General features: G+C 39.8%; 5 protein-coding genes and 1 pseudogene across 13 annotated transcripts; 4 read left to right on the forward strand and 2 right to left on the reverse strand.

Moving 5' to 3' along the window:
* Nucleotides 1–36,172: 36,172 nt before the first annotated feature.
* On the forward strand, nt 36,173–36,351 carry LOC118566878 (annotated as a pseudogene).
* Nucleotides 36,352–69,014: 32,663 nt separating this feature from the next.
* On the forward strand, nt 69,015–75,431 carry LOC105930220 (F-box only protein 40). The gene is made up of 3 exons (XM_012868319.3): nt 69,015–69,419; nt 70,697–72,572; nt 74,443–75,431. Exons 2-3 carry the CDS (start codon nt 70,713–70,715, stop codon nt 74,650–74,652), a joined length of 2,070 nt encoding a protein of 689 aa, XP_012723773.2. The 5' UTR covers nt 69,015–69,419; nt 70,697–70,712; the 3' UTR covers nt 74,653–75,431.
* Nucleotides 75,432–77,272: 1,841 nt separating this feature from the next.
* Nucleotides 77,273–81,176, reverse strand: ttc36 (tetratricopeptide repeat domain 36). The gene is made up of 3 exons (XM_012868261.3): nt 80,998–81,176; nt 80,599–80,787; nt 77,273–77,968 (listed from the first exon to the last, which is right to left on the reverse strand). The coding sequence occupies exons 1-3, from the start codon at nt 81,101–81,103 to the stop codon at nt 77,700–77,702; spliced, it is 564 nt and encodes a 187-aa protein (XP_012723715.2). The 5' UTR covers nt 81,104–81,176; the 3' UTR covers nt 77,273–77,699.
* A 6,248-nt stretch (nt 81,177–87,424) lies between these two features.
* LOC105922316 (GTPase IMAP family member 8) lies at nt 87,425–90,865 on the reverse strand. Its single transcript, XM_036150339.1, has 2 exons — nt 89,393–90,865; nt 87,425–88,425 (listed from the first exon to the last, which is right to left on the reverse strand). The coding sequence occupies exons 1-2, from the start codon at nt 90,057–90,059 to the stop codon at nt 87,794–87,796; spliced, it is 1,299 nt and encodes a 432-aa protein (XP_036006232.1). The 5' UTR covers nt 90,060–90,865; the 3' UTR covers nt 87,425–87,793.
* A 3,057-nt stretch (nt 90,866–93,922) lies between these two features.
* LOC118566697 (amyloid-beta A4 precursor protein-binding family B member 3-like) lies at nt 93,923–95,220 on the forward strand. Of its 3 annotated transcripts, none has more exons than XM_036149840.1 (4): nt 93,923–94,018; nt 94,207–94,288; nt 94,363–94,446; nt 94,653–95,220. In XM_036149840.1, the coding sequence occupies exons 2-4, from the start codon at nt 94,207–94,209 to the stop codon at nt 95,039–95,041; spliced, it is 555 nt and encodes a 184-aa protein (XP_036005733.1). In that variant the 5' UTR covers nt 93,923–94,018; the 3' UTR covers nt 95,042–95,220. The 3 variants fall into 3 exon arrangements, with proteins under 3 accessions (XP_036005733.1, XP_036005731.1, XP_036005734.1); XM_036149841.1 differs by lacking the exon at nt 93,923–94,018 and having other exon boundaries at nt 94,055–94,288; nt 94,653–94,768; nt 94,850–95,220; XM_036149838.1 differs by lacking the exon at nt 93,923–94,018 and having other exon boundaries at nt 94,053–94,288.
* A 118,839-nt stretch (nt 95,221–214,059) lies between these two features.
* On the forward strand, nt 214,060–477,830 carry nectin1b (nectin cell adhesion molecule 1b). 7 transcript variants are annotated; one of them, XM_021319369.2, is made up of 11 exons: nt 214,060–214,810; nt 289,699–290,070; nt 293,790–294,089; nt 295,936–296,053; nt 306,862–307,013; nt 403,165–403,312; nt 404,847–404,915; nt 426,488–426,581; nt 441,042–441,143; nt 453,327–453,439; nt 477,512–477,639. In XM_021319369.2, exons 1-11 carry the CDS (start codon nt 214,759–214,761, stop codon nt 477,540–477,542), a joined length of 1,551 nt encoding a protein of 516 aa, XP_021175044.2. In that variant the 5' UTR covers nt 214,060–214,758; the 3' UTR covers nt 477,543–477,639. The 7 variants fall into 7 exon arrangements, with proteins under 7 accessions (XP_021175044.2, XP_036005495.1, XP_021175045.2 ...); XM_036149602.1 differs by lacking the exon at nt 477,512–477,639 and adding an exon at nt 473,125–477,454; XM_021319368.2 differs by having other exon boundaries at nt 214,266–214,810; nt 453,327–453,514; nt 477,512–477,595.
* Nucleotides 477,831–576,716: the final 98,886 nt, after the last annotated feature.

Here is a 576,716-nt window from a genome sequence, read left to right on the forward strand (position 1 = left end):
CACACTCAGAAAACACTAGCTGGACAAGCAAAAGTTTATTTAAATCCTAATCAAAGCAAAACAGACTCATAATTGACGTTGATATCGGTCATGGTTTGGTGTCGACAGATATGTAGAGCAGGATGGCAGAATCCAGTTGCCTTTTTGTTATTTCAAACTTTATTTTACAAGATCTAGATGTAATGAACATGAATTTTGATCTCACACAAAAATAGATTTATTAGAGAAGCAGGTGTAGCCGGTGTGAGAAACTTCTAGAACGGGCTAAGGAACCTATGCAAGGAAGAGAGACAGATTGGTGGCTGTGAGTCCAACAGTGGGAATTGTTGAACAATGTATTAAAGCCACTAACCCCTCTTGAATCAGGGGTGTAGCACTGAATCTAAGAAGGGGTTCCAGGAGGATCTTGGCTTGTTCTTCGCATGCAGAAGCTGGGTCAAAAACTCAACTAGCTACCGTGAAGCAGGTTCGGGCACAGTCTAAGGTCATGCACGGGGATTGTGAAACAGGCTGAGATATCAGAAGGGGAATCCCACAGGTAGAGTACAGAGTCCGATCCTGGGTCTTGATCTTCACTGGGTAACTAATATGCAGAAGTACTGGAGGGCTTGGCAGAGACACAGAGTCAGGCAACAGGAACAAGCAGGCAGTAACTGGCTGAAAACCAGCCTTTTAACGGCAGCCTGGTGTGTTCAATTAGGCAGCCCAACATCCAACTGCTTCCTGAAAGAAAGAAAAGAAAGAAAGAAAAGGGCAGAGACACCTAGTGGACTGGGGGGTCATCACATCCCCACCCATAAAAATTTAGTTCTTACTAGAACTCCAAATACTCTGGTTAGGCTTCCCTGCTATCTGACATGTATGGCAGGTTCTGATATATTCAGACAGATCTCTTTTAACCAGGGCTAGAAAAAGTAACGCAAAATGTAGTTATACGTTTTTCCGGCTTCCAGCATGATCATTACCAAGAATAATATCCACCCCCTCCAGAGGAAGAGCATTGCACACCCCCAGGACAACTTCTCCCTGAGCCAACCCACAGTTCAAAGACAGTTTATGGAGTGGAGCTAGTAGCACTATTAGCCCCATTCCCCGCATCAAAATATGGTCTCCCATGTTGGATTCCTCAGAAAAGGATAATACAGACCTGACAATAAATGAATGAGATGCTCCAGTATCCCTCAAAATTTTTACCAGCACAGAAATATCTCCCCACTAGGGACACACTCCCCACTAGGGACACGTGACCATCTGAGACAAAAGCGGAGAAATCCACCCGATCCAAACCATACCTCTCTACTTCCACCTGCTCAGAAGAAGAGGCAAGACCAACATGTTTCTTTACAGAGACAGCAAAAGCAACAGGCTTAACACGGACTGCTCGTTTAGGACATTCACGTTTCCAATGACCCTTGGCTTTGCATTAGTGGCATAGGTCAGTGGGATCATAATGTACATGACCACTTGCAACCCCTTCCGACCAACTCAGAACCACCATCTTCCCGCCCCGTCACATGACCTGCCACATAATATCGACCATCACCCATGTAACCAAAATCACTACGAGCATGACACTCACGACCACCCCTGTGGGTAAGCACATACTCTCATCGGCCAGCACAGCAGCCTCAGCAGCTGTCTTCACCTTATGCTCACTGATATACACAGCAATGTATCCAAGAACAGAGTTCTTAAACTACTCCAAGACAACCAGATTACAGAAGTCAACAAAAGCACCAACTTTCAGGGAAGCACACCACCTCAACAAGGGATTGCTTCCCAGCCTTCTCCCACGTCCGAAACTTATGTCTGTAAGCCTCCGGTACTAACTCATATGAAGGTAAAACAACCTGCTTCACAGTGGCATAAACCTTACTTTGATCGACTGTAAGAGCAGAGTACGCCTCTTGAACCTTACCCATCAAAACATACTGTGATAACGGCATGCAATCTGAATCAGACCAACCCCTGCTTTCAGCAACACGCTCGAACAGGGAGAAAAATGTGTCAGGGTCCCATTCCAAAAACTAAGGAACCAAACGGAGGTTGTTGGCAACATCAAAGGAGCTGGAAGTGGTCCTACTGGAAATATTTAAAGAGGCATAGCCTGCACCAGCCAAACTCAACCTTTACTCTTCCAGCTCCAATTTCTTCACCTCCAGCCTTTTCTGTTCTATCCCAGCTTGCAACAAAAGCAACTCCCGCTTTTGTTCAAAAGTCAAACCACCATCAAAGACATCAGCCTCAAACAACGAACTGGCAGCCTGCAACTGAATTGGCTTAATCGCGCCGGAATCCGTCAAATTAGCCTTGATTGCTTTAATACTCTCCTTAGATCGCTTATCACCAACCTCTGATATGAAATGATCGGCGATTTATAACAGCTGTTCATGTGTGCAGCGCTCCAACCCCTTCTCTGACGGATTCCCCCAAAAATCCTCAAAAGCAGCCATGCCAGACACCACTACCCATACACACCCCCCCCCCCCCCCCCTAAAAAAACCCAAAAACAAACAAACCCCAAAACAAAACACCAAAACCCAAAGCTCAACCACACCAGTAGCACCCCAATCCAACGGAACCCACAACGACACAGCAGCCCTGTCCCCTCTAACTACCAAAGAAAAAATGTCAATCTAACTAAACTCCCCCCTAGTCTTCGGAAGTTACTTGTGGTTGGTTTTTATGCACTGACGCTACTACCCAAACACACACTCCAAATCAGACACAGAATGGTCGCCACACACACTAAACCAGTATGCTCGCCAATGCTTCCCAACAAAAAACAAACCAAAATGCCACACTCGACAAGCCACAACAAATGGGTCCAAACTGACGAGCCCCCACCAAGCAGGCAGTAACTGGCTGAAAACCAGCCTTTTAACGGCAGCCTGGTGTGTTCAATTAGGCAGCCCAACATCCAACTTGGGCTGCCTAATTGAAGATCCACCAATAGGTGGATCTTCCGGAAAGAAAGAAAAAAAAGAAAGAAAATGGCAGGTACACCTAGTGGACTGGGAGGTCATCACAGAAGATCCAGTGAGACCTTAAGGTAGACAGTAAAACAAGAGTCTGCTTGCTCGAAAACAAATGCTATTATCAGAATCTGGCCTCCCCATGTTGGCCTTGAAATGCAGGCAATCGTAATTTCTTCTGGATGTTGTGTAAACAAGACACTTTTTGACATCTGTGACCTGGAACAGAGTGCTACTGAACTGCTTTATAACATTCCATCACTATAAATGACTACAGCTATGAGGGCTATCTGCCACAGCTCACAGACCTACACTAACTCACACACACACACACACTAAATTACACTAAATTACACTAAAACCCACAGGCACCCACACTGCCTTTGGAGTGCCCCCCCCCCCCCCTTTACTCTGCTTGCCTCCTGTTTTACCTGTAGCATGAGAACGGGTAGAAACAACAAGCTTTGAATTTTAGTGATAAAGCTTATTCCAGTGAAACTAAAAATGTCTCATCAAGGATTCACTTGGCTTAACATAATGTTTTTCTTTTGGTAATCTACAAACAGAAATATTTAAGCTTTAAAATGTTAGTGATGAAGCTTGTTTCAGTGAAACAAAATAAGTTTTAGAAAAGTTGGACAAAATTACTTTAGATCAGAAACCCCCAAGGATTTACCTAGCTTATTTCTTATTATGAATAGAAACAATTAAGTACAGTGGTTGCATGCTTCCTTTGTTTGTTAATGTAGTAAAGTATAGTCAAATATTTATTTAGCTTATTCCTTTGTTTTTGTAATGTTTTGTTACTGAAAAGTGTTATATAAATAAACTTGACTTGTCCTTGTCAGATTCTCCAGTTGGCCTCAGAATTCTGGACATCGACCTCCTGACCAAGCCCTTTGCCTTGCCCTCTGATTACCTTTGCCTGTAAGAGTCTTATGGTTCTGACCCTCGCTCGATTTGTGAATTCCTCTCTGCCAAGCCCTATACTTGCGTGAGTGGAGTTCATCATCTGTGCTGCCAGCTACTTTCACACAAGTACTAAGTTGGAGCTCTCAGACCCACGGATCAGTTTTACAGCAACCTCCCGGATTCTGAGAAGGTTAGAGGCTTTTATTCAGAGCTTTCCCACCTCCACTGAGTTTATTCCAGCCACTAACCTCTCTTCTCCCTCCCCAGTGGTTCCTGTGTGTACTCCAGGCAGCTTCCTGACTGAGCTTGTTTTGGTTATATTTAATAAATCATTGTTATGCACTCTTGAATCATCAGGTCCCGAGTCTGAGCATTATGCAGATTTTTGTTTTGATTTTTTTTCATAAACTTATTTGGACCTGTTTAGTTTCCTGAAACGTACTTTCCTTAGTTTATTAACCTTAAGTGTTGGTTTATTTTCACTTTTGTGGTTTTGTTTGTGAACACTGCTTTTAATTAATTCTATATTTTTTTTGTATTTTGTTCAGCTAGATTTCCTAACCTTTCCTTCCTGTCTGCCCCTGTTTAATATCCTCCCTCCCCCTCAGCTTTCTGCCTTCATAGTTCTCAGCTGTTGTCCATATTCACCCCATTACTCACACCTGCTCTCTATGCCTTATCTCTTCCTCACTCTCACTGTCTGTCCATTACTATGTGGTTTGGCTCATTCATAAAAATAAAAATAAAAAAATTTAACTACAACAAACAAATAAGCTGGCTTCATGCTAAGTATGTTCCATGTCTGCTCCATCATCCATGCGTTTGTGTCTGTTCATACATCCAGACAGCCTCCCCCCTTCTTTGACCAGAATAACTTCTATTTGTAATGGAGAGAAAAACTCACGGATGACGGAGTCTGTGTGAATGGGGGGGGGTTAGGTCTGCAGAGAGGATGAGGCAGAAAACAATATGAAAAAAAGACATGTAAAGCAAAAGTTTTTAACTGCAGCAATAGGTGGATCTTCAAATTACTGACTCAGTGGGCAAGATACAATTTCAGATTTTAATATTTAAAATGGCACAAATTTTGCCTTCCACTTTATATCTATGCATTACTTAACATAAAATCCTGATTAAAAAAAACATAGAAGTTTGATTATGCAATGTGACAAAATGCCCCACCTCACACACATGCAACACAAAATGAAAGGGTATGCAGTATAAGAGATAAGGCAGGAACTGATAAAAAAGTTTTTCTTCTAAAGTAATTACAGAATGAAAAAGTTAGGTTTTAACATTTAAACAAAACATTTCAAAGTCCACCATTAGAGATTAGGTCTGAATAATTAATTGCTGCATTAATCTAAAGGGGGAAAAAATCATGGATTTGTACTCTGCAGATCCAGGCTCTACAGAAGCAAATCACTACTTTGAAAAATTGAAAAATAGTGATATAATTCCAAATGAGGGACTTTCTGAGGAACATGCCGTCATTGCTCATGGATATTAATAGGTTTTCTACAGTGTCGAATCAAAATTTTGTGAATCACATCCTGCCAAGTTTAAATAGATGAAAATAAATGTGCATATTTTTTTTTTTTCTACTCTGAAAGTAATGCATTTCAGTGGTAGGCGGAGACTGGTCTGAAGTACGGGCCATTTTTTTGTCGCTTGCAAGTCATCCGCAAGTTAATTTAAATTATTGTCACAGTTTGATGATTCAAAACTCACAGTTGATTCCTTTTTCTCTTTTTCCTCACATTAATACCCAACTCAGAATCGTGTCTTTGTGGCTTACTTGTTATTTATTTTACACCTTTCCTTTTCTCTGACTAACAAGCTACCTTTACTCCTCCCCCCTTGCCATGGAAACCTTCTCTATGGGGCTCAAAGGGAATTATTCAAAGTCTCCTCAGGACTCTGACAAGGTCATGGGCATTTTGTCTCCCTACTCTCCTGGCTTCTGTTCTGAACCATAATTGATTAGGTTAAGCAGCAAGAGAGGGAAGGTCACGCCTGCAGCGGGTGATCTGGAGCACTCAACAGCACGCGTGCCCACCGACACATGCCTTCCATCACCAAGAGACAACCACGGTGTGGACTGCGTGAGCCACACTTTGAAATGCATCGGTTCACAATTAGGGTTCAGCGAGATCTTCAGGTTGTACGTAACGTGAGTAAGCTATATTCAATGAAGGTTCATTAACCAATCAGTTGTACAACTGATTAAAAATAAATCTGATGGATGAATTATTTCCTTCTCTTTAGCAGTCTGGCCTACAAATTTAAAGACGTTTTTTTTTTTTTTTTTTTGCATATTTATGATAATTATGATTGTTTAGAATCAACTAATGGCACTTTGACTAAAATAAAAAGGTGAGAAAAACAATATTCAAGCATCATTTTAATTTTTACTTCCGAGTGATTTAATAAAATTAAATTGGCACACAACAAACAAAGACGGTAGCACTAATTTTACTCTGCAGAAACAGCCAGAAGGGGAAGGGTTTTATGACGAATGGGAATTGGTCGTTCAAAAGACTATTCACATTGATTAAAGTCTAAAATGTATCAAAGTTTATTGTGCTCTCAGAAGTCAAGGAAAGGGGCTTTGCATTCTGATTCTGAGTTTTCATACTCATGTTAACCTGAGAGGGAAAAGAAAAAAGACTGAGGGTCTCAAAACCGCTTTTGATCTGTCAGCTTTCAACACCGGAGCCCTCAGGGATAGACCTGGAAAAAAAGTACCAGAGCCCCCTTTTCTGTAGATCAGTTCCAGTGCTAAATTGGTGCTTGTGTTAGCTACTGCTGGTTCTAACACAGATCAACTGGTTCTTTCTCTGCACCATCTCTAAGCTGGGCCAGAAGATACAACTGCTTTTGTTAGGAGTTAGGGGGACCAACAACCAGAATCAAAATGTTGTGTGCCTGTTTGGTTTTCTTTTATCTTCTTAATTAAATCTCTAAAACAATACTAAAACAATAAAAACACCACACTATAACATGCATAAAACAATGTATCAGCGTAGGATTAACACAGACTCCCTGACTTTCTCATTTCTCTGCGCTTTATTTTATCACCTGTCACAGGGTTCAAGTGGGTCAATCTGCTGATTGGAGCTGCGCTCAAAGCTGACATTTTCTGCTGAATCTGTAAACATTGTTTCCGACTCAGTTCTGAGACCCAATCAGCCAGATGGCGTTGATACATTTTTATCTAAATATTCTGTTTAAGTCTCCTCTTTCGGTGCCGCTGGTGCAAACCGAAGATTGTTTGATTGTGATTGCTAAGCGTTCGCAAACACTGCTGGTTGTTTAAAAAAGCGTTAAGAAATGAATGTAGTGATATTAGGACATCTGGTAGCAACGAAAAACAATATGATTTGTAATGTCAAACTGTCTTTATCCATTATGGTCCTCCACAAAACTCCAAAAAACATAGAGGATCCCCCATATATTGGATGAGAGGTTTGTAAGGTAATAATTATGTGGGTCTGATTCGGCTCTTAGCTTTTAAAGAAGCATAGCAGTTCCCTATAGAACCCATTTACAACAGATGTCAACACAAGTCTTTACTAAAGACTGAAACCACGTTTTAGGAAAAGTCCCGCTGGAAACTCGCAGCTCTTGGATTTGGACCAAGTCTATTGAATGTCTTGGTGTTTGCAACCCTCTTAGGCCTCAGGGCATCCTCCTGAAGTTTTGCCTAAATCTGATTTTGTTTCATTCAGCAATTACAAATCCATTTAAATAAGGTTGTTGTAAAAAAAAAAAAAAGCCAATACTTGGGAGAATCCTTCAGAAGTGTAAGTATTGCAGCCACTGCTATTGTTTCAGAGGAAATGAGGATGGAACATAGAAATAAAGGAGGATTTGTTTTCCCTCGGCAGGTTTTTTTTCCTGCATTATACAATAGATAAACATTTTAGATTGAGTATGAATAGGGCTAAAAACTTTTATAAAACCTATATCTATCTGTAAGCTTTAGCTGTGCAACGATTCATGCAGTTGAGGTAAACTAAACCAAAGTTGTAGATGTTTTAGTAAAAACATGCACCAAGAAATCTACAAAAGTGGGGATTTCTTATCTTTTCACATACAACACATTAATAACCTTGTGTTAAAATGCTTATTTTAAAGTATCTTCTTAATGTATAATATATATGCACAAAGTGAAAAAACAAAATAACATTTATTATAGAATCAACATCTTGCAAAATAACCTTTAAAGTCAGACATCAAGGGACATTTTCATAAGAATGAACCAAGACAAACACACTGTGAGGTGGATTGGAAAGAATGCTGGGCTCAATTTGTGCTGCTTGGGTGGCTCTGAATAGGCTTGACTTCATTAGTCAGCCTAGAATTGTTCTAGAATAGCATAAAACTCACCAATTTGAAACAGGCCGACTGGATAAGGGTACAGTAAAATCTGTGGGAAGATCTGAATGTTGTTCCTCCCCACCCCCTTCTTCCTTATCTCTTTGCATGGAAGTCAGTCAGCCAACACCGCAAATCCAAAAGCAGCAGCTGCTGGCCCAGGTTGATACCATTCAGAATGGAATATCAAAAACTGGCAATGCTCACAGTGTGAGCAAGCACAAAATAGGAGAATCCAGTATACGCATACAAACTACATTTTTTTCTCTCTCTCTCTCTCTGTTGAAAAGACGTTGACATTTCTGGTCTCAGATGGCGTTCCTGGAGAGATTTTGAAGATAGAGTGGAGAACCAAAGAAATAGTAAGATATTGTTCAACATAAGGGGGTGGCTTAAATGGAAAACTGAGCATGGGGTTGCCTTTCATCCCCGTCTCAGAAAAGCTTATTCAAACAAAGAAATAGGAAAGAAAAAAAACAGGAAGAGGGATGATCAGACCTCTGGAGGCTGTATTTTCACTCTGCAGAAAGAAATAGCCGTCTTTACTGTAAGAATTGTTGTCTGGCATAAACAATTTCACTTTATTTATAGTTCTCGTACATGTTGTTATATTCTGCTTGAGATGCACCTTTCAGCTGCACACTGCTGGATTCTGGTTTATGTAAACTTGTTTGCATTCGTTTGAGTTGTGCAGTAACGCCATGACGGTAATCCCTGTGGTTTGTGGTTGCTGTGCCCCATTTTCTATCAATTTAAAATTTACACCGAGCTTTTACAGACATAGACAGATTAGTTGACCCAGCTGGTAAAAATGTTTAACGATGCTTAGAATTTGTTCTTCTCTTAGATGGGCAGCATAATTATCTCACAGTGAGAATTTATAAAACGTCCTAGTTTCAATTTAAGTTCATTAATTCATTGAAGAGGAAAAAAAACTCTATTAGGAAATGTCATGATGCATCAATAATAATAGTCTCTTCTCCAAGAGATTAGGAAATATTTGCCTTGAACAAAATCAGAAGTGTCACAAGTATTGCTACCCTTGCTCACCTATTTGAAAATGTACTTTGAAAAAGTATTTGGGGATTTTGGAAGCTCAACAGAGACGAAATAGTCAAAGATCCCTGCCTATGGATGCTTTAACCTTGTGAAATATAGAAAAATACACTGAGTGCTGTCCTGTTGATAAAAGAGGGTTATACAAAGTGTTGACAGCAGGGGTATAACCATTGGTACCTACATGGATTTTTTTTTATTTTTTAAAGAAAGTAAAATAAGGCTAAAGTTTTTTTTTTAGATACTGAAAAAAAATTACTAAAATTATATATATATGTATACACCATATTTTTTCGGATCATAAAGCACCCTGGATTATACGCAATAAATTACGCAATAAATATTCTTCCCAAGTGTCTAATATCACCTCGCATTACAAAAAGGGAACCAAAAGTAAGTAAACATTTCTTGAAATTAGTGTATTTTTCATTGATTTGAGCAGGTAACTAAGACTATTTGCAAATATGATTTTTGCACTTAAAATAAGAACAATTCATCTCCATCATCTTATTTCAAGAGCAGTATATCTAATTGTCTCATCTTTGGGCTAAAAATACTAAAAATACATTTGCAAATAGTCTTATTTAGCTGCTCAAATCAAGGTAAAATACACTAATTTCAAGAAAATTCTACTTACTTTTAGTTCCCTTTTATGCAGTGCACCCCTCTGCATACACAGCTCTCTCCTGAGAGACAGAGTATTCTGTCTGTCAGGAGGACAGAGTTGTTGTACTACACTGCCCTGTTTCTAACATAAGTCCAAAATAAACTTGACTTTTATATTGAGTTAACTTACTAGGTTTATTGTTGCTAGCGCGTACTCCGGGCGCGAGCTGCCATACATTAATGCACTTATTTACATTATGCACTAGTTTAGACTCTGCAACAGACTGGCGACCTGTCCAGGGTGTACCCCGCCTCTCGCCCAGTGAACGCTGGCTATATATATATATACATATATAGTTATGAAATTATGCTAAGGCAATAAATGAAATCCAGTTAGTGACTGCAGTAGTTACCAGATGATGTAGAATCTTGCCAATCCTTGCAAAGTAAGATAATGCCGATGTCTTGTTTTTATCTGGTGCTCTGAAGTTTCGTGACCTCGTGGTTTGATTGTGTCCTTTCTCTCTCTTTCAGGCAGATTTGAAAGTGTGGACAAACAAGTCAGCTGAAGGGCTTTTTGCTCAGTTTAAGGATTCCATGAGCAACCTTTTAAGGGGTGTGGTATTTAAGCCCCTCTGCGTCCCCACTTGATTAGTTGTGGCAGCTGGATGCATAGCCGTAATTGTCCTAATTGTTTTAAATGGCTGAAGGGTATTTCTGGTGAGGCCAGCTTAGGGTTTTCCACCATTTTTTGTTTTGATTTTTTTCACTGCAAAGGCTTGTAGTTTATGCACATCTCAGTCGTCATATATTTTAGCCTTTGGGTTGAATGTAGCTTTGTATAACAATGGGGTAAAAAATGTAATATATCTATTCAAAAGATTACACGTTGTCTCAACAGAACTTAGTGAATCAATACAAGATGAAACAAAATTTGTGCAATATTCCATGGAACCACAGGCATTATACGCTTTTGTACCATTTAAATTATTAATTGCTCATTCATTTGAATTCAGTTGCTGTTTTTAATTTGGTCTGGCTGACCAAGGATCAGCATGACTCAGAGTCAAGATATATGAAATGCCGAACTAACAGCTGCATGTGAATGAGCAGCGGGGCTCCGCCATCCAAATGCAGGGAGCAGCTTGGAGAGAGGCAGGCCGGAGCGATGATGAGTCCATCCCTTGCGAATAAATTGGGGTTGACTTTGTGAGGGCCTTGAAGGAAGGGAAAAGGAATAGAATGAGAATGTGCTGTTGCTACGCTGCAGGATTATATTCATGGAAGATGAGGGACGATGGTAAGTAGGGGAGGCTGTGAATCTTCGTGAAACCTGAGTGCAGGGAAAATGCAGATGACCCCAACCACTGGACTGGCTTCATTACAGAGGAAAAAAATCTAATTTCAAAGGTTTAGAATTGTCTTCTTGCAGTGTTGATATGCTTTGTGTAGTAATTTCAATAAATCTCATGAACCGTAAAATAATCAAGATAAATGTGGTGGATACATTTTTCTTCACCTTTCTATAAAATGATTTCCATAAAAAAATTAAGTAAGTGAAACTGTTCTGTACCTTTCTGAGATTAAGTTTCATTTAGCATGAACATTAAAATGGTTAAACTTTAATTTAGTATTATGTAAAAACAAAATCTCTAGGAAATAGTAACTAGAATGATCAAGAAATAATTTAGCATTGATTCATTCAATATCCCATTTTCTAATGATTTAATTAAGGATAAAGAAACACAAAAAATAAAGCTAAAGACTAAGTCTTAGAGTAGTGTAGTCATCTTAGACTCTAAGATGACTACACTACTTTTACTTTGAGAAGTTACATATTTGAGGTTTTATGAATAGGACATTCTGAATATTCAAAATCTTTAATCTAAATAAAAATCAAGACTTATTGGCCTTCTAGGAATTAATAGACTAAGCGTGTAACATTATGTTAAGTTAATCTTAAGTTACATTACATAATTTAATTAGAGGCTGAAAATTTTATTTAGGAAGAGGACAAATACCAACTGAAGAATTCAATCCGATCACAATATTCCGACTGGCTTGTTTAGATGACGCATTTTTATTCTGATCAGCCCTTCATCCCGTTTGCACTAAAAGTTAAAAACTTCGACCAATACGTTCAAATAAGTAAAATAAGCTCATAACCCCTTGAATTTTTCATTGACAGATAAGCTATTTCAAGCATGGTGATTTGCATAGTGAAAACACTGATAGTTTAAAGATTCTGAGACACCACTGGTCTAGGATGAGTTGTTTTTATGACTAGACCTATACTCTGTCAATCTTATTTAGATCAATGTGTTGGTACACCATCATCATCATCATCATCATCATTAATATTACTGTTAAAAGAAGAATGAGTTTGAACAATTTATCTGTTAGCTAAAATAAGCTCTATCTTTTGTTTAATTTCTTTTTTTTTTTTTTTTGAAAATAAGTCTCTGAAGGCTGGGGTTTCTTTTTTTCCCCTTTAAAAGGGCAAAGCCTGATCTGAATATTCATAAAGAGCCCTATCTGTGGACCTCTACCTTTGAATGTGTTATTGAAACCAAATGCTTCTTTTTAAGAAATGCAATAGTAAGATTGCTATAAAAGTGCGTGGTTTTGTTAGGGGGGTTGTTAAATTTGAGAGAACAGTAAATCCTCTTAGAGACACAGCTTTCTAAGCGTAGCCATGAAGTTGAGCAATTAAATTCTTTAGACCTCCCACTGCGAGAAACGGTGCTAATTAGCATCAGACTGCTTTAGCATGATGAGATGAACCGGTATCACACAGGTGCAATTGTCACTTTGTTTTGTTGAATAATGAACAAGCTGACATTAACTTGTTTCAAGGGCTTGTTAAAATTTGAGCGGAAAAGCCAAACCTGCTCTTTGAAAGGTCTCATGAGCAAGCGAGAGCACGGATAAAAATAAATAAAATAAAACACAGCTGTAGTCTGCTTTGGGCGAGTTTGTTCTCAGGCGAGCAACAATTAGCAACAAGGAGCATAAAAAGGGAGAATGTCAAAATGTTTGGTTTATTGTTTTATTAAGTAGACAATATTATAAGCCTCATAATCAGTTAACAATTTAACATGTGGTACGCAGTGGATTTTGTCTGTAATAAAATCAATCTGATCTTTTAGAATGTTTTTTAAATAGAATACTTACTGAAATGGCTGACAGTGCTTACATATTACTAAAATACCATGTGTATTATGATAAGTTATATCTCAAACAGACTCCAATGTCATGATTTAAGTTTTTGTTTGGACTTTTCTGGACTGATTAGATTCCACTTCCCTCAGTCAGCACCCAATCAGCTCAGTCCACTCTCAGTCACCAGTTTCCATCCAATCAGCTCAGTCACCTGCCTGCTGCCAATCTGCACCTAACCAGCTCCACTTGCTGCCCTAATTACTGCCACCTCTGCTCGCCTGCATTTCTGAGGCTCGTTCTTCGTACGTTGCTTAAAACATCCAAGATCAAATGACACATCCGAGATAATATCATTGGGCTGATCATGATCCGGCTAATTGGGTTCTTTGAACACACCTGTTGTTTATGATTCGTATGGCTGGATTGAGTTATCTGAAATAACTGCGCATTCATGCGTTTGTTTAAAAGGGGAAATGTATCGATAGTAGAAACATTGATCAGCAATGCTGCTATTGGCTGTTCAGCATGGCCAAAGAATGCGCACAGTTTTTCTCCCAAGCAGAACAAGAGCTTTTAATGGAAGGTTATGCCAAATTTGAGTCATTAATTAAAACGACAGGGAACACCTCAAAGTTTGTTAAAGCCAGGAGAGAGGGCCGGCAAAAAGAGGCAGACAAATTAAATGTGTAAGTAAGTACTGTCCATGGTAGATGTTTCTGTCACTTTCTACAGTATGTATTTTTGCATCTAATATTTTTATTCATATTTACTTTGTTCTTTTATGTCAGAGCCTCCACGGGACCCACTAGAATATGGGGACAAGTAAAAGTGAAATACAAGAATATTCTACAAAATGGTAGCCTTTAATTATTATACTGTATTTTAAAAAGCCACGTTTTCCTTTTTTTAAAAGCCACTTTTTAATGCACTCAAAAAAAACCTCTTTGGATGAACATAAAAAAGTCACTCCTCTGTGTTGAACACTTAATGTGTAGTTCCAACAAATTAATTATGTAAATAACAGCCTCACGAGAAAAAACATATCTCTCTTCAGTTACACTGTCGGATCCTGTCTGCCTCGCAGTACGCGATTAATTCGAAAAGCTCTGTGAATTATTCTTGCACCTTCCGCAAAACGTTTGCTGTCATAAAAATGAACAAGACATGGCCACGACAGACTTCCCATCAGCACATGACAGCAAGTCCAGGATGAGTTTTGAAGAACCAAACAATCCAAGATCATGCCAAATCGTCAACAATCAAATCCAGCTAACTGAGTTAGCGACGTACGAAGAACGGGCCCCTGGTCAAGTCTGTCCCTGTCTACATTTTCTATCACTGCCTTGCATCTCCTGTTTAGTTCTGGTTCTGCTCACTACACCGCCTCAATCTTCTGGTCTCCTGCCCACTCCAGCCTGCCTGCCATTATTCATATTTTTCAATAAACCCTTTAAACATAATCTGTGACTGGTTTGAATATCAGGTTCTATTACATCCAAGGCTTTTTTTTTTCATTTTGTTACTCAAGTGAGTGTTTTTATAACAACCTGAATTGTGTATTTTAAACATTGACAATGGAATCCATCCATCCATCTATTTTATGACCCACTTAATCCCTCATGGTGGTTGCTGGTGCACATCTCCAGCGTTCACTGGGCGAGAGGCGGGGTACACCCTGGGGTCCAATCTTCGTACGTTGCTTAAAACATCCGAGATCAAATGACACATCCAAGATGATTTCATCCGGCTAATCATGATCCGGCTAATTGGGTTCTTCGAACACACCTGTTGTTTATGATTAGTATCACTGGATTGAGTTATCTGAGACAACTGCGCGTTCATGCGTTTGTTTAAAAGGGGAAATGTATCGATAGTAGAAACAATGATCAGCAGCGCTGCTATTGGCAGTTCAGCATGGCCAAAGAACGTCCACAGTTTTTCTCCCAAGCAGAACAAAAGCTTTTAATGGAAGGTTATGCTGAATTTGAGTCATTAATTAAAACGACAGGTAACACCTCAAAGTCTGTTAAAGCCAGGAGAGAGGGCTGGTAAAAACAGCAGCAGACAAATTAAATTGTAAATACTGTCCATGGTAGATGTTTCTATCACTTTCTACAGTATATATTCTTTGTATTTTAATAATTTCATAAGTACTTTATTCTTTTATGTCAGAGCCTCCATGGGAGCCACTAGAACATTCTAGAATATTCTTGAAGAACAAGAATATTCTACAAAATGATAGCCTTTAATTATTATACTGTATTTTAAAAAGCAACTTCTTCCTCTTTTTTAAAAGCCACTGTTAAATTATGTGTTTGTCTGTTTTTAACAGCCACCAATAAGAAGGCTGAAAAAAATCAGGTTCTTTTTACTTTTACATGTTTAACCCTTTTTCTTTTTTCTTTTTTTTTCACAAAATGACTCAAGGTGCCATCTGTTCCCTATATTAACGGCATCTTCAACAAAAGAAAAAGTATTTTGAACTGAAAAAAAAATACAAATTAAGAGGAGAAATTGAACTCCACAACGTGAAAAAGAGAAAAATTGCACTAGAGATCAAGTTGCTTCAAAAGGACCTTCAGAGTAAATTCTAATACACCATTTTACACATAGTAGTATTACTGACTTTACATAATTATCTCTTACTGCAGGCAAAAGATGACTTGCTGACTTTCTTTATAAATAATTGTTTAAATAAAACGACAGGAACGAAGCATTATTTGTTTCGTCTTTTATTGAACATAAAAAAAAAAATGGTGTTCCACAATTCTGTCCCTTCCTCTGCCACTAGGTGGTCCTAGTGCGCTGGCTGGACACAGACTTCCCTATCTCCTCCGTTACGATCTAATCCTGTTTACGTGAAATAAGCCTGCTCGCGGGAGCAGGCTCAACTTTGCACACATGTTGCTATGACAACAAGTCCGGGATGATTTTCGAAGAACCAAACGATCCAAGATCATGCCAAATCGTCAACAATGAAATCCAGCTAACTGAGTTAGCAACGTACGAAGAACAGACCCCTGGACAGGTCGCCAGTCTGTCAAAGAGAGCAACACAGAGACAAACAACCATTCATGCTCACACCTAAGGGGAATTTAGAGAGGCCAATTAACCTAACAGTCATGTTTTTGGACTGTGGGAGGAAGCCAGAGTACCCGGAGAAAACCCACACATGCAAACTCCATGCAGAAAGACCCAGGGTTGGATTTGAACCCAGAACCTTCTTGCTGCAAGGCAACAGTGCTACCCACTGTGTCACTGTGCAGCTGACAGTGGAATCCACTTTTGCAAAATCCTAAGCGAGTAAACTAACTACTAGATGTCATAAAGGTCACCTTTTAGCTGCAAGGCAACAGCGCTACCCACTGCACGACTTGCAGCCCACTGACTTAAGTGATAATAAATGATAATTCCATTTGGGGGACCCACATGCAGGACCAGCAGGGTTTGAGAAAGACCAAATGGGAATATATACTGAGGAGAGATGATGAATGGAATAAAAGAGAGAGAGGTGGAGACTAATTAACCATATTGAGAGCAGATAAGTAAGAACATTAGAGAACAGAGCCAGATGGATTCTAATGGAAACCATGGCAGGACAGAACTTAACACAGAGACCAGAATGTAGAAGACACAGCAAAATAATTGAAATACAAAACCAGCAGGAGACTGAGAAACTCAAATAGGGGAGAAAGAAGTCGGGAACAAAGGAGAAACCAGAACAGAAAGGGGCAGACTAAATAGAATAAGACAGGAAAGTAAAAATAAGAAATGCAAGAAACTTAATTAACAATAAACACAACAGACTCCAACATATCACAATAAAACCAAGGGAATGTCTTTTTTTTCTGGAAAAAAAAGCAAACACTCAGTATAATCTAGTGGATGCCTCTCTTGTTTCACTATCAACATTATTACTACTTTTGCATTATTGCTCCTTGAATGTTTTCCAAAACATGGCCTCTCCTTGGGTCTTCAGAGCCCCACCCCCTCCGTGAGTATTTAGAGCCTTGACCTCCACTTGACTTATCAGAGCTTTGGCCTATCCTCAGATTTTTAAGACCCTAGCCAATCTTCAATTCTTTTCCATGCTCGAGCGACTCCTCAAAGCCCCATCTTCTTCTCAAACTCCAGAACCATGACCTCTCTTTGAGTCTTAAGAGTCCTGGCTTGGGCTTCTCATCCTTGTCTTTCTTCCGTTATCAGCTCAGTGCCTCGCCTGCTTGCTCTCCTTACAGCTGTCCCAAAGTCAGTAATTAGTATTGCCTTTTCTTCGACCTAGTTATGGACGAGATATGGACGTTGCTCATGGGCTATGAGGAAGGTAACAGGAGATGCTTGCACTGCACTGGTCTTCCTATGTGTATCTAGTTGTTTTGCAAGTGTTGCTTTCTTCATTAAATTAATCCTCATCATGATTCTGCATTCCTCCCGTCTGTGTTGGCGTCCTTCCTTTCAGTTTCCACAATTAACTGATAAGATTAAGAGAAACTGATTATAGTTTGAGGTCAAATATGGTTTGTATAAAGTAAGGTGGAAATTATGGTGCCTATAATGTAATATGGCAAGGATTCTCTTAAATGAGTGGGTTGACCTGAAATAAGTGAGAGCAAAATTGGTCAAGTAGCGTGTACCTTTCCTTGTCCGAAGTCTGCTGTGTCACAAACCAGAAGCTTCTTTAGTTTCTAGACAACCTCACATTTCCTGGTGGCATTGTTTTCCAGCGTACTTCCACACGCTGACCCTGTAGTTGCTTTCTTTTGTGTGTTCAGAAAGACAAACTTTGCTTTCATATCACAGCCCCAAGGTTGACCTTCATTTGCATAAAGAGACAAAAATGAGGACACATTTAACATATTTGCTCATGTTTCACAGAAAAACTTTGCATGTACAACACAAACAAGTAATTGCAACGGTCCTCACATAAATGTTCTTTCCCATTTACAGTTGCACAACGCACCGCACATTTAGAAATAACTGTGGATTGTGTTTGAAATTGTGATGACAAATAATGCAAGGTGACGTGAAACTCAAATAGGTGTTTTCAACAAAATATGGAGGAGCCACAATTTAAGAGGAAATTACAGCTCCTCATTTTCTAACGGACAAGCCTTAACTGATGTAAACTATGACATAAATCAGGCTGTGAAAACAAATTTGGACTCAAAAATCAGTTTGAGGGGATCATGACAGGAGGCCCATATCCACAATTATCAGGTTTTGTCGCGTTTCTGAGCCTGTGAATTGTGAGTAATCCTGTCATGGTGTGCATATGTGGGTGTAGGAGTGTGACTACATGGCAGGAGGAAAAAATGGTTTGAGCGGGATGCCAGGGGTCTGAGTGGAGAACACAGCTTCGTACCCAGACATGGGAATGAGTGGCTGGATTCATGGTGAGGAAGACAAGCTCCCTGCAGGGCAGTGATGGCGGTGTGCAGACGGACAGCATGATAAATGAGGGAGGAAAGCTACAGGAGGCCATAAATCAATATCTCCTCTTCTCTTCTCTCTTTTAAGGTTGATACTCCCTTACTCATCTTCTTGTCCTGTCTTATTTCAGAGATGATGGAGGAACACCCTGAATTAACACACTCAAGTCTCAACTGCCATGTTTTCTTTTTAGAGTTTAAAGAGTACACAAGCTTAAGATGAAGAGCAACTGTAAGGCAAAAACAAATCAAAACAAAAAAAAGTATTAGAGGAAGAGGAACAACATTTGTGAACCATGTATTTGACTTGGCATGACAGCGCTCATTTCGTTGTTTGTGGTCATAGCTGGCACAGTGAACTCTGACCACTGACTGTCATCTTCCCAGATAAGATATAATTTCCTGGATATCCTTGGAGTTGAAACCAATTTGTGAAGGACAGCTCTCTCAGTTTTCCTGTTATGGATGTCCATGGCTGTGGTTTCTTTCTAACTTTAGTTTTCTAGCAATTATTTCGGTGACAAATGTGGCTTTTTCCTGATATTGGGTTGTCACATAGCCTCTACCTGCTGATTACTCAAAAGACAAATGAACCTACATTTGAGAGTGAAGTTTTATGCAAAATAATTATTCCAAAAATTCCTAATATCATAATGAAATACTATTCAAAGGCATTACTCGTATAAGTTAATAATCAGTTTCTGATCGAGGCTAAGACTTCCTCTTTTGTCCTATTTTAAATCCTTCAATGATGCAATATGATTGTTTGAAAATTGACATATTATATGTGTTGTACTTTTTTATATTACATGTATCTCTATGTGATAAATTACCTGCAGCTAACCAGAGCAACAAAAGATCTGGTAAAATTATCTGCAGATTACAGTTTATAATACATGATGGCATGCATGGCAGAAAGTCCATATGATATAAAAGAAAGACATGGCTTCTATGAGATCAGCTATGAGTTTGTGGCATGTTGCCATAAATGCTGTTCTTTATGGGTGAACCGCTCTATAAACTAAGAAATAGTTAATGTGATGCATTCCCTGAAGTTAAAGACATTAAGTTCACAAGGTAGCCAAGCTGCAACATTGTCTAAGCAAATACAATACCAACACAACTATGTGCCATGTCACACATCCATTAAATACCAGTGAAGAGACCACTGCTTGTTAAAAAATCCAATTTTGCTTAACAATGCCACAGTACCTTGCAAAAGTATTCAGACCAATGAGTTGTAACAAATTTTGACATGTTACAATCACACACATACGAGTGTTATGTCATGACAGGTGTGGTGAGGTGAGCATGGAGAACCAGCAAAAGGGCCCAAAGTAACTTTGGAGTGGTTGCAGAGATCCACAGCTCAGATTGAAGAATCTATTGGCAGTCACTGTTAGTTGGACACTCCACAAATCTATATATTGGCAAGACAGTCATTGCTGAAAGAAAGTTGGGGGAAATTCTGTAGAAGAAGGCGCTGCAGCCTAATGACTACAATTGCTATGCGTGGAATGAAACTGACAATGTAGTTCTCTCTGAACAAACGATCCCCATGGTGAAACAAATAACATGTAAGGCCCAATGAAAGACTTGAGACTGGGCCAGAGATTAGCCCTCCCGCAAACATGCTGAAACATCCATACAGAGCTGCAATGTATTGGTTTAGATGTTTAAAAATGCATGCATCCGAATGGCTTAGTTCAGATCTAAATCCAATAGAGAATCTGTAGCAAGACTGCCAGTGTGTATTTGTGCAAACCTGATAGAGAATTGCCCCAAGAGACTTGGGGCTGGACAAAACTTCATGACATGCAAACTTAACTGTTTTGGGGGGGAAAAAAATAAAGTATGCGTTCCACTTTTATTTTTTTTTTTATTTTTTTGTTGGTCTAACATTGCATGAAAATCGGAAAAAGTTAATGGTAACAATGTCATTGAGCATGGATGTTTTCTTCCTGTCACTGTAGTTTTATTTCCAAATGACATTACAGCATCTTTTCAGAGTCTAAAATCAGATGTGGTTATTTTGGCTCCAGCAAAGTCTTTCCTATTATGAGCCTCATTTTTTTGTAACCTTGTCTGACCTTGTCTTATCCATGGTTGAGTTCCATTATTTGTTACATGAGATTTCACTGATCGAGAATAATTCATTAGAGAATCATTTTACAAAATTTTTTTTTACCCCTTCAAAAAGGTTAAAAAAAGTGAAATGGTACCAACCGTTTGTGTGAATTACCACAACAAACCAATTTATCTGTACTAGCTTGCATTAATTGCAGAATATTAAAAATAACAACATAATACATGTTTAAAAACTGGGGCAACTTTATGGAGCTTTCAGGAAAATTATATTCTGGTTTTGTTGCTACAGGAACGGTAGATAGGAACCTCTCATTTGTGAATTTGTCCCTTTTTGCACACCGTGGGTTGACATGTGTGAGCTTCCCCATCTTTGGACTGAACTATGTGGTTTAAAGACATTTTAGACTGCACTGTACCATGTGGTAATGACATAAAATAGATAAATTAATGTTGTCAATGTTATTTTTATGACTGTAAAGAGTAAAAACTCTCTAAACTGTGATCCCCTAACAACATTTTAGTAGCTGTAGCAGTTCATTAGTTAAGGAGATGTGGAGTTAGGTCTTGCTATATGAGGCTTTTGTTTGACAGTTGTGTAAATTCAGTGAAAGAGTTGATAACGCAACACATAACGTCCTGCTTGCTATCTGGAGCTGAACTCGCACTTCATTCATGAAAGGTTATGGAATGATATAGAACATTTAGCTTGGTGCCAGACTTCTGTGAAAACTCTTAATTCACGACTCCGATGTGGTAATTAGGCAGAATATAAAACGCCTTTTACTGTCAAGTGGTGCATGAAATAGTTAGTGGGTTGAGATGAAACACATGACAGGAGTGAGATGAATAACACAGTCTGGAGTGTATTAAGTGGAAAATTCAAACGCATTCAGAAATATAACAATTTCTAGCGTTTTAAATATAAACCTGGATTTTTATTCACCATTCATTGCAACACTGCACCACGTTGTTATGCTACTGTTAATCAATAATTGAAGCATATGCCGTTTATGCTTGCAAAATTACATATTTCATAGATTTTTGTGGTTTTTCATTGTAAGATCCCAGTTCTCTAGCGGTGTGCAGCATGAGAGCGGCGACGGGGGAGGAAGAGGGGTGTCTCTGCTGGGTGGCCCCCATGGAGCATCATTGTTTTCATGCAGACATCCTGTGTTCGGCTAAGCTGATTTGAAAAGGCATTCGTGCAAACCAGTAACACCCAGAACACATTGGCTGGCAGAGAATGTGCCAGCAGGACATCATCTGGCGGCACCCTGGGAAATGGGTGGTGATACAGAGCTGCTGTGAAATTCTGATTAGAGACAAATACCGTGAACCTTCAGCCACTGTTTTGGATGACAGGAAGGATCATTCACCTGCAAAATAATCGCACACAAAAAATCTGCCTAGATGAACAGAGCATATTACTTTAACAAATCACAGTTAAAGCCTTTAGAATTAGAAAAAAAAAATGTTTTCCATACAAGTGAGCTGGGCACACACACACACACACACACACACACACACATATATCCCTCTGATACACCCAAATGAAATCCAGGACAACCAGTTGTCTTCAAGATCTTTCACATTTTACACATCACAATCAGAAAGCTGCTGGTGAGTTTCTGCCACTAACCTCCCACACACTGGATTCGAATAAGAGGTCGATGCTCAGTGAGACGAACAAAAGCGGTGAAAATAAACTTACTTGCTGTTACAACCCCCAAGCAGCAAAAGGGAATGTCTGGTATAGGGTACAGCATAAAATAAACCAATAAACAAAAAAAGGTAGTTAATGTTAGTAGAAAATAAGTAAACCAGCCAATCAGTAACAGGACAAATAGGGTAAACACAGGGAAGTTTTGACCTTTAGGATCGCCATGGCCCAAACAACAAACCCCCTCTACCTTTGAAAATAGAATACAGCTCTGTCTAAAAGTGAACCAAAAGGTAGAATGACAGAGCTCGCGGTCTAGCCCGCATCACAGGAGGAAAAGCACTGGAAAAGAAATGGCAAAGAACCCCGTGCAGCTTCCACTGTGAACCAAACACACCTGCCTCCTCGGATTTGCACCTTCACTCAGGCACAAACGACACCAAGCAGCAGAAGCCTACAACGTTTCCAGACAAGATTAGTGCGGATCAAGGCCCAGTGAAGAAAGGGATGCGACAGTCTGAGACGGTGCTCTTAACGCGGCGGCCGACGAGCTGCAAGGCATCTCAGCTGAGTCGACGGGACAGACCTGAAACAAAGGAGGACCAGGAGCTCTCTGAAGAGGAGAGCCCCCCAGAGGTCAGAGACCGTAACGCTTGCACGGAAACAAGCCTAACGGTGAGACAAATGTGTCGTGGCTTTTCTAGCACAAACATGTTTATCTGTTACACATTACGAAAGATGTTTCTGGCCTGACGAGCTGTAAGAGCGCATCATTGTGAAACAGCGTATCTAACTATGGCAGCTTAAGTACACTTGGACAAATTAGTTGGACATGGCGGTTCTTAGAGCTGCCATTTTCACGCCCAATTATTCTACAGTCAACAGTTTAACCTGAATTGCCTGCTGGTGGGGATGTATGGCAGCATCGCCTCTGTCAGTCTGCCCCAGGGCAGCTGTGGCTGCTAACATAGCTCACCACCGTCAGGGTGTGAATGACTGATCGTAGTCTAAAGCGCTTTGGGGTCGTCAGACTAGTTAAAGTGCTATACAAGTACAAGCCATTTACCAAAGCATTAAAGAAATATGTTGCATTGCATTTGCCATTGGCACATCAATGGCAAATGACCAACTTCTGACTAATTTTGAGAGATGCTGAAAGCTTTGCATTGCAAGAGGTTTAACTTCCCGTGTTTGAGACAAAGTTTGAGTCTGATGACCCTCGAGCCAAGATGGATACTATCACCGTGAATGACAGGGCCAAAATAATCAGTTTCAGAAATTTAAATTGCATCAGTCTGTTTATGGCCATGTTTGTATTTTCCATCTGATCAGTTTGATCAGTTTATATGCAAATTCATCACTAGTATTTATAGGTATTACTCTGCTTTTATGACCATTGTTCCACAATTTGCCATAATTTGATCAAAAGCATGCAAACACAGATGAAAGAAACAAGTAAAATTCAAATCTTACCTTACATGTTTTAACTAAATCAGGACTTTTTTTTATTTATTGACAGGAAGCTAGATTTTGCCATTATTAAAAAAAATAGACAAACAAATAGAAATATACAGATAATTTTGTATCACTTTAAAGTGGATTCCAGAACAATGTTTTCTAAGTAGCGAAAACAAACCCCAGCTGTTCTAATTTTTTTTTCTAAATACTAAAATGAAAAGAGCCATATGTAGATCAATTTGTGAACCGTTTGCCCATTCTTGATAGCTTCGTTTTAAGTTAAGTTACTTGGAAATATACTGTAGAACTGCTGCCAGTCATCATTTTATTTATACCAGCCATACCTGTGAGAACAGAAATATTTACTGTGTTCTCTTGTTTGTTCTTGCTTGCCTGCTTTTTCCTCTGCAGCCTCCTGCACGAACCTAACCGGGACTGAGTCAAGCACCTCAACCAGAATATTAAATAAATCAAAAATCAACACAAGAGGAGTGAAAGTGGCTGCGAACCTCCAATCAGATGTCCCAATCATTCTCAATCCTGGTGCAGTTGCGGCTCTCTTGAGAGCCCAGCTTTTTCTCAGGCAAAATGAAATAAATAAAGAAATAAAAAAAGCATGCAGTTTTTGCTCAATCCTTACTTTTTGTTTTTCTTAAAAATGTATTTGGTTGTTGTAAAACTATTTACTGCAGTGTACCAGTACAGCAGCAGGTATGTAATCTTTACTCCTTCTCAAATTGATTATCTTGTTTACAGCTTCTCAGCTCCAATGCACACATTAGAGGACAATGCTTTCCCTCTGAAAAGAAGGAAATCAGCCTGAGCTGGCTGACTCCTTGATTTAAAAGCTCCGTACCTGAAAGCAAACATCCAGAGCAGGAGAGAAAAAATGAAATGGGCAGTAAAAGCTTTAAGTTAATTTCATTAGATATTTCATTATGTTTAGTTGCTTTTTGGAAATTAATTTGAAGGTTCTTTAACATGGTTGCTTATCATTTTGTGATCATTTCTGTTGAAATATTGTGGAGAAATAGTCCGTAAATAGCGCCAGGGAAATTTGGGATGCTGCATTTGACCATAATAGTTTAAGTAAAATGAGAGTTATCCAAGAAACGGCATTATCTAAGAATAATGCAGTTTCTTCTGCTGAACATTTATAGTAACACTTCAATGTCGTCCTAATTGGAAAACTTTTTTATTTAATGTATTTCATGAATTTAACGTGGGAACGTATAGCACCACTGTGTCATGATGTTCAAGCCCAAACACAGATTATAATTTTTTTTAATAGATCATGGACTTCCAATAAACAGACTTCCAGGTTCATGTTTTTTCATAATCATATCTTGAATTTATTTATTAGATGAAATTTCTCGTCAATGTACGAATTCATATCACGTTAATTAGGACGATGGGGAGCAGATTGTTCTGCAATTGGCTCCCTCTCTGACAACCTCTATTTTCTATTTGCTAATAGACTAGATATAGCTATACTGATTTGACTAGAACTTGATCATTAATTTTATTTAAAGCACCATCCACAGTTACACCTGTTATATATGTCTGAAAAGTGTAAGAATAAATGTATGATTTTTTTTTTTTTTTTTTTTGCTGTAGCTTCGTATTCCACCGTAACATTTTTAGCAATTCTCTAATTTCTTTCTTCCTCCATGATGAATCCTCCTCACTAGATGTGGTGGCGAGTTAAATATAGGTTGTCCTTTAGCATTGTTTGTCACCGCTCCAGTGGAGTTAAACCTTTAAATTATTTATCTGACTCTAGACGCAGGCAAGTTAGAAGCAATTTTCTTGCAGCTGTTAACTTATGAAAATCAACACATATCTGGCGAACATGAATGACATGTTCTCCTACCCTGGTTTTATACATTTTTAAACAGCTGCTAATAAATTTGGACTGTGATGCGATCAAATTGTCTCGAGATGAATTTAAGCTAGCCTTGGACTTTTTTTGTACGAATTCTGCCATTTATTTATTTATTTTTTACTTAAATGGTCCCGCAAAGTTAATATGTTCACAGTATTTATAGTGCAGAGTATAACTTATTTGATATTTTCTTAATAGTGTAACCAGAATATGTTCGAATGTCAGATCTCCTGGCAAAGAAATGCATATGTTTGATAAAAAGTATTACTATTTGTCCAAGCCCTTTAGGGTGTTTTTTTTTTTTTAAAGTGCCAATGAGGCCAGCTTTATGAACCAAGCAGACATTCGGCTTGGTGCTTCCTCCATTATTTACTCGTGTGTATCAGGACTTCCCATGAGTATCGAGCAAACAGAGCGGCCTGCAGAGAGCTGTCTCTCATCACATCCCCCTTCGTACTCCGAGCAACACCATCCATGTGCAAATATTTGACTTGAGATAAGTTTCACATTACCAGGAAATCAAAATTTCTCGGCACAAATGGGAAGGACACCTTCTTCCATTCAGAGCTGAAACACAGACTGAAAAATTCATTGGTCGGTCTTTTCTTTACTTTCTGAACAGTGAATACAAAGACTACATGGTCTTAAAAATGAATGAAGACATCACTGAAATTGATCGTTTTGTGCAGGTAATGAAGAAACATTGTTTTTGGATCTCAAACGCCACAACCCATGGGGCGCCACAAGCACTACAAGCAAGTTTTTATCACATATTTTGCATTTCCAGTGGTTTGAGAATGGGAGCAGAGCTGTGTTGTGCCCTTTGTTAACACTGGGTAGAAAGCACTGGCTCAAATTTAACCCCTATTTTGTGTCTAGACTTTATCATTTAAGCCCTTCCTTCTGCCACTTTGTTCTGTTAAAACATTTAGAACATGTGCACTGAAACCATTGAGCAACACTTTATTTCACTTTGTAGTTAACTGTTTTCATGAATAATAGAGGTAGACATCACATTCAAAGTTCTTGTATTATTACATTTAATTGTACAATGCTTTCTGAAGACTTTGATGTAGATTAAATTTCCATTTATTTCGGTTTTGAGCTCAGTTTAGACCGGCTGACTCCCATGGAATGATATATTATACAACCAAAAATAACTTTGAGTGACCTTTTGCCATTAAGCATTATGCTCACAAAACCACAAATTCATTTAATAGGCTACCACTGGAAAAACAAATCCTTTCACATTCTTTATTTATTAAAGCAAACAGGAAACGTCCCCCATGGTAAGTAGAAATTGATGCATGGTTGGTAAAAAATGTTCTGTGGCAGACATTAGCACAATTGGAAAGTGCTTGGTCTTGACAGTGGGTGGATTATGATCCTAAAATGTATATAATCCTTTATAGCTCAAAGTCTTTGAAGATCATACCTCAGTTAGATTTCATCATTTATTTAAAGTGTTAAAAAATAGAAACGCATAGAAACCCCACAGTATAGTCTGGTCCATCTTGGACTTCGTTATCCTACACTGATTACAGATTTGTTGTAAGAGGAAAAAGTCTCATAAAATGCCTCAGTTTTTTTTGTTATTTATGATTTTTAGATGCTGATATTAAACTAACAAATTATCTTGTAAATATAAAATGGTCATTTACTAATTAGAATGCTAAAACAATATTTCATATCCCATCAGGCACCCAAAATGTTGCCTTGTCATTCTATAGGTGCAGCAGACATAGCAGAGCTGGCCAAGAGCTCGATTTCTATTGTTATTTATGTGCCTTGGTAAAGATGCATTTTCATATCTTAGAAAAGGTGACTCGCAGCACTTACCATATTTCATATCCTCGGCGTGATAATTCAAAGAGCTGAGCTAAAGTTGAAGATTTGACTTGGCCCAAGAAAATCTGTAAATCTAATAACCCTGGGGATTTGCAGATTACTTTTATGCATGACAGATTGCACTGAGGACACATCTTCAAGTTCTCGCTGTGCTTAACTTTTTAAAGAGAGAAGTGCCTCATAGAACCACAGAACGCATCCCACTAATGCCGCCTCCCAATTGTCAATCAATTTTATGCACAACAGAACCCAACATTGCTCTAATTGTGTTTGTATGAGATCTACTTTGTATTACATTGGCAAACAGCGCTGAACCACCCACTTCCACTTCACTGAACAAGAAAATAGGGCCTCTGTTATGTTGGCAGGGGAGGATAAAGCTGCCACTCCTTGGGAACTTTCACACCTCTTTTGGACAGCAAATTTAACCACAAGTTCAAACACCAAAGGGACACTTTACGAATAATAATGAGTTTGACAGTGTCAAAACAGAGTGGGTTCATATGTGTACGGAAAGTCATTTTCTTGTTCTGCCTACGGACCGATGGATGGTGTAAACCGAAGCTAAAGGTGATATTTTAAGACATGCAAATCATCTGGGACTTCAATTTACAAATTAAATCTGGAATTAAAAGTAGTTCTTTATTCTGAAAAAAACCTTCTGTCAGAATTTGTAAAAAATATTGACGTTAACCCATTATTTCCTTCAGGTCCTATTTGAACAATATTCCCCAAATGGGAGCAGCTTTAAGTTCTGTTTGTGCTGAAAACCCTTTGACAGAAGATTTGGTTCATTCTCTTCTCATAACTTTTGTTTGTCTACGTCTCAGATGTTTTATACAAAGAAACTAGTTGCAGTTACTCTACTTTTTTAACTTGGAGGAAGAAATACAGAGATTTCTAAAAATAATAATAATAAAATGAAAAAAATTATTTGTCTGACTCTGAAATTAGTTTCCAGTTTGCCCCGGTCAGCCATTAAAAAATGGTTACTTATATGTTTATATGTTCGGAATATCTAATTTTAACAAGGAGAGAAGCTTTCAGAACTCAGGGTGTTCCTGAGAGCATTTAGAGATTCATGTTACACTAATATTAACTACATTGCTGGTATAAAAAAAACATTAATTACTAAAGAGCTCTAACTCTTGTGTGTCTTGTTGTGCTATTCAATTATTCTTTTGTCCAGCAAGGTCAGCCTCATATTTTTTGCAGGTAATTTTTCTGTTCAACTAAATTGTCTAAATTTAGTTTAAAATCATGTTGTATTTTCAACCTCAAGAATATAAGCATTCGAACCCTCCAAAAGCAGCTTTACACACAGAATCTAATAAACGGAGACCGTTAAGAGTGTTCAGCCACATGTTTCTTTCCTAATTAGCGCAGTTTAATTATGGATACAACTTTCTAGATATTTTCTTATCTCATACATATTTTTAATTCCATCTGTGCTTTTTGTCTTTAAATTAATCAGTTTACTGGAAGTGGCCTTCCACAGTATTTTTATATTCTGTGAAACATCATACTGATATGATTCATGTCACCATGTGCTTCCTAGACGCGCTGCAGAAATAAAGAAAACGACGTGCGACATCTGCAAAAGGTGGGAAATATTGCTCCAATTCACGGCTTTTAGATCTATTTATCAATTTTTTAATTGGCCATAAACAATACTTTGAATATGTGGTGATTTATTTTGGTATTTAAATGTTCCTTTTTAGATCATTTTTAAATTCTTTAATTTACAAGTAGACAACGTTTTGTTGTCTAGGCAAAGATGGAGAAAAATAAGTAATTACTGTGAACTTATCATAGCTAAAATTAAATTGTCAAGTAATAAAGATTAAGAGAGGAAGTGAATTAAGCATTTAAGAAACATAGCAAACATTCAGCAGGTCTTTTTGTTTCCAAGCAGTGGAATCACAATAAAATGTTAAACCCTTGGAGCTCACAGATGTAATGGAAAATTATTAGTTATTACTATTTAAACTTGCAACTGCAGCTGCTAGAAAATGTAGTTTTAATGACTTTATTAATATGTTGGACATTTTCAACTCAGGATCTATGCAGCTGCCTGAAGTTGAACTTTTGCACAACCTGTACTTAATCTGTGCACACATCCTCGCGTTACTGATCCCTCAGTTAGAAAACAATCAATCATGTTCGACTCCCTCCGTCTCAATACTGCAATTAAGTAAACAAATGTGTGTGTATAAACCAATAAAGGCCAAGATAAACAGCATCAAATTCAATAACGGAACCTATCGCATCCATCACACATAGACAATTGTGCTGTTTCCCCCTGACTGTTTTTTGTCTGGCAATAGTCAAATTGAGAGTTACCTGCACTTAAAGTAATGATACAGAACATATGCATAAAAAGAAGCTGTTTTAAGGCGGTTATCAGCCCAGTACAAATTCAGTCATAATGTTAGTTTTGTAAAGAATCTAAAAAACGGTTAAAGTCTATGAATTTTAGCGACCTAAGAGGGAGTGGTCACAAGTGCAAGGACTCATGGGACTGTTTTCGTGATGTTGATTTTTTTAAGCAGCAGGGTTTACAGGTTATGCAGTGACTGCCATCTGTTGCGAGAATACTTAGTTTTCCAGTCTGTATTTGGCTATTTGTCGATGGGTGTGGCCAGCGCTGAAACAACGTGAGCGCTGTCAAAATGAATGGCCTCTGTTCAAAGTTATTGCCTTTGGTTGTTTTTCAGTGTTAATAAAGTCACAATCAGGTGGTTGTGGGGTTTATGGAACACTGGATCGGTGCTGAAAACTAGAACCCCTGTCTCCTGCATTCTTGAAATGTATTTGCAGTATTTCCTATCTTTGGCCAATCAGATTTTGTAAAATATATGTTATTAGATGGATTTCTGTCAGTGAAATCATTGACAATGCAATATTTTTTTGTCTCAATGCAAGCCCCAGTAATTTAATAAGAATTTAAGCCAAAAATGAGTCCGAGTGTGGAACCACAGGAGGCTGCAGTTGGTCTGAGACATTTTACTGACAGCTACAGATGTTTTGTCCCACTGGACTTCCAGCTCATCCAAAAATCTGTTTTGAAAAATATATCTAACAAATATAACAAATGTAAAATCAAGTTCTGCTTCTGTTGATCATGCTTTATTACAGAACTGTGGATTAAAGGGATACACTAATGCTAGTATGTTTGCTCTCAGTTTGATATTACTGCTATTCAAATATTCACTGATATTATCACATATTTTTATGTGCTTTCAAATGATCACGAAAAGACAAGTTCATATGATCACAGGTTGTTGGGTGGGCCATATTACACTGAAAGGCCTGTAGCTACAGCAGCCAGGACAGTCTCTCTTACACCACAAATTGCGCAGATTATTTGGGCATATTCAGATTTTTGTCTGCTAAGACAGTCAATAACAGTTTTGTAAGACCTGCACAGTAGAATAAGGCAGTTGATGTTAAAGGTAGAGTTGGTGATTGTTACGGAAATATAAGTAAGAAAATAAGTCCATTTTGAATAACTGCATGCGCAAGACCGTCTTACCTGCTCTTCCACTCCTCAGGGGGATTGCTTGGGAAAAAAATCCCATATCTACTCTGGTCCTACTTCTTCCTACTGAGGCCTTCCTTTTCTTATAAATTTGTAAACGGCTTGATTCTTGCGACTCTCAGCCATTTTCTAAGTCTACGGTGAGAGGAGCATAGCTACAATGAACGGCTAATACCAAAGCTAACCGGATACATAAACGCTAGAAGTGCGCCTGTGCAGCCAGCAAGCGGAATGGAACATGCGCACACACTGGCGCAAGGTGGGCGCGTCAGAATGATTGGCATGTGGGACAACCAATAGATAAGGTGACACCCCCGGAACTGGAGGGGGGCATGGGCAGGACGAGACATGAAGTCATCTGATTGGTTCTTTCCATTTGGACAGAATAACAGGATTGGTCAGAATTTTTACAGGCCTGCAGTTTTCGCTGAGATCAGATGTTTTAACCTCCATTTTCCTGTTCTTGTAGACAGAAAATTTCAGAATTACAGATATTTGGTATCAGATATTTTTCTATATGATATCCATGCCAAAGAAAACTTTGAAGGTGTATTTAATTACACATAGTTCTAACAAGAATTTAATGTTAAATGTTCTCAGGAAGAAAAAAAATACAGATGTGCCGTGCTGTAAAAAAAGGTTTCTAATCTAGATATTGTGTTTGTTTATGTTTTTGTAACATTCACAACTTTTACTGTGATTCTGTGTCTCTGCTGCTGACTGTTTACATCACTCCCTGCTCCCTGTGCTGCTCTCACAATTATCCCCTGATTACCTGCACCTGAGACGCCTCTGATTACTGCCGCTGCCACACCTGTGTGGAGCACTATTGACACCTGACTTTCCCAGTAGATCTTCCAGCGGACAAATACAAATATGTATTAGATTTTTAAAGAAAACTAAATTGTTTTATAGAATTTGATTATAGAAGGTGTGTTTATGAATGTATATATGATATAGATGGATAGAGTACAAAGATATATAAAGAGAGAGAGAGAGAGACAGACAGACAGACAGACAGACAGACAGACAGACAGACAGACAGACAGACAGACAGACAGACAGACAGACAGACAGACAGACAGACAGACAGACAGACAGACAGACCGACCGACCGACCACTACGGACCACACTCCATATGAGTAAGTGGCGATAATGCTACTAAAAGTTTGTTGCCGACTGCCAATAAATCCAAGAAGAAGAAGACGGACCAGTGGTCCTTGACTGCCTGCGTGTGACTCTGACTGTCTTTGTGGATTCCTGCCTGTGCAAGTACCTGACTCAGCATCTCTGCCTCTCTGTGTTTGTAGAACCTGGGCCGGATTCTGGACAAAGACCTTAAAAATGCCCCTCTTTTACTTCTGCCAGCCTCCAAATCATCGTGTATGACCCTGGACTGTCCTCGGACCATTTTCCTAGCATTAAGCCATGTGTGGAATACAGATTCAGCTTATAAGAAGCCATCTAACAATCTACTGTCGACACTGGTTGGGTTCACTGCCACCTTCCGGATTCAAGAAAGGTTAGTGGCTCACTTTCAGTGCACGTCATTCCCCACTGATTCTTTTCCAGCCACTAGCATGTCACTCTCCTTCAGTATTCCCTGTGCCAGCAGCTCACCAGTTTAAATGTTTAAACATGCTCTGTGTGTATGGGTGAATTATCTGGCCCTAAACGCAAACCATTTTTTTTTTTTCGTTTTTCACACTTAAATGCTTCAGCTAATCAAATATTATCAGCAGACAAAGATAATATACTACAAAATATCCAAACCACCTTTGCCTATTGTGGAAAAAAATAACTGCCCCACTCTTTAAATCCCAATGCAACAAAAGTATGTCAAAAGGCAACAGGTCATACCTGGATCTAAAGAAATTTCGGGGGAGATGAGAAGTAAACTTGCATATTTCAGCCTGTGGGCGATGAAAAAACATGGAAGTGTGGTGTAACCTACAAGGAGCGGTTTTCCCACTACGCTTTAAGAGTGCATCTACAATGCATCAAGGAGGTCACAATGAACCCTTAATATCTAAAGAACTGTATCATTTACCTCAGTTAATATCAGTGTCATTGATTCAACAAGTGTGTAGGCAAAGATTTCCCACATGGGAATATTCCAAGGCTGAAACCACTGCTGAGCAAGAAGAGCGTGAAGGCGTGTCTCACATTTTCCAAAATTGTGATGATGAATGGAAGTGGATATTTTATTTTTTTTTTATTTATTTTTTTTTTTAAGATGTCATTCAGGTGTAAAACTAACGCAGCATTCCATAGAAAAAAAGAAAACCCTAACAGCAGTCAAGCATGGTGGTGGTAACGCAATGGCCTGGGGCTGCATTGCTTAGTCAGGACCTAAACGGTGTGCTGTAAATAATGTCGGCATGGATTCTGCTCTCCACCAGAAAATCCTGAAAAAGCATGGATTCTCCATGTGTGCTTGACATGAGAGCAAGTAAACATGGTTTAAGCAGCAGAACAATATTCCAAACCACTTTAACAAGTCTATACCCGAATTAACGGATTAAAGGCTTTGTAGTTGCCGAGTCAAAGTCTGGACTTAAAATGCTTACTGTGACATAATTAAAATGGCCTGTTCATAGTAAAAATCCATCAAATGTGGCTGAATTTAAAAAAAATTCTGCAAAGAATGTTGCGTCCAAATCCCTTGGATTTAAACGACTCATTGCCAGATACTGCAAATGTTTGACAGCAGTTGTTGCTGGGATGGGTGGCACAGCCATTTATTAGATTAAGAGGGAGACTTACTTTTTACACACTGACCAGGATGCTTTTTCCCTCCACACAATGCATGGTTCAATGGATGATTGTGAAATGCATGATCTAAAAAATGTGAAGTGTTGATGGGGGAGAACCAACAACATCTTGAAGGGTGCCAATACGATTCTATAGTATGATGTCATTAATTATAAATTATTGTGATTTTTCCGTCCGTCCGTTTTCTTCTGCTTATCGGGGGTAGCAGCTTCAATAGGGAGGCCCAGTCGTCCCTATTGAGAGTTACCGGCACTTAAAGTACAAGTGTATCAGGTACAACTGTATCTTTCTTTCTTCATACACGCACAGAAACATAGTATATTTTGGTCTGAACCAAACTTACTTGCATGGTCAGAAGCAGGTCATAGATATATTCTTTTAAAAGAATATCCAGAGAAAGTTGAACTTTTTTTTACATCTCATATTCTAAAGATGCATCACCCATAGGTAAATATTTTACTAATTTTCTAATGAGCCTATTAACCCAAAACGCATGCAAAGGTTTCCTTAGCCTAAATGGTCTCTCAGTCTGAGTCAGTAAGCTACCCTGAGCCAGACTGCTGACTGGATAGTTGTCCAGAAGGCAGTCATTGTTTAATGATTTTCTTTCTTGATCCTGTATAATATTTAAATTTTTTTGAAACACTGAATTTTGAGTTATCGCTGCCCATAACCATCAAAATTACAAAACATAAACGCTTCCTCCTATGTTTGTGTGTATGATATGAGTTTTAATATCTGAAAGAGTGACAAAAAAAGTACCTGTTTCATGATATTCTAATCTTTGAGATATACCTGTAAAATGATCACACTGCAAACAAGAAAAAAAAGTTCTAGACCGATGCTTCAGCTTGCAAGGCTAAGGCCAGACATGGGATGTCAGCCTACGCAGCAAACAGTAGTGAGCGGCGAGCAAAAAATTGAGAACAAAAAGAAAGGTCAGAGCAGGAATGGCTGGAAAGCTTGATGAAGCTTTATAATAAACCATTCTGCCAACAGAGATGGGAAGGGATAATTGTATGTGGTGGACTGGTTAGCAAGCTGAATATGGGCATTCCTAAATACATCAAAAATACTATACATCGTACAGTGATGATGTGCCACTTGTAAATCCAATTTTATTTTTTAAATGCTTGATTTGACTATTGAATGGTCAAAGTCGATTCAGTGTTATCAGAGATAAATCTTAAAACTTTTCAGTTTCAATGCAAACGTCCGTGTGGAAAAGAGCAAGTAGGTGTCGGCTAAAACAACTATTCCCACTTTGACTGAGAAGACACCTGCAGTACCTGACGCTGTCTCACCAGATATCCTCTCTGCTTTCTTCATCTATGAAACTAATCCTGCAAAAGCATCCTTAAAGTCACCCAGTCTATTTCCCCCATCTCTTCAGTGTGGACTCAGTCTGATTACAATGCAATGGTTTTGAGCCAAGTTGCCATTCCTCCAATATTTCATTAGAAAGAATTACTCAATTAGACATTCCTTTCTGCTCTGCTCTCACTGAAGCATTTCTGTATTTCCTTGCACATTACGAAGCAGCAATACTGTAGCTCACAGGTCCACTAATTGCATTTTCAATAACAATTTCTAAAACCACTACTACTTTGGCTACTCTATGCCTTTTCTGTTTCTGTTCTCATAAGTTTTTCAGTTTCACCTTTTGCTTCTTCTCTGCCTGTCTGGCTGTGTTTGGACCCCTCACAACAAATAACATGTCAGCTAACTGCTGAGAGGTCCGTGTTTTTTTTTTTTAGAGGATCTGCAGAGATCCACAAGTCATAATTGGTCATAACTGTCATAATTTGAGGTCTGACAAAAAAACTGAACAAACCATCCCAAAAGTCAAACATGGTGCTGGGAGCATCTTCCTGTTGGGATGCTTTTCTTTACTAGAAACCTGAAAGCTGGTCAGAGTTGATTGAAAAATAGATGGCACTAAATCCAGGTCAATTATGGACAAAAACCTGTTAGAGACTACAAAAAAACATGAGACTTTTGTAGCTTCACCTTAAAGCACGACAGCAACCCTAATCATGGAGCAGCAGAGCATGAATGAAAACATTCCCTTGTTATTGAACACGATTGTTGCAGTCCGAGTGAAACATTTAAATGATGTCCCTTTGCACAGGTGCCACACCAGAGGGGCGTGACGCAAAGCAATGCTACATGAAGCCACAGAGCGAATTCTAGCAAAACACACAAAAAAAAACCCACAAAAAAAGCGGACGATTTTGGTGATTAAGGCGAAGCCAGAGCGACACCAAACCTGTGATGGATGCCAAGCAACAGTTGGAGTTGAAAAAGCAATGCATCCTAGAGAGAAGGGCTTCACCTGGGTCAGTGATGACAGCTGTAAAGCCTTTCATATAGATTTTTTTTTTTTTACAATGTCAATCTTTTCTTCAAAAGAAAAAAAAATCTGTTCTTATCAGTTTAATATCTGATAAATTCCCAACCCAACCTTATATTAAATAGATTTTTGCAACTGGGAGATGGAATAGGGGCTTGCTGTGTCCGGTCGTCCTGGTATTGCAGGACGAGCGGACTCCATGCTTGTGCAGTGACAAACACAATGTAGTTGTGGGTTCTTCAGGATCATCACTTGTGTTGCAAAGGTGTCTGTTTTGTGGTGCTGAGGCTACAAAATGTGGCTAAACCGTGTGATAGGAGATTTTCATGATATCCCTATGCAAAGGTGTCGCAAAGCAACGCTACACGGGGCCACAGAGGCAATTGTAGTGACACAAAATATGTGACTTTACAGATTAAAGCGAAGCCAGAGCGACACGACACCTATGAGGGATGCAAAGCAACAGTTGTTGGAATTAAAAAAGATGAAGTTTTGTGTCTTGTCGCGCTGCGACAACCAATCAGGAAATGGATGTAGCTGTGACGTGAGGTGAAGGTGCAGATGTCACTCCCCGCTCCCAGTGCTGCTCTAGCAATTATCCCCTCATTCCCTTCACCTGTGACTGCTCTAATTAGTGGCGCTGCCACACCTGTGTGTTGCCCGATATATACCTGTCTCCTCCAGTGTTCAGGCGCCAGATTCTCGAAAACAATAATGCGAGTAGACCTTCCTTCATTCCTTGACCGCATGCCTGTGTGTGACTTTGACTGTTTGTTTGGATTCCCGCCTGTTTAGCTAACCCCTGTCAGACTCTCTCATTTGGTCTTCAAGATTCGGGACGACGACCTGTGCAAGTACCTGATTCAGCCTCTCTGCCTAGCCCTCTCTGTCCAAAACCCAGCCCTTAGTCTAACCCTTAGTCCACGATAAACGCTGAGAGGCAGAAGTAAAGAAGGTTTTGAATGTCCCTTCTGTTACCTCCGCCTGCTTCTGATCCGCTGTATATGACCCTGGACTCTCCTCGAACCTGTTCCTCAGTATCAAGTTGTGTTTTGGACTCTGCTGCTTGCTAACAAAGAACAGCTCAAGTTCCTCCCAGAGTCACTTATTGGTTAGTGGTTCTCACTCAGTGTACATCATCTTCCACTGACTGTCATTCAGCCACTAACCTGTCCCTCTCCCTTTCAGTGATGCCAATACCAGCAGCTCACCAGACGGGCTACATCTATTCCTCAATAAAATCTTTTGAAACTGCTCTTTGTGTTCGGTTGAATTATCGGGTCCAAAACACAAACCATTACAGAATGGGTTTTGATCGAAGCAAATTGAATGGAGTACTTCAAACGAACATCATTTCCCTTTTTTACGTTCTAATGATTAGCTTCAGTCGGTTATTTTCTCGTGTATGTATTCATGTACATTAATTTATTTTCATGTTTTGTTTTTTTTTATGAGCGGTTTATATAATTTAAGGGACAAACATACTCTAAGGGGTTGTCAGAACTTTAGGAGAAGTGAGAGACAATCTATTGTATTCTGGCTGGAAAACAACATTTTTACAGCCTATGTTTCTCTAAAGACGTCTATGAATAAATGTATACTAAAGCAGGAAGGTCCATGTAGTTCGCTCTGTAATTGAAGAGCACAAATTCCTTTCAAATCTTTACTCCAAGTAGATCCATTAGTCCGCGGCAGACGGTACACGTCCAACGTCTCAATCCGAAATATTTCTCCTAAAGAAGTGTGAAACAAATGCTCAGAGCTCACCACCAAATCCAAGTTTCCCGTCATTCCTCCTGACAACATCCCAGCTGTTTTTAACTTTCATGCAACAAATGAAGCTTGAAATTGCTTTGTCATTTTTTTTCCTTCCCAATGGAACAAGTGTTTGAAAATCAGCAACCATGAAAGTAGATACAGACATATTATCCAGTAATGACTGACAGGCATCATGACATAGTGTTGTTTCTCCGTTCCACCAGCGAACAGACAGGGATAAATTTTTTTTTTTTTTTATGACAAGATACAAATTTATTTCCAAGAACGGTGCAGTTTATCCTTTTTAATGTCAAATTTCCTCATTTCAGAAACCTCTATTGGGCTTTTATGTTTGTTTCTCCGGTTTAGTTTTGAAAGGGAGCATACGGAAGACATGACCCGTTTCAAATAACTTACCTGGGAGATGTTTGTGCAGAGAAAAGCTGCAGAGAAGCAGCTACGTCACAGCATGCTTTAAAGGAACGTTAGCTCATGGCCTGCTATAAAAAAAAATGTCCAACTTTAATCACAGTTTTAGAATACACATTTTGCTGGACAACACATGGACTTCCTAACTAAACTTACACATGATTGCACACTTAGCACATATACAGATATTTGCTTTAGTGTTATCTGCCACATCAGGTGACTTTTGTTTTTTTTTATAGCAGGATTCTTGGTAGCAGTGCAAGAACATATGGTGCGCACAGCATGCATAATGACCCCAATGAAAGCCATCAATAATGATAATGTTCTTCCAGAATTTTATTTAACAGCAACTTGGATGAGAAATGGGACACTTAGTAGAAGGGTAACCTTTCTGCAAACTTCATTTTAAAAATGTCCAATGACTTTTTTTTTTTCTTTTTGTAGCATAAACCAAGCTTTGAACTTTGACATTTTCATCTCCTAAGAGTCTCTGCTTTCCTGTCTTTTGAAATGGCCTATTCTGCACTGGACTATTTTAGGATACAAAATACAACTTTGTCATGTTTGATCACTTAATTTCATCTATTTAAGATAATATTTTTCAAAAACAATTCATTATAAAAAATTCTGGGCATACCTCAAATGAATACCATTTATCTTTGTTGTGTTCTAATGATTAGCTTGAATCAGTTGTATTTTCATATGTTTGCATATAATTCTGTGTATTTGTATTAATGTTGCATGTTCAACTGGCTCATGAAACGGGGCTTGAAGGCTGTGAAAAAAACAGCCGGTCTCACAGATGAGGTCAACAAGCAATCAGGAGAGGGAGTGAGCAGCACAACCAAGGCAGAACTGATATGACAGTTTTTGGACTCTTCATTAGACCATCAAAAATAATGTTCTTCTTGAAACCTGAGAATTAAACAGATACTTAAAAGGTTTTAGGTATTTATTAAACTAAATTCCTTTAGAAAATTGCTCCTAGACTCAGGCCTCCTGTGCTGTGTATTTAGTATAGAAGGAACCAGACAAAACAACAAATAGAGGTAAGTAGACACTGATTATTATTATACGTACAATTTCACCCTATAATTTTTAATAACCGTTTTACTATATTTATTTTTTTCAATAAACAAATGTTAATGACAAGAATTATTTTATTCTTTCTTCAGGAGTCCAATTAATGCTAAAAAGGGGTGATTTATGCTCCAGGCAAAAGTAATTTTGTTCATAAATCATGATATTTGTTTTTTGATCAAAATAACTAGACTGGTTGTGTTATTGAAATTAATTATGGAAATTAAGGTCAGATGCCAGTATATTTTTATTTTTATCCTTTTTTTGTGGGGTTGGGGTTCCCAAGGTGAAGGCAAATTCAATCATTCAATTACCATACAGAGAGACAGTAAGATTATTGGGCATTTTTTTTTTTTTATTTAAATTAAAAAAAAGTGTTCAGGTAAGTCTTGGATCTGAAAAATGGCATATTTAAATAACATAGTGCAGAGTTTTAAACTTTACAGTATGTTTGTATATTGAGTTTTTATATTAGTTTTCCAGCACGTCACTCGCTGCTCCTCTATTTTCTGTCCATTTGTCATTGAATCCAAAGCCATCACTTATATCTACAGAATAATTTGTATCTCATTTATTCTCCTGATTATTATCTGACAACGTTTTGCTAATTAATTTTACCAGTGTGACATTCTTACATCAATGATTTTATTTCCTGTCCTTGGAAAAGATTAAGGTGAATGATAAAGCATCAGACAGCACATGAATATTGATAAACTTTTAAAAAAAGAACAGAACATAACAAAAAAAATAGCTTTGTATGGTGATTTCTTTTTTTTTTTATGCATTGAAGTTTACTTTCCTGAAGTGTCTGGGTTCTCCTGAGATTGGTGATTATACAGTTAGAGAAACTAACTTTCCTGGATTTCAGATATCTGTTTGTAAGGGGAGTAAACTTTACAGTGACATCAAGGATTTGAAGGTAGACTTGTACAGCACTGGTTTTTGCTTTAGGAAAATTATGCTTTAAAATGTTTCTTTTTTTTTTTCTTGTTCTAATATAATGCCCACTAGCATCTTTACAGATTTCAACAAATCGTAACCAGTCCAGCCGTTCATAGGGCATGCACCATTACCATTATCTTTAGGCTTGTTTCCCCAATGTTATGTTGAAACTTAATTCTCTGGAACTTCAAAAAAAAAAAAAAAAAAAAAAACAATAATAATAAAATCCCCCTAAATTTGAGAAAGGGTTGTTTTATAAATTAAACCTGTACCACATCTCTAAAAATAACATTTTACACAATCACACATAGCTACAACATGTATAGTTTGTTTCAAAGCTAAAATCTGCTATTAATATACCCTCCTTGGGGGTTGCTTTATTTCAGCTTCAGAACATAAAGCATTCTAACACAAACCATTTAAAACCTTGAAATATGATGTTGACTGGAAGATTTAGTCTCTTTGTCTCCACAGACAGCCCAAGAAAAAAAGTCTACTAAAAGTTACCCAGAAATATGACCTGAAGACATGTTTAAATTAGGTTGTCAATGAAGAAAATAACCATATACTATTTGCTGTTTCTCTCAATCACTTAAGGCATGACACAAACATTAAGTCTGTCAGGGTTTTGCTTGGAAATTAAAGATAACTCTTGTCAGTTTGGTGTATTGCATTAAGAGAGGAACAATTCATAAAATTCTTTTGTGTGATTTCTTTTTTTATATATATTTTCATAAAATATTTACAATTTTCAAAATTTGTAGACCAACATTTTTTTTTATAAACATTTACGAAAATCTATTTTCTTTTGCATTATCTGGCATATAAATATTTTACACCAAGTAAGCTTTGCTCAAAGGAGCATAGCATAACTCCTGGATTTTTGCACAAGTCTGCCCCCTCTGACGACAAGTTGACATGACACCATTTTGGTGCACTTGCATGGGAGAAGAGGAAAAGCATCTGCCGCTGCGGCTGCACACGTCTTTTGTTTAGAGGCATAATGTGTTTGAGGTAAGAAAGCTATAAATATTGAAGTTAGCCCATCTTCTATCGCAAATGCATAATTTGTGGCAGAGACTCAACAAGGTAGCCAGGTGAACAAGAGCGCACAGCACATCACACTCACGCCCGGAGGATACGGCCCAATTCACTCTCTTCTAAACGGACTAATCCAGCCTATAGGAGTAACTGTGGTAAATAGAGGATAACTCATTTTACATGTTGGGCAATTGTAAGAGCATGTATGTGAAAGAAAATAAATCGTATTTAATGTCAAAACTTGCACTACACAGCTTTAAATTGTCAACATTTTTCCCCCCTTTTTTATTTATTTTGTACATTTTGTGGCCAAAGGGTTGAAATAAAGTTGCTGAAACATTTTAAATCCCAACTTGTCAGTTCTGCAGTTTCTTCAACTTACCTAATAGAAGATACCTTTTTGAATTTTTGCTTTTAATTTACTAGTGAAAATTGTCACCTCAGGGGGGGGGAAAAAGTAAGTGGGATACTTATTTTCAGGAAAAAGAGCCCGGCGGTAATAAAAGCTGTCATCTTCTGCGCCACAGAAATTTCCCTCCTGTCATATTCTGACCACAGTGTCTCAGTGGTACCTCATCCTAGGCTGGAGCTGAGTGTGTGTGAGTGTGTCTTTGTGAAATTATGCCTCATATTTTCCATATATTAGCTGGGAAAGATCTTTTTTTTAAGTCTTACCATTGTCAGTTAAATACCACAAGCGTGTCAGTAGATTAAGCCGTCACTGTAGCTGGTGAACACACCAGGCCTGCATGAAAAGATATGAGCTCCTGCTGGCTCCGGGGAATCCTCCTGAGGACAGGTACTGCAGCTGCTGTAATTTTTATCATGCACCTGAAGCTGAACAGAGTTTGATTGAGAGTGCTTATTTTGTTGTCATCTTATTCTCTAGAGCAGCGGTCTTCAACATGGGGGTCACGACCCCTAAGGGGAAATCACGGAGGTACTGCAGGGGGTCAAGAGATTTGGAGACCCCAAGACTCCGCCCTTTAACCTCCAGGCTTGTAATCCCACTATGTTCTTTGTGGTTCTACGGAAAACTAGATAACCGATGACAAATAAAAAATACAATATTCTTCTTATTCACATGTTTAGGTTATTTGTATGATTAAATGTATATTTAGTGATTTTCTTTACACTATACATTGTTAGCTAATGCCATCGCCTTTAGAGATCACATTTATCTCTTTTTTTACAAGTGTGAAAGTCTAACTTTATCATAGATGTTTGTATGAATTTAATAAAGTAAATTGAATATAAATAAAGATGTACACTTTAATTGCTTACGTTCAGTCCCTATTTAAAGGAAGGAGCAACTAGCATGAGGAATATCATGTTCTGGTTCAAACCCTGACTGATGATGACTGATTCATGCTGTATTCTTCCTGCATTTAATGACAGTGGTGCCAAAAGGTCAACCCTATGACGCTTCAGCAACTTCCCCATCATGTTTGCCTTAAAACGTGCCGCTCCATCTAGATGTTTTTACTCCACTTTTCATTCATGACGGTGCTCTCAGCAGATTTGTAATGAAGCATGAGAGGCTGCTCCACATATCGATTGTATCAGGATGCTTCAGTATCACAAAGAACTCAGTTTTCACCTTTTCCTCTTCAGGCAAATGGCTTTCCAGAAGCTGCCTTACACACACACACATTTTCAGCTCTGCCCACAAATTTTCTATAGGATTTAAATCCATACTTGACAAAAAAAAAATCTATGTTGACCTAAACCCACTTTTTAACATATTTGAGGTCATGTTAAGGGTTAGTGTTCCATTGCTTGCATACTAATGTCTAGAGATGTTACTTCTTAATTTCTACATGATGTTTTTTTTACCCTCCTGAGTCTCTTATTTACCTTTTTTTCCCCTAAGTTCTTGGCATGCTTCCTGCGTATTTGAAAATACAAAAATAGCATTGCCAAGCCTCATAGGATGTAATAATGCTCTGGTTTGCCAACTTTCCATAGAGCATAGAATAATAAGAGAAGATGTTAGAAAAAAGAAGTGATTTCTTACCTGGATAATAATGCAGTTTATGTCCTTCTTCCCCAGGAGATAGTAATGAATTAATTGAGTAAAGAGTAAATTGGTTGTGCATTGTGTAATACTTTTTGAATGAGAATTTTACACCTATCAGGCGTCCCATCATGACCGTGAACCGGTAAGATGAGTTACATGGGTTACTTCATCAGGACACCTGATTACTTCTTCCTCCACCAGCTTGACGGAATGTGTTCGACAGCACATGACAGCAAAGCAACATTTTCAAAGTTGACGTTAGTAGCAGGAAAAGTACACAAAGTATCAAGAGTTGAGCAAGTTTGACAAGGCAAAACTTGGGACGTTAAATGACTGGATCAAAGCATTTCCAAAACTGCGGCTATTGTACAGCGTTGAGGACGTGCAGTGATCAATATCTGTCAGAAGCAGTCCAAGGAAGAATCGGTGGTGAAGATCGACAGGTTGGTGGGAAACACAGGCTGTTTCTTGCATGTGGAGAGTGAAGGCTAGCCCTTGTGGTCTGCTCAAGCACACGCGCTATCGTTGCTGACATTGCTGGAGAATGCTGGTTGTGATAGAAATGTGTCAGAATAGACAGCACATCACGGCTGGGTATGGGGCTGCACACCAGTCAGGATGTAGGCTGACCTCTGTCTTCTATAAAAGAACCAACAGTGTCACTACCTGGGCTATTGAATAATGTTTTTTGTTTTTTTTTTGCGTCAAATAGATGGGCGTGTCAGTGTATGTCACTTATTCCAGCAGGTTGTATTTCTCACCTGGGCTCGCTGGACTTTCTGCTCACTTCAGGGTAAGGCAAGGTCAGGCAAATTTATTTGTATGGCACATTTCAGTACAAAGACACTGCAAAGTTATTTACATGATTAACGCATAGGAAAATACAAAGTAGAAAGATTCTCAGTAGAAAGATTGCAGAAAAATGAAACATGGGAAAATGAAAACTAAAAGCAAATAATACTGATTCTAAAAATCATTGGACTTAACTTAAACTAATGATGTTTCAGTAAAACAGTTTAACTAGCACAGTCAAAGGCAATCCTAAACAAATTTGTTTAATCTTGATTTAAAGGATCTCAGGCATTCAGCACTTTTACAGTAAAGTTTGGTCCAGATAAGTGCAGCATAGGAACTAAATGCTGCTTCTCTGTGTTTGGTTCTGGTTATGGTTCTGCAGAGCAGGCTGGAGCCAGAAGACCTTAGTAGTCTGGAGGGTTGATATACTGAAAACAAGTCTGTAATATATTTAGGTGCTAAGCCATTCAGTGATTTATAAACTAACAGAAGCATTTTAAAGTATATCCTCTGAGCTATAGGGAGCCAGTGGAAGGACTTTAGATCTGGGGTGATGTGCTCTACTTTCTTAGTCTTAGTGAGGATGCGTCTGATGGACTTTTTGGCAGACCTGTGAAGACACTGTTGCAGTAATTGATTCTACTAAATAAACGCAAAAGGTGAGTAGACACGGAAGTCTGTGTTGGTGATTTTTAAAGTTTATCACAGTTACACCTTTCCCTACGGTATATAATGACTAAACACTAGCTATGAAGGGTAATCACTTTGCCAGATTAATCATTTATAATATGTTTACCCACTTGGCTTTTTTATCTGTGCAAATTCTCAGTTATCCAGGTCATGGCAGCAGCGAAGAAGCTTAGACCGGAGGCAACCAGACTTACCCTAATTTTTCTGAAAACATTTCAACACCTATCCATGAGTCTATGTCAATTCAGGCAACTTGCACTTGAACAACCTGTAGGTGGTGTGCTGTTCGTCTTTTGCCAACCAGTCCGGCGCGCATGCGCGAAAAACCCGGATCAAAACAATAACAATGAACTGGTCTATTTTATTTAAGTACATGGAGGCTCATCCTCCTTGGTGCGTTCCAAGTCAGATGCAAATCAATGACCCACCCATCACTGCCCTTCATAATTAGTGTCAAAACATTTATAGGCAATATACTCTGCACATGTCAAACACTTCTGCTGCATTTGCAACTGCTACTCTACTATCACAGAAATCAAGCAAAAAATATACTGGATCTCATTCAAGACTATAAAAATGCTCTATTGGTGGTGATGAAGATTCACTCTCATCAAGATCCTGGATGCTTGACACTGAAGGCATGACTTACTTTCTGATTAATTTGGCTAATGATATCAGACTAATTTAAGGCACTTATCATTGTGCACTTTATCACTGAAATGTCATTTCCAGGTAGTTGGTTCCTCCAAGAATATGAAAAAAAGAATATGAAAATATGGGGGGGGGGGGATAAACATACAATGAGATAGCGATGTCTCGACAAAAGTAACATACCCAACCCTGACACAAATGAACACTGTTAAGTTCTTACCCTTAAGTCTACTATGCATTCACAATGAACGGGTCGAAAGTCATGGCTGAACTTAATGTTCCGCAAAACTCCCATTACTTTTCCACCAACATACATGGCGAGATAGGAAACGGCATGATAGAAGCTTTAAGACCCTAAAAATGTTCTTGTGATTTTATTTTGTTTTTTTCTCTGTCCTTTCACCGGCTTCCTTATTCAGGGGTTGCTACAGCAAGCCATTAGGACTTGCTCAAGGACCTGGCTGAGTTTTTTTGTTTGTTTTTTTACCGGATGCACTTCATGACGCAACCTGGATTCGATCCCAGGTCGCCGTGTCACAGCCGTGGGCTTAACCTCTACATTAAATTGTTTTTATTTGCGCTTTCAAGTTAGTCAACCTCAGTCATCTCTATTGAACTTTAACTGTGAACGCTGTCAGTCTTTTAATAAAAAAAAGGAAAAAAACAAGGACAGCGAGGAGTACGAAATGCTCATTAGAGCTAACTAGAGGTTAAAAGTGGCAGCTGTGTTGAGCACGCGCCGCTCTGAGCAGAAAGCTGCGCCAACATTTTGCTGTTAAGAAACTGAGAAGTGGTGAGAGGAAGATGTTATCTTCAAAGGAAACCAGGGGATGTGAGTGCCTCTTTAAGTGTGATTTCATGCCTAAAGCTACAGACCCAGTAGGTGTTTGGGCACTGATGACTGCACCGCTGGGGTCTCCTGTCTGCGGCCCTTTCCAGCAAAGGAGCATGGAGAGCCAGTGGCAAAGAGCTGATTGTGACCCACAGTGACAGCGGTGGTCCGACGTACATTACACGGAAAGCACAAACCTGGATGTCACAAATCCTTTAGTGACCAAGGATGAGCAACCTTCTGAAGTCCCCTTTTTTCTTTTCATGTCACTCTTCCTGAACTGTTAATAAACTTCACCTGTGAGACTTTAAAGTGCCTAAGAGTGAATTTGTACTTGGAGCTGCAGAGAAAGAATAGAAATCTTCTGTGCTTTGTGTTTGAGGTCTGGGGCTTAGGTGCCATGGTGGGGTTTTTTTCTTTCTTTTAGTTTTTTTTTTTTGGGAAATCCCACAAACTGTCAGCGCAAGTTGAACTGTAAACAAAGCAGCTATAGGAAGCAAAGCTGGTTGGCTAGCTACACAGCATCCCAAATAAAAAGAGGCTGTAGCTACAGCTCTGACAAATAAAGACTAGTCTCAGGGACATCTGTGATTGCTGGCAATGTGAAATCAGCATATGAATTAAACAGAACCTAAGAGGGGTGTGTACTGCTTCCCTTTGGTCTGATTCTAACTCCTCTAGTCCAATCAGGAATTGTTAATGTGATATGTTATAATATGGCTTACAGGCTGAAAAACTTGAACGTTATCTATAGACGCATGATCTAAACTCTGTTTATGGAGTTTATATACTATAAATATATTCAGTGAAAAGCTCACATGCAATCACGGGCCTGAATGTCATATTAATTTTGAGATCTTAATGATTTATTTGAAGAGCTTATTGAGGTTTACTAAAAAAAATACATTTCAACACCTGTGTGCACAAATCTGAATTTCTACGGGATTTTATCTGTTCCACACATGGTTAAAATTATGCATACAAAAATATACAAATGCAACACACAATATATCTGGTAAATGTTCCTTAGGGAGTTGCACAGATTGTATGTAAATAATATTTAATCACTGGTATAATTAAAAAAATTGCAGCATTTATTCTAACTTGTTTAATTCCGAGCACATACCCGGCTTTGAGGCATGATTACATTTTTTTTTCCCAAAATGGTCGATGCTTATGTTGTTTCTGAAGCTTTTTGTCACACCGCGGGATCAATTTCAAACCCAGTTTGTATATTTTTGATATTTTGAATGGAAATAAATATCCCGGTATCCCTGTGATTTTAGTTCAAATTAAAACTTTAGAATGCATTTAAAATGCACCTGTACAGCAGCTGAACAAATCTACCACAACTCCAAATAATGTGCCACTTTGTCTGTAAATAGCATATCCATTCCCTTGATGAAAGAGTGATTTACTGAAGTCATCAAATAAAACCTCTGACTACTCCAACACAATCATTTTATATCATATTCCATTGTTATCATCATTATTATTACACAACAACCCAGCTCCACAAAGCTAAAAAAACTACAAAAACACCCTGTAATCGTATTTATTTATATTCTAAATGTGTGAATAGCACTTCTTTTTTGCACACATTCGGACTGGATGGGAACCAATCAAGATTGCTATAAAGTTATCTACTGCAGCGAATCCCAAGTAAAGCTCCTTGCTTGCACTGTTACCAACGAGATCACCTGAGGACAGGATGAAAGACAGAATTAGGAGAGAACACATGTTCAGGGACTACAAAGACATCTTGCAACAAAACTGGCCCACAAGGCAGAAATCAATCTCAGCACATCTTAAAAGATGTCTCGGTTCCCAAAAAGCACCTGGAGGACTGAAGGACATAGACAGAAGAGCCTTGTCAGAAGAACGGTGAGCGAAGATACACCGGTGGATCTGTTTTCTGCTAACTTAAACAAATAAAAAGCAGACAGGAGTGGTATCGCATAGGAAAACAGACAAACTATGTCTTTTTATCCTAATCTTATTTTTCCTTATTCCATTGTGATTCTAAATTCTTTTAATTTTGCTCTTTTTTCATGGGCTACGCAATTTCACTTGCAGTTTAAACTGTTCTATACTTATGTGTTAATTTTGCACCTGAAAGAAAGTTGTTAAAAACATATAATTTGAGCACTTCTCTCCCTCTTCGCTCTAACCTTAGATGTGATAAACCCACAAATGTAAAGGTGGCAAGGATGTGCAAATTAAGAGTGAAAAGATAGCTGCAAAGTCACAGGAACACGCTCCACACTCTTCATTAAATAAAAACAATGTTTTTTTTTTCTAAAAGGCTGTGATTGTCGAGTAACATTCTCCAAGGATTCGCTTACGATTAATTTCCACATCCAAAATCAATAATTATGTAAAAAAGGGTAAAAGAAGAAACAAAAAGCAGAGGGCAACGCAGTTAAAAGTTATAGGGGAAGCAGCTGGAATATGAGTTCATCAGATGAATGTTTTTTCTGGTGACTTGTCAGGTGAGGAGGAAAAAGTCAATAGAGAAAGGTAGTGTGACGGCAATAGCTTTGGATTTGCTGCGTGGTCCTGTCCACCTGTGGCAAATAGGCCACTTGTTAAAAAAAATTTAAAAAAAAAGAAATAAAAAAAAATTATGGTCACCGATCTGTTTGACACACAAAGGCCGGCATTGAAACTCCTAGTTCACTGGGAACAAGATATTTATATTAGAGAGCCATGCAGTGGGTCTGTAAAACACAAGCAGCAATGAATGGAAGCAGCTGAGAGCTTTTACTTTTGAAGGAGTCACTGCGCTACAGAAATGTCATTGTGAAAACATTATTTCAAGGACACAGTCTGTCAAGCGCCTCAAACAACAATCAGTCAGTCTACATTTTTCTTCACATAATAAGCTATTTCTCCTTAAGAAGTAATTTCAAGCTGATGCTGACATGCAATTGAAGAGGGAAAAAAAACAACAACTGGCTGCTGTAGCTAATTATTGAAAGTAAACATGCAAGAGAAACCTATGAAAGAGCAGGTATTGATTTAATACAAGAAAAACGATTCATGGACATCAGCAGTACCGATGTAGGACACAAAAAGAGTCATGGCGACACAAAGAGATTTCATAATTTAGAAACTTTATACTCAGAAACAACTTCCACAGTCACCTTGGTGGTCTCGGTGCCGATTCACTGCTTGAGTTATCGGTCATCATTATGTTGTTTCCTCATCCGTCGCCCCTGGGTTACTCCCTCCCCTTAAGCCTAGATTTTAATTGTTTCACAATCCTATTTCAAAAAGGTGATTTCCAACGTGAAGACTGTTTCTGGCAGGCAGCAGATCTGCACATCTTCACCATGATAGTTTTCCCCACATTACCTGTGTAGCAGTATCTTTGGGGAAAGTAAGAAAATTCACTTCATCCTTTTTTATGTTACCAATAAGTGGCTAAATCTCTACTTTACATATTCCTATTAGAAAGGTCTTTTTTTCCTCAATGAAATGTGTTTTATGTCCAAAATAACAGGTATTTGTAGTCGTTGGTTCCAGACAACACAGTATGGAGTAGAATCAACCACATTTTTGCTGTTTGGTAACATCCTAAAGCCTGAGGTACATGATCTGTGATGATGAAATGTATTTTAAAGTCCCTGCAGTAATAAGTTTTTCCCTTCTTTTGACTACCCTGAACATGCAGATTTTCCACTTCCTTTGGGGACATTGCTCCATGCAGCACAGAGCAGTTTTATAGCAAGAACAACATGATGGCTACATCTAATTTCCATAATAAATGAGTTAACACTATAAAGCGGCAACTATCTTGGAAAGCATCCAGACTAAAATGTTCTTTAACTAATCTGAGAAAGGGAACTTAAATGTGCCAAGACAGCGCTGGATCAGACTCTTATGATCCAATGGAAACTGATTTACAAGCTTACAGGGGTCTCACGGCGTGCGCATGTGTTATTCCATATTTTGCATTTTTCTTAGTCTCTCCGTGTACGTTTTTGCTCGCATTTGGTTCTGCGTCCTGTATCGCATCAAGCCAGTCTGGGCTGTTAGCCAGCAACATCTGCAGGGGTCTTGCGAGAGTGCTGCATGGAGAAAAAAGCTGAAGATACCTGATCAGTGTGATGGATGCCTGTGAGAGTTGTGTGGCTCCGACACGCACACCTGCCGCCTGTGCCCCACTTATTGAATCCATGAATCAATTTAATGAGCAGAGGACAGGGTCAGGACTTCAATAAATACCCCCACCAAGCTTTCAAATTTAATGTCTGCACAATGAATGATACTGTATGTTCAACAAACACCCACAGCAAAACACTCCCACTGTAAATTGGTTGTGGAGTTTGAAGCAATCACCTGGCGCTATACGTAATGTCGACGGGATAAAGTTTCAGAGCCAGTGCATAAACATTTTCAACATGCCGTTTGACTGCAAATGAGTTTAAACTGAAGTTTGATTCGGTTTGGTGCTGGGTATGTGCGCGCATGTGTGTGTGTGTGTGTGTGTGTGTTAGTGGCAGAGCGAAAGACAGAGACCCCAGAAAGAGAATCAGACGTCTTCCATTGATAATCAATACTGCAGCAGTGACCTGAGCATTTGCTCTGTGATTCATCCCATTTAGAGCTACAGGATTGGCTGTCTGACAGAGACAACTCCATGATTTCCCTCTGGACAGAGCACTGGAAACTCCACACAATTTAGAACATGGCATCTTCAGCATGCACACAGCTCTGATCCCTAAAGCTATCATCCTCTCCCCTGTGTTGGATGCTCTAAACCCCGACTAAAAGTCTCTTCCGTGCTTTAGGAGTCGTCCTTATGCGCACGTGACCGATGTGCCTTTTTAGTCACTTACATTTACGGGAAATAACATGCCCTCCCGGTTGCAGTAAGATTCCAGGGTAAAACAATCTGTCAACCTCCTGGTCGTCACATCCCGTGGTTATGGAGTTACTAACCCCCCCCTCCCTCTGCTGATTTAGACACAAGCACGCATCCAGTCGTATGGTCACGCCGAGGGTCGAGGACGCGGTGCGTAGGACGAGCGGTCGCCATTTGGATGTCTGAGGCACCAGTATCCCAGCAGTGAATACATTTTTCTTCATCCGCTGGGGACGTGAAGGCTAATGGAGCATGAGAGTGGCATTTTCCTTGGAGTTGTGTGGCTGAGTCACGCCCCCGTTTGGAGAGGAGCTGCAGGCAACAGTTGTATGAGACTGAGACCAACAGGGCATGCTGTGAGAGTCTGGGCCAATTCAGGGGTAAACATCGATGGCAGTAATTGGAGAACAGCACAGCAGGGAATTTCATACATTTCTGCTCTATGTGGCTCAACCGACAGTATCCTGACTTTTCCAGGTGAAAAGAAGCGACTGCTTGTGTGCCAGAGGTCTATTCTGTTTTCTCACAGTATTTCCTGCACTCCCCCCCCTGGCACGCTTTTCATATACAGTGTGTTTTATCATCGCAATTTTATTGATTGAACGAGTACAAAGCTCACTGGCTCAGAGCCGGCCTTAATGCAGTCGCTGCACATGTGAAGAGCTTGTTTGGCTGCTAACCGAACAAGCTGTTGCTGTCTATCATTTTCTCTAATTCAGTGGGGCGACAGTGGAGCTATTAGACCAGTATTTGTAATTAAATTAAATCAGTATCATTAGTCATTCACTGTAGGTGTTTAAAGAACTCATTTGCAGTCTATGCATTGGTCCCTGTAGTCTTCTTTTTACATTACTTCTGTTTCCTTTTGGGTTTTAAATGTATACTCTATTGTAATCTGTTCTATTGTATTATATTCCGTTCCATGAAATTAGAAATATTTCATCTTCATAACCTCTGCAGGAGAATTATAGAGGTACAAGAGTATCCTAGTTCACTGCAAATATAAATCATCATATTATTACTTAAACTTTTCCTTCATTAAAATTGAAAACAGATGCATTTATTATTCAACACATTACAAACACACTTTTAATATAAAACAGTTGCATATTAGGAATTGATTATATCCATCAGCCTTATCCTTCACCTATCTCTGCTCTTTTTTTTATTAATTTATCTCACTTATTTCTTTAATATTTTTATTATTTATTTATTTTACTTATGTCTGTGCTTATTGACATAACTGGTTTGAAATTAACTTGCTATGCAGTTTAACTAATCTACTGTTGGGATCTATGTCACAACTCACAGTGGCATTTAAATTATTTAAATTCAATGTTGTATTGCTATAGCGCTAATTCACAACAAATGTCATCTTAAGGCACGTTACAAAGTCAAATTCAATCAAATCAGACAGATTGGTCAAAAAGTTTCCTATCTAAGGAAACCCAGCAGATTACATCAAGTCTTGACATGCAGCATTCACTCCTGTTGAAAGAGTGTAGAGCCACAGTTTGAAGCAATCCCTCACACTGAGCATGCATGAAGTGACAGTGGAGAGGAAAACTCCCTTTTAAGAGGGAGGACAACTTGCAGCAGAACCAGGCTCAGTGTAGCCCCAGGGGCATGGGCAGGCATTGGGGAGCCGTGCTCGGCCTGGACTGGAACCTGGGTTTTGCTAATGTATTTATTTTTTCCCTTGGAGTGGCCAACTTTCTATTATTCCCATCTCAATTTGTCAATCATAAAACTCAACCAATCACTTCAACGACGGAGGCAACATGCTAGCCAATTACAGCTTGAGAGGGACGGGTAACTGAGTCATGCATTGGTAGCCTGCAGAGACGGGGGCCGGCTGTGCTGCTCACTGCTCATCGTTGCTGGTGCGGTGTGGATATTCGGACTTATTCCCAAACAAATACAAGAAGTGACAGTGGAGTAAAGGAGAGCGAGCAGGAAGCAGCGCTCGCTCTCCTTTCAAGGCGCACTCCAGCGCAGCAACCATAAAATAAATACTCCAGATAGTTTTAAATCATAATAACTTCACAAATATTATTTTTGATTTCAGATTTGAAATTTTTTTATTTAATTGTTGGAACATTTAAATACTTCGAAATTAATTTAATAATATGTTTATGAATTTGCCTCTTTTTTATTTCATTAGTGTTATTATGACTTTTGGCCTTTGTGTTTATGAGAGGAGACCTTGACTAAATCCACTATGAGGTTGACGGTGTTGATTTCATGAGCTTTATCTATTACTTAAGGCAACTTCCAAAGCATGCAGCTATTTTTGACATTGCAGATTTATTGGTTGTCGACAAAACTATAGGATTTATTTTAGTGCAGTTTCTATGCAGGTTAGTTGCTTATACACAGTGGCAGTCACAGCAAGGGAGAAGATAGAAAATGTTAGTGTAGATAGCATCAACACATGTAGGGTATATGTGAGCATGCCTCCACAGAACATACAGAAGCTGTTGGGGAAAGGAAACAGGCAACGGCTGGAGTCACAACCTGTGGTTCCGCTGAGGTCCCTTATCTGTCTGCTGCTTATCGCTCAGCCCCACACCAGCAGAAACACACAGAGAACATTTCAGCTGAGCCTGAAAGTAACCTGAAATTATCTTTACCAGTGTATGTCGCATGACACATTGCTGCTATTTTTTTTTTTTCGCACATACACCAGGTAAAGCAGCAGATCTCAGACAGCAAGAGGTAATTTGTAAGATAATATGGAAACAGTTTCTTAATTTACCAGTGTGCTTCAGCAGTTGTCAGGGACTTTTTCATTTGTCATTATTCTTCAAAATCTGTTTTGTAATGTATGCAAATGTTGGGGTGGATTTACTAAAGATGACTGATTGTTCTGACATGAGTTTACTTGGCACTTTGGTTCAAATCGGCCAATCAAAATGTGATTGCAGCTGCACAGACTCAAACTAGAGGATTGGTTCTTTAACTGCCTGTGTTATTCAACACAATCAAGGGTTGAGGATTACTCAAAGAAACTTTGCTGTTACGAAGGCTGCAGCTTTGCTTAGCAAGGTTTTACTTTGACAAGAGTAGGTTTAACAAGGAAAGGATGTGGTTTCAAAACCGTTAAGCTTTTCCTTCATACTATTTGTGTGGCGGAGGATATTTAAATACGGTTATTGGAAATGTGCTGGAGTGACTGGAGCAAAATGTAATGCAGTACGCCCCCTATAATACCTGTTAATACACACTGCTCTCACTCAGCACCCTGAACTTGTTCACAAGGTAAATATAGATCAATTTCTTTTTTTTTTCTTTTTTTTTTTGACTTTTAAACAGATGTTTTTTAAAATTGAGTAAACTGGTCTTTGTATTGTTTAAGATGTTCTTTAGGCTTTGGCTACTTTTTAACTCATTTTAGACTGGCATGTGACTAGTTTTAGATCATTCTTTCACTTGTTTGGTTTCTAAGACTTGTACTTTAATTTGAAAATGCTTCTGGCACAAAGAGCATCAACAATTCTTGGAATTAACAACACATATCAGACAACTTTGCAAACAGAAGTTTGAAATTGCCAGGGATGCGCAGAGGTTGGATTATTTACTGTAGCGTCCTGGGGATTATGCAGCCTGTTTATGTTATGCTCCTTAGTATTGTTTATCCTTAGATCCTTGTTTCTGTCACTAGTTTAGTTTTCTGTTCAGTATTTATGTTAATAGTATATTCTTGTATCTGTTACATTCAGTTTCTGTTTTAGTTAGCCTTAGTTCTTTGACTCCTGTCTCTATTTTCTGCCTGCTCTTTCATCGTTTCATTACGTTTTTCCCTCATGTTTTGGCCAGTATCATGTTCCCTGTTAGATTCAGTTCTCCCTCTGCCCCTGCCAGCTCACTGCCATCCTTTTCCACCTGCTTAATGGCCGTTTCCTTATCTCACCTGTGTAATCTACTCCACCTGCTGCCCCTTTCTGTCTCCTTCCCTTTATATTCAGTTAGCTCAGCCATAATCAGTTGCTAGCTCTCTGCTATGCCACCCCAGTTCTGGTCATCATCTCGTCTTGTTCTTGGTTCCTGTTTTCCCTATCAGCCTGTAAGCCTTGTTTTATTATTTAATAAACCACCTTCCTAAATATGCAACTTCGGAGCCTTTGTCTGCACTTTAGTCCACAAAAAAAAATATATAAAAAATGACAGAAATTGAATCTTTGGGCACGATTTCATCAGCAGTACATAATGTCTTCTGATTTTTAGCTAAATCTATAAAATTAAAAGCTAAAAGTTTAACAGACCAAAAAAAAAAAAAAATTGTCACACATTGGATAATCGACTGATTGGAGGACCCATCTGTTGGTCCTGTAGGATTTTCACTAATTCTTTTCCCCCCATTACTCCAGACATTAAATTAATGCTGTTCCAACACTGCCATGTATGCTGGCATATTAAAAAGAACAGTCCACAATAACAAATACTCTCGTTCTGAAGCGTGCATGTGTATTGGCATCATAAAAAGTGGAATTAAGTGTTCTGGTGCATTGAACTGTATCCGTGTTTGAATCAAACAGCACACAGTATGTTGTAGTGTGTAAACAGTGAGCAGTCAGTTAGAAGCCAGCACTTTTGACATTTACTTTTAGATCAACTGTACTTGTAAAGAAATATTTTAATTATAGATTTGAAATTCATTTCTAAAAATCTGAGCCAATAAATGACCCTTGTGAGTTTTATTATTCAAGTTGTCTGCAAGGAGACTTTTTACCTCTTTTATGAGTTTTATATAATCTATAATTTATTATGGCTGTATATTGGGCATGAAATGACATGGTGCTGAAAAACTTCCCTGACACTATATTCCGCGCCTCTTTCTTTGCAGTCATTGGCTCCTGACATTAGCAGAACGAGTGGAGTGAAATGTCTCATTTACAACTTTGGAGATTTTGTCGGGCTTCTGCGTATTCTGCATTAATGATGTAAAATGACACAAAGTACGCTGTCCTTGGGGAAACCTGCACAGGCTTCATTACGAGATGCTTTTAATGAGTCTTTATAATTAAAAGCAGAATATCATGTGCAAAAAAAAAAAAAAAAAAAAGCTGGAAGCTAGACTGAAAGGGCTATAAACAATTTTATGCTCACCAGTCCGGGCTCCCAAACTGTCTTCTTGTTACTCAGCCAGGTGTAACAAGAGTAAGGAGAGATGAACGGAGGGGAGATTTTAAAGAAAACATTTTCGACACCATCTTCATTAAATGTACAGGGAAATGGTGGTGTGTGTGGGAGGGTGGGGGGTATTACCAGTAGAATGAGTCAGTGAAAACCTGTTTATACAAGCCAAAGCCATATGTCACAACATGCCGTATAAAGGGGCTATCTGGTATATTACCAACCTAAACCAATATGCAATGGCTCTCAAAAGTTCACACACTGTTTTTTTTTTTTTTGATTTCATGTTTTTGTGAGGTAAAAAAGGACACCAACATAAAAACATTCTAAACCTTGTTACACATGTAATGTAATATTTGTCTTATACAATTAAATTGACGACAACAACAACAAATGACTCTGACTGTTGCGGATTTACGTTGTGATTTACGTTGTTTTCATTCAGTAGAATAGTTTGTTGCTGATAATAAATAAGAATAAGAAAGGATTATGTATGAAATAACATATTTTTATTTTTGTGGTTTGTTTCATTTTATTTTATTTTTATTTCTTTTTTACTTTTTAATCAAACATTACAGGGTTGTATCATGGTACAGCTAAAAATTCTTAATTGGCATTTCTACAATCAAATCCTTGTCATAATTCATATCCAGCATTTTGCATGCTTCTACTGGCATTTTGACGATATATGTTTGGTGACTCGCTCCAAATCTTTGGAGGTTAGAAGAAGACATCCTTTCTCGCCATAACTCCAATCTTCAGATCCTTCTGCAGATTCTCCAAAACATTTAAGATCGCTTCCATGCAGACAAAAAATGTTTAACTTTAAACCAAAATCTGCCAGTAGTTTAAATAATTGTAGCATTGTGACCTTTTACAGTACAACAATAACAGCAGCAACAACAACAATAACTACTACTACTACTACTACTATTACTACTTCAGCATCTCATCCACCCAAATTCTACACAAAAAGTGGGGAGCAAGAACAATGAAAATCTAACAAAATTTGCATGTTTGACATGTAAAATAAATTATTCTTCTAAACATTTAATCCAAGCTGTCCTTTGTAATTAGGATAATACACTAATTGATTATTGGAATGTCCGGTTTGGTTCTATATATTTTGCAGCTCTTCATAATAACAATAACAACATTGTTTTTCATAGTAGAAAAATACTCTTAAGGACAATAAACTCATCCATATATTGATTTTAGTTCCCCTGACACTAATAGAGTAGTTTCTGCTGGATAGCCTTACAGTTGACAGTTGTCTCAGGATTCAGAACTACCTGAGGTCCAACAGAGATTGCAAAATCTAAGGAATCTCTAACAAAACAGTCAGGCAACACGACTACATTAGAAAGCTGAAATACAGAATGCTACAGTTTTCTGCCTCAGGCTGTTAAAAAATATGCAGAATTACTGTTTAGATTATACGCTCCCTATTATTGCACTTTTCCAGTTTCTTATATATATATATATATATATATATATATATATATATATATATATATATATATATATATATATATATATATATATAGCTTTTCATACTATTGACTTGCAATGAATTGCAATTAAAGTTTAAATGAGTTTGATTTGACATAAAATCACAATTTGATCATGATTTTTGATCCTTAATGTTCGTTTTCCATGGTTTCTGGCTTGTGAGTTATGATATTTATGTTTATAGTATGTCAGAAATCAAGAGATGTGTAAAACGTGTGAAAGAAATAAAGTCTTAAAAATTGTAGTTATAAAATTTCTGCCGACATTTAGGTAGACGTTGCGATTTCTGCTCCAGTTCAGACCAGTTATGAACCAGGACAGCACAACAGGTTACCTATTAGCGAGCTATGCAATCAGTGTGGGAAACATCTGAGCAGGTAATGGAGGCATCTGATGGTCTCACTTTTCTACACATAAGGTTTTACTTATGAAGGTTTAACTGCACTGCAGTAGCTGCTAAAAGATTCTTTCTAGGACCAATTTTAGGTTTTCTGGCTTGTACATATTATAAAGTATATCCTTAAACTACAATAGACACATTTTTCTATCGGTTTTAGCTAAAACAGATATTATGAGCCCAAAAGTCTGTCTATATGCATGACCACACAATGATGATACAACTTGCTCTAAGAAAGCAGAGTTAACAAAGTTCTCAACAATAGATAAGAGGTTGAAAAAGAATGAGTTTGTCTATGATTAATATGAAATTAAACATGCAAACCATGCTTCCCAGATAGCTTTTTTTTATTTGAGGAAATTCCTCATTCATTATTTGAAGTCACCCTTGGGTCTTTTAATTTTTATTGCACATTCCTATAAATTTCTAAAGCTTATTTATGGCCTTGTTTGGGTTGGAGCAGTAATAAACACATACTGGAAGACTCTCCTTTTTCCTTTTTTGGAAATGCAGGAGAAGTACATCTTTCTCCATGCTCACCCAGTGGTTTGAGCTTATTAATAATGTTTTGTCAGGTATAATAAACTAGGCAGAGGCTTCAAAACGGGGGCAGTCTTTAAAGGGAATGGGAATAAAAGAGAAAATCTAAAAATAAAGGGAAAGAATATAGTGAGATATATAGGAGGTTCAGCGGACCGTATCGTACAAAGATTATAGCCCTCATGTTTTAGTGGAAACAAGCAAACGTTCAACTTGAAAGCGGTGATGCTAATATGTCCTGCTGTGTGCTGACAGCTATTAAAAGCCTTAAATATTAATCAAAGTTTCTCTCTGACATCTTAAGATTTCCAATTATATTTCAGAACATTAGGTTTGAGTTAAATGGCATGGAGCTTGTAGGAGTCATTAACCTCACAGCCCAGCATTGTTAAAATCCATGTTACAGAAAATGAACACACTGTAATTATCTTCTTTTTTGAGCCACTATAGGTTGCATAACATCTCAGCAGAGAATTCATTTCTCTTTTATTTCTATAAAAGACTAATTTCTTTTGTTAAACACTTGGCTACTTCACTGCCTCCTTATCCAACTTGATTTAGTTAAATATTTCTTCATATAGAGGTTTAAGAAATTATTTCGATTGTGTATTTTAATATCGCAAATGGATAATTGAAAGACAGCTAAAGGGTGAACATAAATGTACTCAATTTATTTATTTTCTGCCTCACTCATTCCAAACCTAATCTTCTTTTTATTTCCAGTGAAAACCAAAAATGTACATTCTATCTGATATGGACAAAGTGTTTTGTTTCCTAATTATTTTCTTTTTTTCCTCACTCAATTATCTTTTTTAAAAGGGGACAGGCATTTCAAGAGTAGATCAAAAAGGATGGGGCCAAATAAAATCCCAAAAAAATTCTCTTCCACCTTGGTTATGGACCCATCGGCTTAAATAGACATCCTCAATCAAATCTAAACATGCTGATGCTCCCTTTGCCTCCCCTTTTCACCTTTTTGTATCTAGAAGTCAGGTGAAGTGGTAGCTGGAGAGACTGAAGCGGAGCAAGAGTGCAACTCCAGATGGCGTTAGCCCCAGAGTCCTGAAGGCCAGTGCAGAGCAGCTGTTAACAAACAACAGTGTCTTCAGTCAGACGCTTCTTTAGATCTGCTGTAAGACAGACTTCCTGCCCAAAGCCATCAACGTCTACAGCTGTTTGAGGAAACCTGCATAATATGGGTTACAAAGTTTCATCCTTTTCGGTATGACTATTGAACTGAAACGAGTCAAGTGACTTTTTGTCTAAAGAAACACTCAGAAGAATGCTTCTATGAGGATATGACATGAACTGTATTTGAAAAAAGAAAATAGATTAGTGAAATAAATGCCCTACATTTAATTTCCTGTTTACTAATGGGCATTTGTTGATACCACATCAGAGTTCAATACCTCATTAATCAAATCAGTGTCATATTTCAGTTTAAAAACTAAGCTAGCTTTTAAATGTGAAACAGCACATTACATTTTATATGTATTTCTACTATAATCACTAATACCTTCAGGATTCTGCAGTCTTTTTTGTTACATCTGTAGTTTTTTGGTAAATTACCATGTTGCTCACATTGATCATCTTTGCACGTGAAGCGGTTTGCTGATGCACAAACCTAACACTATCATGTTTTCTGTCTGTTTTGATATGACTAAATTATAAGTCTTGAACCTAACCTATTTGTTTGGTTCCTGTTGAAAAACTGGAATGATTTGTGGACAAAACCTATAGAAACCTTGTCGTCTATTTTTATAAACTAAGCATTTTGCTTTGAACATTGTAAAATCTCATAAGTATTAATTCCACTGCTCTACTTTGCTGCTTTCTCACCGAAACCGAGAGCTTTCAGTGGATAACTGCGTTCAAAGCGTAGGGCAGGACATTCTGAGAGCTGTGACTATCCATACGGACATTATTTCCTGTGAATGCCATTGTAAAGTGGGTAAAACCCATAATTGTTATTTTATGGGTTTTACCCACATTTAGTTATGTACATGGTCTAAAATACATGTCAACAGATGTCTGCACAAAGTCGCGATGGTCAAAAGTCTTATGGATACATATGTTGCTGTGGTTGCAGGTGAAAAAAAAAATCAAAGAAAGTATTCCAATAATAAGTATATCGGGACTCCAGTACTGCTCATTCCAAAACTCCATGTTTTTGTGCCTAGCCCAATCATCCATCCATCTACTGGCTATACCCGCTTATCTATGCAGGGTCGCCTATCTCTAGTGGTCATTAGGTGAGAGGCAGGGTACACCCTGGACAGGATGTCAGTGCATCACAGGGCTCAACCTGGACATGCCTAATTCTATATGCTGTTTGCTCCAACTGCTCAGAAGGTGGCAGCATGTATGAGATGCACACTTTGCTTGTATTCAAGTATGTTTTTTTTTTTTTAAATGTTACAACTTGCACTCAACCAAACTACAATAAAAACCCTGAAGTAGTTTAAATTAAAATAGTGGGTTGTCAAACAGCACATCTTTAAACACATTCATCTTAAACCTGTACTTGATATGATGCATTTGTTGAAAAAAAAAAAATCAAAAATAACAAGTGAAAAAGTTTTTTAATCAAAACTACAGTAAAACATATTACACATGAAATGTATTGCACATAATCTACATATTTGACATATTACTTTATAAGCTATACTTTATTAGTTCTGTAATAAGATTCTCACGGTATGACAATCCTGAAGACAAATATGGCAGTTTTCTGTGATGAATTTAGGAGGACCCAAGAAATACCCGAAAACAAGTGAGTACAAAAATAATATCAATCTTTATTTTGACGCTGCGGCTCGGTCCCTGGTTCGGCTCGCACTCTGCGACTGGCCGCTCCTGAAGGCAGAGTCTCAGGTTAGTGACCAGCAGATATTAACAGGCTTGTTAGAGAGAAGTGAGGTCACTAACCTGGACGTGCTGAGGGCAGAACTCTGACTCCTTGTTACGAAGGCGTCCGAGAGGGGGTTATCCAGGGCTCTTTGTCCAGGTCCGGTCCAGGTCTTTGTCAGGGGGAAATCCGTTTAGTTCAGGCAGCGGTCTCCAAGGGGGAATCCAATAGAGCGTCCAGGTCCAGGTCCAGGTCAAATCCAGAAGGCACAGACAGAACAGGGGGGAGCAGGCGAACTCGTTTACTCACAGACAGGCTGGGGTCGGAATCACGGTGAGGCAGTCCAAAACTCTGAGGCTGACAGGCAGGACCCAGGCAGGCAGACAAATCCAAAGGGGCAGGCAGGTATCCAAAAAACAGAGGCAGAACAGGTCGAGAGGCAGACAGGCAGACAGGAATTTCAAAAATGCTGGAAGCACTCACCGTATGGCTAGAGACGTTCTGGCACTGGAGGCTACGATGAGCAGAGCTTTTAAGCAGCCAGGGTGGAGACAGACACAGGTGTGCTGATTGCAATCAGCAGCTCCAGTGCCAGAAACGTTACAGAGCCCCCCCCTCAAGGGCGGATTCCAGACGCCCCAGGTTGGTCTGGATGGGCTCTGTGGAAATCCCTAATGAGGGATTTGTCCAAGACGTGGCGAGCCGGAACCCACTGCCGTTCCTCAGGACCATAACCCTCCCAGTCGATGAGGTACTGGGTGCCTCGACCCCATTTACGGGACTTAAGGATCCTCTTCACGGTGTAAACCGGAGAGCCATCCACCAGGCGGGGGGGAGGTGGGGGCGTGGTGGTGGGAGACAGACTGGAGGTGTTGACAGGCTTGATACGGGAAACGTGGAAGGTGGGGTGAACCTTCATGGTAGAAGGCAGACGGAGACGGACCGCCACAGGATTGATGATTTTGATGATGGGAAATGGTCCAATAAAGCGTGGCGCCAGCTTCTTGCTGTCCACCCTCAGAGGAAGGTCCCTGGTGGACAACCAAACCCTGTCTCCCACTCGATAGGTTGGAGCAGGAACCCGCCGACGATTGGCTGCACGGGACTGACTCTGAGATGCGGCGAGTATGGCCTTCCTGGCCCTTCTCCAGGCTCGCCGACATCTCAGAGCAGAAAGACGGGCGGACGGGACTCTGGACTCAACCTCTTCAGTGGTAAAAACTGGCGGTTGGAAACCGTAAACCACATAGAAGGGAGAGAGGCCAGTAGAGGAGGAGGGTGTAGCGTTTATCGCATGTTCCACCCAAGGTAAGTTCTGCGCCCATTTAGAGGGGTCCGCCTGGCAGAAAAGGCGGATCTTCGTCTCGACCTCCTGGTTCATCCGTTCAGTTTGTCCATCTGACTGGGGGTGGAAACCGGAGGAGAGATTTACAGAAATCCCCAGCATCGCACAGAACTCTTTCCAATAACGAGCCACAAACTGGGGACCCCGATCTGACACAATGTCAGAGGGCAGACCGTGCAGCCTGAAAACCTCCCTGGCAAGGATGAACCCCATCTCCTTGGCAGAGGGAAGCTTGTTTAAGGGGACCAGATGGACCATCTTAGAAAAACGGTCAACGACCGTGAGGATGACTGAGTGACCGTCTGAGGAGGGGAGACCCGTGATAAAGTCCATAGAGAGGCTGGACCACGGTCGAGGAGGGACTGGGAGAGGATGAAGCAAGCCAGAAGGGGGACGACGAGACACCTTAGCCTGGCTGCAGGAGGAACAGGCTGCGACAAACTCCCCGACATCTCTGACCAGAGATGGCCACCAGAACTGAGACCTGATGAGGCGAACGGTCTTGCTCACGCCTGGATGGCCGTACAACCGGGAGCTGTGACAGAACTCTAGCACCTTTGGTCTGAGTTCAGGAGAGACAAAGAGCCTGTCCTTGGGGCAGGCTTCGGGCATCTGGACAGAGGCGAGGGATTTCCTTACCTCCCTCTCGAGTTCCAGGCGGGAGACAGCACACCTCACAGAATCCGGCAAGATGAACCCCCGTTCCTCCTCCGGATCCCCCTCGTTAGCCTCGAAGACCCTTGACAAGGCATCCGGCTTGGTGTTTTTAGACCCCGGTCTGTAAGAGAGGGTGAAACTGAACCGACTGAAAAATAGTGCCCACCTGGCCTGCCTGGGGTTGAGTCTTTTTGCTGTCTTGAGGTACTCCAGGTTGCGATGATCAGTCCAGACTAGGAATGGTATCTTGGAGCCCTCGAGCCAATGCCGCCACTCTTCAAGGGCCAGTTTGACTGCCAGGAGTTCTCGGTTGCCCACATCGTAGTTCTGCTCAGAACTGGATAACCTCCTGGAAAAAAAAGCACAGGGGTGCACACGACCATCCTCCCCCTGCTGGCTGAGGATGGCTCCGACTCCAGAGCTAGAAGCATCTACTTCAACTATGAACTGCTTCTCAGGGTCAGGAGAAACGAGGACCGGGGCTGAAGTGAACAGCTCTTTAAGGCGCCTGAAAGCCTTGTCTGCCTGTTCATTCCACAAATACTTAGTTTTACAAGAGGTGAGGGCGTGGAGAGGAGAGGCTACCTGGCTGTAGTTTTTAATAAACCTCCTATAAAAGTTAGCAAATCCCAGAAATCTCTGGAGTTGCTTACGGTCCACCGGAGTAGGCCACTCCGTTACGGCCCGAACCTTGGCTGGGTCCATGGCAATCTGCCCAGGCGACAGAATAAACCCAAGGAAGGAGGTAGAAGTAGTATGAAACTCGCATTTTTCTGCCTTAACATAAAGTTGATTTTGAAGGAGGCGGAGGAGGACAGAGCGGACGTGTTGCTTATGAGAAGCCAGGTCCTTGGAATAAACGAGAATATCATCAAGATAAACGAAGACGAACCGGCCGATCATGTCCCCAAGAACCTCATTAACCTGGTTCTGAAAGACTGCTGGGGCATTAGTTAGGCCAAAAGGCATCACCAGGTATTCGTAATGGCCGGTGGGGGTGTTAAAAGCGGTCTTCCACTCGTCTCCCTCCCTAATCCGGACTAAGTGGTAGGCGTTGCGGAGGTCCAACTTGGTAAAAACTTTAGCCCCTTGGACCTGGTCAAAAGCAGAGTTCATCAAGGGAATAGGATATCGGTTCTTAACCGATATGTCATTTAAGCCCCTATAATCAATGCAGGGGCGGAGGGAGCCGTCCTTCTTTTCAACAAAGAAAAATCCCGCCCCAGCTGGAGAGGACGACGGGCGGATGATGCCTGCTCTTAGGGACCCATTAATGTAGTCCTGCATGGCCTGGGATTCTGGAGGGGATAATGAGTAAAGGCGGCCTCTGGGTGGGGCGGCGCCTGGCAACAGGTCGATCGCACAATCATATGGGCGATGAGGAGGTAAACTCGTGGCCTTGGCCTTATTAAAGACCTCCTTTAAATCATGGTATACGGAAGGAACTCTGGACAGGTCCGGGTAAAACTCGTCTGCTTTACCTTCGGGAGAGCGGGGAGGGTGAGCAGAGGACAGACAGGACTCGGAGCACGAAGAGGCCCAACCCGTAATCTCGTTACGCCTCCAATCAATCTGGGGGTTGTGTTTGCGGAGCCAGGTAGCGCCCAGGATCACTGGAACCTGCGGGGAGTCAATAACCATAAAGGTGAGTCTCTCTTTATGATTACCTCCCAAAGTCATCTCCACCGGCTCAGAGAGGAGGCGTGATTGGTTGAGCTCGTGCCCATCCAGGGCGAGAACACTGCGGGCTGAAGAGGCGTTCTGTAGTGGGATGTTAAGCTTCCTGGCCAGGCCCTCGTCCAGAAACTCAGTGTCGGCTCCTGAATCAATAAAAACCGAGAGCCTGTGGGACTGTGAGGAGAAAGACAAGGTAGCAGGAATTAAACGGTTAGGTGGGACAGCAAGCTTGGTGTAGCTCAGTAGGGATGCCCCACCCCCTACTGAGCTTGGTCTTTTAACGGGCAGTTCCGGACTTGGTGGCCCACCCCTCCACAGTACAGGCAAAGTCTCTGCTGTTGCCTGCGCTGGTACTCATCCTTGGTTAGGCCCACCTTACCCAATTGCATGGGCTCTGGCTCTGAAAGCTTGGGCGAAACCGGTGACGTAACAGGGGCAGGAGCCGAAACTCGAGGGGGAACAGAAGACGTCGAACGACGTTCCCTTCGCCGTTCCATGAGGCGGAGATCCACTCTGTTAGCCAGCTCCTCGAGCTGCTTCAGGGATTTAGGGTACTCTCGAGTGGCAAGCTCATCCTTAATTTTATCGTTGAGCCCAAAAATAAAAACGTCCATAAGGGCATACTCGTTCCAGAGGCTGTCGGCAGACAACAAATGAAAATCAATAACATAATCTGCCACAGACCTAACTCCCTGTCTCAGGGTCAGAAGCCCCCTAGAGGATTCCCGGCAGGGCAGCAGGGGACTGAAAACTCTAACAAGCTCTGTGGAGAAGTCATGATATGAGTGGCAGATGCGCGAGTCATTTTGCCACTCGGAAGTTCCCCACAACCTGGCTTTGCCGGCTAGCAGTGAAATCACGTACGCTACTTTGGACCGGTCTGAAGGGTATGAGGAAGGTTGCAATTCAAAGTGTATCTCACACTGTGTGAGAAAAGCCCTGCAATGTTCTGGATCACCGGAGAACATTGCCGGCGGGGAGAGACGGGGCTCCGACGAGGATGACGTCACCGGAAGTGACGGAGGGCCAGAGGAAGCGGCTTGCGGAAGTGAAGGCTGCGTGCTCCCCTGAGTACGAAGATGGCCTAAAATCTCCGAGACGCCGGCTTCTAATTCAGAAATGGATTTCTCTACCCCCGCACGCCACTGGGTTTCGGGTACAGGGTCCATGTTTGGCCAGAACGTACTGTGATGAATTTAGGAGGACCCAAGAAATACCCGAAAACAAGTGAGTACAAAAATAATATCAATCTTTATTTTGACGCTGCGGCTCGGTCCCTGGTTCGGCTCGCACTCTGCGACTGGCCGCTCCTGAAGGCAGAGTCTCAGGTTAGTGACCAGCAGATATTAACAGGCTTGTTAGAGAGAAGTGAGGTCACTAACCTGGACGTGCTGAGGGCAGAACTCTGACTCCTTGTTACGAAGGCGTCCGAGAGGGGGTTATCCAGGGCTCTTTGTCCAGGTCCGGTCCAGGTCTTTGTCAGGGGGAAATCCGTTTAGTTCAGGCAGCGGTCTCCAAGGGAGAATCCAATAGAGCGTCCAGGTCCAGGTCCAGGTCAAATCCAGAAGGCACAGACAGAACAGGGGGGAGCAGGCGAACTCGTTTACTCACAGACAGGCTGGGGTCGGAATCACGGTGAGGCAGTCCAAAACTCTGAGGCTGACAGGCAGGACCCAGGCAGGCAGACAAATCCAAAGGGGCAGGCAGGTATCCAAAAAACAGAGGCAGAACAGGTCGAGAGGCAGACAGGCAGACAGGAATTTCAAAAATGCTGGAAGCGCTCACCGTATGGCTAGAGACGTTCTGGCACTGGAGGCTACGATGAGCAGAGCTTTTAAGCAGCCAGGGTGGAGACAGACACAGGTGTGCTGATTGCAATCAGCAGCTCCAGTGCCAGAAACGTTACATTTTCAGGTTTTTTGGTATCTACATAGCAATATTTTGATATAGATCAAATTATCTAATTTACTTTTATATGCCGTTTTAATCATGCCACACGTTGTTAGTCAAACAGAAAAGCAATAGTTTTTCCCTTCTGCTTCAAAAAATAATTTACCACTTTGAATATGAAAGTTATAACAATGCTTTTTTATAAAATGCAATAATTATTATTTGGTTCTGATACATAAACCTGAGGAAAAGTCAAGAATAAACCCAATATACTCAGGGACACTCAAGTGCTTGTTTTGAGACCATTATGCTTTTTTTGCTGTTCTGTTCTGCATTGCTTGAGCCCGAGAAAACTCTGGTCACTCTGGCATCTCATTAAAATGACTGCTGGAACAGAAAGACAGATCAATTTTGTTGTTTTGAATGTTTTTCACTTTTTAAAACCTTTGCTTACCTTGAGAGACCAATAACCACCCCATGCCCAGTGATGAGAGATGATCACCCTGCCTCATCCCTGCAGCCTCTTGTAGCTTTAAAAACAGACACACATTTTAAGTGATCCAGGATTATGCCTCAACATTCAGGGGTGAAACTGGAAACATTAGAGACAACAGCTATCATTGTCTCAAAATGCTGGACTTTACACCACGTGATGCACACCATTTGAACCCTAATACCTCTGTATTGTTTTGCACAATTTGGTTTACGCATGCTTAAATAAATGATCAAGCTGTTGTGTTATTTCTTGAGCTTTAACTGTTCTGGTAGGAACATTTTCGGAACCCTGGTGTGAGGCAGAAAATTCATCGGTTTTCAGACTGCATGCTAAATAACCCGCAACTGGCTGCAGACAAATATTACTCAAGTTAAAGTTGGTTATAATAATAATAAAAAAAAAAAAACTTCATGTACATAAGCAAGTATAAAGTAAACTCACTCAAATTTGTTTTTGTTTATTTTTTCTCCCCCTGTTTAGAAGCATTAGGTAATTTTGCTTGATTAATCTGAGCCCAACAACAGAATGTTCTAGTCTCAGCTACTGTTAGGCAGCTATGAAACAGTAATCCTGAATTCCTGCTCTTCACTATGGTGTCTGTCCCTCCTCTCTGTCTGCCTGCTGTAATGTATGCTGATTGCAGGGTCTATAGAGAACAAATCAGCTGGCTCCGATAAGCAGTTCATTGTGATCTACGGCAGGACAAAAAGGAAGAAGAAGAAGGAAAAAAAAAGGAAGCATTCAGCACATTTTTCCATGGGTACAAAATAGCTGCTAGGGATTATTTCAGACTGATGCCAAGTAAGTAAAGGGGAGGATAGTTCAGCTGAATTTATGTAAATTAGTGTTATTACTTACTTAGGCAAGTTAAACACCCTGCTGTTTTGAACAACATTGCCTCTACAGATTAATTCAGATGTTTGAATGACAAGCCAGCCTGAGTAAAGCAGATACATATCTTTATTTATTAATATTTTTTTAATCTGTGACGAAACCTACCAGCTGTGGGCACAATTTAAATACTGCAGTGGTAATTAGAGATTTACAGTAACATGATGACAATCAGTAAACATACAGTTGTCGTCTGCTTCAGAAACTCAAGAAACAAATAAATTGATGTTGAATTGCTGCTTTTAAAAATATAAAATAAATTAAAGCGTATTGAAGAAAACGCAACCAATTGCCGTAAAGTTTTGTGTTTTATTCCATTAAAATAGGAGAAAGAACTGCTGGGCAAGTGTTGGCTGAATTTCTGAAAGTGTGTGACTGACATCTAGTGGAGAACATGGGGTATGACAAGCCTTATTGAAACGCGTACCACACTACAAAAACAAAAGGATTGCTGGTGATTTTCACTGTGACTCTTCAGTACTGTTACTTGGATCCAGTGTTGAAACAAATGCAGTGAGTTAACATGGAAGAGATTCAATATCCATCTTGAGTGTTTTATGAACCTGCAGCAGCTAAACTGCTAATTACTTGGATTATCGTCTGTCATCGTCACCCTCTCACTGTGAAGAAGAGGTGGAGGCTGTAACTTGACCTTGGTCCTTAATGGCTGTGCGACAATAGTGCCTCATCCCACTGGCCTGTCTGCCCCTTTGCTGTGTCTATTTATAATGTCCAGACTCAGTGCAGAGGTTATTCAGAGGTGCCAGTGAACACAAGGCGACAGAAGAACAAGGTGAGGATGTTTAATTTTATTGTACGAGCAGCCGACTAAAACTTTTTCTTAGCTTCACTGTATGTATGCATGCATTTTAACATTTCCGCATCCTAATATGTACCTTTACCGTATCCTGGCAAAGCTTCTTTTTTTCTGCAGGATAAGAAATCTAACACATCTCTCTGCAATCTCCCAATTTGATCCATTTGAATTATTCTGAAATTGTTAGATTTCAAATGATGAGCAGAGTTAACCCCCCTGAGAAAAATAAGAAAAAAAGTCTGGGGTTTAAAATATGCTGCAAAGAAAGGCTTACTGGCTACTTTATTGGGTACAATCAATTGGATTTGACTTTGTTTTGCCCTAAGTATTTTCTAATTTTTTTGTGGCATAAATTCAGCAACGTATCTGAAATGTTACTCAGATATTTTGGTAAATACTGTCGTGACAGCATTAAGCAGTTGGATCAAGTTTGCAAGCTGGTCATCCATGATGCAAATTGCCAGTTCCACCTCATTCCAAAGAAAGCTCTGCTGGAATAAGATCTAATCAGAGTGGAATCCTTTTTCTGAACAGTTATGTTAAAAATAAACTAGTATGCGAGGACTTAACCTCTGTGACATGTTGCATGATCCCGCTGGAGAAGGTTGTGGTGTTTAAACAATGCTCAGCTGGTGCTGGGTGTGTGTGTGTGTTTGTGCCTTAGAAAACATCCCTTGCACCACTGCAATACCACCCCCGGCCTGAAGATCGCAGCTGGCATCCAAACTCTTCAGTCATAAGACCGGGGAACATTCATCTAATCTCTTGTCCAAATTTGGCGAGCTTGTGTAAATGTTTGCAGCGGTTCACGCTGACAAAAGTGGCTCTGGGTGTGGCCTTCTGATGGCGTCGCCTATTCTTGTCGATTCAGACTCAGATTTGTTTCAGAGACATGATACAAGCAGGGTGTTTGTGTCCACACAACTGTTGCTCAGTGGGTAGTTTCAAAGAGATGCCAGGGCCTAAAATCCCAGAAATTCCAGAAATACTCTGACCAGCCCATCTGGCACCAACAACCATTCCGTGTTTGCCCTTTCTCTCCCATCCTCATCCTTAAATACAACCTCGGCAAGTTATCTTCCCCGTGTCTAGAGGCTTAACTGCATTGATTTGCTGCCACCTCCTTCTCTCATTTGCTACTTTTGTCAACAAACAAGTGAACAGGTGTCCGATATAAAATGGCTGATGAGGGTATCAAGCAGTAGCAGAACTGGTATTACCTTCTGTTATTGTGTTTTTACTTCTCTCCTCAGGCACAAAGGAACGAGAATGGCAAAAGGCATTCACAAGCATTGTGACAAGTGCTACAGCGTCCACTGTCAAGCCCCGATAAACCTTTCCATCTCGTGTATGGTCATTAAGTGTCACAAAAAGTGTGGCGCCACCTTCCATATGTGTAAACAAGACGAGCACCAGCTCCTCTGTCCGTACGAGGTGGCCCCTTGCCTGAACGCTGACTTCGGCTGCCCACTCACAATGCTACGTCACAAGCTAGCCAAACACTTGGCGGTCTGCCCAGCCAGCGTTGTCTTCTGCTCTCAGGAGTGGAACCGCTGGCCTTTCCCTGAAACAGACGTGACCTTTTACAAAAACATTTCTGAAAGTCTTCAACCTAGCGCCGAGGCAGACCCCGACGTCGCGCTGGCTCTCAGGGATCAAGCCCTGCTTTTTCAGTCCATCAAAATGAAAAGTATTTTCCCTGAGATGATGGAGGAAGAGCCCGCCTCTCAGGATGTTTCCAGTGGGGTTGACAGTTCTGCGGAGGACGCGTGCTGCTCCTCAGATTGTGGCAAATTTGTAGAGAGTGGCAGAGAAGAGACGGAGGGAATAGAAGCGAGTCAAGAGGAGAGAGACGCTTTGGCAAAAAACGGGGCGCTGGCATGTACCCAAAACTACAATACATGGGAGAAAATATTTGTCAAGGAGAAGGAAGGGTGCAACCAAGCTGTTAAAAATGTAAATAAGGTCAGGAAGGGAGACGGAAAAGAGGAGCAAAAATATTTAAACAGCAAGGTGGAAGATAGAAACTCACGTCGGGTTGAGGTGAATGATTTCAGAAACTTGAATGGTGCAAGCGGACTTGCTCCTTGGCAAGACGGTGTCCTCGAACGGCTGGGCAAAGAGGTCAATATTGCAGAATATAACATGTACCTGGTGCACAACGGGGCGATGCTGATTAACTTTGGTCAACTTGCTGCATGCACGCCAAGAGAGAAGGACTTTGTTTACGGCAATCTGGAGCCCATCAAGGTCCAGACTGTCCGCTCGTTTAATGTTCCCACCAGCTATCAAGCAAAGCGCAGTCTTCTGAAGGACCCGTCACACAAGGCCAAAACTGCACACCAGAGTGTGGATACTAAAGATTTGGGCCAATCAGTTGCAGATCTTCCCAAATCTGAAGAGGTCAGCGCAACGCTTCTGTGCTCCCTGGAAAAGGAGCTGAAGGGACATTTAATTTCAGAGAGTGCCTCGACAGACGGCCTTTATGTAGATGTAGGAACACAAACATACAACTTTCCCTCTGCTCCTTTCAAAGCAGATGCAACCCTGGCAAGTGTCATTGCAGAAAGACCTCGTGGCCTTTATGTTAATGTCGAAACTGAATCTGTCACCAGAAGACACAACAAAATAAGTTCAGCTTTCAGCTTCATGTGTGGCCACTCCTTCCGGCGTGATGAATACCAGGCTCATTTCAGGAATGCCCACTGTGATATACAGGCCTCTCTAAGTGGCTGGTTTCAGCAGCGCTGCCCCTTAGCATACCTCGGCTGTGCTTTCTCCCAGATAAGGTTTCATCCTGCGGGTCAACAAGCCGCCATCAAATTCTGCCAGGATGTCAGCGCCTTGGTACTCCAGCCGTACGTCCCTGCATCCCTCAGAGACGGTGGGAAAAGCCGGAGTCCTGGAAGTGCTGCTCGAGATCTCAATGGCCTGAGCAGCTTGCCTCTTGAAATCCTTCAGCATATTGCCGGTTACCTTGACAGTTTCACACTATCTCAGCTATCCCAGGTTTCCCGTCTTATGAGAGGAGTTTGTGGCACGCTGTTGCAGGAAAGAGGAATGGTCTCTTTGGAGTGGAGGAAAAAGACGTACTCACACGGTGGAAGTTCGTGGAAAAGTCGGAAAAAAGTAAGTATTTTCACTGCTGAAGATGATGCTGAAGTTATCTGCCTTTAATCTAGAGTTTATAGATTTGCTCAGTTTTAATCTTAACCTTGCAGAAGATAAACACAAAGCCAGACTTCAATGCTGGTGTGAGATAGTAGCTGTAACCGTTCTGTTATGTGTCACTGGAACATTTCAGTCATTCATAAACCACAGCAGCAGCTACAGTAAATACTTTCCAAAACTCCTAGTCATCCTCTCCAACAGTATTTCAACCTCCAACGGCAGTGTGGGCAGCTTTTAATGGCTTCCCTATTAAACTGGCTATGGACTTTTTCACCTTATGCGGTCTTTAGTGAAGATGACTGACCTTTAGAGCCAGGCAGCGAAAGGAAATGTGAGTGAAGCATTTTCTTTCCTGTCCATCAGTGGTCCATTAAACTGATGGGGCCGTAGCTTGTAAAAGTATCCATACTTCTTTTACCTCTTTCCGGCTTTGCCTCGTAACCGCCAGAACATTAGATTTTATGTGATAGACAGAGACAAGGCAGTGCATTAAATGTGAAGAAGAGAGAGAAAGTGACATGGTTTTCAAAAGTTGCCGAACAATGCAAAAGGTGCATTTATGAGGTCCCCACCTCTCAACCGTTTACCGCTGGAAATAGGCACCATAGTCTCGATTTGATCAAACTGAGCTTGTGCTGTTTTTCAAAACAAAGATTGGCAGCAACAGATGCTACTACATGGTATTGAGGGGTGAGAACACAAATCCACACCACAATATTTATACCTTTGTTTGGGAAAAGAATTTTAATGATACATGTCATTTTCCTTTCACTTCATAATATTTCACAACTTTATGTCAGCCTATCACATAAGATACACATACCATACAATACAGTGAAGATTGGGTTTGTAACTTGTTCTAGAGGTGTTCGTTTTCTTGCAGAGCTCTGTAATAATCCATGTAATAAAACAATTAACATTCTTTTTATTTCTTTGGGAGCGCCCAATAAAGAACTTGTGGAAGAATGTGAATGAGAGAGGTGACATTAGAGAGCTGGTATCCCACCAGGTTTGCTTGGTTTATATTTGACACTGAATCTAGCCTCGTGGCTTGGATCATGATGCCACAAAGATGCCTGTTGTTCCAGGAAACTACACCCACAGAAGTTCCACTTAAATCTCATCCAGATTTATGGGCGCTGTGTAGAAGCTGTTGAATAATTTAGAAGCGCTGCGCAGTAGTAATTGAAAGTCAGCGTTTTGTGTTAGCACCGTCTCCTTCTGAAATGCATCCAAATCTGGAGGACTGCTTGAGGCAGAGCAGACGACTGCATGGTATTAATCGTGCTCGGTTCCAGTGGCAGCAGCGGGGTTATTGAAGCGGTTTGGTAGACTATGTTTTGGAACTGAAGCATGTACTGAAAAACTTAGAATAACAATTTTTTTTTAATATTCTGATATAAAAAAGTTTTCTAAAAGTATCTTACCTGAAGCTTAGAAGGGGAAAGAGATTAGCCAATGCATGCATCTATTTTTATACGGACCATGTCGCTCAGGCAGTGGTCACGAGACAGAGAGGATGCCGATGATATCACTGATCTGGAATGGCCTAAAAACAAATGCAGCACTCCCAGTAACACGCGGGATAGGTGATCATTCATGGAAACACTTCAGGTTGAAATGAATGTGTGGGCAACAGCTGGGTATTTGTTCTGCGATGAATGGCATAATTTGTATAAATTTGTAACAGATGGCACCGAAATAGCTTTGTGCTATGACATGGAACAAAAGTATTTAGTGATCTGGTTTCCATCTGTGCTATAAATACATCCATCATTGTTGCACTTTGCTCTGTTGTCGAAGTCTTCTTGGCCTCTTTGTTTTACAGATCTGGAGGTTCAGCTCTCTGTTTTCTCCAGTGGACCGCTGGAGCTTCAGTGACGTTCCTTCCATGTCGGAGCACCTGAAGACCTGCTCCTTCTACCAGAGAGAGGAGCACAGGGAGCCGGTGGCTCTGGCCTGCTTGCAAGAGGTCAGGGAAAAATACGAAGAACGAAGCACGGAGGAAAATCCTTCCATGTTGGAGCACAGTGGGTGAACAACAGCAGGAGCAATGCCACGTTGGGAATCACTGGAGAAATTGGCCTGTGCATGCGCTCTGTAAAGCTGCTGTGCAAAAACTGAAGAATACTCATTTGGCATTTTCTTAGGTTTCTACAAACACTTCATTTTAAGAGCAAAAGGGATGAAGTAATTTAATTATTATGAGCTTTAAGCAAAAATTACTCTATATCTTGTCAAATAAAGGCTATAGCAGGCGCTGTTGTTGCTGGCTGCTTCAGTGCGGCAAGACTGACATCCAGTGGAAGAAAGCTGAAGTGCCTCATGTGAGCGGAGGATGATGTCACTTTATTTGGATATCTGATTCCAAGCTCTGTTTCCCTACATATGAGTTTAGATCAGTAACGTAGCAATAAAACAGCAGTCACTGTTTTATTTTAAAACAGTAACTATTAATTATTTTAAATGATTGCTGTGTTTGTAGTAAACCACAACAGTATCAAGTTTCACTGGAATTTAAAATGTACGCTGTTTAAAAAATAAACTTTGACATTGAAATCCTTTTTTATACACTGATAAAACAAACTGTTTTTTTTGTTGTTTTGTTTTTTTTAGAATTGGTGTAACAATTGCACATATTCTGTTTGGGTAAAATCACCATTTCTAAGTAGTTACTAAAAGACTAAAATAAATTTCTTAATGTGCTTACCCATCTGCATCAGTAACACTAACTAAATATAAATACATTTTGCTCATTTGCTTTGTCTTCCGATGTTAAGAAGAAACAAGGCTTTGTGAGGCAGTTCAAACATAAAAAATGTTACAAAAACATGATTCCATTTTTGAAAATCTACTTTACCAAGTTGGCTTTTAAATATTTTTCCTAAAAACCTCGACGAATATGGCAACAAGTGCCTCATGCTCATTTTGCTAGCTGGGTTGAATTTAGCATTAGCAGTGTTGCTAAACTGATCAAGGCCAGTTTAGCACCTTAACAGAAGTATGTAAAAACCTTTTAAATTCACACTAGAAAGGTGGCATGAAAACCGTTTGTCATTCATTGAAGAGGCCATGACAACAAATACATTTTTTCTGAGGTTTCGGGAGTATAATATGATCTTTTGTGCACTGGTGAGACTGTGTGAATCTCTAAAGTGAATAACAAAGGACCAGCTCGGGGGAGGTCAGCTTTGTTGCTTAGCTCAAAAATTGTCAGCTCAGAAAACAGTTTATCTTTCTATGTAGTTTGTCTTTCTACATAATTCATATTCTCCAATCAGAGCACACCATCAAGCAAACAGCCTTCCCCCTCCACCTCCTTGTTCCAGATGAAGCTCCACTTGAGAAGAGGATGGTAGAGGAGCGAGCAGACATCAGCCCCAGATCCGCCTCCCTGAATCAGCTCAAACAGGAGGCAGTCACCGCAGGAGCACGAAAAACCAGTAATCAACCTAAATCTAACTTCACCGCGGTAACTAAGGGGGAGCTCACTCACTCCCGAAGGATGGGAGACTCACAGAGCAGTGGCTGAAGACGGTTTCCTGTGGGGGAATTTGAGTTGGGGGTGTTCTAACAAGTGGATTAAAGAAAAAACTTTAATCTGTATTTTTTTTTTTAGTGGAGAGCCTTTGGTCAGCTTGGCCTCACCTGTCTGACTAGCTGCAACACAAACACTTTTCAACCAGCCATAAAAGCAAAATAATGGATTTCTGTGTTACGTGGTGAGGAGAGGTGTGTATGGAGGGGGAAGGGGTATGTGTGTTTGTGTGTGTGTGTGTGTGGGGGGGGGGGGGGGTAGAGCTGCATATCATTTCCCTATCCAACCCTTTTACTGAGGAGAGACATTATTATTATTATATTTTATTTTTGGACAATTTACATATGCACCAATATCCACTACATGATGTCACGGCACCTTTAGGAACAACCGTTTTAGGGATGGGGAGCTCAGCTGGATTTTCAAGCTTGACTTTGGGGTTAGCGCTGCGTGTCACTAAGCCAGTCAAGCCAATAAAGTAATACACTTCTACAAGTCTGCGCTAACAAGGTGGCATGTTAACCTTTAGCTTGCCAACCATGGCCACGATGTGCCATTTAATTGACAAAAGCTTTCACAAGGTTAAAAAGCTTAGTTTGCGGTTAAACTTCAATATTAGTTTACACTGAACTAGTTAAAGCTGAGAAAAAAATAACCTCTAGTTCCAACACCAAAACGTTCCCAACTGCAAGTCTCATGACAGTATAGCATTACAGTATTTTCTACAAAATTAATATTAGTGTTGCACCGATACCGATACCAGTATCGGCCGGGGCCCCGATACCGCACTAAAATGGTGGTATCGGTATCGGCGAGTACCAACAAATAGGTCACCGATACCATTCTGATGTTTGTATGTCACTTGAATGCAGCCTTCTCTCCCCCGACACTCACTAGTTCTACTGGATTCACTTTGTATTAGTCTTTTTCATGCTTTACAAAGGTAGCAGCTTGACAAAGCCATGATGGCAATTATTTTACATCCAAGTAGTATGCAGTTCTTCATATATACACACACATCAATATCAAACAGATGGTATCGGTATGGAATCGGTATCGGCCGATACTGCACAGCCAGGTATCGGGTATCGGTATCGGGGCCAAAAAATGGCATTGGCGCAACACTAACTAATATATTCATTAATAACATAACAGATATAAACATATATTAAAAACAGCAACAATAATTATAATAATTATTGTTTTTATTATTATAAGAAGAAGAGGAATGGGGAAAATGGATAACTTAACCAACACCTTTAGTTAAATTCTTATTAAAATGTCTGTGTATTATTTGTTACCAAAATAATTTAGCAAATGTTAGTACAATTAAACAAATATTAATTTGTCAAAAAGTTTCAATCATTACCTTCTTGAATGAAGTTTAAATCATGTTAATGGATAGACTGTAATACCCCCAAAATTCCTTTTTACATAGTGGGAGCGCTATTGATTAACTCAAAATGGCATTGAGAAGGCAACATTTTCTTTTTTTACCTATGATATCAGAACACAAATACCCACAACCAAAAGTATATCTTAATTAACTACTGCATTTCTGCCAACTCAGGGTTGCGAAGATTGTTGATCACCTCTGATAGCATTTTGTTGCAAAGGGCTGCATACGGATTCAGAAGAACTGCCTGTTGTCGAGCGAATTCACTTCCAAGGGCAGCCGCTTTTTCAAAATCCTCCCTGGCCTCATCATTCTGGGACGCTAATCTCCGCAGGAGGCCTCTCTGTACTAGAGCCTGGCAAGCGCTTCGCCCTGTGCCGCCACTGAGGGAGATGGCTTGGTCGAGATTCTGCAGGGCTCCTGGGATGACAAAGTGGCATCATGATGCACGTAGACGTTATAGAGGCTGATTTTCATTCTGGTACATTTTACAAAAGAATCAGCTACATGTTAGACTTCTGTCTACTGCTTATTTCATTTAGTGGACTTGCTTAAATGTACCTAGCCACGTTATACGTTTAAAAAGACCAAAAACCATTTATCATGATAAAATAAGGTCATATACACTAAGCGTACATCCTGATAATTTTTTGATGGTACTTTCTGAGGCTAAACAGAACCCCAGCACTGGGCGCAATATAAAAAGACATGCCACCATCTACTGGCAGTTCCACAGCACTATCAGAAAGCCATATGGTGACTACAAAATAAGTACTAAATAATGCCAGACCGAGTCTGACCCCTCTGCAATGCCTCATGGTAAAGCGCCACCTCGGCGTGATAGAACACTAGTCGAAATGTCATTGTTATTGACATTACCAACAGTATGAAATTTTCATTTAAGATACAGCTAATGTCATTCTGACTAATAAAAAATAAATCACACACACACACACACACACACACACACACACACATATATATATATATATATATATATATATATATATATATATATATATATATATTTATATATATATATATATATATAATGACAAAGGATGCATGACTTGCAAATTAGTTAACTTAATTACAGATATCTGTGATTGGAATTTTGAGTCAGTCAACATCTAATTGCAGATATTCTGAATAAGAGTTTGGATTAGGCAAAATTAAGTTGCAGTTGTCAGTAATTAATATCCAGTGTACCAATTAAATGTTAATTGTATTGCCCCACATGCAGACAGCTGCTGCCTCGTCCTGGAACACACTTCCACTGCCTCGGCAGCACCAGCTTCGCCCATTGCTGAGTCAGCGCGTTGAGCGTTGACCCCGCTGGGCTCAACAAAACCTCCCTCAACCTCCGGTGGTGAGGGGGGTGAAAATCGTCCACCTGGAAAGACTGAACCCTGGAGTAACTACCAGCGTAACTCTCACTCCATACGGCCACCCCTCCAACTATGAATACATATACATAGTTTTATGTGATAGACCAACACTCATTAGCACATGACTGAATAATAAACTGCTTTATGAATAAGAAATCTGAAAAGTGTGGCATGCATCTATGTTCTAGAGTTCCTACTTTGATGGATGAGCATTACTTGGTACATAGTTCTGCAGGTGTGCCATAGTATTTCCATGTTCAGGATACTGTACTGAATACTACTTTTTGAGATGTTCAACCTTTTGGATACTGTTTTCTAACCATACCCTGCTTTGAGTGTCTCCCCAACCCCATTGCTGATTTATATGCCGTGTTGCTTGATCTTCATGATGTTCTTTCTTCACTAGCCTTCTCTAAAAAACCTCAAAGCCATTCATGGAACTGTTGTATTGGTACTGATATTAAATCATAAGGACTCTAATCACCATTTTCTAAGGCAATTACTTGCGCTGATTTTACTTAAAGGTGTCGGGGTCTTAGAACATCTGTATGCAGAACTTTTCAGATTGTTGTTTCTAAAAAAAAAACATTTGATGCTGTGGCATAAAAACATGGAAAAATTCAAGGGATACAAATACTTCTGCAAGGCACAAGTAATTTAATTTAGACCTGAAGCTGACCACATCGTATCATTGCATTTCATGAAGAAATATTTGCACACTAACTAAACAGCCTGAACATTTATTTGTATCAAATCAAAAAGTAGTGTAACATTAGCTTTATTTATTTATTTGCAAGAGGAATATACATAATCTGTAAAATAATTTTTTCAGACAAAACTCAAATATATTAATTGGCGCATATTAAGATTTAAAGGTGCATGGCCACGTTATTTGACTTTTTAAAATGTATACGTCAGCAGCTCACTCTGGTTGCATACAAAGTTTTTATGAAAGATTGGCACGTCTTGCTGCCGTATCAGTTATTATTTTTGGTGTTTTATACTTTGTTTTTGCTCAATTTGTTAGGAAATAAAGCCTGGATGATATCCATGTTCTGATATGAGGCTCTTAAATTTGCTGTTAGATTGTTTTATTTAATTAATAACGGTTTATCACACAAAGCTGCCTTTACGACGAGGCATTTCAGAGAGTCAGGCTTGATCCGGCATTATTTAATTTTGTTTATTAATTAAGCAAACTGGCATTATGATAGTTCTACGATACTGTCGCTAGATGGCGCCATGTCTGTTTATATCTGCTAATTGCACCTGGCGCTGGGGCTATTTTTATCCTCAGAAATGACCAACAAAACATTATCAGGATGGAGGCTTCGTGTATATAACCTTATTTTATCATGATCAAACGTTTTTTGGTCTTTTTTAAAGCATATAATATCGCTATACACCTTTAAGATATTTCTGATATGAACTGAAAATCCCAGCAATTCACTTCCTGCAAGTGTGCCAACATTATATTTTTACATATAGAGAACCTAAAAGTAAGAAGCCATCGCAAAGTTTATAAGGTAACAATGGAAAGAACATGGAGCAGACGGCCAGAGCTTCTGCACCGTGTCATGCTGGCCTCAGACTCAGCAGTCTGACATGCTGGCACAATGCCGTGCCTTTGGGAAGGGTTATTACTGAATTTGTTGAATTTACCTGCTGTGTCCCCCAGCAGCCGCAGGGCCTGGGCCCGGTTGTTATAGGCAGAGGCTCGCTGAGGCAGGATGTGGACTGCCTGGCTGAACAGCTGAAGAGCGGCTTGCAACTCCCCAGCCTCTGCCGCTGAGACACCCCGCATCTCCAGCTCTTTCACTCGCTTCAGCAACTCCGTGTCAAAACCACTGTCTGGCAGGAGGAGATAAACAGGTTGGAAAAAGAATTCGCACTCAGCTGACAGGTACCGTGGCAAAGAAAAACACAGAAATGTCACCCAGAACTAAGTTTTGATTACAATGTCACGGGTTTTTTCACCCTAGGAATGGAATGTGTTCAAATAAATTCAATATGCTGTGACATGATATGTAGAGACACATCAAGTCAGACCCTCACACTCACCATCATCGATTAATTCCTCCTCTTGGTACAGGCCAGGAACGTCTCCAAAGGGGGTGGTGGGGTTGAATATGGCCTGCAGAACAGCTTTGTCATGTGCTGAAGCCATCTTCCTGCTGTCTATGGAGTAGGCAGAGAATTATGGAAAAAGAGGAATGTAATGACACCTAAATCACAGCAGGACCGGGAAATTTTCCTCCCCTAAATTGTGCCATCGCCAACAGCCAATCAGAGAAGGGGGCGGAAGCAGAGGTGGACTTTGAGATATTCCAGCACATCTGAATTTGGTTAACTCTAGAAAAAAAATTCAAGCTAGAAAGTGCTGCGTACAGTGGATCTCATGTGAAAGGAGAAAAAAACAGACTGGTTTTATATCTCAGCGTATATATCTTTTAACAGCAGAAAATAATATAGGTAAGTACAACTTAGTTAACGATTACAACAAAATGAACAAACAACACAAGCTTCATGAGTAGATGATTAGATGGTTCGGATGAAGGTGAAGAGTGGTTTACTGGGGTGTCGAGAGCTAAACTGCAACCAAGGGACTGTTAAATGTGAGGGAGAAGAACAACAATGGAACATATGCTCACAAAGGTTTGCAGTTTTCATGCATTACTTGATGCCAATGAACCCTTATTTTATTTGTGAAAAGAAAATGATGGTTTCAAAACCTTTAAACTACACGTGAAAGATCTGGAAGGCAACTGGGTTTCTGAACAGGCCACATGAGTAAATATCCACTGCATGTAATCTAGAAACAAAATGAAACTATTGTGAGACTTGTATTGTTTTGTTTATTATGGTATTCACTCCTAAACTCCCCATTTAGATGTGATCAGCATAGCATGTAATAAAAATTGTTTTCCCAGATTACCAGTTATTTGGAGGATAGATGAGAACCTTAAGTGCTTAGAGAAATTTCTAGTTGTAGATTTGTGCTAAAAGCAAAAAAAAAAGGGAATTTTCTGCATTGTTCTCTGAACTAGCACACATCTTTATTGCTTGATTTTCTGGTGCAAATAGCAATAACAAAAGCCATTTGCACCAGTATTACACATGAAATATTAAAACAAACAACACGCCTATTTTCATTTTCTGCTGCTGGTCCACACAATACCAGAAGAACATTACACATTTCCTGGAGAGCAACATTTACTGTCATAGATACATTTCGTTATCAAGAGTAATATGCTAAAGGTTTCTTTTACATGCACTTTGTTGTACTAAAGACACAGGGAGATAATTATGACTAAAGTCAATGGAGTCTATTAATCTGTTGGGTATTGAATGAAAAAGAGATAGTTTTCAGCATCGGGCTTGTAGGACACACACACACACACACACACACACACACACACACACACACACACACACACACACACACACACACACACACACACACACACAAAATGATGACCTGCATTACTGAGGGAAATAACCCAGCCCTGTGTGAAAAGTAATCACACCCTAAACCTAAAAAGGGCTCCTGCAGCCCTTGGCAGCAAAGCTGAGATCAAGTGTTTGCGAGTGTTGCTAATGGACCTTAAAGTTACACAGAATGTGATGCTGTTGATGCTGGTGAAGATTCTCAGTCATCAGGTCATGGTCATTCCAAAAAAAGGTAACAAACAAAGCAACTGGACTTGTTTTCCGTAGTTGAAGACGTTTCGCTTCCTCTCCAGGAAGCTTTCTCAATTCAAAAAGTCTGGAGTAATGTGGAGTAACAAGCTTTATATTACTGCCAAACAAAGACCTGCAATGGCTTAGATAACATGTAAATTCAACAGAAACAGGTCCACCCCTTAGTAATGGGCAGTCGTTAAAGCCATTAAGCCAGCAGATTGGACAGAAACTGGTTTCTGTTCAATCTGCATGTTATCTAAGCCTTACAGGCCTTTGTTAGGCAGCAGTATAACGCCTGGTACTCATCATTACTCCAGACTTTTTGAATTGAGAAAGCTTCCTGGAGAGGAAGCGAAACGTCTTCAACTACGGAAAACAAGTCCAGTTGCTTTGTTTTTTACTTTTTTTGGAATGCTGTTGATAGTAGTGTGAGTTATATATATTATTAAAACCTTCTGTGTTCCCAGATTAGAGCTCAGTACTTCCTGTTTCTAGTGATGTCTTAGTTGCATCATGTCACAACCTTTAAACAATTTTGAGAATGATTAACACCAATGACTTTCATCTCTTTAGATCCAGAGACTTCGTGCTGTCACACAGATAGACCCTTTTCACATGACGTCACTCAACTTCCGTTTTGAAGCGGAGCAGGGTATCTTTACTTCCGGCTACATGCTTTTACATAGAAAATTCGGGAGGTGAAGAGGTGTTTCACTGATAATCAGCGCGATTTCATAAGGTAAGACTGAGACCACAATGTGTCGCATTGACTATCTTTATTTTCCTTAGTATTTGTAGCGATCATTGCTGTTACATAGATGCTTTGATCGGGACAGTAACATGAAGATCAAAGCTAACATGCAGCAGCTTGTTAGCTTACCTTACCAAACTTTTACCTATCAGTAATCAGCGTGATTTCATTAGGTAAGACTGAGAGCACAATATTAAACGTGTCTTATTGACTATCTTTATTTTCCTTAGTATTGGTAGCGATCATTGCTGTTATAAAGATGCTTTGATTGGGACAGTAACATGAAGATCAAAGCTAACATGGAGCAGCTTGTTAGCTTACTTTACCTGTCATTAATCTGATGTAGATGTTATAAAATGATTACTGTAGCTTTGCTATTATAGAAATAAATCTTGTTCACTGAGTGAAAAAAAGAGACATTTATCTGCTACATTGTTCCCTTTACTTGATTATGGTGACGTGTTATATATATATAATTGCAGTCACTGAATCAAAAAGATCTTATTCCATTTGAATCTTTTTTTTCATTCCTAAAAAAAAATACCGTGGGTCTATTGGACAGTACTTCTGTTTCTGAATTTTCTTCATAATATTATTTGCACTTATATTAATGCACTTTTTTTTAGTTTTTGTGCAAAATACTGTATATTTTAAGTAGAAGCCTGAAATTGTTTTTATTATACTGTATTAGTAATGACATGTGCTGCTGACCTCTTAGTCAGATCAACCTTTAAAAAAGAGATCTTAATCTCAATGGGAGTTTATCTGGTTAAATAAAGGTTTTAAAAAGTATTATAGTTAATCTATTTTTTTCTCCCCTTGTGTCCATCTCTCAGCAGCATCATATCCACCAAGCATGGCACAATCACAGAGAAACCTCTACTGCAGTGTCCCACAGTGTTCGAACAACAAAAAAAAACTTTCCATATCTCAGTGTTCATGACTTCCCGGCTGATGCTGAGACTGGAGCCCGTTGGGTGACGGCAATAAGAAGAGACGAGGGGCCAAATTTTAAAATCCTTCGTGGCAGCACTTACGCCTGCAGTCAGCACTTTTCTTCCGAGGACACCTATGTTTCTGCAAGTGGTCTTTAACAAATTAAACTCCATCTTTCTTTCTTAAAGATAATTGAGTTATAAGTTAATTTAGCTATTCCCAAGATAATTTCAGTGGCTCACCACGTAAAATTTTATTAGAGCTGTCAAAATCAATTTGTTAATGAAAGGAAATTAATCTGAGAAATTAATTAATTTCTGCACATACAAATGGTTTTTAAAAATACTCACCTGTACACTGTGATCGCACACTGTCTCTTTCTCCTGCATTGTTTACATTTCAATTGTTTACTGTTAAATAACTGCTGTAATTTACTGTAATTCTTAAGCTGTATGCAAACGGAATTTCGTTCTGTACGCACTCTGTGCATACATAATGACAAATAAAGTTGTCTAAATCTAATTTGTCCATGGATGAACCCAGAACCACACACAAGGGACTTAAAATGAAAGTCTTTATTGAAGGTTTGATGGGATGGAGGGTGATGTAACCAGCGAGGTAGAACTGCACGGGAACAGGGTGATGGTGTTGGCAGGAGCTGACGGCCCGGAGAGAGACTTCTTGGAACCAGGAACAGGCATCAGGGTCCACACCTCGGCAGAGAATTGACAGTTCAGGGGAGAACCCACCAGAGCTCGGCAGCAGGTTCTTCTGTAAGGCAGAGGGGAACCGAAGCAAGGCAGCAGGATAAACAGGACAGGTAAAAGGTAAAATTGACAGAGCTGCTATGAAGTATCTATGTAATAAATAACTAAAATATATGAAGTGTGATGTCTGAAGTTTTTTTAAATCCATGTTTTTTTGGTCAGTTCCTGAAAAATAACAGTATAGGACACAAGGGGTTTGCCCCGACAGCAGCATAATCCATAAATACTATAGTGAACTGATTATTAGTGTGCATGCAACATTATTGACAGCGTCTTTCTCAGTCTATGATGTCCTAAACTATCACAGTTTTAACAGGAATGGGCAGAATTATTTTATTAATTGAGGCTCCAGATCTACTGACGAGACTGAGAAACACACTGAACCCACAGAGGAATTTTGAGGGATACTGCAAAAGTCTGCAACCTCAGTAAAATACTACACACAAAAAACAAACGGGAGGGAATGAGGCTCCTCATTTTTATTCATAGAGCTGTGACCAAGTGGCCAACAGCATTGACACTGTTCCAAAACAAAGTAAGAAAAGGCTCAACATTATACATCAACTATATCCCTGGTGTGACTCATTGACTAAAAGCTGTGAAACAGAATAGCTGATATAGCAATAAAGCTAGCGTAGCAATATAATGGAGAAATAGAAAACTAATAAATGACAAAAGTCCTGTTGGTAGCATAGCTACCATTATCCTAGCATCTATGCTAACAACAGAGCTAAGAAGACAAAGCTCTTACCTTCATAATCGAAAAGGTACTGTTCCACAAAGAACTTGTCATCTTTGTCGAGTTTGGAGGCTGGTGTGGCCGGAAGCTTTTGTACCAGTCTGTGCACGTCTCCCAAACGAAATTTGGGTAGATTGGTGAGGGACTGTGTGAATTCCCTATGTAAAAACACTGCTCGCGGAGAAAGCGGAAGTAAAGATACCCTGCTTCACCGCAGAACGGAAGTTGCATGACGTCACTGTGAAAAGGGTCTATTCTGTCTATTTCTTTATATCTGGGCGTGGCCGGTGAGAACACGCCTGTTTAAAGTTAATCACAGTCCACTGTCCCCTCCCCTCAGGTCCAGTACCAGAAGTGTCTGGTGGCTCAGACCCCACCTCCTAGGACCAAATCATGGCGTACGGCTCCATCAAAGGTTAAACGGGCCAACTCGATGGACGGCGCCGCCTTTCCGCCGCTCACATCCCATCACCACAGAAACAGCAGCAGCTCCACCTTGGTGACCAGCACCAAGGGCAGCAGCAGCAACGTGAGGAAAGGGATGCTGGCGTTCTTCGAGACGTTCCGCAACAAACAAGCTGCCACCTCGTAGCGATGGGGGCAGGACCGCCGGACGCCGCTGGTCCCACCGGACTGCAGAGACATCGCCGGGCCAGCGTCCGACTTGGCTGCAGCCCTGAGGGTCTGAGCAACACCTGAGGGTCTGAGCAACACCTGAGACGAGGCCCACCTGAGGAGCAGCCGGTGGGTTCAGTCTCTGGATGAATGTCTGCAGGTTTCTGACCAATCAGAGCTCTCGATTCCTGCACCTTCTTCCCTCTAGAACAAAGCAAACTGTAGAAAACACACCGAGCCGCCTCAGGACCTTCAGACTTTAAATGTGAATGAAACGTTTCTCCCTGAGGGTCGTGATGAAGACAAGGAGGATTTCTGTGTCAGACTTAGATTTCCCTCAGAAGTGGTTAAAAACAGAGATGTCGGCTCAGAGAGCAGCTCCTCCCTCCTTTGGTTCAGCTTCTCCTGGAGGGAGCCTACCAAGCTGCAGTGGCAGCTCCTCACCACCAGGGGGAGCAGACGAGTCGCGCATCATTACCTGATTCCTCTGCAGGCTGTGCTGATCTAAAGGATTCAGAAGGTTTTAAGCTCGTTTTGTCTGTAAATAAAAACAAACAATTTAATGATGTCATGTATAAATAAACTAAATAAAATAAAGAAAATCCTTCATTCTGCTGCTGATCTGACACTTTAATCTGTTTTCTTCCTGTTCACCTGAACTCTTTAGTTTTGTTTATGTCCCTCCTGTTTTATTAGTTTACATTATTTTCTAAACTGATTTTCTATAAGGTGTGAATACCTAACTTTGCATTTTATTGTGAAACAAAAATAAATAAAACTTTACCAGCATCTGGCAGCACATGTAAACACGGAGGGTTAGGAATATGGTTTTAATATTATATTTATATTTATAAAACTACAAAACTGGATATTTTACCCAGGTTGCAAATGACTGGATGAACCTGCTGAGTTTCCTTAGAGTGAAAACTTTGAGCCAACCTGTCAGGAGGATCTGATTTAATTAACCTAGAGAGCCTATAAACTGACGAATTCCCACAGCTTGTATTTCCTGCAGTGTAAATTCACTCAATCAAAAACTCACAGGGTACCAACATATTTGAGACATTTCCATCTAGCTGCCTGCTGACGATCTTCTGAATACCAAGGACAACCTGTCACATTAGACACCCTGAACAGGCTGGACTGATTTAGATGTTTTATCAGAAGTTTGGGTTGACAGATCAGAGAATGTGGACCACAGCAGACATCAGGATGAGATCTTCATCAATAACTTACACTTTATCACAGGAACCTTTATTGGAACATTTTAGGACCTCCTGCTGCTGTCTGCACAGATGTTGTCAGACCTTCTCCCTCATCATTCTCACCCTCTGATGGAGGAGCAGCCTTAGGTTAACGCCTCTGTTACTTCTTCCAAAAACCTTTTAATGAAGAGAAGAAAGAGTATCCTGCCTGATCTTCTCTCTGATAAATCAGGCTGCCACCCTGTGAGATCTTCTGGATTTTGTCCAGCAGCTCCTGGACCTGCTCCCTGTCCTCCATCTTCTTCTTGTTGAACACGTGGTAGTGCCCGCTGCAGCTCTTCAGCAGCTTCTGCAGGTTGGTATCCTCTCTGATGAACTGCTGCATGTCTGTGTCTTCCAGTCGGTCTCCGTAGGTGAACAGCAGCATGGTGTGTTTGGAGACAGCAGGACCCAGCATCATCTGCAGCCTCTCCATGGCTTTTTGTTCCTGTCTGCTCAGTATTCCCAGCTGAATGGTGAGCAGGAAGATGTGAGGACCAGGAGAGCTCAGCTTGACTGCTGTTTTCAGTTGTGACTTCACCTGTTCTACAGACAGCTGAGTGCTGAAGAGTCCAGGGGTGTCCACCACAGAAACTCTGAGACCTTCAACATCACCTTCTACCTTCTGAGGCCTCAGAGTCACGGGGACGGAGCTGAACCGACAGTCCAGAACCTTCTTTCCCAGGATGGTGTTTCCTGCTGAGCTCTTCCCCACTCTCTCCTGACCCACCAGCACCACTCTGAGGTCTGAGCCTGAAAACAACAGAGTTCATCAGAACATCCCAGTCCATCTGGGCCAGTCCTCACACATCAACAGTCAGAACACATGCAGCTTCAATCAAGAATGGAGTCTGGTCTTCAGGGAGATCTTTTATTAACACATGGAGAACAGAAGCTGCAGGAGGAGGTTGTTCCTGAAATGATCATTGACCCAAACACAACGCTGATTTAATTCCTGCTTTCCTGATCTGGGCTTTAACACCAGTCCTCCTCCTGAAGCCTAAGAACAAAGCTTTTGTTACCAAAGGTCCAGCTTCTGATTCATGCTATCTTCAATTCACTTCAGTTTATTTAAAGTGTATTAATGCTTCTGACACATGTTCTCCAAGGAACCAGACATCCAGTTTATACACAGAGATATTAAATCAAAATCAGAGTCAGACATGAGAACATTAGTGAAATATTTATTTCAGTAACTCCATCACTCAGTGAAACCTGTTAGAAAGATTAATTACACACAAACGGATGAAACAAGCCTTTATTTCTGCTAGATATGAAGAATTTATGCTGACAGCCATGAAAACACAACGTTTCAGATCAAAATATTACATCAGACTAACAAAACAATACATTAAACAGGTTTAATGAAAAGTATGTTTAATGCCTCCTTATAGGTGTTATTTTAATCTAACAAACAAGCAGAACCAGACCCAGTAAGCCTGGTCAAAAATGATGAATGCAGTAAATGGCCTGATGCTGACGTGTTTATGATCACGTCAGCATCTGAACTTTTACTGTATAACACAGGCGTCCTTCTTCACAGCCCCAACTATAGCTCCCACTGCAATGCCCATACCCGCCCCAACCAAAGCTTCAACAGGACCAGCAACAGTTCCAACAGCAGCTCCAGCAACAGCTCCAACGGAAGCTCCAATTATCAAGGAACGAATAAATACGTTATCTTCCTCCGCCTTTCTCCTTACATCGTCAGGATTTGTACCTGGATTTTCTTTCATAATCCGTTCAGTCTCTTCTTTGATGGCTCTCTCAGCTTCTTGGAACATATCGTTGGTGTAGTAGCTTTCTCCGTTTTTCTGAACCATCGTGTTGATCTTCTCCAGCAGCTCTCGGACCTGAGATGGGTCCTTATTTCTGTTGTTAAAGACGTGATATCCTCCAGCACACTGCTTAACAAAAGAGCAGAGAGGTGGACTATTGTTAATGAAGTCCTCTATGGGGACCTCCTCCTCCAGATCATCTCCATGAGTAAACAGCACCATGGTGTAATGTGCTGCCTTCTCTCCAAAGACCTTCTGAATTAGTTTGACTGTTTCTTGTTCTTCTTCTGTGAATCTGCGTAGCTGGATGACAACCAGGAACACGTGAGGAGCAGGAGCAGCCAGTGAGATGCATCTAACTATCTCTCTCAGCACCTCCTCGTTCCTGGTGCCAAACAGGCCTGGAGTATCCACCACCTCTAGAATCTGACCATCAAGCTCTCCCAGTTCTTTCTTACAAATGGATGTCAAGGAGGAAGGAGACAGTTTAGATTTAAACGCCTCCATCCCTAAGATGGTGTTTCCTGCTGCACTCTTCCCAACTCCAGTTTTCCCAACAAGCACCATCCTGAGGTCTGGTTCTCGTGGTTCTGTTGGAGAACAACACATTAATGATGATGATAAAGACTGGAAGTTGACTGAGTTGAATTTGTTAAAAAGTGGTGAAGTTGTCTGGGATTCTGCTGAGCTGCTTCAGATCTTATTTGCCAGTATAACAGCATTTCATAGAAGATGATGCTATACGCTGAAGACACACTCCTTTATAGTTCTGTATTTGCACAGCACCACTGTCCTGGACCGTCACTGAGTCAATGTGTCCATTATGGTAATGTGTGGATGGGTCACCATTTAGTCCAGAGTCATGGACTAAAGTCTAAGGTCATTCTTTCTGGATGCAAACAGGTCATGGTTAGAGATCAAAACTCCTCTGAACTCAGTGAGGGTAAAACCTGTAGAGTATGTCAGACAACTGATTATGACATAAAGGATTTTCTAAAATCAGCTTGCTACAGTTTTAAAGTTAGAGAGTCTATAAATCTGCTTCATTTGCAGTAGTCCCACTCATTGAATGGTTTCTTTCCTGTTTTTTGTAAAATAAAAATCAATCATATTACTACATAATCTCTGTTTGTCCAAGGACAGAAGTTAACATCTTGCTGGTTGATTATTAAGGATTGATTCATTTCTGGCCTAAAATATACCAGTCAAGAAGGAACTTTTTGGATCCCTCTAATCATCAGACCTCATCAGCCCATGTTTTAAGGACCATAACTCCTCAACCCTCCATCAAACTTACAGAAAATCTGAGTTTCCCCAGAAACTGTCCATCGTTCAGATCAGGACTGAAGATATTGTTGTTTTCTGTGGCTTTTCATCAACAGATAGTAAAGAATTACAATAGTCCAGCCTTGAAGTAACAAATGCATGGACTAGTTTTTCAGCATCACTCCTGGACAGAATGTTTCTAATTTTGGCGATATTCCTGAGGTGAAAAAAGGAAACTCTGGAAACCTGTTTAATATCGGATTTAAATGACATGGTCGACAATTGAAACGTGGATTTATTATCTATCTCTCTCTCTCTCTCTCTCTCTCTCTCTCTCTCTCTCTCTCTCTCTCTCTATATATATATATATATATATATATATATATATATATATATATATATATATATACCTTATGCAATATATACAATATGCACCTTTTCCTCCTTTTGGCACCTTATTTTGATTATTGAACTGATGTGTGACAAGTGAATTTCTCCACTGTGATATCAATAAAGCTTATCTTATCTTATCTTATCTTATCTATATTTTCATGTTTTTTATTTACATTTCTAAAGTTTTTGACATATTAAGTTATCTTGGGCCTTGCAGCAGGAAGGTCCTGGGTTCAAGTTCTGCCCTTGCCCTGGGTCTTTCTGCATGGAGTCTGCATGTTCTCCCTGTGCATGCAAGGGTTCTCTCCAGGTACTCCGGCTTCCACCCGCAGTCCAAAAAACATGACTGATAGGTTAATTGGCCTCTGTAAATTCTCCTTAGTGTGAGTGTGAATGGTTGTTTGTCCTGTTTGTCTCTGTTGCCCTGCGACAGACTGGAGACCCGTCCAGGGTGTAGCCCGCCTCTCACCCAGTGAACGTTGGAGATAGGCACCAGCACCCCTCAGGACCTCATGAGGGATAGGAGTGTTGGAAAATGGATGGCTGGACTGAAGTTATAATGGAAGCAAAAAGTTGAAGATTTTTTTTGAAGTGCCTCTGGAGCTAAAGTGCTAACGATGAGGGTGATGGTAAGGGGAGCTTCTTGACACTTGGGGCTCCTCACCAAAGAGAAACCGTCTAAATGCCAAGAATAGAAGCTGCTCAGCAGATAGAAGAAAGTTAGGGTTGCTGCACTAAAGATTGCTCCGTTAATCATGCAGAAGGGTATAAATAACTCTAGACATGATATTTTAATCAGAATGTTAACAATACCACATGATAAAACTCAAGCACCTGGTTTCATTTCCTATATTAGAATCTAATTCAGGGAAGAATGAAAATATTTTAAAATCTGAATGTGATGATGTATGCAGAGTTGGGGCTGAATTGTAATCATAGGCCATTTATGACCAGTCACTGTTCTGGTTTACCCAGACCTGACCCAGAGGAACATCTGGTCCACATGTTTGTCTTTCAGGATCTACTAACTGCTCTGCTCACTGTAAAAAGGGAACCAAAAGTAAGTAAAAATTTCTTCAAACTAGTGTATTTTTCCTTGATTTAAGCAGGTAAATAAGACTATTAATAATAAGATTTTTTGCACTAAAAATAGGAACAATTAGTCTCCATTATCTTATTATCTCTAATTTCAGGTGCAAGGTATCTGATTATCTTATGTAGAGGTATATATACTCATTCCATTGGCAAATAGAGTTATTTAACTGCTCAAATTAAGATATATACATTCATTTCAAGAAAATGTTACTTACTTTCAGTTCATTTTTGCAGTGCTCTGCATGTAAGAGATAATGTGCACCTCCGCCCCTCACACTCCTGTCTGCCTGTTTATGTCCCGGCTGAAGCTAAAGAGATAAACTGGCCTTTCTACCAAAACCCCTTCAGACAGAAGCTGGTGGTTGCATCGAGTCAGAGACAGGAAGACTGTGGTCACTGCAGAACAACAAGCACATCTCCATGGCTTTAGCTCCTAAAGAACTAAACTCTGCAGCTGTTGGGTTTTTGCTGGAGACTGACAACATTTCACAGTTATTAATAAGACAGAAATGAACTTTCCTGTCTTGAGAAAAACTTTTCTGACATTGTTCAGTTTAACCAATAGTCAATCAGACAGATTTTATAGATTAGGTCTAGTTTATCCAGCAGTGTTTCAGAGCTGATAGAAAACAACTTTTAGTGAATAAAGCTGGAGGTTTTACTCACGAAGCATGTGGCTGGCCATGTCTACGTTTCACAGCTAGTTGATCTCTGCTGACGGTACCGATGCAGGAGCTCAGATGCTGAGCCCCTCCTGCCAGCTCTGGGTATTATCTGCTCCTGACTCCTCCCTCTGATGCCTCTGGCTGGAGCACAGTCATGGTTCTACGTCAGTAATTAATAACCTAAGCTGGGTTCTAAGCATCAGCACTAGACAGCAAACCTGACAAGAATCTGATTCAGTGGAGCCAGATTCCTAATGGAAAGTCAGAAAAACCGGAACCAGTCTAGTTGCTGGAGGGTTGAAGGAGAAAGCCTCTCTAGAAATGATGGACAGAACCATGATGGACAGAACCAGGATGGACAGAACCAGGATAGACAGAACCAGGATGGAGGAACCATAATGGACAAACCAGGATGGAGGAACCACGATGGAGGAACCATGATGGACAGAACCATGATGGACAGAACCAGGATGGACAGAACCAGGATGGAGGAACCATGATGGACAGAACCATGATGGACAGAACCAGGATGGAGGAACCATGATGGACAGAACCATGATGGACAGAACCATGATGGTCTGAACCATGATGGACAGAACCATGATGAACAGAACCATGATGGACAGAACCATGATGGTCTGAACCATGATGAACAGAACCATGATGAACAGAACCATGATGGACAGAACCATGATGATGGACCATGATGAACAGAACCATGATGGACAGAACCATGATGAACAGAACCATGATGAACAGAACCAAAGTGGACAGAACCATGATGATGGAACCATGATGGACAGAACCAGGATGGAGGAACCACGATGGAGGAACCATGATGGACAAAACCATGGTGGACAGAACCATGATGGACCATGATGAACAGAACCATGGTGGACAGAACCACAGTGGACAGAACCATGGTGGACAGAACCACAGTGGACAGAACCATGATGAACAGAACCATGGTGGACAGAACCACAGTGAACAGAACCATGATGGACAGAACCATGATGGAGAAAACTAGACGCAGCATCAGCTCCTCATACCAACTGTGAAGCACGGTGGTGGAGGGATGATGATGAGGGCTAGTTTTGAGCTGCTAACAGCGATTGGACCTCTGCATATCAACGTCCTCTAGAGTCCAATGTGAGTCCATATCAGTCCAGAACTGCTGAAGTTAACACTGTGGCTGCAGAAGGAGGTTCTGTTGGACCGTGGGGTGGACTCAGTTTTTGTCATGACTTTACTGAACACCATAAAACGATGATTTTCCTTCTGGCTGCAGAGCTGAGATCTTCCCTTTGGGGTCTGACTGAATCCTGTCTTCCATGCAGATGATGTCTGGCAAAGCCCTCATGAGGCCCTCGCGCTCTCTCACCCTGGAGAGCCTCTCACCTGAAGACCTGCCCAGACAAGGTGACTCACCTGCTGACGGCGGATCAGCTGATCACACCTGGTGTCGGTTCTGTATTAATGACCTGTTGTTTCAGTGGAGTTTCTAGAGGCGGTACGGCAGCAGGTCCAGAAGTTTGAGGTCCAGTACATCGGAAACCTGCCGGTGTCCAGAGCCATGGGTAGGACAGAGACACACCTGGTACACCTGAAGTTCCCTCTGTAGACGACCAGAGACCTTCTACAGGAACTCTGTGTCTTTAGCTCCTCATTAAACAGAATAAAGATGCGGGTGTTCCTCAGCACCAGAACATTTTCAGTCCTCCACTGCTCAGCAGACCCAGTTCTGATGGAGGGGAGGTTCTGTAACCGCCTGCTCTCTTTGCAGGTATGGAGGTGCTGAACAGAGCCATCGAAAGCATCATGGACTCCACCGACCAGGACGACTGGGAGCGAACCGTCATCCACATCAGCGACAAAGTTCTGTCTCTGTGGAAGGGGGAGGTACCGTCCTGGTCCCGGTGGGCCTCAGGTGATACGTCCCCTCACCTGTGTTTAATCCTTACCTGTTACCTGTTCTGGCAGGATGGAGACGAGCCCCTCTGGGAGTGTCAGGTGCGATTCCTCACCTTCCTGGGCGTCGGCCACGACAGCCACACCTTTGCTGTGATTGTGGACGCCGGCACGCAGCAGTTCGAGTGCCACGTGTTCTGGTGCGAGCCGGACGCAGGGATCCTCTCTGAGGCGGTGCAGGCTGCGTGCATGGTGAGCGGATAAGACCGGACATCTGGACACGGCTGCACTGCTTCTGTTTCCTCTGACTGATAGCGGTTGCTTTAGGTTTGAAAGGTCAGGTCACTGGGTTGGGCTCAGTCGCAGTATTTTATGAACGCCTCCTTCCTGCTGCCCAACGCACCATGGCATCATGGGTAATCGGGCTTTTTGCTCAGCCAAGACTTTTAAAAAAGGACTGAAAACATTTCAGCAGAACTAGTTTTAATCACACACAATAATATTACACACACACACACACACACACACAAATATATATATATATATATTAGGGCTGGGCAACGATTAAAATATTTAATCGCGATTAATCGCCCTGATTAATCGCGATTAATCGCGATTAATCGCATTGTATTTACAAACTCCAAGAATGAATTCAAAAGTAGTGTAAAGAGCACTTTTATTTTAATGTTCTGCTGCCATATGAACAAAAGTGTTGTAACATTTGTAGCACTTATTTTATACTGGATATTTTCAACCCATCTATTGAATTTAGTGCACTAGTTGATCTTTTCTTCATAAGAGAACAGCAAGCACTGCAGCCAAAATATGGTCTTTTTTGACCTGCTGTATATTAGCCAGTCCCTAAGCTTGATGTATCATGAAACTGTTGACCTTTTGGGTTTTGTGTTTTTTATTTTATTATTACAATTAAATAATAATAATAATAATAATAATAACAATAATGTTATGTTCAGTGTTTTTTCGCTAATCCACCTCTTATATATTTCAATCCTTATGTCATTTTGTCTGTGTTGTGTGCACCTGCCTGTTGCTTTAATCCTATAAATTTCCCCGTCGTGGGATAAAAAAAGGATTAGCTAATGTTATCTTATCTTAAATAACACTTTTTAATATATGTACTGGGTTCTTTCAAGGTCTTAATTACATGTTATGTGTGGGCTCCAGTAACATCCATCCATCCATCCATCCATCCATCCATCCATCCACCCACTGATCTACCTGGATGTTCCCTGGAGGACTGAAACGCCTCAGTCAGAGACATCAGTCTGTGGGTCTGTCGGGGCAGTGAGAGAAGTTTCGTCTCCTCTCTCCGTTTCTGGGGCTCGACGTTTTCATGTTTTTTCACGTGCTTAGATAAATTTGTTGTGTTTCCACTGAAATGAACCTGCTTTTTACAAAACATACAGCTTGACTTCATTTACGGTATTAAAATAAAGCCAAACGGTGCTACTTCCTCTGTTCATGTTTTTTTTTTTGCTGCTGCGGTCTCTCTCAGCTGTTTGTGTATTAAGTTTGTGTGAGAGCTGAGTGGGCGGGCCAGGCTGAGCCTGCGTGCTGATTGGCTGGCGCCGCTGAGCCATGTACGAGAGGGGAGGGGGAGCGAGAGAGTGCTGCCGTGACCGCGCGCTGCAGTCAGCGCGCCTGCTGACTGACACTGACTGAAAGCATGCGAGCAACATGCGTTAATGCGCGATAAAATAAATATCGCCGTTAATAGTCTAATGAATTAACGCGAAATTAACGCGTTAACTTGCCCACCCCTAATATATATATATATATATATATATATATATATATATATATATATATATATATATATATATATATATATATATATATATATATATACATATATATATATACCTACATAGCTGTCAGTATGTAGGTATCATTATATGTCCAGACATCAGAAGACTCACAATGACACATATACCACTGAATCCTTCAAATAGGCAGGAACCAAGCAACAGTCGCATATAAAGGTAGATTTGAAAACATCAGTGGACTGCATACACAAAAAGCTACATACACAAACTGCTTTTAGAGTGTATTCATCAGTTAAAGTGCTTCTCTCATTGTTTAGGTGGCTGTGAGTGAAAATGGTACTCTAGCAGGTATTGGTGATGTAACGTCAGAGAAACAGAAGCCATCAAGTAGATGCGGAGCTGCACAGAGGGACTCAGATTATGTCCAATGTAACAAATAAATGTCCAGGGCCAACCTGAAGCCCACCACAACCTGCCTGACTGACCCAGTTACCTGCTCTTCCATCAACACCTACAACCTAAATCTAAACTGACCAAATAAACTAAACCGGAGTACATGATGGGTATAGCATGGATCTAAAAGAGCCTCACTCCACATTTGGGATGTTAACTGGAGTTACAAACAAATTTCCAAAGAGCCTTACAAAGGCACTGAAAGCACTTGAACATTTTATATTCCATCATTACAATGTAAACCTGAATATAAATACATAGTTTTATGTGATAGACCAACACTCATTAGCACATAACTGAATAACAAACTCCTTTATGAATAGGAAATCTGAAAAGTGTGGCATGCATCTATGTTCTAGAGTCCCTACTTTACAGAAACATACCCCCCCCCCTTTTTTTTTTTTTTGACTTGTGGAGCACGTCTCTACCAGATTTGTTCTACATTTATAGATTGAAGGTGAACCTCCTCCAGGTTGTTGGCAGCGTGTAAGAAGTTTTTGTACCAGGGCTGTCCAGTACTCAGCTTCATCTATCCTCCCATCAACTCTGACCAGCTCCTCTGTGCCTGCATCACAGATTGATGTAATCGCCACCACATTTCAGGGTGTCTATGGTGTGATCAGGACATTGTGCTGATTTAGTTATCTGGCATAAATATTGTTTAGACTACAGCAGCTTCTTTCATGAGTTTGCCTTTGTTTTGTTTTACATGTCAACCTGCAAATGGGACATGTTATGACTTCCTTTCAACAGTTTCCCAACTTATATAAAGAAAGGTTTTGGAAATTCAAAGCTGATAGTAGTCTTGTCAACAGAATCTCCCACCTGAGCTGTTGATCTCTGCAGCTCCTCCAGGTTCAACTTTTCTATAGCTTAATCTCTCATCTGTGTGGTGTGTTCTTTGGTCTTCATGATGTTGTTTGCTTATAAAGGTACTTTAACTTATGCCGAGATTAAATTACACACAGATGGAGTTTAGTTGCCAGGTAAGGTACTCCTGCTGGCCATTGGCTAAACTGGATGTAATTTAGGAGTATTTAGAGCTGAATACAAAAAGTTAACACACTTATAACAACCATTATAACAACCATAGATGCTTTCCTACCACTTCAGTTACTTCCAACACACTCCTTTTTAATGGGCAGTCACATAAAATCTCTATAAAACACATTGTAGGTCCGTGAGTTTTTGTAAAAAAAAAAAAAAATTAATTAAAGTACAAAGATTATTAAAAACACGTTTTTTGCAAAGCACCACATTTAAGGTACTTACAATAGCAGCAATGGTATGTGCAAATTAGAATATTGCAAGAACATATCAACATGTAATAACTATATCAGTATTGCCTCAGGTTCAGGTTAAAGGGATCATGGTGCTTTGCTTCAAGCTTTGTATTCCATGGAGGTTCAGACGCTTATTTTAGGACCAATTCTGAAAAAAAAAGAAAAAAAAAAAGATTTCCGATAGCAATATTATTTCCATGAATAGCATGAAATCAGAGTGAAAATACAGTTCAATGGCATGGAGAAGTTTCCATTTCCACCACTTGAGAGAGCTCTTGCAGCTTCTGCTTGTGCTCGTCCTCCCTTTCCCCTTCACCATTTTACCGCAGATGGTTTGATCTTGCAGGACTCCTATTTTCCACAGGGTAATGCAAGTTAAAGAGTGAGGTGAGGCTATCCTGTTCATGGTCACTCGGTGGGCAGCAGATTGCCTCCAGAAGCGTACTGTGTCCCCCATGGCCTCCCCTATAGTCCAAAAGAAGCAAAGTAATTGTGTGAGGATTATCACTCTCCTATTACAGCAAATGTCACCACATCGCCACCACTCAACCTGATTATGTCAATAAAGAAACTTGTTGGCAGTGTTTACAGGCTCCGGAAGCAGGACCTGGGGGACTTGAGCTGCTGCAGCTTAAGGCCAAAAGGGTTGATAAGAAATAATAAAAAAAAAAAGGAAGGAAGAAAAGAACAAGAAACTGACCCTCAGTGGCAGGGCTGCTGTAAAACCCGCAAACGCAAGGCAGTAAACACACTCTTTGTTTTTCCTTTAAGCAATTACAGGGACAAGATTAAATCTGACTGCAACAGCAGTGGATAAATATTGAAGTAGTATTTGGTTAAGTGCAAACAGTGCACGACAACAACATTATTACTCATTAGGGTTTCAGGCAGCAGAATGTGTGTTTCACACCACAGATTTTCCCCGTTCAGCTTTTTCTAAAACATGCAAAGATATTTCTGTTACTTCTTTGGTACAAATGACCCGCAAAACCACCAATGAATAAAACATGAAACTAAACAATTGTAAACAAAAGGAATGCGCCATTACTGCACATTTTCATAGTTTTCTTTTTCTTGTGGTCTGGGGTTTCTTCTTGCTTTATGTGTTATAAACAAACAGATAATTCTGCGAGGCTTTTAGGTGTTTTCCACCACTGTCCATAAAGCTGACATCAAAGCTCATGCTCCCACTAATCCGTGTGCGATACTGAGGTAAACGGGTCTGTGTGTTGATACCTGGCCTGCTCCTACATGATGACAAAAGGCGGATGCATGCTCTGCGGGGGCACTTTGAGCTCGATTAAAAAAGTAATCCAGTCTACTGAGAGTTGGGGAAGTGAGTGCAGAGAGGCCCTGAGGTTAGGCAAATAACAACGTGTACTTTAGTGCCACTTTTTCTTTTTAGCAACATCTTCGGTGTTGTGGGAAAAGAACCAATCTTGTCTTTCAAACTCTACTAGTTGATGTAGTTAACTTGAACAAAATAACACCCTTCGCTGATTTTCCTCTTCTAACTGCACAGCATTAAACAAATATCAGTGTAGAGGCAATGCGTTTCCAGATGGAGACCTAATTTAAAATAGACATCTGGTCATATGTGCTTCCAAATGTAGCAGTTGCTCTTTGAAAGCAAAGTTTTGTTATTTTTTATAGCTTATAGAGATATCTTTATTGCTTTACATGATAAACCCATCGTATAATATATGCATCCTTCATTTACCTAACATCTGATCCAAGGTGATAAAGCCGTTAGTCAGCAGTGATGTTTTGTGGTTGCAGAACTGGCAGGCATCTGTATATAAAACCTATAGCCCTACCTCTTATGCTTCTCAACTCAATTAAACTGTTCAGTTCAATTTAGTTGAGCTCATCTTTAGTCTATGGGTTTGTGCCCATCTCTTATGCTGATTGGGTGAGAGGAGTGTCTATTCAGTTTAATCAGCTTCAATTGAATCCACTTTAATTCAACGGTGTTCAGTTTAATAATACTAATAATACTACTACTACTAATAATAATAATTGAACTTTATTGATCTCACATTGGAGAAATTCACTTCTGCATCTTAACCCATCCCCTTGTGGAGCAGTGGGCTGCCACCGTACGGCGCCTGGGGAGAGTTCAGGCTGTGCGGATTGAACCGGGTAGTTGCAACCTTCTCAGAGCGCAAGCCAGACGTCCCTCTCCCCAGCCACATGGGCCAGCTCCTCCGGGAGAATCCTTATGCGTTCCCAGGCCAGCCCACGCCCCAGTCTGTCCTTCCACCTACCCATGAACATGCATGACGTGTAGGAAGTGCCACTTTCAAATCTCCAGGCTCTCTAGCATTGCCAACTATAGCTTTAAACTTAAACCATTGACCTCAACCCAATTCACTTTGATTCGGGTCTATGCAAGTAGATAGGTGAACATGTTTGGTGGAAATGGTTGAAAGGGGAGGAGTGGAACGCTCTGTTACCTGGAGGGGGTGAAGAGAGTGCACCAAAACGAGTTGTTCTCACATGCACCTCAGATCAGGGGTAAAAGATGGGATGTGGGGCAACAATAACCAACAATTCAGACCAAAGCATTGATGTTTCACTTTATATAGACCACTACTGAATGATGTAAATGTAAAAAGAAGGCATCGAAAAGCATATGTCCCGTGACAAATCAAATAAAGGTTAAAAAATGGACTTCAGTTCCTGCAGTTGAAAACGTTTTTGCTCTATTTTTGAAAAGCTAACAACGACACTAACAATGCTCTATTTTTAGGGGAAGCAGTTTGGATGTGAATTTACATATGGAGAACAGCGCTTCCCTGAAGCTAATAGCTTGGATCTTCTCACGCAGTAGCATTGACTAGCTAAAGTTCTTTGGGTGAAGGGTGGCAAATTTCAACGCAAAAACTGAATTCCAGTTGCTTTGCTTTTTTTTATTGCCATGTCCTGAATGACTGAGAAATGTTAGCAGCATTCATCAATAAAGTCAAACTTTCAATTCAAATCAAATACAATTCAGCTCCCCTTCAGTTTCAGGCCAATTATATTATGCAAATTCATTTTACTATTGCTTTAATTTGCCCTCTATTCAAACAAAATAATTAAGCGCAGGAAAATGCACTTTGAATGAAGAAGGTAAAATGATGACATGGTAATAATTAGACACGTAGCATATCTTAGATGTTAATGTCATAACACCACTCTAACTAAATTTGTTGAAAACACATTGACTGTAAACCAACTAGTATACTACTAAAGCAATCATGATTCCAGTGTGTTACTCACTCAAATCCAGTAAATGAAGAACTACTCGGTACCAAGTGTGTCTCACATGCAGAAATAAAATCATGCACTATCATCAAGAATGTAGAACAAGACATAGAAAATATAAAACCATTATGTTCCAGCAGCTGCATTGCCTCTGAGAATTTGACAACAAAATTAGAGTACGTTTGTTCACGTATCTCTGCTTGCAGTTGCCAACCGTGATTAAAACCACGATTATATCATCCGAGACAAGGAGGGAAACAAAACCAAATTGCAGTCTAAGGACTGGGGGATACCCTGCCATGTACATGCAATACTTTCCTAAAGTAATGTGGTGAAGCATAGCTGGAACTGTCATAACGAACCAAGGATGATTTATGGTTTTAACTTGGGCAAAAAAAAAAAGAAACGAGGGATTCAAGTGAAGCAGGTTGCTTTGTTAGAAGTGTTGTGCACCTTTCAGCACCAGAAAAAGAAAACAACACATGGAAACTTCGGAGCACAACAAAAGCAAGTGAGGTGAGCCAAACTTATATATTTCCCCAGGCTAATGTATGTTTCAGGCCTGCTGGGAGTGTTTGCTGGATGTTGAGTTAAATGTGATTGTGTTTAGGTGTGTGTGTCGTTCGAGGGAGGTCTTATAACAATGCAGCTTGACTGCTTCGAACAATCAATACAGTGTTACCTTACAAATTAAAGGTGCAGTCTATGTGTGCATGGAGTCTAACAAAGAGGAACGCACCATTTAATTACAAAGACAAGAGCAGGAGCTGTTGTCGACTAAACAAATGCAATAATGTTTTAAACATTGAGCAAGAAAACATTTCCTTTAACAGTATGAGCTATGTCATATATAATTAGCTATGTCAAACATTATAGATGTTAAAAATCTGTTGCATTTATGGATTTTTATGGATGTATTTTACACATACCTTGTATTGCAGTAACTGTATGCTGCACAATTTACACTACAGTGCACTGCAGTGTAACATTGATTGATCTGAATTGAAAAGCATGGCATCTTTCAGGTTTTTCCTTCCATGGTAAAAACCAAAGCAGTTAGAGCGGCATAAAAACTCCCTCAAAATGCATCCACTGGGGACCAGAGATATGCCTCCTTTTACATGAAAGCCTGCAGTTCTTCTCAAATCAGTGACTAAAAACAATAACCAGAGAACTTACCTTTGCCTAGCTCCTCGAAACAAAGCACATTGAGCTGAATAGCTTCTCCATATAGGCAATACTTAACTTGCAAGTTAATAACTCCCAAAAAATGAAAGTGGCCAATACTGTTCCTAGCAGAAGTATTTACACCCCTTGAATTCTTTCACATTCTCATTTCCATTAATAAATATCTTATCAATCCCAAAGGGAAATTAAGTGTTGTTGTCACTCATATTATGCGGTTTTCTCCAAAGAGTTGATTTACTGTATATGCCGATTAATGTGGACAGAAAATATCTTCTGCAGCAGTTTGTCTTACAGCGGATCTGAAGTAGCCTCTGATTGAAGTAGCCTCTGATTCTGCCGTTGTGTGACAATCTGAAGAGACGGCTTAGTTTTGTCCGTAATGTAATTCAATGAATAAAGAATTCTATGCATAGTCATCTACAGAAAAGCTAGAGGAGTCCTCAGAACAGATCCAGCCTTCTTTATGAGCTTTTTCAAGTCATTGGCTCTGCTGCTGCTACCTCATGAGATGATGACAGGAGAGATTGTACTTTCCGCAACAGACCTGTAGAAATATTCAGCGTATTGCTGCAAGGATTGAAGAACCTAAGGTTCTTCAAGAAGTACAGTTGAATTTCTTGTCCAGTCGGTTATCCAGGTAAACACCAAGGTATTTATACCCCTCCACCACCTCCACTTCTTCTCCCAGAATGAAAATAGTAGTTTGATCAAGTTGTGTTTCTCCTGAAATGTCAGGGGAAGAGGTCTATATTCATTATGAAGTGCTGGATGAATTTTCTTTGATACCAGAACAAAGTAGGAGGTTTTCCACAACACTACAACCTAGTGGAAGTCTTAAGTGACATTGGCATAACATAAATCCAACATTTAGTGTGTTTTTTTTTGGTACGACAGCAAATAAACTGTTAAAATGTTTGAAGTGTAGCAGAGAGTGGAGTGTGATTAAAATCACCACATATAGCTACAAATGCATTGCAGTGTGTCTGTAGCTTAGCAGCAACTGAGCTGATGGCATCACATGCAGTGTTGGCAACAGCAGATGGTGGAATGTAAGCAGTTACCAAAACAACACTGGTGAACTATCTGCGTAAATTATATGGATGAAAACTTACTGCTAACAGTCCAATGTGGGCTGCAGAGTGCACTTCCCTTCACAGTAATACATCCTGGATAACACCAACTGTTGTTCAAAAGCATGGATAATCCACCTTTTTTGCTTTTGTCACTCCTCTTTAAAACTCTGTCTGCATGTTTGGTCAGAAATTCAGGCCACTGCAAAAACAAATCTAAAAACAAGTAAAATGTTCTTAAAGTTAGTCTATTCGTTCTTGATTTGAGCCAGTTAATAAAATTATCTGCCAATGGAATGAGTATCTTTGCCCCTAAAATAAGATAATTAGACATCCTGCACTTGAAATAAGATGATGGAGATGAATTGTTCCTATTTTAAGTGGAAAAATTTTATTCCATTGGCAAATCATCTTATTTACAGCTCAAATCAAGGACAAATACACTAATTTAAAGAAAATGTGACTTATTTTTTGTTCTGTTTTTGCAGTGAGGGAGATGCTGGAATCAGTTGTATGATCCTTCACCTATATTTCAGTAAAACACATTGACTAATACTGCATTTATACTGTCTGGGTTCTTGTTAAGGCATGGAGTTCATCCAGTTTGGTTTCCAATAATCTCACATTAACGATTGTAATTCATGGACTAGATGGTTTAAACTTCATCCTTATCTCTCTCCTTTTCCTTCTCCTACTCTGCATCCATAGTGTTTCCATTTCAAATTGTTTGGGATTTGGGGCTGTAGTTGAAGTACTAATTGAGTTTTTGAGATGTTAATCAGTTGCAGCTGGTAATGAAAAAAAAACTTGTTGATGTAGTTATGCATCATAACGGATGCCCAAAGTAAAAATGCATCAGCAAAAATTGCTTAAAGTGGATGCAACCGGACTTTCGGTCAGTTCTTTTCTGAAGACAGACAAGAACTGAACGAAAGTTCTGATTTAAGCCCGTTTGCTGTTGCAATGACCTGGATAACTGAGAATTTGCACAGGCATCAGCAAAAATCCTTCTAGCTGCAAAGCATCCAACACCAGAGAAAACAGTCATCCAAAAAAGCTATTTTAGTCCTCAAACGGGGGAATTTAAGGTTTAAACACCTTGTACATCATTAAAGTAACAGAGCTACTCCAACATGTTGGCACATTGAGAGGCACAGTTCTAGAGCATTTTGGATTGTAGGACACCAGCAACTTTTATGCATTGTGTTGGCGTTTTAAATCATAGACGAACACATAGCAGATTTTCTCCCAGGTTTGTCCTGTTTTTAGTTGTCTTCATCTGTCCATCAACTCTATTCATGGTTCACATACTTGCTTACGAATTATTATTTTCAAAAGGTACTTTTAGTTTGATAAATGAGCCTCATTGGAACCCATATTATAATGTATTGAATATATATATATAATATGCAATTGATTTAACACATAATTATTCTGATATAAAAATATGTATATATATATATATATATATATATATATATATATATATACATATGTATATATATATATATATATATATATATATATATATATATATATATATATATATATATATATATATATATATATATATATATATATATATATATATATGGAGAGAGAGAGAGAGAGAGAGAGAGACTATTTTTGTTTGCTGTTACTAACAACTGACAAATACTTAAATGTATCTTTTATCTTCTGTTTTTACTTGGGGGCCTTGCAACAAAATTTTGCTCAAAAATATATTGTGATTGTCCTTGTCTAAGTCTTAGTCTATATTTGTTCATCATTTGACAGTTATGGGCCAATATACTGTAGTATATCAAATACAATTATTGTAAAATCAATTAAAGAATGTAATTGTAACATAACAAATGATGGAAAATTCAAGGGGCATATATACGTTTTCAAGATACAGTTTACACAGAGCATTACACAGTTTTTAAAAATGTATTATCAAAGCATATTAAACAGGAATCATACTATCATAATATAAGCTCTAAGACATGTAAAATAACCATACACCTTCTGCATTCACTTTCAGCATCTTTACTTGATGAATATTTGCTATGCGTACCTCAATAGTTGTTTTTAAAAAGGCAACAACATCCTATTTATATACATCCTATTTTTGTTGAATTCATAAATTCCTTCATAATGCAAGGATTTTTATTTTTGCTATATTGATGCTACAGGATCAGTAAAGTCTCTTTTAAAGACGAGTTACAATTGCTGGAGCAGAACTTGAAGCAGACTAAAATAAACTCTGGTAATTTAAACACCTATAAGGCATCTGAATATTCAAGCTGTGGGTTCTTGCTTGCATTCAATAACAGGGCAGCCTCCTGTAATTGTGTCTCTTCTGCATGACAAATCAGCAGCCAAGAATAATCACAAAAATAATGAAATACAGTTTGACAACAATGTTTATCTTCGGCGTATTACATCATCCCAGTTCCATCAGGGAAAGAAAAGAAGTATGAAAAGGTGTAATGCTTCAATTTCTCCGGTGGAAAGCCTCCAGTCCGCATTGCATTTCTGATGCATTTTTAGAGACAACTGTTGTCATGGCAGGATGCGCTTGAACACGCCTAGGCTGTCTTTGTGAGGAGCCATCTGCATGTCTTTAAAGTCCTCTATTAGAAAGTCAGATATGCACATGAATATATCCCTGGAGATCGTTTAACCGAATTGCATAGAAAATAAGATTTTTATGGTGGAGTACACATTACAGTGCAGCCGCAAAATAGAATGGATAGCCTTGGTCCGAAGCTTATTTAACACTTGATGTCGTGCGGCTACATCATTTGTGCAGGCGGGATTACTCATTTGGAAAATGAAAAGTCCCTGGGAGTGATGTGTGAGATCTAATCGACAGCAGTATCATATGACTTGTAGATTACTTCCTGTCTGTCAGTTTACGGAGTGCAAAAAATGGCGGGTTAATGGGTCGGGCTGGATTGTCTGAATAGCCAAGTGTGACTGTTAAACAGTCTGAATTTCTTTTGCATAAGGAAACTTCAAATTACAAAGAGATAGTGCAGGCTATTTATCTAATGCAAGGAGTACGGATGAGGAAGACATAGCAAGTCATGAAATACACAATGTTCTCTGCTTTTCACAACCAGGGATTCATGATCAGGGCACACCACCCCCCAACAGGCACAATTGTTGGTGCAGTTATGCTTGTCAACCAAAGGGTGGAGCCCAAAGACAGAGATTCCTGGGCTCACAGTTGGTCACTTCAAGGCATTTAGTCGGTGCAGCTCATGCGTGGCAACTGAATAAAACATGATGCTACTCTTTGGCCATCAGCAATACAACAACATCAAGACTCCAGTTCATTGTTGTCTGGAAGATACCGCGTTTGATTCTTCTTTTTTTCAAAGCTTTAAAGTTACATGAAGGGTTTTGTCGGATTTATTCTTGCAATTATAAGCTCTAGCATGAGTTACAATGAAAGGCTGATGAGGTGTTATTAAGTGCAACAAAGAAAAGCTTTTGTAAGATATAAGCCGAACTTTTTGGTGATTAATAATGTGTATACCTGGAGGCAGAGCTGTTTTCTTCCTTCTCTGCTCTCTACAGCCACCCACTTACAGCTTCTGTGTAAATACAGCTGTTTGTTACGAGGTGCAGCTGCAGCTAAAGGTTAGAGGCACTGACCTTAGTCAATCTCTAATTAATTCACAGAGCTGTAAAACATCCCACATCATTAACCGTCATATGAGAAGGAGGATCCTAAATGGTAAAGTCTGTTGTTTAAGCTTGGCTGCAATGTCATCCCCCCCCACCACCCCTCCCCAACAATTAGGTTCGTTCATCAAACCACTTGATTTTTCCAAACATTGTTGAAGTAGCTTGGTTTGCCTGTGGATATCCGATCTGCAAATTTCTCACAATTGTGATTCTGAACAAACCTGACGAACCATTTTGTTATCAAGACATGGGGAAGGATCACATCAGTGATGTTTTAGCTCCGCTCTAATTAAATGCATGTGTTACATTTTTTTTTTTGCCATGCAGCACTGACTTTCACATGAGCCAGTGCATTGGACATCTGGAAAAAAGAATGACAAATGTGTATTTTACTTTCAATTGATTCTCTAACTTCATACGATCCTCCTTTCTATTGCAAGTTAGCTGTTTAAAGGTCAGAGAACCTCCCTGAGAACAAACTGGTTCATCGTTTCAGATCCATACCCAACAGCAGCAGACCTGCTGCTGTTGGGTATGGATCTGAAGAAAGAGAAAACACAAGTTGGCACAAGTTGGAGAGCAAGGAAAGCTATGCCATCCATAAACAAAATGTGAAACTGGAAATGAGTGAAGCATCAGCTTTTTTCTGTACTTCATGATTTGATCTTAAAAAAATGAAATTTTCCATTTCAGTCATTGTGTGCTCATCTAAAGCACAATGTTCCTTGATGTTTTAAAATGTGCTTTAGTGTCCATGTGTCAAAGAATCATGTTACATAGCTATGTAGAAAGAAATCACCAAAAATAATGCGTAAATATGAAGTGGATTGCTGAAAACAGTTTACCATACTCTGTTGATACCAGATCTATACATTCTTTGTGTTGGTCTCTTACAAAAAATCCAAATAAATAAATTTACAAGTTTGGGACTGTACACTGAGAACATGTGAAAAAGATCAAGTGAGGAGGATACTTTTACCAGGCACTGTAGGTGTCTTTATGTGTGCAGATAGTTTGACAGCCACAACTCATCAGAACTGAGCAGGAGACAATTAGAAATTAGCTAAGCTTGCTTTCCTGTTCTGCAAAAAACATATGAGTGAACCATAAGGGAAACCTTTTGCAAGATCATAGATGTTCCTTTCCTGTAGACTTCAATGTTGAGGCTTCCATCTTTTTCCATGCTCATTTTGCAGTCCAGAAAAAGTAGCTTGAAACCTACTCACACAATCCAATGTCTTCTCTTTGAATCTCACCACCAAACTTTCTGTCATCAGAACCTTACGCCATCGAGCCTAACATGTCCCCACTAGGACACAAGGGAAGAATAAGGAACAGAAACACGTCAAAGATGCTCTCCAAACCTGTGGGTACCCTAACTGGGCTTATGTCAAATTAGCATGGAAATCCAAAAGAGACGTTGCAGAACAGAACGGGGAGAAGAACAAGAGTAGAAACATTGTCATCCCATATGTTGATAGAGTCTCTGAAAAACTCAGGAGTATTTTCTCTAAACACAAGATCCCAGTGCATTTCAAATCCAACAGACAGAGACTGGTCCATCCTAAGGACAAAACCTAAGATGAGTGGAGTGGTGTAGGCGGTTCAGTGCAGTGAGGAATGTTCTGATCTTTATATTGGAGAAACCAAACAACCTTTCCACAGACGCATGGCTCAATACAGGATTCAGCCATTCACCTGCACCTCAAGGACAAAGGACACTCTTTTGAGGACTAAAATGTTCACACTTTGGACAGAGAAGACAGATGATTTTGAGAGAGGGTGAAGGAAGTCATTTATGTAAAGCGATAAAAACAAACTTGAAGCAGAAGAGGAGGACTCAGGTTTCAACTTTCAAAAACTTATAAAACAGCTATAGGTTTGATTCCTGCCAAGTTTCACCCCAACTAACACCTCCATGCATGTGACCACAACATTCCTCCTGTGAGCCAGGCTAACCATGAGCCTAACGACTCTCCATTGTTGGAGCGATCAGTTCCAGGTGAATTTACATGCAAATCTAAGCTCTAACAAGGCCTGCAGGTCTATAAAACTTGGAACTCCACACCACTCCAGACATTTTGAACTGAGAAGTTTCCTGGATGGAAAGCAAAACATCTTCAGTTTCAGCACAGAAGTCCAGTTGCTTTATTTTTTAACCTTTTTTTTTGGATTTATCATGACCTGTATCACTGAGAATCTTCACCAACATATTTCATTGAAGGAAACGGTTTGTTCTTTATTCAAGGAAAATGTTGAATTACTGTGTTACAGTTGATTCTCTGTGCCCAAGGTTGTTGTTTTTTCTGACCAGCAATGATGGCGGCCTGTGGTCATTGTGAGGCTCCATTAACTTTTGAAATATGTCACTGGGGCTCACTTCTATGCTGCCGCAAGCTTGTTTTATTCATTAGCTTGATTTATCAATTCCACTCCTGGCAAACAGTACAGTGTGGTTGCTGCTGGGGTTATTTTGGAATACATAAACAACAATGCTCAGTGTTCTTGCCATTGGAGAGAGCAGTCCATGTTATGTCACAGCTAGCTCACGCCATCTAGATTGATTTGAACCATTCTGGATGCAACCTGTTGTGTTTTCTGGGTATGGCTATGCCTTCAAGCAAGTAAATGGTCACGGCTCACACGTAGGTTGGTGACCTTCCAATCATAAGATTCCAGCTTATTCCAATTTACCAAAAAAACTATTTTTGGCCAAGTACTGAGCTGCACCACCAACATACTCTCCTCATACTCATTACTGGTGAGCAACAGATGTCAGAAATTCAGTAGATTCTGACATCTACTGAATTCACACATTTACTGTATATTTCGGACCATAAGGGGCACCGGATTGTAAGGCGCACTAACTATTCTTCCCAAGTGTGTAATATCACTCCGCCCCTTCACATACACAGCTCTCTCCTGTAAGGGAGAGCTATCCATCTCTGTAGGGAGGACAGAGTAGTTGGACTACACTGTCCTGTTTCTAACATAAGGCCAAAATAAACGTAACTTTTATATTGAATGAACTTACTAGATTTATTGTTGCTAGAGTGGGCACAGGCTGCCTGAAGGCTGAAAGTTCCCTATACTTGGGCATACTGTGCGCATACTGTGAGCTTGGTGGACTCCGCACTGACTCTCCGTGGACGTTTTACCCTTCATAGTGGAGCGTACTGTTGCCTACATTTCTTGTGGAAAATTCCTACAATTCCCAGGACAAAGCGGAGTCACGGATGGTAAAATGTGTGATTAGCTTCCTTAGCACCCAGAGCCGTTTCTTTTCCAGCAGGCTCCCACCTGTCAGTGAGAACAGAGAGGGACTGTGATGCCGTTCGTCCTTGAGACCGCCTGCTTGTAGCAGCTCAGTGTATCAAGCTTGGTGTCACATATAAAACAGTTTGATTTAAAGACTTCTTGCCGCCCGAGAAGTTCATAGTGTGACACCGCATACGCGGTCGTAAAAATCAAGCCCGGCACATAGTGCCTTGTGTATGGCTCAAGTACACGCGGACCTCCGTGAAGTGAAGTACGCCCGAGTATGTTGGGACCTTTACATGAATGCACTTTTAGTTTTGACATTATAGTCAGGCAGTCTTGTAGACAGCTCAGGGGTCCGATCAGGTAGTGACACAGTGTACCGTAATGTTCTGAATATCTTTGGTTATTTTGGTTAGCTTCGTTGCTAACCAAAGTTGTACTTACACATTTTAACAGATTTTTGAGCACATTGTACCACATGAAATTGGTGAGTAAACACAATGGTAATCACATATAAGGCGCACCATCAATTTTTGAGAAATTTTAAGTATTTTTAAGTGCGCCTTCATAGCTACAGAAAACTACAGTAGGTGTGTGTGCGTCAGAGAGATAGTTAAATAGTTAGTCTTTTCATGTGCTTGAATAAGGTAGTTGCTACAGGCTTTGAAACTGTATTCTTACCACATAATGTTTTCTATATTTGTTTGTGACAACCAACAATTGCAATACATTTTACTAGGAGTTTATTTGAACACACAAAATTATGCAGAATTAAAACGTGGAATGTTGAAAACCATCCATATAAAATTCCAAGAAATACAATGATGTTTGTGGTGGTATTATTACATGTATAAAAAGATCAAGGAGGGTGAATAATCTTGCCAAGCACTAGAAATGTCTTTATGCATGCAGATTGTTTGAAGTCTGAAGAAGTGCAACATCTACAACCTTGCAAGAGGCTCCCCTTATGGCTCATTCAAGCATCTTTTGCAGCACAGTTGGTGAGCTGAGCTAATTTCTAATTGTCTGCTGCTCAGCTCTGATGAGTGGCTGCTCTCAGTATGTCATCTGATGCGACAGGAGGTACTACCCAAAAACTAGTTTAGTCATCTTTAATCAGCCTGATACAGAACAACTAGCTCATATCATGTAGTTAAAATTATAGAGATGTCTCATCAGCTGACCGTTGTGAGAAATTAAGAGTTACTTTGGCGCTGTGTTAAATCAGCGTTGGCGCTGTAGCAATTATTTCTGTGTGACAAAAATCCAAAAGTCACACTTTGAATAAAGTATGAGGTTGTCAGCTTTTTCTCCGCAAACAGGGGCTGATGGCAAAACAGGTAAGCATGTGAATTAATGGATGTCACTTTAATAAATGTATCGGGCCATAAAATCAATTATAATTGATCCCCCATTTATGAAAGTTGGCAGGAACATTTATTAAACGTCTGAGGGTTTGCGTTTTGATTAAATGGGCCGAGTAACGGGGCCTGGTTGTTTTTTCTGTGTCAAAGTGACACTCGGTTGTAAAGTGCTTTAATAGTTTGTCAGGTAACATTTATTTGCAAGTTGTGTCTTGTCAGTTTGTGGACAGGAGTTGTCTCCATGCAGGGCTGAAAGCAGGGCTGGCAATCTCCCCGAAACCCAAACTTAAGTCTGGGGCTATTGAAACGTTAAGATAGAAATAATTTTTTTTTTTTTAAATACATGTCAGATGCCGTGACGGCACACAATTCACTCATGTGGGCTTTGAATTACAAGTAGGTGGAAAGTATGTTGTCATTTTGACATCACAGCCTGCAGGTATTTTTTTTTTGTCTGTGTTTTCACAGCTTTGGTGTTGCGGTTTGTTTGTCCCATATTCCTGCCATTTTAGATACACAAGTCAACAGGCTCGGACAGCCAGTCACTGGAAACACATTAACTCAGCAAACAAGGCAAGAAGGGGTGAGAGCCTGGCAGCTATTCGTGAACAGAAAACTCTGCTAAAAGCAGCATTTACGTGAGATAATGTTAGAAACTTCACGGATCATAATGTATTTCATGCACGCAGCGCTTAAAAATAGTCAAGATAAACAATAGTTTAGCTTTTAGTGACGTTGGATTTGCATACGTGTCAGACTGCATCACCCCCTGCATCACACTTGCGCTGCTTTCTGTGTCAGTAATCAGATTTTTTTTCCACCATAGACATCAATCGTGTCTCTGCTAGAAGCCACTGTTAGAGCCTTGCGTCAGCATCTTGACACAATCGGAGCTAAGAGGTCTAATTTACATTTGGCTTTGTGCCACGGAGCTAATAAAAGATTTAAATTTGTTTGGATGGTGAACACAAATCAATAGCTCTTCTTTTTAGACACTTTAGTAGACTCATCAGGGGGAAGGTTTGGCACACTAGTTGGTTTAAAAGGATGATGGGGTCCCTGAAACCCATGGTGATTTAAGCTCCATTGGAAAATTGCCTTAACTTTACTTTCCCCCTAATTTCCATGTTACACATTTGCGCTGCACAGAGGCGATTAGAGGGGTAATTTAATTGTCACTTTAATTGTCAATGAATGAAATGTCAGATACAAAATCACGCAAATTACAGTAATGAATTCAAGTGTCATCTTTCATTCCTTCAATTAGCTTGTATCTATTGCAGTTTCTGTTTAATTTGATTACATTTTAATTGTTGCCGTCGGTTAATGTACAGATAAGGAAAGCTGTAAAATGTTTGCAAGAGCTAAAGAGAAGTCTGTTATAGTAAAGCCTGTGTCGCAACGTCATGAAGTATTTTATCAGGATTTCTGTGTGATAGACCAAAACAAAGTAGTGCATAATTGGAACATACTTTTGAAAGTAAAATTAAAATCCAAAAAGTTTGTTAAGCACCTTTATTCAGCCCCATTTAATCTGATCCTTCTACATACGATCCAGTGCATTCAAATGCCTTTAGAAGGCTCCTAATTACTAGTCTTCTTGTAATTTCCTCCTACTTTAAAGGCAATTGGAGAGAACATCAGTTAACAAAGAGCATCAAGAAGATTGAGGCATATGGTAGGAACTTAAAGCTGAGTTTGGTTGTAAAATAATATCCTAAGTTTTAATCACCACCTGGAGCAGTGTTCGATCTGTCATTCCAAAAATTGAAAGAGGATAACGCAAAGGCTCTAAAGACAAGAGCATCCACTTAAACTCAAAGGCATGTAAAGTGCATTGATCAGAGTAGCAAAGAAGAGGTCTCTGTTAACTTTGGAGGAACTGGAGAGATCTACAGCTCAGGTGGAAATATCTGGTAACAGGGCAACGGTTGTGTACTCTGGTTTTTACGTAGGAGAGACAACAAGAAGGAGTTTGTCATAAGACAAGCCATAAGAAGATCAATGTGCAGTTTACCAAAAATAATGTCGACGACAGGAAATGTGAATTAATTAGCCTTTGTCAGATCTGACTAAAGTTCTCTATGGTGAAACATGGTTATGGTAGCATTACACTGTGGGGATGTTTTTTTCTGTCGCAGGGGAGTGGCACAGGGTTAGAGTTTACAAGAAGATCGATGGAGGCAAAAGTCATAAGGTGCGCAGCAAACATGTGGAAAAAGGTGACCTAGATAGACGACACTTTAACTTTTAGCCAACATGGAAAACCCTATGACTGGGAACAAACTCTGCACATTCCCCTGAACACACCATCCCACTATGACACAGAGTGGGGACAGCATCAGGCTGTGGGAATGCTTTTTAAAGCAGGGCGTGGGTTTCTAACATAAGTACTGACTACTAAAGGGAGCCGAGTGCATATCACTTGTTTTATTTGTAAGTTAATGTAAAATCCTTTGACAATACAATTAGGAACTAATTTGAGTTCACCTGTCATAGAACCCCACCCCCCTCCCCCCCGCCACCCCCAATAAAAACACAGATTGAAGTGTCTGACTGTGTAAAGTGACAAACTAAAAATATTTAAGGCACTTTAATTGAAGGATCCTCTTCAATAATTTTGTTTACCAGTGAAACAATACTGTCAAGACTTATCTTGATTATGTTCATGATCTCATGATTTGCACTTTCACATTTTTTTCTGTTTGATGGTGCTTGATATGATGCGGTTTAAATCTCCTTTAATTAAATTTTGTTCTAGATGATAAATATTTTCCTCGTTCTGCGTCAGATTGCTCTTAATATTTTTTGCACTCACGTTAAAACTGCTGAACTTTTTTTCTTCCTTTTCTTTTAATAATTATCTTTTTAAAAGCCTTGCTTGACACTGTAGTTTATAAATAGTATTCATCAGTGCAACTCATTTCGGATTTCTTTCATTTACTTTTGCATGTCCTTGTTATTTTCTTTAATAAACCAGAGCAAAAATATTTAACCTGAACGTTAAGACTCAAGATCTGCTCAACCCTTTCAGCTGAAATGCAAAAAGATATAAGTTCAGAGCTAAGGGAAATTCTTTGATCTCCTTTGGACTCAACTTCTGAAGCCTTTCCATGCCAGCCATGGAAGCCTTACTCATGAAAAATTGCATCATATATCACATCTTATCACAGCTCGCCCTCCAAATTACTGGTAGTTCAAAGGTTATTTTAGAGTTCAATGTAAGAAAAAAAGCATCCGAGGGGCCTGAAAGCTTTCTGCTAAGGCAAAGGAGGCAAGGGCACACCTACATTTCCAAATCCATGCACATAAACAAGCAGAAATGTTAATTTCAGCTGCCTGCCTCAGTTTTACGTCATGCACTTCTCATTTTGAACGCAGCTTTCCTTTTTCCGGGTTTTGTATTAGCCAAACAAACCTGAACCAGCTCACCTTAAAAGAAAACGTGGCAAACCCCGACTTATTTTGCTAGTCTTTGTCACAATATCACAATTTCCTCCATATCAGCCCAACTATAACTTACTAGTGGTAGAGAAGCAAGAATAACATCATATCTCATTTTGTTTTTTGACATAAAAGTATTGCTCTCATTAACTATGACAGTCACAGCTGTGTGTTGTCTGATTAAGCCATTGTTTCTCAGACAGAGAATTTAGTTGAGTTTAGAAGAGAAAAGGAAGCAGATAAAGGGGGGTGGGAATGTTTTATGTACCACCGTTATGATTGAGAGTTTTAAAACAGCATTGCAACAGAACATGGAGATTTTCAGTATTTTGTGTTGTGCAACAAAACAAAAGTTTTTATCCAACTGAATTGGTTTATTGCTTGAGCATTGAGATAATATTGTGCATTCTACTTCTACTTAAAAATTCTAAGCTGGAAAAAGTTGACCAAAAAGTTACTCTGAAGAGGTTTCTTGAATTTAAAACGTGATACTTTACTGAGTAGTAGAGAAAAAATAAATAATTTTCTGACTGTTTGTACTATAAGTTATTTTACACACACAAAGTGCAAGGCAATCCCCTTCAGTGTGCATGTCTCTATGGTGTTTGAAAGTAGAAGATGCAGAGTTATACATTGTTGCTTGTCTTGCTAAAACTAGTCAGCTCAATAGTTAGCCTAGTCACTGATCACATGGATTAGCAAATACCAATCTTTTAGTTTTTTGCTCCTTTGGTGCTTAATAGCCCTAGATCAATTTACCTTCCGAATAATTGTGCCGAGCATCTTCAAAGTACCGCAAAAGGCAGAGCAAGTAATACCAGTGGTATTTGAGTCACCACAAGCCCTTCTCGTAACAACAAAACATTATATTAAATACAATAGTATAATATAGTTGTGGACAGGTATTAAAACCAATGTAAAATTCCCCCATTAAAACCCACCAGTAAACCATGTAAAAATAACCCACCAATTAAACAGAAAAATCCTAAAACCAAACACCATTACAAGAAATAATTACCCAAACAATCTAAAACCAAAAAACTACTCCCCCATGGGCCTTCTTCACTCTTGGTCCGGCCAGGAAGTTTCAAACAGGTGGCTGGTCCCCCGGGGAATTCTTTTGGCCAGACACCTGGACACGAGAAGAGGGTAAGTAAAAACAACAAATCACACCGTGCTAAAACCTTTTAAAACTTAACACATGCGCTACACACTTAAAATATATTACTAAAATCACATAATTGTTGTTTCCATGGGCCGGAGCCCTGGGCATGTGCCGCTACCAGACATGCATGGGAAACCCAAAACATGCAATAAATGTCTTTTGAAACAATTGTGTGCACTTCTTTAATTTTTGTTGCGCAAATTAGCCAATAACTGAAAATTGCAGTGTGCTACAAAAAGTGCCAGGCGCATGTTCCGAGTGCTTTAGGTAAGGTGCATGTGTGTACTTTTCCAGTCACGAACCAGGTCTTCGTTACAAAGGTATAGATAGTACAATTATGTGACCTGTAGACATAAAAAGAATGTGTTGCTTTTTCTCAGTCGTTAAGAGGTGGTCTTTTAGGTGTACTTTGAGATTAATATCCTGCTGCATAACCCAAGCGTGCGCAGGTCACAAACCAAAGTTCAGAGAGAGTTCTTTTTTTTTTAACCATTTTATGGTAGAGAGCAGATTTTATTGTTTCACCAATTAAAGCGCTTGAGGAAACAAAGCTTCCCCAAACCATCATTCTACAACCGCCATGTTTGACTCCTTTTTCTGAATTGGCGCATTAGTTTTACACAAGATGTAAACAGCACGTCTAATTGTGAGGGAATTGCTTCTCCACAGTTTTGGCGCAAACACACTTAATCCATAAAGCCTTCTACTTTGCGAAGTGCATCAGTCCCTCCTGCGGCAAAATCTCCTCACAAAATACCCGAACATCATTAAGCTGCAACCCCAATCTGTTCACATGCTTGGAATCTTCCTCCAAATGGGACACTGATAGGCTGGACAGTGGAGCCGTTGTTAGCACTGCTGCAATGCAAAAAGGTTAATTTGCTCAATCTAAATTGCCCTTAGGACTGAGTGTGCGCCTGCATGGTTGTTTGTCCTGAGTGTCTCTGTTGCCCTGTGATGGACTGGTGACCCGTCTGTGGTCTTCCCTGCTGCTTTCCCAGTGACAGCTAGCTATGGCCACCAGGCTCTTTAGAAACCTGCAGGTATAAGCAGTTACAGACAATGAATGGCTGTAACAATGCTCACCGTGTCACTGCATTTCAGTTTTAGTTCAGTTAGACAGCAGAATGTGTGCAAAATCTAAAACCTCTGTCGCTGAGCCGGTTCACAAACTGTAATCAAGCTTTTCGTGTTACTTCTATGTTTTTATGACCTTCCAGCTCATCCCAGCACAGAGGATGTCTCACTGTGGATAATGACACTCTCTTAAAACTGCCAACCTCTTCACAAGGTCTTCTACTTTGGGTCGGGGGTGTGATGCACGCATTTTTTCACTGATGCCCCCTTATCTCTGGGACACAAAACCCGTTTCCATTCTGAACAGTAGGACGTTCCTATACATATGCTTGCATGCAACTTTTTTTCCACAGAGGGACGCAACACCTTCAGAGATCTGGAAACTGGACGCAATGATAAACTGGAGGACCACAGCTTTCTTTCCGACATCATGGCAGATTATTCCTTGTCAAACAACAAAGCAGAGTGTTGTCTTTAAATGCATGTACCTCCAATTAGGTGTACCTCCAATTGACTTGAATGTTGTGAATAAAACTATCACACATTTTAAAAGCCACGATGTCATCTAGGCTCAATAATGTTGCAGGCATAGTACCGTGTTTTCCAGACTATAAGTCGCTCCGGAGTACAAGTCGCACCAGCCATAAAATGCATAATAAAGAAGGAAAAAACATATATAATTCGCACTGGAGTATAAGTCGCATTTTTGGGGGAAATTTATTTGATAATATACAACATCAAGAACAGACATGTCATCTTGAAAGGCAATTTTAAATAAAAATAGAACGGAGGCAACAACAGGCTTAATAATTGTACGGTTAGCTTAAGCTACATGACAACTGAGAACGTGCCTGGTATATTAACATAACATATTAAAAGCTATTCAGATAACTATAGCATAAATAACATGCGAAGAAGTTAACCAAAGCGCCCGTGTCACTCCAGATAACTAAAATCCAGTGAAATCTTCATCCTCTGTGTCACTTTCAAATAACTTCGTTAACTCCGGAGGTAGGAGTTGTGGCACTTCCGCTTCTACGTCGCTTATGTCTGATTCAACACAGGCCTAGAGCGCCCTCTTGCGGTTTGGTGTGAAAATAACAGGGGTAATGATATACCGGTAAAAATGTGTAATAATTTCACACATAAATCGCTCCAGAGTATAAGTCGCACCCCTGGCCAAACTATGAAAAAAACTGCGACTTATAGTCCGGAAAATACGGTAATCTATCCATCTGTAATGAAGAGGTCTTCATTACTGTGACTGTTTTTATAAAAGTAACTTTTATAAAAACAGTTTAAGAGTACTTTGGCACTTTGAGCTTGCACTTTAACTAACACTTTATTTAGCACAGCACTTTGAGCAAGAATATGCACAGAAATAACCATTTGCACACAAGAAGTTTTAACTATTTATTGAATATTTATTGGATATTTTAATAATTAGCATGTAGCCTTTTGTTTCAGGCTCTGCATAGCTGCTCCTCATTAGAAAGTGTGGATATCTGTGAAAATAGAAGGATTGTTATATAGACCTATGATCTACTTTTCAGAAACTTAGGTCCAGCGCCAAAATTAACTAAGAGGAATACAAACATGCACAGGTAGAACATCCAAACTCCATGCAGAAAGACCCAGGGTTGGACTTGAACCCAGGACCTTCTTGCTGCATGGCAACAAGCGCTACCCACTGCGCCTCTATGCAGCCCCATGGTAATCTAATTGTTTTTAAACTTTAGAACTTGAAATAATGTAATGGAAGCATTTCCTATTAGTTAATTTTGACGCTGAACAAAATGATTCAGTTCATCTTAACCTCCCCACAGCAGGATTTTTATTTTTTTTTGGTGAGACTTCACATCAGGCAGTAACAAAAAATGATAAGGTGTCTTTTTATTGAGTCTATATAAATGTCTTTCAAAATAAGCAAAAAAAACAAGCAAAAAAAACAACTAGTAACAGGAAACTAATGTTCTCCAGCACTGGGAGGGCATCTCTGCAGCATGAGCATATTCTAAGTTTATATCAGATCAATTCTAGAACATTTGTGTAGCATTTGTGTAAATTTTAAGCTGATGTATGATACACTTGGCACTCTCAGAGCTTTTCTTATGACATGCTAATATGCTGCGTGAATTGCAGTGCAGCTGTGATTCTCATACAGCAGAAATTTTCATCAAATCTAAAAGCTCTGTGGCGGTCATATTTCTGCACATATGCTTCATGATCAGATTGGCAGAAAGATTATGCTTAAACACTTTTTACTTAAAGCTACATATCTTAAGAGGGTATAGAAATTCAACGGTGATACACAACAATGGGATGGTGCTATAAAGATGGAGGTTTGCCTAGAAAATTTAAACATGCATTGCAAAAACGGTTTGACGCATATCTTGTCACTTCATTCTCACATAGCTAGAAATCTGCAGAAAATTAATGTTTCATGGGGTTTATAAGGAGGTTTTCGTATCTAATATGAACACATGCTGGGCGGGAAGCTATTCGCTGCTTCACATGTGTAAATACATCTGTAAAAGTCAGTTCGCTGGAAGTGTGCTGGAAGAAGATAATGTAGGATGAAAAATGGCCGGGCTGGATGGCTTCGTTCTGTCTCTATATTTCAGTCAAATAACCATCTGAGTCTGTCAATAGCAATAACATGAACTTTTAAATGAGATCTTGTTACTGTGATTCAGTCAAGTATATCTACTCAACTCGGGACCGATTCTAAATGGTTTGTCACTATTAAGAAAGCGGAGTTAGAAAGATGAGAAAATGAATCCCATATTAAAAGATACCAAATTCAATTTTCTGACAGTGGTTTGATTGCTTCTTTCATTCTTTGCTGGAGGTTTTTCAAAAATACACTCATTTTAGAGCAGATTCTTAGGTAAACTTTGAGCATTGTGTATTCACTGGAGGCTCTCGGTTTCCTTAAACTGGCAACATGCTGATTTGGTTTGAACATTGTTGCCTTTGGTTCTGAAAGAAACACAATAGCTTTTCTATTTTTTTAAATCCCTTAATTCACAAATGCCCAGTAACCAAGCACCTTACACTGTACCCTTCACTGAAATTTTGATTTTGCAAAACTATTCATACCCGTTGACTGAAAAATCTGAACAACTGTGGTTTCATTTGCATTCGCAAATTTGCACAGATCTATTGACAGAACTTAGCAGTCACATAAGGTAGTACCAACTTGCTGGATGCAGTGCAAAAGTAAAGGACCTAACTTGAGACCATATGTTGTTAATCGTGGTATTATTGCCAGGAAAAATCTGTACATTTTCATAAGATATAATATTCCGCTCTGCACTTCTTATATTATGTTTTCTGTTTTTCAAGATAAAAGACAAGGGTGCCATGGAGACAAGATTGGCTGGAAAATGCAGACAAATGTATAGTTCTAAATAGAGCTGAGGCTGATTAAAAGGCTGAATCTCCAAAAGGGAAAACAACAGTTATATTTATTCACAGCAGTTTATTTCTTCTGGAACACATTTGGGTCCCAGTTGTCATAATTGTGAGTTTTTTTTTCATTTTTTTTTCTGGGAGGGTTAACGTTTTTCTAAAGCCATATAGATCAACGAAAACATTTGGAAGACGGTATTCTGGTCAGAGGAGCCAAAAATGGAAGTTTGTCTTCCAAATGAAAATATATGGTGAAAAATAACCTTACACATCAGCCTGGATGTACCATAGTAAGACAGGGTGGTGGCAGCATTGTGCGATGGGAATGCTTTTCTTCAAAGGGTACACACAAGCTGGACATGGTAAATAGGAATTTTAACAATTTCATTTGTAAAAAATATTTTTTTAAAAAGTGGAATATTGCCTAGTGGTTATGGATATGTTCTACGTTTAACTTTTTCCCCACCAGATTAATGAAATAAGACATGCAGGAAGTCAGAGTTGCATTTTTTTTACAAGATTTGCCCATCTGAAAAATGGTCACGCTGGGGTATCTGAGAATATAGCAGGAGATACAATGAGGGCGAGTGATGTTTTACTCTCTTTTTAATATAAAATTTCTGAAGGTCAACACAGACCCTCAAATAATTTTTAGACATTTGAGCAGGCCATTTCAGATTTTAATTTTTTAACTGCTGCCTTATATCATACATGATTAGGTTTATAACTAGGACGAGACTAAAAGAGGTAAATTAAATTTGGTTTAAAATGTGCATTCTTTCAGGGCAACAGAAAAAATAAACCAGCTTGTTTAAGAAACTCGCTTGAACTATGTGAGGCTCTGCACGCCACACAAACTAAATGTTGCATTTTATTAGGAGGCACACGTGACACTCACATCTGTGGCCTCCTGTTGGGTTATATAACTCCGACATCCCTGCAGCCAGTGAGACAGAAAATGTCGTCTTCAGTTCACTGAGGCATACCAGCCCCTGACAACCATTACTGTGGCCCCGTGCTTCCTCTACATTGTGAGCATGAATACATTTCAATGACTCCCACATGCTCAATCTTTCATGACAGGGATGTTTGAGAATTTTTTAAGCCAGCCTTCGTACCTACGGTGCAGAGCGAAGTGTGCAGCCAGCAGGGGTATCAGGATAGAGAGGGAGAGCAGTTTCACTTTTAGTTGCCGCATCCTGTTAGATTGGAGTTTGTCATCAGGAACTGAAAAAGAAAACAAGCTGAGCCGAAAACTGTGTTAAAGAAGAAAGTGAAGAGTTACGGAGAAAATTGAACTTTTGTAGAGGATGGAATCATCTGAACACTGTGAAAACCTTTCAGTATATCTGTACAATGAACCTTTTCTTTTTTTTTTCTGTCATTTCTAATGTGGAAGAACCTAATAAAATGAGACGGAGATGGTGTCTATGATGGAAAATGAACACTACAGATCGCACCTCATGCTATAGAGATGCTTCTCTTCATTAAGGACAGAGAATCTGGTTTTGAAATAAAGATTCTGGAGGAAAGCTGGGAAAAAGCTTCATGGTTTCAGCAAAGTTCACCTTCCAGCAGGATGATGTCCCCTAAACAAACAGCCTCAGCTCCAATTCAAAAATGTATAATCTATATACATTACACAAATAACACTTGCACACTCTGATATTACCATTACCGTTCGATTCAATATGCAATTCAATAAGAGTGAGCCTTTGGGATTTTGCAGAGAAAATGGGCAAATAGTTCAGTTTCTTTGCTTGCAAAGCTTTTAAGAAACCTGCATTTAGATTTTCATCTGCAGGAAAAAAAAAAAAAAATTGTGCACACTTTCTCTTTTACTTCACAGTTTGGAACTACATTGTGTTGGTTTTTGAGATGAGATCTCAATAAAATACACTGAAGTGGGTGGTTGCATAGTGAGAAAATGTAAAAAAAAAAAAAAAAAAAAAGCATTGGTATGAATATACAGTATCTGTGTAAGGAACGTTATCTTCATGTTCCCAATGAATGAGAATGGCGAGGATTCTCACACAATTTGTGCTAACACCGCATAAGCAAGAAAGAGCGCAGACTAATGATGCTTGCCAATGGGGGCTTGGGTTGATATTATAACAGATTGCACTCCAGTCGGGGTCTAGCCAGTGGGAAGAAGGAGCAGCTTCTTTATTCATGTAGAAAATTGCCAGCACAAAGAGGAGAGGTAAACGTCATGCATGGGAGAGAGTTGTTTACACTCTAAGGGAAATTTTACACTTCAAAGGACTTGTCTCAGTTTTGACAGTGAAAGATAAAGGTTATTTGAAACGTTTTTTTTCCCCCTCCTTTGTACTTTCCAACCCAAGAAGTCCATATTAGTACAGTCATATTTCACTCGTGTGATTATTTTGTTTTTGTCTTTTCGCAAAGCCTATCGGAGAACTTGAGTAATTAATTTGGGAAAATTGTACAACAGTAAGTCCTCATCTGTGATGCTCAGCTCCTTGCATTCGCCACATCCTCCAGACCCTGCACGCCACGTGGCACATCAAACAGAAAATGTGCTTCTCTTTAAGAAAGACTGACAACTATGCAAGAAAGATTAAGGCCTTGGGTTCAGTGTCGCTAGCAGGAAAGATGGTCCAGCGGATGAAACAACAAAGCGCAGGACCAAACTTTACTGTTTCAAAGATACAATGCAAAGCATTAAAAAAAAAAAGTGAACCCATCGTGGGACTTTCCTTCTGATGCAAGGCACTGTCACCTGCAACTGTGACTCAACTCCAGTCCATTTATTTCAGAGGCAAGACTGGAAATCAATCGAGATGTTGCATGAATCAAAAGATTTTAGTGGAGTTTTTTTGTCACCTGTCACAAAGATGTATTCTCCTCTGAAAGACAATTACTATAAGCTACAGTGGAGAAGTCTTTTTGCTCAGACAGAGTGTGCTCCTCTGGTAGTTCTGACCGAAAATAGTCTGAAAGTATGTGCTCGGCATGCAAACCGCCTTCCCTCAGATACCGACTGCAGCAGCAAGCTGTTACCTGGATGATTCCTCAAAATAAGTTGTCATTTGCCTCCTTTTGATGTGCGGTGTTTTGTCGTCTTTCTGTTAGAGCTCTCTCTCGTGCGATCTATTGGAAATTTTCCATCTGCGCTAATAAGATAAAAAAAAAAAAAGTGGTTTTAGGCGCAGCTAGCATAAACATCCTCTTACCTGAGATAAAAGCAGCGTCTCCATGATGAAAGTGCATGCCTCAGTGTTTTTTCCTAATTTTCCCCTCTTTTCATTCTCACCTATGTCAGCTCTTATTTTCAGAGCCACGTCGGAGAGGCAAAAATTTGAATGTCTGGCCGTGATCAAGAAAGCGTAGTGAAAAATACAAAGTTGCTGGATCTGCGTAAAGTGCCCAGAATTCTTTCATCTAAAAGTTAAATAATGGTAGCATTGCATGACCCAATGTGTTCTGCTAATCAAATTTTGCAATGGATTGCTTCAGGTTCCTCGTTCTTTCATGTTTCTAGCGCGTCTTATCTGGACCAGCTCCCCATTTCTCTGATTAAAAACTTCACGAGAAAGCAGGTGCAAAAGCAGTCTTGGTCCCCACAGGGATCCGCCTCATTGTACCTCTGACCACTCACAGAGATTGCCATAATTGTCTGATGAGAATGTACACGGCCAAGCTATTTTCTTATGATCTTTTTGCCTCAAATTATCTTGTGTTTTTGACTTGTGACACAGGCAAATAGATGAAAAGAGTAATGAGAATGTTACACTTCAATGTTTCGTACAAGACTGCATCCCCCCCCCCCCCCCCCCTTGGTGTCTTCTTTTGTCTTTGAGCTATATTGATCTGGGCAAATATGAAAAAAACAAACAAATCAGGTACGTGAGAGATAGGGTGGGGGTGTGAAAGAAGAACATTCTGTCTACTTAGAACAATGATCTGTTTCAGACATTCTGCTGTCTTTGTGAGTTAGTTTTCAGTAAATCTTGGCACTTGTGAAGTTGGATCCTTTCCTGTTGTTTCGTATGGCTTATACGATAATCTTTTAAAACTGCTTCAGTTCTGTTCAGGCTTATAGCTTATGGTGGTTTTATTAAATTCCAGATCTGAACTAAAGAAATGCATGAAAGAAAAACTGAGCACAAGACAACAAGGAGTTCAGCCAAAAGGTACCGAAGAGCAATACGAAACAAGACCGTCAATGCATAACGAAATGGCTGGACCCAAAAAAAAAAAAAGTAGTAATAGCAAAGTTTGTCATTCAAATTTCCGTTTAGTGAGGATTTATAATGGTGTTTTCTCCATTGAGCATGAAGAAGTCAGTGAAATGTCTGGCAGCAGGAATTTGAAAGATAACCAGGATTAATGGTTATGCAGCTGAGACGCCATGAAACAAAACATGACTGAAAATTCTGCAAATAAATGCAGGAGAGATTGAACAGCAAAGGTGGTAAGTACCAGTGACCACACATACATTGGACATTAGTATTAGCTAAGTAGTTTTCCGTATACAGGAAGACAGTAACAAGATTGAAGAAGGTGCAATAACCGACGCTACGTCATCATCCATAAATAGGAGTACCTTCCTGTTTAAGAGAGTAACTCTGAAATACCCTTTTGTTAGGGAGGAAGTGTAGAATTACTTTTTTTTTTTTTAAATAGTGTCCTGTCTGGCAGTGTGGCATTAAGAATTGTTGTCTTAATGCCAAACATTATTTTACCTTCACAAGTGGAGCCGTACCGCTTTCGCCATACTGCTCCGCTTGATTTATACATGTAAATAGCTTTATTATAAATTACGCAGGGAATATTTCATGTTATATTGACACTACAATAACAAAGTAGAAGAGAGAAAGGTAGAAAAAAAATAAAGGAGAAAAGGTGAAAGAAACAGGAGATAAAAGGGAGAGAATGAATGACACCAGTCTGCTTCTTCACCTGCAAAGAGTGTCGTAATTCACATTTTCTATTTAGGTTCTGTCTTAGTTTTGGTCTATGGAATAGTTTGGGTTTTGGTGTGGTTTGATTTTGTACTTTTTGTTTTATGTTATTAGTCAGGTTTCTGCAAGCTTTTATTTCAGTTCTGTTTACCTGCCAGCCCACTTATCTGTTTTTACCCAATCAGTTTGTGTCACTCCCCTGTCAGTAGCCACCAGCCAGTCAGAGCTATTCATCTATCAGTCACTTCCCTTCCTTTGATTAGTTCCACCTGTTTTCTGTAATTAGTCTCTACTCCGTTCACCTGCTTCACTCCTCCTTTCTCTGCCAGACCATTAACGAGCCTGGTGAGTTTTGTCCAGCATTCACTCTTGTCTGAACCTGTTTTTCCTGCCCTATCTGACTGCCTGCCTGTTTTGTCAGACCTGGTTCTGCCCTAGGACTATCTGAGCTTGCCTGATCCCTGTCTGTCTATTCAGCCTGCCTGTTACTGACCTTAGATCTGTTCTGACTGTTTTTTGATTCTGCCCTGGACATTCTCGCTCATCTGACTACCTGGTTTGACCTCGGACTGTTACTCGACCGAGAGCTCTGTTTTTGTCCTGCCCGCTCCTTTTTTTTTTGATATATTAAACCTTCTTTAAACATACCTCCTGCTTGTCTGGCTGAATACTGGGTCCATCTGTCCCCACTCATGACAAAGAGAGATGTAAAAAGAACAGCACAACCTGTCGATAAAATATTACAGGTACAATCAAGTAGCGCCTTGATACGGTCATTGAAGAATATACAGTATTCATTAATACGACATGTATAAAGTGACAGCTGAAGATAATAATAATACTAGGGGTTTTCTTTGTAGAAGGGAGTCTGTAAATACCTGGATCCAAGCACCTATAGATGTTTGTGAGAGTCACTTATTCAATTCAAAAAGCAACAACTTTTAAGGTTATTTTTGTTTCCTGGCTCTTACATTTGGTAAAATATAAATATGACAATAACATTCAAAAATATATTATTTATCTTATTTTGAACAGCTGACCCTGTTAGCATTTTACAGAAACACAGAGGAAGTTAGTTGCCATTGCTAAGTATTTACAATTCTCATAAATCAGTCAAATCTTAGAAAACCCCGGTGACAACATAATTGGGTCACTGACTTGTTTGACTGCACAGTGTCAGAACCTCTGCAAGCACCTTGGATGAAACTAGCAGAAGTGAAAGTGCTACAAAAGACAGCAAACACACCAACATGTGCATCCCAAGGAAGCATAAAGAGCACTTGCCTGTAGTCAGACAATTATACATAGTAACCTCGTTTGAGGTAGAGCAGGAGCAGAGCCGCCTGCACTCCGTGAAGTAAAGAGGAAGGAAGGGGAGAAGAAGAAACACCGTGCAGTCGGAGTTTATTTTCTAAGCGATGAGGATTGCGTGGTTGTTTTGCTGAAAGCCAGCAACTCTTGCAGAACTTGTATTCTGAAAAGGCCACATAACTTGCTAGTTAGAAAGACATGTTTAAATTACAATTTAGCTCACCTGCTGCATATGTATTTATTGAGTCAACTCTGGAAAGAACATACTGAACAGATTTAAAGGAGCACATCTGACTGAGCAGTGCCTTACACACCTCTATATGTGTGTGGGGCCAGTTAAACCATCACTTTTTTCAGATGTTCACAGAAGGTCAGATGGTAATGGATTTTTTTTTTTGGAGGCTGCAACAGTCAGTAGTGATTCCCTGTTGGAAAATTGCAACCTGCAGATTAAAACAGTTCACATTATGAGACTATACCACAGTGTGGAGGATCTTAAGGTGTACAGTTTAATTTCATACATGGATAGCTGTGTGCCTGGATTAGTCAGTGAACTTTTAGAAACTGACCCCCTCCCCAGCTTTCTGCATTTTGCCATGGATGCATGGGAGAAAGGCTAATGACTTTTAGGTTGCATATATTAGGGACATTTTTGGGGGTAGAAACTGCTAAAAAGATTAACATACTGTATGAACCTATTGCTAAATGTCTTAATTTTTATGAGATACAGTTTGACTTTGTTAAAGCTAGTGACCTTTGTGTTGCCTTTGTGGGGTTGCAGGTTGCTGATTTGCTGTTCCACATTTAATATTGGCCTTTGACTTCTCCTCCCCTCTGTAAAGAGAGTCATCTCAGCACACTATTATTTTATTGTAATTATTTGCTGCCCTTTCTTTCTATAATGGTCTAGAGATTTGTTCATTACCAAATTTCCAGATAAGTGACCAACATTAAGCCATTTTTTTCCCATTTTACCATCGTAAATTAGGAATTAGGAATTTTGAACAGTTTTTGGAAGGTATCTTGGAAAAAAAGACAAGAATGCGGACTGATTAAGTCAATGCATAAATCTGTAAAATTATTTATAAATGTTACATATGACTGTCTATGTATTACCTAAACAAATATAAGCATTTGTGTTTTAGCACGTATGCCATTTTTATCACAATATAGTGTGGTATGCATATCTAACCTAAATTTCAGCTTTTTACAGGAAGAAAAAAAATATATATTTTCTTGGCAAATTATTTTATTTTTGTTTTGATATATTGACTTTTTTTGTTTTAAATAGTTTTAGTGTGTGTATGTGTGTGTGTGCGCTAAATGTACAGTCCCCAGGAGCATTAGATGCATGCCGGGAACTGCAGCTTATGGGAATCCAAATAAAAGAAAGAAAATACTGGAGATGGATGCTTCAGAGAGGGATTTCTGGGTTTCCCTCCTGGAACTGGTGCTGCCAGGATGGATGTTAATCAGTAAACATGCTTTTTTTTTTGCTGTGATATAAGTATAATTGAAAAAGCAGGATGATGGATCCAACTAATCGAAAATAGACACTTAAACATGCTGCTGGCAGCCAAATCTGTTAAGTGGAATGCTAAACGGTAACTAATGAAGGGATGGTCAGATCTTAAAAAATGAAGACCCTCTTTAAAGAAGACAGCCATCCCACTGATGTATTATTTTAACTGAGTTCTCACTAAGTGCTTGCTCAGATGGAGTTGGATTTCTTTTTATCGAGTGTCTTGGGATTTTTTTTTTTCCCCCTTTTATGTGAACTGACACCGTGTTGGTGAACCCGAATCCTTTGAGAGTTTGCTGATCCAGCAGACAGGCACAAGCCACGATTTCTGTAAACCAAAAACTGAATAAAATTATTTAACAATGCAAAATAGTCAATCAAAAAAAATGAGATCATAATTTATTTTATTACTCAATATATGTGCACAGCCTTTAATGAAAAGAGCAAAAAACACATATTTCAAGTAGAAAAGCTTTAGTCTTTTGTCATGTTGCTTGCTGCTGCAAATAATTTAATTTGAATCAGTGTCACTTGGAGGAAGATAACCTGCTTTAAATAGACTGAGAGATTAAGTTGAGCATTAGAATATATTCACTGTAGGAGAGTAATAAAGTGTATTTGCTGTTCACGAGACCCGCTGTCGTTTCTACCTGGAAGCAGAAAAATAGAAGGACCTGAGGCTTCGCTCATTAATGCTTCTCTGTTGTTATCGTGGGAGATGGGGAATACATTTATTTCACTTTTGGGATTCTTTCACATCAGCATACAGTAAATAGCTTTTTAGGATGGAGGTGTTCACTTTAATATCCCAGGCCATTTGTAACTGTGAAAGCAGGAACTCCTCATCAGCGTTTTAAAATCATGGGCTTCTAGGAGGGTGAGTGGAGGAGTTTTTTTTTTTTTTTTTCACCACACTCAGGATGCAACCCTCTGAAGGTTTTCACAGACTAGAAGATACTTTGATTCCTTGATCATTTCCAGTGCTTGTTTACTCAGCAGCTGCTGACCCTGGAGCTTTTTAAAGGTAACTACAGAGAAAACAATTTCTCTTTGAGCTTTCTGCATCCATCCTGTGAATTCCCCACAAAGAAGATGGCGGATTCTGCCGCCCAGCGGATGTTTTGATGGAGTACAGCCCTGGTCAGGAGTGGACATACACTGATCTTCAGCAAAAAATGTCATAATAAGTTTGGAAACTTTATTCACTTATTTGAACCATTGTTTCCCCTGGGTGGGATGAGAATACGGTGCCACAAAACAATATTTTCACCTTCACAGGTTTTTACCATTTTTGCTTTCGTCACACTCAAGTGTGTCAGATCAAACTTTTTTTTTAATATCAGAGAAAGATGAACAAATATGAAGTGCAGTTTTCAAATGATGGTTTAATTTATTAAGGGAAGAAAACTATGCAACCATAACCTGGCCTGCCAGATTGATAATGTCCAGCACTCTATTTTCTGCATGTTATGAATCCGGGACTACTACCGTCAAATCCATTCAGGGAAAGGAAGGACATTCAGCAGAACTTTCTGAACTGATTGGATGAAGTGACAGCTAGTGCCCGCCTACCAAAGATTGGTTTTAGCCAATCACGGTATCAAATGAAAATGTTGTAAGCTGTTGCCGCCATATGAAACCACAACAATTTAAGCAAGTCAAGGTGCAATTATTTGGATATTGACACTCGTGAGAATCCTGGATTCTGACCCACCAGGCGTGATGGCGGCAGCAGCAACTACGCGTGGCTCCTCCTGCGCCGCCATGTTTATGTTGGTCCGGCTGTGGGTTCGGCAACTCTTGCATTCATCACAGCTCTATGCCCCGCCTTAAAGCATAATACTGCAACGTGATTGGACCAACACGTTTTTGGTTCGGTCCCGAACGGCTGAGTGGGACAAGACGTATTTTCGTGTGTTTGTGAACGCACACATACCGCGAGACTTCAGCTTGCAGTCAATGGTAATGAAGGCACCCTGGTGCTGTGGAAAAACTGCCACGTAAACCCAATAACATGCTTGTGTCAGCTTTGGCTGCACCAGCGGCCATTAAGAATATCAGCATGATGTTCCCACTACTGTGTGTACGCCAGTAGGTAAGAAGAATCAGGCTGGAAGGTTTCACACAGTATCATGAAATTTTAAGGTGTTACAAGTAAAGTTACTGATGTTCACTAAACTAAATTTATATAAATGCACTCATTTTGTTGTTCTGGTGTAACCCCCTGCTGCGGTGCTGCGTTTGGATTTTGCAGAATTAGTTTGATCTTCACTATATCAGTATGAACCTGTTACATCAAACCAAACAAGTTGTTCTGATGTTCCGCATTCAGCTGAGTCTACTGGATTTAGTTTAAACGCAATTAACATCCAGTTTAGTGAAGAAGTGATTGGCTTCATGCTGCGTCGCCTTCGTTGTCGCGGGTTTCGCACGTCAGCACAAACGGTTTCCAATCTCAGCTTGTATGAACGTTTGAAGTCCACATATTTACATTTCAGGTAAATTAAGCCATTAAAAATCAGAAAAAGGAAAGCTTTCCATTCGGAGCTTTGTTAACGGAATAACAACCACCTTTGATGTAGGACATCCAGATATGCGCATAAAAAAAAACTCAGCTGTAGTCTTTTGTTGAGCACAGCAGGCTGTGGCTCTCTTTATACAGATTTTCAAGGATGAATGTTATATTGCTTTACTTCCTTTGCACAGGGCTGATCCACAGGAAGCCACTCACGGGCTGAATAGCATTGACCCATGGTGCCAGAACCTGCAATCATGAAACATCTTTTGAATCCTTCTGTGGTGAGAAAGAGAAGCGGTGTCACAACAATCCGTTCGATGTTCAACTCAAAGTATGAATGTGACTCAGTCTGACGGAGCAGTTATTATAAAACTTTCAAAGTGCTACTTATTGCCACGTTCACTGGCCAGAGGGACAAATTGTTTTTCTTTTCTGCTCTTTCATTATTATAGTAGTTTTTTCACAGTATCATTGTCATTACCAAAATCGCGCTCTGCGTGAGGTTCGAAGGGCATCCATCTATTCTCAACCTCTCCCTGCTATTTTTCTGACCATCTGCTTTTGAAATGATAACGTTGGCACCTTTTTTTTTAGCCTTGCAGCATATTTTTCCACAGTTCTTAAAGCTGTATAGCTTGTCAAACAGGGGCATGATGACTTCCATTCTGAGATTTTTCAAGAAGAAAAAAATTCAGAAAATATGTGTGTTCAGGTTTTAAAAGTTATTCCATCTTAAACAGTGGTGTGAAAGAACAACAGTCCTGTTTGCATACATATCCTGAGTAGCATTTGAAATGATCCCTTTCCAATGAGGAAAGAAGAAAATAATTATCTTTCAGGTCAAACTGAGCTCTTCTGTTAACATTTAGCAGGCATATTTGATTTCCCATCATTTGGGATGTCTTGGCAAATATGTGCAAAAACCTTAAGCAGTTCCTTCAAAATTACTTCATTCATTTATTTTTATTTTTTTTACATTTTGTCTCATTACAATCAAAAACAAAGTAACATAAAGTAGTGAATAATTGCGAAGTAGAAGGATGAGGACAAGTGAATTTCAATATTTTTTTTTCCAATGCAAATCTATAGGTTCCTGCTTTGGCATTCAGCTTCCCTGATGCAATTATTTGTACCACCTTTCACTTAAATTGAAGCTGCAAGTGTTAATTTGGTCTGTCTTTACCAGTTTTGCACATCTACAAATTAAACCCATTCTTTATAAAATATCTCAATTTCTGTGAGTCTGTGAACAGCAAACTATTTACCCCTAACACGTTTTCTCCCGGGATTTCCCTGTATTTAACTCGATTCATCCATCTTTCCATTAACTCAGAAAAGCTTCCCTTTCCCTCCTGAAAAAAAACAACATCCATAGAATGATGCTCCCACCAGCATGCTTTCCACATAGGAATGGTGTGGTCACGGTTTGCAGCATTATATTTCTCAAAATCTAAATATTGCACAGCTCAAAAGGTTTTTCTGTTTTTGACCAGAGCCCCTTAAGAACACATATTAGCTGTACCCTCACTTGTCTTGTGCCGTGGTTTTACTGAAAGGAGGAGGATTATTGCTGGGGGGGGGGGGTCGTCTACTGGAACCCTACACAGTTGAGTCAACTGATACATAAGGAACAGCTCAAGGAAAGCAGGACGTGGAGGCACTGACAAAGGGAGGAAACACTAATAGATAAGCACAAAAAAGAGGAATAATAGGAATTCAAAACTGTCATATCCACTGAGCTGTGTGCAGATCTAGGCTGTGCGGCTCTATGCCTCTCCTCTCTTCAGGGTGTGATTTGGCAGGTGTGACCCTTCAGGTGTTCTGCATTTACTCCTTATCAGTGGATCTTTATAAGGAGCTGGAGCCAGATTGTTAACATTTCCTGCGTGGTGAAACAGACCTCTGTCCTGTGTAAGCTGTTCTTTGTTGCATTCCCAGTTACCCTATGCTTACCTGCGCTGTTACCTCCTTCCTTAAATATCCAGTTGCCATTCTGCCACTCCTGAGTCCTACTCCGTCGTCTGCAGAGGAACCCCTTTGTGTAGCCTCAGCAGTAGCATTCCTCCTCATCTCCAAGCACCTGTCTTTATGGTATCTGGACCTCCTCTGTTCCACCGGTTCTGCTGCATCTGCTTGTTCACCTTGTTCACGCCTTCTGCAACCTCATCCGTGTACAACAGCAGAACCAGCAGGATTCAGTCCATAACCGTTTCTGCTTAAACTCAGTGAAAGACCTACTGCCTCCTGGGAAGCCACCTCCAGATCTTTTTCCGCCGTGCCGTGCCATTCCATCGGAGCTCTGATGTCAGTAAGTCTGGCCAGTTCCTTCGTGTAAAAAAAAAACTCTTTAACCATTACCATGTCTCCATATTTGTTGCCTGTTTCAGAGCTCCTAGCAACATGACAGAAAACGCCAAGAAGGGAGACTGAAGTAAAACTCAATTCTAAATCCAACTCTGTTTAAGAAATTGGTTTATAAGCACTCTTCTTTAAATCCATGGGTTTTCAAATGTCGGAGGCAGAACAGCTGCATTTAGGCTGGGATTAAATTACACACAGATGGACCCTATTTACCAGTTAGGTGACCTCTGTAGGCAATTTAATGCATTGGAGTTTCTTTATTTCTAGATTACCATTAACCAATCAAAAATAATTAAATGAGTGGATCTCTGGACGGGTTGTTCTTTGTTGAGATCCAGCAGGAGATGATCCCATCAAATGAAAATCCCAAAAAGTCAATGAAGTTTCTGACTGCAACATGACAAACCAAAAAATTAAGGACCATTAATTATTTTGCAAAGCATGGTTTTGTTTGCCGGTACATAATGAAAGCCAATTAAGGTCTCACCTGAGCTGCACAGCTGCATATCTTTGTCAAAGAGAAAATTATATAAAATATTCCAGTAACCATAGAGCTCACTCACTTAAACATAAACTGGAAGAATCACAATGCTCTAACACGTTAATTAAAGAGCTGTTGTTTTTCAGAAGCATATTTGTTTGTCCTTTTTGTTTCATTCGGTATTCTTGTTTTTATTTCTTTATTCTGACAAACTTCAAATTGCACAGTGTGCCTTCCGTGAGCACATGGAGAGCAGACGTGAGGTTTAAATGCCTGTGGCACATTAAATTTAGCATAATCAAATCTACAGTACATTACCATGACATGATTTATGCTGCGCTGCATTGGAGACTCCTAGGAGTTGAGCTTTTTAATGCTTTTATATTAGAAATGTGAAAATCAGCATGTTCATGGCACCAAAATGGGGTGCTACTGCAGAAGTAAGTGTAAAGCTCAGAGAAAGTGAAGGTATTTTCATCATTACGTGCATATTATGTCTGCAAAGGTCACAGCTTGTTAAGAGCCACGACAGCCTCAGAAATCTTGAGAATTTATACCTAAAGCACTCAGAAAAACAAATCTGAAGTATTTTCAGTCAGTACAGAGGACACAGCTTCAAGCACAGATTCTATCCAGGCAGTAATCTTCCTGAGAGCAGCTTAAAACCACATACCATCTCAGTATGCTGCAGGGTTTCAGCAAAGTTGCTCCAAACCTCCTGTAATAATGTATCATTGGGTAGCAGTAAGAACACATTGCTAATAGACTACAGCAGTTGTTGGGGTGCAAGTGGCTGGTGAAAGCATAGGCAGCAGCTCGGAGTAAGGCCCACAGAAAGGAACCAGACCCTCATCCAATTAGCTGTACTGTACACACACACACACACACACACACACACACACACACACACACACACACACACACACACACACACCCTTGTTTAAAATACAAAGTGACTTACATTCATTTTCAAGCCTTTCTATGGCCTAACCTAAACCTAATTGACAACTTAGTGCTAAACCTGACCCCTGGCCCAGCCAAAAACCGAGAACCAAAAAAAAGGGCCTAACTTTATTCCTAAAATGTGCAAAAAAAAATTTCTTGCTCAGCTGCAAGTACAAGAACACACACAAATACAGAAAAAAGCAAATAAAGGTCATATATCAAAACAAAAATTAAATGATCGGCTATGAAAGAATGTTTTTGTTTTTCCCATAAAAGGATGAAATTAAGGTTAGATATGCATACCATACTAAAGGTATGTAAAGGTCCTCACTTAACATCAAAGTCCTTCACTTTGCTCTTGAAAATGGGTGAAACATGTTCCCGCTCAGCTGTACGTATAAGAACCCACTTACACTCATGCAGTCCAGGGACAACACTGTCTGCACAGCTTCCTGTCAAAGCCTGGAAATCTCTCACAAAGCTATTTGTATTTTATGTAGGAAGCATGTTAGACAAAATACAGCATTTCTTTAACTAATGCTTATCATCCATTCCCTAACTTTTTTCCACCCACACTGTGGGAGGTATAACAACTCAAATACTTTGGGGTTTACCGCCCTCTAGGCAGCCATGCTGCCTGGTAGATGGAGGCATCTGCACTGTGGCTGTAATCTGTGGTAAGCAAGGGTATAACTTTAGGCCTACCACTGGGGGGTTAGTTTCAGCTAATATATTTATTTAATCATTTATTTTTCTAATTGGATTCAGGCTAGTTTAGCATTTCTGTATGAGAAATACACTGTACTGCTTTTTTCTGTAATTTACGTAACTTTCCCATTTTCTTTGTATTTTTTATTTTTTTTGGGCTTTTTCTCAGCTCTAGTGGCTCGCTTTTTATGAAAGTAGGCTGACAGGAAGGGGGGTGGAAGACGGGGAGAGACATGTGGCAAAGGACCGCGGGTCGGATTCGAACCCGTGTCGACCGCGTCGAGGACTAAGGCCTCCGTATATGGGTTGCGCCACGAGCGCGCCCTTTCTTTGTATATTTCCTCTGTACCTTTTCTGTTCCACATCAGCTCACCAATTAATAAAAGACTCCCTTTTGTCATCCTTTTTTCTACTACAGTACCAAATATTTAACATTTGTAGACTGTATTTTATCACATACCAAAATTACTCCATTTCCCAGGGGTATGTATTTACATGGTTCACTATGGTTTAATTGGGAAACATTATAACATGTGACTCAACAAATCCGACCATAAGGAACTAGACCAAGAGTGGACTAAAACTAAAAATGTTTACAGGGACAATTTATATTTTTTCGATCTGTTACCTGGTCATCTGTGCCTCCTGTGCTGTTTCTCCCTGTCTTCTTTTTCCCTCTTTTCGGTCACCTGACCCTTGGTCACCTACTTCCTCTTCTTTCCTCTCTTCTACTGCTGCACTTCCTTTCTCGCCTCCGTTTCTCCCTCTCCATCTCTGTCAACACCTTTGTTTATCTGTTCTGCTATATATCATACTCTTCAACCTGATATTAAAACAGCTCAGTAGATGTTCAAATGTCTTACAAAAAAAGTTGGGAAGCATCGTGTGGGAAACATTGTAAGTTTACTTCCAGACCGTTGTGCCAGTGCCATGTGATTTGTCTATAGAAAAAGAACAAGATGGTTTTGACAGCAATAACTGCAGATAATGCAGCATTGGAAAGTAGCAAGAGAAGGGAAGGTTGTCAGTGTGTCCCACTCACAGCCTAAGCCTGTAGCAGTGCAACTACAGAGATACATCAGTGTAACCCAAGCCAATCTAACTACAACCAGTATCAAATATGAGATTATAAGCCTCGTCTTAAAAGCAGACAGGATATATTTCTCACTAAACAAAACTGCGAGTTGGTTCCACAGGAGAGGAGCCTGATATCTAAAAAGATCTGCCTCTCATTCTACTTTTAGAAACTCTAGGAACCACCAGTAGACCTGCAGTCTGAGCCTGAAGTGCTCTTTTGAGAATATATGCCATCATCACACTTGACCAGTTTTGGTCCGTGATGCAGACACCCCGTCTACTTTTAAGACTAGGCTTGAAACTTTCCTTTCTGACAAAGATTCTAGTTAGAGTGGCTCATGTTAACCTGAGCTACCTCTATAGTTATGCTGCTATAGGCTTAGGCTGCTGGAGGACATCAGGGTCTATTTCTCTCACTCTGCTGAGTTCTACGGTTCTCCAATTTGCATTGCTTGTCGTCATTTCAGCTTTTAACTTTTTGTTCTCTCTCTTTTTTTTTCTTCATAGAAGGTACACCTGGTCTGGCGTTCTGTTAGCTGTGACATCATCCAGGGAAGACAGATCCACTGCTATTACCATCCAATATAGAACAGATTACTGGATCAATGTTTGCTTCTCTGCTCTGTCTTCTCTAACCCCCAGTCGGTCGAGAACATTCACACTGAGCCTGGTTCTGGTTCTGCTGGAGGTTTTTCATTCCCGTTAAAGGAGATTTTTTCTTTCCACTGTCGCCTAATGCTTGCTGAGTATGAGGGATTGCTGCAAAGCCATGGACAGTGCAGACAACTCTCCCTGTTACTCTATGCTTCTTTAGGAGGAGGGAATGCTGCTTGTCAAGACTTTGATGCAATCAACTGGGTTCCCTTAGATTGGAAATATTCTTACCAATCTGTATAATCTGATTGAATTTGACTTTGGAAAGTGCCTTGAGATGACATGTTTCATGAATTGGCGCTATATAAATAAAATTTTATTAAACTGAATTGAAAATACGTGTCATAATAATGTCTTTCTTTTCTATGTCATTCAGTAATCCTTGTGTACAACACTTTGGTCCTGTGGAGTATTTTAATGTGCTTTATCAATAAACCTGGACTGGATTGGGCATATTTGCAGCGTGTTTAACTAAAACTAATTACTCAGTTTATTAAACCTTCTTGTTAATCTAATGCAATAGTTCAAAAATGGATTTTATGGTCCTTTCCTTGTAGTTTAGGTTTCTTTCATGCCTCTGTTTTCATAATTTTCCTTTTCCTTATGTGTTCTAGTTGTTGCCGTTTTAGTTTGATCCTTTGTGTATTAGTTTATTAGTTCATTACTGTGTTTTTTGTACTTCTAGATTTATTCCTGTTGGATCTCTGCTAGCATTTGTTCCCCCTTAGTTTATATTCTCTGTTAAGCTCTTCTATGCTAATTAATCTTCCTCCCTGAGCTCCAATGCCTTCCTTCTGGCTCTGCTGTTCTTTGTTATCACCTGATTGCTCTCACCTGCAGTATATGTCTATACTTTCACACCAGGTTACATCTTTATTTGAGTCCAATTAAATTTGATCATGACTGTGGGTAGGAATTTTTTATCTTTTTTTTATCACTAGCAGAAGTTTGTACATGTGGATTTGAAGTCGTGCAAAGTAACTCAGGTGAAATGAGGCAACACAGTGCAACAAATAAATCTGCACACGGCAGCAGATATTCTTTCATGGAAACCTAGATCACAAAATACAGGAGAGACTCAGTTGTGATTCAGAGCTGTCTCCATGTGAATTTTTGGTTTCATGGCATGAACTCCACGTGCTGAGAAAAATACAAAGTGAAATCGAGAGATGCTGCTTTGAGTGAGTACTGCAGGCCTTTTAACGTCGGCTTTTTCTGCAACGTTTGTCTTTCTGATTGAATTATTGTGCTATGACGTAAGCGTAGGTCGGTAAGCCTGGCAAATACCCACAGAATTTCATAAGATGTCAATTCGGTTCTAAAAAGCATTTTACACTTTCAACCTGAAAACCTGCTCTTTTCATGCAAAGGTAGTACAAAGGGACTACATGGAAAAAAGTCAGCTATTAAAAGTGTTAAAAAGAAAACAAAACATCTGTCTGCTAGACCTATAACATTGAATTTACATCAAGTAAAGATCATTGGGGCTGGTCAGAGGAAAGGTTGGCAACCTTTCTGCAGACCCCACATATCGTGGACACAAGCTGTTTAGACTTCTACCATTAGATTAATACAAAAAGTCCTATTTTTAATAACCAGCCGCCATACAGACAGATTCATTCCCCACGCTGTCAATGTCATGAAAATAAGGAACAACTCAATGCCTGAGTAGTCAGCTGTGAAAAAAATAACCCGATTTTCAACCTGATTTTCATTTCTCTTTCTTTATAAATAAAAAATGTCTCTGAATGCACATTCGTGTAAATACTGTTTCTTTTATCCTCATTTTATTCATCTAAAGTTTTTGTTTTATTCTTTGCCTTATGTCTGTAGGCTGTGAGCTGTGAGCTTGAAACCAATGTCAAATTCCTGGTTTATGCACACACTCTCAAAAAAAGCTGATTCTGATTCTCTTATTTAATTTCAGAGTTGCTAAATGTGATAATTGTATATGTTGATACATCAATAAAAAAGATTTCCACTCATGAGTGACTTCTTTGGGCTAGTAAATGTCATAAAATATCTGGAATTTGAGGAAACCTCCCCAGTAGGTAATTGCGAAACTCTGAGTAGCCTCACGCAGGCGATATTTTGTGTTGGTTCTGCCTCATCACCCACATTTCGCCCATTGTTGCCGAGGCAGACATGACACACAACCAGATTAGGGCGTTCTCTGATGAATCCAAGCGTCTGCGATATCACCTCACAAGTACCGCTTTCCACTGAATCACAGATACGGCGAGGCAGCCTCTGACAGGCAACACTGTGGCTGGCGGGGTGCACCCGAGTGAGACAAAATACAGCCTGATTATAAATCACTGGCAATAGCTCCTGGGCCAAAAGCAGCGGTCGAAGTCACACTGTTGAGCTGCATCATGGTGTGAGGCACTGAGTTGGCAGCAAGCTGGGGAGGTGTTTGAGGTGATGAATTACTGAATGCAAGCACACAACACCGCTCTGTGTCTGGAGCCCCTTGCAGAAGTTTTCATGCCCGTCAACCTTTTTCGCATTTTGTCACGTTACAGCCATAGATTCTCATGTGTTTTATGTGACTGACCAACATTACGCGAGTGCATTTGTATTCAGCTCCATTTAATGTGGAAGAAAATGTAGACATTTTCAGTTTATGGAAGAGCAAACAGAAAAACCAAAAAAGAAAACCGCTGTTGAATGAAAGCCAAAATGAGTCCAATCCTCGGTTAGCCCCATGTAGGGGACACAGCCAACATGTGGAAGAAGGTGTCATGGTGTGTGAGCTCGCCTGAGCTCAGTTATCTCATAACTCATCTATGCCTGGATGTGCCAAAATTTTCCTCAGTTGAATAAAAACAAAACAGAAGTAATAATATTTGGACCAATAGAGGAGAGATCAAAAGTTAGCACACAGCTTCAGTCGCTTCAGCTAAAAACCACTAATCAGGCCCGAAATCTGGGTGTAGTGATGGACTCAGACCTGAACCTTCAAAAGCATCTAAAGACAATTACAAGGTCGGCTTTCTATCACCTGAAGAACATTTCTAGGATTAAAGGACTGATGTCTCAGCAGGATCTGGAAAGACTAATCCATGCGTTTATATTTAGTAGAATTGATTACTGCAACGGTGTTTTCACAGGTCTGCCTAAAAAGTGGATCAGACAGCTGCAGCTGATCCAGAACGCTGCTGCCCGCGTCCTCACTAAGACTAAGAAAGTAGAGCACATAACCCCAGTTCTAAAGTCCTTACACTGTCTCCCTGTATAGAGAGAATAGACTTTAAAATACTTCTGTTAGTCTATAAATCCCTAAATGGCTTAGCACCTAAATACATCACAGACTTGTATCAGTGTATCAACCATCCAGACCACTAAGGTCTTCTGGCTCCAGCCTACTCTGCATACATAGAACCAGAACTAAACACGGAGAAGCATCATTTAGTTCCTATGCTCCGCTTATCTGGAACAATCTTCCAGAAAACTGTAAAAGTGCTGAAAGCCTGAGTTCCTTTAAATCGAGATTAAAACCACATTTGTTTGAAATTGCCTTTGAATGTTCTAGTTAAACTGTTTTACTGTTTTTAATGGGGTTTTTTTTTTTGTTTCTACATTCTATCCCTACTTGCTTTTATTCCTATATTTTAACCATGTAAAGCACTTTGAATTGTCTCTGTACCGAATTGTGCTATATAAATAAATTTGCCTTGCCTTGACTTGCCTCATCTGTACCAGTAGTATTTGTTGGGGTCTTCTACAGTGGCAGATCATCTATTTGCCTTACTGCAGCGTTTCAGTAATTTCTTCATTACTGAGTAAAGTGCATGACCCTGTCTCAATTTCAATGAGTATGATGCTTGCCTAACCCTAGTCGGACCAAGTTTCCCAAAACCTTTTTGATCCTGAACCACTACTTATTTCTGTCTGGTGTTCTCATCTGGTCCATTAAACATCTGCACTTTCTTAAAGAGTTTTTTTTTTTTTTTTTTGTTAAATGACTGACCTGTTTGCGGTCACCCCAGATTATTTTATCTGGTAATGTGGTGTTTCTCTTGTAGCCTTCTGTATTAATAAAAAGACTCTTCAAACTGCAACTATATTTAAGATATTTAATCTAAAAGGCAGAGGAATGTTTACAGCTTCAGTACTGGATTCTCATAACAACACAACGCACAATGCCTGAGAACCCTGTTTGTTCTCTCACACAAACATTAAATAGGAAACATTGTGTCCATCCATTCAGGGCTGTCTAACAGTATATCACTGTTCTGTTCATCACATTGGTGGAGAAGATCATGCTGTAATGCAGACGTCTCCTTGCTTTCTTTGTTCTTTTAAATATTATGTGGTGTTTTTATTAATCCATAAATATACATGCAAATTTTTTAAATCACCCCTGTCAGCTGCACATGTATTTAAGTTATTTGATTATGATATTTTGTACTGTATTTTGTGTAGTGACTGTACAGTATTTTTTTTCTTATGTTTTAAAGTCTCCTATTTTTACTTTTTGTTTTCTTATTTTTCACCCATGTGTGATTCTACATGGTTCCATTTGCATCTCACTTTGCTACTGGTACGCTTTAATTTCTCCTCTTGGGGACAAGGAAAGGATATTTCTGTTCTATTCTATTAAATAAATGATAAAATAAAATGCGTGGCTGTGAAATGAGAAAATGTAATAAAAAAAAAGTTCAAAAAGATCATTTGGAAGAAAATCCATACATTCCTTTTATGTTCAGACATTGTTTTACCACCTCAGATTTGATCACATCTTGTATTTTTATTTGTGCACATCTCAAGCTCTTCCATTTTAAACAAATTGTAAGATTAATTTTTGCAGTTTTGAATACCCATTCTTACCTCAGTCCATTTGTGCTATTCAACATTCACTTAAACATAAAAACCAAGAAGCAAAGCACAGGCCTCCATATAGTCTTGAGCTGCCAAGTCATTCGCCACACTCACTGGTCACCATAGCGCAGAGGAATCACCATCAAAACGCGCTTGTGACTGGGTAAGTTCATAAAACAGATGATTCTACGCAGTTATTACCATCATGGCTGGTTCAAGCTAAATGTATCCCTCCAAAGAGCTATGAAAGGAAAAGTGTTGTTGCTTAACAGTAAAGCAATAGCTTACATGCCTGAGGTGAGTTAAGCCATCAGCTGTATGTCGAATCAGCCTCTCAGAGTGCTTCATCAAATCCCTCCCTGCACCACTCCATCATGAGCTTGCAAGCCTTCTGCTGCTGGCTGGACAGCTTAGCCGTAGGCCGCTGGCATAGAGGGGTTTTCAAAGAGAAGATCTGCCCATTACAGTCCAATCAAAGACCAAAACTTTCCTCAAGTTTTCCCAAAACTATATCCAGAACGAAAACAAACTCCCAGATTTGTCTTTTGCTCGCTGCTGCAGTGCAGAAGAGAGTTTGCCTAACTAGAAATGAAGGTGCCATCTACTATCAGCACATGAGAGACAGAGCTTGTGTTCCTGACTCTGTGTGGCTCTTTGAAGAAATAAGAGGGAATGTAAAAAAAAAAAAAAAAAAAAAAAAGTGCATTTGCAGAACTTGTCACAAGGGATTAAAGAGTATTGGGACATGATGCACAAATGTGACAAACTTGTGATAACAGCGACGGAATGGAATTGGATTTGTACCCAGTTTAAAGAAATTTCATTTTATATCACATCATTACCCTCTCTGCTGTCAGTGGGATATTTTCAGTTTATGCACTATAATATTAGGAACAAGCATTTTTGCTACTTTCCAGTCTGGATTTTTTTCCCCCTGATTTCTTCCTCCCTGCATCCAAATGATGTAGGTCTTTACCACACTCACTGTTTGCTATGTTGCACGGACAATGCTGGATCTTTACTTGAATTTAGTAAATCAGCCACATTAGAAGTATTTGAGATGCATGAAATGCTTTCCTAACATTCTCGTACCTTTTCCGGCAACAATTACAAGTGAAAACCAGGACACAACCCTGCTTATTTACACTGCAAACAAGATTTCATTGAAAGTCAGTCTGGGCTGATCCACATTAATTTTAATGATCCCAAATAACACCTGTCCCACATACTCCTCACCTTTAATAGGATGATATATTGTACACTGGCTTGTTATTTACAAACCATATGGCTGTCTGTCAGGAGTTAATTAATTTCATTTATATCTTTTGAAAGATGGGCCAACTCTTATTCAAAGTGCAGCACAGAGGGAGCTTTTACATCACCCTGCTGCTTTTATGTCACCATGGTTTGCCGCACTTCCTGCTTTTTGACTGCCTGCAAAAACACATTTACATATTTAGGATATACGCACACATTCACTATTCCAGGTCATGGTTTAATATGTATGTTTATCCAAGACAGTTGCTCGCATTATTTATGCCAAAATAGATAGTTTGTGATTGATGAAGGTTTTTTTTGTTGGGTAGGTGACCCAAAAGAAGTTGGGGATCCAGCATACTTCTAAGTTGGTGGACTATGCATAAGGGATGTTACAAATACGGGGACAAGTAAAATATATTGCCAAAAGTAGTGGACCACTTACTTTTACATGCTTGAATTCTAATGGCATTCCTAAGTTTGCCCTTGGTAAACTGAGGGGAAACAAAGGGAAGAGTACTCATCTTACAGTCGGTGTTGGGTACATCCCTTATCACATTGGAAAATACATAGATTTTGATAGAGCCGCATAGAGTAACTTCACGTAGCGAACCTAAAGCAGTAGCACCCGAGCAGCCTGGTAACCAGGCTGGCTGGGTGACGGTTCGTAGGAAGCATAGCTCTAGATTACAGACCCCAGATCACCACCAACCCATCTGCGTTTCTAATAAATTTTCCCCTCTGAGCGACAATCTCGCCGAGGAGCCGACCTTAATTATTGGCAGCTCCATAATAAGAAATGTGGCACTAAAGAAACCAGGGACCATAGTTAAATGCCTACCAGGGGCCAGAACAGGCGACATAGAATCCTACCTAAAACTACTGGCTAAGGATAAGCGTAAATATCGCAAAATTGTTATTCACGCTGGCGGTAATGACACCCGGTCACGCCGATCAGAGGTCACCAAAGTTGGTGTTGCTTCGGTTTGTGAGTTTGCTAAAACTATGTCGGACTCTGTAATTTTCTCTGGTCCCCTGCCTGATCTGACCAGTGATGACATGTTTAGCCGCATGTCATCATTCAACCGCTGGTTGTCTAGGTGGTGTCCAGAAAACGACGTAGGCTACATTGATAACTGGAGAACTTTCTGGGGAAAACCTGGTCTGATCCGGAGAGACGGCATCCATCCTACTTTGGATGGTGCAGCTCTTCTTTCTAGGAATCTGGCCGGATTTATTAGTTCTCCTAAATGCTGACAACCCAGGATCCAGACCAGGAAGCAGAGCCGTAGTTTAACACACCTCTCTGCAGCTTCTGTACTGTTACCCACCCATTACCCTATTGAGACGGTGTATTTCCCACGGCCAAAACTTAACAGATCAAAAACTGATCTAAAAGGAACAAATCATAAAAACCTAATAAAAATCAATATGGTTCACCTTGAACCTAAAAATAAAATAATAAAATGTGGTCTATTAAATATAAGGTCTCTCCCTCCAAAGACTTTGTTAGTTAATGAATTGATTTCTGATAATCAGATTGATTTGTTTTGTCTCACAGAAACCTGGCTACAAGAGGACTACGTTAGTATAAATGAGTCAACTCCCTCCAATTATTCAAATTTCCACATTCCCAGATCTGTGGGAAGAGGAGGAGGAGTGGCAACTATCTTTCAGTCTGATTTATTAATTAGTCCCAGGCCAACTAATAATTACAGTTCTTTTGAACATTTAACCCTCAGTTTCCCTCATCCAAACTGCAAAGCAATAAAACCTCTTCTTCGTCCACCAGGCCCTTACACTCAGTTTTTGGATGAGTTGTCAGATTTCTTATCTGATTTGGTGTTAAATACTGATAAGGCTATTATAGTGGGTGATTTTAACATCCATGTTGACACTGAATGTGATAACCTTAGTGTAGCCTTTAAAACTATCCTAGATTCAATTGGTTTTGCTCAAAATGTGCATGAACCGACACACTCTCGGCTCCATACTTTAGACCTTGTGCTGACATATGGCATTGATTGTGAAGAATTAACAGTATTTCCTCACAACCCTGTCCTGTCTGATCATTTTTTAATAACATTTGAGTTTAATCTAACTGAATTCTCCACCCCCAAAAGAGGGTTCCATTATAGTAGATTTTTATCGGATAATGCTGTATCAAAACTTAAAGAGTCTGTCCCCTTCTTAATATCCTCAGTATTGCAGAAATGCCCTGTAGATGGCAGCATTGCTGTTTCTTCCCATTCACAAATCGATACCTTTGCTAACAATGTGACTTCCTCATTGCGTTCTGCATTAGACAATGTAGCTCCCTTGAAAAAGAAGGTGATTATTCACAGAAAGCTGGCTCCTTGGTTTAATTCAGCGCTGCGTTCATTGAAGCACAATGTTAGGAAATTGGAGAGAAAATGGCGCTCTACACACCAAGAGGAATCCTACTTAATCTGGAGGGACAGACTATTGTTGTATAACAAGACCCTCCGCAGAGTTAGAGCAGCATATTTTTCATCATTAATTGAAGAGAATAAAAATAATCCTAGATTTCTCTTTAGTACAGTTGCCAAACTTACCCAGAGCCACAGCTCTGTTGATCCATCCATTCCCTTAGCTCTCAGTAGTAATGATTTTATGGGATTCTTCATAAATAAAATTGATGCCATTAAAAATAAAATAATTGGCATCCTCCCAAACATGATTACCTCGTCCTCAGTAAGTGAGGCAGCATTGGAGGAATCTTTAGAATCTGCGCAGTGTTTGAACTGTTTAGAAGCAGTAGAGCTTTCTGAGCTATCTAAAATTTTAGCTTCATCTAAACCTTCTACCTGTATGTTAGACCCAATCCCAACCAAGTTGTTTAAGGACATATTCCCTTTGATCAGTGGCACTATTTTAGACATGATTAATCTATCCTTAGTAAATGGATATGTACCACAGGTTTTGAAAGTAGCTGTTATTAAACCTTTACTTAAGAAACCTTCTCTTGATCAAGATGAGTTAGTAAATTACAGACCTATATCTAATCTTCTTTTCTTATCTAAAATTCTTGAGAAAGTAGTTGCTAATCAACTTTGTGAACATTTACAAAGTAATGACCTACTTGAGGAGTTTCAGTCAGGCTTCAGAGCTCATCATAGCACTGAAACAGCTCTGGTGAAGGTCACTAATGATATTCTCATGGCCTCAGATAATGGACTTGTGTCTATACTTGTCCTGTTAGATCTCAGTGCTGCGTTTGATACAGTTGATCACAATATTCTCCTACAAAGACTTGAACATACTGTAGGGATTAAGGGGAAAGCATTAGGCTGGTTTAAATCTTATCTCTCAGACAGATTCCAATTTGTTCATGTTAATAATAAATCTTCCTCAAACTCTAGGGTCACCTGTGGAGTACCACAGGGTTCAGTCCTTGGACCAATTCTCTTTACTATATATATGCTTCTGATAGGCAAAATTATCAGACAGCATGGGATTAATTTCCACTGTTATGCTGATGATACTCAGCTATATTTATCCATAAATCCTGATGAATCCAATCAATTACTTCGACTGCAGTCATGTCTTGATGACATCAAAAGCTGGATGACTTTAAATTTCCTGCATCTAAATTCTGACAAGACCGAAGTTTTAATCTTTGGGCCAGAGTCCTCAAAAAATAAACTTCTTAACCAATCACTTAATCTGGGTGGCATTAACCTGGCCTCTGGTAATAAAGTAAAAAATCTTGGTGTTATTTTTGACCAAGACATGTCATTTAAATCCCATATTAAACAGGTTTCCAGAGTTTCCTTTTTTCACCTCCGGAATATCGCCAGAATTAGAAACATTCTGTCCAGGAGTGATGCTGAAAAACTGGTCCATGCATTTGTTACTTCAAGGCTGGACTATTGTAATTCTTTACTATCAGGAATTCCACAAAATGCAGTTCAAAGCCTTCAGCTGATCCAAAATGCTGCAGCAAGAGTTCTGATGAAAATCAACAAGAGGGATCATATTTCTCCAATTTTAGCTTCCCTTCATTGGCTTCCTGTTAAATCAAGAATAGAATTTAAAATTCTTCTTCTAACATATAAAGCCCTTCATAATCAAACTCCATCATATATCAGAGCTCTGATTACCCCGTATGTTCCTAACAGAGCACTTCGCTCTCAGACCGCAGGTCTGCTGGTGGTTCCTAGAGTCTCTAAAAGTAGAATGGGAGGCAGATCCTTTAGCTATCAGGCTCCTCTCCTGTGGAACCAACTCCCAGTTTTGGTCCGTGAGGCAGACACCCTGTCTACTTTTAAGACTAGGCTTAAAACTTTTCTTTTTGACAAAAATTATAACTAGTGACTCATGTTACTCTCAGCTACCTTTATAGTTTTACTGCTATAGGCTTAGGTTACTGGAGTATATCAGGATCTAATTTTCTCACTACATTGAGTTCTACTGTTCTTCAATTATGCATTATGTGTTGTCATTTCTGCTTTAACTTTCTGTTCTCTCTCTTTTCTCTTCATAGTAGGTACACCTGGTCTGGCATTCTGTTAACTGTGACATCACCTAGAGAAGACGGCTCACCCGCTACTACCATCTAATGTAGAACAGATTACTAGATCAATGTGTGCTTCTGTGCTTTTTTGTTTCTCTTGTTGTGTCTCTGTTCTGTCTTCTGTAACCCCAGTCGGTCGAGGCAGATGACCGTTCATACTGAGCCCGGTTCTGCCGGAGGTTTTTTTCCCGTTAATGGGTGGTTTTTCTTCCCACTGTCGCTTCATGCTTGCTCAGTATGAGGGATTGCAGCAAAGCCATGTACAATGCAGATGACTCTTCCTGTGGCTCTACGGTTCCCCAGGAGTGAATGCTGCTTGTCGGGACTTTGATGCAATCAACTGGTTTCCTTATATAGGACATTTTTGACCAATCTGTATAATCTGACCCAATCTGTATAATATGATTGAACTTGACTTTGTAAAGTGCCTTGAGATGACATGTTTCATGATTTGGCGCTATATAAATAAAATTGAATTGAATTGAATAGATTTTGCTCTTTTCGAGTCATAGCGACCAATCAGAGCGCTTAGACATATCAACACACTCACTGACAAAGACTGACACCTTCATACAATAATATCAGATCAGTAGGGGACTTGGGCTTCACTGTCTTGTTCATTGAGACATTGACATGTTGTTGACCCATCTGTTGAAGCTACAACACCTTCAAATATCCTGGGAAGGCTTTCTATGAGGTCTGAGCATGTGTGTACGGGACTATTAAACTACTCTTCCAGGAGAACATTTTGAAAGTCAGGCAGTGATGCTGGATGAGAAGGGCGGGCTCACTGTCTCCACTCTAAGTCATACCAAAAGGGCTCAGTCAGGGCTCTGTACAGACCAGTCAAATTTCTCAACGTAAAACCTGCTTGATTGTGTCCTTATGGACGTTGCTTGTCTCCCCTCCTGAAAGACAGCCCCACACCATAATCCCTTCAGCATCTAAACCTTGATATAATGCAGTTAGGCAAGTGCCGCTCTGCTAGTAGCTGCCAAACTCAGACTCATCCACAAGATTGGCAGAGAGTGAGGCATGATTATTCACCCATGAAAACACATCTCCACCGCTCGACGGTCTGATGGCAGTGTGCTTTGCAGACGGGGATGTTAGGCTTGGATCCAGGTGCTCGGCCATTGAAACCCATTCCATAAAACTCTCTCTGTGCTGTTCTAGAGCTGATCTGAAAGCCACGTGAATTTTGGTGGTCTGTAGTGATTGACTTAGCAGAACTTTCACACTGCTTGCCAATCTTTGTGGTTTTACATGGTCTTTCACTTCATGGCAGAGCTGGTTTTATTCCAAATCACTTCCACTGTGTGACGATTCCATTAAAAGTTAAGTAAATGAAACAACTGGACTTATTGCACTGGTGGCGTTCTATCACATAACTGGAATGGACTGGGCTCCTGAGAGCGACCCCGTTTATCCAAAAATGTTTGTAGAAGCAGTAGAGGTATTGACATTTTTATACCCTTGCCATAGAAGTGGAACACCTGGCTTTAATTATTTGGGATGGTTTAGTGAATACTTTGGCAACCTGGCATACTTTGCAAGATATTAAACTGCTGTCACACTGCAATTATAAGTCTAAATGTAAAATCCTAAAGCATTTATGAAGTCCCTGTACCGCATTTAATCACTGCAATTTTGGGGGTAGGAATTTCTTTAATGATTGGCGGAGCCTTTTCATCTCCAGCTCCTAAAATCTGCTATCATCTCCTTTTTACTGTAAGGTCTGCCAGAACCCTTAACAAAGTTAAATCTCCTTTAAAACCCTAATGCTTTTACATTGGTGTTTAACCCGAGAGAGCACAATCTTTTGGCTTATATTGCTTTTTATTGTTTTTATTGTGTTATTGCTTACTGCTCTTATTATTATAGTTCTATATTGTACTTTTATTCCCCTGTGCAGTACATCGGGTGAAATAAATGAAGTTTTGATTGATTGATTGATTGATTGATTGATTGATTGATTGATTGATTGATTGATTGATGTTAAACAAGGTTTCATGGCAAATGTTCTCTCAAGCACCCGTGAGATCCACTCAAATCCTAACAAAAAACGATTGAGCCCTCTTGACTGAGAGTGAAATTAATTATGATTCATCATAGTTTGTAAAGAAAACTGGAATTCGGTAAAGTCCCTATCACCAAATCAAAGCATTACAAAAACTAGAGATCAGAAATCGGCCAAATATCTCAGAGGCCTTCCGACTGCTCCCTTATTCATGGCTGGCCACAGCAAGTCATTACAACTTATAATTTATATACTGCAAGTGCCCGTCAGTAAATTCTCTGCAGCAGCTCCATTAAATCAGAAGCTCTCAGTGGAAATATCCCCTCCTGAGTGAACTTGTATATAACTTTTTTTTTGTTAATGCAGCCTCATCTTACTTTTAAAATACCTCTTGTTTGTCCTCTGTGGAAGTTCCTGATGTCTTGCAGCACATATTACCAAACTGCCCATCCCATGCGCCGACTTCTTTTGAGATCAAAATTCTAATTATGTAAATGAACAAGATTTTATTTAAAGATTTAATGCTGATAGTCAACTTCCCATTTTAGGTAATTCTATTCTGCTTTGGCTGGAAGGTCAGTCTTTCATTAAATGTCCAGCCTTGAGGTATTGCCAACGGAGTATAATCACTATTCTGCATTAATATGCTGATCAAATTCCGGGATCCAGGCAGAGACTTGGCTTTTCATTCCTACTTTTCCATCAGATATTCACCACCAAATCTGCACAGACATCATTAGGGCTGTCTTGGGTGCACTGTACCTGCTACAGGGTTACTTCCTGACATCAGGCAGTGGATTGTGCATCCTCGACGTCCAGTTGAGCATGACGGGAAGGTTGATGCTGCTACGCCTGGCTGCAGACATCATCTACAATCTGTTTGGTTTCTGGTGCTACACAGATAAATGCATTCTGCAGAGGGAAATTATCTCCTTCTGAAGAACACACAATCCTCCTGCTGATTTGGCCGTGCCAAAACATGAAAACTCCTCATTATCTTCTGTTTCAAACAGTGCATTAGCTGAAGCAAATAACTTTGTGAAGTTCCAGTTGAGTCAACAAACCTATAATTTAAAATGTTGTTACAAAAAAAAAAAACAAATATTGCAAGTTATTTACTCTTTGGGAATCTGAATTGTTTTCATATCTTTGAAAAACCTGTCAGCATGCAATAGTGCCTTTAAAAGCTTTGGATAGTGCAAGGGATTTAGAAGTCCTGTGATGCTGATTCAGTCAGACGATGATGGTTTGTCGCATCAGTTATAACCAATAATCACAGTAAATAATGCTCTCTGCCTTTATACTTCGCCAAAGACACAGCTGCCAACCATGCAAAAAGCATTTTACATAAAGTCTGTAGTCGACAAAAGAATCTGCTAGTTTACAGTATCTATCACAAAGTAGTGCTAATGCCATAATTATTTTGTAGTTCTGTTTTTTTTTTTTTATTTGAGGTTTTGTCAGTTTTGGCATTCCATATGAGTTTCTGTTTTGTGCTTGTTCATCCCTTTGCCTCCTGGGATCATTCTGTTCATTTATTGCCCTGTGTAACATTTCAAACCGTTCTCCCTCAGTTGCCCCAGTTTCTGTCGCTACTCAGCTGGAGTACATTCATTTAGTTGGTCTCATCTGACACAATTTTCACTAATCAGTGCTCCAGTATATATATATATATATATATATATATATATATATATATATATATATATATATATATATAGTACCTCTCTGTTTTGTCAGCTCCTTTAAAAATGCTCTCTGTTACTTCCTTGTGTGGTCTGCAAGGCCTGCAAGTTTTTGGTCTTGTTATTGTTTTATTGTTTTTTATTGTCATACTTCACTCGTCAATTTGAGACTGCCGAACTCCTGCTTGCTTTTTGGTCCATTTATTCAATCCCTCAGGCTAATAGTTAAATGACAAGAAAATAATGCATGGTTATTTAATACATGTCTTCTGTACGCCTGAATGAAATCCAATGCAAACCATTGCTTAACCAGTAAATAGTTACCTAACTAGTAAATAGAGCCTACTTGTGTGTAATGTAATCTTAGTGTAAATACAGCAATTCTATGAACGTCTCAGAGGTCTTTTTTTTTTTTTTTTAGAAAACAGTCAGCGAACAAAGAGGAACTTTTTCCAGAACCTTTTTTGGATTTACCTTGTCCTGGATGAATGAGAATCTTTACTAGCATAACAAACAGGATCATGTAGTAGATCAGTTAACCCAACAGACAGATCAGGAAGAAAGTGGTGGAGAAGTTTAAAGCAGTAGTAGGTTATGAAACCATGTTCGAAGCGTTGATCATCTCCGTCCCCTTGTCGTGTAGATTTTGAGCAAACTCTTAAAATGACGCAAAAAAAAGTGATTTCAAATTTTGTTATTTCCATCAACCTTTTTTAATGCTATATTTCAAAATGCATGTTAAAAAACAATGGAAACCCAGCTTAATCCTTCATCTTCTGATGGTAAGAGTATGGAATAACAGCAAACCTGCTGAGACAGACATGGCCATGCAACTAAATGAGGAGAGCATTAATCAGAGAAATAGCCAATGGATCTGCGGTCACTTTGGAGGAGCTGCAGGAATCCACAGCTCAGTTACAACCATGTGTTGACAGGACAACTATTAGTTGTGCACAACACAAATCTGGCCTTTATGGAGGAGATTGTTGAATTGTTGAAAGAATACCATAAGCCTTATAGGGGGAAGAAGACACGTGGAAGATGGTGCTGGGGTCAGGTGAGACCTAAACTGTATTTTTGGCTGACATGGAAAACATCATTTGTAGTGGAAAATTCATGATCATCAATCATGACTTAGGGATGCCATTCTTCATGGGAACATGGAAGCTGGTCAGAGTTGATGTGAAAATGGATGGAGCCAAATCCAGTACAACCCTGGAAGATAATATGATAGAAGCTTAGAAGACTTGAAACCAGGATGGAGGTTCACCTCCAGTAGGACAATTACCTGAAATATACAACAAAAAAAATGAAAAATTCAGATAAAAGTATCTGTTAGAACGGCCCAGTGAAAGTAAATAAGAATGTGCTACATTTTTATTCTCTAGATACACAAAGCTGAGAGACACATAGTAGAAAACTCTTGACATATGATGGTAACAGAATGAATAGCTTTAGAAATTAAATTATGCCTGAAAAGATGTTGAAAACTAAAACAGAAAGAATAAAATTGACAGGCGGGCTTAAGAGAAAAAAAAAAAAAAGAATTGCAAAATGTATAAAGCAGCATAGCCAGGAGTTATTTTCATCATTCAAATCCTGAGCAGAATCATCGGGTGTAAGTCAGTGTTGAAGATGGTTACAAGTTTGAGTTAGGCCTGCAGTGGTCAGGTATTTGTACTTCACAAACTCGCTACACACACATAAATCTCCAAGCAGTGATAACTGTCACCCTGAAGGTCAAGATTTTCAATAGCCTGTCTTCAGAATCTGAGATAGCTGAGGTATAAGGAGACAGAGACGGAATAAGAAAAAAACTGATTATTGTGAAATCTGGCATTTTCTGGATGAATGCACTTTGGCACTCTGCTACTGATTGTGAGTGACACTGTATGACCAGTCCCAGGCTGTCTGAGCATCTGCGCTGTCAGAGACACTGAGGGGCGAAAAGGGCTCCGGGTGTGTTATCATGCAGCTTTTACTCTCTAGCTGAATAACTTACAGCTGGAAGATTACATTCGACAACAATATGAAAGAGTAAAGAAGGCTTGGCGTTTCTATCCTTTGCGGTTCTCATTTAGGTGATCTTGTGTTCTCCTGTCTGTTGGATCAGAAGCCCCCTCGGCTTCCAGTGTCAGAGCTTTTTAGCAGCTTTTAGTACTTCTAATCAAACATTCATTATACGTCATTCACTGTGTGATATAAATTGATTTGATTGATTTTTTTTTCTTTTAAAAGGAATGTTAGCTTGCATGCTTGGTCTGGTAAAGATCTCTGTCCTTGTTTTAACACTGAAGGTTTTCAGTGTCACATAATTGAGCCTGCCAGCAGTTGGTTGGTGGCCAGGGAGCATGTCACACAGTCATGAAAATGAAAGAATTTCTCATTTTATCATATGGCAAAAGAGTTGTTTTTTTTTTTCGTGTCTTTGTAATGGTGTGATGAGCTCTAGTGGGGTGATGTGGGAAGGCGGCTTACAGGTGCGCTGAATGATGCTTGATGAGGACGGAGCAGGACAGGTGAATGACCGAATGCAGATTAATGGATGAATGAATGAAGACAGCAGACAGGCCAGAATCATAACACAAACTCTGCTTGATTAACTCTCTGAAAGAAAATGGTTAACTTTTCTAAGCATTTTTGTGAGATACGACATAACTCGCCTTTACAACTTGTGCAAAGTCTTGTAAATAGTCTTGGGGGGTGGGGGGGTGGGGTTGCAACCTGACTAAAAAGGCATCTCTCTTGCACAATCGTCATGAGAGAAGTTCTTGTTTTTCTCCTTCTGTTTGGTCAAGTAGTTCCGATTGTAATCTTTGAACATGCAATTTATGTACCAAAACCAAGCAGATGGCTTTACTCTTGACTCGTGAGAAAAACTATTTAGTTGTCCATGTCCTGTTTAAAACGTTGCATTCGGTATGATTTATTATCATATTTTTTTGGTTTTGCCGTGAGCTGACATTTCGAAATTTAGCTGACTCCCATCACTTGTAGCTGTGTATGCAGGTGCATACGTGCCTCTGTCTGTAAGATATTTATGCATATAAAATAAAATGTAAAAAAAAATACAGGTTAAAGCTTTTGGAACCAAGCTGCCCTTCTTTAAAATGCCTCCAGTAAGTAGGGTGATCAGATGTTCGGCTTTGTTCCGCTTTGTGCCGTCAGACATGAATAGTTTGCAAGTTCACTTATTGGCGATTTGGATATAAAAATATATTTTAAAAAAGAGAGAGCGAGAGGGGGAAAAAATCCTCCAACCACTTCCCCGACATTACTCTCGCTTTTCTGACAAAGTGGCAACCCTGGTCAAATGCAGGTCAGTTTTCCCCCACCATGTTTGCTAAATAATTTATTTATTTTTCTAACAAAATGTAGCAACAACAGTATTGGGAAACGGTTGAAGCCGGTGAATTGAGATTTTGAGGAAGCTTGTCAGATGTATTTTCCAATTTCATCTGAAAGGAACTTCACCAAAATAAACATAAAGCATTTCACTGGCAGTCGGCTACGATTTGGAAACAAGCCCTCCCGCATCACCAAGGGAAAAACTAACTCTTACATAATGCGGATTAAGCACCCAAGACAAGCTGTTGCTTATTATCACGCTAGGTCCAACTTATGTCTGCAACATACTCTGTGATAAGCGAGCATTTCTTCTTGCTCTCCTGTGTTCTCTAATTCCTGTGGGCTAACATGTTGTCTTCATGTCCTCCGGTTCTCTTGAGTGGACAGGAGACAAGGGGGGTCAAAGTGAGGAGAGTCCAGGTGTTCGAGCAATGGGCACCAAGGGTCCGGCCGTCCCCAGCACCAGTGCACCACAACCACATGGTATGTCTGGAGGAGCATGGGTGCTGACATATGCTGTTCTGTAAAATCAGAGAGAAACATTGAATTGAAATACATTAGAATAGTATTGAGCCACCTCTGTGACGTTATGTCTGACGTATCGAAAGAACTTGTTAAAAAGGGAACCTTGTTGGATCTTAAACGTCACGGGGCTTCCTCACAGAGCCGTGCTCCATGGTAAAATTCCTGTTGTCGGGGAGGGGTTGTGGGTCAGGGTCGTCACTCTGAAGAGGATGGAGGTCAGGAGGGAGATGGATGCCATGCCTCATTGCCAGGCTGTGCAGCACACCTTGACAATCTTAGACACCATCCTCGAATGATGTAAGAGTTTCCCCCCCCGACGTATCCAAACACTGCCACTGGCATTTTAGATGGCTGATGATGCTGAATGTGCGTGGGTGTGAGTGCCTCCTCTGCTTTCTGGGGGTTTGGAATAGGGATTAGGACCCAGGTGGGTAGAGGAATGACATGGTGACAAAACTTTGTATATCTTGCACTTGTTAAGTTGACCCAAATTTTATCTGTATAACAGTGGTCTAGAGCTAATTTTGAGACCCTCTGTCTAACAGCTGAAACTTCCCTGAACATGGGTCATTAACGATGCAATTATCCCAACCACAGCAGCAAATATACAACAGAAACACTGGAAAAGAAAAAAAAAGGTTGAGTTGCCATGTCCTCAACTCAGTCCTCAACCTGGGTGAAATGCTGCAGTAGAGCTGCACAAAATGAGGGCCTGGTCATCAGGCTCGGCTCCTGGAGCTTGGCCAGGCTCAGCCTAGCAAGACAGCAGGGCCATGTGCAGCTGGGGGACGTGTGAGCCAGGTGGCAGCCAAAGGTTGGGAGCTGGTTACCTGCAGGGATGTGACAGGGAGGAACAGCTGTTCCCAGTCTAAATTTGTGTGGCGTTTTGTTGGGGGTATTTCTGTGCTTGTAATGGAATTTCCATAAAGATCTCCATGTTCCATGTGTATCAGTGTGTTCAGTGTCACGCCACTTTGGGTTAAAAGTCAACCACCAACTTTTGTATCGTCAGGCCTGCAGTTTTGTGTCTTGAACACTTGGGTGAAAAGAAGGACGCAGGTGTTAAGTGACCACCAGCTGCTAGAGTGTTGGATCCAGTGGTGGGAAGCTCCCAGACAAACATTAGAAACCCAAACGAGTGGCGAGGGTGGACAGATAATACCTGGTATAGGATCCTATTGAAAAGCTCTTCAAATGACCCTTCTGGGAGAATGTCCTCTATTCAGATTGAACCTGGGGCCATAAAATCCGAACGGGCTTTTATTTCAGATGCAGGTTCCGGGAGCCATGGCTTGAAGGTAAATAGTATCTGTTGAGGTGCCAATCAGAGCATCCATTTGTGGAACAGTAACAGTGACAGTGATTGAAATCTTCAAGCAAAAGAAATAGGTTTTTAGGGCTTGGAGGGTTCTGGGGTCGCCTGAAGTAGCAAATAGGTATTGGATAAGATGGGCTACAATGTCTGTGGTTGCAGAGGCATAAACCTTATTTTTTTTGTACTTGCAAATACTTTTTTTTTCTTTGCAGGTTTCTTCAAGGTGAGAAAGATAGCAACACTTGTGGGAAAGGTGCAAGATATTGCAAGATTTTACACTAGGTCTTCTCAGCCGTAAGGCAATATGCAACCTATTGTTTTAGAGGAAAATAAAAAAAACTTTAATAATAAAATTAACAGAAATATCTATAAATACATCTCTACTAGACAGACAGAGTGCTTTTCTTTTGAGTCTTTGGTTTGGGTAACGCATTGCTGTGTGTCTACTCTCTTTTTTGAGAAGCTGATAAAAATTCGACCTACAGTATCTTTTGGCAGGGATCTGGGCATGTTTGAACGGTTCTTTCAAACAGTTAGGGGAATTATAATGTGATTGCACACCCTGCAAAAAGGAGTGTGTGGAAAAGGATATTATTTGTCTAAAAGTTCTATAACCTTTAGTGCCAAGAAGAGAAAGTAATTGAGCTTTGTCTGGAAATAATATCACCCCTTTTTTGAGAATTATCAATAACCTCTGCTGTTTCACTGTGGTTAGTGATAACATATTTGAAACCTTAATCTGATTGGAGAGCTCGAGAGCTGAAATTGTCGGTTGCGGCATGAAACAAAGCTTTTTTATGTGGCTGAGGGAAGCAGTGGAACTGCTTTTGTTCTCCCTGCAAAGCTCCTGTTGGCTTGACCTAAGTCGGGGCGACATGTTCACCTCCTATCCTCAGTACCTATTCCTGGATGACTGTAACTTACTCTGACATTGCTGGGGGCAGCACTTCCTCTGCATTACTCACGATGGAAAATCTATCTAATGTGTTTTGGCTGTTATTTATCTCAGGCAAGGAAACGGAAAATGTGAGGAATAAAAAAAGAAATGATAAGTGTTTTGGAACAAAACAGCTGATATGGTAACATTAAATAGAAACTTAATTACATTTTTGATTGCTTCTTACTGGCAGCAGTTGCATGCATCCACTTTATCACCATATTGAAAATAAGATTCCATCTCCAAGGGCAAAAATGCAGTGAAAGAAACCCGAAAAATACTTTTTTTTTTTTTTACCATATAAATAAGAGCTGTTTCTACATGCAGCAGTATTTGCTCTTTGTGCAGAATTGAGCTCGAATGTTCAAGGTTCTATATCCAGCTGTAGGTCTTGTTTACATGGAATATTTTTTTTTTTATTCTGCCTGTATCGTCAACACATATGAATATAATATTTTATTCACCACCAGAGATGATGTTATGTCTTCATTTTAAACAAAGGACACTGTAAAGATTGTGGGTATGGAAAAACTAAAATATTATATAGCAGATCAAAGGACATTTTTGAACATGTTTCAGGTTGTTTCCACAATTTTGTCGACTTCTGTCAGGGACAGAAACCATTTTATAAATGCATAAGAACTGAGGCACATTCTGTCCCGAACTATGTTTGCCATTTCTGAAAAATCTATTTAATTTAAAAGGCAAAAAAACACTCCAGTAAAGTGCAGGACATCTCATCTTGTTTCCTGCCACATTTAGAGAGGACAAAATAATCTTCAAATCCTTCACTTGCTATGTTATTAACTCCAAAATACCACCATTTAAGTATTGGTGTTCTCAATTTATGTAAAATTAGCTTTGTTTTCACTGCATTCTGCTCACATTTGCATCGAGGCATCTAAATTGTAGCAACTACCAGCCAGGTATTGTCGCTTTTGGTGCCTAGAACCAAGAATATTTTATAGTCCTTATGTGTCCTCACACAACATAAGGTAACTCTCATGTAAATACCATTTATTCAATCTGAAGCATGGATTTCACTCTTCAATGAGGTAACAACTGCATTCACAAAGAAAAGGGGGTTTCTTATATTTTACACCCCCACCCAGTGGCGTCACTGGCAGGATAAGTTAGGTGGGAAACCTATTAGCAGAAACCATTTTTTTGTGATGCATACAACTTGACTTTGATCACGTTTAAATGAAACAGATAAATTAGCATAAACCAACACAGTAAAAATTATATAAGCTAAATGTAATTTGATTTTTATTCCTAAAATTATAAATAAAGGCGCACTAATAATGTTAATTTATTGAACAGAAAAGATTCACATAAATTATTCAATGAGCCAGCAAGGACAACAACACTAGATGGTCGCCAACTTTCCGGCAGATTGAAAACGTAACGTGTGCAATTCCAGTATTTTGATTGGACGAACCGAGCTTGGGGCCAGAAGATTTGTGCCCCACGGCTGGTAACTGAGAGTGTGTAGGGCATGCTCACTGTCATTTCAGATGTTCATTATTTAAACAAACGTTGGCGAACCGGCCCCAATATCAAGGCGCCTCAAGAGGAATTTAGCCTACTGAGCTTGTCGGTTTCCTGTCAGCCTTAGATATAGAGATACAAATGTTTATAGAAATATTTTATTGGTAAGGGAATCTGCCTTTTTTACAATGTTGCTCTATAGAGAACGATCCTGTCCTATTGATTATTGTGAACATAGACCTCCACAGCGACATCTGGTGGGGCCAGGCCCCACTGGCCCCAAATGCTGAGACGCCACAGCCCCCACCACCATAATCCGTATTCGACTTTTTTTTCATAAGACATGTTAGAAGAAAATGATTATCCCACGATGCTTTCCTATATATTTTGCACTGCGGCGTTCAATTAATAATTATTTGACCAGATGAGCGTACTCAAACATTTACATTTTATTCCAAATGTCTTTTGATCTGTAATAATGAGATAAATAGTCCTAAACCACCAGGACGCTGTAAATTGCAGCCAACCTCTTTCCTGCTTGCATGAACTTTTTAAAAAAAAACAAAAGTGCATTGAAGAAACACATATTTTAAATACATCACAGGGCTTGATGTTGCACAACCCCCCCCCCAACACACACACACCCCACACACCCAGTTTTCTCACATTTAGACACATGCAGCAGGCACTTTTTAAAATACCACCTTACATGGGAAGACAGGAGACAGAGTGTTAGAGTTAATTTAAGAATCAAATACAAATACAAAATTTTATACTGATAGTTTAATAAAACCAGCATTTGTTACATTCTTACTTCTTAAAAGCTACTTTGAAAGCAAAGTGATGTACAATAGCATTGAATTAATGTTATTTGGCAGATTGTCAAAACTTAACATCGCTTTAACCCTTCCACCACAACCCAACAATGAGTCTATGGTAATTCATTAATCTTTTTTTTTTCTTGGTTTGACATTTTGAAGTTAATCTGAAATGCAATAAACATTATATATAGGATCAGTCGTGACTGCAAGCTGAAGACTTTATATGGCCGATCAGATTGCACCTACCTCAGTCATTATGCAGTTTAGTGAATAATCCCGAAACAAAGTGAGCCTCAGCTTCATAAATCTTTTTAGGCCCTGGGCAATGAGTGGTCAGGCCAAACTGGGTTTGGAAAATGGAAGCAGAATTAACTTGAAACTCATTTTAATCAACCTTTTCTCAGCTCACATAATGGGGAACATTTTTTTCTATCTAGTCGATCGGGATAATCACCTTTGGTTTCTCATGGTGCAATCAGTTTGACTCTGTATCAAAGTCTAAATGACAGAGAACAGCACAAAGACATTTTCAGGGGTCTGAAGGTCTGATGTAAAAGGATGGTCTTGGGTGCAAAACCATTTGGCTGAAATATGTTTGAAGATTAAAAGCTGATTTTTTTCCCCCCCGTACCATTTACAGAGAAACAGGTTGAGATTTAAATAATCAAAAGAGTTCTTGTACAAAGTAGGGGGGCGAGTTTGCTTTGGAGTTTATTTTTTTTTCTCTCTGAAGCAAAAGAAAGTTTGAGAGATGGTAATGATGTGCATCAAAGGCAGTCACTTATACTCAGGGGCTGAAAAGTGGCAGCTTTGCCAGAAAGACTGCCAACAGCATCCAGAAAGATTTTAATATTTAATGGTCTTAATGTCATTGTGAGTAAAAGTAGATCAAATTGATGGTCAAGTCAGAGCGCGCACAAAGTTTGCAGCTACAGGAAATCTGCTTTGATTTATAGAACTGCAGTTGCATTTTGACAAAACTGTGAAAATTGTCAGCGCAATTTAAAGGACAAATTTCCAAATCAAGCATGATCGTCCTGTGATTTAAAACAAACCTCATCTAATCCTGTTAATTGTGTTGCTGTGTTTACGCCAGTGCTGCGTTTCAAAGCTCAAACCTGTAGCGACTGGCAAGACGCAGTCCGACGCTGCGAGGCTGAGAGCTCTGTTCTATTTATAATGCATGCAGGACTTGCCTGTCTAAATGATTAAACCGTACTGGGATGAGTCCTCCCTACTGGGATTACAGTATGGATGTGAACGTGAGAATGATATTGGCTCGGGGCTTTTATTGGTGAAAAGAAATTGCACGGAAACTCAAATTGTAAAGAACCGGCAATTGTACTAATTATTCACGACTGTAAAACATATTCACTGATTATCTGACATTAAAGGTCAAGGCAACTCATCTGGGATTATTTTATGCATGATGTCTGAAACACCTCATGTTCTTTTCTGAGCCTTTCTTTCGCTCATGCAGATCATGAGGTTGGTGTGAATGCACATTTCAACTCTGGACCTACCACACACTCATGCTTGGTCAAGAGCCCTTTCCGTCACTCCTCAGTGCCCTGGGCGCCTCTTTTGACACAGACGGCTACTCTACAACTTAATACCCCCAGTTATTTTATTGCTGCAGTGACAAACGCACAGGCTTTACTGTTCACCTGACAAAACTAAAAAGAAGACCAAAATAGAGTTTATCATGAGGGAGAAGAGAATTGTAGTCTGATTTTCCAGCAGCGGGCTCATGAGTAACACTTTGTTTGGGACTGGTGTTTTTTTTTTTTGTTTGTTTGTTTTTTTCTATCTTTTCACAAATCCCAAAAATTTCTCTCCTCACACAAGAAGTTTCTCAGACCCACAAAGGAAATATTGTTGAAGCAGTCCAGGGCCTGCCCCGGGGTGCCCTCAGAGACAGGCCTAGAAAACTTCTACAGGGAGGCTTCCATCAGGCATCTTTATATATATATATACCCAGCACATCAAGAATTTAGCTTTTTTTTTTACCAACTCTCTCTGCATTACTACAGACAAGGCCTCAGTCCATCTATCCATCTCTTACTCAATCATCCCATCAAGAAAACACAGAGAAACCTGAGCTCCTTGAGCCAGAGGCCAACCCCCTGCCCGGGGGGAGCAATCCACCTTTTAACAATTTGTTTGGGTGTTTAATCACATCATTTTATTTGGGAAGCTCCCTGACATTTCCACATTTCCTTGCTGAGGAGACACACGGCTATTACATTTTCAGCTTGTAAGACTACACCTGTGCAAAATGATGCTTTGCTTGCTTCTTTTGTGAGAGACTGTGAGTTTTATTCATCTAGAGGGTGGATGTGATGGGCAGAAGTGTTAGTACACATAGGGTTCATTCATCAAACACACACAGCGGACAAATTGTCCCTTATACGGTAATTTTGGAATGCATCAATTTGAATGCGAGCATAGGATGCACTCTAATGCCACAACAACAGGGTCAGATCATTCATACCAGTTTACAGTAGAAACCAAAAATGTACATACATTGTATAAAATAGAAATAGAAAATGTTGCCCCTTGGTGTTTGATATGAATCAAATTAATTTCCCCTCCTTTTGTTCCGTTAGGATCACCCGTCCCCCCGAAGCGGGGCAGCAGATCGTCATACTGTGTCCTGGACAGCATGAAGTACCACCAGGAGTGGCCATCATCCAGTTCCTGGAGCAGGTGGTAGTAATTGCCAAATTGGGTGCATCTCTCGAGGATCTGGTGGACCTAGGGATGCCGGCACAAATGCCATTTTCCGACTTTACACATTACATACGGCACAGTGACTCACAAAAGTAAAACTGAATTGACTTGAAATTTCTCAGTACATTCAACATTTAGTCAGGAATCAATACAATTAAAAACATTTGAGTTTCAGTGATAAAGAACCAACTCTTCAGAAGTACTGAACTAAACACCTGGAGTCAACATGAATCTTACTTTTAAATAACATTTCACTGGCACACCAAGACAGGTTAGGTGTGGAGCAAAAATAGGCATGTAATATAATCAACTGCCTTTGTATTAGAATCTAAAATAATATCAGAAAAGTCACTTTTAAATGAAAAAAGCTGATCATTATCAGTTCAGCAAGTTTCTCAACATGCAGCCTCAATCCATCTAGTTCTTCATCCCACTGTATTACAGGCCTGGTGGGCCGCCAGGCTTTAGTTGCTAACCATTCTTTGTTTTTTATTTTAAATACGTTTTTTATACACCACAAAAAGCAATACGTATACGGTTAAAAGCGCAATAGTCACACATTGGGGTAATTACGTGAACATATAGGGAGTCATGTGTTTAATAAATGAAATCCTTATTTGAAAACTCCAAACAAGTACCCGTCTCTACCTGTCTAAGCTAACAACTTATTTGAATAATGCGACATGTCAGGGGGAACGGGTCAAAAGGTGCTGGACTTCGTTGGAGACAATGAGCCCGCTTGTTTAGCTGCTGACCAAGGGGACTGCACCGCCTCCGAGCCAACTTCATTAACGTTAGCCGAGCCACAGCTAGATAAGGCAGAGCCAGCTAGCATGGATGCTAGTATGTCATCAGAGCACGCTTCTGCAAACCGTGACACTAAAAATTAAATTTACAGATTTAATCCAAAATAATTAGTTGATCGTAAAATTGAAAGGATGGTTGTACAAGGGATAGTACAGAAAGCATGTTTTGTACTAAATTCAAATATCAACAACATTACATGCGCTAATTTTATGGCAGGTTAAAAGTAAACGTTGCCATTAAATTTAAAGTTAGATATGCCTTTTTCCAGTTTTTGCTTTTTTGTGGTGTTTTTGTGTATGTTTTGTCAAATGTCACGGTGTCGCAACTACCGCCAGTAGGCAATGCAAGGATCTTTAATCTGAGTCTGCATTTAAGCAACTTTTACAACTTATAGGCAAGAAGTGATGGACACACACACTGGCTCTCTCCACCATGTCACCAGCATTATATGGCAGCATGCAAAGATAACAACACATTTGCATCAAAATAAATGGACCGTCTGTTGCTTAGATGGACTGAAAGGCTCCAGAAGAGTTATTTTAAAAAACCCAGACAGATTGCATGTAGCACTCCAACATGCAGTCTGTACCAGAAATAGAAGAGGTCAAGACACAGAACAGTAAAGCAAACCTCTGATATCCCTGTTTTTACTCGTTGGACTTTAAGTGATCAATTTGTTGGCTACTTGTTTGCAATTTGAATATTAATTTATTTTACTTTTAAGTCATTGCATATATTGTTTTAATATTCGCTGGCTGATTACTTAATTAGGATTAAGTAATCAGCCAGCAAACAATTGTCTATTTTAATTGTAATTTTTGTGTGTTAAGAAAAGTATTTCAAAAGTTTGCCTTTTTGTTAAGACTCTATGGCTGGAGTTTAAGTACTTTCAGTTTCTTACAACAAAACATGATTAGTCATATTTTCAAATTTTTTTGTCAACTTTTAACATTTTTAACAAAAAACAATGGGCCACCCCAACGGGACCTGCGATCGGGCTTAGTCAGTTTTCTGGAGGAAACCCTGTGATAGAGAGACATGTTTGCTTTGTCCCCTTCTCCATGCATTTTCAGAACTTTAGAGGGAAATTCCCTGCTTTTAACTGGATGCAGGCAAGGCGATTAGGTAATGGCAAAGAACACAATGGCCTGTGCCTTCTATGCAGATAAACAAATATCATGTGGATCTCTGACGTTTATCTGCACAGTTAACGATCAGTGACTGTGAGGATTGCGCTGACGGCTCTCTGGCTGCAGGTGGGTACTATTCCTTTTAGACAAAATCTTATCCATTCAATTTATTATTTATTTCTATTGCCCCAGACTGTTTGGAAACTGCAATATATTTAGACAGCTGCATTAGATTTATTTTTTATTAGTCTGGGCTGAACTGAATTATACATGGCAAAGATTGGCTTAGAGTAATTTTAGTCTTTTAGAGGGAGGTGAATGTCTGTTATTGAACTGATGTTTTCTGGGCCCCATAATTACTTATAATACAAGCATGAGCAAGAAAGTAGAAGTGGGTCAGTAATTCGACGGTGCTCTTCTCTGTAGAAGTGTTTATGTATTATGGCTTCAGTGAGAGCAATGGAAAGGTAATGGTATGTATTGTTTGTGATGATGAATATGCTGGTGGACCTTTGGGCAAGCACGGCAGCAGAGAAAGTGATGATTCAAGCAAACAAACAGCAGTATTCAGCAGCACGCTGTGACTTTTAGGCTAACCTGACATTCTGCTCTGCATTGTTAGTTCATGGCAGTGTTTCACTGTTACATCCTGTTGCTCTTTCCTGAAATAAGTAACAAGATCCTGCTCATTCACAGTTGAAACGTGAAGAGGCTCTTTTTAAAAACAAATTTCTGTCTGGATGAGGGGGATTATTTGAGAAATTATTTGCTCATAATCAAAGATAACCTGACTAAATGCAATTAGGAGTTTTCAAATAAGGATTTCATTTATTAAAGGAACTGCAATTTTGTCTGGTTAAGCAAAATGCTTTTTATATTTTTTCAATTAAAAAAAACAAAATTAATGATGCTTTTTACGCAATGTATTATGAGTTAAATGACATGATTTGAAAATAACAATTGACTAATTGATTGCACTGCAAAAACAGAACTAGAAATAAGTAAAATGTTCTTAAAATTATTGTATTTGTCCTTGATTTTGAGCAGGTAAATAAGATGATTTGCCAATGGAATAAGATTTTTGCACTTAAATGAGAACAATTAATCTCAATGATGTCTAATTATCTTATTTTAGGGGTCGAAATACTCATTCCATTGGCAGATAATCTTATTTACCTGCTGAAATCAAGGATAAATACACTAACTTTAAGAACATTTTACTTATTTTTAGATCCGTTTTTGCAGTGTGTGCGATCGAGTGAGTCCAGGCTTTTTGTAGCAGTGAATTGGGGACAACCCAAGACGACTGTCTCTGCCAATGGCACAACGAGGGGCGGGGTGGGAGTCTTTGCTAAGCAGCAGCTCTTCCAGTGCATGCAACAACAGGGTATGAAAACAGAGCAGCATTGCATGGCCATTCACATAAGAAAATATAAACATACCGGAGACGTGGACATTTATGTCGCATAAAATGAAGAAATTTCTCTAGATGAAGCCTTGTTTACTCGGGAGGATTGGGCACGAGCTTGGGGTGCACGTGTTTAGTGACATCCAGGGGTCCGTTCTTCGTACGTCGCTAACTCAATTAGCAGGATTTCATTGTTGACGATTTGGCATGATCTTGGATCGTTTGGTTCTTCGAAAGACTTCCTGCACTTGTTGTCATAGCAACAAGTGCGCCAGCTTGAGCCTGCTCCAGAGCAGGCTTATTTCATGTAAACAAGATTAGATCACGGCTTTATAAGCGGAGGAGATGGGAAGTCTGCCGTAGCCATGTCCATTTTTACGACTGCAACCTGTTGCGGAAGGTGCAAGAATAATTTGCAGAGTTTTTCGAATTAATCGCGTATTGCGCAATAGACAGGATCCTTTAGAGCAGCGCGACAGTACAGAGAGATTTTCTTGGTGGCTGTTATAAACAGACAAACACATCATTTAACAGTGGAAAAAGTGATGTTGGAGCCATAAATCTAAAATTTTAAGTTATTTGTATGGTGGTTTGCTTTTTATTTTTATCATATTCAGTAAGAAGATTTGTTCAGGCCATTTTATTGTGAAGTTTAGTTTACTTTGAAAGGCTTGCTTCCTGTCGAGCCGTATATTGTATTAGAAAAAAATATGGTTGGATTATCTAGACACGGAGCAATACAGTTTTACCGTGTAAACTGTGGATGACTTGGAAAAGGAAGATTTTCATTTTTTATGGATAAAGATTGTTTTTGTTTTTTTTGTTAAAATTCCCAGTTTGCACGTGTCCTTTACTTCCCGTATCTAAGGAATGACACTGAAATTTGGATCTCTTGACATAACAAGTGCCTTTTTAAAATACAGTATAATAATTAAAGGCTACCATTTTGTAGAATATTCTTGTATTTCACTTTTACTTGTCCCCATGTTCTAGTGGGTCCCGTGGAGGCTCTGACATAAAAGAACAAAGTAAATATGAGATTATTAAAATGCAAAAATTAATACTGTAGAAAGTGATAGAAACATCTACCATGGACAGTATTTACGCATTAATTTGTCTGCTGCTTTTTGCCAGCCCTCTCTCCTGGCTTTAACAGATTTTTAGGTGTTTTAATTAATGACTCAAATTCGGCATAACCTTCCATTAAAAGCTTTTGTTCTGCTGGGAAAAAAACTGCGGGCGTTCTTTGGCCATGCTGAACAGCCAATAGCAGCGTTGCTGATCAATGTTTCTACTATCGATACATTTCCCCTTTTAAACAAACGCATGAACGCGCAGTTGTCTCAGATAACTCAATCCAGCCATACTAATCGTAAACAACAGGTGTGTTCGAAGAACCCAATTAGCCGGATCATGATTAGCCGGATGAAATCATCTTGGATGTCTCATTTGATCTTGGATGTTTTAAGCAACGTACGAAGAACGGACCCCAGGTTCCTCATGGGGAAAAAAACAGGTGGGGGCAGGGCTTACAGCTCAAACTAAACTGTTCTCCTCACTGATAGTTTGAATTTGTGCTGAATCATGTGCAGTTACTTTAACCGGGACTATAGTAATACCTTTTGGTTAGTCAATGTCCTGCAGCATAACCCAAGTGTGCTTGAATTTAAGGTCATATTTCTATAATCAACAGCAAGTTGTCTAATCATTATTTAAAAAAAATATGTCACAGTAAAAGGGTTATAATCTGAAATATGACAAGAAAAAAGCTGAAACTAATTTGTAAAGGAGTAAATACTTTTCACAGCACCATAACGGTAAAACTGGTGGCAAAAAGAACCCACCAGTGCTGGTTGACGTCAACACAATGCTGTGTCAAGGTTGGAGAAGTAACCAACCGTAATGCAGAGTCAGTCGGTTTTAACAGAAGCTTCGACACCTCTTTATATTTAATGCCACAACAGCACCCTCAGTTTACTCTTTAATTCCTCTCCCCAAGAGAGAACAGAGCAGGCGGCTGAATGTGTAAACAACTGTATCTGTTTTCTCCGTCTCAGCTGCTTTGATGTGACCCAAAGGTGATGCCAGTGGGATTGACAACACGCACCTACAGGGCTTTTGGATTTGGAATAAATCACCGAGACAGGCCCGACCCTCCTGGTGCTCCGCTTCTGGACACTAATATATCTCCCATATAGCTCCCTGCCCCAGTCACTCTGCTCAGATGAGAAAATACGACAAGGTGCCTTGGGGAAATGAATTGCATGCATGCAATTTACTAATACATGGGAGAAATAACAGCTCATAAATGTCGGTGGCTAAGGCAAAGATGGCGTAGATTTGACAGCAATTAATTTATTCCCAACAACTCACTGCTTGTAATGTGGGATGAAAATGCGAGGCACTCTGAGCTCTATCAAAAACCAAAATGTCAAAACACCTTCATATGAGACGCACACACCGCAGGGAGAGGTGTGTGATCATACTTTCAGATTAAAAGGAGACCATCGGCTGTAAATTGCAATAATGGGATCATTTTTAGGCGAGGCAAATCAAAATAAATACTTCTACGGCTTCAAAGTATCAAAGCTAAAGGCCAGCTGTAGGATAACAACTAAACTGATAGCATCTGCCCTAAAAAGAAGGAAACCTTCAGTCTATTGTTGAGATTGATTAGTTTTTGCGAAGAACACTCGCAGCAGGGGAGCGCGTATTGACTTACACCTGGATTATTGCAAAATCGCTTGGCAGATTATTAAAAGGCTGCATCACATCTTATTTCACGGGTAAATAAAGGATCAAGAAGACATTAGAGACTACTTCTCATATTTAATCAACTGACAGCTGAACAATATTTGTGCACATGACAAATAATAAAATGCTTAATTTCCAGAGCATGTTAAGTATTTATGTCGGGAATCACGTGACCTCTCAAAATATCTCTCTTTTTCATATTTTATGCCTCCTGCGTAATTTAAAGGAGAGAATTAGAGCATAAAATTACTCCGCTCTCTGTGGAGGAGGGGGAGGGATGGTCACACAAACACTCACACACGACATGTTGTGCTTTCCTTTCTCTCAGCAGAAGATGATGTCAATAAAAAGGTATTTTGTTTTTTGCAAGGCTCTGGAAGATATAAAAGTTGGTATTTTTACAGTAGAGCTGTTAGATTATATGTTATATTTTCCCATAGTCAATATTCAAACCCTAAAAACTTGACCTATATTTTAACTTTTTGGATTAGCCCGACCAGAGTCCCAACTTCAATCAATCTGATTGATTTAGTCTGTGGAAGGAGCTAATTAGAGAGATGGCAAGAAGCCCTTCCAACCTCTAAATCCTCGAGCTCGCCATCAAAGATAAATTGTCAAATTACCAGTGGAAAAATGCAAAAAGCTGGTCAGTAATTATAATAAGGGTTTGATTGCTTTAATGCAGCGCAATATTTTTCCACTAATTATAATGAAGAGTATAGATATTTTTCCATATGCATTTTCTTTAAAATACAAATCAAAGCAAATTTTATTTAATTTTTTTTTCAAAATCGATGCTCCTTTTACATTTTTAGATGTGTTTTGACAGCAAAAATACCAAAAATGTAATATTTCATTGAATGAAAATAATTTTACATCTGTCAGAGGTATGCGTATTTTTCGGGTTTAACTGCACGTGTTTAGTTGCTTAAAAAGTATCATACTGTTTAATCCACGTGTCAGATCAGGACATCTGTAGTGCTTATTAGTTTTGAACTTGAGTTCTTTTTGGTGGCAATAAATTGCTATCTAGTGGTCCCAAGCACTAAGATGGTCGATTCTTCTTATTGCTGTCTTTCACGTCTTCTCTTGCTATGACTTCATAACATTACCATCCCAAATCTATCTATCTATCTATCTATCTATCTATCTATCTATCTATCTATCTATCTATCTATCTATCTATCTATCTATCTATCTATCTATCTATCTATCTATCTATCTATCTATCTAAACTTCATTAAACACTACACATGATCATCCTTATTGATGAAATGATGCCAAAAATGTTAACAATGATTGGCCTCAATTAAATGATGCCAAAAATGTTAAAAATGAAGAACAAGCTCAAGATCTGAAAGGATGGTACAAAATATTAATTGTCTGTTTCTGTAAATCAAAGGTTTTAAACTTCAAAAACCTTGAGGATTTCAGGTATGCATGCCATTATAAAAAAACACACCAAGAATCCCTGAATTTCAGCTCATACTCCACTGTGGGCACAGTCTTTGTCTGCCGCATCAGTACTTGCAACAAATCCAAATTATAATCACAACTGAGAGGAGATACATTTTCACGCGTGTACACTCTGTGATCTGGACGGTACAAGGACAGCCTTGCTGCATGACAAATGATGCAGTAGCTGCCTGATACGCTCAAGCACCGAAACCTTAATATTCCTCTTTTGTGCTTCTTTTATGTCAAAAAGGCGGCATGACTGCAGCTGGCACACTGTGCACCGCGAGAGCACATGAGTAGGAAACAGTTATAATGGATGGAGGAGGGAAAAGGCACCTCTACTTCAAGCAAACGGGGATTCTGTTTCATTTCTTCACTTAATAAAAATAAAGGTTTGGCATCGCAGCGAGTAGCAGGGAAGCTCCCATATAGATGAAGCATGCTGAGTCGTACATATCCCTTATACCCCCACATACACATGCTCATTTACAAGCTAAATGCTGATGCATTGCAGCTTTTTATGATGAAAAAGAAGAGCAAATGCATTGACCTCAACAAGAGAAGTTGCTTCTCAGCCTCCCAGAGGTTGTATAGACCAATCTCACGGCACCATAAGAGCACGGAAAACATGCATGAGTAACTTGTAATATCACGGGGAGTGTTTACAAAGCCAGCCCTGACATCTCTTATGTAACGCTAATGGGAGTGAAGCGTCTGAATCTGACGTTTTCAGCTGCATCACAATTCCACCTCTGCTGTTTTATCAACATTCATTCCACTTCTCTGCTCTGTCTGTTCTTGTCCTGTAATGGGGAAAAAAGTAACCTGTGTGCAGTGAAATGCATCGCTTTGTTAAGACCAGCATCCAGCCTTCACTCCTCACTCAGTCGTTTTGAATGTAGGGAATGCATTAAGCACACATCATTGATTTTAGCCTGCATTTGCATTGTTTCAGTCTTTGGCTGTTTATAACTTCAAAAGCCATTAAAGCAGACACTTTAAGCTCTTCTTTATGGTTTACATACTGAAACAAGCCCATCAAAAGTGCCGTTTTTTCTCAGACCTGTGTGATAAAGACCTTCTGGTTCAGTTCCAGAGGTGGACAATTTTCAACCAACTGATTATGATTGTAAACTCTTTCAAAAAGTAATTTGGCAGTTTTCTGATTGTGTCATATCATCTGTGCTGATTCTGTTTGAGTGTTTATTGGATGAACTGCCTGACAGAATCTTAGTGTGGGAATGTCGGGATGTTTCTGGAAGTCAGACGTAGAACAGCCCACCGATGCTCTTCAAAAGCTGTTAGCCTGAAGGGATAGTTAAAGATTTTTGAAGTGAAGCTCCGTTAAACAGGTTTAAGCAGTTACTATCTTACCTGCAGTCATTTCCCGTCTAAGCGCCTCCATTTAGCTTAAATTCAGATTAGATTCTTGGAAACCGAAACTAATGGCTACTGGTAGGGGTTGAACCGAAGAACAGAGAGGGACACGGGAGCTGCACGGTGGGTAAAATTCAATTCAATTAAATTTTATTTATATAGCGCCAATTCACAACACATGTCATCTCAAGGCACTTTACAAAGTCAAATTCAATCAAATCAGATCCTCCAGATTGGTCAAAAAGTTTCCTCTCTAAGGAACCCAGCAGGTTGCATCAAGTCTCGACAAGCAGCATTCGCTCCTCCTGAAAGAGCGTAGAGCCACAGTGGACAGTCGTCTGCATTGTCAGTGGCTTTGCAGCAATGCCTCATACTGAGCATGCATGAAGCGACAGTGGAGAGGAAAACTCCCCTTTACCAGGAAGGAAAACCTGCAGCAGAACCAGAACCAGGCTCAGTGTGAACGGCTATCTGCTACAACTGAATGTGGATTAGAGAAGGGGTTAAGAAGAGGTTCTGTTCAGTTCATTAAAAGTATTTTAATGAACTGAAGTTACATGAAAACAGGAAGGCGAGCCATATGGTATTTCCAAAGAACTGGAAAATGTACAAAGGGTTGTATAACGGAGGAACCAACAAAAGGGAGGTGAATACCAGGCAGTTTATATACAGGGTAAGTGAAGAGAGAAAGCATGGAGAGCAGGTGTAGCTAATCAGATGAAGATGGGTGACAGCTGACAACAATAAAGGCAGAGAACGGAGGGACAGTCAGAAGAATAGACAGGGCTGAAAATGGAGGAAACACAGGAAGAGATCTTACAGAACAGTATACAGAAATTTTATTGAATGAACTAAGAACAGAATTCACTAACTAATCTGAAGAAGTGAAAACATTTATGTTAAGGAATAAACTAAGGAAAGTACAATCCAGGAAACATAATCAGTCCAAATACATTTACAAAGGCTGAGGCTGGCTGAGACTAAAACCGGCTTCTGTGATCTAATGTAACTCCAGCCCAGAAATTCCAGTAGTTTATTCACACACTTATTTTGAACTTTTTGAACCCATTTAAATTTTATATATAAGTCGCACCTGAATATAAGTCGCAGGATCGGCCAAGCTATGAAAAAAACATACGGTTCTTTTTTTTAGGGGCTAGTGGCCTTTTTCTGACAGTAAGCTTGCCAAGAAATAGTATTATGAGAGGAGGAAGACATGCGACAAAGGTCCACAGGCTGGGACTCAAACACAGGACAGCCGCATCGAGTACAAAGCCTCCGAACATAAATTGCGTGCTCTACCCTTGTGCCCACCACCCCACCCTGCTTTTTTAATGTCCTGCAAGAGATGTTTTTTAACAGCAATGAGTGGTCCTGAGTTTTCTACTGGTGCTTCTGTTTGCTGAAGGTGAGAAGGAACAAATCCATGGTTTCTTATTATGTTTGTCTCTTTGTTGGGTCTGTGATGAACTGACAACCTGTGTGAAGTGTGCCCTAATTATTGTGTATTGATTTCTGGAGAATGACACCAGCCCCCCATAACCCATGCAAGAATTACATAGATAGAAAATGAATGGATGAATGGATAAATGGCTTTTGTAAATTGCTAACTTTTTTCCAATAGTATGAATTGGGTCAGTGTGATTGTATTGATTTGTGATGACGATATATTTCTGGATATGAAATGGACCAAAGAAAAGTGGCTGGGGATGGCTTTTGCTTCAAACTGGGGCAGTATAAATTACAAATTAAATTGGATGGATCTAAAATTCCTAATTTTGTGTTCTGACTCTGATCAACTGCTAATTAGTATCAGACATGGAGGTTTAGGTAATTGTTTCTGAGATTGTTGTTTTTTTTGCTATAGTTGAATGTTCTGTTGAATCCTTATAAGACGTGATGCATTTGCATTTTATTTTCAGCAGCCATTGCGTCCAGTGACCATGAGATTTCCTCCCAACAGATTTCCATTCTAGCAAAATGAAAGTCCGAGCCAAACAATGGATTTGGGCCCTTGGGCAGCAATCCTGCAAGCTCCTGTTGTTTTTTTTTTTTTTCTTTGAGGGAGGGCTGGCAAAACCTGCAGGCAGACTTTTGGCTGGAATGGCTCACAGATTCCCTAAAAAATAAAGCAAATTAAATAAACAGGCTACCTATTCAGGTACTTTTCTCCAATCACGGACACAAACCTACAATTTTATTTTATTTGGATGTGACAGATTGACACAAAACAGTGCCAAATTGTGAATCACAATCCAATTTATACTTTTTTTTTTATTTTTTTTATTTCCTATTATTTGTATTCAGGCTTCCCGCCATTTTGCTAGATTCACCCCCGCAAGTCTTTTGGGGAATCTCTCTACCAGCTTTGTGCATCTGAAGACTGGAATTTTTGTCCATTCTTTGCAGTCGAGTATAATCTGTCAAATTCAATCAATATTATCTGAGGACAGCAACTTTTTCCTCTGATTCTGAATTGAATTTGTGTCTGCAGTTGGACTTGGCATATCCAACAAAAGAACATGCTTTAATCTAAACTATTCATAGCTCTGGCTTTATGTTTAGGGCGCATGTCCTACTGCAAGGTGAACATCCACAATGTCCCAAGTTTCTTGCTGCATCTTTCGGGTTTTTATTACAGGCTCTGCATTTAGCCCTATCTATCTCCTATCATATGCAATCCCAGTAAAATAAATTAAAATCTGTGGTTGCAACATGACAAAAGTTAAAAAAGGTGGAATGAACTACATTTAGTACCTGTCCTCTCTTATGGATTCAAGGAAATAAACACTAGTGACAGTTTTTCTCTTCTCATGAATGAAGTTGAAAATTAACAGAGAAGTCTATAACTGTGATGAATTTGCGGAAAATACTTTTTTCTTGGATAAAACAAGATTTCAGTGAAAATGCGGAAATCACCCTGAACTGCTGCAGCGATTAGTCTAAGTGCTAATCAATGTCAGCTATAATTACAGAATGTTGCAATTTCTGTTGGTGGCTTGATAAACTGTTTTCCCTTGTCTGCCCACACACATCACATTTTATTTTGTGTGTTGCCGTGGAAGGATGTAAAAAAACAAAAAAAACAAAAAACTGGGCTGTTCCTTACCAGAGGCAGAGGACCGTCTCCAGGGAGAGTTTGCAACACACATGATTATCATCCATCTGTTCAATTAGCTGTCAGCTTTCTCCGAGACCAATGAAAAGGCTTCAAGAAAGAAGCCCACTGATGGGAGTCAGGAGATGAGCAGTGCCTTTATATACGTTTTCTGCCGTGGACTTTGAGTGGACACAAAATGAAAAAAGTAGAAAAAAAAGAGGGATTGGACTAATTTCCGATTAGAGCCTCACAAAATATGCATAATATCGATATCTCGCGTCTGACAAGTGATAAGGATAATGAGCTTTTCTCCTTCCGCTTCTAGCTTCAAGGAAATCCCATTCTCTATCCTACAGATGTAAGTCTCATTATCTGACCTCAGTTACTTCACTTCAATTCCCACAGTCCTTGCCCACTAAGCGCATCAGGCTGATTAAAGAACATTTCTAGAAGACTAAGCTCATTTTATGCACGGGTCCAGCGTTATCACACCTCACTTACAGCCCCCTTGTTCTGGTGGCCAAGCAGATAGTGTCGCCCAGGCATCCCAAAGCTGGCTTCAGCTCAAACAGCAGCCTGTAAAGCTTTTTTTTCTTATTCCTCAGGTTCTTTCTCCAAGATAAACATGCATCCTAGGCAGCAAAGTATTGATGTACATGACTTTAGTGAAGCAACACGGAGCAAACTCCCATCTTGTACAGCATCTCGTTTGCTAATATCTGGATTTATACACAGTGTCTCGCACAAAAGTATTCAGAACCCTGAACCTTTTCATGTTTTCTAGTGTAGCAGCGTAATGTATTTTATATGAAATGCCCACAAAAACTGCATAATTGTGAAGTGAAGGAAATGTAGACATTGTTCAGAATAGTTTAGCCATGAAACAGTGTGGCATTCATTTGTGTTGAAAGGTCCTGTTTCAGTGCCATCAGTAGAAAGTACAGCTTTAGGTTTTTTTTATTAGGCTGAGGTCATGACTCTGTGCAGGCCAGTCAAGTTCATCCACAGCAGACTCTGTCCACCAGTGCACAAAGCAAGCTCCATAAAGACATGGATGGCAGTCATGTTGGAAGAGGAAAGGGCCAGCTCCAAACTGGATAGAATTGTCCAAAATGTCTTGGTATGCTGAAGCATTCAGCGTTTCTTTCACTGGAACTAATCGGCCAACCACAGCTCCTGAAAAACAACCCCACACCATAATCCTCCCTCCATCTAACTTTACTCTTGGCACAATGCAGTCAGACAACCGCCAAACCCAGACTCGTCTATCAGATTTCCCGATGGAGAAGCTCTATTCATCACTCCACTGCTCTGGAGTCCTGGGCGGCGTGCTTTACACCACTGCATCCAACGCTTTGCATCGCACTTTTGATGTATGGCTTGGATGCAGCTGGTCGACCATAGAAACCCATTCCATGGAGCTCTCTGCACTCTGTTCTTGAGCTAATCTGGAGATCATATGAAGTATGGAGGTGTGTAGTGATTCACTCTGCAGAAAGTTGGCAACATCTTCCCACTATGTGCTTCAGCACCCGCTGACCACGCTACGTCAGTTTACATCAGCTTTGTTCTAACTAATTCGATTGTAGCTCTGGCTGTAATATTAGGGTTGTTGTCCTGCTGGAAGGACGACTTTGTTACAAACTTCTCTAGTGATGCCTTTTTGTTCACCAATTTTCACCCTACTGTCATTGTCACCCAGAGGTCAGATAAATCCAAAAGGACACAAAATGCAGGTTCATTTCTCTCACTGTGACGAAGCAACGTCGTTGTCTGTAGAGAACGACAGATTCTGGTTTCAGAATTCAGTTGGAAAGGGATGGGCTGGAACAGGAAACTTGAAGATGGCCAAGTCCGAACAGAGTCTGATACTCCTGAATGGTTCCACAAAGATAGAAGCCAAAAGCTGCAAGAAGGTTCACAAGGAGACTACAGGGTTAGTATGCTATTCCTAACTAGCAAGATTAACTGCTAGAGGCAGACATACCATTCAGACTGACTCAGCCTAAGTAGCCAAGTAGTAATAGGGTTAGGTTTAAAGTAATTAGGCTCCACCTGTCCCCTAGGAGCTGCAGGAAGGTGAAAATCACAGGGTCAGTGATGCAGAACAACAGTCTGGCATCCCTACACCTACATATCTATTAGGCCTTCAAAGAACAGCTGAACAAGAACAAAATCACCCCCAATTCTATCTCCAAACTACACGGTGCCTGAAGACAACTGGTTATATCAGATTTTATCTGGTGCTATCAGAGCAAATGGGGCTACATCCAAACTTATGCCCTTCTTTTCAATTATTTACTTGTCAAGAATTTTGAAGATTTTCATTCAGAACATCAAGCTTGGAGGTTGACTTACCAAGGTGGATACATGTGGCCTGCCAGGTAGTTTCAAATCTTGGCTCTACTAGCTGTTCATCCTCCCGGGAGTCCTCTGGTCTCTGCTGGTCTATGAAATCCCACTGACAACATTCTAACTGGACAGCAAGATCAATGGTTTCCTACACAAAGCCTCACCAGTGCAGCATTGTATGGGACAATTAACATCTTGCAGCTGCTATTCAGCGCCTCACTGAAGAGTGGAAGGAGGCATGCACAAGAGAAACCCTACGATGTGGGGACTCCAGGGACTTCGAGCTAGCAGTAGATCACATTGAAGTGAGGAGAGGAAGGAAATGGAGGTCTGAAATAGTAGTGGAGGTGGCAGGTAAAGTTCCCTCAGCACAAAGCAGAAACTTCACTCTGCCCAGACATGATCATGACTTCTAAGGCCATCAAACACCTGATTATGTTGGAGCTTACGGTGCCCTGGAAGGAAGATGGAGGAGGCCAATGAGAGGAAGTACGGCTGTTACCAGGCATCGCTTGGGATGGGCTGGGGCAAAGGCTGGAAAACCTTCTATAAATGTATAGAAGTGGGCTGCAGTAGATTCCCAGGTCACTCTCTCTGGAGAGTTCTCAGCTGACTGAGCATTGCAGGGATGCCCAAGGGGAAGGCCATAACATCTGCAAGGGAAGTCATGGAGAAAGCCACAAGGAGGCTTTCACTGAAGAAGACTGATCCGTGGGTTGCTGCTGGGCCCGGCTGGGTCTCCTGGGGGCAATGGTGTGTCATGCTGAGAGACCCAAAAGACCAGTGTTACATCACTGACGATGCATCTCAGGGCATCAATGAGATCTTTTTAATTCAATTTTTCTTTGCATGTCCAATTATGTACTACTTTGTCTTGGTTTAATAGAAGTTTAATACATTGAAGATTGTGGGTGTAACATGGAGAATGTGTACGTTTAGAGGTTTTAAATGCGTTTGCGATACCAAAATTTAAATATCATGAAATAATTTTCCAGATACTCGTTAGGAATAATAATAATTTCGCTCTTTTGACTTGATTTTCTGTTTATATCTTTTTAATTTATTGGGAGGTTTTCCCGTAACATTCTGAAAAAAAAAAAACAGATGTGTTACTTCATTGTTTAGTAAAGTTTTGTGATTTGCATAGTAAGAAAGTAGGGCAAAATAGCCAAAGTGAGGTCAACATTTTACTATGTTAAAAACATGACTCGTGCTTTTTACAGTGTAAAGTCTGTCTGGCTAAAACAAAAAAGTCATGAAGCAAATTTTGCTTTCAGATCATGCTTTTTTCCCTCTTCCAAGAAAAGAAAAGTGATGTTTGAGATCATGTTTGATCGAGTCAGTGTGCTGTCTTCTTCCGGGTTCCTCGGGGACAGTAGAAACAGTGTCAGGTCAAATTACCATCAGCAGGAGCCTAACAGCATCATGCATCCTGCAGCGTTGTGGGTCTGAATGCATGCAGGGACACAGTTTGCTTACATGAGTATTTATACAGCATGTATACATATACCTTTATATAATTTATATAAATGAATATATATATATATATATATATATATATATATATATATATATATATATATATATATATATACATATATATCTGTGTGTGTGTGTGTGTGTGTGTGTGCACATACAGGTTCCCTACTTTAAAGTTCACAGAGGCTGGAATGCTGTACTGACAGAAAGGCATCAGAGAGACTGACAAGATGAACTGAAAAGAGCAGAATCAGAGCAGACAGGTTCAGATGGAACACCATTCTACACTAACACCCTGATGTCTTTCCTATAATCTGTGGAGGTTGGGCTGTTGAGCGTTTCACATCAGGTTTCAGTTCCTAAGATGACCCTGTTTAAGCAAAAACCCCCAGATGGTCTAGCTTCATCATCTATAATGGTTTTCTGGTCTAGTTTTCTTGGGATTACAGCATCACAGTTTGCCTAGGAACATATATATATATATATATATATATATATATATATATATATATATATATATATTTTTATATATATCCAATGCCGATGGCATCAGCATTAGCGGTAGCATTAGCGGTAGCATTAGCAGCGACGTTGGCGTCAGCGGCATCGGCAGCATCAGCATCTGTGTTGTTCTCCTGGTTTTCATTGTTGTTGTTAGTTATTGTTACTGTTGTTGTTGTTGTTAAGGACAGTAGGGCACCCATGACTGTTGTTATGGACCAAGGAGGCACAGCTGAGTTTCAGCTCCTCCAGCTTCATCCACAGCTCGTTCCGCTCCTGCTCCTTCATCTACTCCAGCAGTTCAGCCACACCATTAAAATCTTCCGTTTCATAAATGAACTTCAAAAAGTTGTTGTTGATTTGCTTCATTCCTGCTTCAAGCCCAGGAACGTTAGATAGAGGATAGTCTTCAGGAGGTCCCGCCCCCTCAGGTCCTCGCTGTCAAACAGCTCCAGCAGCTGCACACACAGAAATGCATCATCAGTAGTCGTAATTTCTCTTGCAGGAAATCAGCCGTGTTGTTTGAGAAGCATCCTCACTCAACTGGTGTGCCAAGAATAGATTGTGACACATGGAATAGTCACAGATGTCCTCTTTATGACTCAACAACTACACTAACTTTGCTACACTGGTAAATATTCAGCTCATATATCACCTCCACTTGTTAGTGTGAGACCACTTTCTATCTTGTTTCACAGGCCACAAGTACCCTAACACACGTCTTAGATTACCAATGGGGAAACAGCTATGAGGTAACTTTTCCGAGATAGGTCTGAATAAGCAACACTAATTTTTCCAGCTACTCACACTTTACTTAGCATGCACACAACACATGTGTCCGAGCACCCAATGGTGTAAAAGACAGACATTTTATACGTAGACGCCCAATCGAACGCTGAACGGCGTCACAACGTTGACGGCATATTTGTGGAGTCAGGAATTAAGGGGGCAAAATGGCTCGCACATGTGCTGCCTGGACTTGTACAAACCATTTAGGCGTCCCAGCCAAATCAATGGGAATTACCTTTCACAGGTAAGAGTTAAAATACTCTTGATTGTGTTTGAGCCAAAGTCTGCATTATTCTGACCACGATAAATTGTTGTCAGCCTAATGGAATTGATGTATTCCTCTAATGGTATCTACTTGTTGCCTGCCTATAGTATTATATGTTTAATCAATATATATACAGTTTCTCATGTAAAACCTTGTTTAATAATAGTCAGAAAGGAACTGATTAAGTTGTTATGAATCTAAGAACAATCCAACGTTATTACCGTTATCCCATTTTCAGGAGATAAATTAATGAATCTGTGAATTATCTTAGTCAAAACCGCCTTTAAACAATCTAAAAATGTTAATGAGTATATTGATGCTATGTTTTAGGCTAACTGTTGTTCTTGTGTGTAAGTTTCCAAAAGATGGGATTTCGCTTAAAGGAGGAACAGTGAGCACTTCAAGCCTTAGGACTTTGACAGAATAGGTCAGACAGTGAGGATCAGAGGTGGAGCTATTCCTTCATTTGGGGCCAGTGCTTGTGATGCTCGAATTTAGCAACAGTTGGCCGAGGCCGGGTTTTATCGGGCTTTTTACCTCCAAGGCGGTGAATGTGGTGGAAGGTGATGTCTTTTACCTCGTCTCCTGGAAGTTTCAGCTGCTGCTCAAGTAACTCACAGATTGTTTCCTCGGCATCCTCCTCTTGCTGATCCGGGATATTGGCAGACAATGCTAACTCTTATACTTCAGGCTTGAATATTCAGAATGGACACCTTCATCTTACTATTCTCAACTCTTACAACTGAATCATCTTATTGATAAGCTTCCTGACTTCTTCCCTCAGCTGTGACGGAAGCTAGCTGTTCCTGGCTGTATTCCAGCGACTCACTCAGAGCTTGAAATTCCTTGGGTAGGACTTCTGCCAAAGCGAGATGGGCATCCAGACTAGTTAGCTTCCTATCTATGGATTCCAGAAAGTTGCTGTGGCTCCATTCTGGAGAAATAGTGGAAGCGTTGGTTGAGCTCGAACTGGAGCGTTTTTGATGGCGTGATCGTGTTTGGGCAACTTTTCAGCTTCCCCTTTATGATGCTGTTAAAACACTCTTCCAGGTAGCTCTCAAGGCTGGCCAAGGTCCCCCTGTTCAGTGTGTTTTATTGCGAAATATGAGTACAAAGTACAAAGTTTAACTTTAAATTATTGGCTTGTTCTTACCTGGGTGGACCGGATTGATTTGTTTATACCGCCATTTTTACTTATGCACAGCGGTTGCAAGATCTCAGCCGCTCATCGCCTCTCGAACTCCTATGCATTGACAGTTAGGGTTAGGGTCAGAATGCATCACCTGTGTTTTTTGTTTTCAAACAAAGCCTGAGAAGTTTCAACCCTGAAGCAATAAGATTGCTCCCAGTACATCTCAATTTCGCAAGATAATAACATATATCCTATTTTCAAATGACAACATTGTCCGTGCTTCTCCAGGGGTCTAAGTTTGGTCTTTGGTGCAGAAATGTTCCAATTTCCCTTCATAATGTCAGCGCCATCTGTTGCACAGCATGGCGCTTTGCAAATAATTGCATCAATTATCTTTGCAATGTTGCAAGAACACTTCTATTGATTACACAAAGGAAAAGAACAAAAGTTTCACTCGCCAGTGAAAGTCTGACGTGTGAGGCTTTACTTAAAGACAAAGCGCTCTGAAGCTACTTTATTGGCCACAATTGCTCATTTTAAAGTGCATTGCTTGGCTGCTTAACAAGGGACCAGTCATGGAAATAACAGTTAGATGGCAGGGATCCAGATGCACCACTACGAACAAGGACAGAGGAAAGGGTGGTTAAATAAGAATAAATTCCTTGAGATTTTGAAGAAATAGACCGGACAGAATATAACAGTTGTGACTATGTGGATCATGCAAAGATGAACTTTGATAAGTGCAAGAGAAATGTTGTTCATGACAATAGATTGTTATGCTAGCCAGGTCGACACAAAGCAGTGCATCATTTTAATGTGAAAGCAAAGTAATTAATTGTTTTCTGAAGTTTTGCCAGTAATAATCTGAAAAGAATGGTATACATTTGTATTTAGTCCCCCTTAGTCATTTTTTTTTATTTAACCTTTATTTATACATGTAATCCTATTGAGATCCAATATCTCATTTTCAAGAGAGACCCCAGTACTTTGTAATTCCTACATTTGATTTTGAGTATATGTCACTGTCAGCTTCACAACTCATTTTCTTTGTGGTTGTAGTTTTGAAGTCATGCCAAAAATTGTCAGTTGTAAAAAGGCTCTGTAGCTTGACTAGGCCATTGCTTTGTATAGGTATTCAAAACTATTCTGTTATAATTATGCCTGTATATAAATGGTTGTTGTCCTCAATACATTGTGTTTTGAATGTTGGCCAAATTGTTTAAATTTGACCTAATCTGACCAGAGGACTTCACTCCTTACTTTTGCTGTTTTCCCTACATGGCTTGTGACAAACTTTAAAGATTACTGATTGTGACTTTTTTTCCCCTTTAAAGTCCAGATTTGTGGAATGCCCAACAAATAGTTGTCACATCAACGAATGAATCTCTGCAGCTCCTCTAAAGTTTCCAGTGGAATAAGCTACTTTTTGGTCGACCTCTCAGTTTGGATGAAGTCATGTCTACATAAGTGAGAAGTCATGCCTTACTGTTTCCATTTTCTGAGTATGGATTAAACAGAGCTCTGAGATTTGTTTTTTCCAGCAGGAGATATTGCTTTGTGACCTCTGTTATCCCTGGCCTATCTGTTCTGCTCCTTCATCTCCATGACTCTGTTTGTTCACCAGTGTTCTCTAACAAACCTCTGAGGCCTTGGCAGAACAGCCGTATTTATACTGAGATTAACTCTCAACATAAATATTCTATTTAAGTGGCTTCTGTAGTCAGCATAGCACTGAAATTGTATTTAGAGGTATTAGAGTTAACAAGGCAATATGAAAACAATTTCATATTTTCTTTGAAAATAAAACAACAATGTATCCTTTACCTTCATTTTCCTCTATATATGCACTACTTTGCGTTACTCAAATACATAAAATCCCTGTAAAGTGCATCATAGTTTGTGGCTGTAACGTCACAAAATGTGGAAAAAGTTCAAGTAAAACGAAGGTAAGTGAAGAAAGCTGGTCATCAATTAGGCTAATCGGCGCACATGTTGCTTTACTGCTGTGAAACCGAGAGCTGGTCATCCAAACTCTGTTCCTCAGAGATAATCGTAAGAAGGCTGCAAAATTCGTAGAGATAACTGAGTTTCGTCACCTGGCCACCAGCTTCCATCTTGTCCCCAAAGTGTCCCTTGAAAAATGCTTCTTCGGCTATTATAAATCGAGGATGTTATGTGTCAACTGCAGCCCTTTAATGCCGTCCTTCAGCCGATTCTGGTCTGATCAGCAGAATCCGCATGCAGAGGAAAACAGGCAGCAATCAATTTCTCCATCTGTCATCCTTATCAGCTCCCGCACATCCCTACTCACATCCCTCCTTTTTTATGTATTACAGTTATCTTTGCATTGTCAAATGTATCTTCCTCAGCTGAAAAAAAGAACGTGTGTGTGTGTTTGTTTTTTTTTTTTTTTTTCCCCCAACAACTTTATAAGACAGGTTGTTACCAGGAGGTGGGAGCTGATAACCCCCCCTGGCATGCTCAGAGGGTATTATTCAAACTCATGCAGGCAAAGAGCCAGCGGAGATAGGCTGCTGAACAGTCAGGGTTTCAAACGGGAATATGAGATCAACATGACAGGATCATGTTTGTGTGATTGCAGGTGCAGATTTATTAATCTGCGGCTGTTGACTGAGGTTTACTTTCTGTTAGTCGACTTATATTCCAGCAACGCGCTTCAATCAGATTGCACCTTATCAGAAAGAACAGACTGTGCGGAGCTATCTTCAGATGCTGCAGCAGGCGAGGCTCTCCATCCACGTGTCGCTCGATAGGCACATTAGCCACATGATTATTGCAGGCCCCGCTGACACTGCCTCGGCTTTGAGGTTGCCCCACGTTGCAGGCTTGTTAAATATCTAATTGAAAAGCAGATGTTACTCTCACACAAGCATTAAAGGGGATTGATCTCAAGGTGATTCTGTGCCCCCACTGTGATAGTATAAAAATAAACAACTTGAACTTTAGTAGTTTTCTATCTCGGATCTGTCAAAGACAGCCCAATCAAACGCGTTCTTTTTTTTTTTTCCTCTCTTGATCTTTTACAAAGAAAAAGATGTTCCTCCTATATGTTTTGCATCTCTCTTTCTTTGCAGTTTTGCCACAGGTTAGATATAATAATCCTTTAAGTTCCGTGACATAGTTTTCTCATCCTCGCCCACGATATTTATAATAGATCTCAGTGTTGCCTGCAGCTGGAATTCATTCACACAGACAGAGTAATTTTGTCTTGTGTGTGCCTCCATAATGGCCCCTGTGATGAGCCCTGTGTCACTGCCCACCCACTTGCTGATAGCCCACTGTCCACTCACCAACTCTCTCATTTTCTCAGCTCAGGCCTTTGAAACCCAAGACTGAAATTAAAGATCTGCAGATATAATACCTCCCTTGCAGCACTTTGGTATTCTTTCTCTGACTTCCTCTGCAGTTGAATTCTTCAGACCTGGCTCTACAAAGTTAACTGTGCTGTGCCTCCATTGTGTTCGGTATGCATTTGAATAATTGCATATTAGCATGTGTGCAGTGTCATTTTTAAATCCCATGTTGGAGTGTTAAATAGTATATGTGGCATGACAAAAAAGTTTCCTTTGGTGCATTACCATTGTGAGATGGAAGGATGAAAAACTGCTTTTTTTTTGTGTAATTACTTTTAAAAATATGAAAAGTGTGGAATCCTATTATCTCTGAACAGCTTCAGTGTTCCTTCAGAAGACAGGAATCCACACATCATGATACTGCCACCGCCAAAAGAAAGTGTAACGGGCATTCAGCCTCCCTGAGTGGATGCTGCAATCACATCTGTAAGACTTTAGAGGTATGTCTCTGTTCACTTCTTACATGTACAGTTTACAGATTCTTTGTGAAATTAGCTTAAATGAATGAAGAGTATCAACAGACATCAGTTTTCAAGACACATATTTTTAATTGGATTTAGATTTGAACTTTGATTAGACCATTTGACAAGGACCTTCTTTGACTCTGTGGTGGCATCAGCGATCATCTATGGTGCGGCTGTTGGAGCTGCAGCTTTTCTGTAGCTGTAGAGGTAGCGGCTGGATGAGTTCATTAGGAGGGTTAGGTCTCTGTCCTGTGATGCCCCCTGGACCCAGTGCAGGTGGTGGGATACAGAAGGACTGTGAGAACAATAAAATAACTGATGGACAGTGTCTCCCACTCCATGCATGGACCTTTAGCAGAGCTCTTTTTCTGTGACAGACTTCTGCACCCTGGATGTCCAAAGGACCGCCTCCACAGGTGCTTCCTCCCAGCTGCTGTTAGACTTTATAATCTCTGTTGTTCACAACAGACTTAAGTGTTTACAACATGCTAATGTTTCCACAGGTTTTTGATCTGATTAAGAATCTCTCATACACTAACATCTATTTACATAATTTTTAGCTTCTCGGGGTGTGTTTGGTTGTAGAGTCGTGCATATTGCACAGTTTTCAACATTGTTCTGTATTTGTCTGCTTTTTTTCTTCTTTTAATTTGAACATTTCATATTTACCGGAAAATGCTTTATTATCTATTAATAATTGCACAAAATATTCCCCTTCTGGTAAGTCTTTCTCATCTGCTGTGCAGCTTAACTTTAAATTGAGCCTTTTTCCACATTAATGAATTTGATGTGTAAGTCTGGTTTCTTCTGTCAATTTATTTTTGCCACTGGCATGCCCACATTTCCTCATTGTGGGAAATCTCTGTTCTATTTCTATTTATCTACTGCCTGGTATTCTATTTCTATTCTACTCTATTATAATCTAGTCTATTCTAACATGTATTTATATGAAGTATTCCATTTTAGCTCTGGGTTTATGCCACAGGTCCCTGTCCTGTTAGAAGGTGAATCTCCACCCAAGTCTTTTGCAGCCTTTAGCACATTGTCTTGCTTGTAAATAGTTTAATACATCTTGCTATAAACTCTGACTGTATTGTTTGTGCCTGCTGAAGAAAGCCCCCTCCGTAGCATGATGCTGCCATGACAATGGCCAAAGTCATGTGCGGTATTATTGTTCTATCTGTGATTTGCATAATAGAATTCTGTTTTGTTTTCATCCAACCAGATAACCTTCTTACACATGTCTTTACGTTGCATTTTACATGCCCTGAACCACTTCACAACGATGCACAGATTTCTGTTGGTCTACGTTAAGAAAAAAAAAACAATAACAGTTTCTAGCTTGTTTCAACACCTCTGCAGGACACTGTAGATGAGAAAACGTGTCTTCTCTGCTGGTTTGTTTTAGTAGTTTAATAATTTGCTTCAGTGGGCAAAAAGCAACTTTTGTTGCTTCCAAATTTGCTCTGCATGATGAGTTCCAAAAAAACACCTAACAACAGATTTGAATCCTGCTCAAACGACACAATAAAATAGCTCTCCTGCCTTCAAGTGCATTCACCAAAAGCTTAATATAGGAGCTATTGATTGAATCTGGGGGCCCATCTGATGGCTTTTATAATTGTTAGAATTGAGGGCACTGGAGATTGTTATATTGAAATTCACAAGAATACAAGAAATGAAATTACTTTCTGTCTCACGCCATGCTATTAAAAGCATTAAAGTGTATTTATGGAGGGCAGCTACTGCTGTTCTTTCCTGTTATGTGTTTGAATCAGCAGACGCGCTCATCTAAAATGTCAAACAGTGTCTTTGATTCATGTTCAGCGTTAATCAGGAGGATGTGAACCTTTCCGTGCTTTAACTATTGTTCCATATTTGATTACAGAAGAGAGTCAAATGAACACGAGGATAAACTTCCTCAGTGTATGTGAGTGTGTGTTATACAGAAAAAGTTTTTTGGATCACATATGAACTGTTGTATGAGTTTGAGGAGTGTGGTTTAAAGCATCCATAGAAGACAATAAAGAAGTAAACAAACTGCAGTTATTCAGTTTAAGCAGAAAATGATGAAACTATTGTGAATCTCTTTAAATATCTGTGAATAGTGTAGATAGGAGTTCTTACTGTATTTTATTCTTCCACATGTTTTCAATAGGCTCACAAATGTCAGGATAGAAACAATTATATGTTCCTAAATCACATAAAGTATAACAAAGACTTTTTTATATTGTGTATAAATGAAACACTACGGCTTTAGAACTGTTTTGGTTATGAAAGCAAGTTTTTAATTAGAAAATAAAGTTAAAAAAAAAGATTGCTGAAGTACCTCATGCTCAAAATGAAGCAACAGACACATTCAGAAAATTGTATCTAATTCTAAAGGTCATAGCTGGGAGTAGCATCAAAGCAGGGTGATGGAAGAAAAAGTATGAATACCATACATATAATAATCAAGGCCAATGTTGCTGCGGAGAAGCTCATCAACTCTCCAGCACACCCGAGTTGCTGAAAGCCTATTGGTGATGCGTTCTCAGTTTTAGAAGGCTAATATGGAAATATTGTGTTCGGTGTTACTTTTTTGTGTCAAACATGGAGCAGCTGTAACCTTGTTAAAGTTGTCGCAGATGCTTTTCAGGGCTAAATTAAGGTTTTGGTGTGGCGCTGGGGAGCAAACACAGAGCAGTTTTTATAGTCCTTTGTAGTGGTTCTTTTATCAATGCTGCACTGGATGGATGGATGGATGGATGGATGGATGGATGGATGGATGGATGGACATAGATTTTACTTTACGATTAATTAAGCTGGTATACATTCAAACAGTTGAGGGCACTGAAAGGCTATACATTAAGTTTTAAACTATCAGGCCAAGATGATGATGTCTTGGCAAAAAGTAAATTAATATGTCTTTATGTTACTCCTTTTTATGCTACAACAAAGCATTTTGAGCTAGAAATTATACTGTATTTTCTTCGTTATCCAGAGGAGGAGCCAAGATGTGCATGGTCACTCTGGATGAGCTGCAGAGAGTTACAGCTCACGTGGATCAACAATCAGTGGCATCTCTGGGATGATAAGTTAGGTGGGGTACAAAAACTCAACATCAATTACAAGCAACTGATTTTTCTGTGATGCATGCAATCTTATTTTGGTCGATTTTATACAAAACAGAAAAATTTGCATAAACCAACACACTACAAAATTGCCATTTTATATAAGCTAAATATAATTGTATTTTTATACATAAAATTACAAATAAAGGCTCACTCATAATGTTCATTTATTGAACAGAAAAGATTCACATGAATCCTTCAATGAGCTAGGAACCAACACTAGATGGTTACACACTATCCGGCAGAATGTAAACGTATCGTGTGCAATTCCAGTATTTTGATTGGACGATCTGAGCATAGGGCTGTAGTATTTGTGCCCCAAGGCTGTCTAGAGCGTGTTGGGTATGCGCACAGTGATTTCAGATGTCCATTTATTTAAACAAACGTTGGTGGGCCGGCCCCAATATCAATAGCCTCGTGAGACCATCCTGATCTCGCGAGCTATCAAGGTTTCACTCGCAGATCAGTCTGGATACTCTCCGTTAAAGAAAATTTGGAGCCGTTCACCAAACGAACGTCCAATCAGCATTGGCTTTGAGGCGGGTTGAGGTGTGACGCAACGGGAAGATCGACAGTTCAGTCTAAACAACATGGCGGCTTCAGCCGATGAAACTAGCGTTAGCGTGGCTATCGAGCAAGTTTTATCGGAATTACAGAGTATTTCTTTGCTGAGCTAACGAGCCTTTACCTGCAGCAGCAAGAGTAGCTTGGCTTGTGGTTGTTTTCGTCGTCGCTCTGTTACGAGCGACGACGAATCTGATTGGTTCATTTGGCCCGTCTATCACCAACATAGGCCAATCAGCTAACCAGTATTTTCGCCCCTTCCCAAAATTACTTCAACGGAAGGTTTCCAGATGGATATGCGGAGCAAATCTATCTGGCGGAGTCAGGTAACAATATCAAGGCACCTCAAGAGGATTTAGCTTTTGAGACTTAGATATATGACACAAATGTTTATCACAGAATTTTATTGGTTTGGGAATCGGTCTTTTTTACAAGATTGGTCTATAAAGAATGATCCTGTCCCACTCATTACTGTGAACACAGAGCTCCACAGCTCATCTGGTGGGACCAGGCCCCACTGGCCCCAAATGCCGAGGCACAGGCAACAATTATTTGTGCACTCCACCAAACTGGCCTTTATAAAAAAATAAAAAAGTTGTGAAAGGAATGCCACTATTATTGAACGCAATAGACATCCTGTTTCAAGTTTGTGACAATCCATGAAAGCTGATGGGAAAACCAGTGGCGCTAAAAGCAAGGCAATCCTGGAATAAAACCTGCTAGATGCTGCAAGAGACATCAGCAGGACATCCGCATTAAATACAGTCTGGCTAGCCCATTCAAAAACATATATATGCTCTAATCTAAACCATTCCATTGTAGCTCAAAGTCCAGGCCTATTAGCCAATTTAGAAAATGTGAATTCTTAAAACCCCAAAGGAAATGCATGGCATAGACCAGGGGTCACCAACATGGTGCCCGCAGGCACCAGGTAGCCCCCGAGGACCACATGTGGTGCCCTCAAGCCTCCAGTGAGCTGCATCTGAAATTGTATTTTAATCTGTTGCTCTATTTCTGTTATCACACTTGCATCTATATAGATTTAAAAATGACAATATCTAAAAAAAAAAAAAAAAACAAACAACAAAAAAACAACAACATTGCAAATAGGTTTATTGGTGAGTCCTGACTCTTCTCGTTCAAAGGCCAGTACAGGTAGCCCTTCGTGTGACCGTATCGATGAAGTAGCTCCCAGTTTCAAAAAGGTTGGTGACCCCCGGTGTTCTAAAAGACATTCACTCAGAGTGGTTCAACAAAAAGACACAGCACACTTTTCAGATATTTGCTTGACAACTTTTTTTTTTCTGGGGGGGGGGGGGGGGGGGGGATTTTCCTTCTATGTCCCAATTATGTTCAGCCTTCTTCTAAATGTGCAGGTTAAAGGAGAAAGGAATGCTTCTGAAGGACAGTGCGCTCACAACACGCGCTTCCTTTCATCACATTTGGACAAGGTAAACACATTTTTAGCTCCGCTAACATATGAGGCAAGATTTAAAAAACTGTGTGAAAGCAGATTGATAATGGCAGAAAGGCTGTATTATTTCAGTCCACACTTCAATCAAAAAAAATAACGACAAATGTAACACTTTTAACCACGTCTACCAACACGATTATTTTTAAAAAAGAATCCCAATTTCCCAATTTATCCTATCATCTTCAGTTTTGTAACTGGATGTTTTGAACGGCTTCAACTCAATCATATAAACAAACCTTCGCTGGCTTAAAATATATATTTTTAATACTCTGCATTTATTTTGAAGTGGGCATATTTTTTATTTTGTATGAAGCTTTTAGTATCACTCCTTTGTGATAAATTTATGCAATGAGCTTCTGGTAAATAAATCATGAAATATAAATGGAAGTTAATAGGCACCAACAGAAAGCATGTGTCTCTCAGCTAACTCTTCTAATGAAGCATTCCTTTGAAATACAGAAGCGGAATCGGACGCCGCAGGCAGTAGTCGGGAATAGCCTGGGCAGGATGCAGTCTGCATTTCAAATGGTCCAATCTAGGTTTTTGTACATATACTTTGCATTAATTTCCATAGAACATTTCCTATAACTCCATTTCCCTTTCTTGTCATTGCCCATTTTTCCACTTCTTTATTGGTTTACCACTTCTGTTTACAAGTATCAGCATGTGATCAAACTTGCAAGTCCAAATAGCAGAAATGGCAACCTGCCATAAACCGTAAACACATTCTTCTCTTATTTGTTATTTACAGACCGCGCGTTGTGTGTGTGCAGCGTTCTGGAATCATTCCCCCAACAGAAGGCTGGGTTTAATGATCCTCGCTGAGGTGACAGGGGAAATGATAGACAATGTGATTACATCAACAAGTAATTTGGTTTACTTGATGCTGAATCATCAAGCGTCCTGAGCGGAGGATTGAGACGCGGGAACAAGGCTGCAGACGATCGTGTCACCTTTAGGTGTTCTCTGCACAGTCTGAAAGCTGCTGATGTACTCAGTGCTACAACTTTTTGACCTTTGCTCTGCATATATTTTATAAGTGTGGCTTGTAACAGCTTATTTTAAATAAGGGTTAATGGTTTGTCGGGGGGAGGGGGTGTGCAATGTTAGTATTTAGCCACACATAGCTTTTTGCACGTAGACCAATAACTTCAACTTTGGTCTCCTCAGACCACAGCACCTTTTTCTACATCTGCGCTGTGCCTCTATGAGTTATAACACTGCACACGGGTCTTTAAATGGTTTTCTTTCAAAAATGGGTTTCTGTTTGCCAAGCTTTCATAAAGGCCCAGTTTGCTGGGTTTCACGACAAACCTATTCTCCTACCTGAGCAGAGGATCTCTCCAGCTCCTCCAGATTCATCATCACTTATCAACAAAGACCATGGGCTCGTTTCTCTTATTCACCGTCTCCTTCTCCAGCTTGTCAATTATCGAGTTAATTAAAAGCTAAGTCACTTTTGCTTTGAGGACTCCGTCTTTTTTTCTCCTGACAATCTGAGGGTGAAAGGCTGGTTTTATTTGCAAAGTCCATGAGAGTCTCAAATGGTCTTAACTGGTCAAATAGCTATCAGTGGAAATAATCACAAAATATGTTGGGCTGTCATGTAGTTGGATCCACTTGACATCAGCACGCTGACATATGCAGAAATAATATTAGGTAACTTCTGCAAATTTGGTAGCAGCAGCACATCTTTGTGCAAGTATGAGGAGTTTAGAAGTTGTGACACTAATGCCACTGAATATTTTTCAATCACAAAGTCTGGCTGCCAGGTAGATACGCAGCAGTTGGACAGGGGTATTTCTTTTATGAAAGTTTGGGCTTTCCAAAGTGTTTTATAAAAACCCGTCTGGATGCAATTTGCGCATTATTCCTTTATCCTGCAGGACTGGAACTATTTTTTTTCCTTCCAAGAGCAAATTCAGCTCAGTTGAGTTTATTTTTATTGCACCAATTCACAACAAAAGACAGCTCAAGCCACTTCAAAATACAAACAGGTCCAATTCATACCCAGACACATGTAATAAAATGTTTCAGATCATCAAACTAATATTAATATCGGAAATCCTCTGAATATGTAGAACCTGTCTGACAACATGAAGTAGGATAAAAGATCCCCCCCCCAAAAAAAAACACGTCTAAAGAATTTCAAGAACAACTGAGAAACAAAGTCACCGACATCCATCAGGCTGAGAAGGAGTTTACAAAACAATTTCTAAGGCTTTATGGTGCGAACAAACCACAGCGAGAGCCATTATCCACAAACTGAGTAAACAAGAAATAGTGGTGAACGACCCCAGGAGTGGGCAAACTGTCAAAATTACTCCAAGAGCACTCTGATGGCTCATCCGAGAGGTCACAAAAGAGCCCAGAGCAACATCTAAAGCACTACAGGCTTGACTTGGTTAAGTTAAGGTCGCTGTTCATGATTCAACAATAAGAAAGAGGCTGGACAAAAATAGCATCCATGGGGAGTGTTCAAAGTCAAAAAGCCAATGCTGACCAAGAATAATACAAAGGCCCACCTCAGGTTAGTCCAAAAACATCTTGGTGATCCTCAAAACGTTTAAGGAAATGTTCTTTTAAATAAGGCAAAAGTGGAGATTTTTGGAAAATATGGATCCTGTGATATTTGGCAGAAAACTAACAGCCTTTCAGGAAAATAACATCACTAAAACAGTCAAACATTTTGTGGGTTTGATCGGCTCTGCTTTGCTTTCCTTATGTCAATGGAACCATGAATTCTGCTTTCTAGGAAATAATGACCATCAGTTTGTGATTCTAAGCTCTAGCTCACTTGGTTTATGCAGGAGGACAATGACCCAAAGCGCCCTATTTAAAGTGCACTTCTGAATGGTTAAAAAAAAATAGCAGGCTTAAGAGAGACCCAGCCAAAGATCGGACCTAAATCCAATTAAGATGTGATGACATGACCTCATGCTTGAAAACTCTCCAATGTTGCAGAATTAGAATATGCAAAGAATGAGCCCAAAAAAAACAACCAGGTTGGTTTGAAAAGCTTCTTTTCCCTAAATACATCAAATCATGTTTTTAAAACTGCATCCTCTAGTTACTCTTAAGTTACATTTTTTTTCGGACCATCTGAATCATGTGAGTGTGAAAAAAGCAAACACAATAATTTTGTACGTGGACAGACACTTTTTCACACCATGGCTTTGAATGTTGATCCATAACTGGGTCATATTCATTGTCTACTCAGCAGTCCTCAGCTCCTCAGAAAGGATTTTTCTTAAAATGTCAAAGTTTATACTGGAAGAAATATCATCACAGGGGTATTTCTTTTATGAAAGTTTGGGCTTTCCAAAGTGTTTTATAAAAACCCGTCTGGATGCAATTTGCGCATTATTCCTTTATCCTGCAGGACTGGAACTATTTTTTTTCCTTCCAAGAGCAAATTCAGCTCAGTTGAGTTTATTTTTATTGCACCAATTCACAACAAAAGACAGCTCAAGCCACTTCAAAATACAAACAGGTCCAATTCATACCCAGACACATGTAATAAAATGTTTCAGATCATCAAACTAATATTAATATCGGAAATCCTCTGAATATGTAGAACCTGTCTGACAACATGAAGTAGGATAAAAGATCCCCCCCCCAAAAAAAAACACGTCTAAAGAATTTCAAGAACAACTGAGAAACAAAGTCACCGACATCCATCAGGCTGAGAAGGAGTTTACAAAACAATTTCTAAGGCTTTATGGTGCGAACAAACCACAGCGAGAGCCATTATCCACAAACTGAGTAAACAAGAAATAGTGGTGAACGACCCCAGGAGTGGGCAAACTGTCAAAATTACTCCAAGAGCACTCTGATGGCTCATCCGAGAGGTCACAAAAGAGCCCAGAGCAACATCTAAAGCACTACAGGCTTGACTTGGTTAAGTTAAGGTCGCTGTTCATGATTCAACAATAAGAAAGAGGCTGGACAAAAATAGCATCCATGGGGAGTGTTCAAAGTCAAAAAGCCAATGCTGACCAAGAATAATACAAAGGCCCACCTCAGGTTAGTCCAAAAACATCTTGGTGATCCTCAAAACGTTTAAGGAAATGTTCTTTTAAATAAGGCAAAAGTGGAGATTTTTGGAAAATATGGATCCTGTGATATTTGGCAGAAAACTAACAGCCTTTCAGGAAAATAACATCACTAAAACAGTCAAACATTTTGTGGGTTTGATCGGCTCTGCTTTGCTTTCCTTATGTCAATGGAACCATGAATTCTGCTTTCTAGGAAATAATGACCATCAGTTTGTGATTCTAAGCTCTAGCTCACTTGGTTTATGCAGGAGGACAATGACCCAAAGCGCCCTATTTAAAGTGCACTTCTGAATGGTTAAAAAAAAATAGCAGGCTTAAGAGAGACCCAGCCAAAGATCGGACCTAAATCCAATTAAGATGTGATGACATGACCTCATGCTTGAAAACTCTCCAATGTTGCAGAATTAGAATATGCAAAGAATGAGCCCAAAAAAAACAACCAGGTTGGTTTGAAAAGCTTCTTTTCCCTAAATACATCAAATCATGTTTTTAAAACTGCATCCTCTAGTTACTCTTAAGTTACATTTTTTTTCGGACCATCTGAATCATGTGAGTGTGAAAAAAGCAAACACAATAATTTTGTACGTGGACAGACACTTTTTCACACCATGGCTTTGAATGTTGATCCATAACTGGGTCATATTCATTGTCTACTCAGCAGTCCTCAGCTCCTCAGAAAGGATTTTTCTTAAAATGTCAAAGTTTATACTGGAAGAAATATCATCACAAATCAGAAAGGGACACTCGACTATCAGCAAATGGAGCTGATACTATTTTCAAATGAAAGCGATTGGATTGAAAGCAAATCATCCTTGATGTGCACACATGGACATTAATGAATATGACTTGCCATCCGCTGCTTTAGGAGCAACGCATCTATTAAACCTTGACTATATTTAGCACCAAAGAATGAAATAAATGTGGCTTATTGGCATCAGGCCGGTGCTGTAATCATGAAACGGAGAGTGATTTAGTGTTGCCTTATAACACCATCGGAATGGTAATTTAGTTAACCTATGTAGGAAAGCCTGATAGCTTCAATCTAAGGGCAGAAACATCCACATTTTAAGAGGCAGGCAGCCAGTCAAAGTGGAATCAGCCTATCTGAGCTGCAGGAGGGTGAAGTGGCTCGAAAATGAGCGAGCCGATAGATGGTTAAAACCATGTAACTTAGCAAGTGCTGCCATGCATGTGATCCATCTCATTATCCCCAGAGTTGAGATTTTATCCTGCTGCCGCTGCAAAAGTGCCTTTTTTTTGTGCTGAGATGTAGCTGCTGGATCCACATTCAGAGAGATAATGCAACCACACACTTCTGCACAGTTTCAGCGAGAGCCCAGAGCCGGTGAACCCGGGGAGCAAAGGATTCCTACAGCTTTTGATGTAGGAAATCAAAAACCATATGTAAGGGAAGGGCCTTGTACACAAGAACTGGACTGCACTCAGTTTTTTTTTTTTTTTAGCTTATGTAATATTTAGAAAGAAAGAAGAGATGAAATTATTACCTCTCAGTCAAGATGAAAATACCATAATCCTGTCCTTATTTAGCATATATAGTGGAATATATTGTTTTGACATTTGCAAGATGCATGCTTTCATCATATTTTTTTTTCATATAGTAAACGAGAACAGAAACAATGTAACTGCCTTTGCTCTTTGTAGGAATTGGTGGCATTTTCTAAAAGGCTTCCTGAAGAGACCAATTATTTAAAATCTTTCTTATCTATTTGGTAACGTGGGCTGACATAAATTCACATCACTCTTTTGTGTGTGTGTGTGTGTGTGTGTGTGTGTGTGTGTGTTGTAACTGAAAAAGATTCAAACAACAGAAAAACAGCTAAACACACGCGTTTCCGAGGATTTTTTTTAGCGACGTACACGTCTGCGTTAAGCTCTCATATTTGTTTGCAGTTCCTTTCAACAGCATACCCCCTTGAACCTTTTTACCTTTTGTTTGTTTACAGCCACAAGCCTTGCTGTGTTTTACTGGGATTTTATGTGATATACTAAGACTGAGCTGTATATAATCACAAATTGAAAGGAAAGGGTCTGCAAATACGTGTGGTGTGCATATATACATAGACAGCCACTTATTAGAAGCATCTGCATTGGCAGCTGTAACTGTTTTTGCGTGCGTCTCTGTCGGCTTTTCTACTCTTCAGACTGAATTTTAAATTCTGATTGGATAAAAAGCATCTCTAAACAGCAATCTGTGGATTCGCACTTGGTTTTAGCTCTAGTCTTTGACCAATCGTGGATCATGCTCTGATCTAAACCCCTTGTGGCTCTGACAGTAGGTTCTGGGTTCTTGACATCCTGCAGTTTCAGTTCTTTTGCTGCCTCCAGCAGGTTTCATTACAGGTTTCTTTATTTGTTCTGTATTTAACACACCATATTCCCGGTCCCTGCTAGAGAACACTCAATAAAATTTTATTCATATAGCACCAATTCATAAAACATGTCATCTCAAGGCTCTTTCCAAAGTCATTCCGACAGCATGATGCTGCCACCACCAACTTTAACCATTGGGATTGTGTCTATAAGGACGAGCAGTGTTGTGTTTCCCCCATGAATATCAAGCTGCGATCAACTCACGATTTTGGTCTGTTTGTTAGATTCCCCCCCATGAGCGGTAGATCTCTGCAGCTCCTCCAGAGTTACCAATGGTCTGTTGGCTCCTTCTCTGATTAATGCTTTCCTTACCTGGATTTTCTGTTTAACAGGACAGCGTTGTGTTGGTATAATGCAAGCCATGAGAGTCTCTTTACATTTTCAGATGATGGACTTACCATGGCCCTGTTGATCATAACTGAACTCTGCATTAAATTTCTCCAAAAGGTTAGCACTGACCGCTCTTTTGTGCAACTTCATTAAGCTGCTTTTTCTTTAATGTTCTCTAATAAAACTCTGAGGCCTTCAGAGAACATTTGCAGATATACTTTGATTTAGGTTTTACTTACAAGAACGTTGTATAGAAATGTACACCACAATTTAAAACACTTTGAGGGTAAATGCATTGAAAACCTTGTCCTCATCTCCTTCCACTTCATAATTATTTTCTGCTTTGTGTTGCCCTTTCATATAAAACCAGTTGAAATGCATTGAAGTTTGTGGTTGTTGTGTAATAAAATGGGCAAAAGTTCAAGGGATGTAAATACTGTAAGCAACACTCTGAGTGGGGAAGAAAAACACATAGATGTGCATCTCATTGTGCTTGTATATCCTCAGATAAAAAAAGGTTTTAACCAGTTTATATAAAACACTGAAACCTGACTGTATTGTTGGATAATTTGGTTTAATTGGAATGTACTTGATCTGTCTATTTGATTGACATGAGAGGAAGTGCTGTGAATTTGCACTACATTAATAAACTGGATTGAATTGAATAGCATTTAAAAATAACTCATCTTGGTTATTGTAATTTAATACAATAGTTTTTTTTCTCTCAGGCCCAAACGTTCCTGGACTTTCCTAAATTACAACTAACTGGGCTAAAAACAACTGGTTTAGATGGACTTCTTAATGTTAAATAAAGTCAAACCAGCCATGTAGAGGTTCTATTACAAAACAAGAGCCCCTCAAGAGTGTATGCATTGAAGACAGTCCACTGCACTTGGAACATTAACGTCAGAAGCCAGAGATGTCTAATAAAAATGTTATATAACCTCGGCTTTGGTTGTTTAGAGGTTTTAGTCTCTGATCAGGCAGAAAGCGTAGCTGCATACGGGTACCAAGAAGCCTATTAAAGGTTAAACTTATTTCCGATTCATTTCACTTTATTGCAGAATTATTTATCCTGGACGGGGACAGTTTAGGAAATGCCATCAAATATGGTCATTAAACACAACAAATGATGCACTGCATATTGCACAAGGCAGATTGCAGAACTGGTGGTTCAAATTTGCATACTGGGCCTGCAGGAGCACATATTGTAGACAGAGGTCAGATGTCAGACATATTATACACCAATCTTTGGATGTTAGAAACCCCGTATGTGATTATGTTTAAAATTTCATCCTGAACCCCAGGGGTTCTGTCCATTTGACTCCCCTAACATGGGGTGATCCCATCCAGGCTGGTGGGAAAACCTGCACTCTGTCATTTTTGAGCCTTCCTCAGGACCCACTGAGACTTTAACTCCCAACTTTTCTGGGTGGGATTCATACTGGAAGAGGCAGAGAGCCATTTTCGCTTCTTTGATTTGTATTTGAAGATAAGGATCGTTCAGCATTAATAAAAGCAATGTAAGGGTAAAGCACTTTTTTTTATAATCTGGGACCTTCATCTGAGTGTGTTAACTGTAAAGCAGATTAGCAGCCTCATACAGTGCAGCACTGGCTGCTCTGCGCTGTGAGAGCTTTTCCGTGCTTTGCTGGTTTGTGTCTTTTTGGCAGAGTGAACGGGTCACCACGGGCCTATCTGAAATACCCTGTATGATTTATATCTAGGAAGACGAGTTGTTATTTTTGCATTTTTAAGCTAAGTCCACTGGCTGTGAGGATGTGACTCCAGCATCGAGTTCAATAATGAGCTCCACAGATTTCCAGGAGCTGCAGAATTTATTACTTTTGTTCCAGCGCTTATCTCTACAAAGTATTTATAATCATCTGTGTCCCTGTCTGAACTAAATTCAAAGATCTAATTTGTCTAAGTGATTACTGAGATAATTATCGACCCCTCTGTATAAAGATGCTGTTTTAAAATGATCTGTAATTTCATTATTAGAGTATAATTGCACCTTATTAAGCACTGAGGTCCAGCAGAGCTTTTTCTTGTTCTCAGGTGTCGATTTGATATATTCAGCTTGAATACCTCAGGGTTGGATGATCCTATTGTAATAACACACAATGCCTTGCAAAAGTACTTATACTCCTTGAACTTTTCCACCTTTTATTGTGTTACGACCACAAAAGCTTTGATGTTTTTTATGGACCAAAACTAATAGTGCATAATTGTCAAGAGGGAAGTATTATGCTATTGCGCATGTTTTTAAGTTATTTAATGTTTATTAAATAATTTTCGGCCTGTTAGGTATTGTCCGGAGAATATTAGCTGAAACAGCTGATATTAGGACAATTGTTGAAAGGGTGATTCGATCATTGGCGTTCTTTTAACAGCAAATCTGCACACAAATAGAATGAATGAGTGACAACTTCTTCAAGTACAATAATTTGTTAACAGAAAAAAATTTCACATCCAGGGAACACCACTATAGAATGCTGTTTATCTGAATTACCACTATAGTTCAATCAACAAATCCTCTCTACTGGGCCAGTGAAACATAATTAAAACGACTAAGCAAAATTCAAGTCAAAGAAACTAAGGAACTATGTACACACAAACGAAAAACAGGACAAAGATAGTTGAAAACCATCATGAGTCTGGGGGCCCAGGCCTTATAATTTCTGCATGTAGCCTGCTATGAGGGGCAGTCCCTTGGTGCCTGTAGCTTATAGCAATAGACACAGTCTTATTTTATTCCACTTGGGTGAATGCACAACTAAAGAAAAAAAATGGTACACAATCTGAAAAAAGTGGAGTGTGATTTTGTTCACCTCTTTTTACTCTGGGACGGCCTAATGAAATCATGTGCAATTATTTCCTTCTAAACTCATTGATCAGAGAAGAGATAAAATGCTCATTTCAACTTTAGAGAAGCTACAAAGATCAGCATCTCAGGTAGGAGAATCTGCAAACAAGTTGCACATTAGTGTTTTACACTACCAATGTGACCGTTATGGATGAGTGGCAAGAAGAAAGTTATTTTCCAAATAAGCACTAAGCACTACGTTTTTAAGATGATATGTAGGGAAAACAGCAAACAGGGGGAAGAATATGTGACCTAAATAGAATATTTGAGACAACATCTAAAACAATATGCTTCGTGGAAAACAACTGTGGCAGTTATACTAAAAACACAATCCCCATGACAAAACATGGTGCATGTTGTGATGGGAATGCTTTTCTTCAGAGAAGACAGAGAAGCTGCCCAGATTTGATTAGGAGATAATGGAGCTAAATACACTACCAGAATGAAAGCTGGATAAGCTAGCAAAAGTCCGTAGTCGAGTCTGAGGTACATATTTTAGCAGGACAGCGACTTAAAAAAATACAGCCAGAGCTTCAATGAAATAGATAGATCAAAGCATATTCAGGCATTGAAATGGTCGAGTCAAAGACCAGGCCTGAATCCAATTGAGAATCTGGGACAAGACTTGGATATTGGATGCTGACAGATGCTCTCCATCCAATAGTCCTGAGTTTGAGATACAACATTTGTCAAAGAATAAAGTATATTTCAGGCTACAGATGTGCAGTGTTGGTGGAAGTTTTTTCAAAAAGACTCACAACTGTAACTGCAGTGGTTCTACACAGAATAGACTTGGGAGGGGGAATGCAAATGCACTTTTACACTGTTAACTGAGTGATGCTCAAGTATGCACTAGTACTTTGTTTGACATAAAATCCTCTTTTTTGTGTTTACGATGTGATAAACGTGAAAACATTAAAGCCGTGTGAATGCTTTTGCGGAGCGTTGAACATCAGGGATTGAAGGTGGCTTCCTTTCAACATTTAATCCAAACAAATAGAGTAATCATTGCATTCAGCTGGCAACTAGAGCCAGTGTTACACTTATTCTTTATCTGAGGAACATAACTGCTCTGATTGAGCCGAACCATTAGGGAGGAAGAAGACTGATCCTGGTACAGATCTCATTTTAATTGTATTTTGTTTAGCATTCAGTCAAAATTCTGCCATAATATTTACTCACAGAATTTATCATTTGGGACGGACATAAGGTCACCAATAGCACAGATGTCATCTATCCGTTATCTATACCAACCTATCTGTGCAAGGTCATTTGGGGTGGGGTGGTGTTGGTGTGGGGGTATGGGGGTGCCTATCAGGTGGTCATTGGGCAGGGTAGGGTCCTTCCTGGACAGGTCACCAGTCCATTACAGGTCAACAGAGAGACGCACAAAACAAACAACCATACACACACACCAACACCTAAGAGCAATTTGGAAAAGAAATTATTACATAACAGTCATGTTTTTGGACAGTGGGAAGAAGCCTGAGTATGCAGAGATGCACAAAGACCCCAGCACTCTATGCAGAAAGACCCCAGGCTAGGATTCAAACCCAGCACCCTCATGCTGCAATGCAGCAATGTTACCAACTGGTCCATTGTGCACCCCAGGCAAGATGTCACTATGTACAGATCAGTGAGGGGATCTTTTTAGAGCTTCAGTCCAAAATGTGGGACTTGAGTAGATAAGACGCATGTCTCTGGTTTACTGACAGCAAGACACAATGTTGGTGGATAAAAAACTGAACTGAATCAATATACTGAGTGAAAATGCCATAAATTTGTAAACGTAGAAATGTACCTCCAGTTTAAGGGTGAATCTTTGCCTGGAATTTAAGCATCGTGACGACTTGTTCAAAAGTAATGAGTGGATGGAGCAGGAAATGGATGGATAGAGCAGGGCTTTATCTGCAGGAATTACGCCATGCCTATGGTTTGTTGTGTGACAGGAGCAGCTGAGCTTAAAGGTGATGTTTTTAGTTAAATCTATGCTCTAACCCTCATCTATGGCCATCATAGATGGAGCATTACTAAAAGAAGAGAGATCTTACAAGAGCTAAATGTGGGTACCCTTGATTGGTGATCTGGGGAACGCTCTGAGAAGAACTGCTGTTCCACAATAATAGACAGTTTAGGGAATACAAAAGGCTTCCTGGAGTCCTTTCCTTAGAGAGGTCTCCATCCATATCCAACAAGATTCCAGGGCAGAACCAGAATGTGCTGATGGGATTTGGAATAGATATGACATTCTGCTTAACACTTAGATGATATTCACCAGAATGCTGACAGTTTCATGTTATTCCTTTCTGTGTTTGCATTCTAGCTCTAGTAAGGCTGCAATACCACTGTTTCTATAATGATACAAAAGCTCCTTTAAAAGGTTTTCTGTGTGGTGCAGGTCAGGTCTCCTGCTGGCCAATCTATTGTTTTCTTTTCAATCCTGCTCAAGCACCCTCAGACATGTGAGTCATTTAATTTATGTGGCTAAAGAGCAGAAACCTTTTTCCTTCAGTGTTTAGAGAGCCAGAAGCAGCAAAGCACCTTCGCAGCATGACTGAAGATCTTTACCACTAATATTGTTACCTTTACTGTACCGAAGTGTCCTATCGGCTTTTGATCATGTGGCCGTCTTGGCTCAGTTACTGGCTAGCAACATCATTCTGATATAACCACCCTAAAGCCTTTTTATATCACAGTACATGGCTTCTCACCCCACAAGTCTCTATAAAGTCTTTAAATTTCTGACGCTGAGTTTGTTCTCAGTACCCCAGACTGGAATCGTTTTGATACTTTCCTGCAAAAGAATTGAACACTATTATCAAATGCTCTTAAAAATATGGGCTTTGGAACATTCCGACGGTGTTGGGGGCTGTAACATTGTGGTGTTTGTAAAATAAAAGTATTTTGATGTTAACTGTCAGCTCCTTCATCTTTACTCAGCCTTGTTTTATGTTCTAAAATCATTCACAAATGAAATAATGTAACTATGTTGCTACATAAGTTAACACGGACATTTTTTATACTTGTTAGTAGGGGTATATATATATATATCTTTGGTGGTAAGAAACAAGTATTTTGGTAAAAAGAGAGACAACCTTTATTCCCTACTGTGTGACATTAAATTAAAATAAACAATTGCAGTTTTAGATCAGTTATAATTATACAGTCAGGATTAACAAAACTTTTTTTGTTTACTAACTGCCAGAATAATGAGCAAAAATAATAATTTATTAGGCTATTTAGTACGTTATTCAAATTCAGAAGCTTCCATTAATTTATTTAGCTAGCATGTCCTTTTAAACTGCATGAGTTGGACTAAACAGTTTTGGGTTTCCTTCTACAGGTTTCAAAAAATAATTTGCTGGAATTTGATCCCATTGCTGATGGAACTGGTGTAACAGGATTTCAGGCTGATTTGCTAACACACATCTTTTCAGATCAGAATCAGAATCAGAAATACTTTAATAATCCCAGAGGGAAATTACTCTGCCCACAGATTAGGGACTGATTTCCGGACATTGTGATGGCCCACTCCAGAACACGGACTTTGTTGGAACTCTTTGGATCTTTGTTCATTTTAAAGAACCATTTTACCGAGCTTTAACTTCCAGGTGGATATTTTAAAAGTTTCCAAATTTCCACATCATGTCATTTAAGTTGTTAATTGCACTAGTCCCTCCTGCAGCAGAACACCCACATATGATGCAGTCACCTGTTACTGTTTCCATCCTCCACATTTTATTCTAGCAACTGTGACCAAACACTTCACTTTTAGTTTCATCAGGCCAGATATAATGCCTTTGTCCCTATATGGATATGAATACTATAGCTTCATATGTTGATCTTGTGTAATGACCACAACCAGAGGACCCAGGCAAAAGGTCAGAACCGTGATGGCAGACAAAATCAAAGGGGTTAACCAGAGTCCGAAGTCCGAGGGCAGGTTCTGGGTCAGAGCCAGGTAATTCGGGATCCAAGGAAAATCCAAATCAGAGTCCGGGGGCAGAGTCAGGGCACAGAAACTAATCAGGTAACAGGCAGGCAATCAGGTCCAACAGGGGTTAGGCAGGCTCAGAGAATCAGGAGGAAGAACAGATCAGGAAACAGACAGGCAAGTTGACAGGATACAGAAAGCTGGATTAGACTCATTGGTGGCTCGTAAAAATCTGGCACTAGTGACTGGTCTGACAGTTGGTTTTATAGGCAGAGGTGCAGGTGGATCAGGTGAAGGCTGATGAGAATGGGGCGGAGCTGCACAGGTGTGTGTGAGGGTGAATCAGACCAGCACTAGTGCCACGATCATGACATTTTGATGTATTGATTTGTTCCTCTCCTTTCAGCCCATGTCAATTTAGGGCTAAGAAACTCTCTTAGCAGTTTCAGCCAGCATTTTCACAAGGTCTTTGCCTTTGTTCTGCAGTTGATTTCCACTCTGGGAAACAAAACACCTTCATGTTAGTCAGGTACACAGAACCCGTCTCCTCCCTGAACAAAATGATTGCTGGACTTTAAATACTTGTATATATCTGTTTAAATAGATTAAAGTCGGGAGTTGTAGCAAAGGGTAAATGAGATATTTTGATATTATTTGCATAGATTCTTACATGAAGGAAGTGTTATAAGGTGTTGGAATTTCCCCACAATATGTAAAGTTGTGCTATGGTAATCTTGGTATATGTAAACCGACGAAAGTAATGAAAAATAATCTGTCTCATTTTTGTATTTGGCTAAACTTTTAGCCGTTACATTTTTGGTATTCAATCAGAGATTGACCACAGCTTAAAAAAATAGATTTTGCAATAGACTGACCACTTTAATCATGTTCATCAGAGTCAGGACTGCATACATTTTGTCATTTATTTGCTTTTTTGTTTTTTTTTAAAATGGCACCTTGACTGATTCTCTGAGAATGACGGAATTCTACTCCCATACATTTAATTTTCAGTTCCAAGCATTGTTATGAGAGCGCCTCTTCATCGCTCAGCTAATTTTGGGTCATTGCGGCAATTTTTGAATACCAGTTGGGCAAATGCTGAATGTGTAAAGTACATAGGATACATCTCCAAATGACTTTGTGGTAGCCTTTCTTGGCTGGTGATTATTATGTATGATACAGTGTTAAAGGTGCAGAATAGTGCTGCTGGAGCATTATTTACCTAAGCCAATGTGTCTTCTTATGGTATTGGAAAGCAAGGCAGATAAGCAATAGTGTGATGGGGGTGTAAGGTTTGTTTAAAGTATTTATAGTCATTCCTGCTACTGTAGATAACATTCATTGCATCAGAACTGCTTATCAGCCAGAGTAGTGCAAAAAGTACAGAAAACAACAGGTTTATTGCCTGTAATTTTTTGATATAAAAAAAATTGTTGTAAAGTGTGGGGATTCTAATATTGTAAATTCTCTCAGGACTCTTTGTGATATTGATATCTTGAAGGCAGTTGTTTTAATTGTTACCCCTGACGTTTCCGGCTTGAACTTAAACCCCCCTCCTACATCCTTTCCTATCTTGGGTTAAAGCTCAGACTAGCTGGGGTTCTAAAGACCTCTGAATCTAACGAGTATTACCCTGTTTAGAATTCCTGTGAGACCTTTTCAGCTAGATAAGTAGGACACGACTGATCTACTAACCACCTCCGTCCTAGGGCCACAACCTTCTTCAGTGGACAGGTCAGGCAACCTAGTAGCCTGAAGACACCTATTCCCCGACCACCGCCGCCCTAGTTAACGGTGGCTCCTACTTTTATACAACGGCACTTGTTACACGATCAGACACGTTGGGAAGTTGCAAACCTCAACCCCCCCCCCCCCCCCTTCCTTCACCGAACACTTGCACCAAGTTCCGTATCACCTCATAACCTTTTTACCTTACGCAGCTCTCCGGCCGAGGTAAAATGTCTCGCTCCTCTTTCTCCGACCCCAGGCAGCAGGTCATTGAACCAAACCGTCTGGTTCCACTTCTTTTCTTCTCGGCAGATTTCCTTGTAGCCAGCAGCTGCAGTCTCCTTCCAAGTGCTACTTCCTCTTTCCTGAAACCTATTTTCTCCTTAGCCTGTCTGACACTTGGACTGCACTAAAATAATCATCATTTCACTCATTTAATACACGAATGCTTGATCTTTTTAATAGTCAAAACGTGCAATTCAATAAAGAGAAAACGATCAATTTAAACACGCAATTAAATAACTCTTTATGTTATCTTTTTTACATAATACATTTAATGTCCAAATCATCTCTAAATTTGTGAATGATAGAGAATATGGTTGAACTCACCACACCACAGATTTTAGAGGTATTTCGACACACCTTTGTCCTTTTTATACAATTACTGTAAAGATAAAAAAATATTTATTTTCAGTCTTTTTTTTTCAAATAAAATAATCAATCTGGCCATTTGTTTTCTTATTTCTATTTGACAAATAACTCAAATCTGATAACTCTCCATTTGTTACTTTATAGCCTTTTACCTTTCTCTATCCGGTAATAAGGTTCCTTTGTATCCACGGCAGCGAAGTTCTGAGCCTTGAGCTCTGGCACTGTCAGTAGCTCAAAGTCAGTGTATCAAATTTCATCAGCCTACCTGTAAATCAATCACCTGAACCGCTCAATGAAGGGGGCATCAGAGCTAAAGCATGAAAGGGCAAGGGGCACACCCAAAGTTTGTTAGCCTATTATCTTTCACAGGAAGTTTGGTCAGGCATGAAAGCCTTTTTTTCCCTTTCTCAGTGGATATTTGACTCATGCAGCTACACGTTCTCGGTTTGGTCTCTGGATCCAGCGAACACCTGGCCCTCAAGGATGGCTTCGCTCGGGCGCACACTTGAGGATGTTGACCTTGAGGGAGAGGATAACATCTTCCCTTCCTGTTCACATTCAAATTCTCCGGGTCTGTTCGATTTACTGTCTTCTGTCTCTCAGCCTTGCTGTAGTTCTGACCTTTCAAGGTTTAAAACGTGAAATGATTATCTTTCAAATGATAAAATGCAGCAAAAGAAAATTGATGATGTTAATTTATACTGTATATTTTATTCTGAGCTGTGGAACACACTCTTGCTATCTTGTGTGACATCCATGGATTTCCATTTCCTGTATGTGCCTTGTCAATAGACGGTAATACATTTTCGCTGCAAACGGCATTCTGTTGACACGATTACATTTGTTTAAACCATTTCTTTGGGACAGGCCTGTGGAATTTCAAGCAGTCGCACTATAGTTTTTCACCTCAACACTTTGCATTTGACAAAACGTAATGTCAAGTTTGGAGTTTATCTCCGTGCTTCTTGTGTGAATGTTTGGTCTTATCACATTTAACTGGATTGCAGGTGTGTACACATTACCCAACTATGGGATAGAGTTTTTCCACCTAGTTTCTGATGTCTGTTTCTTTATGCCAGTTTACTCGTTTTTCTTAGATAAAAAAGTTTATTTTTTCCAATTTCTCACCAGATTAGTATGTGGTTTTGTTTGTGGACAAATACAGCATGTTTTGATTTTGATTATATAAACATATGTAGTGCCTGGAAAAGTATGTATACCCCTTTATTTTTTATATATATATATAAATGATGATGCAGACATTTTAAAGTATTGTATTGGGATTTGTGTTACAGACCAACACAATGCAGAAAACAATGTTCAATTACAAGAAAAAGGATGGATGCCTACATTTTTTGCATAAACCAAATCTAAAAATTGTGGTGTGTATTTCTGTTCAGTCCCCAGTACTTGGATAACTCTTAAAAAAAGTGCAACCAGTTGCCTTCAAAAGGCAGATAAGTAATAGTAATAGTAAACTTTTAACATGTCATAGAAGGCTATTCAATCAATCATGAAAAGACAATGGCACAACAGCAAGTCCACCAAGATATGGCCTTCCACTTAAAGTGACGGGCATAATTAATTGGTCTGGTTACTCTGGAGGAGCTGCAGAGATCCACAGCCCAGATGGGAGAATAAGTCATCAAAACATCTGTTATTTCTGCACTAAGTCAAGTCAAGTTTATTTGTATGGCACATTTCAGCAGCAAGGCCGCAAAATGCTTTACATCATGAAAACATCATAAACACATCAAACATCACTGGTTGTGAGACCAGCAGCAAACGTTAAATTGTATTAAGTGAAAACATCAATGCACATCAAATATGTAGGTGAATGTTCCTGTGATTATGGGTCAAAAGCAATTCTAAACAGCTGGGGTTTTAGTCTTGATTTAAAGAAACTCAGTGTTTTGGATGATTCGCAGTTTTCTGGAAGTTTGTTCCAGATTTGTGGAGCATAAAATCTGAATGCTGCTTCTCCATGTTTGGTTCTGGTTGTGGGTACACTACACACATTTAGCATTAAAGGACCAGTACTAAGAAGAAAGTTGTTGTTGAAAGAAAACCATGAGCGTATTATTTGTGGTTGTGCAAGACCAAAATACAAACAGATGTATAGTTTTACTTTGACTAACTGTACGTGTTGTCTCTTATCTTCTAGACTTGAATGATGCCTCTGAGATAATATGCTTGGCTGTGTGTCTCTCCTAGATGTATGTTAAGGAGCTACTATTTCAACCAACCTTTTACTTTTCTCTCACATACAAAGTATTTGTTGAGTGAAGCACTCCAGTGCTTTCTGTGTTCCTTTGAATGTTTGCTCTGTCTTCTCAAGCCCCAAATCTGTCGTAGTGAAAGGCTGTTCACTCTTAGCTTGGTTCTGCTGGATGTTTCTTCCTGTTAAAGGAGAGTTGTCCTCTCCACTGTCGCTACATGCATGGTCAGTATGAGGAATTGCTGCAAAGTCTATGACACAGTGCAATTGTCCATTGTGGCTACATGCTTATCCAGAAGGAGGGAATCCTGCTAGTTGAGGACTCAATGCACTCTGCTGGGTGTCCTATAGATATTAAACTTTTGATCCAATCTGTTAAAATGATTTGATCTAACTGACTCAGTAAAGTGCCTTGATATGAGAGGTGTCGTAAAATAGCAATATGTAAGAGAAACTGACTTGAAACAGAAGGAAGGTGGAATCATGATAGAGTGCTATTTATTGAAAATTATTTAAAAATCAGACTGAAGCTCAACGCGACTAGAAAGGAGAAAACAGCAAGACATAAGCATGGCAACAGGTTGCCAAGATGATCTGACAAAGGAGTGACTGAACAGAGAGGCTTTAACGGTAGGGAGATGGATTGAATGCCACACAGGTGAGTCTAATTGTTGAATATTTTTCAGCTTTTTGGGGAACATGACTAGAGCCCCTGAGGGCAAAAACGAATTAATGCCTATGTAAGGAAACATAAGAAAATAACTAAACATAACTAAAGACTAATAATGAACACAAAAACCACACTGACAGCAAAACTCCATAGAATCATGAAAATAAGAAGTCACCCCTTTCTGCCCCCTGACATGGTTAACAGTTTGCCACAAGCAAAAGACCAGAGACAACATGTGTCCGTTTGATCTGAGAATTACATCGATCAGCAGAATTTCATGCAGATAATACCATAAACAATTTTGTTCGGAGTTAAAGCATTGAATGCAAGCAGAGACCCTACCTGCATAAGGATGGCAACGTGGAGCACAACGCTTTATCAGGAGGTTCCCCTTGGAGATAAGGGGTAAATGGCTGGTACTTGTATAGCGCTTTAATTAGTCCGACGACCCCACTACAGTCAGTCACTCACCCATTCACACCCTGACGGTGGTGAGCTATGTTAGTAGCCACAGCTTCCCCGGGGCATACTGACAGAGGCGAGGCTGCCATACGGTGGTGCTCTGACCACTGCCAACAGGCAACATGGGTGAAGTGTCTTGCCCAAGGACACGATTACTTAGGCGGAGTGGGGGATCGAACCGCCTACCAAAAGTTGCAGGAAGTTGTAGACCACTCCCTTTCATTCCTCAAACCCGGGCTGCATAATCTAAAAGCCCACAAGGCTTACGATCCTGGCAGTCAGCGTGTATGATGTTTAAGGGACGATGTGATTTATTATGTGGGGGTTTACCATCGGCAACAACATCATCAACAACTTTATTTATAAAGCACTCTAACATCAGCCACGGCTGAAACAAAGTGCTCAACATCAGGAATAAATAAGATAAGAGAAAACGTCAAATGAAGTTACAAAACCAGACACACAACAATTTTAATAAATGAAAAACTCAATACAAAACATAATAGAACCAGGCAGTAAAACAGAAAAAAAACAACACCAAGAAAAGTTGAGTAAAATCAAGTCTCAGTTGGCCTCAAAGCCAGTGAGTAAAAATCAGTTTATAGACGGGTTTTAAAATTGGACAGCGTGCCGGTCAAATTGGTAAAGGTAAGGCATTCAATAACCTAGGGGCCCCAAGCATTCGATTATTTAGGGGCCCCAATAGAGAAGGCTCTGTCACCTCTAAGCTTCTGCACAGAACTGGGAATGACCAGGAGCAGCTGGTCAGCGGATCTGAGTGACCGAGCATGGTGTTAATGGTGGAGAAGCTTTGTTGAGTAAGGCGGGCCAAGACTGTTTAAAACCTTAAAAACAAACAGAAGGACTTTGAACTGCAAAATAAACTGGTAGCCAGCCAGTCAGTTTAGGGATGTGTGCTTATGGCTGACCTTTGATCTGACAGGAAGTATAGAGAAGAGAACACTTCCTTCCCTCCCAACAACTTGAAGTTGTGGTTAAAGGTAAAAACATGTCCACGTTTAGACAGAAATTAAAGTCTAAATGTGATTGAAATATTGTTGGGGTTGATTGATTAGGCTAAGTCAGTCTGAGCTTTCCGTCTTTGTTTAGGCAAAACTTATTCAGGGACCTAGAGGCTAAAAAAATATGTATAACATTGTCCTGGCTAAATAAAGACAGACTAATCTTCCTTAAATAGATATAAAAAAAATTGTTTATGCAAATCCAGTGTTTGGAGGGTATACATAAAGCCACTGCCACAATGGAAAGGTTTAGGTCAAAGTATATTCATATTTTAAAATGGCCTAGTCAAAGTCCAGACCTTGATCTAATTGAGCATGCCTGACAAGACTTTGAAACGTCCAAAGCGTCGTCTGACTGAGCCTGAGCTATTTTGAAAGCAGACTGGGTAAAAATGTCCGTGCACTTTGCAATTCTACACTTCTCTCTATTAGTCTGTCGCACGAAAAGTTTGTGGCTGTGTCGTGAAATGATGTGAAAAGGTTCGAGTCTTATGAACGTTTTTCCCAGGGCAGTAATAGCAACTCACTCCAAACACTGAGCATGTTAACCCTGACCCTCTGCAATTATCAGAAGAAGCGCCGTCCACAAGAGGGAAGTGTTATCACGTTCATCCCACCGTTCGTTTACCTCCTAACTCTACAGTCCTGATCCTGTCCGGATGTGTCGGCAAAAAAAGGATGCACGTAGCGACTGTGAGGAAAATCAGGAAATGTGCAGGATATATATTTAGCCTGTTTGTACAGATGGCTCAAGAGGTAAAATATATCTCCACCCATGCACACGGGCTCATAATGACTAATTCCTCTGGCAGGAAAATCATTATAAGAGGAGTCATCACTTCCTCTGCATTTAATTTATGAAATTCTTACTTCACTTCAAATATGTAAGAGATCGGATCATAACTCAGCCCTCTCTACCCCCCTGACTTATTTATTCAGCCTGTGGTTCACATGAACTCTGGCGGTGGTTGCTGCAGGCGCCATCGAGGGGATCTGTGGCGCTTCCCTCGTCACACAAAAATGTACACTTTGTCAATTGCTCAATTGATTTGCACTAAGTGGTGTAATGATTCATAAAGCTGTCGTGGGAATATTTTATTGCCTCACAAAGGGAAGTTTGCAAAATCTGAGGTTGGGTAGAAGCTGTTAAAAAAAAGAAAAAAAAAAAAGAAATATTATTCAAGAAACTTAGATTTCAAATAAGCAAGACGATAAAATATAGTAAGAAGGATGGCCTTCAATCTGAACTGTATAGCTCTGGCAGGGTCAAACACAGAATGCATTAAGTCACAGTGAGGCTTAACTTTATCTTAAATACAGGTATTTGTATTGACATAAAAGACCTACAGTGTTGCTCCTCGTGAAAATACCTTTGTAATACATACTTGCAAGTTCCCTCACAGGAAACTGATTAAAATAAAAAAAAATACAGAAGCTTTGGTTTTGATTGGGTACTTTCCGTTTATATTTATCAGCTGGAACATTAAACCACATGCCAAAAGTTGTGGTACTGCAGATGTTTTAGGGGAAATTAGCCTAAAAAGCGGTGGCAGTTCTAGCATGAATGATGCCCTAGGCAACCCCCCCCCCCCTCCCCCCATCCCCAACCCCATCTGATTTAGACAATCCGTAATCAGTGGAGAACAATCAATTCCAGGTTTCACCATCTTATAGCGTGTGGTTTTAATGTTTTTTTTCTTAGTCTGATGTTGCGCTAAGCTTTGTTTTGTACCTGTTTGTCAGAGAGCCATATCGGCCATATAAAAACACTATGACTCATTTGCTCATATGTTCCCCTTGACAAAGTTAAATGCTCTAAATTTCATCATGGTAACACATGCTAACAGAATGACAGTAAAGTTTCTTGATGATTCTTCTTCTAGGAGAATTCCATCTTTGCCATTTCATTCCCACACTTTGCATTTCATCCATGACAACTTCCATTATTTTATTTGTAAAAATACCTTTTTTAGACATAAGAACATATATATATATATATATATATATATATATATATATATATATATATATATATATATATCCGTAGACATTGTTCAAATTGCTACTCAGATAATATATAGACTGAATATTTCATCTGGAAACTTTGAATTCCACCCTATTTCCACTGTATTTCTGTTATCTTTGTGTAGGCCAGTTAATTTTATGAAACATGTCAGAAAATAAAATAAAAATAATGGTGAGTGACGTCTTAATGATAGATATTGATGCAGTTGATTACTTACATTTCCTTAGAGTAGAAATACTCAAATGGAACTATTAGTAGTAGAAGTTCTTGTAGTAGTAAAATTAGAGAATGACTTTAAACTAGTGGGTGTCAAAGCAGGTATGAAACATGTTCAGCACAACTATAAATGAATGCTTAGTCAAATATTCAGCGACTGATGGTTCATTTTGAAACCTGAATGAGTCGGGAATGAAATGACCAAAACTACAAAAGAATGAAATGGTGAAGGGTTACATTAAGCTGGAACCTTTCTCGGTTTCTTACCATGAGCATCACACATGGGCGCCCAGTCCCCATTAAATTTGCATGCAAACTAGGCATATTATACAATTCCTTTTGGACGCTTGTGACGCCCCTGGAACATGCCACCCTGAGCAGTGAGCCACATCAAAAAAACTGTTTTTCTCCTCTACAAATTTGTAATATACTTCTTTTTTTTCTGCAAATATGTTGTACCTTACAAGTTTTTGGGCTCCCCTGCTACACTTTTGCAGGACAGTCCAGGCCCCTCCCCAGCACCAACGTCACCCAGTCCCTGACAAAGCACCACCGTGGTGTAGCAGACCTGGCGAGGCGCTGCGCAAAGCGGGACCGGCAGCAACGCTGCATTTCATGTCCGACAGCGATCCCAGCGCAGAGCAGAGCAGCGAGGAAGGAGGAGAGAGACTCCGGGAAGTCACCGCGACTTCCTCAACCGGCTCTGCCGCTTTCTTCCTCTCCAGTCTGACGCCGCGGACCGGAGGAATTTAGAACTTTTGCGCAACTGAAACGGCAAAGACTAGTCCGTTAGGTGCGCAGTCAGCTTTGCGGGGCAGTTATTAATAAAGCAAAAAAAAAAAAAAAAAAAGCTACATACTTGGAGTTCCCTTTCCCGGTGTTGGAAACTTCCCAACGCAGCATCGATCGAGGACCTCCCGCCCACTTTACCTCTGATCCACAGCACAAGAAGGCGGGGAGAGATAGAGGGAGAGGGAGAGAGAGAGAGCGAGTTGAGCAGCCGCAGCGGTGGATGGAGCAACAAAGGCTGGATGGTTAAACTGCAAGAGTCCCTCTGAGGAGAACTCAACAGCGCTTTCTGCCGTCGCCTGACACTGTCTTAACTGGAACTCTGTGGATCACCTTCAAGCCCCGTCCTGTGCAAACTCTCCAGAGCCAAACCCAGCGGGGGGTAGCTGGAGAGAGAGATTTGGTCGCAGACGTGAAATTGATGCTTTGGCACGGAGAGGCGCGCCGCCGACGTTCGTAGTTTTGCCAAAGTCTCCTGCAGCCCAGCGAGGGAGAGGCGGACCTGGATCGCGGCCGAAGTGGGATTTTTCTTTTTTTTCCCCTGCAGAAGTTGCATGCGTGTTCTTTGTCGCCTCGAGTGAGCCCCCGTCCACCCGCTCTCAGGTTATCTTTCAAGAAGACACCCTCCGGGATAGTTGAGGTGCCATGGAGCTGTTCGCGGGGATGTTGGCATTCCTGTTGGCGCTGCGGGTCCAAGGTAAGACGCAGTAATCCCCGGACACCAGCGGGGAAGCTTTCTGCCTTAGTTTCACCGTGACCTCCCTGCTCAGTGTTGCGTTTGCGCGATGATCGTCCTTAACGACTCAGAGGTGCGAATCGATATGATTGCATGTTTTGGCAGCGAGGTTTTATTTATTTATTTATTTATTTCAGACCAGAGAGGTGAAAATAGGAAAGTGTTTTTTTGTTTTTGTTTTATTTTTTTTATTTGCTCTCTGTCTCAGAAAACATCCTACTTAAAATAATAATAATAATACTAAAAAGAAAAAAAAAATGCTGCAGAATACTTACTGGGGCTGCCAAATAATGAACTTTCCCGGACAGCAGGCAGATGGCGATGTGTGTGCGAGTCGTACAGGCCATGCCATAAGTTTGCCAATAATTCATTTTAATGGCCACTGGGAGACACGCAGTGCAGTGGAATGATAATTGAAACATGTTATTCTTTCCTCCTATTCCGCAGTTAAACACAAACAATCGAAACTGGGTAAACGACGTGAGCCTTTTGTCGTTTTTTTTTTTTTCTAGCCTGATTCCCTGATATTTGGTTCCTTTTTCTAAGGCAGGGGCGCATCCAGAAAGTTTTTAAATAGGGGTCATGCAGGGGGTATGGGGGGGGGGGGTATAGGGGGGAGGTGGCCTAGCAAAAGGCCAAAAAACAGAATAGGCTACATTTAAAGCGTTTTCATGATGCCGCTGTCATACATAGAGGGAGGTGGGGGGGAAGAGCCAGGAATGACTGAAAGATATTTTAGAGTGTGATGGCGACACAAATGGCACAAGAATAAACAAATGCGTGATGGAAATGATAAATAAATGTATAATCCTATCTCTGAATCATATTACCGATGGAGATGCACCATTCAAACCTTCCTGGCAGATACCGATTTCCGGTTTTCTTTGTGGTCTTACCTGCCAAGTGGATTTATTTATTTTTCCCCCTAGGGACCTAAAATAAATCGTCTGGAGGGTTCCTCGATACAGGTTGGTAGTTCTGATGCCAAATCCAAGGGCAAGTTTGGACTGAAGCTCCACAACGGGTGGCGCCACTTTTCATGGGAAGAATGAATCACGCTTAGATGATTTGTTCTTCACGAGAAAATTGCTCTTGATAAAACAAGCCACTTAACCGGTGGTATGGTTAGAATACTCGGCACACGTTTCTGTAATAGCAAAAAACCCTTTACATCTAGAAGGCAGCCCAGTAGACCTTCCCCTAACAACACCTGAGACGTGCTGTTTCATCCTGGAACCAATAAGCTCAGCTTACTAGCACGTTTGACTTTAGCTTTAGCTTTGTCTCTAAACTAGATGATGATGGAAACTTAAATTCTCACACTGATACAGAAATGTTCTCACCTACAAAACTTCAGGGAGTGCCAAAGCTTTATGTAGTTGATTTATTTGTTCATATACAGCCCATATAAACATGTTGAAAAGGTTGGCTGAACTAGCTAAACTACAGCTGGATGCAAACTTAAATACTTGCCCCAAAAAAGAATATTGTGAATCTTTCTGAGCTGATATTTTCATATATAATACAATCTATGTAAATATATAAAAAATATTCTGAAATTTGCTATCAATTTATGCAGGATTTATTACCTAAGTAAAGAAACACAACCATTATTGATCATTGCATTTACATACATATATATGCTTGATTCAAATTTCAAATATTTTAATGACTAATATCTTGATACCCTCTGAAATCCCTTTTTGCAGAGCATTTCTATGTTTTTGAAAGGGCGATAACTGATAAATGGACGAATGAAGTGACATTTTGACATTGATCGTCCTGACATTAATGCCGCACAAAGTGACTCTGATTATTTCCACACATGCCTAATAGGCCTATCAGATTCATTGGAAGGAGCGTCATTATTCAGCTTGTATTGACAGGCTCTAATTGGAAAACAAAACAGGCCCACAAGGAGACATGTGCGTACGTGTTTGTGGTCCATTATGCTTAAGGGGGCTTTTAAGGCTTAGCTGAATGTTTTTACTGGTTTGTTTACATGTCTGGAGCCTCCGTTTCAACTAAGAAAGGGAAGAGGGTCAAGTGTGGTCAAGAAATATTTTCCAATCGCGTTGTAAGTTTAACACGGACATGTTTGCTTGACTCGATGTTTCCCCTCATCCTCCTTTTTAAGTCTAATGAATGTTTCCTCGCGGAACATTTTTCGCCTCCTTTTCTGCTTCTTGAGAACAACCGAGATGCTGACCTTGGTGGCGGCGGGCCTGCTTGTGGGGTCATGTGTTCTGAGTCTGATTGAATACTTTGATCAAAAGCGCTGTCGTCTTGATTTATATTGAGATGATCCCTTTGCTTGTGGAGAAGATCAGGATTAGCCTGGGTCTCTCGGGATCCGCGGTGGGAATCGTTTGAAGCTGCTCGATCAAGTGTGCAGGAAATGTCTCAAAAAGTGCCCTTCATGCATCCTGGAAGATTTCTTATTCCGGTAAAGCAGGAGCTGTTATTGGGGGCATAATTAAGATACGGTGTGAACACGCTTCATGTTTAAATCCCTTTCCTAAGGTCTGCAGACTTCATTGTGAAAAATAAGAACGTTTTACTTATTTATTTATTTACATTTTTTTGGGGGGCTCCCTGTAGCTGTTTGGACCTGTTTCTTTTGACATGTTAAAACAAGAATTTGGTCTTTCACCCCGAGGTTAAAGGGCGGTGCCATAAATGCCCTCCTGTCTTTGATGGCCTAATTGATATACAGCGTGTCCCAGGCTCTTCTCCTTATTACCAAAGCACAAACAAGCCAGTGAAGGCCCAGACAAATGAAGGTATAGCAGCACAGAGAAGCCTGTTGCAGCCATCCACCGGGGGGGAAGGAGGGTGATTTGTGCTTGTCATGGTAATAGCCATTTGTGGAGAACAAAACTGTTCCAAATTTATACACAGAGAAATGCTCAGAGCTGCTTGCCAAATATAATATCAAATGGAAGGAACAGTGAATATAATAGATCAGTGAATAACAGCAGCAGCTCCGGTCTGCATTCTTATATCAGTGCTCGGTCTCTCCAGGATTCCAGGCTGATATTTAATTGGATGTGAATTGAGTTAGCAACCAGGTGGGTTTTTTTTATGACTTGGCTCCACCGTGGGTCCTGGTGCTGTACCAGCCTATATTGATTTAAGTCTTAGCAGTGGTGTGAGGATATTCTCCCACTTATATTATTCATATTAGAAAGGCTATACATTTGGGAAATCAAAGCGAACTGCTAAAGTATTCGTGCCCGCTTCAACTTTTTCACAAACCGCCAGCTTTATTGGAATTTGGCGGGACATGCCGAGTGAAGCTGTAGCGCATAGCTGTGCAGTGAAATGCAAATAGTGTGATGTTATTTCACCAAATGCAAATGGGGAAAAAGCGTGAGCTTGTATATTCACAACCCCCCCAAGTCAACCCAGAGCAGAAGCCACATTCCTTCCAGTTAAAGCTGAAAGACTTTTTTGGGTATGTCTCTACCAGCTTTGGACATCTGGAAACCTGCCCCCCCCCCCCGGGCTTCCTTGAAAAAAGGTCAAGCTCAGTCAGATCTGATGGATAGCTAGGTAAACAGAGCCTCAATTGAATTCAGGTCTGTACTTTGACTACACCATCCGAACACGGGAGAAGCTTTGATCCGGACCATCCCATTGTAGCTCTGGCTGCATGGTTAGAGTCCTGGTCCTGAACCTCCACCCCCTGCTTAACTCTTGTCCTGCCTCAAACAGTTTTTCTTTCCTCCCAGGATGCTACTGTGTTTTATTCCATCCATCTTACTATCACTTCTGTCCACCATCCCTGTACACATATTAAAAAGTATGCCAACGGTGAAACATGGCGGTGGCCCTGGCATACCGTCGGGATGCTTGATGTTGCCTCCGCCGTGTTTCACCGCGGGATGAAGCTCCCGTCGTCTTCGTGGTTAAACAGGGTTGTGGCATTAACACGCTGTTTGGATGCTGAGCAGAGTGCATTTAGAGATGTTTTACGCTTGGCTCGTTGTTTCAAAACCTAACTCTGCTCTAGAACTTCTCCAACACTTTATCAAATACCTGTCTATAGTGCTTCTTGGCCTTCAGGAGGCTTCTTGTTGACTGCGTTAAGTGACATAACAGAGGGCTGGAGAGATTTTAAAATTAATTTTGTTTTGTCTTCTTCAAAATGAGGCACTACTTTGTGCTAAAACAGTTGAGTGGTAGTAATGTGAAAACATTTACAAAAGCAAAAGAGGTATTAAAGAATAGCTACCTATAGTCGGTATTTAATGGCTGCCGTGCATTTTTCCAACTATTGGGGATGGACATATATATATATATATATATATATATATATATATATATATATATATATATATATATATATATATATATATATATATATATATATATATATATATATATATATACTGTTATTATTCAGTGTTCAAACTGATTCATCTGTGACTTTGCAAAACTTTGTCAGGTTATAAGTTGAGTTTGCTTTGCTGTAGACTGCTTTCTTTCATTTCATTCTATCTCTCTCTCTCTCTCTCTCTCTCTCTCTCTCTCTCTCTCTCTCTCTGTCGCTCTCTCTCTTTCTCTGTAAAGTGAGTTTCTGCTGAATGTCTACCTGTAGGCTTCACCACACATCTGCATTCATTGCCATGCTCTAACCCCCAAACTGTTTGCTCATTCGGATTCCCACGTGATGTCCCATAAAGGCTGTAAGTCAACATCTATTGTTTCCAGTCGGATTTGATGATCTGCCGGCCTGCTCTTGGAACCGATGAAGGACTGGACAGCTTGTTGTTAAAAACCTGACAGACAGCACTTAACTTGGACTTGTGACAAATGGTCACATGCTGTGGGGCAGCGCTGTGTGTGTGTGTGTGTGTTTGTTATCTTATTTGAAGGGCATAAAGCACTTTTGAGTTGGGAATGTGACACAGGAAAGTTGGATTGATTAACTGTGAGCAGATGGGCTTTGAGGACAGTTAAAAGCTCTTTTAGGAATAGGGCTAACATTGGTGTTTGATGATGATGAGTGCAAAACCAATGTAGGGCTTCTTTCTAAAGTTCTGGGTCTCCACAGGCTGAGAAGATTCAATCCTCTGTAGTATTAGTTTTACAAAGCGTGGAAACTCTGGTGGAAGGATGCGCACTTCTCCTACACAAGTTATTCCCTCATTTTCTTCTTCTTTGATGGGGATCTGTCCAACACATCTGAACAAACCTCCCTTAGGTGTTTAGTTGGGTTAAGATGTGGCGAGTGTTAAAAAAAAAAAAAGGCACAACATGTGATTTATATCGTTTTCATCAAACGCTTCAAGGAGCCCTCGTGCCTTTTGGCTTGGAGTTTTAAAACCTTGGAAGGAGACCGTTCCCAGCAGAGTTGGGAAATGTTTTATCGCAGCATAAAGATGAGCACTTAAAAGAAGTTAGACCTGGAATTTGCCAGCAAAAAAAGCTCCCGCCTCATCTAGAGCAACCGAATGAGTGTCTCACGTTGAGTCTGGCAACTCTGATTATTTCTCCCTATTATTTATTAACTAACTGTTCGGGCTGACTTGCTCCCTGCGCTGCTGTGTTTACCCACTGATGAAAAGACAGAAAAAAAGAGCTGCTCTTTGTTTCTCTTATATAATGCACATGCAGAGTACCTCAGTAGTATTCACGCCTTTCGCAGTACTTCACATTTTGTCACCGTACAACCCCAGAGTTTAACGTGTTCGATGTCTTTTGCAGCATGTCTTTACTAACCTTGCGTATATCTGGAGACTGACCTGATGTTGATCGTTTGGGTTTTCGAGATAACTCGCGCTCAGCTGCGTTGGATGGAGAGTGTCTGTGAACAGAAATCTTGAAGTTTTTCCTTAGATTTTGAATTGGATTCAGACGTGGGCTTTGACAGGGCAGGTCTATCACGTGACTTGGCTTTGATCTGGACCGTTTCATTGAAGCTCTGGCTGTATGTTGAGGGATGTCCTGCAGCAAGGCCGTCCAAGTCTTTTGAAATTGTCGAGAGGTTTTCTTTCCGGGATTGTCCTGCATCCACCGTTCAGATCAACCCTGAACAGCTTCCCTGTCCCTGCCGGAGAAAAAAAACATCCCCACAGCATGATACCGCTACCACCATGTTTTAGAGTGAGGACCATCTGACCTGCGGGTCTCTGCGGTGCCCACTTGACACTTGTGCGTCACTTCCTTGTCTATCCCATTAAATTCCAGCCCAACGCGTAGAGATTTGGGGTCATAATGTGACAAACTGTGACGTTTCCCTCCACTGAAAGTACAGATTTCATCACAGTTGAAAACACATAGCCGTCTTTGAGGAAGTAATGCCATGGTTGAGATCCCTCCAACAACCAACCCCCTATGCAAAGTCGCGTTTCCACACTCTGCTTTGGTACGAACCCGGCCCGGTTTGCATTTTTTTATTATTTTTTCTCGCAGCACGAGTGGAAGTTAATTGCGTAATTGTAGCATGCAGCGCACCTGCACGAATCCACCTGCACTTGTTGTTTCTCCAATCATGTGCTCGGGGTTCCTCTTTAATTTGTCACCTGCCTGCATTTCATGGAGGGAGCCCTGTTGGCCTGTGCAACGTCGTAATTAGCGCTTTCGCTTTGTTTACGTTTTACCCGCTTTGTAGAGAAAATTCTAATTGGTGCTCTGTGCCACTTTCTCTTCCTCCCGGATGATATAATAAAATACACAGTGTCTCTGTGTGGATTGTTGGGCCTTGATGGCTCTTTAGTTTAAATAAAAACTGCTTTGATCCCCAGTCCTTTGGGGAGACTCCCTTTGGTCCCTGCTGAGGTGATGGATGGGTGAGAGCGCTGTGAGTCCTGGGAGACTAGCTCGAGGGAAGCTGACAGAAGATTAAGCTTCACTTTTGCCGTTGGAGCTAATGGAGGCACTTGGCCACTCAAACTTCATCTCGCACAGAATTTAGCTCATTGTGGTTGTTCTGTCAGCTCTTTGGCAAATCCCCCTTAGAACACTGCGTGAAGCGTCTCTGTAAAGCTGTGATTTCCCTTTATTCTGTCTGGGCTGATTGTAGGAATAGAGTGGCTGTTCATTAATTACAGGAGCTGTGTTTCTTCTCTTTTAAGTTTCAGTCTATACACTAAATTAGTTGATCAAAGAGGGACCTTTCTTTTTCCCTTTTCAAGTTCACGATTCTCATCATCGCTAACCCCTGTGGTCTCTGCATGAGGACCGCATATCACAAAATAGATGAATAAAACATGGCGGGAAGCACTGAGCCTAAATAATGGAAAGGTTATGACAAAATGGAGCATTCGTTGCATGTGGAGCACTGAATGAATATTAAATTAGGGTATTCTTTTAATCTTTTAGAATTCAACTGAAAAGAAACAAACATTTTTTCTTTAGCTTAAAAAATCTTTTGGAATATATTCTTGACATAAACCATACTGTACATTACCAAAGAAATATTATAACCCCTGGAAAATATGGTAGCCATGGCATCATGCTCTGTGCTTACTTTTTCAGATGAGAGACAGTTTTTAAAAGAAAATATGGATAAAATTGTTACTGTCACGCAGGATTTTGGGTGTAAGCCCCAACAGTTCAGCTTTGATGTCATCATACAGCATCAGCAAAGAAACACTATGTATCCACAGTGAAACATGGTGATTTTAGCATCATGAAGAGACCAAGCATTCAATAAAATCAACCAAAACTAGGTTCACCGCAAAAAAATACATCCAAGTATTGGAAAAGCCCACCTTGTCTAGAGCTGAATCATGCACAAATGTCTTCCTAATAAGATAAGATAGGATAAGATAAGATAGGCTTTATTGATCTCACATTGGAGAAATTCATAATAAGGGTGTTGACGTAAGATATAGTCACAATCTTGTAGACATGAAGACATTTTGCAAGTCACAGTAATATATTATTCATGTGTGATTCCTACCAACAAAGACTGAATGATGAAATTGGATATTTGAACAAAATTTTAGTTTAAAGGTGTGTGCATGAATGCAACCAGGTTAAACATACATCCTATCAGATTATGTTCTGTGTTTGTTTTATTTCAGTTGATTTGGACAAGTCCAAGTCACATTAAATGTTAGAAAAGTTTTGAGATGATCATCATGGTTCGAAGATCTGATATGTTAGCAGCACCCCTTTCGGATCCACTGTAAATTAGATCGGAGCTCTCCTGCGGCTTGTTCAGCTGGCCGTTGTTCGATGAGGAAGTGGCCCGAATCAGATCATCTGACACTGGACGTAGCTATTTTAGGGGGCCGGGGAAGTTTGACCGAGGATCAGCAGCAAAGTTTCTCCCGGACGCAGGCCTTCTAAGGTTACCGAACCTTTTAGTCGCAACATACAGTTCCGTATCAAATCCGGCATTTGCTGTTGGTTTGTCCGGTGTCCTCCTCTTGCTCCCTTTTTCCGCCCTCGCTCCTGACAGCCATCATGTCAGATCAGGAAGGGACAACACATCTATCAGCACGCTACAGCTGCAATTCTACACCCTAAATCCGTAGAAATTCTCCTGTGTTTCAAGTCAAATCGCAGTATCAGCAAAGAAAATCAATGAAAGGGCTCCAATATAGCCCCGAGGCCTTTCTGATTCGATATTAGTCTTTTCGAGTCTCGTCCTTACTTAGCGGCTCCTTGTCAGGAGGTTATTAAACGGTTAAATTCTTGCTCTGCTCTTGAGAATTGGAATTGAATTGACGAACTGCCCTCGTATTTTTCTTATCATTACTCAGTTTGTCTTTACATCTCATAAAATAATCGGCTTAACATGGTGCTTTAGTAGATACAGGTCTCACATGGCAATGGCAATATTTTTTAACGTGTCGGAAGAGCTCGCCACATTTAGCGCCGTTTTCGTGCGAGGTCTCTTTGTCATACCGATAACTTGTACAATTTCTCCCCTCAGTTACTATAGTTACTACTCAGTCACATCCACTAGTTCTTCTTCTTTTTTTTTTTTTTTTTTTTTTTACAAGAGTCTTTGTTTTTCCAAGCTGCTGTGCAAGGAGAAGGGAGCCTTTCACTGCATCATTTCACTGTTGTTTTTTTCTTCTTCTTCTTCTTCTTCTTCCATGCAGTCGCCTTGTATTTTCCGCTTGGCTGCTTTAAGGAGAAGAAGCCATATGGGTATACCATTCTTTGCTTATTGTCTCCTAGTTTACAACTAGGACATTTAGTCACAAGCTGATCGGGGATCGAGAGAGTGGATAATTCCCAGCCTTCCTCTCTGAGGCTGAATGCCTTTAAAGTACGGGAGATCTAGTGATTGCAGCTCCCACCTTTCATTGTGACAGCCTGTAAAAGTCAGTTTGTAACAAGGAACCGGGCCGTGCTGCACCCCCCCCCCCCCCCCCCCACCACCACCCCCCTCTTATTACGAAGCAATGAGGACCTAAAAAGCATTTTGAGAGCGTCTTGCAGAGTCTGAGTGCAGAGGGAGGGAAAAGCATCCTGTACGGCCGTCGCTCTATTTTGAAGTGAGCCAAAGGCATTAACAGGAAGCATGTGACAGGAAATATTGCATGTTCTTGTAACTCGGTGTGATAAGTTTTTCACATTTTATGCAGCTCTTCATCTCACACCTTTTAGCAACAACAACTCGTTGAGGTGCACTTATTTTAAAACTCGATAAACACGTCGGTGTCATTTACGTTTTTTTTTATTTTGTTCCCTGTTGTTTTGTCTCTGTGAAATTTTGTGCTGACTTATGCAGTGTGTTGACAAGAGCTGGCCTGCAGCTCAGCCTTAACTGTCTTCAGTCGAACTGATAAATCAGTTCAGCTGGCTGACAAAGTAGACTAGCATAGGCTGTAAATTAAAGATTAGATACAAGATGCTTCCTGGGAACAATAACCTCTCTGTTCTTTGCCTCTGTTTTATGGTTTTTAATACTAAATCATTCCACAGTCAAAAAACAGGAAATTACCGGCAGCTGAGTTATTTTACAGTCAATCTCATGAAATGTATTTCAGCAATATATTATTATATATCGGATTACAGCTGGATAACCAAAGGCTTTACGGAATTTTACAACGTCAAACAGCATTTAAATAATTTTTTATTTTTCCAATTTTGTGAATGCATTTTTGTCAGTACCACATCTGTAAGTGACAAAGTAACCTACTCTTGTAAAAAACAAGTTGCAGTGGCAATAATTTTTAAACCAAGTGTAAGATGAAAACACAGCGTCAGTCTCCTGACATTCCTCATCACATAGAAGCCTATCTCATGTCTTATTAACCTTTTCATGGGCTTACTGACAACACAGTGTTACGTCAGCATTGAAGAAAACCCTCTTTACTTTGAAATGTGGGTCCATTTGGAGTACCCGGTAGCAAATCACAACATCCCTATACACAATATGCATTTTGTAAAGAAATTTGTTAACAGCAACTATTGGTTAATTATTTAAGAATTACACTCTTTATACCTGTAATGTTTTTGGAAACCATGTTAAGAAGTTATAGAAGATAAAGAGGTTGGGAGAAACTCCAACTATTTAATTGGAAAAATGGCTAATATCAGCCAAAAGCAACCTTTCCAATAAAGGTAATGAATTGTGTTATTTTTTTCTATTAGCTTGATAGATTACTCATTATCTGAGATCAATATTTGCTATGAACTCAAAGGAGAGATACTTCAGCCCCTTTTACCTATTTATCACAATTTATATCGTTATTCCAACATTTAGCAGTAATACTGCATATAAAATGTTTTCCTCATATTGTGCTTACCCTAACAATGTTGCTAAATTGAGCTTTTTTTCCCCCAGTTTCCGAATAGTACTCTGGGATTTACAATAATTGAAAAATGGCCTATTTGTAAAAGCAAATGTAAAAAAAATAAAGAAAAAGAAAAGAAAATGAGACTTTTAGTTTTCCAAAACCATTGCCCAACCCTCCCCATGTTCCCTTCGTGTGAACATGGTGTTAAGTAACAGTTTGTCTTGTTAGCTGGATACATCATTAAACCCCTGACAGCAACACTAACAACACGGAAATGCAAAAGAATTGAAAAAGCCGTTTACAACTTTTAATTGTTTTTGTGGCAGCATTTTAGGTATCTTGCAAAGTAAACTAAATAACATATATGTCAAAACAGGCAGTAAAGAAACAGTTCCTAAAGCAATGTGAGATTACCGCTACAGGCTAACTGTTAGCTGTAGGGGGCTAATAGCACCTGCTTCACTTCTTATCTGTCCTAAACCAAAACACTTATTCTCCTCTGATATTCTTCAAAACCAACAAATGAACGAAACAACTATCGAAAGACCAAAAAAAAAAAAAAAAAAGATGTTTTAAGCGCTGATTTGGCATTAGGATATAAAACCCCTAAAAAGTTGACTTGGTTAAAATCTGGACCAGAATTAAAGTGTTGTAAACCGATATTCTGTAGATTCTGTAAGAGAGTTTGATTTATACAACCTTTATTTATATATATATATATATATATATATATATATATATATATATATATATATATATATATATATATATATATATATATATTATTATTTTTTTTTTTTTTTTTTTACACACATAATGCTTTATCAGTACTGACTAAGTTGGAATGCATTCAGTCTTCTCTAGATATTAATGGGATTGAAAAAAATCTATGTAATTGCATATAAGTAGACTATAATAAACTGGATTGCTGTCAATTGGACTTTATTGATGACTCGAGCTTCATTGAGCTGTATCATTAGTGGCTTTATGATCTTAGTATATTATGCTTTTTCATACAAATATATTAATTTAATTAAATTTGAAACATAATTAGATTTAATTATAAAACATTCCTGCCATTCCTGCATTGCATGAAGCAGTTGCTGCAGAAAGTAAGCCTGCCCTGCGCCCACTGCACTGCACTCATTGTGTCAGAGCTGCACTAATCTAACATGACAGTAAATAAAACATGAGCTAGTGAATTGTAAACATAATGGAACAAAGACCAACTCGGTGTGACAGGAAAATATATACACGTGTTATTTATTGTTCTGGGTTAAATGATTACAGAGCATGAGCATTTACATGCAAATGATGAGTATTTAATTGTAGTTTGCTATGGTTATGAAAGGCAATAAGATAATGTCATTACAGTCCACAACAAATTTGCTTTAATGCATTTTTTGCACTTGTACAAGTATAAGATGAATCCAGAAATAAATGTTTGCAATCTGATAAGATTTGATATTGTATGGAAATGCATACAACTTAATTTATTGACTGTATATGTTTAAAATAAGATATTTTACATCAGCGCTTTTTTGTCTTTGTTTATTGTTGACTTTTCAGAAGTGTATTTGCATAATTCGGCAAGAGGTCATTACTGGCAAATTTTACCTTGACTGGTTTTGTTTGGTGATCTACAAATCCAATCATTTTTGATTATCTTTTTTTTTCAGTTATATGAACTCTCTATTTGGCAGGATACTTTTCTCTTTATGTATTGCAGTTTCTATCAATAAAAAATATAGCCTATAAGTCAAAATCAGAGCTGGAATGTCAGTCAAATTAAACCATAAGTTGGTACTGACATGGAAATCCTGATTGGTGCATCTTCAAAATAGACATTTTGACATTTTTCGGATTTATAAACTCAAGCAGGTCAGTTTGATTAATCTTAGATGTTTGCACTATGTATGTCCAATACTTGATGGAACACAGCCATACTATATTAAAATCTCCTATTGATCACTTCCACTGCAAGCCTTCAGGCTCTATCACTGAGCATGTCATATCTTCATCTCCAGAGGACAGACTCAAATTTAATCATAACTTTCCAGAAGATTTTTTCAATGAAAAATTCAAGCATTTCTAAAATGTAGCACCATTTTAATCTATGGCTACGAAGTTGTATCCAGTTAAAGGGGTTCTTAAATTTCCTTCATGGTGCCACATAACTCAAGCTCTCAGTCCCAGAGCTTATCTCCTGCAAAAAAAAAAAAAAAAAAAAAAACTTTCCCCCATTTACTTTCTACAAATCTTAGTTCTGCACCTACCAAGCCTCCCCTCCCCACCCCCTGTCTTCTCCCCCGGTTTCCTCACTCTCCCTTTGAGAAAGGCGTGCGCTGAGTGTTGGCTTGGTTAGCACTTGATACAAAAGGGGGTTTGTTTCATGAAATGTTTCCCTTTTTAATGAGTGATGGTGTTCGCTCATTTAATATTCCGTGCCGATATCTCTCCGGGAGCTGACTGCGCTTCAAAGCAACTGCGTGGTTGTAAACGGGAGTGGGTGACGGGGGTGCTTCGGTAGCGGTAGTGGTTGAATGAAAGGGTTGGGGGGGGGGGGTGCTTATAAAACACAAACACAGGTTTATTTATTCTCCCTGACATATAGCTAAGCTCCCAGCGAGTTGGAGCGCAGTGCAAAGCTCCTTAGTGCCCCCGTCCTGTGCAGGCAAACTAGAAAAATATGACTGATAGCAGGTCAGCTCATATCTCTCTCAGCTTGTCTCTCTGCTCCTCGCTATGATCAACCGTACACACAATTTCTTAATATGAATAAGAGTTCAGTTGTTTACGTGTGAAAATGTATTCTGTTCTTCACCTGACACCTGGTTTTCCAGGCTTTCTCAGTTAGACCGCATATAATATTATTAAAAGCTCCTCACGTTGGTCCACTTTCAACTTTTTTTTTTTATCTATTTGTGTTCTCAGACTCTGAGACAAATAGAGATGAGTACAGAGGTGGCCTGCAGTGCAGAATTTATCCCTTCATTTTGGTCGTGTCATAGACTATGACACAGCCTACTTAATGCGGGGAGGTATTCAGCCGACTGGCACCTTGAACTTATATCCAGGGAAAATTTCCTCCATTGTGGATTTGTCACCCTTGTCATGCTCCTGCCAATCTGTCTGACACTCTCTCACATTGGTCCAGGGAACAAGATGTTTCAATTTCCCAGTGAAGCCTGAATAATTTACAGTTGCTTTTTGCTTCCATCGAACGGATGATGTTCTTTTCTTATGTTTTTTTTTTTTTTTTTCACACACAACCACCTCTGACTTTTATGAAACAAACCGAGTTCAGTTACTGTTCTGTACGTTGCTCTGCAAAGTTTGAGGACTTTTTCTGCTTCCCTGCTTACCCGTAATCCATTTAATATTTTTTTATTCCAATACATGGCTAGAGATGTAACAGTCAGAACTTTGTGAACCATCTTCTAACCTGCTGATACCCGCTTAAGGTATTTAATTTTTCATAATAGGAGGTGAAGCAATGACATACCCTGGTGTGAGAGAGTACAGTTGTAAGAAGCACAAGGTTTTATACAATAGTGCTAGACTTAACTTTGAGAATTTCAAAGGGCTGCCTTCAGTTCCAACTGACTGATATTCCCTGACAGAGGTTGAACGCTTAAAAGAAAGGATGACACTGTTTAGCCTTCCTGTTGCCTGCAGAAAGTCTTGCTCTCTCTTTCGCAACCTAAAAGATCCCCAGACATGAAATGCTGAATGCCTTCTTATTCTTTTAACTTTTCTTTACTCAGCAAAAGCATCTGCTCTCTTACCTGATAGAAAACAATCAGAATTTTGACATTCCAACCAGTCTTTAATTTTTTTTTCAGCCAATCAACTGATTACACTTACCACGTGTTTTGTTTTATACTTTTTGTCATGATTTGCATACATACTTTGTATCAAGTTAACTAGATAACTATATAAACTTGTACTCCATACAAGGTATTATTATACTTAGGTTTTAGGTATTTTTTAATCAATAACCTGTTAAAATTTAAATCACAGATTCAAACAGCTTTTATAGCAGCTTTTATTTAATCTGTAATTTATTTATCGCCTCCACTCAAGGACTCTAGTGTGGTAATTGCTTTGCTTTAGAAGAACTACAAAGGGGATTCAAATTCTTATAATAGCCTATTCTTCACTGCAGTTATACAAAACCCAACCAACTAAACAAAAAATATCTAAGGACTCAGGCTCACCAAGAAATTGCATGGTTAGGGATTATTCCCACAAATAAAACATCTTTGCACCTTTTTGTTATGCTCTTTATTCACATATGAACCCTAACATTTGTTGGCTCATATAAAATAATAGACATTTTTTAAAAATCTAATCACAGTTGCTTCTCCAAAAGCAAAATAGAAGCGTAAGTCCACTTTTATTTTACCCGGTTTAGGTGTTGCCTGATTTGCTTTCAGAAAGTAGGCCGTACCTAATGGCCAATTTTACCTCAAGCAGAAGACGACACGTGTGTGTTGAAGAGTGATGGTTTTACAGGTGAGTAATCTCACCTATTGTCTCACACTGAAGTAAGAAGAAGCTTTATTTATACCTTGCTTGTGGAGCTCCGTGACTGAACTGAGTCTGCATGCATCAACCCAATACCTTTTTTTAAACTCTCAGCTTCTGTGCAGCTGAACCGTAGGTTTTGCTGTGCCCATATTTAACCTGTAAGCACAAAAGACTGAAGGAAATAACTTGTTTTTCATGCAAGTATTTGTTTTTATAATTAAAGTAGAAACAAAATGAGCACTGTGCAGCACAAAATGAATATAGCATAGACTTCAGTACAGCATATTCCCACTTTTATGTGAACAGCAATGCAATCAGTTGTTCTGCTGGTTCATTGTGGAATTGTTATGGAGACTGACTGTCTGGACAGCAGATCATCCCAATGTAGACGTGATCCTGACCTGTGTGTGCAGCCTTGAGTTAATGTAATCTGTAGTTCAAGGAAATGTTAACATTTCGAAGCAATTGAAAATAATTCATTTGAACTTTGTGTTAAACAAAAACACAAAAACATAACATTTGACATATATACGTTATCTAGTTTTTATCTTTTACAAGGACAGATTGTTCTCTATTTCAGTGAAGGTATGTATCAAAGTTGAGAGGTTTATGATGGGTGACTATTTTATGATTACATTTATCACCAAATATTAATTAGACACGGATCAAGCATAACATCATGACGCCTTGAAAGGAGAAGGAAATTAAACAGATTATCTCCTCATCGTTTGACCTGTTGGTGAGTGGGCTATATATTAGAAATTAGCAAGTTAATGTGTTAAAAGTAGGAACATTGGTCAAATGTAACGACCGCAGTGAGCTTGACAAAGGCTTGATGAGCAAAGCCTGGCCATTGCGGTCTGATTCAGCAGAAAAGCTTCTCTCAGTACAAATGAATAAAGAAGTTAACGGTCCTTCTGACATAAATGTATTGGAAGACAAACAGGCATCACAGTTTGTTGAGAATGGTTGCCAACGCTGATCCCTGTCCAACAATGGGCAAGTGAGAATCATTACTCTGGCTTGGAGTAGGCCTAATGGGAAAAAAGGAGTCCGGCCTGGGAAGTCATGTTTTGTTTTGAATTACGTTATCATTAGTTATATGTCACTTACCTGGGGAACACAAGACACCAGGATGCGCTTCAAGAAGAATGCAATTAGCCGGAGGCAGTATGATGCTTTGGGCAATGATCTGCTTGGAAACCCTGGTAGTGCCACACATGTGGAGGCTACTTTAGCATGCTGAGCAAGTACAACCTTTCAAGAAAACACAATCCCCTGACTGTTGTGGCTTAGGTTAAAGGTGTGAACTTGCATTCCAAATTTCCCAAATCAAAATCCAATCCACCATCTCTGTAAAGCGCTGGGCACACTAGTCTAATCCCTGGAGTCCCAGACAAAAAGAATCACATCTTGGAGCCAGATTCCACAGCGCAGCTTCAGGGGTCTAATTAAGTCCGTCATATCAGTGCTGTTAAGGTTGACCAACACTCTAGTAGGCAGGTGGTCATAATGTTATGGCAGATGTTTTTTTTTCTTTTTTTTTTGGTTTTCTGAATCCTAAACTAGCATATTTTATAAATAATATGCATAAATATTTCTAAATTCTTCAGTAAACATTTAAGTAATGACTGAACACATACATGCATAATTGTAGATGATCACACAACACTTTCTGGCTGCACATCAAGTAAATTTCCATTGTGGTTTGGAGGCAGTCATGTTCGGGTGTTAGGAATTAAAATCCCTTTTAAAGTCAGATATAGGCTGTAGCTGACCTAGATATTATTACAAGCTTGCATTGAAATGACGTCTGGGTTACTGTGTTGCCTTTTGCGAAACGTAAATAATTCAAATGCAGACTACCTGCATATGAAATGCTCCCCCCCCCCCCTTTTACATTATGTCTTCCAGTTCAATAACTTCTGCCAGGGGTTTCCACATGGGAGCTTCCACTCTGGCAGCAGCCTTCCAGCTTTCTTGGCTTTGGGGTTAGCGAGTGGAATTAACCAGTCAGGAATCTGGAAAAGGGCTTTGATACCAGTAAAGGAATCACAAGGGGCCATTTTGTAGTTCACAGCAGTTGTAAGCTCAACCATTAGACATGCCAAATGTCACATCAGGCTAGAGAGACAGAGAGTTGGGGAGTACTGAGGATGCCCCCCCCCCCTCCCTAAGGTTTTTGCCCAACATTAACTGGGCATAACACCCACTCTCTGACCCTGGGCCCAATTAGCTCATGATCTGGCAGTCGTTTCTGTAGTCCCATTTTCCTACCCCACTTTTCTTCTCTGTTCACGTAGGTAACGTATAAATATTTATCTCCAAAAGGTTGGATATGCTCTTAATTGTTCCCAGCGCTCAGAACATTTTTGCTCGGGACTACGAGACTAAGAAATGCAAACAATAGGGCTGCAAATGTGAGAGTGAGACATTTTATGTAAAACCGATGAAGTCTGTACTCTTTTACAGCCTGTAGACTTGAACCCCTCTGGGGTCGGAGTTAAAAATCATTTTGCTGACTAGGCCTGGAGATCTTACCTTCCTTTCCAAGTTGTTTTTTTTTGGGGGGGGGGTCAGGGGAAATAACCGGCCAAATATAAAAAGAGAAAGGAGAACTGGAGAATTAAGATTTACATGCAGACCCTGCGGGGGATGGGAGTTAGCTGCTGTCGTGCTGTTCCTGAATAAGGCTATGTTCCAGGGGTGACTCTGCTTTGACTTTCAATTGTGGTTTTGGCTGAGGTTCTGTTTAGCCACATTTGGGGCCTGCTCGGTGCAAGAAAAGGCTCAAGCTAGTAAAAGTTCATTCAATTTTTTACAGCTCATTAGGTCTTTTTTGTTTCCACATGGGAAGCCCCTGAACTCCTTAAAACCTCACCACTTAAATCTATCTGCAAGCAAATTAATTGCTCGTTGCGTAATTGTGAGAATACTATCACGCATTAAAAAGTGAATTTGGAATAGAATGGCCAAAGGATCTTCTTGTCGGTTGGATTAATTGAAGCGATCCTTATTTTGAGCGTTAAGCTCCAGAAGGCCCTTTTAAATCAAGTTGGGTGCAGTCGAGAAGTAACTAGGTACCCAGGGCCAGATTTAGGAGCATATGGGCCCCCACAATGGAGTCACTTTGGTGCGCTACTCAGATGAGATTCTTTCACATGTGCAAATAACAATAGACCGCTAGTTCTGTGAATAGCTAGTTTTTAATCTCTGGTGTTTGTGAAATTCAAAGAGACAACTCCTGTTAAGAGTTAGTGATGCTCTGGGGACCAGAGGACCGATATAAGGGATGATTGTACACGTCGGTAGGGCGGGTTCTAAGGGTTAATCCCGTTGGTTTGTTGGTTGTTATGCTCGTGTGACTCTGGAGGAAGTTTTTCTGAGCGAATTCCAGGTCAGTTTGTTGTGTGCCGCACTTCCCTGTCTCCCCCATCCTCTCCTCTCATTCTCACACTGCTGATGCTTTGTGACTGGCGTCGGGTGTGCGTGTTTGTTTTTGCTGAGAAGACCCGGGAAGGGGTGCACTGATGCATAAACGCGCGGGCCTGCGTGCGTGCGCGCGTGTGTGCGTGTGCGCATTAGTGAGTGCAAAAATGCACACGACTGCGCGCAGGCTGGAGGCTGAGGCAGCTTCCCGTTGCCGGCCCTGCACCACCCACCCCCCGCCCCTCCGATTCTGACCCACTTTCTTTTTTTCCCCCCGCTCGTCGCTCCCTCTTTAATTGCCGCACAGCACACTGAGGCCATCTGCTCGGCTGAGGCCTGTCGCCATGGAGATGCTGGGAGGCTTTACGGATTTGTTGTGAACTGACCAACAGGGAAATGGAGGTCAGGGAATGGGGGTAGGGTGTTGGACAGTCGTATGGGTCCTAGAACTGTACTGTTGACTGCGCAGTAGAGGAACTAAAGCACACACTGAGGTACGCTCAAAACCACCTTTTTTTTTTTCCTTTAATAATCTATTAAAGTGGCAAAATGGCTTTCCAGGATTTACTATTGGTTTTCTTCGTTAAGCCCGGACGGGTTTTCTTAACACCTGTAGGTCAGCTCTATCACTTATATATTAACCTGACATAAAAGAAGAATGTAGCTGTAAATTCCTGAAACAACTGAAGTGTTTAATTATCTACAATCATATTAAACTTCTTTTGTAAGGACAAAGAAAACAACAACAACAACAAAAAAACAGCATTCTTAATTCAACAATTTACACAGTTTGATTTCTTTCAACAGGACACTTTAAGACGAGGCTCTTTGTCTGTGTTAAGATTACAGTGTCGCCTGATGTATATTTAGCGGCATCTCATCTGCCTGCTCCAATCACGCTGAGCTGTGTTCCTTTATCCTTTCGCATGCCTTTGTATATTTTGCTGCTTGTGCCTATTTCCTTTTCAATGACACGCCTGAGCGAGGAAGCTAGGTTTCCAATTAACATTCAGGCGTATTTCATAGCCTTGGACTGCACAGTTAGGTCACCGCACTTTCATCATTGTGTGTTGTCGAGCCAGTCAGATATTCCATTCCTGCTCCGCGTGATTATTTGAGCAACCGGCTAAATGTGGTATTTTTCTCCAGGAGAATGTTTTTCCTTAAATGTCTCTAATGGAGTCTGGGTATTGACCTCTTGGCACACGAGCGGCGCAGAGCTTTGGGAAACACTTTTTAAATTTACTCCTCTTTTAAAGGTCAATATTGGTAGCTGTCATTTCTGAAGTGCCATTTATAGGTCAATACCTTATTAGTAATCAGGTTGAGTTTGGATCGATGCAGCTCCTGTCCTGTCTGTGTCAGCGAGCTGCCACCATTATCACTTGCAAATTAATAGCTATTTCATTCGCTTGTGGTACATTAAGGCAGAATGTGGCGCTTAATGGTGCTCGTTCAGGAAATGTTTTAGCATCCGTACTGATCAATTTCAACGTGTTAATTGGGGACTTGTGTTTCAACTTTATTCTTTTCCGTCAACAAAATAAAATGCCAAGCTGAATTATAAAGAAGGTATTATCTGGTTGTAGATTCTCAGGATATCTATTTTCACTTGAAATGTAAAACAATAATTTTATTTTATTATAAATTTAAAATAAAATAAATGTATAGCTACTACGATCTACCTGCTTTTATGTCAAACAGAGATGCAACAAGTGTTCATACTCCTGCTTAAACACAATATCATGTCATTACCTGTGTACTTCAGCCTCACAAGTCGAGACAATGCACCGTTCTTGGCACACGAGATTGAGAAGATGAGACAAGAGTTTAAGCAATTTATTTGGGGAAACTATTAATCCTCAATTTTTAGTTTTATTTCCAGTCCAGGTTCTACTATTCCACGTATGGACATAACACATGTTGTCTTTCTTTGAAAATGTAATAAATATAAAAAAATTGTTTAGTGTAGAAATATCCAGTCCAGATTTGATCATTCTTACAGTTTTAGACTCTAAAAAACCATGAATGTAATGCTAATTAGAAGCTCCAGAGCTGTTTCTTTTTAGTGGTTAATGGTATAGCATTAGAACTTTAGGCGCCGCGAGTCTAAAACCTTGTGGACCAACGGCGACTCTTTTAGCTCTAATCTCAAACGAATAGAGCAACAACGCTCACCTTCACATTCGTGGATCATGATAAAGGTGAGAATACTTTCAGACGAGGTTACATGTTGACAGAAAATGAATAAATAGGATAGACTTTATTTTAGACAGAAATCTCAAGAAGTGCTCATGCCCCAAGTTTCATTATACCCATTTTTTACTATTATAAAAATGGAATCATATAAGTTATTAATTAGTATTTTGATTTTAATATTTATATATTGGAAATGGGGCTGATGCTTTATTATTATATGAAAAATAACCTCAGGTCAATTTGGCACCTATCTGATGAAAAGCATTTAGTCAGCTGAAATAGTGTGATGGAAAATCTTCAACAGCTTTGAAGCCGGAACTTCTTGAAACCATGGGACAAGTTGATACTGGTAACCAGCCCATGCATGACACAAACAATTTAGGAGAAATTACACAAGGAAGCAATTAAATATAAATACAACCCAGAAAACCTTAGAATTGCCGTATATATTATTGACCCTGGGAATGGATGCACCCTATAGGTACATTTGGATGGTATTGTCCTTAAAAAGAACACTTTTCCCAAAACTATACATGCAAACATATCAATTGGGATATTGGTTAAAGTGCCTACCTCAACCTTATAGAGCGAAAAAAGAAAAGGAAAAAAAAAAAAAGACACTGGAGAAGGGTCCAGTTTTTGTGTGATGAATGAACTGCTAATATAGTCTACATGTCATGGCAGCCAGACTAAACTATGATGGCAGGTGTTCACCTTTTCCGCATGTTTCTGTGCTCATAGTGTGTTTTTACTAGACCGCCTAACTGAAGGCAGGTTGTCAGAATACGCTGACTTTGATGCCGTCAACATCTGCATAGATGTCTCCGACAGCTTTTTATGCTCCTCCATCAGCCACCGGTGATGGAGTAATACGGGAGGCTGTGACAGCGGAAAAGGTACCCCTGTCAATTTAGACTCCAGTGAGCACTTGATCTCTGAGCTGCCTGAATGTACAGTCAGAGCTGAAGTTAACAAGACAATGTACCCAGAGCCTGTAATTGGACCGAGCCCTTCGCAGTGCTTTGAAAAAATGGAGAGACCCGTCTGTCAGCCTGCTCTTCAGTCAAGGTCATGACGCTGAGAGCCGGGTGTGTTGTGTTTGCTACTGTGCCCTTGGTCCGATCACAGCTTAGCCAGCATCTGCTGTGCAGAGGTGGGGTGAAAGGGCCCGCACACTTTGGATGGTGCTCTGGATTATCTGCTTGAAGAGATTAATCAAAATGTATGATGCTTTGCTATGAGATAGTGACCAAGTTTGGTTTATCCAGTCGGTCTCACCAATGTTTTCACCTTAAGATGGTTTGAAGGGTATTTTCTCGTTATTCTCCACTGTCAGTGCAAAAGGAACAGGACATGTGGGTTAATAAAAGCAGGCTTAGTGAAAGGACTGAACTGTTCGTCGATCAGATTCTATCATGGAAATGCTCTGTTGATAAATGTTGGACACAAGGAACGTTTTCTTAGATGAATTAAGGTCTGGCTGTTTCCTCAGGACACAAAATTATCAAGGTTTGAAGAACCTTGATAGATCGGGTTCAGTTCTCATTTCACATGGTAGACAAGAATGATATAAAATGCTGAATTGTAAAATAAATCCATTCAATAATTGATTAGAAGTTGCAAAGGCAACTATTGACCTAAGGTGGAGAGTTGAAAGATAGCCGGTATCTTTGGGGCAGACACCCCCAAAACGCCATAGTCTCCAGTCGCCAAGATAAAGTAGCATTTGTTTTGGAGAGGTCATTATACATTAAAAGCCTATTAGGGGCCATTTTAGTTTTAGAAAAAAAGGAAAAGGATATCAAGCTGTAGAGGTTCAATGGGATCTTGTGGCACAAAAGCATGCACTTTTAAAACTTCCTGATATTTCAAAAGTGAAGTCTGTTTTGCAGACAAGTGCCATTGCCTTATATCAGCGGTGAAGTAAATCTAAGCTATTATTTTGTGCTTGCCTCTCATATGGATGTTTGCTTGAATGTGACACCGTGTATCTACGTACGTTGGAGACTATTTTGAAACAATTGATCAAGACTTTTGGTTGTGGGAATAACACCCAGTAGCATTAAGGTGTCCTCTAACATTTTTGAGTACTTAATAGAAAAATTATCTGAACAATGATGCTGGACTGTTTGTGATATTTACATTTCCCAAACAATAGAACTAAAACTTCATCTCATCTATGGCTTGTGAATCTAATGTCACGTGTCGCCTTGTCTCGTGAGCTGGACGTTTTTTTGCACATATAGCTGAAAATCTGAAACACTGTTGTATCCATGTAAGCAGAACATTGACACACTAAGTAATCAAACACTATTATCAAATGCAAATGTCTATTTTATTGCTACTTTTGGTATTGTCCACCTGTAGATTAATCTGTAAATGTTTCTCTTGGACAGCAACGGAAGGAAGGCTTGTTCGCTATTTTCCAGAAAGGCAATCAACTCAACTGCTCAATGGAATATTTATTTATTTACCCTCGCGGAGCCACTTTGGTCTGCAAAAATCCCCGGAGAGGAAAACACATTAAGCCACATACTGTATTTACTTGTGTCAGCTTGATGCTGATGTGCGAGAGCAGGCCAGAGATGGAGAATGGGAAATTGATCATCAGTGAATGAGTGTCAGGGGAATCTTGACATCCACAGCCGTTTTTCATGCTTTGAGCTCAGAGAATCCCTGAGGCAGGGACTTGCCACCTTCTGAGAATACAGTTACTTACCAAGTAGATTAGGACTTTGTTGTTAGTTCAGGCAGACACACTTCAGTGGTGTGTTGTGTTTGATTGTACAAGATAATTGACTTGCGGATGACCCAGTAGTGAACCCTACTGCATTTGCCGTGTTTTCACTCGCATATGAAGAATGACGGCATTCCCGTGCAACACAAGAACAACACAACATTCATCAGAGTTGCAATTGCACTAAAAACATGTGTTTAAAAAAGGACTGGCTCCATTGTTGGCCTAAAAGCCGTTGCACAACCGAACAATTTGCAGCAGAGCGTGGACAGAAGCCGTCGACCTTAACGTTTCCTGGTTTTACAGTAAATCAGCAGAAAATAAAAAAATTCACAATTATACTTGCAGACATTGTCAGCTGCAACACATTTATCAAGAAAAGCACAGCAAATACAAAATACGAGGCTTCATTTAGAAAAAAAAAAAAAGTTGCCATGTGGGTCCCATTCCTCAATGGGCCAGAAGTTTAAAAAATAATCATTACAGCAAATGGAAGCAGGGAAAAGATGTCCTCAGTAAACACGGATTTAGAAATATCACGAGAGAAGTGGGTCTATTTTAGAAAAAGGAAAACAGAAAACGGCACAGCACTGTATTAACAGCTGATTAAACACAATGCTCTTAGAGAAAAAAATCATAGTCAACTGTTTGAATGACAGTGTTCTTGGCACATCTACTTTGTTGGAAGCAAAAGTGCAGTTTATTTATTATAAACCCAGAGATGCTCTGAAGTTTATAGGATAGTTCTCAAAGGGGGGATAGTTAAGAATTGATGAGGGGAGTCTTTTATGGTCTAAAAAAAATGTTTTATGTATCCGGGCTGAATAAAGATAAGTACTGGCCAGCCTCAGATATCCACGAGGAAATGTCCATGGACTTTTGGTGTTTTGCGGATAAGCAGATATTCTGTATGATTGTTTTCTATGGGCCAAGACCAAAGCATACTTCTACTGCCTTAAAACAACTCCAACCTCAAACACGGCAAATATACAGATGCTATTTTCTGAGGAAATTAGATGTAAAACCTTGGTTCTGAATACATTTAGTTGTAATTAACAGAGAAGCTTATGATTATCGACACGGAAACGGAGGAAGGAGGCAGTGTGCCGCCAAAGAACTTCCTGTGTGACACATACAGAAAATGCAAGATATGAAATGTTTCCACTTAGAGAAAAAAAAGCAGCACTGAAATAGAGTGCACTCCAGCCTCTATAATGTGTTTTCTTACTTGTATAACTTTACCTTAAAATTTTGAACTGCCCCTTTTACCTGTAAAAGACATAAAAAATAAATCTAGCTTTAAATGTACCCGTAACTCAGATTTAAGCCATGATTGAAAGGATTTTTGTAGATGCCTTTGATGTTTTGCCTTCCCACACACCTCAAGCAAGGCTGTAATCTTACAAATCTGTCAAAATCTTAGTAGTGAATCAATGAAAACTACCATTAGAGGCCGTGTCATACTTGGAATTGAGGGTGTTCTTTTAAGGGATAGGGAGCAGGATCTCCCAGGCATGAATGAGCCCTTTGTGCTTCATGTGTGGACTCATTTGTTTGGCTCATCATGTAGAGACAGTATTGAATTTTATGTGGTGGATGTGAAAGTAGACTTTTTGTGAATAATGAGGGGATTACGGGCTTTGCTGTTTCATGATGATGCAAGTTTATTTTAATCCACACAATTGTTGATTATTTCTCTATCTTTGCTGAGCCTAAAAACTTGATCCCACAAGTTTCGGGGCTGAACGTGCCGGCTGCTTTTCGGCTTGCCAAGTTCTTTTATTGTAAATCAAATTTCGTTCCCGTCTGATTTCTCTGCTAAATTAAGGTATAATTAAAAATTTAAATCCTTCACACTTAATTAATTCTGATGCTGTGCTTTTGTACAATTCTTGAAGTTGAAAATTAAAATCATTGTGTTTTTTTTTTTTATTCTTGGAAATGCAGCCATAGGCAGCTAACAAGACTTTTTTTTTTTTAGCGAGTTAATTTAGAGGATTCATTAGATTTAGTTTAATTAATATTCTTGGCTTGTTTCGTCTTTCCCACTATTCAGCGCCCTGGCTTCCACCTTAAATATATGATTAATATTTATGGAGACTGTCAAGAGCTGTCAGCCTCATATGAATCAACAAGGCTTCAAAACTGAAGAGCCAACTGATGTGCTTATAAATCAAAGGGTTAGCAGAGGAAAATCCCACCAAGATGACTAAAAAGAATCCCATTAGAGATGTGTAACCTTTCTGCAGGCGCACACACTCTGTGATTTATTTGTTAAAAGCTGTTTACGCTCCCCTCCTTTCTATGATATGTTTTAAATATTGGAGGAAATGAATATGTCAAAGAGAGTGAATGAGGCCCAGGCAGCATGACCACAACTCATGCATTACAATGGAGATTGTGCAGGCTGCTCTTTCATGCAAATGTGGCTCATACACACAAACGTACGCGCGCGCATCTTTGACTTAGCACCCAAGGACCCAGTCCTCCGCAGCACCCCGCATGTGCGGAAATATTTTTAGACCCAGGAAGCGCTCTTTTTTCCTAACGCGATGTGTCAGGACGGCGGCGACGCGTTGAGGATTCAGTCAGATGGTCCTCAACGATTTGCCCAGAGCCCCTGCAGAAGGGATGCGTTAGTCGCCAGCGCTGGGAGGGGTCACGTGCTGACCCCATTGTCTGCACGAGTAAGTGCACTGAGCAGCATCAGTGTGCAGCTTCTGTGCACATAATGAGAGACTGACTTATCTCAGCACTTATAGCTAATTGATTGATTTTTCTGGCACAAATATGCCAGACGGAGACAAAAACATTGATATATATTTTACATATGTATGTATGTATATATATATATATATATATATATATATATATATATATATATATATATATATATATATATCTATATCTATCTCGGCTCAAGCCCGTCGCAGAAGCAGAGGAGCAAGTTGATAAATGAAAATGGACTCCCTCTCTGAAAACGGAAAGATTTAATATTTTTATCCCTGGAAAGGAACTGAGACGCTCTATTAGTCTTCGCCTTTCCACCCCCACTCATGCCTCGGAGAAAGCTGGGTGCTGCAGCAGTGCTGTGGAAAAGCACTTTGCAAAAAGAAAAACACATGGCTCCTTTGTAAACACAGAGGTTAATGTCTTATTTACAAGCTGCAGCCTTGCGGTTGACACGTTTGCACAAATGTCTCTCTGTCTTTTTGAGCCGCCGCAGAAACGGGGGGATCGGGGAACGGCCGTCTTCCGTGCCGTGTGTTACGATCTATGAGAGTGTTGCATACCCTCCTTAAACTTTTGAAGCCCCGCAGCTGACCTGCTTCCTTTACTGGTACATTCGCTCCTGCAGCCGGTGCTGTTCTGCTGGCGCAGATGTTGCCAGGAGAAAACAAAGCTAACAGGCCACGGGGTTAATCAGCCTCATCGAGAAGTCTGCCTCTGTTGCCAGGTGTGTCACCCTAAAGTTCACTTTGCCTCACTCTGTTGCTGCTCTTTGACCTCTTTTTTTTCTCCACAGCAGGTAGATCTATACAAGAGTCCGAGTCTTGATGGAATCTCCAAATGATTCACTTTTGATGTTTTGTCACGTTATCACAAACCTCCATGCATTTTGTTCGGATTTGTTTTTTTGGCCAAAACAAAGTGTCACATCATTATGAAGCAGAAGGTAAATGATGCATCTTCAAAGTAAAATACGGTTGGAGGTCTATGGGGGTATGTTAGTATCATACTAAAACATCAGTTTGCTTTCATCTCAACCATTCCATTGTAGTTCTGAATACATGTTTAGGGTCAGCGCTCTCCTGGAAGGTGAACCCCTTTCCCAGTCTCCTCCCCTAAGTCCCCGTACGTCCCCTACCTGACTTGTGGTAATCTCCAACATGGATTTATAATGCCTGGATCTTGTCCGGGGAAGCCAGTGTTGTGGATTGTATGGCTAATAGCTGTCAACAGATGCTCCCACCTGAGCTGTGGATCTCTGCAGCTCTTCCAAAGTCGCCATTGTACTCTAGGTCACTTCTCTGATTAATGCTTCCCTTGCCTGGCATGTCCCTTTAGGTTTACTGCCATCTCTTGGGGGGCATCTTCGGATTGTGGATTGACTTTTAATTTTGTATGTTTAGAACCCAACCCTGCCTTCAGCTTCTTCACAACTCCCTCCCTGGCCTGGCTGCTGAGTCCCTCAGTCTTCCTGAAGCTTTTTATTCACTAATGTACTCAACAAACCTATACAACCTCAGTGAATTCTGCAGGATATTGGCTGTACTGGGTTTCATTTAAGGGTACCATAATTTTAATTGTAGGGGGGAGGGAAAGTATATAATTTTAGTTCTTCTTCATGAGTGTTTACATCTCTTGGTTTGCCTGTCACCTAAAATCTGAGTGAAAGTTTGGGCGGTATGAATGCTTTTCTAAGGCACTGTAGTTCCCCTCTCGCAAATGTGGGAGGGAGTGGAATAAACAAGGATGTTGAAAGTTCTGAGGTCTCAGATGACGTGAAGATTTTTATTTATGGAAGGAAATGGCAAAGTGGTCATGACATACCTCAAACAGTTCTCCTTTTGTTTTGACTAAAGCAGTCACCGAATCTCGCTCGCTGTCTCCGAAGGCCAACTTCTGCCAGATGACAGCAACAGAGCTACGGTACAGCCAAAGAGGAATCTCAGAACACCTTGAGTTTGTTTCAGATACACTCAGTCTGTTTTATTACATTATGTCAAAACTTGTTTTTTTTTGTATTGTTTTTAACTTGATTTCTCAATGTATACCAACTGGAGTTCACACAGTTGTTCTGAGATTGTATAAAATAGTATAAAATACACATGGGTTGCCAACTTACTTTCTTTCAAGATATGAATACTTATTCTTTCTCTTGTGCCGACGTGTTCGGTTCCCATTGTAACGCAGGCAGCACTGCGTTTGACAGAGCAAGGCTAGAGATGTACATCAAAATGCCAGGCGGATTTTCGTTTCTATCAGCAATTGGCAGCTTGTTGTCGTTGTCTGCGTTTGAAACCAGAAGGGAAACGATTTTTGTTTCCAGGGATCAAACAAATACAATGCTTGTCGTATATGCCTCATTTTAAACTGGATTTCAAACCTTTTAAAGAACATCGTCATTGTCTCGGGTCCTTTTTATTCTTCCAAATAATCATAAGAAATGTTTCAAGCTGGTATTGCTTCAGTGATATTGTTAAGGCGATATGTTCTCTTGCTTCAAATGCATTTGGGTGCTTAAGTTCCCTCTCCCGAGTGCACTCCTCAAATAGTTAATGGCTGTGTCTTTTTTGCTGCAGTGCTGCAAGCTGACTGTAACGTGATGGCATTTGTTCTGTCTGCCCAAGGCCCGGTCTGTCATTGTGTATCAGCCCAGCCAGTGGCCATGACTCACACATGAACCCTCTGGGTATCAGAGCTCCACTGAGAAGACACAATATTTTGGATCGTTGGAACTGGAAGAAAAAAAAAAAAAAAAAAAAGAAGAGTGGGGCAACATTTCAGGGAGGGTGTGGCACAGCGTGAGCTGAGCTGATGGGTTTGTGTCAGAGACCGTTCTTTCATCTAAACAGCATGGGATTCAGAGAAACTGTCCTTTGTTTCCCTGTTGTCCTACAAGAAGTCATTGGTGTGATACATTTAGAAAATCTGCATGTGTCTAGCTTTGTGCAGGGTCATACAGACGTGTTGGTACCCCTCAACGTTTTCACGTGCATGTGACAGGGCAACACGAGGTAGTGCATAATTCTGGGTTCGTAAAAAGGAATATACATGTTTTTAACCGTTTTTCTGAGAATATCTGTCTGGTATGGTGGGCAGTTGTAACGAGTCCTCCTGAATCTGATACAACTATATAAAGTCCAGTCCATGCAGAAGTCTCCTACGAAGATCGCCTACTTGTGATATAATCTCAGGGTATCTATGCATTCAGGACTCTGGAGGAGCTGCTATGGTTCACTGCTCAGGTGGTGCATCCTGTTGACAAGACGTGTTTTCCAAAAATCTGGCCTCTATGGAAGAATGGCAAAACGAAGTCCCTCTCAGAGTGGATTGTGAGATTGGATGGCGCTAAATACTGAGCAGTACTGCTTGAACACTCGTTGGCGACTGCAGAATTAGTCCAGATGGGGCGACGATTCACTCTGCCGTCGGACAAGGCCACTAAACATATAGCATGAGCTACAATGGGATGGTGCAGATCTGAGCATATTAAAGTGGTAACGTTGCCCAACTAAACTTGAAGATATGTTTTCCACCCAACCTGATTGAACTTACAATTTGGTGAAAGAGAATGTGCATATACTGTACAGTAATTTAGTCTCTCCATGGGCAGAGACACATCCCAAAACAGCTGTAATTGCTGCAAAAGGCATTTGTACAAAGCACTGCCTCGGGAGGTATAGAACACAATGCATGCCGCATATCATACTGAAAATTACCTATAATTTTCCATTCTGCTTTACAGACGTGCACTACTTTGTGTCGGTCTGTCACCCTAAATCCCAATTTAATGAAACGAACGAGTTTGCCTTTGCACGACAGTGTAGTTGATCACCGCGAACGCTCAGTCACATTGCAGCACACGCTCCTACTTTGAATTAACAGGCGAGGTTTTATTCAAGCGTGTTTGGACTTGAGCAGCAAGTGGTTTAACTCCTTTTCCTGCTGTCAGGAGATGCATGTGCTGCCATCAACAGTGATGGGGCATTTGCGCTCCCAGGGACAAGCCTGCAGACTACATCTGTAGGGGATGGCATACAACTGTCATGCAGGTTGTGACCACATGACAGCTGTTGACCAAAATTTCTGTTTTGTACGACTTTGAGGGGGGAAAAAAATAGTTTATCCAGTGACAGCAGGAGCCCAGGCAGCGGAGCAGGGCTTCTATCTGCTGCCGAGACAAGTCAAACGGATTTGTTGGTGTTACTTTTTTTTTTGTGCCACAGCTCCTGTCAGGTTCAAAGCCTCCGTGTGGGTCGCTTCAGTCTTTAAACGTGGGCTGCGCACCAATGTGTCATGCCTCTATCACTGCTGATCAGAGCCGGAGCCAATAAATACCCGCGGCTGCTGCAGAGCTGTTTGATCCGGGGGACTAAATGTGGATTTTAGACTCGCATCAATCCAGTGATTTAGTGTCCCTTAGTGGTGGAAAAAAACAAGCCAGATGTTGGTGTTAGCAGACCGTTTTGTTCGGTGGGAAAATGCTTGTATTCCTCTTTGCATTCAAGTATTGTTTCCTACTTTTGCAAGCCGTGCTATTCTCTGTGCACCATTTTTTTTCCCCCTATTACAACTAACTTAGGTTAGATTCCTGCAAGCGCGCAAGCTTTTATGAGCCTGGCTTTATAACCTTTTTATGATTTGGAAATTAGAAAGAGCAACAGCAGCAGTTAAAACAATTTCAAACGTCACAGTTACTTTTAAACTTCGCCACTCTCTGAGAAATTTGGTGATATTCTGTGCCTCACTCCACCTGCCCCCTCCTGCTCTCTGTGATAGCTTCATCTGACACACTTGACGCGTTTTCAGACTCATATCCATCAATAGACGTCAGGCCTGAACCCCCACACCTACCGCTATCGCCTCCCCCGCTCCCTGAAAAAAAAAAAAAAAAACAGTGGGTCGTTGTATAACACCATCTATCATCCCGGAGCCTTTGTTCAGCATCCTGTCTCATACGGGGGCCAGCAGCCAGAGTGAGGGTGGCATTCTGTTTGACAGGCCAGCACAGATGCTAAATGACAGTGACACAAAGAGGGGGCCCTCCACACAGATCCTGACAGGGCTGTTTTCCATGCACAACCGGGTTGACTTGACGTAAAGGCCCAAACTCAAGCATAGATTACAACTTTGCCCCTGAAGACCCCATGGCTTTATTTTCAATGTTCCTATTTCCCTCAATGGGAAATTTCTTGATGTTTGTATATATATATATATATATATATATATATATATATATATATATATATATATATATATATATGAAGAAAAACTCTGTGTTTTAAGTGAGTTTGTGCAACATTATGACTTAACCCCTAGTTTCAGTCATTCTGAAGTCAAAGCTTTCAGGAGACACAGCTCTATTGGAAAGTATCGACCTTTTAGCCCAACTGCTGGCGTGTCCTTGAGCTCGAAACCGAACCATTGTGTGTCCCTTCTTCCAAGTCACTCGATCAGAGCGTTTGCAGAATGCCTCAAGAGTAAGAAGATTACATTATTCACCACAGTGTTTCGGTTTACCTTGTTTCCATTTTTCTCTGTTGCCCTGAAGGAAAACTGCTCCTCTGCACCCTTTTGTTAAAACGGTGAATATAAAGTAGGCTCATATCTGCAGTCACATCTGTTGTCACTTGTCGATACTAAGACACATCTCCATGCTGTAGTCAGATTACGCAGCCCTTGCAAAGTTGTCTTTCTTGCTTAGGTGTGTCAAGGCTGGCTTTTGATTTTATCGGTTTTGTTCATGCTTGTGCTGGAACTATCATCTGGAGGCTGTACTCTTACAGGAACGTACTTTAGAGTTTTTCACATGCTGAAATTTGCTGCGTTTAACATAAAAACAATCTTGGTTATTACGCTGACCTGTTAATTTGTCAAATAAGGATCAGTTCAGGCCAGGGTCGATTTTTACAATACATAGTTCGGTAATTAATTTGATCTAGAAGACTGTGTTAGAATATTTACACATGAAATGGGTAAAATCAACTAATGTCTAATGTTAAAACTACCAAAGAATGTTTTGAAAAGCATAACCCATAACCACTCATAGTGAAAATTGTTATTTAGGTAAAAGTGACCTCACAGGATCCTCCTAATACTTAATAAAACTAATACTGACCAAATTGAAAAAGCTCTTGACTGATTATTTGGTTTGAGTGTTGAACTAGCTAGTGCTAGCTTCTTGTGCTAACTAAGTAGCAGGGAAACGACTAACGTTAGCCAGTGAACAAACTCTTAAGTGGGCCTTCTCTAATGTGAACAACCCACTTACATTATCATTAATATACAGCGTCATTTTGCCATCTTTACATGACTCATTCATCCTGTGGAGAAGGTTCCTTAAAGGTAGTTCAAGTTTTTGTAAACTGTCTGTCTGTCTTCAAAGAATGATGGAGGTTACCTTCTGCTCTCACAGTTTTGACCTAATGTCTGGTCAGACCTACCCAACTTCTGTCCCAAGAGCTCAACCTCAGAACCTGAGTTAAAGAAACAACTCAGCAGATTTATTTTTGTTTTGTTATTTTCCATTTGCAGCGATACCCGAGTTTTTACACATCTCCCACCTCTGTGTGTTTCGCAGAGTCTCCAAAATGTTTGACAAGTTTACTTTTTTTGGACATAAAAGGCCTCTGTTTGATTCTGATGATCAGAAGTTCTTTTGACTGATCAAAAGCGGATGAGTTTGCTTTGCCAGTGTTTTACAAACATGTGGCCTGTGAGCTATTTTATTAATGGGTTAATTTCAAAGCATTTTGGGCTCATCTTTGATGTCCAGTCCGCCCCATTGTGTGGGATCCATTAGCGAGACGAAAAACACTGCCTTTATTTGCCTCTAGTGCAATGAGTGAAACTGAAATGCGGAGTATTTATAGATCTGAGGTAGCTGTGCGAGGATGTGCCTCTTTGAATCCATCAGCCGGAAGAATACACATAAAAGCGAAGAGCAAAGGAGGTGCAGCATGGTACCAACAATTGTGACAGAATATCCACATCCGACCGACATGTTTGTGCATGTGTGTGATGTTTTTTTTGGCGGATCAGAGGTCAGTGGGATATCTCAAAATGATTTCGGTTTGAAATCAGAAGTTGATATTTTAGACAGACAATACACTGGTTGACTTGGTAAAGCTGAATTTCCCATGCGATGCGGCCCTTTTTTTCCCCAAATAGTGGATCAAGCAAACTGTAATTTCAACCAGACTAACTTAAGAGGTGTCACTAGGAGAGAAAAGTCTGGTCAAAAGGTGAAAAGGTGAAAAGAGAGACAAATGATGACCCGGAGGTGGTGAATAACACGTAGATAACACTTATCCAAGACCCTGAGTCTTCCCCAAAACTTAGTGAATGATTATAGATAATCTAATCGCCTCTGTCATCACGTATTTCTCTGCTGCGGCAAGGTGGGACTCCGCTTCAACCCTCTCAACGTTAATCACTTCAAAAGCAACTTCGTTATCCACCAGGCCAGAGGGTCTCAAACTTTTTTTGACACGTTTGAGTAAATACGACATTTTTTAAGCTTGTCCATAATTACAGATTTTTTTTTTTTTTAACAGCAGTGCATGGGTTTTCATCAGTTGATATAACATGAACTGAAAAAGGAAAACAAATTTTCTTATCGACTGGCGCTGAATGTTGAAGGACCTGGTTTATATCCACTCAGAACTCTTGAGCTTTGAGCTGGAAAAACAAACAAGGACACTTAAGAAAGAGGTACCAACGTTGAGCTCAGTTTTTAAGCATCCCATCACCGATCAGAGCCTATCAAAGGATAACTGGCTGATTCCGATGTCCGCCTAGTTGATTGGTACATCTCTAATACAAACTCAATCAGCTAATCACATGTAAATAAACTGATTTGCTTGACAGCTTCCAAGTAAACACAAATTTTCTTCAGAAGTGTGTTTTAATTTCCGAATACATATTTTTTGTCAACTAAAACTGATTTAAGAAAGAGGGTTAAAATAACCGAAAAGCTGCTGCTTCCCGTTGAGCGGTGTTTTCATTCTGAAAATGACCACTTTGTGCCAAAAACCATTCATAAATTCGAAGCATCAAGCTTTTTGAGTCAGAATCCCAAACAGATAAAAATGGCACCCTCTAAAGATCTCCCTGTTTCCAGGGCTTCATTCACAAAACGGGTTGTTTTAACGCAACACACTGAAACATTCCTTTCACTACGACTTGAATTGGTTTAACTACGTCTTGAAAAGGCAGACTTCCATGTGCGTCGGTGGAATGTCAGACTACTCTGACTTTTTCTTCTTTGACGACGGCGCTCTGCCCTTTTTACCAGCAGCATTTTGATACCATCTCAGGGTAGAAGTCAGCTCCATTTCTGCTCAAAAGGGTCCTTCACATTTGCCATTAAAGATATGGATTTAGTATGCAGTGGAGACATCCGGTATCTCAAAAAAAAAAAAAAAAAAAGCACCTCAGTATCTCCAGAGCAGGAACGGAGTGTCTGCTTTATCTTTTAGGAGACCAAAATGTCTGACATTTACTTCATCATTAGCCACTTCTGTCTAACTTTCTGAACTTTTGGGTTAATGCACTTGAAAACTAGATACTGTGATCTTGCAATAAAAATATGTTGAGAAACTAACATAAAAGGGTTCTTATCCAGTTCACCACAAGAAAGGCTTGCTCGTCAAAAGGGGGCTTAGCTTTCTCCTTGGGGTTGAATTCAACAGTTCTTTTTCGTTCTATACATTGTTAATTTCTGGAAAAGTATGAACATTTCAAATCAAAAAAGTTCTCAACCTCAAAGTCTGTTATGGATGGATGAACGGATGGAAGGAAGAATTGATGGAATAATTGATGGAAGAATTGATGAAATGAAGGAAGGAAGAATTGATGAAAGGAAGCAAGGAAGAATTGATGAAAGGAAGGAAGAACTGATGAAATGAAGGAAGGAATAAATAATAGATGGTTGTGTGGATGGATGGATGGATGGATGGATGGATGGATGGATGGATGGATGAATGGATGGATGGACAAGTGAATGGCTAAATGAATTAAAGGAAGGTAAGGAGGAATTGAAGGAAGGAAGGAAGGAAGGAAGGAAGGAAGGAAGAATAGATAGATGGTTGTGTGGATGGATGGATGGATGGATGGATGGATGGATGTAAGTCTACATTGGTGGATGGATATTAAAAGGAAGTGTTTTCGTTTAAGTTAACCTGCACTGACTGATCCCGGATCACCTGATCCATTAGGTGTAACTGCATCCCTCCGCCTCGTTGTTCTTTGTTGCAGACCTGCAATTTCCCTCTGCTTGCTCAGGGACCTCACTTCCAGAGTCAATTTTTCATATGCAGCTGCTACGCGTTTCATTCACATTATAAATAATGTCTGAGAACAATTAGAAAGATAATTAATTAAAATCCTTTAACAAAATGTTGCATGTTTTTATTTAATTTTTTTTGCTCCAGAAAATAGATTTCCTCTGCCTAAATTACCATCATAAAGCCAATAGGAAGGTGAGAAGCGGCCCAGTCGCCTGCTGCTGAACACAAGCTGTTTCTCGTGACAGCTTCATCTGTGAAACCGTATTCTCCAAGGGCTGAAAGCCTGCCCAGGGATCACCGAGACCGTTTAAGATTACATGTCCACTGGCAGGTAGCGGCAGATAGGTGAAAATAATTGGCTTCGTCACCAGCCACCCCTCCACCCCACTCCCTGCCGTGACGACAAACGGGGTGGCATGGCGAGGTATAAGAGGAGCCCCACCTCGCAACGCCCACATGAGCTACTTGTCTAATCAGCGGCGACACTCTTACCCGGCTTCTGCAGCGTATAATCAAGAGAGGGAACCCTTCTGCCCCCCCTCCACCCCCCCACTGATTGGGTGTAAAAGAGGTTGCAGACCTAGTTTCATGCAATTAGTGGAGGAATGCCAGATGCTAATAGAGCTCGGTAGCATTACGATGGGATTGTTGGGGCGAGGGGAGGTAAGGAAAAAAAGAGGTCATTTGCCCAGAGGAAGAGTAGTGAAGTATAGAATATGAGACAATAAACTGGAATGGACGTTGGGGAAATCATCCACAAACAGCATGCGTTCTGGTTGTGGGACTTATCGAGAAAGGGCATTGTGGGAATGCGAGATGGTTTGGGATAACAAGATAAATATTATTGAAGTAATGCAGATGGTGAGGCACAGGGGAAGGACTCAGGAGGGAAACAAAACCGAATTGGTATTTCTGTAGTAATTACTCTCTAATTTGTGTTGACGGCAGACGCGGGGTTGATTGTTTCCGGAGACTTTCAGCTCGTTCTGATTGGTGACAACAGAGGGGAGGAGACCTTTTGTGTTCTGGCAAAACAGCTAAAAAGGGACAAAAGAAATTAAACATCCTTGATTTAAATGTCACGTTTGAATATGTGACCCAGATATACCAAAGAGAAGTGTTTTTTTTATGATGGTGTAAAGGTCAGTACCATAGTTTAGAGACGCCGTGTGTTAGGAAGGAAGAAAAGTTTTATCGGATTGATCATTTGCCGGTAATTTGCCTCAGGTTTCTACGTTCACATTACCTGGCCCCTGATGAAATCGCTGGATTATAACGCTTACACATCCTCCATAAGGTCAAACTGTTCAAATTCTATTATTATTTTTTTTATCACATTTCAACACACATCCTAATTTTGGCAAAGAAAGACAATATGATTCCCGTTGTAAATGGGCATCAGCCAACATAAGACTCTGACTGTGTAAAAATACCAGTTTCAGACAAAACAAAACAGAAAATATTGTATATTTCTACTGCTGCTAACATAGTTTAACCCTTATAAAGATATAGAACCTCTTAAATTTTGTCTTGTCTTGATTTTGATACAAAAATTTCATACTTATGTGTAGGAAAAAACAAAGAGTATTAGGTTTTAAGTGTTTATTGTGCAGAATATATTGTTTACAGATAGCACTACCTTTAAAAGTGATTGGTGGGTATCTTTAAGGATCTTGGCGAGTTGTGGTGGACTGGCCTAGTAATTAGAGCAGTGTGCCTGTGTTCTGAGAAGCCAGCAAGTGCCCGGGCCTAACCCCACGGACTGCCACTATGGGCCCCTAAGCAAGACCATTAACCTCAGATTGCTCCCCAGACGCTATAAAGCTTCCCACTGCTCCCTAAGGGATGGGTTAAATGCAGAGGACACATTTCATTGCCATGTACAATTGCAATGACAAAGACTTCTTCTAAGTTGCTATTATAATGAATGTCCATGTTTTTAATGACCAGATAGTTCCAAACAGATTTGCTACAGCATGATGTTGGGGAGGGGTAACATTTTCTTTGACATCTCCATAAAATGACTGTTTGACTAGGATGATGTTTTTGAAACTTCGAACCTTGACATACATTGGTAACTGTAGTCGGTCAGTGCCTACTTGTTGGTATTCAAAATGGTAGCAACACGTGGGGGAGGGGGAGTACTGGGTAACGCTTTGCTTCAAACAGCTTGAGAATAATATGGTCTCTCTAGCACTTTCTTTGGCATCTTATATACAATCTAGTTGTGGGATAAAAAAATATTATGTTCCAAATCGTTTGGCCTGGGTACACCTTGATTTCTGTTGGATACAAAACTGCCACTTCTTTCAAAGAACCTCCAGGACCCCTGTTTGTCTTTTAAAGTATGTTTTTTTTTTTTTTTTTACACTTGTTTGTTGAATTAAAAAGAAGTTTGCACTTGGGTTTGTGTGTCTTATGGACCTAATTGGTCATTGGAATGGGCATGTCAATCACATAGAAACTGGGAAGTCTATAGTGGCCATAAAATATCCATGTTGGTGCATTTTTATCAATACACATATTTTAGTCAAGGTTGTATGCTGATTTTATAAGTAATAGTGCCTTGGTTTTTTAACTTCTGAAATTGGTTAACTTTAAAAAATGTGTTTTTTTTCTACATTCCTCCAAAACAATTTTAACATTTATAGATAAAGAGTTTTAATCAATATTAAGTTTAATGAAAAGGAAAGAATCTTTAAAACCCTTTTAATTAATATGTTACAAGTGAATGTTATGGCAGGGTTCAAAAATCATTCAGGGAATATACATAGAGCTTGGCCTATGTTGATTGTGCAACAGTGCTATAGGGATTGCCACATTCTCAAAGGCCTTAACACGGAGTTCATTTGGAGTCTAGAAACCAGGAGTTATGCAATGACAAGGCTTTGCAGAAAATTAGATACAACATGAGGCAGTAGACAGCAAGTTCAGATGTAGTACGTTTATTTCTCACTTTGCTTGGCTGTATTCCTGTTAGTGAACCAATTAGAGACACAAGTCATCACAGACCACCCAAAAGCTTAAATTGGGAGATTACCGTAATTGCAATTTATGCTGTTAGTTATAGGGGATTGTAAGCCGCCGAGTAAAGCTGTGCTGCAGAAAGATCTTAACCGTTCCTCCTGCAGTCTCTCGGATGCTCTCCCATATTTTTCCCCTTTGTTTGCCCTTCCCTCCTCAAGAATGCAGCGCTGCCAAAGTGTCACCGGGGTTTTTAAATAAATAATCACAAAATGCATTTATCAGATGACAGCGCTGCCTTCTTTTCAGCCCTCGACGCACCGTGGTGCGCACGTGCACGCACACACACGCTCATCTCCAGGAAGTTCAGGTTTGAGCTCTGACAGGCAGGACAAGTCCCTGCCTGCACCTACAACGACAAACTGTGTCTTAGCCACTGTTGAAACAAGGACACGTAATACCCCGGGCTCAGCGCGCTGAATGGGGCTGTTGTTTAGCAGTTGCCCTGTGAAATTTCAGCGAATGAATCATTCTTGGTATTCATCAACATGTACGGTTTACATACGACTTGACGCTAGCTCAAAGCAGCTCAGAGATACAGGGAAAGATAGTAGGGCTCTGCAGAACTCCCAGCAATCTGAAGCCTTTCTCTGCTATACGGTGCCTCGCTAAAGTATTCACACCCTTGCGATTTATTTGTATGTTCGTTTTTTTCTTATCACGACGACAAACTTCAACGTTTTTGGGACGCGATGTGATGGGCCAACTTGAAGTAGTTCATAGTTGGGAAATGGTTTTCCAAAAACCAAAGCCATTCCATTGTGACCCTGACTACATGTTGAGGGCTGACTTCCTGCTGGTGCGACCTCAACCTGAGGGTTTAAAAGACCTCTCAATGGTTTTCTGCCTGAACTTCTCTGTGTTTAGCTCTATCCATCTTCCCTTTTGTAGTGAATATACAGCACGCCTGGTCACATGTCCTCCCTTTAACTCTGAACAGCCTCCTGTCACCAAGGCCTCACACTTCATGACACTGCCACCACCGTGTTCCTGCTGTGGTGACGGCATGTTTGGGGATAATGTGCAGCGTCTTTGTACGCACATAGCGTTTTGCATGGAGGCCCAAATGGTACAGCGTGTTCTGATCAGCTTCTTCCAAACGACTTGTGGCCAGCTCAGGACTTCTGGCGGCTTTCTTTCAACGACGGCTTTGTTCTTGCCAAATTTTGTGGAGTACACGACTAATGGTTGTCCTTTCCACACATTTTTCCCCCTGAGCTGCGCCAGTTCTTCCAGGCTTGCACATGGTTGTTGGTTGGTTAGTGCCATGTATCCAGTTATGCACCATTTTGTGTTGGTGTGTCCAGTAAAACACGGAGGCAGAAAGGGGATTGTGAAGAAAATGTATGCGCGGACGGTCCCGCAAACCAGCGTAAATAAGGCCAAGAAAATAGGTGGTTGACCTTGGTGCAGATGACGGGGCTCCATGTGTGGTTTCGACTGCCCTACAGGCACACGCGGCTCCCGAGCGGCTGTCAAACCCTGAATCTTGTTTGCACCAAGCAGCGACGGGGACATTTTAAGCTGGCAGCTGGTCCTGCGGGGTTTTCGGGCGTCTCGTGTCGGCCGTGTCGTGGTTAGAAAATGTGTAGAAATTATACGTGGCTCTGGCCAGAGAGTAAGCTGCGGCTGGAGCGGCCACACCCAACTTGCCCACATGTCTGCAATAAACCAAAGAAGGAGGAAAAAAAAAAAAGGAGGAGGAGGAGAGAGGGAGAAAGAGCAGCATGGGTGACATCAGCTCTGGACTGAGCAGTTTAACCGGTCTGTGGAAGGGAGACATAATCCAGCAAAGCCGTTAAAGTCCTCCACAGGTGGTTTGGACTGGTGTGTGTGTGTGTGTGTGTGTGTGTGTTTGCGGGGGTGTTTGTACAGTGTGTGTCGCCATTAGGGATTTGTTTGTTTTTGGGGAGAAGTTGTTGACGCTGTTATTTGGACACTTTGAATTCTGAGGATTACTGAGGCCGACTTTGCACAAGTGGACCCCGCCGATGTGACATGTGTCACAAAAGCGATGCATTATGGAGGGGCAGTGATGCATCCTCATTTCTGATTCACTGTCACGAGCGAGCAGGGCCTGCTCTGAGTAGTAATCCCGCTGAAAGTCATTACGGTCCCTCCAGGTGAAAGAAAACAAAGCTAGCGAAAGAATGGAGCTAAGCTACGACGGCGGGGCTTAACCTGATCACCAGTAAATAGCCTTTTGTCTATTAGCATGCTTTACAATCGTGTTAGAACTTTACATGATTTGGAATTGGATTTTGTGAAATAAATCAATAAATAAATAAAAAACAAAGGGTACCCAGCTACAGAGAAAGATGCCCAGTTTATTCATGTTGTGTTGTTGTGAGCCAACTGTCCGTCCTGTTTGAATAAATCATTTCAAATTGCTATATTTACTAGTGAATATGCAGCATGTCTGGTCCTATGTCTTACGTTTCTTCTTGAAGATTTATTTGTTCGTACAGCAGAAAACTACATTGGACGCCTCACCTTTTCTAAGTGTAGTGTCAGCCATTTTTGAACTTCAGGACTTAGTGTACATTTGGTGTTTTTATGTGACATTTTCCCTTAAATAACAGTAAAATCTCCAGCGATGTACAACATTCTCTGTTTGAGTTGTTCCTAGGGTCTTCCTGTGTGACGTCTGCATGTTGAGGGGCCCTGTGCATTTGAGGGTACTCTGGTTTTCTTACTCTGGTGAGGCTAACTAACCTCTCTTATTTGCTCTTAAATTCAAGTCTGTATCTAACATCACGTTCAATCTGGTGACCCAGCTAGGGCTAGCTAAAGCTCAGACCTGGAAAGATATGGAAAAAAAAACATCAATTCTCAAACATTTCAATGTCTCTCTGCCTTAACCCACCTGAATCCACCAATTATTAAGACTCTGTAGAACTTGACTCCATGTTATGAAGTTAATTCAGCCGTCTGAACCAGGGAGAGAAAAATCTGAAAGTTGCAGGACACCAGACCTTGATGACTGGAGTTCAACGGCCCTTTCCTCCAATTGGACGGTTCTAATACCACATCTGCACATTTTGCAATATCAAAAGTCGATAAAATTTAATGTATAGCTTTTTAAACTACTATTCTCTCTGCTGATACTGGTTTCCCTGGTCTCATTTATAAATCATTGTTTTACTCAGTTAATAAACGTTATAGCAATCATTTGTTTTTATTGAAACTCATATTTTATATCCCGGCTTCTTTCTCGGTTACAAAGCTCTTGTTCTAGCTTTACGGGCTGAACCAAAGGCCATCTTGTCTCCTGCAGCTTTTGTAAGCTAATGAACAGTGAGAGATAAAAGCAGAACTAATATAACAACTGGACAGATGTCCTTGTCTTTGCTGTCATTAGACAGCCTTGCTACGCTTCGGCGGGTTTGGTTTATGTCTTTGAATAGTGTAATGCCGTGGGTTGTTTGCTCGTGCTTTTTTTTACACCCACCTTAAAGCGGTCTGTTTCCTCTCAATGGCACATCTGCTCACCGCTTCTATGAAACAGGGGCCAAGGCTGGGAAGCAGGTGTGCTGCCCAACATGACCCAGGTTCGTTTTTCAGGTGGAATAAACCTTATGATGAGCTTTGATGCTCATGTTCATCCAGTCTGATGTTTCTTGTGTTGAAGGGGCTCTTTGTGTCTCTTTGCTAGCCTCAGACAGGCTAGCGGTCCACCACAGGGTCATGCTGTTCCTGCCTCCTTCAGTCATTTTACCATCACCAATTTACCAGAATTACAGAGAAAACGATACATCCACAACTCCAGGTTGAATATCTTTAGTTGTTGTTTTGATCGGGGATATTTGACTTTTTCTCTTTGCACAAACTCTCTTCACCATCTAGAGTACTTGCTAATCTCTTATGATCTCCTCTCTACTGCTCAATCCAGATGTTTTCTAAGGGATTAAGATTTGGGGACAGAAATTATTTTTTTTAATCTGGGGAACCATTATTGACTAAATTAAACTTTATGTTTTAGTTAATCTTCCAGTTAGAAGAACCAATGGCAATGTCAAGGTTCCCAAGGCTTTTAGAAGACAGACTCACAGCATCACATATCCTTCACTATGCTGAGAGTTTGTTGCTGAAATGCTCAAGCCCTATTTTATCTAAGATGTTCCTGTTAGAGTTTAGCTAAATGAGCGTCTACACATTGGTGGTGGTAGGACAGAAAAGTGTTTTTCGTTCTTGGGATCATTGCAAAACAACTGGTAGGGTAGCTTGTTTTAGAGACTTGGTGACCCAAAAATGTCAGTCTTTATGGTGGAAAGATAAATATTTCTCCTTATCTAGCCTGGCAGCTTTACTCAATGGGCTTCTGGATGCCAATGACATTAGTTGCATCGGTTTTATTTCTATTTTTTACCCTTTCATTGTGAGAGTAGACTATTGCAAAGAAAGTTTACCTCATTTGAAGGCTCTCTATGCATCTTTACCAGGGTTGCCAGCAAATTAGTCAATGTCTATTCATCCTATTTTCCTCACGTGAACACCAGACAAGTTCTCAGGTTTTCTCACCAAAAATGATCTTTCCTTGTGGATGGGTGGGTAAGCAAGGTAAAGAAAAAAGTAAGAACGTAAGTAAGTAATTAAGTAAGTAATTAAGACTAAATTGCCCCACTTGGGATGGATCACATAAAGTATTTTCTGCAACTATAGAAAGTTCCAATGCATGCTGATTAATATAAATAAGAGCATTTCAGAAACTTTCTGTAAAAGCACCATTAAATGTCAGATGCATCCATTTTCCATTTGTTTTTTTTCCAACAGTTCCTGTGTTTAACATCATTATGCAACAAATGGCCCATAGCGAGCTGTTTACCCATTTTTTTTTATGGCCTTCTACCATTAAAAGGTACCATTACATAGATTCACTGACCTAGCCTTGGTGGTTTGGGAGCCCTGTCATACCTGACTTTTGCTTCGGTGTTTTTGCCCAGCTTTGTCGTAAATAGACGAAGAAGTTCAAAATCAACTTCTTCCTCAAACATTACGAGGACCACCACCGGAGAGCTGTAGAAGTCGCCTTGTTTACCAAAAACAACCCTCCCCGCCACGACTCGATGCTTTGTGAGAACATTTGGACCCTGATTGCTATGGATACCTTCCAGCACCTGTTTACACAACAGTCAAGTATAAAATGGCATATGGTGAAACACCGAGCAAGGATTTTCACGTCAAACTGGTGCTTTTTTTTATTGATTTTTATCCCCCCCCTTTGCCTATTAATTCTTAATATGTGTATGAAGACTGCGGGATGTAGGCTTGAATTCAAAATGTGGCGCATTTCAGAAGAATTGCATGTAAATGATTATATTTTGCTTGATAGTCCTTGGCCGTCCTTTAATTAGCTTAATTAAATCAGTCAAATGTGGTCTCATCATGGCTCTATAAATACACCACATTTTTATTCAGCTGCTCCACAAGGAGGTTTTCTGCTGCTTTGGTTCTATAATGCAGTTCTAAGCTGTGCACTGATGCCCGTATGAAAATTTGATGCACTACACGCTTGGCTCTCCCCCCATAGCTGCGCTGAGGCAAAAACAAGCCCTCTCCCTCCTGCGCGCCCATTTGATCTGGCATCCCAGCCCTCCGTCCTCTCCTTAAAGCTCCCCGGCCCTCTTTCTCTCCCCCCCCCCCCTCCATCCCCTCAGCTCCTCAAAAGTCAGAAACACATGATAGGCTTATGTCGGCCTCTGTAGCAGTGCGGCGGTGTTCCTGGGTTCCTAAAGGGGCATGTGTGAGGATTGCGTCTCTTCTTCATGAAAAATTTACCCTTCACTGACCTTTTAGGTGTCATGAATCGCAGAGGCACTGGAACATGGCTTCTGTGTGCTTTTAAGAAACTACCTGGGGAAAACTGCTCGCCTGTCCTAAAATGCACTTGCCCTGTTTTGCTCTCCTCTCCTTCTTTCTGTTCCTCCTATTGATTCCAGCAGCTTTACCGGCTTGCTTTCAATAGCGAGACTAAAATTAAACCAGAGCGGAACATGGTTCCTTCTCGACTGGAATAAAAACACATACTCCCGCTTCTCCCGGTAAACTGTCGGTGAATCTTTATGAAACGACTTTGTAAAGTTCCCCTTCAAACGCTCCCTGTGCTGCACAGCAGTTCCTTCATCTGGAACTTTATTGTTTACAGTGTGGGCGTTGTACATTCACAGGGAAGAGCGCAGCACCTCGCTAAACGCATAAAAGCAAATAGAAGAGCCGTCTGATTTAGTGATTCTCAGAGGAACGCGAGCGCTCGGCTTTGTCTTTTTACATTCTCGTCCCACTGTTTGTCTATTTTTGCATCCCTCTTTCTCGATCTCTCTCTCTCTCTCTCTATCTCTTTCTCCCCCTGCCTTGCTTATTAAAGTCCTCCACCTTTAGTCACCGTGCCCTCTCTTTACTCGCATCTTGTGTCTAACACCTTGAGGTGAGAGGAAATTAAAACATAGATATTTGTTCACGGTCAGATATTAGAAAAAGAGCCAAGTGAGGTTTTTGTTTCCTGTTTGTGACCTCACACACTCTAAAAACTGCCGCTGGGTTGTTTCTTTAAAACAAATACTTGGTTTACGCTGTTTGCACAAACGCTAGTTTTAACTAGACTACAGAAGACAAGAAGGAGCCTCAGCATTTTTGGCAGGCTGGGCTATACAGCAATAGGAAGAGACTTCCTTAAACCTCCTGTACAAAATAAAGTAATCAACATTGAGGATGCTGTATGATTATATTAATGACAATAGTTAGTGTCATTGATTTATACCACAAAGGGAGTTTGTTCATAGCTGATTCTTAGAACTGTTTGCTATCATGAAATATGAAAGCTGATGACCCGTTACCCACCCTAAATAACTAATTCCCCATTTTGTGCCTGACATTTTCCTATACCAAAACTAGAAAACTGCAAAAATGGGAAGCAATGACCATAACTGTCCAGGGTGCATACCCCAATTTTTTTTTTCCCCAGTGAACCGTTTGAGGTAAGCACCATACCCCTGCAACCCTGCAGGGATAAAGCTGGTATAGAAAATGGTGGTATACAAATTTTCTGGGTTATTCTTTTGAACCAACTCTTTGGTAGCCTTTATAAAATACATTAGGTGCCTGACCCTAACCCTGTTGCATTAAACTAACCGAGACCTGGTTTGGTCCATGCTCAAGACTGGGTTAGTAAAACAACCCAAATTGGGTTGATTTTTTTATTTTTCCTGAGAGGGATTTAGAGCACAGTTGAACTGCCACATGAGAACGATACAGTGAAGGCCACAGCCAGTGTAAACATGTGCAGCAAGTCTCAGGGTGATTGTCTCAGCAATGTCAGTCAAGGACATTGTTGTCTCAAGGCAAGGAGTCACATGTAGACACGTCAGCAATGCTGGACTGCTGTTTTATTTTGCCACTTATTGTTTGGAACATATATGTATCTGGTACGATGAAATTTAAATATTTCCCTGTCTTATTTATTTGTTAGAGTTAGGAGTGGGTCAAACAGGTCAGTGAAATCTAAACAGAGGGCACCCTTATTGTCAGATATGTCATCTTGTTTGTGCTTTTTGTTCCATGAAGATTTTACTGACTTACAAAGACAATGTCACATACTGAAAAGCATTTAATGCAATAAGCTAATTTGTTTGTTGTATGCATTTAGATATTAGCTTGGTCAAGGGCATCTCTGTTTGATATTTAAAGAGAAATTGCAACAATTCTCTGTGTATAACCTAGAAGCTATAAAACACCTTAAAAAACAATGATTTCTCCTCAGTTTACAGCTCACTGCTCTGAAAAGGTTGAAATATGTGCAAGCACTGAAGTGTCAGGCAAGTGCTTGTCAGAAACTTGTCTAATTACTTTAAGTGTCACTGCGACTAAAATAAAAATGTCAGCTCAGTCTGTGTCAAATTACTGCCTCAGATGCAGGGTGAATTCCAAACACTGCAGCTTTACATAATTGATGGCTTACTTCTACTTTTAGGGGCATCCACTGTGCCAAGGCAAGCTCGGAGCCACACTACATCTCCCAGAGTTCACTTGTAAAAACTATGTGTGAGCCCATACTTGAGAATCTTTTAGAGTTGCCTCACTAACTCATTTAAGACCTCTGTTGATTAAAATGGAATAATAATTGTAGCCTTCTAATCATCTGCAGTGTTTAATAAGAAAGCCTTTCATGCTTTATGAGTGAGAAATTAATGTCTTGGGAGTTTATTGGAAGACTGTAGAAAGTCAAGATTTCTCAGATTTTTCTTTTCAGCTGCCTAAATTAATATACATTAGCACTCTTTTTTTCCATTTCAAGTCATTTTCCATTCATTCTACAGCTCTTGCACTGATAAAGTGATACGCCTAATAGTATGTTAATTTGTAATGACAGATTTTGTAAAACTTTAAATAATTATAACTTGTAAGCAGACAAGCTGCATGCTGATATTAATGTAAAGCAAATAAAAAAGTATTGTTTCTCTCATTAAAAGCAAAAGGATAAAACTTGGAGGCAAAGAAAGGAGCTTCACCAGTTTAGATGTTAGCTTGGCACATGTTTTCATGGTATATGTTAGCTCAAAACATTTTAGTGTGATCTTGCTAGCTAACATACATTGAATATCTTAGCTTGGTACATAGTAGCATGCTACAATGTAGCGTAATGACAGTGGGAGCATTACTTAAAAGTTTCACAAAGGTTAGGTGACCAGATTTCTCTAAAGAAAACCGACAACGTCTCTGATTTTGTTAAGTGGAGGGTGATGACCCTGCAAAATCTCTATCTGGGAGTTGGTTTGTTTTGCCTGATCTGCAACGGCGACGTGGCGGAGAAGGCGCGTTCGGCTTAGCTTTTCTACTACAGGACAGCAGCAGTACCAGGTAAATACTTCTTGTTGCGCTAAACCTTTTTACTCAATCATGATACACTGAAATCGGGGTCAATTCAGGGGACAGCTTTTGCCGGGGACAGGTCATCCAAAACGGGGACTGTCCCCACAAATCGGGGACGTCTGGTCACCCTAACAAATGTGCAACTGTGACAAAACAAAACTCGCCAAGGATCCAAATCTGTCTTGTCCTCAAGCAGAGTGAGAGAGATGGTAGGGAAAGTGAAAATAAGTCAGTTAGAGCTGCCGGTATATGTGGAGGGCGCTGCTTTGATGTTGCTTTTGTTGGTGAATCACACACATCTATGAACCATCTAATTGATACCCAATCTTCTACAGTCCATCCCTTAGCTAATTGTCTTTGTGCCTCTCTGTAATTTGTTTATGCTGCCTATCCAACAAGGAGGGCCCGCTGGCTGACTGTTTAGTTGAGTATGTTTGGCTGTCAGGGGATTACTAAATAATCTCCCAACATAGGAGCCAAAAAATAAACTTGATGAACTTTAAGGAAACCCGGCACTTGTTCAGTGGAGGTAAAAGACCAGGAGACTCCTGTCATGAAGCGGGGAGTTGACAGGTACTTTGGGTGAATGAGGTACTAAGCAGCTAAAACAGCTGCACTTTAAAATAAAACCTTGATGTTTATTTTTGGTAATAATATTTTATTTTAACGGTATGGCTATTACTTTCCCTGTCTCACACCTTTAACAAGAACTCCTGCTTCCTGCTTATCACACTTCATTTGATTAACCAAAGTGTGACAAACTTGAATGTGTGAATATTTCCTGCAGAGTCTGTGCGGACATCTGATACTCAAACCGGGATACCAATCTGCACAGCAACAGTTCCGGCGATTTGTTTTGGGCCATTGCATATTTTGGATGCAGCTATTAGGTGTTATTTATCAGCTACAGAAACGGTGCTGTGGGTGTTTTTTTTTTTTGTTTTGTTTTTTTTTACTTTTAAAGAGGCTTATTTAGTAGATTTTTTTAAGTGTACATAGAAATCTGTTGTACATGCTGTAACACGAAGAAGAACTCACAGTGTGGGAATAGATCAGTATTTAAAGCTTCTCTCAAACTGCCGAGGCTGTGATGGCTTCTCCTTGCGGGGATTTTGTCAGCCTTCCTGCATAAATGTACAATTTTCTCATGCTTGCTTTTGTAGACTTGGGCGGTGTGAGCATTTAGACTTACTGTGGGTCTCTATTTCAGAAAACCTGAATGGGGCTTTTTATGTATGGCGACATGGAGTTCTTGATCTAGAGTTGAAAAGGGGGGACAAACCAACAGCCCTCAAAACACAAAGAGCCCCCTTTCAAAATGTCTTGGTTTAGAGGGGGGAATTATCACCAAACTACCAGCAGAATGCTCTCTAGTGCGCTTTGAGACCTGCGAATGGTCTAGTTTCGAGTGAAATGGCCCATAGAAGTGATCTGAATAATAAGTTTAACAGAAAAGCAATCTCCCTGCACTGCACACACGGATTGGCCTGAATCCCCTTGTTTGGATTGATTTGTGGAACAAGTTCCCTAGCGTTTGAGTGCTTTGTTGTCTGCAATCACAACTCTGACTCATTTTAAGGTGTGCATGGTAAATCATGTCTGGGCAGGTATGTGACGTTGTTTGTGCTCACTTGAATTGACACACAAGCAGCTGGCTGCGCGAGCTGCAACTCTTACATCCTGACAGCGAGACAGAGAGGATCCTTCAGGTGCTCGCCGGAGCGAGTCACGGAGCGCAGCTGAAAGTCGAGAGCCATCAGCCGAGTTCAGCATTATCTCACACTTCTCGTCTGATTGGCTTCTGCGCTTTAATATGACCAAAAGAAAGACAGAAAGAAAGAAAGATAGAAAAAAGACGAAGACAGTACTAACAACCTTGGAGTTGTGTCTCGTCACAGTTCATCAGCCAAGCACAGTCGAGCCAGCTGAGCCGCGGGATGGAAAGGAGCGTCACCTCAGCCTGTCCAGGCATGCTCGTCCTGCAGGGGAGTGGCTGGACGTTAACAAAGTAGCAGAGGAGCAGCCGAGGTTTTGTCCTTCATCCGCCTAATCAGGCAAGGAGTCGGACACGGACCCGGCCGCCCTCCAATCTCTCTAACTAACAGTCAATAAGGATCCAAGTGCACCCCGCTGCTGGATGTGGCTCTTTCTGCTTGGCTGGTCTAAGGGATAGAGGACGGACGCGGCCTTGTCACAGGGCTCTCCTTTAACTAGGTCACAACAAGTTTCATTTTAGTGCAGCCAAGCGGGATCCGCTTGTAGCCAGAAAATGGCTATATTAATATTTAACAGTTTTTTTTTTTTTTTATTCATGTTTTTTTTTTTCCCTGTCTCCACAACAACAGTATTAAAAAAGGAGAGACATTTGTATTCAGGAAAAAGGATTGCATTACAAAACCCTAAGCAAAATCACCATGAGCATGATAACTGCTACCTGTTTGGGGGAAAAGAAAGACAATACTTTATTAATTGCTGCACGTCAGTGATGTTCCCACCTCTCTGCAAATGAAAGTCTTCGATCATCATTGGAATAAAAAGAAAACGCATAGGGTTTAATTCATATTTATGTGTGGCGGTTTGTTGCTTAATCTGCTGTGATTAGGAGCCATAAGCTGATATATTATTATAGTATTGTTAATTCAGAGTCGGTCATGCTTTATACACTTGATCCTGAAATATTTTCCCTGCTGCTCAAATCTTTCACCAGATGTTGTATTTTTTTTCTTCTTTCTAACAATTTCTACTAATAGAAACATATTAACATACTAACTAAATTCAACAAAGAGATGCAATTAAAACCAGTCAGATACTGCATTATTTATCATTCAACTTCACATATTAGATAATATAAAATGCTCTCATCCTTCATATTAGCATGATTAGAAACGGCGTAAATTGAAAGGGAGCTGATTATCCTAACACATTCAAGCCAGTGAAAATATTGAGAAAGGAAAAAAAAAAAAAAAAAACCTTTGCCTCAAGCATGTGCAGCTCCATGGACACGGACGCATCTATTATGTATGAAGGGCCGGCTATGTCACTGTATTGCACGTGAGGATACAGCGCAGCCAGGCTGGAATAGATAAAAGCTGCAAGGGCCCCGTCTCTGTAGAGATCTTTCAGCACACGGCTAGCCTTCATCAGTCTGGGACTGATTTCTTCTCAAGTCCGTGATCTGTCTGAGTTTGTGTGAATATTGTATGTATTTCATGCATCTTAGAGATTAAAGGTTGTCTTTTTTTATTTAGTATGTGGAAAGTATTCGCACACTTCAGCTAGACTTACGCAACGTATCGTAATTGTCATCACCACATTATTTTGTCCAATATTGCGATTGCAAAAAAGTGCCTTAATGTAATGTTTGCTTTGCACTAAAACTCTGCTTTAAAGAAAAACGTTTGGCACTTGGACAGAGTTTTACTGCCTTTTTTACTTTCCACACCTGTTAAGAATCGGTTTACTCTTGGAGAAGAAAGTTCAGGACATTGTAACGATGAAAACGAAAGAGACGATAAAGGAAAATGTGGGTTCAGAGTATCCTCATCACAATTAGACCAGTTTTACGTATTGGTACATTATAAACACAAACGTCTGACAAAGCAGTCAGACATTTTAAACACTATTTAGTGGCATTAGAGGGCTGAATACAAATGCACACCACCACAGTTTTCCAATTTTTATCTCTAAAGGGAATTATGCATCAGTTTTATTCCACTTGACAATTTTAGAGCACTTTTTGTTGGTCAGTCGCCTAAAATGTTTATGGAATCGATTGAGTTTTATGTTCATATTATACTTTCCACACAAACTCCTGAAGGGGATAGATGGAGCTGGATTTATTTTGGGGTATTGAAGTAAATAAAGCCGAATTCAGATACATGTCGTACTTTTCAGATTTTTATTTGCTGATAGTTTTCTAAATCACTTCTGATTTATTGTTCCGCTTCACAATTGTGCACTGCTTTGTGTTGATCCATCACTTTGAGGCTTTTAAAAGTCTTTCAAGGTGCCGCGTTTTTAAAATCTGCACCTGCATTACGGGCCTACGTCTGCTGTTCTCTGTAATTTTGAAAAACCAACATCCTTCAGTCGCCCACTCATGCCATTAACGTGCATCTTGGGTGATTCACCGACAAACGGACAGATCCAGGCAAGCCAGGTTACAGCTGGTATTAGAGTATCTGGCCAGAGTGTGTTTGGTCTGGGATTTGGGTCTTTGTTCCAGTAAGAACCCAACAACAGGCGACAAAACATCTTGTTTGGCTCCTCACATTAGGAGAGGAAATAGTACTTAAAGCAATGTTGAATAGATTGAGATCCAACGTTTATGTTATTGGACCTTAATCCATCCAAAGTAAATCCTGTTTTACACCGTTAAGCCTCCTGCTGGTGATCAGATCACCTGCGTCCTTTGGTAATTCCAGGTGTAAACAGAATCCGACATTAACACCTTCATCACACTCTTGTCTTTAGCTCAGCTCTTTCCCTTTTTCTTTACAGTTTCTTATTGAAGTATTGCTGTGATTTTCTTTTTTTATGGATACAGTCCAGTGACACTTTGAGTCAGCATTTGGAAAGATTCTTGAAAACTGTTGGCAGTTTTCCCCATCTTTTTCACGTTTCCTGGTCTTCCTCTCCTCTTTACGAAGGGCCTGTTCTACCAGAGCTGTCGCAGGGCTGGTTTGCAGTTACTGGTTAATTTATAATCTTTTTTTTTTTCTCCCTTGACTGCCAAAGTGCTGGCCCTGGTCCAGGAAAAACTGGAGCTACAGTATCACCAACTGTTTGTTGATCCAGGGAGAACAGCCTAAGTCAGGAATAGGAGGTGGTTTGACAGAGAGCAGTCTAAACAACTGAAGCGTTGTAATCATTGTGTTTATTTTGCCCAGTATTGCATCTGTTATTCCTAGTTTGATGGAGAACAATAAAAAATCTAAGCTTCTGTATGCCTGGATCATTGGAGCGGGAGGTTAAGTGCATGAGCTCGTTGATCCTTTTCATTTTCCCGCCATGTTATCGTTTGACTTCATGTCAGTGAACACATCCCAATGGACCACACATCTGCCGTGCATAGATCCCGTTTAGACCCTGTTTGCAGTCACAAACACTGGTTAGGCTTTGGCACTGCTGGTTGGCAGTGCAAAGATCCTCCACAAACACAGGTTGTTGTTCACAGCCACTTTTAAAACCTCCACTGGCGATATCAAGACACCCGACTGAAGAAGTAAAATTGGACGGATCATGTGATCCTTGTCGATAAACTTTCTCTACTTGGTGGAAATTGGAATATTTGGAGACGTTTAAAGCAGGGCTAGGTTATAAAATAATGTCCCAAGCTTTGACCATCTCAGGAAGCACTGTTGAGTCCGTATTCTGTCAAGCGAAAGAGAACTGCAACCCTACAGAACATCACTGAATAAAACTCTGAGATTTGGGCAGAGGTTCTTCTTCCAGTAGGACAGGGACCTAAAACATACAGCCAAAGAGACAATGGAATGGTTTAGGTTATTTGGTCTAGTACAGTTGGTTCCACTCAGGAGTAAAAATGGTCTAATACAAATGCATTCAGTACAATTCAGACTTGAATTAATTAGCAAATGATGTACCAATTTCCTGCCACTTCACAGTGACAGTTATGCACTGTTTTGTGTTGTCCTTTTGCATAAAATCCTGCATTCTGTTAACGTCTGTAAGTTGCTTTACTTGAAAGCTATTCCCTAGTAGTGTAGCTGGGAATAGCTACTCTACACAGGAGATAAAATGATTCATGTTATTATATATTTCCTGTTTGTTTGTTTTTTTACTCATCCTAAATATATTTGTCACACTACAATTCTAAATGACTTAAAACAAGATTAAACGCACTGTCAAGCTCACAAACGATACACCTGCCGCTGCTGAATGGCCTTTATTTTACTCCGGGCTTCATGATGGCTTGTGTCGTTGCATATGTCAAATCCCATTCTAGCATCCACAACACAGGCACAAACGCTTTCTTGTCAGTTGTCCAGACACCCGCGCTGGGCTCATTTGTGCTCAAACATTTCCGACCGGCCTTTTCTGAGTGTATGAATCTGTTAGTGTAGGAGTACAGGGAACTCTTGCAATCTGTGAAGGGCACAGTGAGGATAGGGACATTTTCAGCCAAGCTATCATTTCCCGGCAACAGATGTTCACTATCTAATGCAGCATGGCTGAGAAAAATCCATTCACAATCCTGGTGACAGAAACTCTTCACTGAAATAGCCAAGCTGCAGCAGGGAAAGATGCAATTTAAAGCTCATTGATTTTAAATGTTGTTTTTAGTAAATATTTGTGCTGCATATAAAGTAAAGGGGAAGATAAATGGTGCATGCTTCAATGTCACGGTTAATTTAAAAAATGACGCAAGCCCCTTTTAAAACACATTTGAACACACGTTCTAACTTTTTTCAATAAGTTTTGGCAAGTTTTACCTCTGAAAATAAAGTGCTGCCAATTTATATGCATAGATAGATAGATAGATAGATAGATAGATAGATAGATTAAGATGTCATTAAAACTTATTTATCATGTTATATGAGTGATTATCCCAGTCGGTGCAACTAGCATTACAGCAGCAGAAATTTGTGTCTTTGTTCCCTTGACAATTGAGTTCTCATTGTCAACTCTGAGATTTCTAAAAGGCTTTTGAGACTGACAGCTCAAAAGGCTAAAATGTTTTATGTAAGTCTTGTTCTCTCTCGCTGTCTTGCAGCCTGTTCAGAACATCCGTGACAAGGGATGGCTTTCCTTGTACAAGTAATCACCTGTACCTCCCAGACTCTTCATTTTGAAATGCCTCACTGGTAGTGAGCTCAGTTTGAGTCTTCTTCCCAAACTGACAACCGCTATGCTAAAGAGTGTTGTTGTCTGTGTGAGCTTGAGTGCTTCTAATTCCGTTTATGAAGATGTGCATGCTAGTCCTAGATTAGCTTCCGGTTCATCCCGGCGCCTCTTACTCCCAGCTCCTTTTGCCAGCCATGTTGCATATCCAAACAGGAGCCAAAGAGCAGCTGCAAATGGAGTCGTGACCCAGTAGTTCACCAACACCCTTACCCCCCCCCGTCCTTTCACACTACCTCGAAAGCGCCAGTGAAAATGCTTCTTACACCTCTCAGTTTCTCTGCAACTTCATTACGGATCTATATGTGAAATAACGCAGAGGGAACAAAAGCCTACATGCTTCCGCCAATTACAAGCACATTGTAGCGTTATTGGATGCTGTTCATCAAGACAAAAGGTGCCTTTATAGTTAATCACTGAAGGATTTCTGCTTTATCTCTTTTTAATTAAACAAACCGACAGGTCCTTATCAGTCTTTCTCATGAACAATGAAATTATGACATAAAACTGTAAGAACTGGGATTTCTCTTTAGTGAAATCGATAAGAAATGTGGAAATGAGCTGGTCTCACTCCGACAGTCTCTGTTTGACAATGTGTCTCTTTGTTAAGCCGGTTTAGTCGGTGATTTTGTTTTCTCGTGAGAAATGTGAAGAAGACATAAACCATATTGCTGTGATAAAAAACGAACCGTAGATTGTCTCTGGTGCTCACTGACTCAGATCAAGCAAATCATCCAGGTGAGGGGTGATTGGGGGGGCTCAGAAAGCACATTAGAAAGGAAGTGCTGTTGCGATGGAAGTAGTGATGAGTGGTGTGCAAGGGACACAGTTCCAGATATCTTTTTGGTAAAAAGTCATCCGACCAGTGAGCTGTGGCTGTGGCATCAGGATTCATGTTTAGATTACTGTGAGATACAGTGTGAAAGTAGAGGATTTCTCCTTCGCAAACACAAATTCAGAAATGCCCATTTCTGGGTTCTGACTCCACACACAGCCAGCACCCTGGTTCTTGAGACTCTTTGTTTCAGAGATTAAAAAAAAAATGTGACTACGACACTATTCATTCTGTGTTTCGGATAACATGTTTGGAGAGGCTTCAAGTGAACTTCAAACATCTCTTTAATGATCTGTAATCCTTTGGCAAATCTTCAGTGGGCAGCCTCTTCCATAGTTATTTTTAACAGAAAGAGGATGAAATTTGCTCTGAAGCTATAATAAAGTAAGGACTTTAGCATTTCTGTCTCACTCTCAGACATTACCTCAGATCAAATATTTCCTGTTTTACCAATATGTTTTTTTTACTTGTTAAAAGACTGTACATTATTTGTAGAATCTTTTATCACCCTTTTTCAATTTCATATGTTTATATACAGCAAGAATAACATGCCTTTGAACAACTCAGAAAAGCCAAGAGGATGATGGTATGTGTTTGATTCACCTTTGCTTTAAATGGAGGCACACTTGTGGATGTCTTTTAAAGCCATATTTAAAACAAACTGCTTCATTGTGTGACCTCATGGATGGTCAAATCTAAACACATCAGACAGGAACTCTGGTTCCTCCTTGGGTGAACTTTGCATAAACGTGCCTCGCTTGACAAGAAAAAACGCAAAGTTCTTGTGAAGAAGCTGCTTGAAGCTGGTAAGAGTCTCCTTATCCACAGTGAAATGAATCATCTATTGACATGCGCAGGAAAGCCCCTCAGAGAGGAAGAAGCCATTTTCCCAAAGACAAAATCAAAAGGCAGAGTACAGTTTGCAAATGCACCTGGGGGGACATGTCGTCCCTTCTGACAAAACTAACATTGAAGTGTTTGTTGATAATGACCATCATTACATTCGGAGCAAACAGGAGTAAAGCTTGGAAGCGTGAGAACACCATGTCTACCGTGACGTATGGGGGACAGACCATCATGTTGTGTGGGTGTTTTGTTCCAGATGGGCCTGGCTTATTTTGCAAAATACATGACATCATATGGAAGGAACATTATGTCGAAATATTCAAGCAACATCCCCAGCTAGGGAGTTCAAGCTTAGAGACAGATGTGTTTTCCAAATGACCCAAAGCCTATGACAAAATGTTGTTGCAAAGTGACTTAATGACAATGAATATGGACTAAGTTCAGTCAGGGAATGGGCTAAAGCTTCAGCAAACTATTGTGAAAAGCCTGAGTATTCAAAATGCCTCAGCCAAATCACACAGTTTGAGAAAGGCAATTCTACCAAATAATAAAGAAATCCAGACACCTCAACTGTTTTAGCTACAGCAAAAGCCACAATTTCCTTATATGATGGAAGGGGAAAGACAGGCGAAAGAAAGTAAAATTAGGAAGTGAAAGGTCATTTGCAAGCCAAAGCAGGACCGTCGGGGGAGAAAAAAAAAAAAAAGGAGTAGTCCAGGTTGAGTCTTAATGGAGCCATTGATCCAATGCTAGCGGAGGACACACCCAATAGGGGACTGGCTCACAGCGAGGAGACAGGTGTTCGCTCGATATCTGTCCCACTTCTCTGACCTTAAAGCTTTTAATCAGCTCTGCCAGGGAGCTTGTCAATCCTGTCAAACAATGAGCAGGCCACAGTCTATACACAGTCAGGGAGGGCAACTCCAGGGTAAGAGCTATAAGCAATACTCCCGTAGCATGTAGGAAAAAAAAAGAAAAACAAAAAAAAGAAGAAGAAGCTGTGTACAGTGTGAATCGTTTACAACTGGGCTGCCTGCTAGATGTTGTTGTGTAGGCAGAAACGGCACCGGCCTACAAACAATGTCAGCACTTTAGAGACGTTGAAGTATTAAATAGAGTAAGTTTGCTGGCGGCTATTAAAGTCCGGTCTGACTCACCAACAATCACCTAGAAAGACAGTCAACACAGGAGCCTTAAAATAAATTAATGTCTTACTGCAGTAGCCATAAAATCCAGTTTAGCTTAGTTTGGTTGCATTTTTCAGTGGGAAAAGATTCCGATGTTAAGAAAAATATTGCTGTTCCGAAAATCGTTGTTGGCTCTAATATGGGCTTTTCTGCCTGCAATATTTAGTAAAACCCTTTCTGCCAACAGGATGGTGTTTTGTCTTCTCAGACATTCCATAATGCTGGAGCAAACAGAGAGGGATCTTTGACCGTTTCTTTTTAGATTGTTAATAGCACCCTGAATAGGTTCGAGAGCCTGTGGAAAAGAAACAGGCCCACAGCATCACCGATCCTCCACCATGCTCAACAGTGAGCTTGAGTTTTGTCTTGGTTGTTTTATGGGAAGTTAGTGGTAAAGTTTAAATAAAAAGAGAAAAAAGTGTTTTAGTTTTATTTATGTAGAATTAACTGTCCAACAATTGTGATTTGCGAACCTGTGATTTAACAAAAAACTTAACTTGACTTCCCCCCACTGAATACATATCTCCAGATTAAAGGTCATCATTTTCTAAAACAGTCACTGTGAGATATTTCTACCACAGTAAAAGACTGAATGTGTTTTTTTTTTAAGGCTTTCTACCAATCTTGACCACAAGCGCCAATAGATGTGGCATAAAAAAAGGCCTGGATGAGCCGTTGAATCTCCCAACGACTGCCCCGCTTACTTCTCCCTACTGCTGATCAATAGGCGCACGCTATCAGCGTCTGTCAGCTGTACTTTACTTTCTTTGTTTCGTCAAAGCCCTGCGAGTGATAATTTGTTCCATTCTCGCCGGCTAACTTCACAGCGCCCGCTCCTGCGTTTCAAGTCTAATCTGTAAGGTTCAACTAGAGAATATCTTTTTAACGTGGAGGGTAATTACGGCGCTGGTTTGATTGCAGTTAATAGCTCAAGCTGTCAGACGAGCAGTCACACAGCAGTCACACAGTTACAATTTGACCACAGTTAGATTGCTTTGAGCCACATAATTATCTCCAGCGTTTCCTTGCAGTGGTGTTCGGTATTCATTTACGCATTTTAATGCACACATGTGTCGTAAAAAGGCTGTTAATCCCAATTATTGTATCCACAACATAGTTTTCTCCTGTGCCTACCGTGAAAGGTGTTTATTGTCACTCTTGAACTTTGAAAAGCAACAACAGCACACGCAGGGAGACAAAAGAAAACTAAAATGTTAATTTGCTTATTAGACATTGCCCCGCATGAGAGTCCCTCGGTGTGATAACCTCAAAAGACAAACAGGATGGTTCTGCTGTATCGCCATATGTCGTCAAGAGCAAAATATGCTCTAATGGCTTTTGTTTAAAGGGTAGATGTCAGAATGTTGTGTTACAAATTTCCCTTTGCACTATTGTTCCAGCTTGTAGCTCACGGTAAGTATTTTCATTTTCATGCGAGAGGAAGAAATCAGAAAAGCTGTTGTCTGAGTGTGATAGGCTGGAGATTTAACAAACCGACACCCTACGGAGAGATTTCAAAGCACACTTAGGCGAGCCTAGTCAGCCTGTAATTTTAGCACAGTGGTAAATTGCCTCTTGTGAGAAAAAGTAATTTAATAAAATGCCAAATGTCTGTGTTTTTATTTTTTATTGAACCCTGTGTAAACGTTGATATCAGTAGCCGCCACATTCTTATTCTCAACCTCTTTTTGCCTCGAGACCACCCAGCGTGAGGTCTTCAGAAGAAACCTTAAAAAAAAAACCGTTCACTATTTTTGATTCAAACAATTAATCCGAGCTCTCGTTGCTTCTCTTTGTTGCCATACTTTGGGAGCGACTGGTCCTATTTTTCTTACATTTTCTGTTTTTTTTTACTAAATTGCTTCTGCATCCTGGGTCTCCATTTCAAAATACATTGTTTGACATCTAAGGACTGATGGAGGCTGGAGTGACTTCTACCACTCGACTCAGTTTCCAGCCTGCCCTCATCCACACCCACCCCACCTCCCCCTCATTGTGGCTTTGTGGTTCACGATTCTGTGCCAATTGCTTCCCTCTTAAAAGACCAGTTGCAAACTGTGCAGTTCTGTTATTCCATGTGTTCTTTCAAAGCCTTTCCATCAATAATGTCACAATAAGACAACAGGGAGTTACAGAAGCATGAACATAATCCTCTATAAAAAAAACATCCCTGCTAACATTATTATTTATTCTTTTAGTTTGGTTATTTTTCCTCCATTTGCTGGTTGTTTTGAATACAATAGCCATTGGAAATAGCAAAATGGCATCAAGCCCTGGCAAACTGTATAATGTCACGCGTAGGCTTGATGTACAGAAAGCAGGGAAGCTTTTAGAGCTGTGAGAATGTGTTTTATAGGATGAAGCTCAAAGGCTGGTGGGAAAGACAATACGTGATCACAGCTGGAAAGCACATGCAGCAGAATATGACCGTAGTCCTGAGTTGCGGTGAGCATTCCAACCCTTGTATGTATGTGGAACATGGAGCCTGGCTCGCCTTGGAAAGAATGGGCTGTGGTCGTGGTTTAGGAAATGGTTCAGGCCGGGTCTCGGAGTTCTGCCGAGAACCGCTGGATTTCATAAACGCTTATGATCCAAACACACATTAAAAGCGGGAGAACTGTGACAAAGACCAGAATCCAGAATTTATTCTGAAACTGGTGTTGTTCCCATGCAGCCCCATTTGCTGTTAGACTCTTTGCATTCATTTACAGTTTACTCGCTGTTCATTTTTGCATTGTACAGTAGATGTGAAATGTCTATACGCTTTAATGTGACCTCTAACTTTTTCAACTCAACTTAAAAGAAATCTGGAATCTTTTAGTGGATTAATAAAAAAAAAAAAGGGTGGTGGCGGGGCGGGCTGGGGGTTGGGGGGAATCAAATAATGTAGTTGAAAAAGTGTGCACACCCATAAACTAATATTGTATTTTGTGGACTATAAGGTGCACTTAAAATACTTACATTTTCTACAAAATTGAAAGAATGCCATATAATCCTCTTATATATGATTACCGTACTTGTGCTTACATTTTGACAGATTTGACAAAAATCTGTCAAAATGTGCAAGTACGACTTCGGAAAGCAACAAAGCCGCTTTGCTTAGTGGACATTCGGAGCATTACGGTACTCTGTGTCACTACCTGATCAGACCTCTGAGCTGTCTACAAGACTGCCTGACTGTAATGCCTAAACTAGAAGTGCGTTCATGTTAGGCAGCCCGCACCCAGAGTACGCACTAGCAACGATAAACCAAGTAAGTTAATTAAATATAAAAACTACATTTATTTTGGCCCTATGTTAGAAACAGGACAACTCTGTCCTTCAGACAGAGACAAATAGCTTTCTCTCTCAGGTAATATGTGTGTACCTGGAGGGGTGGAGTGATATTACACACTTGGGAAGAATATACAATGCTCCTTATAACCCAGTCCGCCATATGGTCTGAAAAATACGGCACTTTTTTGGATCACCGTTTAATTTTACTACAGGACTCTGTCTTTTTGGATAGGTGTCTATATCTTCATGGCACATCTTGCTTTGACAATCTTTGCAAAAGTACCCCTAATCATCTTAGACAACGACGGCATCTCCTGTGCGCAGCACTCTTAAGATCACCCCGCATATTTTCAACTAGAGGACTTGGAATGGGTCATTCTAAGAACCGTTCATAGTTCTCTCCACCTTCATGAAAGCCACAGTGTTGGCAAAACCTGCTTACCTGACTACTTTTCTTATCTTTTCTTTAATTTTGAAAGGAGCATCCATTTGGACACATCACTGTTTTTCCTTAACATTTTTTTTGCAACCGTCTCCTGACTGATACCTTGGATTTTGTTGTTTAAATGCGGTGATGAATTGTATTTATTGGGCCATACGGGTTAAGGTTTAATTTAAAGGTGGAAAAAGTCCTGAAATGGCCAATAATATATATTGGTCTAATTGTACTTACGCCACAAAAACCATGCTGTTAAAAAGGGAAGTGTAGAGGTTTTATATCCACGTTTAAGCTCTTTCATTCAGTCTCCTCTTTGGAGTTAAGGGTACAGAGAATTCATTGCATAATGATGCTGAATAAAAAAAAAATCTTTTGGTTACTGCAGAGGAAATGTCACAGTTAAACCGCAGCGGGTAATGCTTATTAAAATGTACACGCATTACCAATGTGCAAAAATAATTTACATAACAAGATAAGATAACACGTTCAGGGGGGAAAAGTATGGGCTGCATATCTAACATCATCAGCTTAAGCAAAGACGCACATTCGTTCCTCCAGTGGTGACATCAGGACACTAATCCATGCCCAAGTGATGTGACTTCAGGGCAAAATTCCTAATCGTGTTTGTTTGTGTTTAACTCTTTGTACACATGCCCATAGTTCTGACTGCTACTACCGGAACGGAATCGATGCTACTCATGAACAAACATGACATGAAGTGAAGTCTGGGGGAAAAAAAGCTAAAGATCAGCTTTTGTGGCCTTTCTTTTGCAGAAATGCGCAGCGTTTTCTGCGCCCCCAGGTGATCATGACTCAGGCACATACTAAGTGTGCTTGTTAATTGATAGCAGGCAGGGGCTTCAGCCCGCTGCCCACTCCAGCTGGAGTGTGAATTCCCTCTCCTCTATGTTAATGGATCTGCTGTATGAATGTGCCGCGCCATGCTGGAGAAAAATAACTCTTGCCTTGGCATTTCTTTTTCTATTGAGCTGTAGATATACATGCACTTTGATGAAAGACACCTCTCTGCTTTTTCGTTTTTTTTTTTTTTTTTTTTTTTACCCCATGCATACATGTATATGTATGATATGCCCAACATTCATTAATTCAGAGAAATCTATTGAAGCTATATGTCAGCACTGAAATAATCTTTAATCAGATATTGATTGTTTAGTCTCTTCTGTGGTTTAATAAAGCCCTGGTCACGGAGCAGTGCTTTTCATTATGTTTATACTGAAGCCATTTATCCAGAATGGCTTCCACACTCCGTTCTGCATGCCTGTGAGATATCAGCTGGCCTTTCTAAAAAAAAAAAAAAAAAAAAAAAAAAAACTCTACCAGTAAAGGTTGATAGGGGTCAGACACCAAAAACTATATTCTGTGCTCTCACTGAGTATTTCTAAAGGTCACCTTGCATGCTGTGTACAGATTTCCACTCGTTTTTAGCGGGTTTTCACTGAGAAAATTTCCACATGACTTGCCCGTTTCTGTCCTCGCATATACAGCCCATAATTGATCATCCCGTTTCGGCTGAGTAGTGGTTTGATTTTTTTTTTTTTTTTATAATCTTAATGTTTTATTATGTATCCAACACAAGTGCTTGGCATAATCATATGGAAATATCCAGTGTTTGTACTCTATCCAAGACTTATCTTTACTTGTGGACAATGGAGCAGATGGTGTGAGAGAGGGATTTGTCATGCATGATTGTCCAGGGCCAGACTCTTTCTCAGCACTTTTTGGCAGGACTTTACATGCATTTCATGCCGTATTTACTGTGCTTAGCGGAGGTATAGGGTACTGCTGTGGTTCTGGCTCAGAAGCAGCCAGCCCCCGTTCCTATACAACCCGCACTCCACAAGTGTTTTTTCTTTATGGATAATCCTCTGTGCTTCATTGTCCAGCGCTTATTCACTTAAGATGTTTGTGGTTCATACTTGTGAAAACACGCTGTTAAAAATAGCATCCGTAATGACTAATGCATTCAAAGTAACAACTGTCACAATCAGCCGTGATTCAGGGTGATGCAACTGGCACCTTTTCCTTCCTAAAGAAATTATCTGTCAAGCATTTTTCTTCAGAAAGAATGCGCCTTGCTAAGGTTTTCATACCAACTGAACCTTTTTAACGTCTTCTCACATTTCAGCCATAAATAATGTATTTTGTTTAAATCCTACGGGGTGGTCCAATACAGAGCACAGCAGTTGTGACTTGGAATGATAATTTATATTTTTAGTTTTTTACAAATTGAAATAAGAACAACTTTGTATTTAGTGATGCTGATTGCAACGACTTTATCCATGCTGGGTTCCTCGATCTGAAAGAGATTGGTTTGTACTCATTTCCTAGAAAACCAAGTCTTTCTTATTATAGTTCTATATATATATACTGGGTTTATTTTGTAGATTATCAAAAAAAAAATACAGCTGATAAGTAATAGAGATTTACCGATTTCCAAAAGTCCATCCTGTATAAAGGGAAAAAAATCTCCTATGGCAGGCACAGGTGAAGCACAGTAGTTAGGGGCAGGGCGGGGCAGGGCGACGCAGGGCGGGGCAGGGCGACGCAGGGCGGGGCAGGGCGACGCAGGGCGGGGCAGGGCGACGCAGGGCGGGGCCTGACAGCTCTGTTAATTTAACGGCCAAAATTAAGTCAACTCTGTGTTCTCCAACAACTTTAACTTTACAAGTAGCCAACTTTTAAATAATGAAATGCCTTGATTGGTAAAGCTTTTGCGCTGTCGCCAAGGATTGCAGCTTTACTTGCACATATTGCAACTACATTATTCTGAAGCTCTCTCACCTGTGTCCAAAGCATATGTGGACATGGCCTCTTTGTCACCCTGTGCTAATACAGAAATATCCACAGGAGGTTTGTTGCCCGCAGCGGCGTCTCTCCTCTGCTTTAATATCCTGAGTGCTGTAATCTGCTCTCCGCGGCTGACCCTCCATGTGCCACTCTCACTGTTAACTCCTCCTCCTTAACTCCCTTTGAAAATCCTCTACATCATATTTATGTAACCCCACCCGTTAACTCCCCGGCTTTCCGCGCCTTCACCTGCTGCCAACGGGGGGTTCGGCCTGTCTGGAGCCGTAATGCATCGGCGCGATGAGAGCCGCTGGCCCCCTTTTTTATTTATTGATCTGTCCCCTTGCTATTAAGACATCCTGCAGATGCTCCCGTTTGAAAGCCCGGGGAAACTTCTGCATTATTGAAAAAAAAAAAAAAAAAAAAACAGCGCACGTCAGTGTGCGCGCTGAAGCCGTTCCGCGGCCGTGATGCTTTGTTGACTAATTGTCTCATCTGTGTAAGTGCTCCCGAGTGTTTTGGCTCGCGATGGTTCTGAAAAGGCGTGTTATTATCCGGCTCTTATTGCTCTCCCACCACGCCGACGTTTTATTTCTTAATCTCACAACATCACCTGGTTCAGTTTCTGTCTTCTCCATGTGAGTTTCAGTCCCCCACCACCCACCCACCCACTGATACACACGCGCCCATAACTGTAAGACACTCAGTCACTCATTTACCAGGTGGGGGACGGTCCCTACCTTCACTCATACCCACATCTTTGTTTGCTGACATTTGCTCGCTCTCGGGTATCAGCGGGTGATGTCATCCCTCCATTTGGTCAGGTAACGTCAGCCATGTTTATTTTGTGTCGTAGAACCGAAACTATGGTGGCCTTGTTTAGTTAAGCTGCAGGGGGATGGAGGAGGGTCAGAGCCTGCTGATGCTGTGTTTACACTCGATATAAGCCATCCCTAGCGCTCTCTCTCTCTCTCTCTCTCTCTCTCTCTCTCTCTCTCTCTCTCTCTCTCTCTCTCTCTCTCTCTCTCTCTCTCCGTCTCTGTAGGGCAAAAGGCTTATTTTTTTGTCCCCTACTCTGTTTGTCATTGCCATATTCAAACACAACTAAAATGCTAGATTGCTTCCAGGATGGTTTCTGTTAGGTTGGCAGAACAAAAACACGAACTAGACGAGGTTCAAAGGGACGTGTATTTGGAGGTGTAAAAACATGCCATGGCACCGGACCGCCCAAATTTAGAATGACAGTATTTCTCGTTAAATTAAATTTGCTTTGTTGAAAGATGTTTTTTTTTGGTCTTTGAAACATAGGAACATGCCATACATGTAAAGTTACACAACATGATGCTGGTGCGCGCTTGCTGCCAGTGACTCCTGATCTGTTTGACCTTTTGCCAATTTGTTCCACTATTTGCATTTTGTCCCTTCCTGCTATCTGTTCATACCTGTAAACATGGAAGTTCAAAACAATGTAGGTAATTATCACATAGTTTAGTCTTTTAGGTATTTAAGTATTTTATTGTTCAACTACGAAGATATGTGTGTGATTAAAAAAATAAAAAATCCCAGTGTGTAATTTCACTGCGTATTATTTTTTGAGTGTTTTATATCACAAGGTTAACCCATTGATCCAAATTCTTAACTCGTTAGGAGTATTTGACTTATCAAGGACAATATCAAGGACAAAACCAAAAAAAATGCAGTTTATTGGAGTCTTACCACATTTACAGGCAACATGAACAGATTAATACTTATTATCTGGGGTCAAAAGTGGAATTAAAAAAATCCCTAAAAGTACTGGATGAAATCCTGCAATAGTACTGATTGGCAAAGGGGAGAAAGAGCAGCACCAAGGGCAGACATTGAGAAGTAAACTTGTTGCTCCTGTCAAAACAAGTCAGCCAAGAACTTTGTGTTTTAGTTAATTTCTACTTCAACCTCTTGTAAGTTGATCGCCTTTTCTCACCTGCCGCCCATAAGCGTCCCCACTATGACTGTCCAGCTGTTACCGGCTAACTATGCTGAGGTTGGCATGTGTTTCCGGTCTTCCTCTTGGCACTAAACTCAAGTGCTGTTTCATGTTTTTTAATACCATAGAGTGCATTTGATGATCTCTCATGTAGAATCTAAACTACGTGGCCTGATCAAACAGTTTCTGAAAACACAAGAACACAAAAAGGGAGCATTTGCTACGCTTTTTCGACATTAAGACCTGCTAGGTATTAAACAAACCTGAAATCTCAACAAATGGACTAGTGAAACTTTTACTCTAAAACCAACAAAATTGGAGTTTCAGTGAAGTACTCCCGAGTCTTGTTTCGTCTTTGTTTTTGTGCACTTGCTATTGTGCGTCGTCACGTCTCATTACTATGATTTACCTTTGATTTACTGGTATATAGCAGATATATTAAATTCAGAAAGGCAAATGAGAGGTTCCCAAAAAGGGCATAATGAACTCCACTTTGTCAGCTCGATTTGGTTCTCAGGAACTGAACAGAGGGGGTATTGAGTGGAGGTGTTTCATTCAAGGATGAATCATTATCTTGCTGAACTAAGATGAAAAGCTCTCTCGCAGGCAAACTAATGCAATCCCCTTGACATTTCAGACACCTGAACGCTGGCTCCAGGGCCAAGATGTGTGCGGACTTGTGCTCTGAACCTTGCGTTGCCTCCGAAATAGCAGATGCTGCGACATTGGGTGGGAATTGCTGCCAACCTTAAAGTAGTAATTTTATAGTCCCCGTGTGGGGAAAGAAAAAAAAAAAAAACACACAGGACTACCGTTCAATAGCACGCCGTTATTGCGTTTCTCTCACCCACTCGAACGAGGCCATTGCCATCCATTCAAATGAAATTCACAGCTGCTTTTCATGGAGCCACCCCAGATTGGGAAGTTGCCTAACGCAATAAATATTCCAGATAATCATTAATGTTTACAGCGCAGCAGATGTTACATTGTCCGCAATGAGCGGGCGTGTTGTACAAAGGAGCGTTTCAAATTTGAACCAGATAGTGGGAAATTAGGAGCAGGTCTACTAACCATCTGTTCCAGTGAGGTTTCCGCTCGCCGCTGCATTTGAATGTTTGCTCAGAGAGACAGAGGGTAAAGAGAGCCGCTTTGGCAGGTACACAGTTATTTACCCAAAGAGGCCTGGCTAAAGCGCCGGCTAATAGTGACTGAGTGTAGATTAAAACAAATTCTCTGGCACACAGTGCAGCGTCCAGAAAAAGGAAAAAAAAAAAAAAAGTGAACAGCCACAGTCATTAAAAGTAGGATGAGGCAGCTCCTGCAGCGCAAATTAAAGCCCGGACTTCAGTTAAATAATTGTGAGCTATACCAAAGTGTAATTTATTGGGTGAATCATAATGAAAATCCTTTCTTTTTTTTTCTTTTTTTTTGATTGGTGTATAACATAAGCACAATGCCACAGGATGAGCTCTAAATTATTGAAACAAACAATAAGCAGAGAAGATTCAAAGGGTTCCATCAGGGGTATAAACAAGCAACTAATGAGAGGTTTTGTGTATGAGACAGTGGATTTGGACCCCACCCCCCCAACACCCCCCCATTGGCACCCCATGTGTGGTCATGGATAGGGGGAATAGGGGCCTGTGCCGTCGCTGTGGGAACTGTAACTACATTAAACAGTCATTATCCCCAGAGGCTCAGGCCACGTTTTATCTTTCAGCACTCAACTTAAGTAACAATGAAGCAACCAAAACATGAGAGACGATGATGAGGGGATTATGCCTCGGAGTTGCTCCTGGCAAGATCTTTTTTTTTTTTTTTTTTTTTTCCAACGTGGGAGATTAGGACGCAGAAACTCTTCCTGGTATCGGGAAGTGGCAGCTTAGTGCTCCATCCACTGAAAGTGAAACACCTTTTTCGTCTCCTCCCTCCCCGAACGCTTTATCGAAAAAAAAAAAAAGCCATTGCGGTCTAAACAGAATGCGGTGTACTGCCATGACATTACGCATGTTTGAGGTTTTGAAGTCTCCAAACTTTAAACGCTGATGCCCCACTGCCTTTTTAGTGAGCCACTATGTGTGGCAGGGCTTTAAAAAGAAGACATTGATGAGCGCTTCTTGTTTAATCTTTTCCTTCCTCAGCAGTTTGAAGTGAATTATAGGGAAGGAAATCTGATTTTGGCATAAATTTCGACCTTGATTTATCATTGGCGAAATTCCAATAACTGTCATTTGTGAAAAATGTTGGGTTCTAGCCTACTGGGAAAGAAAGACATTTGCCTTTATGTTTGGGCATTATCCATTTTAGAAATGACCTTCAAGTCATCTTTAAAAATACCAGGGAGCATTTTTCTTTCAAACTAGCGCTCTTTCTTGACTGAAGTCAAACAAATAACAAAGGGCTCTAAGCAATAGATGAATAAGAAAAAACACCAAAGTCAAAAATGGTATTAATTGTACAGTAATATTACCTTAAAACTGAAAAGTTTCTGCAAGTCTTTTCTTCAGCAGACTGCAAACTTTACAGCTTCTGGGTTCTAGCTTGCTGTGGTCTTTTTCGCTATGGTTTCAGTCTTCTAGAGTTTTAAAATGCAGCGACATATTATTGTATTGATAGATTTATAGCCATAAAGAAACGTTTGAGCTTCATTCTGGCCTTGGCCAGCTGATTTAGATGAAATATACAAGAATAAGACCCCTGATTAAACCACTAAGTGACCTCCTACTAGTTGATAAGGTCTGTTTGAGCTTGAACAGTTACCTGGCTGGAACAAACAAATCTGTGAAAACGACTCGGTTTTGTCCCCAATACGTGACAAAACTGCACTCGTTCAAAACGGCGAGGAGTGGAAAAGATCGGCGTTTTTTTTAGCGTCGTCGTGGCGGAGTTACTCATCGCAGTCATGAACCTAAACACGGGACATCATTTCTGTGGAAATGTGCACTGTTTTCAGGAATGGATGCAGAGGAAAAGGATGCTCGGTTGTCATACACCAAAAAATATCGGTCGTTTTTAATTCTGCAGTTCTGTACCTTTTGCAGTTTATGTTGTCACCTACCTACCGATTCATCCATGTGTGATTTAGATTAGATATATAGATAGATAGATAGATACATTTTATTCCGGACTCATGGTCCAATACATACATAAATAAAATAAAGAAATACATAACAATAAAAACACAATACAAGTACCATTATCTATTAAATAGGAGCTTTAAGAAGACAGGAATACCAGTGTCTCCACAGCTTAGACTGGTATCGGATTGCACTACGTGTGGTGTCAGTAAGTGACAAGATAATATCATTGCCAGATGCATTTAACCTACATATAAACGTATACATTATTTGTTGAAGTGCTTCGACAATGCTTGCGAATTGTGACTATGTAACTCTAATTCATAATATATACCATCAGGGAATAGCTCAGAATACTATTAGCTGGATCAGAGGTTGTAATCAGACATATTTCTGAAGGTCGTCTGGCCCAAACAGGAAGTATTTTAATGCGCTGGTTTAAGTAGAAGGGTTGCTTACACATGTGAAATGGAAGAAGGGAGAGAAGGGCAACAGCAAATAGTATTGGTGAAGGCTGAACATGAGATAAAATGTTTATATTAATTTTTTTATCACCATCAGTAAATGTGCAGCAGACAGCATCCAAAACGACACTGCTGATCGTACCTTAGTACTGTAATAAGACATAAGACCCATCCTTATGTTACACATCAGTTATATATGAGTCGCCAAATGGCTTTCTGTTTGTGGGATAGATGCTTTCTCATGTTTTGGTTTTCAGTTTAGATTTTTTATGCTATTATGATTGTTAACAACATAGACAGAAGTATCTGTGATAAAAGGGTTTTGTGCATTTGATATGAAATGTTAATGGGATTGCTTTTTCATTTTGATTTGTTGCCGAAAGAAATCATGTGGTTTTATTATTCATCTTTCTCTTCCCTGCAGTGTCGTAAAACATCTGAAAGTGGCTAATTTCAGTGCAATCAGGCTTTTGCGGGTTTTTTTTTTTTTTTTTTTCTTTGTGATCGGGACTCCTTCCAGTGAAAGCCTGCCTCGCCGCTCTGTGTTTTCCTGGACGTTGTCCACACGCCGTAAAGAAAGCTGAAAGCTGTTAGGTCCCAAAGTGCCATATGCAAACAACACAAAGCACATGCTTCTCCTCTCTGCCTGACAAGCCAGGCTTTATTACAGTTTGACGTTTTGCGCGCAGCGCTGTGCCGAGGCCTTTGGAGTCTGTTGCTATCAGTGCAGGGCCAGACGGTACAACAGCTGTTTTAATGGTGCCCCCTAATGTCCCCTCTGATCCAAGTCAGCTCACCTGGTGTGAATCAAGTCTCTCTTTTTTATTTCATATTCTGCCAGCTTGGACATACTTTTACCTTTGTTTGTTTGGCCTGTCCCTATTCTTTTCAGAAACAGGCCTCCTTTCTCCGTTTTTCTCCCTCTCTCTGTGTCTGGCAACTCTTTGGGAAGCGTTTTGCCTCAGGTGTATTAGAGCATGACTGTCCCCCCAGTCAGCCTCTTGTCAGTGCAAGAACAAAGCTCCAGCAGCACAAATGATAATGCCGTCGGGGCTCAGACCCGCAGCTCACCTACAAATCTCCCTAAAGCTCCACCTTTCTCTTTGTTCCACTCTCCCTTTCTGCAGTTTTGCATCTCTGCTAGTTTGCCTATCTCCCTCTCCGTGCGCTCCACCTCCCTTTCCGCACCACTGGTCTCCAGAAATCTATCACATTAAGACCTCTTGCATTGCTTGTATGTGCTCTTTTATGGTTTCGTAATGGCGGAGTGCAGTCTATAATTACAGTTCTACAAAAGTTGTTGGTCGAGGAGTGGGGGGGGGGTTCTTAAAGGAGGGTTTTAGTAGGCATCAATAGTCTTTGGCTAAGGGGTTTCTGAATGTGTGGCTGGGTGCGATTATTCCCCGTTATTTGGTTTGCATTTGTATGACCTCATTTATATTAAGTGGCATGGTCAGCTCTGTGAAACATCTGTAAATTTGCCCATTTACAGATTATTTCTGTTTTTTTTTTTCTTTTTATATTTTAATACTAGACAAACAAAACCTAAATGTACTGAATTGTGCTATATAAATAAATTTGCCTTGCCTTGCCTAAATAAATACAAGATGGAGTTTTCAAAGCGTGAAACTTGGCCCTATAAAAAAAAAAAAAAAGAAAAGCTAAACGAATGAGTTAAATAGGATTACTGCCATATCTGTCCAATCACATGAATAGAAGCTATGCAGCATGCTTGGATTAAGAATGATTCAAGGAGAGATAAAAAAAACAAAGTAATTGACATCCAACGGTCTGGAAAGGGCTGGAGAGCCATTATTAATACTTTGGGATTCAAGTGAACCACAGTGAACAGAAATGGAGAAAACATGGAACTGTGCTGAACCTTCCCAGACGTTGCTGGACATCCGACATCTCTCCAAGTCTCTCCACTTCTAAAGCCATGCGACCCTCACATTTGCCATAACGAGAACATATTAATGACTTGGGAAAATATTCTGTGGACCGACGCGACTAAACTATTTGAAAATCTGTAACAAAACACATATTCCCCATCCTAAGATGAAGGGCATCAGACCCGGAGGAAGAAGGAAGGGGCAGGGAGGAGCTACGGGGTTTGTCTGCCGTTACTGTTTTAGCTGCTTAGATAAGACCAGGCAGATATTTATGGGTTTTTACAGTCCCCCTGTGTCTACAGCTCCCCCGCTTCGCTCCAACTTGAGATTAAACTTTAACTAGTGTCGCCCAGAGGTAAATTGTGTTTGCTGTTTCGCGAAAATATCAGACTATAGTTGCCGCAACCGGCAATCTAAGCCGTGATCAAATAGGAGTAAAGCGTTGCCCTGGGCTGTACGAGGACACAGGTGGTTCTGAAGGTACACATGACAGGGTTGCCAGTCCCTTCTGTCAAACTGTATTAGTGAATCAATCTGTCATCAGAAGCCCTTTTCTGAAGTGTTCAGACGGAAATGAAAGATGATGTGCGCTCGGCAACTTCACAAGGTTGTCAGTTTGTTTTATATGATTTGAAGTCGGCTGCAAAGGCAGAATTTGACTGAAAGCATATAACAATAGATTGAAATTGCCTCTCCCTCTCGTGCGACGCGCCGCTCTCCAGCGCGAGCAAATCACCATGAGGGTTCTACGCCCACCGTGAAAGGTGGCAGGGAAAAAAAAAAAAAAAAGGAGAAAACTCTGTTTGTCTTAATAGTTTTCCACCCAGTGTCTGCATCATTTCCTCTCCTCCCTGCCTGTGTTGTGACCTGATGTCCTTCGGCTGACTACCTGCGGTTTTTACAAGTCAAAATCTTAACATAACTGCTGCCTCTGCTTGAGGTACCGCGACACTGCGTGCACAGAACGCCCCCCCCCCCCCTCTCCACTCCACTTCATATTGTTTTCAGACCGACAAAATCGGATATAGTTTTAGAGAAATGCATCTCTTTTATATACGTCTGAAATCCCTCCCCTGTGGAAACAGAAGGTAGCCATTATCCTTCACTGCGGTGCCATTACTCGCTGTTAAAGAGCCACTCTGTTTTTTGGCGTATGCGTTCGGGCCTTGGCTCTTTTTCCGCTCGAGACATATTTTCTCTCAGTTCAGGCTTTATGAGGCCGGGGTGATTAAGGGAGAAAATTCTAGCCTTTCTTCCTGTGGGTCCTTGTCTATCCATAGGAGATAATTATAGCTGCGGATGGTTGTAAATACGAGCTCAGCCAGGGTCTGTCGGATGAGGAAATGGGACGTCACCAGAGCTCACCTGGAAAGGGACGTAAATCAGAGCCTGGGAAAACAAAGATGTGTTGAAGGCAACAAGAGGCAGAGGCCCCGCCTTGGCACATCTGTTCGAATCGCATTCGCTGTAGAGTCCAGATCCAGGATTAATCAGAATATGAATGAAAGAGTAATTCCTTTAAATTGGGTTTGAAATAGAGGGAAATTGCTGAGACAAAGGTAAAATCTTTAAATAGCTTCTTATACCTTATTAATGAATGAAATCCGAGATATTCAGTTCCTAGTTATGATAAAAAGGACACGAGAAACTCATCCCTTTTAAGAGTCTGCTACTGAATCTTTTTCATCTTTACTTAATCAAACACAGTAAGCTTATTATTTTATTTCTCGACGTGACCTGGGGGACATTGAGAAAAGTTTAGGCTGTCACTTGCAAGTCCCCTTAAGCTTTCAGAAGCAGGAGCTGTATACCTAAACCTCAGTCACACCATTGGGCCTTGGGTTTCAGTGGTGTCTTTAAGATACACAGCTTTAAGTAAATAACGCTCCAGCATCACCTTTTAATGCATCTAATATTGCTTTGTGTGTTAGGATGTATCCGGCTGAACCAGACAGCCGAAGAATCTTTTAGACGTGGTTAAAAGTTTTTGCTGCCGCTGCAACCAAACTTAGAAACGGCATGTAAATCGCACATTGGCTGCAAAATTTCTATAAAGGCATTGAAAATGTCACAGCGATAACATTCAAATTACAAAGCCTTAAACATCACACAGTGGTGTCGTATTGAGCTTCACCCTTTAAATTTCCGGATTGTTGGTCTTAAAAATATTGCATTTGTACTTAAAGTACCTGTAAGAGTGATAAGTGATGAATAATATGTACGGTATATACAATGACCGCTGGAAAAAGGCAGCAGGCTTTTGTTTCTTTCACATTTAGACGCACGTGAAATATGTTTTTCTTTAGATATGCCATCATGTGCACAAACTTTAAATAAATGGTGTGAGAAGAACGGCCTTAAGAAAGTCCAGTTCAGCATTTGGTGAATACACAAAACGCCCCAGCACATTTATTGACACCTCCAGTTAAAGAGAACTAAAAAGTCTATAAAAACGTTAAACTCCTTAAAAAAAAAAAAAATTAAATGATTTTCCTCCATAAAAATAAAAAATCCTAAATTTTTGGGCTTTTTTTAATTGACCTTATGAGGGTTGGAGATTTCCGCCCATACCGTCTTCCTCACCCCGCCTGTTGCCACAGCAAACGAGTTCCTGTCCATTCTTGTTTGTCATATTTCCAGTTAGTTTAAACGTTGGATATGGGCTGGTTTCGTCGGTTAACTATTTCCTTGTACTTCCCGACTTACAGTATGAAGATCAAACCGCATATGCTTTACTTGAATGGAATAGTTCCCTGTAATTTTAAGCTTGGCCAAGAGAAACATGGCTCTGTGTCCTGACTCTTCATGCCGCAACAAGGATTGGCTATTTAAACGCCCCAATGAAAAAAATTAAATAAATATGCGTTCAAAAAGGCTTTCTTTATATTTGTTGCGCAGCAGTTGTTACGGGGGCCAATAAAAGTGTTGCTTTGAAAAAAAAAAATTATTCCATGATTAATATTCTTCCCCCCACCGAATAAGCATACTAAAAAGCATGTCTGCTGTAATAAAAACCTAAGTTATTTTTTTTAATATATATATATATATATATATATATATATTTTTTTTTTTTTTTTAAAGGGTCTGAACAAATGCAGGGGGCTGCATGCAATAAATTCAGAAGAACAGATGAGATTAATCATCCGTCCTCTCGAACTGATTGTTTTTCTTTTTTTGCCACCGACCTCCCTACAGGGATACGCAGAAAGGAAGAGGTGTGTGTGATTGTTGGGTTTTTATTATAGCTAATGCGTGCCTTCTCATTGTTTTGCACGGACTCCACATTGTGTCTTTTAATAGGGGCTCCAGGCAATCATTGAGGTATTTGTGTGTAAAAAGTAATTAAAATTACAATGGGCTACCCGGTGTGTTGCTGGGCGGGATGGAGGGGAAGCGCGGCACTCGGCGACTTGGCTCCAACTCTCTGCCCTTGTACTTGTTCATTAGCGATGCATTGGTTCTCGCTCGACCCGCCCATCTCATCAGAAACAGGAGCCTCGTAGACAAAGACGGGGCTGTATGGATGTGCCCATTATGATAATAGCATGTTCCCAACTTTTTTTTTCACTGAGGTATAGGGAATAGATATATCTTGCCTCAGAGGAGTGTGTGGCTGAATCCATGAGGTGGACTGTGAGTGCGCTCGGCCTTGAACTTCTGTTTCTTCTTCTCTGCTTAGGCGTGAATGGACAGAGCGTACAGATGGACCCCAGCAAGTCCGGCTTTGTGGGCGACCAGGTGGAGCTGCGCTGCATCTTCGTCAACAGCAACCCGCCGGTGAAGATCTCCCAGGTCACCTGGCAGAAGCTGCTCAACGGCACCAAGCAGAACGTGGCCATCGCCAACCCGGCCCTGGGCGTGTCCGTCCTGCCGCCTTTCAAGGAGCGCGTGGGCTTCAAGCAGGCGGCGGTGCGCTACCGCCCGCCGTCGCTGGAGGACACCACCATCGTGTTCTCCAACCTGCAGCTGTCCGACGAGGCGGCCTACATCTGCGAGTACACCACGTTCCCGGCGGGCAACAGGGAGAACATGGTCAACCTCACTGTGTTCGGTAAGGAAACCTTACGAGTCCTATTACCAACTGGTTCTAATTCAACTGCATTGACTGTTTTTATTTCCTTTTCCATTTTAGTTTTTTTATATGGTCGGTTTTCTTTATAACGAAGGCCTAATCTAAGATAAATTTCTATAGAAACAGTGGCTGATGGGGGGAAAAAAATGGTTCTGGATGTTTTTGTGGTGAAAGATAAGTTTTTCTTTTGATGTAGGACATTTTTACAATGCTTGAGAGTACTCCACATTTTTTTTTTTTTTTTTGCTCAAGGAAGCCAGATCAGAGACATCAATAACGCTTCTATCAGAAGGGGGAATCCAAGGTTCATTCGTTGACATACTTGTTTGTGTTTGGTATTCTCTTCGCTTGAGTTTGCTAATCGAGGTAGATATGTTTTATGTGAATCTCTTTGCTTCGGTCAATCACACATTTTCTTTCGAATTTAGACAGAAAATAATCATAGCAAAGCCTCAATCGTTAAATTTAATGGAATGAATTTGGTAAAAAAGGAAATGCATTTAAACCACACCTGACTGCTGCTACAAGCGAAAAAGGTGTTGAACAAATGTAGATTTACCAGAACATATTGCACAAGAGTTACTCTGAATCAGATACGTTCAGCAAGGAAATGAAACAGGTTAGACATCTTGACATCAGTTAAGAAGTGGTTTCTTCAAACAGCCTTTTGGCTTATCTGATGAGCCACATGGGTGATCTAATACATGCCACTCACATCAGCTTTCTTTTTGACTTAAGGCAGAACCTGAACGCTTTTTTTCTGAATCAAATACTGAGTGGAGCAAAATTCCTCCAGTGGAAATGCCAAGTCTGCTCCTAAATGTTCCTTTGAGACAGCCTCTGTCCTAATTTAAGCCCGGTTATATTTTAGAGGATCTCAGGCCAATTGGATTTCCAGTTTTGGCCCAGCTTGGGTTTTCCAGGGCTTCACAAAAGTATTCACACCCCTTTTCACATTTTGTCGCATGACATCTACGGACTTCAATGATCTTTAATGGTCATTTTTGTCAGGCAAACACAAGGCAGCGCATAGCTGTGACGAAAAGGGATATGTGGTTTTAATTTTTTTTTCACACAAAACAAAAACACAAACAAAGGCAAATTGCCTTCAGAAGTCACTTAATTAGTAAACAGAGGGTATCTTACAGATCACTGTTCAATCCGTTATCTGAAAAACCTACCAAGGGACCCAAAAAAACACAAGAGGCACATGGTATTTGTGGAGGAGCTGCAGAGATCAACAGCTCAGGTGGGAAAATGCCGTCAACTTTTAGCCATTAACTCCAGAACTCGTCTCTTTGTGAAATAGTGGGAAGAAGACAGCAGTTATCTCCATCCGTGAAATACGATGGTGCCAGCATCATGCTGTGAGGATGCCTTTCCTCAGCAGGGACGGGTTGATGGGAATATGGATGGAGCTAAATTTAGTAGTACTAGTAGTACTAGAGGAAACCAGTTTGATGCTGCAGGAGGATCACCCTCTGACAGACAACAGCCCTGAACATACTGCCTGTGTTATAATGGAGTGGCTTAAGTCCAAGCATATGCTTGATATTCTGATATTCTATCAGAATGGTGCTGAACACAAATGTATCAAACACTTCTTATTTGTGAGAAAAGCATAAAAGGCATTAAACATTTTCCTTCTTCACATTTATGCACTACCGGGTGTCGGTTTATTTGAAATCGAAAAGAAAATACTTTCTTTTACTACAAAATGTGGAAAACCTCAAAGGGAGGTGAAAACCTTTGCAAGGCAGCACCTGTGTTGTTTACAGCGAAGGCCAATGCAGTTGAACCGAATCCGCGACCCCTGTGGCCCAGTCGGTCTCCGAGGCCCTCGTTCCACTGCCGGACATAGTGTCCATGTTGTGACAATCGCACTCCTCGTGTGATGATGGCCATGTTAACACTAAAATGAGATTATAAAACAGGAAGCCACCGCAGACAGCTGTCAATAAAAGTGAAAGGTGAGGCTGAAATCAATAAGGCCACTTCAGAGTGTGTAATTTGGTTCTAACTGACTCATCCAGCAGGAAAAAAGGCAGTCCTTGAGATGTAGTTTATCTTGAGAAGAGGCAATTTTGAGGAGGTTGTTGGCTAACTCCGATTAGAGAGTTAATTAGTAATTAAGTGCTAGTGTTTTTTTTTTTTCTATTGAGTTCCAGTAAAAAGGGGAGAAAAAAAAACACTTGACTTGAGAAGTCCCTGTTGCCTGTGCACTTTTTGTCAGCTCTGAGTTCCCATTTTTTTATGCCACTGAGCCTTCCAGGACTTTTTAGACAGTAACATCTCCATGAACGTCAGAAACCTGCATGCAGATAACCAACCATCAGCGTTCAAAGGGCCCTATTCGTTGCTCCCTTTCAGTTATGCATTCGCTTAGACTCGAGCCTGCCTTTTGATGTAGCGAAAGTAGATTGCTAATTGGCAACCCACAAAGGACTGAAATTGGATGACTGTGAATTTGGGTAGGCAAATGCAGCTTTGACAACTCCTTCGCCTTTGAGGAGGGAAAGAGGCTGGATTTAACACCATTTTCATCCCAGCCCTTTAGTTTAATCTACTTCATATACTCGATGTAGATGGAGTAGTCACACTTCTTCCTCACAGAGATTTTTTTTTTAATGAAGATCCACTGATCAGACTCCTGTGTCCTGTACTTCCATCTTATGGTTATGTGAAGCTTTGATCTGCTAATACTGATTTAGCCCATTGTGATTTCTCTTTAAGAACTATAATAGCCAGTACTTTAACAATTTTTTTTCTAGCCTTCCAGCCATGAACGTTTATTAATTATTTATATTGGAAGCAGAGGCAATGTTACCCTGTGTCTGCGACAGAGGAGTCGCTATGAAACAGGGTTTTCCTATATTTGGAAACAAGAAACAAAAACATGGAGTTGAAATGTCACTGTCTTTAGCCTTTTATTAGCGTGATTAGCATGGTTAGCATGATGAGCGTGGTTAGCATAGTTAGCGTGACTAATAACTCACCACTGTCTGTGTCTCTTCCTGAGACTTTTACCTTTTTAAGAGGTATTTTCATTTCAGTCATGTTCTGTCTAAAGACTGACTTTTTACATAAAATAAAATCTTCAGATACATGAAATGCTAACAGTCAGATTAAAATGTAGTTAAATTTATGAATTTGAAACAGCTCAACCTTACAATGACTATAAGTGGTATTAAATATATATATATATATATATATATATATATATATATATATATATATATATATATATATATATATATATATATATATATATGTGTATTACAATGGGAATTATATTCATTCCTGCTTCCTTTGCACTCTGCCCATGGCACCATTGCATTATTGTCTCAACCTGTCCACTTTTTATAGTGTATTCAAAAGTGTTCTCCATGCTGCAGACTGTTTGACTTTTATTAGTACATTAGGATGTTGTTATGTTGTTTTACGAGTAAGCACACTGCAAGAATTGTACAATCCAGAGACAAAGTCCTCATTTGTGCACATATATCTGGGAAACAAAACGGATTCTGATTCTGAAGAGAAAGTTTTTAAGTCTGTCTCTCCTGTCTCAGTTGAAAGGCTTCCTTGTTACTGTACTAAATATACCTTAGTTAAGGCTTCCTGCTGTATCAGTCCACCTTCATCAGTCTGCTCGAAGCTTTTAGCTTGATGGTCATGGTTCTCGTTTTCCCCCCCAACAGCTCGGCCGATGACGCGAATGACCCTGACGTCCCCAACTATCGTGGCCAGGGCTCCGAAGCGCAAGACGACCGTCGCCACCTGCATTTCAGCCAACGGGAAACCCCAAAGCGTGATCAAGTGGGACACGAGGTTGAAGGGGGAAGCGAGCCTCCAGGAGTATCGCAACCCAAACGGCACGGTGACGGTGCGGAGCAACTACGTGGTGATCCCGAGCCGCGAGACCCACAAACAGAAGCTCACCTGTATCGTGATGTACCGAAGTGAGCGGATCACCGAAAGCGTGGTGCTCAACGTGCAGTGTAAGAAACGCTCTGTTGTAAAAGTTTGTTTTTTTTCTCTCTTCCCATCAAAAGTTTTGTTTTTCTAGTGGTGATTGCAGCCATTGAAGCATGCAGTAAACAAGATTATTGGCCATTTCAAGTCAACAATTATAGATTAAATATTTATAGAGAGAAAAATCTGTGCTGAAACACAAGGATCCAGAACCTTTCTGCTATTATGATTGGAAGATTTCATTCTTTTAGCAAACTTGACACAACTGTGTTACAGCGGTTACTCACCAGATGTTTAAAGACATTGGTATTACTTTTTCTTAACTTAATTTCTGACATGCAATCAGGCTGAACGTTTCCTGTTTCTGATCAGTTAAGATTACCAAAGTATTTTCTGTCTGCTAAATGCCAGAGTGTTTATCTTCAAAGTGAAAATATGCACATTAGGATGTCTTTGCCTTTAAGCATAGGTGACGCCCTGGTTTGCATGCTTCTCAATAATTCATATACTATTTATTCACATAATTTCAGTTAGGAGACTTCCTGTGGATGTATTTTAAGGCAAACACACTGCTTATTTGTGTGACAATGTGAGTGAAATCAAACAAAATCAGCCAAGATATCAGGAAGACAATTGTGGATGTCCACCAATTTGGTATACTGTTGGGTACAAATGTACATATCAAGCCCTAGAACGAATAAAACAAAATAAAAGACCTTGTGAGGATGCTGGCTGCAGCTGGTAAGAGAGTGTCAGTACCCACCGCTTAACCAGGACACTCAGAGAGGAAGAGGAATTTTTCCAAAAGAAACCCAAAATAAAGGCCGATTATGTTTTTTTAAATGCACCCGGGGATGTCCTGTGGTTTGACTAAAATAAAGCTGAGAATGCTTGGTCCTAGTGATCATCATTAATTTGGATCGAAACTGACGGAAGCTCACATATCTCGCAGCTCTTCCCACCGAGGGGAAAGCATCATGTTGTAGGAATGTTTCTGCTGCAGGGGAGAACGACGAGATGACGTGGGAAGAACATTTTTTTAGAAATATCGGAGTAACATCTGCACACGTCAGCCAGGAAGTAGGGCTGGGGGCGATATGGATCAAGAATAATATCAAAGCTTTATCCTAAACGGCAAATTTGTTTAACAAACAGCTGTTTGTTAAACAAAGGAGAAACAGCTGAAGAAATAACCCTCTGGAATACACAAAAGTATGATTAAAATGCAACATAGACTATCTCGATATAAACAATATAGTCTCATCCTATATCTCTTTAAAAACAATAATCACAATATATTGTTCATCCCTACCAGAAAATGAAAGCTCAGGCTCAACGCGATCTTCCAAATTACCCTAAGCATTCAAATATATTACCTAAAGATTTGTTTCAGGACAACAAAGTCAGTGTTTTAGAGCGGCTGGTGCCCAGCCATCATAATCATAAACAATCTAGGACAGACTAGAAAATGTGTGAGACCAAGGTGGTCTACGAAACTGATTTAGTTCTGTCAGGAGGAATGGGAAACTATTGTGAGAAGCTTGCGTAAGGATACCCAAAATGTTTGAGCTACATTATGCAGTTTAAATGCAGTTTTAGCAAATAATAAATCTATGTAAGCTTCCCAAATGGAAGAATTTTAAAAATGACGTTTTTTTGGAATCCTGACTGACCTAAAATCCGGAAAAGTGCATTCTGATTTAATTGTCATTGATAAAAAACAACAATTAATTTGTCTTTCAACACAATTTACCTACACATTTTGATTTCAACTGTTTTATATCCTCCTCGCTTCAGCAAAGACGCAGCCCTAAAAGTGTTATTATCAGGTTCTGGAGGGATCGAGCTGACACCAGTGTGCCTTCCTTGCAGATGAACCTGAGGTGAAGATCGAAGGGTTTGATGGGAACTGGTACCTGAACCGTCAGAACGTTCAGCTGACCTGCAGGGCCGACGCCAACCCCCCGGTGACGATCTACCAGTGGAAACTGTGAGTGTGACTTAAAGCCCTTAAGGGCTCAGGAAACATAGACGTGGCGTGGCTGCGCGCTGTCTCGCTCGCCTCAGATTTGTGAGGCAAACTAAATCTTCATGTCGAGGTGTTGCTGAGGCACAGGAGGGTCATTTCCCAGAGTAGGAATGCTGAGCGAAAGCACACTTTACCGACAATTTTATACACGAGAAACCAATCATCCGAGATAGAAGCGGCAGCCTCGTGTTTGGTTGTAAAACAGGTAATGAAGATAAAACCAGAGGCACGGCACAAAGGGGCCTATTACAGCAGCAACACACACCCCTGTCTGCCGGATGGTCACAGATACTGAGAGATAAATGCGAACGGTGCACACTTTGTGTTTGCTGTTTTGCTTTGAAGTCGTTGGGCTCAACATGCAGGTAGTGAGGTGAGAAAGCGTTATTGTTCGCGCTGTTGTATTCCCAGCAGGGCATGGAGGCGGCGGCTCATCCCCGACACACTGAGGGGACTACTGAAGCCGAGAAGTTGTAGATTAAACCATCATACTGGCTGAGATCGGTATTTCTGATTCCGTGATGATCACAGCGAACGCAAAAAAAGGAAGAAGCGATACAGATGCTGGGGGATTTCTAAATAAGCACTTAGAATAACGGCAAGAGATTCCAGAACTGATAAGTGGTAAGAAGTAATCCTTGAGGAATGTAAATAATGGAGGTTACAGTATCGGTGTTTGGGCATGGATGCCATGTTGATTTTGGACCTTTACCACTGCATTTGGCCAGTTGTTTTCAGGCTGAAATAATATACGACAAACAGCTTCAGTTATGTTTAAGAACCAGAAATGGGTGCACAAGTTGGAATTTAGTTTGGAAATATCTAGGTACACCCTCACTAATTATTGGAAACATGTCAGTTAGCACAGAAAAACACATGTGCCTTGCCAGTAACAAGAATAATCGGAAAGATTCTTGCTCAACATTTGCAAATCTTCTGAGCAGAAATGGTGGAGCTTGTTTAATCGGATTGGTCTCCCACAATATTACGCACACACACACACACACACACACACATACATATATATATATATATATATATATATATATATATATATATATATATATATATATATATATATATATATATAATCCAAAATCAAGCATTGATTCAATTACGGTATCATTGCCTGTTGCCCAACCACATCAGTCTGATCTGACCCAGACTGCGTCTTTTAGAGAAAACAAAGTTGGTTAGAATGAAGAACTCAGGAACAATCAAGGCACAAGATTGTTGCAAACTGGACTGAGAGGATGCCAGCCAAAAAAGAGGTCACTGCTCCAAACCTTCTTCAAACTTCACTGAAATGTGTAGCCAGTCATGCTTCTGGAGAACAGAAAGTTAATTGTCAGAAAAGATAAAGATTGACATATTTGGACAAAACTACAAAAAATTCAAGAGTGCTCTACCAGCTGTGGAGCATCTTGGTGTCAGCACCATGATGATGGTCGGTGTTAAAAATGGATGGAAGTTGAAGAACATTGTGTTTTACTTCCTTTATGACCAGGACTTTCTCTTGAATAAAACAGTATTTAAAGTCACCAAGACATTTACCTGAATGAAAAGCAGATATTTAAAATTGTATCAGCTTATCTTTAATCCATGGCTTGTGAAAGTGGACACAATAGGTCTTTGCAACAGGTTATTATCATCCCAGACAAACACAAAATTCAGTTTATTGATGTGGCCTAAAAGGTTTTGTCTGTGCCAGGAAACCAACTGATTTAAACGAGCGCTTCCCAATTCTGCCAAGCAGAGTGGCCAGATCTCCTGCCAGAATTATGCCCAAAGCTTGTAGATGGCTATAAAAAGCCCTCGGTTTCTCTGCAAACTGCTAAACTACATTTTTTTTTTTTTTGTAGATATCAGATGGGATGTTTGTATGTATTTGAGCCTGTATGTATACATTTCAATCTGCGCGTTTTAGGCAATATCTACACTTATATTCAAACTTACTGATTTTACAAATGGTTGAAGATGTTTTTTTGTTTTGTTTTTTTCATCCTACAAAAAGGACAGTTTGAATGCCTGAATGTAAGTCCTGAATTCCTAAGATTCTTGCCCATGATTTGGTTTGTTTGGGGGGGTTTTAGGAGGAGAAAAAATGTCTATTTGTGCAAATTACAATCAGAGAAAATAGCAGCTGATTCTGCAATACAAGCAATATTTGTGACTCAGATATTGCTTCACCAGACCAGAAATAAATCTGGTCTGGTGAAAACTGGTAGTAATTTCCCCAAAGGGCGGAGTGAGATCTGGCTTTAAAAAAAAAAAAGAACCAAATAAACAAAAACAGGCACAGAAAGTAAAACTGATCATCTCTTTCATTGAGGTCAGCCTGATATTTTCACAAACATTTTATCTAAACCATATTTAAAATCCTGCTGTTGTTTTTTTTCACCTAAATACTCTCCCTTGTTATTCTTTTTTTTTCTATTGTGAGGTAAACAAGACAGACAAGGCCAGTAAGAATAAGTTAACAGACCAAAGATGTGTGTAAATATAATTAAATTAAAGAGTTCAGTGTAGTCTATTAGCTCTGCACAGTGCCGTATTGGTGTTGATTGATATGGTAAATAAAATAATTTTATGGTCAGGAATCAACTATAACTATAACAACTACAACAACAGAAAGAGGGGAGAAAATGCTTCCTCAATTAAAGTAATACTAATAAGCAAAATGATAATTATGATAATAATTCTAATGTTAAAAATTAAATAATTTTAAATACAAAGTATGAGTAGCAATAAGTAAAAATTAGTAAATGGGGAGCTGGGATTTTATGACCATTTGAAACTGTCGGCTCAGAGTAAGCCCCCAAAGGTTTGGAGAGTGCAGCACAAAGACCCCACGGTGCACCCCGACCATTCCCCCAACCCAGAAGCACCCATCCAGAGATGAGTGTCTGGAAATGTTTCCCTGGCATTGTACATACGGAGGTTTTTGCCGTAGCTGAATCAGCAAAAAAATCAAATGGAGTTGGATTTTAGAACGAATGCATCAACATTTTATTTTACATTATGTGTCCAAACCAAGAGCTAAATGCTGCAGCGTTTCCTTTAATCGCTTCATGAAGGTGAGGTGGAGCGTAACGACCCTGCATTGGAGTTGATTTAGTCCACCATTATGGCCTCGGTGTACATTTTACATCTATTAGGTTTTAATAAGACGTCTGCAGGTATGTTTTTTTTTTTCTCCACCTTTCTTCCTTGCACATCGGTGTATGTCTCAGAGGAGAAACCCTGATGTAAACGCAAAACAAGAAAGGATGATCATTCATTTTCTGCATGCATCTGAAGCAAAGAGAGACGGGTTGGGAAGGGAAGGGGAGGAGGGTGCCGAGACGTGATACGGGAAGACGAGGGCACAGCGCTGACGGATCGGAGAGGACGGCCATTGGCGCACTGAAAACGAGAAGCCAAATCTGTTGTGAAGGTTCCCCTGGGCTCCGCTGTGGAGGTCAGCACAAGGCTGTGGTGGAACGATGTGGCAGGACAGCATCATCAACACGCCCACGAGAAGGTGTAGCCAATTCTAATTAGGACTAATGTTTTTAGCGCAAATACTCGTGTTTTTCATCCCCCCCCCCCATACTTCCAGCTGTACTATTGAGTCTATGAGTTTCTTTATACACCGTCCCACATACCGTTGTTATTTTTACCATCCGCAGATGCATATTTCTCATCATTTCTTTTCTGAACCTAAAAATACACACAGTCCTCGTCTCTGAGCCTCTAGAACTATTTCACAACTAGGGCTACCGGGCGGGAAGATCCGTGCTGTTGGAACTTTGTCGTTTGTTTTTAAAACGTTTTGTTTTCAGGGCGTCCTTTAGTTCTCTAAGTGGGCGCGGGATGAAAAAATGTGGCTGAAGATTTGTATTTACTTTTTTATCATCACTAACCACTGGATCGCTTGTGTGATAAAAACTCCGGCTTTATAATTTTCCCCCTTTCATTAAAACGCTATTTTCCAGCAGACAAGAAAACCCCATCGCGTCCTTAAAGGCATTTTCAGTTTCTCAAAGACAAAGCTCTGCATAAATCAAGAAATCTGTATTTTGTTATTAATGCATTTCACAGTGTGATTACTTCAAACTCGGCTCTAATTAGCTGGCTTGCTTATCTCTGTTCTGAAAATGAGATTCTATTAGTCATGTTGATTAAAGGCCACAATAAGACAACTGTTTCTTAATTTCCTCCGTCGCCAGTGGCTGTGGAGGAAATTCATGGTCACTTAATGGCCTTTTAAAGGGACGTTCAGGTCCTGGTTTGCTTGAAACAGTGCGGCCAGTTCTGCTGTCATGGGGCCCACAAAGGCTTTCGAGATGCCTTTTGTTTAGGCGGTTATAAGTTTAGGAGAATATGATGAGCCACTAATTCCTCATTCCCGGTTTACTTTTCTACTCAGTTGTTTTCCACCAACTGTGGTTTTATTCTTAAAATCTGTGTAAATCTGTTTAACTTAGATTCAGACATGGGCCGGTTACCGACATTGAGCTATACAAAGGAGAGGTTTTTTTTTTTTTTTCCAAAACATTGCAGATTTAAAACCACAAAGATTTTCCATCACACTGTTCCTACAGTTTAAAGTCCTTTTAATGACACCGCAGAGAAAGACACACACACTCACCTGTTACTGAATACCTCAGGTCTTTCACTTCTTTCCTGCTCACTAAAAACACTAATTAAATATATCTGGAAATATTTCTGGTTGCAAAAAGGATCCATACATGTCTTGTTAAGGTAACGTCCGTTAAGCAGCTGACAGCAGGCAGACCACGTGATCAGATTGCCCTACTAATTAGAGTAGTCTTCAATAAGCATTTGAAAGTCTTTACCATATATTTTCCTATTATGCGTATCAACTGTAATAAAAGTTGCGGTAAATCTTATTCCTTCTCCATTTCAAATAAACTGAATTTGACCATGTTTATGTTTTCCCGTGCCATAAGAACTCACAGCAGAAAGGTTTCCCAACATTTCTCATCAAAATCAAATCTTTCTCCAGAAGCGGTACCAAGCTGACGTTAGCGTGCGTCTTGGAATAAGTTTAACCTAATATGAAAGATAAATAAATTGACTATGAAACACGGTGTTTAGACTATCGCTTTGAAGTAAGAAAGGAAGAATTGCTTCTGTTGCCCCGGGGCTGTGTTGACGGAGTAAACTAATAAAAGCTACTATCTCCGGCCATTTTTTAGATATTTGGAATGGAGTGTTCAGAGTACCCATTATAAAATAAAAACAAACGCTGACAGGATGATATACACTTTAACTAAATATCCGTACACCGCGGCTGACTAAAAACACTGAATTATTGTCTGATTTATAGCTTACTATCAGCCCTTAAGTAAACGGCTGTTCCGCACAAACACAAAAAAGAGGATCATAAATGCTTATTTGGCAGTAGGACCATCTCACAGCCAGAGAAGCCTTAGAAACGGCAATAGATTATCAAAGCTGGACTTTATGCCACCCTGACTACAGATTCCTTAAAACACTTATTGTTCTTCCTAAACCTTTTCTCTATTTGTGAAATCAGAAATTGTGTTTTTTTTTTGTAAAATGTTAAACTCTAGTCTTGTGAGCCGGATGAATGAATATAAACCTAATATGTAGCATTATACCACCAAACAACTATGAATGTTATTTTTACTCAGCTTTATCATACAAGAGTCTTATACAGGCCAACAGAACAGTTCTGCAGAATAGTAAATCCGTTTTGTTTTATGTTTTGCTGCAACTACTTCCCAATGGTTATTGAAGTGTCTAAGAACATCATTGAAAGGATCTGTACTTAGGTTTCGCCTGACATCACAGAGGAGATTAACTGCTATGTCAAGACAACAGTCTGTGAGTGAGAGACTGCTAGTTGCAGAGGAGTCAAGTAACCGTGCAAACAAGAAACGAACAAACATTTGGGTAATTATGCTAATGGAGACAGAGCTCCCTTTTAATGTCTCTCTTCTTTCGTTTTGAGTTACCTCTGTTAGTTCTGGACTTTTACGTGCAGTCATGCTGTGCGATTGTAACAAGGAAAAAAAATCATCCCACTCCTCATAAATGGTAAAACGGTAAATGGTCTGTACTTGTACAGCACTTTATCAAGTCGGAGGATCCCAGAACGCGTCACACTACATTCAGTCATTCACACATTCACACCCTGGTCGTGGTGAACTACGTTGTACCCACATCTGCCCTGGGGCTGACTGACAGAAGCCTGGCTGCCATACGAACGGTGCCACCGGGCCCTGACAACTGAGACAGTTAGAGAGGGGTGTTGAACCGGCAACTCACCAGTTACAGGACAAACTTCTAGCTCCTGCTCCACTGTCGCCCTAAGACTACTTAATTATATTCCCCCCAAAAGTAGATGTTACCACAAATTCACACCAGTCATCTGTATATTGCTACTATAGAAAATCTAACGAGTGTGGCGAAGGACTAGCTGAAGTTGTCTTGCGCACAGAGACGTTTCCAGCACATTCCTGTAGGTAGACTGTCTGTAGACAGAGTGGGATCCCGTCGGATTAGGCTTGTCTCTCACAGATGCCATCAGATCCTCCTCAGATTGTTATCTGGACTGTTTGGAGGCCCAACAAATACCTGACTTGTTGGCTTGTTTGGGTCCTGGCTTTCCTCATGGCCACACAGACATTTGAGTTCGATTCTGAAGGAAATCCATGGCAATATTTTTTTTAAAGATCAATATGGAAAGAGTGTATGTGTCTCATTTAAATATATGCCTTAAATAACATTTCCCTGATAGTATACAGAATCTCAGAGGGATATCTTCATGCTTTTCTCTTTTGGATGTCTCCCACGGTTGCTTCTCTTTAGGGCGAGTTGACTTAAGTATAACTACTAGCAACAAATCCCATACTGCCACCCAAGGACAACAGTTGGCACTTAAAACGACTTTTTAGTGTCTTTTATGGCCCTTTGCTTCGTTAGAACACAGAAATCTTTATACACCATTCATTGAGATGGGTAGACATAATTTTATGAGTGCTCTGTGTATTTCCACATGGTGGTGTTGAAAATTAGTTGGACTCGAATGTTTGGATTTGGCTTTTGAATTTGATGCAACCGCTTTTTATTTGACAAACAAGAAGAGATCCCATCATTTAAAGAAGGGAAAAATAACAGATTTTGTGGGCAAAGCTAAAGAATTAACTTTACCAACCTGTTTTAATTTAGTTGTATTTAATTTGTATTTTTTTTTTTCTGTTGTCATTTCTAAAATGACAACAGAAAAACTTCTAATTTGTGTTGTAATTAGAGATGAAACTGCAGTATAAGCTGATTCACATCCTGGACTGGCCGGCCAGAAATAATAAACGTACACAAAAGCATAGAAGCTATATTAAATATCAGCAATGAGTTCTCACAATACAGGGATGAACACAGACGTGTAAGATGCTATTTATAAGTGAACTGAGAGAAGTGCCTGAGATTCATTCAGAAAGTTGGTGAGTAAGACAGGTTTCCAATTTCTATCCATTTGAACTGTAATAAAACATGTGGGGTTTTTTTTTGAAAAGTTAGCAATTTCAAGAAAATCTCTTTGCAAACGTAAGGATGTACATTCTTAAGGAATACACACAAACTACTGAGCAAAGCTAGCCCCAATGGTCCCTATTAGATGCTTAAATAGTTTAATGTGTCTTTTCTCTATAAAAATGGTAAAACACTGTTTCTTCCTCATGCATGTAGAGGGATCATGGGGCCTCTGCTTGGGACAGACATGAGTAATGATGGAGGTAAGGCGAGAGAAAACATAGAAAGGAAAGGTCGACCAGAAGACGTGGATCAGTTATAATGCTGTTATTGCGAGCATGTCTCAGCCACCCCGGGAACTATAGGCAGCCATCAGAGCATTAGCGATCGGTTGCTAAACTGATGGTCCTCTTTTGCACGCAAGCAATCAGTTTTGATTGTCACCGTTAAACCTGTTGAGCAACTCCGCAAAGAAACAGAGTTTAACTGAAATTCCTCAGACTGAAGAAGTCTCTTGGAATAGGACACGAAGCTTTTCAACAACGAAGAACCAGTCCAGTGGACCTACTTAACGTTTTCTGATTTCAGCTATATTATTGAGATGCATCAGGACACTTCTAGGTGCCTCAAAATGTCTTTATAATAAAATAATATGTCTCCCCAAAATGGAAGTCTACCCCTTGATGTGGTAAACAGTTACTGTCAGTTAGAAATGTTGTCTGAGGAAGTTTTATAATGATCTTCAGACATTAGCGCGGGGTGGGGGTTGGGGGTGGCTAAGCTTTACACCATATTGTCTCTATGTTGGAGACTCTTATTTTGGAGTAAAAAGGTTGTAGCTCTTAAGCTGCCCTGTGGTGTTGACAAATTCAGCTAATGATGACTGTTTGTCAGGCTGGCTATCAGAAACCAGCTAGATAATCATTGGAAAAGCCTCCATTTTTAAATAATATCTATATCTATATATATATATATATATATATATATATTTTTGGTATGCAATAGAACAAAGAAAGAAATGAATGGCGATATTCTACAAATGCATTCAGTGGCATTCTTTAGTAGCTTCATAATAATCCCAAATAAAGTCACTATTACATTAGATCGTTCTCTAGTTCAAAATCTAAAGTACACAGGTTTAGGAGATTCTTAGTTTGCCCACAAATATAGCTAAAATTTCACACTTGTTTCAAACAACTCGATGTAAAGTTGGCTTCAGTTTGACGTATCGTGACACTCCTACTGTTAGCGGTCCATATACTTTGCGTGTGCTTCATAAAAATCAGTTTTACCTTTAGTTTTAGAGTATAGTTCCCCCCCCAGTGCAGTTTTTCCTCCTGAAATAATGATGCAGTTTATAGTGAGACCAAGATGTGAGGTTTCTGCAGCCTCCTCACGCCAACATCTATACACAGACACTGCATACACGAGGAGCCCAGCCAGTCATCAAAGAATCTGTATCACTCTCAAGCTGTTTGTTAGGCTTTTATTTTGCAGCCCCTCAGGCTCCATTCATGCCCACACACTCAGTGACACACACAGACACGCACACACACACTCACTCACTCATGCAGACATTGCTGGTCATGGCAGAACCAGTGGCGAATTGCAGTTTGCAAGCCTTTCATTTCTGCAGCAAATCAATTGGGCTTTGCAGAACTCAGCATTTGATAGAGGTTCACAAGTTAACTGATTATTGAATCGTGACATACTGTATTGAGGGTTGTTTGTGGTCCCATTGCAATTGCTTCACTAAGGTGACCAGTGGAAAATCAACTCAAGCGCAGCTTTTTCTATTGCTTTTTACTCTGAAATATGTTCTAACCACAAGGTTCCTACACACTCTGGAAAAGTGTCGTATTCAAGTGCTTTTAGTGTTCTGATTTCATACAAAAACAAAGTGTCCATTCATCCATTTAGCATCCGATCCGTTTCTCAGGTTGCATACCTCAAGCAAGACTACAGAAGAGTGCAGACAATCGGTAGTAAACTTGAATAATTGTTGTTTAAAGTGGTAAAAATAAGAATAAAGTAAGAACTCTGGAGATTTCTGAGTCTGAGAAACTACAGAATTTTAATAATCAAACATGTGAGAAGTTTTTTTTATCTGGTTTTAAAACTGTCCTGATCCTGATCATACGGTACATTTCATGTAAGGGTACATTAATTACACACCCTGCCAATGTTATGGAAGAGCCTTGTTAAAAGAACAGCTCAAGTGCCTGATTTGTGTCCATTGTTAGCATGACGTCTAATTTTGTTTTCTCTCTATAATTTCATCCTGTTTTTATTTCGCTTCAGTAAATGGAGCACCATATTGCTTTTAATGTTCTGGCACAGCAGCACCTCTCTCTCTCTCTCTCTCTCTCTCTCTCTCTCTCTCTCTCTCTCTCTCTCTCTCTCTCTGACCCGGGAGAGTGATGACAGAGTATCTTTGCTGCCAGCGTCCTCATTGTCACCACACTGGGGCTGGAGAACTATTCAGCGTTATCACAATTGTAACTCTTCTTAAGCCCGAGCCCCATTCAGAGCGGCCGCTGAAGCCGATCGGCTGGAAGGGGCGACGGGAAACGGCTAATTGTCGTGAAAGTCGAAACCTCTTTTACGGCCCGGCGGGGCGCTGAGAAAAGCGGGTCCGAATAATGGAGCGGAGGGTTTCCCCGTGTTCATGATCTGTGACCTTAAAGTGGGCTGGCCTGATCAAAAGGACACGGGGCGAGTCTGAGCGCGGCGGAGATAGCGAACCATAAAGACAAACACCTTTTAGGCAGGAGAAATGGGCAGCGGTGCTCAAAAAACAGCCCGGCTCTTTTTTTTTGGTAGAGGCTGCGTTTATCGCTTGATCAGCTGCCTCTCCTGACAGCTCCCTTGAGTTTTAAGTTCAGCCATGTGAGCTGGGCTGTAGATGAGAACGAAGCCCCCTTTCCCCTCCGTACCACTACTGTCTGTTTTGTATTCCACATGCCGAAACACCCTGTCCTCCTGCATCAGCTATATCTTACCTGTTAGGACCTGCTGGGATTCCCTGTCCTCATAATTTTGTTAGGACTTGATGGATGACATCTGAAATACAGCGCTGTCAAATATTCTTGGTATTTATCTCACCCCTACATGCAGGGTTTTTCACCCCGAGAGATTTGAATTTTTTTTTTTATTATTGTCCTGAAGAGATTTTTCTTTTTCTCCCCCTCTGGTTGGGAGTAATTCTGCCTTTTTTTTAACGTGGTCTGCATCATCGCCTTCTCTTTTTTTTTTTTTTACCGCAGTCTGAACGGCTCACTGCCCACCAACGTGGAGATCAAAAACAACACTCTGTTCTTCAAGGGGCCCGTGACCTACGACCTGGCCGGGACCTACGTCTGCGACGCCACCAACAGCATCGGGACGCGCACCGGCATCGTGGACGTCAACATCACAGGTAGGCGACCGGACGGCTGCCGTTTCCGCTCTGTCTCTTCCGTAGACTCGGGCCATGAGCTGATCAATACAGCGTGCGCCAGGGTGGGAGCAGTGCCTTGCAAAAGTATTCACGCCCCCTTGTTTCTTTTCCGCACTTACTAGCACCGCAGCTGTAGGCCGACCGTGTTTCTGGGGGACTTCGTGAGTCAGAACAACATAGGGGCAATGCCTTAGTGAGAAGTAGAAGGAAAATAATTCTAAAATGAAACGTTTGAGGACCATGGAAAGTTAGGCGCAGATTTAAATTTAGCACCTTTTACTTGAATACCCAGAAATAAAATATTAAGGCAACCATTTGCCTTTGGAGGTGACCCGTTTAGGGAACAGAGTCCAGCTGTATTATAATTAAAGTTGTTCTACAAAGGCCCTAGAGGGTGGAGAACAAAAGGGAATACTCAAAAAGTCCGTTCTTTAAGGAAAAGTGCATCTTTAGACACTCCATTTGAGCCCGGTTCCTCTAAATGGAATCCAAAACGTCCCACTGCCTTCTATCTAAATAGAAAATAGTGTGTAATGCAGATGTTCTCTGGCATTTTCAAATTTCTACCAAAACACCGAAGACCAAACAGTGTCGATGAGACGAAGCGACACACCAGACGGAGGACGGAAAAAAGCAGCTGGGATTCCCACGCTGACTCTGGAGGAGCAGCGATTTGTCACCCACTCCACAAATCTGACCTTTATAGATGAGCCGTTGTTGAGTGTAAAACTGTTTGCAGTTTGGCTGAAGACGGCTGAGAATAGAGTCGAACCTTTTGGCCTGCGTGCAAAACACTATCAGAACAGCGAACGCACACACCACTAAAAACACAGCGGTGGTAAAATCAGCATGCTGTGGGCACGCTTCCCTTCTGCAGGGACAGGAAAGGTGGTCAGGAGTGATGGGAAGATGGATGGAGTCAAACGTAGAAAGAGATCCTGCTACAGGCTACAAAAGACTCCGTTTGATCAAAGCCTGATCAGGAGTTGGACTGGCCCAGTCAAAGTCCAGATCTGAATCTGGGCAACTAAGGGCGAGGAAAGGGTGCCTCATTCAAATGCGAGCAACACTTATCAGATCCTTGTTTACGGAACAAAGAGTGAATTCCTCGTTGGGTTTTTGCTTCCCCTCCGTAATCACGCACCGCTTTGTGTCGGTCTGCCGCATGCGATCCCCATAGATGACATCACGGCCTGTGGCTGGACCGTGACAAAAGGTTAAGAAACATCCAGGACGCCTGAATACGTCTGCAAGGCACCGTGGCTGCACACACGCACAGCTTCATCTGATTGTCACAAATCATCTGTGCTTTTCAGTGTTTGTGCATCAGGGCTCGACGCAGCTTGTTAGAACAACCCCCCCCCCCCCCCCCCTGAACCCCCCCGCCTCCCATCACACATCCAAACACGTGTGGGAGCAGGTCTATTATCGGCGCCTAAAATAACATCCAGGAAATTGGGGGTTTTAGTTGAGGGCACTGTATTGATCATAGCCTGCTAGCTCGTGCCTCTGCTGTTGTTGAACTTCTTCTTTTGTCTCTTCTGGGGTGGGTGGGTGTGTGGGGGGGGGGAACAAAATGCTGAGCAAAACTGATTCAGTTTCCTACCCTTCCACGTAATTGCCGGCACACAAACTCTGCGGTCTCCTTTTGGTTCTAACCCAAAAGGAGACCCGCAAAGTCTCTGCTATCCATTACGAGCCAGAAGTCCCTATGCATCCTAAAGATTAGGGGATCTTCCTCTGATTGGTAGCAGCTGTGTGCGTGGCGTTGGGGGACTGTTCCAGTTTTGGTCTGGTCGGACTGGAAAGGCTTTCTCTCTCTCTCTCTCTCTCTCTCTCTCTCTGAGCTGCTTGGTTTCTGGGAATCCGGCGTGTTCTAACTTGCATTGCTTTGCATGTTAACTCGTGTCTCTGGAAATGGCGTGCTTGTTGTGAAATGAACAGCTGTTCCTTACAGTATCATTTGCTTCTGCATCCTCTCTCTCTCTCTCTCCATGTACTATTTCTCATGTAGGGATAAGGCTAAGAAAAAAGGAAAAAAAAAAAAAAAAAAAGGTTTTCCCCCGATGTAACAACATTGTCTGCAGAGCGAAAACGTGTTCCAACTAAGTTAGTAGTGTAGCAGTCTGAATCTGAAAAGCTCTTAAAGAACCTTTAGAAACAGGAAATGGCTGCGGAACCGCTCGCGTCGAGCGTTTGGCACAAAGAATTGCGACTCTTTTAAAAAGACAAAGCAAACGCACCGAAGTAATTTTCCATCTCTCCTGTTTTTTTTTTTGTTTTTTTATCGATCGCTTAAATTAACAAACCACAATGCTGCGCTCCCAGCAGTCTTTTTGTTTATTCTCCTCATTTGTCTGCATAATTTTTTATTGTGTGAACAAAGTGAGCAATGCGTGGGTACATGATTGGAGTGTGCTCAGTTTCAGTTTGTCAGGGTTTTTTTTTTTTTTTTTTCTATTCTCTTTATTTTACATTTGCAACTGCTTAAAGGCTCGCCCGTTGCCGCGGCGCCAGGTGAAACAAAAGGAATAATGAATCTTGAATCTATGAAATCACTCCTTGTTCATAGCAGGTAGTTCACATCACATAATCAGGAACCAGAACACAATGCATGAACCCTTTTTCTTGTGACTTTTGGACTCTTTTTTTTTTTCCAAAGTGCAAAACAACAGACGACCGTTCTTCTGGGATAACTGAAACTACTTGTTGAGGTTTCTCCTCCTGAACTTTCATAAAAACCAGCGAAGGATCTGAATAATTGCTGCCAGAGGCTTGCTTGGCATGTCGTCAAACAAATGCTGAGCAACAAATGCGCTCAGTTTGAATGAGACTGGACCCGGATGGAGAGGGTATCTAAAGACCCAAAATGGACAGAGGCTGACCCTAGGTGCTGCAGAACTTATGAAATACAATTAATACCACAGAAAGTGGCTGATTTAGAGATGCCCGTTTGCTTCAGCTACTTCTTTTCTACATGAATTAGCAAAAACATGACATAAAATTATCCAAATAGAATGTTGTTTAACTCAAACTTTCCTAATTCTCATGGGTTCACTTGTGAACTATAACAGCGTTAGCTTAAGACGACCACGCACTAACGGAGACCCTTTTGACCTAAGCCACGCCCCCTTTTTATGAAGCATCCAGAAGATTTAAAACTTCTCGTTTGTAACCTACGTTTACAAATCTTCCCTTTTAGAATTGAATCTACAATTGCAAATGTCCTTTCACCGTTACAGAAACGCAATTCAGTGCCAGTTTATTTCATTCTAGGGGGTATAATACTGTATTTTATCATTTCATATGTTTCAGCATTTCATGTGTTCTGCCTGACAGTTTGAAAGCTGCTTTTATTTCCACTAAAGGAGCTCCATCCTTGATATCTGGAATTACATTCACGGCGAAACCTGTCCTGAATATTAAGCGTCGACGCTCACACCCGGTCGTCTTTTTGTACCCTCTGAAGTAATAAGCTGGCTGGAAACAAGCTCCAAGTGTTGTTCTATACTGTTACATGGCCAGGAGCACTGAATTTCCCAAAGGTTGCCATACCAGCCTTAAAAGGATGTTGCCCGGTTGCCATAGTAACGCTGTCAGGTTACAGGGAGAGCAGCCAGCCTCTCCCCCCCCCCCCGAAAAGCACCGTTCAGAGCCTCAGCTCCAGCGTGGCGCCCCGTCAAAGTGCAGAGCAGCTCAGAAATGGCTGCGGATGATCTGAAGCGGTGTAGTTCAACGCTTTTGATTTGAACCAGCGAGGGCGGCGACGTTGTCCGTGTGTGTCATGCTTGTGCAAAACAAATGCTTTCATACAGTCATATTCAATAGATGAGAATGTGAATCGTACAGTTCATTTATTTCAGTAAATCAGTCCAGAGTATGTCGGTTATTTACACACAAACTGATGGTTTTGAGCCTTCATTTCTGTTAATCATATTTTTTTATTTATTTTTTTGCTTACATGTATGAAAACACATTTAATATAAGAATATTACGTCAGACCAATAACACCTCCCCCCCCCAAAAAAAAAAAAAAAACATTATTATTACAGAAATGAGGGCTTAACACCTCCTTATTTTCAAAAATAATACCTTGTACAAGACAAGCCTCATCAGAAGATTCTGATTTATTAAATATGACTGTAGATTTTATACCTGCGCCTGTTTGTGTTCTGGGAATTTTCTTAAATTTGGTTTTCACTGTGAGTCTGGGCTCTGAGGATCTTCTTTAAATTGGCGGTGTATAATTGGGGCTAAACAAATATGCTGATGACTCATTAACTTCATAGTGCATGTTTTCCCTTCCCCCACCCAAGTGTCCCCTGCAGTGAGGAAAGCCTTGACACCTAATCCGGGCTGGACTGTTGGTAAATATAAAACAAACATTTTTTTTTTCCCCCTCTTCCTTGTTAAAAGTCTGATTTTTAATGATTCTGAGATTTACAGGCTCTCTGAGGAGTTGTTTGAGAATCAGTAGCTCAGCCAGATGGCGTCTTTAGCCTGAAGTCAACTTTAACAGAGTAATGACAAAAGTGAAGCCCAAGCAATCAAGATTTAGAAATTCCTTCAAGCCTCGACCGTTTTTTTGCCGGAATATGCATGAACTCGGCAGGGTTCTCGTTTTGTTTTCATTTTGAAGTTAATTTTTAGATTGACAGGGTAATATGCGGCACACCTGTCGGTTAGTCAGCCCCCGCCACCTGTGTCAGGGAGATAAAATGTCCTTGACAACTTGTTTGTATGGGAGAAAAGCTATTTTCTCACCGTGGGATGCGGCACTGATGAAGCTCTTAAAGGGAAGCGCATTTTAATCAGGCTTCCTTTTTGCTGACGGATTTGCAGGCGCTGCGGAGCCGCAGATATCGGCGAGGGCCACAGAGCGCCTTGTTTCAATTAGTTTTAGGGGTGGCGCTCGCAGCCCGGATGGCACCGACAATAGTAAGTCGCGCGGGTGACGGAGGCTTTCCACGAGGACACGTGTTCTGCCGATATGGTGTCAGAATCTAATGAAGCACTTCGCGGGGAAGGGAGGGCGGAAGAGGGAAACTTTGCGCGACGCTTCCCCCGGCTCATTTGCATGCAGTTCAGAAATCTCCCGAGATAAAGCTGACGAGTCGTCAGATATGATTAATCAGCTAATTACCGAGCGGCATCAGAGGCCGTGCTAAAAAAGTAAAGACAATTAAACAAGCCCCCACAATGGAAGTTATTTTTTGACCGATCTTTCTCAGCAGCTTTTTAATAGGAATGCCACTCAAGCCGTCAGACGAAGCCACAGGAAGAGGGCTGAGTGAAGCGGTTAAGCCTCAAAGATTGTCCTCCAGCTCATGAGAGCTAAATCAGCCTTTCATTAGGATAATCAGCTTTCCAGCAGCCGCGCACTGTTTTTGTGTTTGAAACAAATCAATGTCGCCACCTTAAATTTCTTCCCAGCGCATAATGCGGCGTGATGAATGGCCGTTTTGTCGGGATGGCCTTACAATTATGTCATTATCGCCCCTGAGAAAGCAGATGTGTGGTTTTCGTACTTGGCAGTTGACAGCAAATTGAAATGTGGGAAAGTTTTTTTGTGTTTTCTTTTTCTACATTCGCGGATATATTTGTTTACTTGAGGCTGAGATTTATTCTCTCACACGAGCCGCTTCTCTGTGAGAAAACCGTTTGAAGACGGCGCATTATTCCAGGGATCGGCTCGAAAGGGCTGATGCCGGATCTGTCAGGGGGTCAACGTTTCTGCGAACCTTTCAGAAATCCCTCATGGCTCAGCCGAACTAACCTTCACTCCTTGTTTGTCAGGAGCGTGGAGCCGAGCTGCCTTGCTAAGCGCAGATGCAGTCGGTTTTGCTACGGGGCCTCGCCGCTCGGGTTAAACAGGATGGAGTGGGAACGTTCTCTTCAATTTGGAGAGAGAGCGTGAGCACGGACGCCTCCGTAAGCAGAGGCCTATTGGTGCCAATATCTGTTCACGCTTGTCTGAACAAGCAATAAATAGTTGGCCTCTGTTGGAGAAAATCAAGTTACGAGAGAAAATGGTGGAGAGGAAAAAAAAAAAAGGGGGGGGGGGAAGTGACACGTGTTAAAAATGAAATAAAAGCGGGGGACCGTTCAGCGGAAATATAAATAAATAAAACGCGTCCGCGTGAGCGAGCGAGATGCTCCAGTGGATCTGATTTTTTGGAATTTAGTCGAGTAGCAAAAGTGGAAGTCAGAAATAAGCTCCGAGGCAAACAGCATCTGGGAGCGGAGCAGAGGTGGAAAAAGAGGGCAGAAGGCTGTTTACAAGACTTTACGTAACCGCCAGAGTGAGCCTCGGCTGCTCGCTGGCTGTCGCTTCTCTCCGTCCTCCGGTTGCTGCGTTCCACTGATATGGAGGGAATAAAGCGCCCAGAGATGGCGGGAGGAGGTGACGCTGGCTAAAGAGAAGGAATCACCTGCGCAGTTGTTCTGGCTCTCTAGTCATCAGCCTCAGTATGTAAAACCAATGAGGCAAGTGCAAAAAAAAAAAAAAAAACTGTTTCCAAATGCAGCAGCAAAGCACTATGGGCCAGGTCAAAATGACAAGTCTGAGTGTAAATACCCATCGTGTTGCAGAATGGATGTTTGTGATGAAGAAAGTCTTGGATAAAATTAAGAAGCTGTTGAAGTTTTCTGCACGTTGGCTTAAATCCTCCAGAGAGTCTTCTCCCGCTGTTCCTTTAAAGCTTCATTTAAGAGATGCGACCGGTAAAAGCTGGGAGAATCTAGTCCATCAGAGAAAGGTCGTATCATACAGGCTGCAGCGTCGCAGAAAGCAGTCTAAATATCACGGCTTCAGTGCATCGGGCGAAACTGCTTTTACTGGACTCCGGGGCTACAACAGGGCCCCCCCAGAACGACTTGAGGGCACTTGTGCATCGATTCCTGGAGTTGTTAAAACTACTCTGGTGGTGCAGCAGCATTTCTTACAAGAATAGTTTCTCAGTTCCTGATGCAGTGGTTGCCGTTTGCAGTAGCATTGGCATTCTGGATGGAATAAAAACGTTTAACTATTAAAGGGTTCCCAGAGGATTTAATGCAGAAAAAGCTAAATATCTCAACATAACCAGTGACTGACTGCGGGCTTCAAGGGATTAAACTTTTGTTACATGTTGCTATGTTATGCTACCACAATTAATATATTTGATTGATATTTTACGTCATAGTGCTACTCAAAGTAGCAAATAATTGTGAACTGGAAGAAGAATGAGTCCTGGAGAAGTTGCAGGTAGAAGGTAGAAGAGGGGTTAGCTTAACCTGTAGATAAACACTCACAGAAATGAGTTAAAATACCAATATTTTAGAAAAACTATGGCAGTCTTCCAGAAGCCAGGTAGGAAACCGGTGGAGGAAGGATCTCTGGTCGGATGTGACCAAATTTAATACATGATAGTGGCAGGATCTTGATGTATCATCATACTGGAGATTTTGTTTTTTCTTAGTTTTCGGCCGTTGTAATTGCGGCAAAGATTGACTCTTCAAGTATCGAATCAGTGAGTTGAATACAGATACATAAAATGTTGCTTTATATATTTTTTTTTTAATTTGTGATTGTTTTATTTTATTTACTTGAAAAAAGTAAGCGCCCGTGGTTGTAACGTGACCAAAAGGTCGCTGTATGACATAAAGCCGTCATTTTGCCGGATGTAACTGAAGATGGTAGCTTCCGTAGCTCGTCGTGCGTAGATTTGATCAATTCTGAAGTTCAGTCCCGGTGTCCCTGCGGTATAGGTTGCTTGTCTTAGACGTGACGGCGCATCCGTGCCTCTACGAAATAAAAGTCGCGATGACTGCAGCAGGAGCATCCTCGAAAAAAGCGAGCGACGCGCCGTATATTACTGACGTGTAACAGCGGCGCTTCTCTCCGCAGCCATTTGTCTCGTTCTGTTCCCCGACGGAGAGGAGAGACGTTATGGCTCCCCTTGCAATGTGAAATTTGTTTGTCTTTGCCTGTCATCCGTCTCAATCTGCGCTCTATATCATATTGCGCCGTTGCCTCCTCACATCGCCACCTGCATTATTCATAGATCCAAAGGCCACATGTGTGTGTCTTCTGTATTATTACACTCTCATTTAAAGCTGAGATATGTCAGCAGACATTTTAGGACCCCCCCCCCCCCCACACACACACACACACACACACACACACACCTCCTCCTGGGTGTTTCTCATCACCCTTGAACTTTCTGCTTCGACATCTACAAACCCGCAAGGCATCCGCGTCTTCAGTGTGATGAAGCGACTTCCTCGCCCCCACGTCTTTAGCTGCTGGCGTCGGGGTTGTCTGCATCTCGGATCCTGCCAAGATCACACCTCATTATCCAAATCAGACATTAGCATGGACTGCCTCCCCTGCTCGAAGCAGCGCGGGCCGCCCCGTAAAAGCCTATGCTGCGTTGTTCTGTGCCAGGGTAAGCGCTGACGAGTGGAAGCCGTCGCGCCGCGTAAAAACGGAGGAGAGGGAGGCTCCCCTTTTTCAGCAGCAGTGGGTTTTTATTTATCTTTTTTAGCTTTTCGAGAAGAAGAAGAAGAAGAAGAAGAAGTGATAGACCTGACCGGACACTTGAAATGCAAATGTCACCAGGGGAGAGCATGTGAGAGAAGAGCAGCTGAGATCCAAGTGATTTATCTTAACATTTGTTTCTGCATGGCTTGCTGTTTCTCCTCTCCGGAGGATATGCCGAGGAGAGGGATGTGGCAGGCAGATGGAGCGGGCTTGGGGGGGGGGGGGGCATTGGCTGATGCCCCATCGGCCCAACTCACCCCCTCTTTCTTCTTGCTCATTGCTGTCCACCAGTGTGGTGTTGGATCTGTCACGCCTCCCTGAGAGCCTGATGAAGTAGGTCACATGCTGTCCTGGAGTCTGACCACTGGCTCCAGAGCTGATGCTGATGCTGCTGCCGTGCGGTGATTCATTCATTACGGCCCCAACATAACGACTTAGAAACAAAACCTACATATCTATATATATATATGTGTGTATATATATGTATATATATATGTGTGTGTATATATATATATATATATATATATATAGTTATATAATATATATATATATATATATATTATATATATATATAGATATATCTATATATAGATATGTATGTATATGTATATCTAATATATATAGCTGTATGTATATGTATCATATATATTATAGCTATATACTGTATCTGTTGTCTCTATCTCTTCTCATACTCGATGTATATGTCTATCGTCATATCGATCTCTCTATCAGTCTTATACTGCTCTCATCATCTATCATCTCTCTCTATGGTATCTTCTCTGTCCTCTCTCGTATATCTATCTCTCTGTGTCTATCTCTGTGTCTCTATCTCTCTCTGTGTCTCTATGTGTCTCTCTCTCTCTGTATCTCTGTGTCTCTCTATCTCTGTGTCTCTCTCTCTGTGTGTATCTATCTCTCTGTGTGTCTCTCTCTCTCTCTCTCTCTCTCTCTCTCTATCTCTCTCTCTATATCTATATATATATATCTATATATATATACAAAAACAATTAGTGAAAAAGTTGAGAGCAGGGCAGTGTGGTAAACAAACACTGCCCTGACCTCGTCTGGCTCGACGTCCTAATGTTGGGATTTGTTTGCAGCGAGCCTGCTGACCCAATAACAGCCTCTCAGCTTTAGCACTCAGGCCACATGCAGGCCAGCGATAAAGGGAGAGATGGTTTAATAACGTCGCATTATGAGCAAACATGTTTTTTAAAGGAGCACTGGTGTTGAGATGCTGGTGTAAATATTCGTCGCTCATTAAAAGTGCATTTAAAGTGATTAGAAGAGGCCCCTGCAGCAAAAAGTGATTATCTCCATGAGCTCAAAAAAACAAAAACCTTAATGTGCTGTTTCTGTTTCTGATATGCCAGCTTTGCCAGAGACAGTGCTGTACCGGGAGTTTTCAACCACCGGTAAAAAGCAGGGAGATTTTATTGTCCCGTAAAAGTGTTCACACCCTTCACATCTCGTCACTTTACGACTGCAAACTGTCATGTATTTTATCGAGGCGTTATGTAACAGACCAACACAAAGAAGGACGATGGCCTTTTTTTTTAAACAATCTGAAACGTGTGGCGTACGTCCGTCCGCCGTTTCCTGCGGCTGCATCCGTCCTCGCATCAGCTCCGACCAGCTTCCTGGTGAAGAAAGGCCCCCCCGCAGCATGGTGCTGCCTCCACATGCGTGTTCAGGGCACCATGGGAGCAGTTTCGACTGAGCTTCCAAACCGGTCTGCTGTTTTTTCTTGCCTTTTTTTGTGTGATTTTTTTTTTTCTCCTTTTCCGGATCGATCCTGCAGGTTGCCGCACGTTCAAACACGCGTAGCGGGGAATGATGTCACCGGCGCTTTCATGAGTGCTTTCAGCGCCTTATCTCCTCCGGCACGTCCCCCCGAGCTTCTTATCCGCCGGCTGTTTGAAAAACAAAATTCAATTTGAGTTACGAGTTTGAAGGTTTTAGTGCAGCAAGTGGCATTTACCTACATGTGAGGTGGGTTCTGTCCCAGTCGGATAAGTGATGGTAAAATGAGGAGTGTTTTGACAAATAGAGAGAGAGAGGGGGGAATAAAGAAGCGTGGATGTGGAAGAAAGAAGTCACTCATGAGATTTGCCTCAGCTGCATCTCCCCGTGAAGCATGTTTAATTCCTCTCAGTGATGAGCTTTTATTCGTTGTGGCAGAATTACATTTCCATGACTTCACAACTACTGGCGAATTCAGACAGGGGAAGTAATGAGGATCTTTGGATCCACTGAATTGATGTGTCTTCTCCGATTGTCCCCCATCCTCATTCGCTCATTATGCCACTCTTTATTTGCTGTTGTCACTGTTGCCGACTTCTCCAAAACGCGCCCTCCATCTTCCTTTTTGCTCCCTGTCACTACTCCCCGACTCCTTCCTGCGTTTCCTTTTGATCCGCTGTTGTCGGCTGCTTGTTCCTCGATTAGTCACAATATGACACCACTCCCCGAACCCGCGCTTTGAAATCCTTTTCATTTTCCCGGCCTATGTCATAACCTTGTCCAAGCGATTGTAGCTCAGGCTCAGGAATGTTTGTCTCCTTCTGTTTCGCCGTCTTGTCGTGTGTAGACACGACTGCAACACACCTAGAAACCTGCAGGACAGAGTTAGGAAACGGCTCCTCTCTCCCTCTTTCTCGCTGTAAAAGGCCCTTCTGCTTCAGACGTTCCTTTCCTTCAGCGTCTTTGAACATTTGGCGCTCCTGCTGTTTGCTTTATGCTGTGGCTTCCACTGAAATACGAACCCTTGCTCTGTATCTAGTCTGTTGTTTTTCAGAAGCCACAAATCATTTCCACTACAAAATGTCTTTCTTTCCTTTTTGTTTTATCGGGGATGCGCTTGTTTACCATTTTTCTCTTTTAACGACTCGTCTGTTTTACAACACCTTGCGAAACTATTCATGCTCCTTAAACTTTTCCAGATTTGAACATGCTCCAACCAAACCTCTAACTATTTTATAAGGGTTTTTATGCGCCAGACCAACATAATTGGGTACAAAATTGTGAAGTGAAATATAAATGACCCATCTGTGAGCTCCGCGCGGCTGTATTACGTAATTTTGGCTCCCTCCGTGCAGCCAAACGTTTCCGCTCAGCGCACCAAGGAAGATTTCTAACAATGTGGACAGTCCACGGCGAGAAAACATGGCGGATGAGCTAGCGCTCCTTCTCGCTGAGGTTCGTAAATATAGACATCTTTATGATTTGGCCCATAAAGATCACCGTGATCAACAACTTGTTAGCAATTCCTGGACTGAAATTGACGTCACGTCTTAAAATAGAAGAACAAAAGAAAGGAATAAACTTTAAAATCTTGGTATTTAACATGTGTTTTCTACGTTTACACATAGTGGAGTCTAGTACGCTTGATGAAAGAGCACAGCGCTGCCCTCTAGAGTTTAGGAGAATAGTGCTACTTTGGAGCAAAAAGCGCACGGAGCATCAACGTTGTCCACACGTCTCATTTCCAAACACACATTATAAGTAAGAAGACTTCATTTGTGCTGAATTTAATATAGGTCTAAATACATCTATTCTGTGAAAGCCTAAGCATCCAATGGAACAACACCAATGGGCATCCACCTAAACTGGCAGGCCACCAGGGACAGCGATAATCAGAAGCAGCATGAAGGTCCAACTGTAACTTTGGGGGAGCTGCCGAGCTCCACAGCTCAGGTGGTAGAATCTTTTGAGAGGTTAAATATTAGTTGTACAGTCCACAAATCTGGGTTTTATAGAAGAATGGCAAGAACAAAGCCACTACGCTTAACACATCGCCAGCCGAGCTAAGCATAGAGGTGGCAACTTCATGCTGTGGGATGGTGATAGGAAGATGGGTTGAACTAAATGCAGGCAGGCAATTCTGAGGAGAAACATAGATCCTGTTTCAAGTCAGTCCTGAACAGTGTCCCATATGCTTTATTTGTTTTCCAGGTTCAACTCACCGAAAACAAAGGAATGACTTAATAGGCGGTTAGAGAAATTGATAATATGCACAGGAAATAATTAATTAGCTTGAATCATCTATGCTGAAACGGAACCTGGAGAGCAGCATCTCTCTGGCAATACTTGAAAACTGCTCATCTTCATCGAGCTTGAGTCATTTTGCAATGCTCATAGAGACATACCCCAAAAGACTTAGCAGTAAAAGATAAAGAGTAGGTGGAAAGATTTCAAACCACCGTGTTTTTGTTCCCTCCATTTCACTATTATGGGCTACTTGGTTGGTCTATGATAGAAAATCCAAATAAAACACGTTGAAGTTTGTTGTAACAACAAAATGGTGCGACGATCAAGCGGTGGGAATACTTTTGCACGGCTCTGTACGTAGAGGCATCGGATGGAGCTGTAAAAGAAGCAGATTTTGCCACTAAGACCTTTGGACGCGGTAACTCATCCACTCGATCATGTCAAACGTGTGCGTTCAGAGCTGTTATGATTATTCCTAAACGACGGTCTGCGGCATTAAAATAGCCAAAGCATTTCCTGTTATTCCTGACCTGCACGCATCTATTATGCCTTTGGATTGAATTATAGCCTCTCACAGCCCATGCTTCCTCCTATTAATCTTAGCTGCGCGTTTTAGACGTTTCAAGTCAAAGTTTCTGCCACTATCTGCATATTTCCACAGCGGCGCTAATAGATACCCCCCCTATTTTGTTTCCTGGAATGGTATCATAGCCGCTTCTGGAGTCGTCTTTATCTGACGGTTGGCAGGTGTTGCCGGTAGCGGCCGTGTGCAAAGAGGAGCAGCTCCTCCTTACCCCGTTCTCCTTCCTCCAGGCTGTCAGATCACCTCCATTTCTAACATATTTCTGTGAAATCATTGGTTCTGAATCATGATTAGTGAGCACCGGGGCCGCTCAGATCCCGCATGCATTCGTGAAATGCACGAGACTCTGGCGCTCTGTTGGGTGAGTTATTTTCCTATGATATCTTCATGTTTGCAAAGCCGCTGAAGTGACCTTGCGGGGGGGATGAGAACGGGGGTGTAGCTGGCTCGATAACATCCTGGGAAGAGAGAGTGTTTTTTTATGTTGCAGAAGTAAAGCACTGTTCTTCAGTTTTTAAAGTCCTTCACTTATGGGCTCGACGCACGGGGAGCGACCAACACGGCGACTAATGGCTTTCATCGCCACGGCGGGGAAGACCCAACTGACGGCACGCGACGGCGGCATTTCAAATCGCGCAGTTTGATCGCTTGTTTCCCAGAAATTTTATTGGTTATGAAATTGGAGGGCTTTTTAATATTTTCAAAGCAGTCCGCGACCGACAAAGATGAAGAGTCAGAAGATTTTGATTGAAACGTTGCGTTTATGTTTACTATGCAAAAGAAAAATACCCCCGGGTTCATCCCGTATCACAGACAAGGAAACGGCAACATCAGCTCGTTCCATTTGTTGTTTTTTTCTCAGAACAGGCGCCACCAGTTGGAGGCCACCACCAAAATGACTGCTTGGGGTCCATACTTTCTGATTAGTTTAGAAGTCTGGAAGAGTTGTGACAGTTCTTCCATCCTTTTTCTCTGCCTTCCTTCTTTCAGTCCATCCTTCTTTATTCTGTCCGTCCTTCTTTCCTTACCTGTGTATTGCCCACCTTGTGTCCTTCCACCCTTTCTTGTTCCCTCTTTCCCTTGTGTCACTTCATGTTTTTTGTCTTCTTTCCTTGTTGTTTTCTATATTCTCTGTCTTGCATCATTTTGTCTTTTGATCATTGTGTTCTACCTCCCTTTGTTCATTGTTTTCAATTCAATTAAATTTAATTTATATAGTGCCAATTCATGAAACATGTCATCTCAAGGCACTTCACAAAGTTAAAATCGATCAGATTATACAGATTGGGTCAGATTATACAGATTGGTAAAAAAAAAATCCTATATAAGGGAACCCAGTTGATTGCATTAAAGTCTTGACAAGCAGCATTCACTCCTCCTGAAGAAGTGTAAGGCCACAGGGAGAGTCGTCTGCATTGTCCATGGCTTTGCAGCAATCCCTCATACCGAGCAAGCATGAAGCGACAGTGGAAATAAAAAACTCCCCATTAAAGGGAAGGAAAACCTCCAGCAGAACCAGGCTCAGTATGAACGGTCATCTGCCTCGACCGACTGTTTCCTACCTTCCCTATGTTTCCCTCCTTTGGTCTTACTTTGTTCATTACTTCCTTTCTTCCATTGGCCTGCTTTGGCCGGTGCAATGTTTAAAGTCTTCCTACTGTAGAAATGTTTAATCATAGTGAACAGTAGTGTTCTTATGTGAGATATAAAAATAAGAACTTTTACAAGAAAGACCAGCAGGAAGCCAGATCTGAACTCTTCCCTTTAGTCTTGATTGATTCCATCCTGTCGTGTCAAGAACTACTCTTGATCGTTCATAGGGACGGAGATAACAGGGAGCACCTTAGAAGGCCGCTGTGTCACCTTTAATTGCTTCTGTCCTTTATGTTAACTGGCTGGCTCCAAGTCCTTTTACCCCCTTTAATGAAAGTATATGTCTCATTTCACCAACTTGGTGGAAAATCGCCCCAATTAAGACTGAAATTAGGATTTAAAAGAGCAAAAACAGATCTTTGGAGAGGAGGTCGTTGGGGGCCAGTGCAGAGGATTACAGGCGAATGTTTTCCCTTTTCTGTTCACTCTTTCAATTATCTGGATCCCCCCCCCACTCCCTCGTCTTCGGGCTTGCTTGAAGGATGTGTTCTCTAGCAGGGGTGACCTGGCTCTACTCTCCCATTGATGTGTGTAATGAAGGCCTATGTCTGAATAATCCCATTAGGTGGTCAGATTAAAACCTGAGCTGATATTTGAGACCGTGCCCGGCGCCTCTTTAGAAATTGGAGAGCTTTTGCAGCCGGGCCCCGGGAGGAAGGCAAGCGGCGGAGGAGCGGTGGCGGCATTCGGGAGGTCTCTCCTTTTGGACTGATGGAGTGCCATTCTAATTACAGCAGAGAAGAAGGCTTCAGTAGCTCCTCGACTTCACCCAGTACCATCCCTTTACAGCTGTATTATGCTCGGATTCATCATTTCTAATAATGAGCCGTTCTTGTCAAGCGTAACTGATTTGATTCAAGGCTTCAGGTTGATCATTTGGAGATTTTTCCTTTTTTATGTTTGCAATTTGGATCTTTTTAGCTGAAATGTGTCCCTTTTTGTTCATGTGATGTTCTGTTTGACGCGGCTGACTTGCGCGATAGCATCACAGGCGCGATACCGTGCAAAAGTATTCACACCCCTTGACACGTTCATATTTTTTTCACCCCACAAGCAGCATTAATATGTATATTATTTGGCTTTCATGTGATAAACTAGACCTGCACGACGTCGCATTGGCCATCCAGGTACAAAGGACTCCATGAGTGCAACATTTAGTTGGCTATGACAGTTTAGGTGATGTTGGAGTTAATCCTAATTAATAATGTCGTTTCACTATTCAGCACCACCATCACAGTTTTGTGTTTACAGTAGACCTGAAAGCATTGAAGTAACTGCGAAGAGGAGGGAAAGAAAGGCTTGGTTTGCTAGGAGGCCATAGAAAGACCTGATACCAGGAGACTTCAAGCCATGCTGAAGAGATAACATTTAGAAGAAGGACATTTTGTCTACATGTTGTGGAAAACTAGCACTGAATACCATCCTGAACACCGAATCCCCGCCTTCAAGCACGGTGGTGATAGCATCATGCTGTGGGGAATGCATTCCCACATGCAGCAAACAAAGGTGGCAATACAAAAAGGTGGAATAATCTGATTTCTGTCCAGTTGATAAGGAAGCCGGGTTATAGACGGCCAAATACTTGAGGCTGTGGCAGAGGTTGACTTTCTAATGTTAGAACGGCCCATTTAAAAGTCCAGACTTGCATCCAGTTAAAAATCTGTGGCACGACCCGAAATTTGCAGTTCACAGATACTCTCAATCTGATTAAGGCTGAGCCTGATTTTTTTTTTTTTTTTTTTTGAAGAATTGGCAAAAATTTCTATATCTAGATTTAAAAAGCTGACAGATGCATACAGTACATAAAGAATTGGGTTTTGCAAGGCTCTAATTGCTTTGAATGCTGTTTCTTCATAATGTTGACTCTAGGGAGTCGGTTGCACTGGCCTTTGTTTAGGGGTATTAATGTAAAGAGGGCTTAATTTCACCCTATTAACATAAAATCATTGCCTTTAACTCCACAATGATTCACTTTATGCTGGTCCTGTGTGCGTACTTTTGCTTTACTGTTGTTGTTTTTTCTGCTCAACGCTGTATCTCGTTATGAGCGGCGCACGCAAGCTTCTTCTCCCTCAGCTTCGCGCAAAGGCGACACCGATGCAGGAAGCAAACGAGCTGCATTCAAGGCGTCATTATGTTGTTTGTTAACGGCTCCCCGAATATCAGCGCACGTGTTTATCAGATCCAGACGAACATATGGACGGCGTTAAGATCTAATCCCAATTACATTAAGATGTCTCATTACCGAGTGGCAATAAAGCAGATATCAAAGCAAAGGCCAAAGCAGCAATCACATCCAAGGCTGTGAAGCTCCTCTTTTTTTTGTTCCGTCTTCTCTTTGATTCCTCGCTTGTGTCATTCGAGTAGGAAGTGCTGTTTTTTGTCCCCGACTCTCATAACACATTCTCAACCTTCGCTGTACGCGTTTAGCCCAGCGCTCCCAACGCACCGTCAGATCTCTGACCGGGTTCCAGACAAAAGTCTCTGTGCGTCACCGCTGAACGCTGCGTGGCGTGGAGTTTTGCGGTCTGAGTGTCGACCAGGGCAGCCAGAGATCCTGGTTCCCGCAGCGATTTACCGTAGGAAGCAACCCGGCGTGTAAGTTTTATGTGACGGGATGTCTCACTTTGGCTGCAGACATGAATGCCGTGTGATAATGTAGTCAGCAGCAAGTTAATAGGCCTATTCACTGGTTTCTATATTAATGCACATCTTATATATATTTCTCCTCTTTCTTTGCTGCCCTTTCTGTAAAAAAAAAAGAAAAAACGCGCATGTTTCCTTCTTTTGAATCGATGCCGTCTCTTCGGCATGTCGTTCCGCCGCTTCAATGGAGGAGCTTCGTGTTTATCTGCTCTCTCGGTGCTTTGTGACTGCGTGTGCTCGGCTGCTGATAATCATCCCAGGCGGCGCGCTCTCATTTCATTACCTCTGCACAGCTGATGAAGATGTCTTGTGCTGCTTTGCGCTGGACTCCTCCACAGTCTGCCATTCAATATGTTTATTTAAGTTGACTTTACTGAATCAAAGGAGGAATTAAAGCACAGTGAAAATGTATTTGCCCACCTAAATACTTCTATTTTTGTCGTTTTCCTACTTACTGTAAATGTTTCAAATCATCCAGCAAAATTTAATTTCGGCAAAAATAACCCGACCAAACACGAAAACCTGTTTTTTAGATGAGGATTTTATTTATTAAGGCGGGAAACTGTCCGAATGTGAAAATATAATTGTCCCCTGTTTAATCGTGAATTTATTTTTGTTTGATTTCTCTAGCAATACCCAGGTTAGGGTATTGTCAGGAGATTTCACATACTACTTAACCTGAACCTGTTTGACAACATGAAGTAGGCAAAAGATCTGAAAACGAAAAACAAATCACCTCCAATCTAAAGACATTTAGCAATAGATGAGAACCAAAGACATTAATATATATATATATATATATATATATATATATATATATATATATATATATATATATATATATGTATATATATATATATATATATATATATATAGTATGTATGTATATATATATATATATATATATATATATATATATATATATATATATATAGTGTATATATATATATATATATGTATGTGTGTGTATATATATATTATAAGTCTAGAATGGGTTAATTATACCAAAGTTATACCTTAATTATACAAGAGCACACCACCAATCCGGCGGTGGTGGTAGTGTGATGGTCTGAGGCTACTTTGCTGCTTCATGAGGGCCATTAGCTCAGGTGCACTTGGATTTTGCTGCAGAGCAATGACCCAGAGCACCCTTACAAGTCCACCTCTGAATGGTTCCATAACAAAAGCAACATAAAGGTTTTGGTGTTGCCTTTTCCCAGTCCAGACTCCAGCGACTATAGACGCTGTTGCGTGGCATTAAACAGTCCATTCACGCTCAGAATCCCAACAATGTGGCTGAACCCAAGCATGTCTGTTAAAAAAAAAAAGGTGTAGGCCTCCAAGGTGATGTACAAATAGCGTTCCCAGTTTTTGCACGCCCTTCATAACGGTTGTTTTTTCCTGAGAAGCTGCAGAACCAGCTGTCACGTTCAGGGAGCAGCTATTTGAAACGTTTTTTGTTTTTCTGCTACATAAAACCACCATTTGAAATCAGCTTTTATTCATTTACTCAGGTTCATTTTTGTCTGATACTCAGGTTTGTTGATCTGAAGCATTTAAAAAAACAGGAAGAAATCTGTATGTTGTAAATATTTTCTTCATAGCGCTGTGAAAACATCTGCTGCTGCCCGTTTCATCTTCCTGCACAGTTCAAACAAGGACTTCTGCCTGCTGCATGCCTAGAAACCTTCTTTCACTGTGTCTGATCGACTGCCGTCGAATGTCATTCTGTCCGTGTCTGAAACTGCATGCTTCTTCTGGCCTCAACAGCACTGGGGGGCTCCTGGGGGGATTGGGTGGGGTCGGTTAGGGGCCTGCGTTGGGGTCCTTTCTCTCCCTTCTGCTTTTCCGTCCTTGTCTCCCTTACATCATTTTTCCTTTTTTTTGTTTTTAAAAAAATGCACCTGCACAGTTGCACCTCCTCCCACCAGAGCACTGACACACTCCCTTCCATCTGTCTTTTCCTACCCAGACCTCCCTATCAACCCGACACCCGAGAACCGCAACGGCTCGCTGGAGCAGCCCAGTACAAGCGCCATCATCGGGGGCGCAGTGGGGGGAGGACTCCTGTTGCTCTTGGCGGCCATACTGCTCTTCATGTACATGCGCCGGCGCCAGCGCACCTTTAAGGGGGACTACAGCACCAAGAAGCACGTGTTCGGAAACGGGTACAGCAAGGCGGGCGGCCTGCCGGCGCACCCCCCCATCCCCAAGGTCCTCCATTACCCGGACGACTCGGACGACGAGAAGAAGCCCGACCAGATCGGCAACACCGGGGGGTTCGAGGTGAGCGAGCGGAATTTCGACGCCGAGTCTGAGGACCTGAAGAGACCGTACTTCACTGTGGAGGAGGGGGAGAGCCGCGATTATGAGGAGCGGACTCTGGCCTTCCAGTATGACCCGCAACCCGAAATAGCCGACGATATGATCTCTCAAACCGACGGCTCTGTCATTTCTAAGAAAGAGTGGTACGTGTAGTGGCCTGCAACCGCCAAGCGACCTGTCGTCCCTCACCCGCATTCCTCCTCGCCTTCCCCACCCCCGCCTCCACTCCTCCTCTCACCCTCGCATCCGTCAGCCTACACCTCCTGCAGTGGCATTTCCACCTCACTTCCCCCTCCCCCCACCCCCCGAATCAGACTCCATCCAACTAATCACTGTTAGAAAAATCAAGAGTCTATTTAAAGTCCAAGAAAACGACTTTTCAACACGACAGCAAATGGTACCACTTTCATCAAGTTAATGGGCAAAGAATACAAACAAAGGTATGTAAATTAACCCAGTGTGGCCGCGAGGCCAGAAAGGTGATTGGTTAATACTGTTGTATTCTACTATTTTGTGTATTTTATTTTTCATTTTATAAATGTATTAAATGTATAAAAAAAAAAAAAAACAGGTTAAGGTTTTGCTGAGCACATTTGTGAAAGTCCTACACTGGATGTAAGGGTTTGGTTTAGTTTTTCGTTTTGTTCGTTTTGCTCCTTTTTCATTAGCGATTGCAAGGTTTTTCTGTCATTTTTTTTTTTTTTTTTATATTCTCTTTTTTGTATGATATGCCGAGAAATGAGAGTTATGTGTCTGAAATATTTACAGGTGGAGTTCAAAGTGTTTGAAAGTTTATGGTCGAAATGTTTCAGAAAAAAAAAAAGATACAAAAAAAAAAAACATTAGTTGTACAGACATGTATCATGACGCAAACAGGTTATTGTTGTTCTCCAAAGATATTGTTAATACATCTCGACGCTCTGCTCAGATTTTATTTGCTTTGTTTTTGTTGTTTCACTAAAAAGGTGCCGGTCTACTGAGCCATACAGACGCATAGTGGCAACGTCATAATATTCAATAACTTCATTTTTAGCGCTAAAATTTCCTTCATGTTAAATGAATGCCCTAATCAGCGAATCATGATATCAGTGAAGCGAAGGGCTGAAGCTGGCTCATAGACATAAATGTTCTACTTTTCAATTAATTGTAATCGCAGTGTTCTGCAAAGGCGACAATGCCGCTTGAACTTTTTATTCACATTTTGTCACGTTACCGCCGCAAACCTCAATGTGTTTTATTTGGATTGTGGATGATAGGCCGACATTAAGTGGTGCGTAGTTTCAAAGGGTCAAAATCTTAATGTTGTGAAACATATTTGGCCCTTTTCACACTTTTTACCCTAATGTCGGATCTAGAGCAAAATGTCAGAGCAGGAAAACCGTCCAAAAAGCAGCCAGGAGGGTCAGAGTAACTCTGGGGCAGCTGCAGAGATCCACAGCTCAGGTGGGGAACTCTGTCAGCACGACAAGCTATAGTTCTGCCCTTCTGAGATCTGCTCCTTTTGGAGGAGCAGCAGAATGGTTGACTTGTTCAAATAGAGCCCTAAGGGGACCGTGGAAACGTGAATTAAGGTGGTCATGGGACATGGTGATGGCAGCATCGTTCCGTGGGGAGGCTTTTCTGTCGCAGAGACCGAGAAGCTGGTAACAGCCTGTCTAGCCTGACAGCTTGGATTAGCAATTTTTGCAAAGAAGAAAAGGCCAGAAAAATGTTCCCTAAATGTGCAAAGCTGGAAGACATTTAATTTAATTTCCCCTTGGGATTAATAATGTATTTTTGAATTGAACTGAATTAACCTCAGGTGTACCCCAGGTAATTCATAATCATGAATTAACAATGATTAACCATGTTTGGAAAAGCTGAGTTCAGTTCCACTAGCCACAGCCAGGCCTGATCACTCCACCTCCTGTATATATATATCAGTTTAAACAGTTTCTTTCTGACAACGTGGGGTATGTCGGAAGATCTCAAAACATACGTAACACAGACGGCCCAGATCTATAGAAGTTTAACAGCGGATGAGAAGCAAAATGTGGTTTGACAAGGTAGCCACTCAAAGGTTCTGACTATAAATCCAGATTTTTACATTTACTACTACCATTTTGGTTCTTTTCTATAATTTTTCCCCCACATTGTATTGGTCTATCTCAAAATATTACACTGAATATTGTGGTTGTAACTGGACAAAATGTGGAAAAGTTCAAAGGGGATGAGCGCTTTTGCAAGGTATTATGTCCAAAAGACATTTGCTCGGTCTCACAGGATCACTAACAATGCTTGGAAATGTTATGATTGTCACATGACTTGAACAGTTTGACCTGTGTACGCGCGCTCATAAATCCTGGTGTATATCTGTTCATTTTGTGTGTGTGTGTGTGTTTGTGTTTATGTGTGTGTGTGTTGGGCTGTCATAATTATGTTTGGTTCTGACCCCTTTTCATCAAATGGATGTCAGCAAAAAAAAGTGTCTGAGGAATTTCCGCCTCCCCGGTTGAGACTGGTTACCCGACGAACTGGCTCACATCGACCTCATTTTCCACCAGGAGTTATCCATGGACGCAACGGACCTGAATAAAAAGGGGGGGAAATGTCAACTGATGCTTTTATTTACGCCAACAGAGAAAATCTTTGAACAAGTAAAGGGATCCGAAAAAAAAAAACGGGGGCCATGCTGCAACGAAAGAAAGCAGTATGGGAACTTGGCTGCTGCTTTTATAACCTTCCTTCTTTTCTGATTGATTTCCAGTGATTTTACAGTAATGGATTGTTTTTTTTTTCTCCTTAATGTCAAGATCTTTTTCTGCATATGGGGACGCACTGACTCTTTATGCAAGCATTATACAATATGTATCCGTGTCTGTTTTTTTTAAAAACGATGTTAGCAAGTGCCAGTGGATGCTAGTACAGCAGAAAGACCTTTTTTTTTGTCCGTTACACAGTCAGCAAAACGTGTTTGCTGCAAACGGGAATGGGAGAAAAAAAAAATCTCAATGTGACAAATCGGAGATAAGAGAAGCATTGCAGTAAATCTGCGGATGTAAACAACATATCTGACTGGCTCTGAGCACTATAAATACTGTATTAAGCCTTACTTTATGCATGTTTTTGTGTGTGGGAGTGGAAGTGCATTTGTTTTTGGGTTTTTCTATTTGGTTTTTTTTTGTTTTGTTTTTTTCCTGTCAATTCCGGTGTGTTTTTTGTCCTCATTTGCAGCTTAAAAAAGGCGACAATATCCTTCTTTTTTTTAATGTTATCAGCTTTGGCAGAGCTATGAGTTCATCGGTACGCGGTACCCAACCACAATATTGCAGATAATGCAAAAATACCTATATAAATATATGTTAAATGATAAAGAAGACAAAAAAAAAACATCCCTGTGAGACGAGTTCTTGCAGATGTGGCTGTTTTACAGTCCATGCTTGTCTACTGTATGCTATTAGATGAGCATGTTAATCATGAGCCTCAATTTATATTGTATAATATACATCAACACGCATTGAACGGCGAGGAATATGGTGCACTTATTAGAAGTCAGTTTCATTCGGTTCCATTTATTTCTGCTCCAGTTCCTATTTTTTCAATGGCCTTATTTCTGTTTTACAGAGACAGTACATGGCTCAAAATAAACCAAGCAACAGTAGCCAGTTTCTTCTGTCACTGTGGACATAAAAAAGAGTTTTGTTCTCTTACACAGGCAGAGGGAATGCTTTCTTCTAAGTGTTTTTTTTTTATTTTATTTTTTTTAGTCTGAAATAGTTTGAACCACAGCATTATAAGAAAACAAAGCGCGATTGTTGTTTTTGTTCCTTTTATTCAGTGCCTATCAAAGTAAGGAGGTGGGAGGTAGTCACAGCAACCACTCCCAGTTTATTTAAGCTCTTCATCCACCAAACGGAGGAAACAAGTTCAACTGTTGGCCACAGTTCTTGCAGAAGTAATCATACTTTCTACAGCCTCAAAAGTCAGTGTGCTCTATCGGGGTTTTTTGTATTAATAAGACCAATTTAAAAAGTGACGAAAAAGAAACGGGATGCAGAAGGAAAAGAATGCAGAATTTTATCCAAAAAAATAGTGTTGTTGAAATGAAATCATAAAAAGTTTAGCGTTACTTTTTATTCAGCTCCCTGAAACAACGATAAACCTAAAAAAAATAAATAAATAAATCAACCAGTTGCCTACAGAAAACTCCTTGATTATATATAGTAAATGTCCTATGTCACAATTATGCACTATTCAGGGTTTCTGCAGGATCTTTATGTTAAGTATATGTACGTCGTTAAAAGTAATTCTAAACCTTAAAACTCTTAGATATGTCCAGATTTTCCAAATTTACACCAGTTCCATCTTAAATATATGTTTTTGTCCAATCATCGTTTTGTTTTCTTGTTTTTTTTACTGCTATCTGAAATTAGCTTATTGGTTGGAAACCCTCTAGTAGCTCCGTCATCGTGGGAAAGCTGCGACATTTAGATCTGACCAAAAGAGCCAGAGGTTTGGCCGATACCAAACAAGCCCTGGAGATACATTCCAAAGTCAAATAAATATTTTAAACTATTAAATACGTTATATACTGTTATTTTTTATTTCTTATATTTTTTATATATATGTTGGTCTTAAATTTAATTTTTTTTATGATTCTTAAGCTGTTTTAATGTTTTTTGAACAACGGTCCCAAAGATTTTGAAAAAAAAATGTCTGAAACTTGCCGAAACCCTGATTACTTAAACTTTTGTTCCTCAGTGTTGTTTAACAAACCGCAGAGGGCTAAACAAAACAGGCAGATTTTTTTAAAGGCAACTGGTTAGATGGGATTTTTTTTAGCGCCATTGGAGTGAAGGGACTGAATACATATGAACACCTTTCTGATTTTTATTTGAAAAGAAAAAGAGAAAAGTATTTTATAATGGATTATTTTTCTTTCCTCTGCATAATTCTGAACCACATTGTTTTGGTCGATCAGATAAAATCCCTATGAAAATGCGCTGGCCTTTTTTTTTTTTCCACAACGTGATTCAATGTTCCAGGGAAACATTTCCAAAGCCCTCGTAACCCAGACTGCAGATCTCAGATGCATTTGATACGTATGATAATCTACAGGCAGTGCAATTTAGTTAGTCTTCATTCCAGCACTTTACCAACACTGCGTCTATATTTGACCACTAAATCAAATTCAAAATGACACGAGTTGCCATTTTAGCTAACAACAGCTAAATGTTAACATTGCACTCAGCATGGGACATTTGAAGCCCTGAAGAGGTCTAAATTCTGCAGCCCTGATAACAACTTGTTGACATTCTTCCAGGCTTTTAAGCACAAAACAATCCCAAATCTAATCCAGTAACAAGAAACGTAACTTGCATGTCTGAAATGGAGGAACGTCGCCCCCGTTTGAAAGCACAAACGTACGGTTTCATTTGGCTTTTTTTTTTTTTTTTTTTCCTGCTTCTGTTGTGAAACCACTGCCACTGCTTCTCAGACATGTTGGACAGACACAAATACTTTGGGGTTAAAAATGTATATTGCTAAATATTAACATTCATATTACTGAGGTGTTCTGACTTTCTATTTTCTAATAGTGACTGTAACTTCATTCCATCCTAACCTACTTTTTGTATTCGGTATGTTTAACATTCCACTGTAAATACTGTACATACGGTTGAGATTAGAGTCTGGGTTTATTAGGGAGCCTGTCGTGTAAAATAAATCTTATTTGACTGCAAACATGGAGACTCGGTGATGGATAGATGAAGTTGATGCATAGCTTTTTCCCAAAGTCTCGACTAAAAACCGCTCCTCTAGTACCTTTTTAACATGCCAATAGTGACTTCACTGTCAAACAAAGGGGTAATGCATACAGTCTGTCAAAATGGTGTCGCTGAAAGAATCGCAAAAAGTAAAAAAAAAAAAAAACAACTAAAAAAAAACAAATCTGTTTGTATGCAGCCATGTGAATGTATATTTCTGAGGGTGTTACAAATATAAGAATAAAAAAAAAAATCTCTTGTTCAATTGTGATGACCGAGTAAAGTAACTTGTATTTGTTTTGAGCATTAAATGAGTTCAATAGTCAAACCCTGTCGCAGTTCACTGATTGGCTAAATGTGTTATCTGACTGACTGTGATCCATGTTTGCAGAACATTTCTGGCTTCATGTGCATCAGTTTGAGTCATTTCAGCCTTTTCCCCAATAACCGTAATGTATCAGTGTCTCATGCAGGTGCTTCATTTTTGGATTACGTTTTCCTATGTGCCTGTAAAATGTCACACCCGAAACTTTTGTTCTGTAAATAAATTTGGTTGAACAAAAACTGTTTGTTAGAATAATATTTAAGCTTAAAGGGCATTGCGGTCACATTTTAGAGTGAATTTAAAAGATAAGTTTCCCAGGGGAGTTGACGCAATCTCTTGTTGGACCCGAACAAAATGAACTGGTGACAGGAACACTTGAAAATTTGGTGTCTACAAGGTCAGGATAGCCCTTTAATTGAGAACGAAGCACAAAAGGTGTTTTGCTAAAGATGATGGCTTCATCCGTGTTTAAAGGAAAGTTGAGTGGAAGGACAAATGCGCACAAACTGCAGGGATAACCGCAGCCTTGGGGGGATTGTGACGCAAAGCTGGAGTCACTGCTTCAAGAGCCGCCCACACACAAACCTGGCAAGATACGGGATGTAATATCCTCCAGAGTGAACGTCACAATTTTCTAGTCATAATATGTTGCCATCAGCGCAGAGAGAACAGCTGAAAGACCCCGGATCTGTTAGTATAACAGCAGAGATAAAGGAATGTCTGCAGTATATAAGACGAGTCTTTGATGGAGATCAGTGTAACTTTTTGGGCTTTAATTGGGGAGTGAAAACTGCCAGACAGATGTTGATACGGAGTTCAGTGCCTAATGAAGCTGCAGAGATACGATGAGAGAGGCCGAGTGCAGAGCTAGACAGATCCGTCTCAGACTGTGGGACCCGAATGCAGACATCTGCACTGAGCACATTAAGAACAGCCCAGAGTTTGCAGCTGTTGCCATCCATTTGCTAAAAGAGCCCTTTGTAGCCCAAGGGGCTTTGATGGCACATAGGCTTTTAACATGCATGGCTGTCTAGCCTTTTTTTTTTTTTTTTTTATTTATCTATCCATTTTGTTCCGCTTTACTGAGCTGTGGGAGGAATTCTACCACTTTCCCCTCTATCAGAGTACCTCCAGGACACAATGTGGCAGCTTTTTTTGTTTTCAAAATGTGCTTCTCTTGGGGTGCAAAATTCAAAAACGAGATTGCTAAAGAACCCCATTACTCCACTTTGTCAAAATCAGAGGATAAAACCCGACTGATATCACAGTGTAGAAAACAGCAGTATCTTCAAAAGAACATGGAAATCATCCAACTGCCTCTGTTTATTTGAATTGGGCTTTTCTTTTCTCTTTATGGGCTTATGTTCTCTTTCTTTGTGGTAGTAATAGGTTCAGTCAAGTGTTGAATTTAAAGCTGAATAAATGTTCAGCCCCATAAGTTGAATATTTTTTATTTTTTTTTTGTCAGTTCATTTTGCGGCCCAGAACTGCCCATTGACTCCAGATAAAACACATTTCAGTGCTATTTCTGCAGGAAACTTCTTAATGCTGTCAATTGCCGAGGCTCAAATAGGGACAAGTAGTGGAAGGAGGGGGGGGAAAAAATAAAAATCGATCCAAACGACTTCAGAGGTGCACACCCACAGCCAATAATACGAGTCATTACACTACAGTGATTGAACGGCTAATGGACATAGTGTATTTGCATATCCAATTCATTGAGCTGGATAAAAGTGAAGTGTTTCACTCATTGATCAGCAGGCTGCGGTTTGCATGCACTGCTGTGCAGCGCTGAGGCCATTTTGTGTACACATCTATGGGATCACGCTCATTTAAATAGCCTCTTTATCTGTTTATCTGCTGTATCTTCACAAAACTCTGCTGTGTAAGTCATATTATGACATGTTTTTCTTAATAAACGTTCTCACTGTTGTCAAAAGACTGAGAAACATTCCTGTGTGCCAGAAGAGGAGGGAAACATGTTTTGTTCTGCCACCGCTTGTTCACACGTTGTTTATTATAATAACCCTTTATTTGCATAAACAGGTTTTTAATAGCGTTCAGAAATAAAGTTTTTCTTCTTCTTTTTTTTTTTTTTTTTTTGCTCCTGTTCTCAGTGTGTACATCGTGAGGTCATGTTGGGGTTGTCCACAATAAATGATCTTACTGTAAAAGAATGAGTTTACGCTTTCCCTCTCGGGGGAGACATTATCGCACCTTTTCCACCTCGGGGATTGTCGACTCGGGACTAATAAACGTCGCTCGCACAGACGCAGACGACGGTCTTTAATCGACTCGGCCATCATAAAAGGTTTGTTAATACGTTTTCCCCCGAGAGGTCCCAAAAGTTAATTCAGTGGAGATATGTTAAGGGATAGAATATGCCATTTTAAAATTGAGGGAAATGTCAGAAAAAAAAAAAAAAAGTTGGCCGTCTGGTTTCAACGCAGTCACTTCTGAGATGATTAAAAAACAACAACCTGCTTTTCAATAGACTTTTACTGGTAGTTTGTTTAATATTTTATCCACTAAATTTAAGTTTCTTTTGGAATCTAGGCAATTAAATGACCATTTATCAAAGTGTTAATCCATCACAGAGGCAAACCTATAGATGCAATAGTCTTTATCAGAGAAATATTTCACTATATCCTACTGAATCTGTGAATTAGCAAATCCTCAAACAGTTTGTTTGTTTTAGCCAAAAAGTCAAACTTGATTATATTGATTCATTATGTGTGGATCGATCCTTAAAAACAACTTTTACCAGTTTGTTTTCTTGATTATGGGTGACAATTATTCAAAATCCAGTCACTTGGAAGATTATTTGAATATAATATGAGACGGATAAGAAAGGACTTTTATTACATAAATGTCACGTTCTAGCCATGACAGCCTGACCAATCACAGGTAAGGCCTGCATACTGGACAGCTGTCCATATATAATTCATACTTCCTTCTCCTGAAAACCTTTCTGGAGATTAATTTTCAAGCAGGACATGGCACCTGTCCATATTGCCAAAAGTGCCAATACTTGCTTTAATGACTATAATATTCTTGCGACCGTTACTATGACATCCTTGATCAGGAACCTAAGCTCTAGAGGCAATCTTTGGAGTGTTTTCCAGAGGAAGATCAGAGACGGCAGATCCTAAAATGTAGACGAGCTGAAAGCCGCTGTGAAAGCAACCTGGCCTTCCCGATCGCCTCAGCAGAACCACAGGCTGATCGCCTCGATTGATCCTGTAATTGACGCCAAAGGGAGCCCTACCAAGTACTGACAGCACATACTGTAATCAGAGATACGTTTCAGTACGCTGACCAGTATGTATTAAAACTCCTTGGTATATTGGTCTGATGGAATGTTCTAATTTTCTGAAAGATTGAATTTCAGGTTCTCATTAGCGATAAGCCGAGGCCATCAAAACTAATATGATTAAGTGATTGAAGGATGTTCCTGTGTGTAATGAAGCCGTGCTGAATATGAGTTGAGTTGCTGACATTTTCTGTGATTTTCTCCTTCACTGAGATGTACTTGGAGGACCCAGTGATACATGTACCAGCGAGCCAGTTCAGCATTTCTCTCCACTAAACATTAGATAACATGATGATAGCTAAAACAAAGGAAGTGTGTTTTTATACAGTAATATTTTGTTAAAAAAATTACAAACAGATATATTCATACATTATTAGATCACTTGTATAACATGCAATTGACAGTTATTAATTTTTTTTTGTTTTAAGAAGCTTATTACTTTAAATCATAAACATTTAACCCCAAGTTGAATCAAATCAATCCGAATTTGAAAACCATTTTCTGCCATGACCTATAACATTAAAGCAAGATAAAAGCTTATTTCCCTTTTTTTCTGACCCAACCCATACTGTTCTCTCCATCCTCTTAAACTGCTCTTTACAAAATGTTGTTTTTTTTTTCCCTCCAAAATACTTCAGCTGGCTGAACGATCATAGGAAAGCCAAGTGAATGGATCCCAGGTGTTTCTGAAATGCCATCACCATCACTTACACCTGGCTGAGAGCTCTTGCCATGCTTAGTGCTGTTTGGTTCCTGACATCCTCTCAGGCTTTCCTTTCCCTGCCTGTAAATGTGACTGCTCCTGTGAAAGAAAACAGCGTTAGCGTGCGTAGTCTCTCTTTTGTATGTTCCCCAACTAAAGGTTCTGTTTTCCTGGTGGGATGTGTCTGATTTTAATGAAGTTCCTCGCCGTAACCCATCATGTCGGCGAGAAGCACTGCTGCAAGAGCCATATAGCTGGATGGAGAACATGCGCAGCAACAGTGTCACCATCCCTCTTCCTCCTCCTCCTCCTCCTCCTCCTCCTCCTCCTGAATCAACACCGCTGATGGTTAACCTCCGCCGGTCCCCGGAGTGACGATTGTCTCCCCTGGGATGCATCATCCCCCCCGAGATCTTAAAACAGCAGTGCAGCTTTAGAAGGAAAGCAAAATCAAAAGTTGCTAAAGATAAATTCATCAGAGAAGCTGATCTAGTGACGATCAGAACCTTTGCTATGCGTTGCCTTTCCAGATGGGAAACAAACAGCTGACTTCAAGACCCCAGACATCTCTACGTGTGAACAACCATTAGTGTTACTAAATCTTCTATTTTTATTGAAGAAAAATGCAATGTTAAGCTGGGAACAGAAATATTGTAAAAGCTGTGGGCCTCCATAACAAGTACTTATTATTAGCAGCTTTTCCACACATGCCTCTAATGCACAACCTTAAAAAAACTACTAGTAAATATTAACTCATTAGAGCAACACATTTGCTTTAAAGAGAGTTTTTACAGTAAACACCTTAAATGTACCACAGCTTTCTACGTATTTAATTGGTATTTAATGAGATACCCAGAAAATAGCGATTACAAATAAATAATTTTCTACTATTATTACAATTAACCCTCTTTAATGTGATACCCCTGAATACCATGTAGGCTTCAGACGTCATCTAATCAGTGAACGGGACCCATCAGTGAGGAATTGAAATACAGCTGTTGTGTGAGGCCCTCAGAGGTTAGAGAACACCAGAGAAGCAACCACTGAGCTATATTATACACTGGAGTGCTGATTTTGCCGAAAAACTGAAGTCGCTGGCCGCCATCTTGCTACTCCCTACTCTCACAGAATCCCATAGGATTTGGTTGCAACAACAAGCAGTTTTCTGGCTGTGTGAAAACGTTTCACAGGTAATTCTACAGTCAGTGGATGTACTAACACTATCAACTACTAGGAAATTAGGTGCTGAAATATTTTTCATGTTATTCATATTAAATATATATATATGTATATATAAGTATGTGTATATGTATTTATGTATATATATATGTAAATATATGTTTTTGTATATTGTTATTTATATATTTATAAATGTTATATATATATATTTAAATAAATTAAATGCTAAATATTTCAGCACATTACTTTCTCAGTACTTGATAGTTTTAGAACATAACATAAAAGTAAATGGCATTTGACATTTTAGAAGTTTTAAGCCCCCCCTGAACATGAGAAAATCCTCGTTATTCGATGCTGTAGCGCACATATTCCCTAGTTACTGGAGGAAAATAGGGAGTACCAATATGGCGGCTGGTGGCTTCAAAGCGACTCGTTCTAACAGCGGGCGATTAGCACTCCAGTGTATAATATAGCTCAGTGGAAGCAACGGCATCGTGAAGATCATGGGCCGAGCAGACAGGGGGAATGTTGGGGAGAACCGTGAAGCAAGCGGCAGTCTTGATTCTGAGGTACTTGGGAAGGATTTAATAAGTTTATACCAAGCCCATTTCAGACATGACTTTGAGCTGCTATGCTGTGAACAGCGTGAAATCTCTGTTAGTTGATGTTCTCTAACAAACCTGAGAGAACATCACAGAAAAGTTGGAATAAATCACACACAGGTAGAGTCTATTTACTCACTAGGTATATTCTGAGAACAATTGGTTTACCTGGATTAAATGTATTGGGTAACTGAGTACAGAGGGTAGGATTTAAAATTAAACCACAGTTGTCAGGTTTTATTTATAAGAGAAATAGGTGTGAACCCTGCATTATTGTCCTTCCACTTCACAATTAGGCACTACTTTGTGTTGGTGTTGACCACAAAGTCCCAATAAATGACGTTAAAATGAGACTTCAAAGATGAAAAACTGTGAAAAAGTTGCAAAGCCATAACTTTAAAACTGTCTGTTAATCATTATTTACTGTTATTTACATAATAATTTCTCAGTGGCGTACCTAGGGGTTTACAATCAGACTACAGAGTGAAAACACACTTTCCAATTTCCTGCCCATTATGCTGGAAGTTTTGCAGCCACTTTCTGATTAATTTGCCGTTGCTTATTGAACGCTTTGCATCCTCACAACTTGATCAGCCGGACACTCGGCGTATTCCCCGCCGACAGACGGAACGAGTCAATTCTGTTTCCAGAAGACGTGAACTCACAAGGAATTGTCAATTATTTGGATTAACCCAGGATCAACCTGCTGAAATCGTGGCCGCCTGTTCTTTTGCAAATGAGACGGCTCACAAACAAACCGCGGTCCGCTCCTATGAATAAATTTGCCGGCGTCTAGAGGGGATGCCTGCAGTGGCTGCTCGGGGACACCAGCCGGGATCTGGAGCCCTCTCATTTGCAGAGCCAGGCAGGGCAGTGGCAGCTCCGCTATCCAGCTGTGTGTTGAGTTCTCCGATTAAGCTCAACCATCCCGGAACCAAATGACTGGCCAAAAAAAAAACCTACTGAGGAGAAAAGTGCTGACCACCCTACTGACAATCCTACTGAAAATACTGGCTTCCTTCTACTTGATTTGTGTTGATTGGAGCGATGAGGAGATATAGTCTTCTGTTTATTGACCAATGCATTGTCTCCAGTCAGCCCGAAGGGACGTCCGGTTACCCTGAAACCTCTGAATAAATATTTTAAATGCATCACTGCCCTTTTTCCCATCCAGGGAGAACAAGTGAATTTGTTGTGCACAAACCTCATCTCAAATTGGTTACAAACAAAGGTGCGGTGATCAATTCTGTGCAGCTCCCTCTCCCGCTTTGTGTACCGTGCAGTCGTCCTGAAAAATAAAATAAAAAAAATATAGTTATGAGGATGAAATATTGAGGCTAAGGCGGGATGTGACTGACATTGCTGCTGAAATCCTCAGCTGCACAGTAATAGAGTCGGTGCTTGAGGCTAATGCATATAGGCATGATTTGCCCCAGTTAGAATATTATTTAAATCAAATATCTTCACATCCCTTGGGCTGCAAGATATAATGCCAGATGAGTAGATAATAATGCAAAGCAACGTATAAGGATGTGCTTTATATACTAAAAACATGTAAAATATACTCCATTTCATTCCATCAAAACGCTATTTTATATGACAAGATATAATAAAATATGATGCAATGGTGTATAATACAATATGATGCAAAAACATATTAAATATAATGTGATACAATACAACAACATGAAATTAGAGATGATATAACACAATATGATAGGATTCAGTACTATAAAATACAGAACAATGCTACACAGTACAACAAGATACACTATATTTATAATTTATTTATTTTGAGTTCTGTTTCAAGACAACATTTTGAACTGAGCCATGTTGGTTTTGTTTTTTTAATGGACTTTTTAAGAATTAAACATCATTTTGCGATATAATAGGGCACAACATGGTATGATACAATACAATGGGTTACAAAGTTAATTTGTGTATAATTGTTAAACAAGCCGCACGCATACTTTACATCCGTAGTGTGAAAGTGTTTGAGTCCTTTATTTACTGGCTATTTTTGAAGTGACTTAAGATGACCTACTTTCTGATTAATTTGGCCAATAATTAGCAGAGCACTCGGCACCACTCATAGACCACTGAAGTGCCACTGCTTAGTTGTAAGTTTATCCTTTAATATCAGCAAAATATAATCCAAAAAAGGGGAAATCATAGAAAAGTAATGAACCCATTCAGCTTATATCTTATAATGTACTAAAATGACAGAGCCGCTACAGATCTACCACAGTTTCTTTAAGAAGCATTATAGTCCCATTGTGACGAAAAGCTCTGCGACATATTTCTTCTTCACAAAAAAATCTGTATCTTTTTGGTAAATCTGTCAAAATTTGTCAGATTAAGCAACACATGTGAACTGATGGTGTAGTTTTAAGTACTTTTTTTTGTTGTTGTTGTTGTTGTTGTTGTTGTGTTCTCCTATTAATGACCATAATACAACTAGTTTGAGAGAATATTTTTCTCTTTTTAGCCTGATATTTAGGTTTTTAATGGTTAACTTTTCCTACCAGCACCTTAGAAGTGTATTCCGTGATTCTTTATTTGAAAACTTTATTAACAGGCTGGTTTCTCTTGCAAAATTACGGAACAATAAACAAAAACAGAACCCCCTCACCTGAGGATTATTCTCTGTGCTGTCGGTGTTACAAAAACTATAGCGTTTTATTGTGAGTTATTGAATTGTGCATCTGAGGGGGTGACCCCAAAGATGGCAAATATAGGTTCGGAATCTTAACACCCCTCTGGTAAGATATAGCTTCAAAGATGTTTGTCCTAAAGCTGCGACCTATCGTAGCTGGATTCTGGTGACATCTTGGGCATTCAGGGGTAATGTTAGGATATATCGGGGCTAATTTCTCATGTGAGTATTGCAGTCAATGCACAACCATGAACTGTATCAGACCTTACCGAGAGACGTGGTGTGTATGATTTTTATGCTTTAATGCCGTGTTTCATTAGAGATCATGACTCCTAAGTCCGTCTCCCATGCCAACTTGGTCCCTTCCTAATTGATCGCTTCAAACCCACCAACACAAACCCATTCATTCTACACAGATGGGTAGGCAAGCTGGGGTTAAGTGTCTTGCCAAGGGGCACTTCAACATGTCTAGGAGGAGGCTGGACTCAAACCTGGACTCAAACCTGGTGCGCCTGCCACACACACACACACACACACACACACACACACACACACACACACACACACACACACACACACACACGCACACACACATCCTTGTAAAACGTGCATACTGAGGACCACACCTTGATTTCCTTAGCCTGACCCTGACCCTAACCTTTAAGGGGTTATGCCTAAACCTAATTTACACCTCAGTCCTAAACCTAACACCTAACCCAGAAAAAAGGGAAGACCTTTTTTCAGTCCTCACTTTACATCACATTATTCACTTTATAAGTAAAATGAGAACAATAAATAAATAAAAAGTACAAGAACACACACACACACACACAGAGATACTTTTAGTAATTTGCAAAGGGTGAACTATGGGTAACCAGACGGAAATAGTAATTGACACAAACTATATGTTATCACTATAAGAACACCAGATTTGGATTAGTTAACATTGGGGGTGACGTCATTCATAGGTACAGACGCTCCTCTGAGGGTCTTTGGAGATCATCAAACCTGACCGTGCTGCTCTTACTGAGAAAAACAACGGCAACACAGGATGAGTCAAATCTTGCACACGCTTGTCATGAAATGAACCTTCACCTCTTACACCGACTGAACTTACATGTCCCGTATATAAAGCTCTCTGGTAGACATTCAGAATGAGCCATCAGTTTAGTTAGCACAGAGGTCCAGCATCTGACAAATGGGGTGAATTAAGAATCCGGTGTGCGTGCCCCCCCCACCATGCTCTCCTCCCTGACTATTGACTCTCACAGCTTCATCAGTGTACATTAGTGTCAGTGCCAGTCTACATTTAGACCAAATGTGCTCGAAGAGGCAGCCCATCAGGGCATGCGGGCATGTCTGTCGTCACGCTGAGCCAATGACCCATTGTCAGAAACGATCCTCATCAGCAGAGACATCAGGCTGAAGCAGGACTGACCGCCGGTTATGGCACAGAGACCACCTTGTCTCAACAATGGTGGATGCTAGAAGGCGGTGGATGAATTCAAACTTTCAAACGGCACTAGGTCGCATCGTCTTTGCCTGAACACGTCTGTGCTAGTCAGATCCCCACGCCTTTTAATGTTCTGGATGATTCAGAAATCTCGGGTCTTCTTGCATTGCCAAGAACGTTTCTGAGACTTTCTCCTCCCAGAAATGCATTGCCTGTTCAAAAGCATCCGTTTAAAATGAGGTCCAGTCCAGCAGTGAAGCCTAAGAGAGAGAATAACAGATTTAAAAAGCAAACCTGAAGAGAAGTGAGATCTGATTGTTCTGCGGGAGAGACATGAGCACGTATCTGCAGCAGTCAGCCTAACCACTCAATTATCTCAGGGCACCAGAGATCATCAGACAATATTTAATTGGGTCCAGAGTTCTGCTTTTAACATTGCTTGATCGCTCAGTGAATCTGTCGCTCTGCTACTGTGGGCCCCTTTAACTCTTGTGTTTGAAGGTTCGGTCCGATAATTTGCTACAAATGCATCTGCAGACCACCTGTGAGTAAAGTGCGTTTGTATAGTTTAAATGCTGATCTATGCAAAAAGAATTAAATAAAAGTAAGACTAGCTAATGAACTGACACAAGGTGATTAATAACGGGCCATAAATCTTGCGGCCAAATGAACTGACAAGTCATCACTGGGCCGCGTACTCGTATCATGGCACACCAACTAAAACCACAGTCCCTGCAATTTAAAGTTGTTTTAGTAACATGCCAGAGAATTATTGGTTTATTCTACACCTTTCTGGAGCTTAGTGTAGAGCCCAATTTTTCTGTTATTTGCTTGAATACAACACCCAGTGAACACCAAGCTTTATCAATGGCCTTTTGTGGTTTTGCCCTTCTTGGAAAGGGTGTCAATGTGTCCCTAATGATTGTGTGGGCAAGAGGTCTGCAACCTTTCCAATCATTTTCAACCATTTTCAACCACTGAGTCCTGCTAAAAGCTTGTTTGGAGCCACAAAGGTTACATGACCTTTTGAAAATAGACATCTTCAATTTTTGATAAAACATCTATGAGGAAATGTGTTGTAAGTCTTAAACAGAAACCATTTTATTACCATTTTAAAATAAAGATAAACATGATAATTTTGCCAAACCATAATGGATATATTTTCCTCTATGAAATGTTGATAGTTGTGGACTAATATGCAAAAAACACACATTGCTTCCCGCCCAGTAAAAAGAAAATGAGATCTAAAAATGATTATTAATACTTTAATGTCATCCTGGAAAAATACATAAAAAATCACAGTAATGCAGTCGTCCATGAAGAATCTAAAAAAATGGTGAAACCTCTATTTGTAATTATCCATTTATTTTAAAGCATCAGGTGGTTCTTTATCTTTTTCAGCCAAAGTCATTAACAGCCATTGTGGAAGCACCAAAGAAGCACTAGCGGCTGCAGATTGAAGACTCCTGGGAAATAACCTGCTCATAACGTTTTGGTTGCCAAATAAAAAGTTTTCAGAGAACTTGATTTTTTTTTTATTTAACACTTCAAATAAATCACTCATTGGGAAATGTAATTAACCTGTATTTGCTGATATACTTTTTGAATTCAAAACTGAAATAAATTAACTTTTCAATGAATGCCTTAATGAGTAAGACGCACCTGTCATAGCAAGCTCGACCCCATCAGATAGACTAATTAACCAGCTAAGAAGAGCTTATTTGTGTCTCGCTGTTTATCTATGAAGACCAGAAGAAAAAAGGTGCAGGGTCAGCATGTTTACTTCAAAACTGCTTCATTCTGTTGGGTCCATTTTTTATTTATTTATTTCAGTTTGAATCTATATCAAAAGTGTAAAACATATTATTTACCAAATATTTTTTTAATTTTTTCTGTTAGGATTGAAAGGATCATATTATGAGTTTTAAGTTTTTGTGAGAAAACCATAAAACAGTGTTTTTCTTACTCAAGTTTACCATACTATGAGAATCTCACACCAGCCCAAAACTAGGCCTTTGTAAACCCAAAAATTATAAAACTATCCTAAATTAAAGATAAAAAAATCACTTAATTAGAGTAACAACATTTCAGTTAAAGACAAATCTTCAATTTAAAACATATGTAATCTTAAATGTAAAATCGTCACACAAAGAGGTCCGATTTTTTAACAGTGCTAGGGTTTCCCAGTTACTGTGATCAAATATTCTGTCTCAGAAATAGAACATGTAATTAAATCAAAACAACAAAAAGGACGTAAAAAAAATAAAAATAAAATCGCACAAAAACACTTTTGTAGCTGGTGTGTGATGACTCGTTGTAAGAAAGTGAAAGTTTAGGTTTGTAAAAATAGCTTTTCCATACATGTTGCAGCAACATGCACAAATTAAAGCCTTATCCTATGTGAGCGTTTCCCTTATCAAGCAGTGAACAGCTGCAAACTCTGGAAGGCTGCAAGGTGGAGGAGCGCTGGTGAAATCAGCCGTCTGACTCAGCCAGACTTTCAGTTTATGCAAAGGTAACACTTATCGGTTATCCTTTTAATTTCTGTGTACCCTCATAGCACTCCACGTGATTGGCCAACACAGACTCACAGTAACGTGTGAAAATGTCAAACGCTTACTGATTACGCTGCCTTTTCATGTGAAAGCAGACATGAAATGTTTCGAGTTAGACGCAGGGTTTTTGTCTGCAGTCATGCCGGCTCACAGCCAGTTTGACAATTTCTTTGTTTTCGGTGATTTTATATTCCCTGGATGACTTGGACTGTGGCGCATACAATCTTTGGGCATATTTAAAGACCCGTTTTTATGTTGCACCCATATGCACTTGGGTTCAAATCCTGGCCTGGGGGGCTTTCTGCATGGAGTTCTCCCTGTGCATTTGTGGGCTCTCTCCAGGTACTCTGGCTTCCTCCCACAGTCCAAAAGTGTGACCTGTTAGGTTAATCGGTTTCTCCGAATTGCCTTAAGTGTGTTTATGTGTGCATGGTTGTTTGCCATGTGTATCTCTGTGTTGCCCTGTGATAGACTGGCAACGTGTCCAGGGTGTACCCCGCCTCTCTCCCAGTGTCTGCTAGAGATCGGGATCCTGCACAGATAAGCAGGTATAGATAATGATGGATGGATATCATTGTTTTTTTTGGAGTAACAACTGCTTTGCATTTGTTGGAAGACCTTAAAATAAAAGGTTAAAACTTGATTACCTTAAAATGTAAAGTTTTGAACTTTGTGACACCAATTTGCTTAAATTGTGTTGAAACAGAACCTGTTAGGGTGTCTTCCTTGTCTGCGTTCAGCTTGAAGAGTTGCACCAGTCACATTCAAAGTAGGACTAGATTTAACGCAGGCTGACTTTTCCCAGCCCTAATACGGTGTTATGTTTGATTTGTTTCATCTCTGTATTCCATTATGTTCTATATTTGATGTTAATCAAATTCTGCGCCACCTATGGTCCTTCTGTTTGTTTTCCTATATACTTTGTTTGATGGGTGTTAGCGCAAAGGCAACTACATAATCTTTCTCCAGCTGCTTTGATGGCGTCCCTTGTTGTCATTAATCTTTTCCAGCAACAGAAGCCCATGTGGAAAAAAAAACAAAAAACACTAAAAAACACAAGAAGTCAATTAAAGCTCTTCCAAGACCCCACAAGGAATCTTCGGAGCCTTGAGCCCTGCTTGGAAAGCTCTTTGTGTGCCTTCTGTGGCGAATGCAGTGATGTGAATTTAAAGTTGTGGTTTGACTGAAAAAAGGTTAACAGGGTAGGAGAAAGGCTGCTTCATGAATAATGCCTTAAAACGTTCTGTTATATTACAACTCTAAACATTAGAGTCTATCATTGGTGTTTTTTTTTTTGTGACAGACCAACTCAAAGTAGTACATAATTAAGAAGAAGAAGGAAAAGCATTCATATCTTTCTAAGGCTTTACAAAAGGAAAAGGAAAAATCTGAAAAGTGGGTTTTGCATTAGTATTCAACCCCTCTGATCCAATACTTTGTAAGATCACAGTCTCTGCTGCCATTACAGCTGCAAGTCTTTTTGGTTATATCTCTATCTGCTTATGTTCTTCTTTATAACATAGCTCAGGGTCAGGTGGATTGGACTGAGAGCATCTTTAAACACCAATTTTCAAGTCTAGCCACAGTTTCTCAATTAGATTTACATCTGGACTTTGGTTTATTCTAACATCTAAATACGTCCGACATTATTTACACTGTTCTATCATAGTCCTGGCATTATGTTTTGGGTTGTCCTGTCCTGTTCTGTTCCTGCTGAAGAAACACATCCTCGCAGCATGATGCTGCCATCTCCATGTTGCACTGTTTCAGTGTTCAGAGCCAGTTTTTCCACCACACAGAACATTTTGCACATCGGATATTCGGATCAGAGAACCTTCTTGCTTTGTTCCTTATATGCCTTGAGAACATTTTTTAATACATCTTTTGACTTTATTTAATCAATTGCTGTGTACTTGGCAATCTTTGACAAAGGCAAGAACTGTTAAGTACACAACTAATAGTTAACTATAAATCTGTCAACAGATTTTCCCACCTTAGCCGTGGATCTCTGCAGCTTTTCCCACACAGGCCTCCTGGGTGTTCCTCTGGTTAATCCTGTTCTGGCCCAGCCTGTCAGCCTAAATTTACAATAATGTCTTGATAGGTCTGCAGGTGTGCCCTTCTATTCATGGAAACGTCCAAAGCTTGGAATATTTAGTTGTAACCTAAACGTGCTTCACAATTTAGTCTGTGACCTGTTGTTTGTTCACAAAGGTTCTCTAACAAACCTCTGAGACCTTCACAGAACAGCAGGATTCATATTTGGATTATATTACACACAGGTGGACAGCGATTAGGTGACCTTTAATGGCAATTGGTTGCATTGGACTTTATTTAGTGGTATTAAGGTAAATGGGTCTAAATGCAGAAGCGTGCCACACCTTAGTGACGTTGTTTGTACAAAATGTTGAGAAATCACCAGAAACGGGCTGTATTGCAGCACTTTGTGTTGGTCTGTCTCATAAAATACCAGTAAAATACAATAAAGGTGCAAGATAAGAAAATAAGACAAAGTTCATTGGCTGTGAATACATTTATGACACACCGTAGGTTTCAGCCGGTAAATCTGTGGGGCCAAATTATTTTAAAAACATCTAACTGCAATATTAGGAACTAGTTTGGTTTTGCAGGCAAATTTTCTAAAACAGAGATAATTACCAGGCGTTTGTTGGTGTTGTGTTTGTGGATTATGACGGATTGTATTTTTTTACTTATTGTTTTAAGATTTAATTTGCCGATCAAAGTCAGAACCGTATTAGCATAATTAAACGCTAACCATGTGTGATGACATATTGCTTTATGTCTTCCTTTCCGTGAAGACTCTAAAGGCCCACAAGCTGATAATCATTTGAGCCTTTCTCTAAAGGGCTGTGACATGTTGTTTTGGAGAGAAGCCGGCCAAGGCTGCTGTCTTAAACAGCAGATCTGATTCATTTTCCTTCTTGTCGATCTTTATTTATAACTTGGAAATGAGTGCATTGTGGTGTCTGTGTTTTATTACCCACACTCTGTGAAGTTTCATCAGATTACTTTCACAGCCTTTGTACTGTGCCACAACATGAACATTTTAAGACTGTCAGGGAACTTGGGGCTTTGAGTTTGTTCTTGTAAACTTGAATAATTAGAAATCTCTCATCGGTTCACAATAACGCTTACTTCCATGTGAATTTCTCACCAGTGTTTGGGTTGATATAATTATACATCACGTTCTAAAGCTCGCTTAATCCCAGTCACACCACTGACACTGTCATACAGGTCCGTCCTGAAGTCGTCTAAAAGCAGAACAAAAAGATAAGAATGACTCACTCAACCTGTGCCGGTATTGACAAAAAAGACTTCCCGTCTTGAAGTATCTTGTCAATAGGTAACATGAGACAATTGTGTTGATTTAACAGGTTTTCCTTCTTCTGATGAATAGACTTGTGGGTTAAAAGCTTCCTGTTTGAAGAGAACACATTCATCAGCAGTCTGGCTGATTGCTTTACAACTATGCAGGTCCAATTGTTCCTTGACAAGAACATGCAAAAGAAAAGCAAACCCCCACTTCAAACATAAAGAAAATGTCGGCAAGGCCAAGTCCTTAACCGAAGATCAGGTTTCTTTTTCCACAGCCAACTTTGTCAATTGTCATTCACTTATAGCACCTTTACTTTCTTTTAGAGTGAGACAATTTACAGTACTGATATAAAAGTATTTTTCTCGTTGTAGACTTCTTTTGTATTTTCCTTTTTTTTGACAAAACATACCAGAAAAAATCTGTTTTGACCCAAAAAAAAAAAAAAAAAGGAAATCTAAATGTTTTAGATCATAAAACAAATATTATTATCAGACAAAAGCATATATATATATATATATATATATATATATATATATATATAAATATATATATGTAAATAGAATAGCATTTCATTTATGTAGGAAGAAAAAATTATCCATACACACCTGGCCCTGCATGAAAAGGTTGCGCCCCCAAACCTGATCTGTGGTCACCCATATGTCCAGACTTTGACTAGGCCACTCCATACCCTTCATTTTGTGGTTTTGAACCATTTCAAATTGTTTTTGTCATTTTACATGATCCAAGGTGCTGGATGTCCCGGTCACAACCTGATAACCAGATGTTCTCCTTCAGGACTTTCTAGTGAAGAGCATAATTCATGATTCCATCATCCTGAAAAAGCAAAGGAGCCCCAAACCATCATACCAACACCACCATGTTTGACGTTGTGTCAGGTTTATGTAAGATGTAATGGGAAAGCATTCAAAATGCTCCAGTTTTGGGTTGTCCACTTTACTTGGAGATCATCAAAATGTTTATTGCAGTTGTGATCTGGGTCGTCATTTTCTCTTTTTGTTCAGCGTTTGTTTTTCACCTTAGCTCTCTCCTGTGGATGGACTTTTGCGCAGTCTCTCTTTTTTATTGTTGAATCATGAACACTGACCTTAGCTGAGGCAAGTGAGGCATGCAGTGCTTTAGATGTTATTCTGGGTTGTTTTATGACCTCCTGGATGTGTCCTTCATGTGCTCTTAGTAATGTTAGCAGGCTGCCGGTTCCTGGGAAGGTTCACTGTGGATAACAGCTCACTGGCTTCCCATAGTGTTTGGAGTTGCTTTGTAAACCTTTCTGACTGATACATGTAAATGCCTTTATTTTTCATTGTTTCTTAATGGGGTTTTAGCTCTGGGCTTGATGTCTTGCTTTTGAGATATTTTAGCCTACTTCATGATGTCAGACAAGTTCCATTCAGGTAATTTATTGATTGCACAGACCTGGCAGAAATCACTAATCAAAGTTTGCATTTTATCAGGTTTTCTTGGTCGGATATTCACATTTGGTGGATCATCTTATACATTTTCAGTGTGACAAAGAGTTAAAACAAAAGGAATATGTAAAGCGGACTAATACTTGTTCACGACACTACACTTAGTAGTATTTTCAGTTGAATAAAATGTGTGTTTTGAATCCTGCAGTATTTATACAATGTATCATTGTGTTATTTTTCCACTATTTCAATGACAAGCTTGAAAGATGTTTTCCTGTAAGTGGCCTCGAGACCCCAAACTGCAACACTGCAGGTGGTTGTAGCTCTGGTAAAAACGCATGCACCAGTACAACCACTGCAACGCATCTATCAGCCGGCCGTTGCCCAAGAAAGGTATCCTGATACTTAACTCATGTGGGCTTGCTTTTCTTTTTTTTTTTTTTCAAATAATATATGAGCTTAACGGTGACCACATTTACAATGTGTCAGGTCATTTTGTGAAAGAATACTGGATTTATGTCATACAAATAAAGCGATACCTTAAATGGCCATATCCATTGTGTCAAAGGTACTCAGCAAATACCTTTTTTGTTGAATTAATTTCTGAAAAACATTTGTATTTGCTTTAGTGATTCAGAGGGGGGAACTATTGATATCCTCGAATTTACAAATGTAACACAATCCTATAAAAAGCTTAGCATTTTTGCTTTGTAGCAGGTCACATTATCAAGCTAAAAGAGGCTACAGTCATTCCATGAAAGGGTCTTCATGATCCTCAGTAATACGTGTGCAGGTGGTATGTGTCAAAGTAACATCCACATGTTTGGCAGGATTGCAGAACATTCCCTAAAGTGCCACACTGCCTCCGCCGGCCTGTCTTTCCCCTGTAGAGCATCCTGCTGCCTTATATTCCCTAGGTAAGCAATGCACACCACCCAACCATGCATCTAACATAAAACGATTGTGACTGATCTCACCAGGCCACCTTCTTTATTGGCCTTTGGTCCAGCTCTGTTGCCCTTTTGCCAATTGTTGACACTTTTGAAGAGGGGGAACCCTGACTGTGCTGCAGTGTCCAGCCCCAAGCTGAAATGCACCATTTATTCTGAAACCTTTGTGTCTGAATCAGCAACTGTTGTAGCCATCTGAGTCATCAGTTGGATCGAACCACACAGTCAAGCCTTCCCTCCCTACATACATAGATGGTCATATCACCAGTTCTCAACTTTTCATTGCTTGGGCCACTTTTGATAGATCCTGACCACTGAAGACTGGCCACATCCCAGAAGAGATTATCTGATCATGTCGTCTAGCCATCACAATTTGGATCTTGGCAAATGTCTCAATGTCTTGAGTTTGCCCATTTTTCCTCCTTCTAACACATCAGCTCTGAGGGAAATGTTCACGTGCAGGCCAATACTATATCCCACCCACTATCAGGTAAAATGATGAAAAGATAGTGAGTGTTTTTAACTTCATCTGACAGTAGTCTTAATGTTATGCCAACGTTCTTTTAGAACAGGCTAAGTTAACAGCCTTACATCTAACATCATTAATAAATTTACCACATTACACTCTTCACCATAAAATACAGTGAAAATAGACGTATGTATTTTTTTGTTCATTTGCAGCTAATAACCCCCCATGCACACACACATCTGTGTACCTACAGAGGAACTTGCATTAACTTCCTTTTATTTTCAACACCTGACCCTAACCATTACCAGTGCATACTAACAATGACCCCAAACCTGAACCTAATTTGCACCTTAGTCCTAAATCTAACCCTAACGCACAAAGGTGAGGACCCGGGAAATGTCCTCACTTTACAGCAAATAGTCCTCACTTTGCTGGTGAAATACAAAAAAAGGTTTTCACTCAACAGCATAAACAGGCACACACACACACACACACACACACACACACACACACACACACACACACACACGCAGACACACATACAAAAACTTTGCTAAACATTTGGTGATATAAAAGAAGATATAAATATGACATGCTATATGGATGGACTAAACCCTATAGTGCTCAGCAAATGTAAGACAAAATGTCAATGGTTGCATTTACATAATTATTTCAAAAGTCGTTTTGGAAAAAAAAGAAATAGAAGATTGGATGATGTCCTAACTTCAGTCATTCTGTTGAATCACTTCATGTATATGGCACAAAACAATTGGTTCATGAAACCGTAACCCTAACCCTAAAAATAGCAATAATAATAAGAAATAGTAAATCTGTGAAGTTTCTAAATCAAAAGCTTTACCCAGGTTGGTTTTTCAATTACGTGTGGTTTGTGCATTGTACCAAACACATGTTTCCTGTTTCTGACCTGCTCACCGTGAAGAATTTCAATTCCAGGGACTCATGTTTGAGTCAGTCTAAACCACCATATTTACTTATTTTTTTCTGAAACAGCACATTGCCTTTCTTAAGTGGAGAAAAACAACTTTTCCGATACCATTTAAGCTTTTGCAAAGAAGATCATATTTTGAAGACAGTGCCTATTTTTCTGCAGTTATATATAAAAAGGAAAACATGGGAGGAGGTTTACACCCTGCAATGACAGATAAATCATTGTGTTCAATAAATGTCCGTTCTCACAGACACAAAAATGCTGTGGGACACAACAGTGCATCAGCTAAACAACCTCCTCACAGATGGTGTGCCTCAATAACTACACCCTTCAGGGCGGCGGTAAAAATGGTGTTTTGACTTGTTGGAGACCGAGTTCAGGTAAATTCTTTGTGGCTAACTTGACTTTCAACATGTTTTAGTAAACCTTTTATTTGTTCAGTCCCTGAGGGAAAGTAATTTCAAGATCTGATCAAAGGCTGCTTTGAAAAAAAGTTAGCACTCTACCAACATGTTCAAGGATAAACCTATAGCATTTTTGCTGACGCCAATCTAAAAAGTCTTCAATTTGCCAATGCAGTGTTTCTATACCCTTCGCCCTGACTGCTGCAGCACCAACTCTCCTGTACGGCTGTTTCTTTGCTTAAAGTTGTTACGATAATATAATACAATAATATTTGCTTAACTTATAGTATGTTTTCTTTCTGTGCACCACTTCAGAATGCTCTAGGTGTGGTTCTGTATGATTTGTGAATTTCCCTTGCATTTACAATATATAATTCAGTCAATCAATCAATCAATCAATCAAATTTTATTTGCATAGCACTTTACAGCAGTCACCACTGAGCCTGAGGGCTTTCACGTACTGCAAGAAATGCAAACTAGAATAGGGAAAAATAAAAGCAAAGCATTTGCAGGACAGAAGTAATACCGAGCTGTTATGTGCTAAAAGCAGTTCTAAGCAGATTTGTTTCTAGCTCATCTTTAGAAGGTAAATCCATAACGGTCTGCAATTAAAAAAAAAGAAGTGGGGAATTTGGGGATTGCAGTGCTTTGGTCTGTATTCTTTGTTAATTTACCCCCATGTTCCCCTTTTCACCCTTGTTCTGCGGTGCATCTGAGAGCAACGTATCTTGGTGCTGTCTCTTTGAATCTGAAGGAGGCACTGCATACCCCACCACCCTCCAGGTAGCAGAGCAGAAGGACGACGTAATGAACAACTGATCATTCTGACTCATCCACTTGTAGCTTCGGCATCCTTGAGCTTCAACTACAAAATCGCTCAAAAAAAAAAAAAAATGCAGCTTAAGCGAAAATTCAGACTGAAGAAACTCTATTGCCTACCTCCATCAATCAGGGACTCATCCGCCTCCGACACAAGCCAATCAGTTTCGAACTGCTCCTCCTCGAAGCCAATCAGCATCCTGGGTTCATCTTAAAAGAACTCCACATCCTTGTCTCGGCCTTCTGCTCAGCGAGCAAGCGGTGGCGTGCCGCGTCTGGTTTGGACTCTGATGACTGGTTTCAACCCACCTCCATCCCCTTCTCCACCATCGTACCAAGCTCCACCTGGCTTTCCTACGGTGCTGCTTCAACCTTGTCCCTATCAGAGTGTAATTCCTCCTGGACTCTTACGGAATTCCCAGTCACTCCTTAAAACGGTCCGGCAGAAGACCGCCATGCTGAGCCTGGTTCTGCCAGAGGTTTCTTCCCAAAGGGGAGTTTTTCCTCTCCACAGTCGCTTCATGCTTGCTCATCATGGACAGTTCATGCAAACCTGTGTTTATCCAAGTTGGACATCAAGCTCAAACAGTTCATCATATGGACTGAACAAACTTTGTTTATCTCCACTCCACCACCAGTTTCAGACCCGGGGGGAAATATACCTATTCTCATACGCCTGCTTATGCATATTGAAGTATAATTCAGCGTGAATTTTTCCTGCCGAGGTCTGAGCGCCAAACTCTTAAAATATTGTATCAATAAAATTCTTCTAATTGCCTTTTCTTTCTGTGTGAGTTTTTCAGATTGAAATGTCAGATTCATGAAATTGATAAGCCTCGAGTTCATGACCTTGTTTAGCAGCTGGGCAGCAAATATTGTCATATAATTGTTTTAAATACGTAATGGAAAACAGGGAAAACTGAACGGCTTAAAAATATGACCCAAAAAATAATATAAAGATATCTACGCAGCACCAGGACAAACTACGCTCACATTTTTTTGCACTCCTTAAGACTCCAACTCTCTTGGTTTTACCAAGGTGCTGCTCGTGTAAGAGCTTGTGTAAGACTAAGAGTTTTTAAACAACCATTCCTGGTGGGTTCGATGGGCAACAAAGCATGTGGAAAAGAACCTCATCCCAACAATTATGGTGGAGGATCTGTGATGCAATAGGCTTGTTTCTCCCCTGAAGGCCCTTTGAACATTGTTGCATGACATCATAAACATTTTTAAGTTTATATGCATAGAAATTAGAAGTATTTTTCACACAGTCAGATAGACAGAGAAGTGTTTTCAAGATAAATTTAATTCCAAGTTATGTTTAGCATGGGCTGGCAGGCAATATCTAACCTGACTCCGCCAGATGGATTTGCTCCGCATATCCATCTGGAAACCTTCCGTTGAAGTAATTTTGGGAAGGGGCGAAAATACTGGTTAGCTGATTGGCCTATGTTGGTGATAGACGGGCCAAATGAACCAATCAGATCAACGAAGCATATGACGTACTAACAGCGACGACGAAAACACAACCACAAGCTCTTGCCGAAACCGGTCGGGAGAAGAGCAAAAACATCTTTTTTTTCCTCTGAGAAAAGCCTCCAGAGCAGTGTTTTGCTCTTCTTTCAGTGAAGAAATACTCTGTAATCCCGATAAAACTTGCTCGATAGCCACGCTAACGCTAGTTTCATCGGCTGAAGCCGCCATGTTCTTTAGACTGAACTGTCGCGCTTCTTGTTGCGTCACACCTCAACCCGCCTCAAAGCCAACGCTGATTGGACGTTCGTTTGGTGAACGGTTCCAAATTTTCTTTAACGGAGAGTAGCCAGACTGATCTGCGAGTGAAACCTTGAAAGCTCGCGAGATCAGGATGGTCTCACGAGGCTAGGCAATATCTGGAGAAAACAAATAGCTATTTTACTTGGATCCATCCATCCATTTTCCGAACCGCTTAATCCCTCATGGGGTCGCGGGGGTTGCTGGTGCCTATCTCCAGCGTTCACTGGTATTTTACTTGGATATTAAACCTAAAAATAAATTAAATATTAGTTATTTAATTGTAAAACAGATTTACGAATTAAGTATTCATAATACTTGATGAGCTATCTTCTTTGAAATGGTCATTTTGCTTTTGTGGTTCTTAACCTGCTTTTCTTTTTCATAACACCAAGGGCAAAAGTGTGTTTTTGGATTTTAAATATTAACCCCTGATCTAGAGGGATTTGTCAAATGATCTAAGACCTCTCTCTCTTTTCATTTTCAAATCTTGTAAAATATGATATTAATTGCTGTGCTCTTGTTAAAAGAGGGTTGTACAAAGTGTGGAACAATTATGCCAGCAGCGATTTTGATAAAATATAAATTCCTTAATATGGAATTCTTCCCCCACGTATTAAAGTTAAGATCTGCGATCCTTCCGGAAGTTTCCCCAAGTCCTTTTTTGAATAACTGCGTTAGACCATCTTACCTTGCTCTTCTGCTCCTCAGGGGGGATTGGTTAGAGTTTTTACAGGCCTGCAGCTCCCACAGAGATCAATTTTTTTAACCTGCTTTATCTGAATACATAACACATTGACTACTTTCTGGATGGATAGACGATTTCACCCAGTATAACAAAATAAAGCACACATTCATCATAATGATTTTTACACATTTTTATTTTAGGGGCCCACATATTTGTCTGCATCTGTAGGAAATATACTTGCACTCATTTGCCATTTTTCCATCTGAGTGACACAGAGTAGTATCAGAGAAGAAGAGCCTGTTTGGGCTAAGACAGTTCTATTAGTGTTTCGGAGAAACATTATTGTCAAGAAGCCTGATGCGACTTTGTGTACCTCATAATTAAGTACCTGCTCATCTGCCAGGTGATATTTTTTTCATCCTCACAAGGCAGTGCCGCTGTGTGTTTTTCCTGCGGTTTTCATCCATCATCTATTTTCAGGTCAGAATGAATCAACTTGTGCTTCGCTTTTTTGTTCATTTTGACACCCGACAAAACTCATCGCCTCAGAGGGAATTGGAGTTGAGGGTCTTGTTTTGTTCTGGCAGTTCTTTCAGAAATGGCCATCAATCAGGTGATGCATTGTGCTAGAAAGAGACCTTTCTCTATTGAATTCATGACTTGCCACAAAAAAAAAATATATAAAAAATAAAAAAGCAGATGCTACAAAGGTATTGAAAGTTTGCAGGGTACATTACGGCCTGACGAGGGAGAGCCGTGATGGAAGGCAGGGGCCTTTGCTTCATAATGATTTTGCTGCAGGTTTATATGTCAAAATGAGGTGATCCTGTGGGACAGAGACTTGGCTTTTACAGCATTTCTATTATATCAATATTCTCTCCTGATTATTCTCTGCAGATTATGTTCTGCTTGAGTGATTCGAGCAAAACAAAAGAATATGCTCACATTATTTGGTCTTTTTCAATGATTGAAAATAAATCTAAGATGGAAATGGAGCCCAGCGAGGAAAAGAAAAACTATGAGAAAATTAATTCCATCTAAAATAATTGTCTCTTTTTTTCAGGGCACAATGACTTTTTTGATTGGAGTTGTTTAATCAGCTCCAGATTAATATTCCTAAATGCTTTAGGAGGAGTTTTTGCAGGAAGGTGGCCATCTTTCCCAGATCTGGTAAAATATCACCAGGCTCTGGAAACAACAGACAGCAGGAGTTGGATTGGATTCGAATGTTAACCCCAAATGCTCCCGCTGATTGATGAGATGGGTTGCGGTGGGCGAACAAGAATACACTTCTTGTTTCAAAGGGAGTGGGGCAACTGGGAAAAGAGGTTTGTATTTCTTAATTTGTTGGCATTGTCACTCCGTGCCTGTGTTTATCAGGCTGGGAGTGCTCAGACGAAGCATAAATAAAGAACAGGCTCTGTTTAGAGAGGGCTGGATGGTGGAGAGCGAGAATACAACATGATTTGGTGGAAATTTTACCCAGTTGAGTCATTTCTGCACAACAATGCACATTTGTTTCAGGAAAAGGAAGACCTTTCTTGTTAGTATTCTATGAAACCTGAAGACTAAACTGATGTTAAAAGTGGCTTTTGAGAATTTTTCTCTATATTTACATCATTGTGAGTCCCCGTGAAGCAAACTGAATTATTTCTTAGAAAAACACAGACAAATATTACTTTTACATATCTAAACACACAGCAGAAACCTCTTTTTCTCTAATAAGAACCATTTGAACCTCTTTTTGTAGTTATTTCTTTATCACAACTCTGCTTACTGATTGACTAATTGATTTTTTTTTTTATTGAAAGACAGGGGGTTGTCTCTGTTTAAAGCCTGAACTAGAAGTGTTCTTAGTGTCACATCCTCGCTGTTTATTTATGTTAAATTATGTCTTGCCACATCAGTTCATGATATTTTTATATAAACTTTATTTATGTTATCTTCTGTCATCTGTTTATCTTTTCACCTTGGTTGATGGTTTCTTTGTGTGCCAGCTTAGCTTGTTTCTTGTTAATTAGTCTCTCCTCCTCAGCTTCCCACATTCCTTCTGCCACAGCTGCTCCACATCTCCTCTTAATGCCATTTATCCTCTTCTACTCCTGTATTTAAGCTGAATGGTTCTCACTGTTTTCTGCTGGACTCTTCCATTTAAACATTCTTTATTGCTTTCTACCATAACATTTCTGTGCTCCGTGTCCTGTGCCTTATTGGCAGTTTGCCTACTATCATTGTTAAACCCTTATATTCATAAGCAGACACCCTAGACAAGAAGACACTTAGCTTCAAAAAGTTTGAGGTTTTTATGCTGTGAAAGGAGCTATATAAATAAAGCTTACCTATCTACTTGCTAAATATACAGTCAGAGCTACTGTTGAGCTGTATAGATTAATGCATCTTTATGTGTAATATAGTCCAGTCAAAGTTTAGACCTAAATCCAGTTGAGAATCTGTGGCTTAAAAACTGCTGTTCCTATATGTTCTCCATTCAATCTGAATAAGCATGAGTAATATTAAAAAGAAGAGTGAGTTCACTCTCTAGATGGGCAAAGCTGAAATAGATGTAGCGAGAAAGCCTTGCAGCAGTAATTATGGCAAAACGTGGTACTACAAAGTATTGACTTAAGAAACTGATTAGATGTATGCTACATATTTCAGATTTTAACATGCAAAGACAACAAAAGTAATCTTTGTCTTTCAATTTGAACTATGAACTGTTTGTGCTTCTGTTTTACAATAAATTATTTTGAAATTTGTGATTACAACTTCATAAAAATGTGACAAAAAGGGAAAAACCTCAGGGGGTATATCAACACTTTTACAATGCATTGTCCATCCATCCTTAAAGTAGATGCTTTGCTATAAGGTGAACACAGGAGGATGATAGTGGCACTTCACAGAATCTATCAGAGAGCTTCTGTGTTCAGAGAATTAATTATCCTCTTCACAAGAACATATTGATTCTGCTCTATGCATTTTTTTTGCCTGCAGATATGTGTTTTATCAGCCACATACTTATCTTTCTCAGGCTTTCCCTTTATTAAAATCCTCTTTGGTAGCTCTCATATTTCACCACAATTATCAAAGTCCTTCATGATGATGGCAGCTTGTGTCCCTGGTGCTATCTTGTTAGAATGATGCTGAAATGTGGTTCACACCTTGTCCTTCACACATATATGCTGGTGCTGCTCTCTATTCTTGCTGCCTGAAAACATTTGAAAAAAGGAGAAAATAATATTTCTTACCTCACCTCAAACCGGGCCGGCATGAATCCCACACAGCGTCTCCTCAGAGGTCTCCCGAATGGTTTTGTCAGCTGTGGGTGTAGGAGTGCGTAATGACATACTTACTACAGATGTCTCTTCTAAGTCATGACAGGCAAACATTAGAGCCCAGCAGTGGTAATTAGTTTCACTGGACAAGGCTCCATTTGAATTTCTGTAACCTGAACGTCACAGGGAACTGAATTTAAAACAACATTTTCAAGGAACAAGTTGTGACTGTAAATGGTGATAAGCTCTAATAAAGTTAAAGTGTAAATAAAATGCCACTGGATTAGATCCTGCCATGATGTCTGGTAACATATTTTTCAACCGAAGCAGGGTTATGAATGGCTCTGTCTTTAAAATTCTAATTTGAGAACCCAGCACTCAGATTTTATGTAGCTTATGTAACTGCCTTTGTACACTTTTTTTGGAAGAAATATTTTTTACTCCCTAAGGGGATGCTTCTGGTGATTGTCCATAAAATAGAACAGACTGGGGAGGATTGTTAACAGTCAATAAATATATCCCCTGGGATTAAATAAATATTTTCCTTTAAATTGACACTTTAGTGTTTGATATCTTCGAAAATGTTGTAGATTTTAAGATATATTAGAAGGAGTAGATGTATGAAATCACAATCTATACCTTCCCAACTTCTGTCCTAACAGTACAAATGTAACATTTGGGATACATTTGATCAATAAATGACTGATTACTGACCTAAGATCCCAGCCTAGTATTAAAAACAGATGAGCTAGAAACAAATCTGCTGGGGGGGAAAAAAAAAAAAAAAAAAAAAAAGAAACAAATCTGCTTAGAACAATTTTCTCTTATGTCCCGAGTGAGATTGGGGACATGAAATTGGCATGAACTATGTTTAGGACGTCTATTGCAGATGTGACTTCCAGGAGCTTATTGGTGCCCTGTTGCAGTGGCAATCCAAGGACCCTGTGGACAACAGCAGGGATGGAAGCAGTCAAGAGGAAGAAGGAGGCCTTTAGGGCTTGGTTGTCCTTGGGGACTCCTGAAACAGCTGATGGGTACCGTGTCGCCAGAAGTGCTGCAGTTTATGTGGTTGCAGAAGCTAAAATTCGGGCATGAGAGGAATTCAGAGAGAGTTACTTTTAGTTGGCCTCAAGGACATTCTGAAAAACCATTATGGGACTCATAGGGGAAGCAGGGACCATACCAAGCTGTGCATGCTTTGTAAGAGGATCTTTGGACCCATACTGAGGACATCGTTGGGCAGAGGAAGGAGCACTTTGAGGATCTCCTCAAAGTGGTCACCATGTCTTCTGCAGAGGAAGCAGAGCTTGAAGACTTGGGCAAATACAATTCGTTAACTGAGTTAACGAATTGTATTAGTTTAAATACAGTTGCAGTTTAAAGAGTTTATTGAAAGGAGTCGTGAATGATGGCAAGGGAAACTAGGAGGGCTCTGGTGACTGTGTGTGGTGAAGAAAACAGACATGACAGCAAGTAGGAAGGTTGAATAATTGTGGCAGAGGCTGACTTACGGGCTGAGTGAGTAATGAGTAGTTCCAAGAAGTCTCTTTAGACCACGGTTGAAGACTGTAGCTTGGGTTCTTCCAAGGCGATCAAGGCAGAGCAGGAACCAGACACAAGCTGAAACCTTCAAGGAGGAAGCAGACATGAATGAGTTATGCAACATGAGATCAAGGAGCAACAAGAACAAGGTATGGTCAGGTTAATGCTCAGTGTAAGCTAATGCTCTGATGCCTTCCTTTTGGCTCCTGCCTCCTAAAATGCAAACGCTTGATTGGTGCTGATGGGAAACACCTGTGGCTGGCATCCACCTGTAAAACCCTGGTGGGGAAAGGTGAGAATACACCATAAAACCACCACAAAGAACAGTGCACATATCTGTTTGCTCTGACAACTCTGGGATCCAGGAGGAGCAATGCATTCAATGTCCTTGCCATTGAACAGTAGACCAGATCTTTACCCTTGCAGAGTTGCTGGGATGTTCATGGGAGTAGGCTTGTCTGGTCTACATGTGTTTTGTGGATCTGGATAAGTGTTTTGTGGGGGATGCTGCAGGGTTATCTGGGTGGCTATATACAATCCTTGTATCGCCGAAGCAAGAGCTGTATCTGCATTTGTGTAACAACGTCTAGTCTGTTTCCTGTGGGGTTTAGACTCTGCCAGGGATGCACCTTGTCACTGATCTTGTTTGTGGTGTTCATGGACAGGATATCAAGGTAAAGTCGTGGAGAGGAGGGTGTCTGGGTCGGGAATCTCAGCACTTCATCTTTGCTTTTTGCAGATGATGTGGTTCTATTGAATTCTCCAGTGTGCTCTGGAACGGTTTGTTGCTGAGTATGCAATGGTTAGTTCTTCTAAGACTGAAAAAAGGTGCGCTGCCCCTCTCAGTTAGATGTCAGTCTCTGCCCCAAATGGTGGTGTCCAAGTACCATTGTGTCGTTTTCACAAGTGATGGTATGGACTGACAGATTGGGGCTTCATCTGCATTAATGCGGGCTTCACTGGTCTGTTGTTGTGCAGCAAGAGGTGAGACAAACATCTAAGCTCTTGATTCACTGGTCTGTCTGTGTTCTGAGCATGAATTATGGTCCCGAAGGATGGATCATGACAGAAATAACAAAGATCCCAGATACAACCTCCCGAAATGAGCTTCCTCTGGTCGGTGATTGGGCTCAACCTTAGAGGTACGGTGAGAAGCTCTTTTATCCAGGGAGAGCTCAAAGTAGAGCAACTGCTTATCCGCAGATCCAGAACTTGCTGGATGGGGTATATATGCCGTCTGGCCTTCAGAACGCCTTGGGATCCACCAGATTGAGCTGGAGGATGTTGCTGAGGAGAGGGATGTCTTGGTTTCCCTCCTGACTGATGGGCTCACAACCTCCAAACTCAGATACAATGAATGGATGGATAGACTTCTATTTTTTCTCTTTTAAGAAAAGTATATATTCACCATATCTTAGTAGCTACAAGCCCTTCTGTAAAATTCCCCTTAAAAATTCCCCTTATAGCTAAAATTCCTGAAAAAAGTGGTTGCAAAAGAACTTTGAAGTTTCATGACTTGAACATTTTGGAGAAATTAAAAAAGCTAACACTTCAGAGTCAGCTCTCCTCCAAGTTTCAACTGTTTTTTTTTTTTTTTTTTTTCCAAGGACACAAGAGAATCGGCAGTCTCAGCGACCATGAATTTAAATTCCATCTTTGAAACTGTGGATAATTCAGTATTGGTTTGGATAAAATAATGTAAGGCAGGCATATCTGGTACACCACTGGATCAGTTAGCTAGGGCTCACCAACTCCAGTCATCGATTGGGGTTGGTGAGCCAACATTTGAAGCACCACTGGTGCTAAATCTAATTAAAACATTCTTTGGGTTCTCTTAAGCAGGACATTACACATTTATTATTTGTGCCCTCTTGGCTTTCCATATACTGTCACAGTCCTTAGGTGATTGAGTTTTGGATTACTTTCTGTCTCTGTTTATCCTTGCTGGTTATGTTCTCTAGTTACTATCATTTGAGTTCATATATTTTTGGATTAGGTTCTCAGTTAATTGTTCTTTGTAGATTCTCTATTATTTTTTGTTAGCTTTCTTCTATGAGTTCTCTCTTCAGTTCCTGTTCATAACATTCCTCCCCTTTGTTCCTCTATATTCATTAGTATCAGCTGTTCCTCACCTCCACCTGATTGCTCTCACCTGCTTCTGCCTTACCTTTCTCCACCCGCCCTCTCTATTTAGGCTACCTGATATTCACTAGTTATTGCCAGTTTCACCTGTTGCTCTGCCTGATACTTTGTTGTTGTGCTCTGGATTCAGTTTACCTTACATTTTCTACATTACACCCTCTGTCGTACCAGTTGTTCCAACCGAGACTACTTTTGCAAGTTTTTTTTTTTTTTAAACTGCAATTTTTGCCACTATCACACACTATATTAAGAAGAAGCTAAATACATATTTTTAGATAGGTATATTTTCTTTGACTTTACTGGACTGTTTTCTTTATTACTTTTTCTTCTAACTTGCTGTGTTTTAACTTTGTGTTTGATGTTATTTTGATGTAAATCTGCTTGTGATTTTGATCTTGAAGATGCCATGAATAAAACTGACTTAATTGCTTCTGTGCTTCCTTTCTCTCGATTAAATATGTACTTAATTTTTCTTCTTGTATTTGTCATTGCTACTACGATACAGAAGGTTAAACTTCAACCTTCAGAACATTTCTACCATATGGCAGGATTTTCTCTTGTCAGAGACCAAATGGAGGCAGATTTTATCCACCAGTGTTCTGATTTGAGTCCAGTATGAGATTAAGAGAAATTTTCTCCTGTGAGACTTTTGAGATGAAGAGTTTTGTCACTCTCAGTGCCCTCAGGAGACTCTGCAGAAACGATTAGGTTCATGTGCCATTCAATTATCTCTTCCCTTAAAGCTGTCTCTTTGAGGATGAAATTATGCAGGAATGGATGAGAATGAGAATGTTTAACACTGTGATGTGGGGCTGGCCACTGGTTGCACTTTCAATTTGGAAAGCTAAATAGATGCCATATGTCCTGGCAATGTTTTTATTTTCACTCGGTGGAAATAAAGTCACATTCCGTAAGAAATAATGCAAAAAAAAAAGGGCATCTGCATGCCCAGTGAGAGAGATATTTCATTTCTCCATCTGTTCAATTAATTTGCCATTTAATATGGTCCTGCTGCTTTGCTTAAACTTTCTGCTGCCACCTTTTGCCAAGTTAACACCACAGACGGGAAAACATGTTGGACATTGTTTTTTTCTGATAAAACTCCTGTAATGCCTGTGTCAGGGTCTGAGTCTTGAGTCTTTATGAAAAGGTTCCACTGTACACCGCCTGCTTTACCAGATCAGGTTTCCACCATTCCCCCTCTGAATCTCCCTCAGGCCCAGCTGCCTGGCGAAGCATTCATGATTAAATGTGAGACACGAGCCATCCTGCCAAGAGAAAGGAGGAGGAGGAGGAGGGGCGATTGGTTTAGGATGACCACAGCCTGGAATTTCTTTGCTGTTTGTCATACACTCCGAGAAAAATGAAAGCAGATGTAGGAGCAGAGGCAGAGGGCCGAGGAAAGGAGAGAGGCAGTTATCAAAGACAAGAGGTCTATTAAGCATGAAGTGCTGTAGGAATAAATCCAAAGCAATATTTGTAAAGGACTATATGCTCCACAGTGAACAACTAGGAAAGTTGGGTTTTTAACTAAACAAACATGCCTTGTCAGGCACAAACAGCTTTATTGGTTGAGCTTAAACCGCAGTGGGCCGGGCTTGGCAACCACAGTTTTTCTGGCTAACAAGCCACGTTGCATTATAGCTTCACTAATATTATAATTACATGGGAGGAGGTGAAAAGATATTTGTTATTTGGCAATAGGACAGTGTCTTAATGTGAATAGGATTTCTCAAACTGATGAACCCACAAAGATGTTGCAACTTCGGCATTGCAGTGTTTCACCATTTGACTCTGCTAAAATGTGCGAGGTTCCAAATGTCTTTGCTCCGTCGTCTTTTACTCTGGCGAAGGACGAACGCGTCGCAAAAAACGGTGGTTTCATGAAATAGGTAGTGTGGGTAAGTGTTGCTGCGCTTTTCATGGTCTGCTCTCTTCCCACTAGTTTTAACAAAAGCTCTTGCAGTTGTTCCAACTAGTAGGATCTTCCAGCCTGAGCCAAAAAAAAACAACAACAGCGTGCTACCTGCTGTGGCAGGAAGAGCAGACAGATGCAATGTTAATGACAAGCTGGTGAAGAAAAAAGATCTCTCTTAAAGTATGGACGATGTTTTCCTTAGGGATCAATGCAGCCTAAAACAGAACTCAGTTGGTTACATGTAGCCTTAACATCACTAAAAATGACCCTTAATGGCTAAAAAAAAAAAGAATTTAATTCACATTTTAGGCAGTTTTAAGTGATTTCTAAGCTGACAACACCTTTTTGCAAGTTTTTCATACAGCAAGATCAGCCATGTTTTCTTCTTCTAAGCATGGGTAGTAAAGTTGTACAACATATTAAGTGGCAATCCTTATTGCAGTATCAGTTTTTGTAATATGACAAACCCTACGGAACAAAATGGATGGACGTTTTGGTTGGATATCATGTTTTGAGTGCTTTCCACATTCATGTGCCAGTTTTTCATTTGGCCAGTTGTCTGGACTCTGACTACACTTGATGCCCAGATCAGAAGTACACTGTTGTTGCTGCCGGGATAACGCTCACAGAAAATGGTGGGGACATTGTGATGACGTAAAAGGAAGAAAAGAATCAGAAATATAAGGGTTGAACGCAACAGTCAGCAACAATATTCTATTTAAATGTTACAAATAAAGATATACCATAACCGGATGTAATTGCTTTATTGAAAACAAAAAGCAACAACTATTTTTTACTGCTTCTAAAACATTTAACCATTACTTGCTGTTAGATTAAGGTTATTCATAAAATGTATTTATTATTTAGATTTTATTACAAATACTTTTGGGGAAATACAGAACACCCATTAGATTTAGCAGTACTTTAAAAAAACACAAAATTGGGCTTATTGTGCAAAATGTCTTGCCTTTAGGCCCCTCATTCACACAAGCATGGCAATGCATCAGAAGGTAAATTAGTTTGGCTATCTGCTCAGGTATCCACCCTACATTTGGCTGCTTAAGACACATGCTGTTTGAGGTCTATTTTTTGTGACCCTAAATATTTCCCAACAGCCAAAAGTGTCTTCATTGAGAGCCAGTTTAAAGTGAAGCATCATTTTTTCAGTCAGCTTATGAGCCAGCAATAGGTTGGGGAGGGGCAGCTGTGCATTCCTGTGCATCGTACAGCCAGAGAAAACTGATTACTCTGGCACTTTCTCTGGCTTCACAATAAACAAAGTTTAAACTGTATGTGTGATAAAGCAACATTTTAAAAGTTCAGAAACATGTTAAGGCCTTGGTTTAACTTCATAGCTGGTAAACAGCCCTTGCGTATTCCATAAACCACACAAACAGCCAGGACGTCTGAAGTCAAAATTCATGAAAGTACAGTTAGTACTGCTGAGCCCAGTTGTACAATTTGCAGGAAATTTTGAATAACCCCAAAGAAAAACATTGTTTTCCCCCGTTGATCCGGATACATCTCTCTGAGGGTACTCACTCTGACTGTTCTTCAATCCTCTGAATCAAGTCCTTCTTCCCATTTTTCATCTTTGATCCAAACCTTCTAATTTCTAACCTGAGCATTTATGATAATTTATTTATTTAAAGTCATTGCTATTTAAAGCAAACAGCAGATTTAGTGTAAATTCCTGCAAGTGTTTTCAGGCGTTCCATTTATGTAACACCATACAGGCTAATGTGTCTCAGCCACTGTTTTGCTGCCTCTATCTCCAGTGTTTGTTTGACTTCATTATGTTTGCTCCAAGAAGTGCAAAAGCAAGGATAAAGGAATCATTATTTAAGAATATGTCCTCCCAGTCTCTGTAAGCTCAGTTGCATTACCCTAAAGCTGCTGTCACAATGTTTTGTATTTATGCATTGCACCTTCTATATTTACTGCTCTAAAGATGTGTAAAAAAACTATAAAATTATTTCCTCTTTTGTTACTGCAATATAATCTCAAAGAAAAATAAATATGTGGGTTTTTTGTGCTATACAGCTAATTTTAACATTAGAGGCACAAATAACCACTGCTTAAAACATTTTTACTGAACTTCATAGTTATTAATCATTTATTTAAATTAATCAGGGTTTCAATGGACTTATGGTTTTGTTTACTGCTTTCCTGGGGTAGCAGGGAAGGATGTGACAGGCTGGGACCATTTATGTTAGCCACTCTTCAAAATAAGTAAGACAAGAAAACATCTTTTAGGAAAGGCTGATGTGTTCGTGGCTACAAGACAAAAGGTACTCTCCTAAACTTGCTCGTATCTACAGTCAGAGCAACAGTTTTAAAACAAGTTAAAACATGGCAAACAGTAACGGAGGTTAAAACATATGTAATACTAACTGTTGGAGAACTAATGTATATTCTCACAGTGTGAAATTATGTCGATGGAAGAACATTTGTATTTACATTGGCGCCGTTAAAACATCTTTACCTGGGGTGCCAGTAAATCCAGATATTATTTTACCAGATGTCTAAATGTTTTAAACAGACGCACATAAAAAACCCTCAACTCGTGTCTTATAATGCATGTAATATATATATATATATATATATATATATATATATATATATATATATATATATATATATATATATATATATATATATATATATATATATATATATATATATATATATAATGTATGTGTGTGTTTTTGATGTGCCCTTGTATGTGTACATCCACACAGGGGTTGAATGGTGGGAAATTTACGGCGTGTTAGGGATTAGGAGCAATTACATTTCTAGGGTGCCAGTTTCTCATTCTTTTCATTGGTTTGGAATTTTGTTCTTAGTTGTGATGGTTTTGCTGCAGATCTGTGGGAGTCACAACTGGATTTAAAAATGCTGCCTTCATTGTGATTCGTTCCAGACTGTTATGTATTACGTAGTGCTAAACATGAGGAAAACGGAGCAGATTTTGTAGAACATCAAGTCCTGTGATGACCTTCATGTGTGTTGTTTTTCAAAGAGCCCCAGTTTTGGATAATGTCTGTGTGTGCCGTGGATGAAGTATTCAAAATTCTCATCGCCCAAATTATTATAAAATGTTCTATTGCATCAAAATGAGGTACATTTTTCCATGAAATGATTAAAATTTTTACATATTTGAGGATAAGCTGATCATCTGGAACCTTAATGTTTAATGGTCCAAGAGCGCCCCCAACTTGTCCAATTATTAGCTTAATTATCTTAAATAGGGATTGATGCTGTCAGTCAAACAATTTAACAGCCAAGAGTCAGTGAGTATTCACAAGACGAAGTGTTTGTAGAGATGCCAAGCGTTTGACAAGTTGAAAAAAGTCCATGGCAGGTTGGTTTAGCTGAAGAAGTTGTTTATGCTAGGTTGTCGCATGCAGAGGAAGTTGAGACCGGAGCATGCATTCCCTACGGCGACGTTTCTTTCTGCACTGCAGGGAGAAAAACGCAAGGAAGACATGCAACAGTGTCATGGGGGTAACAGTAATCATATGACCATTTTGGGTTGGAAGTTTAACCCTGCAGCTCTATAAGTGGCCCATGAGCGCCCTCAACTGGATAAATTAATGTTAGCTAAAGCTGCTGTTTCAGCCATGGCAAGTGTTCGGCTCCTCCTTCCAGTGGAAGGTTTGTTATAGAGCTGCATCAGAATGCTAAACATTTTGGTTAGGTTATTGCTATGTTATTCATAATAAGGGTAACTATATAAGATAAATGCTAATTAAGTTTATACAACACTGATGCTGACACGGCGTGTCTTTTTTTTATCATTGGCCTGTCTTGGCATGGGATAGAAATGTAAAGCGAACACACAACAGTGTGACGGGGGTGTAAATGAGCATAAAATCAGCTGCTGCTCTCTATCCATTGTGAAGATTTTAACACAAACAAGTGTAAAGACAGCAAGAAGTGAAGAAAGGAAGACAATACATTTAAAGTTTTACTTAAATTACTGGTAATAATGAATAGTTTCAAAAAAGAGGTCAAAGAATAATTCAGTACATTTTGTAACTTTTTAATATTTCAAGACAGTTTAATGCTTCTGCATTTTTCTTTTTTTTTCTAAAATGCTGTCATTTCTTTCTGCTCCAATGAATGGAATACAAGGAAACGTACTTTCTGAATCCTAATTAATTTAAAGTCCTCTTCTGTGATCTTTCTTATTTCACATCTTCTCATACTATAAACCGCTAAATCCAAACGCTTGAACTTGCTGTTCACAGCTTTTTTTTTTTTACCCCCCCAACTTTGACAAACTAAGCAGAAATCTGTCACAGCTATGCTTTTTTTATTTTCTACGACAGTGAAGAGACACAAAACCTGATATTCGGTGTCTTTTGCCACAAAAAGAATTGGAGCAACAGTGTAGTGTATCTGCATTTGTTAAATTTCTGAGAGTAGTGAGAGAAGCAGATGTTTCAGCATTGTAGCAGGAGAAGGCTGTTCAATTCCACAAGAGCTTAGAGGTATATGAGAGACATCAAAGATTAATCCTTCACTTTACCAGCCAGAAATGTGATCAAGAATTATTTATGTCCTCTAGAATGCTTTTATAAATCTCACGTACAAGACAGACGTTTTCTTTGCTTCCTGTTTTAATCATGATGTCTTCCCAGGAAGAAGGATTGACGCAATGTGGATGAAAAAGCTCGCTGTAAGCTGCATTTGTGTCATGGAAGTGAAATCCTGTTTTTCATATCAGTTTTGTCTTTCAAACATCTTTCATTTTGTAAGCAATTTCGAGAAGACGCTAATTGCATTTCTGGCAGGAGCTGCATGCAATACCAACAGACGATATTCACTCAATTCTTCCACTTTTTTGTTATATTGCAGAGTGAGTTTTAAATAGTAAGGTATTCTTTTGAAAATGATTTACACAAAAAAAACCAATAATGATAAGGTGAAAATAAATATATTTCCAGACATGTTTTGTACATTTATACAAAAAAATATGTATGTACATTTACATAATAATGATAATACATATTTTAGTATTTACATCCTATTTTGTGACAGTCACCCTTGAGATGCATCTGCAACTTAAGTGGAGTTCGCCCGTGGTAAGTTCAGTTGACTGAGCAGGATTCATAATGATGCACACTTGTCTAGCTAAGGTCTCACAGTTCACAGTGCATGTCAGAGCAAAAGATGAGCATTGATGTCAAAATAATTATTTTTGGATTTCTGACACCAGATTTAGTTGAGGGGGAAAATGCAGCATTAGAAGTGGTTCCAAACAATGGAAATGTTTGGAGCCCTTAAGATCCTCGCTAGATGTGACCACCTAGCCTGGTCAGCCAGACTGAATTACACAGAGCATAAATCAATCTGGTAAGGCTGCATTCCCTCTGGCCCAAAACAGACCGGACCAATCACAGCACGGGAGGCGAGACTTTACGATTTCTGCTACCATAACAGTCAAGATACATACGGAGATTGTTGTTGCCTTGGATGATTAAGAAAGTGCATGTGAGTACACCGTGTATCCTCTGATCTTTTTAGACAAAAGCGGCAAAAAATTGTTCACTGGGGAGTTTGCTCAATGGCATGACATGTTTCACAGACTACAAATTGAAAAAAACAGAGCGCGTTACGTGGAGTTTTCTGCGTCACATCCATAGTTATCCGATTGGTTCTCACCTGATGACGCTGACCCTGTTAGTCTCGCCTTTGAAATCGAGCTCTACCAGCTCCTCACCAGACTGACATGCCGTGTATACGGCGTAAATCAGTCTGGCTGGCCAGGCTGATGACCACCTGCCTTAAGAGGTGATCAAGAACCCAGTGGTCGATAAGGCTCCAGTGTTACCTTGTAGAGAAAGCGTCCAAAAAGTCCAGTGTTGCTTATGCACGTCACTAATCAGGTCCCCTTTGGCCAGAACTCTGATAGAAAAACAGGCACTGCTGAAAATCTGGCTAACTGCTTCACATAACATTCCTACTGTGAAGCACGGGGGTGATGTTCATCTTAGCAAGAACTGGGTGACTAGTCCTCATAGACAGTAGGATTACTGCTCCCAGATTTAGAGAAGTTTTTCAAGAAAACCTGACCCAGCGGGTTCTGGTTGATGATTTATCTATAAGCATGACAAAAACAGTGGGTGTTGTGGTCTAGTGGTTAGACACAGAGTCCCTGGGTGGTGCACCGTATCAGCCCACTGCTCCCTAGTGTCAGGATGCAGCTTATTGGCTGCATGCTGAGCCTCTCTCCCTCTCTCTTGTTCCTGCGCAGCCTGATCAGTTTCACCTGGCAGGCTGCAATTAACCCACAACTGCTTCCACCTGTTCCCACCGCTTTATCAGACTCACCTCTTTCTGTTCCCGTCGCCGGTCCATAGCGTTCACTCCCGCTCAGTCCCTGCCAGTTTTTCTTGTCAGCTCCGTTTGTACCCGTCAGCCTGAAGACTCCGTTCACCTGGTCTTGTTACAGTCAGCCCATAGACTTTCCGACAGTTTTGTTTCCTCCAGTATTCAGCTCAGACGTTCAGACCTCCACCGTTCGGCTCAGACGTTCAGACCTCCACCGCTCGGCTCAGACGTTCAGACCTCCACCGTTCGGCTCAGACGTTCAGACCTCCACCGCTCGGCTCGGACGTTCAGCCCTCCACTGCACGGCTCGGACGTCCTGTGCTCCACTACTCGGCTCTGAGGTTCTGCTCGCCTCTGCTCAGCTCCGATGCTCTGCTCGCCTCTGCTCGGCTCTGATGATCTGCTCGCCACAGCTCGACTCTGACGTTCTGCCTCGCCTCTGCTCGGCTCTGATGCTCTGCTCGGCTCCGATGCTCTGCTCGCCTCTGCTCGGCTCTGACGTTCTGCTCGCCACTGCTCGGCTCTGATGCTCTGCTCGGCTCTGATGCTCTGCGCTCCACGGCTCTGCTCAGATGTCCTGCTCTCCAGTGCTCGGCTCCAGAGTTCCTCCCGGTCAGTCTCTCCACACTCCTCCTGCCAGCCAGCTTCTACACCCTTCACCTCCGTCCGTTGAAAGACTCTGGTCTCATCCTCCATCTTCCAAACTATTCAATAAAACTCACTCATAAGAACTGACTCTGTGTGTGCGTGCTGTGTCCGGGTTCATCCCAGAAAAATATATCCTAACATTATGGACCGGCCAAGGGATGAACCCGAGCACGCACAGAGCCTGGTGTAGAAGCTGGTAGGATCTGCCTCGCCTCCGGTTCGTCTCGCCTGGGTCGCAAAGTTGCGACGCCACGCTTCCGTCTCGCCTCGCCTGGGTCGCCGTGCGGCGACGCCTTGCCTCTGTTTCGCCATGGTCGCTGGATTGCGACGTTACGCTTCTGGTTCGTCTGCCGGGGTCGCATCCGCGACGCCCCGCTTCTGACTCTGTTTCCTGGTTCGTCTTTTGCAAGTTCCGCCTCCTACGCTGCGCAGCCGTTAAAGACGGCGCTCCTCGTCGTCGCTGCCCAGCGTTGACTTTGCCGCTGCCCAGCAGACAAAGACTTTGCTGTCCAGCACGTCCTGGTTTCTGTTTTGTTTAAAGTTATTTTTGGGTCCTGGTTTTTGAGTTATTTTTTATTTACTTAACGTTTCTTAGATTTCTTAAAGTTATTCAGGTTTTGTTGTGTTCTAGTTCTGCTTTAATTTCTAGTCTTTTTGTATATTTTTTTATTGTTTTAGAAGAATTATTTCCACCTTCTGTTCTTTTGTTTTGGCTCAACCTTAGATTTTGGTTTACTTAGAACTTTTTGGGATTTATGATGCTTTTGAGTATTAGAGTTTTATTTAGCTTTTGTTTATCCAGTTCGGTTCTATTTTTTAGGTTAGTTTTCTGAGTTTTGTTTTTGAGTTCCAGTTTTTACCTTAGACTTCCTGTTTTGGTTTGTGTTATTTCTAGCTCTAGTTATCTAGTTTTTCATCAGTTCAGCTGTATTTGCCCTCATCTCCCGGTTCTGCTTTGTTTCATAGTTTCGCTTTAGCTTTTGGTTCCTTTCCTAGTTTACCAGTCTTGTTTTGATTTTTCAGTTTGAGACCCTGTAGTTTCGTCAGCCCTGTAGTTTCGTTAGCTCTGTAGTCCCTGTCTTGACCCTGTAGTCCCTGTCTAGCCCCTGTAATTCCAGTCTAGCCTCTGTAGTTTCTGTCCTAGCCCGGTAGTTCTAGTCTTGTTCTGTATTTGTTTTTTCTTTATTTTAGTTTTGTTTGTTTTTTTTTTTTTTTTTTTTTTTTTTTTCCCCCCTTAGTATTTAGGTGTATGGGTTCCTGCGCTGTATGGGTTCCTGCGTTGGATGGTGTCCAGCGCTCTTTAAGGTCCCTGCGCTCTCTTGGGCCCTGCGCTTTCTAGGTCCCTACACCCTTCTCCTGTTTTCGTTGTATGTTTTGCCCTGTTTAGGTTAGTTTAGTTCCCTTCCGTAGTTGTTTTGTTCTGTCTTGCCCTAGTGTTGTTCCCCTGTTTAGGCGCATGCAGGTCGCTGTCAGAGCCCTCCGGCGCACCCATGTCGCCGGCTGAGCCCTCTGGTGGGCCAGACTGTCGCTGCCCTGTGCATGCAGGTTGCCGCCAGAGCCCTCCGGCGCTCCTATGACGCCGGCTGAGCCCTCTGGTGTGCCAGCCTGTCACCACCCAGTGCACGCAGGTCGCCGCCAGAGCCCTCCGGTGCTTAAGTCGCTGTCTGTGCCCTCTGGCGCGCCTGGCCTGTTGCTGCCTAGCTCACCCTCTTGTTGTTATTCCCTTGTTTAGGCGCTGCCAGAGCCCTCCGGCGCCCCTATGTCGCCGGCTGAGCCCTCTGGTGCGCCAACCTGTCGCTGCCCAGCGCACGCAGGTCGCCGCCAGAGCCCTCCAGTGCTTTAGTCGCTGTCTGTGCCCTCTGGCGCACTTGGCCTGTTGCTGCCTAGCACACCCTCTAGTTCCCTGGTGTTTAGGTCTTGTTTTCCTGGCGTTTAGATTTAGTGTTCCCCGGCGTGTTAGGACGCCCTCTGATTCTCGGTTCCCCAGCGTGTTAGGACGCCCTCTGATTCTCGGTTCCCCGGCGTGTTAGGACGCCCTCTGATTCTCGGTTTCCCGGCGTGTTAGGACGCCCTCTTTTCTCGGTTCCTCGGCGTGTTAGTACGCCCTCCGTTCTTGTTCCCTGGTGTTTTAGATATTCCTGTTTCCCTTGTGCCCCGGCGTTCCCTTTGCGCCCTGGCATTCTTCTTCCTGGCGCCCCGGCGTTCTCTTCCCCAAGCCCCGGTGTTTCCCTCACGCCCCGGCGGGTTTTCCCCTGGCGTTTCTGTACACCAGTCGTGTTCCAGCAGGAGTTGTTGAGCCTTGGTGTTTTCGTACGCCTGTTCTTCCCTCTGGCGTTGTCATACGCTTGTTCTTCCCTCTGGCGTTGTCGTACGCTTGTTCTTCCCTCTGGCGTTGTCGTACGCTTGTTCTTCCCTCTGGCGTTGTCGTACGCTTATTCTTCCCTCTGGCGTTGTCGTACGCTTATTCTTCCCTCTGGCGTTGTCGTACGCCTGTTCTTCCCTCTGGCGTTGTCGTACGCTTATCCTTCCCTCTGGCGTTGTCGTACGCCCGTTCCTTCCCTTTGGCGTTAAGTACGCCCGTTCCTTCCCCTTGGCGTTAAGTACGCCCGTTCCTTCCCCTTGGCGTTAAGTACGCCCGTTCCTTCCCTTTGGCGTTAAGTACGCCCGTTCCTTCCCTTAGGCGTTAAGTACGCCCGTTCCTTCCCTTAGGCGTTAAGTACGCCCGTTCCTTCCCTTTGGCGTTAAGTACGCCCGTTCCTTCCCTTTGGCGTTAAGTACGCCCGTTCCTTCCCTTTGGCGTTAAGTACGCCCGTTCCTTCCCTTTGGCGTTAAGTACGCCCGTTCCTTCCCTTTGGCGTTAAGTACGCCCGTTCCTTCCCTTAGGCGTTAAGTACGCCCGTTCCTTCCCTTTGGCGTTAAGTACACCCGTTCCTTCCCTTTGGCGTTAAGTACGCCCGTTCCTTCCCTTTGGCGTTGAGTACGCCCGTTCCTTCCCTTTGGCGTTGAGTACGCCCGTTCCTTCCCTTTGGCGTTAAGTACGCCCGTTCCTTCCCTTTGGCGTTAAGTACGCCCGTTCCTTCCCTTTGGCGTTAAGTACGCCCGTTCCTTCCCTTTGGCGTTAAGTACGCCCGTTCCTTCCCTTTGGCGTTAAGTACGCCCGTTCCTTCCCTTTGGCGTTAAGTACGCCCGTTCCTTCCCTTTGGCGTTAAGTACGCTTGTTCCTTCCCTTTTGGCGTTAAGTACGCCCGTTCCTTTCCTTTGGCGTTAAGTACGCCCGTTCTTTCCCCTTGGCGTTTTGTACGCCCGTTCTTTTCCTTTGGCGTTAAGTACGTCCGTTCTTCCCTCTTGGCGTTTTCGTACGCCTATATTTTCCCCTTGACGCTGTCATGCGTCCGTTTCGCCTCGGCGTTTCCCTCACGCCCCGGCGATCTCGCCCCTTGGGCCCCAGCGCTCCTCTCACGCTTCGGCGTTGTTTCTCCTTGGCGTTTCCACACGCCCGTTCCTTCCCCTTGGCGTTCCATACGCCCGTTCCTTCCCTTTTGGCGTTTCCATACGCCCGATCCTTCCCTTTTGGCGTTGTGTACGCCCGATCCTTCCCTTTTGGCGTTGTGTACGCTCGATCCTTCCCTTTTGGCGTTGTGTACGCCCGTTCTTTCCCTTTTGGCGCTGTGTTGCGCCCGTTCCTTCCCTTTTGGCGCTGTGTTGCGCCCGTTCCTTCCCTTTTGGCGCTGTGTTGCGCCCGTTCCTTCCCTTTTGGCGCTGTGTTGCGCCCGTTCCTTCCCTTTTGGCGCTGTGTTGCGCCCGTTCCTTCCCTTTGGCGCTGTGTTGCGCCCGTTCCTTCCCTTTGGCGCTGTGTTGCGCCCGTTCCTTCCCTTTGGCGCTGTGTTGCGCTCGCTCTTTCCCCAGCGCTGTCAAGCACTCGCTTTTTCCCCCGGCGCAGTCAAGCGTTCGTGCCTTTCCCTGATATGCCGCCCCCTGATTGTGCTTTGGCACATCAGTGTTCTCTTGCTCCTTGGTTCCCCGTGTTCTCTGGCCCCTTTGGTTCCCCGTATTCTCTGGCCCCTTTTGTGTTTGCAGGCTCTTTGGTCCCTCAGTGTTCGGTTTCGACTCTGGCCCGCCTTCCTGGGCCCCCTCCACCCGCCCGGTGTGGGGATTCTGGGCCGTCCGGTGTCCTGCCTTGGGGGGGGGGTACTGTCAGGATGCAGCTTATTGGCTGCATGCTGAGCCTCTCTCCCTCTCTCTTGTTCCTGCGCAGCCTGATCAGTTTCACCTGGCAGGCTGCAATTAACCCACAACTGCTTCCACCTGTTCCCACCGCTTTATCAGACTCACCTCTTTCTGTTCCCGTCGCCGGTCCATAGCGTTCACTCCCGCTCAGTCCCTGCCAGTTTTTCTTGTCAGCTCCGTTTGTACCCGTCAGCCTGAAGACTCCGTTCACCTGGTCTTGTTACAGTCAGCCCATAGACTTTCCGACAGTTTTGTTTCCTCCAGTATTCAGCTCAGACGTTCAGACCTCCACCGTTCGGCTCAGACGTTCAGACCTCCACCGCTCGGCTCAGACGTTCAGACCTCCACCGCTCGGCTCAGACGTTCAGACCTCCACCGCTCGGCTCGGACGTTCAGCCCTCCACTGCACGGCTCGGACGTCCTGTGCTCCACTACTCGGCTCTGAGGTTCTGCTCGCCTCTGCTCAGCTCCGATGCTCTGCTCGCCTCTGCTCGGCTCTGATGATCTGCTCGCCACAGCTCGACTCTGACGTTCTGCCTCGCCTCTGCTCGGCTCTGATGCTCTGCTCGGCTCCGATGCTCTGCTCGCCTCTGCTCGGCTCTGACGTTCTGCTCGCCACTGCTCGGCTCTGATGCTCTGCTCGGCTCTGATGCTCTGCGCTCCACGGCTCTGCTCAGATGTCCTGCTCTCCAGTGCTCGGCTCCAGAGTTCCTCCCGGTCAGTCTCTCCACACTCCTCCTGCCAGCCAGCTTCTACACCCTTCACCTCCGTCCGTTGAAAGACTCTGGTCTCATCCTCCATCTTCCAAACTATTCAATAAAACTCACTCATAAGAACTGACTCTGTGTGTGCGTGCTGTGTCCGGGTTCATCCCAGAAAAATATATCCTAACACCTAGGGGATGGGTTGAATGCAGAGGACCAATTTCGTTGGAACGAAGTTGCAATGACAAATAAAGATGGTAAACATTGTTAACCCAAAATACACAGCTAAATTAACAAATTGGAGGCTTCAGCAGAAATGTGTGTATGGCCTTGATTGAGCCAACCTCAGCCTAGATTTAATCTTAATCAAACACATAAGAGAGACCAGAATAAAGTAAGTTTTTGAGGACCTGCAAGACAAATGGGATGAAAACATGCCAAAACAGGTGAGCCAAGCTTTTAGAAAGAGACACAAGAGGACGTAAGGTTGTGATTCCTGCCGAAAGTGCTTCAACACAATAATAAAGAATGGGGTTTAAAACCTATGAAATACTGTATTGGTAGTGTTTTAGAAGAAAAAAAGTGCATTTATATTAAATAAAAGCAGTTTTTTTATTTTCATGATGGTGTGCCATGTAATTTTTTTCAATTGAATACAGTATTATAGAATAAGTCTGTAACATAAGAACATGAGCAAAACGTACACGTGCTGGGTAGGCTCCCAGGTGGTGATGTATGTCTGATGCTTGCATTGACAATCATTTCCATTAGAGCTTTGGAACAATGAGGAAAACATTCCATTGAATTTGTGGGTTATTGAATTTGGCACGGCAGCAGATGCATTTTTACACTTGTGGTGTTTCAGGAAAGCTGTGCATTGTGTGGCCTGGAATAATTTCTGCAAAAGCCTCGTGTCATTGTGGCCGGGACTTAAGAGGGAGGAGAGGCCAAAGGGAAGACGAATTGTTGGAGAGACAAAGGAAGAGAAAAAGCAGCACTTTCTGATTGAGGTATTTGATCCAGGTTACGTGGCGGTTTAATCATTGTGTCCGTGGAAAGCAAGTGGTGTTGGGGCTGTTTCATAAAGAAGAGATGGTAGCGCAAGGCGTCTCTCCAGGACCTAATTCAATTGAAGAATAAATGAGTTCTGTTTGTAATTTGGAGATAACCTGTGCAGTGGCCGAGCTTAAAGGGAGATAAGAGTCGACACAGAAACGAAGACAAGAAAACGAGACAATTTTTCACCCTGCCAATGCTGAATCAAACTTTTCCCACTCTGCCTCAAACTTTAATTAAATCACACACTTGCATGCACATTGTGCACACAGGTTCACACAATCACGCTCAGTCTAACATCCAGCAGATAATCCAGGAGGAGCAGTCAAGTTGTTTGGGAGAGATCAGTAGACAGTGAGCGGTGAAGTTAATTGGAACATACTGTAGCTTCTCTATCTATCCTTTTGTTGCTGGGATTAATCTGCTAGGTGCACTCTGAAAGTCAACGGTCCTTTGAGTTGTATAACCAATAGGTGTTGTGGAGAGTTTTCAGATTGGTTTACTTTAAACCAAACAGGAAAGACAATGTTTTCTTGATTAGAACGCCTGTATAAAGATGGCATGCTTAAATTTCCATAGATAAGGTAGACAGTTTTGATATTAATATTGGTCATGTACAATACAGTGAATGATATAAGTTGTTTTTTAAATGAAGAAATAAAGAATATAAGGCAATCACATAGAGTGAAGTCAGTTTTAGTATAAATAATTCCTTTAAATTACTAGAAAAGGCAAGGCATTATTTTTATACAGCACTTTTCAGTAGCAACACCAAAACAACATTACAAAGGAAAATATTACATAGGAAAATAATTACTTTAACAAGACAATAAGTTAAGTATATCCTTGACTAGACTTCTTCAGGTTCACTGTAGCAAGATTCACAACTAACAGTCAAAGCTTACTTGTTTCTATTCATACATTGACAAACATACAGAACGCATAAAATTACAGTGCTTTAATTGTTTCAACTCATAATAAGAAATGAACTAAGTAAATCCTTGGGGGGTTCGGATCTAAAGTGGTTTTGTCCAACTTTTCTAAGGCAAAAGGTTTGTTCAGCATAAAGTGTCAATAAAATGCTGACACTGATACATCCAGACTCAAAGTCACTAAGGACAATGTGAAGGAAACAGTCCCTGTCAACAGAAGGGAATCGACCTCACCATTACAACAAACCCAACACACTGAAAGTGTGGGAAAAGCTGTGGTTAAGTAAGGTTTGAAGTGACAAGCCCACAGTAATGAATAAAGAAAATGATTTTACGTGTATGACTGGTTCTGACTGTATGTGGACAGAGAACTTCGCCAGGTTTGGTACCCTCTGCACAAAGAACTCATTTCAATGGATCATCTTTCATGCTGATGAGAGTACTGATGGAGTTTTCTCCTCCTCATTAAGGTTGGAACTGATGTTGGAGGTGCAGATTGTGACAAGGTCTGAGAAACAGTCCTGCACACACATCTTGTATGTGGCCATCATGCTCGTTTCTGTGGCAGTGTTGCTATAGCATGACCAGGATAGCAAAAAGGGGAAAAACACTGAGTTGTAAAAAGAGTGGAGTATTGTCATGCTTGTGTCCACACTATCGAGGTTTTCCAAAAGTGCTGTAATTAAGCAATGTTTAAATGGTCTTTCATCAAACTGCGATAGAGCAAGAGAACCTTAAAAAGACATAAGGAAAGGGGATTGTGCCAAGTGTGAGGTATATTTCGGTTGAGTCTGAGTCAGAGGAGAGTTAGGTCTGAGACAGTTGTGTCATGTTTTTCTTTCTATGATCAAATGGAAAGCAGCTTGCCCAAGAGATGCTGTAAATATGATGGTAGAAGGTCAGCTAATCATTGGTCATAACCTAGATTTTTCAGTCTTTGTCAGGAAGGTAAAGAAAGCATTTGTAAGCTTTACATTGATACCGTATAGTCAGGGATTTGGCTAGAATTGGCGAAAATGACCAACTTTTTAAAAGAAAGAAAACTTTGGTCGCTTTTATAGCACCCAGGGAGCCATCTGGGATTAAGGGTTATCTCACGGACCCATGGTGACAGTCTACTAGGATCTAACCGGGTACCCGGAATCCTCTCTGAATGCAAGTGCTCTGCACTTTATCCGGAAGTCAATTGAAACTTATCCTGTAACTGACTGCAATTTATTACTGCATTTTTATCCTGTACTGTAATTCACTGCAAGGTATCCTGTAGAGTTACTGCAATTTTTCTGAGCTGTATGGAAACGAAATTTCGTTCTGTATGCACTCTGTGCATACAAAATGACAATAAAGAAAGTCTAAGTCTAAGTCTAACTACTTACGCAACTTACCTCTTCTGTCCTAAGTTTTAAAATTTCCGATATTAAATTTTCAGGAAGTTCCTAAAGTTATGCTGTTTAGGGTTCCTTTGTATCCCTTTTCAAAACTGGAATATATTGCGCTGCTTCATGTCACAAAACCTTTTGTTTCTCTGACTTAAAACGTTTCTGATTTCAGATGCTTCTTTTCAGTTTCACTGAGCGTTTGCTTGGGTTTGGGTTTTGATTGTTGGTAAAGTTTTGAAAACATGTTGGTTTACAGTAAAACAGGCCCTCCTCACAGCAGCCAACACATGTCCCCTTTGAAAGAGATTTCTTTCAGACTTACCAGGTGATGAATGCCACCACATCTGCAAAACCCATAAACGTGCTGCACACAAAAAAGAAAACCTCCTCCTGAAACACGTTTTTTTTTTTCAGAGCCTTCTGAAGTTAGATTTTTATACAATGTTTCCCAAAAAAAAAGCTTTTGAATACAACAGCTGGAGGAGCACCATGGCAATCTGATTCCTCTGATCATTGAAGATTAAAATTAGCAGAACTGACCAACAGATTGAAGACATGACAGAGGAGTCAAGAAAACTTATTTGATTTTGCTTAAGTCTCAACTATCCCAAACATGGATTTGTTCAGCCAATAACACAATGAAGCTTTCAGGCTCCGGGGCATAATAAACCAACTATCAACAACACAAACAAACTGCTGCCAAAAGCACACAATCAGTCATAACACAAGTCGATGGGAAAATCTGCCATTTGGCTCAAACCGCTCTCTTTGTGAGTCACAATGTGATGAATTGTATTGATTCTGAATTGTTGCACTGCTTTAAGAAGTATCGTTGCATGTTTTAGCATGTAAATAACACATTTGGGTCTGTTTAAACGCGAAGAAAGAGCAGCAACGGAAAATGGCTTTTCTTTGTGCTCGATCAAAACTATTTATGGAACCATTACTATCACGAAAACAAATCTGAAACCTCACAAGCTCAAACCAAATATTCATCTGGACTGAATGGATCATGTGTGCATCTGGTTTTTAAGAAAACTAGCTGCCCACCCGGGTCCTCGCCTCCAATCCTCCTTGAAATTACAGTGTTGCAGCTCCACTGGAACTGAACAAAGAAACATTTAGTCGTAAATGGCGCTGGAAACCGCCACATGGAAGCATTTTTTGCGGATGGGGCCTTTTAGCGAGTTGTCTCCAGATCAGTTACCCCCTGATTCTCACGTGGTAACAAGTCGGAGAACCACTTAGCAGATGTGTTCATCATCTTCTTTCACAGTGTGATGCGATGCTTAGTGGCAGCACTTTGATCTCTAATTAATTCAATCTCAAGTTTTACAAAGTCGCAGCACACATTCACTTCTTTTCCTCCAGAGATGTTTCTTTGCTCCTGATTTAGATAATTACTTCATCATCAGAGTAAAGTACTCTTTGTTTTTGAAAGAAAAAGATGTAATCCGATCTGTTCTGATCAGTTTTAGCACCCAGTTGTAGACAAAACCAGGGCCGGTCCAAAGCCCATTTCTAAATGCAACAAATAAAGGCTAATGGAAATAAATCTAAGGAATTGACAACTTTACCCTGTTAAGTAAAACTTTTTACATTTAACCTCTTCTTCATGACTTTTGATATTTATACAAAGGTGCTGTACACCTGACCACTGACTGAGGAGGTCGTTTAAAAAACCCTGTTTGTGCCATTTCTTTCCCACGGTGAACTATCAAAGCAGGATTATATCATCTGAATTGGTTGATCGCTTTTTGCAATGCAGATAAACTTAAGAACAAATCTTTAGCTTCTGTTAATTAACTGTAAAAGTGTGAATGGTCAATTTTGCATACCTTAAAAGAGGTGACTGGTGGTAACTAGACCCACAAATCAAATTCAGCTTTGGGCCACATGCACCACTGAGGTCACTACATTCAGGATATTATCAAAATGTGTCCACAACAGTGAAGGATCATTTTCGTCTGACGGCACAATAGGATTAGAAGAGTCATAAAATGACTAAGACCTCGTTGCTATCACGTTGGGGATGAGGTTAGACGTGTTTGATTTGGATTCGGGGACAAACTGCACGAGTCTCTGGAGCTTGGGGAATAGAAGTATGTTTTTACTGGGGCCACGCTGACATCTTTTACTTCCCTCCCCTCCTCTCTCTCTCTCTCTGTCTCTCGCCGCAAGTCAGCGATTTCCAAAAGCAACAAAGCGAGGTCAAAGAACACAAATATTTAAATGTTCGAACCTGGTAGTTTCTGAAAATGTGTGCACGGTTGTTCTTATTTTCTGAAGTCTGCTGCATTCATGTCAAAACAATACCTCCTCTCACCCCGGTAATGAGCTTCAATTTCGGCTCAGCTTGAGGTAAGAGTGCTTGCAACAACGATTTTCCTTGGACTGCACTTTCTTTCTTTCTTTCCAAGAACTTGCGCAACCTTGATTTTTTTTTTTTTGGGGCAGGGTCTAATTTTCCCCGTCCCCTCCTTCTCCTCCACCGCGCTCATTTTCTCTGCTCTGATTTCCACGCCGCAGATCATTTCCAGTGGCCACAGCAGAGTCCCGCGAATCCCCTGCAGTATTTAGCGGTGGACGCACTGGAACTAGTTTCAGCAGCTTGATGAAAGCAGCCGTCTTTGAAACTCGGCCGTCAGTCCGAGCAGTTACAGCACTGCGAGCGAAGCTGGATCCGACTTTGGCGAGTGGGTGATGGTATGCGTGCAGAATCCCAATATTCACCCCTGTTACATGGTCTGCGGCAGATCTGAGGTCGGGCAGCTTCTCTCGGGGAATTTCCTCTTATGTGGGAAGGAAGACACACCACCTCATTTTAACTTGAGACTCTGTGGCAAACATCAGATGGCAGGTCAGGGTTTTCTCTCACCTACGCCAGTTGCCGTCAAACAATCACGGGAAAAGTGGATGCCGCTTTCATTTTGAATATGAGGAAACTTGAATGCCCAGATGAGATGAGCAAGCGACCTTATTTGGCCGTCCTTCATGGCCGAAATCTTCTCAAACAGCTCTCCTCCTCATTGAACATTTGAGCCATAAAATCATGGTTTGCGGCAACGGCTAATGTCTGTCTCGGTGGTCACTCTTTGCTGAGTCAGCACGGCTTTAAATGTCTGTACCTGGCTCTGCTCCACTGTTACAACCTGTTGTCATCCTGTCGCTTGTGTTGCTTCTCTCACTTCTAACTAAAAATGGCAGCTTTTCAGGGGTGGAGCTGGGAGTTAATAAAATATTATTGGCAACACTTTTTTTCAAGTTTGATTTATTTTCCCTTATTGCCTGAAAAATAATTGTGCCCAGACACGATGTGTTATTCTCTAGCTCCCTCCTCTATGGCAGCATGGAATCCAGGATGAAGGCATTTCATCAGTCTATTGATTGCCCCTTACACTAACGGTGCCACGTCGTGTTTCCACTGAAGCGTTTCCCTCGAAACATCAAGTGCCGTGGAAACAGCCCACTGCGGCGTCCTTCTAGCAACCTGGCTTTGCATAAACCAAAATGAGCACTACATCTGTGCCAGTTTGTGGAAGCTGCTTCCCATTCAAGCAGCAGGGAGGCTGCATCTACTGGAGGAATTGTTCTGGCTCAATATTTAGTCTGCAAATTGATTTTTGCATGTATTTTATGCATACAGATGCATTGTCTTCCATCTTTAGCTCAGACTTTTGAGAAAATATTGCTGAAACCCCTCCTGTATTTATTTTAATTTGTGTGAGAGCATGGATGGCTTCTTCCTACGGACATCCTGAAGGCAAATTCATATTTAGCAGTCTGTTTTTCTTGCTATAATATACAGTACCTTGTATGTATATGTACCTTTTGTTGCCTCACTACTTGGAATTACAATGAATTATCTGAGCATTAACAATTCATTTACAGAGCTTGCCTACACGCATGTGATTTCCAATCACACACAGACTGACACAGGATTTGCTCATCGATATCCCTGCATTTAGCAGCATCCATCTTTCCCTTGACCCCCAACAGTTTTCCAGTCCCTGCTTCTGAAAAAAAACATTCCCACAGCATGATGCTGCTACCACCATGTTCCACGATGTGGATGGTGTAACCCTGAAGGAGCTGCAGAGCTCCACAACAGAGACCAGAGGTTATCTCCATAGGACCACAATAAACTGAACATGCCATAGAGCAGGGTTTTATAAAAGAGTGGCTAGAACAAATCCCTTACTAAGTGTTAAAAATAAGAAGGCATGTTTTAAGTTTGCTAAAAGGCACATAGGCGACTCCCATGTGTCATTTAGCTCTGGTCAGTTGCTCTGGTCAGATGAAACAAAAATTGAACTTTTAGCCCACCAAGAAAAACACTGTCTGCCACACCGTATATTTCACAGCCTTACTCCTGGTATGCATGCACTATTCAGTGTGGAAGCAGATCAACGGTGGCATACTTCAAAATGTCACAAAACCTGGTTTTCTGTACTTTTTAAACTCGTGTTTAGGGGAGCATGCATGAAAGGGCAGGAAACGGTGTGACCGCAGCTGAAACATAAATGATAAATGTATAATAAATGATAAATGATAACTGTATTATCTCCTCCACCTGCAACTGAAAGTGCAAATGTACACTTTAATTGATTTAACTAATATTTCCACAAAGGGTAGCTTATGTTAACTTATTTGAATGTTAATCATGTAAAAAAGGTGGTAATCTTTATAAGGGGAAACAATATCATAAAGCATATTTTAAACTTAACAGAAAATCTGAATTTAAACTGGGATCTGAGTTAAACATACGGTAGGGAAGATTCATGTTTAGCTCCCTCCCATCACAAAGCCAACCCCTTAGTTCAGGGTATAGATCCAAAATTAGTACTTACCTACAGAGCCAATTTCTGGGGTAGGTTCTCGGGTAATGTGATTTAGCTAAGGATCCTTTGGGAAGAGTCAAGCCCAGGTTCTTGTAGTGGAAATCCAACTTTTGTTTCTTAGCAACAACAAGAGCACAAAAACTGCGCCTATATCTTATTGAAACAATAAAGCTCAAGTGGTGTACAGATATGGAAAACAAGTATAGGGAAGAAAAAAAACAAAAAGATATAGTTTTTGATAGGCGAGCCAGAGTGAAATTATATGTATTTTTTTAAATGCATAATTTTAATTAATGTTTACTTTTGTATATTTTTCATATTTCCAAAAATCAATAACACAACTTTAAAAAAAATCTTGTGATTGTAATTAGTGGGAGCAGATGGTTGCATATTTACCACATTTTAACTAATCTGACAGGCATTTTTAGGTCACCATTAGAGAAAATGCAGTGCCAAGCAAACTAACTTTCAGCCAAACCATATTATTTACATTCATTTTCATGCCATCATGAACGTTACTTTCCATTAGGCCCATTAAAAATGTCTTCAAGAAACGCATGGTTGATCAACACATCAGTGAATAAATATGTGTGAATTTCGCCTATTTTCTAGCTGTTAGATGGGTAAGGTCCCCAAGATCTTTTGCACCGAGATAAATTATGCTTCTACACACAACAGAAAATGTAAAACTCTATAAATAGAATTGTGGCGAAGTCTTTCCAGGGCAACATCATTAATGTGTGAGATTGCAGTGAGCCTGTGAATAATTCAGGAAATATGTTACACTTTATGTCATGTGCCGCCTCCTGAGCCTTTATGAGCTCTGGTAAAAGATGCTATTTTTGCTTCTAAATTGAAGATCAAACTTCAATTTGAGTCGAGGAAGACACCATTCCCCTCACTTCCAAACCAAACAGGGGAAAGTATCAGCAGAGAGGTCTTTTTTTTTTTTTTTTTTGCTTTTTTTTTATCCTCTTGTGATTCAAATCTAAACTTACGACGAGAGACGAGATGGTTATCTCAGGGATGGTCATCTCTGGAGTGGTTTCTCAAAGAGCTCCTGTTTTGTTTTTAAACTGTGGAAGAGCCCTGAGGCGTGTTGCTGTTTGGAGAGGGAGCTCACTATTGTTAGAGACAGGTTGGGTTAAATCTGGAAGCAACACTTGCAGACTATCTCCTCTCTAAAGTAAAAACAGCAAACGTCCTTCTGATAGGTGGAATTTCTATTGAAATTAGATAACAGCTCATAATAATTGCGCGCTTTCCTAATTAATGAAGCCATAAGCTTGACACTCTTCTTTCCCCCTCTGTAATCCACTTAATGGCAAAAAAACCAAACAGGATCCTCTCCGTTAGGTTCAACAATTTACTTCAAAAATATAAACGATACAGGTATGAAATATCCAGCAAAAATAGAATAATAAAAGAAGATTAGGAGAAATGTGGATGAGTTCAAAAACACTGTAATAATAATCCAGAAACTCACTAATGTGCAACTAAATATGCACATTTGCTTGTTACACATGATAACCTTTTACTTTCTTGTATAGCAATTGTAACTTATGAATAATCACTTTTATCTTAACATAAACAACATTTAGGCTCCTACAAATTGATTAAACATTTGGTAATATTATTTTATTATTTGATATTTAGTAATCATTACAAATATTAGCTGTTCTCATCCAGCAACAATGTTACATACTATACATACTCAATACTGACTATACAGTGGCTTGAAAATGAAAAGGATTTTGGATACTTTTACTGTCAATTTCTTACTTGTTGCTCCTTTAAATAAAACTAAGTGGAATAAACATCCTTTAGATGCCACCTAAGTGCAGATAGATGTTGTCTTGGTGTAATCTAACCCCAGCAGGAACAGAGCTGTTCTGTGAAGGCCTCAGAGAGCACACAGCAAAGAAAAACTCATTGCTCTAGCCAGGTTAGACTAAGTTGAACTTTTTGGTCTGCCTTTCAAACCCTATGTTTGAACACCATGCCCAAGCTGAAACGCGGCAGTGGCAGGATCGGTCCATGGGAATGCTTTTCCTCCGCACGGTCAGCGCTGATAGAGAGGTGGATGGAACTCAATGCAGCACAATCCTGGAGGAAAACCTTTTAGAAGCTGCCAAACACCTGAGACCTGGGAAGATGTTCACCTTTCAGCCCAACAATGACCCTAAACATAAAGCCCCAGCTACAATATGATGTATTAGCATAAAATCAAAGCATAAAAAACATACTCTTTTTCTTGCTGTTGGTATGGCACATAAAATGCCAATAAAATACAGTGAAATTCCTTGTTGTCACATGACAAAATAGGAAAAAGTTCACAAATACTTTTGCAAAGCCGTACAGTGGGGAGTTAATCATCAAAAAGACGTTGAGGATATTGAAACACTGGCAACGTTAAACTGAGGGCTGTGACCAACGTGATTCAACATTTGTATGTAAATCAATTTAGGTAATGTTTAATTACGAGGAGGATAATGATTTTGAGTAATGAAGTGGATTGTTTTATGTATCAGTGTGGTTAATAATCTTAGCACCCAGTCATCTGCGCACATTAATAGGAATCAGCCTAAGCAGTTTTGAAAAAAAAAAAAGGCATGTTATAAACAGCATCCAGAGAAGCCGATTCATTATTTTACATGACTATTTTACTAAATGTAATGAAACGTGAAAGCCCAGATTTCCACAGTATAAACTGTTTTATTTCCTGTTGTTAAAGTCATTTAGGCTCATAAGGGAGTATGTAACTTCAGAGGACGACTGGTGAAGTTTCTTTTCTCAGGTGTTGTTTTGTTAATTGCTGTAATGAAAATATTAATCCAAAATCCTTCAATTTAACTCCTATAAAAGCAAACAATTATCTCTTAAAAAGGTCAAAACAGTTGCTGATGACTGCTGCTGCTCTTTAAAAAAACACTCAACGATTTAATGGAGTGAGTGTAGAACCTTGAAAGACCAGAGAGGAGGAAGCCGAAGAGTTAAATCATATTTGTGCTCTGAAATCCTGGGGCCTGCTGCTGTGTACCACGGATCAATGATCATTTTACAAAGAGAACACAAACAGCGGTGCGCTGGACGATAGATCTGGTGTATTTCTTATCAACTGCTCCATTCTACAGTGATTATTCGAATACTTTTACGATTCTTGAGACGAAACGCCGTCTTTTGCGGCAGGGGTGGTTTAAGGAGGAAGGCCAGTGGGATGGGATCTACAGACTCCCCAGACGAAGTATTTGTTAAATTGAAAGCATCCCCTTGAACACATCCAGACAGGCTGAGTGTGTTGCTCTGTCAGTTTTTAACCAGGCAAGGGAAATTACAGCAGTGACCTCCTGGCGCTTGCAGGAGAGAGACAGAGGTAATTTTGCTTGCAGAGAGAAGAAGGCAGGGATAAGGTCCGTACAAATGCTGCAGATCCTCCAGTTTGGACCAGCGAGCAGCCACTAAATTAACATTCAGCGCATACAGGAGCTCAGCTGGGGGATGAAAGGGCTGGGGAGCGTGAGAGTGCGCGTTAAAGCAAACTGGAAGCTGCATCACCAACTCTACATCTCTTTTTAGTGATCCCAAAAAGAATTTTCAGATCAGTTGGAGAGTGTATACTGCATATAACTCTACATATCGTTATGTGAGTCGTTGATTTTAACTATATTTTGGGGAGAAATAAGAATCCCTATCTTTTTTTGTGTTGTTTTATTGTGTTGTTTGTTTTCACATATACAATAAAGGCTTTACAGATCCCAAACTAAATCTTAATGTATCTTTAAGCAGTGAGAAAGGTTCTAGTGCAGGTCTGACTAATCTGTTTCGTGCAGAAAAACATTAAAACGCTCGTATTTCTGTAATTAGAATAAATTTTGACAGAATGTTTGTTCTGTAAAATGATCATGTTGTGAGTGGATAGCGCTGTTTGTGAACAAATTCAGCACATATTCCCTAAAAACTGTAAAAGGACCTTTTAGCTTTGTCTTGTGCAGCCAACGGATTTTGGTATTTTTACTATGCTTACAAATTGTGAGTATTTTATATGTCACTCTGTCAGGTACTTATTTTCTACAAAGTCCCCCAAAGCCCTTGTGGTCCCCTCAGATTTACTGTCATCTGGATGTAGTTCTCACAAAAAAAAATCCACAGATATAAAATGGCTATTAAATTGTTGCAGATAAAAAAAAAATTCTGCTGCTTTTAAACATATTTTGAAACACAACCTCAACGTGCTCAAAACTACCACACATGTCAGCTTACATATTTGAAATATTATTTATAACAAAAAAGCCTTTTGTTAAGTGCAATTATTCATATTTTAGATGTTACCAAATGCAGTCCATGTTCATTACAAACATTAAAACTGTTTTGAGTGTAATCCGGCAGAATGAGATCTCAAAAGCAGCATTGTATCGCCTGTCATAGTGAAATGTGCCTTGGGAAGCCCTATCTGGTAGCTGTCAGTGTCTGACTTTATTGGGTAAAAAAAGGTATATTATTATGCGTGCTACACATATGGAGACAAGTGCTAGTTTGACACCCTGTTTTATCTTTGTTTGAACGATTGTGAATTATTTTTTAGCACTGTGAGAATTCCTCGACGGCCTCAACCATAAGCTGCTAACAATGCTAAAGTTAGAACCTGCAGTGGGCCTTACTGTTGGTGATCAGCTAAAAGGCGGATGCACAGTTTTCAGTGAGTTAGGGTCAATGTTTTTGCAATATATTGCAAATAAACCATCTTCTCAATGTCAACATGAGCAATAATTAACGTCCCAAACAACTGTTTGGATTGTATGTGTTAGTTGTTGTGTTGATGAAAGAGTCAGAAACTCAGACTTTGCATGCTAATGAGGAATTCACTCTTTTGGTCTCAGATACAGAAATAATGTAGCTCACAGAAAGAATTGGAACATCATAGTAAGATGAGACATAGAGGTGTTAAAAAGGGGGTAGTAATGCAAATTATATTGTGATCCCAATATTTAACTAGAACATTGCTATTGCATGATTTTCATATACTGTTCACGATGTCGCGATCTCCAGGTGTTTGCTCATAGATTAGTTTCCCATGTTTCTGGGATCATGCATCTTTCAGTTTTCTCGTCCTCAGGGTTTACTTTTATTAGTGAGTTTGGTTCGTTATTAGTTGGTATCCTGTTTCTGTTTCCCTATCTGCCTGTCATCAGTCCTCCCCTTCATATCGTTCACCTGTTGCCTGTCTCCTTAATTACTTTCTCCTGCTCTCCTCTCTGTTCCTCCCGCTCTGTTTAAACCACCTGTTCCTTTCCCTTGTTGTGGGATCCTCCATTGTGCTACCCTCTGTCTGGTCGACTCCTTGTTAGATCCCTGTTTATCGCCTGTCCTGTCTGTAAGTTTTGTGATTCTCTTTCATTAGATTATCTTTATTCATCTCATTATGCAGCCACCCAGTTCTTGTCTGCACATTGGTCCTGAATCCACCTCGCACAACATGACAGTTCAGGACTAGTCTGGATTACGTTTGATCCTCTAGTTAAAAAAATATAATTATTGGACTGATCAAATCTGAGCTTCATAATTGTCTTTGAACACAATTAGTGAAAACTCGAAGACAAGGCGAGTCTCTTTTTTTTTTTTTTACATTAGGATATGTCAGGATCCCCAGGGGTGTGATTACTTATGGTAGCTCCCTGGGGATCCTGCAGTTTGTATTTATGCTACTCCTTTGTATTGTCCATCCCTAGGTCATATTTTCTGTTCTGTTCAAGGTTTGGGGTTATTAGATTCTGATATCTGTTAGATCCAATTTCTTAATATTTGAGTAGTTTTGTTAGATCCTCGTTATATGCTTGCATTCCTCTAGTTCAATTCCTGTTCTGCATTATGTTTAAGACATGATTGGATTCAGCTCCTGTTTTAGTTCGACTTGCCATTAGTCAGTTATCTGTCAGCTCTGTTCTTTATTATTTTAGTTAGGTTTTCCACATGTCTAGCCATTATCTATTTTCCCTTTTAGATTCTGCTAATTCCCCTGCACTTGTCAGTTCATTGCCCCTCCTTTCCTGCAGTATAATTGTAAATGGTAAAATAAATGGACTGAACTTATGTAATTGCGTCACTTTGTTCACCTGTGCCCAATTACCCACCTATTGTTCCCTATGAGTTCAGCCTTCTTTGTCACACGCATTGTCGGGCCCTCCGTCTTCATCCGTGCATCTACCCTGATCTGGTCTCGTCATTGCCGTGTTCCTTATTCCGGTTTCCCTGTACCTCTGTAAGCCTTGTTTTATTATTTCAATAAACCTCACCACCATTCAACATGCGACTCCCAAGCTCCTACCTGCACTTCGGCACGATGCCATCAATCTTGACAGGATCACACTTAGACCAGTATAAAAACTGGCCCATTTGGAGCATTTCAATCTCATATATGACGCATTAATGAAAGATGCTTTGGAAACGCCGGGATATTCAAACTTGTACTCCATTTGTCAAAACACGAAATGCGGACTCGTAGTTTTCACAGATATCTTGCTAAAATACCATTTTGTTCTTGTGAACAAAGAATTGAGTAACGCCTCCTGTTATTGACCTGAATGTTTGGTTCAACCCCTAGAAACATACCTTTGGTTTAATTTTGACAGTAGATGCAAACATCTGGATCATTAACTGTGAACAGCCAGTCAGTATTCTCTCAAAGTGTATCATTCATAAATCATTCATACTCTATCTGTCGCTCTGTCAAAAATGTTGTTTTCCAGTGTCCAATATATTGTCCCACAAGCAATAAAATAGTAGGGTTTTCTTCAATGTTTAATGTAGTAAATGTAGTTGAGGATTCTTGTTTTGTCTGGTGCAAAATCTTTATTAGCCAACTCTGTCACCAAAACGGGGCAACTTCCTCTTCCTTCTTACTTCAAAATAAGGGTTGCATGCATATGGGCTACATAGATACTGCGTCTCAAACTCAAAGCACTCATCTGCATGCCTGGGGTTCTTGAAATTAGCTTACACTCAACTCACCTGACAAATTAAAATACCAACAGCAACTAAATCTCATGATCTCATTACGGCCCTGCAGATTAGCGATGATGCCCACGAACGCATTAGATCTGCCCCTCTTTACAAAACCCCGCTGCCTCTCAGGCAGCATGTAATCATTGCTATATGTTTAGATGCTGCTTTCCGATCGAAATGCTTGGGTGTGCAGCCAATTGAGCCTGAATAATGAAAAGTTATGCAGCTTTAAAAATAAGCTATTACCTTCTGACATCAGCTACAAGGCATCCCCGAAGTTAATAAATGATCGCAATTCGTTTCCTGCAGCAATGTTGCAGTTTATTCCCCCATTAGGAGGCAGTGGTCCACCCCTTCCAATCATCCTTTAATTAGAGCCGTTGTTATTTGAGCTGTCACGGGAGGTAATACCTCATGACAGTGTCGGCATCGGGCTTGGCATCCTGCAATCTCATATTCACTGATGGCAGGCTTTGATGCTCGCTTGTCGCCGATTCATCTGCCTCGCCGGACGTGGCGGTGAACCAGCCATCAGCAGAGAAGCGAGCAAAGTGTTTTTTTCTTAATTATTGAAGGCTGGTGATTACTTCCCCAGATTGGCCTGATGTATCACTGAGTCACAACATGTTTACACGGGAATGGAAGTGGCTATAAAGAGGAGCAGAATGCCTCAGCAGACACTTATTCAGCCATGACAGCGGCATCCATCCATTACCCTACTTGCTCTGAGATTCAATTAGGAAATGTAAAGTTGAAATAAAAGTATAATGCGGAGTAAAAAAACCAAAAAACAAAAAAAAAATACTGCTATGAAATGTTGTAGCAAACATGTTTGTCAGGCAGCTCAGCAGGCGCCCAGTGGTTGAGTTTTTAAAGGAGTCTGCTTCCATCCTAGTACACACGTGTTGACAATTTGTATTTAATGAACTGCTGCCCTCTGTGGGGTGATTTGGAACGCTGGGCCAGCCCCCGTCAGCCTCGGCCCCCTTTTTGTCCGGTTTAACAGAGGTCTTGAAACAGCAGACCATCGGTGTGAATCCTGGCGAACAATGAGGGTAAACCGCTTCGGAAACGAAGATACGACATCAAGATCCCCCGCTCCCAGATGGGAGAGCTCTGAAAACGTCGAACTTTAACGAGATTACAAGCTCAGCATGTGGGAGGAAGGAGAGACAAAGCGGTGTGCCCCGCTTGGAGTTGCCAGCATGAAATACAGATTTATGAACTCCATTAAACCACTTTTTTTTTTCTCTTTATTAAGCCTGCTGATTTTACCCAAAGTGGAAAAAAAAAAAACTTCCTGTTAAATTACTAACAGCCTGGGCCTTTGCTTCTACATTAGGTAGCTGCAAACACTCCTGAGCTGCGAGATAAAGGCGAGCTTGACTCTTACCAGTCGGTGTGGTCCTTGGAACAGGTGGTCGTCTCAGACTGGCTTTGTCGGCGTGAAGCTGGCATAGGTTAGAAGCCAGACTCTCAATCTGTCCACTTGAAAATGTCCCCAGTATTGCTGGAAAGTTTTCTGCTCCCTGTGGAGGACATGGCAATTTACAATTTCTGATGGGATCGGAGGAAAGCGCCAGGAGCCCCGGCACATTCCTGGAACAGGATCAGACTTACGCGTGGAACATTTTAACAAAACACCGCCACATAAATGTCCTTCTAATACCACCAGCGTGACGCCTCAGATAGAACACGCTGCCTTTTTTACCGTCTTTTATCATGTTGCCAGGGGTGACTTTACATTTAATGACATCATTAGGCTGTGAATTGTCTTTACCGAGCCAGCGCTTGATGAAGCACACTGGGCCACAGCAGGTATGTGGCAGTGATACCTTAGACTAAAGCTGCTTCCATTTAGGCCCCGCGTTGCTGCGTTCTGTGACAGATTGGGCTCGGAGCTGCCGTGGCCCTCTCCAGCTGGAAAGCTCCCAACCTTTGACCCCCTCTACCTGAACTCTTCCTGCTTTGGAATGTGTGACTAACGTGTTTCTATAGGAGGCTGGTAAAAAAGCGAGCGCACGTGTTTTATCTGCCTCCCGGTTCGCGTGTGATTTATCACGCGAACAGCCGTGACAGTGGAGCTCTGCTTCAGACTGCATGTGGTGCCCATTTACTCAAGAGAGTCCACAACTGAGATTGTAATCAATTTCAAGGCCTCATCATTAGTTGCTTCTTGTCCATGAGACCCCCAGCGCATCACGCTCTGATGGAGGCATGCATTGAGTGTGATTGTGAGGGGCGACTGTGGCTTGATGGGTTGGGTAGTAGTCTGGCAATCAGAAGGTTGTGGGTTCGATTCCAGCTTACCCTTGACACATGTTGATGTGCCCCTGGGCAAGGCACTTAAACCTACCTACCGAGCTGCATCTTGGTGTATGGGGAGTGTTGGCCTAGTGGTTAGAGCAGCGCGCTTGACCTCAGAGAAGGATGCAAGTAACCGGTTTGATCCCCAGCGCCTGCACTCTGGGTCCCTGAGCAAGACCCTTAACCCCAGATTGCTCCCTGGGCACATAGCAGCCCATTGCTCCCCAAGGGTGATGGGTTAAAAGAAGAGAACAAATTTCATTGTAATGTATGTTTCAATGACAATAAAGTTTTACATCCCCTATATAAATATATTATATGATATATTAAACATCATAAAGAAAAAGTGGATCATCACAAAGTAGTGCATAGTTGTGAAATGGAAGGAAAATTACACATGGTGCTTTGCAAATAAAAATCTGAAAAAAATGTGTCACACATTTATATTCCGCCCTCTCTATTCTGAGACCCCTAAACTGTTATTGCCGCGGTTCCTCAGCAGAGGGCGATACAGACCCCTGCTCAGAGTTTGTCCATCAAATGTTCATCCGAATATAGAGGGCTGTTACAATCACTGTATTCATTGTTATTGCATAACATATCCATTGCGGAGGGACTGATATCAAAACCCTCACACTCTGACACAAACTTTTTTTATCTTTCATCTTGTTATTCTTTAATCTTTAACGCTCTAATGTGAAAAAAGCTGTGCACACGTTTATTGCCTGTTCCTATTGTGTGTGCTCTAAGCCGGAATATGCCCTGAAAGTGATTTCACCACAGTAGCACGCGGTGACAATAAAGAATATTGAACCTTGAATCTTTAAATGAAATCTAGTGCATGCAATTGCCATCAGAAGTCACCTAATTGACAGAGTCCATCTTTCTACAATTAATCTCAATATGTTTATGTCTCAGGTTGTTCTGAGAAGTCCTCAGAGGGTGGTTAGAGAACATTAGTGACCACCAGCGTCAAGAAGACCAAGCAACACTGCACACGATCCATCATTATCCATTAAGCAAAACTGGAAAGAGTGACGAAATGGTACAATAACTAACAGACCAGGGAAGACAAGCGTTAACCAGAGAAACAGTCAAATGGTTTATGGTCACTCTGGAGGAGCTGGAGAGATCCATAAGGGGAGAACATCTGGGCTACACTGGTCATACACTCCACAGCTGAGTGGCAGGAAAACGTCATATATACAGGAAAGACAACAACGAAAAAAACATGTAGGAGATACAGTAAACATATGGCAGAAGTTTCTCTGGTGAGATGGAACCAAAGCTGAAGTTTTTGGACTTCGGCAAGGACAACAAATCTTATCAGAGTTGATGGTAGAACTTATGTGGGCAAATACATAACAATGCTGGAAGAAAAACTGTCAGTCTTCAAAAGAGTTGAGAATGGGCTAGGAGGTTCACCTTCCAGCAGGACAATAACCTTAAACAAACAGCTAGAACTATACAATGGACAAGCTTGGATCAGAGAATATGTGTGTGTCAGAATGGTCCAGTCAAAGTCTAGATCTAAATCCAGTTGAGAATCTGTTGCAAGATTTAAAAAAACATAATAACTGCTGATCACGGATGCTCTACTGTAAAAATAAAGTCTTTAGCTGTGCAAAGCTGGTAGTGATATACCTGAAGAACTGTAGCTGTAATTGTAGCAACGCATGCTTCTGCAAAAATGTTGACATATGGGGCCGAATATGAATGCACACTCTTAAGATATCCACTTGTAAGCAGTTTTGAAAACCGTATGTCATGTTTGTTATTTCACAATAATTCACTTCTTTCTGTGGGTCTATTAATAAAAAAACAATGCATTTGTCTGTAATTATGATGTGTTAAAATGTGAAACAAATTCAATGGACATAAACAGGTTTAGCAAGTCAATGTATTTACTGGCCAAATAAAAAATAATGATGTTAAGAAACCACTGACTAAAAACTAAAAAAAAAAAAAGAAACTATATTCAGCCAGTGACGCCTCCTTGATGAATAGTCAGGGAAATTTGATTCCTCGTTAGCCACCAGCTGATGTGAACCGGACACTGCAAAGCTTATAGGAGCTGACAAAGGACTGCATGAAGGCCGGTGGCGTTACTCTGTGTCTGAAACCTGTGCAGCGGGGGAAAAAAACAACAAAAGCACATACATCTGGTGCAGCTGAATGAACACTGGGGAGTAGATGTGACAATGAAGGCTGCCACCACATCAGAGGGAGCTGGAGCTACAAAAACCCAAGGTCGGGTTTGTCATCCTAAATTTGACACAGTGCTGGACAGGCAGCACACACACTTACATAGAGAGAGAGAGTGAGAGAGAGAGAGAGAGAGAGAGAGAGAGAGAGAGAGAGCTGCATGGACGGTTGCGTTACACTTATTGTAAATCAATAGCAGCCTTTCAGTGGCAGCCACGGGACATACAGCGTTTCAAGAACTGTCTTTAAGCAATGTTTGGGTCAGCTTTTATGTGGGTTGTCAACTTTCCAAATTCAAGAATGCCAAAGGTGTGTTTGATTTTACAACTTTGATTTGTTATAAAAAAAAAAAAAGGGTTCACATTCTGCTTGACGTTAGACATACTGTAGCCGTTGTTAGCATTTTCTCCTAATTTATTTTTCTTGTCAGTAGGGAAAAAGACAAGGAAGGCTTTTATTAAGAAATATATACAGTGCTTTGGATACGTATTTGTACCCATTAATGTTTTACCTATACGTCATGTTACGAAAACAGAACTTAGTATATATTTTTTTTAAAGATTTTATGGGATGGACAAAATAAATGTCTGAAAGGTGTGGTGTGCCATTGTATTCAGCCCGCTGTGGTCTGACACCCCCATTAGTCACCTTGGTAGAAAATAGTGTCAGTCTGGGTGTACTTTGATCTTATATAAATACAGCTGTCCTGTGAAGGCCTCAGACGTTTGTTTGAGAACATGAGAGAACAAACAACATCACAGTGACCAAGGGACAAACCAGGCAGTCCGGTCATGAATATGTTTATGGAACCTAAGCATGGTTAGGTTCTATAAATATAGCCTGATCTTTGGGAATCTCACACAGTACAGTTCAATCCGTGGAACGAGTAAGACACAAATGCAAACTTACTAAGAAACGACAGTCCACATAAACTCAATGGGCAAGAAGAGCAATAATCAGAGAAGCAGCCAAAAGGCCCATGGAGAAGCTCAACGGACCTTCAGCTCAGGTGTGAGATTTTGCCCACAGAACAATCATTCACTCTACAAATGAAATAGTTATGGGAAAAAAAACACAAGAGGAACGTCATTGTGGATTGACAGTAGTGTTTGTGGCTTGCCTGAAGCAACGCTGAGGACACAGGAGATATATGGAAGAAGGTACCCCTGGTCAGATGAGATCCAGATTGAACTGTGTGGCAGGAAACTAACATCACGGATTGTAGCTAAAATCCCAAGAAAATATCTGTGCACCAAAGAATTTGTTTTTAAAGTACTTTGAAGAAGTATAAGACGTTTTAGTTCAAATTTAACATGGGAAGCCTAAATATAATGGGGCGTTCACTTAAAAGTTACTTGTGTATGTAAACTTTTGGCTGACATTTTAGACAGAAGCCCTATTTAAAAAAAAAAAAAAAAATCCCACTCCAGCTCTGTAAAATTGTGGCCGCTGTAGGAGTAACGGTGCATGCTCTTGAATGTTTTTTACTCGATACAAATCTTCCACTATCCACACCTGCCACTGTAACATTTCGAGAATGGAGCCAAAAAAACAATAAAGTGCAAAATATGGGAGGAAACCTGGTGAGTGGGATGCTTTAATGAGGAACTCTTGTACAGAAATTAAGGCTTGCATTTTTGATGTTTATCCAGCTCCATAAGAAGCAGCCAAAGCGCTCAGACTGTGCAGCAGATGGCTCGCCCAACTTCGTGTGTAAGGAGGTGACAGTGTAAATCCCGTGCCTACGGCTCCACGACGGGGAAATTGCATTCTGATCCAGTCCTCTCCACTGTGTATTAGTGTTATACAACACACTATTGTGTCTGGCATTTGCATTAGTGGCATGAAATTCAGCCCACTGGCTTTCACGATGTAGCACGATGTGACAACAGTAGGAGTTCTGGCTTATTGGTTCCCTCGCCACAACAGCATCACATTCTCACTTGGTCTTTCAAACGAGTCCTCGGCCTTCTTCGTTGAAACAGATGAAAAATAAGTTCTGTGTGGCAAAAAAAAAAAAAGACTAACTATTTAATTCCTTTCAGTGCGAGGTCTTGACAGGATGTTGCTTTTGGGAAGAAGACAATGGAAAATTAGAGCAGCCAAGGCGGCTGTGGCATGACAATCTGATAGACATGATATATAGTCGCTGACTGTGGCTGTGAGTGCTGGGTACAAGGTGGGCTAACGTGCCTGCTATTGTGTGGCTGTGTGTGAAGTAGTCCTCTGTGTATCCATCATTATGAGTGGTGAATCAACCGAGCGGGGGCCGTCGCGAAGAGGCCCCCTGGGAGCGAGGCCTTGTCCTGTCACTATGGGGAGGGGTGTGCAGATAATAATGGAGACATCATGAGGGCAGCAGATAGGCTTTCCTCTTCAAATTGGAAGATAGTGAGCATTCTCTCCGGTCCGAAGATTGGTCCCTGGCACGTCTTAAAAAGGACAGCTTCAACCGCTCTTGTCAAAGAAAGCAGAAACCAAAGATGTTTTCCTGAAGGGAAGGGGAAATAAAAAAAGAAATTAATTATGCCTCTAAAAAGAAATGACTGTTCTATTTTTGTCCCACCTGCCATCAGCTGAAAAACAACAGTCATTCCCCTGGGCCCTGCAGTAATTTAGCCTTTCATCTAAGTGACAACAGAGAATTCTTTTATTTGTGCTGATCACAAACATGATGATTCGCAGTTAATGGCACGTGAAACTGTATAATCAACAGGGGTTTGTCCGAAGAAATGCCAAATCATTCCAGTTTCTTCCTGCAAATTTGGCCAAAACAGCAACTAACAAAAATTCATTTTCCAGTAACTTGTATAAAATCACGACTGAATTGTTACGTATCCACAGGATAAAATCTCTAAGAAAAGTTTTCTGAAACCTTCTTAAATGTATGCCACAATTAAGAAAGTCGTGAAGACAAAAAGCGGTTCCAACTGAGTACTAGTTAGATTCTGACAACGTGCGGCTTTTAAAGGAGAGCTGGGTGTATACAATGCTCTGGGCTTCTAATAACATACTTTGTCAACCAAATTCTAGTAATTGTTCTCCAAGAATATGGAGGCATTTATTCACTGCCAAACATGTTTGGACACAGCTTGGCAGAATCGTGCTAAATGGCCACAAACTGTTGTGAATGTCACACAGTTCCTCTAGATTCATCTGCTGCACGGTTGGGATTTGGATTTCCCATTCCGCCACCTCCCAACGTTGGTCTTAACGATTCAGATCTGGTGACTATCGTGGCCTTTAGACTGCAGTGAATTCAGTTTTATACTGCACAAAATTAGAACATCAACACATTCTGATATTGTCATATTGTCCAACCTTTGTAACCTTGCCTGCAAGATGAATTCTCGCAGTATTTGTGCGTTCATCAATCATCAAGTCTCAAATCATCATTGTCCAATAAGCACCCTACTACCTCATTATCTGTTATCTGTGACTTTCCTGAACGCCAAAAAATGTTTTAATCCCATTTCATTGCCTGTTTGTTTGTCCGTTTTTGCCTTCATTATGTGTAATGTGAACCGGAGTATCCAGAGAGAAATGTCACCGTGGTACCATGCGGTGACAAATAAAATATTCTTGATTCTTGATTCACAAACACACAAGAATTCATCTTGTACCACTGCGGCTTCCACCGTTTGTGACCGAAACAAAAACGGCTCGGGCCAATCACGTTGCAGTATTCTGGTTTAAGGCGGGATATACAGCTGTGACTAAAGAAAGAGCTGCCGAGCCCACAGCTGCACCAAAATAAACTTTCATGTGGTTTTTCATGAGGCCTGCTGCTTACATTTTCATTTGATACCGTGATTGGCTAAAAGTAACCTTTGGTAGATGGGCACTAGATGATGCTTTGTCCAATCAGCTTTCAATGTTCTGCTGAATCTCCGTCCTTTCCCCAAATGGATTGGATGGAAGCTGTGTTACACATTATCAATCTGGCTTGCCATGTTACAACCCTAGTGTTGGTCATGAAATTTGATAGACTATTTAAAAAAAAGGTGTTTGGCCAGCTAAGCTTCTTCAATACTGACTGCATCAATCTTTTGAGTTTAATTGCAATTCATGTGCTAAAATGAAAAACGTTCTACTTCATCCACAGTTCAAGCACAGGGAACATGGTGGACGGAGCAGCATCGCCAATCAGCAATGTTGGCCACTTTGGTTTGGACCCCTCCGTTCCCCTCTTTAATCAGCTAAAGTGACATCTGTCGTCCAATGTTTACAGGGTTCCCATTCGGTAGAATGAAGTCCATTGTTCCAGCGTAATATTGGAAATGCATGTTGCGTTTTGTTACTCAACGATGGCAGAAAGTTCAAAATATAATAGCTTTGTGATGCACTTAAGAGTGCATTTTGGGTTCACTGTCAAGTCTGAGCCAATTCAGGCTTCTTTGGAACAGATGATGGAGCGCACATTAAAAATGCAGCAGCGACGGCAGCTGCTGAATGACCACAACAGTGTGGTATTCATGCAGTGCCAGGGAGAGGCAGCACAATGGTGTTCACACTGAAATAAGTTTCTGAAAATAGTATTTGGATGTGTTCTGATGACACAAAGACTGAAGCCAGGAAAAAGCTGTGTCAAATGGTTTGCAGAGATTTTCCTTTCAAAACACGCCATTGTTTTGTTGATCTCTTTCATTACGTTTCTGCTTTCACACTGAAACAGTTTCACCCAGTTTACAGGGATGAAATGATATAAGAATAGTTTTTTTTTTGTTGTGGATTAAAAATAAAATCTATCAAGATCATTATAGGGCCTTGTAAGAGTATCTATACTGCACATTTTAATGTGTTTGACATTTTGTCAAGTTACAACAACAAATCCTACCTGCTTTTATGTAATAGACCAACACAAAGTAGAGCAAAAATCAGGAAGTTAAAGGAAAACGATTTCAATAGCTTTCCAGAATCTTTTTTGGATAAAATCCTGACAAGTGTGGAATACCTTTGTATGATGCTGCCCTGAGTCAATATTTTACACCTACCAGTCTCTTTGGATATGTCTTATTGTCTTTAGACATGCATAGCTGCATGTCTAGAGAATAGATGTTTTGCAGTTTCCTGTGCAATATAGCTTAAAGTATCTGTGAACACTGATTTTCAAGACTTGCCACAGATTCACAGGTGGCGCAGTCTGAATATTGATCCAAGCAGGTTCATAGTAGCCTGTCTTTGTATGTTTAGTACACTGTTCAGCCAGTAGCTGAACCTCTGCTTCAGTCTGAAGTGTTTTGTAGCTTCTGTTTCCTTTCCTGTATTTTAATCCATCCATCAAGTCTGATCAGCATCTTGTAAAAGGAAGCGTTCCCACAGCGTGATGCTCCCACCATCAGGTGTCACCATGGCACATGGTACTGTGTAGTGTTAGTTTTGCTCCTCAAATGTTGCACATGTTGACCAAAAGGTTTATTTTCAGCTTTGGTTTACCAGAGCACCTTGTATGTTAACTGTTTCCCACATTAAATGTGGAACACTGCAACTCACGGCTGTCTTTCAGCAATGGCTTTTATTTCTACCACTCTTTCATATGGGCCAGATGTGTGGAGTGCACACATATCTCATGCTTTTTTCCTCTTTAAAAAGACTCTCATCTGAATTTTGGACCCTGGCAAGCCTGATTGATAACGTGTATCGATGTGGGACTGCTCCCATCGAATCTGTTCTGGGATAGGAGGGACCTTCAGGAGAACTTTCAAGATGATTTGGTGACGCGAAACCTAGTGCGTGGGTACCAAAGTTTGGTTTTAGCCAATCACGGTATCAAACGAAAATGTCGTAAGCAGGCACAAACATGAAATTGTGGATTCTGACTAACAGATGTGACAGCAGCAGCTACACATGCATCCTCCTGCACTGTCATGTTTATGTTGACTCGTCCGTGGGCTCGCCACCTCTTGCTTTCATCGCAGCTGTGTGTCTCCCCTAAAACTGTAATACTACAACGTGATTGGCCGACTGTTGCTGGGTTTGTGAACCCCACAGGAATTCAGCTTGCAGCAAGGTTATTGGACATCTGTAGCTCCTCCAAAGTCATCACGGGTTTCCTGTCTGTTTGTCTAACTAATAATGTCCTCGACCCACATGTGGAAATACAACACTGTCTTGGAAATGATTATTAAATCTCTGTATTCATACTAAAAACCAGTCAGTGACAATTTACTGGCCAACATCTGAAGCTAACTTAATGCACTGCAATTTATTAAGCAGAGTCTGAATTAAAACGTCACACCTTTCTGATTTGCATTTGTGAAGAAATTCAGTATCGTGTCTTATGTTTCTTTCGCTTCATGATGCACCACTTTGTGTCGGTTGATCAGATAACATTTAGCTGAACACGCTAAAGTTTTTATTGTAACGTGACAAAGTTTCAAACATCTAAAAAGAATGCGACTACGTTTGCAAGGCACAGTTTGTGAAATTAAGCGCATTTCTGTCTCCTGACTGCCAGCTCCTTTTTCCACTGCTTCACCGCCAAGTACAACCTAGCACCATCAATTACTCAAAGAACACCCGGGCTGACACTGTCATTTCTTTTCTTGTCTGCAGAGAAGCCAATGCCTCAGGGTCCCCCAGGTGGTGTTATCGGGATCCTTGGAGGTGTTGTTGCCATTGGACTCATCATTGGGGTGGCTGTTACTGTTTTCATGGTCCATCGGCGGCAGCAGAAGACTCGCACTGAGACAGATAATGACCTGTGAGTACCAAAGCCAGCGCCGCAGAATATTGCAGGGGGCTGGGGGGCTGGACAGGTTGCAAGATTAGGTGGGCACTCTTGTCGATTGACGAGGGGAAAAACAGTTTTTCAGCGGAACCGTTTGTAGACTGAAGAACACGCTTCAAATATGTTTCTCCACCTCTTTCTCATTTCTTCTAGGAGTCAATAATCTCATTTCCCTTACATCTCAGGGTGACACATAATGTAATTACACTAATGCTCAAAAACCAAGAAAAAAAACATCAGCTTCATTTTCAAGAGCAGATAGAATCGATGATCATATCTACTTAGAAGCTTCCTGATTATAACATGGGGCCCAAAACACAGTTGTTTTAATCAGGACTGATTGCAGGAACATGCTCTGCAGTCTCTCCTCAAGAGAGATTAGCTTTCACTGAATGTTTGTTGAATCATCACACAAGACGATGACTTTTCAGAACTTTTTAAGATTATTGCTGGTCAGGGAGTACATTGTATCTGCATACGCATTGTCACGTTTTGCTAATAAATCTCATTTGAAATCCATTCAAGCAAATGAGGGCTCTGAAAACAGGCATGGATAAAATCCATGCTGTTAGCATTACCAGTGATGCAGTGCATACCGATTCAAATATTGATTTGTCTCAATCCTATAAATGCAGTGTCGTAAAACTCTACATTTTCTAGGGGAAAGGTAAAAAAAAAAATAACAGATTTCTTCTGTAGCATCAATTACTCTCATGAAATTGCTGCTGAAGACAGATTGAGGGACCACTTTTGTTTACTTCTGCAACTCCACCTCCAGCCAGCTAGGTAATTTTGTTGTGCCTGCAGACCAAGGGGCCATGACAGTTTTGAACATTGCCAGCTGCTGCCCGTCCACAGGGGGGAGGAAAACAGACCACTGGGTGCAGCAGAGAGAACAACGAGCGACAGAGCTGCAAAAATCCAAATTAACTTTTTTTCTGTTGGCTCTAAGTTTGTAAACCCTGAGAACAGCTAGCTAAAAAAGGAAAAAAAAAAAAAAATAGCCACAACTGATAGGTTAGAGGCTTCCAGGTCTTACATGATGTGCTGGAGCATAAAGTGCATTTTGAAGATGCAAACCCAATTCCTTTGGAAATTACTGTGATGTGGGAACAGACTGTGAAAATTGCCTAAGCTTCACAATCAGGGTGGTGCAGAATCGAGCTAAAGATACAGAAAAGGCCTTTATGAGCCCGGAAGACGAGATTGTGGAGAGTATTAGAAGCCGTTCTAACAGTCACGAGCCACTCAGGCAGCTTTTTCGTTTCCACCTGCAACTTGGAGACCAAAAAAGCTGCATGTCCAACTCTGAACCCACAATGACCCAGAAACCCCACTTCTCTGCCTCTCAGCAGCTCTTTTTTTTTTTTTTTCAAGAGAGATGAATCACACAGACTCTTACCGCCCCCATTGCTTTCTGTCTCTTTCTCCCTCCTTGCTAATCTATCTTTCTTTCTCGCTCTGATGCTGAAGTAACTGCTCTTTGTTTCCCACTCCACTCCCTCAGCATTGCTGTTGCTGCTGTTGCTGATAGTTGTGTGACACAGGCTCCAGAGAAGCCAGAGTCCCCCACCAGGAAAGTAGAGGCACCTGACCCCAGTCTGTCCCCTGCCGACCCCTGCCCTCCTGGATCCTCTATTCTGTTGCCTGCATGTAACGGCGGCCTGCAAGTGACATATTTGAGCACGCCATTGTGACCGCTGAAAGCCGCACACTTTCATCGATCACGATTCAGAAACACTGGACTTGATATGTTGAAAAGAGATTTGCTTTGATGCCACTAAAAAAAAAGACTTCTCAACTCACGCATCTACGTCTTGATGCAGGGAAGAGCGGTGCCCCGTGAAATAACGGCAATTCTTTTTTGATAAACAATTGTGCAAGAAAATTAGGCTTGATGAAAAACGGCTCCAAGATTAATTAAACCTCATCAAAATTACTAAGATGAAACGTCCAGCTCCACTTAATCAGATTCAGGGAGCTGAAAAGGAACAAACAAGATGAGTGGAGATTTTAAAGTAAATGTAAAAATTCTTAATCAAAGTTGAACCCTTAAAGGGATAGTTTGTGTTTGGTTTTAATTAGGTTCTGTGACGTCACTATCAGTAACAGTTCCCTTACCTGTATTGTACATTGGACATATCGCAGTAACTTTGTAGAAATGTAAAGACATGCTCAGAGTGGGGAAACACAGTTTACAGTCCACATTATAGTTGATTATTACATGTTAAAATAACTAAAACGGATTATATATATATATATATATATATATATATATATATATATATATATATATATATATATATATATATATACAATGCACATAAACTGTTCAAGGGTTCACTCTTTCACAAAAACTTGACGATGTAATAAGATTACCTGATTTTGACCCCTTAAACAAATTTCCCAGTGTGGTGCCGGGTGATGGATCTTTGTCACATACTGAGGATTGCACTGGAAGAATTTTGCTAGAATTCAGAATGGATCCTACATCAGGATGTGACCTTAGAGCATTAAGCTGTATTTGAAATATAAATGCATCAGTAGAATAATCAATGTAGTTTAGGAAATCTGTTTAGTTTCTACAGATAATGTCGCTAATTTAGACTAAATTAGTCTTAATTTGCATTATATATTTAATTGGTATCAGTGTAATGCAAGGCAAGGCAAGGCAAATTTATTTATATAGCACATTTCAGTACAGAGACAATGCAAAGTGCTTTACATGATTAAAATATAGCAAAAATAAAACAGAATAAGAGCAAGTAGGAATAAAATGTAGATAGAAAATAGAACAAAAAAGTGGTGATTCAGTTAACTAGAACAGTTGAAGGCAATCCTAAACAAATGTGTTTTTAATCTTGATTTAAAGGAACTCAGGCTTTCCGCACCTTTACAGTTTTCTTGAAGTTTGTTCCAGATAAGTGGAGCGTAGGAACTAAATGCTGCTTCTCCATGTCTGGTTCTGGTTCTGGTTCTGCAGAGCAGGCTGGAGCCAGAAGACCTTAGTGGTCTGGAGGGTTGATACACTGATAACAAGTCTGTGATGTATTTAGGTGCTAAGCCATTCAGGGATTATAGACTAACAGAAGGATTTTAAAGTCTATCCTCTGAGATACAGGGAGCCAGTGGAAGGACTTTAGAACTGGGGTGATGTTCTCTACATTCTTAGTCTTAGTGAGGACGCGGGCAGCAGCGTTATGGATCAGCTGATCCACTTTTTAGGCAGGCCTGTGAAAACACTGTTGCAGTAATCAATTTGACTAAAAATAAACGCATAGATTAATTTAATTTAATTTAATTAAGGGGCTGATAAGGTATAGGTTACATAGCAAAGACGCCTACATTTCTACAAACTCCTTGCGATATGAAACCTTTCCAATGTTGGTTTGGGAATTGTTGATATTAACCCGATTCAAACTAATTGCAAAAAAACAAGCAAACAGAAAAAAAAAAAGGTCTCTTTAAGGAATTAGAGGCTCTGTGTCACATAAGCTAAAACACAGATATTATCTTTAACTGTCCACCTTGTCCCACCTTTCTCCTATGCCTCTTGCTCGTCTTATTCCTTTTTTGTGTGCATGGTTCCCATCAAACATGCATGACAAGATTTGTTGTTCTGCCGGAACTGTGACCGTTGCTGTTGTGTCTCACTTGTTCGGCATGGGATGCTTCTTGTAGTGAAATGTGGTTAAAAGCTATATGTGCGTCACTTGTTGTCAGTCGTGTTCTGTGTCTTATTAGAAAGCTATTCACTTCTTTTAATTGAAATATCTAAATGAGAGAAATGCTGATAAGGTGCAGGAAGAGAATGTGCAGCTTTTGTTCTACTGCGAGGGATCATCGTAAAGAGATTCATAGTTTTATGTGAGTGCGTAATGTCAGGGTAAAAGGGAAACGTTTAGCCAGACTGTTTAATTCTGCATGTTGATGAGCTGTTAATCAAGCTTGGGCATTTGATAACATGCCTGACTGCACCGCCAGTCACGCCTCTGTTTGCCCTCACAAAGCAGCACATGTTGTGACTCAAAATTGGTCAATCCTAATAAATCACCGGGCTCTTTTTAGAGGCTACACTGGCACAATAGTCAACTGATTATCAAAATAGATGGGCACTGTCAAAGGCGATGTTCTCCCCAATAATGTGTTCATCGCTCTGTGTTTTGCCAGAGCTTGATGTATGACCTCCAAAATGCCAAAAAGCACAGCCAATTATACCAATGTGGGAAAAAAAAAATCATGTACAACTTGGGCTCTCATTGTTGTAAATACTTGCTGGTACTTTGATGTCAACTTCCAACATACTGTCAACTGCATAAGCGTATAACCATGAAGCTGCTGTCACACTGTTTCTTATCTTGCCTCGTATTTTGGCATACAGATGAAGGGCATAGAGCTTACAGCGTGCTGCTGCATGAGGACAGAGTACGTTACTTTATGCCATGATGTCACTGTCTCCTTTTTTTTTCCTTTCTTAAGAATCACCAGACCATCTACAGATGAAAGTTGAATGCTCTGCCCACACCAGGGCTGCACAGTATATCAATTTGTGCAATATTAATATAGCTAAAGACTATTTGAAATGCAGTGTCATGAGCTATTATATTCCCAGGATTATGATTTCTCATTCTATCTGCCGATACTATATTCAGGCTGTTCGATAGTTTTTAACTTTAATAGATGCCTGCGCCTGACACAGGATTCCAAAGAAGCTAAAGATAACAGAGTGTTAGAAGCATCATAATTGTATTGATAGCTGACAAAGAGTAGATGAGGAAAATGGGGATTTATCCCGACCCGTATCTATCCATTTTCTGGACCTGCCTAATTCTTACAGGGTCACTATCTCCAGCCGTCAGTAGCAAGAGGTAGGTACTTCCTGGATAGGCCACCAGACCATCTCAAGGCAGCATAAGCCCCTTTTCCACCAGCTCTATTTAATTTCGCCCACCCTACTCTGCCCTGTCACACTCGACTTTAATCGGGTTGTTTTTCAACCAACCTAGAAATACCTGGAAGAGGAGAGCACTTCCTGGACGTGTGGCCTTTAACCCCCGTTCTGTGTGTTTTTTTTGCGACATTAACACTTAAGAAATCTGCGAGAAACTGTAAAGAATCAAAAAATTTGATAAATCATCAGGAATAAAAACATATAAGACATATAAATAATGCATATCTGAGGAGGCGTTTTGCCTCAGCCATGGTGGCAGCTACAAGAAGGACTTTAAACCGCAGAACTGCAAATTTTTTTTATTAATTTTTTAATTTATTTTTATAAGTTGTATATTGGATATTTGCACTGAGTGACCTTTGATCAGAGGATGGGCAGCCCTCTCTCCGCTGCTCTGCTTTTTCTCCCTGAAGAAGGCAAAGAGCATTAAGAAAGAGATCTCCTGCACATGTTGGTTTGATCAGTGGCTGCAAATAAAATTTGGAAACGAAACTTACCATCTTTTAGTGTGTAAAATGAGAGATCTGATACAACACATCTGTGTTTAGAAAGCTGAAGTGCCATTTTTCTCTTCTTTTTTTCCTTCAGGGTTGGTTCATGGTTTTTAAATAGTAAAATTATATTTTGGTTTGACACACTTCTATCATATTGGCCCTTAATATTAATGCTGTTGCTCTTCAGGTTTTCTTGGATTTCCTCTGAGAAAACCTTGTTTCTCCTCGCCCTCCTTCCCGTGAGTTCATATCACAACTCTGCTTAAGTCCAATCAGTTTGACCGTTCTCCTGAGCAGGGCTGGAAAAACCTGGGCTGGCCCTGAAAAAAACTGTTGCTAAAATGCTCACAAGTGGGCGGGGCCAAGTAGAGCCCAGCCAAACCGAGTCGTTTGAAAAGAAACTAAAGTGACAAACAAAGTCCTTTGCATGAACTCACTTTAACTTAAGGACAAATTAGACAGACTAATCAAGCAAGCGTTCATGTTTTTGGATTGTGGGAAGAACCAGGAGAAAACCCATGCATTCATGGGAAGAACATGTAAACGACATAGGAAAAAGTCCCTTCTTGCTGTAAGACAACAGTGCTAACTACTTTGCCTCCATACCACCCATGCAACTACTAGAATTATCCCATTTATTAATAATAGTGCCATCGCATGATGGTGTGATATTGCACAACCCTAATCGGCAGTTATTCAAACAAGTATTAGCTGAGTAACTCAGAAGACAGGGCCAAGTTAGCACTGCAGTTCACCAGTGCAGACAGAGCGTTTGCATGGCTTTTCATGAGATTAGTTAAAGTTATCAGATCACTGCTGTGACATTTGCATAGTATCTACATACTTTTAATTCTGGTGGCACCTGTGTGCTGTATAAGCATCTATAATGTTCAAAGCCTCCAATTTTTTATGTTGTTTTGATCTCCCCCAAACAATCTGAGATCAAATTACATTCTCCTTAATATCAGATGCTTGAGTGTTATTTGTTGAAAGCAGCATACATGTGTTTGCATTTGAAATACAAGGCAGATATGCAATAGTGTGACAGGGGTATTAACAACATCAAACTAGATTTAAATAACTAAATATGAACATTAAGATTATTTTGGAAGGCCTTTGAAATCACTACTGGACAGTAGTTGTCTGCTTTGGCAGCACATTTTAAAAAGGAATTCTGAAAGAAGTAAATCCTAGAGAAATAATTTATTCTTGTGTACCCTTTGATTTGTAAGATGGTCATCATTGCTATGTGGAGACCTTTTTAAATGTGTTAAATGGTCAATTATTGTTGCACACCCTCTTGCTTTAAGCTGTAACCAAAGTAGGATTGTCTCTCATGTGAGTCTTTGAACATGGACTGTTAATGTACTGGGTGTCAGTTGAAATCTTTCATGTTTTTTAAATGTCAGTAAATACAAATGGTGCTTTGTTTTTTGTATAGAATGTGACACATGCAGTACAACTGTCTAGGGAAACCACCGTAATCCCCATGACTTCTTTGTATAGCAGAGTATGTATGTGTACAATATCTTATAATGAAAACATATTGAAACCGAGTGGATGTGTATGATTGTAAAGTAAGTGTTTTTGGAAGCTTAGCTATTTCCCCTCGGCAAAGGAATTATTTTTTTTTTTGATAAACTTGTCAAAGAACAAAAAAAGAAATCACTTTGCTTCTTTCATTTTTTTTCCTTTTTTTTTTTTTGCAAGCAAAGAAAGAAACTGAGTTCTGCAGAGTAATTGTTGTCCACCTTTTGAAAAAGATTGGAGCCAGACAAAGCATGAAAGTAATTGCCTCCTAAAGATCAAATTACATTTATCCCGTCTTGCAATTAAAAGTATCATTAGCATTTAAATTGCCAAATAAGATTGTGATCAACAGAAATCAATGGGAGCGCCAAGGATCAGCTGCAGTACTTCAGGTTGTTTTCTACTGGCTGGGCTGCAGTTATAAGGTGGCTTTTTTAATCCAAATGCTTCTGGGGATGCAACACTTTACAATCTCCCACCACGCTGGAGAGAGGAAGAGTGTTTTCTTACTGTCATGTTGAGGGACATCTTAACTCTGATTGAACACAAAAAAATGAGCCTCACCGGTACTACAGCTTCTAATGGGAAGGTCACTTTTTTTCTGATTGCATTGTAAAAAGTTATTTCCTTTGCAGTAAATCTTCCCTCCCAGATTACTCTTCTCAGTTTAAGGATTAGTTATGTTTTCTCATCGCTATCCCCCTCAAATCTCCCCTTAAGCTGCCTTGAGCCTTTTGTAGCCAACCGAGCGAGGAGGAGCGAGGTCTTCAAGGTGGATGTCTGACTAGGAAACAAAGTGCAAAGCCAGAGAGTAGCTTATGGTTCCATGCCCACTGCTTTCTGCTACCCTTAGGCTTGCAGCGCCTGTCAGCTCACGTTTGTGTCTGTGTTTCGCACAGACGACGCCCCCATGCTCCCAGAATTGCGTTTGGCTCTGAAGGAGCCTGCGTGATCACACAGCTGAGATGCACATGAGGTGATCAAGCCAAGGAGGGCATCATTGTTTCAGACTAATGACGGACAGAGCTAACCTCGTGAACAAACAGAAAAACGAGTTTAAACATGATTGGTGTAGTTAAAATGGTGGAGACAGAAATGCTAGGAGCAGAGTTTTGGACTACAAATCTCATTTGTGAGATGTTTTTTTTTTTTTTTCTATAAATTATCCAAATGAATACTTTGAGAAAGATCATTAAAGCATATAATAGTAGTTTCTTAATAGTGATCTTGGGTGTTATGGGTATATTTCATAGATTATTAAATAAAAATTCAACTATATTTGCTAAATATGAACAGCAGTAATCAGCAATTGCCCTCAAATATAGCCAAATAAAATATTTGCAATGCCAAAAGGGGAATTCTGCAGTTAAACTTAAGAAATCCTTAAGTTTCTTAAACCTAAGGTTAAGGGGAATAAATAAATAAATAAATAAATAAATAAATAAACTTAAGAAATCCGGTTTTATAATCAATTTTATTGACATTGGAGGAAACCCTGAATTGCAGCTATTACAGAGTAGAATGTAATTAACCATCTACAGCCAAACCATCAATAAGTTAAACTGTAGTGGAAAGCATTGACATGTGAGATTTATTCTTCATTCCTTGTTTCAGCTGTAAAAATGTATACTTTTCCCAAGAAACATTATTTAAACAGATGTCCTGTGGGACACAGACTGTAAAACTGGGTGAAGTTTGTGATGGCCAATTAATCAGGTATTGTGGTAAATAAACTGCAGAAGAGGTGGTGACGGTAAAAAAAAAAAAAAAAAACAGCAATATGAAGAAAAAGAAACACAGACCATTTCAAATATACCTAATACCAAAGGAAGAAGTAGCCAAAATGTGAAAAGTGATGGTGACAGTTGTACCCTTGGTAAATGCAGTAAATTGAATTGTGATCTCCAAAAGGGGAGAGTGGCTCAAGCACTTTAAGAAATACCATCAGAACCTTTCTTTCCCCAAAGTACAAGGTGCTTTCCAAGTCAAGCTAAGATAATTTGTAGAGTCCTCGGGTGCCCAGGACTGTGAAGAACCCGTACCTGAAAAGTGGTCACTAACATATGAGGAGGTCTGTTTGGTGAGAAGCCTACTTATCTCCATGAAGGCTTGGTCCCCCAACATCAGATTTTATTAATCAGGTACTAAATACCAACCAGTGGGACATCACTAATGGACTTAATTATGGGCATGGACTTCAAGGTACAAGATCCAATCTATGTATTTACTTATTTTGGATGTATGACGCATTATTGACAAATCACTATCATGCTGCATTGTATATTCCTATTAACTGAAGTTGTCAATCAATTTTAATGTTTGCTTTGTGATAATTGATACATTTTAGTACAAACATTACACCTTGTATTAAAAAAAGAGCCTGCCTTCATTATGTATTGAAACTGTTTTGTTTCTACATTTTTCAATTTTAGATCCTTTTTTTAAAGTTGTTGATTGACTTTTTCAGAAATCCATTTGAGTGCTTTTGGCATCATGCATCCTGTGGTTTGGCAGTTGATGTGTTGCATTGTTTTTTTGTTTTTTTTTCCTATGAATGAAGTTGTAATTAAAACTAGATTGAGCAGGTCTTTTACATCTGTTGCACTTCAAAAATAGCTGGGTATGAAACAACCCTTCAATCCATTGTCCAATGGAGGGAGGTCTATCTTCTACTGACGGTCAGGGTGCAAAATGTGCAAATCGGCAGTCTTTCATAAAACATTACACAGAGAGACACAAGACAAACCACACAAAAATCACACCTAAGTACATTTTTAGAGACCAGTCATCTGTTTTGGATTCTGGGAGGAAGCCAGATAACCAAAGAAAACATATGCAGGGGAGACCTTTCAAACTCCATAGAAGATCACCAGAGGCCAAGATTATATTAAATTCAGTTGAAAAAAAAAACTTTATTAATCCCAAAGGGAAATTTAATGCTGTTGTAACTCATATTATTGGGTTTGTTCACTGAGTTGTTGTAGATACTAATGGCTGCAGAAAGGAAGGATCTCCTGTACTGGTCTGTCTTACAGCGGGTCTGGAGACTGAAGCCATTCTCTTGTTGTACGACAGTCTGATGAAGAGGACACTCAGGGTTGTCCGTAACGCTTTTTATTTGTTTATGAAGAATCCTTTTTTACTAAGTCATCTCCAGAGGCTTTAGAAGGGTCCCCAGAACAGAGCTAGCCTTCTTTATCAGCTTGCTGAGCTTCTTTAAGTCAGTTGCTCTTATACTGCTGCTCCAACAGGTCATGGCAGAGGAAATCACGCTCTCCACAACAGACTTATAGATCTGCAGCATCTTGCTGCAAACCCTGAAGGACCTAAGCTTCTTCAGGGAAGTACAGTCTGCTCTGTCCCTTCTTGTAGACAGCCTCACAGTGGTGTATCCAGTCCAGTCTGTTGTCTAGATGAACACTGAAGTATTTATACTCTTCCACCAACTCCACTTCTTCTCCCTTTTGACCCCTAAAATAAGATAATTAGATTTACTGCACTTGAAATAAGATGATGGAGATGAGTTGTTCCTATTTTAAGTGCTAAAATAATCTTAATCCATTGGCAAATCATCTTATTTACCTGGGCAAATCAATGTTAAATGCACTCATTTCAAGAAATGTTAGTTCTTTTTAGGTCTGTTTTTGCGGTGTGAACTGAACCTGTTGAAGAATGTGTTCCGCTCATAGGCTCAGTCTAGACTTACATCTGTCCCATCCTCCTTTTGCTTGAAGCCTGTGATCTTCTTCATACCTGACCACAAATTTCTTGTATTGTTCTGCAGGAGCTTGCTCTCCAGCTTCTTCCTGTACACCTCCTTGCTTTCTTTTATCTTGACTTTAATTTGCTTTTGTATACTCCTCATTAATTCCCTGTCTCCCTTCCTGAAGGCCCCTTTTTTTTTTTGCATTCAGCAGTTCCTTCAGGTCACTGGTGATCCTGGGTTTGTTGTAGGGGAAGAAAAATAACAAAAATAGATAATATCTGGTTTTAGATAAGCTTGGACCAGGTATTTCTAATGGTGAGAGAAAACATTATGTGGATATGTGAGACCAGGTTACTTAAATTTAAGATTAACCTATTTCCTCTGAGAAATTTGTCTTCTTTCAACCATCATGCTGCATCTACCACTGTACCTATTAAAGATTTTATGAGGGGCTGCCTGTGAAGCAGGTATTGTATAAATGACTTAATGAATACACTCTGTAACCCTTTTCCCCCTTTTTAAACAAGAAACAGATGTATAAAAAATGTGTACATTTAGGGCATGTTGTAATAAGTTCACTGTGTCCACATATGCATAGTTTCTCAGATGATTATCTATTTGCATATACAGTAGATTGAGTTAAAATCTTCTGCTACATGCTAAATTTGAGCAGTGAATTTAAAAAGTGTGCTAAAACCTAAGGAGAACACGTGCAGCTTTTTGGTGTTCTGTGAAATTTGGTTTCACAGTATATTAAGAGTTTGTGTGACGGATGTGCCAGTCATTATCTTTTGTCACCAATAGCAGTTGGAGTTATTCACAAACAGCAGATATTGCGTCTGAGTCCAATACAAAAATAAGTTTGATGTATATGAACTACAGCAACTAAACTTTGTTTCATAAAGATAACATGGTTTGTCTTAATTTTGCGACTGTGTTCCATCTGTGTATGCCAGCAAAGATGTTTTGAGCACTGCAGTATCCATTTATCTCAACGGTGATTTTGGACCACACATACAGCTACTGGCTCTCATAAAATGAAGTCTCTTTCAGTTTGATGAAGTGCTGGGGCAACGCTGGCAGCTTTACTACAATACAAGTAAAAAAAAACACACACACACATTAGATTTAATCAGAACTACTCTTGTTTACTCACTAGTGACATTCAGGGAAATGCTGTCTTCACTCCTTTTTGCAGTTCCACCAACTGGAATTTCTGCAAGACAGACCCAATATGCTGCTCCAACACGATTTAACTATATGAAAAAAGCTATGCTGTTCTGACATCACCATATTTATGCATAGCTTTATTATTTGCTTCCACAGATCCTCCTCAGACTCAACATATTCAGCTACAGTCTGACGATGTTTTCTTGCAAAACAGTTTGCTTCACTGCTTAAATAATGATAGCATGTCTACTCCATGTTTTGATAGGACTCGTTCATAATTCGATTCTAGCATGTTTCAAACCGGTCCCAAATAATCTTTTTTTTTTTTTTTTTTTTTTTACAAAATTTACAGAACTGGTTGTTCATCTGCTTCAGAATGTCTGAACATCATAACATTTACTGAGTGGTGTTTTAGTTGCCCTCTACACAGCTTTCCCTGCAAATCTGTCTGAAGAGTGCAAAGTGCAGAGCAAATTAAACGATACTGACAGAAAGAGAGCGTAGCAGCTACTACAATCTCTCTTCCACAGTTAAGGTAATTGCAAAAGATAAAATACACCAGGATTAGTTAGATTAGCAAAGTAATCTGTATATTATGTATTGCAAAGTTGCAAACTGTGCACATACAAACTTGACTATGAATATTTGAGATTGATCTGCTCAAGTATTTACCACAAACAACATTTGCTTGTGGTGCAACTGAAAAAAGTACTATAAGCAAATATCAGCAGTTAAGTTTAGGCAGTGACTTGTTAAAGACCCTGATTTGATTCTTGGAAACAGATGTGGCCATCCTATTTTTACGGTTTTAACTATATTTGCCAATATTACCTCTTGCTAAAGAACTTGTTATTTAACATTAAAGGAGCTATAAGAAATACTGACACCTTGTGGCTCAAATCAGTACAACAGCTACCCAATTACAACAATCTAATACGCCTTTTTTAAAGGGTGTGTTGCTGCTGTGAATTTTTCCCAACACAGGAAAGGCATATGACGTTGTATTCTGTTCTATTTCTGGTCTGCTTACCTTACTTGCGTCCATGTTGGTTGGTTTTGCCAAGACAAAATGCTGTGCCCTGTTTTGGGAACCTTAGAAAATCTCATAAAATTGGCTGAGGATCCAGGAAGTAAACACGGGCTACACTCTGAACCGCAGTGGTTCTAGACCGTACCTCTAGGTTTGAAAGGAGAAAAATTGACTAAGACATTGTTGATGGAGAGGATCGATTGTTTCTAGGGGATATTACTTCCATCCTGGGTGACAAATCCCAGGACGCAAAGAGTGGAACAGAGCTTAATTAGGCTTGAATTTGATTTAAATTATTTTCGATGATGTAGATAATAGCAATCCAACGTTCAGAACTCCAACTGAAACTCTTTAAAAACAGTTGCATTACACTTGCCTGTATGAAAAGTGCTCTATGAAAGTGATAAGACATGCGATAGATGAACATTCTTCATTTTCTATGGGTGTACGAGTTTATCAAAATACATTAAGATTGTGTAATCTAGCAGTGTACGTCGAGGAACCCTAAGTTTACTCGCACAGCAAACACAGGCTGTGAGTTTGTCTTGGCATCTGCTAGCCTGTGCTCCAGTCTTACTATCTATTTGTACGCTCAGCACAAACAGCACTTCATCAAACCCTGTTGCTGCTTTTTGCTCCCTCCTCCCAAGCAGCATGTCAAGCAGTAGCAGCATCCTGTGCCGCTCTCTGCTGCTGCTGCTTGTGTGTCCCATGATAACAAATGCTGCAGGACTCATTCAACAACCGCAGGTATGTCAGGCCACACGTGAACGCTGTAGGGTGGCAGTCATGAGAAGAGTGAAAATCCTTCAGTTTGTTTGAATTTAATAAACTGCTCTGCATATGCGGGTGGGGGTGGAGAGGGGGGGGGCATATTTGTCAGGCTCCCTTGCAGTAAAATGCAATCACTGAAGTTTCCACAAGATCAGGTGTAGGTCGAAAAAATGCTGATGAAAATGGAAATTTACGTTCATAAATATTGCAGGATTTCACCCTATTTGAATACATTTGTCCACACCTGAGGACTCCGCAATCGTTTGTTTCAAGACAGAGTAAGAAGTGTGTGAGGACTAGAGAAACTGCGCCTCCTGATTCTACAGCAGGGAAGATCACTACCGGACAGATCTGTGTTTTTCACTGAACCTTACACCAGATGTTGTTGACAACCCAAGTAATCAACACTTACGAAAAAAACATCAACACAATTATGTGCATAAATTAAGTTTTTTTTTTTTTTACACAAAATAAATGTTGAACACACATCATGAAATGTCTGTGTTAGTTGTTAAAAAAGCCTGGATAATTTCATGAGTGTCCTAGAGAAGCAAGTCATATGGCTTTCTCAGATGTGATTTTGGACCAGCCTTCCACTCAAACTGTGTTCAAACCTTGATGGTTCTGGATGCCTCCTCTGAGTATTCAGAAAGAATATTAGTTCTTTCCATTGATTTTTAATTGGATTGAACTCAGATGATTGACTGGCCATACACAGTTTTATTTTCATTCTCTGACACCAGTTAAGTGGGAATTGAGCGCATTACTAATGGTTTCCCTTCTAACAAACCGTGCCTGCTAATTCAAGGTCTTCTTGAACCTCTGCATGAGAGGTAGTTTGCTCTTGGACGACTCTTTGATTTCTCTTTTGACTCCCCTGTCAGCTATCTAGGGAGAAGCACCTGTTCATGGTTAGTTTATGGTGAAATTATCCTCTTTCCACTTTCAGAGTACTGCAACATTCAGAAGTGTAGAAATGCGTCTGAAACCGATGCCGTCAGTATGTTTTGCAACAATTTTCTTGTGATAGTCTTGAGAGAGAGCGCTTCAGCCATTAATAGTTGCTTCTTTTGTAATACCTTTTCATAGTATTTAGGATGAAGCCAGCGAATATTCATTTACCCAGAACGAAAAGAGGTACCTTTACCTGTCTTCCAATACTCCCCCCTAATGCTACAAATTGTGTCTTGTGTTTTCTTTGATTATGCATGACCATATGGTCATTCTAAACAATGTTATGGTGGAAGAGCTTCCAATTTTTGAAAGTTAAGGACAATCAAACACACTGCCACCTCACCTAGGTGTCATACGCTCCTATCTATGGCGTTCCTATCGAAACCCGGTTGACTTAAACGCCAGCGGAAGGATTCCTCGCTGCCGGCATGTAAAGAGCTGCACAAGGGGGTCTCACTCAGGACAACCTTTGCCTGCTTGGTTCTGTCTCCCAGCTGACTGACCATTGCTCCATTTTTCTAGATCAGTAATAGACAAAACCTTTACCTTGAATAACTTTTTTTTTGTTTCCACTTTCTGGGTTTCCTTTTGTTGGTGGAAACGACACTGAAACCAGATAACAGTAGATTTTTAGAGCTCCTCCCACATTATTTTTCCTTGCCCAATTCTCCACATTTGACTGGACAAGGTTGAAGGGATTGCCACTATATAGAAAGACATTTTTAAATGCAGACCTTTGCCTGGTATGAGTTATTCCTCTTTTGAAGTGCAACTGTTTGTGGCTGAGCGCATACATCCTGTGTTATGGGCAACTGTTTACCGCTCACCTTAATAATATTATAACAACATTCTGAATTTTTTAGTAGATTATGATCCTGTTCATCACTACCTTTTCATTTTTGGTGATGACTGCTATCACAGGTCATTTTTCTATTATTATATTGATTTTAAGATTCCCTCTCCAGCCATTATTGGCATGTTGTTACCACCATATTGTTGCACTTGCAACAGCTGGCCAGTATACTGGTGACTTTATGGACCCACAGCTTTATGCCTCTTCTTTTGTCCAGATGAATTTCTTTCATATTATTTTGGGCTTGTCATGCGATTCAGATTTCCCTTGCTTTTGCTGGGTTTAAGCATATCAAATTCAAAGCTGAGCCTTGGATACATGATGTCACTTGTGGATTTACGCGGCAATATTGGAAGTTTTAAGAGATAATCTTGCTAAGTACCAGAGATCTCTTAAGAGACAAAATCAGACAAAAAGGTTTTTTTTTTTTTTTGTCTGAAGTAATTTCTAACAGTAGTCATTGTCCAAGGGTGTCATTTGACACAATCAGCTCTTATTAATCCATCAACCATTTTTCTTGATGCAACAATCTTCACGTGTAATAATTTTCTTTCCTCTTTTTCAGACACAGTGGTGTCTGTTAGATGTGTCCCTGGCTCATCTGCTATTATAGATCTCTCTGTTGCTCCTGCTTTTTCAGCTATATTTGAACAGTTTGGACCAGAGTATTAAGATGAAATTGTGCAACATATGAGACATACTGTGTCCGATTTGATCTAATTTTTGGACATTTTCTAATTTACTTTTTTTCCCCACCAAGGTTTTATAAAAACATTCCTTAATTCAAATTCAACCTTTTTCAAAGAGCACTGACATATTTTAAATTTCATCATGGCTTTAGATGAAGACATAGTACCACTTTATTCAAAGTACATAATAAAGTGTGTAGCTATGTCTGTTGATCAGAAGTCACCTGTGGTTGTTCTTTTGTTGAACCTCACAACAGCTTTTGACTCTGTGGATCATTCTGTTATTCTGTCCTAGTGAACCACTATGTCAGTGTTCGTGGCACAGCTATGTGCTCAGCTCATGTCTGGCAGAACATTCTCTGATATGATAAAAAATTTTACCTATTGTAGTTCTCCTCTTTCGTGTGGGGTACCGCAAGGCTTCATTCTTGACCTTATTTTGTCGCTTTATGTGCTCCCACTTTTTTTTTTTTTTTTTTTTTTTTTTTTTTTTTTTTTTTTTTTTTTTTTTTTTTTTTTTTGCTCCCACTTATAACTATTATAACCCAGCACCAGTTGTTCCACTGCTATGCAGATGATCTACTGCAACCAGGTTACAGCAATGCTCTATGTTCTCTGGTGGATTGCATAACTACTGTCAAACAGTGCTTGGGTTACAATATTTTGCTTCCATGTGAGTAAAAGACTAAATGTATATAATTTCATGGCTAACCCACTACATATACCAAAGCTTGACTTTTAAAAGAGCAGTGTCTAAAATTTAGGGGTAGTTTCTTTTTGTAAGGATTTTACAATTCTATATCAAATTGACTCTGATCAGGACAAGATTTTCTTCAACTGGATCTTTTGGTAAAAGTCAAGGCTTTTTAAAATGATCCTGACGTGGAGAAGGCCATTAATACCTTTATTAGCTCCACACTTGAGTATTATAATGCGCTATATCTTAGCGTCTCCCAGTCATGCCTAAACCACCTTCAACCTTATCAAATTAGAATTTTCAGAGAATATTAAAAAAATAAAAATATTTGAACTTTATTGATCTCACAATGGAGAAATTCACTTCTGCATCTTAACCCATCCCCTTGAGGAGCAGTGGGCTGCCATTCTGCAGCGCCTAAGCAGCAATTGGGGGGTTAAGGGTCTTGCTCAGGGACCCAGAATGGCAGCTTGTGTGAGTTGAACTCAGAACCTCTGGGACCAAAGCTCTGTGCTCTAACCACTAGGCCACCACTCCCCACTTCTTTTATTTACCTCTGTAGGATCCTGAAAAAATACTGATCTCTGTGCATGTGCAGAGTTGGTTATGTCTATTGTCATTGTTTCTCTCTTGTTAGGAGCTGGGAAATTTCCAGCAGACACTAGAAGGTGGAAAGCTGTGGTGTGACATGTTGCATTAAAAAAAGACACTGGTGAAAAGGACTGAATAGTTTTGTCTAGTTAGAACAGAACGGATGAGGTTTGATCAGAGCAGACCTTTTCTGGGGACTGTGTCCCTGGTGTTCTCCTTCTCAATAAATACATTCTGACTTTGATAAAAATCACTGATCTCTGTTTTGGTAATTAGGGAAAGCTAAACCTGTCCAGAATGCAACCACCTATCGTTTATTAAATAATTTAAATTGCCCAGCCCATCCATATAAATCTGAACTGTTTAATTTTGTGTGTGCAGGTCCTTGAGGTTCTCCAGTTAGATTTTATTGGATTGTTAAAGGGCTAAGCTTAAACGTGGGGCTGACAGGACCTTTTTGGTGGTGGCACCCACTCTCTGGAACCAGTTGTTGATGATAAAGCTGTCAGCAAACTGAGCCTTTTTAAAAGCAAATTGAAGAAGCATTTCTTCAGAAAGGCTTTACTTTTCCATAGCATGTTAGTTTTAAACAAGATTCTTTTTTTTTCTGTAATGAATTCTGGAACTGGACCTGATAATTCAGATGACAGAGTACGTTTAAAGATTTTATTAAAATAATAAATGTAGCCGGTGCGGGAAATTTCTACAACTGGTTCAGGCAGCTTCTGCAGAGGAGAGAGACGGGTTAGTGGCTTGTAACTCTCAATGGGGGAAGTCAGCGGTGGTTCTGGACCAAATTTAACAGAGGGGGCCAAGGTGGGCCCAGTGTTTTTTCATATGCACAGAATAAAATAATGAAACAGCAGGGCAATATTTAATGATGTAATGATATTAAGTGAGCCACTTGTGGCTCTGGAACAGCAGGTTTCAGACCCCTGATCTAGCAGATGAAAAGCGTGATCCCATCTCTATACGGCTGAAGCGAAACGTGAAATACCTTAATTTCTAAACCCTTTTAAGAGCAAAACTATATAGGTAAAAAGTAAAATTGGTCAAAGTCACCAATCAGTTAGTGTTTCTTGACCAATGCATATAATCATAGGAAGTTTATTTAATGTTATGTCTTCAGTGCAGGGGTCAGGACCATTTCTACAGGGGCACTGGCCTCTGTTGGCCCCTGTCTAGGAGCGCACCTGGAGGAAGTGATTTAAATCAAGAAAGCCACTAACCTCGTTTAAATCTGAGAATGACCCAGAATCCAAAGAGAGTGTTTGCATGTGGGTAGAGCTACTATGCTGGCAGAAGTTGGTTAACTTAATCGGCTTGTGGCAGGGACAGAGCTTCAGAGACAGTCCAGGGTCAAACACAGGCAGACAGAGACAAGCAGAGGATCCGCTGTGGCAATCCAATGGGCCGAGTCCTGAGACAAGTCCTGGGTCAACTAATTCATAAATAATCCGACAGGCAGAAGTACAGAAGGGGTTGGAAGAGAAGCAGAGTGAGGCAACAGGCACAGGTCTTTATCCAGATCCCGAGAACCACCGGAGAGTCCGACAAGGGCGAGGCGAACAGGCAGGAGTCCAAAACACGAGCGGGGTCACTCACAGAAAGGCCGGCTAGGAGCATCAGCGAGCAAACAGCCGAAGCAGCGGCAATAATCAGAGCAGTAACAGGTGCATTCAATCAAAGGAATTTGCTGGAACAGCCCAGAGAGCAGAGAGAGTGATGTCAGCAGCCAGCATTAGAAAAACACAGAATCACAGTAGCTGCTGTGAACGTTACAGTTTTCAGATTTATTTCTGATGTTGAATTATTTTTTATTGTTATGGGATTTTGTCTCTTTATGCAGATGTTATAAAGCATTTTATAAATCAATAAATGAACAGAAGATTTGTATGAAAATAGTGACTTGTTCAATACTTCTGGCAGTATTTTATGTTTCCCCCCCCCCCCCTGCTTTTAGTCTTTTGTCCAATCTGGATAATGCTTTGCTTATTGGGATGACCCGGATAACTGAGAATTTGCACCGCCATGCTTATCTGTTTAGAGACACAGTAAAATTGTTTAAAGATTAGTGAAACTGTTCGTCTTAACAAAATGTCACAGCAAAAATTGGCTGTCTCATCGGTTGCACAGGGCAGATAGGGGTTGAAATGTTTCCGTCAAAACACCATTATGTTGTTCTCTGTCAAAACCATTTAAAAAAAAAAAATTCCCTGGTATTGATATGCAGTCTGTTATAAGCAGTAGATTAAAAAGATTTTAAGGAGCACGCCGCTGTACCTGTGCAGAATGGATTTCTGCAAGACTGATATTCATCTATCTCGCAGAAAATTGTAGGCGCTGCCTTGTGGCGGAGGTAATACGCCGAATGCTGCCTTTTCTGTGTGATAGCTGTGTGCTCAGTGCTGCAGGCGGGCAGGCAGGCTGAGCTTGGTGCCACATGAATCTGGCAGGGGCACGGCAGCCCCGTCTGGAGACAAGGTGATACGGACCGGAAATAATGAGCGTGAAAGAAAGAGTTAAGGGGTGCACTCATGCACAAATTTTCTGCACATTAAAACGCCAGCATGGCCTTGCAGAAAGGTCATGTTATTCAATAAGGACGTGAACCAGTGCAAATGGGAGGTGGGAGGAGGTGGAGATAATGCATGTAGGTACACAGCTTAGTATCCATGCTGCACTTCATTATCTTTGATCACTCCTGATATCATGTCAGAGTACGGCAGATGACATCTGACTGCCGGCATGTTCGAGGGAAGATAATTTCTTTGTAACTGTTGCATGGCGGCAAATGTTTCTGTCTGAAACAATTATCCAAATTCACTTCAAATCATTTCAACATCAAGCTTTCGATCCCCGCTGTCCATCAGGTTCACACATCTGATTTCCCTTTTTCTGTTATTAGATTGGGTTTCGACACCAAATGTTTTATTGCATATTTGGCTAAAATTGCTAAACAGGAGAAGCCAGAAATTTAAACTTACTGTAAAAAGAGTAAGTTTGCTCTCACTCAAACCTTTCCTGTTTAATGTCTGTCGGGAGCACCAATATAATTTATTCTTGCTAAAGGCCAGAAAAATTAGAGTGGTATTTTTTTTTAAACTTTCTCCAAATATAGTTTTAAAAATACAGTAAAATGTCCTTAAAAAATTTGGTAAATACTTATTGATTCTGCTTGCTAAACTTTAACACATCATGGGAAATTTAAAATAAATCCGACATTATAGGAAAGCTAGTATGGCTCATCCTTGGGTACAATTTCCAGATGCTTGAAGGTGATTCTTTGGTTTAGTTATATGGAAGCATGGGTGCCTAATCATTTGCAAATTGGTAAAATATTGAGCATCATTATGTTACGTTGGTGATGAGTAAAAAGAATGAGATTGACGGCATAGAAGTGTGACAGTTTTTTTTCTGCCAGTGAGCCCAAGTTTGAAGCTATTTATTTCTTTTTTGTGCCAGTTCTATGCAGATTAATAAGCCAACTTTCAAAGTTTTAATCAATATTAAGTTTGAAGCCCTTAGGATGCTGTTTTAAAGAGTGCAGAGGAGATTGGTCACAAGTTGAGCAGCCTCCAACCTATACCTGCAAAGCCATGAAAAGTTTTCTACTATATTTTGTCAGATTTATGGAGAGTGGAGAGCGTTGCAGCACTGTTATAACACTTCAAAAACTCATTCAGATTCTGTATATTTTACCATTTCCACCCTTTGCTATAAACTTTCCTACTCAGAAGATCACAGTGAGAGGGAGCAACTATGAGTTGGATCAAGACAACCCGGGGGAGGGAGTTTGAACTGATATTTTGAGTATATATATATATATATATATATATATATATATATATATATATATATATATATATATATATATATATATATTTATTTTATTTTATTTTTTTTGGGGTGGTCAAAAAATTAAGTAGAAATAAGAATTCCAGCTGTGTTTGTTATGTAAATAGCTTGCTCTATTGTCTATTGTTCAGGGGGCTATGAGAAGAACCACAAACACCATAGGAATATTTTGTGGTTATAGCTTTCAGGAAGGAGACAGTTTCTGCGTCTCAGAGTTTTGGTGCAAAATGTGTGCAGACATGAAAAAGCACTCATGGTGAAACAAGTCAGGAACTGACATGAGCTGAGAGGCAACTCAGCAATGAAGAAGCTGTTACTCCTACAGGAACATAAAAAAGGCAGATTACTGTTTCCAAATGCAATCCAGGACAAAGACTGTATTTTTGTTGACATTTGAAGAGTCTTTTGTTGAGACTTTTCAAGTATTGTGGTCATGCCGAGACAGCCTAAGAACTCCATCCCAAGTCTGAAACACGGGGGTGGCAGCATGATGGTGTGGGTGTTGCTTTGCTGCAGGAGCGACTGGTGCTCTTCACAAAATAGACGGTATGTGTGTGAGGAACTTTATGTCGACATATTGTTTTGTCTTGGTCCTAAATCGCTGTGCACAATATGCACATCAAAAGAAATTGCATGGACTGGAATAAATGTAATCTGATTATTTACCTCGCATTGAGGCCATCTATGCGTGAATTGATCAAGTATTGCAATGCAATTTAAATATGTTTGAGAAGGTAAAGAGGCGGAAAGGTGGTAAAGTTCTTAGGAAACTACAACGATTTAACTTCTTTCATTGCTAAACAGAAACAGAAACTTCTAGGAAATAGCAAATTTTATTTTTTTCCAAATTAAGTAGTTAAACTATTCATTTCCTTAGGGTCAATGGTTGCTTTGAACCCAAAGCAGAAATACATTAATACTGCTTACATGGTTATTTATACCAATCATATCGTTATCATGAATTCCACCAACTTGTTTTGCTGATATCTTACAACCCTAGCGGCCATCACAAAGCCCCGATCTTAGTCCCACAGAAAATGTGTTGTCAGAGCACAAAAAGGCAAAATAAATAAATAAAAAAAAAAAGTTCCAAATTTCCAGCAAGCTATTGTGAGAAGTGTTTGACCAAATTTCTACACTTTAAAAGACAGTTTTAAAGAAAGAAAGAAAAAAAATACTTTCTGTCTCGTGATTCTTGCCTTTAGCAGATAGAAATAATCTGATCATTTTAACTGGCGTAGAAAAGGAAAAGTTTAGTTTATGTTAATGCCAGGCAGCGAGAAACAAAATCTTCTTTTGTATTTATGTAAATATCTGGCTACAAATGTAGATGAGCACTGGTGCTGAGCTCAGGAGGGTTTGTTTTCCCCAGGTGTGCACTGGGATTAGGGGTGTTAACGCCGGTGATTCAGGTAAAACTGCCCGCTGAGCTCTTGGTGTCACAGCTCTGAACGACATGTCAAACAAACGGTCACTGCACAGTAGGCAGGGTGTTTGTCCACATGGCACTCTGGATGAGTTTCAGTCCAACCCTGAGGACTCGACTCACGCATGCCCTTCTTCCTGCCCTCTATACCCCCTCCGTCTCTATCCCCTCACCTCAGTGTCCGATTACAGCCCACTCTCATTAGCACAGTGTCTCTCCAGCGAGAGCCTTTGCAAGGGCAGGGATGGCTGTCGCTGCAACAAAGCCACCAACACGAGATCTATCAAAATCCAAGGAAAGAGTGAAAGAAAAGGCAAGTGCAGGCAGGACTTCTCATTATAGAGTGCTGTAGGAGGTGAGGGACGTAAAGAGGAGCACACCCCGACTGTGCTGAGTGTCATGTTGTCTTTTCAATCTCTTAACAGGACAGACCTCCCACCTGCCCACAAACCAGCTCCCCCGCCACCCAAAAAGAAGAACAGCGACATGAAGGGGCACCTGACGTCTGACGACATCCAGGTAAGACTTCTCATTATTGTCTTTTCTGGCGGATCTTTTGATGAAAATCTTTGGCTTGGGTCGATTTTAAAATGAAGCGCAATTTTTTTTTTGAAAAAAAAAAAAAAAATCTGGTGATGAGAAAAATAGTTTTTATAGAACTTTGCATGAGTTACCACACTGGGGTTGAGCCTCTGCCTATATATATATATATATATATATATATAATTTTTTTTTTTTAGACAGGTTTTAATATGTATCAATTAGACTGTGGCTGAATCCCATTTCCCAGAGTCACCCTAGGTTTCCCCTTAAGTGTTCTCTAATTGTCCCCTCAGCCCTTTATTCAAACCCTCACAGGCCGGCGCCTAAAATGTTCCCCTGTGTGACGGGACCCCACTTTACCAAACCTACAGTGGCTCGTAAAAGTATTCACACCCTCTGAATTTGTTCACAAATTCTTAAACTACGACCCCAAATTTGGATATATTTTTTGGGGATTTTATTCAAAAGATCAACACAAAGTAGCGCATTATTGAAAAATGGAAGAAGAAAAAAGAATCCCACAAGATTTTACATTTTTTGAAGAAATAACATCTGAGCATTCTGGTGTCGCCTATTTGAATGCAGCTCTCTGGAGTCGGTGCTTTGTAGAATCCCCTTTCAATGCAATTATAGCTGCAAGAGTTTTTGGGGCTTCTCTCTACCAGCTGCACACATCTGGAGGCTGATGTTCTTTCTATTATAAAACAACTCAAGCAAACTTAAACTAAATAGACAATGTCTGACGTGTGATTTTCTTTTTTTTAAGTCGTTCCACAGATTCGTTGTAGCTCTGGCTGTATAGTTGGGCTTGTCTTGCTGAACAGTGAACCCCCGTCTCAGTAAAGTATTTTACAGGCTCCCACAGGTTTTCTTCCAGGATTGTCGTGTACTTAACTTCAGTCTTTTCTCATCAATAATCATCAGCTTCCTTGTAACTGCTGAAGAAAAGCAACCATTCAGCATGATGCCGCCACCACCATGTTTCACAGTGGGGGACAGTGTGTTCAGGGGAATATGCAGCGTTGTTTCGTCTTCCACTTCAAAACTATGCACTTCTTGCGTTGCGTTGGTGGCTTCTGTGTTGCTCTGTCACATAAAATCGCAAAAAAAAAGATAAAGTTTGTTGTTGTAAAGCGGTTTTCAAACTGAATGGCCTGAAGGCACAACAGGCTGGGTGTGTAAGTGTGTGGGTGGATGTGGTGGGGTATCAGTTGTTAAAGGAGGGCACAAAAGAAAAACTTTGAGATCCACTGTTGTGGCAAGAATAACGGTTGTATAAACATAATCCTACCTGTGCCCAAGTACTTATAACTTATATAACTTACTTATAACTTACTTATAGTACTTACAATTCTAAGCTCCTATGTAATATTATATATACCCTTATGTTTTGTGAAAGATGTCTAGGATGACAGACAGGAATACCAAATATTACACATCAGAATTAACAAAATCATTGCAGCATTTGTCACAGATAACAGATTATTTCAAGAAAAAAAAATTAATTTGTAATTTTTTTTTATGTTTGAAAATTTCTCGAAAATAAATTCTTTCTCGAATCAGGTATTTTCTTTTCTTTTTATTATTATTATTTTAATGAGCGAGGTAGTTTTAATAATATGCAATCCTCAGTTTGAGGAGGAGGGAAAAGTTTAGTGTTTTAACACTTTAATAATGCATTGCTCCGCCCACATTTACACTCAAATCTGTCACCTGCTGGCAGAAGTTGCGGCCATCACTCATAATAATAATCATTAGTATTAGTGTTATTATTATTATTTTCATAATAATAATAATAATAATAATAATAATAATAATAATAATAATACTACTACTACTAATAATAATAATAATAATAATAATCTTTCCTGGAATAAATGTGCAAAACGGTTATGGTTGAGCTCACATTTCCAAACACTTCCAAATGTCATGCATATTGGGACCTAACACTAAACTTCTGGAGTACCCTCTACACAGTCCTTATCCAAATAATCATATAGTTTATGTACATATTTTAGTCTGTGTGTACAATTTTTTTGGTAGAAATTTCCACAATAATTCAAGGGCTGCTTATTGTGGTGAAAAAATTAATTCTGCATAGCAACAGCTCATAACGTAGCAATGGCCCCATCTTCTCAATGAAAAAGGAGATTTCACACCATCCTAAAATGAAGGGATTATTTCAATGTGAACTCTAAATTACGAGGCAGAGAACGGTATCTTCATTCGTGTCTCTACCCACTTAGCTGGGCGAGTTTCTGCCTGAAAGCCTGTCAGTCATCGTGATGAACAGTTGCCTTAAATGAAAGAGATAATCAGCATCTGTACAGCCACCAGGCAACTTGTAACAACACAGCTCTAATTATTGTTCTCTCCACTTTTTGAACTTCTAGAGGTGTTGCTGTAGCAAAACTTTACCAAAATTATACAAAATCCCCTACTGTAATTTATAGGTTTTCTTTAGGATTCACTGCAAATTACAGCAGTAGAACCAGTTATAGCTTATCCCCAATGGTCTAAGTGCCCTTTTGAGACATTCCTGCTTGCATTGAACTCTTACAAGCAGCTGCGACAAAACAGCAAAGTGTTTTAAGGAAGTGGCAGACAATAATGTTTGGGTGGGCGGGCATATGTCAAAACAAAATCCACATAAATGTGAGGAGGCAAGATCATTCCCTTCAGCTGTCAAGAATGTCAACATTTTAATGTTACTGGGATTGAGTGGATTCCTTTTGAAACAGAAAGGAAGAAAAACAATCTGCTGTATATTCTAAGGTCTGAAGTAGAGGTGTCAAAACTGTGGCCCGGGGGCCGTTTGCCACACTAGGAAGGAATTTTTGTGGCCCTCGACTGCATTTCTAGAATGGTTTAAATTTAATCGACCGCAGTTCATAAGGCGCAGCAAGGCTTTTTTGGAGGAAAAAGTGGCTCATATTCTGTTGTTCTTTGTTGTAAGCATAGCCTATCACACATGACCCTAAAATCTTGGACGTTTTTAGACATGTATTAGACCCTAAAAGTATTAGACCCTTTTGTTGTAGTCTAGCATGAAATAATTAAATTTTCTAAATATATCAGATTACTTAATTTCTTTCATTAAAATATAACATTTTTAGTCTATTGCTGAGCATATAAAATAACACCAAAAGTGTCAGCCCACATAGCAAAAGGTTCGGACAACACGGCTGCAGAGGCTGTCATGAGATAATGCAAAAAGTTTATGAGATCCAACCTTTAATTTGAGCATGTCTTTTTCAGTGGATAAAAAAAAAAAATCCTCTAGGATAGATGTTCCAAAAGTGGGGGTTGTGGGACACCTGTTGGTGGTCACAAGGTGTCTGATTTGATGTTGATGCGCTAAAAAGATTTTGTATTTGTTTATTTGTTGAACTAACACCAAAGTATAACTTTACAAGATGATTAACATTCCTCATTTTATTGCAAGGGCAAGGCAGCAACTTTTTACTGTAAGAGTTTTTGATAAAAATGCTGTTTTATTCTCGGAATTTACAATGTTGTTCTCATAGTATTATGAGTTTATTCTCACGATTTACCAAAAAAGATAAAATAAATAAATGAAAGAAGAAAAAAAAATCCCCCGCAGCCAAAATTGGGTCACCAGACTGTGACACTCTTATTTTGGGGGTCATAAGTTGAAACGTTGGTGAACCCCTGCTTTAAGAAATAGTTGTTTTTTAACAAAATCACCAGATTGTGGGTACAGTAACAACCTTTTTAAAATAAATGTAACTTAAAATAATGTTTTTCAGTTCTTCCTTTTCACATTGAATACCTTCAGTTGTGATCTATATAACATGGAACTGCAATGCTTTGGTGTGAATCCCTGATTAATTTACCCCATATTCCCTTTTTTACCCCTGTTCTGAGGCGCCTCTTTAAACCTGCAGGAGGCACTTCACACTCCGCCTCACCTCTGGATTGCAGAGCGTTTCCACTACCTCCCATTTTGACTTGGAACAAAATTGGTTGAAATAAAAATGGCGGATTCACGAACTTAGTAAACCTGGTTCATACGTTGTTTAGCAGCTCCACACCAAATGCTGTGACACAATTGTTCAAAAAATATAATAGAAAACTGAGAACTCAGCAAAGCCTGGATCTACAAGTACTTTATATGTTAAAGCAAAGTAAAAATGACTAATGGCACTAATAGCTCCTTTTGTGGCTCCATGCAGGAGAGAAACACAGCTAAGCAGATAAGCTCTGAAGGCAGTTTACAAGTGTAGAGAATGAAAGAGAGCAGATACAGTTAGTGGCAGTAAAAGTTCATCCAACAGCTGTGTCTAGGGGAGAGACAGGGTTAAACCCTGTGAGACAAGGCTAAATGTATCCATGCATAGAAGGAGAACATAAAGTTATTGGCAGCAGTAACCTAGAACAATCCTCCAGGACAGTCTCGCAGTTAAACAGAATGGCAGGCTAAAGCTACTATGAAGGAAAAAAACAACAAGATAACATAAGTTAAAAGTCGAAATGACAACAATCCAAAGTTGGAGAGATGTACAAGTTGGCGACCTTGTTAGGGAAAGGGGTCGTTGTGTCCTCCAGCAGCCTTGTTAGGGGATGTGGTCATCAGGACCTCTAGCAGCCTCAGTATAACAGCATAACTACAGAGATAAGTTAGGATAACTCAGTCTCTAAATATAGGAGTCTTTAAAAAGGGAAAGGTTTTAAGCCTCACAGACTGAAACTTGGACCTGCTTCCACAAGAGAGAAGTCTGATACCTAAATGGTTTGCCTCCCATTAATGATTAATACTGTATTCTGTGGCGTTGGGGGTAGAGCCCGCGACCTACGTTTGGAGGCCTCAGTCCTCAAGGTGGCCGTCCCAACCCGTGGACCTTTGCTGCATGTCTTCCCTCTCTCTCTCAACCCAATTTCCTGTCATTTTATGGCCAGATAAAGCAGTGGTTCCCCAACCCTGGTTCTTAGGGACCCCTGTCCTCCATGTTTTAGGGGTCTCCTTGCTGCCACACACCTGACTTAAATGATGATAAAGACAATTCTGCAGCACTTGATGGCTGTAGAGGAGGTCGTAAAATCATTTGAATCAGTTGAGCTGGAACAGAGCCACATCTAAAACATACAGGACAGGGGTCCCTGAGGACCAGAACCTTCCTTTAGCAGTTGAGGTTCTACAGCAGCATCATAATTTTCTTGGTGGCGGCTCACCTCCATCCAAAGATCCGGTGTGCAGGGGTCAGGACGGGCTGGTGGTAATGTCACCCTGCACCAAGTTACGAAAACGCAGCGGCCATTAATGTTTACTGGCCTCCAAACCTTACTGATTGGACCTGCACCATTGGAGCAGAGGGCACAGAAATGAGGGTCGTGTCTGCAGGTGACAAAGGATCAGAGTCCTAACCAGGATGCCAGTGGCTTTATTTTTAATAGGATAGTTTTTATTAATAAAGAATGCCGTAACGTCATTACTGCTGTCAGTAAGTTCAGCAATTTAACTAAAAAGCCACCTGACATTATTCTTATTCCCATCTATTAATGATGAAGAATATGCTGTTCTGGCTTGGCCAAGGATCTTTTTATACAACAGGAGGCTGTTCTTCCACATTAAGTAAGGCTCCGCTAGATGTGTAAAGTGCTGTTTTCTCTTCAGATTCCCAGCATTGTGCTTTAAAGCGCGCAGCTCTGAATTAGACCAGGGATTATTACCTTCTTTTTCAAGTGGGATACATTGTCTCTACAAGTTGTCTCCGTTTCCAACAGATATAAAGCATTTATATAGATTCCTTTGTTTTGTTTTTTTTTTATTTGTTTTTTTTCCATCTGTTCAACCGGAAGGCCTGTGTGACAATTTTTGTTTGATTGCTACCTGTCCACGGATGTCCCTGGGGTCGCTCAGCCGCCGACTGAAAGCAGCTCAGACATTTATGATCAAGCAGACTAAACGTGACAACTACTGCGCCCCTGGCAAAACCTACAATTCAGGAAAAACAAACCAGGCAACGCAGGCAGATGGAGAAGAAGTGCATAGACGGAAGCTCTCATCTTCACCTCTGCAATGCCTTAATATGGCCACAGATATACGCTAGACTGATAACATGCCCATGCATGAGAGCCCTCTGTGCAGCTGACCCTAAATGAAATATGTATACCAGGCGCAGAAGCCGCCCTGCTGGCCTTAATGTTTGTTGCTCCGGGAGCCAGATAGAGTACAACCGTCGACGAGGCCCCAACATATTTTTTTGTCCGAATAAGTCTTGCCTCCATTTTATTACATCTAAAGTCCAGGGCTCAGCTCACTGTATGTCCACCGAGGCATTAAATTCTTCACCTTTTGACATAAAAAAGGGTCGCAGTACCCAACAGTGTATCGACTGGAGTTCAACTGCTATTGCTGACTGGGGGGAAAAAAAAAAAAAGGGAATCAAACAGCAGTGGGCAGCCTTTTCATCCCTTAAATTGAACAAGACATCGTTGGCTACTTTGAGAACTTTTTGCTTTACATTGCCAAATTCAAACAAGTGTTTAATAGGGGTTTTTTGCAGCTGTAAAAACAGCGGTTAATGCCTACCTGTCACAACGTGTACTGAGAGCCTGTTGTGAGTAAACCACCTTAAAAAGCCCTAAAAAGCCCCGCTCTGTCAGAGGCCCTGCACCCTGCAGGTGGACCGATCCATTAGGAGTAGGCAGTGGGGTCATTTGTTGTTTAGACAACCTGTTGAGAGGGAAAATTACACTTCTTTTCTGAACATACAGCACTTCTGGTTTGCTTCCGGGGGAATCGGTAAAAGCTTTGATCCTAAAGTGAAAACTCCAGATATATTTTTCCAGTCATAACTAGCTGCAACAGTTCTAAATATGTCAGAGTTACATCATATTTCTTTTTTATTTTATAAACTTGCCTTCAGGGAGTTAAATGAAGCCTTGGGTTGCATGCAAGTGCTTCATAACTGCTGCCATGTTGACATTGATATATATCAGTGTGTTCAGAAATCCTTTCAATGTAGTCTGTTCCTAATTCAAGTTCTAAAAAAGGGTAGTTTTCAATAATGATATACATATATATATATATATATATATATATATATATATATATATATATATATATATATATATATATATATATATATATATATACACACATATATATACATATATATACATATATATACATATAGAGTACCGTTTTCTTATTGCTTGTGGATTGGTTGTGATTTAAACAGGGATTTAAGTTGTTTAAACGTGGCTACACTCCGGGGCCGTTATCGCTGTGCCTTTGACCAAGTAGGGCCTGGGTTGAAATCCCAGCCTCAGTCTTTCTGCATCGAGTATTTATTCTTCTTCATATGTTCTCTCTGGTGACCAAGGCTTCCTTCGGCGGTCCAAAACTGTGACTGTTAGGTTAGCTGGTTCAGTCCATATTGCTCTTAGGAGTGACGGAGTGGTCGTCTATGCTGTGCCTCTTTGTACTGCCCTGTGATGGACTGGCGACATGTCCAGTGGGCTTCTAGCCTCTTGCCCCGTGACTGATGGGGATAGGCACATGACCTTACAATCATAACTGAGGATTTTCAGTAGACAAACATCTCCATCTGTTATAAACTACAAAATATCATTGCATCATAAGACGTTATATCCAAGTTTGCAATGTTGTTGAAACTTATTTCTGTTTATATGATTGTTTAAATAAGCTGAACAAAGAGCCTATTTTACTTTGTTTAATGTAAATGGAATTTCATTGAGGAAATGTAAATACTAGGTTTCCCCACTATGTTTCTGCATATGTTACATGGGTCAGTCCGCCTTCTCAGTGAAAGCATCACATTTATGGAACTCTTTGCCTCTGGAGCTTAAGTCACAGACTAATGTTCAATTCAATTCAATTTTATTTATATAGCGCCAAATCATGAAACATGTCATCTCAAGGCACTTTACAAAGTCAAGTTCAATCATATTATACAGATTGGGTCAGATTATACAGATTGGTCAAAAATTTCCTATATAAGGAAACCAGTTGATTGCATCAAAGTCCCGACAAGCAGCATTCACTCCTGGGGAACCGTAGAGCCACAGGAAGAGTCATCTGCATTGTACATGGCTTTGCTGCAATCCCTCATACTGAGCAAGCATGAAGCGACAGTGGGAAGAAAAACCACCCATTAACGGGAAAAAAAAACCTCCGGCAGAACCGGGCTCAGTATGAACGGTCATCTGCCTCGACCGACTGGGGTTACAGAAGACAGAACAGAGACACAACAAGAGAAACAAAAAAGCACAGAAGCACACATTGATCTAGTAATCTGTTCTACATTAGATGGTAGTAGCAGGTGAGTCGTCTTCTCTGGATGATGTCAAAGTTAACAGAACGCCAGACCAGGTGTACCTACTATGAAGAGAAAAGAGAGAGAACAGAAGGTTAAAGCAGAAATGACAACACATAATGCATAATTGAAGAACAGTAGAACTCAATATAGTGAGAAAATTAGATCCTGATATACTCCAGTAACCTAAGCCTATAGCAGTAAAACTATAAAGGTAGTTGAGAGTAACATGAGTCACTAGTTATAATTCTTGTCAAAAAGAAAAGTTTTAAGCCTAGTCTTAAAAGTAGATAGGGTGTCTGCCTCACGGACCAAAACTGGGAGTTGGTTCCACAGGAGAGGAGCCTGATAGCTAAAGGATCTGCCTCCCATTCTACTTTTAGAGACTCTAGGAACCACCAGCAGACCTGCAGTCTGAGAGCGAAGTGCTCTGTTAGGAACATACGGGGTAATCAGAGCTCTGATATATGATGGAGCTTGATTATTAAGGGCTTTATACGTTAGAAGAAGAATTTTAAATTCTATTCTTGATTTAACAGGAAGCCAATGAAGGGAAGTTAAAACAGGAGACATATGATCCCTCTTGTTGATTTTCATCAGAACTCTTGCTGCAGCATTTTGGATCAGCTGAAGGCTTTGAACTGCATTTTGTGGACTTCCTGATAGTAAAGAATTACAATAGTCCAGCCTTGAAGTAACAAATGCATGGACCAGTTTTTCAGCATCACTCCTGGACAGAATGTTTCTAATTTTGGCGATATTCCGGAGGTGAAAAAAGGAAACTCTGGAAACCTGTTTAATATGGGATTTAAATGACATGTCTTGGTCAAAAATAACACCAAGATTTTTTACTTTATTACCAGAGGCCAGGTTAATGCCACCCAGATTAAGTGATTGGTAAAGAAGTTTATTTTTTGAGGACTCTGGCCCAAAGATTAAAACTTCGGTCTTGTCAGAATTTAGATGCAGGAAATTTAAAGTCATCCAGCTTTTGATGTCATCAAGACATGACTGCAGTCGAAGTAATTGATTGGATTCATCAGGATTTATGGATAAATATAGCTGAGTATCATCAGCATAACAGTGGAAATTAATCCCATGCTGTCTGATAATTTTGCCAATCGGAAGCATATATATAGTAAAGAGAATTGGTCCAAGGACTGAACCCTGTGGTACTCCACAGGTGACCCTAGAGTTTGAGGAAGATTTATTATTAACATGAACAAATTGGAATCTGTCTGACAGATAAGATTTAAACCAGCCTAATGCTTTCCCCTTAATCCCTACAGTATGTTCAAGTCTTTGTAGGAGAATATTGTGATCAACTGTATCAAACGCAGCACTGAGATCTAACAGGACAAGTATAGACACAAGTCCATTATCTGAGGCCATGAGAATATCATTAGTGACCTTCACCAGAGCTGTTTCAGTGCTATGATGAGCTCTGAAGCCTGACTGAAACTCCTCAAGTAGGTCATTACTTTGTAAATGTTCACAAAGTTGATTAGCAACTACTTTCTCAAGAATTTTAGATAAGAAAAGAAGATTAGATATAGGTCTGTAATTTACTAACTCATCTTGATCAAGAGAAGGTTTCTTAAGTAAAGGTTTAATAACAGCTACTTTCAAAACCTGTGGTACATATCCATTTACTAAGGATAGATTAATCATGTCTAAAATAGTGCCACTGATCAAAGGGAATATCTCCTTAAACAACTTGGTTGGGATTGGGTCTAACATACAGGTAGAAGGTTTAGATGAAGCCAAAATTTTAGATAGCTCAGAAAGCTCTACTGCTTCTAAACAGTTCAAACACTGCGCAGATTCTAAAGATTCCTCCAATGCTGCCTCACTTACTGAGGACGAGGTAATCATGTTTGGGAGGATGCCAATTATTTTATTTTTAATGGCATCAATTTTATTTATGAAGAATCCCATAAAATCATTACTACTAAGAGCTAAGGGAATGGATGGATCAACAGAGCTGTGGCTCTGGGTAAGTTTGGCAACTGTACTAAAGAGAAATCTAGGATTATTTTTATTCTCTTCAATTAATGATGAAAAATATGCTACTCTAACTCTGCGGAGGGTCTTGTTATACAACAATAGTCTGTCCCTCCAGATTAAGTAGGATTCCTCTTGGTGTGTAGAGCGCCATTTTCTCTCCAATTTCCTAACATTGTGCTTCAAGGAACGCAGCTCTGAATTAAACCAAGGAGCCAGCTTCCTGTGAATAATCACCTTCTTTTTCAAGGGAGCTACATTGTCTAATGCAGAACGCAATGAGGAAGTCACATTGTTAGCAAAGGTATCGATTTGTGAATGGGAAGAAACAGCAATGCTGCCATCTACAGGGCATTTCTGCAATACTGAGGATATTAAGAAGGGGACAGACTCTTTAAGTTTTGATACAGCATTATCCGATAAAAATCTACTATAATGGAACCCTCTTTTGGGGGTGGAGAATTCAGTTAGATTAAACTCAAATGTTATTAAAAAATGATCAGACAGGACAGGGTTGTGAGAGAATACTGTTAATTCTTCACAATCAATGCCATATGTCAGAACAAGGTCTAAAGTATGGAGCCGAGAGTGCGTCGGTTTATGCACATTTTGAACAAAACCAATTGAATCTAGGATAGTTTTAAAGGCTACACTAAGGTTATCACATTCAGTGTCAACATGGATGTTAAAATCACCCACTATAATAACCTTATCAGTATTTAACACCAAATCAGATAAGAAATCTGACAACTCATCCAAAAACTGAGTGTAAGGGCCTGGTGGACGATACAAAACAACAAACAGAAGAGGTTTTATTGCTTTGCAGTTTGGATGAGGGAAACTGAGGGTTAAATGTTCAAAAGAACTGTAATTATTAGTTGGCCTGGGACTAATTAATAAATCAGACTGAAAGATAGTTGCCACTCCTCCTCCTCTTCCCACAGATCTGGGAATGTGGAAATTTGAATAACTGGAGGGGGTTGACTCATTTATACTAACGTAGTCCTCTTGTAGCCAGGTTTCTGTGAGACAAAACAAATCAATCTGATTATCAGAAATCAATTCATTAACTAACAAAGTCTTTGGAGGGAGAGACCTTATATTTAATAGACCACATTTTATTATTTTATTTTTAGGTTCAAGGTGAACCATATTGATTTTTATTAGGTTTTTATGATTTGTTCCTTTTAGATCAGTTTTTGATCTGTTAAGTTTTGGCCGTGGGAAAGACACCGTCTCAATAGGATAATGGGTGGGTAACAGTACAGAAGCTGCAGAGAGGTGTGTTAAACTACGGCTCTGCTTCCTGGTCTGGACCCTGGGTTGTCAGCATTTAGGAGAACTAATAAATCCGGCCAGATTCCTAGAAAGAAGAGCTGCACCATCCAAAGTAGGATGGATGCCGTCTCTCCGGATCAGACCAGGTTTTCCCCAGAAAGTTCTCCAGTTATCAATGTAGCCCACGTCGTTTTCTGGACACCACCTAGACAACCAGCGGTTGAATGATGACATGCGGCTAAACATGTCATCACTGGTCAGATCAGGCAGGGGACCAGAGAAAATTACAGAGTCCGACATAGTTTTAGCAAACTCACAAACCGAAGCAACACCAACTTTGGTGACCTCTGATCGGCGTGACCGGGTGTCATTACCGCCAGCGTGAATAACAATTTTGCGGTATTTACGCTTATCCTTAGCCAGTAGTTTTAGGTAGGATTGTATGTCGCCTGTTCTGGCCCCTGGTAGGCATTTAACTATGGTCCCTGGTTTCTTTAGTGCCACATTTCTCATTATGGAGCTGCCAATAATTAAGGTCGGCTCCTCGGCGAGATTGTCGCTCAGAGGGGAAAATTTATTAGAAACGCAGATGGGTTGGTGGTGATCTGGGGTCTGTAATCTAGAGCTATGCTTCCTACGAACTGTCACCCAGCCAGCCTGGTTACCAGGCTGCTCGGGTGCTACTGTTTTAGGTTCGCTACGTGAAGTTACTCTATGCGGCTCCGCGCTAGCAAAAGAGCGGCTATCAGCTGGTTTTTCAACAGCACGGAGCCGGGTCTCCAATTCTGACACCCTCGCCTCCAAAGCTACAAAAACACTACATTTATTACATGTACCATCATCACTAAAGGAGGCAGAGGAATAACTGAACATCTGACACAGAGAGCAGCAGATAGGAGACTTAGTCAGAGCCGGAGAAGCCATTATGAGGCTAAGGCTTGGCTAGCGCTAGGCTAACGCTAGGCTAAAGCTAGGCTAACGCCCTATTATCACGCCAAAGAACAAACCGTGTGAAACACGAGGAGTTCCCAAACGTGATGAGCAGCCACAGACAATGTTTTAAAAGTGCTTATGTTTGGAAACAGATGTTACAGCAAAGAGGTTTAAAGATAAAAAGCGAGAGAGCCTGGAGCAAAGCTCGGTCGTTCACACAGCAACAACAGGAAGTGACGCAATACGCCTTACCGCAAACAGGAAGTCCGTGTTTACGCATGTTAAACTTTTCTCCACAAGATTGAAAAAATGGCTCAAAGACAATCAAAAGTGTGAACACTAAACTGGCTTGTACTGTATTGTTTCTTTTTAATTGTCTTGTTTTTTATGTATTTGTGTGTTTTTACTAACCTCCCTCCCCGTAATGCTTACACCTTTTAAAAGCCTAACCAGGGACGAAGGCTGCAAATTAGCCCATGGCTACAAGCCTTATGTACTTGGACGTCGGCCACCTGTTTGGTTGCAATGTTTAATTGTACTGTCCCTGTCAAATAAATAAATAAATAAAAACATGTTATAAGTATTGGTCAACATTATCAAAAAATTATAAATAAAAAAATGACTTGAACATAAACTTGGTTTTCACTTTCCTTGCAAATAAAATGTCAAATGTGTCTTCTTCATTAGGTTTTAGCCTGTTGAATGAGCCTAATAGCTCATTACTCTCTGCAAAGTAGTTAAAGCTCAGCCAGCTAAGATGGAGGGCTTCTGTGAACAGGAAGCATCTAGTCAGATGGAAGTGGGGCCAGCAAAAAAAGAGAAGACAAAAACTTTCCCACCATGTAGTGTTTGCCACTATGAGTTTTTATTTATTGATTTACTTTTTTTTTTTTTTCAGGATGACATTCAGTAACCAGGCCAAAAACTTAAATTTTGGTGTCATATGACCAGAACACCTTCTTCCTTCTATGTCCCTAAACATCACACATGACTTCTTATATGTTCTTTCAACAATGGCTTTCCTCTTGTCATCCTACCATAAAAGCCAGACAACTGATAGTTGTTCTGTTGACTAATTCTCCAACCTGAGCTGTGGGTCTCTGCATCTCCTCCATGCCGCTTTATTAACCTGGGGATGTGCTCCTTTGTTTTTCGCGAAGCTGCTTATTTAATAATGTTCTTTGACAAACCTCTTAAACCTTCACAGATTAAATTTCACACAACCTTTAGTGAAAATTATTTGTTATTATTGAATATTTTTTCGCCGCATTGGAGAAAAGAGGACAAAACCTTTTGGAGAATTACATTTTTCAAAACACATTTTTTTTTTCAAAACTTTTACATTTTGCTTCACAGTATGTGATTGTAAGATGAAAAATCTTAGACATTAAAAAGTTCAAAAGTTTTTAATGCTTGATCCAAGAGTTATAAACACTACAAAACATCTGTCAGCCAAAGGTCAGTTAGTCTATGCTGTATCAAATCCCACCTTAAAGAATGAAATAAAACCTCTGTAGCTATGTTGTGCCATTTTCCTCCAGCTTTATATAGTTGCTTCTGCTCTGCTATTTCAGAGATTTGCATCATGTATTTCTATGATATGAAAGTCATTAATTTGACAAAATAACTGGCGCAACAGTTCAACACTGCAGCTGAAAGTTTAAAATACTGTCAAACTGTAATCCTTGTCAGATCTGAGATTAACAATGCCAGTTTCTGCTCATTAGAACCCACAAGGAAACACAAATGTGAGCAAAATAAGTCAGAAACTGTCAAATTATTGTATTTTTATCTTCTTGTGTTGTTACTTTAAAGCAATGAATATGTTATTAAAGGTCGCACTTCCAGCGATGGACTAATTACAGGGCTGACCTCTTGAGGAGCCCCTGTCATGCTGACCTCTTGCTGTTTCTTGCAGGTGGTTCACCTCGACAAGGATGAGGAAATGCAGAAGCTGCCTCTCCAGCCCCCTTATTACGATATGGCGCCCTCCGAGTCGACCCCCTTCACTGATAAACCGGTGAGTGCTGATGCCACAAACGGGTTCACCGTAACTGCTGGGTTGCTGCGATCGGGTGTAATTTTTAGAGAAAGGGTGACCTTTTGTTATCATTATGCCTGGAGTCGATAATTGGTTTACAATGTTGAAAGCCTCCGCAAAGTCACAGAGGATCTCTTATTTTTGCTTGCCTGGTGTTACAAGTAAAAGCTGGCCTGCAAATCCGCAGGGGGGCTCATCTAAGCTCCTTACCTCATCATCTCCATCAGCTTCTCTCATCTTCTGTGTAAACGTGGCAGCACCATCCCTTTCTCTCTCTCTGTATCGTCTTTTGTTCTGACCGCGCTGCTCACCCCGCCCTCCCCCGCTTTTGAACCCCCTGCCTCACCTCTCCTTCGCTCCATGTAATCCACTATAATTACCTGTGGGTTTTGCCTCGCAAGCATGTGCAGATAAGTTGCAATATTGTGGTCCACAGACAATCGCCACCATCGTAACGTGTTTGGCTTCTTGTGTGCGTCTGCAGACCTTTGTAAATGTACCTCGGTGGCTCGAGCTTGTGTGCTTTGCTTTTGCACAAACACGTGTGAACGTTCAGGCTTGTGTGTGGTGGCTGTGACCGCTCCTGGTTAATGTGGACACTTTATGGCGCAACCATATTGCAGTGAACACAAACTTCTTTCTTTGACGTATCATTATTGATTGTAGCTAATGCTAATATATGTAGCACATTGCTAACAAACATCTGTTGTCGCAGTAGACGGGAATGAATGATTTGCTTGCGCAGAAACTGAAGACAATAACGTCCAGATGCCATATGGAGTTTCAGATACTATCAAACTGCATTTTAAAATGAATAACCTATGCTTTTTTATTTAAGATAAGTTTAAAAGAAATTGTTCCCAAATTATCTGAAAAATGTTTCTTGTAACTTTGTGATTTTTGTAATGACTCATCCACAAAACTTAAATATATTTTTGATGGAGTTTAAGAGATGGACAAATAAATAGTTGCACTTAAATTTCAGGAAGAAGGAAAATGGTACATTGTCTTACGAATGTGTTGCAAACAAAAATCTAAATGTTGTAGCGCGTAGCCTCCTTCAGCCTCTTTTTACTCTGATAGCCATTAATAAATTCTGGTGCAATCATTTGCCTTCAGGGCTCACCTAATTAGAAAACAGAGTCTATGTCATCAATCAAAGAGAGCATTAATCAGAGAAGCAGCATAGGAGCCCATGGTAACACTGTAGGAGCTGCTGAGATCCATTGTTTAGGTGGAACTGTTGACAGGATAACTATTAGTCATGCACTGCACAAATCTGGCCTTTTACGGAGGAATTGCACGAAGAAAGTGATAGGTGAAATCAGGCTATGAGGCATCCAGTCTGTAGTTTGCTACAAGCAATGTAGGGAACACAGTAAAACATATTGAAGAAGGCATTTTAAACATTTACGTCCTCTAAGTGTCCAAAGTTGGTAGGGACCATACTTTTTTTTATTTTCTTTTCTGCAGCAAAAGGAGATGTACTCCAAGTGCTCAATAAAAATGGATGCACAACTTTAAATATTTTTCTTTGTAAAACAGTTTGAAAATACTCACTTCCAAACTGTGCGTTACTTCATTTTGCCATATGGGTCCCTCCACAGCACAGTGGGCTAAATTCAGGTGTCTTTTGTATGGGGAGCCTGGGATTAAATCCCAGTTTTGTCAGTATCTCTCTACTGTCTCCTCGTTCTTTCAACTTTTCTCCCTTTCTTTGTTTTGTTCTCATTTCTCTGTCCTCTTCTACTCTATCAATGTAGTGTCCATATAAACATGAATTATTCCCCACATAATAAAACTATTTACATATATAAATCAAGCAGAGCACTATGACGAAAGCGATAATGCTCCAGTGGTGACAATAAAATCTGTTGGGCTCTTTCTGGCATTAAGACAACAATTGTTATTGCCACATTGCCAGACAGGACACGAAAGAAAATATACCAGTTTGGTCAGAAAACATAAAACCCCTGGATAACATGCATAGGACTAAGTGGATGTGTTTTTCCAGATCCAGGGGGGCAACATAATCCGCGTTGGATTATGTAGATCTCTGACTGCTTCTTCACAATGTCTCTGGACGCTTGACTCTGTCTTCCTCTCTTCTCTGAGGTTCATTACAAACTCCATATTGTCTACTCACCATTGATCTATATCCACAGGTGGGATGGTCTAGTTTGGCCACCTGAACGTTTTCCTATTGGCTAACTTTTATCTATAAGGCCTTACCTGGACTTCTGTCGGCCGCTATCTCTGCTGCATTTGCATTGAAAAATGCCGACTCTTGTATTTTTAGTTGGACTGAATTGGGCAAGGCTTTTGTTTACTCTGCTTCCTCCTCCTGGAACTTGCATTGCATATAGTGCTTTTACCTCCAAACTGAAAGTTCTTGAGGTTGATTCACTTGCATTTACCTGTTTTCCATAGTTTGTTGTTTTCTGTTAACTGTGTGACATCTTTTTTGTGTTTTAGTTGTTGCTCTTTGGTCAGGACTCCCTTTATCAAAGTTTTTGTTCGTCTCAATGAGATCAGTTTGTAAAACTATTGATGCAAATGCATTGTGGGACATATATTTCCACATTTCATTTTATTTTGTGGTATATGTTAGATGTGAATTCAGAAAGCATTCTAGTTTGTTCACCTAAATCATTCATACAACTTTGGATGCACCCCCCTTATAGATTTGGAAGCCTTTTTGCTTCAAGACTGAAGGAGAATCTCACTTTTCAAGCCTGAATCCAAAGACGCACAATGATTTAAAATAGAAACACAAAGGCAAAATCAATAATTTACAAGAGATCTAAGCTCTCAAGTGTGTTCTGCTTCATGCCCACATAAAAAAAAAATCTGATTATATTCTGTGTGACTTCTTGAGTTTTAATCTTTTCATAACACATTGTTAAAAATAACCCGGGCTCTGGCAGTGAATATAGAACTGAAGCTGGAAGAAATTAGGCATAAACACAAAGCTTTTTTGAAAAAGTTAAAGTTATTTGTTTCATGCTTTCAGTTAATCTATTAAAGTGCCAGTTTACAATGCAAGTTATTTCAGGGCACCAGAGAGATATAAAAACATATTTTTTAAGGGGACATATCATGCTTTTTAATGCCCTTCCATTTCACATTTAAATAATATAGTTGTGGTCAATATAAACTGCAACTTTTCCTTAAATATAAAGTGCTTTGGTCTAAAATGCTCGTTGTTGTTGCCCCACAGCCCTACTTTTGACCCTCTCCCAAGGTTAATTTGAGAGCAGCCACCGTCACCCACCCATCACAGTGTTGCAGGTCAGCCTTTTGTTTTTCAGCGTGGGATGGTGCAATGCCATAAGAAAATGATTTTCCCAAATTGCCCTTCTTCAACACTGTGTCATACACAGTTTACGTGAGCCAGCCCGCCACAATGGAAAGATCCCAGATCATGATGGACACCCTATAGCTTTACAGAAAACATCTCCAGTGAGAGCTACTTGTCATGCAAGTAATGTTGGAAGCCATCCGGAACGTCCTAATAATTTATTTCTTGTCAAAAAAGAAGAAAAAAAACTGTCTTAGTCCACCTGTCTTTGTCCAATTTTTGGTGCTTCTATAGCAAAGTTAAATTGGGAAGGTTTTTGGTGTGGGATGGCAAATGTCCTTTAAAGACATGTTCTGTTCTTGAAGATCTTATCTTTAAGATGCTTTCTACATTCTGATTATTAGGCTGCAGTTGGCCTCAGTTTGTACCGAGGATCAGCCTGTGTCTTTGAAGTCTTTTAGATTATCCAACTCATGGCAATAAAAATTTATTTTGGACTTGCAATCTTTTTGTCTCATAAAAATAATTTGTATCTAACCTTACCAGCAATGGTGCCTTGCTTCTGCAATCCAACAATCCATCTACATTCAAACTCAGAAAATGTTTCTGTATTTGCCTTTGTGTCTGTTTGAATGCCTTAAAATAAGGTGTTTAGATGTTGGTGTATTTTATGGACTCTTTAAGCCCAACGGTCTTAAATGTGTGATTAGCTGAGAAACTATTGGAATTTAAACGCAATGTTCAATAACTTGTCTAATTCTTTTTCCTATCTTGCACTTGTTTCTTTTTTCTTTGTTATTTGAAACTCTTCTCTACCAGATTTTTATCCAGGAGTGTATTTTTAACCATTCATGATGAACGTTTATTTCTTGTAAGATTAAGGGAACAAAGTAAAGGATTTTAAATCCATTTCTACATTTAAATCGATTCATGGCCTCATATGTGGTCTGTCAAGAACCCCAGCTGTCTTTTAGTGATGTGGTCACCAATTTCTGGGGCAACAGCTTTTGTTTACATCGGTGATTGGGATGCTGTGCTGTGAGAGATTGAGACGCAGATTGCTTGAAAAATGGACCGTACTAAAGAGAAAGGTGAAGGACTCTACAGAGACAAGCTTGACCCTGAACAGGATCTAGAGCAGGGGTCTTCAATTCCGCCCCTTCGGTGTCCTGAAATGTTTACATGTGTCCCTGGTCCAACACTCCTGAATCAAATGGCTGAATTATCTCCTTAGTATGCTGTCAAGTACTTCCGAGTCCAGCTAATTACCTCATTATTTGACTCAGGTGTGTTTAACAAGGGACATGTAGAAAAGCTGTAGGACACCAGAACTTGAGGGCTGGAATTGAAGATCCCTGGTCTAGAGGGTCTCTTTTTTGACTTTGCTTGCTGCCTTCAGCTGGCTAGACTAGTGCTAGCAGTCTGCTAAAAGCTCCATATAGAACAACATAAGCTTTCATTCAAACTTATGTTGAAACACACACATGTATCGGGATATGGTGTTGAAAGTGAGATTTGGTCATCTCACAGCTGCCACCCAGAGTTCATTCAGCATCTCTTTGACATTTCAATTATCCAAGCTCCCTGGCTTTGATTCCTTGTTGTTAAATTTAAAAATCTTAAGCCATCACTCCTTTTCCCGAAGTGATCACATGGACGAGTGTGACAGTCACAACAGGTTTGCACCATGTCTTTAAAGTTTTTAAAAACTAAAGAAGAGAAAACAGAGACAGCCTTGTGGATGAAGGCCGTATAAACAAACATAAGCCGGTTTCCAGATGCCCAGGTATCCCACAATGCATTGTAGTTGTTGTATCCCCTTTTCAAGCTCTATTGTAAAGTTTCAGGTCTTGCCATTTTGGGTCATGCTTCTGTTGCCAGGTCGCTTGTTTGATTCCTAATTAGTCCAACTCAGACAATGATACTGAAACCCATCTTGCTTCAAATATGCTTCTGACTTGTACATTTTCTTATTAAACAAAATAAATATCATAAAACATAAAATAAATAACACACTGGAAGCTGAGAAACTTCTGTACTCATCTGTGAAACTTCACATCTCTACTTGCTATGCTTGCCCTGGAGAAAAGCAGTAATATCAGCGAATGGAGGTGTTTGTGAATAACACAGTGGATGCTAATAGAATAAAGTCTTTCCAGCCGTAGCTTGCTCATTCTGTTGCTGTTGTATTGACGAACTTTGGAGCAGCTTCTTTCCTCGGGGTGTGAGAAGGAAATCATCCTCCACACTGCACCATGAAAATAGTTTTATTCTTGGACTTGATTATTTATTCATTCATGTATAAATAGTTGTGGGTGTAGTTTTACAGAGCGATGTAAGCTGCACAATGATTCTTAAACGGAGTCTTTAATCTTGAACCTTGAACCGTTTATTTATTTAAATTATCCTGCAGCCTTGGCTCTCAGGTTTACAAGTTCATTTAAATGCCGGTTTTAAAGACTGTGGGTTTTTTTTGTGTTGTTTTTATCTGATTTTGGTAAAAAATTTAGAAGTCTATTCACATTCTGTGGTCTTTTGAGATGCATTATTTTAGAGTTATTTAACCTGACCGCTTGTGTTTAGCAAAGTATCTTCTAACATCGGGTAAGAAAATCAAAAATTTGTGCAACTGATGACATACAAATGTTCTTTTGTTTGTTAGTTTGTTAGGACAAGTCATCCCTGACCACTTTCCTCTGGTGATGCATTATAAACAAGACAAAACCCCCTCAAAAAAACACACTGGAAATATCTGCTACAATTAGTTACAATTAGTATTTTATTTTCTGCTTACAGTAGTTGTTGTCATATCAGTACCCCAACGGAGCAGCAGGTGTTTAGATCTGAACATCCTTGGAAACTGCGGGTAGATTTTTATTTTTAGATTATTTTCTTATCACCACTAACATTCCACTCAAAGTGTAGTTTATGGCTTCACTTAGGATGAATAGGATATCAATGAGGTTCTCAAAATGCTATTTGTACGGGACATGCAATGACTGCTGAGCTTCAAGTGTTACTAATGATAATTTTCTCTCAGGGGTGGGCGGGGGGGCAAACTGTCTGCAGAGTTTGAAGGCGACGTGGCTGTAATTTTCCCCCTGATTGCACTCTGGTCATGACAAATATTCCATATATTTAAAAATCTGGTGCGTGCAGAGTGTTGGTGCAGAGAAAATATGCAAGAGTGAGATTGGAAAGTAGATTTAAATTATTAAGATAACATTCGGCGATAGCTCCGATCATTTGCATGTAATTTGTTCTCAGATGAAAATAAAAACCTATCAGTCCAAATGGTAATACAACAGGTACTATAATCGGGGATTTCTGCACCAGAGTCCTTCAACTTTCAAAAATATTTTCCACTTATAAAGACCTCGCCTACACATCTCTCCTTAAAATGTCCATTCTTCTACCCTTCAAAGTTTTTGCTCATTACTGAGGAATATGTTGTTCCTTTAAAATCAGTTGCATATAGTAAACATCCAAGTAACATGTTAGCTTTTCAATCCCAACGATTGCATATTAAATTGATGTTATTGTCTCTATGCATAAAAATTACTGTATGTTATCTGTCATTCAACTTGGTATTAATGTAACTGTTTGTTTTTTTTTTAACCTTTATGCCTATTAAGCTTTGCTTGGATTGGGTTAGCTTGTGATCCACCCATTTTCCTGAGAATGTTCAAGTAATGTTAATGTTAATGTAATATTTTCTATGAGATATAAATAAAAAATGGATATGTACATAAAAACATAAACATATAAACATAAGAAATAGAAACAATAGAAACATAAAAATGCAATTACCTGATAAGATAGTTTGCTTCGATTTGTATGTAAACATGCATTAAATCCACTAAACCTGACAAGGTATCTAGATGCTTATTGGGTTGTGATGTAATCCTGTGTATGGCTGCCACTAAGGACTATTTTTCCATAACAATCTATCAGTTAATTTCCATACTAATTGATTCATCTAAATTAACAACGTCCTTGAAGAATCAAGATCAATTTTATTTTAAAGTGCCAACTCCAGCTTGACAATAATAAAAAAAGAAAGCTCTTTTCCTTGTGTAGTAACATATAATATGCTGGAATATTTGGCAGGATGTGAACGCGAACTATAATGAATCTGAACTGGAAATAAACAAAAAATGGCATGAGTGGAGTCATGTAAACCCTTTATTTAAAATGTAAATGCTGATATTTTCTGATCTTAGACACTTTTTTTTTTCTTAAGCATGTAGTCTTGTCTACAGGTTGCCCTGAGATGTACTGGTGAGCTGTCAAGAGTATAACCGGCCTCTTGCCAAATGACAGCTGAGGAGTTGGCACTATCTACATCCCGCACGGATGAAGGTTTATAGATAGTTTATGGCTAGATATACAAATAGACCACATAGTCCCTGTCAGCTACACTGCTGCAATTTGTGCCCAGGTCTTTAACTGTATTCATATCTGCAGGATTTCTAATTACATAATAAGCCTCAGAATGTTCTTTTCATTCCTATATTCAGAACTGTACAAGCTGCTATTTCTGAATACAGACTGCTATAATGAAGGATGGGGGCGTTTATCACAACAGACTTCAGAGCCTAATGATGGTCTTAAAAAGCTTTGGCTTTCTTCCCTATAACTTTCTATGTGTTTTAAATATTGGTGGAAGGGTCTGAAAGGCCCTTGCACCCAGCAACAGTGTTACTAGGTAACAGGAATTTAATCTGATGCAACCCGTTTTTACTAAAATAATATAGCAGAGGCGACTTCACACTGTGTGTGAAGCTGATGGGTTCAGAGCTCGATAAAGTGGGAGTTCCCTATAAAACAAAGTTAAAACATATGGCGGTGATATTTCTTAACCTGTTTTTTATGTATATTATTAGTGATAAGAACTACTGGCACGGTTGTAACAGCAGCCACTCTGTGGATCCTCTTGGTCATAAATTATCCCAATCTTGTTTAAGTCTTCCAAAAGGGTGCTGACATTTGCAAAAACCTTTATGCCCCATGACAGATTGAACGCTCAAAGAACAAAATAAAGCCGTTTTGTATTCCAGTTAGTCTCCGCATTGCTGCTCAGTCTCCTTGTTGCTCTGCCGTAAAGCTCCAGACTTTTCCCACAGTTTTTATTACTGTAAGAGTCCGACATAAATCTCGTCTCTCTAGACGTTTGCACAAAACACATAACATAACATCCATTTTATATTGTCTTTTTATAAGCCAGAGATTTCTCTCAAGAATGTGAAGCTGAGCAGCAGAGTGCTCATTCTGCAGCCGGCAGCTAGAGTTCACTAGCAGGCTCACTTTGCCCATACGTTTAAACGCTGACTAATAGGACGAATCTAATACATGCATCTTTTGTTACATTTAGAACTTCTGTTCTAATTATTATATCTAATTATAATTTGTGAGATTACCATGTACATTTTCCTATTAAAGTCTGCAACTATTTGTGGGTATGTTATTCTGTGTGGATGAGTGCCCTGACATCAGTATTGGATCTAATACTGATGATAAATTGAATCGGGCCTACCTCTACTTAAAGTGTACAAGTTACTGTACTGAAGTATGTATAGAAAATGTGTGTCTGTGTGTGTGTGTTTTTTTTTTTTGGGGGGGGGGGTACCTGAGGTACAACAGAATATGTAGAAAGGTGTATTTAGAGCAGCCATCATCTTCTGCTGCCCTGAAATGACTCGCTATTTATATTGACACTATAGGTGACTCATTTGATCATCTAAATAAAAAAAATACAGCTAACATGCAGTAAAATAATAATAAAAACATGAGCCTGTGGCATACTCAGCTACTTTTTCTGGCTTTTGAGTGGCAAAAAAACATGTAAACCCTAAAGATTTCCTTACTGAGTTTTCTGTCTTCCTTCTCTTTAAATAAATACTTTCTACAGCCTGTTTTTATTTCATCAAACATTCGGGATCTGCAATATTAAAGATCTATACACATGAGGTTGAGCGTACATGCTCAGCTTTTTTCATTTTATTGCTAAACAAAAGGCAGTATTGTGATCTTTTAAATTACAGATCAAGCAGATACCTGTTGACTTCTCCCCTTTCTAGCATTGATGCAACTCACTCAGCTTCCAGGAAAAGGTTTCACTGGAAGCAACAGCTACTACATTCTTAACGTTATCCTGCTAATGTAAGGTGTGCTCAGGTCTCAAGTAAAACGGGTTTGGAGTGGATGATAAGACAAAACAAACACCCACACCCACACATGCCTGTGGGAAAAAAAAAAAAAAAAAGAAGCTCTGTTTGTACATTTGCTACTGTGGAAAAAGCCTAAGGCACATAAAGCATCTGAGCAGTTTTGTGCATTAAGAATTAATAGTTTGGGGTTCAAAAACATGTCTTGTGTTGGAACATATCCTCTCACAAAGTCTGTCACATGTTCTTTGGCTCACCAGGTATGAAGGCCAGGTTCCATATGCAGCAGATGCACGAATGACAAGGGCAGTAAAAAAAAAAAACTTTCAACTGAAAAAAAGGATTACCAGGATTTTACATGAAGTGCTTTACACACCCAATTTACTTCTACATACAAATAATATGCATTTTTTCTGCATGGTGATATTTCTTTGCTCTGCAGACAAAAATGAAAATAGTCAGCATTCATAATTATGGATTTGTGGAGTCTTATCCACAATGTTTTAGCTTACTAGGCAATGATTAAACACAACTTTTTTTTCCATCTAAATTATTCCATTGTAGCTCTGACTGTATGTTAGGGTCCTCGTCCTGCCGGAAGGTGGACCTCTGTCCTGTTCTGAGGTCTTTTGCAGCCTCTTACAGATTTTCTCAGATAATTGCTCTGTTTTTGCTTCTGCGATAAGCCCTTGTCCCTGCTGGCCAAGAGTCCCCACAGTATGATTCTGCCAGCAGGTGGGGCTGCAGGGATGGCGTGTTCAGGGGGGATGTGCACGGTTAGTTTTCACTGACAAAGATGAACTCAAAGTTCATCTTTGTCATTTATATGACGCATTTTCATATATAAAAAAAGCATCTTATAAAAAGGCCCTATTCAGTTGTACATATGACTGATATGATTGATGTTTAGTTCCTTCAACTTGGAGGTAATTCTCTGCAGCAGTTTTCGCTTCTCCAGACAAAAGAACCATATTAAGAGTTGATAATGACGGATATATGAAGATTCATCTCCACATTTGTGACTCAGCGAGTAGACCAGTTGTTGTGCAATCTGAAAATTGTCGATTTGCTTCCATCTTCCTCCTGTCCTGCTGAGATGCCTGTGGGCAAGGCACTCAACCACAATTTGGGTTACTACTTATAGGTAGATGAGTGTGTCCGTGTTTGTGAATGTGGATGAGTGGATGTGCATCTGGTGTAAATCCCTTTCAGTGCTCAGTCTATTTTGAAAAGCCTTTCTGTCTGTTTACTGTTGCTCTGTGTTGTTAAATAACTAACTTGTCACCTGATTGGATTAAAGTCTGACTGGGCCTTGGTTTTAAACCATTCCACTGGACCTCTGGCTGTTTAAGGTATTTGATCCGTATTTCTAATGGTCGACTAAGGAGGGCCGTCCATCATTCCGCAGCGTCACGGAGCCGGTGGGAAGTGTGACTGAGGGGTTGGACTCTAAAACCATCACTGCTCACAATAGACTCAATATGTGTTTGCATCCCTGCAGTTGTTTGCACAGTTTTTTTTTTCCATTTCTTGTCCAATATTTCTGTTGTATTTTATGCACAAACAAACATGCACATGTACATTTAAAAAAATATTCTACTCAGTTGTATGCTTTTTTTTATAACAACTGCACTTGATTTTTTTCTAATGGTAGAAATTTCCCTTTTCCGTAGTTTTTACATTTGTGTGAATCCCTTTGCTTCTGCTGGTATACCTGGATTTCCTCATTAAGCGACAATAAAGGTTATTTCTCTTGTAATCTATCCTACGATGGGATAAACCGTTTTTGCACTTCCATTGTTACATACTGATCATTCTGTTCAGGCCATTTGCAAAATCATCGACTTGGCCAGATGTGCATCAACTCGATCCGTTAATCAATCATCCGGCTTGTTTTTCACAATCAGTGATTAGGCGCAGCCTGAAGTCTATACATGCACGCCAATCTTATAGAATATTGAAGAAACCAGCCAGCCATGTCCATTAAAACGCTTCTGGGCACGTCTCCATGTTTTGCACAGCAACCTCGGTAACAAGCATGATGGCTGAATTCGGTAGTGATCGAGGCGCATAAATTACAGTCCTTGTGGTTTGAGAGATTGTGAGGACATGCGTTTACCATAATTCAGTCCTTTGAGCTGCGTGCAGCCAGTGTCTGCTTTACTTGTTTAGTTCCAGGGTCTATTTTCTGTTTATTCCATTTTCATGCTCATCAACTTTAAACATTGCATAAATTCGGAGAGACGCACATTAGTGTACAGACACAGCTCCGAGTGTGTATGAAAACACTTTAATTGAACAGTTCTTTTATTCAAGAAAAGCGTAAAAGCCAAAATTGTCACCGTGCACAAAGAGCCTCTTCCATCTCTAACCTTTTATTTATCACTCCGTTTTGATTTGTGTGTTTTATGTTTTTCTGTGCAACATCTCCATCTTCTTGTTGGCTTGTCACTTTTGATAATTTTCAGACATCATTTTTTGTATATGTTCTGTGCCAGCACATTTTTCTTTGCTCTGCTCTCTAACACACGCTCTAAATTCCCCACTCCCACCTTCAGTCATCATTGTTTCTCACCTTTTTTTCCCCATCCTACTCTCTGTCAGTCTCTCTCTGTCAGGCTATCTGTCTCTCTCACTCTGACATTATTTTGGCTGCCTCACTCCTCACACACCTTTCACCTCTCTTGTCTCCAGAACTCGGGCCACAAGGACTGCGATGTCCAGTATGCGGAGCTGGATACTGCAGCTTTGGCCTCGTCTCCCAGCCCACGAAGCTCTGCTCACACTGGCCCTGGGGACCTTGTCGAGTATGCAACCATCCAGCCTAGCTCACACTAGCGCATGCCATTATAGGCCTTTTCCCCTCAGACTTTGGCCTCAAGGTACACAGACTGATGCACTCCAACCCTCCGTTCATGCCCTCTTTCACTCGCATTGACTTCCTTTTATGTTTTCCACAAGGTTCCCATTTCTACTTTCCTCTTTGGTCTTGGTCCCCCTTTTGATATTCCTCTTGCTGCTGTGCAGAAAGTTTATTTGAAGCAGATATATATATATATATATTTTTTTAGGATATTTTAAAACGCAAAGTGTCTCCAGCAGAAAGGGTGTGAATCATATGTGCAAAAGACAGAGTGTGGAGCGAAAATCCAAAAGCATGGTATTGTCAGAGATCGTGACATCTGCCGCTCTAATCCTAAAAAAAACTTTTGGGAGAGTTCAGAGAAGATATTTTTTTCACAAGAGAATTAGCTTCAGGGATTCAAGACAGTATTTGCCTTACAGGTACAATTCAGTGGTGCAATTTCTTCACAAACCAATATGCACTGATAATATATATATATATATATATATATATATATATATATATATATATATATATATATATATATATATATATATATATATATATAGAAAAAATTAGCTGAATAAAGACAAAAGTATTTCCTGGAAAGGATTTTATGAAATTCAAAGATTTTAATTAAAGCTCCAGTTAAAGAGAACTGTATGTGTATTTTGCTTTTTATGTTTTTTAAGTTGATTACATCATATCGACAGATTTCAGCACAGCTTCTGTGTCACTCGTGTAGCATTTGGATTGTGAGGGCTCAGCTTTATGTGTTTGAGCTTGTTTGGCTCTGACGAATCCCAAAGCCATGGTGGATGAAGCTGCAGATGGTGGAACTGAAGCAAGCGGTGACAATGACAATGAATGTCTTCAGAACTCAACATCAACAAATCTATATGTGATATTTTCTTATGTGAACGTGATTTTTTTGTACTTATTTACCACTAATTAAATGACTAAATGTCATTTTCTACCCTGCAGTGCATTGCAATGGTATTTATACCCCCTGAGCTTTTCCATACAGTTACAACCTCACACTTCAGTTTAGTTTATTAGGATTTCCTGGAACAAACCAACAGAAAGTGGTGCATACTTTTAGGGGGTTAAGGTAAAAGATTCAATTAAATTCAATTAAATTTTATTTATATAGCGCCAATTCATGATACATGTCATCTCAAGGCTCTTTACAAAGTCAGACTCCATCAGATCCTCCAGGTTGGTCAGAAAGTTTCCTCTCTAAGGAAACCCAGCAGGTTGCATCAAGTCTCTCCAAGCAGCATTCACTCCTCCTGAAGGAGCGTAGAGCCACAGTGGACAGTCGTCTGCATTGTTGATGGCTTTGCAGCAATCCCTCATACTGAGCATGCATGAAGCGACAGTGGAGAGGAAAACTCCCCATTAACAGGGAGGAGAACCTCCAGCAGCACCAGAACCAGGCTCAGTGTGAACGCTCATCTGCCTCGACCCACTGGGGCTTAGAGAAGACAGAGCAGAGACACAGAAAGCACAGAAGCTCACATTGACCCAGGAGTACTTTCTATGTTAGATGGTAGTAGTCACAGCTAACAGAACACCAGACCAGGCATACCTTCTATGAAAAGAAAAAAGACAGAGAACATAAAGTTAAAAGTTGAAATAACAACAAACAATGCAGATTGGAGAGCAGTAGGAAAACCCAGCAGACTGAGAAAAATGGACCCTGATAAGATGTGCGATGATGTTTTTTTTTTAAATAAACATCTGGACAGTGTTTTGTGGATTTGGTGTTTATTATGTATGCATTTGTTGTGATTTGGCTGCTACCTTGGCCAGGTCTCTCTTGTAAAAGAGATTCTGAATCTCAATGGTTAAATAAAGGTTAAATAAAAATTTAAAAATTAAAAAAATGACAAAAAGTGGAAAAGCTGCAGGGGTAAGAATGCATTTCAAAGCTATTGTAAACAGTTACGTGGTTCACCACTGCTGTGACACTGCATGTTGTCTGAAGTCAGACTACTTTAGCTCGCCTGAACAACTCTTCTTATTCTGCGTGCTGAGTGATGGGATTATTTTCTTACTTTTCCCCTCTGGCACTGACTGAAATATGCTGATTGCATAGTCTGCACTGCAGGTGCACACACAGTGAGGCTAATTGGTGGGATTAGGTTTATCATAAACCTGGCTGTGGAACCAAAGGAGTGGGTGATGCAGCAGGCCTGCACAAAGCGTTGCGATGAATCGAGCCGACCGTGTGGATTTCTTATAACAATTTGGCTCAACATGATCTCTGGAGATCTTTGACAACATAATCTGGACTTTCCCATCTGCCCTAGTCCTCTTTATTCACCGTTTCCATGTGCTTCGTTGCTACATTTCCCTGTAATCCATGCAGTATTCTAACAGCTGGAATGTTTTCCTCCAATTATGCAAAATACAAGATCAAAAAATACAAATACAACATCTCTGAAGAAGGGATTTATATTAAAACATTAAAAAAGATAAAACATAACAATTAAAATTAATGTACTGAAAGGACCTCAGGTCAGTTGCCCTATATGATGTAATCAGAGGTGTTCACATGGTGAAGCTTGCTTTTTGACGGTAGATTTAATCTTTTTTTTTCACATCATTTCTATTTTTTGTAGATGAAATCTTTAATAAATAACAATTTACAACAAAATAGTACATAAATAGAAAACCCTGACCATGGTATTTTCAGTTTTTGACAAACTGTCAAAAAATTATCAGTGAGTAGATTTCACCAAAAGGCCTTGGCAGTAGCTGTTCTAACAAATATGGTGCATAATGAAGATATTTCATGTAAAACAGTGTTTGTCTCAACAGTCACTAATATTTTAAATGTGTTCTTCAAGTGATTGGACCCTCTTGAAAACCCTGATTAGTAATGGAGCAAAACATGCCCTCATCTACCAGATTATGCCCTGATATGTCATTTGAACCCTGCAGGAAAGCTTAGAGAAATCCCTCCATCACACATGAACATGCTCCTCAACAACACTTGAAATCTACTTTATACACATGCAGTGGAAATGGGACGTAAAGTAATATAAACGATCCTGTTGGTAGACGCGGTAGACAGGTTTCTAATCCGCTAAGAGTTTGGAACTGAGATTTTTCTCTTTCTGATATAGTTTGATTCAAAAGAAGAAAATGCACAAATAAAATACACTATTAGGCCTGAAGACAGGAAGACATTTCATTTTTGAAAAAAACATGTTAGTGTTGCATAAATCACTTATAACGCACATTTAAACCACAATGGTTGGACCAAAGTACTGTTCAGCAAGGTAAAATATAGCAAGACACAAAATATTGTAACAATAAGACAATAATTTAGATTAAAATAATAATAACAATTTGAGATATAAATTGAGTTAAAAAAACAGATTTAAACCAACATGATTACATCAGGAAGATAAAATAAACAAATAGCTTTTCAGGTTTTTTTTTCTTAAAGCTTTCCAGTGTTTGAGTGGTGGCTCCAGCCATCTTTATAAGAACATCTGGTTGGTAGACAGAGTTACTAAATACATTATATAGTCATCTTTTTTTTTTCTTGTTTTTTGTTGTTTGTTTGTTTTATACACAAAACTAACAATCTTAAAACCTGATCAGGTATTCACCTACTTTTTTTATAGTGTCCTGTCTGGCAGTGTGGCAATACAAATTGTTGTCTTAATGCCAAAAAAAAGCCCAACAGATTTTACTTTCACAAGTGGAGCCGTACCACTTTCACCACCATAGTGCTCCGCTTCATTTATACATGCAAGTAGCTTTATTATAATTTATGCTGGGAATATTTCATGTTATATGGACACTAAAACAAGGTAGAAGAGAAAAAAAGTAGAAATGGTGAAAGAAAAGAGGAGAGAAAAGGGAGACAATGATACAACATCCTCTGCCTGCTTCTTCACCTGCAAAGAGAGATGTAAAAAGAAAAGCACAACCAGCCGATAACGTATTACAGACACAATCAAGTAACGCCTTGATACCATCACTGAATTATATACAGTATTAATTAATACGACATGTATAAAGTGAAATCTAAAGATAATAATGGTTTTATGTATGGAAGTGAGTCTGTAACCTGGATCCAAACACCTGTATTCACTTACTGACAGCATCTGATTGCTTTAGATCAGGGATTTTAAGAGACGTACGGTGGAAACATTGTGTTTTGTCACAGCAACCCCCCACCCCCCGCGCACACACACACACACACACACACACACACACACACACACACGCTTATTTGCACTACTGTTAAAGATGTGGAAAAGGTCTTAAATTTGAAAAGCATTCTCACACTGACAAAATGTTATAAAGACCATAACCTTTAATACTTCTTGATGTTTTCATGGAGAAGAGTCTTTCACATCAAGGGACAATCATTTCTTCAGTATCACTGTCATACTTAATGACACACGTCTTTAAACCCCGTTTGCTAGTTGGACACCACTTGGTCATTTCTCCTGTTTCACAAAGAGTACAAAACAATTTAGGGGTCTTTGACCATTCCTTTTCGCACAATCTCTAGATCCCCCAGAGTCCTGGGTTCTTTCGTTTGCTCTCTTCTCTTCAGGCCAGCCCGCAGGCTTTCTATAGAACTTAGATCTGTGGACAATGATGGCCATGGAAGAAGGTGAAACTGTGTAAATTTGGCCTTAGGTTTTGGATCCTCACCCTGTTGAAATACCCGATTATGACCCATTGCAGTTTGCTGGTATAGTCCAGCTGATTTTTATTTAAAAAAAAAAAGGTCCCAGGGTGGTAAACTTGAGCCCTGATGAATCCTCCATCATATTTAACAATGGGGATAAAACTTTTATTTACACATTTTTTGTTTCACACTGAAGCATTTGTTGCTTCTGGAGCTTCTTGTTAGACTCATCTTACTAAACGACATGGTCCCAGTTACTTCCAGTAAGTTTTATTAAGCTCCACACATTAACATTTTTGAAGGTAGGACAACCTTGTTTTGAACTCAAAACGTATTTCTTTGACTGTAACTGTAAACGGGGGAAGGCAAGTAGCTATTTTCTTGAAGCAATTTTTTTATGTAATTATGAAGATCAGCTAAGATCTGCTTCACCTGAAAGGCATGTCCTTTCCTCTTTACCATTTTGTAGACAGGCTTAGAGAAATGAGTTTCATGCCATTTCATATTTTTACCCTGGAGAAACAGGAACTAATTGATTACTGTTATGATAGATACTCTGTGGGTGTCAACAAATGTGCCACAGGGGATTTTGTTATTTCCTGATGTGGGTCGTTTCCCCCCTAGATTTGGCTGCAGCAATAAAAATAATAAAATCAAAGCAAAACCAAAAAAAAAAAAACTGGTTGAAAATTTGTGGTGTTTCAAAGAGTTCATCATGACATGATCTTGAACGAAGATCCTGGGATCCTTTGAGTAAAAGAAGAAAACAAAAAAAAAAAAAAAAAACAACAGCCCCACAGCATGACGGATCTTCCACCATTGGCCTTTGGAATCAGATGTGCTGAGAAGTATGGAGGCACTGACACTCAAGTCACGTTTCTCAGCTGACCTGGATCTGATTCTTTTCTCCGGAAAGGAGAAAAAACTGAAAAAAGAAGCACACATCAAGTGGATCTCCTTGAACACAGCCGCTGGTTGCCAGGAGACTCTTTGTTTTCTGCTTACAGAAGTTCTAATTATTTGCTGCGTTATGACTGGCTGATTCAGCGTGACAGCTATGATAAATTCAAACTTCCTCTCTGCGCTATCAATAATGAAGGCATAAACGAAAGTCAGTTCATTTAAAAATTATTCGACACGCATGAAGAATAATAATAGAATCATGTCCCTTAGCTGTTCTAAATAATAAAACGGCACAATGCAGAGAAAACACGTGTCAGTCAGCTGCTTTACACGGAACAGATTTATTTACGGAACACAGGGACTTTATTACAACCTGCAACTTCAAAGAAAACATTTTAAAAGATAGATTGAGGGTAACAATGTCCATTTAGGTTCCCTGGATATTTTCCACATGCGTTTTATGTATTGTTAATTGGTTTCACCGCTTGGCAACATAGTCTCCTGAAGCACGTGGTCCATTTTTTTACCCCAGATGTCGCAGGGAGGTGAAGAGGTGATGATTGCTGAAATCTCCCTAATGTGAGATTTGTATTTCTAACACATTGTTGGGTAAACTATCAGTGTACAGCACATTGGAAATGTTTAGGGTAGACAGTGTTATGTAGGTGAAACTGCATTGCTGTTACAACAAAGAGAAACTACTAAAATGGAGAAATGCCTCCAGCAGCCCTAAGCACAGACCAGAGGTGGCAGAAAGTGATAGAAATAAACTTTTCACAGCTAAATCAGCAGCTGCAGGTGGAGACTTGTTGGAGAAAAAGGCCAATTAGGAGCTGTGTGTGAGACGACACCTCAGCTGCAACTGCACCAATTGTTTGTAGCAGTTTTAATAATTAGCAGAGAAGCAGCATGCTCTAATTCTGATGGGGACATAATGATCATATACAGGCTCAATGCACATTCTCGTTGCACGGATACTCTGGGTGTATTGCGCCACAGAGAAGCGTGCGTGTATGCACGTGTTTAAATACGAAAACGGTGGAATGTCAAAGTTGCTGGGACACCTTGTTGTGCCAAAGACGTAGATTTGTGGCTTTGTGTAGATTCTACATGTCAGTGGAATTTTGCCCGAGGGTTTGAAAACACTTCTTCCAAAAAACAGCTTGATGTTTAGGTAATTATGGTGAAGAGTTCTTTATTATGCCTCATTACTAAATCGGTGATAGATCATAAGCTGGGCTGAGATGTTGTTGGAAGACAGATCGCATGTGATTCACATTATTTTCCTAATCAACAAACTTCTCCCTGCCACCCAAGCATCAACTCATTTTCTCTTTTGCTCAACAAGACAGAAATGTTTCATCACAGAAAATGTATTTTCTCTCAAATATTTAGTGTTCATTTCTAGTGACCTTTCCCTGGAAAGATAACGGTAAACATCATTGCAGCATTTACCAGAAGACAAAAAAAAATAGAACTGCTAATCTGATACCAGAAAGGCAGTTCATAATCTTTTCCACATTGTAAAGTTTTCATACTGCTTGAGGTGTTAACTCTCACTACTGTAAAGATATTTTTTTCTAAGTTTGTCCTGCATGTGAAATGCAGTCCTTCTTTGCATTAAAGTAAAAAAAAAAATCTCTTCTGTAAATAGATAAAAAAACAAATGCATGTTTTAGGGTTTTCATTTATTTGACACCAAGTAGTCAATATCAGTTGATTGGTTGCAGTTCATAGACATAAATATCATGGCAAACCATGTTGAAAGGGTCAGGTTTGTGTTTTAAAATCCATTTGCCTTAAAAAAAAAAATCCCTCGATTCTTTTGCGAAGTAAGTTTCTAATAGTTTAAAGTCTAATATCAGCTTATACCCTACCTACCCTGCAGGTGTAATCATCGGACAAAATCTTTTGAATCCCTGGTTTTTAAAAAGTTGCTTCATTAATTTAGATTGTTTTAATTTAGATACGTATGTGGAGTAATGAGTGTTTGAGACAAGGCATCATGCTTGGTTCCTGGGAAAGAGAAAATATTTTATCAACATTTTGTGGAAAGCTAATACCTCTGTCACATTATGGCGTATCTGCTATCCATTTCCAATAAAAAGGAAAACATGCTGCTCTCGGTAAAAGTTGCCCCAGCTGCGCTTTTCTACATATTTACTCTGTAGCAAACACAGGTTGATCACTAAAGTACACTAGGCAGCCATATATATTTTACACATGTTGGAACATTATACAGCACAATTGCCCTAGCTCTCAAATGCTACTGTCTCCAGAGGAGGCCCAATAATATAATTATTTGATCTCAAGCATTACTTTGAAATGATATGTTTTTGCTGATTGAAATGCTCTCAAACGGACCATGAAACCAAAGGGGTGACCAACTTTTGGAATAATTCAGCTAGTAAATGTCTGACCACTTAGGCACAATTTAAGTGCTTCGCAATTTCTTTCCCAGTGCAAATATGAATATAAAACGTATAAATACCACAAACAGTAATAATACGGCAAAAGTGAAGTACCCCATCCTGACAGAGATGAACACTTTGATTTCTACACCCATAATCCCAAAACACATGCACTGTTCAAATGGGGCATTATTTTTAATTAAAATGCCAGGATTCATGACAAAATAGAAAACAATATCTTAGTGGTTTTAAAAATTCTTTTTGTTTTCACAAAAGTTTTTTTTTTCTTTCAAATCACAAATTCATTGTTTCAACAAAGTATAATCTAGTTTGTATGTCTGTCTAGTAGTCCTTATTGAGGTGTGGCTCACATGTTGTTTTGGTCATAGTGCTAACAAAAAGAATCTCAGCAGTACAGTGTAAAATCGCCCTGTTTAGATCCAATGAGTCCATTTATTGCAGATTTTCAAGTTGAGATTAGCAAATCTGTCCCAATTTATAGGAAAAAAATGGCCCTTTGGTGTTGCTCAAATTGGAAACCCCAAAGTGGACGCTAACAGTAGCATAGTGAGCAGTTAATGACCGTCACGGTAATCTCAAAGTGCTTACAGATCATTCTTACCTTGTCGGTCGCTATTTGCATTTGATTTTACTGTGCAGCTAATATGCCGCTACACAGACAAATGAGCGGACTGTCATCACGACCGGACAACACAAGAACTACTTTCTTATTTCAAAGTCCACAGCAAAGATTCACTGGAGGCAGGTTACTGTTTTGTGCTTTTGATTAAAGATCATCTTCGTTTAACATGTACTTTGAAACCGTCCTCGTTTGTGTAAATACCAGAGGTCTCCTTCAGAGAATAACTTTATTCTGTTCTCCTTATTGGGAAGAGCATGAAAAGAAACCTTAAAAAAAGAAGAGGTAGAGTAGAGGAAAATCACCCAAACTAGAGGATATCAGCAGCTTGCCAAAGATACTGTTTGTATTTTTAAATATGACCCACATTATTAGGTCACACTATTAAATTGATTTTTTTTGTACAAAACTGCATTATCCGTACATATAAAGCACATGAGAACAAAAAAAAAAAAAAATCACATATCTGAGACAAGGAGGTTGACAAGTTAAGTTTTGGCTGGTGACTTAAACATAATCAGTGAAATGAGATCAGCAACGTCTTAATTATGTATTTCCCTTGCATCCTTTTACTGTGACAGCATTATTACATTATCAGATATAAAAACTTATTTGAGCTTTATTTCCCCCAAGGTTAAGTTATCTACTTAATGTACTGGTATTTAAAATTGCTTTAAGGTGAACCAGATTTCATTTAGATTAACCCTCAGTATTAAATGTATGCATTTAGTTCTTCGTTTTTGTGTGTTGCTTTTGTGCAAAATGGGACAGAAATCCAAACGCTTTTACCTCTGATCTGACTGGAAGGTAAATATATTGTACATTAATTACAGATTGACTTTTGGGGGCTAAAAAATTCACTCCTTGCCTTTAGGACTTTAGGAATTTGTAAATGTCGTATTCACTGGTCCTTCACCTTCGAGTTTGGTGGAAGTCTTGCTGAGGGCCTGAGGAAGTTCTGGTCTGAGTCTGTAGTCGTTTGGATGAGTAGTTTTCTTATTTTAGCAAAGTTGTCTTGTCGTGCTTTCACCTTAACCGACTAGTCATATGTGAGACATGTAGGGAACATGTAGGAAAACCACAAGAGACGACCAGAAATTCAACCAAACACTGCAGCTGCAGTGGCTACTCGGGTATAAAAATAAAACATGATGCTCGTGTTGCAGTGAGGAATAAAAGACATGGTTACATTCCTCGGTTAATAACAGTCCTGGTCTCTTGGGTCAATTCACACATTTGTGTTTATCAGCAGAATCACATAGAAACACACTGGTATACTGGTGTACCTCCCAAGGATTTTTTTTCCCCACAGAAAAAGCTGATTTTTGGTTTCTGTAACTCTCTAACAGAAAATAATTGCCTTTGTTATTGGTTTTTGGAGGGATGTCTTTATGATTTGTTTACAGAAGATAAACTGACAGCAACCCATAAAGGTTGTCATACCAAAAGCTTATGTAACTTGGCTGTTTTATTTTATCATGGAATAATTGGAAAGTCCTTTTTGGAGACGTGTGAATCAGCTGTCATTGTCTGTTCTTTGTCTGAAAGCGGAATACCTGCCCTGCTGCAGGATGTGTCTCCTCTTTCCTTGCAAACTGTTGTTTCACAAATTCAACATTTACTCATTTGCTCGACTGAAACATTAGACGGCATCTGTGTAAAGTAATATCATGTTGGACAAGTAAAGCTATGATCGTCTTTTTATAATTGTCCATATTTTGGAGATTCTTAACATCATTAGACATTAATATTAGGTACAAGACTTAATACAAAACAAATATGATACATTTATGCAGGAAATTCATCTCATATTAAATATCCCTGTAAATCAAACCAATTAAGCTTCTCTTTTCAGTTATTGATGAATTAGATAGTGACATGAAATTACTGCGTCCAAATCTTTTTAGTAATTTTATGGTTCTGACAAACAGTTAGGGGGAAAGCGTTGCTCATTTGTATCAAAGCCTTAACTAAGACATATGTTGGTGTTATCTCACATATTTGTTTGTTTGTTTTTTTTCTTTTTTGTGTTACAGTATCTGAGTTTATGACCATGGTCCACTTCTGGTTTCAATAGATGAACAGATATTTGCATTTTTGATAAACTTCACATGTAAATCTGAATTTTGATCCAGCATCTTGATGGAAATGGAATAAAAAATATAACCTTGACTTATAATATCAGTTTAATTATATATATATATAAAAAAACTATAGGTAATTGGAATGAGATCAATTTGCTAGTCTAAACCAAGCAGGCGAGTATACTTTTAAAAGGTCTCCAGGCTTAATAAGTAAAACTATGCCTCAAACAGTATAACAATGGTAAAACACAAGGATGTGTTAGGTATTAAATTGGAGTACCTTTTAGTCCTCAGGAAGATGTAACATGCAGACACAGCTCATACATTTTCAGGTTAGATTTGTTTGTCTAACCAAAGTTAAGGTGTACTTGTCTCAGTTTTAAGCATTACAATTTCTTACCTGAACACTGAAACATGCTTGTGTTACAAATAGGGGAGCAGTAGAATAATTTGTTAACTTTTAAAGTACTTGAGTTATTAACTAAAAAGACATCAAGTGCGGTAATTAACATCAGACCACAATCAATCCTGATCATTTACCAAGTACTGTTTTAAGTCCTTGACTGTAGCTTTGGAACGGTGCATTAAAACTTGAATTTATTTTTTTTCTCTTTTCTTTTCTTTTTTTTAAATAAATGAGAACTAATTAAATGTATCTCCAGTGAATATTTCAGTGAATTATTAAGTACAGATCATTTTACAGACAAGGATTTCCTGCATGAGGAGCTCAGTGAGAGAATACACAGGGAATATTTTCCACTGTCCACTCTGCCAACACTTTTCATGTCTGAAATTACCCCACTTATAAGCATAAGTCTAACCTTGTACTGGTTTGCTCTTAAAGTTCAACGAAACCTTTGAACATTTCACTCAAAGATCTACTTTGCATTTAACATCCCCATCAAGAGATTCGATGCATGTTGAGATGGGCCAATAACCTAAATCAGCAAAACGGCTGGGCTCACTGCCCACAGTTTGATGTAGTAACATATATATCTGCTCGGGAACTGCCTGAGGTGAAGAAGACTGCGGATATAAAAAATGCATAGCTGAAAATAAAAACTACCTTAAAACTCCCACTGGCTTGCGTAGGCTTTAAACAGCATAAAAACACAAAAACACCCATTTGCTAACCTCTGTTGTATGTTTGGAATCACAAAGCAGCAATAAAGGTTGAATCAATCCTTTATTGAAGCGACTGGCTGAGTGTCATCAGTACCAGGCAATATGTTTAACTTTAAACAGTACTTGGATGTAGTGCTGGCGATATGACCAAAGATTAATGTATGATTAATTTATCATGATTTATTTAACTTCATTTAAATCCATTCCTCAATATGATAATGTTTAATTCTCTATTTCAGCTACAAACAAGTGTGACCCCGTCCCTGCTTTCGACAGCAGGGCAAAAGGAACTACTCTGATTTAGTTTTTCTTTCATATAATCCAACAAAAAAACACAATTACTCACCTCTATATCAGTGTAGCAAAAGTAGAGCCCTTGTTCGCGCTGTCTCCACTTCTTTAACCACCTTATAAAAGTGTTTTCACTACTTCACAATAAGGCTTCCCTTATAGTCAGTAATAAATAATGTATAGATATGTTTTTGGATTAATTTGCAAGCACTTTATAATTCAGTTATTGTCATGAAGCTCAGAGACAGGAGGACCCAGAATTCGACCAGACAAAGAGGTTTTGAGATCAAGCAGGATTTAATGATGAGATTAAGGCAAAACAGAGGTCCAAATCCTAATCCAAAAATTATACAAACAATGGCAGTCCATAAAACTCATACTGGGAGGTGGCAAACTTAAATGATCCAGAAGTAGACAGTACAGGAAAAAATGTGGAACTTAAACTCACCGGAGACTTGACATGGAAAGACACAACTGACATGACTAGAATTGATGATGAACTGGCAGGGAAGTGGCAGAGGAGGGAGGCTTAAAAAGGCAGGAGGACAAAGGAGAGAGAGTGAGCCAATTAACCAGAAACAGGTGGATGTAATCAGAGGGGGGAAAGAGGCTGCAGGAGGAAACAAGCTGACAGAAAACACGTGGAAAGGAACAGACACTAGACCAACCCTAGAACATAAATAACCATGAAGAACGAACCTAAGATAGAAGATAAACTAAGACTACACAGAGCACCGAAGGGAGATCAGAACTAAATACAAAGACCGGATAAATTAAAACAGTACAGAAGCTGAAGAATCTAAAACCAGACAGAACAGAAACAAAACCTGAGGTGGAAGACAAGAATAGCTGATCAAATGATAAACATAAATCAAAACAAAACCCAAATCATGACATTTATAAGAGTTTATTATGCACTTTTTGTGTCCTTTCTGGCAATGCGGAATTAAGAATTGGTGTCTAGATGCCAAAAGAGCCCAACAGATTTTACTTTCACAAGTGGAGCCTTACTGCTTTCACCATAGTGCCCCGCTTGATTAATATATGAAAAAAGCTTTATTGGATTTTATTCTGGGACTATTTCATGTTCAATAGACACTTAAACAGGAATGTAACAGAGGCAAAAAAAAGAGAGAAACAGATGAGACAAAATGCTAAAAGAAAGAAAAGGTGAAAGAGAAAGAGGAGAGAAAAGAGAGAGAGCAATATAACATCCTCTGAGTCTGCTTCTACACTTGCAGAAAGAGATATAAAAAGACCAGCAAAACCAGCCGATAAAATATTACAGATACAAACAACCAACACCTTGATAGCATCACTGAAGAATATACAGTATTAATTAATACAAAATATATAAAGTGACAGCTGAAGCTAATAATAGGGGTTTCCTGTATAGAAGTAATCTGTAAGTACCTGAATCCAAGCACCTGTAGATGTTTGTGAGAGTGCACTTGTGTATGTAAGGGTTATCCATGACAAAAATGCTCAGTAGTGGTTGTGAGGAGCCAAAGACCCGACCCCCAGGGCACAGAGGCAGATGCCTGGGGAACCAGAACCCCAGATGCTGAAGGGACCCCCAGAGTAAAGGTGCCCAAGAGGGACAAACAAAGGGAAAACTGCCTCCCCCATCTGAGGGTAGAGCAGAGACGGGCCCCAGGAAACCCCCCAGCAGCCACAACGCCGAAGCCCCTGGGAGCCGGAGCTGGCTGGATCCGTGGGCTACGCCGGAACAGAATCCAGCCATTGGCTCAGAGAGCCAAGGCCCAGGGCGCCCCGTTACAGTGTTTATTATGCACTAATTAAGAATGAGCAAGAGACAAAACCAACCGGTTTGTTGCCAAATAGCGAGCCAAATCTGTTCAACTATATATTCCCTTTAGAGTGTCTTATATGAAACATTTTAGACTGAGTTACTACCTTTTCAGCACAAACCGGTCAGTTTGTCTCTTGGTTGCCCATAATGAATACATATTAAATGCTTACGAATGGGTTATAAAGTCTTTACAGATTAATTAATAACATGTCTACAAATAATTTATTAGCCATCTATAGGGGAGCCTTATTGTAAAGTGGTACCATTCTTCCGCTGTTAAAACTAGCGCACCAACTATCACCATTGCTTTCCCACGTCGGCAATGTTTATTCACTTTGAACTCACGTTTAATCGCGACGGGTTTTACTAGATTTCACGTCTGACATCTGAATGTTCCTGAGTGAAATTTGTTTGTGTGTGGTCTGCTGTGCTTGTCGCTTTACCGAACACCACACACTTGCACGATCAAACCGGTCTGTTAATCGTCATTTGTGGCGTGTTGCTGGTTTTTGAAAATCAGCCAACAACTTTAAAATCCTGCCATGTGAACAAAGCATGACCCTGTTATCAGAGGAGTTCTTAGAACAGAAGCCTGCACTCTTTAGTCACAATGACCCTTTACTGTTGAGGTTTAAAATAAATGCTGCACAATGTGACTGTGATATTTGTTAATTAATCAATATTTAAGGCTACAGAACTCATATAATGAGTGTATAGAGCAGCAAGAAGAGATTAGAATTAAAAAAAAACATTCTTGACTGACAACTACAACTGCACCTCACCACCCGTTTGGGTTACCCACAAACTGTTAGCAGTTTTGTGTTTAGCTCATTGTGGGTAACTTCACTACAATACTGTAGCTTTCAAAACGTTAATCAGCAGTTAGTTTCCAATAAAACAAAAAGTAGTTTGGCTTTAGAAAATAATTACCATGTTCACCTGCTAACTTAAACACAGCTTAACCTCCATTGATGAGCGTTGTATCAAAAAGGCTCCCTACACCCCTTGTTCAGTGTCTAATTAGCAGCCACTCATCCATCAACATGTTCTCATTAGAAAAGTATCTTTAGAAAAATATACTTTTAGAGCTGTAGGAGTGACAGGTTTCTACATGCTGTGGTGACAGACATCATCAATCACACGTGTGGAGGTTCCTGTTCAGAAGGTGTGACTAAAAAGGCTCTTCTGTGTCCAAACAGTGCATTTTAATATTACTTATCTGTTTTAAGCGACGATGAAAAGGTATATTTTACTGATTTTAATACTATATTGGCAACAATCTGTAAGTTTTGACATTCAGGTTATCACTGTGATAAAGTAACTACCAACAGCCAATTAATGTTTGGAACTTGGTATTAAAATTTAATTAATTCACGAAAATTTAATATGAGGTTAAAGAAGGCTTGTGCCATCTGGTTTCATCAAACAATTTTGATGCATTAAGCAGAGTTGGAAAAGAAGAAAAGAATCCTGCCAAATGCTTTACAGATTAAAAAAAGAGGAGAACTAAGCATGGGGAAAAACAGAGGAATTACTGTTTTTATTTTTTGAGATGGGAGCACATAAAGAAAAAAAACCTCGGGAAATGAATGGCTAAAATTTGAAAAGAACAACAGATGAAATAGGAAATCAGTTTAATTTATTTTAACCTTTTTCATCTGGTTATCCTTTTTTGTACATAACAATTTAATCATCTTTTGGTCTTTTATAAGTGATTTTCCTGATGTTTGTATTTTTGGTTATCCTAGAGTTCTTCTTGTTTTATTAGTTTCCTGCTTTACTCAGTGCCTTCGTCTGAAACTCTCTCTCTCAGCTGTTTGTCATCAGCTCATTACTCACCTGTGCAGCATTTCACTAATCAAGCTCACCTACATAAATACTCCTTGGTTACTTCTCCCTCAGATGTTCACATCCTCTCTTCACTCTGCTTCTGTGTTTGTTCTATAATTAAACCCCATAATTCTCCATGCACTTATTATCCTCTGAGCACCACCATATGTGACTGAATGCTTCTTTTTTTTTTCAGATATGACTTTTTAGGTCCAAGGGAAGATGCTACGCATACCCGATCCAGTTTAGGAAGGGGATTTTGGTGGCAAAAACTTTAGGATGTAGAATTATGGGGAGAACTGATTAGCTTTTAGGGGTTTAATAAATCCTGGTGGGTACCTTTTAATCCCACTTGCAGAACGAAGGACTGACTTTGTGTCCAACCGCGATAAGAGAGCTTAGTTTCACCAATAATCTGAATCTGATCCAGAGCGGTTTTCGATTTTTCTGTGCCACTGCCCTAAAAAAATAAAAAAAATGGGAATATAGTGTCAAGTCTTTTGCATGCTCAATGAGCCTTACCTCAAAACTATCAAAGAATTGACGAATGTGGGGGGGAAACTACATGTCTGAGTTAAACAAATAGATTTGACTTCTATTTCAGGTTTTAGTTTTCTATTTTGGTTATAAAGTGTACTGCTATCATTTTGCTGCAACGCTCACATAACCAAATTATACTTCTTTCATTTCACGGAGCCGGTAATCTGAACATATTTCTAGTTTAACTTAAACCTGCATCCACTGAAAAACATTTTTTTTTAAATGTCATCCCAGTAGGAAGAGATAAAGTTGTCTCATTCATGTTACTAGTTTGACATTTTAAGAAAAATAGTTGTATTTGATTTAGCCAAAAACTGGATTGATTCATGGTGTTTGTGCCTTCGTTGTAAACATGTGCCGTAATCATAGACGGACCGGTTCAGAAGAAAATTCACAAAATCTGTCTCCAAGTGATGTCAGCATACTACATGGAAAGCAGTGCATGAGTAGCACCTTTTTATTTATGCTTCCTGCTTTCTATATTTTAAAATCATTTCCTCACAGCCTGAGCTCCATACAGAGGTTCTCAAATATGTATTTTTATTTCCTTGTGCTTCACTGCTCATTTATTTGTTGGTTCCTTTTCAGAACATGTAGTCTAATAAACACAAAAAGCATACTAATGTGAAGTATATGTGAACTGGTTTAATATTACTGGAGCAGTAACTGGCAGTAAAAAGATGTAGGTATTGTATAAAATAAGAAATAAAATACATAAGGCTTTAAGCACAAAAAATGAAGGGAAGAATTAAATTCCACTAAACGCTTCTATTATGGCCTCATTATGCAGCCATTTTCCTTTTTCTACCTCAACAATAGCAATCGCTTCCTTATGTCATTTAAGTCGTGCAGTGAAAGTTTATTATTATAAAATATAAAAAAAGCATACATTTTTGAACAGTGGTGATTCCTTGACAGACCGAAATCACCTCACTCAGTGTTGCTTCTGTTACCCACCCTCCCTAAAAAAAACAAAAAAAACAAAATAAGCACTATATTTCAAAATAGACAGGGAGGCAAACCAGGCTCGTAGATCCCGAATGATGAATCTTTAAAGGATCAATAAGAAAAATCTCATTATTTTAGATAGAAAACTGAAAAATAGGTATCTAAAGTTTTCTGTTTAGATGGACTATGGTAAAAGGTCACGCAACACACTCTGTGTTGTTCTCCAGTCTCTTGTTTACATAGCCGGGCCGGCCGTGTGTGCATGTGAACAGCTGCCACTCAGGCCGTAGCCCCTCCCTGCCCATAAAGTGCCACCACAGGAGCAGTGGTGCATAGCACAAGATGGCGGAGGGGCTCGCCCACCAGATCAAAATGTTCACTTGCTAACAGCATTATAAACTTAGGAGTTAATTACTTCTTCACCAGGCATGTTCCTTTGAAGGGCAATGCTGTTTTGCTGTGAATTTATCCTTTGCAAATATACACAACTAGGCAACGAGTAAGAAAGGGGAAGGGAAATGGGTGGCAGGTGGCACCAGGCAGTACACATCTTGTTTTGGTCCACAGACAGTACTCAAGCCCCACCTAGTGGTGAAAAATCAGTTATCGCTCCTGTAATGGAGCAACGATCAGTGCAAAGTTCAAGGTTGCAGCATTGAAAAGTATTGACATGTGACTTGAATTAAGTGGTAAAAACCTGCTATTTGTTGAGTATACAGTACTGTGTGCTGTAACTATAGACATCCCAGTTGTGATCAACCACTCTTTCGGACACACCACAGCGCTCAGGTCCAATCCTCATCGGCCCTGCAAGAGTAAACGCAGCATCCTGGCTCAATGGTTTCTAGGACAGCAAAGTGCATTACACATCTGCTATCAAATCGAGCTGCTCTGGTTCCGACTCTCTGGCTAGTTTAAGATCAGTGTCAAAACCCTTGTTTGGTAGAAAAGGCGAACAGCCGCATGTCTTGAACGGCTTTCCTCGGAGAAAGAAAAGAGCATCTGTTCAGCAGCTGGAGACGTGCACACCCCATCCACAACACTAGTGTGTGTGACCTTTCTCTTGGCACACCCCCAGTGTCAGGGCAAGGGAATTATTAGATATGGAAATAGAAACATGTGACAGTAATTTCTTCTATTCTGACGCAGTAGCACGGCACAAGTTTTACACCGTTCAACCTAATACAGATGCAGCATATATTTAATGGGAGAGCATCATAAATACTACACTTAAGTCATATAGCAAGACTTGTTGTTTAGCAAAATGATCTCCGTTTAGATCCACATAATGCAAGCTTGTAGAGCCAACGACTTATGTGGAAAAGTAAGAAACGGTGGGAATGCAGTCAAATTGTGGAGAAATTGTTACTTATTTGGCTTGTGAAAATGTTCCAGGTCGTTTTAGAAATGTTGAAGACATTAAACTCCTACGTTGACATAAAGGTTGTTTTTAATTATCATATGCGCAGTTTTTCTTTAATGAGATTTGTTTAGATTTGGCACAAACACTTATAGGCTATATATGGAAAGAATGATGATTTGTAGCTTTGTTCAAAGGTCGCATTCCTTCATATTGTTTTCTTTTGAAACTATTCTTAGAACTATAAGAAATATTATGGCCCCAAAAACCTGTCTTAAAAAAGTTGAATGTTGTGGTTTGTTTCTAAATCTTCAGGGTAGAGACTGAGGTGCATTTAAAGTTAATTACGCAAGATTTGCCAAATACATCTTTGAGCCAAACTTTTGTCTAATATGTAGGTTTAAACCCCAAATGTCTTCAAGGAAACCTATAGAATGGCAAACCTGGTTCACAGACTGTTGCTTTTAATTTTGCCTGAAATCACAAAGGACATCTCAGCAAGCAGAAGCATTAATAACCTGACAAAGAAGATAATTTACTTAGGCAAGTTGAGTGGTCCTTGATAGTGACCCGAAACAAATAAGCTTTTTAGACTTCAGTCAGTCTCTCCAGCGGTTGTGTCAGGAGCAGTTTACGTGTATGTCTCCTGCTGCGCTAACACCAGCTCACCTTCCGAAAAGCTAACTGCTCCCCTTTTTGTCTTCCTCAGATCCAGTCTGCTGATGTCCCCATCTCTCTCTCATGTTGTCATTTCATATCCCAAATCCATCTTTTTTTGGATTTTGTCTTTAAATGCATTTATAACAAAACCTGTATGAATTTAACCAAGCATCCAAAGCTGTTATTGGGTAGTTTGCTCATTCCTTTGCTTATCCATTCCTTTATATTTTTCCCAAATCTTGCCCCATCAAACATACATTTCTGTAATTTCTTATGCTTTGTTTAAAGAATGCAATCATTTGTCAGAAGGATAAAGATTGTTTCTTGTTTGTTTTTTTTTGTTTGTTTTTTGTTCCATTGCCTCACAAAACATTCTCAGAGTTGGGATCATCGTATTCGTAGATGTAGAGATGATTGAAGAAGACTTGTGAGTTTCATTTCACACTCGTGCTCACCCTGTTCTATTTTTTTGCATGGCCACTCTTCACCATTGCCAAATATCCTGAAATCATTCCTATCATTCTGCTTTTACCTCTCCCGACTACTTTTGGGTCAAGAATTAATGCGGGATACCATAATGTGTAGTCTAAAGTTTTGTTTCTGAGTTTTCTGTATTTTTTTCATGGAAATCAGCTGTGGGGCAATTACAGGCACCCCTGTTGTCAAAACTTTTTCAAAGTCTGTTGGCAGCGGGACTACCTTTGGTCTTCTACAACAGCTGAATAGAGTTGGAGCATTCAGAGAGCGGTGTCTTTGATTAATCCTTTTTGCACAATCTTACGTCATTATCTAGCATCCTGGCTCATCTATTTGTTCTCTTCAGTTCACCTCACAAGTCTTTGGTCTGGGGACTGAGTTTACAGAAAAAAATAAAAATAAAACGGGGGGAAAAGGTTGTATTTATTTATTGTTTTTGGTCATTTCTGGTTAATATATTATTTTTTTATTTTTTTATTTACTTTTTTTCAAAAATTTTATAATACCATGACTCTAACAAGGTTCTCAGGGCCTTTGGAAGAGAAATGGGCCCAAAGCATCATAGGTCCACCACACTTGACAATAGGCATATTATATTTTAAAGGAACAATAAGTAATAATGAAACAGTGTTTCAAACCAGAACGCATACACCTGCCACTGACAACAGCCATTTCATCAACGGTCCTTTGCTGCTGTGAAACCTTATTGAATATTTACTTACCCACGATGGGTATATTATGTATTCTGTTCTATTTCTGGTCCGCCTCTCTTACAGGCTTCTACGTCTGCAGACTGCTGTTATTGCCAACATAAAATACCAAATGCTGGGCTCTGTTTGGGAACCCTGGGAACTCTCACATGATTGGGTCAGGAACCAGGAAGTAACATGAGTTACACGCTGAACCGAAATAGTTCGGCACCATACCTTTATATTTGAAAGGAGAAACACGTGACTAAGACATTGTTGATGGAGAGGACCAATTGTTTATAGGGAATGTTATTTCCATCCTGGGTGACAAGTGAAAGTGATTGCAGTGAGCTTTACCACCCTGCTCATAGGGTGTTGGTAAGATAGGTATCGTCATTCACTGTCTTTTGGCCGGTGGCTTTAGAAATGGACTTCTGTGTTGTGTATGATACACAAAGTCCTGGATTACTAATTAGAAGTTTCAAGAAACTCTGATCAACTTTTAAATGTAAATTATAAATAAAACAAATGTTTTTAGAATATTGAACTAATAGGGATTACTAGGAGGCCAATAAATTTGGTACAAAGTTTGTCTTGATTTTGATCATTTCTCCTGTTGAATAAATGTAGTTAAATGACAGGCTGGATTATTCGGTGTGAGATGATGATACTGCAATAAACATTAAATATATTTGACGTGTTTTTATATATATTTACTACATGTAGCAACAAATATGGCCTTCAGTGGAATTCTATCTTATCTAACAATAGAAAAACATATTTAAGAGTATATTCTGCGGTTGTGCTGATGCAATTGGAATCTGCAGGTTTTAATTTTTTATTTTTTGGAAGAATGGGAGAGGGACATTCCTGACTTGTGCAAAACTGTCACCGTCTTTCTCAGCGTTGTTTGTGCTCCTTTGGACTTTCCTATTGTGTGCTCAACCATTCAATAAGAGCTGTCAGATAAAACCTTTTTGCTGGCAAAGAGACACTTCTACTTGCAGTATATCATGATCACAAGCAGGAAGAATATATTTCTATCAAAGGATAGATGTTGTACAAGCATCCTACCCGCAGACGGTAAAAAAGCACCACATTGAAACCTTCACACATGGAGATGTTTGTCTGTAAACTCTGTAATTATAGTCCAAAGCCTTACTTTATGTAATTGTGTTAATGCTATTGTGAGTCAGCGGGCTGAAAAATTTGTTAGTGAAAACAAAATATAAAAAAATGAATAAAAAATAAAAAATCGGAGGAGCAAATGGCATTCCTGATGTCAACAAAGTATTTTGTTTTGACTCTCCTCCTACTTAACACGTTGTTATAAAACTGAATCTAATAAAGGCATTGGTATTGTTCACTTAATGCCTGTTCACCCATGTGTAGATTATTTGTTACCTTTCAAAAAAAAGTAAAAAAAGTATGGAACATCTGGGGGAAAAAATATCTGACAACACTGCACAAGTAGAATATAATTAGAGCTAGTTTACAAAATGTAAAATAAACATCAAACCTCAGGGATTTTGTGCAAATAAATAAGTCGACTTATGTTGCTCTCTAAGTTGCAACTGGGGGTTAGTCTTAGTTTAAAGAATATCATCTCCAAAATGATTTCCTTTGATGCCACAGTGTATTCCGCTGTGTGAAAACTTCTAATTTTTGGGGTTTAGACGCAATGGATTTGGACTATATTGGATCTGAAAAGAAACACTGTGCAACACCACATTTTTTTCTAAATGTGCAGGGAAGGAATAATATTAAATTGAAGTGTGAATCTCAGCAGGATTAAGTTGTTGTTATAATTTAGGTCCTTATTTGTTATTTATAAATAATTTGATTTATGAACTGTTACAAAAAAAAAAATCTAATATCCCCAAAGTAACACTGTCAGGTTTGATTTCAGCACTGTTGAGGCGTTTATATGGTTCCATTCTAGGTAACTAATTCAATTGAGTTTTAAATACCAAATCTATCTGAAGTTGATCGTTTCAAAACTTACTAAGACAACAATTGGATCGAATATTCGTCTACTGTTTTCAACACTGTAACATTTGACCACAAACAATACGTCTCTGTGAGCAAAAACGGACTGAGTCATCAACGAGCAACATGGCTGATGCCTACCACGCATCTTCGACTTGACTCCAAAAACAATCAGAAGTATAAATGAATAAAAGTCATTATTACCATCCCTTGAAAAAAATGTCAAACAACCAAGCTTGGCAAAGTTTTTTTTTAACATTTTTAGAAAGGACTTTTCTGCTGCTTCATTCGGAACCTGGGCTTTCCTAGGCAGAATCAGTGAATTTGACTCATTGAGTGTCATTTAAACTTTGGGAGTTCAGTGTCAGGAGGTCAAGAGTTTTAGTTTCCATTGAAACACTTTTGGATATGATATAGAAAACCCTTTTTTTTAGCATTCTATTTTAACTACTAATTTTTCCCACCTCAGAGTTATATTCGAAAGTGGTGACTCTTCTTTGCACAGTCTACACCAAACATTTATATAACACCAAAACATTTAACACTCTTGAATTTGGTTTGTCTCAGGGGGCTGTAGCATTTATGCTTTACTGAGTCTCTCTCCTTGATTACGACCTTCTACACATGTTGTGCCTGCTGATGCATGTTTTCGCCTCTTGTCTGTATCCCAAACTTTCTTATTCTATTTTCCACCCCTGCAAGGTCTTTCTATCTGAAATATCTTTATAGAGAAGTGTGGGTTCTGATTGGGATTTTGGAAATAAGATTGGCTTTATCTTTGAGTGCACTGATGGATGATATAGTTTGAGACGATTAAGGTTATTATTATTTTTTTGCAGTCTCATGTATTGTCTTAGCTAGTTTGCTATATTCCAAATAATGCATTTCATTTAATTATTCAGGGGAATCTCTGAAGCAAATTATGATTAGTGATATGAAGCAGGCTTATGCACATGATCACAATTTCACAGCAACTCAGAGTTAGGACATGCATGTATGCACGTTCATGGGTCAAAGATGATATGTACTACTCAGATATAATTTGGCGGAATATGTTGAGTTGTACTTAGGAATTATAGGTCAGGGTACCCGCTGGGATATTAAAAAAGATAGCACAGACTGCCACAGATTTCCTTAATAACATGTATAATTACAAATGTAAGAAATGACTAAAAATTGTAAATTTCATAAACAAATCAAAGGCCATGTAAAGGAGTCCTGATTGAACCTTTTTTGCCTCTATTGAACTCCCTTGACTTGCTTTAAAAAGCATTTTTACTCTCTAGAAATTTGCTTTGCCATTTGTATCTGCAGTTTTTTTCTTTATTCGTAAACAATAGGCCCTTAATTGCAAACAGTTTGGGGCCAATTATACACATATGTCACATTTCTGCCACATCTGGTGCTGTAGTAAGCTCCTCCAATAATATTTATTTATTCATTGAATAATAAAACCAAATATGTATATTTCACACAGTTCCCACTGACTTTGTTAGCAAATTGGTTGATGAAACCAATCTCTGCTGTTAAGACAGAGTTACTCCATTAAAAAAAAAGAAATGTATGATGATTAGAGGCTACGTTTCTTAATCGTTTATCTCCTGTTTGCAGGAAACTGGGAAGCAACCAGAAGAGCTGTTGAACCCGGCTGAATTCATGAGCTACCAACGAGCCTGCAACCCGGAACAAGTCCCCGAGTCTCAGTCTGCTCCAACCTACCCTCCTGTTACTTTCTTGCCTCAGCATCCTTACGCTCAGCACCCAACCAACGAGCCAATGTATTCCAACACAAGCTTTCCCGCCCATGCCCCTCGAGCTGCATTTTCTTTCCCCAAGGAGCAATCTGTGTGACCATCCTATATAACTCTTTCTCTTGGCAAGAGGTAACTTGTTAGTCTAACAAATGCTTCTTAAAAACAAAGAAAAAAAAGCTCTGTTAAAGAGACGTACATTTATCCCCAACTCTGCGTTTATTACCTAAACTTAAAATAGTTGTGGGCTCTCCTCTCCCTTTTATCGACTTATCCTTCTATCCTTCTCTTGTGTTTTGTGTGCTGCTTGCTTCACAGAAGCCGTAGGACATCAGTCACCTCGTGATTTTAGCATACTTGCCACCGAATGCCTGCCTCCACCACTTGAGCCTTCACCCCTTATATGTGCCCACACATCCTGTTTGCTTTTGACCCCCCATCCACCCCCCAACCTTCCCCAACCACCCACCCACCTACCTTTAAATACAGTGCCTTGAGAAAGTTTTCATTCCCTTTTGAACTTTTTCACATTTTTTCCACCCTGCAACCATAATAACAACAATAATAATTTTGGGGGAATTTTATATGATCGATCCACACAACATTTTGCAATTGTGATGTGGAAGGAAAATAAAACAGTTTTATTTCTTTTTTTAAAAAAATGGACAAAACGGAAGTGTAGTGTGCATTGTGTTCGGGCCCTTTTCTTCTGATCCCTCTTAATAAAATACAGGGCAGATTATTACATTCAGATGTTGCTCAGCTTTCTTTTAAAATAGTCTCTATCGAAGATGAAAGCCTTCAAAAAGGCAGAAGTAGAAGTTTGCTACAAGCCTTCTATTGGACAAAGCAAAAATTATACCCGGTCAAATCAAGCCAACATAATAGCCTGATGGAAATTATTGTGGTAATATTAATACTAGTAGTAGTAATTATTATGATTATTATTATTATACAACTGCCACAATAGACACTGAAACTGGCAGAGCATCATACCACTTTTTCAGCAAGGACTAGAATACTGGTCAGAGTTGATGTAAAGATGGATACAGAGAACTGCTGGGGAGCCACCAGGGAGGGAAGCTTCAAAGATGTTCCAAAAGATTACAACCTGTAGCTCAAGAATTTATTTTGGGGTTCTAAAGTGAAGGGGGCTTACCTTTCTCCACTTTTTTAGATGCTACTTTGTAAGAAGAAACAGAAAAACCTTCAAAACCCTGAATGCTTTTCCTTCTACTTCAGTTAATATGATAAATTGTGTTGGTCTATCATATGAAATCCCAGAAAAATATCATGTTCAAGATTGTGGCTGTAATGTGACAAAATCTGGAAAAGTTCCGAATGAATACTTTTGCAAGGAAATGTATTTTGCTTTTTTTTTGCCAACTATTCAATCATGTACAGAAAAAGCTACTCAATATTATTTTTTTTCTCCTCCACCTTCCTGCAGTCGTTGTCACTTTTAATAGGAATGTGCTTTTTTTTTGTTTTGTTGCTTGCTTAAAGGTCATACCATACTGTAATAGTGATTGGGTGTTTCTTTTGGTGAAGAAAAAAAAAGATAGAAAATTTGAGTCATGACATGGACCACCCAGTTTATTACCATATTATATTTAATTTAGTAGTTTTCCAACAGAAGCTTTTATTACCATTTAGAACTGTTTTGCTGTTTAGCAAACAGCAAAAACTATTGGAACTATGGATGCACTGATCAGGATTCCCTGACCAATACAAATCTCTCATTTCCTAAACTACCTGATAGTTTTGACTGAAAAATATATCACAAGCGAAAACATGCTCCAGATTTGTTGAATGGGGGTACTAGTTTCCAACAGAAAATTAATAAACGATAACATATTGCTCATAACTAGAATTAATGATGTATATGCTTGTGGTTGATTTCTTAGTTTGGATGCATTTCCTAAATAAGAAAAAAAAATTAAATCAGATCACCAATCAGAGACAATCCAGCAAAAACTGGCCAATTCTGATCTGAAGCCAATTGATTGGTGCATCTCCAATTAGAGCAGAATGTTATCCCCATTAACCAGAAAAAAAAAATCAAAGGGCTTGAACTCAACAGCATCTACTATTTTTCTCATTCTCACCACATTATCTTTCCAGATGAGTATTTTATTGATATCTACCGGTAGTTGCAATGCAAAATAAATTAGTCAGTTTCTGCTCATATGCCTCCTTTGCCAACGTTTACAGTAGATCTACCTTATTTGATGGCAAATAAACATACTGCTGTTGATTAGCAACGTGCTGCACAATCCCAGTTTACATGATCGCTTTACCATATGCTGTATTTTCCATATCTTTATGTGAAAACACATGTTTGTTACAGATGTTGCGGCTCGTTTCTTTGTGGATCCTTTGCACAGTTATCAAGTAACGGGATTTTTTTTCTCCTCCATGCAGGAGTAATACGTGAAGACAATCACATACTTGGCTTGTCCTCAGGAAAACCAGCAGATACTGGTAATTAGTTTGGCTATCATTACTAAAGAAAAGGCTTTTCCAAGGACAACCCACACTTTAATGTATTTAAATATTTTTTTTGAAAACGATTTGTACTAATATAGCATAAAAAAGAGGTACAACAAGTCTTTGGTAGAACTAAACAGTATTTTTTTCGAGAATGCTTAGGGATATAAAAAACCACGTATTATCAGATTCCATTGTACAGTGTGACTTTTCATTTCAGACCATATATAAGCTATAATGTTAGAGCCAGTTTCAGGATGTTGCCTCCTGCACACAAGCCCTCCAGACACACAGAATTTGCAGAAAAGCTGAAAGTTCACATTATTTCGCCATGTCAGATGTATGTTTGGAAAAAAAAAATCAGTAAAGGAATTACTTGTGTTCGTGCTTGATGTGAAATAAAAAAAAATCCTGACAATGTTGAAAGGTAATTTAGTGTTTACTCATACTGGTGGTTATTGGAATAGAGTTAAAACTTGAGACTTTCTCCTGTGCTCACCTTGTTGTCTTGCGATGGCTCGATATGTGTGCTAGCGTTTAGTTTAAGCAGTGGTGTCTGCTTGGAACCGCTGAAGGAGTTTGATATTGCTATTCCTGCTGTGTGGAGAAAAAAAAACACTGAAACACATGTTTGTCTTTTTGTGACGCGTTTAACATTAATAAGCCCCTCTCTTTTTTTTATTGTTAATATTGTTTTTAAAAATGATGTGTAAGTGCTACTATTTGCTGCAGAACATGGTCAGAAAAGCATTTGCATATACTAGACTGTCTGTACTCAATTCAATTTTAAATACAATACTAATTGCCATACTCTTTTTAACACATTTTTGTTTTTCTTCTTGTAAGATTACAAGGTTTGCATTCTGTTATTTTTATTTATTTTTTAACCATTAACAAACAGTAGAAGCCACATCTGTTTTAAAATGTCCTACACATTTGAAACAAATTATAGAATTATGAGACATTTTATTGCCCAGGTTGACATTTTAAAACAGTGTGATACAGTTTAAACCTGTTTTTTGTTAGTTTGCTTTACATTTTTTCTGGCTGTGTTTTATGTAAATATGAACATTGTATCTAATATGTGGGCAAAAAAAATCATGCAGTTTAACATTAAACTTCACAAACGACCCATGTTGTGGCTGCTGCTTTCTTCACTTGTCTTATAACACTTGCAGTCCCAGGTTTCTGCTGCATGCCCCCTCTCCTCTGCAAAACTGCGTATTCCTCCCAAGGTTCTAATACCGCTTTTCCAGTAGTACCGACTTTGAGCCGTTCCATGGGGTCTGTTTGATTGATTTCGCTTTGGGTGGTTTTCTATTACAACTGAATGTACTGCAAATGTGGACACGGTGGCTGCAGCAGGACAGCGCTGAGACCGGAAAGTGATGTGACGAAATGTTCATGCGACACAATAAGAAAATGTAGCATGGCGTAGCTAACAACTGAGCTGTATTCTTTTAATCAGATAGAGTAGGTTGACAAGTGGGGGTAATGAGTTGACAAAGAAGAGAAGAGAAGAGAGAGCGAAGGAGATGAAGGCAAAGACAAGGCTTCTGGATGTCATGGGTTAAAGACCAAAGCATTAGCTCCCTCCGATGTCTACCAGGTAAGTTAATGCTAGTTCTAGCTCGCTATGTTGTTCTATATATACACGATAAGTCGTACATACAAAGCGTTAAAACTATAGTTGGTAATTCTGTCCAGAAACACTGTTTGTTATATTATGAAAAATCGTCCTTCCATCCTGAAAGTAGTCAATAAATGATGTATTCACAAAAAGGAGGTTAAACAAATCATTCTCTGCGGGAGCTGCTGGCATGTGAAAACTCTAAGCAATCTTTGCCATTTGGTCCAAAGGGCAGGGATTGGTTAAAGTTTTGTTCCTTCTCCTAACCATAGACATTACTCCCCCTCACCCCCGTCCGTCAAGTTCCAGGGGCCTTAACTACTGGTTGTCCCACATGCCAGTCTTTCTGATGGGCTCATAACGCCATTGTGTGTGCTCGTTCCTTCTGAGTTTCTGCTTGCTGGATGCGCACTTCTAGTGTTTATGTAAACGGTTAGCGTAGCAGTTAGCCGTTCATTGTAGCTCCGCTGCTCTCACCGTAGACTTCAAACATGAATGAGAGTCACAAGTAGTGAACCGCGTTCATGTTTACAAGAAGAAGAGGAAGGTCTCAGTAGAAAGAAATAATACCAAAGTGGATTTGGGAGGGTTTTTTTTCATGCGATCCCCTTGAAGAGCGGAAGAGCAGAGTAAGACCCCAAAAGGGTCTTGGGTAAACCTCCGGAAAAATCGCCAACCCTAGCTTTAAAATACTGGAATATCATGTAATATAAAGCTGTGTGCCCCACAGGCAGCTGAGGAACAGGGCAGGGACCTGTTGGATGCTCTGATGCTGAATGAAAAGATCCAGCCCTAAATCCAGTACCTAACATTATCTGAATCTTCCCAATAAATATTTGTCATTATACAATGTCTCCAGTGTTGATTTTTGTCAATTATATATTATAAATCATCTGAAGGCTACACAGATATCTAGAATACAACCAAATGTAGTTATTTAGGATGAATTTTCTTTTCAACGAAAGCTATTGTCGCTGTATGCTCAGATAAAATGTAGTGGCGCAGCTGCTAATTTGTTTTTGTTTTTTTTTTGTTCCATAAATCTAATTGTTTTCAACTAATTGATTAAGAAGAGTTACTCTTAAATTAAAATACCCCAAAAAAACTTTTTGGACTGCATGAAAACATTTATTGCACATAAAAAAATGCAGATTGTAAAAATGGTAAAGTGGAATTCACACAAGACTAAATGCATGAAATACAACAGGGAAAAGTAAAGTATACAGTAAAATGATCAGATACCAATATTTCAGCCCAAATTTCCAAATCTGTGCATCCATTATATTGATAATTTCACTCTTGATCTTTAAATTTTAAATCAGAGAGATAATCTGATCATTCTCAGTTTCCTCTCAGAATTTCATTCAAGTAGTTTGGTTTAATTTTGTTTTAATAATTTCCTAAAATATTTAAGTAATTACAAATATTTATTTAATCATTTAGTGACTACATCTGATTTAATTATAGAGTTTTCAATTGAAACTGATACTGAGATTCTCAAAGTAAATGCATGTCATTGTACATTCCTCTAACTCCTTTGTGTAGTGCGCACATTGGGCTCCCTGACAATAAAATTTCCCCTTTAGACAGATTTTCGAAAGATACCAGTAATGAAAACATTTAATGAAACTAATGCAATTTGACACACACACAAAAACAAAATCTGAGAAGTCAGATTGCACAAAAACACAGCAGAAACTGTGTGCACTGACAGCGTGCACATGTAAAGCAGTTGTTGGTGAGATCATTGCAAAAATTTAACTGAAAGCATGGCTATAAACATTTGTTAGTCTCCCTCCAACTGCATGGGCAAGTTTTGCTTGATTGAAAGCAGCATTCTGGGCCATCTCAGCCCTTCTCAAGGTTGAATGTAACAAACGCTCCATGTGTTCTTGAGGCCGGGCCAGTGCAGTGCATCTTCCTCCTGGATCTCAGTGAGGATCAATGAAAGGTTCCTACTGGAGGCCCTTTTCCTCTTGCCTGGACAGAAGGAGAAAATGAAAGGTGATTCACAGAGCTAGCATGGGGGGACTAACTAGCATCTTGTCCTTCTCCAGAACCTGGCTTCTGATTAGCTTTTGTTTACACAAACATTGTCTCACCTTAGACGATCACAGATAACATAACAGATCATTTTTAGAAGAAAACAAACACCGTCACTCAGGAACCCAACACCGCGGTAACAGAGTAGAGGTGACTCTCCCTCCCATTGTTGATCGGTCGGTTCCCGACTCCATTTGGACGAAACACTTTTTTCGGGTCACGTCGCTCCGACCGTTACAGTCCTTTAAGAACTAGTAATCACTCTTCATCCTCTTTATCTTCATCTACTGACGTTGTTGTGCTGCTCGCTAATAGCCCTTGGCGACCATCAGTTGAATTTTCTGGTCTGCCACGAAGCACAAAACATGTCCACCTCTGCGATGGCCAATGGTATTGATTTCAGAGCTTCCATCTCTGTTCAATATCCATTAGTATACTCGGTATCTGCTGCGGCTGTTGTGTGTTTTTTAAATGTGGCGGGTCTGATTCCAGTTCTGGAGTTGCTGGTTTTTTTTACGCCAACAGCAACTCCACACCTTTATGTCAAGTCTTCAAGTAGACTCACAATGGTTAGAACCCCAGGGAAGCGGGTACTAGAAATGCTAATGGTTCCACGTAACCGTTACTAGTGGGAAGGTCTACTAAGTGACCAAAGTTGGTACTACTGGAAAAGGGGCATAATTGTCTCCAATGAACAACCACTCTTGGCTCATTCATGCTACCAACAGGCAGTGTGAATGAAGTCTGATCAGCCCAACATACTGTCTATTTCTTCCTTACAAGCCTTTGTAACATCATTCATTTTACAGTCAATTTCATTAAGGTCATATCTTATTTCATGTACTAAGAGTAACCGTTTAATATTTTGTCATAAAAACACTTGTTTCAATAATAGCCTGTCATTTTAGGAAGGGCATACTTTTCTGATGAAAATCCTTTATGAATGGTAACACGGTTGTAAGTTACACACTAGTTTCAATGAAAGTTTCCTCTGCAAAGCTCACAATGTCAGAGGCCAGAGAACTGGAATTACTGCCCAAAAACCACAATTTCAGCTTGCAAAAACACCAAACTGCTTCAGGAAGAATTTTTTTTCCCCATACTAACAAGATCACTACATAGTGAGTCTATAAGAAGCACATAAATGTACCATAGAGTTGTCCCATCTATCAGTTTCCACATTCCAAAGGTGAGTCTTTCCGACATTTTCCACTGGTGTATTTGCAGCAGTGTACACAAAGTTCGGCCCTTCTGTTATTATTGCAGAGTATGTGCACCTGGCACTGTGTCTTTTTCTTCTGAGAAACTCATCTCACGACACTGCTGTCTGTGCTCTTCCCTTTGTGCCTTTACCTGCAAAAACCTGTTCTGAAGTTCCTCTGCAAGCTCCAGCATGAACAATTGCAGACGTTCTTTGGATCCCGTACATGCTGTGTACAAAACATGTGCATTTGTGGTAGCCATGTCAAGGCGTTTGTAAAACACAGCCATGGGCCATCTCCATGTTCCTGCACGCACAGAGTAGTTTCATAGTTTGTGGTCCATGGTATCAACACCGCATTTGAAATGGTTGTAATCCACTACAATGTTTGTTGTTTTGTTTTTTTTTTTGCTGTCCACAATTGCCACTTTCTGATGAATGGTGCTAAGAGGACAGATTTATTTTTCTTTGTTGCATACACTGTTAGCAATGCACTTCCAGATGTGAACACCTTTGTGGTGTATGACTGGCTTTCTAACAATTCCTGAGCAGTTACTGGTTGTTCCCAACAATTTTTTGATGGTGCCAAGCCGAGTTGTTTTTCCGTTTAAAGAAGCCTGTTAGCCAAAGACGGGGATGAAGAAATTGTCCACAGCTGCTGTTCTTCCATGGTCTTTAAATGGTTCCATCAATTTCAAAACAACATTCTCTGACAGCCTCTCTCCCATCAGACAAGTGGGATCTTCTCCCAAGTAAGGGATGGTATTACACATTTACTTCATGTCCAGATCTGCTGCAATCCAAAACTTGATTCAGGCTTGGATAAATTGTACCAAGAAAGGGACAACAAACCTTTTGATGGAAATACAAATCCATCACTACACCCAGGTTTTTGGGCCTGATCAGTGTTTACTAGCCGAAGCAGCTGAAGCTGTGCACTAACTTTTGATCGCTCGTCTATTGGACTAAAAATTCTTACTTTGGTTTTGGTTTTATTCAACTGTAGAAAATGTTGGCATATTCATGCATTGATTTCTTCTAAGCATTTACTCAGTGATTGAATGGGTTCAGTAAATAAGCAAGGGAGCAAGGGACTTTAAAATATATCTTATTCAGCCAAAACATCCTATCCAATAATAATAGTGTACTGTGTAAATAAATAATTGAAACACCCCTTATGATTTTAAAACTGGTTGTGTCAATAAGGGTAGCTCCACATCAGGAAGGATTTTGGCCTAGTAGGATATCACCACCAGATTTGACTGTTGATAGAATATTATCTTTTCTGAGAAGCTGTTAGTTATAGCTATATACTGAAATGCACACCTTCTTGGTTGTGGAATTTTTATTTTTTATTTTTTTTAATAGTGTCCTAAGAATTGTTATCTTAATGCCAACAAGAGCCCAACAGATTTTACTTTTACAAGCAGAGCCTTACCACATTTGCCTTAGTGCTCAGCTTGATTTATACATTTAAGAAGCTTTATTATAATTAATACAGGGACTATTTAATGTTATATGGACACTGAAACAAGAAGGTAGAAGAGAAGAAAAAAAGGAGAAAAGGTGAAAGAGAAAGAGGAGAGAAAATGGAGAGAACAATAGATCCTCAGTCTGCTTATTCACCTGCAAAGAGAGATGTAAAAAGAACAACCAACCGATAAAGTATTACAGGTACAATCAAGTAACGCCTTGATACAATCACTGAAGAATATACAGTATTAATTAATACGACATGTATAAAGAGACAGCTGAAGATAATAATAAGGGTTTTCTGTATAGAACTGAGTCTGTAAGTACCTGAATCCAAGCACCTGGTTGGTTGTGGATTTTAAAATACAGATGATCAAATGCAGTCCAGAGTCGTCATAAACTGTGAAACAGGGCTTTAGATTAACATCACTAGAAAGCTCCTCCGAAGCAGATGATGAAGCATGACTGGCCGTTAATGGTTGACCGGTGGATAAACAGTGCTTATAAATCGTTCACATTTTCAGTGGGTGTTTTTTTTTTCTCTGAGTGCCCAAAATGGTTCTCCACAAACTATTTAAGTCCTGGAGGTATTTTCAATGCTTTTGTGCCAGTGTTGTCAGTCAGCCCGACAAGCAGTCTTTTTTTAGTGGACACTGTCAACACAACAGGGCACACCTCAAGAAAATGAGAGCCAAAAACACTAAAACAGTATGTCAAACTCAAGCCATTTGACATCAAAAAAACAGAAAAAGTGACCCGTGACTATAAGTGGATAGCACTTTTTGAAACTTTACTTCACGAAGAAAGATTGTGCCAATTTAAAACCAAAAGATCTCATGCAAGCTGCCTACATGGAAGCTGAGTTAACACTCTGTCTGGGGCTCCTAGCAGTGAGGTGCAGACAGGGGAGGTAGTGCTAACACTCATAAGATAAAATCAGTTTGTCCATTTGACTGTTCTGTACATTTTTCAGTATGATTACAACACTCTCATAGTCAAAATTGTTAAAAGACGTGGGAGAAGTATGGAAGAAATACAGGAGCTGTGCCTCAAATCACTAACTGATCCAGGCAGTAGACACATGCCCATTGCTGCCTCTCCTTTTATCAACAATATGCATGTTAGATTACACATATATTACACGAGCTATCTGTTTGAAAAGTATGATGAATGTGTGACATATTTAGTCTTTGTAATCAGCCATAAATGCACAATTATAATTTACCAAGTGATTCAAAAAGTACTGCGCCCTACTGAGCCCCAAAGGAACAACATGTAACAGGTGAACGCCGCTGCATGCTCATCTTCTATGCTGAGGGTACAGGTGTTGCAACCACAAGTCTAACAATTCCCTCATTTAAATTTGCTGCGACAAAATGGAACATTACATCTCTAAGCTGAAGGATTTTTCTAAACTGGATTTTCACTGGAAACAGAAGTTAGTAGAGGGAAGACAGCCAATAGCTTCAAACAAGTGAGAGAAAGGTAACCCGCTCTATTCAGCCGGAGTGGTTCACCTGAAAAGACTGGATGTGCTACAAGATTTAGCCTTTTTTTTCTGTTTTACGTGTCTTTTTATTTTCAGCTTTCATTTTTATTTACTTCCTCCCCATTGAAAAGACTGAACACATGCACATCCAATCCTAGACGACTCTCCCTTTTGGTGATTATTTTCATTTAAATAGCCAGACTTTCGAAAAATTAAGGCAAACTAGGGCAATTATTACAACCTGGTGACTGAGATTCATGTAGGAAAATAGACAAAGGTAAGATCATAAACACTTTCATCTTAAAAAAGAGAGCCCCCAAATTATTTATTTTAAGGGATCAGATTGCACCAAGGTTAAATACCATTTTGTTTTCATTGCTGCTGTGGAGTTGAACAGTATTTAGTTGATAAATTAATAATTAAAAGCCTATTAACTAAATGTTTAAGATCACAACTAAAATATAAGTATCTATTTTAGACTCATCTGTACATCAGACTCCAGTCGGACTCCTTCAGTCATGAATCCTCCTGCAGGTCACTGGCTCCTAGTAATGATACTGTTGGACCTGCTTTGCAAGACTAATAAATGATTGTCAGGAGTTGTCCTGATGAACCCGAACACAACCACGCACACAGAGCTCTGTCTTGAACAGTTTTATTGAAGCTTGTGGAGAATGTGGAGACGGATCAGGGCAGGAGGAGCAAGGTGCTAGAAAGGTTCAGGGTGCAGCAGGCAGAATTGCACCTTGACAATGATGATTATTGTTATCAAAGACCAAATTTCCAGTTAATTTAATCAGCTAAAATGCTCTATGATAAAACATAGTTACAACACACATGCAGTCTATGCCACATAAATTATTTCTTTAAATATGTGGACCTCCTTTTAAATGATCAGGATTTGTGCATTTTATCTCTGTCGAGTTTTGATCCCCCCTATGTTAGTTCAAAAAGGATCTATTTATCCCAAAGGGAATTTAAATATCCTACATTTTCTTCAGAGTTTTTGCACAGGGTGATGGTTTTGCGAAGGAAGGATCTCCTGTAGCAGATCTGAAGAAGCCTCAGACTAAAGACACTGTTGTGTGATGGTCTCAAGAAGACAATGCTCAGGGTTGCTGACAATAGTCTTCATTTTATAATGAATCCTTCTTTTCACAATCATCTCCAGAGGTTCCAGAGAAGTCCAAAAAACAGAGCTAGCCTTCTTGGTCAACTTGTTTAAAGCTAGGGTCTGCGATCTTTCCAGATATTTCCCCAAGTCCTTTTTTGAATAAGTACGCATGTGCAAGACCGTCTTAACTTACTCTTCAGGAGGATTACATGAAAATAATCTCTGAAATCCACTCTGGTGTTATTTCTTTCCACTGAGACCTTCCTATTCTTCTCCTAAACATGAAAGTGGTTCACTTCTTGCACCATGTTGAAAGTTTACAGTGAGAGCAGTAGAGCTACAATGAACATCGAAGCTAACTGCTAAGCTAGCTGCTAAGCTAACCGGATACATATACACCAGAAGTAGGCATGCGCGGCCAGCAAGTGGGAACTAGGAAGGAACGTCAGAATGATGGAATGTGGGACAATCAATATATAAGGTGATTCCCTTGGAACTTGAAGGATGGGGGGTGAGTATATAACTTCTATGGGTGACAGCAGGAACAAAACTCTGACCCTTAAGACCAAACTGTTTTTACAGGCCTGCAGCTCCCACAGAGAATTGTTTTTTTAACCTCCTTATTCTGAATACATAATGTATTAACCACTTTCAGGATGGAGGGACGATTTTACCCAGTTTGACAGTGCTTCTAAACAGGCTTACATACTATAGCTTTAGTTCCCGGCGTTATATTCGTCCCTTCAGAATTAGACACAGCATGTTGTAAAAGACCTTCCCCTGATTTTTTTTTGGTCTGTTCTTGAAATTTTAATTATGTTAAATATGGCATGTATTAAAAGGTGTTTTATAATGGTAGAGTTAATAATGAAGTGTGACATTCTCCTGGCTTTGTTCTGTATTGAAACTATATATGAGGTGTGTTGGATTGCTCCTGAATTTATTTGAGGGCAATAAAAGAGCCACTGAGTGTAGAAGAATATCATACTTGTCATGCTCAAAAACCTCATTTCGTCATTACTGGAGGACAGGTTAATTTGAGTGCTTTGTTCTTTGAGATGCCAGAGTTGCTCGAGAACTCATCCAGCCCACCTGATTGGATTGGGTGAAGTCTGATGGAACAAATCCTATGTCTCCCTTTTGTGTAAGAAGTTGCACTGCTCCTCTTTCTTTGTTTTGATGTGTTTAGTCTAAGATGCCTGTGCAACACACAACTCAGTAACACAGATTTCTGAAATACCAATTCTAATAACAAAAGAGTTTTGTAGGTCACTGTTTCAGGTAGTGGTGTTTTGTATTAGTTTGTTGTTTCTTAGCTTCACATTCCCCAGTGACTCCAGAATAAGGTTGCCCACACCAAATGCTGGAACCAAAGTAATAAATGGACTCAGTGGTGTAAAGAGGTACGTAATATACTGCAATCTTGTACAACAACATCACAGCCACCCAGAACAGTTATCACCTCAGTGAAACATTACTTCAGGCTGCTTTCAGACAACATGAAATGAGCAAAGCCTCGCTTATTGCCAAAACCTGACCAGTAAAAGGCAACAAAGAAAACAATGAATGGCTCTCCCAACTCGATGAAACCACTCTCCTGGGATTTGGAGCTGTACTGATCCATAGCTTTCCTCGCTAAGCTCTAGATCAGAATGTTTTTCAATGTTATAATTGGCTCAGTTTAAGACGAAACTTTTCTGACTTTCAGCATCATGCCGCTTCTGTATAACTCTATTGCTAAAGAAGAAGTTGCAGTGGATTTTTGTGATAACAAATATTCGACAAATGTTTTAAGGTCCTATAACAGATGTTTTACAGTATTATTTCAACATAAAATATGTTCTCTGACGGTTTCGTGCAACTACGATTAGGGAATAAAGCAGCTAGCAGACTAACTATTGCATTAGAAAACATTTAATATTAAAATAGAAATTTTAGAATACATATTTTTATTATAAACTTCTTCCTGCTTATTAAAATCTAGGCTAATTCTTAGAGCAATAAACATTTTGAGTGCCAAATTACGTTTCTTTTTGAGTGCCAAATGACGTTTCTAATACCCTGGTTGGAATCTGTTGCCACATGCTTGTTAAGGATGAGGGATTGATGCAAAGCTTTCATGCAATAGACTGAGAAACGGGTTTCCTGAGAAAAACCTTTACTGGGAGGCAAATACTGAACATGACTGCATTGTTTTATGGCTAGAATTGAATTAGACATTATGCAATTTACCTATAATTTGTCTATAGGAATGGTCTGAATTAGCCAGATATATATTGTATATATATTGGAGGATTTTTGTGAATCCTTGAATGATTAAACTGACCTAAACCGAAATGATACAAAATGCAATTCTCACGAGACTCTGGTTTGTTTACTCCAATCAGAGTTCAATCTTTCACTTGAAAATGTCTTTTTTTATATTTTTGTAACCGTGGGCTTGCAGTAATGTGTCACAGTGGTGATAAAACTGCTGTTAGTGGTGTTGCTATTTTTTCAAACCTGCTTCATATATTGTACCTGTTTAGAATATATATATATATATATATATATATATATATATATATATATATATATATATATATATATATATATATATATATATATATATTTTTTTTTTTTTTTTTAAAGTGACAAATATTGTCTTTGTTTTTAAATTGTCTTGGAGAGATGAAAGAAACCACACATTATTATTATTATTATTATTATTATTATTATTATTATTATTATTATTATTATTATTATTATTATTATTATTATTATTATTGCTATAATGAAATTACATAAAAATTCTGTTTTTATTACATACTGTGAATTCACACAAAAAATGTTGCAGTGGCATTGCATTATGGAATAGAATTAAAAAACAATGCCTTTTTGTGAAACAACTGTATCTTTTCAGATGGCTAAAACTGCCAGGAATCGATTATTCAGCAAAAAGTAAAGCCAAGCCTGGATATGCTGTGTGAGAAAAGTCAGCACACCTGCCATATACTGTATCTCTTCCCAACGGCTCTGCCAGACTCAATGCGTCAAGTGAGCATACTGGCTTTAATCAGAGATCTGTCACACAGAATGTGACCAAGAGTGTAATAAATGGTCTTGAAGTGGTTTTCCAATTTTCCAAAGGAAAAGCATCTATTGTGACGAGTGTTTAGTAAATGCATAAACAAATCAATCTCACAACTCCTCTCTTCCCAAATAAATAAAGCAAGTCAATTTCCTTTGAACACTTGACCTTTTAAACAACTATATTAAATGCATCTGCTTTGCTTGCAGCTCTTCCTCTGCTCCATACAGCACATTTCTCCCTTTGCTGAGACTTCAACAGTCAATTCAGTTCATGTGGACGTACCGAACAGGGACAGGTTGTGGAATCATTTGCTCAGATACGTACCCTTTTCTCATTGCTCTGCCATGTTTTTAGAATTTAATTAAGCTCATTGGGATACATAGGAATGAAGGTGGAACTGAGACCAATCTGAATGATTTGCATGAAATTTTATTTGACCATTTGTGGTAAATGGAGAGGAGCCGTGTCCGTGCGGTTACGATAACCAATAACTGGTATGTCACTCAAAATACATGGTATGCAGTCTCGGCAGGAAAATCCTTCTTTCCATTCTTTGAAGAAATATTATTGGTAGATGAAAAAGGTGAACTGGCGAGATCAGCTATTCAAAATTCAAATAAAAGAGGTAAAGGCTAAAAAGCACCAACGCCAGCTCACGACACTCAAGCTAGCTTCTGAGTTCTCCGATGAGGGTGACTGGCTGGACTCGCCTCGTGTTTATCTACCACTGTTCTCTGATGAGGGTGTCCAGTTGGATGTGCCTCATACTTTTACACTCCTTATTGGGTTCCTTCCGGGATTGGTGTCAGAATTTCTCAGTGCTTCTGCTCCAGAGCTGCTCAGTATTTTCTAGCCCGCTCCAGAGCTTCTTTGTGTGCTCCAGCACCGCCGACCTCCAGTGTTCCTCCAGCCTACAGAGCTGTGTGCCTCTCGTGGTCGACCTCTGGGCCATTGTGTTACATGGTGAGGTTACATGGAGCAGAGATAAGGAAGGTGGAGGATTATAAATACTTAGGGTCAACAGGAAAGGTGTACAAGACGCTGGTGAGACCAGTGATGTTTTTGTGGTTTAGAAACAGCTTTCACTGAGGAAGAGACAGGAGGCAGAGCTGGAGGGAGCAGAGATGAAGATGTTGAGGTTCTCTTTGGGAGTGACGAGGATGGAGATGATTAGGAATTTGTTCATCGTGTTAGATGTATTGTAGATAAAGTCAGAGAGGCCAGACTGAGATGGTTTGGAGATGTACAGAGGAGGGATGGTGAGAACATTGGTAGAAGGACAAAAGCGGAAACTGCCAGGCTAGAGGCCTAGAGGAAGACCCAAGAGCAGATCAGTGGATGGAGTGAAAAAGCTCATGAAGGTAATTGGTGTTAGAGAATATGCAGGAGAAAGGGTTGGATGGGCACAGATGACTTACTGTGGTGAGCTCTGAAATGTAAATGCCAAAACAAGAAGTACAAAGCTTATAGGGATGCACTTTAAAAGACTCGTAAGTGTAGCAAGAGGTGGTTGGGCTCTATAATGGCTCTAGGCTGATGAATATTAGTCCTTGTTGCAGTTTTCAGATTTTTGTTTGCAAAATAATTTGAAAACCATTTATCCTTTCACCTAAAGAATTATGCAAATTAAAATCTAAATAAATGCTGTATTTTGTATTTGATGATTGTTCTTTTTACTTAAATCTGGAAAGAAAAAAAAAATAAATTTATTCAAACAAATATGTAGTAATTGGGGGTGAAGATTACATATTGTATGCTCAGATAATGGGGCTAATTATATTTTTTTGAACTTTTCATTCAGCGTTTATTTCTGTGTTTTATTTTAAACTATTCTTATGACTGTCTGGGTCAGAGCTGCAGACAGGAGAGTGGCAGCAAATGATTCTCCAATAAATTTTGGATCATATACCCATCTCCACTGGGATTTTCTCTGACAGGACCGGAAAGAAAAATTGCTTTAACAGAAGAGGCAGAGAAACTCATTTATACGACATCAAACGCATGAAAAAGTACTTCTGTGGTGAGGTGATAAGCCTCTAAGGCCTCTGCCAGAACTCCGGGACCATGCTCGGGTCTGAGGCATGCGGAAACCTTCACCGACCACCTGTGTCCATCATTGTCCAAGAGACAAGCCACGGGGATGCTTTAACAGGAATGCCAGAGCAGCTGATAAATGGCAAACAGCAGTGAGGAGGCAGATAAACAAAACGCAGTCAGAGATAAGGGGATGGGGAGGCTGATGCATGCTATGGCGTAAAAGTAATTTTCATACATTACTTTTAAAAGCTTTTAGGTATGTATGTATACGTGAGAATATGTTAGAGTATGTGTTCAAAGCAGGGGACTGATTTGTCATAATTTTTTTAAGCATATAGGGTTTTTTCTATCTTATCAAAGTAACTCTGACCCCTAATCATCATCATGTATTCTTAGCTGCCAGCTTGGTCATTTCTAGATTTTTTACAGCAATTCCCTCTTACATGTACCATTCAGCTGCTTTATTAAGTTGATGTCAAAAATATTAAGTTGACATCAAGTTCCCACCAGATTAGTAGCAACCTAAGTAATCTAAATAGATAGACATACAACAATTTAGTTTATACATTTTTTGGTATGGACGACTTGGGTCGTAAGGATGTATCCTGTATGATGAAACAATCAGGTGTGTTTTTCAAAACAAACTGTCTTCAAGTCGTAAAAGTTATGGAGGCCTCTGCTATACATTCTCATCTTCATTTCTCTCCACTGTTCAGTTGGTTTTAAGTCAGGTGATTGACTGGACTGAGCAATTGCTGTCTCTTTGAGGTGTTGTCCTGTTGAAAAATCATATTTTGTTTTATCTTCAGGTTCTTTTCAAGAAAGCCTTGGTACATTTCATCATCCAATCCAATCCAACTCTATTTATAAATCACTACCAAAGGGACCAAGGTGCTGTACAAAATAACGTAAAAATAATGCTATAGTAAGAAAAACAAACATAAAATACAGAAATGGGATATAATTGAAATGCATTAGCTGCATTACAATGAGAGACTAATAAAATAAGCAGAGGCAAACATCAACTTCTCACATGGTGTCAACGGTCAAGGCAAAGAAAGTAGTTTTAAGAAGATATTTAAAATCAGACAGTGATGTAGCCTGTCTGATGTTCATTGGTAGCTCATTCCACATTTTAGGACCTGCCACACCAAAGGCACGGTCCCCCCTAAGCTTCTGTTTTGTTTTAGGCACCCGAAGTAGCAGCTGATCAGCTGACCTAAGGGAGCGCATTGGTGTATAATGGTGCAGCAGCTCTGAAAGCTAACAAGTGGCAAGGCCATGAATATCTTTAAGAACAAATAAAGGCACTTTAAAATACATCCTAAAACGTACAGAAATCCAATGAAATTAAGCTAAAACGGGGGAGATATGCTCACATTTGCGTGTAACAGATAAAAGATGTGCTGCTACATTTTGCGCTCTGTAGCTGGGCAGTATAGGAGCCACTTACCCCCACATAAAGTGCATTACAGTAATCCAGCCAAGGAGTGACAAATGCATGGATTACTGTCTCAAAGTCCTTCCTAGAGAGAAATGGCTTTATTTTAGTCAACTGCCTTAACTGATTTACAACTGCCCTTATGTGACCATCAAATTTAAGGTCAGCATCCACTTAAATCCCAAGGTTAGTTAAAAAATATTTTCTATAGTGGGACAAATAAACTATCTCAATAAGAGGAGTCTCTGCTGTGCCATGAAAAACCATGACTTCTGTCTTACTCTCATTAAACTTTCAATTGTTAAGAGTCATCCATGCTTTTATGTCATTTAGACATTTTTGCAGTGAACTGGCAGAAATTCCATCCTTTTTAAGTGGGATGAAAACCTTACTATCATCAGCATAATAGTGGAAGAGCACACCATGTTTCCTTAATATGGAGCCAACTGGAAGTAAATACAACGCGAAGAGAAGTGGGCCCGAGACTGAGCCCTGAGGTACCCCAGATGACATGTAGCCTCTTACTTTGACACAGATGATTCGATCTTCCAGATAGGAATTAGACCAGTCTATTGCTCCTCCACTGATACCCACCCAGTGTGCCAAAGGAGAGAGTAAGATTTTGTGGCCCACAGTCTCAAATGCTGCAGTTAAATCCAAGCGGAAAAGAATAACACAGTCACCAGAATCTGTAGCCAAGAATATGTCATCATATGTGCTTATTACAGTTAGATGAAGTGTGCTTGTAGCACAGGCAGAAACACAACTTTATCTCATGACATTCCCTCCTCCAACCTTCACTGCTGGTATGTTGTGTGTGGGAGGATGTGTGTTGCCTTTTCTGTGCAATGATATCCAGAGAGGGACTTTTGATCTCACTTGAGCAGAAGATCTCCCATTATTTCATTGATTTGTCTTAATATTCTCCAGCAAACTTTAAACAAGTTTCAAAATGCTTTTTCTTTTGTAATGGAGTATTTTGGAGTGTATTAATTGTTTTCTTGAAAAAGAAGTCTAGAGTATCTTGACAATACCTTGTGTTGTGAAAATATACTGCATAAATTAATTTAAAATAAAAATAAAAAAGAGAAGGAAATACAATCAACAAGAAAATAAATAAAAATGCAGTTAATAAATAAATATGAAATCATTTTAACTTAATGACTTCTTTTAAATTTGTTAGTATAGCTATTGAGCCATTGATTTTTTTTTTACCGTTTGAATTGTAGGCCATCAGTCATGTCTGACTTAGCTGACATTAATTTGCATTGATATGGAGCAGGGTTGTTTTTTAACACTGACAGTTTTCAGCTGTTTTCTTGGCTTGTAGCTTTACAGGGAGACCTCAATTTTTCCAGAAGTTTCCCCAAGTCTCTCTTTTAATTACTACCCATGCACAATACCGTCTTACCTGCTTTTCCGCTCCTCAGGGGGTTCGCCTGAAAAAAATCTCCCAAATCCTGTCCGGTCTTATTTCTTTCTACTGAGGCCTTCATCTTCTTCATATAAACTTGAACACGGTTTGCTTCTTGCGACTCTGAGCCATGTTCAATGTATATGGTGAGAGCAGCGGCGCTAATTAACAGCTAACAACGAAGCTAACTGCGTAAGCTAACCGCTAAGTTAACAGGATACATAAACACTAGAAGTGCGCAAGCACAGCCATCAAGCGGAAACTAATAAGGAATGTGCACGCATACTGGCATTACGTGAGCACGTCAGAATGATTGGCATGTGGGACAACCAATAGATGAGGTTATAGCCCCAGAACTTGTGGGACAGAGGGGGGTAAGGGCATAACCAAAACTCTGGAGAGAAGGGCAGGGATCTGTCAAAGAACAGGGGTTTGACAGAGCATTTACAAGCCTACAGCTCTTTTTTAACCTCCTTTTTTCTAAATAAATAATGTATTGACTACTTTCAGGATGGAAGGACCATTTTACCCGGTATAACAAAAAGTGTTTCTGAACATAATTATGAGCCATAGATTGAAGGCTGATGTTGCCTTTAGGCACCTCATTTCATCCGGCTATTTAATACCGGAGCACAACCTTGTGTAACTGTCCACTCCATTACACATAACCAGATCTGTGGAGGGCTGTGCAGTGGTGTAGTTTGTAGCACATTTGCCTTGCAGAAGGCAAAAAGGTTTATTGAGCTCCTTAAATTTCTTTTGATTGTTTGCCCTGTGATGGACTGGGTGATCTGTGTATTTGCATCCCAATGACTACTGAAGTTAGGCACCCGCGACCCGCTATGGCTTAGCAGATACAGATGGATGGATAGATGAATTTATTGAGTAATTAGTTTTGATTTCTTTGTGTCTGAGGGCCTGTGGGTTGCTACCAACATACAACCTGAATTTTGTGAATATATTTCCCTCTAGAATTAAAAATGGTGTGTTCAATAGTAAATGTAGCTCCAGTTGTCCATCATTTCCTACTGTGACTGATCAACATGTATTTTTTAATGCTTTTGCTGAATTCTAGAAAACCAACTTATAATGCTTTCTGACCAAAATTGTATATTTTTTCTACTTTGGCATTTACCCTGATGTAGAAAATTACTGACAAGCTATTATATAGAAGAACACCTCACTGTCAGTAGGGAGTCTGTATGAAGAAACTGTATCAAAACAGAGGGACATTTGATGGTTCATTTTTTTCTTTCGCTCTTCAGTTCTGTCCATTTTACCATATCAACTGCTGACATTCAGTCTGTAGAGAGGGGGAAAAAAATTAAACTCTACACAGATCAAATAAAAACGTCTGTGCAAATCCGTCTGTTCTTGTGTGGCTCATCTCTTTTTCCTGGTCATTTTGTCGCCCAGTCTGAGCTACCCTGTGTGAGCTCTGCAGGAGAGCTGGCTCCAGCTGACAGTTTCACAAAATGCTTTCATCCCAGTTAAAACTCTGATGGCTTCATTTGAAGGTGATTTGAAAAAAAAAAAATCTAGAATTAGGCAAAATATATTAAAATCAGGTCCCTATTAAAGAGCTGTGAAAAACAGAGGCTCATTACGCCTACTAGGTTTCTCATTACATTTATTCAAACTAACGAGACAGCCAACTATAATGTAACTCTTGATGAAGATATCTGGCACACTTTTTCTTCATTATGTATTTATTCACGCAGACCCGACAGGAAGGGGAAAAAAGAAAGGAAAGAAAAGAAAAGAAGAAATCACAAGTTTACTTTGAAAACCACACTGCTTAGGATCTGTATGTACACCTGCCTCTAATAATTGAAAAGGTAAGAGAAGGTTATTGTTAAATAAGGTTATTCCTGAAAGCTGCTGTCACAGCAGAGCTTCACTTTAATTAACTTACCGAACAAAGTGACAAAGTGCTCATAAAATAGGAGACTGTATCATTAGAAATAATTGATGTACTAATATCCGAGTGCAGACAATTAGTGATTTAAAAATTTTGTCACTGAGGAATTCTTGCAAAACCTTGTTTAACTGTGTACTATAACTTAATCTCATTTAATGGTCATCTGAATTTAGAGATATGCCTAAAAAAATGCTTACACTGAAAAATGAGAAGAGGAGTACTAACAAAGTCAGTTTACATCTGAAATATGTATTTCATGGGAGAGGTAACAAGAAAACTGGCAATACTTTTCTATCAGCATTTCTGATATGAGCCTCGAGTCAATGGGCGGGTAGCTTGACTTTAAGCTTTAAACAAGTACAACATAAATCAGCAAAATTAAGATATTTTTAGACCAACATTTAAGTTTTAAGTACAACCTCAGTAATGTAATTTCCAATTTCAATTGGATAAACCACTCACAATAGGCCTATAGGAAAGGCCTTTATGCCCTATAATGCCGCATTATGTAATAACGCCGCAATATGTAACAATGTAATAAAGTCAGGCTTCAAAATGTAATAAAACATTATTAATGCCTCGTTATATAATAATCAACACAAAATGCAATAAAATCCTTGAACACATTCTGCCACAGTATCTAATAACATTACATTTTGTTCAGATTATTAGAAAATGCGGAAGTAGCTCTTTATTTTGGAAATCATAGTTCTAACAGTATCCTTTTTCTAAAAGTGTTTTCAGCTTTTTTTTTTTAATTCATGAAGTGTCATTGTGTGAGCTCACAAATGTAGTCCAACTCTTGGTCAATAGGCTACCATTTTTATTACACTAAACGTCATGCCTTTAAACATGTTGCTCTTTCACCAGTGGCTACTGACAGACAAACAGTTTGCCTTAGTTTTCCTGTCAATAATGCTACAGAAAAAACAAAAACTTATGTGGTATGAGGCGGGGAAATGTGTTACAGCTCGATTCAATCGTGGTTGTTTGCTTATCATTACAGTAGCTAAATTGTTTCATGGCTTTCAAGTTAGAATTTTTAACAAACCATCTATGATATTCCACTGTTTTTAACTATTGTATTAAAAATACAAAGTATATCAAAATCATCTTACTCAGAGTAGTGCAAATGTACCCACTTTGAGGTAAAAGACATGAACTTGCCAACATAGGGATGACACACAGGGTCAATAAGACTGCAGAACAACAAGGGGTGCTAATTTCATGAAGTCAGGTTTTAGAGCACTAGAATGTCTCTTTTACCCTAAATGTTAATTACAATAGTTAGATGTGGTGTCAGAGGTGTAGAATAATTTCTAAATAAATAAAATTGAATTGAATTAAGTAACAGGGATCAGGGCCATAAATATGAATATAGGCAAATAACAAAAGGTTAAGCATTTACTGAACAAAGTTTCAAAGATTTGTAGTATCTGGGACATGAGCATTATTACAAGTGTAATTATTAGGATGAACACAAACGCTGGTTTCTGATTGTTTATCACACAATGCTCCGCATTATTACGTTATAATTTCTAAAACAAAAAAAAAGAGAAAAGAAAAGAGCTACATCCGCCTTTTGTAATCAGCGAAAAATGTTTCGCTGATTACATGGATATTATTACATTTTGATCGTAATGCGGTTTCAATGATGTTTTATTACATTTTGAAGCCCGATTTTCTAACATTATTACATATTGTGGCGTTATTACATAGTGTTACATGCCCTAACTAGTTATTTGTTGTTTTCTGTGGATATTTAATTAGCTATTGGGGGGACAGTGATGCAGGAGCTGGGGAGTTTGTTGTGTAACTGGCCGGTTGTCGGTTCGAACCCCCACTCAAACTGTCTCAGTCGACCCTTCACTTGATTTGCCTGCTGGTGGTGCCAACTGTATGGTCTACCTTCTGCCAGTCTGCCCCAGCAGCAGCTAAAAATGTAGCTCACCACCATCAGCATGTGAGTTATTATATGTAAAATCAAACAAAGGAATGGAAAAGAGCCTTATGCCAGAAAAAAAAACCCAAAACAAATGTGTTCAAGGTTTTAATAAATAGCAGCCCATGCTGGCCTCATGTGAATATCATTATTATTGCTGTGACACAAGATGATAATGTTCTTGTCAAGAAAATGTTGCTGTCACTGAATAACATCTTCTTACTGTGCCTGAAATTACCAGTGAAATTTCAGCAAATTCCCTAAATGTGGATGTCATATTGGAGAGAAAATGAGACTCCATAGTAGTCATAGCAGAGTAAGGGTATCCTTTAAGAGTTTTTAATTGCTACCTTCTAGCTGTGGACTAAATTTGCTGCCTTATTGCTATAGGATCTAAGTACAATATTTGGCAAAATCCCTAAGCGTCTAATCGGACTGGTAGTATTAGATAAAGTTGTGAATAACGTTTCATACATTGCTGAACTTGAAGACATTAACGTGTTTTCAAAAGGCAAAATAACTGTTAGTACAATCTTGCTATAACTAAAACAATTCCATGTTTGCACACAATGTGAGGCAACATAGGAGTTCACTGTAACAACCCTAGCCACCTGATAATTTACAAAAGGGGTTCAGTTGGGATCTAGTACACTTGTGATTGAGTCTAATCTACTTAATCCGACTAAAACTGACTGGATTTGTTTTATCACTCAAGGGATACTAGAAATGTATCTTAGAAGATGGGGTGGGATGGACAACCGGGCAATTTTTGCAGAACCAGTACAAAGGTGATTTGATGTGATATTTATTTTACCCTTTTGTGCTCTGCAGTTTGAGGCCAATCCATTGTGAAACTCAAAAGACAAATTTCCAAAAATGAAGGCCATAATTGAGGCCTTTTGGTTGTTATGTATACCAGATGTCAGAGAGATGCTTTTAACAGTGTTATTCCAGCTATTTTATTCAGTGTAAATAGCTCTCACTACACAGCTATGTCTCTTTCTGACCAAAAACAGTTGTGTTCCACTCAAGAACCAAGAAAGCCCAAACTGTCTGATTTGAACAGAGACTTTCTTAAAGCAGCAATTTTAATCAGAATTTCCCTTGAGGCATGATTCATTCAATGGGATCTGACCCCATCATTGTTAATCATTGTACTTTTTGTAAAACGTGTTTTACAAATACATTTTTAAGTATGTTCAGCATCTATGGGCATCTTAAGGTAGTAGTGATTATGCTACCCAGATGGTTCAGCTACTTACTGTGCTTAAAATGTCCAGAAAATCCCATGATGGGTGAAATAAGCTAAGTTTACATATTTGTCAGCATTACAACACAAACTGTTGTCAGCATTACAATGAAATTGCATTGGTTCCTGAGCCGAGAAATAAATTCAACAAAGACAAAACAATAAGGTTAAAAAAGTCAAACATTAAACAATAAAAAAATAAGAATAAAGCTGTTTAAGAGTCTCTGAACACTCTGCCTCTATGTGGTAAGGACGGTTAAAAAGAAGGTGTAGGTAAGAGTGTACTGTAGAGAAAATTATGAACAGTAGCAAATGAGGGGTAAACAGGCAACTGTGCATGAATGAATAATAAATAAATGTGACAGAGACATCAGAATTACAAGTAAAATGTAAGCAATGAACAATAAAAATAAATTATGTACATCATGTATGTTGCACTTACAAGCAGGGAGGGTGTTAGCATGTGTGCGAATGCACATGTGGTAGAGAGATGGTGTCCAACCTCCCTTAGTTTCCTCAAAAAGTGAAGATGCTGCTATGCCCTGTCGATGTTGTGGGTAGTCCTGGAAAGGTCTTTGGTGATGTGGACACCCAAAAAATTTAAACCGGTATCCTCAACTGCTTCTCCATTGATGGTTATCGGTGCAAGAGCAGATCTTCTGGACTTCCTGAAATCCACCACAATCTCCTTGGTTTTTCTGCTGTTCAGGATGAGATTGTTGGTGGAGCACCAAGTTATCAGGATTCCCACCCCCTGTCCTGGAGGCTGCATCATCCACAAATGTATTGACACTGTTTGTCATGTGGGCGGACTGACAGTCGTGGGTGAATAGGGTGAAAAGCAGGGGGCTTAGCACACATCCCTGTGGCAATTCAGTTAGTCGAGATGATGTTAGAACATTAATAATCCCCCATTCTAACAACTTTGGAGCAATTGGTCAAGAAGATCATGGTCTTAGTAGCAGATGGTGGTGTTCAGGCTTACGTTGTGCAGTTTGGACACCAAATTGGTGGGAATGATCATGTTAAAGGCTGAGCTGATATACAGGATGAGCAGCCTCACAAAGGTGTACAGTTTCTCCAAGTGCTTCGGGGCAGAGCGTAGGGTGGTACTAGTGGCCTCCTCTGTTAATCTATTGGCTCTCTAGATGAACTGGTGTGTCCAACATAGCAGATATGGTATATAAGTGGACCCTAAAAACCTTTCTAAGCATTCCACTTTCAAATCTGTAGTTGTTCAGACTGCTCACCTTTTTCAACTTGGGGATGGGCACAATTTTTGTGCATTAGAGGCACACTAATTCAGCAGCAAACTCAGGCTCAAGTTATAGATGTCTATAAACACTTCTGCTAGTTGGTCTTCACCTGCCTGGAGGACTCGTCCTGGGATTCCATCGGGTCCTGCAGCTCTCCTGATTTTGACTCAGAGTGACACGTTCCTCATTTCGTGTAGTGTCCAGATCCAGCAGCTGCTGGTCAGGTGGCAGCATGCACACATGTTCTGTGTTGCCGTTGGTATTGTCAAAATATGCAAAGAACATGCTTAGGTTCTCTGCAAGCCAGGAGTCACCATAAGAGGACAAAGCGTTGTTGGTTTTGTCAGTGAGAGTTTTAAACCCTGCTATATACATCTGAGGTCAGTGTTGTTAAATGTTCTTTCTATCTTATTCCGGTGGTAATTTTTTTGCAGCATTGATGCCACACGTAAGGTTTGTTTGAGCGAGGTTGTGAACAGCATATTCTCTGACTCTGTATGCAACATTTCTGCTTCTCAGTAGGTTTCTCACCTCATTAAACCAAGGATCATTTTAGTGTGTTTAACAATCTGTAGGCACAAAAGAATGAAAGATATTACTGAAGCTGTGTAGTGGTCCAAGTCAAAGCTGTCCTGGGTGAAGGAGATTGCAGTCTGTGTTCTTAAAGCAGCCTTTTAGTTGTGAGAAGGCCAGATTCTAATCTCACTGCTGGCTGGCTTTGACTTGCCGATTAACGGATTTTAAGTTGCCAACATCAACAGAAATCATTCAAAGTGGGGGCACTGCACAGTTATGTATGTATGTACATTAGTGTACACATGGTTCAATTTGCTCTTTCTTCTGGTTGGGTATTTTACATCTTGATATAAATTTGGAAGAACTGACCTGAAACTCGCCAGATTAAAATCATCAGCAATAATAAATTCACTCTCAGGGTAACAATCCTGTTGTTTACAAATTGCCATATGCTGTAGCTCCAATGCTAGCTTCATGTTGGCTGTTAAATACAGCATGTCAAAAATATAGAGAAAAGTTGATTTTAAACCATTTGATGTAGTACAAATGATACAAATGCATGTCACTGCACTAGGGTGGGAATGTGTGAATGTGACAGTGTACGTGGTTTTCTGTTTGTGTTTTTGTCAGGTTGGGTTTGGACTACCCCATCTCCTGGGACATCTCAGGTTCTCCACTATCTAAACAGCAAGAGGAGACATTCATTGAGCCAACCTGCTTGGTTAGCTCAGCCAGAGAAACAGGTATAAAATAATCTAGAATAACAGGCCAAGAAGGACCACGGGGGTCAAAGCGACATCTGACTGAGAAATATTATTTCTGATGAGTGACTTTTTAAAAGGCAAAAATAAAATGTTCACACTCTGTCAGATGAGATGGGAACAGCAGGTGAAGATGGAGTAAGAATGTGACTAATGGTGTTAAATAGCACTTTAGGATTACCTCTGCCATTAAAATCCAGACTAAAGAAGTAGGCAGCCCTTGCAGCTTTAACCGAATAGTAAATTAAACCAAAATAATTTTTAGATGAAGTAAATGGGCCTGCAAATACATGTTACCCCACAAGCATTCAGCTTTCAAAAAAAAATACTTCAATGAATGAATATCGCCACTAACCCACAATGAAGACTTAAAAACATATACTTCAGCTTCAGTCTAAATAAAAAGGCAATAGTTATTAAAATGATATTGTTAATGTTTTAGCCTCTAAAGGACATAGATTAAAGCAGTTAATAAATTACAATCAGTAGAGGAGTTTACAAAAGAAGAGCAGACCACAGGGCAAGCAGAAGAATTTGACACAATCAGATAAAAAAAATTATCCTCTGAGAAGATAAGGTCAATGTTCAAGCCCAAAGTAAAAACAATGTGCCCTTTGCTATAATATTGATAAAACTCCTGGCAAAAATGTCTGAAGCATCATAAGGATTAACATAAAAATCACCAGCAGTTACAAGGCTGGATATTTCCAGGGTTGAAGAAAAAAATAAATTTCTTTCAAAAATGCGTTGCTTAGGTGAGGTCAGCAGTTGTCACGATTTCCAGGTGTTTGGGGATTGATTTTCTTTTCGTGTTTTCAGCATTTACTTGTTGTTCGTTAAGGTCTTCCCAAAGTAGTACATGCTTTTGTGTTCAGTTTCTTAGTTTATTTTTGGGTTCTGTTCCTTGTACATTTAGTATTATTACTGTTTGTATCTTTTCTACTTAGATAATAGTTTATTTGTTAGTCATTTCCTGTTGGTGTCTTTCTCAGCTTCCCTGCTTTCCTTTAATGAAACGAACCATTAAAAACTTTTGGCAGCTCTGTCTCTGCATCAGGGTTCTTTTACAAACTAAACATGACAGCAGTACGCTGCAGCTCAGTAAAAAGAGTCATTTTTACACCAAGTCCTCTTGGTGGAAAAAGTCTAAACAGGCGATCATAAACGCTTGTCAACATTGACAACAAAAAAATCTCAATTGTATCTTGATACTGGCTCTTTTGCCTCTTTTCTTCCTCCATATAACACAAAAAGCCCAGTGAGGGTCCACACTAGGGCAGCAGTGAATTGAAGGTCCTGGTACAAGGGACGGGGGATATTTGTCCTTCATAGAAGGCTTGAATGGATAGCTATGATTGGCAATCACAAACCACAGCAGGTAATTCATTAGAAATACCAAGTTAAACATATAATTGGGTCAAACCCAAACAGTGCAACACAACACCCATAACTGGGAGTAGCACAGCAAATCACTGGTACCATCAAACCCAGAAACCTACTGACTTTATATTTACACAGAACTGTAAATTTGTGTGTCATCAGCATAGGTGAGAAATGTTACTGTATAATCTGAGCTGAGGGAAGTAAATTGATATTAAAAGAAAAAAAATGGCGTATTGATCAGTCGCACATGTAATATTTTTCAGTATGTTATTATATCAGCTATGCAAAGAACAGTACTGATACCCAGTAAACATCAAAATGGAAGTTTTAGATCAGTTGTTTATGTACGCTACTCAGTCTGTGACTTACAGTGACCAATATTCATAGTAAATGATGCGGCAGGAACTTAGAATTTTTTGATCGCAGGGTAAGAATCCTGTAATGATCATCTTTGCCAGGCTGATTTTTAAATATGCAAATGTTTCCGTAGTTTCCCAAGAGCAGTGGCAGCTTTTTCTCAGAGCAGTTGATGTGACAGCAAAAAGAGAGACTTTCAAGTATTTCAAAATGTTATTCGGTAATGAATAGGAAACACACAAAATGAATTGTATAACTCTTAAATTATTGTATGAAATGTTTTCTCATATTGTCATGAAAAAAAAAATTCATTTCTCCACACTTTTCTGTTGTAAAATCCATGACAATCCAATTATGTCTTGCCAGGTAGCTCACCTCCTGTACCGGTGTCATCTCCCTCATTATCTCTGACTTGTGCCTCCAGTGGAGTCACTTACTGGCTGCAAACATAACTGCCTTAGATCTTTTCTGAAAAGGAAAAAAAAAAGATTATTTCTGGAATATGTATGTCAAAATTAAGATAATTATCTTTCTAAGTTTTCTTTGTTCTCTGTGTCTCTATCAAGTAGACGGATTTCACATTCAGGGAACCAGATTTAAAGGTGTTAGCTTTAAGGAAAGTTGTTTCTTTTCCTAAGGAAAGAAATTGGCAGCTCTCAACAGTACAAAAGTTATATCAAACAAGTTGTGTGTCAGTATTTTTGAGTTTTCAACATTGAGCCAAAGATGGCACGGTACCAGTTTGCTAAATAGAGCTAAAGTTTACCTGATTTAAAGAGAAGGCTTTGTGTGTGATGTTTGACATAATTTTATTCATCCAACCATGGTTGGATTGCAGAGGAAACAGATTCATAATGGAAACACAAATATCCCTATTGATAAAGTTAATATTAACCACTTCTAACCAGGATGTTATATTGTATTGACTGATAATATTCAATGCATTTAATCCAATCAGTGGCAATGTTAACAGATAAATAAAAATATAGATATATTTCTGGCAGCATACACATGTGACTGAAATTATGCTGATTTTATACTGGATCAATTGGGATGAGTTTTTGTGGAGTGTTTCGTCACCACTCCCTCTCTCTTTCTGAGCTGCTGATCTTCTCTGAAGCAGGCCCTCCTCCTACGGTGCTGCTCATCCACCTTTGAAATGGGACCAGAGGCGCTTCTGTTTCCAGATTGTCTGTCTGTGCTTACACTAATCTACACCACCTTCTGATAAATTTTCAAGTAAGGATCCCAAGTATATCACACTGAAGGCCTTTTGGAATGACTCGTATGAGTGTTACTGATTGCTTTCGGCTCTCCGTACCTGTTATGCATGTTATACACATCATAAAAGCTGTCAGCTGCCATAAAACGTTGTGATGGACCATTGTAGATATTTCTGTAGTTTGGCCCTGTTTTAAAACAGAAAATGAAAGTATCATTTACTGTCTGAAACCTTAGCAGTGATGTGGTCGAGAGGGCCAACATGACAGAGTAACAAAGATCACCCAGCTTCCTGAGGAGGGGTATACGATAAAATAAAACACTTTAGTTTTCAAAGCACAATGCTATAAGAAAAAGAATCACAAAATGACTAAATTTGTTACTCTGGATGATCAAGCCACTGCTGTGGTGGAGAATATGTTGTCTTTGGTATTGACTAATCATTGTTCCATTAAACATTTAAAAGCCAACACCGCCATGCCTGAGCTGAAAAGTTTTCTTTTTTTTCTCATTATGATGCATTTAATTTATTTGATGAGACTGCTTTTGGCTTTTGTATAGACACTTGGAAATTGGTTGCTTGCCCGATGTCCTTTGTCACTGCTTAGCCTCACAGCACAATGGATGCATTTCCTTATTGATCACACAGAGGCGGGTGTTTCATGCCCAACAGTTCTGTTGATCTCATACTATAGGCCAGAGCATTGTAACAATCAATGGAAGAGATTCTTAACAGATAAGAGATGGACAAAGAGTATGCCCGCAGCATTTTAACTGATAATGCAAGAGCTATGAAAAAGTTAAGAGGGTAATGCTGGGATTCCAAGCATTGGCTTTTTTTGGATGTATATACTTCAGCTGGTTGTGACCTAGGCATTCTTTTCAAAGAATAGTTAGTAAAGTCAAACACTTCTAAGTTCTGTAGCGCTACTGCGGTCTTTATCCTATACATGGCATTCATTTTAATAACATGCTTTTATTTAATGCATACAGTATTTTACTGAGCAAAATGCAGACATTGGACTATTGACAAACTATCCTAAATTACTCGATATTGAGGATAACTATTTTGATTATTACATATTTAGTTTCTGGTGTAATGTTGTTCTTGTCCCTTAGACCCTCTCATCTGGAGTTTACTGGCATTCCTTCACCAGAGAGTTATTTCCGTTCTGTGGTAATTTCCTGGTTTGATCCTTACCTATAATAAAAAAAAAAAACTCTATCAGTTCTCTGCTTGTCTTGTATGTATAAACTACTTAGTACTCCTCTCCTCACTGTCTGCCCTCATACTTGTCACCTGGACCTGAAAGCACAATTGGAGTGACAACAATTTTAAACCAACCGTCACTTACCTGACCATTGCCAAACTCAACAACCCCTGGATCCATGGTACCTTCTCTCACTCCACAAATAAGAAACTCACAATACACAATTCAACTCTCACCAATTTACTCAGACTCAGCCACTCGGTCTATTCTATCCTGAGCGACTAACTGAACATGAAGGCCCCTACTTCATTCGTCCAGTATATTTAATATTTAATCAAACAAACATGACAAACACTTAATGTTTATTTCTTTGTGAACTTTCAGTTCCAAGGCCTACAGAAATACTTCATTCCCAAGTCTATGATTATTGAAAATAAATCCTCAGAACACAACAGACCTAAATGCAGTACCCTTCACATTGTGTGCTTACTATGTGTTCTTATGAAAATAAATGGAATTCAATTAAATGCCAAGTAGGGCCCATACAATGTTTTCACTGCTTCATTCTTATAGACAAAAGACAAACTTTTGCATCATTCTGATGCAAAAGTTTCAGCAGAAGGTTTTATCAGAGGCGTATTTAGCCCATTTTTAGGGGTGCTCAAGGCAGCATTACTTGATCATTATGTTTTGACCTTGATTGGATCAGTTTAATAAGCTGAGGCACATTTTACGTCTCAAAGTCTGTTTCACAATGCAAAGCCTGATCAAGAACAGAAAATATTTTTTTCTCATTCAATTCAGATGAAACATGGTTTGATACAGAACAGGAAGTTTAAAATCTGTTGGAAAAAACAACTGTAATGAAAGCAAGGAAAAGGGAAGGCTAATGGCCTTTAATTGTCCAACTTCTTGTCAAATGATGTTTCTCCCGAAGAAAAGAAAAAAAAAATATGTGCATGTTAGACACCTGTTTGAGTTCACCATCATTCCTGTTAAAATCAATGTTTTTGTATGCTTTTATATGTTAGCTATAGGAAGTTTGTCATAATTTTGAATCAAAAGCTGACGAGGAGCATCTAAAAAGTGACTGGAGTAAATTTTCAAATGTGGAAGACTAAAGGGAAATACTTGACGGAATTTGTTCAAGTATGTAGTCTAATGTTTTAAATCAATATTTTCACAGTTAATGAGACAAAAATGTCTACTCTCCACATTCAGCGCAGGTTCAAACTACGATGAGCGTAATGGAGCCAACATGGGGGTTTAGTTTCTTGTCTAAGGATAATTTGACATGAGTACTGACATTATCAGCGATATAAGAGGTGATCTTTGGATTGGAAAATTAACTGCTGTGTCTACCTAGTCATAGGTTTGTCTAAATACCACTGGAATGTGAAGTAATCAGGTATAAACCACAATACTGAGGAAAGCTTTTTCAAGTCATGACGTTTGAGCGGAACTAAAATGCAACATTAAAAATGAAAACAAAAGTGCAAAAATTGTAATGCAGCAAAGAAACAAATTGCATAGACATAACTAATTTGTGACAAACCTGTCAAAGTTGCATCAGAATTTTGGGGCTGATGTTTAATCTTAGGGGTTCCTGTTTTTAGGGATGATTTTGTAAAATATAAGAACAGCATTGAAAATATTGTTAAAGCTTTCCTGTTTTATTAGTTTAGATTTACAACATAATGGCTATGTGGTTAATTATTCCTTAGCATCTGATATTAACAATTAAGGCAGATTAAATTTAGCATTTTGAAAACAAAAACCTGCCAATGTTCTTTTCTAATTGCAACATGTTTCATGATACCAGTGGCTCAAAACTGAAAAAAAAAGGACAAGACAGAGCACCATGGCTGTACTCCATTCAGCCTTCCTATTAGCTGAAAGTCCGGCTGTCTATTGGTTTCTTGCGGTCTGAATTAGCCGCACACATTACTCAACATTTTACAGAAAATCTATTTTACATTTTAAATGGCTCCTTAGATGTGCTTTGCTCTTCTGACTTAATTTCAACCACCTCACAGATACTGGAAACGCCACTGTTTGGTCTGGTTTCTTCAGCAACAACTTGCACATCAAAGAGTGCTGTGCTGTGCATTCAGCGATCGCAACAAAATAGATATCTTCAGTTTCCAACTTGCCAAGCACCAGCCAGGGAGGATCAAGCCCACAGTGCAGTCACCACCTGGTTCATCAGTGCGTCTCTAATTTAAATACACATACACAGCATTAACATTTCTGGATGACCTCTGGCTGTTGTTCAGCTTTAAATACCCTAATTCTTTAAAAATAAAGGAAAACCCCGATTTTCCAAGAATTTCTACTATTTACCTCTTCTTAACGGTGCGATACATTATAGTTTACAATTTGGTTGGTTAAAACACCCAGGAAACACGGTTTCTCGCATCTAATAAGAAGCCCACTCAGACCTCTGAAGTTCTCATTCATGTCAGTCTCCGTTGGCAACAACACTGTGACACAGCTCAACCTGTAATTATATCCACATTTTTAACACGAGATGAGTAAGCCAGATACAAAGAGCCGAACTCCACCATTAACTTAAGAGGTCCTTTGTAATTTGCTCTCTGGCATGAGAACAAAATGTGACGTGCCGCTGCGTCTGCTTTTAGTTCCAAGCTTTATCTCCAAGCAGCTGTAAAAATAAATAAATGGAGGGGGAATTATGAATGTCGAAACTCTGTCTTTGTGATCTATTAGAGGGCCTTTGTGTATCCAATGGCTAAAATTTCGCCAAATACTCTTTATATCAACTTTGTGACAAGAACAGAGATTCTTTTGGAGGCCGAATCTGCAGATGACAGATCTCCAAACCTAAATGCCAATGTGAGCTGCGCAGGATGTCAGCGACACTGAATCATCTCAAATGTACGACTGGATAAAGGCCCTTTTTTTTAAAGCTTTCTTTTGGGCTGGATACACAATAGCTCATTCTGAGGCACCAATCTGTGGGCATATTGGCTGTGTCACCCAGACAAATGCGGTCCAGAGAGGGTTGTTGTTTCGTTTCCTGCTTCTTGTGTCAGCGGCATCAGCGATGTTGCACAAAGCGTTTCATCTTTTCGGCTCTTAAAGAAGATATTGCATTGTATCAGTGTATTCCAGGCACCAAGTCATTGCACACTCTTTTCCTAAATAATAGGGTTGTCAAGTATACCCCCCACTCTCCCTCCCTCTCTCGCTCTTTCTTTCTTTTTTCCCCTCTTTGGTGACTTGGAAGCAAACAACACAATACCGCAAGTGGATTCTAGGTGCTCGAGGTTAATGTACTTCATTAGAGGCTTAGTTTTGCATGTACGGCTTAATTCGGTGGGTCGAAAAGCCTCGGGACAATTCTTCTGACATTTTAAGAATGCCAAGGCCTGACAGAGGTGGCTTATGTTTGTTTGGAACTACAAATATAAAGAGAGGAAGGGTTTGGGAGTGGCTGCAGCTCATACACAGCTTGTTAATATTGATGTAAAGCCTTGGGACACAGCATACAAACAGAGCCAAGGAGCACGCAGTTGGAATGGGGAGACCAAACATTGGACGGAAAGCCCAGCCAGGAGGATGAGTCAGATCCTTCCTCTACTTGACAGCAACATTCAGACTCGGATTTCCTGAGGTTCTCTAATGTTTTTAGCTGTTTTTGTTCTCTCAACAGGGTAATACAGGTGTGCACACAGGTGCACCTCAATTTCTTAAAATATCATTGAATTCAATTGATTCAATTCAATACCTTATATGAACCTTACATTTGTTAGACCAACAAAACATTTTTTTTTTGTTTTGTTTTTTTGGCCTACATGATCATGGATAGGTCTGCTAGCTCCAGCAGACAGCAAATATCACCGTCCTCAAGAATGGTGAACTACAAAAGCCCTTTGGTGAAGAAGCTTGCTCCTGATCCAAGAGAAGGTTGAGTAGGAGGAAAACAACGTAAGAGTTTGGGTGAGGCATGTGAGGCGTCCACTGCAGCTTGAGCCAAATGTGTTCAGGAGGCACCACAGACCGACTAATCCAGGACACGTGCTACAACCGACATATCTGCTAGTGGTGGTCCTCTGTGTTTGATCAAGTCATCTGCGACAAAATTTTAGAACACTTCATGCTTGCCAGCAGAGGGACATGTGAGGTAAGCTGGTGCCGATACCTGTTTTAATGACCATTGTATCATCATTTATTAATGGCCTGCAAACTAGCCTGACATAAAATCCACAAAGAATTGATGGATCATTGTCATGAGGAATACAAAAGACACTAGAGCCAACAAGGCAGATGAACTAAAAGCTGATATTAAAGCAGCCTGCACTTCCTTACAACCTCAGCAGACTTGCATGCTTATCCCCTCCATCCAATGCCACATTGACGCAGTAATTAATTCAAAATGAGTCCAGATCATTTACTGAGTGCATGCATTGTACATGGACATTCTTTTTTCCAGTTCTGTATTTAAAACCTATTCATATTGATCATTAGGATTTATCAAATTTAATTTACTTTTGGTCTTCATTAGCAAGGAGTATTAATCATCAGAATTAACAGAAATAAACATTTAGTGATGGAGCAGAACTATCACCATTAAACGTAGCTGGAAATTAAAGCTCAAGTGCCCCTTGGCACTGGTACGTGAGGGCCCAATTTTAATAAAATTCCCATTTCAAGGTAAACCCTCACACATAAACTCTAGCCACTCATCAACTGATGAGGAAAATTGCCTCTTAGAATCCAGTGACAAACCACTGGAAGTAAAAATCCCTAAATTATTCCAACACATAAATCCAGGGGTGGGTAAAAAGAAACCCCACCACTTTTAAATTTCAGATGATTGATGATCTGGATGGACATATATATTAATTTATGTTTATATAGTATGCGTGTGTGTGTTTTTTTTTTATCTGGGTAATATAATAAAAATAATAATGAAAGGAACAATATCTTTCAATTAACCACTGATTTTATATAATTTACAGTTGATGATATTCTAACTTCTATTGTTAGAATAAGCATGCACAGTACATTTAAGAACAATGTAAACAAATTAAACTCAGCAATTCCTCCTTTCCATAGCTTTAGTAGTATGAGTATGAGATGGAAATGTCTAACCAGTATTTTCATCAGATATGTTTGAATGTGGCTTATTTAGCTCTAAAGTATATGCAGCATTAAGCGATGCGGGCTGCTTTTGTTTTTCTATGTTGAAAGCAGGCTGAAATGAAGACCTTTTATTTCCCTGACAGTGCCTCACAATGTGCCATAAAAGCCTTACACATAAATGCAGACAGCAATAAAAACAACAATTCTGGTTTTTTGTTTGTTTTTGTTGGGTTTTTTTTTGCTGCGCTGGGCTGATTCAGTTGAACTTTTTTATGTTCCAAATATATATTTTTTAGGATGCAGACAGCACACAAGCACAGTCAGAGCAACTGAAAACTTTTTCTAATAAATATTAGGAATTCAATTTGTAGCCTTAGCTGGCTGTGGAGACCACAGGCTACAAAGAACTGAGAGAAAATGAACAAAACAAAGGAGGCTGGTAGCCAAATGTCAGGCAAGGATACTGAAGTAGCACAGAACAAGTGTTTCTGTGCTACTGTCTTGTGGACTCAAATGCAAATTAATAAATTGTGTATTTTCTTTCTCCGAAGTGTTTAAAAATAACTCTATGCTGATTTTAATTCCTTTGCTGTTTGTCATAAATGTGTAGATTTTTTAACATTTTACCTCTATTGATTCCTTTAGTAAATTAAGGTCAAGTATTTGTAACAAATATTTACAACTATATTTTAACCACCAAATTAAGGAAACGGCAGTCATAAATTGAAGCGGACCATAGCTTTTGCCAACTTTTTCACTAGGGTGAACAAAAAAATCATCCAGTGTACACAGAGGAAAATGTTGCTTGATTATAAAGCAGTTATTTGTTATCTTTAAAAAAAAATCCTGTAAAATTATTTAAATTTTAGTTTTTTGCTTATTCCTTTTGTAACTCATGCAAAGTAAAATCAAAGCTCATGTATGCATTTTATATTGGTGATTAAGACATGTTGATTAGTAATGCCTTCCAGCTATATTAGCAACCCTGGTAAAGATGGGTTAAAAAGCAGAAACAAATATATCCTTTTAATTTGGCAACACAATCAATTTTTTTAATACATTTATTCAACAATCCCAACTCGTTGACACCACTTACCATCACATTATTATTATTATTAGTATTATTGTTATTATTATTGTTATTATTATTGTTGTTATTATTATTATTATTATTATTATTATTATTATTATTATTATTATTATTATTATTATTATTATTATTACCAATAATAATAATAATAATAATAATAATAATAATAATAATAATAATATATAGTATTAGCATCATAATTTAAGTGTTATTGAAGTATTTTCAATATTTATGTTTTCCCTTTTTAATTTGTTCAGTTTCTAAGTGTTTTTAATTTGTAATCCTTGCATTATTTTTTCTCCCTGAGTGTATGACATTACTAAGGCCTCCATTTCTTTTGGCCAAGGGCCACCGTGCTCGACAGGGACCCACATTAATTTGACCGTATACAGTGAGCAAAAGGTAAGCTCCCTCTTGAAGAACTGCAGGAGTGGCATCTTGGGGTCACAATTTCTCCATACTGAATATCACACATAATACAATCAGTTGTTTTGTAAAAATATAGCAGGGACGTGTGCTTTGGTAATATGATGCCAGGCCTTGTACTAATACACTTTCCAGGTGGGTTTCCTGTAATGGAAAAAAAGAAAATGTAGAAAAGCATCTCATGCTCATTGTTAGATATGGCAAAGGACCTGTGACACTATGGGTCTGTTTTTCTTCCAAATGCCATGGGACGCTTGTTAGTGTGCAAGGCATCGTGATCTCTGTGACAAATCAGGAGGGTTTACATAAGAATACAGTAAGCTCTACACTAAAGTGAGAATAGGTTGTTACTTCATTTTTTTAACCTGATAATGATCCGAAATAGTTACTCGGTCACAAAAACAGCTTCTGCCATCGCCATCACAGTTCCCAGACCTAAATCCTAGAAGATCTGCAGGATGAGCTGAAGATAGGAGAGTAAAAGGACTCTGGATGATCTAGACTGCAAACAGAAATGGACTTTCAATATTCCAAAGCAGAATATTTAGGAGATTTAATAAATTTACTTCAGTTATGGGTTGGGACTTTCTTCAGTGGGATATTACATCCCAACAAAAAAAAAGTTTCTTTCTGAGGATTATCAGTGGCATCAGAAAATATCAATGAAACTGTAAGCAGTTTTGTTGTAGTGCATTTTTAAAATAAAAGGAGATTTTCAGTTGTGACACAGTGGAGGTGTGATCATTTTCCTTTGAAAGAAATTAGTTGGTGTCTTTTCCGTGGATAGAATATAATGCCACTAGGAATAAAGACACAACAATACCACAAGTCCTAATTTTGCACTCTTAAATTATTCAGACACTTATAATGTTACTTAAGTAACACAATGTAAATAGAATAAAACACTTAAGTACAGCGTTCCAGCTACTTTTAACTTGTTTATGTTAGAAATGCATCACTACTGTGAAAGCAGTAGGTGTATAATATTACACCCACCATGTTATGCAGCAGCGTGCTTTAATACCGTTCACATCATAATTACGTCTAAACTGCTGGGTCACCGCAGTGATTAAGTTGCAGCTTTAATCAAGTGCAGTTATTGTCAGCCTAAAGTCACACTGATGGTCATCTAGCTTTTTATTCAATGTCATGTAACAGAGGAGAAAGCCTACTCGCTGTGAGAAATTTTGTTCATATCATGAATTCTTATGTCTTTGTTCATCTTTAACTGCTGTTTAAATTGCACTCATTACAGTTCTGAGTCACCCGATGCTGTTCTAGGTTTTATTTTCCACAGCTTAGCAAATGGGTTTAGCAAAGTTTCTAGTCATGCTCTCCTAATGAACGTTATGTACTTTTTCCTTTTCTTTCCATCTGTAGAGACTCATTATTTCACAGGTCAGGCGGCTGATTATTTGACAAAACAGAAGGAAGGATGTAGACACAATGACTTTGCAGACAGCCTTTCAAGTATGGCTGCTGTGATACAGTGTTCATGATTACCTGCTGTCATTTATGTAACTAACAAAGATAAATTAAAAAAATGCGCTAAAACACTGCACAGTGCATTTATTTCAAGACAAATAAATGAAAGAACAAAAAAAAAAATCATAGTTCAGTAATTTCAGTTTGCAGATTAAAACATCAGCCTCTGAAACATTGACACTCATTGTAACGGTTATAAAAAATATATAAATCCTGGAAGGCGAATCAGTTATCATGGAGCTTTACAGAGTTTTTTTTGTCGAAAAAACTCAGTTGAAAAGCAAAACAGAAACCATTTTCACTGATTAAGACACAGACACATTTTACTAATATAAAATCTTGGTCTATTCAGACAGTAGTGGATATAAGCAGAGATTTTGTGAATACAATTTGGGTCTGCACCCTTGAAACCACATGAACAGGGTTTTTTTTCTCCACAGATGCATCTCAGCCAGATGACAAAACAGAAACTCTGTAAAAAGACTGTAACAAACTGGGCAATTAATTCATGTACTAAACCTATCCTTAAATGTAGGACAACATATGTAACTCGGTAAATGTGTCTGTGCACCTCATTGACGATGGACTTCTTTCTGGCATTCTGATGAGTTCCAGTTGCAGTCAGAACTCTGAAATTCTGACTTTTGATTGGAATAATCAACTGCAATGGCCGCTAAATTCAAACCCGCCCTGGAAAGTCGGATCCAAAAAGGCAGCTCCTGGCATCAACAACATTTAGTTGAGATGAAAACAAGTCTATTTTACAAGACACAGTTGTAAGAGTGCTTCTAAAATCAATGTTACATGTAGCAGCTGCAACTCTGAACCAAGCAAATTAAAAGTGGTGTTTGCAAGTGGAACGTACAGCTTTAAACGGTGTTCATAAGAGGTACTATGAACAAAACAACGGCTTACCTGTCTATCGCCATATTAGAATTCTGACCTTTTGTCCCTTTTTTTTATTTTGGAATCACGACTTCTCCGACTGTGTTAACTGGAACACTGTTAATTTTAGTTTTACTCAATTCCCAGCTTCTAGTTCTGACTTCTGAGGTAAATGGTATGCAGCATAGGCTCCAAAACACAGGAGGTAGAATCAGGGTCATGGTCCAGTGATCAGAAGTGCTGTGGAAGTCCTACAGGGGCAAGGTAGAGAGGGAAAATCCAACATTAAAAATGAGACGCTGGCATGAAATGATTGGCAGACATATGCTGGCTGAGGCGTTCAATAATCTGGCACTGACTGCTAAAGATAATTACATGAAGACAGAGGAACATGTGAAGCAGATTAACGTGATTACGGTCCCGAGGGAGGCGGCTCATAGGTACATCAGCTGATCTTGATTGCAGCGGTGCAGGAGAAATGTGAGATAGCATGCAACAGCCGGGCCAGAACAAAACAGCAACCTAGCTATTTTTATTTAATTTAGAATACATCTGATGCAAAAACACTTATTCATAATTACTTTTTTTGGAAATTAACTTAGGCATTCATTGGGGGAAAAAAACCTTCATGGTTTTATACAAACATTCTTATTTACATTTTCATATAAACATTATGCACTCAAACATAGTTAATTAAAAGAGTGTTTAAAGAAAGTAAAATAATGCTTACCCAGGACTTTTAGTCAGATAAAAGCCTTTGATTGGGTTAGAAAATGTGAATAAAATAATAACAAATAAAATAAAATAATGAAGATACCGCCTGCTTTTGATTTCTAAAATAAAACTTAGCACACTGTCTTCTATTGGGACTTTCTTGAGGTAAACATGGACGTAAGAACATTATATGAATGGTGGCTGCTATTGCAAGATACATCCAGTGGGAAGAACGTCTGCCTTGAAATAAGAAATTCCAGTTCCCTAAAAAGCTCCACCAGACCAAGTTCTGCCTGCAGCACAGTAGCCATCTCTCCATTTCACTTTCAACAGCAGCACAAGCCTGGAGGACATTCCCTCAGGAGTCGAAGAAATCTGGGTAGGAGTGAACGCAGGATACATAGAGAGACCATACCAAGTTGGCCTTGAGGTGAGTCAGAAATGGAAGAGGCTCCTTAAAAAACTAGAAAGATGATTTATTTTGAACATTATCCTGACAAGGAAAGTTACCTTTCTTTTTTCGTGACCAAAAAAAGTCTCACACATGAGACTGGGAAACCCCATGAACCCAAATGTAAGGGGTTTAAACTTTGGAGCATTTTAATGCTTTTGTGATTTGTGTTTATCAATATTTTTATCAGTTTCAATAGTTGCACACAAGATATTCTTGTGCATGCAAACTAAACCTCCAAACTAAACCCAGTACATCAGTCAAACATGTTAACCCTCCCTCTCTTATGAACTGGGGCTAGACATTGAGAGATTTGAATAGTTCACTCTTTCCAGGATCCATTGTCCCCTTACACTACAGTAACAAACAAGCTTAAATTGGGGGCAACCGGACTTTCACTCAGTTTTTCTAAAAACGTTTCGACACCTATCCAGGAGCCTTTTTCAGTTCTGGCAAAGTTCTGGAGTGCTGCATCCTCCTAGACGCATTCCAAGTCAGATGCAAATCAACACCCCACCTGTCCTTTTCATGGATCTTAGAGGCTATTGCTTGGTGTGAGTGGAGTACTTGGTCAACCCAATCATGATTAGCCTGCTTATGCAATCTCTGAAATGAGTTTTAGTACTGAGTTGTATATACTGGGAAGCTGGTAGCACAATCCTCCCCCTCTTTTCAGTGTTGGCTTTTCTCTTTTGACAGAGATAGTGTCTTTCACCCCTCTTTCAAAAGCCATCTGTACTCTGTCTAAAATCTGGACATTATTATCATCAGAAATATGTCCTTTGCTCTTGAGGGGCAAGTATACTGCTGAATCTTGCACAGAGCTACTGACTACTGATAACACCCTGCTCCCTCATTCACACATCCATGTGTGAATGAGGGAGCATGACAAATAAAACCCATTCTAGTCAATAGGCCATTCCCCAAAGCTCGGCTGTGGTACAGCATGTCAGCGAACACTCCTCCGTTGTCCATCAGATATACGGATCGAGTCCATTTGTGATGGATGACGGAGTGAAATGTGTCAATTTCAAAAAGCCAGATGAGCCAAACATGAAGTCAGACACAGGAAGTGTAAAACAGATCCGGTATTATTTCAAAATAAAGCAGGGAGGGGGGCAGGAATGTCTGGATGCATGAACAAATCTGGGCATGCGCAGCACAATGAAAGGATGGAGCGCACAAGGAATGTAGTCAGTGTGAAACTGACAAAAACTGGTTCATCCCAAAGACAGACAACTGAGAATTTACACAGACAATGTTTGTTAAAACACCAGTGGGCATTGAACACATGGCATTGCTTGCAACAAGTAAGTCACATGATGCACCACCTTGTTTTTCAGTCCTTTGATCTTCTATGACTAGAACAGACTGACTACATGGTATCTGCAGCTATTTTGAGGAACCCTTTGTCAATGTGATCTATGTTTCACACTCCCTAACCATAAAAATAATCACCATTGTTGCATTTCTTTCTGCATAACAACATAAGAGCTAGTTGGAGTTTGGTAAACTTGAGTTAAATCTTCGTTCATATGCTGTTCTAAGCGTTTAATTTTGGTGTAGGTGTGCTTTGACAGATGCTGTTTAAAAAGCCTGAATGCAAGTTTTCATTAATCGGCCTTGTAGGTGTTTTTTTCTGTACTAATTGACACATACAGCCCAACAAACTATTGAGATTGATAGAAAAGGTTAAGTTGTTAGTTCCTGGTCCCCGGGTGGTGTGCTGCAATATCAATAATCTGACTAACAATTCTGGTACTATTTAACAACTGCCTTCAGGCACATTTATAATTATAAAAACTAAACTCGCTCCTAAGTTGCACAACACCATTTTCCTAAACATTCGAATTATTTTCTCCCTAATGTTAAATTTGTGATCTTTGCATTTTAATTGGTACATTTTGTTGCCTTTTTTACATGTACTGAATTGGAGTCAAACTCCCACAGAACACAAAGTTGAAAGGTAAAAGCTGGAGAGCAAATTCCACCTGGGGAGAAAAAAAACATGCAGAATGTGTAGTCAGGGGTGAAAAAGCTCACAGACTTCAAGGTGAGCTGGAATCAGACTGATGGAAGCCTGGACAGAACCGATGAGCTGGACATGTTTTCCAGCAGGTTCTGCTCTAGAGGAATCTCACTATTTTGCCCCAAAGTTTCCAACCACGCAGACCTCCTATATCCTCCCCGGACCCACTGCATTCCTGTCACATCTTCATGGCTACATCAATTCCCTGAACATCAGGGAACTCTGAAATCCTCTCTGTCTCTCTCCTCCTGTGTTTATGTCTCCTACAAACAGTTTAGGAGGCAGATGAAGACTCTGATACAGAACAAGGCATTATGTCAGGGTTGGATGTGATTTCCCTGTGTATTACCAGTTTTAGCCTGAGTCCCTGATGTTCTTCCTGGTACTCAAGAATATGATCCCCAACAAATAAGGTAATATTTGACCAGCTCATATCAAGACTTCATATTTTGTATTTCTCAACGTAAGTAAACAAATGTGCACTCTTAGCAAGAGTTCAATGATCCTAACATGAGGATAGATAATTATTTAACAACCCTACTCTCACGTGGGCAGTACTGTGAGGGTCATAGTCTGTGAATTGTACTGCTCATTTAACATGATTATTCCTGCATCGCAGTTTAGTGGCCTGTTTTTGGCAATAGCCAGTCTTTTTTATTAAGGGTGCAAAACACTATGCAATGCACTGTAACATAGTGGGGAATTTAAACATGTGATAACTACCCGTTAACTACACTTCTGCTCCACTTTATACATTTTGAAAATAATTTAGAGCTGCACCTGAAGATGAACCTCATCATGTTGACATGAATACCTGCAGTTGCTTTTTCGCATCACAACTAGCATCCTTTGCCTCACATTTTCTGCTTCTTCCGTGCTGCTTTGTTGCAGGCGGAAGGTTGTTTATTTATTTTTTTACTTAGTTTTAAATGTTGATAAAATATTATTGCTAAATGTACATGTGTTAAATTAGGACAACATGATTAAAAAGGACATCATTTGAATTGATAAGCTAAAGCAGGGCAAAGTTATAGGCCGACTAGATGTAATGCATCCGTTGAGAGCGTGTTTAAGCATTTCAGTCATGACACTTGACTTTCTCCTAGAGAAAATGAGTTGTGAATATCTCCGAATGTTAGTCAATCATACACGAAAAACAGGTGGAGCTTTTGAATAAAAACATAACAAGGTATTCACCTGGAACGCGGAGGCAGATGCAACACTAAAGATGCTGACTGGAATGCAAACGGCAGGCACCATTTCTTGAGGAAGCTCTCGTCTTTTGAACATTACCAGTACGTTGATGCATGTCTTCTATAAAGGTCAGTAGAGGAACGTCCAATTTGGTTTGCAGCCATGCGTTGAGGCAGCAGCATCAGACCAGAGAGTAAAAAAAATAACACTTTGTGACTTCTCTAAACTCCCAAAAGATTATAGCTGTACAAAATAATGGGAAGCTGTGAGCGCATTCCTTTAGTTGCAAGCTTCTTTAGCATTACATCTGCACGAGTAAGGTCAGGAGATCATTCGTATAACATTATGGATCTGAACTTGGCTCTCGCTCTATAATAAAAATGTATGATCTTACTTGTCTCTGAATTGCCCTTTGTTGCGAGTATGTAAATGTCTGGTTGTATGTCCTGTGTGTCTCTGTGTTGCCCTGTGATGGACTCGTAACCAGGATGTGCCCCGCCTTTCACTCATTGACCACTGGAGATGGGCATCAGCCCCCGCACAATACCACAAGGACAAGCAGGTATGGACAATGACTAGATGGTGAAACAGTATGTATGCACGCATCTACACATGTATGTTTTATTTATACAGTGATAAACCTATTAATATTCATAAGGCTTACAGCGCACAGAACAGTGTGTACTTACAGCCTCAGAGGGGCTCAATGTGTGTTTTCACATTCTTTCTCTATAAATGCTTGCTTTTATGGGATAAAAGTTTTGATTATTCATCGTTTATGTATCTGCCGTCTGGAATTGGAGTTACTCACTACTTTAGCTCGGAGGTCACGACACTGAATGGTTGACTGCTCTTCTCAATAACCATGTGAAGCATATCTAATTTTTAAAGATTAATTTTGAAATGCTACACATTCTCACTTCCTTTCCGCCAAGGTTAAAAGATAAGTTCTAGTCTTCCGTTTATGAATATGTGTATAAATATTACATGTATGAAGATTAAAGATGAAGTTTTAATTTAGAGTTTATATATTTCTGCATGAAACCCCGAAAAGGATGATCCAAATTACAGGATGACATAAAAAGTGTAGAGGAAAAATAATTGCCTTACACAAAACGTGGCAGTCATGAAAAAAATAAGCAAAAAATATTTTCAATGATTGAGTTCATAAGCTATAGCAGTGTCTCTGTGTTTATCCGATTCAATATTAGGAATAATAATGGTTTAAGCTTGACCCTGGAGGCACGAGCACAGATTTAAAACATATCAAACAAATACGACGGACCAAACTGATAAGGACATAGGAACATGAAAATGTTTATCTATATAGAAGTGGATCTGTAAGCTCTTGGATTTGCAAGACTGCACTTGTATATGTAGGGTCTATCCATGATAGAAATGCTCAATAGTACTTCTGAGGAGCCAATGACCCCCCCAGAACGCCAGGGCAGACACTGTGGAAACCAGAACCCCAGATGCTCAAAGGGACCCCCAAAGTAAAGGTCCCAAGAGGGGCCAACACAGGGAAAGCTGCCTCCTCCATCCCAGAGAAGAGCAGAGAGGAGCCCCAGGAAACCCTGTATATAATAAACATATAAAAATCAAGTAACTAAACAAATAAAAGATAAGAAGACACACACTGTGGTTTCATTGCTCTGTCTCTGTTAAGATGAGGGCGACTGGGGCAACAGACGTATGTGTGTGTGTGCGCGAGGGAGAATTTGTTTTCATGTGGCTTGACTCATGATTGTTCTGGTCAGTCATTGTTACTAGTCAAGAGCGCGATACAACACAGAAGTTTCAGTACCAACCCACACCTTATTCCAGCCCAGACCCTGGAGAGGTGGTCCACTCCTCCCTCAGGCCTCAAACTCCTTGGGGCCAATGACGTCACAAGAGAGCAGAGCTGGGTAATCCTCCCCGCTCCCCAGTGACGTCCTCACTCCCCAAGGTCCTACATGTCCAACAGCATGATGGAGTAGGTAGAGGGAGGCGTACGGGGACAGGGAGGAAAGGACTAGTGAGCAACATGTCTACCGAGTAAGCCAGCTCCCCCGCTGACTACAATAGGCACCCTTGTTCTCTAAAACTCACCAAGAGAGGAAGGCACAACTAGCAGCGCCACCAAGATTGACAAACTAGAGACAAGCCCTGAGAATCAACCGTAAACTGGAACAAACGCCCCAGCCCCCATATTGCATTAGTTGTAAATTTGGGTTTCTAGTCATTTTTGAAAGTTCTTAAACATATCTGAGACCAGGGGTTTTGTTCAAAGCTGACTGATAAATACGCTTCCCATTTCATAATAGGAAGAGAGCTTGAATCATCTACTTTAGACAGTGTCCTGTATAATTTAGACAATATTTTTGGGGGGTTTAGGTCAAGGAACTCTAATCCATTTAATGGCATTTGTAAACCACCAATAATTATCTTAAATTACTTTTTTTTGTTATATGTTATATTGTTGATATTCTAAGAATTTATTTTTCTCAATACCACATTACATATTTAATCTATTAATTGAGATAAACTCAGATCCTTTAAATATATGTAACATGTATCCAATACCCTTACTCCTCCAGTCAAGAAAGTTTATCACATACATTTTTTGTAGGATGTCAGGATTATTCCAGATGGGTGTACGGCTGCATGGGATAAGTAACGGCTCTGTCATCTTAAGAAACTCCCACCATGCTATGAGAGAAGAGCTGATGTTGATATTTTTAAAGCATACGCGCCGTTTTATATTTGAGCTAATAAACGGCAAATCAGAAATCTTGACATTATCACATATTTTCTGTTCTGTGTCTAGCCAGGGCTCATCTAAGGGATTATGTTTGATCCATTTATGAAATGCATTGTGGCGTATTTGCTAAGAAGTAGTGATGGAAGTTAGGCATATCTAGTCCTCCTTTATCTTTAGTTTTCTGTAGCGTCTTTGAGATAATACGGAGGGGGGGTGTAATCTTTCCAAAGAAAATTAGAGATGGACGAGTCCACAGATTTAAACCTGTGAAATGATGCTTTATTTGGGATCATTCAGAAAAGTAATTAATTATAGGTAAAACTATCATTTTAAATGAAGCAACCCTTCCCATGGGTGTTTGTACTGAAAAATCTCGGTGTTTAGATTTGCCCTAAAAGGCTTTATGCCAATAATTAGGATGTCGGTCCTGTTTCAGTTAATGGGCAATTTTTATGCTAATATTTGTTCAAATGAGTGGTTATATATCATAATAATTAGGAACACTAATGATGAAATTTGCTAAGTAGTACATATTGACTATTCAAATAAAGTTGAAGGAAAAATGAAAATAATTTTCCCAAAGAATTGCAGACCACTCATGCAAGACCTTTTGTACTTAATAACTTTGCTGCCCTTAGTGTTCAAGTTTGCCACATAGAAAGCAATGACCTTCAGCAATGAAAGTAGCACTGAACATTTTTCTGCTCTCCCTTCATTTCCAAAATTTCCTTCTAGATTTTTTTCTGCTCCAGCATCCTCTTATGATTTTCTTTCTGTGTATTTCGGCATACACTGCATTGCACACGAACAAGGTCAGATCCTACTTTCATTTTTGCTTTACTGTTTGGTTTATCATTAATAACGTTAACAGGTAACATTGACCAAACCAAGCAAGTATTAAACTTCACTGAGACATTTCCAATTCCAAATGTAACTAGACTTTTAATATACTTCAAAGTTAGAAGTAGCAATTTGAAGGAATATTAGCTTTTCAGACCACTACGCCTTATTTTGCTGAGCAAATAGTGTTATATTATTGGGAGCAAAAACACATCCATGACTATTATTTCAGGGATATGAAAAAAAAAAACTGTTTGATTTATCTGTCTGGGAGGATGCAATGTTACCTGCTCTGCAGTTTTAGCATGCCTCTGCATGACACCTCAGGCTTCATCTCTTTAAATTGCAAAGTCAACACTGAGGAAAACAGACAGCTTATTCTACAGTAAAACAATGAAATATATATTACCCTCAGGTTTCTTTGTCTTGTTTATTTTGGTTCAGTCTCCATAATGTGCCCGTTATAGGAGTTTATCATTGTGAATTGTAACTTAACTGTGAAGAAAGTCACCTCTATTATAATACACAGAGATGGAAATCATGTTTTCTGTGCTTTCTTGAATTAATGAGGCAGGGTAATGCATTATTGAGGAATGTAGGACAAGACTTACCATTATGACTTTGTTAGACATTCTAGTCATAAGTTAGACTTGTGCAGCTTCTGTTGAATCTGCAATACCGTCATGTGGATTAGGCCCTCTGCCCACCCCCACCCCTCCCCCCCACTGCTTTTGGAGGTTACTTTGGTCCTGCTCCCATTTTGTGTTTGATCAAACTAAGAATGCTGTTTGTTCTGATTCATGTAGATATTCCTTTGTGTTATGTAAATCAGTAGGTTTTAATTATTATGTCTTTTAACTTAGTAGAGCCTCAGTCTATTTGAAACTGTTCCCATAAAAGTGTGTTTCAAGTTTTTTTTATTCACTGTATGATAAAAAGAAATTGATAAAAATTATTGCCGAGCTCAAAAACAAATCAGCAATTTCATAGTTAACAGTCTTGTTGAATTGGAATTGATCTGATGTTTTTCAGAAGTTAAAGTTGTTTCACTCCCTTTAGGATTTTCATTATTATTATTATTTAGTCCTCATTTTAATACTAAACGTGTTTAAAAATGTCCTGCGCAGTCATGTTGCGGCTGGCAGCTGGAAATGTCACACAGCATCTATAAAGATTCATTCTTTTTGGAGTTTCCATGTTCTCCCTGTGCATATGAAGCCTTTCTAAGGGTGTCCTAGTTTCTTATTCATAGCACAAATATGCATGGTTAAGTTGTAATTTTAAATTGACCTTAGATACAATATGTGCATGGTTACAGATGCATCTCAATAAATCACAATGTCATTTAAAAGTTGATTTATTGCAATAAATCAGAAGGGAAGACTACATACATTAATTTTATTTTATTGTTATATTTTAATAATTATTGAGTTTCTGGGGAAAATAGATTAAAAAAAGAGAAGATTTTTAACAGAAATGTCAGCCTACCCTTGTACCATACAGAATATGGCCCCAGTAATAATTCAGTCCGCTTTTTAATGGATAGATTGCTGCATCAACGCAGCCTGGCCTGAAGACAATCTGTGGGTTAGTCCAGTAGATATTTTTGGCAGTGTGATTCTACCAGTTTTTATACTGTTTTGATACAAAAGACAACAATTAACCTCTGGAACAGTACCATAAAACAGGATTCTGGACTTGTAGATATCTTTAGGTTCATCTTAAAACTTTCAGTTCTATGAAGCAGGTTCACTCCTTACCTGGATTTGTTAGCACTGTAACTGATGCTGCACTCCCAAGCTGCCCAGCAACAAGTTACATGTTGCTGTCTTACTTATAATAATATTAAAAAGAGGCCACATGAAAGCTTAGTTGTCCAAAACGAATGTAAATGAATTATGAGAATTACAAAGCCAATGTCAGATAATCAAAAGAGAAAACTTAAAGGTCCCTTTCACATCTCATCATTATCAGCATTTGCAAATAATCAATGGAAACATGCCCACAGCTGTCAGTTAGTAATCTTGATTAAATTAAATCAGATGAATTGGACCTCAGGCAACTTAATATCTGACAGCTGCAAGAGAAAAATCATCTCCACAGATAATTTGGTTATGAGTTGTTTTCTTTCTACTTTTAAATAATTTTCACTCAGAAACAAAGGGAAATTATTCACCAAAATCTGTCATAGTTTGGACTCAGCTGAGAATCAAATACGTTTCAAACCAACTCGGAGAGTAAGTGTACAAATACACAATCTGACGCGTTTTGTTTTGGTTTGTATATATTAATCTTGTTTCAAAATAACCAATTATTTCAAGAAACAAAACACAATCTCAGTCATTTTGCAACAGTTAATTACTAATGATACAGTTTCAGTCAGCAATGAAAAAAATGGAACAAAAATAAATGTCATTTATGCAAGTGAAACTAATTCTGTTAATGTTACTGTTTTGCTGCTTGTCTCTGCTAATAATTCTCACTGCTGCGGTACAAATGCTGCCCATTACTCCTATTCTGTCCTTGTTAATATACAGTTCCAGTCTGAAATTGTCAGTCAACATGGGCGTGAATATCCTATTAATTTAGGCTATTAATGATTTATTAAAGAAACTTTGCAATTATAATACAAAAACACTTTAGTGTTTTTTAAACAAGAGAAGGATGTACATTATTGATCATAACTGTGGATTTTTATATGTCAAAGTTATTCTCCGTCCTGGCCGTCCATCTCGTTCTGGGTCATCCCAAGGTGTTCCCAGAATATATAATAAGTTTAGAGTCTTCCCCGGGGTCTCCTCCACGCAGTCCGTGCTTGTGATAAAATCTCCAAACAGAGGTGCCTAGGGGGCATCCTGATCAGAGTCCAGAATCACTTTAACTGACTCCTTTCAGTGAGGAAAAGCAGCTCCAGTTGTTCGAGATAAAGCTCACCCTTCCTCGAATACTGAGTCCTGCCACCATCAGGAGGGAGCGTTTGACTGTTTGTATATATGCACACGCTTTATAATACACATACACCCATAATAATATTTGGATATATTTATCTTAGCAAGATGACAAACACTTTTTGCCGCCATCAACAAGATTATGATTGCCGCTGGACATTTGACCACTCTTCTTGGTAGCATTCAATTAAACAGATTGGTTTCTTGGTGTAGACCAGGCTCTTAAGCTTTGCCAACTAATTTTTATAAAGGTTGAGGTTGGGGAAACAAACTTTGTTCATCCCAAATGCACTTCCAGGCTGTACATTGGGCCAAGTTTGGGAGAAAAGAACTCCAGGTACTTGAGCTTCTACATCCCCCATTATTCTGTCCTATAGTTATTGGTCAGTAAGAATTCCAACACCATGGTGATCACTGCCATGCTTAGCATTTGGTAAAGTGTTTATTGGTTTGAAAGTCTTACCATATCTCCGCAAAACAAAGATATTCTGTTGTTTGGAAATGCCTCCTAAGCATTTCCCAAATTTTTAAAGATATAAAAGGGTGACTTTTAGATATATACAGAGTTCGTTGACTTTCTTATTGTTCTGAGTATTGGTCAATGCAATTAATGGGAAGCTGTTCCTTTGCGTATCCTATACACAGTCAATCATCAATGAGAAGTTAATAGACTGGTCTAGACCACATGTGTCAAACTCAAGGTCCGAGGGCCGCATCCGGCCCGTCAAGACAATTTATTTGGCCCTCAAGAGCCAAAAAAGGCATATCATGTCATAAAATAGAGGCGTATATCCTAAAGTGTATATAAAGTGATTTTTTTAACTGTGTAGTAACAGCATCCTGCCACTAGATGTCAGTTTTTCAAAAACACATCGAAACAATCCAGAAATGTCCAGAGAAAAAGTGATGAGTTTAAAGTGTAACTCACCCCAATATCAACTTTTTTTGCAGATAAACTGTTCAAATGGGCCTAGGGCTGCTAATTTGATATTACTGTGCAATTTTGTACGTTTTTATGTGAATTGGAATTAAATTCCAAATCAAGTGTTATTTATGCAGTTGCAAATGGCCCTTTTAATGATTTTTGATGCCAAAGTGTGCCCAATATAGAAATGAGTTTGACACCCCTGATCTAGACCTTTGCTCACTACTTAATAAAAGATTAGAACCTGTGTGGAGTTGTTACAATGCAGTTTAGCCAGGGAAAAAGGGAGGGTGACATTTAACCAGAAAAAGATATAAAAATTTCTCACAGAAAAAATTGTCAAATGAATGGTAAAAATATGTCGTTAATAGTCCAAAATTAAGGAATTTGTAAATTTAGTGCATATATTTCTTTCTTTATTTTTTCTAAAAAAAATAGTGCATATAAACCTTTGACTGCAGCTGTAGTAGAGCAAATTTGTCACACAGTTCTCCTGTATCTTTTGCAAGCTGTAGTTTCAGTTGGATTTTGGGCTTGAATTTGGAGATCATTCTAGCCAACTAGGCACCTGAGAGATTAAACAGAAAATGGTTTTGTAATGTGCCTGTTGTGGATTATTAAAAAAAAATGTCCTGATGAAAATCTCTTCACCATGAGGAAATTTAATCTACTACGAGAATTAAACTTCTTCCTTGTACCTTAGTCAATATTTTTCATGGGGATCCCATGTTGGGCAATATTTTTATTACCAAAATCACTCAATGCAATGGTTGGTACTTCTGCTGAGAGCAGTTTTGAGCAACTGTTTTTTCCATTTTTGTTTCCATGGTTGAATGTTCATCAACACATTTAAATACCAACCACACACAACCTGAGTAAACACAAACTGGGGGTTAAGAGAGAAATGCCATCCAAACCATACCGTTTGTGAAAAGTAATGAGTCTTTCAGATCACTGTGGAAAAATGTTGGGCAACTTTTATTTCCAGCATACCTTTAATCCAGCAACATTGGAGGGTTATTGGCATGAACTGCCTTTTTAAGGTCATGCCACAACATTTTAATCTGATTGAATTACAGACTTTAACTAGTGTACTCCAAAACATACTTTTTTGTAGTCATTTAGTTGTAGACTTTCCAGTGTCCTTTGAATCTTTTTCCTGTTGCACAACCCAAAAGTGCTTCTGCTTAAAGGATTATTTCAGATTTTTATTTTGAAGAAAGGTTCAGAGAAGTTATTATTGGTAATGGTTCCCCTAGCGGTTTACATGGTAGAAAATGTAATTTTGCTGTTTGCTTGTTGGAAATTAAAATAAAACCTTGGGGTGGTGGAAGCCAATAGCTAGTGAGACATATGGCGTTTGTTTTAGAGTAGCAGTTCGAAATAGAAAATGTTTAAAAAAGTGCAACAGAACGCTATGTTATTTCCTTCATTTCCCCATCAACCCAGTGATGTCTGGTGGATGTTTTTCTTGTTGTTGTTGTTTTGTTTTTTTCCAGCCAGATGGCATCTATCAATCTGCCTCTTCAGCTCGTTTGGCTGGATCTTTTTTAAGCAACTATGAGACCTGGAAAGCTCAAGAGCATACAATCTTGAAAGCTGTTGCAAAACTGACACAAAATGCAAAGATTAAATCTGTCCTTGGTGGTGCTCGAGCAGACTGAAAGATGAGGCCGGTAGCCAAGTTAACTCCACATCCATACATAGATCTTATTCAGCTAAAAAAAGAGAAAAGAAACAGCGGTATATTTTGTAAAAGATTAGTATTGTTCATACACATCTACCTGTGTCTCAAAACTGCTGCACTCTCTGTGAATGCTTAATGACGATGTGCGGTTTCTTTGTTTGTGCTGAGGAAGCTGTCCTTGGTCCTGAAACTCGATGTTGAACCTCCTAGCACTGCTGTATCTGTGTTTAGACCAGTAGATTGAAGTTGTCTCATAACCAATATAACAATAAACTTTGATCAGAAATGTGTAAATGAAATAGACCTTCGAGAGAAGAAGTAATCATAAAACATTTAAATTAAAGTAGACACATTATTGCTGTTTCTCTTATGAGGGCTGGAAAAAAGTTCTGACAAAATGTTTCTACTTTTCTGCTTCAGAAGTTCTAAAGAGTTTCCCTGTTTTCTACAGACTTGTAAACTTACACTTATAAACTATGTCACAAAATCAGCGGAAAAAAAAAGTTAATTACCTTCCTTGTTGATTAGCAACAAAAAAAAAAACCCAAAAACAATCCACAAGCTGTTACTGCCAACAACTTTGTACTCCCTTAGTTATTCTTTATTAGAGAAAGAACGTTATTAAAGTTCAAATGATCAATTGATGTTGACTGAACCTGATGGTGGACACCAGCAGTATTGGAAATGGTCAAGCTAAAAAAAGACCTTTTAGGATTAATTTTCTTTGGGAACTCTTGTATCACAAGGTACAAGGTGGTGGAAAGACCTGCTGCAAAAACTTGGGTATTGGAGTGATACGGGGAGACAATGGAAAGGTGTTCGTTTTGGGAAGCTCAGAATTGCAACTCTAGTTTTTGTGAATGACGTGGTTCTGCAAGTGTCTTCAAACTATGACGTTTACTGTGCTGGTGAAATAATTAAGCCAAAAAAGCTAAGTTCTCAAACTATGGGTCTGTCTATGTTCCAATCTTTCCATGGTCATGACATATTGAATAGAACTGAAATAATTATTTGTACGCTGGGATTTCATTGAATGCGGTACAGGTTGCGGTCCTGATCCAGTTCCAGTTTTCCCCAAACTCCGACTCACACTGCTCCTAGGCCAGCTGCGGCTCCAGTTGTACAAACTGCACTAGCGAGAACAGAAATTCATGTGGTTCTTTCGGTTGCTTTTCCTCATAAATAATAAAAAAAACAGCCATGGTTTTCTGTTTTTAAGGCAAAACTATTTTGTTTACACTAGTCAAGCTAGTTAAATTGCTGCGGTGATTTTATTCTGAAAGTCACCGAATTTTATCCTGTCTAGACCCTGTTATATCCTGTAATTAGCTTGCGAAATTCAGGAGCTTGATCCAGGTACTGCTGCGGTGTCCTGTCAAACATCCTTCTTGCAGAATTTTTCATGGTGCCGCACGGCCTCGGTATCCGTATCCAGACCCACAACCGCAGGCAACTGATGTGAGTCCCACATTTTTAATTATCTGGGTTCCTTGTGGCGCTGCAACCGTAACTGCACCGCGTTCAATGTGAGCCCGGCGTTAGGGTGGCTTTACTTAGCCTTAGAGATAAAGAGCCTTTAAGAGTAAGACAGAATTTAAAGGAGTGTGACTATGTGGTTTTAACTAATCAGGATGCATCCTAGACACCTCAATCCAAAGGTTTACTCAAAATAATGTACTGGGAGAAGGGTGCTGGGAAGACCGAGGACCTCCTGGAAGAACTTTTATATTCCTTCTGGCTTGGGATTGGCACGGTTGTCAACCAGACTGAACTGGAGGATGCTGCTGGAGAGAAGAATGTCTGGATTTCTCCTTTATTTACCTGTTACCGTCAACAACCTCGGATATGTGCACGACAATGGAGGTCTGGGTGACTTTGAATGTATTGTATTGTGTAATAATCTGGATCAATTTGGACAACATGTACTTAAATTATAATCAGACAGTGAATTGTATAAGAGTGGACTGGTTATGGAATTAATTGGAATGGTTTGATATTTTTTCTTTAATTCTGGATAGACATACTTTTTAGTCATCTAAACTCATTTGATATGACATTTGTAGTGAATTGATGCTTAGGGAATAAATATAATTCAATTAAATCAAAAAAGGTTGCTGAGGTTTTATTAGTTTTATCCTAATGAAGAATCTTGAACAGTTAATTAGCAATAACACTTTTAAAAAGATGTGTTTTCACTTAATGCAGAGGCCATTAAAAGTGACTGGCCTATTAAATGTTAGAATTAAGAGCTAAACAGAATTATAGTGAAACAATGTTAAGAAACAGATTTTATGACTCCAGTAATTGAGTTTCATTATTTTGTGGTAAAATCCAAACAAGTTAAAATATATAATGTTTTTTTTTTCCTCTTAAGAATAGTCCCCAGCACACAACTTGTATCAGTATTTAACTTTTAATTTCAGGAGAAAAAAAAAAAAACAATCATGAGGACACTGATTACTTTAGTTTTACTGTCCTTGTACATCACAATGTCGGGGAGAGTTATCATTATGTTATTGTTAGACTTTACAGGCAAAAGTTATGCTTTTTTCCTAGCTACATAGTTAAGAAACATTTTGTCCATTATCAAATGTGGCTTTCATTCATTTTGCACAAATGTCTGAAATTACTTTTATGCTTTAATGTGATGTTTGATGAGAATATAATTAACGTTTAATTGATGGACTGAATTATTATAGGTCTGGTTTTTCTTCCTTTACTGAAGGATCTTAATATTTTTTTCTTTTTACAATGATTTGGTCTTATTTACTAAATGCGCTCCATGGAAGATCAGCAATGAGCATAAGAATGGATAATGCTAGCAGAAACACGGGAGAAAGCAAGTATTGGAAAGTTTCACTGAATGAAGAGCAGTCATTTTGTTAACCAAGTTTAAAAACAGAGCAAATTAAATTTAAATACTGACCACTTGTACCAACATTTATAGTAAGAAAGTAAGATATTAAATACACTACAGCTCACCACACACAAATCTTACACAAGACAACCAGCTTTGCATTAAACATGTCTTATTTAAAGGAAAACATGACCATTATTAAAGACACTGCATGGTTTTCTTTTCAATCATGACACACAGCTACTCTGAAATTGTACTAACTCAAGCATGTTGGAGCTGTCAGCAGCAATTACACCTATATTTCAACCCTTAGCCAATTATTGTGTAGATATGCTTGCAAACAGAATGTGCAAAGAGCAGGGACAAAAGGATATTTCTGAATGTATGTTTATTTCTGAATGTATGTGGATGCGTTGTTACATATTGACATTTCAATGCGTATAAGCACCTTGTTGAAGTTACTTGGATGAATTCACCTGTAACGAGCCCTTTTCTTAGATTTATGGAGCATAGAAAGCAGCGGGGGTTTCAGTTAAAGCTGTTGGAGATCATTGTCTTATTGGAACACCCAATTGTGTGTACCATCTAGCTATTGACTTAAGGTAAAGCTGAAGAAATTAAGATGGAATAAAGAGGAGCCAGGATTAGGTTCAAGTTGAAACTGATTTTTGTTCCTCCTTATTCCACCTAGTTTGTGCTCTTTGTAACATCAATGTTTCTGGAATCAAAGCAGAAGTTTTAGGATCATACTGCGGCTGCCACACTTGATACATGGTAAAGTTTTTTTTTTTTTAGCTCTGAAACTATCTTTCACTTGTCTGATGATACCACTTTATTCTTTTTTCCTTTCAGTCCATGGTGATGTAAAGTTGTCTTCACTATAGCGAGTTATACTTCTAGCAGTCTCCGGTTTATAGCAGACTCTAACCTACATGGGTTGCTCTTGAACATCTGAACAGACTTCCAGTTAGGATTAAGGCAGAATCTTTTTGATGCATAAACGCGTTTGTGGTGAAGGGAAGAACATCCTAAAACAGATCTTAAAAAAATACTCTCAACAGTTGTACTTTATGTATATCTGAGCCCGTGTGTATAATTTGAACCTAAATGCTTTTACAAATTACACTTTTATTCTTCCACTCTCAATCAGTAAATATTGACTAAATCCTTGTTAAAAGGCCAATGCTTATCCATTGAGTGACCATTTTCCTGTGGTCATGTTTCTTGATGTTATTTTCTTCTTAAAAGCTGCTGACTTTAGAAGTTTTTGTCTCTGTTTTCTGGAACCAGTATTGTGACTGTTGACAATGGCGGCGTTGTCTGCTTGGCTGAGAGCTATGATTAGTCAACTCATTATATTGTCATGCTCTGATGCTCTTTTTTGCTCCCAATCTGCTCACGCACAGAAAGACGTGCAACTTCAAAAGCCTTATTGGCACTGCGAACTGTGTCCAAGATGTAGAAAATGATCGAAATGGCAAAAAGTGAACATCTGAGAGTCTGTGTTTTTCCCATCACAGGACATTCTGCACAAACACAAAAGCCGTTCTTTGTGCGCATCTTGAAAACTGTCCTCAGGCATATAACAAGAAGAAAACAGCAAAAAAATAACCAAATTAAGAAAAAAATTGAGTTTTGGGCAGCCTGCCCTTTCCAGGGCTATTATGTTTGGTAATTGCTGACTGTAACGAGGCCTTCACTCTCCATTACACACAGTGGATCATTTGACGTCTCTTCAAAACTCTTGCTGTTGTTCACACCCACCTCCACTCCCACTCTCTTCTTTCCAGCTCTCACCCTCGCTTTGTTTCCAGCTGTGAGAAACTCGTCACGTTTTCATGAAGCTTCTTTTTTTTCCCACCCAGTCCCAAACGTAATTTCTAGTTACTAATTAGGTTTTTTCTCTTTTGTTTGTAGCCTCCTCTCACTAAACACTTCTCACCATCCTCTGCACAAAGAAGTAGTGGAGGGCCCAGCTGCAAATGTTTAACCTTGGTTGCGCATCCCATGTTTATGCTTTGAGTTGTTTTAATTGTAGCCACAAAGAAAGATGGCTTGCAATATGTGGCTGCGATCGCGGGGTTTAACTCGTGTGTGGAACTGAATTAATTTTGATAAATTATAAACGAAAAGGATACACATTCATGAAATTAAATTGAGAAACAATTATTTTCATTTTAAGCATCAATGTTATTGCTGGCCAGACTTCTCTTCCTCAAGCTGAGGTCAAGAAGATTGCAGACAAACACAGACAAAAATCTAATTGTTTAGAAATCATATCCACTAAGGTGGAGGACACGGCTTTTGCTTGTGATTTATCACTGGAGCATTACCATATTTGCCAACAGGAAAACACTTTTGGTGGCGTCGTGGTGATGTACAGAGATGGATGAGGACAAAAATTGAAAAACATTTCTCCTGTGCTTCGCTCTTGTTCTCACCAGTCCACTCTGTTATTTGTGACTGGTAAAACAAAAACTGGTTTCGTTTGACTGCTTCTGAATGCACGGGCGCAGGTTTTATTTGCAGATAATTTATTTTCATTGTTGTATTCTGGTCTGCTTCCCTTTCAGAATTGGTTTATTCCTCTGTCGCTATGTTTTTGCAGCCGTGCGGCTCTCAGACCAGGGGTAATATCTTTGCCGAGTTCTCCCACCCAGTTCTGTGGTTACAAGAGCAAAGCATCACTTCCTATTCCTCCCTTTTTCTCTCAAAGAAATGTGGTTCGTCTGATGTCCAGGCTGACTCTTCTTATTTCATCTGTTGAATCAAAACCACAAAGATCTGGCAGGGTCTGTATCATACATGTAAAGCTGTGTGTAAGTGTGTTTTTTTTGGGTGTTTGCGGTTTAATGCTGGGTCGTTTCACCAGCTGTATCAAAGCTCTGCAAACAAACAAAAACAATATATACGACAATTAGGTTTTCTGGACAAAATGAGAGAAGACGTGTTATTAGCCAAAGTAATGAACATTACAATCACAAACCGGAGATGTTTTGGTCATTTTTGCAATCCAAAGATTTGATAAAGGCTGATTTATATTATTTTGAAAATTGATAATGTGTACCCCTATTACAAATATAAATAGGCAATTTATTCTGTGAGAAAAAAAATAATAGCGATCAAAACGTGTTGATGTGCATTTTTCTAAACGATTCAAAAATTTTTTGCCTCTGAAATGACTGAGTTAACGGCTATTTTCCCCTGTCTTCATATTGTCCACTCGTCCATCATATATTGCACTAAGTTGGGTTTTGAGGACTTTTTATTTCTCACAACTCTGAGCTGGAGAATTTTTATTCAAGTCAGAAAACCATTTTCTAATTACACATTTATAATCTTTGTTGTTCAGTTTTAAGGTAGAAATCATAACATAATCCATGTGACAATTGTAGTAAGATAATTGTAGTAGATAACTGTGAAAATTCTTCATGAATAGAATAGGGTATACTTTTATTTTGATATATACGTCGAAAGGTATAATAGTAATGTTGCAGCTAGTTTAACAGCAAGAGAGATAATTAAAGTCAGAATTAGCTTTAGCTGGAAGGTTTGTGAATGAAGACATTTTAAGACAACAAATATAACAAAGGACATTCAGGATCAGGGTTCAATATGTGTATGTTAACTGTGCATCCGATTGACAGCTTGGGGGAAGAAACTGTCTCTGTGGCGGCTGGTCTTTCCAGATAGCACTCTGTGGTGCCACCCTGAAGGTAAAAGTCCAATAAGTTTGTGTGCACAATGTGTAGGGTCTGCAGAGATGCTAGCTGCACTTTTCATAACCGTAGATCTGTACAAGTCCTGGATGGAGGGAAGGTCAGTCCCAATTAGCCTATCTTTATAGCTGCCTGGTTTGGCTCATAGTCTTTAGTACAAAAGTCTAAGCAGAGTCTGATGTCTTTTATTTTGTGCCTGAAGTGCAATTTTTCCCCCCACAATCCTCCTGAGCCAAAAGGTTTAGACCTATTATTTAAAGGCCTGTTATTTTGGCTATGTCTGCGCAACCATTACATAGTCACTATTGTCATCTGCTAAACTCAAGGAGATACTCCATCTATCTATCCATCCATCCATCCCCTGCTAAATCCTGTTCAGGGTCTCGGTGAGCTGAAGCCTGTCTCAGCAGCCACTGAGCGAGAAATGGGGTACACCCCAAATGGGCTCCCAATCCATCAAAGTGCCAGAACAGAGGCCCATTACGCAAACAACTATGCCCACTCACATTCACTCGTACAGTCAATTTAGAATCCTATTTGCATATGTTTATATCCTCCAGAATAAAAAGAATTTCTTTGTTGAAAGCAATTTTCTCTATAATATGTCTCCCGAGGCCATACTACCTTTTTAAAATCTCATTAAATGACTGTGTTTTCCCACAGAGTTCAGCCCACACAGAACACTCTGATATAGGCAAAGGGAGGAATAGGTAACCTTTGTTTTACAACAACGTATGACTTTATACCTTCTTTCTCATTCATGGAGATTTATGGACAAGCGCATTTGGACTTTCTGTGTCTGCTTGCTTATATGTGGCACAGTCCTGGTCTGTCTCTGTTGCTTGGTGCAACAATCTGCAACACATAGGTAATTTAGAGATTAAGTTATCCATAACCAACAGTACAAACTTGCATGAAAATCACCAAATGCATGAGTTGACTATATAATAATATGGATAACATTTTCTGTTACATTCTTTAATTTATGAGTTTATCAGTACTCTGTTTCATTTACTTGGCCTCAACATATCAAAACAAAAGGGAATAATTGCTGAAAAAGTCAGTCTAAACAGAAAAATATGTTTTCCTAAAAAACAAGCTGTGAGTAGATGATGTTTGTATCAAATCCGGAACTTTCAGCTAATAAATACTCTATATGTATTGTTTGATCTACTGGAAGCTGGTGCCTTATCTTTTCATTGACAAAAGTGGCAGCATTTCTATGGAAATGTGGCATTTGCTTTGTTTCCCACCATCTAATGAGCCAGTTAACATTCAGTTGTTCACCCTAATTGACTCTTGCACTAACCGGATGGAGGCACAGAACTCAAAATAATTACACTCTTTATGAGCCAGTGTCTAATGAATTTAAGAGGGAGATTTACCAGCCGACTGATTCTGGGTAGAAATGATTGAATTAAAAGATGGCCACTCTTAACTTAAGGACAGACCTGTTAACTCGTTGCAGCATATTATGAATGTGGCTTTTAAAGAGTATGACATCCACAGGTTATTGATTTGTACAATACCAAACAATTTACAGCATAATTAGTTGTTGCCCCCTAAATTACAAATTAGGCACCAATAGCTTGTGTTTTTTTATTTCTTACGACTTTATCATACTGAATGCCATGTAGACGTTTGACAGTTCAAGGAAATAAGAAATGGGCCAGAAAATACAAATTTTCATCTCATAGTGCAAAAATTAAATAGAAATAAATACCTGAAAGTGTCATGATTGGCAGTTGTTTGTGCCTTGGTTCTCATTTGTGTTTGTATTTTGATAATATTGGTGTTCTTAGAGTCTCTCTATAAGAGCTAATTCCTTTCTATTGAGTTTATTTGTTCTTTCTTGTTTTCTGTTATGTGCATTTTGGGTTAGTCTCTCATGATAGTATTAGTCCCTATCGTTGGTTGGTTGTATGCTCTGTGTTTCCATTCAGTTTCTACTGTGTCCAATTATTCAACCTTCCCTGCTTAGATTCATCCCATTGAACCCATTCCGTTGTAAGGCAAGGTAAACCAAGTTTATTTATAGAACACTTTTCAGTAACAAGAGAATTCAAAGTACTGTACTGATTGTACTCACCTGGTTTCAATGTTACTCATCACATATCCACTGTATTTAAGACCCTGTCCACAATAAGATGAGTAAAGTTTCATAAATGATTAAGAATAAAATGTGCCTCCACACTAGAGGATGCAGCACTAGTGGAAACGCTGTGGTAGGTATGCTGGCCTGATTGGTGCTGGAATGACAATGTCACAGAAACATGCGAAAAACATGTGCAGAAGTCATGTGAAGTCCACACAAACATTTCCAGAAGTTGAATGCAATCTTCATGTGGATTGGCCGAGGACATTCGCTGTAGAATAGGGTTGTTAGAAAGGAAGAGGCCAAGGATGGTACTAACAGGAATAACAAAGCCAATAGCAATTTGCCTTGCATGAACTCAACACTGGATCTTTGTTGCTGTTTGTGATAGTGAGGCACATACGGGTTATGGAGAAAGGAGAAGCGACGAAGTAGCTTCAGAAAAGATGCGGCTCACATGCAAGCACGTTAACACAAAACCGCCGTTTTGAAATTCATCAACTATGGGATCCGTTTTAAAAAACGGAACTCCTAAAATCACAAAATACCTTTGCAGATACACCTAATCTCATTTCCATGTGGATGGGTCCTCAGTCTTTTGGTCTTTGCCATTCTCTGCAGGATCCAACTCTTGTTAAAGTTATATAGCCACATTATATCCTAGAAAAAGACCAAAAACTAAAAGAAATATATAAACACCCCCATCCTGATAATGCTTTGATGGTCCTTTTTGCCCCAAGGCCGGGCGCGATTAGCAGGTATAAACAGACGTCAGTCCTTTCTGGCGTGTGGGGTTCTGGTTTCCCCGGAGTCTGCCTCAGCGCTCTGTTGACTCCTCACAACTACTGAGCATTTTTCTTATGGATAAACGTTACATGCACAAGCACAGTCTCGCAAACACCTAAATGAGTACGGATCCAGGTGCTTAGAGATTTACTTCTGTATAGAAAACCCCTATTATTAGCTTAGCTGTCACTTTATATGTCTTGTAACAAACAATATTGCATATTTTCTGGTGATGTTATCAAGGTGTTGGTTGTTTGTACCTTTAATAATTTATAAATATAGTAAAGAGAATTGACTAAAGGACAGAACCCTGTGGTACTCCACAAATGACCCTAGACTTTGAAGATTTATTATTGACATGAACAAACATGAACAGAGAAGTAGGATTTAAACCAGCCTAATGCTATTTCCTTAATCCCTACAGTATGTTCAAGACATTCTAGGAGAATATTGTGATCAGCTGTATCGAATGCAGCACTGAGATCTAACTGTTCTCCACTAACATAAGTCCATTAACCGAGGCCATGAGAATATCATTAGTGACCTTCACCACAGCTCTGAAGCCTGACTGAAACTCTGCAAATAGGTATCACATAGTTGATTAGCAACCACTAGTAGATATAGGTCTGCAATGTATTATGCTATTTTAATCAAGAGAGGATTACTTGAGCAAAGGTTTAATAACAGCTACTTTAAAGGCCTGTGGTACATATCCAGACTGCAGACTGCAACTCCTGTCCTCGTTTAAACTTTCCCTGGATGGCTGAGAGGCTTTTGCTTTTGAAACCACAGAAGCTGCAGTCCCTTTGCCCACCTGATATCTGTCAGCTGTTTCAGGAGATCTCAGCACCAACCCAACCCTGAAAGCTTCCCTCTTCAGCTTGACAGATTATTTTGACAGTTGTACTGTAATAAAACTTATTCTACTAGATGTAGTCACATGCTGACAGCAACTGGAATGTGATTGCTTTTAATATACAGACCGAATAGATACAGGTTGTGACAATGGATGCTTTAAATGTCAGGATTTTTTTTCCCTCTCTCTTTCTGTTCTGTCTTATGTGTTCTAAATCAATTTGCTTGTAGTTTTATTTAGTTTAAAATTTCATCCTTGTAATATAATCATTAATTGGGTGAAAAGCAGGGAAACTGCAACACAAATGTTGACTTTTTAAAACTGAGACATTATTAATGTTGAGTCGTATTATATATGTGAAATATAACAGGATTTACTATCCTGCAGGAAGTTTTGTGTTTCTGTTATATTTTAATAGCATTAAAAAAACAAGTGAAAACTGTTATTTATAAACAACTATTAAGGTATCCTTCTTTCCCTCAGCTGTAATCCGGAAAACAGCCACGAGGTGTCAAAATAACTAATTGATAATAGATGGACTGTGAAATAGAAAGCCGCCTGATGTTGCCGATGCCTTCACTTTGGTGTCGCTTTTTCACAGTAAAGTCTGCATGAATCACAAGTTACACCTCTCTTTTGCTGCAGCAGCTGGTCCACCTGTAATTAATGCATGCGAGTCACACTCCTGCAGTGACGAATGAAGAAACGTCAAGACTGTCCTTCACTGAACACTACATGTTTGCTAGCCAGAAAACATCCCCACAAAGCGAGGGATAAGAAGTCTAAACGGCTCTGCTTTTCATTAGATAAAAGGAAATATCCACGAGCTGCTTGAACAGCTCCAAGTTTAGTTCATGTTTGGCTCCGGTTGTTTTGGGTTGAGATTAGGAAACAGCTAATGTTGAATATTGAACCAAACATCTGTCTAGCACAGATAAATTCTCCTGACTGATCCTCTTACTGATAAAGTGAGTTACTTCTTAGGGAAGTGATTCCCACATTTATCTTTCTATTGAAAATATAATATTTGTCTAAGATTTCAATTTTGACACTAAAAATGTGGTATTTAACGAACAAGTACATAAATATTTCATAAGACTGTTTATTCTGCATCGTCGTTACTTATTTGTTTTTAGATAATTAGAGGTAAACCTTTCTGACACTGTTACCATTTGGTAGATATGGCAACAAAGGATATGAGATGACTTGTCTTCTTTTAAACAAGTGGTGTTTGGGGAGTGATGGCTTGGCGGTTAGAGAACAGGGCACTTGTGTCCCTAAGAGGCTGAAAAGTTCTGGGTTTGAATCCCTCAGACTGCCACTCTGGGTCCCTGAGCATGACCATTAGCCCCAGAATGCTCCCCTGATGTCGCACTGTGGCAGCGCACCACTCCCTAAGAGATGGGTTAAATGCAGAGGACACATTTCATTGGAATGTAGGTTGCCATTAGAAATAAAATAAATTAAATACATTTGTAACAATAGTGACGATGGCTTTATCAACAAATTCATGATTATAGATCCTTGCAAAGGTATTCATAATACCTTGAAATCTTCTACATTTTGTTAAAACAACAACCTGTAATGCATTTTTGTGAGATTGTATGTGATAATTACATAGTAAGAAATAATGCATGATTTAGAATTTTTTCACTTTGTAATGCAACTAAATGCATTTAATGTTATTTGATATTTATTCACATAACCATCGGTCTGTCAGATATTATCCTGTGAATACATTATGGCGACGATTTTAGGACAACAGATGAAAGAATAATTCAAATCCTGGGATTCTCAAATAGCAAATACTGCACACATATGAAAAAAAATCAGGACAATTTATCTTCAAATAAAATAATTAATTAACAGAAATAATTCCACTTCATTTTAAACATAATTTGGTCAACAACTCATTAGCTAGGCTGGTGAAATCCAGCTAAAACTACTATGCAAAATTGGTATGATTAATTAAACTAATGAGCTATGTACAAAAAAGGGAAAGGGACAAATAAAACTAGTTGAACACCATTAGCAATAAAATGATGCAATATGACAGTTCAATGTGGATGTTTATGTTTAAGAATCAAAGTTTATCTGGAGGAATTTAGAATATGGTTGAATTACCTTTAAAACTAATTTAGAAAAACAATTATGTGTTCAAACATTATTTAGATTCAAAAATATTTGAAGACTGATTTGATCAATAAACTTTAGATGTTTGATTCTTAATGTTGCGTAGTTACTCCTCAGTTGAGTACTGAGTGGTGAGTTCTTAACATGGCAGAGGGAAACTTTATTTAAAAACACATGGGGCACATGGTTGACGGATATATAGGAGCACATCCGGGTGCTCAGATGCAGATTTCTGTTGAGAATGGCACACAGTACCTTCTTTGCTGTCAAAATGTAATTAATGCCTCTGTTGCAAACATGAGAATCAAAACAGAGTTCAGTCAGATATAATCAGGTAAAGGTAAACTGCCAAACACCTAATTTTTGTACATTCTCATGTCTTTGCTGTAAAGTTATACGTCATGCCCTTCGGGCTGCACAGTTCCAGCTAACATAGAACCATGATTTTGTTTGATTTTACTGAACTGTGACCTAAAAATCTTAGACTGTACCATAAAATAAAACATTTTAAATTTTAAAACCAATTTGCCAAATAATTGTTTTCTTAAAAATGAAAATAAGCTTTTTTTTTAGGAGGGCTAAAGCTAATCTTCTAGCTTTTGGTGTTTGAAGTTAGAGATAAAAAAAAAAAACGGTGAAGGGAAATATCAAATCCTCTTAAGTAGACATAATTTAAACATTACTCAAGGAAAGCCTGCTTCCTTTCCACCTTCCAAACTGCTCAAGTAGGTGAAGCAGACATCAAGACAGGTCAGAGGAATATACAATATTTTATCTGACTTGCATACTGCAGATATTTAACAAAGATCATTGCTGTGGCTTTTCAAAACCTCCCTGCACTCCTACCATTGCTGAGAGGGTGAAATGTTGGATGAGCCTCTTTAAGCATATCAGAGTGTTCTGTAAAGGCTCAGCAAAATGTTGCACAGAGAGGGGCTGCTTATTTTGGATTTGTGTCAACCTGGTTTAGATGTACAGCAGATTATCACCAATGAGGTCTCCGGCTGCTACTTTAAAAAGTTGAAGGTTCCTGCAGAGCTAAACATTGTATTTAATTCATTTTTTATTTAATCCCCGTAAAGCCTAATGAGGGAGAACCTTTATTTTCAGTGATGCCGGGAGCCGTACATTGTAATAATATACAATAACACCTTAGAACAGAGATGTTCAAAAATCCTTTTTTTTTCAAGCAAAAGTTAAGCCTTACGTCTTTAAGGGCCAAGTCAGAGTCATGTATCATGTTGGAGTCTCTGCCTAGGGACTAGAAATATGTGTACTCTAGGTTTATGGTTTATTTCTGACTGACTCCTCTACTTGAGAAGATTTCAGCATGCATAGTTGTTCAACCCCAAAGAAAAACCCTTGAACTGTGAAATTCAAGTCTAACCGCAGATCCTCAATTAGACTCAATTAGACAATTAAAACTTTTAAAGGTTTCTGCTAAACCATGCAATTGCTTTAGCAGTATGCATGATGGAAGGTGGGCCTCTTTCCTAGTCCCGGATCACAGGCAGACTGACACAGGTTTTTTTGTGACAAGGGAAAGATGGATTGTGGTAAATACTGTTTCCTAGTCACTACAACTCATAAACATCTCCACAGAACAATACTGTCACCACCATGTTTCACTTTTGGGATAGGATTCTTGGGGTAATAGGATGTGTTGGGAGATAGCAGTTTCCTTGGTGGTGGAAAAGTTAAATTTCAGTCACATCTGCAAACCAAAACATGCCTTCTTATTTTAGCACTAAGTCATAGCTTTCTTTTTCTTGCCACCCTTCCATAAAGCCAAGCCCACCTGGGCCTCGTTTCAGGACGAATGGCCGATCCATCCTGAGTAGTTCTACCTCACGCTGTCATACTCAACGTTTTCGGTTTCAGAACAGGTGATATCAACTCAGTGCCCTTTCAACCCTGAGTTGAGCGTGAGCATGAAAGAAGCCCTCATCAATGGAACGCAGATAACGAGATTCATCATGGCAACAGCAGGAAATAAGAAGCCTCGATCTGCTCATTTCCTGCGAGTGGATTTGGAAATCTTCAATGAAGGCACATGGAGAATATTAAACCATAACTAACAAAAAGAAACAATGCTGTTGCTGCTGAAAAAGCGAGTTAGCGGCGGAGAATTGCTGAAAACGTAAATGCATGAGTGATAAGAGTATTAATTGGCGGAAAATTAAAGCTGTATTCTCACAATACACTAATTAAGCACCCAAAGGGGGGTGGGGGGTGCGGTGCATTGATTACATATCTAGGTGACACCTGACAGGTATTAAAAGGACGTGGCGGCAAATCAAGATGAAGTATGAAATAACAGTTTAATCAGGTGGGGTTGAGTTATAAGTTTTTCTTGTGTTTAACCTTAACCAATTAGAGCATTAATTGGCAATATTCAACATTTGCAATTAATCATGGGATGGTGTCAGTTATTGATATAACTGATATGCATATTTATTGACACGGATTTTCTTGTAGGTGTATAATGTGTGCCAACCTCACTTTGTATTAATCATATAGTCTAGATTTCTATTTTAAGTTGAAGTAAAGGTGGTGTTACTTAAGTGAATAAATGTGCCATACCCCTAATGGTATTGGGAAGGGGGGGGGGGGTATATGAATAGAAAATCAGAGCTGGAAGTTTAAAAATTTGACACATAATAAATAACAGCTTTCAGTCTGTGTAGTTATTTTGTTATTCTGGGTCTCTGAACGGGACTATAACTGAGCGAAACAGTAACATTCCTGACAGCACAACATACAGCTGCCTCTGAAAGATTTTCTGCATCATCAGCGTTATTAAAAAGTTCCCGTTGGCATAAAAAGGAAGAGCAGCACAAAGAATTTGTTCAGATCTGAGAGCGTCCCCTGATTATAGGAGCGATGTACGGGCTGAGAATATTGAGATAAATCACTGACAGCGGTGAAAAATGGTAACGCTTAAAAAAATATTAATCCAGAAATGATAAAACAATCAATTAGGCTCTCTATGGAGGTTTTGTGCTCCAGCTTACAGGCTCCTCCAGAAAAGGACACGCCTTTTCTGACACTTCCTTGTACAGATCTCAGTTAAAAAGTAGGAAAAACTCAGAGTGTGCCCAAACAACTCTGCTTGGTAGCAGGGTTGTTTCACGGAGTAATTTGTTGTCATAATTTGACTTAAGGCTTCCTAGCATTCTGAAATGGAAAAGCCAGGGTATGCAGGAGTTCAACCCAGAAATCACTCTGAATATCCACTAACCCAGCTTTCTGAAACGGGTACCTGAAGTGTCTTGTCCTAGCGATAATTAGGCCCCCAGACAAGAGGCCCATGGCAACTCAGGAGGAGCTAGAGTATTTCACAACTCACATGGAAACATTTATTGGCCTGTTAATTATTAGAGATGCACTGCACAAATGTAGCTTTTATGGAGGACTGAAAATAAGAAACCTATCTAATGGGCATAGCAAATATACGGAAGATGGTGCACAATTTACCTTTTTGGTCCACATGCAAAATTACATGCATTAGTGAGACTAATACCATAATCCCCATGTCTGTGTAGGTTTCCTCCAGGCCGCTCAGGTTTCCCCTATCGTTAAAGATATGCTAGTCAGGTCGGCTGTTGGTGGCGGCATGCTCAGTGTCTCAGGCTAACCCTCCATTTGATCTACGTAATTTCATAGCATGTACCTTGTATGTATAATAGGGAGTGTTGGCCTAGTGGTTAGAGCAGCGCGCTTGCACTCAGAGAAGGATGCAAGTACCCGGTTCGATCCCCAGCGCCTGCACTCTGGGTCCCTGAGCAAGACCCTTAATCCCAGATTGCTCCCCGGACGCCGCACATCGCAGCCCACTGCTCCCCAAGGGTGATGGGTTAAAAGCAGAGAACAAATTTTGTTGTAATGTATGTTTCAATGTATGTTTCAATGACAATAAAGATGATATTACAATATTACTATTACTATAATGACAAATAAAGCCCTTTACTTTAATAATGTGTCAGGCTCAAGTTACTCCGAATGCGTCCCAGTACAACCTTTTTGTTCAAAAATATTAAAAATTACTCACTAACGTTTGAACTGTAAATAGAACATTGTGCAAGTCCAGCCTGGGCACTTGGAAGACAAATGAGCTCTTTTAATCCTGCTTTGTTTACTGTTTTTTGTTTAGCAAAGATGGAAGTGCTTCTTCTGTGTTTTATTTTTATTTTTTTAGGGGAATTTGATAACTGCGCATGTCAGAGTAGTTATATTCTAAATAAAGCCAGGAGCACATACACGTACATTATCATCGGATTAATTCATTGTGCGTCCATATAAACCGTACCATCCGATTATTTAATCCAAAAACATTTTAATCCCATCGTGAAGTTTTGTGCATGTAAACATAGCTATAGAGATTGATGCAGCATGCTGTGGGGATGGTGGACCATAAACATACAGCCTTAACTGTAGTGTAAGAAGAACTACCCAATCAAAGCCCAGACTTAAATCCAAATGAGTCTTTACATGAAAACCTATTGTTGTCATATCCACAGAGCTGTGTGCAGGTTGGTGCTTTTTGTGTCTCTCTTACCTCTTCTCTGCAGAATGTGTCAGCTGTGGCTCCACAGCTGCAGCTCGTGGAGGTTAATCCAGAGGTGTTTAAGTGGGACTGAAACCAAAGGGGAGATGTCAGATTGTTAGCGCTTCCATGGTGGTAATCAGGCCAGTGTTTGGAGTGTTAGTTGCTCCAATTACGCTCCTTGCTCTAACCAGAGAGTGTTCTCCCTTCTCCAGGCTCCACTCTCTGTCCATCTCCAAGTTCCTTCGCTCTGGTGTTCAGCTCCTTTCTCTGTGGCTCCCATGGGAAGTTCTCTGTTTATTTCCTGCCATTAGTCTCCTCCATGCTCCTGAAACCAGCCCACTGATAACAGCTGTTCCCATCGCTCTGCTATTTACCTGCTGCCTATACAGGGTGACACAGGAGTGGACTTTCACTCCCCATCCCACTCTCATGGTAAAATATCTTGTCCCATCCCACTGCTGGTAAAAAACAGAGAAAATGAAATAATTAAAAAACCTTTCCTACCTTTTTCTGTTCGTATTTGCTTTCCAAGTAATGCTAATTTTACTTTTTATGTCTTTTAAAAGTCAAAAATTTGCACATAACCTTATAGTTTTGTCTGTCTGACAAAACTCTGAAGCTCTGTACCATTAGCAGGACTGCGTGAGCTGCCTCATTTATGCATTTATTTTTATTTTTAGTTTTTTCTCAGAAGTAAATTTTTGAATGACTACTACTTTTAATTGGTTAAAGTTGCGTTAAGTACTGCTACTCCTACTTGAGTACATTTTTGGCTACTCTACCCAGCTCTGGTCATAGCTGTATTTGAAAACAAAGATAAATAAAAGTGCCCCCCCCCCCCAACACACACACACACAGCACAACACAACACAACACTACACCACATCCCTCCACACTCTCTACACGGAACATCTGTCTGGTGCATTATATTGGGCATAATGCTGACACAAGCTGTCTTCTTATGGCAGGAAGATGGAGTGTTTTATGGCAATATAATCTTTATTTCTGCATTCCAGTATTTAATCCATATCACTTGCCAATGCTTCTACAACAGAGAAATGGGTATTCTTAGTTTCTAATTGAAACTGCTAGTGCTAACTTCTTTGGTTATCTCTTACTGGGCTGTTAGCAGCTATTCTACCTGTCCCCACTGGGTCATCTCTCTCTCCTCCTCTGAATCTCCCTCTTCTATTACTGCTTTTGATTGCCCAACAGCCTGCTCACTCAGACGGACTGCTTCAGCTTCTGATGTTGACGGCCAAACGTTTCCATAATTGTGGTACATTTTTCTACGTCCACTTGGAGACTCGCAGCTTCTCTGCTCCCCCCTTGTGTTTTTTGTAGTTCATCTCATCCATTTCCACAGGTGACTCCTGTCAGCTAAAATAGCTAAGTTTGCTAACCTTTGTCCAGAGTGAGGGGAGGGGCAAAGTCGAGAAGAGTTAAGGGAGATTTCAAGGAAATAAACCAAAGGCCACATTTAGTGTCCCATTTACTGTTATCTAAGATTAAATCTATTGATTAATACTTTATTTACACATCAATTAGAGACATTTATACTAGGTACTGCTCCCGTCTGCACCTGGTAAAAAAATTTTTATTCCGTATCCCAGTCATCCATCTTCTAACACATGTATGGATGTAGAGAGAGAGAGAGAGAAAGAGAAAGAGACCAAATGCCATCGCTTATCATTCTCAGACTCTGTGGGTTTGTTCATCTCTCCTTGAAAACTCTCATCCTCCTGCAACAGTAAAGTCTCATTCTTCAAGCTTAATATTTCCTTTATCATCTGCTACCCAAACCATAAATCCACGTACCGACTACTCCTCCGCATCAGTGTCCAGTCTGACCTCCTTGATGAAGCCAGACATCCAGCCTCATTTTGGTTCATTTTCAATAAACCTATTAAACTGCTATTCTGTGTCTGTAATTGTCAGCTCCATAATTTAGCAATCATGTCATTTGTTTGTAGATGCCACAAATCTGACTGAACTTGAGCAAAGTTCAGTCAGAATTTAGCAAAGAAAAATGGGGGGAGGGTCTTCAAAGATGGAGGACACAAATTATAATTAAACTGCAGCTATAGTGACATCCTTATAGATTTTAATTTGTGAAAAAGTTAGACATTTGTGAGTCGTTTTTCTTCCACTTAATAACAGTGTACCTGTTTGAACTTTCTAGCTGTAATACGATAATATGTAAAACAAAAAAAATAATCAGGTTACAGGCAATAGTGCACAAAAGCTTTGGAGTTACTTTAAATAAATGCTCACACGGTACAGATATTACACAGAGTAAACTTTAAATATAACAGAATGTGCTCCAAAGTAAAAACTGAAAACAAGCTGATCTAAGTGTTGGGACTATATTTAAAAATGATCTGTTTTTAGACTTCTAGATATCTTCTCAGGTTGTCTAGCACCTTAAAGAGCTAATGAGAAAAGAGTTGATGATGTTGTTAATCCAGCAAGTGAATAAAATACACCAAGAAAGGCTGTTTTTTTTTTTGCAATATGAAAATAGAGAGATATTTTGCTTAACATCACAGTCTATTGAAGTAATCAGAACTCCTTGGGTGTTTATGAACACACTTTTCAACTCATCAATATTTTAAGGCATTATTATGGTATGGAGTAGCTAAAAATAAAGTTAGATAATGCTCCAGTGAGGTGGACTGATGGTTAAAGCTTAAATCCAGTAGCACTGAGCAGTGGGGGTTAACCGACAGGAGCAGCCAGCCTTCATTCCTCTCCTAATTACTCGGAGAACCTGTCTAAGCCTCCGTGTCAGCGCTGACCTCACACTGTTCCAGTTTGACCCCCGGCCCAAACAAGGTGGTCTGCGGAGTCGCTGCCAGCAAAGAGGAGGTCAGACAGTCCCACCTTGATAGTCATCACTTACAAACCATTGCAAAGGGACAATGCATAATCCTTGTCATTTATCTCACAGACAATATAATCACAGCAGGACAATCCAGTGTTTTTTTTAAACATAAGGCTGCAGTTGGGTTTTAATGCTAGCTTTAAGGTCTTTAAACTGTTGCCTCAAATGTTTATTCAGCGCCTTCATTTCTGATGTCGAGCACAATATGTTACAAATTATTTCACATGTCAATTAATCTGATATGTTTAATTACTATAATCACACAGAAAATGTATTGTGCCTTAGTTTTTTAGAAAAGTAGGGAACTTCCAATTTTTTGAAATTTGTATTTAACAACAGTTGAACCAATGTCAATGTTAAATTCGCTTTCACTGTGCTTTAAAAATGGGTTTGAAGTTGATTAAAGTGGGATAAGTTACCAACACACAAAGATATCAATACATTACAGGTTGTTGAATAAAATACAATATTGATGGATAAAGAACCTATGAAATAGACTTCAAAAACATGACTTAAAATATATTTACACTGCATACAGCTAGGCCCAAAAATAATATCCCTTCCAGATTTAGGTACAAAATAATTTTCATTCTTCCTAGAGTCTTGCTTTTAACAGGAAAGGAACAAAATGAGTGTTAATTGTGAAAACAATATGTTGTTGTTTTTTGTTTTTGAATATTCATCTTTGGCGATGATGGCCAAATATTTTGAACAATAATAATAACCTCGGTTGCATGCAAAGGTTATTATCACATTAAAGACGGGACTCTGATTGTGCCACCCAAAAAAAAAAAAATTAATTCAGATGAATTACATTGAGAAAATAAAAAAAAATAAAAAGATATCTACCATACATATAAATAAAGTCATGTTCCGGTTTGTAGCCCATCATAATTCTATTCATTCCATGTATAAATTAAATAAATATGTAAAAAAGTTTAAGAAAAGTAAGAGTGGTGACATTGCCTATTGGAAACTGTTCTCAGGCATCAGTGGATGCTGTAACACAAGAAGAAAGTAGTGAAAGTTAAGATTGCAGCATGAATTTGAATTCAGAAGATGACCATTTACATTGCAGTAATTTATCCAGTTAACTGGAGGAACTATGTTAACTGGATACATTAGTATAAAACTGAGCATGCTTTGTGAATCACATGTGATTATTCATTTCATAGTTTCAATACTTTTAGGTTTCCTTCTCTAAAATGCGATGATTGTTTTTTTTTAATGAAACAGCTTAAACTTAAAGCCTTATAGACCTCAACATCCTATCCATCCATCCGTCATCTTATCCTTGCAGGGTTATTTTGGTCATTCAGGGAGAATCGGAGTAAACCCTGGACAGGTGCCCGTCCACAACAGGGGAGCACGAGACAAATAACCATGCATGCACATAGTACCTCCAGTTTTAAAGAGAACAATTAACCTAACTTGCTTGAGTTTGAACTGTGAAAGGAAGCTGAAAATGGGGGTGTAGAACAACCGATATAACGTTTTGGGAGAAGTTTTTATTTCCTTTTAGAAATCTCTAATGAAAGTAAATTATTTCATCATCTTCAGCTACATGCAATGTCCATGCAGACAAACCACAGGCTGGATTCAAACCTAGTATCTTTTTGCTGCAACGCAATAGCGCTAATGACGGCAGCTCAACAAATAAACCACGTATCGACAAATATCAAATGTAGCAGATCATTATATTGCATTTTTGTTACCTGTTTACATATGTTGAGTCAAGAAGTTGTTAATTTTTAGAAGAGTTTCTAAGGAATATAACTGAATATAACTGCTCACAAAGCATTTTCCTACAGCTTTTATCTCCAGTTTTTATTTTTAAATATTAAACTTTTTTATGGAATTCATTGTTTTAAGAAATACAGTGCTAGACAACAGTACACCAGTAGTTTTACTCTACATCTTATTAAAACTTTACATCACCTAAGTCTTAAAAAAGTTTAGCCAAGGTTAAGTCCGTGGTTACGCAGATAAAAAGAAAACAAGACAAAATATCATTGATTCTGCTAAGATTATCAAACATTTTCATCCATCTGAGCAGATCACACTTTCCTTTCACCCTTGTGAAGTATTGCACTGTGGATTTCTCTTATTTTTCATCATCCATGAGTTTGCATCTACATATAAATTTAGAAGTACAGATCACAGCATTTATACAGCTGCTATTTGTTTTCACAAGATTACATCTAAGGAAAATGTTTATCTAGCTTGCAAGGTATTGAACTATGCTCCTCTTCGCCTTAGCAGGAGCCTCGGGGGGAAGACCGTGCATTGAGACTTGCACAGTCTTCCCTAAATGGTGAACTCTTGAGACCCGACGTCTTTGTAAGGCTTTACAGTACAGTTCTATGCAAGACTGTAAACATTCAGTTTAAAGAAACATCAAAACAACTCGGTATAACAAGTTACTTTTTAACTTTGTGGCATTGACTATTGAACACTGAATAGATTGTAAACAGTAATCTGTGTTAGACGGATTAAGACGTACGCTGCCTAATTACGCCTACCATTGATTGTGTCGTGGTTCGCAACATGAAAAATGGCCGAAACATGTTTGCTCTGTTCTTGCTATCAGCAAAGCCTTGTTACTTTGGTAACTACCAAGGGCCTTCCAATAAAAGCAAGGACTTTCACCTTTGCAGGCACTTAAGAATACTTTACATGGATTTAATGAATAATTTAGGGCTGCAGGTGATTTTGCCCTGCGGAGGCACCTCACACACTCAGAATTCAACATTATACTGTGTATAATCAAGGACATATGAGGGTTTGATGGTATCAGGGGCCCGAGCATAATTTGCTGCCTCATTTAACCTCCTCCATCTCACAAAAAAATGTCGGCTTCAAACTCTAAAAACCTCATTTGAGATATAGGATCCTCACAGTGTGACTGCTGTGTGTTTGTTATTACGCTGAAGTGTGCTACAGATTAATGGCTCTATTCCACACAGTTACTCTTGTGCATATATAGGATCTGTGAGTCATCTCGGAGGAGTGTTGACGGGCAAATGGAACATTTGCTCAGACATGAGTGCTAATTGTAAATGTCACAGGATGGGTTTCTGAAAGCAATCAGAGCTGATTTTGTTTTGGAGACCAGATATATAGCAATTGAAGTTCAGCGGTTTTCTCTGTTTTCTCACTTTTAGTTTAGTTTTGCTAACATTTTTTTATTTAGCATTGTACAAACACAAATATCTAGTATATCAATAAAAAATATTTTTCATTTGTGTTTTTGATTGACATGGTACACATGAAGATCAATTTTGCACTCCTATGTCAGAATACACCTCAATAGACACTGATCAAGCATAATATTAACTACTCATAAGTAAAATGAATAAGACTGATTAGCTCGTGTGGCTCCTGTCACACGTCTTTGTATGAGGGATATATTTTACAACAAGTGAAAATTTGGTAAACACACTTGATGTTAATGTTGTGAAATACCCAAATGTCAGGATTTGAACAAGTTTTAAAAAAGTCCAAGCTTTGATTGGTAGACAATTGGGTCAGAGTATCTCAGAAGCTGTAATGATTGAGTGCTGTTAAAGGTCTGCAGGGGTCAGTATTTATCCAAGTCAAACAATCAAAACTTTACGTATAAAGCAATTCAATGTATCATAAGGTCAACAGGGGGCAAAATGGTTGAGGACCAACCTCTCAAGGGTCTTGATCAGAAACAAAGTCAGTGCTATCGGCCTATAGCTGCTGAGGTCCTCCAGGAGTGTGATATTCAACACTCGTACCACACAGTTGTGGTACTTTCCCCAGCTTCAGGTTCATGTTGAGCATAAATCCCAAGATGCCACACAGCTGATCAGTGCAGAGCCTCAGGGGCCTGAAGCTGATACCATCCAGACCTGCAGAGTTTTGTACCCTGATTTTCCACAGCCTCTTCCTCACCAAAAGTGTTGACAGGGTCATGGTGGTGGTGGTGGAGTGGGGCTGTGGGGTGACTTGCGCCATCTTTCATACACTAACACAGCCAGACTCCTACTCTTTTCTTACCACTCTCCTTGGTTCTGTTTGGGCAGTGTGTGTCCGGAGTTAGCATGGTTAGCCATGTCTCAGCTACTACAACCAAGCTCATCTGTGACAGGTAAGGGCAGCCAACTCACAGTTTGTTGGGAGGCGATCTAATATTTCCAATGACAATGGACCAGATGGCTGGTCTGTACCTTCTACTCTAGTTATGAAGTCTGATGCCAGTGTGAGTCCTGCGTCTCTTCCTTCTCAGATTGTGTAGAAATTTGAATCTTTCCTGGAGAGTCTGCACAGCGAAGCTACCGACAGCTATGAGTTGATATCTGGTGTAAATAAATGGAGCGTAGCCAATAACGAGATCTCTGAACACAAGTGCCGTAAAATAATAAAAAAAGAAAAGAAAAACAAAGTTGTCCACAAAACAGTCAGCTCCTTAAAGGAGCAATAAGCAAATTTTCTCCACTAGGTGGAGCTTGAGCACTGTCTGTACACCAAAACAACATGTGTATGAAGTAATGCCGCTATCTAGCTCCGCTCCATCACTCGGCACCGATTTACCCTTCTCACTCATCGGCTCATATGATCCTATTTGCAGAGGATAAAAATACAACAGAACAGCATCACCACTCAGATGAACATGTCAAGTGAAGAAGTAAGTAGCTCATAACTTTATAATGCTGTTAGTAAGAGAATGTTTAGATCCGATGGCCATGCTCTCCGCCATTTTGTGCCTGGCAGGAAGGGAGCAGCTGTTCACGTACACATACGTTCGTGCATACATGGCCAGCCTGGCCATGTAAACAAGAGGTTGGAGAACAACACTGAGAGATAGTGTGTGGCATTTAACTATAGTCCGTCTAAAAAGGTACCTTTAATTCTTTACAAAACTATTTTTAGTTTGTTCTATCTAAAATAATGACATTTTGCTTATTGCTCCTTTAATGTGTACAACAAAGCCTCAAAAACAGAGGCGCACATCATAACATTTACAGCTCAACTTATGTCACAAATCACTCCTGACTCCTTCCATCCACTCCAGCTTTGCTGATCTGTTTTTGCCCCTTAGATGTTTTTATATGGTTGACCACCAGGAACCTGAACTCATCCACCTTAAAAACCTTTAATCATTGTCTAATTCAGAGGGAGACAAGTGCAAATAGATCATTTGCAAATATAATTTGTTGCTTTGATATTCACTCAATTTCTTACCCCTAGGCCTCATCCCCCTGCTGCCTACTGGCAATAAAGATCACAATGGCAATCTGTTAAAAATATGAACCAATGGGAACCCCTGCTAACATTATCTGTCAACCTTATGTCAACATCATTCTTTGCTAAATATAATTGCAAATGAGAAGGAGGTCAGAGATTAATTCATCTCCACCTTAAAACTATCTGTAAATCCAACCGCTTGCCTCGCCAGTGTCTCACTGTTCTTTGACCTGTCCTACACCAACGTATATGTTAGGTTCCTAGTGAAGACATATTGGCACTTCTGATTCATTTGTGGGGCAAAGGCATTTCAATAAATTGCCCAGATTTCCACAGTTCACTCTGAACACCATTCTGAAGTAACTCTGCACTGCCACGTGAGCAATGTTTGAAACACAGAGAACTCAAAGACGAGACATTGAATGTAGTTAATTGGGAAGTGCGGGGTATGGGGGCATTTAGCTTTCAGCGGACTCCTTCTGAAAACCAGAATTAGCTTTCCATCAAATACGTAGGTCTCAATATGAGGATGGTCAAATAGGATCAGTTCTCAAAAGTAATTTTTGTCTTTGATTAGAACAAAATGTTTTTCTTTGTTTTTTCAGCTGAGGCCACAAAGTTGACCCCTTTCTGGAAGCCTCTTTCCAAGTTGAAGAAAAGTGCTGCACTTTAGCTCCAAGCCAAAATTACCTGCCACTTACTCCAGCGAGAGCTTTTTAGCAGAAACTAAAAGGTTCTCTGAAAGTGTTGGTCATTCAATTTCCCCAGCCTGTTTTGAAGACCCGTGACCATAAGGCAGATTAGTTCCCTCTCATCGCTTCTTTCTGTGTCAGGCTTTTGTGTCTAAAGGATGCGTGTGAGTAGTGGTGCAGGGATCACTGAACTCAGCAGACAGACTTAGATTGTGATTTTGTTGCAATCCAACAAAATCATATCAATCTGGCATAGTGTTCATAATTCTGGAGGTCTGCTTCAGTATTAAACCACAGCTGCTGTTAAAGTTTAATTTATGGCATCTTAAATATGACATGTTATTTCCACGCTTTACATTCTGATAACGATTCCCCTGCCATTTGTTTGTTTAATTCCCGGAGCGTAATTCCAAAATGTGTTTACAAATCTCGTTTCAGAGCTGCAGAGTAGCAAAGACTTTAATGATTTGGCAGCTGTAAGGAAACATTTTACTTCCAGCCTTTACTGTAGCAGTGAAAGAAGCACTTGAAACCTTTTTTCTCAAGTAGAACTAAAGTTTTACACAGTTTAAAATGCCACTTGATATTATTTTACTGTGGACATTTTCTTTACTATTGATTCTTTGGGTCTTTACATTAATTTAAAACAAATAGCACTTTGATTGGATTCACAGTGGGCCATGGAAGGTAATGTTGCCCTACAGAAAGGTTAAAATCTGAATACTGGGTTCGACTCTTGGTCCGGGATCTTTCTGCATCGAGTTTGCTTGTTTTCCCTGTGCAGTTCTCTCTCCTATAGTCAAGATTGCATGTTGGGTTTATTGGCTTCTAAATTTCCATTAGTTATGAGTTAATTCTGTGTGTCTGTGTTTCTCTTTAAAGGACCGGCAACCTACCCAGGGTGTCCCGCACCTTTCACCTTATCACCACTGGAGATGCACACCAGCAACCCTGTACAGGACAGTGGGTATCGGGACTGGATGGATAGATAACCTTTTAATATTTAAGGCAAATGCAGCATATGGATTTTTTTATTATTTCATAAATAAAAATAGGTGTGATCATCTGACTAGCATATTCTAATCCAAACTTTTCAGATAATCTAACATTTCAAAGTTCTTTAAAGGTGCACAGTGCAAGTTTCAAAGTTCAATATTGATTTTCTTTCCCATTCATGCCCTTATTATTGCCCGATGTGTACAATTAGTTATTTACTGTTTACTGGAGTTGCCTCTAGAGGCTGGATTAGACAGTTCATGATAGAGCTATAAGGGCTGATTAATCTGAGTATGCGCATGGGGGTGAGGCACTGCACACTCTCGTTCACCTGGCTATTTTGTTAACTCTCCGCCGTAATCAATGCATTATGAAATAATACAGGCTACTTCAATATTTATAACTTTCTTACCTCAGAAGGCATTATGCTTCCAAACTACAGACCTGTGCAGTCGCTGCGTCCGATGCATTTCCTCCACTCCCCATGCACACCACTGGTGTAATTTCAACTTGTCTCCACAGGGGGCAGATGTCTGCAAAAATCCTGGAACTTACATTATTCTCCTCTAAGAAAAATTTACATCATAGCCAGCTCATATGTAATGATTTTAAGTTATCCCCCACAATTTAGTTTCAGATAGTATGTCTGCATATTTTCAGAACCCTAAATTTCTGTAATTACGTGAAAACAACAAACTGGTTGTAAACTTAGGGTTAATCAATGCCTCCCAGTCCACTCAACCATAGAACCTGTGCTGCATTTATATATATATATATATATATATATATATATATATATATATATATATATATATATATATATATATATATATATATATATATATATATATATATACCTGCCCATCACAGTCTGCAAAATCACTCTGCAGAAACCTATAATTCATGGCTTAAACTGGAGAGTGCAACAATAGAAATCTGTTTCAAATGCTGGTTCACAATATACAAACGTAAACAAAACGGATCACAAGTGAGGTGAAAAACAACAGGGATGCTTGTTTTAACCAAAAACTGTGATAGCATGTTTTCTTTTATGCTCTATAGCAGGGGTCACCAACACGGTACCTGTGGGCACTACGTAGCCCCCCGAGGACCACATGTGATGCCCACGAGCCTGATCTAAAAAAAGCACAATACACCAGTGAGCTGCATCTAAAACCTTATTTTGTTCTATTACTCTTCCTACTTATTCACACATGCATTTAAATAGATCCAGAAATGACAATATCTATAACAAAGCATGAAAAATGTGTTTATTTTACATAAAGTTAAGATGAACTCCGATAAAGTAGCTCTCAGTTTCACAAGGTTGGTGACCCCCGCTCTACATTAATTAGGACATAAAACTGTTCTTTTTTTCCCATCGTGGGAGTACACAGCTAGCAATACATCAACTGCATTATTGTCACTTTTGCGTCTGTCTGTCTGTCTATATGTCTAGCAGATTTTTCTACAATGTAATTTCTGTCTTTTTCTACAGGTAAGTTAATTTGTACCAGTGCTTTATGTTCTGCAATTTCATTATGTTCTCATCAGTTTTACGAATGATGGTTGTTTTCATTCCATGTTCAATTTAGATTTTTTTTCCAGAATTAGAAAACACACACACACACACACACACACACACACACACACACAGAAAACAAACCTGTTTGATTTTTTAGTCCTGTTTGTCTGGAGCAAAGTGTTTTATTTATCAAACGATTCGGATTCCAGTGTGGCCACTTTACTGTCTGAAAGAACAGACAATACACTTCCTTTCTCCTGCCCCCAAATGTTGTGTTTGGAGAACAGAGAGAGAAATGTTTTGACAGTGCAACAGATCCATACTGTATGATTTTCTTCAATCAGGGAACAATACAAAAAAAGCTTACCCCTGGTGGGTTAGCACAAAGCCTCATCTCCAGTTTCTATGCCCACAGTTTTTGCTCCCAAAGCAGAGTTTCCCTCTCATTTAACTTACGTCCAGTATTCTATTTTTCATGCTTTATTAAATTTAGCATGTAGAGTTCACTTGCTCGTCTTACATAATATCTACCAGCATGTTCCTCTACTAGTTCTCTAGTCCTTAGGCTCCAGCCACTGACCCAGATGATGTTTGGTCAAAGATAATTGGACAGTAAAATCCAATCCAGTCAAAAGTGAGGCTAAATATTTAAGAAATCCCATTAACAAATGGATAAGGGTGACTGCATTTCCATCCCGTTTGAACTTCAAATGTCATCCCACTACCAATTACATTCCAAATTGCAATTTACCTCAGTTAATTATCCTAATTAATATTCAATGGAACAGCAAAAAGACTCCTACTTGATTTGTTCCGGTTTTAATTTAACATATCACGGCTGATAATCTGGTCATATACAATGTGCATCTCCTCCACTGGGCCTATGCACTGCAGCCACTTCCATATTCTAACATGCTTATCAAAAGCCAGACTTCCACAAATGCCTTCAAGCTCATCAATATAATCTTCTGAAATGTTAGTGTAATGCTGTATTTTGCTTAGGTTTGGTCTTTATGTTAAGATGGAGGAGAATTTTTTTTTTTTAGATTTTTTTTTTTTTAAACAAAAGGCTGCAAAAATGATACCAATGAGAAATATCAAGTGGCATCTGTAAAATCGCTGCTGCCAAAGCAGGTGGGTTTTATTGCAGCCTTTTCACAAGCAATATCCGTATTCTTTGGGAAACTTTGTCACTTTGAGAAAAGTGGTTCTTTTTGGAAATTAGCTCAAATGAGTGTTACCTCCACTTCACCATTTCTATTTGTTCCCCCTGTCAACTCCCTGGGCAGGGCTGCATTTTCTGTGTTCTTGAGCCCACGCTCCCACCGGTCCAACCCCTGACTTTTATCAGCACTCTCTGTCGGCCAAAAACATAGCCGATGGTTTTTCACAAAGCAGTTCAATCTGCTTGATTTGTTGCGGTTGTTTGGCATGATCTATCTACTTTATTTCTGCACAGGACTGCACAAAACTTTGCAGACACAAACATGCACACTGGGCATCTGTGTACTTGTTTTGGACAGGTCCAGTTGTCGTTTGCTTAGCTACAAACACAGCAGGTGCTGAAGTGATCAGAGCGGTGGAGAACAACTTGAAATGTTATACATTATTTAACAGCGATGAGTAGAGAATGTAGAGAAGAGGAAAGTGGGAGGTTGTCAGTTGTGAAAATGCGGCATGCTTATTTTGGTTTACCGCAGTATAGCTGACTAATCAGACTGTAAAGTGTCCATTGTGTTCATCAGATTAACAGCCTGGGGGAAAGAACTGTCTTGGTGGAGACAGTGCTTTGTAACGTCGGACAGAGGATAAAAGTCCAAACAGATTTTGTGCAGGATGCATAGGGTCCGTAGAGATGTTGGCAACCTTTCTCCTGACCAGGTCTGATGATCTTCTCCGCATATCTAATCGTTTTTGCAGTTTGGACCTGTCCTGTTTTGTGGATGAGCAAACCACACACTGATGGAAAGACTGAATGATTACAGTGCAGAAGATAAACAGCAGCTGCTGAGGAAGGTTGTACTTCCTGAGTTGCTCCAGGAAGTGCAGTCTCTGCTGGGTCTTCCAAACAATGTCTACATGTGAAGACAAGCTCAGGGGTCTCATTTATAAAGCTGGTGTACGCACAAAATGGGGCCTGAAACGCACGTATGCCACTTTCCACACAAACGTTCAGATTTATGACAACAAAAAAAAGAACTTGATGGGAAAATGTGCAGTCCTCACGGCAGCTCTGACCCACATGTACATTAATTTTGGAGACTGGGAGAATTGGCAACGCAGATGGTAAAGTAGTGAGTTGCAGCCCAACTGCATAATGAGTCCTCTCAGACATTCAGATTCTCTCCATATCAGACTTTAATCATACATCAACTTTATCATAAGGATTCAAAACCGCAAAGGGACCTTTAAATAAATAAATAATGCCCATAAGTCAACTTAAATCTTAAATAAAAGTCTGCACAACATTTTATCAGTTTTCCACCATCACATTACTCTCCCCGATTATCACCAGGGTGGCATGTGCCATAGATGACAAGATTATTGTGACAAGGTGTGCAGCCATTAATTGCTGATAAAGGTCAGACACACTCATGCATAAAGCTGAGCGGTGGATGCATTGGCATTGTTGGAAGACCTTGGAGGGAGAATTAGGAGGAAACGCCGTTCCAGGGATCAAAGATTTCCCGGACAATGGTGATGACTGGCCAATATGCCGCCTTGGACTCCGAGCGTTGCATTCTGCTATAAGCTACAGGGGGAAGTAGCTACACCTGCCTCTAGGTGCTGAAACGCAGCTCTCCAACGCTCAGAGCACAGAGGAGGGCAGCATCTATGCTTTTACCTCTGGTTTTCTCATTTAATAAACTTCTGTTTGAAGAGGTTCCTTTGTTTTTTCTCCGTGGGTGCCACATGACCACAATGAAAAAGACGATCAGCGGACCCATTTATAACACACATTAACATTCAGGAGGTGCTTTGCATTGACCATTTATGGCTGAATATAGACGTGTACAGGTCAGAACCTGAGGCGGTACCAGGTACACAAATGTTCAGGTACAGGTGTGATCTATAAAGGGAAATTGTGTGATTCCTTATGTGCGCATGATTTTATAAATCTGAATATTTTTTGACGTACTGCAATTTCCTTTTCTTTCAATTGAATTGAATTCAATTTTGTTTATATACCGTCAATTCATGAAACATGTCATCTCAAGGCATTTTGCAAAGTCAAATTCAGATTATACAGATTGGTCAAAAAAATGTATACCTAAATATATACCTAAAGAAACCCAGCAGGTTGCATCAAGTCTCTCCAAGCAGCATTCACTCCTCCTTAAACAGCGTAGAGCCACAGTGGACAGTCGTCTGCATTGTTGATGGCTTTGCAGCAAACCCTCATACTGAGCATGCATGAAGCGACAGTGGAGAGGAAAACTCCACTTTAACAGGGAGGAAAACCTCCACCAGAACCAGAACCAGGCTCAGTGTGAACGCTCATCTGCCTTCTGGGGGCAGATGAGCGTTCTGGGGGCTCATCTTTCTCTAACTGGGGGTTAGAGACAGAGACAGAGACACAGAAAGCACAGAAGCACACAGTGATCCAGGAGTACTTTCTATGTTATATGTTAATAGCGGATGATCTGTCTCCCTTGGATGATGTCACAGCTAACAGAACTTTCAAAAACTTACAACACAGCTATAGGTTTAATTCTTGCCAAGTTTCATTCCAATTCCCACCTCCATGGATGTGATCACAACATTCTTCCTGTTAGCCAGGCTAACGATGAGCCTAGCGACTCTCCATTGTTGGGGCGATCAGTTCCAGGTTAATCTACAGGTGAATCTAACCTCCAATGAGGCCTGCACACTGCTCCAGACATGTTGAATTGAGAAATCTTCCTGGATGGGAAGCGAAACGTCTTTAGCTTCAGAATAGAAGTCCAGTTGTTTTATTTTTTAACCTTCTTTTTGGATCGATCATGACCTGGATGACTGAGAATCTTCACCGACATATAAATAGATAAAAATAAAGCACCGCTTGTTTCTGCCCGCAAAGCGACGACAATGGTGTGTGTGTGTTTGGGTGGAGGGGGGGCATAAGCGGAGGGAAGATGAGACTGATCTGTGCTCCAAAGTTTGCTGGATGGGAGTTAAAATTTAAAGCTTTATGAGTATATATTTTCCTCAGCCATGGCGAGTACGACAAGGACGATTTTTATTTACAGCAGTGAGGACCTTGGATCGCAGTAAAATTATTTTTATAGGTTATTGATTAGATGTGTTGAGCCGGTCTCCTCCACTTTCTCTGCCATGGAGAATGCAGAGGAGATCTGCTCTGCCTGCGCACACACACACATAAAACAATAACAGTGGTTCAATCAGCAGTCGGTGCACTCAGACAAAACTTAGAGAGCGTATAAAATGAAAGTCTCGCTAAATCCGTGGATCTGAATTAAATATGTCTAGAACACTGAAATGTCCTTTATCCTTTTTTTTTCCTTCAGACATGGTTCGTGTTTATAGCAAAAGAGTTTACAGTCCATCAGCTTAGGTTTACATGAAAATTCTGTCTTAGGGAAATGTGTTTTCTTTGTATAAGGAAAATTAAAGGATTCTGTTTGATAATTAGTACTAAATTATCAGTCCAATTACAGAATTTTGGCAAAAACTTTCTAATTAACTTAAAGATGTGAAGATGTTAAAATTTGAAATCTGGTACTTGCAGATATTCCCCACAAACTCAGTAAACACAGTAAACAGACTCAAAATCATAGACTGCCTGGCTAACTAAACCCTTTAGTCCCCGTAAGACCAGCCTGTCAGCAGATCACTTCCACTTCCGACAAGTCCGAATAAAGAATTAAAATCGGTTCATCTTCATCTCTTCTTGACTATTGTAACAGCCTTTTTATATGTTTGAATAAAAACAATCTTGGCCGTCTGCAGTAAGTGCAGAATCCTGCTGCAATACTTATAACCAACACATGAAAAAGACAGAATATCACCCCAGTTTTAATCTCTTTACATTGACACATTTTAGAGTTAATTTTAACATTTTAGTCTTTACTTTTAGAGCCTTGAGTGGCCAAGCTCCAGGTTATATTACCAACTTTTTAGAATCATATTCCCCTTCTCATAGTTTGATATTCTCCAGCCAAAGACAGTTAATAGTTCCAGGAACTAATTTCAGGACCAGAGGAGATCGGTCTTTTAAAGCTGTGGCCCCCAGACTAAGGACTGCGTTGCCTTTTTCTTTACGCTGTCTTGACTCTGTTCATTATTTTAAGAAGCAGTTGAAGACTGCTTCTTAAAGCACACTAGTGTTGTTTCTAGTGGTTTTTATCCTTGTGAAAGGTGCTGTATAAATAAAGTTTATTTACTTACATGCTCATAACTTTGATGAACTGACTGCGCAGATAAAGGTTGGAGGTGTACTTTCTCACCTAAAAACATTTTAAAACTACTTTTTCTGATAAATTAAGGGTATAAAATCGATTGGTTTGTAAACTCATCATCTCCTTATTGCTCATTACTCCCCCTTGTGGTGGACTGCTTAGCCTTGAAAAGTCCTGCCCTCATACCAGGACCTTTTTCTTGTAGTAAAAGTAAAGCCCAGGAACGTGAACTCCCCCATATGGAAACACTAGGTGGGCTTTTGAAGTCTAATGGAAAAGGGTCTAATGTCTCTATCCAAAAACACATCAGGACTTTTATAAACTAGAAACCCTGGTTTAACAGAGAAGTGCAGCTCCTAATTAAATACCAGAACACTTCCCAGATATTATGTGACAGAGCTCACTACAGTATTGACATAAAAAAATAGAAGACTGTCTTTCCAACAACAACTCACGCTGAATCTGGAAGGGAATGATCAACATCACTAGCTGTTAACGCTGATAGCTCACTGGCAGACCATCCTTACCTCACTGATCCCCCATCAAACAGTTGAGGTGTGAACTTAAACAAGTAAACCCGAGGAAGGCTGCTGGGCCTCATGGCCCGGTAAAGTCCTGGGGTTGTGTGCAGATGAGTTAGCAGAGACTTTAATCCAAGTTTATTTAGCTGCCTGCCTCAGATCTGCCATCATCATTGCTGCCTCCATATGACATGAAAGCAGCAGTCAAAATAACCAAAGACCCATTGCCCTCATGCAAATGGCGATAAAATACTTTGAGGGGCTAGTTTCTTGTTACATACTAATCAGTTTGCATATAGAAAAAAACACCCCACAGAGGAAAATATGTCAGACTTCTAGTTATAGGCTTCAGCTCCACCTCTAAAACCACCATTCTGGGTATTCTCATCTCCAAATTGCTGGACCTGCGCCTCACGACCTCCACCTGCACTTGGATAAAAGACGGTCCTGCTGACAGACCCTAGTCATTGCTTCTGAGCTCCCCGGGATGTGTGGGGCCTGCAGAGATATTTATGCAGACTCGTCATTGTCCTGGGTCAGACCACTGACAGTGGTGTCATCTGCTAACTTCGGGGGTTTTTACAGACCAGTCCACGGAGGTGCAGTCATTTGTGCACAGAGATGAGAGCCACACACCCTTTCGTGTGCTGCCTTGACAGCAGTCTCACCTACTTCTACCAGTCAGCCAGAAAGCTGCTGATCCACTGACAGGTGGAGGCTAGCACTGTGAGCTGGATGACTTTCTGGTGGAAGATGTGTGGGTTGATGGTGTTGAAGGTCGAGCTTAACGTCACTAACTGGATGCTAGCATACATGCCTGGGTGGTCAAAGTGGCGCAGGACAAAGAGTAGTTCCAGATTGATCACATCATCCGCCAACCTGTTTGTAAGCAAACTGTGGCGGTCCAGCAGGAGACATGTGATCTCCTTCAGTTGCTTCAACACTAGTTGCTCAAAGGATTTCATGTCAGGGATACAGACCTGCTGTCAGAAGAGAATCAGAGGAGCAACCAACAAACTCGATGACACCTCCCACCCAGCTCATAATCCATTCAGATTGATGTCTTCGGGCAAGATTTACAGCTCCATGAATTTTTGTACCACCGGAATGAAAAGTAGTTTTTACCCCCTAGGGCATCAGAGCCATCAGCTGCGCCATGTAGAACCACTCTGACTTCTGTTGCAAGGACATAGATCATATACAGCATCATTTCGTATTGCAAACTTTTTTTCTCACCAATGCTGTATTTGTCTTCTGCTACTAACATCCCGCGCTACTACTGATAGGATTCCACAATGATGTTATTATTGTTATAACTCATATCTATATCTTGTTCGTTTTTCTTACCTTTAGCTGTGATTGTTGATTATATATTGATGCTTAATGGGTGATTTAATTATGTCTATGATGACAATAAAGCTTTTCTAATTTTAAATTTACTTATGACAACAGCCTTGCCCAGACCCCATCAGGAGATCATCTCATACCCTTTGGTCTGGATTTATTTAGTAGTCTATAAAAACAAGCATTCCACAGACAGGTGGTCTTATGTAGTAATTGTGCAGCCAATAGGATGAAATATCCATCATTACAAAACAACTGTCTGCTAATTTCAAATGACTAAACAGCTATCTGTGGGAATATTTTTGAGTTGAATTTTCAATTAACTTCTTTGATTAAAAACTGTTCTGTTAGGATTCTTTGATTAGTGGATTCCCGGGGGCTTTGCTGGTGAGGGAATTTTCTCCGTAAAGTAACATTTATTTTGATTGTTTTTAGACTGATTGAATCTGGTGAGGTCTTTGCATCATAAAATGTTCTGCGTCAATCATAAAGATCTGAGCAGTGTGTGGCATGGGGGCTCCAGACACTGGGGAACTTACTGTTTTAGGTTTGTTAGGCAATTAGGGAGTGGTGGCGGTGGACTAGGATGTAGTGCAGAGGGTCCTCAGAAAGTTGCCAGATTAATTAAGTTAGTTATGTAGAAAACCAACAACCAGGCTGGCATTAGCAGGCCATGGTATATAGCATCAGTTACCAAGACTACGGGGTACTCTCTCTGAAGAGAAATGGGCCACATACAGTCACATAGTCCAGGTCTGAGGAGTGTCTACAATCACTCTATCAGTACACCAGCTGTTATTTCTGTATACACAGAGCCCCCCCTCCCCTCTGATCTAACTGGAATCCCGTGTCCCTTCCTGGTGCTGCACAGTTTGGCCAGCAAGAGCGATAGCAGAATCTGGAATAAGTGTAGCTAGGTCTCTGTGATCAACAGATTACAATCGTCCCTCACGATCTTGTTTGTCACTACCTGTAGCCTCACTTCAACAATCTTGTTGGCATAGGATCTGGCTTTGGTGAGAGAAAAGCTGGGAAGCGGTGGTCTGTGTGGCTGTCTCCTTAGTTTAGCCAGCATGCTGGCTCTGCAGCCTCACTTCTGCTTTTTATCATGGTGCCTCCTTTGTCTCCTTCATGCAGGGTGTGGTAATCCCCTGGACCATAGCTAGGAGACAGCCGGGGACTCCGAGCTATGTTCACTGGGATCGTGTGTGTGTTAAAAAACTGAGCTGTAACATGCCGTTCAAAACAAACTAATATTTTTAGGAGATCATGCAAACTGTAAATGTTGGTTACTGCACAGAATGAGTATCTAAGAAAGCCTAAAGCGGCCATGGCAGTTGGACATAGAGCTGCACACCGAACAGTTAATGAAGACTCTTTATTGTCATTACTTGTTATCATAATTCCATTTTTGATGACGCAGACACAGGATGAGAATTCACACAGTTTAACATAATATGCAAGACATAATCTTTCCAAACCGTTTTTTTGCTGAAATCATTTCATTGCAATGACCAACAACACTTCCTGAGAAGCTTCAAGCATGCAAATTGTCCTTTGCATCTAATGACGCTCATTTTCAAGTTAAAAAGTCTGATAGCAGTCCCTTTACAGACGATCTAAATTACTGTGCAGTTGCATGAGTGTATCACACGAATGCTTTGATACAGTCATGTACACAGTAAAATATCGCGCAATCAATTTTAATCTTCAAATTACAGAACTGTGCATGCCCAAACAGGCATTCCCTGAGAAGCTGAAGTGTGCAAAAAAAGCATGTGAAAGACAATAATTATTATTGAATCAAGAACATGTGGAACCAGTAGTATGTTTGTAACATGTTACAGATTATGAATTGGGCTGGGGGTTTATTGATTATCTGCAGGTGGCAATAACCCTCACAGTTTTAGGAAATAAGATGTTTAAATTATATTAGATTTTGTCTTAATGTTAAGTTGACCCAGAACTCTGCAGCAAGACACTTAACTTGAACAAATTAAAGAAGAAGTGGCAGTCCTATCTGAATGTATTTGCACTTACCTGTTCATTTTAGAATTTATTTTAAATTCCTGACTTTAACTTTCAAAACTCTCCATGGTCATTCTTCTTCCTATTACTGAACTGTTAAAGCCACATACTTCAAACTCTCACACTCTAAAACCAACATCAGGTTGTAGTCCCATTGTGCCATAGATATGTGACATGCAGGTACTGAATTGGTCAAGCAAAGATTATTTATCTTGATATTTGGAATTAAGGACTGCTAACAATTTGAGGAAAGACTAAATAAAAGCAAAACAGTGGGTCTGAAAATCTTCTGACACTGATGTAAACCAGACTCAATAAATATTAACTACCAGGAGGATTTCTTGAAAATATAAGTCAGACAAACATGATGCCTAAGAATCAGCAATGACAGAAGGAGGTCTGTAACAAATGACAATCAAAAACTGTCCACCAGACAACTAATGTTTGAAGCTAAAAGTTTAAACTGTTTAGCAACAGATTTAAAAAAAAAAGGATCTGAACTGTACTGCAGAATCTAACAAATAGAGCTAGACCGCTTCATTTTGTTGGGTGGTCTCAATGATAAATCCATGGATAGGCACATCTTTATCCTGTACAGATTTGAAAACCAAGTCTCAGCAATGGCAAAATATATCAAGGCCTGCTATAAACCCAGATCCACACTATCTCCATTTTGAAAAGCAAGCTCCAGACATTTATATGTAACAGTTGAAGACCACTTGTATTTTTAAAATCAGCAGGTGTTTTACATTCTGTGATAGGAACAGGGTTTGGCTGGATAGCCAGAAGACATTTCCATGTAACATTTTTCACAATAGGGTGGCAACAAAATATTTTTAAGGTTTTCTTCCCCTGAGAATGAAGGAATGGAAACTTTTTAGGAAAAGACCAAATATTCAGAATCCACAAATATTGCAGGTGGTCAAAGCAGTCAAAGTCAACAACATTAATAGATAAGATAAGTCCAAAGGAGGAAGTTCCATGTATGGTAGATGTTGCTGGTTTTGCAGTTACAAATCTTGGCTGTAAAGAGTCCAGATTATCAAGAGCATATCCACCCAAACTCCATGCTGTAAAAATGCAAAGGGCCACAAAGAACTCCATCAGAAAGGGAGTCCTATTTAGTATGTTCCTCTCAGGTAACTAAAGCTGGTTTTCCATTTACAATTTTGGCCCCACACCACTCTACACCTCTCTACCCGGCACTTTGCTTGTTGAATTTCCAAGGACCCACTAATCGCATTTCCATCAATGTTTTTTTAATTCATGAAATATTGCCTAACAAAAGACTGATGGAAACAGCAAAATTCAAATTAACTGACTAAATTTAGCAAAAATTACAGTCGTTTGAGTTGTTTTTTTACTTTTTCAAAAAATAGTAAACATGCTAAAGAGGAGATGGAAAAACATTTGTCGAATCAGGTCTGACGTAGCGAATGTTTACCTGACACGACAGATCACGTGTTTCTGCTGCCGCCGTCTTCATAGATATTCCCATAATGCTCGGAAAAATGGCAGGAACCAACAACAGGTACATGTGGAACGATGAAGAGACTCGAGCATTTCTTAGTCTCATTTGTGAAAAAATAAAAATAAAATCAGTACATTCGTTAAAGCCTCGCTCCATTACTGATTTGTGGTCTGTGCCAGTTAGCAACCTCTACTTCCTGTTTATTACAGCCGACATTAAGCTGTGCATCGCCTGGTTAAAACACTACAAGCCAGTAAATGGTAACAAGTCTGATTTGCATCTTCTATTTTGTGGTATTTAAAAGTTCGCTCAAAACTTAGATATACAGTCAGACAACAACAAGAAAGGAGAGGATGGTTTAGCGAAATAATAAGTTAAATAATAATTTTATGAGACTTTTGCCAGAGGAAAGAAAGCAGAAAAAGGAATTTACTTCAGATAGACCAGACTTAAAAATACAACAGCAGGCAAGTGACCATAGTTGGAATTATGCTCAACTAGAGTTGATTGGTGTTGTAATCTCCGACCTCGTTTGCCATTCCATGCGTGTACAATTAGACGCATGAGAGCAGCTGAGTGAGCAACCTGAAAAAAGACAGAGGGAATGCAATGGAATGTATGGCAGAGCAGCTAATAAAACACAGAAACCAGAAAAAGAAAAACTGAAATATGGAACATAAAGTAACATGAGGACAGCTAACTAAGTGAAACACATGTAGATTAATTGCAAACAGATTGATGGTTTTTAAGTTTTTTCTTCTGTTTTCATTATTTTCTGCTTGTAGCCATTAAAAAGCCAATATTTAGGAATAAAATAATATGTGATACCAATAAAAAACATTTTGTAGTGCAGAAAAGTGGGCTTGAGTAAAGTATGTTTAACCCACTGTGTATAACCATCGCTCTGGTGCTATGTGTTCTATGTTAGGAGTAGTATTACCATAAATTTGTCAAAGTTTTGCTCACTCTAAAAAATCGAAATGCTGAGAATCTGAGCTTCCAGTCAAAGCATGATGTATGGTATGTTATGTTACAGTAATGTGGAACAATGCTGCCAGAACTTTTGTTAGTTGTCAGTTATAATCATAATCATCAAAATTAAAAGAAATAAACACTTTAAATATATCTGCCTGTATATAATGAATGAATATAATATGCAAGATTAACTTTTTTTATTTAATTACTGAAAAAAAAAAAACTTTTTCATGATATTCTAATTAAATGACCAACACCTGTAGTTTCAACAACCATCAAATAACAGATAGAATAAAAGTGATTTAAAATAAATAAAAGAAAAGCGTAAAGAACTATTAGCATCTAATGCTCAATTAGTCAAAAGGCACTCGCAACACCACAAACCTTATGGCAGATGGGCTACAGCAACACAAGTCCACATGGATGCAATTCCTCTCAGCTAAGAACAGCCCAGCCTACCTGGGTGTGATTGCTGACCGTGTCCATCCCTTTATGACCACAGCGTACCCATCCTCTGATTGCTACGTCCGACAGGTTAATGCCATGTCACAAAGCTTATCTCAAACTGGTTTCCTGCACATGATCATGAGTTGAGTGTTGTCGATGGCTTCCACAGTCACCAGATCTCAATACAGTAGAGCACCTTTAGGGTGTGGAAATCTGATGCTATCGTGTTGATATGGAGACAAATCTAGGTGGAATGTTCATTCACATCCTTTGGCTGGTCTAATTATTGTTTTAATCTGGTTTAACTTTACTTTTCTTTTCAAGAATAAAATCTGTCTTGGTCAATTAAAGGCTTAATTGTTCATTTCTACACTTTAGCTTATCTGTCATCTGCATGTCTGAGATATTTATATTGCATATTTATGCTGAAATGTATTTGCATATACGTTCATACAGATATACATACATTTACACATCAGTGTTCAGCTTTACACATTAAGCTCATTACATCTATATTTAAAAAACCTCAAGTGTTAATCTGTTGCGCATGCCTTCATATTCATACCTTCATTTCTATGCACATAGCTTCCCACTCACATGAAACAAAAAACAAGATTTTTTCTTGTGGAAAGCAGAACAGTAGAACTGTCTTTCACTTCAATCCTACTGCTTGCTGTAACTGTTATCCAGCCACAAAGCATCAAACCTTCACATTGCATTTGTTGGAGTTAGTCTTGCTTTCTGCTCTCTTTTCACAACTTGTCCTTCTGTCTGATTTTCCAACTCTGAATCTTCTAATTCTGCTTTCATTTTCTGCCAAAATAGTTTGGATTTATGATTCTGAGTGTCTTGCCTTGCAGCTTTTTTTAAAATATAAAATAACTTTCCTTCAATTTTCTGTCCTCGGAGCCTTGGCTGCATTTGAACACTCTATGTCACATAAACCCACAAGACAATATTATAAATGAAACACAGGATTGGATCTTTAATCAGCGAAAAGCTCAGCATCTGCACCCAGAGCATAATCTGGTTTTAATGTTGACATTCTGATTGGCGGGGCTGTTTGGGTGTTCTCTGTCGCTGTCAAGTATCTGCACTAAAATTACTGCTGTAAGATATAATTTTCATAATGTTGAAATTCTGATGAGCGGAATGACACGATTCATTTCTGAATTAATAGGTACTTGGTTGGTCAATGGGGTTTCCATTTTGCTACTCTGGGTTAACTCAAATTCTTTTGAGCTCACTAATTCAAGCATTAACTTAAGTTAGAATTGCTGATTGTCTTTTTTTTCATTGATAAATATATGGTTTAGTCGTATTTTGATGCCCCTAGGTTATTTCAAATGATAAGCTTCCTTCTTGTATCAGTGTGGGGGGAAGAAGGTATATTAAGGTAGGAGATCTCACAACATTAAAAAGGCACCAATTCCCAGCAAAGTGAAATCTGTCTCATGATCCACTTTGTAGTTCCTCCCTCTGATAAACTTACAGTTAAAATATGTATTAAACCTTTACTCCCTTAGGGAAATTAGAATCAACAAAGTAATTTCTATTTGCTAAATGCCAGAATAATGAAAGATGCTTTTTTTGTTTTTTTAAAGAGTAGCTAAATTAACCCAAATCAACTTTTTTTTAATTTTTTTTACAGATAACTGTACATATCAGGCCTCATGGATGCTACTGTGCAAATTTCGAAACAGTTGTATATCCCGTGTTCATGGTATACAACCATCCGATTCTGACACCCACTCCCATGGTGAGTCAGGACATGGAATTACGAGCATTGCAAGTATTGATCAAACATTTTTCAGGTTAGAATGTTGTTTAGTTTGTTAGTGCTTTTAACTGAGGCCCGTGTTAGCTTTGATGCTGCTAGCATTACTTTACCACTCAGAAACGGTACCCATTCTGTCCTCCATTGTCTCAACGGTATTGCATAGTCAGCGCCTTGAGCCAGTTGCTCGAACTAATAAGGCTTAGGCCTGCTGGGCTGCACAAAGCCTCCCTTAACCTGGAGGGAGGGGGGGTGAATCTAGTAGCATTGCTCTCGTCACTCTGTGTTTCCATAGGCCCGTTTACACTATACCTAAAAACCGAGCCATGCCGAGACCAGTCCGAGCTTGGATCAGTTAACCGAGATAAGACGGCCGTTTACACACAAGAGTTATCTCGGTTATCTCGGTTCCTTGGTTGCTCCTCGCCTCCTAGTGGCGATCTGCGGTACTACCGCTCTCTGGAATTGAAGGCGGGACCAAGCAAATCAAAATGGCGGCACCCGTAACATTCAGGATGTTATGGTTAGACATAGAGTCGGCTTTTGGGACGTGGATAAGACAAACAAACGTATAATAAGGATTTAGAGATGCAGGAAACAACAACAACAGACACTGAGGTTCATCACACTGCTAAGCAGAATCATCTCTGGAAACCGTGTGGCACAGTAAGGAAGCTAGTATTATTATGAATGTCTGAAATTTGTTGGAATGGAGTGTGAATCGGGACGTGCAGCCAGACACGCGGGAAAACCCGCAGACAGTCAGCTGACTGTAAGGTGATGACGCGGTCTGCTCATGCGCTCTTTATCAGAAAACCGGGCCAGAAAAAAAAAAACAGGCCGAGACCTGCTCAGGAACTGGTCTGCAGTTAGAGCCGTCCGGTTATGTTTAGCGCGGTCCGGTTCAGTCTGCTGACCGTTTACACACAAGAGTTATCTCGGTTACCGAGCTCGGACTGGTCTCAGCTCGGTTAAAAAAGTGTAGTGTAAACGGGCCTCATATGTCAAATTAAGTTAGCAGTCTCTTTCCCTTGCCCTGACAACACCCTCTATTCATCCACACACTTGGCCGTTCCCCTCATTGTCTCATGGCTCTGCCCACTTTAATGGAATTTTCTGGGGCAGTGTAATGCTTTTACATTGGGTTTAGCTGCCCTTTAAAGACAAACGTTTTACATACCAGTGTCCCTAAAACTGGATGTGACATCATCACATCTTTCTATTTACCATCTTGTGAGTACATACCATTTTTAAGATACCATCTTGTTACTCTACCTTAGCCACTCAAATTAGCCACTGTGATGGCTAGGTGACCACATGAAGAATCAATTTCCCAACAGTCTATTGATTTATTTAAAACAATAAATGACAGAAACTGATACATTTTTGGCTATTATGTCCTGATAATTAGGCTGTGCCCTGATCTGTAATTTTTTATGAAAACTGCTAACTTTGTTAATAATTACCTTTGGTAATTATTAATGTTTATTCATTGCCAAACCTGTTGTTGCAAAACATCTGGTGATGCATTTCATGATCAAACAACACGTCTTCCTTGTGTAACAAAATTAATAAAGATGTCACAGACCTGTGGAGGATGCACTTCACAAGTCTGATTTATAAAAGCGTACAACTTCCAGGTGTGTGAAGATGCAGCATTCAACTTCCAGCCATCATGCTTATTGGGGGAAAGATGGGCTCTGCATCGCAGAGATTAATGTATTTCATTTATTTATTTATTTATTTTTGTAAATAATCAACCCAAGGACAAAAGTAAAAGACTTTGTGAAGTGCTGGCTGAAGCTGGAACTGGGCATTATTTCCAGTTCAAGAAGTCCTGCAGAGACATTGGCTCAAAGGCCACTCCAAGAGAGAGAAAACATTTGTTTTTAAAGAAAGCATAAAATGCCTGATTAGAGTGTACAAAGCACCTTAAATCTTGTGAACGTTTCCTGTGGTCAGATGAAACAAAAGGGACGTGTTTGGCCATAATGGCCATTGTTATATTCAGAGGCAAAGGAGAAAGCTTGCAAGCCTTTGAACCCCATGCAAGCTGTGTCGTTTGATGGTAGCAGCATCATGTGGTGTTTTGCTGTAGAAATAACAGGTACACTTCACAAAATAGATAGCACCATGAAAAAAGAACATAATATAGGATACGGAAGTGACATCTAAATATATAAGCCAGGATGTTAAAGCTTGGGCACCAATGGTTCCAAATAAAACCACCAGATTAGTTGACAAAACAAGTCTAGGTTTTGGAGGGGCTATCACAAGTTCACAGTGGTATCAATACTGAAATGTTTAGTTTGGAGAAAAGAAACGTAAAAACTATTTTTTGATGAGCTCAGTGGGAAGAGTAGTTGTCTTGCAATCTGAACACTTTGGGTTTCATTCTAGCTTCCTTCTGCCACCTTACAATGTGCCCCTGGGCAAAGCAAGTATCCTAAATTTGCCACCGATCAGTGTATGAATGTGCGGTGAATTTGGCTCTAGTGTAAAGTGCTTTGAGTGGTCAATATGACTAGAAAATCTACAAATTCAGGTCGTTCACGAATTCAAAACATCTGTAACAGCGGTACATAGTGGTAAATATAGGGGGTATAAATAGAGTTGATGATTATCTTTTTCAAGTTGAGTCTAATTTGTCAACTCTTTGAATAAGGGGTGCCTTCACGGTGGCATCTGAAAGCAGTATTTAGACTCAAGCTGTACACAGTTGGATGTTTTTTCTCCCTCTGGCTTCATGCAAACCTGATGTTCCATTTAGTTACTCCTTGTTTTGCGACTGATCCAGGCCAACAACATGGAAACGCATTGCTGCAGTCCTCTATCAGGGGTGAACATGGTTACTGTCATGTATGCTGATTTAACCATATCACAGTAACCGGCATGTTCCAGTTGTAGGACAGAGCTGTCATGGGGAAACATGACAATGGCTTCGTTTGGCTTGGAAGCTGCCAGTAACCAGCGGAAGGGACAGCAAAGAGGGACATGCTCTGCCAGGCAATATGAAATTGAATCCCGTCTCGCTCAGTGCCTTTCA

This window comes from Fundulus heteroclitus, chromosome 18 (assembly GCF_011125445.2).
Source record: "Fundulus heteroclitus isolate FHET01 chromosome 18, MU-UCD_Fhet_4.1, whole genome shotgun sequence".
Taxonomy (NCBI): domain Eukaryota; kingdom Metazoa; phylum Chordata; class Actinopteri; order Cyprinodontiformes; family Fundulidae; genus Fundulus; species Fundulus heteroclitus.

Bases quoted from the DNA above. Each gene is read 5' to 3' on its own strand.
- LOC105930220 (XM_012868319.3), top strand. From the start codon at position 70,713: ATGGCAAAAGGCATTCACAAGCATTGTGACAAGTGCTACAGCGTCCAC. The intron at 72,573-74,442 runs GTAAGTATTTTC...TTTGTTTTACAG, and splicing joins CGTGGAAAAGTCGGAAAAAA to ATCTGGAGGTTCAGCTCTCT.
- ttc36 (XM_012868261.3), bottom strand. From the start codon at position 81,103: ATGGCTTCAGCACATGACAAAGCTGTTCTGCAGGCCATATTCAACCCC. The intron at 80,788-80,997 runs GTGAGTGTGAGG...TCCTCCTGCCAG, and splicing joins GGAGGAATTAATCGATGATG to ACAGTGGTTTTGACACGGAG. The intron at 77,969-80,598 runs GTAAATTCAACA...TTGTCATCCCAG, and splicing joins GCTGCTGGGGGACACAGCAG to GAGCCCTGCAGAATCTCGAC.
- nectin1b (XM_021319367.2), top strand. From the start codon at position 214,759: ATGGAGCTGTTCGCGGGGATGTTGGCATTCCTGTTGGCGCTGCGGGTC. The intron at 294,090-295,935 runs GTAAGAAACGCT...CCTTCCTTGCAG, and splicing joins CGTGGTGCTCAACGTGCAGT to ATGAACCTGAGGTGAAGATC. The intron at 403,313-404,846 runs GTGAGTACCAAA...CCACTCCCTCAG, and splicing joins ACTGAGACAGATAATGACCT to CATTGCTGTTGCTGCTGTTG.
- LOC118566697 (XM_036149838.1), top strand. From the start codon at position 94,201: ATGCAGATGATGTCTGGCAAAGCCCTCATGAGGCCCTCGCGCTCTCTC. The intron at 94,289-94,362 runs GTGACTCACCTG...CTGTTGTTTCAG, and splicing joins TGAAGACCTGCCCAGACAAG to TGGAGTTTCTAGAGGCGGTA. The intron at 94,447-94,652 runs GTAGGACAGAGA...CTCTCTTTGCAG, and splicing joins GCCGGTGTCCAGAGCCATGG to GTATGGAGGTGCTGAACAGA.
- LOC105922316 (XM_036150339.1), bottom strand. From the start codon at position 90,059: ATGTGTTGTTCTCCAACAGAACCACGAGAACCAGACCTCAGGATGGTG. The intron at 88,426-89,392 runs GTACAAATCCTG...TGTTGTTTTCAG, and splicing joins GATTATGAAAGAAAATCCAG to GCTCAGACCTCAGAGTGGTG.